Below are 549574 nucleotides of genomic sequence, written 5' to 3'. Positions count from 1 at the left end.
CCAGGAAAAATAAAGATGAAAAAAATAAAAGTGGAAAAAACAAAACAAAACAAAACAAAACAAAACAAAACAAAAAACGGTGGGGATAGAAGCACCCCCTCTGCGCCCCCCGACCCGGGGCACCCCCGGCGGTCCAGCCCCTCACCATAGTGCCCGAAGAGGCTGAAGAGCGAGTGAGTTTTGGCAAAATAGGTAGCTGTGCAGGTAGGCGCCCGCATGCAGATATACGCACATGCCTATCGATTATATACATGCACTTATACATGCGTAATGACATATAGGCGCGCACACATATATAATTCTTCATCTTTTCAAATATATATTTATGTTCAAACATGCCCTTTTCTTCCCTGAGCTTCTCAGGGCCTGTGATAAATTATAAAGTCAGTTTCAGAGTTTGCTCCGACCACAGTGCTGTGTTTACATTCTTTCCGAGGCAAGCCTGCATGGTCGTAATTTATATCCTAAACACTCGAACGTAACTTGTTTATACAGGAATGACAGGACCTCAAAGAGAAAAAAACTGCCTTTGCCTCACCGGCGGCCTCGCGTGGGGTGCCAGTGCCCTCCAGCGGCACGACGCCGGCATCGGCCTCCCGCAAGCCCCGGCCTCTTCCCCAGTCTCCGCGGCGGAGGCTCGCAGCCTCGTGGATTATATGAATTTGGGCATTGTGGTCCCCCCCCATCCCGCCCCGGCTCCTGAACGTGATTACAGGGCAGAGAAGGGGACTGAGTCCTCCTAAGAAAGGGGAAGGATCTGCTGGGCATCCTGCGGGTTGGGGCTTCTGGGCTCGCCCGTAAGGATTTCTCTCCTCTAACAGACTAAGGTTCCTTTTCACCCGTAAAGCTTCTCAGACAAAGGACGTTTCAGAAGCAGTACTCCTCTAGACACCGATATGTTTCTGGGTGCTGTCTGTAAAATGAACCCAGCCTCTTTTCTTTTTTTTTTTTCTTTTTAATTTTATTTTTTCCCCTCAATTTAAGGGTGATGAGCAAATGCTGGGGAAGGAAAAAAAAAAAAAAAAAAGCCAGATTTTTAAGTTAATTTGATCTGATTTTGTTTTGATATTTGATTTTATTATAGTACTCTCTAGCCTAGAAACCCGGTTTTTGTTTAGTCTAAAGAACTCCAGTGGCTGCAGAGCCCATGAGAGCCAAGACCAAGAGCTACGCCATGGAGAGGACAAGGTATTTATGTTTTAGCCATGCAGTTAAAAACTTTTTGCGTCTTTTTACATTTGTAAATGATCACTGAACATGCATGAGTGCTAACTATCCTAGAAAAAGAAAACCTTTGTTAGAGACCCAGCACCTTGTGCCTTCTAATCACAGTACTAAAGGTGCAGAGGTCTATAACAGCAAAGAAAAATGGAATTTCTAGTGTTAACACAAACCCAGAAATCTAGATGTGTAGATGTAGTCTGAGCATTGTGAGAGAGCCCAGGAGGACACACCTGACTATGAGTGTGTATTTGCCAGCCACAATGTGAAGAAACCTCTAGCTGATATGCTAAAATCAGCATCAGCTGGTGCACAGCATGGGAAGGTCTTCATCCCTGCAGTTTTCTGAGTTGTTGCTTTTTTTTATGAGAAGAGTCTTTTCTCATCCTCTTTATCATTCATTATCTTCTCATTCTTTGCCAGCTGAAGTCCCTAATTGCTTTGTCCTCTGTATGTGGATTGCCAGATACCTAAGTACCACCTTTCGTTTCTTTACAGTGTTTTCATCCAAGTAGCACCCAACAAGCATCCAACTCCGTTGACAGAGTCATTGGTCACCTCTGTTCACCTCTGGCTTCCAGCCTAGGGCTACAGCCTCTACAAACCCTTTCTCCTTTCAGGTGAGCACAGAGGCGGATGAGAAGATATTATTTCTAGGTATGCTTCTAGTCTATCCTGAGGAATAGATTAGAATAGGATAGACTTTTAGATTGCACATCTAAAAGTCTGCGTTATGTTTTCCAGCAAGATCGGTTGGTCTAATGCTTCAGTAACGCGTGTCCCGCAAACCTTGCCTCACTAATGACCTCAGTCCATCCCGGCTACAAGAAAGCTACAACTAAATTACAAATAGTTAGTCATCTCGACTGATCGCCTAGCTCCCATTTGGTGAGGCACTGAGGCAAATGGACTGAGTGTAGGCTAATCCAAACATTTCCATTATTAGAGCACACCAGCCAGAGTTTCCGCAGGATGGGAATGAAATCACGCTGGAGCGCCTCAAACAGTTTGCATGTGATCTGCTATAATCTTATATATATATTTTCTCCATTCTCTGGTTTCATCACAGTCTTACTGCCTCAGTGGAGGGATTTTGCTTGTGAGGGTGTTTATGTTACACAGAAAAAACCACTCAACCACTCCAAAGCTGGGATCATTTGAACAATCAATTTAACGTTGACAAAATTAGCCAAATGCAGAGATATCTTATGCGGAACATCAAATTTCTCGCTGACATTTGACCAAAGTGTTTTTTTAAACAGCCAGTTTATTAATCCCATTAAATCCCTTTGCCTATTATTCTATTAAGACCAACACAAGATTAATATCTTGCTGCATTTTGTCCCAGCTGGCAAAGTGCTTTGAGTAACACAAAATTTTCAGTTTAGTGTGAGAATTTTAGTCTGATTTCGAGGCAAAGAAAATACTTTTTTTAACAAAACTCAGTAACAATATGAGTGACTTTATTGAAGTAGAAAGACTTGCTCGTAACATATGCATGAGGTAATATTTAAATAAGCCTGGTCAGAGAAATGGTAGGTATTTCAGTTAGGCCCTGAGAAAGCCAGGTACTGCTTTCAATTATAATTTTAATATACCTGAGCATGTGAGTAGTCCCATTAAATTCAATGGGACTGAGCAGCTGCTTGGAGTTAGAAGTGCTTTGCTGAGGAAGGACGATGGGATCAGAATCAAACAGTACAGGTTCTTCTGATGTGCTGCAGCTGCGCACTCTATAAGAACTGGAGTAGAATATACCTGGTTCATATACAGAACGAAAATTAATTCAAAACATACTCTGGCTTTGAATAGAGATGTATTTTACAAAACCTGCTGGCATTAATCTGCATGAAATACTGCCTTAGCTAATAAGAACACCCGGGCTTTATTTATATATTGAGCCATTTGATAGATACAAATGAAGAAAGAGGTAAATAGAAGCCAACATATTTTTGAATAAAAGCCCAGAGGTTCTCTCAGAGTTCAATGATCTTTGTGTCTAGATTATAAAGAATTCAGAGCAGCTTCATCTGACTTGCCAACTACTGAATAGAGCTCCAAAACATCTGTAATATTAAACAACTTCAAGCCTCCTTTTTATGCTTGTTTTTATCCAGTGGTGATTTATAGAAATCTATTGGCTTCTCCATTGGTCATTTCTAAAAAGAAACATTCTGGGAGGTGGAGGAGGTTTTAAAATTTGTTGGGACACCACTACTAAACTGCAGCTGGAATTAGAGGTATTTGACAGTGGATTTAGATTTATTTGAGAGATTATGGAGAAATGTTAACTGCATCACATTGGTTATTTTAACCACTGCAAAATGAATTTGCAGTGTTGTGCAAAGAACCATTGGGCTCACAGGTAATTTGATGTTTTCAGAGTACATTGAAAAGACTGAGCTGCTTTTGAGGAACAGATAACGGATGGATTCCTTGGACTGGATCTCCACTGGTAACATTTTCCTTGCAGTAGAGTTGCAGCCCATTAATTCTCACTGTCCAAATATAGGTAGCATTAGTTTAAATAGAAGTTTTATAACTGATTCAGCTGAGCTACTGAAATCCTTCATGTACTCAATCTTATCTCATTTTCAGAGATCCTCTTTGGATTGGTTTATACCTGTCCTGATTAACATACATCAAACACATTTTACTTTATGAGAACTCTTTTTTTCTTTTTGTTTTTTTTTAACAGTTCAAAGTAGATTAAAATTATTCTTTGAGACTTAGTCTCAGGCACAGCAGTTTTCTGATATGATGAAAGGTGTGATTTAGTTCAAACTGCATAACGGGTGTTTATGGGCACTCCATCACCGTAATCCCTCGTTTATACAAGTACAGCTGCAAGCTATGCCAATACAACCAAATTTAAAGTGGTATCAACTCCCTAAGGCTTATTGAAATTAAACAGCACAGTGTCTGTGACTGTGCAATCCTTACATTAAAGGGCTGCAACTTTTCTTCACAAGAAAACTAAATATTAGAAACTGGATCTTAAACATGAGCATAGTGGGAACTTCTGGACAATTTTACTTTCGGACTCAAGGCTTTAAAGTCAGCTTCTGGCCCTTCTTGCACTGACTTTTTTTTGTTTGTTTGTTTCTTAAACTGGAGGTTTCCTCCTCAGAGATTTGTTGACCACTGGTGGTTTGCAGAGCATTTGCTGGTGGCTTAGAGTCAGCTCTTTGGTTACAGGACAGTGCTTCTCATCCTTTGCGGTGGGTGAATAGGAACAAATGGGAGTGGGAAGATGCAGTGAAGATGAGAGTCAGCAGCATGATTCACTCCATTAAAAAAAAGGATAAAATGCTTTTGACTTTAGAACTGCTGAAGCACAGAAATGTTTCCAGCCTCTGCCACGTCTCCTCTGGGACATGGTCTTAGTGCTGGTAAGGTTGGATGGTCGGCTGGCCATTAAGGAAGGGAGAACAGAGTTGTCACTGGACAAGGAGCAGCAGGAAAGCACTGGAGGAAGTGTACTTTGATTCCAGGTGACTGAACAGGCAGAGCTGTAGTAAAGAGGGTGAGCAATATGAATGTTATCAGACCTGAGTAATAATTGATAAAATGCGTGCAAGAAAGGGTAACTAGTGCAGACATCGTGGGAAGCTCCACCGTGTAGCTATGAAAGGCAGAATTGCATTGCTTAAAATAACCATCAAGTTCCACTTCTCACATCATGCACTAACCCCTGTTTTCACACATGAAAATCCCCCCTTTCTGCAGTGCACCCCTTTTTCTCTCCTGAGGCAGGACAGAGCTGCTCTGCAATGACTCACAAATACTCCCGCGTTGATCTGGGAACTGGGATGCTTGAATGCATTAATGTATTGGTTTTGCTTAGTGTGAGGTGGCAAGGAGAAGTGGACAGGAAAAAGGCAATAGCTCAAGATAAGCGACCTCCAGTAAACAAACAGAGGCTTGTGCAGGACAGCGGAGGAGCAGGGGGTCGGAGGAATCTGGCTCGATTTCCCATTGAAAGTATCCAAAGTAGCCTGAATAAGCAGAACCAGGGCCCAGGACTCAGCCAAGTTACTCAGCAGGCTCAGAGGCTCTGTCAGGAAAGCAGTAGGAGCTGTTTGGGGAAATCTGTCTGAGAAACTGGCATGTCTGAAGCAGCCCAGCCTTACTCAAGCTCCTAAGAGTTGGCAGTATGGACACATGTACAGACCAGGTAGCTTTTTTCTCAAGTATCTTTTCTTTTTAAAAGCAATTTTTCTTCTGTGAAAATCAATCAACTGCCTGTATTTCATATGATTATTCTATCCCTGGATATTCCCAATTGTAGGTTTGCCAAAAGATGATGAATGCTCAGCCCCATGGATAACACTGGCTGATGAAGCCTGAACCTCCACGCAGGAGAGGAAAGGACCACAGCCCTGTGCTTGCTCTCAGCGAGAGCATAAGGAGGACAAAGGTGGAGCTCAGCTGGAGCAGTGGTGCCTGATGTCAGCAGGGTTGTGAGGATAACAGTGGTGAACATCCAGGAAGGTGATGACAGCAGCAAGAGCCTAATCTGGCCAACAGAGTGCAGAATGGTATTCCCCCGGTATGCATTAGCCTTAGTCCTCTAGTATTTTCATCTTTCTTTTACTGTCCCCTCCCACCTTTCCATGCCTGTTGATTGCCCCAGCAGATTTCTCCCTCTGCCAAGTGAATTTTCTTCGAATTCTGCGATACAAGCCTTGCTCCTGTACTGCTTCAGACAATGGCCTTTGTTACCAAAACCATGAGGGCAAGGAGTGGCCACGAATGATTCATACATCACTGTTTCTCTTCTAATATAATAAAAGCAGATACACAGATCTCTGCAAGCTCTTGACATTTCCTCTACATATTCTCACTAATTTCCTCCTTATTGTTACAGATGAATTACTCACACTGCAGCCCTACTACATGACCAGGGTTTAAAACACCCCTCAGCAAAAGAAAAGATATTCATATATGCTCATTTCTCAACTCCAAAGAGAAAGAGTCCTGAAACTTCCTCTTTTTACTGCAGTGTGTTGATTCTCTCCTCCAAAGTTCCCACTGCCCAAAGGAAATAACATGGGCTCTCCAACTTGGTTGCTGAAGGAAGAGGTCAAAAGAAAAGACAGCCAGAAGTGATGAGGGTAGGCTCATAGTAACTCAGCAATTCAGGCCCAGAGGAGGCACTGGGAAGAGCAAAAGCAGCACAAACCAGGTACTCAGTCCAGTAGAGATGAGCAAGTTCTTCTACCAGCCAGAAGTGTATTCATTGATTACCTTCTCAGCTTCGTTCTTGGATCCATCCTTTGGCATCAGAAGGAAATGTGATTAAAAGGCCATGCTCTCAGTGAGTAGAAAACCACCGGCAGTAAGCAGCTGACATTTGTCTGTCCCAGGAGAGCCCTGCCTTCTTCCTCAGCCACCACTGTCCCTCACCTGGGGGCTGGCTGCCTCCCCAGGGACGTCTCTGAGAGCAGTGCAGAAGGGCATTAGACATCAAAGCAGTTTCCACCTGCCCATAGTCAGTTCTGGATGTAAGTGCCCCCAGGGTCCCCAGGCAGGAACCACACTTCGAGGGTGAAAAACAGAAAACAGATGCTCATATGAAACAGACCATCCCATCCAGGGGCATCTCAGGACATATTTATTAGTCAGGAGCATGCTCCACAGCAAATCATGGCTTTCCTTCTGTATGGAAAAGCTTTTGATGGTTGGCTACTAATGGCTAACAATGAGGCAAATCTATAGTCCAGACAGGCTTTAGATATGCCAAAAAGATCCGTGTGCTGGCAAACACACCGTTCAGCTTGTTCATTTCCTGTGCACTGTTTGAAACAGCCAGAACCCTTTCTCACTATTTAATTCTTTGAATGCAAAGTAAAATAAAAACAGAAGAAACATCGAGCTAGAAAAAAAATCCCAAGCTCAGTACCTCAGGAGGGACTTGTGCACAGGGAGAGCAGACAGAGGAGCTGGGAAAGCCCCCAGTTATAGCATACGTTCTGCATAGCCTGCTCTGTGGAGACAATAATAAATTCCTCTCTTGCCTGCACAGCTGGCATTGACAAAGTCACTTCCTTCCTCCAGAAAGAGGACCCAATGCAGCTTTTCCACATCCTTACAGACACAGACAGCAGGTAGAGGTCTAGAAAAACACCATCGGCCCCATAAAAAGCACATGCTTTCATGTTCTCCTAGGTGGACTCACGTCACTAAGAAATGTAGCAAGCTCCTCATCAGTCTGGACTCAAAGTTCGCATGGTCCAGGAGCCGGTGCTTGAGGGAAGGGGTGCAGAAAATCGGTGGACTTAAAAAAAAGTGGTAAGGGGTTTAGCACCCCCTGCTTGCTCATGGTGGAGTGTCACAAGAGGGAGTGATCTACATCCCAAATGTCAGTCACTGTTTTAGGAAGATCAACTGTTGCTTAAAATTTTTCCAAATCACCCATTTCCCAAAATACTCACTTGGCAGTTGAAGAACTGCTTACCCAATTCAGCATGAATTTCTTTTCCAAGCCCACAGGTGAGTGCTGCACCCAAATAAGATATTGTTTCCACCTGTTCATCCCATTTCACCTGCACTAGAAGCTTCAGAAGATGTAAGAAATTTTGTTGTAGACAAGTATGAGATAACTTGCATCCACACCAACCACTCTGATGGTGAAGACTGCACTCAGCTTTCAACTTAGCTCTTGGTCTGTGGCATCCTGTGCTGGAGGGTGCCAGAGGCTGCTTAGAAGACATATAAAAGACTGGTTTCTTTCTGTCCATTATGTTTTTTTCTGACTGTAATGCCAAGGCAAGGGAGAACAGAAGCTCCTCTTTCATCTTAACTATTTTTAATTCATTTTAAAGTGGTTTTATCACATCTCATCCTGTCTTCTTCCTGAGGCAGCTAACCACCATCTTCAGACTTTCTGGCCCCTACAGTCTTACAGTGATTCCACCCCCACTTCACAAGAAGCAAAACCTGCTTAAGCAGACCACAGTTTTCTGTAACATAGACATCAAAGCTCTTTGTAAAAGCTCCTTTTGCAGGAAAACAAAACAAAACAAAACAAAACAAAACAAAACAAAAACAACAACAACAACAACAACAAAAAACAAACAAAAAAAAAAAAAACAGTCAAAATTGGCATCAGAGGAAAAGCAATCCTCTTAGAGATCTTTGCTTTAGGAAAACATGAATCTTAAGCTCAGCATGTGTATTTCTCTCCATTGACTGTGTTCAGGTGATGGGCTCATGGGAAAATATAGTCAGATTAACTGTATGTGCAGTGGCTGGGATGCCAGGTCCTGTACAACATGTGATAGACAAAAGTGCTCCGCTGGCTTCTAGCATAATGCTGTATAGTCCCCAGCACTCTCCAACTGCAGCTGACAGCTGCACGGAGAGCAGAAGTTTCTCTTAAGCTGCCTTCAATAAGCCCTAAGTCTTTTTCCGGAACAAGTTTCAAATGCTCCCAGTCACACAAATATTTTGCCTTCCTCTCCAGTATGTCTTATTCTGCATGTGCCACCAATTTAGCTCTATTTGCCATTGCACTGGTCCTTTGCCTGCTTTGGCTAAGTCCCACTTACATGCCTCCCCCACTGAAGTACCAGGGTTTGACTGACATAAATAACTTTGTTTGTATTTAGACAGCTCAATTCCCCTTTCCAGGCTGCCAATATCTATGTTAAACAATACCAGACCTTGGCACTCCTCTGCCAGTCTTTTTTCAGGGACAGAAATTAGCCATTTATTCTTGTTTATTACCTCCAATCTCTTAGCCAGCTTTTGGTTCATGGCATCTCATCATGTGATAAATTTATTCTCTTCAGGTCTTTCTTCAAACTTAAACAGGACCTTGTCAAAAGCTCTTAATGTAAGGATGGTGGATGCTAGAGTTCAGATAATTATTTCAGATATTTATTTCAGGTTGGAAATATTTAGATGCAACTGGAAGCTTGGTGCCCAGAGTGGATGTAGTGCATTTCAAGCACATGAATAAACATATTCTCGTCTTAGTCACACTGATGCAAACATGGAAAAGCTTTATTACTTTTGGTTGATTACTTGATGAGAGTTGGCATAAGTGCAAGAAAAACCTGTTACAAAAGTTCTGAGTTTACAGTCTGATCAGATACTGTATTGTAAATACACTGAGCTGTTGTTATCAGTAGCAATCTTATTTATAATATCACCCTGTCCAATGCACTGGGAAGACTATGTACTTACAAGTATCAGTATTTTGTTATTAAATGCACCTGTTAATCATAGTGAGAGTTAATGGTGTTGTGGAGAGCATGATAAGAAGAGAGAAGAATAAGAAAGAAAACCAGCAAATACAAAGACCTGATAGAAAACACACCAAAAAAATGTTGGTATGAGAGTTGTCACTGCACCTTGACTTGCTTTGTGACTGTACAGAGGAAAACAAAAGAGGCAGATGGGAGGAAACATGCAGGAAGTGAAATAAGGATGGTTGTGAGACATCTCCACAAATGAGAGAGTGACCAATGCCCGGAGGAGTGGGAAGCAGCTATCCATCCAGGCACTGGCTGGTTTGGAGAGCAAGCTGGTCTGTCACCAACCCTGTCTGGACCTGAGCTGATGGGTACCGCTGTCTAAAACCATTCCCAGAAGAACGGCAGCGAGCAGTGCCTTGTCTCTCCCAGCCAGAGAGTGGGAGTGCCGAGAAGAACTTGCACAAAATTTGAGAGGAAAGAATGAAGTTTAAGTCATACTCACGCGTGCGGGCCTGCCTTTGTTATTTTAACCCAGTTATCGGAGCACCGTGTTCCTGTTGATTCTTGAGTAGCTGCTTTGTGTTGGAAAGGCCAAACGGCGTCACTGAATGCATTGTCTTGTTGCAGAGTTCCCTAGAGGGGGACTTCCAGCAGAGATCCAAGGCAAACCAGGCCAGATAAACCCATACACAGGCTCTGGAGGTACGCAGAGGGTGGCAGGCACATTGGCCGTGGTGGGACCATGCTGACATGGACAGATGGGTACAGGCTCCTTCCACAGCTCTGTGCCATGACATCGCAATGTACTGAGCCAATCCTGGCTAACAGAGTGCCTTTGGATGTGGGTTTACAGTCTGCAAACCCAGTATTGCCTGGGGACCTGGAAAGCATGACATCCACTTGGTGCTGTGGGCTGACACCCAGGGGATGAGTCACGGATGGTGTGTCCTGGAAGCAGGAGAGCCCAAAGAAATGACTGGAGAAGTAAGAAGGCTTCAAGGCTAGTAAGAAGGCTTCACAAAAAGTGAGCCTGCAAATAAAAGGCTTTGAGCTACAGGTGGGGAAATCATGTGGGGCCAGGGTTCAGAAATAAATATGAATAAAAAGTACATAAAAAAGGACAAAAAAAAGAGGTGGTTGGGAAGACTCCAGTGAGAAAATGGGGTGGGAAACCTGAGGAAAGGAAAAGACTTAGGCAAAGGGTGGGCTCAGACAAAGAGAAGTTGAGGAGGATGAAGGGGGTGAATGAAAATATGATGCTGGGAAGGCCTTTTATGAATGGAAGAAGGAAGCTAACATGTCTAACCTTCAAGATGGGAAGTCCTTTCCTTTTGGTACACATGTAAAAGGAGAACAGCCATCACCTTTCCTTGTGAGCTCAGTTCAGAAAAGGAAATGCAGAAATGCATAAAATGAAAGGGCAGTAGGGAATGGGAAAAAAGAGAAATCTGAATGGGGATGAAAATGATCCTTCCTTTATTCTGGAGGAGGAGGATGTATATCTACAAGTATGGTATCATATATATGAACATATACTTCCTGTTTTTTATTTTTCCTCTGGTCTTCTTTTATTCTCTTTCATTCTCTCCAAAATATTTCTAGGTAGCTAAAAGGGTTGCTGCAAACATATTAGAATGCTACTGAAATTCACATGGTTTCTCTGTGCAGGGAGGACAGGGACATTGCAATGTATAGTATCTCCTCTTAAAAGCATTTTTAGCTACCAGATGAAAGTGAATTTAGCTCACATGTGGGTAACATTTGCAGATTCCTACAAAGATGAGCCTTAGCCCTTCTAGCTGCTTCAGTATTCCTGCTTCCCTTATACCTGTAGTCTTCTTGCAGAGATAAAATCACTGAGAAAGAATATAGATTTGCTTCTTCAGAAAAGCCTTTTTTTTTTTTTTTCTTGGTCTTATCAGTGAAATAAGTACATCCTGTGCACAGAAACTTAAAAAAAAAAAAAAAAATAAAAGTTCTCTGGAACCTCACCATTAGACTAGGCTGCCAGAATATTATAAAATGGCTTAAGTAAATAAATAACATTGCATTGTCCAAAAACTCCTTTCTTGGAAAGCTTTGTATGCAAGCTCTTTATGCAGTAAAGGTAACATCAACGTCTTCCTGGTCATTTAAAATGTAGTCTATTACATTGCTATAAAAAATGCAGGGAAAAGATATTCCAAAATTATTCCAAATAAGGTAAATCTGAAGCATAATTTATTACAGTCATAAATCCTCATGTAAATGTCAGCAGCCAGTAGATCCTGGACTTCAGTGATGGCAGCTCTCCTAGTAGGAAAGAGGCAGTGTTTAGTTTGAGGCTGTAAAAATCCTCATCTGTGGCCTCTGGACAGCCAAAACTCAGAGCCCGCCTCCCAGCTGTAGGAAGAGGCTCAGATGTGCAAGATCCCTATTAGGACTTAGCGCCAGGGTAACAGCTATCAGCAGCACAAGCAGTGGCATAGAGGGGTGGTCAGAGCAAGACAGACCTCTGCTTTCATTTAGGACACCAAAGACACCTTTGCTATGGGAATCGTGTGCTGCATCAGCAAGATACACCAGCTCTGGGGCCAGAAGCCTGTTGCCTTAAACTTGGAGGTTGCTTGTTACAGATCACTCACAGGGTTTTGGGGATGAGGAAAACCTTGGGGTACCCAGCCGATGAGTTTGGAGGAGACCAATGGCTTGGAGTAGGCAGCTTGGAGTAGAGCCACCAGGCTTGGCTGCTGTTGCAGAAGGGATGGCCACAGAGCAAGGAGCCAGCTTCTGCCCTCAGGCTGACTCCTTGTCTGCTTTCCAGTGGGCCAGGCCAACTTTTTCCACTCGTGTTCCCTCCAGCCCAGGTGAGCTGAGTCTTAGTGCCCATGGCCACTTGCATGCCTTTCTCCCTAGCTCTGCTCTGCCTGTTGCCTGGCATGCCTGAAGCAGCCCTCGTCTTTTCAGCGGGGTGATTCAGATGCAGGATGGGAGGTGATTTATGACATAAAACTACACCAAACCTGGTACCTGGGGCTTTTACTGTGTTCAGTTTTAATACAGGCAGCCAAAAAGTCTACCTTGACTGACTCATACATGCACATCTATGAAGGAAGACCATGACATTATGTCACTAAGAGCTGCTCAAGGTTTTGCTAAGGCAAAAGCCTACAGACATGTCACAGTAAGAGATGCTGTTTATGTTTAAAAATAAAAATAGTTTATTTACAGAATGACCACATTCTCAAGGTGAAAAAAAAAAAAAAGGAACATATAACCAGTGGGAGTATAATTTCTGAAGATGGCTGGAATGAGGAACAGGAATGCTATTCTTGTCCTCTTTTTCTCCTTTTTCATCTCTTTTACTTCATTCTTCTCTCTCTTTCTTTCTCCACCTCACTCTCAGCCATATCTGAAATGCCTCTCTCATGCCTGCCCTCTCTTCCCTCCCTCTGCAAGCACCCAGTCCCAACATCACAGCTTCGTGGCAGTGGTGGAAATAGGCAAACTGTGGAGGCACTGTAAAAGTAGATGATGCAAGGAACACCCTTTGGAAGGTTCTCCTCAGACTTGGATGGGGGTTGAATGACATTTGGCACTCAGTGAAAAAAAGTCTTGTCTGAATCAGTCCATTACTCATGTCAATGGCTTGCTCATCACATCAGCCTTGGGCCTTGCTGGGCTTCTGGGGTTCATATAGGCAGAACAGCTGAGCCCCAGAGTTCTCCTATTGGAAAGCAAATGCATAGGTGCAACTTCAGGGAAGAATTGTTCCCTCAACTCTAGAGGGGTGATTGAGTACTTACAAACAGATCTTGTCATTGTCTTTCAGCTTCAGCCTTCCAATTTAAAAGTTGTACAGTTCCAAGGGAAAACTTAAAAAAGAAGGATGCTTTGTTTTAATGCTCATTCTAGTTTTATATATATATGTGTATATGTATATATATATTTAGCTCCAACAAATGAGGACAGTCTGAGTTATGTTATTAACCTTTTTCTCCATTCTTCTCCATTTCCCCTTCATGCTCCTGTCTAGCGTAGCTCTGCCTGCTCCAGCCTTGCTTTTGATTTTTCAAAACACAGATGCAAGCAGATAATGAGGCCACAGGAGGAGAATCCTTCAGGATGTCTTGTTTGGTTTGGAAATATTTAAATGTCTGCTGCATTTCCTTTGAGCACAAGGCAGGAGTCTGTGAAAGTGCACTGTTCCTTCTGCTACCCGCAGTACTGCTAGGGGTGGGAGAGTGTGCGTGCATGTAAGCATATGTGTGCATGTGTGCATGGGATGTTTTCTAATCTTTTCAGCATGGCTCTTTTTCCTGGGATAATATGAAACATTTCTCTAGGTCACATTTCCCTGGAGGAAAGGATTTTAACTATAGTAATTCAGGTGAAACTTTTCTTTATAAACAGTCTGCCAGCTTCACATGATTGCAGCAAAATCATAACTCTCTAAGTAATGAACGTTTTGAAGAGTCATTTTTCTGGTTTGGATAGATTTAAATGTTAGCGTCCATTATGGCCGGTTGTTTTAGATTAAGGGATCATAATCAAGATGAAAATTCTATTGTTTTGTCATATACAAAGCAGTGAATGGCTGTTAGATGAATTACATGCTGAATCTGAGAATCAGATTCAATCAGCTTTATTGCAAGAGTGGTACAAAATAGTTACCCAAGAGACCATAACGCAGAAAGAGAAACCTTCCTCGTTTAGTTCTATGAAGTTAAAACAGCTCGTTACAGGTTGCTCCAGATTTTCCATTGCCATACACCTTGTGGCCTGGCTGCCATGGATGTGGCTTGGGAGGAGATGAGATATAGCTCTGATTAAAAGGCAAGGATACGTAGTGGCAGACAAATGTGCATAGAAGAAAAATGGCTTGTTCAAAGCAACAATTCATGTTATAAAGAGCTGTGCCTTGCAAAACATGCAAGATCACTTCCTGACTTCAATACTCACATTTGGACCCTCGAGTTCAAATTTAGAATGTGACTATCAATACAATGAGCAATAGATTAAATTTTGCAATAACTAAATAAAAGGATATTACAGTCTGATCCAGGAAATTCAATGAACATACAAATACCATAAGCATGACAAATTAACTTAAAATTCTGAAGTGATTTGGCCAGATTTTCAGAAACAAGATTATTTCAAAGAAGTGTTATTTACAAAGGCTATTGAACACTATCATTGCTACAAACACACTGTCCCAACATATGTACGTAAGTCTCACCATTAATTTTTCTTGTTCATATGAAAATAACTGTCTTTTATTGCCTATACTTTTTTGTGTCATTTTGATCATTGCATACTGAGGTATCCATAGTTTTTGTACACGTTGTAAAAAATTCTCAGCTTTTCTTTTTAGCTTACATTACTACAAGCTTTTTGAAACAAAGGATGAAAACCTTTCAAGTGTTTTTTGTTTGTTTGTTTGTTTAATAATTCCTAAGGAGACAATAAATGTAAGGAACTATTTTTAACACAACTTACTGTATTGGTGGAGACTGTGGTGCAAAGAGCATTTTTTTCTATTTCAGTTCATTGTGCCAACAGTTGAGAGATGCAGCTACCTTACTGTTAAAAATAGAAAGTTTAGAGCTGGATACTATGAAATGCACTCTACAACCACAAATGCGTTCCAGGGTATTGTTTCTGGTAAATATGTGTACTGGATTTATTTTGTGGGCAAGACACTTTTGAAAGAGTGGGATGTATCCATCCACTAAGGATGGATATTGGATGAGAGCATGGTGAACACACTTACACATGCAAGCATACACGCACACACACTCACACACACATATAAAAGTAAATATTTATTAAATGGATGTCTCAGTGTCAGCCCTGCTCTGTATGTTGACATGATCCAAGTCTAGAAGCCACAGCTCAAAACAAAACAACCTATGAATACTTGACCTGGAAACAGTGAGAAATTCTTCTGCTGTTCACTGATCTTCTGATATTTAACCCTTACCAGTTCCACTTCTGCTTTGTCAGTGAATAGCTGATAGGAAGAATTATGGCACAGGAAGTGAGATATAATTATGTATTTCCAATAAATTAACTACTTTTGGGGAGCAGGGTCAGATAAGTAGAACGTGTTCTGAACAAATGGAGAAACAGCTCACACAGTACATGCTGCTCTCAGAAGGGAAAAAAAATAAAATAAAATTTAAAAAATAAAATAAAACCTTTGAAACGACAAAGATTCTTACATTCAAATTACTGCTTTCCAAGTCTGTAATTTCTCAGCTAGGTCAAAACAGAAAATGAGTGATTACTGTTACAACTGGCATACACTCTGCACTTTGGCTGCATTTAAGATACACAACATTTTCCAGAGAATTACGTTGGATAATTTGTCTTGTGTATTTTAAGCCTTTTTCACATGTCCTGAAAGACATAAGCAATAAAATACCTTAAGGAGTGCAGTGGCTGAAGAGGGGAGGCAGCATGGGCCCAGTGTCAGGGCACCCGGGTGCTTTTCCTGGCGGTGCTGCCCATCTATCATATAACTCCAGATGGGTTGCTTATACCACTACTCCCCAGCTTGCCTGCCTGAAGTTCAAAATCTCTTTGGCAAGAGTAATTTCCAATGTCAATAGCACTGTTTATCTTCAGACAGAAGGGAAAAAAAAAAAAAAGAAAAAAAGAAAAAAAAAAAAAAAAAGGAGTAACTGCAGCTAGACACCTACTTCCATATCGACAGGCAGAAGTAAGCCCCATGATTTGCAGAACAAAGCTCCCGTAGACCATTGTATGGTACTGTACCTGTTTGGACATTTGTGCTGCCAAACTTGCACAGCTTTGGAGAGTCTGTGTAAGGAGAGGGGGGTGCTTGAAGGAATTTCACATCAGGAGCCACACTCAGGTTCTTGGGGGACCCTATGTTCCCAGTGCCCCAAGCATCCAGTTTGGCCATCTGCTGGAACAGGCTATTGCTCCTCCCTGCCCAGGTTACTTTTTTATGGAAGTCAGATCACAAGAAGAAAGGGCTGAAGATTAAAGGGGCTTGTACTGAATCTGGGTGATCACACACACATGCAGGAAATTGAGTGACATGACTCAGTTTTCCAGAGCAAATAGATTTGGATTCCCCAGGGGGTATCCTGTCTTTCCCCACTGACTCCATACAGAGTCTAGGGACACTGTGCTTGCATTTTTGGCACCTACCTCACCTAGGAAATGTGAATATTTGTCTGCCTATACCTTGCTACACTAAGCACACACCAAGCACACACCAAGCAGACCAATATTTTTCTTACATGTTATATTCTACAAATTTCATTGAACTGCATTCCCCCAACTTCCTCTGTTATATCAAAAGTAACAAAATTCTTTTAGATAACTCCTAATTTAGTTTTAAGTTTACACTTACAGAAGCAGTCACATAAAAATATTATACCATTTGGCCTTCTCATAAAAACATTTTATTCTGAACTTCACGCATACACGCTGGTCCTATTAAATTCAATATCCCTCCAGTCTGTCGCAAACAAATGACCTTCCTCAAGAGAATTTCTCTTTAAAATCATAATCACATGCAGTTAGTTCCTTGGCTAGTTTCTGCTATTAACACAGAAGAGGGAATAAAATTTTAATGCTGCTGACAAATTGTGGTTCTAGCCAGAAAAAAAAAAAAAATGAACGTAGAAGTAAAACTCTGTGTTTCCCTATCACCATTTGGTGGCATCCAAATAAAAATGGAACTCTGAAAACCAAATTTGCATGCCTATGGAGTCACGAATTGTTAAGGTCAGAAATGACCTCTTGACACAGGTGATCAAGGGCCAATGAAGGGAGGTGCTTTGCTGGACCGGTTACTTGCAAGCAACAAAGAACTGACCTGATCAGAACTGATGTGAAGGCTGGGGACAGCTTACGCTCCAGTGATCACGAGATGATATTGTTCAGGGTCCTGAGAGAAGGGAACAAGGCAAAATGTAGTGTCACAACCTTGGACCTCAGGAGAGCAGACAGATCTCCCCCAAGAGGGGGATCTGTTTGGAAAAAGCCAACACAATAAGGTCCTGGAGAGAGAGGGGGTCCAGAACAACTGTTTGATTTTCAAGGATCACCTCCTCAAAGCTCAAGAGTGGCCCATTCCAACAAGCTGGAAATCAAGCAAAGGCAACAGGAGCCCTTCAGGGATGAACAAGGAGATCCTGACTAAATGTAAACATAGAAAGGAAGTGTTAAATAAGTGGAAGCAGGGCCAGGTGACCCGGGAAGAACGCACTGACACTGTTCTAGTGTGAAGGGATGGGGTAAGGAAAGCCAAAGCCCACCTGGAGTTGAATCTGTTGAGGGATGTGAAGAACAAAGGTCTTCTACAAGTACACGAGCAGAAAAAGGAAGTCTAAGGAAAATGTGGCCCCAGAGCTGGGCAGGGCAGTGGACCTGGTGACAAAAGACATGTAAAAGACCAAGGTACTGAATACCGCTTTTGCCTCAGCAGTCCCAGGTTCCTGAGACCAATGGGGAAGTCTGGAGCAAGAAAGACTTACCCTTGGTGAAGAAAGATCTGAGTAGGGAATATTTAAGCAAATCAGGCCTACACAAAACTATGGGCCCTGATGACATATACCCACGAGAGCTAAGGAAGTTGGTTGACATTATTGTGAGGCCACTCTTGGTAATTTCTGAAAGGTTGTGGCAGCTGGAGGGCATTCCTAAGGACTGCAAAAAGAAGAGTATCACTGCTAACTTCAAAAGGAGCAAAAAGGACAGTGCAGGGAACTACTGGTCAGTCTCATCTCAATCCCTGGGAATGTAATGGAGCAAATTATCCCGTAAATCATTTCCAAACACATTAAGGACAAGAAGGTGATTGAGAGTAGTCAGAATGGGTTTATGAAGGGGAAATCATGCTTGACCAAACTGATGGCCTTCTACAACAAAGTGACTAGCTCAATGGATGCAGGGAGGGCAGTGGATTTTGTTTATCTTTTCTTTATTAAGGCTTTCGGCACCATCTCCCATAACATCCTCATTGACAAACTGATGAAGTACAAGCTAGATAAGTGGACAGTGAGATAGAGTGAAAACTGGCTGAGCTGCCAGGCTCAAAGGGTTGTAATCAGCAACACAAAGTCCAGCTGGAGGCCAGTCGCTAATGGTGTGCCCCAGAGGTCAATACTGGGTCCAATAGTGGTAAACATCTTCATTAATAACCTTGACGATGGGATAGAGTACACCCTCAGCAAGGCTGCAGATGATATAAAGCTGGGGTTAGCAGCTGATATGCCATTCTGAGCTGTGTTGCCTTTCAGAGGCACTTCAACAAGCTGGAGAGATGGACCAAAAAGACCGTCATGGAAGGGAAATTCGAAGTCCTGCATGTGGAGAGGAATGCACCCCATGCACCAATGCAGGCTGGGTGCTGACCAGCTGGAAAGCAGCTTTGCAGAAAGGAGATTGGGTGGATGCCAGTGTGCCCATGAGCTATCAATGCCCCCTCACATCAGTGATGGCCAACAGCGTCCTGGGCTTCTCTAGGAAGAGTGTTACCAGTAGGTTGAGGGATATAATCTTTCCCCTCTACTCAGTGCTAGTGAGATACATGGGGAGTGGTGGGCTCAGATCTGGGATCCCCAGTACCAGAGTGATGTGGGCATACTGGACTATGTTGAAGGGACTGGAGCATCTCTTATAAGAGGAGAGGCTGAGAGGGGTGGGTCTGCTCAACCTGGAATAAAGAAGGCTCAGGGGGGAAGCTTACCAATGAGTATAAATACCTGAAGGGAAGGAGTAAGGAAGATGGAGCCAGACCATCTTCAGTGGTGTCCAGTGACAGGACAAGAGGAAACAGGCACAAAATGAAACAAAAGAAAATCTATTTAGCACAAGAACAATACACACGCACACTTTTTACTGTGAGGGCGGTCAGACACTAGCACAGGTTGCCCATAGAAGTTGTGGAGTCTCTTTCCTCAGAGGTATTCAACACCCAACATTGCCCTGAGGAATCTGCTGTAGCTGACCATGCTTTGAGCAGGGGTTTGGTCCTGACAGTCTCCAGAGCTGCCCTCCAACCTCATCTGTTCTGTGATTTTGTGGCCTTTGAGATCATTTTGTTGGATCTCATGCCACAGAATTTCATTCACAGCTTCCTCATACACCAAACTCAGAAATGCTAACTGAACTAAGCTTCGGTTTTAGATGGATGTCTGGACTGGGGTGTAAATTTGGGGGGATGGGAAATCCACTACACCCTTGGTTAAGTTATCTTTCAAGTAATTATCTTCACTTTTAAGAAACCTCCCTTTTATCTAATCATCACTGTCTCCCATTAACAAACAGCTAATAACTGAACATTTCCCCGATCAAAAAATTAAGTTCCCATTTCTGCTTCTGCACAACTACTACTTGCACTGAGTTCATCCCAAGTACAGCTGGTTTAAACTTTCCAAACACTTCTGAGGGGGACACATGCCTAAGAACTGGGTTCAGCTTGCTTTTCAGCCTCATTAGTGGGGACAGCTTGAGAAGGGAACTACAGACATGACAACCCACAGAGAAAAGTGGATCAACTGAGTAAGAAGGAACAATTTTTAAGATGTTTTTCAAGGTGAAATCATACACTCATCAATAAAATGATGAGCCAGAGGTTGGCAAAGGTTGCCTGTTGGAGATCCACCTTGAGAGTGGCTGGCTGAAACCCCTCTCCTACAGTTTACCCTACTGAGCCTCCCTCCCTCCCCTTCAGTGCCATAGGCAATTCTCCTCCTCTGTTATTGCAGACCTGGGGCCTCTAGCAGAGAGTGAATTGTTGATTAGACCTTGGACTTTGATGATGTACTTAATGATTAGAAAATAAATATATGTTATACAGTATGTATGGATCATGTTATCCATAAGATATTTTTACTGCATTTGAGAGCTATATTATAATTTCCTACTCATCAGAAAGGAGGGTGCCTTCTGCTATTTAGAAGTATGATGTTTCAACAATTTTTGTGAAACAAAGGACCACCCTAATCCACTGTTGAAAATATTACAATAGCAGCTCACATTTTCACATTTAACACTGCACTTGAAACCAAAATTTCATATTTCTAGCACTCTGACATCCTGGTTTGGCTGGTCTCTAATCCCTACCACAACACTAATTTTAGCTAATAATAATCGTAATTGTTTTCTTCAAATAAGCCCACAGTAACCAAAACGGTAAGGCAATGAAGTACCTAGTTTCTTTTGTAGCCCAATATCTCCATCTTATGGTCATAGCATGTATAAGAACTAAGCTTTTCAGTATTCATTTTACCATGACTTTTAATGGAGACTTCTGTGTAACAGGTAAAACTGTTTAGTACTTTATCAGAAATAAGTGGAATGGTGATTCTTTTAATTTTTTTTTTTCAAAAATTTTAGCATTTTGAATAGGATATCTCTACTGAACATTTTTCTGAGGGTGGAGGTGATGTAAATTACAGATACATTCCCAGCCTGTACTTTTCAACACTAGTGCTCTAAGTCATAAGGAAACATAAGCTATGTAGACATTAGCTACCCATCTAGGTGCTAACAAACCAGGGATTATCACCATTTTTTTCCCCTGCAGAATTCCCAAGGGAAAACTAAATCATGGAATACTAATAGTGTATTTCCATGAATAATTTTACAGTCTTAATACAGTAAAGTTGGAATCCAGGTGACAGGGGTCCAGGTAAAGTCAGGAGCAGATACACAGCTCAGCTCTGTGTAGTGAACTATCTGTGTGCTACACAGCTGTCCCAGGGTGGCTGCTCGTGGCCTGTATGGCCTAGGAGGACCCAACTGAGCAGGCAGCAGTGGAGAGCTGGAGGGAAGGAGCTTGGCAGGAAACAGCTGCTGGTAGAGAAAAGTGATAGACAACAGCACTGATTGCTCTCTCAGAAATGCGCTCCAGATGGTGATATGGCATGCTGTGGTTCAGTGAGAGCAACTTTGTTTGTACTGGGCTAGAATATCAACTCCTGCCTCCACTGAAAAAAAGGGCATGAATATGCTGAGGCCTGAAAATCAGATGGGAATAATGAAATCAGACTAGCATACTAGCTAGGTTCTGTTCTGTGAGATACACACTATACATCAAGCAATAATGATGCAATTGATAGTGCACATCTTCTGTCATATGATAGCCCTGTTCTGGCACTGAATGGCAGCACCATTTGATTTCCTGGAGGAAAAAAAAAAAAAAAAGAGAGAGAGAGAGAGAAAAGAGAGAAAAAAAAGAAGAAGAAGAGAAAGTGATACTGCACCTAACTAGCCTCAAAACATAAAATATTTTATTTACCCATCCATGCCAGTCTTGGCACAGCATAGGTCATAGAATGTGTGAGTAAATTATTCTTTCAGGAATGTCAAAGAATTTCTGCCTCAAGGGCTTCCTCTAATCAGAGACCCAGGCAAGCAGCAAACTCTCCTTTACTTACATAGTCCACTTTGGACTGCTGCCTTTCCACATAATTCTGAACAGCAAAACCCGCTAACCACACAGCATCTCTTCCCAAGACCAAACATTTACACTCACACTAGAGAAATTAACTCAAAAACTGTATTTATCAGTACCGCCCAGAAAAACCTGCAACAACAGCACATTTTAGAGTGGGAAAAGTATTAATTTTGCCAGTTTGGTTAAGCATTTTGTCAGTTTTAACACAGCGTAATGATAAAGACAAATACCCGGTAGCCCATCCAGTCTGCCTACCCACTACAGCTCTTTTGTTTGGTCAACGAAGAGTCTGTCACTAAGCACACTGCTAGCACTGTTTCTAATAGTTTAGGATAGATGTAATGCTAAGCTGCTGTGTTTTGAAAGAAGGTCTTCTAGGTTTTTTCTAAGGTTCTCTGGTTAAGTTTAATCCGAGCACCATGACAAAAGAAGCTCTAAGGGAAATTGCAAGGGAGCACAGACATGCCTGTTCTCATACTGTGATTGTATAGGCTTGGGAACAGGAAAGGCTCTGTAAATGTTATATAAGACATGTGCTTGTTTATTTAAAGTAGCACCCGTCTACTGAAAATCTCTGCAGTATTGATCACATTGAATTGAAACATGTGTCCTTCCCCACAGGAGCAGCAGAGTCTCCATAACAATCAAGTCCCATGACACACAAGACATACTGAAGGACCACAGCCAAAAGATGTAAGAGGTGTATACTCATTACCAGCAATGCAACCTTTCCTCTAAATTGGACATCTCTGCCCAGGCTATACAAACTATGTGATGGCAAAGTGAAGGAATGGGAAACCATTATTTCACACTTTGCTTTGTCTCATGTTTTTCAAATAAAGTTAAATTCCAGCAGTCTTTATTTAGCCCAATACTTACTGAGAGAAACAGTTTGGATTTATTTGTCAGCTGAAGCAAACTCACTGTAGGTGCCTGACTTACCTTTTTCTCATCTGTCTGCACAGTGGCTGGGCTTCCTGCCGCTCTGAATGCTGGAGCAGGACCATGCAGCCAGTGTAGCTCAGCAGCCCAGATGGGACCTTCTCACTCAAGTCACTCTTCATCACATGCCTGTGGTCGATGAACAATTTAAATGCTCCATGAATTATTTCTCATCATGGGACCTAGAATGGCTCACACTGCAGAAAACTGCACACGGCAGTATTCAGGAGTAGAACTGAACCATTGCAAGCCTCCATCATAAAAAGAAAACTAAAAAAGAGACTCAAATAACTCAAAAACAAACAAACAAACAAGAAGAAAAAAAAAAAAAGCAAAAAAAAAAAAAAGCAAGGAAGCAAGCAAGAAAGTATCTAAAACTACAAGAGGAGTGAGAGAAAGACTGTTGCTATCGCTGGTGTTCCTAAATTATAACATTAGTAAGTCATAATGTGGTGGTAGGATCCAAAATCAGCTCTCCTCCTTGAATAGTCCACATGTGCACAACAATCAAAATAAATTGTAGCTGCAACAGCTACACTTGAGCAAAATGTTTCTGCTTGTTTTCCAGTATAATACTTACCAACAGTAGGCAGTGGTAACTGCAAGACATTTGCCAATAAAGCAGAAAACTGAAGCATTAACTCTCTTTTGCCAAGGTAAATGTTTTGAACCAAGACAGCAATCAGTCTTTAAATTGCAACAGTAAAAACAGGTAGCTGAACGTCCTAATTTATGGTGATATTCACCATCCCTTTCCAAAATTAATTCTGATTTTCTTAATTCACTTTCCATAGTTCTCGCACAAACCACAGCATTCTCCTTGCAAGGTCAGGAAAGATTTTGCACTTTGTGAATCATGGATAATAGTAGGCATACTGCACTGAAAGACAAAGACAGGGAACATAAGTTTTATGCTTGCAACAGGATAGTGCCTGCGTTTCATCACTGCCCTCTCCCTTCCAAACCCAGGAAAGATGTTCGTAGAGTTTCTGACCTCAGTTAAAGAGACATTCGGTGACAGTTTCCTCCAGTTCCTTTTGATTCTTTATTCTTGGTCTGCCTATAGCATCCCCACAAAAATGCCCATGAATTCTACCATAATTTAAAGGGGACTAAAAATGCAGCTTCCCTGAAATAGTGAATTATAAAAGAGCACTGCAGAGGTAACAGAAGTGTGGAACTGCCATATCTATTAGCAGCTTCATAGTTAAGACCTTCCCCAATTTATCAACAACTAAAGTTACAGCCTAAGCAATGCACTGTACATATTTGCTCATATAGCATGGCAGGTATATCCTCCTCAGTAAAAATGTTCAACTGCTTATCCATAGGATACTCCAGTGAGGTTATCTCAGGAGCCAAAATAACAACAATAACAAAACAAAACAAAGCCAAAAAACCTGAGATATTTTCATACAGAATAAACATCCCCACACCTGTTACAGTGTTGATGGCCACAGGATGCTGACAAATGCTGCTTCACTCAGAAGAGACAACATGTCTCTGAGTGCTGCTTGGGCAGCAAAGACTTCTAAACTCACATCTCATTGAAACCTCTGGGCATTTCGCTAATGATATAAGTCTTCATCTTGCACTGCTAAATAGTTAAATAAACCACATGGAAACTGCATATTTTAAAATAGGTATGTAATAAGACTCCAAACACTCACAATTCCTCATTTTTATAAGAAGACGCAACTTTTGTTTTACCAAGTCAATAAGAGGTATAGGGGAAAATGCAGTAAAATTAGGACAATTTTCTTTGAAGAGGTGTTACATACAGTCCCAGTAAAATGCATTTAGGAATGAGATGAGAACTTCTCCTTCGGTACACAGTACATATTAGAGAATATTACATATGCATGATACCTGAAGAAAATGAAGATTGCAAAACACAAGTAAATCTAAGGAGCACATCCATGTTCAAGGACTAATCACTGCCATACTCCTGGATGCAAAAAGGTACAGCTCTAAGAGCTGCTGAAGCATCATTTGCAAAACACCCTTTGTTCAGGGGAAAGCAATGTCACCTAGTAACTTCTGTAGTCCAAGAGCCATCATTGCTATAATCCTAGGGCAGAGGTGAGCTACAGGTTGCCTCAAGGCCAGCCTCTTGGCAGCACAATGGGGCTGCCCATGCAGTCTCAGCTCTTTATAAGGCACAGGAACCAGTAAGGAGCACCCTTTCTGAGGGGGCCTTGGGAGCTGCAGGAAGAAGAGGCTGATGAATTAGGATCCATAAGTCCCTGACTTACCTTTTACCACATCTAAGGGTCAGGATAGTGGTCCATTTTTCCTGCCACTTGTGTACCCCCCCTTGCATCCCCTTCATTGATTCAGCTAGGCATGAGCCGTAGGCAAGGCACAATCCTTTCTTTTTACTTGCGGTCTCCCTCCCCATGTTCACTGTCTCGGGGGCAATTTTGACTCACAGCCCAGAAACTGGAAGAAAAGGCACAGTGCTTGACACTAGGAGGCTTACAGCAAGCAAGCAGTAACGAATCACAAATTTCTCAGGAGGTATATAGAGGATATTTCAAGAATATCATTAAATGTAGGTTCTGAAGTTCTTTAATGGGACCTAAAGCAACTGGCATTCCATTTCCATGCACTTAGTGTGTGTTTTGCATTAAACATTAATCATGATCCTTGAATATTTAGGCACAAAGAATTTGTGTGTTTTCTGACATACGTGTTGATGTTGGATTTATAGTTAAGATATTCTAAAGATTAAGTGCTCCCCTTAGTGTTAGCAATTTAGAAGGCACATAGCTATTTCCTCTCGTCTAAATATGTGATGATGCAACAGCCAAAATAAATACCCCCAAACACTGTCAGGTTGAAGTGCCCATAATATCAATGAGACACAGCTTTAATATAAATAAAATACTGCTTATAAAACTTTGGCTGGATCAGAGAGAAGAAAAAAAAATAAGACTAGATCCAATGTACACTCATAATCCGTTGCATAGGAAAAGGGATAATTGCAACTTAATTTGAGGAGTTTTGCAAAGAGATGTCTTTAAATTAAATTTATTAAATATGTGCAACATAATTACACCCATAAAAATAAAGTCATTCAGAAAAGCATTATTATTACTGAGTTATTAGAGTTAACAGTGTTTATAAAACACTGAGACTTTGCCTGTTGCCCTTAGAGAAACACAATACTTAGCAAAAATCAAAAGCCATACCTTGGCCCAAAGACCCAGTCCCCATCTTGGTCCATCTGGGAATTCCTCCGCAACAGGGAAATGCCTGTTTGGCACACAGCCTCCGTGGTGGAAAGACTTCACACCCTTTAAACTCGTCCACCATGGAGTGCAGCTAGCACGCCCAGAAGAGAAGTAGAGGATGGGAAGAGATGATAGCAGTTGGGGTGATGGCCTACAAGGCACAGAGCAGGCTCAGTGACCCAGCCACAGCCACTCCTCCCCCTGTAAGCCCAGGAAATTAGGGGAATGGAGAAGCCATCAAGACATTTTTCTTCTGTTTCCCAATGGCTTGGAAGGTGTATATGGCACAGGTGAAAATCAGTACTGCAAGGGCTTGGTATTGCAGCAGAAGAGGGATCAGTGATCATATCAAGCATGAAAGCAATGGTTGTAATGGTTTTGATGGCTTCACGCCATCAAATAAGATGGAATTGCTTCTTGCCAGACCCAAAGAGGTAACTTTCAGGTGGTTACATTTCATGGAATAGGTGGGCTTTCAAGAAGTGATTTGGAGAAGGAAATGGAGGGCACTGACACACATTAATCAGACGGCAGCATGGAAAGGGGCCCCTAGGCAGGAGTGGGAGAAGCAGACAAAAGGAGCAGTCACGGCAGATCACCAAGGGCAGGAAGGAACAGAGCAGAAATAAAAGCACTATTTTAGGTAAGGTATGAAATGTGAAGGGCTTATGGAGTTCAAACACCTCCAGAGGTGTTTGAACTCCATAACTCCATGAACAAGAGATGAAGACAGCACAGAGCCAGGGAGACAGGGAATGAATGGCACGAGGTGGCAAGCTTGCCAGAGGGATTTGGAGCAGACTGAGGGACTGGGAGCAAAATGGGCCAAGCCTAAAGACTGAGATGTGATAGCTGGAGCAAGAAATGACCAGAGAAAGGCTTCAAGTGTTGGCAGAGGGGACAGTAAGGAGGCTATTCCTGTTGGAGCACTAAGGAGATAAAGAAGACAATTTAGATCAGTGGAAAGAGAAAGGTCTCAATTAATAACTTCACTTAGCCATTTAGAAATGTTCCTGTTCCCTTTAAAGGGAAGGCATAATGAGGAAGCAGGAATGCCATGGTTAAAAGAGAGACAAGGAAGTCGTTCAGGCCTAGAAGAGTTCAAAGCAAGGTTGGAAAATGTCTAAAGGAAGGAAAGATATGTGTATATGTGGAATGGTTGGTTGCACTGTTGCACGCATGCAGCCCCTTCCCACTCCTCTTTCTGTGCACAGCAGCAGCACCCAGCCCCACTTTGGACCTGAGCTGTGGCAGAAGCTGTGTGTCCTAAGGGCCCACCAAAGTTACCCAAGCACACTGCTAGGCACTGGAAAAAGAAAAGAAAAAAAAAAAAAAAGGATCCCAAATGCAGCCATTCAGTTGGCTGGAAACCCTAGGCCAGATCTTCAGCTCATACAAACTGGCTTAATTCCACAGACATCACTGGAGATTCTTGACTTACAGCAGCGCAGAGGAGCTGTCCCTGTGTTCCCATCACTCGCAGGAAAGAGCATGTGTTTCTTTTCTGAGTCCAGACCCTCACTGAGAAGCAAACTGAGCACTGTATTAATAAAAGAAACCTCCCAGCAGCAATTCAATAGTATAAAATTCCATGTATTTTCTTTCAAGTCTTTAAAATAACTACTGGACACAAGACTCTCTTGAAATCCTATTGTATCTCCCTTCATCCTGGCGTTGCATTTTGCCTCCCATCCAGGATGAGGTCCTAACTGCTACGATGCTTCATTTTTCATTTTCTGTTTTCTGATTTCAAGCGTATGTTTTTAAAAGTAACCTTTTTGGCATCCTCCTTCAGTGAGGCTTAATGGCCTGTTTACATTTTCATTTAAAATGTTTCTCTATCTTAAATGAGCAAGATAAATAGCTCCATCATACAATGGCTTTCATTTTATAGTGGTTGAGTGTCACTTTATATCAGTGGAAATGCAGACGTGGTCTTTCTTCAAGAGTTTGAAACTAAATAGCTGGTGCACATCTGTTTAAATTTAATTTGAACCTAAGAGTTCTGAACTGAAAGTAAAATGGAAAAAAAATAAACTTTTTTTCTTTGTGTGTATTTGTTAAAACAAGTAGAATAGCAAATTTCCGTTCTTATTCCTTTATTTCTTATTCCCATATTTGACTATTAAATGACCCAAACTTCCATGAAAGTCTTATGGAAATCAGTTGCTTTCATTCTGGTATTTCTCTTTCTTTTATCTTTTGTACTATGTCCCCTTAGAAGTCAGTTACACCATGTATTCTTCCCTCTGTGTGTCAAATACTAAAAACCCCATCCAATGTACACCTGCAAAAGGTAATCCCCGCCACCCCTGGAGAAAACAAAACAAAACAAAACAAAACAAAACAAAACAAAAAAAAACCCTTTAAATTTTAAAGGTCAAAAAGGACAGCCACTCAAATCACTTGTAAAACCTTGCAAAACCCACCTACATGACCAGGAGCAGCACAGCTGCAAATGCAGGCTCCAGAGAGCCCTAGGGAAGCAGGAGGAAGAGGTGCAGGGCTGAAACCTGAATTCCCCACCCCAGCCAGCTCTGTTGAGACATGGGTGGGCACGCTGCGAGGCCTTTTCTTCCCCTGGAGCAGCAGTGGGTCAGAGGCCTGACTGCTGTGTCCACAGTAGGCACTTCCCCCGCTCCCTGGGTAAGTCAGAATAAAAGAGCAACCTGAAATATGACTGGTGACACTAATCAGCAACAAAAACCCTCCCTGATGCATCAGTCCACTTAGGGTTTGGGGCAATCCTGGGCTTTTTCTGGCATGGCACCTTCTGGATGAGTGTCAGAGGCGCTGGTGTCCCAGTCAGGCTGAAGCTGCTCAGCTTTGTGTGAATACAAACCACCAGCTCTCGGACAGCCTCAGTATCCTCCTAAACAAACGCACACCCTATGGGGGCAGGCTGAACAAAGCTTTCATGACCCCTTTTCTAACAAAACCCGCCTCTGACTCAGTTTTTGGCAGGAGAGAAAGAAAGGAGGGATCCTTCTGAGACATGCTCAGTGGGAGGGCTTCGGCAAGGGAACATCAGAAGGACCCACCAGATGGACGCTTGGACTACATCTAAGGCTTTCTCACATTTCTTTTCCTTCCTCCCCACCCTCCTTCCCCCTCCCAAGCACTCAATTTACCTCTTCCCTGCTTGTCTACAAAGTGGCTGTTCAAAGCGCCGGGGCCGTGATGGAAGCCCACATGCGCACGCAGGAGCGCAGGGGCTGACATTCTGCACGTGCCAGCTGCTGCAGGAAAGGCCCTTTGAGACAGCGGCCTGGCTGCAAGGCACACAGCATGCAAGTCTCACTCCTCCAGTCCACGTCCACGCTCTCCAATTTACAGGCAGCCCCCCAGACCAGACTTTCCTCTGTCCCTTACATCCGAGACTCTTCCAAAGCCACTTCAGACATGAGGTGGGTGCAAAGAGACCCTGCACAATCTGCTGGCACCAACAGGCTGCCTGCAAGACACTTGTACAGACCTCCCAAAGCCCCCACTTTAATGCAACAGTGGTGGTGGACAGGAAGGAGAAAGGAATAGAAGGATCCCTCTGCACTGATTGCAGTGGGATTTGGAGCTGATTTAATGAGGAAAATTATTCCAGGCTCCTAAATTGCTATGGTTTCCTCTTTGGTTGAATGCTGGTATTCCTTTACGCATTTCTAGTCCTTTCCCATGTGATTTACCTCACTCATCTTTATCCTTTTTAGAAATAAGGATTTGACTCTTCTTCATATTGAGGGCATTAGTTTGCTAACAGGCCAAAAAGCATCAGTTTGTCATTTTAAGCAGATCTACTTTCTTCAGGTTCTTGGCAAGAAAAACCTCTTGCTTTAAAAGACAGCAAGTGTCCTGTCTTGTCTTGTTATTCCATTGGGAATGGATTATTCTTTTATGTATGCTTTGATGTTGAAATAAAAGGTTCTTTAAATACTATTTCACCGTACTGGTTATAAAAATGCTGTAATTTCCTTGTTATTTATCTTATTGGAAGTAAGTCAGCGACAAAAGCACAAATACCGTATACACAGAAACTTCCTAAATACCCTTTTTATCCATGGTGTTCTGTTTTATTGAAGGACTCCAAATCCATTGTCTGTGAATGAAACTCCATCTTTATCGTCTACATGTTGTTATTCCCACTCCCAGTCTGAGTACAGATACACACACGTGTCTGCACTAATGGTCACTGCAGTACATCACATCCTCACTCAGACATGGATTTAATGGAAGAGGCTGGATGTGCTGTGGAGGGCATGTTTCCAGCCATGTGTTGCACAAGTGACTGTACAAGGCTTCTGTATTTGGCCTTGCCAACACTAATACTCTTAGATAGCACCTTGATTCAGAGAAATTCCTGTATGTGGCTCTGGTGGCAGTTACACAGCATAGGCCAGTACATACGCATGTGAACATTTACAAGTTTCGCATTAAATCCCACCTGAATGAAACTGCACACAGCATAAATTCAGCCCACCATGTATGTCTTGAGTCATGAAAGCAGTTCATGCCAAGAAAACTGCAGGCTATTAAAAACACCTTTGATACAAATCTCAAAGTACTGAGTCTTACAATCCACTTGCACTCATACAGCTACACTGACTCCAAATGCTGTCTTCACTTAGTCCAGTAGAAGCCAGAAAAGGATGAGGCCTTTGCTTTTAATCCTGATTATAGAGTTGTACTGAGATGTGTTCAGACCTGACTTTAAAAAATCCAGTACAACTGAAAGCAAGTTGTCCAATTAGCTCCATGACACCATTCCCAGAATGTGTTAGCACTTCTGTTGAAAGACAGCATGCCTCACCACTGAGCCATAACGTACGTGACATTATACGAAGAAAGGCAATCAGGCTGCTAATTCTTAAATGGATCCTAATGAAAAGCAACAAAAAGTCGGTGTCAGGAAGAACAATGAGTACCAAAAGAAGAGGAAGATACACCTTCTATTAACTTTTGCTCTCAACCACAAAGAGCTCCTCTGCTGTAGTCTGCTACTATACATAGTGAGCCCATGATGGGTTAACACCTTAGACATTCACTGAACACCACAATACATTTGTGCTGTTGATGGCTCAAGTCAGCAAATACTGGACAAGACTCGTGGAGAAAATCTCAAAAATTATTGTTAAGGAAGTATATTGGTTCTGGGCATAAAACTGTGATTGGACAGTATTGGCTACCTTTAAACACAGAGACAGGCCTGCACATGCTATATGAGTCAGTGCAAAGATGCAAGAGCAAACTGTGAGAAATTTTTTTGTTTTGTTTTATGGTTAAGCTTGCTTCAGGATCGTTTTAGAATTAACTGAAATGATCAGGTAAGATTATCTCACATACAGCCCCACACAAGGGCCAGAAAAGTATGGCTGTGAGAATTCTTGGAGAAGTAATAGAGGAATCAGGCTGACAAATATCTCTGAATTCAGAAATATCTCTGAAAACTATGCTTTGTTTTAGTCTTGGAATCACCTCCTGGAAAAAAGAAGGAAAAAAAAAAAAAAGGCTATTAGGTATTTGGCTATAGGGGGCTGTCAAGAAACACCCAGTACCAGCTAGAGCGGAGAGTTTTACTCTAATCTGCATTTGTGATCAGTAGACATAAGATCAGGGTATCAATGAGGAAAGACATTTTGTTCTTGGCTTTTCAAAAACTTCTGGATGAAAGGCCAAATAACAAAAGCCTTGCTATATAACAAGTAACTCTGTACTTTACAGGTCTTTAAAAGACACTTCATAATGTTTAACTAGTAACTTAAGCCCAGTTTGGGTATTTTGAGTACAAAGCAGAAAACCTGTCCACAGCCAATTCTAAAAACAAGAACCCAAAATACAAAGGAACTCCAACAAATTTAAAATTGGGAACAATGTTGCATTGTCAGAGACTAGATTTAATAGGTGTCTTTGGTGTTCAGTATCCCAGTATCTACATGTCTTGGCTTCCTGAGAGGTTGGGCTGCATCTGCGGTACGTAGAGATTGGAAAGTTTGTGGTAGAGCAGAAAAATTCTAGATTTCCAAGTGTTTTACCTTGCTTAACAATACTGCCTCTTTTAGCTCGCCCAATTCTTCCTTCCCCCTGGGGAGGAAACTTCACATCTGAGAGGAGAAACAGTCTGCCTGGTCTCTGCTTTCTCAGAGGGACTTTGGGTTGAATTTGCCTCAATCTTGCCCTCCTCTTCCTACATTTCCTCCCACCAAGGAGAACCAAACACTCTTGCAGGGAGCTACCACCATGCCACCAAAAAGGTACGAATTTGTACTTGGCAGTGTAGTCTGTCTGCTAAGTTGTAGCATGGGATAGAACTGGAGCTGAGGTAACTTGTCTTCAGTATGATCCTTTCTCTTTCCCTGATTTTCAGCTCAGTTGACTGACTCTTGTATACATCATAAATATCCTATACATACCTTAGGCATAGTATTAATACAGAAATAAATGTTACTCTGGAGCACCTGAGGTATCTTCTGGTGGTGCTACAGGCACTGCTAACTTCTTCCAGAACTAATACAGGTTCCTGGATCGGGAAGAGCAGGACAGGATCTGCAGTCAGTGTGAACTGAAGTAGTTTCCAGTAATGTGAGGATCAGGCCCAGGAAAGCAGTCCATTTCCTCTGGAAAGGAAAGCCCCCCACCTCTTTCACTATAAATATACCAGATTTGTGCAGTTTGTTTTGAGCCCAGTTTCCTAAGGAAACAAGGTCTAAACAGTCATGCTGCGTTTGTCTCTTTCTGTTCCCCACTGGCAACTCTCATTACTCGTCTCAGCCAGATTTGACAGAGAGGGTCGCAGTCTCCGATACATCAAGATTTATTTTTTGCACCTTGGTGACCAGGAAGAGAAATCATTTGTTGTTCTTTATGTCTCCCCTAAGATACAAGCCTTACCATGTGCTTTTTCTGTCTGAGACAGAGAATCCAGAGGAGGAAGAGATCTTGTGAGACAGGTTGGAGGAAACCGGGTGGTGTTAGTTCCTCTGCTCCGGGAACTACTTGTTTAGTTTAACCTCTGCAGGAAGTGTCCAGCATGATAGGTTTCAGGCAGTCAGTACCCATAATACCTTTTTTGATCCTGACCACTTCGGATTTCAAAAGTTACAGATGTTTTCAGAGATCTGAGAAGGTATTGTGCTGGTCTTTGAAGGCTGAAGAAATTCTGATGCTTTTGTCACCCATCTTCCTGTCTTCCTGACATTTTTATCTTCTTGGAGCAAGGTTTCAGGGTGCACTTTGGGGTGCACTGGGAGAACATCCTTTCCCAGATCCCTTCTTTCCAGCATAACCAAGTCACAGCTCTCCTGGCCTTGCAGATCGTGCAGTCATTTGCAATGCTGCAGATTGAATGGACAGCAGGAGTCCAGACATGGTAATGACTTGAATTCACCTGCTCAAGTGCATTCATCTCATAACCCAAAGTAGAGGAAAATCAAACCTTAAGGATCCCATAAGAGAGCATTTTATAGCCACTGCACAGCAGTGAAAAATGTACACAGCATGAGGCAGAAAGTCTCCATAGTCTTATTTGTGTTACAACCCTCTATTAATCATAGCTGTGATATTATCCTGGGATGTGTAAGCATAAAGTCATCACTTTTTTTTTTTTTTAAACGATGTTGTTGTTTTATCAACTGCTTCTTCACCTACGTATAACAAGCACAAAAAATAGTGCTTAAAGGACATCTATTAACAAGAAAAAGTACCATAACAGAATTGCATTAAAGGTTCCACACAGGAACTTATTTCCTCTCATTATGATTTAACAAACTTATCACGTAGACATATCTATCTCAAGGCAGACATGATTATTCATTGCAGAAATGACAGCTATTTTTATGCAAAACAGAAACTAATGAAGTAAGAAAACGTACTGAGAGATTTTTGGCTATATACATACTTGGATTCTGAGCGTGGTGTTCATATGGCAGCTGCTTTGCTGGATACTGCCTCACTGATGGCTTGTGGCATTGATTTATTGACATGCCCAAAGTAGAAATTAAGGCAGCCTCGGGGGAGGATATCAACTGACCTGTAAATTGGAACATGTGTTTTGGGTTTTTTTGTTGTGACTTTTTTTTTTTTCAACAAGACTTCTGCCACTGACTTCAACATTTTCCATTTAACAACAAAATCTTGTTTCATATCTCAGACATACCAGGTCATAATAATAATGATTTAGGACAATGGACTCATGCTGACATCTGCCAGTAGAGGATCTAGCTCCTGAGGTTAAATTATTTTTTTCCTATACAGCGCTACAAAGAGATACCTTCTTTTTCACAGACTTTTTCCAAAATAAAGATTAATCTCAGGTAAGAAACTATGAGATCAGTGAGTACTGAATTCTGGCCAGGATATTAGCAAGCTGGTGAAAGAGCACTCTCACAAAGCTGTTTGCCATATCTGCCCAGGTTTGATAACACAACAGACTCCCCCAAGTCCCTGTCTTGAATTACCCCCAGACCAGGTTTCTACCAGTCAGTCAAATTTTATCTGAGTCATTTATCCACCCACACTGGCGGGCGCGTGGGAGCAGCCAACCTAGGGCAGGCATCCATTGGGAGCTTGGCCAAATCGGAGACTGATGGGGCACGCCGGGCCCACATAATTAGATACCAATTTTTGTAACCAAATTGCAAGGGAAGGATGCTGCCTACCTCTATGCTGGCAGAGTTCCTCACATGATAGGGCCCAATACTGAAGGGAAAGAAAACAATGATGATATTCTGTCATCTGAGCTATTCACAAAGCATTTGCTAGGCCTTTTTGAGGCAGAAACAGTGTTTCTGGAAGCAGCAGAAATCTTAAGCCAGAAGAAAGTTTAGGAGAACGTCTCACATTTAGAAGCATATTTTCCAGCAAATGTCAGTGCTTCGCCACTGAAACCCAGCCAAACCCTCAGCCACCGCCCGCAGGAGGTAGCACAGGCATTTTCCTTGTGTGACCATCCCAGAGCCCAGAACTGGCTGGCAGAGCATCACCAGCCACCTCCTGGGCTCTGCGCCTCCCCCTGCATGATCAGGCCTGAGTGACTGCTCATCCCAGGAACCATCGCACCCACGCCTGCCCCATGGCTTTTGGCTTGCATGGGGTGCTGGCATCTCGTCAGCGTCACAGTAACTGGCACAAGGTGGCTGGGGTCCAGCTGAGAAGGATGCGTGTTATGTGGCAAAATACAGCATCACCATTTTCATAATTCCAGTATTTGCTCTGCAGTGTCTGCACACCGGTTTTCATCCTTGCCATCTGGCCTAATCAGCTGGGTCGTTTCCTGTATACTTACACCCACAGGAGAGTATAGCATAAAACCACCTTTTAGTTTCATTTTTCCTTTCTAATGGAAAGGCAAACCAAACCCTAACAACCCTATTTTCCTTACAACTTTTTTTTACTAAACTCTTTGCACACACTGCTATGCTGCCTGACTACTCTCAATTACCTTAATCTGATTTTCAATCTCTGTAACACATGATGATATTAGCAAGAGTTATTTTACAGAAAGGCTGAGTTCCGGTGTCGGTTTACCTCTTTAGTGCTGGCAGACGTGCTACTTGTTCCTTGTTCCTCCCCACTCCTCCAACATCTGAGGGAAAGGTGCTCTCGCTGGCGTTGCACCAGTGCAGTGCAGCACAAGGGGAACGTGAACAGCTCTGAGCAACTGCCTTGAGCTGCTGTGCACTCTAGTCTGATGGCAAATACCTTGCTGGCCTTGAGTTTCTCTTCCAACTCTAGATTTATTATGCGTAAATAACTGTAAAATTATAATAGCTTTCAGACAATGTGCAAAACCATGTTCTGTGAATTAGAGGATTTCTTCTTTTTCCTTTGGTTTTATAGAATATCCATACTGGGTATTATTTGCTTTTGCTGGTACAGATTGTTTTGAATAGCATCCATTTGAACAAACACTGAAAACTAATAATTTTTGTGTACTCAGTAAGCTCTGGATGCATTTGCACTGACACTAGAGTGAAAGGAAAATAATGGCCTTGATCTTTCCCTCAACCACCAAGACCAGAAGGCGAAGGAAATCCACCACCTGTCCCTAGATCTCCATCTCCAACATCAGACAGAAGAAAACAATTGCCTTCCTTGGAGACCTCACAAAGAATAAAGCTGTTACTAAATAAAATTCCCATGCCAGTGACTTTGGGAATAAGTCTGTTGTTATTGTTAGAGCAAAATCCCCATTGAGTCTGAAGGGCTTTCATGTGAACGGAAAAGGGTCTGGAAAAGAAGCTGAACTCACAGCAAGACACAATTCCAATGTTGCTTCCGCTGCCATACATCCGGGGCTTGGTAGTTCAACCAACTCGTTCTCCAGACTGACAAGACTTGTCTTTCCTCGCTGTTTGCTCTTGATTTTCACAACCCACCACAGCTCTGAGCCTACCAGGATGGGCACAGCCCATGCCCTGGCAATACAGCATTCGTGACTGAGGAGATGTGGAACTTTGGGGTCTGAAAAATAAAGCTTGTGGTGAGCATCACATTTCATCAGTTATTCAGTCATCGTGCGTCACTAACAAGGAAAGAACAAGTCAATATTATAACTATTCAGAGCTTATTATTTTAATAGTAGCAATGTTTTAACTGCAATAATGGTTGTGCTCAGTCAAAAGGAGCAGATCCAAATTTGGTCTCCAAATGCGGGGTTTCTAAATATCCATATGAAGTCAATGCCAACGCTTGCCAGCTCACGAACCCAGTCAACAGGGCCACTCACAAAGACCTATACCCTCTCCAACACTGTTTCTAGCCAGCCAAATTCTGCAAGCTCCAACCCAATCTACGCTGGGCTTGCATGTGTGCTGCCTGCCTGTCCTGAGTGGTGTGTGGATGGATCCAGGCTGACTCATGGGGAGAGCATGGAGGCAGCAAGTGTGGCTCTGCCTACAAAAGAGACTGCAGAGATTTGTTATAAGCCAACACAAGAGAGAGCCCTGGCATCACAGCAATGGCTACACTACTGAGATGGAAGGTAAAATGTGTTAAAAGGAGGTGAGGGTCAATGCTCTAATTAAAGTGCTTATAATTTATGGGCCATCAATAAAGGCATTTTTCTAGTTTAGAGAGTCATTAGGAGTCAAGAGAATGAAGTTGTACCCATGACTTGCTACATAACTTCTCCACCACTCAGTTTGCATCCTTACAAACAGAAAGGAAAGAATAAGATCAGCAGGAGGAACAATGCACTAAAGCCTATAAAGTTCCTTCAGATATTGGCTCTATGGTCAATTAAAATGGAAAATTTAACGATCTCTTACTTATCCTGAGTGACATAGATGGAAGCAAGGCCTCTGGGTAACCTTAAGGTATTGCTTTCACTGAGTACTAACAATTTATTAACATTCTTTCATTTTCATTTCCCAAATCAATCATAATTAATTCTTAAGCATTTCTGAGTATATTAAGTCTTTTATTCAAAGAAAGGTGTCCTCTCCCCAGCTGGCCTAGAAACCCTGGCCTGTGATTAGAGGGGTAGGCTTTTAACAATTTATAAGACATTTTCTACACTTTTAAAGAGTTTTCTCAGCCACCTCTACTTGGAAACGCCTCCCCACTCCAACAGCAGCAGGTCCCTCGCCACACCTCTCGGCACAAGCCCGACAGGCGTACATGTGTGTGCTCAGACCTGAGCCTTGGCTGCTGAGCAGAGACTGCCAATTGTACCACGCCGTACTTAATTAAGTAGCAGTTTTATGAGGTGGACTGCAGTACACAGGGGACAGGCACGAGACCACCAGATTTATGGCATTTCGGTGCCGAGCTGACAGGGCGGCAGTATTCACACAACAAAAAACGCATTGCAAGAAAGCTAATGTAGCAAGAGAGCCCCTCCAAAAAAGAAAAAGTGTGTGTGTGCATGCAGAAAGACGAGGTAGGAAATTCACAGTTAGGCATTAAAACCCCAGTGCCCAGCATGGCAACATTAAGGTGGCGTCCTGCCGATGCCTGGCTGCTGGGGTCTGTAATCCTTGGCTGTGGGTTAAAATTCCCAGCTTTTATGGCTGCAGAGGTGTCAGGCTCCACCACTGGCTTGCGGACAGCAGGTTCCCCACCAGCAAGCGCTGCCCAGCCTCCCCGGGTACCTCCTGCTGTGGCCAAGAAAGGCTGTGATGCATTGGGTAGCCAGATGGACATCTGTCCAAGAGGAATGGGAATGGGAGCTGGGGGAGAATGGCTTTAAACCTGCTTTTAAAAGAATACTCACCTCTTCTGTATCTCGCTCCAATGAGTGGGCTCTTGTTTGTCTCGGTGGGACATTACCACCATTTTGGAGGCATTTTCCAGAAAATCCTGGAATTATTATAAAAAGTAGGAATAAAATGGCTGCAGGAGAAGTGAATGGGTATCTGAGTTGTTGTGTAGAGTCAAACTTCAATAGGTCTGGATCACAGAAAAACTCAGCTCTACACCCAGTAACATTTTAGACCCATTACAGGCAGTGCTCTCATACTCTGGCCCAACATGTGATTAATACAGGCAACTACAAGCTGGTGGAGTCAGCTCCATCCATCCACAACAGACTCTCAGTCCCATGAGTGACAGGAGAGCTGCAACTGATTATCTCCAGGGCACTTCTCCACAGGGTTTTATTCAGGAGTAACAGCTCAGGAATTCACTCTCAGAGAAGATTGCACTACCCAGAACAAGGAACTTTCTCCCCAGATTAAAGTGCCCGGACATACAGTTAATATATGTTATGGTTTAGCCTGATTTTTTTACCTTAATCCATAACACAGATGAAGCGTAAATCCTGATGGACACCAAGGGCTGGGTTGCTCCGTACAGACATACGTGTGTATACTTTTATTGTGGCTGCCATGGCAGTCTTCTGACACAAAACAGAACAGCCTATTGCTCAGCCCACACCAGCAGCAAGGGTTTCCTGGGGCCAAGGGGTACCTGGCCCCCGATTTCCTGGGGCACCCTCTGCTATAAGTCCTTTCCCACAGCAAGGCCCTCTGCGACATGGCAGAGGGGCAGTGCAGAAAACCCCAAAGCTGTCACCTCTGCAGGGCAAAGAGTCATTCATTTTCTTTGACACGAACTAAAATTACTCTTTGCTACCCAAGGGGCCTGAAGCCAGCAGAACGAGCCTTAGCTCCAGCCCTAAATTTCAAGTGCTGTGGCTTCAGATAGCAGGTAACTTTGCTTCAGCAGCCCAAGTTTGAATATGTCACCCAAGAACTCCATGAGTCTATCGTAATTTGGCAGAGAAAAACTTCTACTCTGATACTGTGATGTGATCTTGCTAGCCATAATCAGGCTTCATGCTGTCTCAGGGCAATCTGGAAAAACTCTTACTTCCCCACCTGCATTTGCTTTCAGCCAACCAAATCCAGGACTCTGGCAGTAAAGTACTTCCATTCTGGCACCTCCTGCTGGGCAAAACGAGCCCCACAGTCTCGAAAAGTATTGTCACTTCATACCTGTGGTGGTGTCAGTGGTACCCTGAAGGAGCACGGGCTGCTGGCGTCCAACACCATCCAGCCCCTTTGCTCCCACTGCTCACTCAAAGCAGAACTAGAAGCTGTGTTCCAGCTCACAAAAAAAAAAAAAAAAAAAAAAAAAAAAAAAGTTTGCAAGAAGAGACAAGAACCACCAGTCACAACTCATGACAGTAATAATAGCAGAGGTGGGTGTTACAAATAAAGAATGGCAGTCTGTCCACAGCACCACCTGGGCAACTTGTCTTCTGGCAGACAAACTGGCAGAAGACAACTTCAGAGAGCTTTACAGCTGAAATCCACCACTGGATCATTCAAAATACTTTTCCCCAAATACCCAAAGTGACTTTGACCAAAAAGTTTGCTTTCTGGAAAAAACAGTTCATTAACTTCTGCTTCTTCTTTAAAAACTGGAGGAATAAAACTGCTTGAAAGAACCAAAAGGCTAATGGCCTAGCTTCTGTCTGTTATTCTGGCATACATTTGGGGTCTGGCTCTCTGTGCAGATCTTGCACCTCTCGGCATTAGGGCTTTTTATATTTGGGGTGTAAGTCAGTTCCATCTACTGAAATAAGGTCCACCCATGAAGTCTGCATGGAGATCTGAAATCATTCATTTCACATCACAGGGCTGAGAATTTACAGATCAAGTTCTCTGAAGTGTTTCAGGTCTATCCATACTTTTATTTCATGAAAAAATATATATATAAAAAATAAAAAAAATAAACAAGAAAAAAAAAAACAGGGCTAGTTATGTTGAAATTAGTTTCGTAGAGAGTTTGGACATCTACAAATGAAACAGGCTAAAAGCAACATCATAACTAAGAGAAGCAAGAACAAATCCCACCTCATGTGCCAATTTCATGGACAAGATTCTTTAGACAAATTTTTGTGCCATAAGTAATCATGGAAAATTCTCTTCAAAGGGTTTTGAGCCTTCATTTCTCATCCCCAAAATATGTAACCTTAGTATCATCTTTCTTCACACGTTCGTCTTACCTCTCCTAGCAGATTTCTCTGAGAAACAGCATCCATGCATGCTCTCTTCTGCCTGCAGCTGGCTGGGGTACACCATCTCCACTGGGATAATGAGACCTTCCATAAGAAATGAGGACTTTCATGGAGGGGACTTCTAAAAAATAAAAATAAAAAATAAAGAAATAAGTTGTAGAGCCTCCAGATATTACTATTTAGGTATGTTCTTGGATTTACCCAAACACATCCCCCTTTTTTTCATCTGGGAATTTTGTCCATGTGGAATTTAAGGCTCTCAGAGATATTCCAGGACTTTCTAGAGGTATTGCATGCTGATTGCATGAGGACAAGAAATCTCCTTGATTTCAGCTGCACACACAGATGAGGTCTGTATGTAGGGCACCTTCTCTCCAAAAGGGTACATTAATGGGACACCAACAGACGGCACTGTGACAAGCAGCTTTCCACAGAGCAGACAAGCTAACCTTAAACCTTCTTTTTGTAGGGAGGCAGAGAGAACTGGCAGCTCAGCTTATAGCCTGGAAAATACTGTTCAGCTGTGGCATGGGGTATAACAGGACCAGCCAGTCACACACAGTGCAAGTGCATAAAATAAAACCAGTCCTTCCCCAAAACAGCAGAAACACCACATGTGCACAGACCTGGGCAAAGTACACATCTGCATGCAGCAGGCCGCAAAAATGCCAGAGAGAAAAACCAGCAGTACCACGAACACAAATGAAAACTGAGGATTATTTGTACTGGGGGATTTCCTCCCAAGCCTCTGCTGACCCAAAATGTGCAGTTACAGCTCGAAAATCATTCCTGCAGCTGGGGAGCAAAGCACTAGAGGGCACCAGCAGGATAGGGCCAGTCTTGCTGCTGGAGCTGGCTGCCTAACTGGTGATTAAACACTTCTCTTTCCTTTTTCCCCTTCTTTTTTTTTTTTTTTTTCTTTTTCATTTCTTAAAAAGAGGTTTAGCTCACTACCATAAGCAACACACATCTCTGCCCTGCGCAGTCACAAGTGTCCTGCTGTTAAAAAGCTGGGTGCTAATTCCATAAATGGAGAGATTTTGCAGCTCCCTGCCTTTCCACAGAGCAGCACAAGCTTTAGATACCCAAGGTGCAGAGCATGAGGGGGGCATCAGGCAGTCTGGGCAGTATACATCTCATCCGTACATCTACATCTAGGCAACATCCCTACAGAGCAGGAAAACTGCTTTCTTAGCAGAATTTGACATTCAGAACATTCACAGCCTGATGTCAGGAAAGGCAACCAAGGAAGCAAAAGAAGATGCAGGATGGAGACCTGTTGCCAGTCTGCCTCCTTTTCCTCTGGGCTGCCCATTTCTCCCCCATCCTGCTCCCGCAGGCTGCCCCAGCCTCTGCAGCAGGTGCTGCCTTGACTCCCTTGTGGCCACCTTTGCACAGCTGCTCTTGCTCCCCCCACAGCATCACCTTTGCTGCCTACTCTCCTCTCCCCTGCTTAAATACTCACACTCAGGTGCCGTACCAGCGGTGGGAAGGCTGAGCTGCCCCCTCCTCACAGGAAGGCAGGGGGGCTGCGCTGGCAGGCAGCACCTTCCCCCACCTCCCCATCACCTCAAGCATCCATCTTTGGGGACCGGCAGCAGGTTTATATGCTCGCTGCTGGGCCTTCGCTGAGCAGAGACTGCCAATTGTGCTGCACTGTACTTAATTATGTAGTAGTTTTATGAGGTGGACTGCAGCACACAGGGGACCAACGTGAGACCGCCAGATTTATTGCGCTTTAACTTTGAGCTGACAGTATAACAGGCTCTAAGAGGTAAGTCCTCAGTGCTTTATTCACTGATCATTTGCCCTCTCCCCGTGTTTTCATACAAGACTTTGGAGCCTGTCTGGAACTACGGGGAGAAGCTGGAACAGTGAATAGGAGCAGTAAAAGGAGAGAAAGGAAGGCAAACAGACAGGGAAAAAGAGACCCAAGGAGAAGGAGGGAGAGGGAGGAGAAGGAGAGGCAGCTTCTCAGTATAAACCCACAACCAGGTTCTCCAGAACCGATGGCTCTTGCTTTGTGTGTCTTTTTTTTTGTTGTTGTTGTGAAATGGGCATCATGAACTGGAGCCTCATCAGCAGAAGTAACACCACCTGAGATGCGAATGGCAGCATCGCTGCTGGATCACCAGCTCAGCACCACTACTAGGACAACAGCAACACTCATATTTCACCAAAATAATAAGAGGACCTTCTTGTGGGTTTTTGGTTGGGAACAATCTGCCATCATACCACTGAAAAGTGATAAGAAGAGTTATTCCAACAGGAGGTCTTCACCCACATCCTTTGACAACATGGACTGGCCTTAGCCACATGCACTCAGGGTTTGTGGGGAAGAAATAGTGACTAGTTTTGGTATGTGGTTGGCTATGTGCACCAGGAGGACGGAAAAACCATCACTTTTTTTTCTTTTTTTCTTTTTTTTTTTATCTGCACTTGTGCGGTATTTAAAATATTGCTTTGAATCTATACAGATTTTCAGTTATTGGACCTCTTGGATTTTTAAACCTCCCTGACTCTCAGCCAGACTGCCTCCGTCTGCTTTGAAAGGAGCCATTCTTCTTCTTCTCTTTTTTTTTTTTTTTTTTTTCCTTCAGTGAAACTGGAGCCTTTCCCTTCCCGTAACTTTCAGCTGGCTGAGCCATTCCTAGATCTCTGCATTTTTCACTTTGCAGGCTGACCCCCAGGACTTCAGGAGGCTCATAAGAGAAGTTATGTGACACATTGGCTGCTGTGAAAAGCCATGTTGATAAAGGCAAAATAAAAATAAATTAAAATTAAAAAAAAAAAAAAAAAAAAAAAAAAGTCCATAATGAAGAAGCTGGGTGCAAATGTTCAGATGGGAACACTATCAACTACAAACTACTGGAAAAGCAGCAAAAAATAGCAAGGTTTTACAGTGTAAGACAATAAAGTACATGTACCATTTTTTGTTATAATTACTTTTTCCAGAAGACTACTAAGAACAATGTTTTAGTTGTTTCAAATTGTCTTTCAAATGCAATTATTAAGAAATAATCACATTATTAGAAAATCATCTGATCAGAGTAAAACTGTAACTTTAAACTAGTTCAAATTAACAGATGTAAATTGTTACAGAGACTTTATAGGGAACAGCACATTTCACTTGGAAAAGTAAATATATAACATTATTGAAATTGAGTTTAAATGATTAGACTGCTGTAGAGATCTTTATAAAAGTCCCAGGACATGCTATCAAATACAAGATCACACAATCCATTAAATTTTTCATGGGACTTAGTGTTTGAGAAAGTTTAGTAAAATCCCCGGGATGCCCTATGATTTTTAATACTGCAAAAAGTACATTGCAAAAAAGTACCATCAAAAATGAGATCCTAGTTTATAAGTTACCATACATAAAAGATTCGCAAAATTAATTTCTTCACCCAACAATGTGAATAGTCTTGACCACTACGCAGTCTGAATGCAGAAACTTTAATTTTCCCCTGCAATTTTCAAAGAGCAAGCACCCTTAGATGCTACTGCATCTAGAGGAAGGATAAAACTCTACATTGCACCGACACAGAAGGGGACAGAAATGCTACTGGGGTGCTCTAACTTACAGCTTTGAATCACTTCTCCAGTAAAATACCAACACACCTAAACTCTCATTTTACTTCTGGAATTACCTGGGGAAGGGTCGTCCCTGAACCCATCACAACACCATAAGATGAGGTGCTTTTAAAATTACAGAGAATGGATGCCCAATTACTAACATGATACTTACGCTGTAATGTGTTTGTGTCTCGATCTGCCTCTCACTGTGTATCTGTATTGCACTTAGCACAAAAGAAGCCCAACTCCTTTGGGGCACCTACCTGGTGCAGGAATATGGATGCTAAACAACAACAATTAACTAAATGCCTTGAGAGGTGATTCTATTTCACAGCAAAGTTTTATGGAACAAATACATATTAAATATTCTGCTACTCTACCTGGAAACATGCCTTTCCTTTTTTTTTCCTCCACAAATGTGATTAAAAAAAAAAAAAAAAAAAAAAAAAAAAAAAAGCTTAATTATAATTAAATATGTTAGGTTTATAAGAAGTTGGTAAACAAGATAAACTTCAGTCCTTACAGAACTCTTATTTTATACAACTTCACACAGACCACAGTCAGATACAGTTTTAAATGGGAAAAGAAAGAAAGAAAGAAAGAAAGAAAGAAAGAAAGAAAGAAAGAAAGAAAGAAAGAAAGAAAGAAAGAAAGAAAGAAAGAAAGAAAGAAAGAAAGAAAGAAAGAAAGAAAGAAAGAAAGAAAGAAAGAAAGAAAGAAAGAAAGAAAGAAAGAAAGAAAGAAAGAAAGAAAGAAAGAAAGAAAGAAAGAAAGAAAGAGAGAGAGAGAAGACAAGGAAGACTGTAATAAAAATGTTTTAACAAAAGGTCATTAACAGGATCTTATTTAACTATCAGTGTGTAAGAGATGAGAAAGAAGATCTAGATGGCAGTGAGAATTCTTTAGACTTCCATTCAGCACCTTCATGGGTGGAAAAGGTTGTGCTGCACCTTGCTGCTGGAGCTTTCTGTCATTAAGGCACATTAACATCGCCCCAGCACGGCAAGCTCGTGTTGTGTCAGCTCTGCATACCAGCCTGCGTACGTAGGATTTCACAGCGTCACGACGGGAAGATTTTACTTATCCATCAATGGCTAGGAAATGTCAGATAAGCGGACAAAGGAAAACGCCAGAGCGTGATTAGGCAACCTCTCTCCTTTACGAAATGGTTTCCCATGCTGGGAAGATGAATGGGACTCCAAAAAGCAAGTGTTTGCTCCCACAAGCAGACAAGCCTCTTTCCCTGAAAGTCGGCATCCCTCATGGAGAGGGTGAGCGGATTTCACACCATGCCCTATCCGCCTGCCTGCCAAGGGCCCCCTCCAGTGACTGCTCACCAGCTCCATCCCGTGCCTGATGCACGGGGCCATACAGCCCACAGCACCCAGCTCCAGCCTGGCAGACGCCCCCAGCAGCCCTCCTGTGCCTGCTTGCCACAGCAACGTGTTTTTTCGCATCTTCCACTTGTCCTTCCATGCTCACTGGGGCATTTGGGAACTATTTGGATCTGCACTTCTATGAGATCTTTCAGCACCACGTATAAAAATTAATGGGATGAATCATGCACGCGCTGGATGTTTAAGGCATGTGCGTCTGTGACTCCCTATAATTTTTCAACCTGTTTTCCAATTTCAACCAAGTTTGACAGAGGGGCAAATGATGCTGGGACACAAAGTTCCCACAGGCTCTGTGAAAACAGACATCTGAATAGAGGAAATTGGCAAGGTGACTGCATGAAAGGTAGCAGGATCAGCTTGGCTCTCGTGAGACAGGAGTATACCCTAAAGACACAAATACACAGGAAACCAGGTTTCACTGGGTCTGCAGCTCATGGAGCTGCTTGATTCCATGATAAATCATGTCTGTGCATGACTGGTGGGCAATCTGCACCGTGTTTTATGAACAAAATGGAGCCTGACTGCTCCTTTCCAGCATTAGCACCAGCAAAGCGACACGTGGAGCTTCAGAAATTCAGCCCCAAAGCACATCTCCCAGGTCTACACATGGCGAGCTGTGCTTTGAAGGAGAACTGAAGCACTGGCACAGGAAAAGCAAGGTCAGGCTGACACTTTTCATTTCCAGGGACACCCCACACTGTTCAGCACTGGAAAATGTGAAAACACCTACTCTTGCAAAAGGGAAGGAGAGCCAACGTGTGCCTGGCTGCTGTTATTTGGAGGAGACACAAGATGAAACTAAGAGGTGCACCCCTCACTCTTCCCAAAATTGTGTTCTCTCTGCACTATGACCAGTCCCCAGAGCTTTCCTAAAATACGAAGAAAAGCAGGTTAAATGGGCTTAGAAATGCAAAGTGTTTTTGTGACTAGCTGTTAAATCCAGATCTGTCCCCAGGAATTCAGGAGACATCTCCAGCAGGAAGAAGATGGAGCAGACAGAACAAGTTCTCCAAACTGAAGATACAGAGCTCTGCGCAAGCATTGCATTGAGCCAAGGCATCAACACCTATTTTCTCAGCAACCAACTCGGTCTGCACACCAATACACCCCAACAGTACCCACAATGGAAATTGAACACAAGTGTGTAGATTGCCACTCTCATATTCAGGCTCATTTTCAGATTAGGCCTTTGCTGGCAGGCTCTTCCTCTCCATTTTTCTCAGGATAATTTTAAACACTCATCACTTTCTAGGACCTTGTTTATTCTGCCATCCATCCATGCTCCTGAGGAGCTCTCTCCCATGTCTCTCCCAGGGAAGTGCAAACCTTCACAAAGCAACCACTAGCAAAACACCTCTGCACACACAAGCTAACTTGACCCTTTTTTTTTGGACAATGCCTATTTTGGGGAAAGGCAAAGCTGTTATTTCAGGCAGTTCATTTTGTAGTGCAGTCTAACTCATCTGAGTTTTTATTTTCTTAAATGGCTATGGAGAAGCAATCACGCCTGAGCCATAAGACCATACTGTGTGTTTGCTTTGTAAATACCCGGTTTCACATCTGTCAAGCTCATTGTGTATGTAAACCAAGACGTTTTTTTATGTAACCACAGCGAGAAAGAGCTAACTATCTTCACAATTACATACATTTTTTCTTCTTAAAAACTCACAGGAGGAGTTTGTCTACCTCTGGTCCAATGACTCTGGTTATGCACAAAGACAATCACACATTAAAAACAAAAATGCACATGCTGCCTGTATCTCCATGACTAGAAATCACCTCTGCTGTGCACCTATGCCATAGGAAGACCGAATACCTGGGTATTCACCCTCAAATCCACAAATTCTCCACCTTTTACTTAAAGGGGACTCTGTGCTAAGGGTCCTGGTTGCACAAATAACCCAGGGACCAGCGACACGGATGCGAGCAGGTTTAACATTCCACCAAGCAGGAGGCAGTGGTGACCTACATACCCCCGTCGATACATTTCACAAGAAACTGCAAGTCGCTTCAGCAAAATATGACTCCTTTGATACCTTCCTGTTTAATTTAATACAGACTTTTAGTATCCAAAGAACCCCACTGCTTTGAAATCAGGAAACTCGGTCAAAGACTTAGGCAGTCAGCCCACAGCTGGCAAGCACAGTTCAGGGGCCTAAAATACAACTGCTCACTAGGCTTGCGTTCGGAGACAATGGAGCTTTTAAAATTAAGGCTTGTATACACAGGCAAATTTATCAGTCTAATTATAGTGGCATAATTAGGCCGATAAATTTCCCTGTGTAGACAAGCCCTGAGACTCTCAAACTCATAACTAGGCAGGTCTTTGGGGTGGGGGAGTGGGGGTGAAAGGGGGTGAAAAAGCTACTCCTGGAATATACAAGCAATAAATTTTCTCTCTCTCTTTTATTTTTCCTAAGATTTTTTTTTCTCCAAGCAAAATGTGTATTTGATTTCAAATTGAGATCTGGAAGAACCTTTGATACATGTGTTTTTAGACAAATTAGAAACAACAATTGCAAATATCCCTTGAATGGGCACTGGTCTCTCTTCTATGCCAGAAAAAAAAAAAAATACACACGGGCAGAGCCACAGTAGGCTGAGCTTTCTCAGATTCTAGTCTGAAGAAGAGAATGAAGCAGGTTGCTCACTTTTTAGGACTGTGCAGATGATGTGAGACTCTCAGACAGTCCTGTCCCTCCACAAGCATCAAGAGAAGCCTACGCTGTTAGAACCATGGTCCAGACACGCCAGGAACAATGCTATTGTTAATTCTCTTCCTTTCCATCCCTCCCTCGCCAATCTTTCCACACAGGCGTATCACGTAACTCCCCTTTGAGTCTGCCAACTCCGCAACGACATAGATCAAACCTAATCTGGAAACAGTGCAAGATGCCTGACCAGGACAAGTCTTCTCTGGTCTGCATGTGGTTAGAAAGAGTCACTCATCCCAGGCACCTTGTGCGCTTCACTCTGCCTCATCATCCTGGTGCTCTGAAGCACTACTGTGAGTGACAACAAGGGTCACGTGGGGGGAAGAGTCATGGCAGGACAACCACACTGAACCAAAACCCAAGCCCCTTCCTAATGGACAGCACCACCTGCACACCTTTCTTGCATCCCATAGTGTGAGATCCCAGCCCAGTTAATGCTAGTATTGAGTAAGTGACCCAGGCTTCACAAGAATTGTGACAATACAGCTATTGCAGAGGTTAATCTGCAAGTGCTGGCTTCAGATTCTCATAATCTCCCTCAAAACAAACCTTTGGTGAGCTCAGAAAATCCAGCCTTCAGTTTCAGCCACTTCCTCATCTCATCCTTTTATCTCCTCCCTATCTTCAACTTCCTTCATCTTCCATACTTCTCCTTGTCGTGAGACACAGCCCTCTGCCTTGCTGATGGAAAAGACTTTCTCGATAACCAAGCTTTCTTCCCAGCCTATCCCTCCTCTTTTTCACAATGGTATCAGCATACCACCAAGCAGGTAGGAGAGTTGGGGTCCCCATTATCCTAGGCACTGCATGCACACATAGTGGAAGGGAGACCTGTCTTCTCAAACAAATAAGGCCTAAAGAAGTGTTATTCCCATTTTACAGATGGGAAACCAGGACCAAAGATATTAAATGTCTAGCCCCAGGAAGTCTGCAGCCAAGGCAGGAACTGACCCCCTGTTTCCTGAGAGCCAGCATTCAGTGTCTAATCGCACATGATCAGTCTTCCTCTCTACCTCCCTGTAGGCACTGGGAATTTGTACTCAACATCTCCACATGTTTCTCTTGTGCTCCATTACACACAGTCCTACACACCTAGATGGGACTCCTTAATAAATAATTGTACGCAGATCCCTGCATTTCTCCTCTACTTGTCAACCCGTGCCTCCCTTACGGCACAGGAATTAGGCTTTCCTTCTTGTATTCCCAGTGTAATTATCAAGAAAACTTTCCTTCTGGTGTAGTCTTCCTACACCATGGACACTTTAAATCTCACACATAAATCTCTTTATTTTCAGTGGGTCTCTCTTCTGGAGAATGACGTTTAATAGTGATCTCTTTTAAATCAGGTTCAGTCCCCTGTTTCCCACTCCCATCTGCTGGAAGCAAGTTTCCACTTAGAGAGGAAGTCAGTCTTTGATTTCATAAATGATTACAAGAAGATTTAACATCCTCAGGAGCACAACTATTTTGATTAGAATATTTTTACTCCAATTTCTTTTCCAGCTGTCTCACTTCTGATACAAACCCCAAGATACAAAAATCCTTCAGAATTCACCCACAGAAATTCCAGTAAAGAAGCTGGTCATTTACCCTCTCATGGCCTTAGGAAGATCTTTCCCACTCTTCCCTAAGACCCTGGCTCCACGTAACACAGAGGAATAAAGGAGGGAGCCTTCAGCATGCGGACTGTCTGCTGGTCTCTCCCTCAAGCCCTGGCAGCCAGTGTGCTGACCACGTGTATGTGTGGGTTTGTTTGCTTTGGTTTACTGAGGAAAAACCTCCACTTCGTTACTGCAGCCCTACAGCATGCCGAGACTGCCACTAAGAGCAAGATGTCTTAAAAGGCGGGGGAGCCTGACAGATAAAGGCATCGCCCACCATCACTACCTCATATAGGCTGGCATGAGCGTAATTTTACAGGCAGTACTCACTTGGGCACAACCTTTCTCTCTTCACGCTGTGGTGGACTGAAGGAAAACATCAGAAGCTGCTTGTACTATGCCCTAGTGGATTGGAGGTTTTTGGCTTCACAGGCTTATTTGAGCTGTAAGACACAATCTTTCTGCCGCTTTACTTTTGAAGACTTTGTGCTATTTATCCTTTCAAACATCACCTCCCTGAAGGTACTTGTATATGTAAAATGAGATGGTAGCACGAGGGCCACAGCCTCAAGTCTCCCTCTAGTCTTCTCAAAGGCTGTCAGAAGCTCTAAAGGTTCTCCTTCAAGGATGTTCCTGTCTCTGCTACCAAGTCCAAATGGGTTAGGACCAAACATGATTTTATTATTTTTTAATCAAGATCATCTTTATCCCATCCTTCCTATCAGCAGTCAAGCAGCACTTCAGCAGCACTGAAACAGGACAAACAATGTGAAGCCAACTTCAGTTCTGAGGACTTCACTCCAAACCCATTCTCCAAGGACCAAAGAGTCTCTTCTGAGATCCAGATTACCCAGCTCCAGTTTGCAGGTGGCACACCCATCCAGGAATAGGATTATTAAATGCAGCCTATGTTTCAACACCATGCTCGGTACAGTCCACTCTCCGTCTTGGTTTAGCCTGTTTGGATTTGAACTGGCGTGCCTAGAGACTCAGACTTCCCTTTCCATAATATCATCAGCAATCATGTCAGTGCCTGTGGCTGTTGTGCTAGGATGGAGAAAATAAACTTCCCCATCCTAGCACAAATGTTTCAATGTTAAGGCCAGGGGAACTTACTGATATCTTTGTGTCTGACATCTAGAACAACGTGGACTGTAAGATTATGCTAGGTAATTCATACTTCAAGTACAATAGTTGTGGTTGAACAACAACCACAATAAATACGCAATCATGGAAAATCTACCACAGTTCTTAGTAAGTTGTTCCAATGGTTAATTACCCTCGCTGTTAAAAAAAGTACACCTGGGTTTCAGTCTGAAGCTGTGTAGCTTCAGCTCCTGGCTAACACATACCAATACACCTATGTCTACTGAACTACACAACCCCTTATACTGCGTTACAGATCCTCTTTAAGTATCTTTAGACTGTGACAAACAGCTTGTTTGAAGGAAAAAGAAGTGGAATTCCCCTCACATCTTTTGCTATCTTGAGGTGTGTTTTTTGTTGTTGTTGTTTGTTTTGTTTTGTTGTTTGTTTGTTTCTTTTCAGTCTTTCAGTTGTCTTCATAACATTCCTCTGGACCTTCTCTATTTTTTCTTACCATCCCTCATGAAACAAGTTGTGGATCTTGCTGAGCTGTAAGTGGTTCTCTCAATGTTCACAGAACTAAACTACCCCCTTAGGTTTTGTTCTGAATACTTCTAAAAGTTTTCATGAAATCCTTCCAGAGTGCCCTGTATTTTGGCCAAACCTACAAGTTACAGCAGCACTTCCAAATCGCTAAGACCTAAGTCATGCTAAGTGACATTAAAATGAAGCAACAAGACCTTGAATTCCCACATTAAAATAAAATTAGAAAGAAACAGTCTAATGGCAAGATCAGTGAGCAGAACGATCTTCCCCCTGCTCCCATTTCTTTATGAGGGTGAAAGCTTTCACAGTTGATTTGAGCCAGTGGCTACCAGCTGCTGTTTAAGTTTTACATCTGTTATTTCTACCTGCCACTCAAATGGCCTGAGGAGATACAACATATTCAAGACCAACTTCCCGTTTTAATCAGAAAGCAAGCAAGTCTACATACACATGGCTTGTTTCAGCCCAAAATGCTGACCAGCCAAGCAGAGTCAGCAGAACTGTCAGGCCCTAGAAATAAGGGCTAAGTTTGCAGCTGTGATAGACTTGTAACGGCACCTTACAGAAGGGTCAGCACTTTTGTAACAGAATGCATTTCAAACCTTTTCTTTCCAGTGGAAGCAAACAGACCTGGCTCAGATTACTTTGTGGTAGAGCCTCACCATCTTAAAATTAGTAATATAACCTATCTGCCTGCTTTGAGTATCATAACTGCAAAGCACAGCTCAAGAGGTTTTGTCTCTTTACTCCTATTAAGTCTTCCATTGTTTTAGCAGCTCTCTCACCTAACTCAGTCACATTCTGGAGGTTACTTTATGGCCTAAAACAGAACAAATGAAACCCCGTCCTTGCCTCTTAAGCAGAAGAACTACCATGGTCTACCTGCATGAGACATCTTTGCTCAAGGAAGGAAGAGAGTCAGAAGAGCTCCACCACACCCCCAAACCCCGTCTTTCCCCATTCACAGTGCCACTGCTTTCAGAGCATTAATAAAGCAGGTGTTGAAAGAGAGGCTCAGCCTGAGGCATGCTCAGCAGTACACTTGTCGCTTGACCCACCTCCTCATCCCAAAGATTAATTAGGCCTAGCCCCTCCCTATTAAGTTGCCTCTTAGGTACGTTGCTCAGCCTTTCTCCTTTGCCTCTGGCGGATTCACTCACTAACTTTTTATTTCAATATTCATGTTTTCCAGTTTGTAAAGCCCTCCACCAATTTTCCTTCCCTAGGCTGCCCCAAGGACCATTCTCCAGTAAGGGGACATGGGGGAGGAAGGGTGTCTGAAGGGAGAAGGAGCACAGTTGGGGCAGGATGGGGAGCTTCCAGACCCTGTTTTCAAAGTCTTCCCCACAACACAGTCCTGGGTGAAAGGCACTAGCTGGGCTGAGAGACAGCCCCACTTCTTTTCATCTCCAGAAGAAGCCCTCTCACTGCCAGATGCTTGTTTGAGAGATGCAAGTTCAGAGGTTCTTGTGCAGTGGCAGGGTTAGCACTCAGCAGCCCCCCAGCCTGGGCAGGGGGTGGGGATGACATCTAGGGAGAGAGGTGTGGTATTTGTCTCCAGAAAAGCCCTCTGTATTCTGAACCCTGCCTAGTAAAGGGGGAAGGTCTAAGGACTAAACCTCCCTCACTTCCTACAAGCTAGCTGGCACAGCCCTGTGCTTAGCATGTTAGCTACTGTCATGCCTTGTCTTATGTGCCTTGCTCTTTTTGTGCAGCATCTGTGGAGCTCAGCTACTTTGCTTGGTGCTGAAGAGTTGCTTTCAGCCCTGCAACTCCTTGGCTGGGTTTTAACTTGTGCCCCTGTCCACATGCCCTGTTCGTTTATGCCACCTGGATAGACTGGAAGCTCTTCGGGGCAATGCCTATCTTTTGCCACATGCATACAGCAATATGTTCAGTGGGGCCTTAATTAAGGTCTCTAGATGCTGTTGTAATATAAAAAATAAATATTGATTAGCAGGATCAGCAGATCCACATACCAGACATATTGCAAGACACACCCCCGCTGTGCTTGCACATGCTGATACGTAAATGTGCCTGCAATGGTTAATACCACTGTATATTTGGCTTGTCTGTGCACTGTATGTTTTTCATGTATTATCCTTTTCTTTCATAATCAGATGTCACTTAATATCCTGACTAAGAACATTCTGTAACACAGTAGCACGAGTTTGGACAGAATCATGAAATTATCTTTGAAATGTAACATAGATGGAAAGATCAGATGACAAGTCTCTTCCATTTCTTTTAACTTTCTACTGTGGCTACCTGTGTTTTAAAATCCTAAACCATCAATGGGCTCATTCTTCATGTTGGTGATGAACTAAGTCATACTCACAGCTATCTGATTTTTGTACATGGATTGCACATTCCAGAGAAAATCCATAATGGAAAACATAATTGCAGTAACAAGCACCCTACAGGGATGCAAAATTCCTCAGGAGGATTGTTGGGGGTTAATAGGGCTCTTCTTTGCACAGTTCTATATAGCCATTCCTATTCATATTGACTGAGCACTAGAGGAAAAGTAATAAAATTACCAGCTAAAGCCCAGGTTCCTGCCTATTCAGTATACCACACTAACTTCTAAAGACAGAGCTCTGATTGTGTGGCTGAGCTAAACAGGATGGCTGTTTTTAACACCGTCCTAGCTTATGGTAACCATTAACTACAACCTGACTTCCCATTACAACATACCACTGTGAACACCTATTAGTAGCTAATTGAATCATCTAAAAGTGGTCATAATTCAGACCTCCGTTCATATTTTTGTAATGTTTCTTATGGCTTTTACTACAGTACAGGAGAAGATGCAAATCAAGGTTCTGTTTAAGTGTTCATGGCAGAACGGGAGTTTAAATGGAAATCTAATGGAGTGACAAAGGGGAATAAAGCCACATTGTATTTTTGATGTTACCCATGAGACATGATAGGAGAAACTAATAACAGGCTAACAAGGCTCCCTATCTCTAAACATTTTCCAGCTGTGAGCCATTGAAGAGCCAAAAGACCTCTCTGAGTCAACACCAACAAATGCACATACGTCGTAATTTTCTGCGATTGCTATTTATAATCTCAAGGCTATACAGCATTTTCATTCTCCTTTATATTTAAAGAAATAAAAGTATTTAATCTTGGAGGCATCATGAGTTGTTTTTCAGATCACTGTATCCTGAAGCTTTCCATTTTATTGTAGCGTTTTGGCATTTGCTTTGTATTGTTTTTTAAATATGAGTATGTTTTTATTATGATATGAAAGGCAAGGCACTGTCGTTGCTGGGTTTGTGCGTATTTGCTGCCATGGTTTTTTAATTTGACTTACAGTCTGATATCATAAAGCATTTTCATCAAACCTGTGGAAAATGCGTGTTACTTTGGGTAGAAATAGGGCTACTTCAAATTAGCATAAATTAGCTTAAACAAAAAGAACAGTTTAAACAAGCTACTCAAACTGAAAGAATACACTTCACTGATTTCAACAGAACTGTCAAGAGCAGATAATAAAGATATCACACCTCAGGTGGATGTTACCTGAGCAAAAAGGTCCTCTGCCTTCTGCTGAGTCACAGCAATACAATGCTTCCAGGCCATTGCAACACAAAGTAAGGTGTGATTGCTCAAAACTTACTCAAGGTGTCATTGAGGTTTGTATCAGTTACACAGATCCATACTGGAGGAAAAGAAAAAGAAATGTTTAGGCAAAACTTCTGCACCTCCCTCCCAAAGTGAATGACATAGCCACTTGTGAATCTGTCTAACGTAGTTATATATTTGCACAAGGAGGTATGAATTTCCTCGATGTACTTGTGAAGGGGTGCAGACCCACTGCACCCAATTTCCACATTATCTAGCCCAGAAAAGGGCTCTTTAGACCTGCAGGTTTGGCCATGGGACCCAATGCCCAGTCACATCCATCCTATTGTGTGGGCCTTTCAGATTTATTACAGAAGCCAGATGCTCATGCCCTGTACCAGCATCCAGTGTGGACTACTGCCAGGTTTGAATAACCACCATTTTTCAACTGATACCACAAGAGGTTTAAATCACCTGCTGCTCATCAGAATGTTCCCCACCGGATTAGCACAAAGCATTTTGATGGAGAGAGACCAGTGGATTGCCTCCCCAGTGAATATATAATAATAAGGATGCGTTTTACATAGGAGGTGGGAATTCTTCCCTGCAGATACACATGTGCAGCCCTGCTGGCTTTCTTGGAAGCCACATACATACTTCTGAACAAACAAACAACCACCACATCACTTCTCCCTGGCTAAAAGATTGTGCTAGCTTTCTCCCACGAGCTTATTAATGTGCCAGAAATAAGCAAATAAATCCTTAATTAGGCAATCCAAGCAACAACAGTTTTAATGTCCAGCACCCAGAACTTTGATTCAATCCTCACTTCAAGCACTATGAAATCTGTATTTGTTAAAACCTTTGGAAATTTCTGGAACAAGTAGCAATGGGAAGGTAATGGCTGGGCACATAAGGCAACTGCCCTCTGGCTGATAGATGGGCTCACAGATGTGTGTGTATCTCTCCTGGGGTTTGGGAAGCCCCTAATGCCCTTGTAACCACCAGAGCTCCAAGAGGTTCTTCCTCTGCTCAAGCTGGGGGGACTCTATCTCACTGGAAAGCAGTTGACCATCCTAGCGAGCATGGAGACATCTGTGCTGCACACCAAGGATGTGGTAATATGGTTGGCACTGGGCTATCAGGGACACAGCAGCAGCTCAGAGGGATGTGTCAGTGGCCTGTTTGCCCTATAAAGGCTCTTCGCATTGAGAAGAATATCCTTGCCTCATTACCTGGGCTGTAATGAGCTATCAATATTCACAATTTTTATTTCAGCATTAATGGTAAAATAATAATAATAATCTCCCAAAAACAGGAAATCAAGGCCAGTTAGTAGAATGTGTACCTGTCGCACTTTCATTCAGTCACCATCCTATGGAAGAAAGGAAATTAAAATTTTTTTATTTTTTTTTTTTAAATTCTCAACTTTGACCCACTAAGCTTGAAGGTCACGACCTCCATTTGGGAAAAGCTGCACTTTCTCCTCTTCCCCGGCTCACACACACACACACTTCATGAAAACATTACCCTAATGACCACTGACAAAACAATGCCTGAAGGAATGTGTCAAATATAAGCATCCAAATAAGACAGCCAACAAAACATGCTTGTCTCTTAATTTAAATTCCAAACGTAGGTTAGTATCAAAAAACTGTCACAAAAAGCTGTACATTTTTTACTAGACAACCAGTTCATCCTTAAATAAATTGACTGAAAATGGCTAGAAATTAAATAAAACAGCAGCACCTGAGAGCAACCATTAATTCTGGGTTCTTTCCTTCCCAGGCCTTAATTTGTATTTCTTCCCCTTAACTTAATACCTGCAATTTTCCTCCCTTTTCTAAATGTTATCTTTAGTTAATTCTTTACCTCTCCTTTTCCATATTTTCTTGATTTTCCTCTCGTTTTCTGTGGAGCCTAACTCAGGGTTCCCCGTGGAGCTCCTTCACAGTCAAAAGTCTCTTAGTCAGGGAAACCTTCCACATCATCACATTTGTCAGTGCAGTTTCTCCAGCTTTCATTATACCCTTGGGCTAAGGACCATGTGAGCCCTGGGTCTGGGGAAAGGAAGTTTGCTCTTCCTGCCATCCACAACAGCTGTCTTCAAGCATCCCAGCTGGATTTCTTGAACCCAGAACGGGAAAACTCCAGTTTAGGTTCTGTCCATAGGCAAATTTCTTTTACCCCTCAGATGTGCCATGCTCTTTGAAATTTCTGCTCCTGGGTCCTTTACTGAGGCTCTGGTTAATATTGTCAGAGAGCTGCTCCTTACTGGGAGGCAGCAACTAATGGGGATGTACCCCATGCTCAACCCTGGCACATCCAGATACAACATGAGCCTGTTTAAGTAGGGGTCCCACCTCCTGATGTGTTTCATCATTCTCTTTCTACATCTGTATGTAGCTGCTCTTCCTACTCTGAAAAGGTGCAAAACGTTAGAGTTCACCAAAACTCATTCCACAATATTCACTGGCTGGCCACATTCACTGCTGATGGTACAGCGGAAGATTTTTTCTAGCACCTAATTTGACTTTAGCTTGTCCTATTCTCTCTTTATCTACATTTTTATTTAGTGTAATTCAGGTTATCACCCTCCTCCCAGTCATGAAACACCAAGTTTGCTATCCAAGAAAATACCCACCAATCCACAAAAAGCCACAGCCACGCAGCATTACACGTGCTGAGAATGTCTTCATGCCAGTCCCAGCAGGGACTGCATGCAGGTGCAAGACAAACTCATTGGTCCTTTGGTCCTTTTCACCACAACGCATTAAATCTCAGGATCCCTTAATGCTCCCACCCAGGCTCGCAGCAGGCACGTCTGAAGAGACATGCGTTCAGGCATCTCGTAGTGCTGGCGAGGCACTTAGTTAAGCGTTCCCCTTTTGGGCCTCACTTTTGCTACTATGCACATTAATGCTCAAGGCTATGCAGCTGCACTCCAGTTCATGCAGGATCAGGTTCCCCTGCCCTCTTTCTCCTGGCTTAGCACTTATTTCTCTTTTTTTTTTTTTCCCTATACTCATGCATGCAACACTTCAGAGACAGCAGTGCGCCATTAAGCTCAGAGAGAACATGCATGAGCACTTCATAGCTCTCCACGCAGCCTTTTTGCCAGCCCTTCCCTTCAAAGAGCCTGCTCCAAAAGCTGACTGAAGCCAGCGAAAGTCTCCCCATTGGCCTTGGAGTGGGCCCAAAACAAGGGACACAATTAGACGGGAATGGAGGCACTAACGAAAGGCAGCTTGCCTGCCAGCAGGCAAAACACAGGGAGACCCACAAGGAGAAAGCCGTGTTTGAGGGCCAAGCTTACAATCCTTTTTGAGATGAGTCTCTCTGCAGTGGAAGCCCTGCCAAGCAGCCTGTGTTCTTCGTGACTTCCACTCAAGCCACATGCTGAGGCACTTGGCGGCGGCTTTGAACTACGAGGCGAAGACAGGGCGCGGGCACTGCCTTGCTTTTTTAATCTGTCAGATTTATCTGCTTAATATATATTTTATTGTCTTGTTTATTCTTTTTACGAGTCTTATTATTACAAAGCAGTATTTTTTAAATGGCAGTGGAAAATATGCCAATTGAAGATGTTTGGGAGGGTCAAAAAGAAACCCCAAATAAAAGCCCATATAGAAATTGGGGTGGGGGTGGGGGCACATCTATTGTTCTTCTCGTTCCCCTTTTTCTTCTGCATGTACCAGAGAGCCAGAAGGAGATGTCTCAGAGCAATTCTCTCCAGCCCTCTCCCAATAAATAGGACAATACAAGAGTCTTCACAGCCCAACAGTTCCTACTGTCTGTTACTCAATAACTTGCAAACACATACTGTGTTAGCACCACCCAGCATGAAATAAAGTCCACGCTCAATGCAAATTGTTCCTGGCTCTCCATTTTTCATACTGTTCCTTCTCCAAAATAACCTCACTTTAACAACTTATCTATCTAATGTAGATCTCGGTGCTTTCTACTCACATTAACATCAGTTGCAATGAATACAAATGTATTATCTCAGCCAAAAGAAAATCCAGCAGATCCTTTTATCAGAGTTGTAAGATGATATGTTTGGATGAAGCGTCTAGCAGGGTCCTGCCAGAGCTCTGGTTTGTTTAACATTTTCAGCAGTTATCTAGAAGCAGAAGTAGAAAAAAACATTAATTATGTTCACATTTGACACCAAGACTGGGGAAGGGGAGGGAAAACTAGAAGTTTACAGGGAAAATGTAAATCAGTTTATGAGGATTTGAGAATTAGACAAGCATTATTTAAATGTTGCAAATTTATAATTACAATATGTCAGCAAGCAGACTGGCTTCTTATCACATCTGGATAACCCAGTGATACCATGGAAGATACTTTGCACAGAAGAACAATGGTAATATATTGGACCCCCAATTGGATTATCCATTCTTTACACAGTATTTTAAATGCTGTATAAATTAGTAGAGGCATGGAGATCTCAGCAGAAGAAAAGACATACCACCAAAGAGGAAAACAACAGAGATGATGGAAAAACTCAAACAACTGCTGCATGTGCAGTTTGCCCCCATAACCCAATGAGAAGAGTGAAATTCAGCTACTTAATGATCACAGATCACCTGCGCAGCTCTGTCTTAAGTGCCATATGTAAAGTATAGCTTATTGCAACCCAGATTTGTCTACATGTGAAATGACAAAACATGTGCAAAAGAAGATGAGAGAGCTAGAAAAGAAGGAGCAGTTATGCAAGACAAGATAGCTCAGGAGTGTTAGTACAGAAGAGTCCATAAGAATTACAGACTGTGCTGCGTAGGTGCCGGATGCAGGATCAGTACTCCCTGCAGGAAAAGCTTTCCTCAACACTGTGAGCTGTTGCAAGGTCCCAGAGACCTGCAGCTGTTGTGAGTCACTGCCCAGCTGGGGTAAACCCAGCACATCACTCTTTGGCATGCACAGGAAATGGACCCTGTCCCATACCCAGCTTGAAGGTCAGCAGACAGACTTCAGATGAATTGTCTGAACCATAAATTGCACACACAGCCTTGTTCTTACCCTGGTTGCAGCCTATTGCTCATTTCTGTCTCCCCACTACCAGCTCATAGCTCATTCCTTGTACTCAGCCTGGCTTTCTTGTCCTCTATTGCAGGTGGTGCTTGGTTAAGGATGACATACCATGGTGTGGACACCATAGTGGCTCCTGTCCCAAGCTCACTCCCCTTCCTCTTGGAGGAAGAGCTCACTTTGCTCTTCCTGCAGCCTTTCACAGATTCCCTGCCCCAGCACAACCCCCTGTGGACACCTTAGTCTTACCCCTTCTGCTCTTTGTGGCCACAAGACAAAAGAAACGACAATGCCTCTTTTCCTCCAAAACGTGCTCAGATCCTTGTCCCAGGCATTCACTTCATCCTGAACTGAGCACCACCTGGGAAACAGCACAGCTCTCAATACTACAGTGTTCTTTATCTTCCTGCCCCAAAGATACTCTGTACCATAAAAAATAGCAATGCAACTCTGACTAGATGATGAATGTATAAAAAAATATGTCAAAACCTGAGCGCAGCCATGAGGGTGAACGCATGATACAAATGCCTCAGCAGATTTTGGACAGAAGTCTTGAGCTCAGTTTCATCAGGTGAGTGTTCTAAAGAGCCTGTCCCAAGGTGCTTCAATAGTCATGGAGCAGTCAAGCCTCCAACTTGGTATCATGAGGAAAATACTCCAGCTCTGCCATTGCATATAGGAACACCTCTAGGACTGAGCACATGGAAAACTCATTCCCTTTGTGGTTTTCCTTCTCATCATTCCATGAATCAGGCAGCATTTACAAGAATCTTAGGTCAGCAAATGCCAACTGAACACAGTGGAGATTTGGGCACCTCTATCTACCCCTTATTAGTGAGTTCCCAAGACCCAGCATGGTAGAATTTGACCCCCATGTCCTACCTCCCTCTCCTCCAAGCTAACAGCATGAAAGCCCAGAATTTTTACTGACATATCCACATAGCTAGCATGCACCATACTGAATTTCAGTATGACACACTCTGGGTTTCAGTTCAGTTCGTATCTATACCAGTAAACTTGGCCATTATTGCATCAGGAACATGCATCCAGGCCAGCTGGCAGGACACAGTTTGCTAGTGAACTAGTCTCCTAAACGAGGTGGCAGCAAGCAAACTGCCCACTGGGTACGGTCCCTGACACACTCCAGTTGCCAGAACAGGCCAAAAAATTGTTCAGAGCAAGTGTCAGTTGCAAAGGGCCATGCTCACGCCAGAGAATGTGCTCGCAGTTTACTAGCATAGACAATCATGTTCCAGGGCCAAGAAAGGCTGCCAGGCATGCTTGGATTTACTAGTACAGGCTCAGCCTCAGCATCTGTCTTTTTCCCATGTGAGTAATGATACAACAGCGTCCCAGAATGTGGCAACCACACAGCTAAAAAGGGATCAGATTGCATCCTTTGTGTAGGAAGGTGGAAAGGTACGTGCTGGATATTTCCTTCCCACTTGATCTCCCCACGGCAAGCTGAGCCAGATCAGCGTATTTATCTTTATCCAGTCAGCTCGTGATAGGTAGGAAAGTACACCTGAATACCTTCTTCAGGGCAATCACTTTGGTCCTAATGTTATTTCTGAATTCTTCAAGAGTGCTTCACCCACAGGTACCTCTCAGTATAAACATATTATTTATAATAACATGCTTTGGCAAATAACATTCAGAATATGCTTCCCAGTCCACATCAAAGTTTAGAAGGATACTACTCTTGAATGCAGCTTTGGATATACATTTTAAGGGCAAAAGTCTTCCCTCTGAGGCCTATAGAGTTACATGTAGAATAAAATATATGGCAGATAAGGATGGCTGCTCTGATTCTCCTCACTTTATTGTAAATCAGGAGTGATTCTTTCAATGTTAGATTGTCTGCCAGCATAAAACTTGTACCACAGGAGGAACAGTAGGTCCATAACTATGTCTGACTTTACCAACCATTCTGGCTGAATACCCATTTCCAGCTGTGCTATCCACAAAGAGTACAGTCTCCAGTCCCCTTACCTACACATCACTGCCAGCAGTTATTGTCCTCTCAGCTCTAGGAATTCCTCAGCCATCCTTAGCACATTGCACCAAAGTCTCTAAAATGGTTTAAATTGCAGAGCTAATCCATTTTGACTAAAATGCTTATGTAAATCTTCCAGGAGAGTGAGAGGGACCTTCAGAAGGTGAATAGCAAACCGCAGTTGAAAATAGCAACATCTTCAACAGATGCCACTCTTTGCAGAGCATCCTAGTTATAAAAAACAGAGCAACAGCTTTAGAACATATGCCAAGCAAGGAATAAAGCGGGCTTGCTTTGTGTCAAAGGTGGACACTAAAAAACAAAGCAGACTGCATTAGGTACATTCCCTCCAGTTATATCTTCGGGGGGGAAAACAAACAAACAAAAGTGTATTGTTACTGGCCATCTCCAAACACAAACTCTGATTTATCCTCAGCGTTTGATTTTCACAGTCAAAGATCAAGTAGAAAAAAAAAAAAAGATCTAAGTCAGGGAGCAACTTCAGCTGGAAGGGATCTCCAGAGATCCCTTCTCCAAGTCCACACTCAAGACAGAGCCACCTCCTGCACCTTTGTGCCACCTGTGGGAGGACGCAGAAAGGAGAGGAAAGGAACTGTGGTGCCAGGACCCCATTCTCTCACCCTTATCCACTGCTACCTCCAGTATAACCAGAGTACATGGATAAAGGGAAATCCCACAGTACTCCTGGTCAGTAAAATCCTCCAGCCCTGTTGAAGATGAAACACCTTGTGGTGCTGAAAGACAACTTGGTATCTGAAACAGAGTCATATTCACATGTATTTCAGACTAACAAGGCATCAGTGAGATCACTGCCCAGACTGAAAGATTTGGGTTTGTCTGCTTGCTGCTGGCAAAAGTGGCAGTGAGCAGGTACCTCGCTACTGGACACTTAACTGAGGGTAAAAAATCACCCAAAGACTTAAGACACCACCAAAAGCAGACAATTCTTTATAACTACAGTCTATCCACCCTGACTTCTGAGCATTTCACAAATATGACTACATTTGACCTCGCATTCCTCTCAAAAGAGTGGGAAGTATTATCAAAACCCAAGCACCAGAGCACAGATGAAGAACTAGACTAAACCGAAGTCATGGCTCACTGTGGTAGGGTTGGACCTTCCTAAATCCTTGGCATGGGTCTTCTGCCCCCACAAAGTCTTTTTAGATTTCAGATACAGGGGACAGCAGACAGGCAGGTGTGCCAGTGAGCTGCAGAGTGCTCTAACTTTGTCAGCCAAGCACCATCAGCAGAAAAAATGCCTCGACAAGTCAAGTGTGCTTTTTCAGGCTGTCAGATCCCAACCCACTTTGGGTTTCGTGGGTCAAAAACAGGAGAAACAAATGGCAAGGCACTGGGTCAGCTGATACAAATGAGTATGGCTCCATTAACTTTTCACTAGGTACAATATGAAGAGACTTGAGCCAGTTGCAGGATAACCTACAAGTGGCTATGAAGTTAAAAAGCAATCTTATGTCATTAGTGGGTTGGTTTTTCTGTTTGTTTGTTTTTTTAAGCTGAAAATTATTTCCTCTTTTTCTTTTACTTCTGCTGTTTTTTACCTCAAAACAAATTGGACGTACACTTTGAACTATCATTTGAACAGTGAGTTCAAAGATGACAACACAGACAGGGCAATAGCTGAAGAGGTTCAGCCACGAAGTCAAGTCCCAGGGGATTACTGAAAAAGGGCCGGACTTGAGAGCTGGCTGGTGCAAAGTGGCTTTGATCTTCTGAAGCCATTGACCTCCACCTTCAGAGGCTGTTCTTCCTCAAGCCTCCCATCGGCTGCTTGGGACCTACTGCCAGGATCACAAAAAGTCCCCGAGCTTCTCTGGAGCTCAAAGGTAGCACCGAGCAAACAAGAAAATCCACGGGGGGGGGGGAACATTCTCCTCTCTGCAAAACGCACGGAGGCCAAAGAAAGAGGGACTAAGCAGAGGACTCCTTGTTCACGGCTGACAAGGAGGTCTAAGAGGTGGCCTCCAAGAGACACAAAATAGCTTGTGGCAACAGCTTGAGACCATCTTGCAACACTGGCATCCTCACATTGCCCGGACAGCTGATGAAACCTCATTGCATTAGCCAGGTGCCTCACTGCGGGCAGTGTGCTGCAGCTTCACAGGCTGTCACTGCGCGGGGCCTTCTGCCCATGCGGCCTGAGCCACCGAGGCAGGGCATCGGGAGCAATGCGGGGCCGAGCTTTCAGCCTTCCCCAGTTGGCGTAGCCCCACCAGCTTCCCTGGAAGTCTATTGATTTACAGCAGCTGAAACCCTGGCCCCTGCTATGCTTAAAATCCGAGGCAGGCTTTCATTGGACACAGAAGAATACTCTTTGGGACGCTTTGAAACCTGTGCTGTGTGCTAGCGAGGAGCTAAGCGATTCCCAAGATTTTCAGTGAGACATGTACAAACACACACCGCGCACCGAGCAGGCTCCCTCAGACACACAGACACCAAATACACTCCCTGGGATGTGCCAGGGTGAAGAAGAGTTTTCTAAGTCACTTCATTTTCACTGGAAACTCTGCGCCAGTCCTCCCACATACAGCGCGCTGTGTGCTCCTCGTAACCAGCATTGTCTGAACTTGTGGTATTTTAATAAGTGTTCCTGCCAAGCCAAAGACGCTCTAAGACACATCACCTTTGTCCAGAGGAGGATCCCAGCCGAATCGAAGTCCAGAGAGTGTGACCTCTGCTACAAAGCAACGCATAGGTATGTGAAACGAGTTCCTATTAAAAATAACTGCTCTGCCTGCTGCCTGCAGTGGAAGGGGGCACAGGCTGCTCAGAGAGCACACACGAGGGTGACAGAAGGCAACAAAAAATCCCTTCACCGTACACAGAGGAAAACGAGGAGGTACAAATGAATGCCTCTTTTTTATTTCGTAGGGACAGGTTGGCAAAAGCAGGTTACTGGGTTTGGGCTGCATGGAAAAGAAGGATTTTCTCTCTTTCTGGAATCCCGATTCATCTTCATTATTCAGTCACTCGAGCTTCCTTGGAAACAGAGTGCCACTGAGTTATTATGGCAGTCATAGATGAATTCAGCAGAAAAATATACATATAATAACGAAAGAAAGTAAAACTGCTCTCCTTGTGCAGCCCTACAGAGAGGCAGCCAGACAAAAGCATGAAAAAATTGACTGTCTGGCCAAGAATGAAATTGCTGGCAAGTCTGGTTTCAACCCTGCTATTAGCTCTCTTGCAGCTGCTTCAGCTACCCAAGCAGCATTGAGATAAGTGCGTTCTCTGAAGTCCCTTTTTTTTTCCTCTCTCTAATTGGGGGTAGTATATAGATTTGCATATTAGCCTGCTTCTGATTAATACATCATCTGAAAGAATGTAGGAGACAAGTCAGCCACCTTAATTTTTTTTTTTTTTTTTTTTTTTTAAAAAAAAAAAAAGAGGAGAGTGAGGAGAGAGAGAGAAAAAGCTCTCCAAAGTGTTCCTGCACTGAGGGATGACTGTCATCCTTCCTTTGCGGGCAGGGCGCTCTCCAGATGCACAGCACATGGGACAATTTGGCTGTGCCAAAGGGACAGGACACAGGCAGCTGTGCGAGGGGGGAGCTGGGGGAGGCGAAGCACGCTTGCAAAGTCCCTGCTTGGGGCTGCTGCCTTGTGCAATGGGTGGGTGGGCAGAAAAGAGCAGCTGGAGTGGATCTGCACCCACACAGCTCCCACCTGCACTGAGCCTTAATGCCGTGGCCACCTGGATGGCAGAAGGGCTGTGGGCAGAAAAGCCCAAGAAGGAGGGAAGGGGGTGCCCGGGGCAAAGCTCATATCCCACCACTAGCCCAGGAAGATCACTGCTGAGCACCAATACACCAGGTCAGGGCAGGTCACACTCGGGGTCTGGACCTCAGGGATGTATTCAGAACCTGATGTAATGCTGACCAGCACGATGTTATGCTCAGCTTCAGGCAGGCAGTAAGGTTTCCCCTCTCTTCAGAGGTGTAAAGCACTTCTGTTGCAAGCCCCAAAAAGAGTGCACTGTCTCAGGGTGGAACAGAAGAGGTTATGGAAGATTTGCCAAGAAAGTGCCTGTGCTCTTCTCATTCCAAAACATGGCAGGCTGAAAAAAAAAAAAATTTTGAAAAATATCGAAAGGCACCCAGCAATTGTTTTTTAGGAAACAAAAGAAGCACTTACATGTTGGCTTTCCCACATTGCTGCCTTAGTAGGTATACTAAACCAACAGCTTGATCCGGATGAGTCACACAACAGAAGAGGAACAATGACCCATGTGTTCCTCCAGTACAAATTATTCATTTTTCTCTGTCAATAAAGACTTTTTATATATATATATATAATTGCACCCAGGCAGCCAATCGGGAAGGTGTGGCTATCAGCAGATCGCCCCCTCCCCCAGGGAGTCAAATCTATCTGGCAGGGTGTCAGAATTTTGCGATACCCTAAGGCAGGCCACAGCACCTTAAAATAACTTCAACACACCTCGTGCCATGCCTGGATGTTGAATCAGCCCAGAGGTGTCAATCACGGCCTGACGTTTCGAGGCAGAATCACCTCAGTTGCTCTGATCCTCACTTTTGAACTTACAACTTTCCTTCACAGAAATTCGGGGCGGGGGAGTCTGTGTGTATGTGTGTGCGCCTATAGCGTGTGTGTAATTCCCCAGTCTCCAAAATAACAATTCCACCCTTTGAGCCTCCCTGTTGGGAAACTGCCCTTGCAGAACAGCAAGTTCCTCTTTCACAACAGCAGTTGCTGAAAGGAAGCAGCACAGCTTGGCACTTACAGAAGGAGACAGCAAACCTGGGCCATCCTTTTAGAAATTTATAGGACTTTTGCTACCGACAGGCACACTGGCGCGATTTAACCCCACTGAGTTATTCTGAGCTTAGCCCCTAGGTCTTTTGCAGAAACATCTGTGCATCTCAAAGGTGTCAGTGCTTTGAGAGCTCACCTTGAGAGGCTAGGTCTGGTTTTCAAGGTGTCTGGTATTGCATTACACCCATACATGCTATTGCTGTTATTGTGGAGATTATTTATCTATATGGTCTTACAGACCTGCATCCTGCCATGCTGGATCCACATGTGCTCTAAATCCTTACCAATCCCAGCTAACTGCTCAACTGCCCTGGAAAACTGCAGCCACACTCAGCACCCAGAAGCAAGGCTTTAGGGCAGATGCTGTTTGTTAAAGTACCAGCCATACTCCCTCGTGCCTTGCTTCCCCAACCTGTAAACTAAGGATAAAAACACTGACCTTCGCCAAACACTTTGGGGCTCACGTGCAAATGCAACGCACACCACGCATCCCCATGCTCTTCGATTTAGGGGTGAGTACATCCGGCTGCTCTTTGATTTAGGAGCGTGCACAATCCTTTTCCACCTCACCTGGCTGCTGTGGGACCCCAAACTGGTGACCTAACAAATCGTACAGCCTTCCAGAGACCCCAGGCCAAGGATTGACTTGAAAATAAACAAATAAATGCGATGACGGCGATGATAATGATGATGATAATGCTTCTGATAATAATAACAACGATAAGAATAACAGCAATAATGATAATAAGGTGGGTTTCTGGCGCCTTGCCCCCACCAGCCGCCGGGTGCCGCTGCTGCTCCACCCGCGCCGGGAGGCGGCGGCGCGCACGGTGCCGCGGGGAGCGCGCATCGGCTGCATGCAAACCTGCATGCGGCGGGGCGGTGGAGAGGGGGATGAACTTGTCAAGAGCACGGCGACACAAGGCTCTTTTCGATTATTAGGGGCGCATAAGGCACTTGGGAGAAGCTGGGGAAATGAATGGGTTTTCTTGGCTTTTTTTCCCCTCAAATGGCTAGTGGCGTTTTTACTCCATCAGCTCCCTCCCAAATCCTGAGTTTCACCCTCACCTATAAGCCCCCTGAGCATGAGGTAACCCTATACGTCCTCCTTCTGCTCATCCCCACATGAAATATCTCCTGTAGCAGCTTTCCAAGGCATTGCCTGCCGAAAGGCAAGCTCAGGGGGTGAAGTCCTTTCATAAGTTTGTCTGTTCAAAGCCATTTGCCCTGCAGCCTCGCTCAAAGCTGACCTAGTAAAACCAGACAAGCAACTCAGACAGGCCTCCAAGCCTCCTTCTTGTCCTCCCCTATTTCTCCTCTCACCCCAACTAGTTAACTTTGTTCACTCTTAAATCCCAGGACCACCAGACACTTCTGCCCTGCCAGACCAAGCACTGAGCAGGGCAATCCTGAAGGGAGGGACAAGAAAAATGGCAAAGCAGGGGGGTTAAAGGCAGGCTGAGCCTAGCAAGCATCGTCTAGACTTTCAGTCTCATGATTCAGTGTGTCTGATGTAAAACTATTTAAATAAGAGTTATGTAAATAACGTGGCAGACAGATAGATTATTTAATATAATCAAAGCGAGATAAGGCATGGGCCCCAATCCTTCCCTGAAGTAAGGCTGCTTTGTGCCATCCTCACAATGCAAACAGCCCCGAGGCCAGGAGACCCAGCCAAGGGAGGATCACCCCAGTGCGAGGAGATAGCCTCTTGGCTTGCAACCAGTGGAGCAGCTCCTGCACAGCTTCTCCATCCCTAAAGCCAAGCGGAGGGGCATTCATGAGAAATCTCAATACCCAACAGGTCTCCGCTGCCATAATAGCACCTCGCCTCGGAGCCACTGCCATTTGGGATCCTTTAGAGCAGCCTTCCTTCAAGCTACGCTGGGGGACTTGCCTTCAGCTGGGGCCTGTGACCATGGGGAGAACTGGGTGGATAATAAACAAGCAAATTTTTCCCTCACCTCCCGGCATATCTAGCCTCAAAAACAGAGTTGAAAATAGCCCTTCAGGTAGGGTAGCACTTCCCTCTCATTATCATGTTATCACCTTCAGCGTATTGTCTGGGTTTTACTCATTTTTAAACTTCCCAGGGCACGTCTGCACCACTGCAACCAGGACAGGCCCAGCTGAGCTAGCTCCAAATCAGCATCCTTGGGGCCAGACAGCAATGTAAATGGAGCAGGACTGCATGGAAGCATAAGGCTAGCTTGAGTTTGTTGACACAGGCAGGAGCTGTTGCAGTGCAAGTGCACCCTTATGTAACGTGATTTCCACCAGCCCCCCTAGGACACCGAGTTTCCCACTAACTTGGTTTGTTTTCATTTCACAGTGAGGTAACTCCACTCTCTTGACATTTCCCCTCTCTTTTCCTTTAAATGTAGAGGCCTGACTTGACTGTCCCTGCATTAAAATCAACACACAGGCAAGCTTAGGTAAAGTTTAAGTAAGGACTGTGCTCTTGGCACCTTCTGCAGCACCACACCCTCTTGCCTCTTCTCATTCAGGTCACTCGCACCAATCTTGACTGTACTTTTTTTTCTTCTTCTTCTCTTTACTTTTTTCCCCTTAAATTATATGGTGTCAGCTTAATCTAATAATCTCATCCACTTTGGATGGGAGCAGCCAGAACTGCTTCTAGACGTTGCCTGACCCACGTATAATCTGAGCAGTTGCATGACCATGTCAGGTAAGGACAGTTTGCTTTTAAGGCAGCAGAGCTAGGCAGAACTATCCCCACCATGGGCGGGTTTATTCAGGTACAAATATGCTATATTCTCCCACCCAGCAATGCAGGGTAGTTATGGCAGTACAGATGAAGCCAGTGCTGATGGTTTTTACATCGGTGCATCAAGCACGCCTGGCTTTCACGCACAAAACCAAGGCAAGCATGCATGGCAACTCTTCCTCTCTGTCACAAGTGCACAGCAGTGGGCAGCAAGGTAATTCATCTCCCTTCAGCTCGCAAACAACATTAACCATCTACAGGCAACTTGAACAAGGAACAAATTTACTCAGACTTCCTCCACTCCTACCTTCTACCCAAATTAATGCTGGAGTAGATAAGGCCATGGAGCATTTCCCTTCCCTTTCTTAAACCTTTCCTTAGTTTAAATGCTCTGACTCATCAGCAACACAAAGATGACAAAATGTCTATTCTCCTCCCCCCCTCCCCTTCCCAAATATTTTGGCGTGATTTTGCTATCAAATTAGGGTACTCAATCCGTGCCAGTTGGATGAAAAAAAATGGACTCCTAAAACACTCATTGTATATGATTAGGATTCAGGGAGGGTGCGGAGCATATCATCATAATAGGCAGAAAGTGAAAACAGCCAAAGGAAACGCCTACACTCTTCCTTTACAAAAGCTGCTTGTTGTGTCTGTCTGAACAATTGTTCAAAAACCTGGAGGGGAATTAGAAGGAAAAGATAACTGACTTTATTAAGAGCAAAAGATTGATTGAGCAATTGATTGCACTTAATTGGAACTGCGTGAGGAAGGGAGAGGATTTCAGGTTTTTTTCCTGGTCTCACGGAGCTCCACCAGCAGCAGCTCAGTTACCCAGCTTCGAGGAGAGCAGAGCTTTGCTCCTTCTCCCTGGGCATTGCCCACATGGAAGCAGCTGGTGCGGGGAGCTGACCCCTCACACAGCACTGCCAATTGCTACACATGAGGCCTCAAAAAAGAGGAGGAACTCAGGAGTCACAAGGTTAAGAGTCAGAGTTTGGTTTGCGCTCATGTTTCTTTCCTGAGCTTTTTTCTTCATTTCTATGGGAAGTTCAGAATTGAGCTTTCCTCTGTAACTAGAAGGTCTAGAACCCATTTAGGTTTTTTGTTCCCCTCCCCCCCCGCCCCCCCCCCTTTCCTTTTTCTCTTTTTTTTTTTTTTAATTTTAAGAAAAGAGCAAGATTCTTATCTCATCCATTCATCTCAGGAGTGGAGCTTCTTAAAAGAAAAGTGTCATCCAATTCATAATAATGAAATCTGGAAGAATGACATGACTAAACTCCACTAATCAAAGGGACAGAAACAACTCTGTTATGGGGCATATTTTCATGAAGCAAAGGCTCTATTTTCTGGAGTTATGTACATAATAATGAAGCTGCAGCACAAGAGAGAACTAGCTCAGAGTTTCACAATCTTTTATTCCCCAAAACAATCCTCAAGGGGAAAAATGATAATGTGCATGAACAGTTAAAATAAAAGCAAAACCCGAGCTAACCCCTTTGAATTAACCAATTCCTCTTAATGCATTGTTATTGCCTTACAATATGTAGTACCTTAGTTTTCCTCTTAAACGGCAGGAAGGACAGTTACTCATACTGCACAGATAAGAGTGGGATTTCCAGTGAAAACAAGGGTTCCAGGAGTTAGATTTGGATTTGTTTTGTTTAAAATCAAATTGCAGGGTATACGGGCCTCAAAGTTACCTAAACAGTATGGTTAGTACACAGAATCACTGAGGCTGGAAGGGACCAGGGACCTCTCAAGATCATCTCATCCACCACAGACATTATTTATTCACCTGGGAACAGTTTATGTTCATAAATACAAAGGTTTTTTGCCTGTGAATGCAAGGTGCTCTCAAACAACACATTTCACACTCTTCAATCTTACCTGCCTTACTCTAAGCAAGAGCAGACGCTTTGCCTGAACAGTTTCAGATGAGCAGACTGGGTAAGGAAGCAAAATAGGAGAGAAGGCAATAGTGCAAGAGTAAATGGCCAGTTCTGCAGACTGGTACAGTAACAGATGGCCATAAGAGCAGTAGGGCTGAAGGGCTGACTTAGGTCCTTCCTCCTCACCAAGACCATAGGTGAAAAAAAACAAAACCCGACAACATTGAAAGCAGCATCAGTTTCTCTGCTACCCCTTCTAGCCTTCCAGAGTGAGCCAAGAGCTACATGAATGTGACAAGAAGGAAACAAATAATGCCTTTTACAATAAGGCTGTCCATGCCAAGTTCCTTAGGACTGAGAGACAAACTCAGAGGAGGAGGAACCAGCATGGGCTCGTCTCTCTTTCTCAGACACATACCTCCTGTGCCAGCTGCCACAGCTGCCAGCCTCCTGCAAGCCTCTCCACAGTCACCTTCTTCCCTACCCATCCGCCAGAAGTTACCACTTTCCCTGGTCTGCCTGATGAACCACTCGCCCTCCTCTACCCCAGAGGAAATGAGCCTGGTCAGCTAGCATGGCTTTTAATATAAGTCTTTCCTAACCCAGCCCATCAGGACTGGAACAGGATGGGAAACCCCAATGTGAGCAACTCCACCAGCAGACCCAAGAGGGTCAGTAACCTTTGGCAGGAGGGCAACAGTCAGTGGTAGGAAAAATAAAGTATTCCTGGCGTCCAAATGGGTCCCTGTCACTGAGCCTTTATCACCCTGCTCTCTCTGGGCAGGGACCCTGAGCAGGACACTAGAGCAGTGGCACACACGATTCTCCCCTTTCTGCAAACAGCCCCATCACTCTGCAGCTACAATTACCTGTAGCTAGTGCTTGTTAAGTGCTTTGAAGATTGAAAGTGCAGATACAAGTGTTAAATATTGTAATTATTCTTACTACATAACATTGCTGCACTGGTAGTAGGGAGGGGTTGTTTTTCCATGTTTGTATGTGGGAATGCCATGACAGCTGCTCCTTTCTGTAAGTGAATCGCTGCCAAGGACCTTGATAAGGGGTTGTGCTTGAAGGAAAAAGACCGAGTCTGGGAGTTTTCTTGGAGTGCTGCATACCACAGTGAAATTAAACTGAGCTCTTACCGGGCTTCCTCCGTCAGAGCTTATTCCTGTACGTGCTGATTACTCCGAGCTGCCTCTGGCTGCAGGAGGGGCAGCAGTGACTCCCAGCAGCTCAACAGGGCTCAATCCTTTAAGAAATGGGCTGAAGGAAATACGCTCAGCTCAGACAAGCAGCATACAAGCAGCCCCACAAGCACCAGATCCTGAAGTCCACATCTCTGTTCCTCATTACTGCCTTGAAACTGCTCCAGATCATGCCAGGAGCTGGGCTGGCACCCAGCTGACTTTCTGTAGCCAAGCACAGACGTGGCCGTGCCGGATTTGGGTCACGTCTGAGGACAGAGCCGTGAGCGGCCGCTTTAGGTTGTGGGCGAGAGTTAAGAACATTTCTGTGCACCTCTGGGCTCTGTGACACAGCACGTACAGCCAGGCTTAAGCTGAGGCTGACAAGACATCATACGACCTGCTGTCGCCACATCTCAGCCTCCCTCCCTTGTCCTGCCACAACCCTGAGCAATTTGAGCCTTACTGCAGGTAGGCCCCCATGCCCCATGAAGTGTTGCTGCCACCCATTTCCTCCACTGCCAGACACAGCCACATGCACACAGGCAGTCCTGAAGAGGTGAAGCCACAGAAAAGGTGGGCTATTCCTACCTGAATAGAAAATACATACATGAAACAAGCACCTATGTGAAGACAGCCCCTCAGAAGTCCTTGCCTGATCTGAAGCCTACTGACAGCAGTAGTACTGAATTTGGGATCACTGACATTAGTCATGCTTTTGTATCTTCAGTGATTCGTGTAAAAAGATCTCTGTACTATTTTTTTTTTCCCCAAAAAGGGGTGAGGAGCACAGAAAAACACTAAAAACCATATCTTAATTTTACAACATTTTTCAGCTCACTTGGTGGCCTGGGAGGAGTTGCAAAGGTGGCAAGGGATGAAGGACTGGCAAGAGAGAAGCTTGGGTGCGTCACAGGAGAAGGGAAAGGTTGTAGGAGGAAGTGTAGGAGGTGATGCAGACAAGCTCGCTAAATTGCAAGGCAAAGTGTAGATTTTGTCCCCAAGCAAAACAATTCTGCACTGCTGTCAGGTCAAGCTAATAAAGCCAGCTCTTCAGAGACTCCACTGTCTGCCTGTATTTCCTCTTTCACCAAGAGGAAAAATAATTAATAAGCAGCTTCTGTCTGGCAATCAGAAACAGTTTGCATCATCACATATGGAGATGGCAGCCTTCCTGATCACAAAGCACACCTTTTCTTCAGTAGTGTAGCTTCTCCTGGTTCAGTCTTGGACCTAAGTGCCATCTACAGTGCTGCACACAACTCCTCTGAGGGGATGAAGTTGGGTACATCCCACTTATAAGTGCTATAAATGAAGCTCATCCAGGTTTCTAAAGTCTCAATAGTTTGTCCATGGGCACAAGGGCTGAGCTCCAGTATTTGCAGTCTTCACAACGTGGGATTTGCAATAGGGAATGAATATTGCTGGTAAGATGCATATTCACAGTGGATTTAGTACCGAATAGAACAACTTCCTTTGTTTACTATGCAGAGAACACAAGAAAATTGAGCTGATCTGGTGCTAGTCCAAGCCTCTGCTAGAAATGCTTTTGACAAAAGCTGACCTTTTTGCTCCTGAATAAATATTAGCTATTTGTTTGCGCATTGTTCAGCCAGTTTCGTAGATAGGCAAAGAAAAATGAGCAGAGAACTTAGTCATTTTCCCCCACCAGCAATTGTCAAATAAATTATTCACAAATACATGCTTCCATCATTCATCTAGCACTAGACTAAACACTTTCTACTAAACTTAGTTTTCAGCATCATGTTTCAGTTTATGGTTACATTTTTCCCTGGGCAAAGTGAGCCAGTCATTAGACAGCTCTCATAGGTTTCTACTAAACATGCTTGATTAAGTCTTTTAAGAAGGAGGAGGTGGAGGAAGTTGTGTTTTGAAGTCAATGGGAACATTTCCATTCACTTCAATGGGAAATGTACTGAAAGAGATAACATTATTTTGAAGACTTAATGAGTATACTTAGTTCTGCACACTAAACAAAACAAACAAAAAAACACACACACAAAAATAACCCTATTCTACCATTGTACACTACACTTTACGGTGGACAGTCTTCAACCTGAACAGAACAAGGAACCAGTCTTAACACCAGAGCTGCCCAAAACGGCCACTTGCCCTACTACCACCCCAAGGTGCTACCTGGCATGTAACATACATACACCAAGTCCTGCAGCATCACCAAGGCTCAAGTCTTGCTCACTCTCCAGCAGTTTAACTTCTTCCACACATTCATTCACCATGGTGATGCTGAGCTGGCACAGGTGCTTGCCTTTAATTTCTCCAAGCCAGAGCCACAGCTGATGCAATTCAGCTTAGTGGCTTAAGGATATGGCCTCGTTTGAAAGGAAAAGCAGAATATTAAAAGAAAAATGAAAAAGAAGGGATTCAAACATGGATTTCTGGGCTGATTTACTGCATGCCACATAGCCATGCAAGGTCAGGATGACACACGCGCAGAGGACCTCTGAAATGAAGTAACTGCATGAAACAACCACATTCAAAATGTATATGGGTAGGCAAATTGAAAAACAGGCACACCTCAAGAGCACACCTTTGCTGCAGGTCAGCAAGAAAACTCAGTGTCATCTTTTTCTTCAAAGAGGTTTAGATGGCTGCTGCCATCCCCTAAATTTAAAAGAAAGAGGGACACGGTGTACTATTCATCGTATGCAAATCCCTGATGAACAGCACTGAAGACAACTTCTGCATTCATCCCTGCAGAGAGCAATCATTTTAATCAAGTGGTTACCATAAGCCCTTCTCTTCAAAAGGAAATGTCATATTTTATTCCCAGTCCCATTGGTTTCAGATGAATCCTTAAAGTTTGGCCCCCAAGATAACTATGCTCATTCATTACTAGCAGATCAGCTCAAGATCCTGGGCACAATCAGGAGCTAGATGGTGTACAAATGCAGAACAGGAGGCAGTCCCTACCTACCCTGCCAAGATTACAATCTCAGAAGTCATAGGGGAAAAAAAAATAATAATAATAGACAAACAGGCTCAGCAGATGTTGAAAGCTAGAGGTGTGGTGGAGGGCTCACATTCCTTGCCTTATTCAGTGTGGAGATGCCAGAGGAGCCCAGCCTCTGGAGAGAAAGAGATGCGTGGAGAAACACAAAGCTCTCCCCATGGGTCAGTGAGGCCATCCCTGTCCATTGCCACCTCCTTTCACCCAGCTCTCCTAACCAGAGGAGCTGTTTTGGATGCATCTGTGCCCACGGTGGAAGATAAGGAGGACAGCACAGCTGGGCTTAAACTTAATGCCCTTCTCTCCTTCTTCACTCAGCTCACTTGGCAGGTTCAGCTCAGGGCTTTCAAAAGAACCAGTGTCTGGAAGGCTAGCTGTCCACATTTTTTCCTCCCCAACCTGTGCTTTAGCCCTTCAAGCTCAAGGCCTAAGCAACAAGAGGAGAGGCAATGGAATGAAAAGCTATGTGCTACTGCCAAAACATGTCACCTGGGGTCCCTCCATTCAAAATCAAGGGTTTGACCAGAGTTGAGACCTCTAAAAAACAGAGACACAAGGTGCAGAGCTGATAAGGACCTTCCTTTCAAACCTATCCCAAAGCCCAAGCCGTTATCTATTGGATCAGCCCCTGCAGGTACTTAGACGCCACTCTGCCTACTTTTTGGATCCCCGTGGGATTTAGGCTGAAAACAGGTGCCAAGATGCTCTGACTCAGGCGGTTGTGGGCATGCCCAGCAGCAGAGCGACTGGTGCCTGGGGAGCACACCGGGAAGAGACGGAGGCATCTACCAACCTTGGATGCCTACAAGGTTAGGTGGTCACTCGTCCCCGAGCAAAAAGGCACCTCTGACCTTTGTGGTTTAGCAGTCCAAGCACTACCTAAGTCCTGTGGCAGGTGACAAAGTCCCCCTCCAACGCTGGCCCATATGGAAGCCATACACATTTCCTCCACGCAGTTCTCCCCCCTTAATTTAAGTGCACCTAATCAGGAAATCTGCCTAATTGGAATATCTCGCTTAAAGATCAGGGATGCTTACTAACAATGACTGCATCTTGATCGGGATGGTAATATCACTTAATTGGGATGCCTTCAGGTATCTTAGTGGTTTGGGTTTTTTATGTCTCAAGCTCAAGCTAGTCTTGTCTGTCTGCTCCTCATAAAACAGCTTTCAGTTCCTCCTTAGTAATGACACAGGCAAACGATGATGTAAGTTACTTCAACATTTTTTGCTTCTGGCTGTTAGTTGGTGTGGGAGGGGCAAATTACCTGTTACTGTGGGTGTTCTTGCCACAGGGACGGTTACAGTAGCTTCGGCCTCCATCCCATGCACAGCCTCCCTCTGCCTCCATGGGCCTCCCCGTCATGCAGGGTGCAGGTTGCAGCGCTCCGGAGGCTTGGCTGAGCAGGGAAATGCTGTTGTCTACTACCTGGTGAGCCTGGGGGAAAGGCCACCAAGCAGAGCGTCCTACCACAAGTATGCTGCCCGTGACTTGCTGTTTGCAGCAGCCGCAAGACCAAGAGGAAAAAAGAGTTTGTTAAAAGAAAGTTGTATCTGCCTATCTGCCCAACCAACCACACTTCTACCCCACAGTTATTCACATGTAATTGTTTTTAAATGTAAGCCTGGCTCCACTTTAGGGGTTATTGAGTTAAACAAAAAACTTTTTTTTTTTTTTTAAAGTAATCCCTCAACTGTCTTTTTCTCCATGCCACACCATCTTAGAAGACCCATATTTGTTTTTAACAAGTGCAGCACCTCTCAAGCAGTCGTCAGGCACCAGATATAGGCTTGCAACCTCTTCTATTTTGCAAAACAGGGGACTTGACCTTGTTTGGCCTGGCGGGTGCCATCCTTGCACACAAACATGAACCACACCACCAAGCCTGGTTGGCCAGCCAGCCTCGCCAGGGCAGAAATCAGGGCAGGAGCCGTGCAGCAGGGCAGGCAGCAAGCCTGAGCCACAGGGCCAGTGCCCTGTGGTTGCGTGAAGGGGGCTCATGTCACCTGGGCAAACAGGGATGACGGAAACGTGTCTGTGAAAGCTTTGCATTCAGTTGGTCTTTGAGAACAAAGAGCTCTGAAGGGACATCATAGTAAACACTGCCAAAACTCTTTTCCACTTCGGTGCAAATTTTCTGTTTCAAACCATGCCTACCGGCCTGTTTGTAGATGTGCGGGAAAGGTACCGCATGTGGCCTGGTGGAGGCAGGGAAAAAACAGAGAGCAAGCAGATTGGAAACTGCAGATGGAGCTGGCATACTCGGGGGCTGCTCAGGGGCTGCTCGTACCTTTAAGCACCACGCTGCTTAGTTTTGAGGACAGAGCCCTACCAGAAAGCTGGTCTTGCCTGGGGACCCCTGCAGCTGCAAGTTGCCTGTGCTCATTATGCAAGCACCGTTTAAAAATCCCTCTCTTTGGTGCGTTCCCTGCATTTCATGGAAAACAGCAGACACATCTTGAGTGCTCCGCTCTTTAATGATTCCTTCACCTCTTATGATTATTATACCGTAGTGTTTGCAGAGTGAGCCATTGTTTTCTGCGTGTAAACAACTTTAATGGGCTACTCCTAGCAGTGCGCAAGTAACTGTGCAACGAGAGCGTTTGTGGCTTCGTTAACAGTGCATATGCAGATCCCGAAGTTTTATGACCTGCATTACCATAGCTCGTAGGAGCCTTAAAGGAGGCTGGTTCTTTGGTGCGATTGTACTTAACATACATAAATGCCTCGTAAAACTGTGAAAGCCATGCGTGCATCTAGCTACGCGTGTATGTGTGACCCTGTGTGTATTTACACATCTCTCCAGCCGTACAAAAGGCGGAAAAAATGCTTCTGCCTCTGGATTCAGCAGACACTTTTACGAAGCTGTTCTTCGGAGGCCGAGCACGCCAGTAATTAAACAGCGAGGGGGAGGTTAAAAAACAGACCCACTTTTCCTGGAAACCGACACTTTTTTTCGCTCGCAACTTTTACGGGCCAGCCTGGCAACCCATAAAGACATTCCTTGGCAGAGCGCGAGAAATCACGGCCCCGGCAGAGCTGGCATCGCGCTGGCGCTCACCTCGGCTCCGCTTCGAGCAGGGAGGGGGGCCGGGAGAGGGGGGGGATCCCTTTGCAGCAGCGGGAGCAGCATTTGCGCGGCCGGCAGGTGCGCAGGTCCCGCGGGGGGGCGCGGAGCGGCGCAGCAGAGGCGCGCAAAGGCCGGGAGGGGGCGCCCGAGACCCGCGCAGCGCTCGGCGCCGCGCAGGTGGCCGCCGGCAGCGGGTGCGGGCGCTGCGCGGGTGTTGCGCGGGTGTTGCGCGGGTGCTGCGCGGTCCCCCGGGCTCCGGCGCCCCCTCGCAAGAGCTGGGGATGGTAAAGGGCTGCTCGCCCTTCGCATCCATCTCCCTTTTCATCCCCAGGGCCCGGGGGGCTGCGCGCCCTCCCGAAAAAAAAGCCCCCAGCGCTCTGAAAGGAGCGCGCAGGGCGTGGGGAATGTGGTGTATCAAGGGGCTGATCGCTATCTGCTGCCTAATGACTTGCCAAGTGCTTATCGCTTCCCCGAGTAGGAGCTGTCGCTTCATTCTAATGTAAATAAAGCCTTCGTACAAATAAGTCTCTCTCCTCCCGGCTCGCCGAGGCAATAGGTGGGGATGGAGCAGGAGCGGGCTGCAAGAGGTTCGCGCTCCCAGCGCCGTTGCCCCCTGCGTGTTTTCATTTACACGGTTGCAGAGAATCCGATGGATTCGGCCCCCCTCCACCCTCGCTGCCCCTCCCAGGGAAAGGAAGGAAATAAGGGAGGAAAAGGAACACAAAAGGGACAAGGGACCTTGGAAAGTAAAAGGGAAAAAAAAATCATGTCTGGTTATCTTCTTGTCGTTTTTGGAGAGAGTTTTAACCCCCCTCCAAGCCCCCCATATGTTGGTATTTCACTGTGAGATGGCAGAGCTAGAGAATCTGCCAAATTAAAGGGGTTTTGCTCTGCTGTGGGCTTTTTCTCCTTTTTCTCTGCCTGTGTTTGCTTGTGTGGCACCGCTCTACCTGAACTGCAGCAACAACACGAGCAGTTTCCCACAGCCTGGTTTTTGTTTTTATTCCCGGCGCCGTGACATCTCTGCGACGCAGCCTGTGTCACAGGGACGAATTATAGGTATGACCGCGATAATTATCGTGGGAAGAGGAATCTCGCGGGCTCCAGCCTATTTGTGGTCTCGGTTCTCCCTTGTAAATTGAATGCAAAATTCGCTTTTAGATACCAAAAGGTGACATTAAGGCATTTCGCTTGGGAACCACACTTAGCCCGTGACCGCCGCCGCATTTGCTGCGAAGGGCACTTTATTTGTCGTTCAGGAACGAGAACCTAGGAGATGCCAAAGGGACAGAGAGCTCGATTTCGTATTGGGTTGTGTTATTTACGCCTTAAGATAGAAGCCTGGACTGGAAGACTACCCGGGCTTATTTATGAAATTGCTAACCCACGTTAACAAAACAACAATCACGCCTGTTTGCTTAACCGAGTGGCAGCGAACAGCCCTTGTGTTTAGAGCCCGCCTGAATTGCTGGGGCTGAGGGGGCAGAGGTGCTCCTGCAGGGCAGGGGGGGGCTGTCAGCGGTGGCCAGCGGCTGCAAACGGAGAGGGGGCTTCGGCTTCGGGTGGATTTTCAGCCGGTGAGGCAGGGATTTGTTACCGTCTCCTGCCCCCCGAAAGGATGTTTGTTAAGCGGTTTTCTCCTGCGGTGTCGCCCGCTGTTGCAGGAACGTGGAAAGCTGCATCCTGAGCTGCAAAGAGCTGGGCGGCTGGTTTCAGGAGTCACAGGGATGCTGCTGTGATGTTGGAGCCAAAAGAAGGAGAGAGAAACGAAGCTCTGACTACGTCTAAACATAAACAGCCCGAGGCTGGCAAGCAGCTCACCTCCAGGTCTGGGAGAAAAGAGCAGAGGAGAGGACAACCCCCAGCGAGCAGCGTGGGTCCACCTAGGTTTTGCCCAGGTCAGACGGCAGCCCCTCCGCCTACCGCCCCGATGTCATCTCTCTTTCTGACATCCCCATAAATAAGGCTGCGGATGACCACACACGAGCCAAGCCCCGGAGCGCTGCCGGAGCTCTCCCGGCCCGCCGCTGCCGTCGGGGCTCCGGCTCCGCTCCGGCTCCGCTCCGGTTCCGCTCCAGTTCCGCGCCCCTCGCCCGTGTAGAGGCCCCGACGAGTGCGACAAAGCCAGGGCACTGCCCAAACCCAGCGCCGGAGAGCAGGCAGGGGGGTGAAACCCAAAAGCTGAAGGCTCTTTCTGGGTGGCAGCCCAAGGAGGCAGTGGGAAAAGTGAGCCCTCAGCCTCCCCAGCCCCGGCTGTTTTCCCCCCAACACACACACACACACACAATCACAACCCTCACAATGGTGACTTTTGTGCCTCCAGGAGAGAAAGCAGGGTCCTGCTGCTGTAAGGGACGCAACTTAACACACACCAGGCGTTGCGTCAGGTCGCAATTAGGGAATCGGAGGGGCTGTTGCAAAACGCATCAGATGCAAACCCGCGCCGGATTAATGCCCCCCACCCTTCCTCCCCTCCCCTGCCCTGCGCTGAAACTTCTCGCCCTTACTGCAGCGTGCTCGGGAGGGCAGCCCCGCTGCTGTGAGCACCGTCCTGACAAAACGGCAAAGGCAGCGAGGGGCCGGCTGCTGCGCCTCCGGGGCAGCGAGCGGGGAGCGGGTGGAAAGTGTTTCTGGCTGCAGGTAACGCCGTGGGAAAACCGGATGACCTGGGCTGCATGGAAACGTGCTGAAGTGCCCCGTTTTTTTTTTGTTTTTTTTTTCTTGCTTTTCAGCAAAGCGAGAAAGAGTTTTTGGAAACACAAAGTGTTGGGATCGACGTGCAGTCCGGTGCTCGCACATTTAATAATTCTGCAGCGGTGGGAGGAAAGGGGAAAACGTGTAATTAGGCAGGAGCAGGTGAAAGATTCCAGACGATGAAATACAACAGGCTAAACGGGATAATGTATTCACCATTAAAGGACTGACATTTATTACCAAAAGGAGACCCGTTATGCTTGAATATGAAAAGGAGCAGATACGGGGCTGTATAAATTACCTCCTTCGCATTACTTGCATCTCGTTTAAAAATAGATACGTCTATACTGAATAACCAACGGGTTTGTGTTTGGGAGCAAAGGACGGACCTGTGGAAACACCACCTAGCAAACGATGCACCTCTAGCACGCTCCCCAGACGCACTCCCCAAAGCAATCGATCACAGTAAAAAGCGGGGAAAGGAGGGGGGGAGAAATCAGGGGAGCCAAAAGGGGCTTTTCACGTATCGGTGGTGTCACAAGCTCAGGGTAGGCAATTCGTCTCCCAGTCACACACACACACACGCGGGCACGTCTTTCCCGTACAAATTCCACCCCTTAAAATAGATTTCAGCTCGTTGCCTTTAACTGATCTATTATTAACGCTAATGAAGCTGCAGAGGTACAGGCTGGGAGGTAAGGAAGAGTACCGGCTTGGATTTCAGATATCCGAAGAACTGGTGAAACACGCCGCTGGGCAGGCACGTCTATCTACGATTCGCCTCGTGTTTAAAGCTCAAAAATTAAATCTTCGCTGAGAGGCAATAGAAACCGAAAAGGGAATGTTAAAAAATAAATCACCGAGCCCTCAATCTCCGCTCCCTCTGAGCTCCCGTTAAAGTGTTATTCTAAACATCTCGTGACAGCCCAAATACGCTTTTAGACATTTAAACAAAGGCAACAACCGCAGAAATCAAGTCTTTACGGCAGATCCGGCCAAACAATTTCAGGAGCATCCCTTTTATTGTACCTATTATTTTTTTGTTGTTTTTTTTTTTTTTTCGCTTTTGACACACCTGATATGCCACGGAGTCCACTCTGAAAGAGATTAGGAACAAAAGAGCGCTGTCTGCGGCTCCGTTCAGTAAATAAAGAAGCCGCTCGCTCCGCCGCATCCCCTAAGGTCTGCAGAGATTTACCTGCACAAGCGAGCTAAAGACCCGGCACAAAGCAAGGCGCTCATGTTTATAAACAGCAGAGGCAGCGGGCGCTTTCTTTGCGGGCCGTCAGAGGAAAGCCCTTCATGGCTGAGTAATAAAAGGGAGCTGTGGAGGGAGGACTCGGCAGGAGCTGGTCAGCTGGAGGAATGCGATCCCTTCGGGAACGTCAGGGGCAGGCAGGCGGCCGGCTGGAGGCAGGGCTGGGGCTGGGGCAGGGGCATCCGATCGCCCGCACCCGCACAACCCCCTCGCACTTTCCTCCACCGTCCCCGATGCCGCGGGAGGTGAGGCTGAGCCTCCCTCGGAGAACAGCGAGAGAGCCGGAGCAGCGGCGTGGAGCCTGCCCGCGGCCCCGGGAGGGAAAGGGTGGAGAGAGCCCGGCGGGAGGGAGCGGGGAGAGGAGGCGAACGAGTCCGAAGGGGGAAAAAAATAAGAGTAAAATGAAAAAAAAAAAAAAAAAAAGAAAAGAAAAGAAAATGAAAGAGAAATTAAAAATAAATGAAAAAAAAAATGGGAAAAGTAAATGAAAAAGTGAAAATGAAAAAATAAAATAAAATAAAATAAAATAAAATAAAATAAAATAAAATAAAATAAAATAAAATAAAATAAAATAAAATAAAATAAAAGTAGGGGAGGAACACGCGCGGCGGCGAGTGGGGTGCACGCGTGGGTGGGAAGCGCTCCAGGGGAGCACGTCCATGTGTATGTGCACTGCTTAAATATGGGGCTATGTGGATGCGCGCACGTCCTGCGTGCGCCCGGGGCGGGTTGCGCGGGTGGGGGGCGTGGGGGTGGGCGCGCAAAACGCGCGCAGGACCGAGGGGGGTCCACGCGTGCCCCGGAGATCCGCGTGTGCCGGCGAGCGTGTGTGGCCGGTCCCCGAGAGCTGCGACTCCCAGGGCTGCTGCTGCAGGGATTTTTTTTTCCCCGTCTTTTTTTTTTTTTTTTTTCCTCTCTCTCTCTCTTTTTTTTTTTAAGCTCGCTTTTTTTTTTTTTTTTTTTCTTTTTTTTTTTCCCTCCTCATTCAGAGCCCCGGGTGTCTCCCGGCTCTCATTGGCCGGCCGAGCTCGGCGGGGCGGAGCCAGGCCGCCTGCAAAAGGAGGAAAAGAAAAAAAAAAAACAGGAGAGAGAGCGAGAGAGGGGAGAGAGAGAGGGAAAAAAAAAAAAAGAGAAAACTGTAAGTGCGTAAAAAAGTTCTCGCCGCGGTGACGGATGCTCAAAAGTTCAGGAGTTTTTCCGATGCTTCGCAAAGCAGCCTGCGACTGAAAAAGAGACTGAAAAACGAGCGAGGGAGAGAGAGAGGGCGAGTTTGCACTGGGAGACCGGGAAGGTGGATTTTTTGCCGCTGCTGCCGCTCGCTTAAGAAAAAAAAAAAAAAAAAAAAAAAAAAGCCAACAAAACACATCCCTCTACTTTTGTCCCTCCTTTGCAGACAACTTGTTGCAGATCCCCGTGGAGCGAGGAACCGGGAGCGTGGGAGCCTCTTCGCGAAGGTTTTATTTCCTTACTACTCTTTCTGCGTTGGGAAGCTGCTTTCTCCGCTGCGATTCCTTTTTTCGCCCTCCGCCGGTTTCTTGCGAGAAAACGCTTTCGGCCTCCCCCCCCGGCCCGGGCTCTGCTTCCCCCCCCGGCTCTGACTTTCCCCTCCTCCCCCCCCCGGGGCCGGTGGGCTTTGGCGGCCGAGGACGGAGCGGAGCCTCCCGGCGCCGCCGTCGGGCTCCGTGCCCCGTTTCCCCGCGCTCCGCCGGGGGCTGCCCGGTGCGGCTCGGTCGGCGGAGCGGCGGAGGGGTGGAGGGGAAAGGGCCGAGCTGCTCGGGCCGGCGGGGAGGCAGGGCGAAAGCTGCCGGGGGGACATGCAGGCTCGCTACTCCGTGTCCAGCCCCAACTCCCTGGGAGTGGTGCCGTACCTCGGCGGCGAGCAGAGCTACTACCGAGCCGCCGCCGCGGCGGCCGGCGGGGGCTACGCGGCCATGCCGGCCCCGATGAGCATGTACTCGCACCCGGCCCACGAGCAGTACCCGGGCGGCATGGCCCGAGCCTACGGGCCCTACACGCCGCCGCCGCAGCCCAAGGATATGGTGAAGCCGCCCTACAGCTACATCGCCCTCATCACCATGGCCATCCAGAACGCGCCCGATAAGAAGATCACCTTGAACGGGATCTACCAGTTCATCATGGAGCGGTTCCCTTTCTACCGGGACAACAAGCAGGGCTGGCAGAACAGCATCCGCCACAACCTCTCCCTCAACGAGTGCTTCGTCAAGGTGCCCCGCGACGACAAGAAGCCCGGCAAGGGCTCCTACTGGACCCTCGACCCGGACTCCTACAACATGTTCGAGAACGGCAGCTTCCTCCGCCGCCGCCGCCGCTTCAAGAAGAAGGACGCCGTCAAGGACAAGGAGGACAAGGACCGCCTGCACCTCAAGGACCATGCCCCGCCGCCGCCGCGCCCGCCGCCGCCCGCCGCAGCCTCGGCCGCCGCCGTCGAGCCCGAGGGCGGCCCCGCCGGGGGGGGCAGCGCCCCGCCGCCGCCGCCGCCGCCCCCCGTCCGCATCCAGGACATCAAGACGGAGAACGGCACGGCCTCGCCGCCGCACGCCGGCTCCCCCCCCGGCGCCGCTCCGCCGCTGGGCGCCGTGCCCAAAATCGAGAGCCCCGACAGCAGCAGCAGCCTGTCGAGCGGCGGCAGCCCCCGCAGCGCCCTCCCCTCCGCCCGCTCGCTCAGCCTCGAAGCCCCCGAGCCGCCGCCGCCGCCGCCCCCGCCGCCGCCGCCGCCGCCTCCCCACCACCACCACCACCACCACGGGCCGGGCTTCAGCGTGGACAACATCATGACCTCGCTGCGCGGCTCCCCGCAGGGGGCGGCCGAGCTGGGCTCCGGCCTGCTGCCCCCCGCCGCCGCCGCCGCCGCCCCCCGCAGCGGCATCCCCCCGGCCCTGTCCCTCGGCGGCTACTCGCCGGGCCACAGCTCCGTCTACAGCTCGCCCTGCGGCCAGCCCGCCGCCTCGGCGGCCACCTACCACTGCAACATGCAAGCCATGAGCCTGTACGCGGCGGCGGGCGGCGCCGAGCGGACCCCCGGCCACCTGCCCCCCCCCGCCGCCGCCGCCGCCAGCCCCGCCGAGGAGCCGCTGCCCGACTACGCGCTGCCGTCGGGGGGCGGCGGAGCGGGGGGCAGCGGCGGCGGAGGAGGTGGCGGAGGAGGAGGAGGGGGCGGCGGGGGGGCGCTGGGGCACGGCGGGCTGGGCGGCGCGGCGGGCGGCCACCAGGAGGGGCAGCACCCGCACCCGCACCCGCACCAGGGCCGCCTGGCCTCCTGGTACCTCAACCAGGCGGCGGCGGCGGCGGCGGCGGCGGCGGCGGTGGCGGCGGCGGGGGAGCTGGGCCCGCTGGCGGGCGCGCCGGGCTACGGGGGGGCGCAGCAAGGCTTCGCCGCCGCCCCCAGGGAGGTCTTCGAGGCGCCGCGCCTCGGCCTCAGCGCCTCGCCCGGAGGAGGAGGCAGCGGCGGAGGCCCGGGCGGCGGCGGCGGCGGCGGTGGCGGCGGAGGAGGCGGCGGCGGGGCGGGGGGAGGCAGCTGTCAGATGGCCTTCCCCGGCAGCCAGCCCCTCTACCGCACCTCCGGGGCCTTCGTCTACGACTGCGGCAAGTTCTGAGCGCCCCCCCCCCTCCGGCCCCGACGCCCACCCACCCCTCACCCCCTCCGACGCCGCTCGGGGGTCCCCGCGGCCGCCCCGAGGGAGAGGAGAGCGCGGGCGAAAAGCCTTTGTACAGAGACAGCTCCAAAGCATGTCTTGGTTTTGTTAAAGGACAGTGTTACTCCGATAACACGTAAGTTTTTTTTTTTTTTTTTCTGTTGTTGTTGTTTTTTTCCTCCTTGCTTTTGAGAAATACTCCCTCCGACCTCACCCTCCCACCCCGTGCGCCCCGGCCCTTAAGGTATCGCCAGGCCCTGTGTTTAAAGGGGGCGAAAAACCCAGCGTAGAGTACCGGCTTCTCCCCTTTCTCCCCCGTCCCGGACCCTCCTCTTTTACAAGGACTTGTTTTAAAATGTAAATTGCGACATAGTAATTTATTTTTAATTTGTAGTTGGATGTTGCGGACCAAACGCCAGAAAGTGTTTCCCCCCTTCCCTGAAAATTGACTGAAACGCTGATTTTTTTTTTCACTATATATAAAAAAAGGGAAACTGTATTAATCTTATTCTATCAATATTTTTTCTTTTTTTTTTTTTTTTGTTGAAAATATTCTGAAGGTATTGCATTGTTTGTTTATTAATAAATTACCATTCAGTTGGAATGCTCCTCCACACGTCTGTATATTTTAATACTTTCGTTCAGAGCGAGGCAGAGAGAGGGGAAAGGGATTTCCTAACTAACTTTGCCGATGGAACAGCTCGTTCCCCTCCGCGCAAATTCCAGAGTCCATTTAGGATCTGCCAGGTCGAAAAAAAAATCCCTTTTCGGTCTCTTCTGCAATATGTTCCACTTAGTCAGCTCGCCTTATCCGCTAGGAAAAAAAAAAAAAAAAAAAAATACTTTCCCATGGCAGCTCTGAGTTGGCAAATAAACAAACACGTTTTCTTAGCAATTAATGGGCAAGACCTGGAAACATTTGGCCGTGCGCAGCGGCAGGACAAGCTCACGGCTTTTTAAATAAGGTGCCCGTGTTGTAAAGCTATGGGAAGCGCCAACGCCGAGTGGGCGCCCGTGTGTGGCTGCGAGCATACATCGGGCTGGCGATCGCTGTGGGTGCAGGGCATACGCGTTTATATCTGGGGTTTCCATACGGAGCCGTATTGGAAAAAGGACTGCCTATTTATTCACGGCTTCATATACGCGTCGCATGTGTTTCTGAGCTCCACGGTGTATTTTGGATGGCAGCTATCCTGTAACACGGATATTCGTAAATATAATGTAAGCCTACTTTGTAGAACTGGTGGCAACGCGCGCCATCACACCCGTGAAGCCGCTTCTGTAATGTAGAAATATATTTTAAAGTCCTCTTTTATGTCAGGAAAAAAATAATGATGAAGAAGTTGGATTAAAAGGGTGCCTCTGCGCTCTAGCCTTACACCTCTGTAGCTCTTACTCCTGTCCTTTAGGGACATTGCCGCTCTGCTCTGTTGGGAGTGCCCTAATTGCTCTGCCCGAGATTGTTTTAGAAAGAGTTGGTGTGGCAGAATTTTTCTTATATAGTCTTTTTTTTTTTTTTTTTTCCTCTCTAGCCTCTCCCCTCCCTCCTTTTTCTTAAACCTGTAGAAAAAAAAAAAAAAAATGTTACCAGGGGAGCAGATGAGTGCTGCTTGTCAGACCGAGAATCTCACCTTCTGGACAATTTGCAATTACGAACCTACGGGCGATGGGGGATCACCTCCCCCTTTTGTAAATAACCACCAAAAACGCAATAAATTCATTAACTTAAAAAGAATCTGCCTTGTCAGTCAGACCTGGGAAGAAGATTATTTGATTAGAGATATTTAAGGCCTAAAGTTTGCTTTCAAGATAATACAGTTTCCTATCAGTGCCTCTTATCTAAAGGCAACACTTAGCAGTAATTGCCGCTGCATTGTTAAGGGTTACACTGTAAATAAATACGAAGGTATTTACAGTTAAACCTTATTACCTTGCTTTTGAGCTGCTCTTCCTCTCCAAAGCGATAATCCGCTGTTAGAAAACCCCTTAAGCAGAGCGGCCGAACCGGGGGCTCGCTGCATAAAGCTGGCTTGAAACGCGTTTGTGGAAATACCTCGCTCCTTTTATTTTATTATAGATATTTTTTTTTTTTTTTTTTTTTTTAATTATTTGGCTCTTGCTGAAGAGTTTCTCGGCCTTCTTTATAGCCGTTTGCTGGTTGAATCGGGTCCGACAAAGCGCAGCGCCCCGCCGCCCGGTTATTCTGGGGCCGAAGCGGGGGCGAAGCGGGGCCGAGCGGGTCGGCTGCGGGGTCCTGGGGGGGTCCCAGCTCCCCTCGCACCGCTGCCGGCCCAGGGTGGCTGGGGCCTTTGGCCGCCTCCCGTTTTCGCTTCTTTTCCCCGGGACAAGCAGAGCCCCGGAGGCGGCGGCGGCGGGGGGGGGGCTGCGTGGAAACGCCGTGCCCGCCTCCTCCCCTCCCGGTATCGAAAACCGGGCTGAAAATTAAAGAAATGAGAGGGCAGAGCGGCGACTGCATGTGCTGTTTGCCTAGTTTTCTTTTTTTTTTCTTGTTGGACGCCGGTCTCTTTGGGATTTCGTATTTATTTATTTATTTTTTTAAGTATTTTTTTTTTCCAGCGGTGGGGTGATGCGGGGAAAATAAAAGAGCAGGGAAAACAGGAGTCAGCTCGGCTCGTCCGGGGGGATGTCTGTGTGTGTGGAGGGGAGAGAAATGGGGAGGAAGGGGTGAAGCTCCCGAACAAGTGCCGCGGCCGCGCAACTTGCGCTCCCCGTCGGGCGGCGGAGGCCCGGAGGGCAGGCGAAGGAGGCTGGAAGCGGGGAGGCCGAGAAACATTTTGGGGGCTGGGGAGGGGGGTCTGTCCTGCGGAGATCACACGCAGGTTGTATTATTATTATTATTATTATTATTATTATTATTATTATTATTATTATTATTATTATTATTATTATTATTATTATTATTTCCCTAGCTGTTATTACTATTATTTTTTTGTGGTGACGATGATGATGGATGGCGAGCAGGGGGCAAGGCGGAGGGTCCCTCCTGATCTCTGGTTGTCTCCCAGCAGAGCTCCGCGGCGGTGCGAGGGACGTGCGGCCGGCGGCGGCGGGACGGTGCGGCTGCGAGGCCCCGGCCCTGCCTGCGGAGCGGCGCCCTTGGGTGCCAGGTCAGCGCGCAGCTTCGCGGCGTGTCTGTGGCTCGAGGTTGGATGTCAGAGCTTTCGCCTTGCTCGCCGTCCGCGGGGGAAAGGAAAAAAAAAAAAAAAAAAGAAAAAAAAAAAAAGGCGCAGCATATTTTTAAAAATTATTCTTTGAGGGGCCGTTCCGTTCTGGTGGTTTCTAACTCGTGTTTGCTCATCTGCCCCCGAAACCGAGGGAAAAGTGGAGTGTGAAATTCTTCCCGGCAGAAGGGCAGTGTTCGCCCCTCCGCCTAAATTTCCTATGCAAAAAGTTTTTCTAGAAGTGACTGACAGCTCGGGGTTTGTTCCTGAAAGGTCATAACCAAAAATAGCGGGGAAGTGCATGCAAAGAGGACGTTTTGAACCCTTCCCTACCTCCACACGCTAGTTTGCGGGAAGGCTGTTTGTGTCGTGGACGGAGACCTTCAGGGAACGGCTGCAAACGAGCCTTTCACCGTAGCCGGGGCCCTTTCTGAAAGTCGCGAAGTTCGGGGAAAGAGCCTCAAAGTTCACCCGGGTCTATTTTCATAGCCCGGCCCAACTTTGTACCGCTCGGCAGCCCTGGCGTCGCACCGCATCGCCCAGCCGGCTGCACCGCGGCAGCGCGCAGTCCTCTGCCCCCCAAAACACGGCGCAGCCGGAGCGGGGCGAGCTGGAAATTGCGCGCCGGGGGGCTTCGCTTGCGCGCTGCCACCGCGCAGGCCGGGGCAGGCGCTGATGCGAGGGGCCGCGGGGGGCTGAGCACGTCTGGGCGCCCACACGAGGATGAGTCTGAGGTCACAACCAGCTCACCGTGGTTATGACGTCCTCTGGATTGCGTAGGCAGAAGCCCGGAGCGCCGGGACGCGCGCAACGAGAGAGGAGCGCTCCTGCGCGCCTCGGCGCAACGCGGCCCCGTCCTCTGCCGTAGGAGTGACCGCTAATTGAACATTAGCTTCCAATTAACGCCGTCGTAAAGCCATTGAAACCTTGGGCCGTTTGCCCCCCACTTGCCCGCCTCGGCGTTGGCCGGATGGTTCGGTCGCCTTGGGATGCGCGGGATTTTGGGAGGGCCGCGAGCAGCGCAGCGGGCGAACGGGGTGCCGAGGCCGAGCTGGGGCTGCGCGGGGGCGCAGGTGGCGTGCGGGGCAGCGCCGAGCGCAAATTTGCGCGGTGAGCTGCGCAAGAGGCACTGCGCGCCCGCTTAGCGGGAGGAACTCGAGCATGAAGTGGGCCGTGGGATGCCCATGAGTTGGGAACCGCCGGCATCCCGTCGGCCTTTCCCTTTTCTTTATGTTTTTTCCTATTTTTTTTTCCCCCTTCTCCCTCGCCTCCCCGTCTGCGTCGTGAGTCCGCCCCAAAGGTGGTGCGGTGCCGCGGTGAATGCGGCCCTCCTGCTTTAATTACTCCGGGGCTCATAAAGCCATTCGCTTCTTTCCAAAGTAATAAACAAACGTCGCGTTAGGTCAAGATTGATGGTGTCCATGCAATAAAAACGGGCCAGGTCAGGAAGGAATAAAATTCAATCAGAGCTCGCGGAATCATTTTTCAGGGGACAGAAAGACAGAAAAAGGAGACGGGGGTCAAGGGAGACGATGTCGCCATTCACAACACACCAGCCGGCAGGGAGGAGGGCGAGGGTTAACGAGCGATTGTTTTTTATCAAGCGGAGCCTAATTGAACGAAACAATAGCCGTGCCGGCGGGGGGGGGGTGGCTCCGGGCGACTCTGCGGGGCCGGGCTGCAGCCTCGCACCCCGGGCACTGCCCGCCGCGGCGCTGCGCCCCCCCCCGGGGCACAGGGCAGCTCCTGGGGGCTGCAGGATGGTGGATGGGACCCCTGTTTTTCTTGGGGGGGTGTCCCAAAAGGGCTTGAGCCCGACGCTTCCCCTTCCCTTGACGGCTTGCCCGGGTCTCCCCCGGTGGCGTGCGGAGATTTGGAAAGCGGAGCCCCGGAGAGGGTGAAATTTGTGGAGGGGGGGGGTGGTGGAGTGAGGATGTGAGGAGGGGAATGCGGCCCCGGCTACCGGCGAGAGGTCTCTGTCTTGAGCGGGAATTGGGTGGTCGGCAATTTTTGTGTTGCCCCCTAAATAAACACAGCTTGAAGCGACTTGGGTGGGCAGAAGGGAACAATTTGTGGGGCGGGGAGCGAGCGCGCCGGGCGGCCCGCGGCTTACCTGCTGGGGACTTTCACCTGACCTCTAGGTGTCAGGGGGCTCGCTGCTCGGAGCACGGCCCCCCGCTCGGGTCAGCGGCTTCGGGCTGCTCTGGGCAGAACGAAAACAACAGCAGCGAAACCCCCAAACTGGAATCCCCCCTCCTTTTCCAGCCCCCGTCACCTCTGGGGAGGATGCAGGAAAACCAACGCGTTTAGAGCCATTAACTCTTAAAATAGCTGAATTTCCTCCGTTGGAAAGGGGAAAAAAAAAAAAAAAGACGCAAATTATTACACTCGGGATATTTAGGTATTAGGAATCGATGAATAAACAGGTCATATCGCCCTCGGAGCACAAGTGCTCCGTTTAGAAGAAACGCCATAGCAATCCCCTCGCCCCCGTTCCTGGAATTTATTTACTTGCCAGAACATTTGAGCGGCCGAGTTTAATATATATATTTAAATAAATATTTGAAATAAGGAAAAGAAGAATGTTTTCCATTGACCGATAATGCCAAAGTCCTGATAATACCGTCCGAAGCAGAAAGAGGATTGTTTAAACAGTGCCGGGCGCCCGCTGCGGATCCAGTGGCGCTGCCTTGGGGTTTCGGCGGGGGTCTCCGGCGCTGCGTTTGTAGGGTGTGGGGCACCGGGAGGGTTCCCGGCCCCGATGGCATCGCTCCCTCTGCCCGAGGGGGCCGTGCAGGGGCAGGGGGCGCGCCCGCAGCCCCGGTTTGGGAACGGGAGCGCTCCCGGCCAGTGCCTGCAGCCTGGCCTCCCGGCCACGGGATGGATTCAGAGCCGAATTGCTGCTCGCACAAAAGTGACGGCTTGCTCCCCACGCCCCCTCCCCCCCAAAAAAAAACCTCCGGAGGGGAGGGGGGGGGGAGACACGGAGCGGGGCGAGCTCATTAGCAAAGCAAAGGTTGCAATTAGCGTCCGCCGCTGCGAAGCGACCTCTCCCCCGCCCGCCTCCCCTAGCCCCCCATCGCCGGCTAATTGCGAGGTATCTGTTGATGTTTTTCTTCCACCCGTCAAAACGTTGGAGCTCTGCCTGCTCCGGCGCTGCTCCGGCTTTGTTGTGTCTGCAGGCGACGCTCCGCCGGCGAAGCACCGGGGGTGAAGGGGGGTCACCAAGAGACGCGGGGAGCGCGGCCCCGACAGCCGCCTTGGGGGGACTCCCCTCGCCCCCCACTTCACCGTCCGAGCCGTCGAGGGGCGACCCGGGCTCCTCTTTATCCGCCGGCCCCGGGTGCAGCTCCCCCCCCCAAAAAAACCTTCGTTTTTCCCCTGCAGGCAGCCGGTATGAGCCCCCCCTGGGCCCGGGCTGCGTTGGCTGCTGCCCTCTTTAATTAACGGAGCCGTAATGACCCCGGAGCAGGCGGCCAAACGTAGCACGAGCAGGGAGGGAATGAGCTTTTTTACTGTACCTGCGCGCACAAAACGCCTGACACCCGCATTGTAATTAAGGAACTTGAGCCTGAGAGCAGTGTGGTAATGGCACGGGTGGACACCACCCGCTTAAATCGCCGCGTGGCTTCTCATTTATGTATTTTATTTTTTATTTCGTTTTGAAGACGCGATTCCGTGCTCGTTGCGAAGGGCAGTGCTGTGGGCAGAACTGAAAATCCCGCAGGAAAGTGTGTGATGAGGGGGGAACCGAAAAGCAGTTCGCCTCTTTCCCAAATTTAAAAAAAGCAGCGGGACTCTGCGCTGTTTGTCCCCGTCGGCATCAGGAGCGGTTATTATTATTATTATTTTTTTTTTTTTAACGAAAGAAGCACAAAGGCACCCAACACAAAGTCGCCACGGAGGGACCGCTTGCTCTAGAACTGATTTTGCCTCCCCAGCCCCTTCCTCTTTCGTCCTCCAACACGGAGACCGAAAAGGGAGATCAAAAATGCTTCTCTTGAACGCTCCACGGCTGGAGGTGCCAAGGCAAAAAAAAAAAAACAAAAACAAACAAACAACAAAAAAAAACCAACCCATTGAGGTCGAAGGGAAGCCGGCGGCTTGCGGAAAGGTTCCCAGTCCTCCGCAGAGATGCGCGAACTGGTGCTCAGTGGTAGCGGCAAGCGGCCGGGCAATCACTGCAAGCACTAAATACTTCCCAGCTGTACAAAAATAACAAAAAAAAAAAGGTGAGAAAAGCGCTTTATGCTTTTTTAATGCTTTTTTTGAAAAATTATTATTATTTTTTTTTAATTACGTGTGCCATGGAGTGGGGGTATTAAAAAAAAAAAATCAACAGCAACCAAGTTGCGTCCTACCGCAGGGAGCACCCCCGCAGGGTTTGCACAGCTCAGCCCCAGAGCGCAAACTCGGTGCACCTGTAGGAAGCGGATGGACGGGGCTCTGCGTTTCCCTTTTCCCTGCTTTTTCGCCCCAAACCCTGCCGGGCCAGCCCCGAGGAACAGAAGGAAGGGGTTGCTGCGGCTGCCCAGCCCCGCAGCGCTCCGCCGTGCCCGTCTGCGGCCAGCTCGCACATTTTCCACCGCACCTCTGGCGACGGCGCACAAAGAGCCCTCTCTCCGCGGCAGCCCGCTTCCTCGCAGCCTGCTCCCCAGCCCCGTCCCCTCCCCAGCTCCGCGTCCATCACGAAACTCTGCCCTCGCCCCTTCCTTGTCGGAGAGGGGCCCCCCTTCCCAAAGCGACGCGCTCGGAGAGCCTGCGTCTCCCCCCTCTCGCCCTCTCTAAAAAAGGGCTCTCTCTCTGCTCAGCTGTGCCCGGCGAGGCAGCGGCTTCGCTCATTTTCGAGGCATAAAGCTAAAACGATGGGAGTAATTGGTGGGTGGAAGATCCGAAACCAACGGGAAATGTATGGGCTCGACGACCTCTGGATAACCCGGGTACCTTGGCACGAAAAGTGCAAAAATATTTACTCACCTTGAAGTTTCTAATATTTTTTTAAAGCTTTTTTATTTATTTTGTTTTTATTTCTTAAGCCATCTTTTGAGATCATTTGAGCTCCCATCCGAGGTTTAATTATAGTAAGCGGGAAGAGGATGAAGGGGAATGGGGAAATACTGATGGGAAAAAAAAAAGGGAAAAAAAAAAAAGAAAAACCCAGACCCCAGGGTCAGGAAGGTGCTGGACAAAAAGGCTTTCTGTGACTCACTCACACCCTGAAATGAAGATCTGAAAAATGCTTACAAGCCCCCTCTGACTGGTTTGAAAGCGATTCCAGCAATTAGGAATTAATTCGGCATGGTCAAAAGGCAATTTCACTGCAAGTTAGATCAAGTTATCCAAACTTTTTACAGAGTTCAAGTGGTGGAAATGGGCCGCTGGGGTGGAGGTGAGCTGCAGGAAAGAAAAACAAGGAATGTTCAGCAGAGGAAGACTAGGGGAAGCCAGGGCCAGAGGGATGGTGGGCGCATGCTAGCGCCAGAGGGTCGCTGCTGTTGTTGCTGGGGGGCAGTGCAGGGGATGCTTTTGTGTATTTCTGTCATTCAAAATGGGAGAAGGTACTAAAAAGGTGCTGGAGGTCCTAGGTAATAAAAAGGCGCGTTTTAATTAAAAAAAGGAAATCAGTGGGCTTGCCAGCCGGTGGCTCCTCCAGGTACAGTGCTGGGGGGATCCACCCTGGTTAACAGCGGGTGCCAGAGGCAGCCTGTGCGGAGGAGCAGGGCTGCCCTGGGATGATTCGTGGGGCCAGAGGCACCAGGAGGGTGGAGGGGGGACAAAACCGGGCTTTTACGCACAGGCAGGCCAGCAATAAGGCCACCTTGAGGGGGGTGGCCACCCACCCTGGCCCCGGTGGTGTGTGTGGGTGGCTGTGCTGGCCGTGGGGTGCGCCCCCAGCACGGGTCCCGGCAGGGCTCAGGCGTTGGGGTTGTTCCTCATGAGCTCCACGTCGGCGTCCACCATCTCCCTCACGAGCTCCTGCAAGGAGGAAGAAAAGTGGGTGAGGGTCCCCGCGGCAGGATGAGGAGGGGATAAGGAGCACGTTTGCTCGCATGCTTGCCCTGCTGCACCGCGGGAGTGCCGGGTCTCCCGAAACTCGCTGGGTCAAGTCGCGGCCTGTGCTGCCATGCTGGCACCTCAGCGCGAGGCACGCACTCCTTCCTAAAATGCTGACGCCTGCTGGGCCCTTTCCAGGGCAGGTTAGCAGAGTCACGGGGGATGCCCTGCGCTGCTGTGGTGGCTGCTGTCTTCCAAGCAAGAACAACAGCCCGGGGTGGCCACCGACAGCGCGGCTTCTAGGTGTGCCCAAGCAAAACTCCCCCCCCCCCCAGTGGATTGCTCTTGGAGGACACGAACCCCTGGGTAGGTACAAAGCACACCACTCACATCGAATGTGACTCTGGGCTTCCAGTTCAGCTTTTGCTTGGCTTTGGTACAATCCCCTTGAAGAAAATCCTGTGGAAAAGAAGAGAAAAACACTGCGAGAACCGTTCCCCTTCCCTGTCTGGCGCTGTGCGGGGCTGACCTCTGTGGTGCTCGTTCCCAGCCCAAAGCCCCCCCTTTGCCATAACCTGTCCCAAGGAATGAAATTCGAGCAAAAGCTTCCAGAATGAGGGAAACCTTTGCAGATCATGCTCAGTGGTTGGTGGGCATCAGGCAAGGTGTGGCACGGCCGTGCCCACACGCGCATCCCCGCCAGCTGAGCACGGCTGGAAGGGCTCTCGGGCCCGGCCACCTTCCGAGGACAAAATATTTAAGATGCAATTTTAGTGGAAGCTCATATGCCTATAAATCACCAGGAGGCAGCATCCTTTCACCAGGCTGTTTTGGAGCAAAAGAGTTACTCTTTTGTTTTTGCGTGTGCGGGGTTTGAGCTCCAGCCTCACTGCCTTGCGGTGGTGAACGTTTTGTAATAAGTTGTCGTGTTTCTTAGTCATGCTATTGAACGAGCTGTTCCAAATTCTCCCTCTCCCCCCCCTCCCCCTTCTTTAAATAACGTAAATCACAGAACAAATATGACAACTAATCTCTTCCAAATAAAAATGTGATCACAGACAGACGATGCTGAAAGACTGTTGTTAATATGGGTAACCACACGCAATGGCAGTAAACAGCCAGCTTTTGAACGCCTGCATCTTTTTTCTTCAGTGCTTTGAGCATCCACATGGAAAGAATAGTCTAAATCTCTCATAAATTAAAGTAAATTATCTTGAAACTGTTACAGAGACCAAGAGCTTGTTCATATCCACCTCGCTGTTTAATTATTCTTAAAAGTGCTACCACACCAAAACAATCCCGCAAGTAGTCATCAAAAATAACAAAATTAAGCAAGGAAAACAACTCCTTTTTCTGCATCTCTGAAGGAACAAAGGAACTGACCGAATCTTCCTGAGAAACAACCCAAGTACTTTGGTTTAACAGTTAGCTTTTGCAATTGTATGTGACAGTTTAATAAAATGTCACCTCTCTTCACTTCACTTCTCCGGAGTAGTAAACACTAAAAATGTATTGGCCTGTGTCTAGAGTAAAACAACACAAGCTTTGTTACAGGACAACAGAGCTAAGGCCAAATCCTGCTCTTGCCTTCAACTTGACGCTGGTAGCACGGCGGGGTTTCCTAAAAGATCCCCGGGCCGTGCTTCTCCCTCCTCGCCCTCTGACTGGCGGCGGGGCTGACGAGCACTTTGTGGCTGCAGGTTTTTCACCGCGCTGCTGCTGCTGCTGCTGCTGCCTCCATTTTTCAGACGCTATCTTTTGTGCGTGTGCGGTTCAGGTCGTGCTAACTTCCAACATCACCTCATCCTGTGCAGTAAAACGTAGGAAATTCTTCTTCGTAATTGTGCTGCAGAAAGCTAGACAGCTCGCTTCCAGCAGCAGAGGAAATCCACCAAAGGAAATATTGCACTGCAGAAGGGGATGTGGAACAAACACGTCTGCTGAGGCTGTTCCAGGCAGCATTTGTAATACTTCAGCCTTTATGCCGAAAACATTTCAGTGCGCCTTCAGAAAAGAGTAAACGGATGGGTCGGAACAAAATGATGTGAAAATAAAAACGCCGCGATTTCCTTAAATTAGACTAAATGATTTCCTACTGCAGCCCTGTAATGGGTTTTTAGAAACTGCAGCAGACATTTGAGGGCAAGGCATGCAAAACCGCATCAGCCTGAGGGATCCCCCTGAGGGTCGTGTGAATATGGATTGCAAATTCTGAGTTGAAATGGGAAAGGCTCCCACTAACTTTGATAAAATTTGGATCGGGCCCTGAGGTACTCATGGAGGCATGCCTTTTTATCTGGAGTTCGCTTAAATTCACATTAAATCTGTGTGTGTGTACGTGCCTGGAAACAAGGAAATCCCTCTTAAAATAAATTTCAGCATAAAAAACAATTGCCTTTTATTCAGTTCTAATTCAAGCCATTAGCTAGAAGTTGTGTTTTAATACCGCCTCATTTTAAGACATAAAAGCCCTATCATAAAACTTAGCTTCACTTTTAGAAATGCTGTGTAAGCAATAATTTTACGTCCACCATCTCCATACCAAAAACATTCTTGAAAACTGAGCCTATCTAGGATGCTGGTTTCCCATCTGAGAAGTGGACCAGGAGCTGCGTTGAATGAAGTGCTGCGTTGCCCGCTGTACATAGCTGCATTCTGCTTTCAAACAGCTTGGGAGCAGTCTTTTAGCTTTCTTGGACAAATGCTTTTTGTTAAAACAGTATCAAAAAAAAAAAATAAAAAAAGGCTTTACCTAATTCCAGCCCTTCGTTCAAAAACATAAACACTCAGCTGCTGAATGGGGCAAATCAGGTTGGGGGGAGATTTCAAATCAGTAATAAAGTTATTTGCAGTGCTGGATTATACACAGAGATAACACAAACAACTAGTGTATTAAATCCATTTCTGTATTAAAAATGTTTTTTTTTTTTTTTGTAGTTCTTCCTTAAAAAATTCACATGCTTTAAGAGTGATACAGTAAAATGCATTCTGGCATAATTTGTGAGTAAAAGAAAAAAAAAAAGATACCAGATTTAATATATATGGTAATACAAATTCCCCATCTGACTCAGGTTAAAAGATTTTTAAGTGGCTCTCCTGCAGAAGTTTATGTACTTTTGGGAAACACTGCTTCGTAGTAAGATTCACTTGAAAATAGCGTTACGGACAAAATAACCCCTATGCACTTTTTAAAAGGTTCTCTTATGGAAGTTACTAAGTGCAGAGATAAAATGCTGTATAATACCACAGTATTAACACTGTATTTCATCTAAATTCAAGGTTGAGTTGTATTCTTTTGAGGCAAAGTTTCAGCACTGAATGGAAATGAAGACTGGAACAAAGCTATTCCTGATTAAAGGATTGTATTGCAGTCATGTTTCCTGTATTTTTCTACAAGTAGCTCATAATATGAAAACAATAAGGTAATTACAATAAAATATTAAAAAAAGCTCCTCTTGGAACAGAATGACTGCTTGTTTATATTATTCAAGTCTTTCACTGAAACCAGAGATGCATCTGTCAGGCTTCCAAAAAAAAGAAAAAAGGAAAAAAAAAAAAAAAAGAAATACACACATCAGAAAACCTCTGGCATGCTGATCCGTAAAGTGCATTGGTTCTTCAGTGTCAGGGCTTCAGTTTCTGGAGGTACAACCAGATCAGAGCGCAAAGAAAGAAGAGGTAAGCTTCTGCTGGAGAAAATCTGGATTTCTGGGGGGTGGGGGCTGTTCCTGAAAGACAGCTGGCTGCTGCTGAATCCAGGCTGCCAGGGATCCCTGCGTCCGAGGGAACGGCACCTGATGAAACGGCACCACTTCGTGTTTGGTATCCCTGCAGGACAACTTCTTTTTCCTTAGCATTGTGCTTTATGTACTGATAGGAAAACAAAGCCCTTTGACTTCATGAAGGATTTAGATACTGTGCTGGGAGTTTGCAAACCTGAAAACACTGATTAAGGCTTTCTGTTGTTTTTATTATACTCAGGTCACAAACATAAAATTAAGTCTTTGCTCTTAGTGAACGATTTCAGGAGGAACAATCCCTTATTTTCCATGCAAATACAGTTAACATAAGTGAATACTAACGATGAATTTTGCCTGGAAGCTGAGAGTTGGGAAAAACATCCAGGTAAATATTTAAAGGGAAGGAAGTTGGAAAAGACAGCAGTCAAATTCTCTGTTGCCAATGAATATGACAATAAACTCTCCTACGGTTTTATATCCACTCCACTGTCACTATAACTGTCTCTCAGAGAAAAGAATCAGATTGTTCAACATGATTTTATCTTCTCTTCTACCTTTTCTGTAAGTTAGGCTGATTAACTGTGTAGAAAATACCCCGTTATTATTAAATCTGATTTTATGACGATTCAGTTTCATTGTCCAAATGCACAGACACAAATACATGCAGGTAAGCAGGGAGAAATTTGTTACACAATGTGATAGGGCATTTTAAAATTAGGTTTTGAAGCCCTGAGACAAAAATGTAGAATATTTTAATGTAAATATCACATTTCCCAAGCTCTTGTTCTGAGTGTCATCACTACTTCTATTTTGACTCGTGCAGTGATTGATCTGGTTTCACTGTGCAATGCATCACTGTCTCATTCAATTAACTTTAACTGAAAATGTAAAGCCTCAAGACAATGTGAGAAAAAGGAGATAATGTGGCCTGAAAGAAATCCAAGGTTTCCTTAATTACCACAGCTCAGCTGATTGCCTTTAAAATAGTCCTTCGTTTTAGCCAGCACCGAGAGCCAGACTTTGCTCGCTGTTACACCAGAATAAAACGCAGACCAAGTCCTCAGTAAAACACCTGCGATGGAATCGTGCCCAGCTCCATTCGCTGCGGCAGAGACAAGGCTTTACCTCTAAAAATAAACAGACTTGATCTAAGCACACAACAGTTTTACTGCATCTGAAAAGTGGCCAGGGTTACATTCACAATCAGCAAGACTGCTTGGAAGATGATTTGTTACAGCAGAGCTCCCACAAGTAAGGAGCGCAGACCCAGCTCAGCGGAGGCTCTGGCTTACGTGTTTAGTCTTGCACTCTTGCTCAAGGAGTTTTGTCAAGAAGGATTTCAAGAGTCTAGGGGCCAAAGTCTCCTGCAAACCCCGTCTGTCTTTTATTTTCCTTGTCTCTTTCTTATGACCCTTGCCTTTAAACTTTAACTTGTCCTGCTAACAGAAAAATTAATAAACATAGCTATTTAATCAGACATTAGCTTACAGCGTTGCATTTCCACCATTATATCTCAATAATTCATATATCAAGCTTTATTTGATCAGTACCCTCTTTCAAGCACCTTTTGGAGCATTTTTGGTAGGAAATTTTAATGAGGGCTGCAATAGCACACCTCAGTAACAACGTCAATATGTATTCTTGGGTATTTGCTGCAGCTCCTTGCTCAGGAAACAGCCTTGCTGCAGCGTTCACTGCCAACAAGAGACTGCATGCCCTGCTCCCTACGCAGCTCTGTTGCTGTCACCCTTATCCCCTGTCCCCCAGCGTCCACCCGTCCTTGCCACCAGGCCCCAGGACACTGTGTCCCAATGCAGATGCAAAGCTGGAGAGCAGTTGCTGCGACTTCAGCCGAGCTATTCCCAGTGCACTCAGGAAAAGTAGCAAGACCTCACTAGATGGGAGCTGTAGAGCCTGTAAATGTGCATCTCGCTGGTGCAAAATCCGATGCGGGGCTCAGCTGAGCAAGCACCGAAACCCAGGAGGAGTCCCAGAAACAAGCACTGTGTCTGCTGGGCTGCGGGCCCTACTCTGCAAGCGCAGAGAGCACTGGCTCGATTTCTTTGCGAAGTGCAGTGTTTGGTATAATATCTATAGTAACAGGAAAAAACAGTGTAATTATAAAGCAAGTGACTCCTATCACCGCAGTAAATATGAGGAGACTGGAGATAAAACACATCGATGAGCAAAGCCCGAGTCTAACGAGGAACACAGTAAACATCTTCAGGAATTTCAGAAGAGCCATAATGTGTCGCTCCGTTTTCATTTTTTCTTTCCTCTGTTCTTAGAAAAGCAAAGTTGTGGAGCAGTCAGGGTACCAGGGGAATAGAGGAATGCCAGTGAATTTGGTTTCTGATCTAAATTTGTTTTAATGCAGCATGAACAGACTGCTTTCCACTCTTGGGTCAGCAGTCTTTAACAGAAAGACAGTATTGTTTGCAAAGAACCACAGGAAAAGGCAAAAGGCAAAAGCAACCAATAGGTTGAAACTCACATATAACAAAATGTCACTTAAAATAAGAGGCATGCTTTCTCCCCAGCGTGTTTTCATGTGCAAATCCCCTCCCTATTCAGAAAGCCCCGGTTTTTAATAAAACCGTGTCGAGGGGGAAGGGAGGGGAGAAGAAAAACCAGAGGACCAGGCTGACACTGCGAGGCGCTGAGCACCTGCACTTCTGAGGGACCTCAGCAGGCTGCAAGCACCGGGCACCTTCGGGGTAAGGTCTTACCTCGGGACCCTCTGCACGCCCGCATAAGGAGCCACCACAAGCAGCACGGCCAACAAAACCCGGGCACAGTCCTTGCTTTTCCACCAGGAATCACAGGTGTTAGAGCAGCAGCTTTATCTTATCATCGTTTGATGATCTTTAATGGGACCCGCTTCCAAAGGGTTAAGGCAAATGAGCTCGGAGCGGCAATAAACATTAGGGCAATAAGAACGGCGGTGGAGATGTCTCCCTCCTCCTCCTCCTCTACGCCCCCTTCCTCCCCTCCCTCCCGCGCCTTTTCCACTTCAGTGCTGCCTATCAGCACGAACTGCAGCGGCAAAGCCAGACCTCTCTGGCAATGACAGGGGGGCGATAAGAGACGAGAAGAAAACAGCAAGCCGTCTGGCCTGCTCAGGAAGCGGGGAACCGGCGGCATCGTCCCTCGGCGGGGCCGGGAGGCGGCCGGCAGCAACGCCCCGCTCGGCTCCACCAGCTTGGGCTCTGCCGGGGCCGTGGCCACTGATAAGGCGTCGCATGGAGCCAAGCTGGCCCTGGGGCTGAGGCGTCGTGGCCAGGGCCTGGTGGCTTTGATGGCCGTGGGGCCGCGGCAGGCGGCCCGCGGAGAGCACGTGCGGGCCTCGCCGCCTCGGTGCGGAGCTGCACGGCCAAAACCCGAGCAGGGCCGAGTCCTCCTTCAAGCCTATCCATTTGCCAAGTGAAGCCTGAGAAAGCGTCTCGGCCAGTGCTGTCCCTTGAGCCAGATAAAATTCCTCCCGAATTACAGACTGATATCCCCCACAAGCCAGTGCTGAATTTAACTCTCTTTGAATCAAGAGCAGAGCTCGCTCGGCTGGGGATCAGCAGCTCCATGGCATCCCTCAAGCCAGGCTCTGGGTGTTTTTCAGGACCAGCCCCATGGGGCAGGTCAGGGGGTGCTCCCCCAGAGCAGAGAAAACCCTGCTGCTGCAAACTGCTTTCGACTAACCTACGGATAAAGAGCTGTCCGAATAACTGGCATTTTGCACAACATGGCTTAGAAACATTTGCACATTTTCTCTTCCCAGCAGAGGTGTTGGTGAAGTTGCATACAAGCATGTTTCTTCAGGCTGACTGGCCAGAGAGAACGTCAGTCCACGACCTTCCTATCAGTAAAAATAAGACCCTGTGAGGGTAGAGATCAGCTGCAGCATAGGAAAAGAACGGCTTCCTTCTCTTCCTGGTACCTCTGAGCCTTGATTTTGTTCACTGTTTAACTGCAGTGTGGTGCCTCTTGCTTCACTGCGGCCTGTTCTCTACTCCAACAATGCTTTTGGGAGGAAGAGTAAAATAATCATGCCTTCATCACACATGGTTTTATTGCTACACACAATTCTTATTGTTTAAGCCAAAGCACGGTACCTTTTCAAATTAATGAATGCAACTCTCACAGTTTCATTAATCAACTCTGTTTTTCTCATCACTCCCTACTTTTGCATTTTCTGCAAACATCAGGAAATCACTCTGTGTAGCTGTTAGACTTCATCTGGGTTTATTGTGCAGTAACGGCTGCCTTTCTGACTGGAAATGGAATATGGCCCCTAGGGTTAGCTGTCTTCACTGACAGGCATGTCAAGATGAACAGGAAGACTGATAACCCCACAGATTCATGCTGCAAGGCTGCTTAGTCTCTCCTCTGCTTCCAGTAAAAAATACTTCGTTTATAACAAATTACATCGGATATGTTGTTAGTAGGTTTAGTGATCACTGCCAGCTGGATACCAAAAGATAAGCAACAAACCAATAAACATTAGGACAGCAGACTTCTATTCTACCTCTAGATATTTATCTATGTACCTTTAGAGCATTAAGCAGCAATTTAGTGAATGCAGGTTTATGATTAGCAGGATATCACTACTGCATAGGATGAATTTCTCTATCTTGCAGATGACAAATTAGTGATTTTACGAACCCTAAGAACATTCATATCTCTGAAAAAATCAAGGCCTTTGTTAACATTAAAATTGTAATGTTAAGAATGTTGGAAGGGTGTGCCATTATTTTTTTCCCCAAATAATAATATTAATTTCCTCAAAAGGTCATCTTTCATCTAAAGAGCATGTCATCAGAAAACTCTAACCCACCTCTAATTTCCAGTTGCTTTCTTTGACCTATGTTCAGTGCTCATCTCACCACTCTCAAGGCTTGGCTGTGACTCAGGGTGGGCAGGAGAGATGACACTCCCTCCCTGGCATGTTGTATTGATGTTTGAACCTCTGTCACCCTGCTGCCTGTGGTAAGGCTATAGGTGAAAAGGACAGAGAGGGGATGGATACCTGTCACTTCCTGTCTTCCTCCCCAGTATGGATTAACGAGGACAACAGAGTTAGCGTGGAGAATGGTTAGTCATTTCTCACTGTTTGAAAACCGGCTGTAAACACTCCCTCCCTTGCAGTAAGAGGGATGAAGAAGGCAGCTGTCACTTCTCTGGGCAAAGCAGCAACACACTGCCCTTTACTGCTGGTTGTTTTTCTAGAAACAGCCTCCCTCTGCATGGTCATAAACCTGACCTAATTTATGGGGCACATCACCTTCCCACCACCCCTCACCACATTCCAATTTCTCACTAAAACACCCACCAGATTTGAAAACCCGTTTGAAGACACGATATATGGGAAGAATTTAAGCCTTGAAAGGTTTAAAGGCAACTCATGAGCCAAGGCTTTGTTACCCAAGGAAAGAGACAGGATACCACGGGGCTCCTGTCTGCAAAAGTGAAGCTATCTTTGCTCAAGCACCTCTAGTTACAAAGCAAGCAATGACCCACAAAAGGGTTAAAATAAAACAAGGTAGGATAATTTCTGATTCAGAGTATGTCCCAAATGTATTCTCCAGTGTGCTTGATGGAGAAGGAAGTCCAAGCGGTGGCCTTTCACATGACATCATAAAAGCCTAATTTATCACCAGCCACCAAACATCTAGAAAATCATAACATCCTTTCAGGAAAACCATGTGCAAAATAATCAGATTTACTTTGATGAAAGCTTTAGTGCCTGAGTCCAAGTAGGACACTACAAAGAATAACCCTTTGCAGGTACTGGCGCACAACACAGCAGGTCACATTTAATGCTTCAAGCTCGCTCTTTACCCATTAAAAGGCTTATGCACTTCCCGTCCATAAACAAATGTATTTCTGGCCACTGGTAAGTCCAAGCAAAGTAGCCAGGTGAATATTTCCTTAACAGATGCAAAATACACTATTGCTGCAAATACAGATGCTGTGTTCCCCACTGCCCCGTCTCACAGTCCCTTACAGGTATGTTAGGGGTGCAGGCTGAGTATCAGCATAGCATCTCACAGCTTTTGAAAATTCACCTGAAAATCAAAACCTGAACGTAGCAAAGCCCTCCCAAGACACTCAGCATCATGGTGATGCTGAAGTGAGGGGGTACACTGCACCTGACAAACCCCAAAACACTTTGCCAAAGACACTTGCCTCTGTCTATACAAGGCTCTCACAGTTCTGGCTCCATAGTGGCCAGTGTCACCTGACTATCTTGTTGGAAAAATCCTGCTCGACTCCAACGAGGGATGTATCTTCATAAAATCAATTGGTCTCACACAAATAAAATCAAACAAGTCCACTTTTTGTGTTGATTACATAGACAAAACAGACCATCAAGTGATTAATGAATGGCTACAACCATCAGCTACTTGGTGGTCAGGATTTTTTTTTGTCTGTAATATAAGTCAGTGGGTGCATAGTCTCCAGTAGTCATTCAGCTCACTGATCTTGCTGCTTAATAATCTGAGCCTTAGGCTCCTACTGGTCAATGGCCACAGGTTCTTCTGGTCTGACTTGAAAAATAACCAGCTTTTCCACAACATTCTTTGTAGTTTGTTGTTGCATGTTCTCTGATCTTGGTTAATAAAAATAACTTCCTATTACATTTCCTGCACACGAAAGCCTAGAAAAAAAAATCATACTTTTTCCTATTCTATCTTTGACTTTCTCTCAAAACAAACATTCAACCTATCTCAAAATCTTCCAAGAAATAAATAAAATAAATACAGATATTTTTTTTTCTTCTTTTAGAGATAAGCCAAGCATTTTTGTTCTCTTTTGTCCTTCCCTTTCCTTGGCCATTTAATTTCTCTCATTTTCCTTGTTCTTTAAATCTTTCACATTTTGGGCTACTTTATATTTCTGCAAAATCCCATTTTTCTCCTCTCATTTTAGAATGATATTCTATCCTAATTCGGTGTCTCTTACAACTTTTCTCATTCAATCTCCTCCCATTTCTCTTTTGAGGATTATTCTCCTGTTCCACACAAACATCTTCTTAAACCTGGCTTTACTTCACCACCTCTCCTTCACTCTCAAGATACATCACCTCCCAGTGAGACTGCAGGATTTGGAAGACAATTTATATCACCACTAGCACAGCAGACGCTTGCTGACAGAGCAGAAACTTTGTTGAAATAAGTTTTAAAAAGCACAAAGATCTCCTAAAGCTTACAGTGACAGCTTCAGAAGGGGTAAAAAAGCAGATTCGTTTATTGCTATTGCAGTTCACAGTAGTTGCCTATAAACTTACACAGATTTGGCAGTGCATTCACCATATACACTTGAAAAGCATGCATAATATGCTCTGTTTCTTTCCAAAGCATCACTAAATGCAAATACCACTTCTTTAAATCTGTCCTCTCAATGACCTTCTTAGCTTAAACACCTTCAATTAAACAAGAAAGGAATTTTTGATCTGTTACCAAAAAATTCTTCATTATTTCGCCCTGCAGCAATCAAATATGAGAGAGCATTACAGAAGGGAAAAACTTAACATTTTCTAGTGGTCCTGCCCTACTTGCCAAATGCCCGTTAGTTCCACTGCTAAAGAACAAGCAGACTACTCAGAGACACACAGCAATGGGCATGGGCCTGGAATACTCCAGTGCTTTCACCTGTGTAATGTTTAAAATGTGAGATGCCTCATCCATCACTTGATTCCCTTACAAGGAAAGCGTCTCTTGAGACCATTCACACAGTAATAGTCTATTGCCAACTTTCAATACGAAAGACAGAGCTGTACCTCAGACAAGCAATCCTATTTTTCATTCACGTTTTGGCAGCACAGGGACACCAGGTAAGGGTCCCATTATACGCTGCACAAACACAAAAATGGCAGTCCTTTCTCTGAAAATCTATCAAAGTCAAACTCTGCCTCCTTGAATATTCTGTTAGAATTCTTCTGCAGCACACAGCTCTTTCTCAGCGTAGGTTAAGATAAACCTTGGGGCTGGGTTTACTTTGATATATTCCAACATAACAGGCAATATATATGGATATATAAAGCCAGGAATGACAGAATTGTCATGTACCTATTGAGAATCTTAAAAGCAGCTGAAGAAAGCCAGATAAACATCTTGGCAGCTTCACTCCACTTGTAACCTGAGCAAGACTTCAAGTGGACATAATACCATTAAGACAAAATAGAACTGTTTTACAGCAGCACTACAATGACTATGAAGGACCTGCAGAGAAGAAAGATGCAGATTTTATACAATTAAACAATCGTAATGACATTACAATGGCGAGAAAACACTGCTACCTCCCCCTTTACAAAGCTGGGAGGCATTAAGATTTGGGGACCTGACCCAACACCTTGGAGGCCTATTACACCCAGGAGTCCTGTTACACCCAGGTCTATTACTGACCTGGGTGTAACAGGACTCAAGAGTTTACTGGTTTACTTGCCTTCTGTGCTCTAAAGACTAAATAGAAATAGCTTTCCAAAAGATTTTCTCTTCACATACTACATCAGAGCAAAAACTTAACATGTCAAAAAGCTGAGATCTCTGTGCAATCATGGGACACCAGAACTTCCTGTTCTATGAAAACAAACAAAAAAAAGGGTAATATAATATTCATGACAGGACTGCAAAGTTTGGCAACAGAGAATAAACAAAAATTCATTTTACTTCACTGTCATTCAAGGATTCACTCTGACTTGCAAGGCAGGACCCTGCAGCACACTGGTGCCACAGCCTACAGCAGTATTTTTTCCATTTTTCCTGATTCCATTTTCACTCCAAAAGACATCAGGCCATCAAAAACCTTTTAGAAATGCATCATCCAATGCAATTTTTGAAAAAGAAGTATGAAAGCCTTCAAACATATCACGGCAGATGCTCAACACTTTACAAACTATTACCAAGATTTACACAAATTAATAACGTGTTCTCTGTGTACTATTAGAACTACCCAAAAAGACTTCACATTCTGATGACATCCTGTTCAGCAGTGTTGCCTCCAGCATCTTGCTGCTTTACCATGCAACTGAAACAGGAAACAACCGCAAGCTTTAGTAACCAGAAAATCCCAAACCAAAATGATACTATGGATTCTAAATGAGACTTGCAATACCCTGGCACACAGTGTTTGGCAGGAAAGCTATTTATTTCTGTGGCCTCGAGGTTTGTTTTGAAAATGTAAAGACTGACATTGTTCACTGATATAAAAGAAGGATGATACTGATCTAGATGGGCTGCCTAGCAGTTTCCACTAAGAAGACCCAAATAAACCAACTGTACCTTTTTATACTAAACATTACACGTTTTAATAGAGTATACTGCAGCAAAGTCCCATGAACTTACTATTCCTTGCAGGCAGCGAACAGAGAGAGCTCTGACTTTTTCTAGCACCTTTTGGCATCATTTGTATTTAAATAATAACAGTCAGGATCATTTTCATCAACATGAAAAAGAAGTTCAGATCTAATCAAGAGACGGCACCATCTCCTGACACTGCCTGCTCTATGCTTGCTTGAGCACGTAGGCAGCAGCTGGCACTTCCTCAGCTTGATCATTACTATTGCTTTTCAAATTATGCCTGTCACACGGGTTAGGAAAACACGAGTAATTAAACATAAGCAACATCATAAAATAATAGTAAGAAAAAAATTAATAATAATCCAAAAGAGTGTTTGGGGCACCTCCCTAAACCACCTTGGATTTCTGCCCCTCCTGCTCAGACAGTTTTCCTCTGTGTACCTTTTAATTATTTCCTTCACGAGTCCTTTAAGGCAAAGAAGTTTATAGAGGAAGAAAAAAAAAAAAGGTATTAGAACTGATGAGAAAAGCGATATGCAAAACAGAGAAACACCAATTAAGTATTCTCTGAAGTACTGCAGCCTGATTTTTAATCGCCTATGGCAAAGATTCACTCTTCCCTATGACATTGCTAATTCTAGATGTGTGTACTGTAAACGCAAAATTTCAGAAGCTGCTTGTTGCTTACTCAGACCACGTGCTACAGCTGGTCAATGGGTGCAGTATTGCACTTCTGGCACATTAGTTCACTTCATCAAATTCGGTTTTTAAACCATATGCAGGTCAGTGCAAAAATTCTGCAGTCCTGCAGCCCCACCAGTCCATGTGCATGTATGCCTGCTTTGGCTAGAATAGTCAACAACCAGCTCATGCCTACCTCAGTTCTGTTACAAAAACTGCATAAAACCACACAGCAGAGAAGACTGAGAGGTTGGACTATGCTATTAAAAATCTTAACCATCTTGCTGCAACCTTTTTTTGTACACATTTTTACTGGAACTAAGCATGGGATTCTTGTAATTGCACAGGAAAACGACCAGCTACACAAGTTAACGGGGCATTTGCCATCTGCAATTGTTATTCTGTAGGATCTGTGTGAAATGTGTTATCCTTCACGTCCTTCATGCCTTCAGCAGGCATGCAAATATTAGGTAAGGGCATAATTTTCAGCTGCTTTGCATCCTGAATAGTTACTTATGTATCTAACCAAAAGGTGCAACCAACTCAATTTACCCTTACTTGGTCTGTTTTGCATGGAAATGAATTAGACAAAGTATAATGAATACAATGTAGGGAAGACTCGTGCCTGTCTACATAAGAAGAAAAATAAGAGCAACATCATACCTAATGTTTAATACATTCAAATCCACATATTAAAAGCACATTTAGAGGTGGTTCTTGTTCTCATTGGGTAATTTTTGCTCAGGTGAGTGCCTTAAGCTCTGTGTTTTCACGCAAGCTTCAGCACCTCTCTGAAATAAAGCTCTTATCCCATAAATCTAATGTTTCACTTTCTATATTTAAGATAAAAAGTGTTGAGCTTACTGTGTCAGAGATGTACTAAAGATGTACGATAGGCGTACTAAAAGCATGCCAGCAGTTCAATACACCTGCTGAAGCTATCTAGCAGAACACCATGGCTTGGGATTTCTATTTCTGGTGAGGAGGCACTTCCATGTTCTCAGGTAAACTCTCACTGAAATCAACAGGATCCTGGCCAAGCAGTGGCTGAGTGGGCTATATACACCCAAGCTTTGTAATGTCCATCATCACTGCTGGTACCATCCTGACAGGATAAACTCACAAATTCGATAATAGCAAGAAATGAATTTAGCAGTCTAAACCTGCCCTTTTTCCTGTTCTTCATAATACTTCCATTATTCACTCTTGTTTTCACTAGCTTAATGTAAAGATCACTAAACACAACAGCAGGTTCTCTCCTTTACGTCAAGGTTTGGATTAAGCTCTTCTTTCTCAGCATGAACATATAACATGAGAGGCCTACAAAGCTTCATTCCTCCTTGGACTGTATTCCTTGATATTCTCAGCATCTGCAGTTCGTGACTCTTTAAATCTTCCCTTTGATTTTTTTCTACTACACCTTTTTCCTTTCTCACCATTGCTTTCTTCTCCAGCCTTGAAGGCTTTACCCTTGCCTTCCCACTCCCCAGCCCACTGAAAACCCTGTTTTCTTCTCTCCTAAGGCTTTTCTACCTTTCTCACACATGAATATATATACTTCAATCTCTGGTCCCATCTCTGGAGAAGGTGTTCAGTTAAGTTGGCTCCTTCCACTCTCAAGCTTTCCAGCATAGTTTGCTTGCCAGAACTGGGGGCAAATTATCCTCAGATTCATTAATTCAGCTATAATAAACTCCTTTTACTATTTACCAATATGCCACATGTGGGGAAGAATGTATATGAAAGCAGGAGACCCTCTGGCTGGTTTATGGACCCAAGTCTTTCTGGGACGGTCACAGATCTCCAAGATATCTCTGAGCATTAAGTTTTGCACTTGGATTTCTAATTTAGCTGAAAGATGTGTAAAAACACTTGCAGTCAGACAGCTCCTTGGCTATACATCTAAGGAAGCTCAAAGTGTAAGTTATTACTTCCAAAGTCAATTGTAACTTATGCTCACTAAATTGGCTCCAGATCCACACTCTTCAGACAGTAGTATAGGCATAATTTATTATTTTGGTGAAAAGCACCCATTTTAGCTAAACCGCACCCCAGCTGGGAGTCTCACCAGCAGAAGCGCCAAAGGCGGAGGGATTCAGAGACGCACAGAGCTTTTGGTGGCCAGCAGAACCAGGGTGAATAAAGCTCAACGTGTAATAGTGTCTGTCAGCACTCTGAATGTATAACCTCTCCCAAACATAGGGGGTCCGCAACACAAATCCGAGAGGAAAATTTGTTCCCGTGGTTCAATCATCACATTAGGTGAGGAGGTTTCCTTGCTTTTAACATCCAAGCAATTTATACAGAAGAAATCTTACGGACAGTGGTGAAACCACTGCAGCTTTCTGGGGACCTAATGTTTTGATCTCTGCCCTCAAATGCGTACCTTATATTCTCCCATGAAGAAAACGGTGTATATAAATATGGCACTAGGGCTTTGAAAGCTGTAATTTTAGAATTCTAACCGAGATGCCGAGTTAAGAGCCTAACCAAGGCAGAGATACAAAATCTATACAAGCTAGGAGCTCCTCTCTCACTAATTACACTGGAAAGCCGCATTATTGTGATGTGCTTGAATTCTGCCCCTTCCAATGGCAGCAGTGACTTGAGATACTTTGCTCCACCAGAGTGGCAACTTCCCGAAGAGAGATTGCTTTACCTGCTATCTACAGAAATACCGACCTACATACCTTTCAAAGCCTTCTCTTTCCCCAGCTGAACTCCTGCATCACCAGCTACCCAATGGCAGCCTCCTCATGAGATCTCTAAGAGCAGCAGCTGCTGAAGGAAAGGAAACTGCAGAAAAACACTTGTTGCCAAACTTCACATTTGAATGGAAGGAGGAGAAACAGATGGGGAAATCACTCTTCAGACAGTGTTTACTAGCACAATCAGCACCTGAGGCAGCACTTATTCAGGTGCTGAAATTACAGAGGTAAGTTTTATGATGAGAAATCTATTCCTCATATGACAGCTATATTTCTCATCACAGATCATAAAAAGCAGATGATCCATCAGATAACTACTTGACTGTAACGTGCATCACAATAAAACCATCAACTTTCTATTTTGTTTTACGACCCTGGTTACATCTGGAATGCTTTCAAGAAGGATACTCATGTTTGCTTTGGGTATGAACTGACTCAGGGCACTTTTGGATTGCTATTTATGCAATAGTAGATACTAATAAGAATGAGAAATGATAGCAGAATTACCTCCAGTTTTGCTACCAGGAAGATTACCATACCACCACCAATATGACTTTATTGAATATTTTTCTTGGACTGGGCCATAAGGATGCTTAATTGTCTGACACCTTCCTCTTCCTTTTCAGTCCTCTATTTCCTCTAACGTTACAGATCTCCACAACTACTAATTCAATAATAATAGCAATAAAAATAAGTATTTGTAGTAACTCATATAGTTCCATCTTTCTGTAGTAACAACAGTAATTTCTTATCTTTGCATAGTATTTGTTGTCAGGCCATTTCTAATTCTTGTCCTCCTAAAGGCAGGCAAAAAGGTGATTTTTTTTTTTCCAAAGTTGCAGAGCAAGCCTCAAGTCAAATTCCTGATTTATCTAAGACTATATAATGGAAATATGAGCTATGTTGTAATTCAACACCCCAAAAAGACACATTACCCAAAGAAAATTTTAAAGAGATCTGTTCTTGAAGATTGTTGTGATCTCAGCAGAGCCCTACAATTCAAAAAAGTCATGCTTATTGATGTGTAGTTTGCCTCTTTGCTTGGCAAGGTTACAACCCCATTAAACAAAGCAAAACAAACTAACCCTCTGCTCTTGCACAACTCTGCCAGGAGGGCTTGCAAGTTCTCTGGACAATTGAGGTTGCTCCTAAATTGTGGGGTTGATCCATCACATGTTGAAATCAACAACACTGAACCATAGCTCAATATTCAAATCAGTTCTGTGTGGAGGAACAGAATTTCTGTAACCAGCCAGGACATTGAGTTACTTCATTCTTGACCTTGATGAAATGGGTTAAAGCAATATATACCTCACATTGCCCTGGAAAAGCTCAATTGTGCTTGGTACTAGTGAAGGCTTTCATTCATTCCAAGCACCAGACTTCAGATTTTTTTTTTTTTTTTTTAACTGGATGATAAAATTCAGATGTTTTATAAAGGTCCTTCTTCCCTACATGTGCCCACCCAAGGAGAAGCAGCAGCAGCAGGGTTTCTGCTAAAACCTGACAATGAAATTTTCCTTTGGAGAAAGACCAAACATGGAAGACTTCAGTATAAACAACAATTACTTCAGAAAATTATGAGTGGACCAGCCTGGGGTAGGAGAGTTATAAAGAAATGTGTTTTGCCAGCTCAAATTCATCAGGTCGTGTCAAGCTCCCACTTTCTTAATGCACCATGGGAACAGACCCTTAAGTATCTTATTTTACATCCAGACCTCCCCCACTGCAGTTACGGCAGTCTGACCAGGCCTTCACCCCAAATCTCACCCTTCCTCCCAGCTGGCAGCTGAGAAGAACTGCGTAGCCTGCACCTAAAACCTTCCTTCTGCCCAGGCTGATGGGGGTCCAGGCTGGCCATCGATGAGGCTGGTGATCTCATGCACCCTTGGCTGAGCACCAAACTCCCACTGCATTTTGCTCAGTTGCACAAATGTATTTTGTCTTTTCTAATGATTCTGGTAAATACAGCCAGCTCCTAAGGGTACTCCTAGGTGGCAGATTTCTTGTCTGCAAAGTCATTTGTGCCTATGTGTCTGCTAAATCACCAAACTATTTTATGCTGAGGAGCAAGAAATGGAAATAAAGGTGCTGAGCCTTTTTCTTTGGCATCTTGCCCTTGTACAGATATTGGGGAACAGCACAGAGGAAGAGAAACAAAAATGAAATGATGAGGTGCTGTGGTTTGGATCCATAAAAATAAAATATGCAGGAATAGGGACTGCACTTACAAAACAAATGGGATGGCTCCTTGTTGCTAGATAGGTGTTCTCACTGAAGATCCTTTAGATGCTTATGTGTCATTAGTGTGATGAAAGGAGCTTTAACACCTGCTTGATTGTGTGTAAACACTATCCCCATCATCAAGACCTAGATCATGCTATAAAGTACTTGTTAGATGGAAACAAACACACTAGGGGGATAAAGTAGGGCCTAAACTGCAGAATAAAATAGAGAAAACAAGTGAAACAACTTCCTTCCCCTGTTTTGAAAAAAAAAAAAAAAAAAAAAGCAACGAATATCTCACCTGTAACCACAGAAAATAAGTAAAATGCATGCAAATGTTCCTTCTGTGTGTCTAAAATCTTCAGGTTATCTAATAGGGCTGCTATTTTGTCCTGTGGATGAGGCATTGCTATTTCAAGTTAAGAAACATTTCCATTAAAAAATTCATATTTGTAAAGTTAACCTCTGAAAAACAGATCTAAACGTACAAGATCAAGAAATGCATTATGTAAGTGGGGGTACTCTCTAACAATCCCCAAGCAAATGGAAATAGATTTGTATCTTTTTTAAATCAGGAAATTACCTGATACCTGCAGCTGGGGAGGGCCACTCATGTTTCTCTTAGCACAAAATTCAAAATCTTTTTTCCACGATGGTTAGTTTCAATAACAAAACATACATTTCAGTACGATGAGATTCTGTGCTGGGGTTTACTCCTACTCTTTCTCCTTGAAGGCTCTCTTCCCACCCCTGCAGCAGTATCTGTCTGCCAAGCCAGCCCAATGTTCTCCTCATATTTTAATTGGAGCTAACTGGATCCATCTGCTGCATGACTCAGGGGTTACTCTGAACCTCGGAGAAAAATCCATTCTTATGCCAGGTCTCAGGGATTTCAACCCTGTTGTAAGAGAACACTGGTTTCTGTTAAAATTTATATAATGGAAATTTAAAATTTTAGTGTAGATGTTGCACAGCAGCGAAGAGCTGAGTGAGAGGCTTGGTGATACATCTCTGCAAAGCAGTTTGAAGTCAAAGGTAATGAATATATGGCTGCTGACCCCTCTGCTTCACAGCTGGCTTGCTATTATTCATGATACTGAAAGGTCAGTGTGCATTTTTATAGCTTACTACACTTTTGTTAAGGCCTAGACCTGAAAAAGCATGCTTTGGCTATCACCAAGATTGTTGCTGTCCTTATGCATTATGACTGATAGAGTTTACAAAAAAGGATCTGCAAACATCTGAAATACTTAGGCCAAGGAAGTGTTTGAAATGGGCACCCATGTGAGGAGGCATTTCTACTTTTCACTGCTGGCAGCCAAAAAGAAGGCAGCGTTTAATAAGTAGCACTGATGAGTGGGGGAGTGTGTGTGTGGGAACAATGCTCAAACAAATTGGAGCCTATGATTACTTTCTCACTGGTGACTGAAGAATCACGGTATCATTTTGACATAGCTTGGCCACTGGCATATTTTTAACAGAGGCATAAACATAATATCACATTACTTCAACTGCTATTATAGCATTGCGTACAATTAACTCCCACTGATTTAACAGTGCTTGAAAAAAATAATATAGTATTTGTCCCCATGGAATAAGTTTTCAAGATCCTGGCAATTAGTTGAATGAAGCAACAGAAGCAACAAAAGTACTAAAATGCTAAATAACTAATGGGAACCAAATCTGAGCAGCTTTCTCTATGCCAAGAACCATAGGAACCTGATCATAATTTTTGGCAGCTCTTCCTTTAAGAGAGCTCCTAGTGGTTTATATTGGTCTAAAAATTAGCATCTGCTTCCCTGAGTTCCTAAAATGCAGTTTGAACCAGCGACGAATCCAAATAAATCATACATTATGGGGAGGTACAACATAATTGGTTACGAAAAGTGTGCGGAGCTTTTAGTACGTCCCGCTAAATGCCTTGGTCTGGACAAATCACGGGTGAAAATTTTTTGAAACGCTGTCAAGTTCTGAACTATTCCACTCAGCACTAGAAATCTGCCTTCCACGCTCTCCAGAAGGCTGAAGTGCAATGACAAAGCATGACAGGCCCCTCCAAATATTTAAGCAATAGAGAACAAAGGTATGAGACAATGCTGCAAGATAGTGTTGCATGCAGGGAGTGTTGCTGGCCTTGAAGTCACCTCTCAAAGTATGGTAACACCCTAGGGTGTCTCCTGCCATTGCATCATTCAAATATGAACTGGAATAAAATAGACACCCAAAACCTTTAAGGAAACCTATTTTCAGGGAGGAATTACTAGTAGATGGAAGCTGGAGGCTCTGATCACTGAAGCTTTAATTCTCAGTCAAGGTCCATGCGTTTTCCAAAAGGTGGCATCTCCTGAAGGAAAGGCTCACCCCACAGTCTCTTCATCTTCCTAGTGAGTGTGCCCAGCTTTGGGGGTCATCTTCAGGCAGATCTCTGAAGCAAACTGGACTATGGTCCCTTTTCCCCTTTGTCACTTGCACCATCTGGGTATCTGTGGCTCTGATCTACCGCAAGGTTTACACTGGAACTAGTATAAACCCGAAGGCGAATCTAGCCAAGTATTTTAAATGTCTTAATTCCACTGAGCAAATATTTTCAGATATCTTCCTAACTCCAAAGTTTTCCACGTTTGATTCCAAACGAACCTTTTCTGTAACAGTGTTTATATTTGGCTATCTGCCGAACCAAACCAGCGGGTTTCTATGGAGCTACACGAGGAAGGAATCTGGCCTATTCTCTTTAAAACTTATTGTGCTTGGGAAGATATGACATGCGATGCCAACTGGCTGTATTTTATCTTGAGTTGTTTTAGATAAATCGGGCCTGTTTTCTACTAGGCTGAAGGATATCCATGGCATCACTGCTTCCATGTGAAGTGGAAAAGAAACACTTCCCTTTCGATTGAAGCCGTTTTATTGTGTTGAAACCCAAACATGCCAAATGGCACTGTGGTCACAAACAGCAGATGCACAGCTTTAAATTATATGTCAGATTTGAAATAGATGTGCAGTGGATCTCTTTGATTAAGAGAGTCGTATTTCATCTGCTAGCAACTGGGGATTGCGTTCTCCATGCTGGTGCAAGGACGATTCTGACCGCACCTTGCATTTGCTGAAATCATTACAAAGAACACCTACTATGCTAATGGAATATTGCACATGGTCTGGAGAGAAAACTGCAGCTTCATCGTGGGTGTCCACTGCTAAATCCTTGGAGAGGCACACAGCATGAAGCCCCTGTTGCTGTGAATAGCATTGTTATCTGATACAGCAAGACATGACACAACCAGTCATGGACAGGGAATAAATGTTTCATCAAACACCACAAGTACACCTAATAAAAGTAAATGCTAAGATGTCTGTTTAAGTGTGATTTTAAAATTAGGCTTTTAAGAATGTGAGGACCCAGCTTTGTTTTGCTGACATGACTTGCTTGTAAGACACGCCTCTTTACATCTTTCTCCAAAGTCAAGCACATACAAGACAAGTGGATTTTGCTTTGTCACCCTCACACAGCCAGGTGGGTCTGACATGGCGTGCTGCAGATCTGGAGCTGAACAGCATGACCACAACAGGTCTAGGTGCTGGTGTGATTTCAGATATGAGAATACGACTGTAGGACTTCCAGGTGTTTCAGATAAATTGTAGTCTGATCTTACAGTTTCATGAGCTTTAGCAGTTAATCACTGTACCAACTTGCTTCCCTAAAACTGATTCAAAATTACATGTAAAGACACTTTGTGACACAGATTAGCTTTTAAAAGTCCTTAAAATAGTTTATATTGATATAATTTCTTGTCAGATTAAAAAAATAAAAATAAATCACAGATCAACAGGTCTTCCGTTTAGCAGACTACAGGTACATTTACATGAGAGAAAGAAGAAATACACCCTCAATCAGAGTCACATGAGGATACAGACATGCACAGAGATATAATCAAAGTAATAAAATGATACAAGCATGTTTTAGCATATTTCTGTTTCACTTTTCAGGTTGACTGAACATTAACTGCATACATAATGAAAATAAATTGCCTGGCTTCTGTCTTCATTAGCTAATGAAATATGCTATGGTGATACAAAGCCATTGGAGTGTGTGAAATGCATATACTTAGAGTATATCAACAAGCCAAAGAGCCGTAGTATCACAACAGCAAAAGACAGCAGGCAATACTGATTAAGTGGTACCAAGAAAAGATACGTTATTGACCTGAAGTTGTAATTAGTTCAATACTGTTCTTCATAAAACAGACCCTAGGCAGAGTTGAAATGTTACTTATTATCTGAAAGTGTGTACAGTTGATAGATATTGATTTTGCATAACAATGACTTTTATTTTTCTCCAATTGTCATTTGTTAATAAATAAAAGCTTGCAAAATATAGTTGTCTGCAGACTTTTGCCTATTAACATTCAGGAGATGGAGGCATTTCCGTTTACAGAAAAAGTGCTTGAAGAAAATGGATGTGAATCATTTAGCCTTCTTTAGCATGAGAAAAAATGATAACCATGAATTCTAACATTTATTTGCAAACATGCGGGCAGTCTTGTATGACTATTATGTGTATGACGTCAGCATGCTTTTAAATTGTAAAAGATATGAATGACTTAGCATATAAAATAACCCCAAGATGTCATTAGGAAGTTATGACAGTCCTTCCCCCTTTAATTTTCCACATAAAACACCACCAGCCAAAATGGTTCTGGAGCAGACAGCTATGAAAATAGAGTTGCAGTGGGAAAGCCCTCCTTTTGAACTCTTGTGAGATAAAAGATAATTACACTGGCTGCACTGTTGCTTTGTTTTACCTGTTTGCTTAGCATACAAATAGCGCAGCTGGAATGAGGCTTGCTGTCACACTCGCAGGCAGACAGGTACATGGGCTGCAGAAAACACACAGCTCCTGGCCTGTCTGCTTGGATTAAGATGGCTCATCACATGTTGGGACCTGCATGGTTTTTAGGACACACCTTTGCGGTAATGCCAAGGGTGGCAATACGCTCCATTTCATGTAAATTTGATACAGCCATGGGGCTTCTGGCAAACTGTTAAGGGCAGCCCACAGCAATCTTGTGAAGACAGCACTGCTATGATATTCTAGAGAAATTCATCAAAATGCTGCAGCCACTTTAGTGTCACCTGCAGCATGTGGGATCCCCTAAACTTGGAGCCCTTAAGTATGATTAAGATTTGTATATTTATTGCAGCCACATGCACATAGGCACAAAAGAGCTGGAGCTGTGTCAATATTTTCTCCTGAGTGAAAATTGAAAAAAAAAAAAAAAAAAGAAAAGAAAAGATAAATAGAAGGACCTGGAATTGGATTTTAACTATATTGTGAAACAGGTTAGTGGGACTACTTCCACCACTGACAAAAAGCTCCAAGTCCTGCAAATCTGTCTTGCTCAGTATAGCATGCTGGTAGTCCCAATGTGATATGGTAGGCTAAAAATTTCTGTTTGTTTTTCTCCAAGAAAAGCCATACAGTTCTCTGATATCACAGTGGGTTGTCATGGAAATTAGCATACTACAGAATGAGGATGGCAAATAACTCCATTTCCAAAAGCTATGCTCAGCAGCCAGATGTATTAGCGGATTTGGCAGCATTTGCCAACTTCTTTGCACATGAATAACTCTACTCACGTGGTTTAAACAAATAAAACTAGGATAAGTGAGATTAATTTGCCAATAGCAAATTACATTCTATTTAAAAATATGAATAGGCCCGTACCAAATCCACATGCTTTTTGACATTTCCCATATAATTTACATGCACGGAAACACTCCAGCAGACTAAATACAGAGGGTGCAGGCTGCAGTATGCTCAAGTAGGTGAAAATGAGAGGAGTGTCCTAGAGTAGCGGTACCTCTCCAAGAGCCTGGAGACCAGGGAAGGGTATGCAGGGGCTTGGCCCAAAGAGAAAAAGCATCCGTCAACCTCTGGTGCACCTCATGCCACTTTGGAAAGAGCTGTGCTTTAGAGCAGCCTTAGTCAACACGCCGAGCTTGGACTGAGGGGGACATAAAGCTGTATTAAGCAACCCTTGTAGATTTTGTTTTCTACCTAGCCATTGCTGGGTATACTTGGCTACTCCATCCAGTGGCAGGCAGAGTCTACTTTAAACAAGATGAAACCTAGATGGCTTATTTCCCGTATTGTATCTTTCGTCCATCTGTTTTCAAGCTGGTCCTCCAAACTCCATTTTGTCCTCAGTTAGTGCATTCCTCAGTTTGCTATATAAAAATCAGTGTAAGTCTGGCACTTCAGCTCTCGCTAATGGATACTGAACATTTTTGATTAATGTAGCATTCTATTTCAATGACACAGATATTCTTAAAAACGTTCTTATTCCTTTCCCTAATATCTTCATTTATCTTCCTTTTAAAATTTTGTGATCTCTCCTCATTTTCCCTTGCCTTTTTTTGTTTCATACATTGCACAGCTTTTTTCCACTTGCCATATTCCCCTGCAAATCACCTTCTTTCTACCCTCTTTCCCTTATATGCCTTTCTTTTGCTATCTATTTCATTACTCCTACCGGTACTTGCAGACTTATGCCCATTCTTCCCTTTCCCATTTCTCTGAAGGGTTTCTTCACTTTCCCTTGTCCACTGAGATTTCTCCTCTCACTTTGGCTTTTATCCCATCACCCTTCTATAGGAAGACCACATGCTAGCTACTGCCTCTCCCAGCTGCAAAGCCTTCAACACAAGGCCTAAACCCAGTGGAGGCAGAGCGAACATGAAGGCTGCCTTCTCGCCTTGTTTGGTCACCAGGGAAGCACAGACATAAGAAAAGTGTCAATAGGGTCTCCATACTCAGAGCTGCCAGATTGGGTTAGACCATCCTTCCTGCTGATAGTTGAATGGGACCATCCACCACTGGACCAGTTGTAAAACCATCCATCACAAGCTAAGGAGAAGGGTAACTGAATACGCAATGACTCCCTCTAGTGATGAATACTTCCACATCCTTCAGGACTGGCAAGATTTGGGCAAGGATGGTGACTTCTCTTGATTAAGTCAACTAACTTGGGGGTGGGGCCAAAGCATCTTTCTTTTAAATCTCAATAAAAAAGCAAATAGCAGAAAAGCGATGTCATTTCTGACATTGTCAGTGTGGAAGTCCCCAGTAGGAAGTATTGTAAACCGTTTCCCTATCTACTTTCATACAGGCTTAGGAATTAAAAAGAAAACTTTGGTGTTTAATGCTTAAACCAAATGTTTAATTTTGAACATCCCCCATAGAGTCACACGGCAGTGTGGAGGTTGCAGTTAAAAGCCCAGATTCCTTCATCTTCCTGACATTGAAACTACAGTATAATAAAAACATTTTGAAACTAATGCAGAAATAGTTCTAACTGGAGCATTAACATAATTTACTTCAGTCATGTTCATCGGGATCATTTATATCTTACACATGTGATGTGTAAATATTCACCCTCCCTATGCATATACAGTTGGATTTTATATATTATATATAAAAACACTCCCTTACAAAGTATGATTCATTGTTGTAACAGTCGGCATTTTAGCTTTTCTAGTATGTTCAAAAGAAATTTAGACATTTAGAAGTATGATGAAATGATCACTACTGCTTCAAGTAGGTATCCCATCTGCCTGAGACAACACATGACACGTGCTAAGCTAAGTACCGAAAACTACTGAGACAATTCAAAGCTGTGGAAAAACTGTGAGCTGAGCTTTGGCTAACTGCATTCTGTGCCATTAGAAACTGTTTTACTACATGATTTATAATTATGCACAGCAACATATCCTCATCAAGACAAAAGAGTTTGAAATGCTACCCACTGTTAAGCATAAGAGCTGATCTTACAACGAGGTGTGCCTCAGACCAGGAGCAGGACTACGCTACCTTCTGATTAGACAGCAGAGCCTGGAGTTGGGTCCCACCAGTCTGTCGTGACATTGATCTGTGGGCAAATTGTCCAGTCTTACCTGGGTTTTGGTTCCTCGAAAGCACTGGTAAACTGTACCAACCTAGCGTGTATGCTGAAGTTTCTTACTTCATGAAAGTCTCAAAAGCACAGAGATCTGCTGACTGGCAAGAACTACCCTGAACTACCCTATTTCCATTTGACAGAAATGAAAGGCATCCCTTACTGCACACACATTGAATAGCAGCAAAACCAACATACATACATCATAAAGAACATCCTTACACAAACATGGAAACAGTCCACGTGCATGTGCTACTTTACAGAAAAAATGTAAGAATGTACACCCACAACCAGAGTAAAGCTTGTGCCATATGTGATTGAGACATGTAAAGTGTCCCGGGTATATTTAACATCTGTGTCCCATATTGACTTTTATGGATCTTCTTAATGTTGTTACTCACAGAGAATCCACCCATATGTGTTCTTAGAGACAAAGGAGAGTATACTCCTTTTTTGACATGCAATTGTGAACCTGCTACTCCATTTTGTATGCAAGCAAAGAAAATTTTCACGGGACCTTTTCTGTAAACACGTAGGTCAGATAATCACCATCCTACTAGGCTTTAAGGTCTGTGTTTCTTCAGTGTAGGCAATGCACTTGGGAAAAGAGATGGTGCTGATCTTCTGTATCAATTGTTCCATCTAACATCAGAACTCCTTGTCTTAGATCAACTGAGCTTGTCTTATCACTTGAACTCAACCTGACAGTGTTTGTTGGTTGGAGGGAGCATACTTGATCATCAGAAATAACACATCTCATTTAGCATCCTCAGAAGACTGAATGCATTCAAGAGGAATTAAACATTCCGAGGTTTTACCTGGCAAAATTAAAGACTTTTTGCTAAGAGTATATAAACTGTGATTTCTTTTGAAATTTCGTAACATGCAGTTATGAAAAACATGCACAGGAAAATAAAACAATGCATGTCAATGACATATAAGCCACAGCACTGCCAAACTTGGCCTCCCCACCCCCCTCCAAAGCAGGACATTACAGATTAACAATTACTGGAAATGATTTTGGCTGAAATTTCCCAAATTCTTGAGCTGGTGCAGACATCTAACACAGAACATTTCGGCCAGTGTGGGCCAAAATCTAGAAACTTTCTGGGAAAATAAATCAAAATGATACGATGGGAAATTCTGCATAACACAAACAACAGAAAGGCAACACCTTTCTGCTGACAGTCTGATTTGGATGGCAAAACCAGACATATTCTGAATGCATAAGCCCTTCTTCAGGCCTGATTTGAGATCAACAGACCAGGCTTGCCCATGACTAAAATCCCTCAGGGCATCTTGGGCACCTACTGTCTCCTAACAAGGGTATATTTTGGGGCCTGCCTGGCAGTAGTCTTGAAAATGTAGCTTGCCACACACCAACCTGGATGGTACAAGACAAGAAATGTATGATTAAACATTATGCTTTCTCACACTCGAAGAGCAGCATAATTCACTATTCTGTCTAGCACATTTCCTCGATGATATCCCAGGTCACGTGTTACTCACTGATAACAGTACCTGACCACCACTCAGCTTCACAAGTACACGCTAGGAAATCATGCAGCTCTATTCTGGACCTGACATCCTCCCCCCGGCCCCCAAACCCTTGTAATAGAGTGCACTCCTTCATTTGAGGAAGACGTCTCTATCCCGGTTCTGCTGGAGAAAGGCTCTTCATCAAGTGAATTGATAACAGGGGTGATCAAAGTCTGGCAGTTGTACCTTATCTATCTGGGATCATAATTCAGGAACGAAGCTGCCCTTCAGTTTGCTCCTCCCCACCATTAAATTACATTCAATCACTGCACAGAGAATGTAGCCCATGCGCTAGCAGCCAGATGTTATCATTACAGGCTTTTTCTTATAAACTGATGCTGAAACCCGAGTGGTTGATGAGACTAGCTAAGCAGTTGTACCTTTGACCCGATTGCATTAAACTTGCCCTATCAATTTAAGCTTAGTATAAACACCATTTCCCAGAGTCCCTCATGACTTCAGTAGTGAGAAGAAGCTGACTAAGCCTAAACATTTTTTAACAGCAATCTTGTCTTACAACACCAAGGGGATTTGCCATGTATCTGGGGCTTTATAAAACCATATGAACATGCTGAAAGAATTAAAGTCCTTTAAAAAAGCAAAATTGATGGTGACAGTCCTTTTAGAAAACCAGTTTGTAGAATGTCAGCACAAGAGGAGTTGGAAACAGAATGAAAATAGTTTTTAAAAATGCAACAGATTTGTGTTTGTTTCACACAGTTGCTCCCAAATACCGAGATTTAGAGTTAAAAGACAAAATAAAGAAAAAATCTCCCCAACTTAATTCACTGCTAAGTAAAAAGAACTCCAGCACTCCATGACTCAAAGCCCTGTCGGCTATAAAACTCATATGAGATTTCCCATAAAACACAGAGCATCTTTACCCTGCCATTTCAGATATATTTTTAATAAAGCTTGGTCTCTTTCATATTCAGAATAATTCAGTTAATCCTATCAAAAGTTACTGTGTAGCAGCACATGAGCATATGGTATAGCATATGGCCAACAAGCCTTGGCTAGCCTGAAGAAAGAGGGACATACTTATTAACTATAAGCATAAGAATAAAAGTGGTATCATGCTTTAGGAAGCTGCATTGTCTCCTATAGAATGATAAAATACCAGTTTGGTACTACAGATATTGGTAAAACAATGGGAGGTAAAGCAGCAGGATCTTGATCTTCACCTTGCCAGGTTGCAAATGCTCTGATGCAGAAAACCACACTAGAAGTTAAGCAAACGAGTATTCTTGCTAATTCTAGCAGAAGTAGTCAATACTCTGTAAGATCAAATCTCTGGCCCAGAATTAGAAAACAAGAAAAATTAAAGAAATCATAGAGTCACAGAATCATAGAATAAAACAGTTCGGGTTGGAAGGGACCTGAACAATGACCTAGTCTGATCTCCCTGTCATGGGCAGGAACCCCTTCCACTAGACCAGATTGCTCAAAGCCCCATCCAATCTGACCTCGAACACTTTCACTGATGGGGCATCCACAACTTCTCTGCATTGAGAGGCCCTCACTTTAGAACAGAAGCTTCGTGCCCTATGTTGGTTATGCTATCATTAACAGGCCAGCCAACAGAGCTGCTGCTAGAAGTACAAAGAGGAAGTGCATTAAGCAAAATGTAATGATTTCAGACTTAAGGATATTCATGCAGTACATGACTCAGAGCACGGAAACATAAAGCACATAAAAATAACAGAAAATACCAACTTGTTTTACTCTTTTGAAATCTAACAAAGCAAGAACATGGATATAAGAAAGAAAGAAACAAAAAAAAAAAAACACACACACACAAAAAAACAACCCAGCCAAAAACTATAGCTACTTAAATATTGGTGGAGATTTTTTTTCAAGATCTAATTTACCTGAGTTGCTATCCCAGTTACACTTAGCAGCAACACCATCTTACTTCTGTTAAATTAAACAAATGCCGGTATTCCAGTGTGGGAAGAAAACACGAGTAATAGCAAAAAAAATCTGGTGCATAATTTTACACAATACAGAAGAAGTAAGTAATCTAGAACTTGATACTGAGTTCTGCCGTGATTCAAATTAAAGCAGAATCCTTTTCAGCATGTAAGTAAAGCACATGTCTAAATTATGAAAACTAAAACCAATGTTAAAAGAAGACTTGCACAAATAGCTTGCCTTGCAGAAAGCATCTCTGTTAGTTTCTTTCCTTTTGGGATCAGATGAGACTGAACAGACCCAGTGACCCTGACTATAAATATCCATCCAGAGAGAAGGGGAAAAATATGAAAAACTATCAGCTTTTCCATCCAAATTTTTTGAAGCTGATTTACATAGCCATGCCTTATCACTACACAAGATACTTCTGTCACAAAGCTTGCAGCACAATGTGGAAACATCTGAGCTAACTTTCACACTACATTTACTATGAAGAGTGGTCTAGCAGTGACATGATAAGGCACAACAATTAATCCTTACAAGAACTACAGTAACAGCTGAGCTGGAGACAATGAGGTACAGCAGAGTGATAATAAAATGTATAAAGGGTGTTGACAACAGGTCACAAAAGGGGAAGTCTTAGGCAGGCATGAGATTACTGGTGGGGTCTATCATTATCAGTCTCAAGAATCATTACAGGCACTTTCTATTAAGTCAGAAATGCTACAAACAAGCTGAAGAAATTTGGTAAGGGCTAAATTTGAGAAATATCAGTACAGGGGTGGCTCTGGTTATCAGGAAGAAAGAACTGGCTCAATATGCAGGCTGCTGTCATAAAAAGGAATTGAAAATCAGGAGGAAAAAGCTTGAGGTAATTTATATAGAGACTAGAAACAAAAGGCTCACTGTATTTGGAAATAACTCATGTAAATAAAAACCTGGAGGTACCAGTTCATCACAGGTGACTGAATCATCAGTGTGATGCAACCATGAAGGGAAACAAAATCTTAACATGCATAGCGTAAGGCGTTTCCAGCTAAAGATGGGAAGTATTACTGCTAGCATATGAGATATACTGATACGTCTTCTTCAAAGACTGTGTATACTCTTGGTAGTGCTGTTGAAAGAAAACAAACTGGAACTGGAGCAGATACAGAGAAAACTTATAAGGATGGTCAAGGAGATGTGTTCTTATAAAAACACAGGAAAGAATTTTGTTTGTTTAGTCAACCATACTAAAACTTGAGAGACAATATGACTACATGCTATATAATCACTTGGAAGAAGAAGTTACATCACCCAAGGAAAGAACTATTTAAGTGAAGACCAGTGAATGGTATAAGACCAGATGAATATAAGTTTGCCAAAAGCACCAGTATGGTGGGAGAATAGAAGAAAATTCCTAACTATAAGATCAGGCAGGTTCTAGACTGCTACACATTTGGATTTGATGGGATTAAACATCCTCATGACTTTTAATGTGCAATTAGTGAAAAGGGTTTCATGATATACCTGCACCAGTTAAGGATTCTTCCAGCTCTGACTTGCTGTTAGCAGCATGGTCATTACATGAGCATCAGCATCTGGTAATGTTCTTATTCCTCTTAATGATTTAATATCTTAAATTTATATCATACTTTTCATCCCAAAGGATCCCAAAACACTTAACAATTGCAATTGATGTGCAGTCTGTGAAGAGAGTGCTTCTTTCACTGCAGAAATAGAGCTGCAGCACAGGTGAGAGGCAGCAGCTGTTTAAAGTGTGGTTATACTCAAACTATAAAGAAGTGTTTACATTTTCTAATGGGGAAGACCAAAGTGGTCTTTTGGGGAAGAAATTATTTTCACTGGAAAAATGTAAGCACTCTGTATTTCCTATTTTCTTCTCCAGGCAGGAGTTCTGATGTTGATGTCATGGAGGGACCAAGGTGCAGCAATCCTAGTAGAATGACAGCAAAAATATTTCCCTCATTCACGGTTCTACATCCCACAAAAGTAATTTTGCTGTGTGTAATGTTGCAAACACATCTTATTTTAGGGAATTCCCTAACTTCTTCAGGGAATGTTATCTTGGGAGAGTCATTAGGACTTGATCAAATGAATCTCTCTAACTTACAGAGAATAGTGCAGGATCTTTCAAAGGGTGGCACAATGGCAGGTTACCTTCCCTGCAACACAATATCTTTATGCATGAAAAAACAAAACTGGGACAGACCTTTGCAGGCCATATAAAAAGGGTTGGCTAGCTATCAAATGTAAGCCTTCAAAATTATGAACTTGGCTTATGATCAGAATAATCTATGCTCCCTTGTCTTTGGGATTGTTTCAAGTTCTTTGTATTGATAAAAAAATGAGAAATTATTTTTTTTTTCAGTGATGCCATGACATATAGTAGGAGTAGGAGTAAAAATCTGACATCACTAAGATTTGTTGTAGGTGGCTGTCTTTCATCAGAAGTGACTGCAAAGAAGGCTGTGAGCTTATGAGAGCAGTAGTTTAAGAGTTAAAAGCTAGCACCATTAGATTCTGCTTGACTTTGGCAAACAGTCAGGACAACACATTGGTCATCCCGTTATCAGATATAAGTAAAAAAAGGTTATTAAAGTCAAGTCAGTTCTCTGTAAAAAGAAATCCCAGGACAATTGTGATTCTTTACTGCTACAAAACAGAAGTAACATTTAGAAACTGAAGAGAGAGGACTACCATTACCGGGAACACCTGAAACAACGGGCAAATGACTAGCTGTCATAGGCTCGAGGTCTGTTGTTCTGGAAGATGCAAAATGAGCAGCAAAAAACAAGAAAGAAAACTCTTCTTGAAGAGTTTACAGTAAAAGCTCGGCATACTTGAATGTTCAGAACAATCTGAAATCATGATAAGAAGGATCCAATGCGATGCAAAACTTGGAAATAACTTACTAAAGATACGCCAAATAAGGAAATTTCCCTTTTAATTGGAAGGAATGAAAGTTTCTCTACAGGACAGCTGAACTAGTCACAGATGATCATTTTATCTGTGTCTCCTCCACAGCTTTTTTCTCCTCCCCTTCTTTATTCTGCATTCCATAGCTCCAAATGAAGAAGTCATCCACAGGTCACACCACTGCCTGAGGTGTTACTCATACAATTAAAAAAAATGTATCTTCACACCGGCTACACACACAACCTGTGTGGGTTGGATTTCCACCAGCGGTTGTTATTCGAGCCCCCCTGCTGCCTCCCCTCTCCCCCTTCCCACTTCCTCCTCATCTCTCCCGCACTCCCAAGGCTGACTTTGCTCGACAGCCTGACTGTCACAGCACGGCCGCGGGGCTCTGGGAAACTTTAGACGAGCTCACTCGTTTCCACGAGGCTCTCCTCCCAAGGAACGCACACTTCTGAGATGACTCCGGGCCATCGGCTCTTGCTAAGTATCTGACATGGGCTCCTTTGTAAGCAGCAGCGGTTGGTGCGAGGCTCATAAGGACAGTACAACTGGTGTGTCACTCAGCAAATTACTACGAAGCCCCTCTTACAAGAAAAACGCGTGCTCATTTTGGGCTGGAGGTGGGCTCGCCTTATTTTTGGAATGCACAAAGATGACATATTCAGGAATAATTAACAACAACAAAAAAAAGAAACAGCAAGAAAATAAACTGTGTTCATCCCTCTAACATGACAGAAAAATTTGGTGTGAAGACACTAGCAAAGACACTGTGCCCCCTTTCACAGGCCACCTAACACTGCCTTGTTGGTCACTGGTTACTGTCTCCCATCACAGGGCTGCAAGGCCTCATCCAGCCTCTGGCCAAGGCCACCCACTGGAAGACACATGCCCATCCATACCTCCTTGGTCTCTCGCTCCCAGGGCACTGGGAGAAAAGCTGTGTCCCACGACCTGCGTCGGAAATGTCCCTCTTGCCCCCTGGCCCCTTTTCGTACCAGCCTGGATGGAGCAGAAGAACAATGGGACCCGCGTATGGCTCTGTCCCAGGGCCCCCAGGCACTTCCCTTGGGGCTGTATTTCTCCATAAGGCCTCAGCTGCTGCCAGATGAAAGCTGAGGAATGTTTAGAAAGCCCTAACTCTCCCATATTTTGCAGCCGGGACTCAAAATAAAGCAGGGATTTGGCAGCTTTGCCAGGTGTATGTGTTCTGCCATCCCTGTGAAAGTTCACCCAAGTCTAGCCAACTTATGTGCCTTTGGAAAAAAAGAAATGCATTGATCTGCACGTGCCCCACAGAGACCCAACAGGACCTGATAAAACTAAAATTTCTGGACAGTCCAACCTCCCTCAGACATCTCACAGGCTCTGCACATTGCCTAGACAAAGCAATCAGGCCAAATTAATGTCCTGCAATGTCTGCATTACCTAGCTCATAGATAAGTGGCTTTTACCTTAATAATGTTCTTCAACTTGTGTGTGGTTTCCGTATTTTTTTATAGTTTATAATACTATGTGTGCCTAGACAGATTGACAGGCAGGCAGATTCTCTTTTTTAAACTGGGAGATTCCTGCATGCTCATCACATTGAAAATAATCCATATTCAAGAATGAACTAGCATACAATTCATTCTTTTGGTTCATAATATAACTGACTGATTGCAAGGAAAAGATAGGATATCAGTGATTTTGCCTGAGGGAGCAATCACAGAGAGGAGAGAGGCGAAAACAGACAAAAAAGCCTTTAGAAACTTTAATTTTAGAACATGAAAAAGAAAAGTAGTTCCAAACCATCAATTACTGAAGCGTGCGAATACTACTTATAACACAGCATTTTAAAATTTAAAAAATGAAAATACCGTGGATCTAATTTTAAACAGGTTTTGCATGGTGTAACACCACTGATGTCAGCAGAATAATTTCCAAGTTATAAATTTGTTAACATAATGTTAGTTCAAGGTTGCAGTACAGTGGATGAGAATCGCTTTGAAAGTGCAGTAGGAGATGGAAGACTACATGCTAATGCTGAATAATCTGCTAGGAGATGATTTGCTTTCTGCCTACACACCCAAGCTACATATTAATTAATGCTACCGCAGAGACTGCCATCTCCTAAGGCATAAAGCAAAATAATAACATTCTAACATTAATAATAATTAATATTTTCTCTTATGAATATTGTTCAAATAAAAGGATGTTGCATTTTAATATACATGTTTACCAAGACCGGGTGAAATACAAAGCTCCTATTTTACTTGCTGTTCTTTTGCCAGACACAGACAATGATTAGGAAATACCTTTGAGCTGATGAACAAAGATAGGGGGTTACATCTTTAAAAAGCAATAGCAACCTCCTTACCTCCTTAGAAATATAATCTGGCTGTAGTTCAAAACCCAAAGTAAACAGCCTGGACACTCATCTTAAACAAGGCATATTCACACTTTCAGCCAACAAGAGCTGATGAAACAGTGTTTAACAGACTTGGTTTGCCTTCTCAGGTGGACACACACATGCTGCACCAATAGTTAAATAAATAGTCCATCTTCTCAGGTGGACACAGGCACACAGTGGCAGCCTTGGACGAGGCAGGGTCAAGGAAGCATTTTTGTACCACAGGCATCATCTGGGCAGGTGTTTTACAGGCAGCTGGCTTGGCTGCCTCATGGTACCAGTGAAATGACATTCAAAATAAAACCTCAGCAGCTATACTGAACACTGGGAAAATGCCCGCGAGTCGAGCTGGACCATGCTGTGCTGCTTAGCTCTAGAGCCATGAGGTGATGGCTAACCGTGGCACGAATACTAGGTCACAGAAACCAAATTAAGAATGGAAAGTGGAACAGAGGCTCAAAGCTCAGTTGTTACCTATGTAAACGAGGGCTGCATTCATTACTTAGGAACGAGGAAGGAGGCGGAAGGAGGGCATCTGCATCTGTGCAACAACAAGCAGAACTGGGAACAGTGTGTTGGCCTTGCAGCGTAAATAAAACATGCACAAGAGCACGGAGCAGAGGGCATTCTAGTAGGCGTGTGCTCACAGAAGTAATGCTGGAATTAAAAATATACAGCAATCACTTGTTTATGTAAAGTGAGAGGGCAAAGCAAATGAACAAGTATCTGACACTGATGCCATTGGACCTAACAGTAAACCCCAGAAAAGTTGCATGGCAAGCTAAATTGAAGAAGATCCAGGCTCAGATGACATTTATTATAATATTTTTTGCATGAAGAAAAGCAGAGCTCACATGACACTTAATTATAATGATTCTCACATGGTAGCAATGACATTTAAAATAAAAGACAGTTGTCGTCACAACAGTACAGGTAAAAGTAACGCTTCAAGAAAATCAGAGGACATCTAAACAAAGGACATCTTGAGACCAAAAAACCAGGCACCACTGATATGCCAATAGTGTTAGAGGCCACTATGCTGAAATAAGAAAACTGGAGAAGACATTGCCTGCAAAAAAATCATTCAGAGGAATATAAAAGATTTTTAAAAATAAGAAATAGAATTAACTAATAAAGGAAATGCTAGGAGAAAAAATAATGCTCTCACAGAAGATATGAAAAAGATGATTTGAAGAAAACAACAGTGTTCTTAGGGATACACTAGCTACTAAGGAATGAAAAATAAAGGGAGACTCAAGAAGTAGTGGATAAATATGATGAATAATGACATGTAAAACAAAGGCTCAGAGACATACAATGCTACAAATCTGATAGAAGGCAGAAAGCAGTGGCAAGATTTCATTTACACCCACTGCTACCACAAACAGTAATTGAAATAAACAAACAAACAAAACCCCGTTCAATTATTCAGACCAGATAATTTAGAGTTGTTTGTTTGTGGCAGAAGACCGAGATCTTTTGTTGATAGAGCTGAAATCATGCCAGTTAAAGGTTAAATCCTGCCTGCTAGACATAGCTTGGGGTATGGGGCATCATGTTACATGTCTCAGAGGAAACCCGGGCCTCCCAACACCCCTCAGAGATCCCAGGGCTGGTTAATTCATACTCTCTGCTGCACTCTTCTGCTGAATTCATGCTGCAGCCCCTGCAGCTTCAAGAATGCCAAAATCCCAAATCTTTCTGAAGCCTCATATCTAGTATCCTCTGCAGTACAGGGACTGTAGTTTATCCTAGTGCTGAGATGGTTAAAGTACATTAATTTTTGCATGCTCTCCATCGTATTTTAGCGTGGCCCTAAGCTACCATTCAGACTGTCTCTCTTCCTCATCGCTTCTACAGGTGCCAGTACACTGCATAGGCTGCACGTTGGCCAAAACTGATGTCAGAATTACATTCAATACTGTCTTTCACTGAAAGACCATGCCCTGCCTTATCAACTAGATCAGATTCCTACTTTGTATTTTCCCATTTCTAGTACTTTCTATGCATATAGACTTCTGATGTATATCTTCTTTTTGCACTGTGAGATATGGTTGGGTGAATACATCGCTGTTTTCTTTCAAGTTGCTAAAAATAGCAAAGCATAGCTGACACTGTCTAGCAGAGTCACCCCATTCTGGTGAGTAGTCCATCTGAGAAACCTCCTTAAAGACAAAGGGACAACTCCCGTATTTTCACGGTGGACTTGTTTGTGGGTGTGATTCACCCACAAACCACTGTCTTTATGCCAGTGTAATTAAGTCAATGGGGGTTACATTGAGATAAAAGAGTATATTGCAAAGGTGAATCAGATCCCATGTGCTACAAAATGTAACAGGACCGTTTCATAGCAGGATGATGAGGGTTTGGAACTTGCTTATAAGAAAATACGTGCTTCAAAGTGATTCCTGATCATTTTGGAATTGCCATTACAAAATCAGCATAGGTTCTATTGTTAGTCAGATGATAATTGGGCAGGAAACATGCCAATTCAAACCTGCTGAAAGATACCTCGTATTTGCTCTTGAACAATGAATTGGTCTTCCAGACGGGAAAAAAAAAAAAACAAAAAAAACCACCAACAAGACTGACAATGGACTACATTGTTCTTTGATGTTGCAGCATGGACAAATCACAGGTGTATTACGTAAATACCTGTCAAACTGACAATTAATATCAATTAGTCTTTAATCTGACATATTACATTGGGTGCAGTGAATGCAAAATCTGTTCAGAGTAGATCATAGATACAAACCCTTCAATTAGACTTGAGGGAGGAGGAAATTCTACTCTCTGGGAAAGCACAGCATTTAACTCCTGAGTTGCTAAGAGTCCTCCATGGATGAAATTCATCCCTGTGAAGGCAGACAGTCCAAAAGTATTTTGAGTCCTATCGATTTCAAAAGCATAAGGGGCATTTAAATAGGAAGACCTTTTTCATCCTCTCTCTATGCACATGCATACTCAAGGGTGTACAATGTTTATCAACGTCTTTCTTTGACACATAAAGAGGCCAGTGTAGAATAAGTAAGAGATGGAGATTCCTCTGGATTAGGTCTCCTGAAACAATCACTTTGGAGTCAGAGAGTAAGAGAACACTCACAAAGCTACATAGGAGAGAAAAACAGGCACTTTCATGGCATGTCTTAGAGCTGGAACCTAACTCCTCAAAGTGAGAAACTACAAAAACAACACCAAAATTAACCTAATGGCATATCCTAGGATTAATCAGACACCAAAGTAAAACATACATTAGATAGGGTCTTAGTAAGATTCTCAAGCAATGCACAATTGCTGTCATGACAATACCTCAAAACTTCAAAAGAAAGCAGGTATGACTACAATATTCTGTGGCATATGAAGAATACATAAATGAAGCAAAAAGCACATCATTTGCTCTTCTTCTGGAGCAAGCACCTGATCTGTGCAATAGAATCTCCACTGTCAAAGTAGCTTTCCTTCATGTATACTGTAACCGCTTCCACAGCCTTTTCATCTTATTCACTATCTCACATACTAGTTCCAAAATGGGATCTCATCTCAATTCTTATACAGCACTGTTCTTTTTTTTTTTTTTTTTAATGCCATGGGAAGCTTTTGTTATTCATTGAATTTTCAGAGAGCTGTCTGAAACAAAACACAAATATAACTACTTCTCATTAGTCAAGAAGTATGTAAATGATTTTCCCTCTTGCCAGCTACCAACATACACTAAAAATTTCATTGATCTGACATTTCACTATCCATGCCTCAAATTCATATGAGGTTTCTAAATGCAAATATTTATCAGGATATCTTTAAGTCAGCAGATATGCTCTGTGATGGAGATTTGCAAAAGAATTACATTTTTAATTAACTCAACTCTCATTTAATAAACATTAAACATGATGAATATTATTGAGAATCTCTCCTTTCATTTGAGAACAAAAACATCTACTCCTCTATCCAGTGATTTCATTCTCAGAGATGATGCTTCATGTTGATTACTGAACCCAAAGGTTGGAATGACTTTGTATCTCTCAGCTCAGAAGGAAGAAAAGGGGAAATTTTAGAGAAATACACAGCAGCTTTATGTTCAATTAAAAAAAAAAGAAAGAAAGAAAGAAAAAGGAATGTGTCTCCTTGCAGTTAATTGGCCATGTTTCTTAGAAATAAAATAAATTAAAAAAAAAAAAAGTAAAACAAGGACTTCATACTTCATCAAGAAGGCCCCTGTTATTCAAGAATACGAGACTCTCATTTTTAGTTTTGAGTTTCCTCAACAAAAGACAAATTCTGCTCCCTTTGTTTGTGCAATGAACTATTGACTTTGGTGACCTCCTTATGTGAAGGAAATAAAGGAGAATTTAACAATTCCCATGGTTGTCTCTGGAGAGGTTCATCTTTTGCCATGGATAACTCAAACAATCATTGTTCTGACAGAGATTATGTTAACAATATTACCTCATAACTCATTGTTCCACTGTGTTAGGTACAGACAGGCTTTCTTTCAAAATTACGGTAAACCTTCTACCGCTGTTGCATGCCACAGAATCTTTGATAAAACATTCAGGAATTAGAAAATACACCTCCCTTCTTCTATGTGGCCTTCTAACTTCACTGTTGACTTTCATTAAGGTAGTAGTCCTAATGAGATACTATTTTTTCTGCTGTGTAGGATGCGAAGCTCTGGAATATCTACACAGCTGCCAAGGGAATATGCCTGCACCCCTTGCCCAACTTCAGTGGTGCTGGGGTAATTCTTAGTACCACCTTTTGGAGACATCTATGCTGCAGCGTTTGAAAAGCCATGGGAGCAGCTTTTCATTTCATTTTATATTTCCACAAAGCATTTCAAGTTGCTGTCCTGACATGTCCGCGTGAAGCAGGAGGAGGCCTCCTGCCAGAGAGCTACCCCGAGGTATGCAGCCGCCCGCCGCTCCCAGCTCCAGGGCCACGTTTACACAGTCAGATGGCCGGCTGCTACCAATGCTGGGCACGCCTCCCACCCACGGTGTAAAGATCAACGTGAGGACAAGGAAGGAGAAACAGGCCATCATTTGCTTCTGTCATAAATTTGTACATATAAAAAGAAGGAAAAAGGGGAAAAAAAGACTTCAGTATGAAGAGACATAGGTTAAGATTCCCTTTTAAATAAAAATCCCACTCTAATCATCATTGAGCAAACTAACAGACATTTGTATAAATATGAATAGTTCTAATTAATCTCAAGGTCCCAGTCCTAGTCACACTGAAGTTAGTTAATAAGAGTAGTAGCAACTATGTCAGCAGTATTTCCTGAAATCCTTACTTTTCCAAAGCCATTATTATTTCTCTGTCCTCTGTCTCTCAGTATAATTTTCCAATATAATGACTATGCTATAACCAAAGTTACATAAAAAAAGAAACCTAAGCCACATGTACTTTATGATACTTAGATGTTAAATGAAGTTACATGATACTGCACTATGAAAACAGTCTCACAGAAACCAAACTCAAAGTTTTGATACATTTTTTGGAGTGATGTACGGCATCACATACATGTACATCTATTAGTACTATGGAGTTCCACGGCCAAAAAGTAACCTGAGGAGGATTCATACCACATAGTTCATGTGAAATACGAGCACAAGTCTAGGTAATATCCACCCTTCTATTCTATGGAGAGTAGAAATGCTGGGATTCCCAAAGGCTTTTGAGCTTTGCTTGCAAGCTGGAAGTCCAAAGCAAATGATATTCCCAGAAAACACCCACGGCAAAGGCCAGCCAGTCTGGCCTGATGTCATTCCATCCCAGTTTCAGATATATGGCAGTGTCATGACTGTGGCTGAGCTATGCCATATATCAACCATCAAGGGTATCACAGAGAGAGAGCGGGTGGCAGGCCTGTCACAAGAAGGAAAGAGGAGATTTGATGAGTTTGGGGAGAAGAAGAAAAGGATTCTTCAGGGCCAAAGAGATCAGGGCCCACCTACCATCAGTCTGTCAGAAACACAGCCAGCTCCTTGGACCAGCAACGTGAAACCACATGGACATAATCTGTTACAGCATTAATGGTACATGAATACACAACGCAAGGGCATGAGCAACAGTGCACCTGACCGACTTTCTCATTAGTGTGAATTATTGCAATTATGCTTCTTCTCTTTGGCTGTAGTGGTCTTACTGAGTCCACTAGCTGCTTTGTGTGTCAAGCATGAAATGCATTTTAAAGCAGTTCATTAGAAACATCAACAGCCCAACATGGTTGTATATTTATGCACTTTTTCATAAGATATGATATACATGTCAACTCAGTTATTTTACAGAGCTCTTTTACTTGGCATTTTTAATCTTTGCTCCACAACCCATTCAATAACTTCATTATTGACTTTCCCAGTTCAGTGAGGGAAAAATGCAAGAACTACCCTTCTGTATTTTCATCAAGAGATGCTCCTGTTTAACTCAGGATTCCCTTACAGCAGTTGGCACTGTTTCTGCAGAGACCTGCTGCACTTAAAACAGCAGGCAAGGTGGTCATCCTGTTGGAAACAAAGCTACATTTCCCTTTGAGGTGTCTTTTCCTTTAAACATCAGAGGATGAACTGTAATATTCTTAGTATCCAATGCTAAGACTATTGACAATCTTTTAGCTGTCATAAACTAACCAAGTTATTATACATTTTCTTACTACAAAGGTCTATAAGGACATGATCCAAAATGATGGATTTACAATAGTTCATGGGTTACTATCCACTAGCATCTACCATTCCCATTTCTGCTCACAATCCTGGCTCATATCAGTTCCTAACTGAGATAAATTCACATAAACCACTTACATATTCAAAAAATACAAATAAAAAATAAAGAAAACATAGTTAATGTTGTTATAATTACGTTCCCCTTTAACATATTTAAAATATGCTAGTTGGTAATCTTGAGCTACTTAACTGGCACCACCAGTTCAAACTATCACCTATTCTGTGGTTTAGCATGTATATCCCACATCCCTCCAAAGCTTTTAACCTTTTACTAGTTATTATTTTAGAGGAATGTGATACATAAATTTAAACATGTCAGACACAGTGTTCAACACTTCTAATGATCTATTACCCTCATATTATTGAAGTCCCCGAGGAAGTTTGGCAGACGTCATTCAATCATCAAGCTATCATTACTATGTTTTAGCTTTAATCTAAAGTGCCTAAGAGCTTTGTGCTCTTAATTCATATTCTATCACTGTTAGGGGAGAAAAAAAAAAAAAAAGTGGGGAGGAATGGGTGGAAATAGTTCACCTTAACTGGCCTACAGTTTGTCATGTTTGGGGAACAGATTTTGGTTTTCCAAAATAGATTACTTGTTCTCATGATAGCTATAAATACATTTCCCCTAAAGTTCTAGCAATATCTCAGTAATTTACTTAATATACATCTGGATCATATTATGGGAAAAATAACATACTATGGTAACACAAAACACTTCAAAAACAGGAGTTGTTGATCCAACTCTTCCTTATATAAAAAGAAGCACAAAATTAACAGCTTGTGCACAAATACATTATTCTTCGTGACTCTGCCTTGCAGTATAACCAGATCACTAGTACCTCAGTTTCTGATTACCTCTCACTGGCAATTCAGAAGTGTAACATTATTGATTAAGTAACTCTATGGTTTTATGATTACCTCATTGTTTGGGTACTTTGCTGCCTCTGTTGAAGACAAGATTCAGACTATTTCTTGTTGGCAATAATAACTCAAACAATGATTCAGGATGTCAATTTTCCAGTGTCCTAGATTCAGCCAGGCCAACGTGGGCGGACATGTGCATGGTTGCATTTCTGTGGGCTGGAATGTGGCTAACTCACAATGAAACTCCATCATCATTTAAGATAGGGAGGTACCTAAACACAAAGGCCTCATGCCTGCGGCTTACACACACCTTGAGCACATGATGACCAACTTGAAACCAGCACAAAGCAATTCCTGAGGCCACAAGAGATAATATTCAGTTTTTGTGCTACAGTTGAGCAGTTACAACATCATAACACAAGACATGGGAGAACTGGGTTCCCTTAATTTGCCAGGCAAGCTTGCAGAGGGAAACATATTTTCATATTTAAGTAAATCATTTTCTGTGGTGATTTAAGCTGGTGTTTTTGTCCCATTCACAGTGAACCTAGAGAATAGCCTACACACTTCCTCATTATAGTATCCTACCTGTTCAAAGACTTTTATCATGCTTCCTCTCTGTACTAACCAAACCAGTAACCCCTAACTTTCTTTAAAGTTTTTTTTTCTTTCTAAATTTTCAGTAATTTTTGCAGATTTTCCCTGATTCAATCAGCCTATGTTCGTCTGCAATGTGGTGTGCAAAACCAGACTCCATCTTCCTGTTGGACGCCTTGCCAGCACCAAGTGGAGGATCACTTGACAAGTTTGAGACACAGTGATCCTGTTCATCATATCTCATAGGACATCTGCTTTTCCACAACAGTGCTACAACACTGATAAGTTTTTAGATGGCAATCCCCTATGACATTCGTAAACCCTTTTCTGGGAAATGGCTTTTTAGCTTGTTTTTCATCCTATCCTGATTGATTTGATATCTCTTCCTTAAGTAAACTACTCTTTACTTAAGCGCTCGCATGTGTTCTCATTCAATCATACCCTATTCATGTCAGAGCATTTCTGCAATGGTCAAGACCACTTTGAACTGTGAGTCTTTCCTTCCAGCTTGGTATCAGGTGGCTTTCCTGTCTTGAGTGTTAATTTAATCCCATATAACACACTTCAGATTCAACAAATGTTGCCAATCCCATCGCCACAAAAATACTGAAAACACTTCCATGAAAACCCATTTGAAACTTGGCTTAGGCCGAAATTCTATAAAAATGCAGAGTAATGCTGAAATATTTCATTGCATAGATCTGCTTTAAGATAATACAACTTCTTCAGTAAACCTTCTTCGAACCTACACCCTTGCCCCATCACAAATGAGTCAGGATGCCAGTTAGTCAACCAAAAAACAGATTCTGGCAAAAAGACATGGGATTTATTTTTTCTGGATAGAGAACATTCCTGTGCAGGGTTGAAAGCTAAGTCAACAAAATAGTACAAAAGCACAGCTCTTGCCCACAACTATCCTTTATATACAGATAATTGACACCAGGGTGTGATTCTCAGGAACAGCCCACTAGATTTGGCTCCTGGCCGAGCCCAGAGACGTACACTGTTCATGCACCCTGTCTTCCAGAGTAGCAAACAAACAAGCAGTGCTTCACAGATCCTCTCTTGCCACCATCACTTCTCTTCAAACAACTGTCTCAGGTTGAGGCACATACATCTCAACTTGAGGCACATACACTGATAACCCCAAAATAATGTGTTTAGCATTAAAGATCTCTTCCTGTGCCCACTGAAGATAATGGTAGGGTTTCCACTGACCTGAGACTGAAGTTCACAGAGCCCTGTAAAGCTACCTTTAATTTTCACATTTCATTCCAAATTGAAAGAACAAGGCTGGCTGTGTGTTAAAGACCAGCTCTAACTCCACCTGCAGCAATTAGAAAGGGTATGTTGCAAGGGAAGGAGAGCAAAATCCAAGTGCAAGCTGCTTTCCAGCAGCAAACTGTACAAGTCATGAGGGTCCTTGGGGTCTTATGGTTTCCAGTACTTTTTATAGTCATTTAATTACTTGGAAAGTAAAGATAATAAAGGATTTTTATTTGAATTGCTGGGAAAAAAAAAAAAAAAAAAAAAAAGAAATAAAGAGAATGCATTGGGTGATTTTTTTTCTCTTTAGGTTGGTGAGTCTGAGCGAGGCAGTCTTTTAAGTTTGTATTTGACATCCAGCCCTTCCAAGTATTTTTTCTCTTTTAAAGATAAAATATTGCATTTGTATTTTGAAACCAATTAGAACGTATTACAGCATTAGATTATTGGGAGCTGAAATCTATCTGGGGCCACAGAGAACTTATTCACACAGAGTGTAATTTTACTGTAAAGGAAAGTAATTTACGTTTGACTACAATACTTCCTGTATGTCCCTTCATATGTCATGTTACCTTTGTCTGCTTTCATACTGTAAGTTCTTTAGGATGAAGACATTCTTTACTTTTGCCTTGTGTGGTGCCAAATATATTGCCAGTACTTAAAATAAATAGCAGCAATACAGGCTCATTATCATGCAATTTAAGCCCTGGCAATCTATACTTGATCCAGGAAAGCCAGTTTTTTTTTCTGACACTATCTGTGCTATCTGGGGAGGGACTGTGCTAATACCTTCCATGTGTGTTAAAACCGCCTTTGCTAAGAGGGTTTTCATGCTGGCTCTGAATTTGATTTACATGCCCCGTTTCACACTGATGTAAGTGTTGTCTTCAGTACAGTTGCACTTCATATAGAGCCTTCTCCCAGTGACCCTCCATGAGCCAGAGAAAATTTGAACTATTGTTTCTTGAACCAATGTGTACAAACCTTGTATGACTTTATACAGATTTTAATAACAGATGCTGCAGTTTTTTTGATTACTTTCCAAACACTGGCTCTGTGTTCCCCTTGGGGCCAGAAGAAACTTGTCATTTTCCTATTATTGCGCCTCCCACCCAGTACACAGGCAATTCAGGCAAATTTTGCCTCTGTGGTATTTAATTTAAACAACTGGACATGGGTCTATGCTGTGGGGACTGTGCCGGAGCACAAGCATGTTTACAAGGAAACTGGCTTTCGAGTGCTTTGGGTTCCTTGCAGCCGCAGACTCCTGATACAGCAAATTACAGAATGAACCTGGCAATCCAGCTACACACACAAGCATCTGTGTGCCACAGGATTCCTGCTATTCTAAGTAAAAGGTAAAGGCAACAAAACCAGATTCAAACATAAAGGTCTGGCAAGCCAGAAGAAATCTGTCTCGTGTATCTCCCTCTGTATGTACATATGCAGACATACGTATACAAACCTAGGCTCTTTCTATATATAGAGATAGGTGACAGAAATGAAAATAGATTTCCAGCTTCCCACAGAAAAAGCACTTTGCATTCTGAAACGACCTCTATTACCTTGTGGAGTGGCAAGGTATTATTTACTAGTAGTATAAAATGATACATGCTCACAAGAAAAGCTTCTTCTGGAGTCAGTTGCATGCATTACATCACTCACGGCCACATGTGAATGTTATTTGTGTATGTACTCTGAAACAAAATAAGGGGGGTAGACAAAGAGATATTCCTCCCACACCCTGCATGCCAGAATCTCGTTTCCTATCCTCAGCTGGTGCTCAAGAGTCTGACTCCAGCAATAACAGTCTCCCACTGAGATTAAAGCACTGGCAAACACAGCTTATCTTGGTTAATGTATACTTAAGTTTTGTGTGTATTATACATACATATATTTACATATATAGGCACACACACATATGTATACGTTTATATCTCTCTCTCTCTGCTGATACACATATTGTGTTTATACACATTTATAAATATGATATGTAAGAAATCTTTTTGCAGAGAGGAAATAGTCCCCGGGTGGGAAAATACTAGTAAATTTGAGCCCAAGCAGATACAGAATTGGACTTCAGCAGCTGCCCCCTGCCTCCTCTGCAACTAGATGGACACAAACACTCTCTGAAATCTCTGGCTCCCTCCCACAGAGGACACTGGGCTCAGCTCCTGTTGCAGCGCTGTGGCTCCCACCTGGCCGATCCTGGCCACTCTTGCTAGTACTGTTCCTTCCTCTGCCTCGTGTGAGCTGTACTGAGACTGTCATAAAGCCCAAAAGGCTCACAGACCTATGGCAGCCAAAGCAACAGACTGCATTTTTTGGGATGCCCCATCAGCTGTGTCTGAAGTACGCAGGACAGACCCTGAAGATGTTGTGTGGTGCTTTGCTTGTAACCACTTCTTGAGGCATTGCGATATTTACCAAATTTCCCTGAGGGGACGATCGTATTGGTAAATGTGGTTCACCTGATGATCCACTTTAAGTTTAAATTGGTTTGGTCAGACACATTTAGCAAGGGCAAATTAAAAAGAAAGTGATAAAATTCTGCAGATCATAAAAAAACACTTTAGTAGACTGAGACCAGTAGAAGAGTCAGTGGGACACTATCAGCCCTTACCTAGTGCATGGTAAAGCAATAATAAAGCTCCTGTAAAAAAACGCCCTTGCTAGGAAATGTGAATTCATTAGCAGGGTGCCTGTATAAAAATACATGCACATATGCAGTCATGCATGTATAGTTGTCAGCTGTGAAGGGGTTGTACTTCAGATTTGTGTGACATCTGCTGATTACCAGAGCAAATTAGTTTCACCTGAAAACTAAATGGATCCATACAATGCATGTATGCTGGTGCTTAGAAGACACAAACAAACCAGAAGCCTTCATACAAGGGAAATGCTAAAACTGCCAATTCTTACTATTGCATCATTTTGGCACAGAAAAAGGGAAGGACGGGATGTACGTAAATAAAAGCTGTTATTTTAAATCTACCAAAAAACTCATGTGTAAATATATACCAGTGAGTCAGAAAAGTGAGAAGTAGGTGGAGTTTGATCACGTCCTGTTTTAGGTGGATACAAACAAGTTGGAAGCAGGGAAGTTAAAGCCTTTAAGTGCCTCAAATTCTAAGACTTATCAAGAAGTGAGCCAAAGAAACCATGCGAGCAAACCTGTTGGAAAGAGAAACTTCATATACCAAGAGTAATTCTCTGCTAGGACCAGCAAATGTAGAAAAGCTGTGAAGGACACACACACACACACACACACACAATATCATGGAAAGGTACTGATGACAGAATGAAGAGGTTATGGTGAAAAAATGTTCTTTAGTATGAACAAATGCAACACAAGTCTATAAAACAGCTGAGGTTCCTCTGACTTTGCAATGTGCAATGTAACTAGGATTCCTCAGGGGTAAATAGCACATGAAGCACTTCTGTGAAAAAATGGCTTTTTTTTTTTTTTTTTTTTTTTTTTAGGTCAAATACCTACCCATGCATAATAATTTCAGTAGGAGGTAGACACATAATCTGAGAGCATGTGAACTGAACGGCATCAAATGCACTGGTATACCCAAAGCCCAGATCTATCAATCTTTCAGAACAGCTTCTTCTCAGAAACTGGTCACTGTGCTTCCAGTTTCTCGAGATGTGGCCCTGAGTCCAGCTGCTCAGTGAGACATCGATCTACCCAAGCACCTATTTCATCCTGGAACAGTATGCTCACTTCAATGGATGTGTGTTGGCTTAAGCACCAAGACATGAGGCTGCTGCCATATCTGGGAGTGAAACCTGTGTGTTCACACCGATCCTCGCCACCCGTGAAAATCCCTGATTCCAAAAACTGCTGCCCCTTCGTATTTTCAACAGAATTTTTATGTCTGTGACCTTGTTTCTGCGGCCCTCTGAAATCTGAACTTGGCCTGATGCAGATTACTTCCTCACAGCATTTGGGGACAGACTTTCTGAGGGTGTAACCTCAGGCAGCTCCTTGACTAACATGAACTTCAGTGATGAGCACCAGCAGTGATTGATCATAGAATCATAGAATCATAGAATATCCTGAGTTGGAAGGGACCCTTAAGGATCATCAAGTCCAACTCTTGACACCGCACAGGTCTACCCAAAAGTTCAGACCATGTGCCTAAGTTCACAGTCCAATCTCTTCTTAAATTCAGACAGGCTCGGTGCAGTGACCACTTCCCTGGGGAGCCTGTTCCAGTGTGCAATCACCCTCTCTGTGAAGATCCCCCTCCTGACGTCCAGCCTAAATTTCCCCTGCCTCAGCTTAACCCCGTTCCCGCAGGTCCTGTCACTAGTGTTAATGGAGAAAAGGTCTCCTGCCTCTCGACACCCCCTTACGAGGAAGTTGTAGACTGTGATGAGGTCTCCCCTCAGCCTCCTCTTCTCCAGGCTGAACAGGCCCAGTGACCTCAGCCGTTCCTCGTACGTCTTCCCCTCAAGGCCTTTCACCATCTTCGTAGCCCTCCTCTGGACACTTTCCAACAGTTTCATGTCCTTTTTATACTGTGGTGCCCAGAACTGCACACAGTACTCGAGGTGAGGCCGCACCAGCGCAGAGTAGAGCGGGACAATCACCTCCCTTGACCTACTAGCGATGCCGTGCTTGATGCACCCCAGGATACGATTGGCCCTCCTGGCTGCCAGGGCACACTGCTGGCTCATATTCAACTTGCTGTCTACCACGACCCCCAGATCCCTCTCTTCTAGGCTGCTCTCCAGCGTCTCATCGCCCAGTCTGTACATGCAGCCAGGGTTTCCCCGTCCCAGGTGCAGGACCCGGCACTTGCTCTTATTGAACTTCATGCGGTTGGTGATCGCCCAGCTCTCCAACCTGTCCAGATCCCTCTGTAAGGCCTTTACGCCCTCATTTGAGTCCACAACTCCTCCAAGTTTGGTGTCATCAGCAAACTTGCTCAAAATACCCTCTATTCCTACATCCAGATCGTTTATAAAAATATTGAACAGTACCGGCCCTAAAATGGAGCCTTGAGGGACCCCACTGGTGACCGCCCGCCAGCCTGACGCAGCTCCATTTACCATAACCCTTTGGGCCCTGCCCGTTAGCCAATTGCTCACCCATCGTATGATGTTTTTATTTAGCTGTATGCCTTCCTTCTATCCACTGGCTGGATCTGTTTTCTTCTACCTTGTTATACAACAGCTTTTCTCCATTATTCTACACAGGTGAACTACTATGGCAAAACTTCGCTGCACATGGTTATCCAGTTTGTTTATGTTACCACCACAAGCTGCACACAGTACTGAGGAGAGGAGTGTTTTAGCTGTAAATCGCAGTTCTGAGCCACCTTGCCCCTTTCAATCCCTGCAGTTCTTCCAGTATAAAGGCCACATTGTATTTAAAATCCTGGTAAAGGTATGGGAGAAATGAATGGCACACATATGTGGAAGATCTGTGGCAAAAAGGGCACTCGGGCAGGCTGGTTTGGTTGTACCTTCCAAAGGCTGGAGGTGCATTAAACACAACCCTCACAGTCTGCCTCAGTCACATCCGAATTTATCAGCACACCACAATTCAAATAGAGGATAGCCTTAACATTGGTTGCTGAGGTTCATGCTGACCCCTGCACAGCATGTCACTCAAGGCTGAAAATGTGGATGGATACCTCTCAAACACTGTCATTTTACAATGGTGACTTGATTAACTTGTTTCAGTCTGAAAACTGGAAATCTGACATTAGCACAATTAAGGGAATTAATTAAAATTAATATCTGAATATTAATTAAATTAATGGATAAAAGCAGCAACGGCTAGCAGTGATGGAAATAGTCTGCCCTTTTAATAAATCTTAGTGACAAAAGCAGAATGTGTGACAGGCATTTAATGCTGCTCCTTTAGTGTGCACAGCTAATCCATATGAGAGGCAACTTTCAATTTTACAACGGGCTTTGCGCCACCAGAGATATGATGGAAGGGAGTGGGAGTGAGAAATGAAGCTTAGCTAACTAATGAGTTGGGGCTATCCGCTGTTTTTGGCTGAAGAGCTGTTGCTTAGTTAAATATAGCAGTTATTCTCCTGGCAGTGCAGAGATGAACACCTCATGAAATGAATTAGTCACATTCCTATGGTTTGATTTCTCATGATCTGTAAAATTTTAAAACTGATCCTAATTCCCAGATCTTAGTTTTTGTGCCAGATTCACCAGACAGGAAAATATTAATCTACTGGGATTTTTCAAGGAATTTTCTACATCTAGGGATGCTGAGAATATGTTTCTCTAGAATCAAATAATAGCAATACTGCTCTCCTCCTTGCCCTCAAAAACACTTTTAACCTCTGCAAGTCTCTATTGCCTGTATCACGTACTCTACAATGGCTATTGAAGGACAAGAGTGGAGTTAAAGCTATTCCAGCTCTTCCTTTTAACCCAAACAAACACAAACCCTATTGCTCTCTGTTCTTTTTTCTCTTGACACCAGGGAAGATTTTTGTTGAATCTTCCACTTCTGCAAGTTCTTCTTGGTCCTCAACCCAGCATTGTGAGAACCTCATCTCTGCAGAATATGAGCACTGCACCTTCACTGAGACTCCATGTCAGTCCCACTTGGGACTTTGTGTCACTCCTTGGACTGCCTTTTTCTTGGGAACGCCTAGTCCAAGGAAAAATCAGAGCATGCATCGGGAGCATACAGCTCGGCATTCATCTCTGCAGGCCAGGACTGAAGGAAGGTACTCCTGGGACATAACGGGTGAAGTGAATCAGGGACAGACTGATTGCCGTGCTCAGAACCTGCTTCAGAAAGGATGGAAAGTAAAAGTCTCTGCAGCTATGTCAATCTCTGTCATCACACAGCTACTTCGGATCCCAAATACACTAGTCTGATTCCCCTGCAGCAAATAATAAGGGAAATAATATATTAATAAATATGGAAGAAATTGATGTCTAAACTCTTGCAAGGAGAGCCCATCCAATAAAACCAAGTGACACTAACATCGGTGCAACTGAGATGACGTGTTTCACAACATGGTTCATGAATCCCTCTCAGCCTATGGACATTCTCCAGGAAAAGAAACTCTGAATAGGTTGTGAAAATAAAACTGTATCCCAAATCCTTATACCTGCCTTTAAAACTGCACTGAAAAACAACAAAAATCAAGGAAGGTACAACAAATCAGCTAAAGTTTCAGCTCTCAGACCTCTTCAAAGCGTCATTGCACCTTGCGTATTTATGGCTACGATGATATATAAATGCTTCTGTCCACATAATACTGAGAATTTACACAGAGTGGTAGTTGGGCAGACTTTAGTCAAATGCAGTCTTCTGAAAAGACAAAATAATACAAAATAATACAAAAAACAGCTAAAGGCTAATCCTGATAACAACGTTTTGCCTCCTCAAGGCAGACATGATGTTATAAATGTAAAATTTCCAAGTTTTGTGGGGTGTGGGGGATTCCTTAAAACTGACGCATCCCTTCCCTTGGGCATTGTCAAATCTTGAACTGAACTAGGAAGCCAACACTAGTCTTCCTACACTAGACAGACTCAAAAGAGAGAAGATTCTGCTGGAAACATCAATGTGAAGCTGTGCCAAGAAAGTGTGTTTTCTCAGCAAGAAATGACACCCTCTATTTGCTTTGTCCTGGGATAAAGTAAACAAACAAATTATTAACTTGATTATTTCACATTTTGGACATGGCACTAATCACAGCTTTGATAATGAAACTCCACTGCACTTTGGAGCTTTTAGCTTGAGGTCAAGCTTAGGAGGCCCATGAAATGCATAATAAAATACTCAGGACCCATAGAGGGAATTCAGCAGAACAAATACATGGAGCAAAGATTATAATCCATCTCTCCTGCATAGGGTCAAAAAGACTCAAGACTACCCACTTGATTGTGTTCCTTTCCTCAGGGCGACTCAGGGATGCAATCAAAGCCACTTGCTCGACACAAAACATAAGGGGAAAGAAAAAAATAGCCTGAATCTGCAGTCTGGATGGGTTGCGTCTGGTGGCAGACATGGTGGGCTGCTGGTGTATGGCATTTCTTACAGCCTGACTTCACAGTGTGTCAAGGCTAAGATCCCAGGGTCTGGACCTCTTTCTGAGCAAGTCAAATTACGCTTAACCACACAGCCACACTGCCCCATCTGTGACCTCTTCTCCTACATCCGGAAGGACCCACCCTCTCTGTAAAGACAGTTAATTGCATCTCCATGATAATTTAGCCTGAAGACTGCTAGTAAGTAGAGGCTATCAATTGTGTTGAAGTATGACTGCTGCTTTTTGTGTTCCAGATTACTATCCACCAAGGATTTCCTAATGCTGTTGGACTCTTGCCCATATATGCAAAGACAATTTGAAGTGTTAAATGAGATGCTTGAATTGAATTGCAGCTCTTGCTACGGCCAATGCAGATTATTTCCACTGAGGAAACCACCTCCTTTCTTAATTGCAGGGAGGTGTTTTACATGCTTATTTTACAGACAGTGTTTGCATCGCACACAGAGATAGCTGTAAACGCACAAATGTAAAGTAAGAATTAAAATGCTTCCAAGGTTGCAAAGAACATAATAAATTAAAAAAAAAAAAAAAAAGTTTAAAAAGCCAAGCATAATGTATGTGTTGTTACACCAGTCCTAAATCCTAGATTGTGAGGTTAGGACTGGAAACATGGAGAACTCTGAAGTCACTAAAAGCTTCTTGCTTTGAAAATCTGGCTGAAGCAATAATTATTGTTTTGCTTTCCCAAGGAACATTTTGATTTTGGAGAAATAATATTCCTTTTCACCTCAAAATGTAAGTAACTGGGACACTGAAAAACTTCAGTCCATTTAACTCTGAAGATGTACAATGTCTCTCGTCTTCTTGTTTGCACAGATGTCACATTTCTCCAGCCCAAGGTCAGAATTGTCACAGATGCATTTGTACTTGTACTTTTGCATGTCATTTGTACTTGTACTTTTCCATGTCACGTAAGCAGGATTTACTATTCTCAGCTCATCGCACCCCTAAATAAAACAGCAGCATTTTATGCAAGGGAAATTGAATAAGGTGATCAACAGAAAACACTTAGTGGCCACCTTAGCCACTTCTGAAGACAGTCATGCTTGGGTAAGGTTACTTGCAGTAAATCTACTGCTTTCCTTTATCATGTCTACAGTGCCAGCAGTCGGTATTAACTGATTTGGAAAACCAAGGTCACTTCTGACATGTTTATATCACGAGCCTCTGAGTAGGGTAAGACTGGTGAAATAAAATACTTATTTTCCCAAGGATGAAGATTTACAGCTAAAGCAAGCCTTCCCTCTGTGTCTCTGTCTTTCCACCAATCCTAGCTGCAGGGGAGTATTTATACCACAACCCTGCTGAACTGCAGACCTTTTCAGAGTGCTCCAGCTTTGCTGGCAAGCATTGCAACCCTAAGGGCCAAGACACCAGCCGCCCCCTTGCTTCCTCTGCGAGTAACCTCGGAGGGGATGCCTAGCTCATAAATCCCCCCTGAAGCAGCACTCAAGATCCTGGGGATCTGTCCGCAGCTACGTGGCCCAGTGTCCCTCTAAGCATCAACTCTAATATTACGATGATTACTGCCAGCTCTTCATGTGGGACTGAGCTTGGGAGCGAATTAAATGTGGAATGATTTACTGTTTTGCATCAAAGTGGACTTTCAGTTGCTCACACAAGTAAGTGAAAGAATCTGAATAGCACTGAGGCTATAACACTGTTGTAGTCAGACAGAGGGGAAGAGTTTTATAAACTCTCTCTCTCTTTTTTTTTTTTTTCTTTATACCAACGCTTCAGAGTAGCTGTACAGTGATACTCATAAGCATTCTAATTACAGCATTTCATTAGAAAAAAAGCAGAGGGAAAGACAGTGGCAAAGGTTTACAAATTGACAGGACAGGACAGCGTGTGCGGGCAGTTTTTGGAACTTGCCTTAATAAAAGAAAGCAGGCTGTAATTCCCATTCCCCTCTGTCTCACAGTCACCCCACTGACAACCCTGACTGCAGGGTCTGAAGCCTTCTGCTGAGAGCATTCACTTTCCAGCAGTAGGATTCCTGTTGCAAACACACACCACGCAAGTGTGGCCGGGGTTCCCCTGAAGGCCGTGCCCACCATTTCAGTCTCGGCTGGACGGCGATCATTTCCATACTTGTCCACTTTGGTCACTGTATGCTGTACTGTAACCCATCCATTTCACTGACATTAAAATCAACTTCATCTCAAGAACCAACGGCCCCATTTGTTTTGTATTTGAATGTGAAGAAGATTTGTTTCACATCCCACAGCTTACAATTGTGTCAGTTCAATGCAGTTTCCTAAGAGGACATACACTATCAGTAAGGCTGCCTCTTCCCATTTTCCATTAACAACAGTTCTCAAGACTCTCATTTCACTAACCTTTGAGCTCGCTTCCTTTGGCGAATGGCTACAAGCAGGAAGGGGAAATAATGGGGTATACTTAATTCAAAGATACCAAAGCCCAAAGACCCTTGTAGCTAGGCTGTAACTCAGAGCATCATCAAACATTCCCTAGATCTGTTCTGCTATAACACAGTTCCCCATTACTTTGTTATTTTTGAGCAGAACACCAAGGAATCCAGTGCAGGAAGAAAGTAGTAACTATGATATATTCACTACATAAAATTATCTATTGTCATTTATCTTCTCTGTTGCTGAAGCTGTAACTGCTTAGCATCTTTTTAGCATTCCACTCATTAACCAATAATGACCAATACTCACAAAAACAGGTATTTATTTTTAATAGTGCTTCCTATTAAGATTCTTCTATAAAATTCTATGGTTTTATATGCTAACAGTCCCTAGCACTTTGTTTTACAGAAGTGTTAGGATAATGCTCTGGGCAACTACTCAATTAGTACTGGAGTACAAGTATGTTAACCTAGACCTCTGAATTGGCAAAGCTATAAATGCATCTTAATACACTGTTTAATTAGAAGAATGGTAAACTTCCAAACATCTGTGCTGCTTCAGATACCCTTCTGGAAATATAGCCAGACAAGGACTTTAGAGATGGGTAATGGAAAGACGTATCAGAAAGAGAGAGCTAACAAGAAATGCTCACATTGCTGGTGATTCTGGCAGGGGAAAAATACTTCAATAAAGAACAAATTATTTTGAATTTCCATCTATGCACTAAACAGCAGTTTTTTATAGGTGCTCTCAGCCTACTCTGAAGCTGTATGCAATAAACTGTCAAACAAATCTGAGAAAGTACCAATTTGGCTGTGAAGTTCTGTCATTTTGTGTTTCGCAATCTTGCCCCTCACTACGCTTAAGAAACTGTACAAGACACAGATTTTGTAGCTCATAAGAGAGTGTAACAAATGCTTTCCAAAAGGCATTGGCTGAGTCCTCGTGAACTGCTTTCCCCCTTTTATAACTCCTCAGCAACCCAACTGGTTGCAAAGCGTCCTGCAGAGCCGTCCCTCCAGCTGGTGTTTGCCTCCTGACAGAGCTGCACATGGATTACAACTCCCAGCAGTATCTGAGCACTGTTTAAATGGGATTTAAACAGAGAAGAAAGAGAGAGAAAGCACATGTATGCGTGCGGCACATGCATCTTATCAAGAATGAACACCAAATGAAATTCTGTTTCACTTATCAATATCTGGGGGGAAAAAAAAAATAAAAGAAAAAAAAAAAAAGGCAAAAAATATTGGACACCCTCCTTCCTTTTTGTATGTAGAATACTTCCAGGCTGAGTTTTTTTTTGCTTTTATTCTCGGTGAGCAAGAGTTGGGATTCTTGAGGGTCCTTTTTAAAGGCATTTTCTAGAATAAGACCCATAGTTTTGTTTCTACTAAAAGACTAAGAAACTTGTGTGTTCAGCTAGTTGGGCAGCAAAAGCAGAAAGCAGCGGTTGGTGCTGGGGATCAGTGGGACTCACTCCAGCAGACTCATCAGTGGGGCAGGCAGAAACAGGGAAAGAACAAGGACTAGTCAGGGAAGAATTGAGCAATGCTGGATTTGGGGAATTTGAGTTCTGGGGTAAGGGTCCTAGATTTCTTTAAAAGCAAGCAAGCAACGCACCCAAACCTGTGTAAAAATGCAAGGACTACGTTTCAAAAAGCAGAACTAAGGGATAACGGGCAACTGTGGCGAAAGAAGAAGGAAAATATTGGAATGACTAATGGTCATACAGGAAAGTGATGATTAGAAGATCACAGTACAGGCAGTTAAAGTGGACAGCTAGGGAAAGAAATCAATATCAAGACAATGTATGTCAATAGAGATGTATACTCACGCTGTGCACAAGCACATGGTGAAAGGAAAGAGGACAGGAGACAAGCCTTAGCCCTGCAAAAAACCTCTACGCTGCCCACATGACATGCACCAGTAGCAGAATTAAGCTGATACGTGAGCGTACTCAGGTAGTAACAACCTTCCACTGTAAGACACATTTTAATGTAGAGATGGTACGTAGAACCAGGTCACAGTATAAATGAAATGCGTTCCCAAACTCTCCACACAAAACTTTCTGATTCTTTAGCATCAGAAAGTGTAGATAACACACCTCAGGGGACGCACTAAATCTGTAACATTAAACTATTTGACCCCTAACTCTTTTTCTTTTTTTTTTTTCTTTTTTTTTTAATGGAAAATGGATGGGACAGATCTATTTCTATCTATTAGATACCAGCTGCATCTTTCTGAAAGAGAAAAAAACAGATGCCATAAAACTCTTATAAGGGCTAGATGAAACAACATTTATATCCTACAATACTTTTGTTGTTTTGAATATAAAATACACCTTTTAAAGTACGCCTCCAGGAACACTTCTGAAGATTCTTTGCAACTGCCAAAAATGTGCACTGTTTTGACATTTATAGCAACACAGTTACCAGTATAACACTTGTATGATATAGCCAACAAGCCACTATTGCATTTTTTTTTCCTGATTATATTTGTAAAATTTGTCTAATGAGCTGATAGCAATAGGAGATCATGGCCCCATGTCAGATACTTTCATTTTCTTTGGATCTTCCTTAAACTGCAGGCACACGAGACCTCAAAAAAAATGTGTCAGTGCAAATATGTGAGTTTACAGTTGCAGACCATTAATTTGAAACTCTAATGCAAAGAAAGAGGGGCTTAAAATTTCAGAACAGGCTTCCATTGATCCACCAAGGAGTGGAAAGTACTAATAAAAATACTGCAAAACGTTTAAAGATGGTATCCAAGGAATTTCCAGTAAGACCATGAGCTCTTTGGGTCTAAGAACTCTCAAAAGCTGTCCTGTTACCCAGCCAATGAATCAGGTTTGCTTACTTCAGCTTTTCATGAAGATGGAAGTCTGCATTTATGGGTCTGAACCTTAGTAGGCGTAATAAGCAGGTTCCTGCAGACATTCCTCTCAACTAAGCAGAGAAATCACAGTGATTATTACAGTTTGTCTCTAAAAACCTCTGCCATCAGTAAGGATCTTCCTGCTCTAACTGCTGCAAATGTGGACAAAAATGACTTTTTCTGCACAAAAACTCATAATCTGAGGTCATGCTGCATATGGCTCAATTAGCCAGCAACATGAAGCCTTACTGCTACTGTGACAAAAACAAGGTTTCAGATGAGCTAATTTACCCTGCTTGCTTCCCTTACTCAGCATACCCTCAATATGTGAAATGGGGGACAAAATTAATCGAGATATAGGGTAGTAAGAGGAGACAGCACCATAAAACAAAAGTGGTCATCACAACACACAGTAAGTCACAGCGTATCAGTAGGATAATTATTTCTGTGGGCATCAAAGAGAAGAATTTTCAGGAGGGATCTGAGGGTACATAGTGAGGAATCTGCTTGCTTTGAATCAGCAATCAATGGGATGCTTTGTATAGGAGGTAAAAAAGAAGCAGCAAAACAGTAGAACACACTTGTAAGCCCCCCTCTCTAATACATCATCACCTTATTAGGCCAAACTACAATGAATTAGGGGGATGAGAACAGACAATATTTGGGACATGAGCAAATGATTTTGTCAGCATGCCTGGAACTTAGCTTTGGAGGAAGCCATCTCTATATCTATGCTTAAGGCCATGTGAATGTGCAAGGTCACTTACCACCACAATATTCAAAGCAATCATTTTAGTTCACGTCTATGTGAATTCTATAGTTTTATCATGCTCAAGGCCTTATATATTCTTTTTTTTTTTATTTTTTATTTTTTTAAGCAGCCTAAATGTAAACTTGCAGCTGAAACACATTCAATTTGAAGAAACAAAAGCAACACAGGAAGAGTCTATCAAAAAAACTATATTAGTTCTTTTCACAGTGCTAGGCTTAACTGTACAAGTGTTTCTGGAAATGTTTAATAGAACAAAAGTCTGTGAAAAAAAAAAAAAAGAAAAAGAAAAAAAGATAGGCACAGATGATGTAAATGTCTTTTTTTTTTTTTTTTTCTTAATAATCATTTTTATATTGCCTAAATCCCCAAAGTCAGTGTCTGGACTCTGTCTGGAGGCTTCCCAAAAATCACTGCTTGTCAACACCCCTTCCACAGAAATGAGTCTGTTTACCTCCACCAGTGCATTGTCAAGTCATCTCTTCCCATTCGTATTACAATTCAAATTGGTATCCTTACAGAAAAGTCTAAACCTCCCTTTCCTTTTCCATCTCTCTAATAGATCTACGGCCCACAATAAAATAATTTATAGCAACAGAATGTCTCTTTTCAAGGTGCTGCTCTGCAGAGATCTCCATAAATGTTTAGACGGTACTGATTTTGAGAAGATCAAAATTTAGCCAGGTGATAACAATGAATGAAAGGGAAACAAAATAAAGGGAAAAAAAATAAATAACTGGATATTCATTCACTCAGAATCCTGATCCAAAATTAACATTTTCCTGTATAAGAACTTGATAAAAAGTTCATTACCCTGTTTCAACAACATTCTCAAGGCTTTTGGAAAAGAGACACAGGTATGATACATTTGCTGGAGCATGCCAGTGTCTTGAACTGTCCTTGCTAGGCTACACATGACCCTTGAGAAAGTCTTCACATCACCAAATGTTTGAGGGCACACTGGCTGTACTATGTCTTGTTAAGTTCTGCTCATAGGCAACTGCAAGCAGAGTCAAGCTGAGTTCTTGGCAATTAAAAAAACATCACTGGGAGGCCTGAGGGACAACCCAACTTCCTCAGGCTTTACAGAAAAAAAAAAAAAAAAAAAAAAAGCAGTCAGCAACAAGGGAAAAGCTGACACACAAATCGAGGATGCATTTACTTCTAACATATTTAGCTTCTGTCTCCAGCAGTCACTGGCATTCATTGGTGCGTGGAAAATTAGTTGTTGATTAAACTTCTCTGACCACAGGGCATACTCCTTCAGCAAACCCTTTCCTCTTACCGCCACAGATGGGACAAGCCTTGACAGACCCTGACAAAAGCAACGGTGACTCCAACCACTTCATCACATCCCTCCCAGCTCAAAGCTGTGATAACTTATACCCAGATATATGAATGGCAGCTGTGTTCTCCTAGTGCTATCGCAAAACTTTCCAGTCAGTTGTCTGTATGTCAAGGTATGAAATACCCATTTGATGAATTCTGGTACATAAATGCTGATCCTGACAAAAACCACTGCGAGCACATCAGCTGCCACCTCTCACAGTTGTGCACACGGATGGTTTCTCCCAGAAGTTCCCTCCTAGCAGTCATGCCTCAACACCTGCTTCTTCTGCAAGCAAATCGCTAGCTGAAGTGGCTGCTGGATGTAGATGCCTGCATCCAGACTATTCTCAGTCATAGCAAGCTCTGCTATCAAGAGTATCAAAGATTATTGTTCCAGGCATTAGTCTGGAGTAGGAAATCCTTCACAAAGCCACATTTAAGAACTTAATTAAGTCTTTTTTTAAAAAACTCCATCCAGCAGCTAAGCCAAAGTAGAACTAATTGTGGTCACTAATACTAGAAGACAAAAATAAGAATACTTCTTGTGAGTATTCTGGCACGCAAACTGCCTATCATCCATCACCAACTCCCTTTGGCTGTTCTTCAAGTGCACATAAGTCTTCATTGCTGTGAATCTCCACTGTAGTGAATGATGTGCTTTCCTGTATTTCTGTTCTCACTCCCATGTCCACCTTTCTCTTGCATTCACTGCGGCACACAGCTATTGAGTTATTATACAAGTGGGTGGCTTACCTTTAGGGCTAGTCAGATTCTAATCATGCCAACTTTCTGTTTACAGTGCCAGAGCTGTCTGGCTCTTCTGGATTCACTTCTTCAGTCAAGACTAATTTTGTTTTTTATTTGAAGCTTAGAAGCCTTGCAGAAGGCCTCTGACAAATACGTGAAATGCAGAGATAATACCAATAAGCGCCTTGGGGAGGAGACAGAGAAAGAAAGGTCAGGAAAAACACCTAAATATTACCTTGGGTACTCATCTGCAAGCCCTTTAAGCCAACTACGTGAGGGATAAAAGACTGTGGTAACCATATAGGATTAGCACTACAGAAGAATTGTTTAGAGTAAGGAGTGAATGTCACAACATGTGATCAGTGGTGACACTGCAGTATAAGAAAAGGCCCTGGTAGGCTTTGTTTCCTAGTTAAGAAAACAGTGCACAGAACAAACTTGGTCATATCACTCACCTGCGCTTTTCCTAAAACCTCACATTTCTTCTGTTTCCAATTTCACCTTCACAACTAACTTTTTAATCTCTCCCAACACATGGAAACAGAAACTAGGATCAAGGGGGAAATGCTGCCAAAGATTAGAGGTTTGGGAATTTACAACTGTTATCTAAGGGAAAACTACAGTGGGAGCCAATTGCTTTAGTCAGAAGTCTTTGTTATTGTAAAGAAGCTTTAATATATATGTTTTTGCTTTCTAAATCAGAAGGTGGAAGTGTAGTATTTTATGGGTCAATCAGAAGAAAAAATAAAAACAAAAGCAATTCAACTCCTAGTCACCCAATCTGGAAATTTGTAAAAGTAAGGTCTGCAAAGCACTAACTCAGTAACAGATGTAGTGAATTATAAACATGAACTTGTCACAGATTACTGTAAAAAAAACCAGGCAGGCGTCCTATTTTAAAACACATTTTTTGTTTTCATTATTGTTAATCCACCTTTCCCCTTACAGCTATTCGATACGAAGCATGACTGCAGAGTAGTACCGGTTCAGCAGTCTGGAGGAATAAAAAAAAAAAAAAAAAAAAAAAGAGTTTTCCAAAATTACAGAACAATGTTCCAAAAAGAAAATCTGATTTAAAAAGACATTTCTGTTCAGCAGTCAAGTGGTCTGTTTTGAATTTCAATGGCTATCTGCAGCACTGAGGTTTCTGTGTCATTGCATACAGAAAGAGCTGAGGAGGAATGGTGCTGTCATACTCCATTCCTAACCACAGCCCAGCAGATAAAGTCTGAAGTCACAAGTCAGCTGAGAGCTCTACCAAGACTATTAAAATGCACTGGCAAGGCTGGAAGGAAGACATTTAAATCAAGCCAGGTTAGATGTTTCAAAGGGATGAGTGACTGATCCTGTTTTATGTCATGCCAGGCAATGCTAATAGTTTAAACACTAGCTCTGTCAAGTGAGGAATAGATGTATTATTGTCTGTGAATTATTAAAATTGACTTCACCTACTCACCTTCAGACTTTCCAGGCTGAAAGGGAAAAAATAAAATCAAGAAAAAAAGTCTTTCAAGGGAGGCCTACACTCTTAATCTATTACTAATGTCTTCTTGAATCCTGTTAATATTTTTTATATTGTCTGCTTTGGTGAGCTCAGACTCTATATGTGAGGAATGAGCAAAAATTCCAGCTGATCCTAGGCATAAAGCTCTTTAATGTTTAAGTCTCTCCTGCCTTGCAGATAAATACTGTCTCCCCTTTCACCCATCCAGCTGGGACATCAGACAGTTTGGGGAGCTTCCAAGATGGGCACAAAGATCCATTTCCTGGTTCATGATAAGTACTATTGATGCTTGTGCCACAAAGATCATTTTCTGTGGTTTTATACAACAACAAACTTTTAAAAAGTTGCTTAGACCGACAAGGCTCAGTTTCTCCTGCAACTCAGCCACAGAAGCTCTCCTGCAACACTAGAGAAGTATTAAGGATACTAAATAATAAATAAAATGCTTAAAGTTTTGATAAGGCAAGTATCATCACTACAGGCTTATAGTGGAACACAAAGATGAGACATGAAGATATGGAAGGTGGTTAAACACTAATTGGCATCATCATCACAGGGTGGCAACAATAACAAAGGTCCCACCTCATTTTACCTCCATCACAAATTTGTTAATTTACAAATTATGACTCTAAAAGTGGAAGAAGGGAAGAGTGACGGTTTGTTTATTTTGCAAACGACCAGTTCCAAACCTCCACTTCCTTTCAACCATTTGCCTCTTCAAAAGAAATTGCTAATAGTGAAGGATAAAGATATGAGTCTGAAAAAAAAACTTCTTGTGGATTTTTTTTGGGGAGACAGAGGACCTCTATGATCAATCTGAAAGCAAGCCTGAGTACCACCAAAAAGGTACTCCCTCTTGCAAATTAGGCTTTCATTAGAAAAAATGAAAAAGCAGTTTTGGTCTTTTGGTCTCCCTCTGTCTCTCTCTCTCTCTTTTTTTTTTTTTTTTTTTTTTTCCTTCTGAGCAGAATGCTTCTTGAATATTTCTCCATCTCCAACGTAAAGTCAAAACTTTCCACACTTTTTAGAGGAATAAACTTTTAATAACTAAAGAAACAGAACAAGAAAGCGAAAGAAACCTACTGTCATTTCTGGACTGTGAAAAACTTGAAAAACACAAAATGAAAGCTCTTGGAGACCAACCCCCAAACCCTCCTCCTTCCTCAGAACTGGCTGCGTGTTTATGTATTTCTCCTCGGCTTTGTCCATATGGCCCTTTCTCACTGCTCTGAGGTGTCCCTCAGAGGGACAACTGAACTCACTCTGATAACAACATCAACAACAAGAAAGTAACACTTAGACATGTAGGAGGAGGGATGTGATTTTGAGAATTGGTAGCTTGAAGTACCATCCTTCAAACAGGAATATTAGTTGTCACAGCATATCCAGTCTAGGGACAGCTGCACCCCCAGACAGCCACTGACTCAATATTGAAAAGGCTGATGTCAAGACATCTGCTGACCCAAACCCAGCAGAAGCTGCTTTTAAAACAGCACTAAAACCATCTTCTGGTTCCTCAGATGAAACACACTAACAGCCTCTTCCTTTATGCACCCACTCACCCATAAAATAAAATACAGTAGAAGTCAGGCAAGCTCTTGAAAATGCTGGAGAAATTAGCAAGAGAGGAGTTTAATCCAGATTTGCTGAAGAAAACCTCACCTCTGTCTCATATCCTCAGTATTCAAAAGCGACTTTTATTGTCATATAAATCATGTATTTTATGGTTCTGTGCTGCCACTCTAAAACCATAGCAAATGTTGTGTTGGCACAGCATACTTAAGAGGTTATAACATGGTGGGAACCACAGTCACAATGAACAGTATTATTAACATACTGCTTGACTTTTGCTTTTAAAATCCTACTGTAAAATAAAAGAAACAGGCTCCAAAAGGGAGACAGATTTTCAGAAATGCTCACACTTTTGAACGCAAATAAGCAATCAGGTCAGTAAGTGACCTCCACTACCTCTGACAACGAGGTCTTTGGAAAGCCCTGGTGGGAACAGCTTCACGCTGAGTGCTCCACCAGGTCTCCAGTCTCACCCAAGTCACTAGGCACTCCAAAATGTGGTCTGAACCATAGTTCAGCTCTTTTGAACACCTGATCTCATGAAGGAAATGGGGAAGGGCTGTAGGTAAAAGGCTGTAGGTAGTGGGAACCCTTGATGGGAAGCAATGCTTGGCAGTTGTGATGAATGTGTCTTTGGTGCTGCCTGTGCCTGGACTTCGGTTGTGGCTTTAGCCCATTCCAGGCTTTCTCCCACCCTTGTGACCTCCCTGCAGGGGCTTTGCATTTCCCACCACAGCTGCTGAAGCACAGGGAGTGTTTGTGTGGGACAGGCGGTGATAAGAAAACAAGGCGAGACAACAGACAGAGATAACAGGCGGGAGGAGGCCAAATGGCAAGCCAAGAGAAGGGGGAGGCAGAGGGATAAGAGGTGAGATAAAGAAAGGCTTTCTGTGCATGAATAAACATGAATAAGTGAAGAGGTGGCAGTAAGACTTCTTACCACCAGGAAGGCGGAGAAGAATTACGGACAGGAAATGTCACTGCAGGAGCAGCTGATGAAAACTAAAGACTGCATGAACTTGGTCTAATCGCTTTTTGCCTGCAAAACCATCCTAGGACAACCTGGGTAAAGAAACTGTATTTCAGCATCTCCTCTCCTGCATACTGTGCTCACATACATGTGAGCACACATTCTGAGCATGCAAACAAGAATAGTCAGCTGGCACCTCCTGAGTTCCCACAAGAGTTTGGGCTGACCATCTAGTTCCCATCCATCACAGATGAATTGCTTTACTTCACATTATGATGCAGCAATGCACGTAAGCATGTCCATAGCTCCGAGTATGGAAACTGTCCCTATTAAGTATTCATGCCCTTGAAGTGAAGCACTTGCTTGGATGCTTGGCTGAATCAGGGCCTAATTACGGAGCTAAACAGCCTTCTGTCCTCATTCACCTCTCCCTCAGTCTTAATCCTCCAGTCACCTAAGTTTAATTTAAAAATCTGTTTTCAGGAGTTGAGCCTGGATCTGTCACATCTAAGATTGCCACTAATTGCTACGTGTCAGCATCATTTAGAAAAATGAGCAATGAATTAAAACCACCAACCCTTCTGCTTGGATGACAGCTTTATCTTTACATGAGCTTTTCAGTGGGCTTGCAATCTCTTTACCTACCCCCAGTGGAAAATAGCTTTGCCCAAAGTTAGTCATAGATTTCTTCAGCCAGTCTAACATTACTGAATAAAAAAACTACGGATCTTGTAACATATGAACATATGGTGCAACAGTCAGGGTGCAAAGTCACTCCAACTTACACCCCAGGAGGCTGGGACATCCTCTTCCTCTGGCTACTCTTGTCGGATAGTTGTGGTATTAGGGGATCAGAGAGCAGGCTCAGAGAGACAGGCTGATGTTCTCAGGAAGATCAGTGAAGATGTGAAGGTCACAGATGACACATGGCTGGCTTCAAAACCTCAGGAATGACAGCAGGGAAAGAGGTGGTGAAGGAAGAAGGGGAACAGAGCCAGTTGCAGAAGTTGCCAGAGACATATTTTGTTGGAGGCACAGCAGAGGAGGAGCAGGATGACGCAAAGAGAAGCAACTGAGTAAAGCACAGCATATGAGGACTGCAAACAGCAGTGTCCAGAGGGATTCCTTTACTGGATGCGGCTGTCTAATACTGATGTAATGAGCTAGTTATGAAGCGAAAAGTCAGAAATGTGTGTGGGAGTGTTGGAGGGGTACGTATTAGGTAGCTGCTCCCATAAAAAAGGAGGTAAGCTAGGGCTCCCGCCAAGCCTGTGAGGAGGATTAAACAGGACAGGGAGACACGCTAGACATGAACCTGCTGAAGATTCTCAGGTTTAATGACCTCAAACCTGAGAGGGGAAAACCTGTGAGTAAAAATGATCTTCCTATCTTTCAAGGAACTGCTAACGCAAGCGAAGTCAGGATGAGACAAAAAAAGCAGAGTGCTACCTGTGGAGGAACAGTGGCTCCTGCACAGAGCGCAGTGCCCTCAGCCCTCCTCCTCCTACCTCTACCACCTCACGGCCTCCCTCACGCAGCACAGTCCCTCTGCTCTGCCATACACGTGTTTCATGAGCTGAAACGTGCTGATATTGCTTTTTACCTCTTCCACATGCTCATAGAGAAACGCTTAAAGTGCTCAGTGCCTTGTGGATGGCACACAGTGACAAGTTATTATTGATCATTATTTTACTTGGCTGAATTTGACATGTATGTTTTCAGAGATGCTTCTGAAACGCCTGATACGTAAGGCCTGTAACTAAAATGAAAAAAATCTACTGCAGGTTTTACTAGCAGGAGAGACAAAGAAAAGGAAGAGGGTGGCAAAGGAATGCAGAGATAATGTGGAGTCTTAAGTAAGGAATGATATAAATATTTTGGCTGACACAGCAGCAAAGCCAGCTTGGAGGAGAATTAAGGACAACAGAGGCAATCATTTACCAAAGCAGTAGTTTTCAGATGTTGACATGTGTTTTCAAAACAAGAAATAAAATAAAATAAAATAAAAAACAAAACAAAACAAAAAGACAGGAGAAGACTGCCAGAGTTATGACAACATGCAACTTCTTCACCTGGCTGCCAGTGAGGAAAATAGACAGGAAAACTATCTGAAGATTATTCTTCCTTGAATGCTCTCATTTCATTTTCGTGACTATTAATACAGGTCGCACGTTGACATTGATGAGCATAAAGATCCTTAAGGAAGGGAAGCACGTGTTTCCTCATACAGACATCTAAACAGTTTACAAGCACAGGCTGCTCCAAACTTAAGAGTGGGAAATGAAGCTTGCATGGAAACTGAAGTGGAAGCACAAGGCAGTCAGGGTTTTGTGACCATGGTTTCATTAGAGTCTAAATGGTCTTTATGGCAGGAACACTTAGAGGAGTTCACAAATGTTTTTGACTTTAAGAAAGCTGACTTTGGGAGAATGTGATATGCCCCAAGGAATTTTTTACTGGAATCCTATGAAACATGGGAAACATAGAGCTGAATTTTTAAAAAACATCTGAAGAGACTGAAATTTAAAGCCGTCCTGCTTAATTCCAAAGAAGAAAAAGGGCAACTGAGGCCACATGTAGTTAAGTAAAGATGTAAAGTTTAGTGTAAGCAACATGTAGAAAACCTGGAAAATTTCTTTTTTCATATATTTCTGTAGATATTTAGATTCGACAAGCAATCCTTTGAAAAGTAACCAAGCTGGTGCAGAGGGATATGGAACTTCTTAGAAGTTAGAGCAGCTTGAGAGAAATAATTCCAGGAGGACAAAGTATCCTTGGACACTGTGCTGCTGTGAATTTTTCTGCTAACTATGGCATGGAGTTTCATTTATATCAGTGCTAGAAAGTACAGGGAGAAAAATGCTTAACTGCTTAAGGCATATAACAAAAAGAAGAAGTTAGCATACCCTTTTTTCTTTGAAGAAGAATAATAAGAGGCCTTATGTGTGCTTAAACATTAGCATCACATTGTGACAGAGGTTCTAGGGCTTGCATGAGGGAAGGAAATTTGCATTGATCTATGTACATCCTCAGAGTTACAGCCATGCCAGTCCATAACAAATGCAATGCATGAATTCAACCTGCAGCTCCTAATCTAAAAAAGCTGTGGGACACCTACAGAAACAGGTGGGATGAACCAGAAGGATTCCCTGTAACATACACAACACTTCCACATGGTTGAAATGTTTCTCCCCTTCATTCTTTTTTTCTTTAAAAGAAATATTAAGATAGAATTTATTAAATTCTTAACTGAAAAATACACATCTTAAGTTCTCTGGTGACGGGTCAGACCAATGAGACCTGAGGTTGATTTTCATTGTTGTGAGAAAGCACAATTAAATGATGGAAACACCAAGAACTGTTAGCTTAATATTTGCCATGCAAAAATACTAGAAGCAATTTTACTCAAACACTTAAACATATTTAACTTGATTAGAAGCAATGATTGTGGAACTCTTGGAGGGAAATACCTGCTTGACTATCTCACTTGATTTCTTCAGATACCATTGTTCTGTTGTTAATTTTAGGATTATTCCATTTTTTCTAATATATGTAAATATATTGCAAGAAATGACAGTGAGTTAATATCTTGCTGAAAGATAAGAAAATTAAAGACAGGACCAAATTCTATAAAAATTACCCCACTTCAGGGTCTGAGAGATGTGATGGTTCCAATATCCTCTGCTGCAGGGTTGCTTGTTTCCAACTGAATGAGCTGGCTCACAGAATCGTGTTTTGAATTTTTAAAATATATATATTTTTTAAGTCAAGTGGATTATTCAAATCCAAGGATAGACTAAGTTGCCTACCTGCATTCTGATTGTAGCAATAATTGAAAAGACTAGTGAGATCATTTCTAAATTCTACAGGTGAGTAAACTGCAGTGGAAACTTATCTTTTCATACCTAGAGCAGCAAATGAATGTAACATACACCCTTACCAGCCATGTGCTAAAAAAGACTGCAAAATGCATGAAAGCATCTTTATTGCTGTATCAATTTCAGTATAAAAAGCAAGCTTGTGATGGAGCTCTTGTGAAAATTGCTGATTTTAAGAAAGGCAGAAGTAATCATTTTTCTCCAAACCATACAGCAGGTTACAGTCTCCAAACACAATTTAAAAGAAGGGTCAAAAAGGATACTGAGAGGATACTAGCCAAAAGAAATGATAGCAATAGGTTTGTCGTTAGCAAGGCACAAGAATTGAAGGAGAAAGACAGGCATTAGAAGCATTAGCAGGAACAATTCCCAAGGCCAGTAAATATCAGGGGGCCCCAAAGCAGTCAAAAAGCAGAGTGAAGAGATTTAGAGTCGAGGCATTCAAAGAGTCTACTTAGTTTGACCAGAAGACAGTCTCACATTTCAAGGTTTCTTCTTCAGTACGGCTAAGCTTTTCAATGGGAGGCCTTGACCCCAGGGATCACTGACTGAAGAAAACAAATGTGTTTTCAAATGAATGTATTGGCACTGTCAGAACTGACTGTATACAAGATTAAATGTTATTTATTTTCACTTTTCAGAATACCGTGTTAAATTTTAGAGAGACAGACAGAAACATTTCCAAGTAAGACATGAGAATCTGAGCACTGGATTTTGTGTGTCAGCTAGGATTCAACAGCAGAATTCCCATTAACCGATCTGGCTAAGCCTCTTGCAAAAATGTCAACCTGAGGCGTCCTTGCCCTCAGCGATCTTGGTGAGGGTAGCAGGAGGGGACACGCGCCGTCAGTCTATTTCAGTTCTCTCATTGCTTTTCCTCGCTTTCTGGCAATGGATTAGGTTTTGGTCTGGCCTTTTGGAATCTCACAAATGTGATTCCCATTTGGTGCTTCGACCCCTGCTTGTGCTCAAGCAGCTTTCACAGCCTTCCTGGATTCCATGGGAACCGAGTAAGGAGCATGTTAAATGCAAGGCAAGATGGGGGCAGCGGAAGAGAGCCCAAGGGAAAAATAGGTTGTCTAGGGCAGACCAGATAATTTCAGATAAAGATCTCTACTGATCTCTATCTGCAGTGCTATTTGAAAGGCACATTGTGCTCTGTATTTGATACATCACTGTTTTCATGTGTAGACTCAACATCAATTGCATGAGCATTCCTGAAGAACTTCTGTTTACACACCGTCCCAAAATGGACAAGCATGTCATGAGCTGAATTTAAAATCCAGAAATCGTGTTCCCAAAATAGACCAATAAAGATGAAGAGAAGATGGTGGACAAAACTATTTCAGCAGAAAATGTCTGGGCACACAAATAAGGTGAAGCTCTAGCGAGGGCAACCAGTGGATGCTGAGGAATATGTACTCATTAGTAAGGAGTATGACAAAGCAGGAAAGCGGGTCTCACAAAGCGCAGACTTGTTGGGTCAAGTGTCCTTTTCCTGTTTGGCAAGTCCTTTTGTCTCTGTGTCCTCCTTATCATCCTGACACCTTACCAAAGCATAGAATGACGGACATCTCTTAATGACTTCCTAGCATTTGATTCTGGTACACGGGCCCAGCCCTTTTTCGCATACCACGAAAGCCTCTTATTCCCCTCTGAACTTCCACTTTAGAACCGATGTTCGCTTACACACACGCAGCTCCCCACTCACGCCCTGCAACCTGTGTCAAGACAAATGTGCTCGTCACACCTTGCTCATATCGGGAAGCTGAAGCCAGCACTTCTGAACGAGCTGACTGACAGCTGATGCTGTGTCAGCAGCCAGCGGGGCTGGTGTCACCCTCCCCAGGAGAGGAGAACATCCTCTCCTGGGCACACCCTCTCTCACTCCGCACAATAAGGCCTATTGTTCCCCGTGTCCAGAAACCAGGCTCCATCCTGTGCCATCTCCGTGCACTGCCACCATCCTGCCTGACTTGGGAGCATTGCTTTTTTTGTCTCCTAGCATGCTCACTAGATGATTTGAGCACAGGGTTAGAGGCCTGGCCTGCCAGCAGTGCGAGCGTCTGCCAGACTTCACTCCTGGGAGCGAAGACACGCTCTGCAAATGAGCATTTTCTAAATGAGATCTCACAAAACGCCTGAGAAAACAAAATCCACAAGCATGCTTGCACTTCTAAAATGGGCATTTTGTGATGCTCCCCGTTGCAAAAATCTAAGCTGAACAGGCGATACTCACTGAATGGAACTGAAACACTGCTACAAAGACACAGAAGGAGGACTTCAAAAATCAAGCCTATTAGTGCCCATCTTCCTCTACTTTTCCTTCTTGCATCTGGAGAAAAGATGACCACGAACCAATTCAGGACCAGAAGGCATCATAAGTTGTTTTATACTTCACTTTGTTACCCACAGGGTGACATTTCACTCCTCCAAGCCTCCCCTCTGCAATTCAGAGAGGGTGACGAGGCACAGCAGCATCTCCCCAGCAGGGCAGACAGACCCGCTCCTCCTGGGCAGTGCTGTTTGCTAGTTCCCAGGTAGCTGGCTGCAAAGGGGCCATCAAGCAGGCTAATTTAGAGCTCTAAAAGCTGGCAGCAGGAGTGCAATTAAGCCGTTTTCACAGACTGCTAGCCAAATGCAGCAATTTATTGGCTGAGTGATTGGATTATTCATTTGCAAAGCTAAGAGAGGGCATTTTCTTACCACTTCAGTTGGCCTGTAGTACTTGTGATTGACTGTCACATGAATCTTGCCAGTCTCTTTGCATCGCCCTACTTCATTTTCATTCTTCCCTTCCCACCTGTAAAGAAGATAAACATTTAATCAACCCATAATTACTTTAGTGCTCTGATCTTACCAACATTTGGCCTGCTTTCATTTACTTGAGGCTGGTGTCAATTCTCCCTGCAGGACAGTATAAACTCATTAGCTATAGGAACAAAGGCAGAGTTCAGACTTGAATGGAGCAACAATGGCTTTTGAAGTCTCTTTGTTTTGGTTTTTGATTCAGTGGAAGGTCTAAAATACAGGACTTCCAAATTAAACACATAATGTGAGGGGAAAATAAAACATCCCGATTTCAGAATGTTTCATGTATCTTCAAATAAATATGACAGTGAACCTTTTCGTTTGTGGATTGGGTCAAAGTTGTTTAAAATGGTTCTTAAAATATTTTTAATTCTTGTATTTTAGCCAATAGTTTCAGGAACACTTTAATCTGTTAATTTTATGGAAGTGAAGCTCTGTTTGAATAGCATTAAGCTGCATAATCTAATTTGTGCTTAACCAGGAAAAACAAAACAAAAACAGTTCTTGAATTTTCAGTCCTAGCTTGACATGGCACTTCACATACATGGACTGTAAACAATACTCACTACCTGCGAGCTTACAGTCAGCTCCTTTGTCTAAATTAGTTTCATATGTGTTGAACAGCCTGCAATTTGCTGTAATTTATGTGATCTGGTTCTGCCCTGGACTACTTGCTTAGCATCTGTCCTGGTCAAAATTTTTGGGCTGAGTATGGCAGCTGAACAGGCACAGTTTGATGGGTGAGTGGCTCTGCCTTTGCAAGGGGCAGACTGCAGCCAGGAAGCCTGAGGACAATGCTCCCTCTCAAAACAAATGTTTCGGATGAAACGTTTGGGAACATACATTGATGTCTCAAAACTAATTCACCGAACGTACAAAATCCAGAGTTATGATTGAAACCCTATCCGCTCCTTGCTTTTTGCTTCTAAGTATATCATGGGGCTCTGAACCAGCTTGGCACAAAAACACGGTGATGAAATCCTTTACTTTTTTCTGTTCAAGTAAAATCTATGTAATTTAAATCAGCGCTGTGATTTAGACTATTTAGCCTCAGTCATCAGCAATGAAAGAAAACTGCCCCTTGCCTCCCACTTACTAATTGTACCGCCAGTTCTTGGGATTTTGCCACAGATTTGATTTTTCTTTGCTCCCCTGCCCTCCCCCCCAGGCTTTCAGAAGAATTTAATTCTTTGACAATTTCAGCCTTCATTTTTGGGTTTCTAGCCCCAAGGGCTATGGAGGAAAATTTGAAAATGTGACCTCTGTGTACCCATGAAGGTTAAAACACCAAAAAGCAGAAGGAAGTACCAAATATGTATTATTACTAGTTTTTAAATCCCATGTTCTTTTTTAAGCAAAACTCATGACTTTTGGATGACTAGCAAAGCCTGTAGGATGCTTGATACTGGGAACACTTCACATTGAAATAATTTCCAACAGATAATAGCCATGATGAAGTCAGCTGTAGATAGTCATGACATGATGCTAAAGATGATTTATAACTTAAATTTTCTTCCTTTCTCTTTCACAGTTGCTCTGTTTGAAGCCTGCACTGTAAAGTTTCCATTCAGAAGCCAAAACTAACATTAGTCCCTCCCTTTAAAGGGCAGAGGGTAAAAATGTGCAGGACTCAAATGAGCTTAATAGAAAACTAACCGTCACCAGTAAAACAACAGGAAGTGCTTAGATCAGGAGACGTCAGTTGTTGTTGGAGGTCACTGAGCAGAGAACCCCATTTAACACCCAACAGTCTCCAGAAGGCTCGACCCAGCCAGTAAAGACTCACTTAATGTCACCATCGAAGTTATATAACAATAGAAATAACTTAAGAAGAAAGCTCCACCCGTTCTGCTCAGCCCGGCAATGTGAAAAGTTCACAAGGAAAAAAGTAATTCTCATTGTGAACACAGTAGAACTTGATAGCAGCACTTTTAATTATTCCTGGCACCTCTGCGCTCCCAGCTGGGGACACCATACTGCTGATAAAAGGGATTGTGCTGGGGCCAACCCGACACCAGGAGCAAGGCATCCAATTAGCTAACCAACTCCCTCTCCCCTCTTCTTTTAACAACAAAGAAGGGGAAAAAATCCCACCAAAAGCACCAACAAACCCCTTAATTTGTAGTCAAACTGCAATCAGAATTGTTTACTGGAGAATGTAATGCCAGACTATCCTGAAGCACGAGCGTGGTCGAAGAGGCATGGGGAATCCTCACATTGTTGTGGTTTTAGATAGCTCCAGCCACAAGGACTAGTGGGTTTTCTGCTCCCTAGGGCCCAAGTGGGCAAGAAAAGAGCTTTGTATACCTTGGGGAAAATGTAACGGGACCCTGGCTAAAGAAATTTTGACTAATTGGGACTGGGCTAAATTCAAGGAGAATGGCATAGTGTAGGCTTTTGACCGAAGGTTGGTCCTGGAGCCTGCAGGTAATTCGCCTCTACATCACCTGCCCCATGCTGGGGAGCTGCACGCTCTCACTGAAGCAAAGGATGGGTTTGCTCTCAAAGCTGATGGCATTGACCACATGCCTGACTGCTCTGTACCCAGTGGAGGATGCATGAGACCATTCTCCCTGCTACTGCCAAGGGAGCTTGATGCCGTCTACATCCACGCTGCTACAGTGAGCACCTCACTGTTGGAGACGGGTGCCCTGGGATTGCTTAGGACGAAAAGCAGTGCCATAGAACTATGAAGTTCATATTTCCATAGAACTAAGAAGTTCATATTTCAAGTGCATGCACAAATTCACTTGTGTAAAAGGTTCTTCACCTCAAGAACTTCTACACTCTCTAGAGGAATGGACTGCATTTAATTCAAAGCTAGTTTTATATCCGCAAATTACTACTGTTTTAATACTTATTACTAGCTGTGATGAATGCTTCTTTTCCTCTTTGACTCTGGGAGATGTCAATTATTTTCCATTTCCTACAACTATCCCGTAAGACAGCAAGCTTCAAGCTATAAAAACATCAACAGCGACAGAGGACTTTCTGAGGACAAAGAGCTGGGGCATTCGGTGGGATGTGAGGAGGGCAGGGAGTGACCCAGGGGAGCCAGGTTAATCAGTGGGTGGCAGGAATAGCACTGCAAAGGACCAAAAGGTCCAAATGGCTAGGACTGAATAGCAAACAAGGCAAAGTGTGTGCATTTTTGATGAAGTGGCCACAAAATCAACTGCAAATGAAACCTTTCAAAAAGCACAGAGATGCAACTGGCGTGTGCATTTCATCCTGTCACAATCTTTACAGAGTGGCACAACTAAGAACATTTCACAAAGTATTCAGAATCATTAGCAGCTAAAGACTCCCAGCCTTTATATGGGAAAACAAACAAACAAACAAAAAAACACAACTATCACACCTTAAAAATCAAATATATGCCAATATAAAATATTTTCACATTTGAAACCAAACAATAAATTACTTAAAAGTGACTTCTTAGGAAAGCTTTGCTCATTCTCCACAGCTAATGTCAATACTATTTGTGTGGGCTTTGCATATTTGTGAACTGAAGGCCAACACACATGATTACAGAGCAGTCCATCTGTCCTGTTGCTTTATAAACAGCAAAACTGACACCATACAACAGACCACTGATGTCTCTTGCAAGTAATCGCTTGTAGAGAAATTTTCAATATGACTCTCTGGAAGTTCCTTTGCTACCAACTCAAGCTCTGATGCAACAAAGCATTGAAGGGCACAGAGACTGCTTAACTGATACCTTGTGCTTAGATCTAAGAACAAGTATGCTACCATGCAGGCATGTACTTAAACATTTGCTCTTGTGCTCTTACGATTCTGGTCCTCAGTGGCTGTTTGCTCAAGGAACACGGTTAAAACATTGGTATTAAGTTCCCAGCATTGCCAAGCTCAAGTTTCAAAAACCCAAATTGTGAATCCCCAGATTTTGAATCTTTGGGAAAGAATACTTGCTACGTGGCCTTTTTTTTTTTTTTCCAGTGTGTTGGAAATCTTTTCAAGTTCTTCCCCCTTTGCTGGAAAGCAGCTGATAATGCTCCCTTTTTAACAAGATTTTTGTTCACAAGATTTTTTTTTCTCCAAGAAATTAATGCTTCTGTGAAAATCAAAATGCTCTGGAAAGAAAAGTTTTAGTTTCAAATAAGTTACATTACTGTCAATTTGCAAGAAAAATCTATTAATAAGATCTAGAAATGAAGCTTTGAAATTTTCAGAATGTTTTTCCTTTTGGAATGGCATTAAAAATATTTTTACATTATTCTTTCTTTAATAGGACTTTTGAACAGAAACAAAACATTACAGCTGACCTGAAATCAGATATTTTTCCAAACTGCATTTGTGAGAACTAATTTCATCCCACGTGGGGGAAAAATATGGAATATGAAACATCATATTTAATTTTCAACCTGCCTTCATATAGGAGAAACTCTCATACTTCACAACGTACAAAATCAGATATTAAATTGTTACAGTCTTCCAACTTGAGTTCTGAAACAGTTATTAGATCTGCCAAAGATAAAAGCTTAAATCAATAAGAACGTAAAAAAGTAATCTCAGATGTTGAGAGTTAATTCTCTGTCTGAATCAGGTTAAATGCCTCCCCAAAACAGATAGTCTACAATAAGAAGAGTGTAAAAAGGGGTACAGTCCCAAGTGAGGGCTTTGCCTTGTGCATTCTTCACTGGCCTGGCTGGCTCCTTATGTCACTCACTTGTCCAAATATCTCTAATTTACTTATGAGATTCTCTTCCCTTCTTCCTCATTTGAATGCTTCTGATTTTCCTGAGCTGTTAAATACAACACACAGCACTGCCAGACAGCAATGTTTGGTGGGCAAAAGCCAGACCTGAGGACAGCAGCTGTTTAGATGATGACTTTTGATGGCTCCTCTTTCACCTCCCAGCAGCACCGTTACCAACACATTGTTGGCTTTACTTTCTTACAGAAGTCCTTCAAATCTCACGTGTGTCTGTGACCCCGACTTCCATCTCAAGGAAGAAAGAAAAAATGAAACAAAAACTTCTCGCTAAGATCAACATTCACAGTCACCGAAGAGGCCACTGCTCCAGTTCTGCCAGTAGTTCACCCCATTAGACCTCACAACTTATCTGCAAACTTCTCCTTTTTGGGGTTCCTTTTTTTTTTTTTTTGAAGACCAACATGCATGCTAGTTAAGATAAAATTTGTGTGTACAGCCAAAAGACTGGAGTAAAATATTCACTTTTCCCCAAATTAATTCTGATCCTGGAAGCAATGAATATTTCTGTAACAAATGTGCATGTATTTTTATTTTAATAAAAAACACAATAAATCTTTCCAATGCTAGAACTTTTTTTTTTTTTTTTTTTTTTTTTTTTGACATTGCAGACAGCAGTCTCTGTAGCACTCTGCGAAGAACTCTGAGTGCTGTAGTGGTTTCGGGCTATCTTCGCAATCCTGTTCTAATTTAATAAGATTAATGACAGAAAATTAGTCAAGACAAGCGTTTGCCTGTTTCGTTTACCCTGCTGTAGTTCAAATTATAGGCGGGAAGTGTTTCCCCCAAGTACTACTTAATTAGTAATAAGTAGCAGGGAAAGTAAAAGAAAAAAAAAGTGTAATCCTTACAGGGGGAAAATATTTGTAGCTCTGAGGCTTTCCTGTTAGTACAAAGGGCTGGATTTGAATGATTCAGAGGATTATATAAATATAATTTCAAATTTCTCCCTCGAAAAAGAAGTGTTAGAGGGTAAAAACGTACAGTGTACAGAAACCTCTGTGTACATTTCACAGTCAATTTCAGAGGGGAATCAGTCAGTCTTATTGCAGCTGTACGTTTCATTACTTACAAAAATGTAGTAAAGTTTCTCTGTCTTTCATTTTGGCAAGAAGATATAGTCCTGACGTGCTAATGACTAGCTTTGACAGAGTATTATGTTATCTTTTTGGAAAGACTTTTTAGGCTGCCCTGGAAGTTCAGCTGTAGAAGTTAATGTGAATTGTTTGGAAGAAAAAAAAAAAAAAAACTTTAAAAAATATATTTTTACTTGGTTGGTGGGGCAGTCAGGATTGCTTTTCTTCCCATTTTCTATTGCAATATCAAGATGTGACAGCTAAGATGCTGTTACATTTGCGACATTTCCTGCTAAAGCACAAAGTAGGGTTGGTAAGTCCCTGCACATGTGCCCAGTGTTTGCAGGTGTGTGATGAGCTCTGTCAATTGCTGCTTGCCCCTACATCTTTTCTGGGCATTTTCTCCATCATTCTGTTGATTTTGAAAGGTGTACTGTACTGCCATACTGGGAAGCTGTGCCATCACTTACAAAAGTGGAAAAAACTGCTGGAAATTTCCCAGATAAATTTTTGGGATTACAAAAGTTCCTAACGCTTGCAAAAAAAGCAACAACCCCAAGAGATCACATCCAAACTTTCAGGATGGGAGACAGAAGGAAAGCAGCCATTCTTGCATGAACTCATTTAGCAACTCTGGTGCAATGTCCTTAGGTGCCTCGTCATAAATTGTAAAGAAACAAATCAATGGGACTCGCCAGTGGGGTCCCACAACACTAAAGGGGAGGATTTTGCTGCCAGGTTACTCCCTGAAGAAGATATATCCAAATGGGAGGAGGTGGGAGTAGAAAGCCCTTGGGGATTTCAAGGAATGTGAAAGGTTACCAGCTGCCCAGCCAAGAAGACAGTGAGGGTAAGGAGTGTGTAAAGCATGGGCCAGGCCGACATCTACAAAAATTATGGAGGTTCTTAACGAAACTTTCCAAATCCTTAAAAATGCTCTACATCTAACACAACTTGAAAGATGACCGATGGCTGTAGGATGGTAGTAGGTCAGTTGTGACACTACTCCCATCGAAGGAGCAGGGGAAATAAACAGCCTGAAGTGTCACCTCAGCTGTACAAATATGTACAGCTATTTACACAACACCCATAAATGGCTTAAGAAGTTAATAACATATTCACAGTGAAGAAAATTTTCAAAAGAACCATGATGATTACCAGCCTAAGCCCTGTTTCTAAAGTGGTTTGGAGACTCAGGCTCCTAAAAATCCATGACACTAGATGTCATGCAAATTCCTATACAATTTTTGAAAATTACTTTTTTTTTTAATTAAAAAAAATGTGAATATGCCTTTGCACACACAGAATACCTGCCCTACCTCATCAGCTGGAGTAATACTCTAAAGTTTCCCCCAGAGTGAAACTTAAGAGTGATTGATTCAGTACAAACACTGAATGCACTAATCACCACCATGAATGATACACAGTCCACCACATGAAAACATATATGAGTAAAAAAAAATTTAAAAGAGACAAAAAAAAATGTGTATTTGGACCAACTAAATCTAAAATAAGCGTTTAGGTTCCTGTCTATAACCAAAGCTATTCATAAATACTTTCACTTGCATTTGGGTAATTGTTGTTCTTTTCTTCTGTTTTTCTCAAGAGTTTAATTTACTCTCTGAAAAGTACATGTTGATTTGTAAGCCTTGGGACACCCTGAGATTTCTTTGGCTAATACCAGAGCAGGGAGCTTAATTTTGAGCTAACAGTTAAATGTATTGATGTCAAAAGAAACTGCAGTGATGAGAACATCTGCAAAAAAAGGCATTCAGCTAGACACTGACCGATACATCTTGGTTTCTAATTTTATGTAATAAAAACAAAAACAAAAACAAACAAACAAACAAACAAAAAAACAAACAACAACAACAACAACAAAAAAAACACAAACCACCACCACCAAATATGCATTCTTCCTTTTGCAAATAACACTGGATAGGGAAAAAAGTTCTTGATATCACAAGAATTCTTATTTATATGGAACAAGTGAATCTGCAACATATCAATTTCAATGCTTATTAGGAAGAATTAGATTATAAACATGAGAAGCAAAAGTATAGAAAAAGGGGAAAAAGAAGAAAGGGAAAGCATACTAGAGCTCCTGCTCCCTCCCTTTTGCCCTGTCCTACCTCACTACTGTTAAGGCATATGGGAGAATGAGTGATCATAAAGGGACATCTCACAGTGAAGAGATGTTAAAAATATGGAGAGAAACTTATTCCCAAAATTGAGCATTTGGGCTAGAAATTCTATTTATATAGTCTCTCTTTCCCGCTATCATTTTTTTTTCTGGAAGTTGATGCCAAAAATTGAAACCAGACTAAAAACTCATTGAGGAGAAAATGTTATTACCTCCCCAGCCACCCACTGGCTGTTCAAATAATATTGTATATATCTGTGCACTTCTGCATATTTATTGAATTTGTCAAGTTTTTGTTCCCAAGTAAAACTTATTGGCCCTGTCAAAAGTTCACCAGCTGCACAAGTGACTTTGATGGCCTGAGGAACAGCCCTGGCGCTAGCGTCATGGAAGAGCCTGTGGCTTTCCTCTCCCTTTTCCAGCTGAGATCGGTATGTTGATGCATGGGGCCCAGAGAAGATACAGAAGGAGGGAAATTGAAAAAATAATAAACAATAAAAATATAAATTACGGAAAGCGCTCACCAAGCCATCCTGGTTTTATTATATGGCCTTGAGAAGGAATTCTGTATTTTCAATCAAACTATGTGGAATATGCATTGTAAACATTCTGCACCCACTGCTCAACATTTTTATGGCTTGGTAGGAGAAGAGCTAGCAGGAACGCAGGGTGAGTTGCTACATAATCCTTGTGGAATGGCTGATGGGCTGTCATGTGGAAAGAACAGGGTTGGCAGGTGTCATTTCTTGAGACCGCAGAGGATGGGAGCAGAACTGTGGGGATATCTGGGATCTGGGGGCACAAAATGCAGAATTGGGCAGAAAACCCCATTTGCAGTAGGGTAATGAAAAGCACCCTGTTACTAACATCTTTGAACAGGCATCTGCCTCCAAGATGGGAGAACAGCAAATGAAGTTTTGGAATCAAAAATGAAGATGTACCCTCCTACAACTTTCCCTTAGGTACTGGATATATTCACTGTGGCAGTCATTTATGTCCTGAAACCCTCACGCTACAGAACAGAAAGTGAGGGAAAAAAAAAAAAAGAGGAGTACAGAGAAACAGTGCTCTGTAACACAGCAAATGCAAAAGGCTAGAAGTGTTCAACCTGTGGCTACTGTCTCACATTCATACTTACACAATGGTTTTCCCAATGTGCTTAAATGACTTCTCCACAAATTCACGGACGCTGTGGACCTCCCCAGTGGCTATGACAAAGTCCTCTGGCTCATCCGTTTGCAGCATCAGCCACATGGCCTGCGGGAAGACAAACAAAGTCAGATTCAGTGCATATGTAAGTGGCCTCTCTGGTACATGATATTATATTGCTGCATTTTAGATTTGGAGATAACACATACACACACACCCCTAGCTAGGGAAGTTAGCACTTTCCTAACATGGTGGCTATTAACCAGTTCAGTGCAACTTTGACAAGAGTTCAATTATTGCTTATTATGGAAAACAATGCTGTATTTGATATTCAATTTGTTTCACAGCAGGGATTTCTGCAGGGGAGACTTCAATATGTTTACTTTTGAACACTGAGACTTGGTTTAGCCCTCAAAAGCATGGATTCACTTACTTAAACACTGCATGAATTGACATAGATACGGGAAAGTAAACAGCATTTTGTAACGTTTCCATCCAGAGCACTATTGTCTGTTTGTCATAGAATGATGGCAAACACTAAATCATGAAAATATAGGTCCTTTTGGTTCTTTCTTCTGTCATGTTTGTCTTGGCTAAATAGGGATTTTAATTATGAACACGTAATTTAAACATAACTAAGAATAGTTAATGGTGTATTTGACCAAATTTATCTTTTTTTTTTTTTTTTTCCTGCTGAATATGCACTGAATATTACGTATTACAACACTGCAGCAGAAACTTTTTCTTTTGACACAAGAACACAGAAAATACTGGTAGAAAAGTGCGACACCCATTAACATTTCTCTTTCAGAGAACCATTTGGGCAGCAGTGACAAAGATCACAACAGGTTTTGAAGCACAACTTGATGAGACTACCAACATTTTTGCATTTCGGGGGGGCACGCTAACTTCCCACAGCAGTATCTTTCAGAGTCCCTCCCCACAAACACAGGGACAGATGAGCACCATTATTTAGGTGACCAGCTAAATCAACAAGAAAGCAGGAAAGCAGATGAAAATAGAGGTGCACAAAGACACGTGTGACTTGTTTGAGGTATCACGGCAGGTACGTTTCAGTTTTATGCTGCCTAAGACACTGCTCTAGCCACTAGAATACTGCCTAGGAGCTATAGGTGGACAGAATAATTATTACTTTAGATCAATCAAAATGATGTAAACACTTAATTTCCTTTAGAAAGGAAAAGGGAATACCTGTACAGTATGATCCTCATTTAATAAATAACCAGAAAAGGAAAACAAAATAATTCAACTTTCTCTCCATATGGTAAAAAGGACTGTCATCTTCTCACAGTGTAATCCACAGCACTATTTGCATTGACCTTTTCACATCAGCCTTAAAGAAAACAACTTTAGTAGGTCCCTTGATGGTAGTGGATACTCTGCAAATCAGATTAATAAAAGCTTTGGGACAGCTCAGTTTCTCTTGGTACATACCACCTGAAATACTCAGTTCCCCCCACCCCCCTTCTTAATAAATCAGTGTCCAGCATAGCAAGGCAATGCATTCTGCTTAAATGGTTCTATTTGCAAGTCATTTTTCTTCCTGGTTATTATTTTATGCATCTTCCAAAGTTTTGACAAGATTTTATTAACATGTTCCTTTTGAACCTTTTTGCTTCTTGAACGTGCATGGCAAGCTGGGTTTTGGGCAACTGCTGTGTAAGTCCTTGACATTAATTGTGCTTTAGGGATACGACCTGCTGGGCAGGACAATGGCAGCAACTTTATTTTTCCTTTCCAGGGTTGAACATCCTAGCCAATGACGCAGAAATATCCAACTGGCTGATGAAACTCCTCTTGTGGGGAGGAGATGTCTTAACTCGTATCTCTTGTATTAGCTTTCTTGGAACATTGGCATTTCCCTGCTGATTTGAGAGGTCGCGGTAAATTGCCAAAGCCTGTTTCTTCATGACTGGACAAACTTGCAGGATTCTCAGTGGTAACAACCTCATGGGAAGGTAAAATTTTAAATAAGTAATTGATAGTTCTGGTTCTCCTAACCTAATCCCTTATTTCACAGACCATTTTACATTAAGCAGCCCTGAAAACAAGAAGCCTCCTCACATGCAAAGGCACTATTTGAGTGAAAAAGGATTTCCAGGATTAGACAACCAGTCAGTCAGTCAACAATTATAGTGGTTCTCCTCCTGACTTTAGTGGATATTTGCTGTATCTAATGAATCCGAGGTCTGCCCCCGTTTTTGTTGGAATTGCACGCAGCACAGCTGGCAGAGATGTAATGACCAAACCTCATTTATTGGTAAAAATACCCCTGCCTCAGATGCCACGTAGGTTAACCTAATATGCTATATTAGCACAAGGATCTGCTATCCACTATGCACTTCTGTAAAGCAGTATTAATATGCCTAAGTAAAATCAGGATCAGACTTATGATATTTTTTGTCATCCTTCCACTTTTAAACACCTCAATATTGGGACTCATTGACATAATCTTAGTGCAGGCTCTTATGCTGAGACTTTCTACAATCCAGTGATTATTTCAAATATTTCTACACTGATTTTGTCTATTAATATAAAAGTGTTGTAACGTCATCCTTCTTTACTTTAAAACATGTATTGCATTGAAGGTGACAGCTACAAAATACTAACAGAAAACAGCTTTTAACAATTGGCCCCAACAGGTTTTACATGTTTGGATGTACCGACTCCTGTCTACCATTTCAAAGAGCAAGCAATCACTGTTCTAGAAATACAACTTTAACTACAGTAAATTTCTAGAGGACCAGCTTAGCAACAGCCAAACAGTGCAGATACAGTTGCTAAAAGCAATTTTTGCTTCAACTCCTACCAGGAAAGAATGTTTAGATTAATGATTACTTGAGAATCTATTGCTGCTGGTTCTTTTATTTTTTCTGGCATTCACAATTGTTGGAACTTACAATTATCTCAATCAAATCAGGTATGAACAAAATCAACATGCTTAAAATTACAAACAATGTAAGCGATAGTTCTGTTTTGCTTTGAGAAAGGTGACCAAATGCTCTCGCTTTGAATGGGTCTGCACGAACAGCCCGTAAAAGAATGCAAAGGCAAGCCAGAGGATAGAAAATTTTTGACCACACTCCACATTCGGATCTTCATTTCCACAGGTAGAGCCTGTGGAACCAATGTGAAAACTATGTGCACGCGGTAGCTACACGCTTTCCCTACAGTAAGTGCCAGGAATGTGCTTCCCCCCCCATTCAGACTAATAAAGGCCCTTGACCTATCAATTCCTAGGCATTTCCTCCAAGAGTTCATATTGTACCAGACTCCAGGCTGAGAACGAGAGGAAAGGGGGAGATACAGCTCCAGGTTTATTTGTCATTACTGAATGGCTTACTGGTTTTAACAGAGGGGAAAAGCTTTGTTTAAATTTCCACTGAAAGTAATTAATGGTTATTGACTGGTAAATGAAGAACAGGTGACACTCTGAATTAGAAGATAAATGATCTCATGTTCTAGCGTGATAATGGGTTAGTAATTGCTACAGAGCCCCAGCCTAGTGCGTCCCATCATAATGCTAGATCATGTCCAGAACACAAAGGCCTCTGTGTGAGAGGTATTCAGCCGTTCACCTCCTGATACAGCTGCGGAGTGATTTGGTCCATTTATTCTCTGATGGACTGCACGACTGAGGCAAAAGTTCACCCATTCTCACCTTCCTGTTCACATGCTGAACCACATGACCCATGACATGGCTGAACTGGGATAAAAACATTGCCCAGCTTCGGCTGGGCTATCTTTTAACCGTCATCAGGTCGTACATATTTCAGGAATTCTTGCAGTGCAATGGAGAATCATGGATTTTCCTATCCTTCTCTGTAAAGGCTGTTGTGGATGGGCTGACAGCAAGCCAAGAAATTACTCCTGCCACCCGCTCCCTAATTTTTAGCTTGATCCTGTTAACAAAACGCGAGCAAATGCTGAAAAGGAGGAGAAAAGTACTATGGAAACAATTCAGTCTTCATCTCTCTTAAAATAACACTGCTCCTTTAATGGCAAATGTAACAAAACATATTTTTCATATTTGAACTCTTTTTGGCTCTAGTCTAGTGACTCACAAAGTCTAAAGGCAATACTATGTCATTTACATTTAAAGACAGAAACCCAACTGGAGAGAGATACGTAGCAAGTCTAGCAAGCGGACACACTTTTATGATTATGTGGACTAGGATATCTATTCTGCATGCCTGAACTACAGCTTCTGCCAAAATCTTTCCTCTTTCATCTTTCCCTCTTCTGTATATAAACCCCTGCCAGCATTAAGCACCATTTTCAAGCAACGTATCCAAAACACGAACCAGTCTTTTCCCTGCCCAAATTTCTTAGCTTACACAGCATTTGCACCTGGGCTAGAAAAGGGGAAAACCCAATGTGGACTAATACAGACCCCCTATAGATACATTCTGTGCATGCCACTGCCATTATGGTTGTGATGTGTCTGCTTGTCTTGAGCATCTGGAGTATGTTGAAGCTGTGTTTCACCATTAACTTCCAGTCCAGCATCGCAGTGAGAAAACATTTATTAACTGGGCTGTCATCCATGGATAACAAAGACTCGATAGCTGAGGTTATGTTTAACTCTATTTGATACTTTTCCTTCACTGTCCACTCTAATACTGTATATTGTTAAAATGGGATCAGTAATCAGATATCTGTATTTAAGAGAAAAAACAAATATGAATCCAACTTTCTGAGGTTTTAAAGCACAACCGATGATTTCTGCTCTAGAAATAAAAGTTGAATTTTCAAGAGAATGAGTAAAGCTTTTTCTTATGTCTCATCTGATGCCAGACCCAAAACAGATATGACTGAATGTGATACACATTTGGAGACTCACAATGTGATAAATGGAAAATATTCCTGTTGGTACGATTACTATTGCCTCACACTGCTACTGAGCATTTTTTCCAAGTCCTATAATGTCAAAAAAAAATTTCATACGTACTTCTAAGTACTATGCAGAGAGACTTCCTGTGTATTTCACACACACACACACACACACAGACACACACAAAATTAAACCAAATCAGTAACGTTTACTTTAGGAGACGGAACAGATAGTCGCAGCCTGATGCAGGGTGCATTGTCCGTGTGCTGCAGAGACAAAGGAGCAGCGACTGGTGAATGTCTAGCTCTACTTACTTATCACTTGCAGAGGGCATGGGTTACCTCAAGGCTGTCAACAATTAGGGAGCAATTTCTGACTAAGTCAGAAAACATTACCACCCAGAGAGACCCAAGAGTACATTATCACCATTTATAGAAATTCTCTCTTTACAGTATTCCATACTCTATTGTCTAGAAGTGGGCAGAGGAATTCAGTGGGTTGGACATGGTACTCTCTAGTGATCCCAAACCTAGCTATCCTGCTGGGGTCACCACTGAGAAGGAGAATTGAGCAGTTTGGGCCAAAGCATGATGAGCCTTTACACGGACGTGGCAGCAAGGAGAACCTTCTCCCCATATGGCAAGCACAAAGGCCTGGCATGACTGCTGTTCCTGCATGCATCATGAGGGACTACTCCCTTTGCGCCACAAAAGACAAGGCTATTTTATCACCTCCCTCGCTGCATTGTCCCAGCTCAATTGCACTGGCATGGAGCGGGGCTGCTCGGCATCTTCCGCGCTGTGCGACGTGGGGAGATGTCGTGCCCACATGCTTCCTGCCTGCCTGGATGAGAAGCAGTTCCAGATGCCATCGCCCGGCTCCTCCTGACACAACCCAGCTGACTGGCTGTGGTTTCTCACGCTGCTACAAAAATGACCACTATTGAGGACTGCGCCTTAGAGAAGTGAGACTGGGGACAGCGACTCAGGTCTCTGAACCCTAGCTGACTTCAGGTTTATCTATTTATTTACTTTTGGAGGGGCAGGGAAGGAAGAAGTGGTGCTACACTGGCTGAGTCACCCGTATCTGATTGACTTCTGCAACTGTTAAAAGCGTAGGTGTGTACTGGGTGTACCCAGTAGGCATGAGAGCGTGTTATATAAGGAGATTATATAAAGAGACGGTGATACGTACACATAGTACACAACAGACTGCAAAGAATATCCTTACACATATTTGCTACACAATAGGGGAATGGCATGCATGGCTGAAAAACACTAACGAAGCTCAAGTGCAGCAGCAAAAAAAAAAAAAAAAAGTGTTCTGATCAGAGTAAAGGAAAAAGCTTCTGCCTGAAAGCCAGCCCAAAACCATTGGGCATGATCCCATGCTCCCTACCGCAATGGGAGTTCAGTCTAAGTAATGACTATTGCTTTAGTACTTGTTTCTGACAATGTTATAAGGCAAGCACGGCAGGGAGACTCCTGCCAAAGAAAACCACAGGGATGTGCTGCCAGGCATGCTGATAGTCTCAAGAAGCCAGTGACAGCAGGAATATGGGAGCATGCATAATCAATGTATTCCTATGCTCCTTTTCCTGAAATACAACCCTTTTCGTTCAGTTAATCACAAAATAAAGGTGCACACCCAATAAGAACCTTACTACACTGTTAACAGTTTGCATTTGAAAGAAGAAAGGTCAATGCCCATCATTGCAACAAGGGTGATGCTTTTCATAACCTCAGCCCTCTCCAAAAACCCACAGCAAGAGAAATACTGACCAAGAGGTGTGGGATACATGCCTCTTCCTTTTCCTGAAGAGTAATCATTCTGCTCAGATTGTCAATAATCACAGCATCAATGCAAGATCTGCTGCTCAGGGAACCTCCATTCATGAAAAAGCCCCTCTGAACACCATTTAAGTATCTATCAGATCACATCAGGATAAATACATTTTGATATGCTTCTTCCTTAACAGTGTAATGCTGAACATAAGGACTCCAATGTTTGTGTACAAAGCTTTCCTTTAGTGTTGTCCTTTTTACTCATGAAGAGGAGACATTGAGTGCTTATGACATGGCAGCTGCTTCCATTCAGAAAAGAGATGTTTGGAAACCATAGACAGTTACATCACTGACTAAAAGGTATAAAATGAGAACGGACTCAAGATGAACTCATTTTCCTATAAGAGTAAAAACACCTCAGCTGATCAAAAACAATGAGAAATTTACTTTAAGAATCCCAAGACAGTAAACAAACAACAGAAGTCTCTTTTACTGATATATACGTTAGAAGTCTCCTAGGCTATAGTCACAGAGATAATACATTGCAACTCGTTTTATAAACTTTCTCACAGACTTTTGAAGTCGCAATTGATAAATTGCCCCAGAAGCCATCTGAAGCACACTTGCTGATATAGTCAAATTATATGGTTTGGCTTTATGAACTTGTTCGGAGCTGAACTGTGCGCCATTCCTTGACTTTTTTTCTTTCAAGTTAAAAGGGTATGGTTGATATATTTAAAGATAATAATCCAACAATTATAAAGTTACTAAAATAATAAAACACCTGATAATCTTTGTGGAGCATCTTGAATGAAAACAATATCAATGTCTTCTGAAACAAAAGCCCTCACATCTGTAGGAAATACTAGGAAATACTGTCTAACTTTTCTCTTGTAAGCAGATAGCTCAATTGTTTTACAGATCCCAGTGAGGACTCATGAAACTTTAGTAGGCAGTTTTATTAATAAAGACCAGAAGAATTATAATCCAGATAAACTTTAAAGGTCGCCCTTCCCTGTTAGCACAACACAATGTTTCTCATAGGTACCTCAGGTGAGCAGTTGAACAAAAGTTCTTACTGTGTTATCAAAAACTAAATTACTGCTATTTTTTTTTCTTGTGTCACTCAGTGTCAAAATATTGTTCTTTCAATACATGGAAGCATTTGTATACAGTTTTATAGCCGATCTTTAGTTGTTAGCTGGAGGCAAAAAGAAACAGTAAAGCTGCGCGTTGGGAAACCTCACCAACAATGAAAATTAATATAGTCTTCTTTTCCTGCCAAAAAATTTTGAACAGATTTTTTAGGTCCACAATGGTTTGTTTATTCTTCAAATGGTTAAATTGAAAGTGACATGCATGACACAAAGTAATTTAAATGAAAAGATACAGAAAGGATGCATATATGCTCGGTTTCTTTCGTTTTACTTTGGGAGGATATTGTCACAATTGCTAGAAAATGGGTGCTTTAATTTCTATCTAATTAAAAAAGAAAGAAATTCAAAATTGAAGAGAGAAAAATTAGATAAATTTAAATTACAGAAAGTACATGTGAGTTTTAAGTACTCAAGTTTGCATTACCTAGACAAAACTATAGAACAAGTACACATTTCCCAGGCTCCACCTAGCAGACAATTCTCAAAGATATTTGACCCAGTTCCCCTTCCCTTTTTTCCTTCCAGAATTAATTTTCCCTGCTATTTTTATCTGAATGAAAGACAAAATACCTCTTCACAAAGGAGCAGACTCCCATTTGACAGGATTACTCACCACTAAAGTAAAGGGTTGTACCCAGGTTGCGGTGAGGGTAGAGAAGTCTTAGGGATCTGTGCCAAGGAGGACTGGTTGGGGCCACGATCCAACCACAAGAAAACAGACGAGGCTTTCAAGTCAAGCACCAGCATGTTTACTGTAGCCAAATGATCAGCCCCAAAATAATGATCACCGTGTAGATATCGATCACAGAATGCTTACAGGGCAACACTGGACTATGAAAAGACCCCCAGCCCATGCTTGTGACACCTGTTTGTCCCCTGTTGCTTTTTTGGATTGCTCAGACACCTTCAGGCATAAGCTGATGTGCTTCCTTTGGTGGAGGCCAGAGGAGCAGCACCATCTGTGGATCTGAGTGCTACTGATCTCAACACACCTGAAAATGCTGTTGATCTGTAGCACAATTCGGGCAATGACTTTCTCTCTCCCAACCTCCATTTCCTTCCCTCCCTCGCTGGCCTCTCTCCTTGAGGCTTGGAGGCCTGCAGGGATCTGCATGGTGTCTATCAGAGCAGGGCCCTGGCGTGGGTGAAACCACTTGAATTACGGTGGAGAAGTGCTTAGAGCCGCAGGGAACTGCCAGAGCATGGCCAGATAGGTTTAGAGGTAATAAATTGGTACTTCACAATGTTTACACATATTTGAGGGTATAATTGGGAGGGAAGGAGAACAAGTCTTTATGGCAGCATAAGTAACAAAGCAAAACTAGTGAGATTTAAAAAAAGGAAAAAAAAAAAAAAAAAAAGAAAGGGAGATAGAGTGAAAGAGTTAATAACAGAAATTACTAACCTGGTTTCTATTTTATAACTTACATTTCCTCCCAATTTCCAGAACTCTCATTTAATGCTTTTGAACAGTAAGGCGTTTTCTCCTCAGACCCAGTATCCTAATGATGTTACACTCCTGAATAACACTCTACAATGGTTAACTTGAAATGCTAATTTACTCATGCTGAGGAAAAAGCTTGCTATTCAGTGGGTTCTTATAAAATGAGTTGTCATTGTCTGAATAATCCATGTAAATAAAGAGGGTGCTGCCTTTAACACATCACTGAAATTTTCTACCTTCTGATTTTACTCCAGTTTTCAGTCCACCAGAGTTGGAAGTAGAAATTTTTCATATTTAAGTCATCATTAAACATGAGGCAGTGGTAAAAATATACATGCAACAGTGTTTTATTAACTATGAAAAGCACTAAATAAACCTCAAAAAGTGTCAAGATGCTAAAGTAATCTCACTCCCGATTTCGTGGAGTTTTTCTTTAACAGAACATTTCAGGTGACAACATTATGGAATTTGATGCTAAATTCTCCTGGTTGAATACAGAGTCAAGAGCACAACCTTGATGCCTCAGGGATATGGTAATGCAATACAGAGAGACTTCTTTTCTTTCTTTTTATTTTTACCTCATGTCACAAGTTCAGTTTTAGGCCAACAGTACCCAAGCTCGCCACCATGTGATTCAGCAGCTTATACAAAAAGTCTGGTGGTTTTAACCCAACCCCTAGGACAGAGAAAGGCGCTTTGCAGATTTGTGGCCATGGTGGTACTGTTACCGCTGCTCTCACGAGGACCAAATTTCTCACTGCAAGGGCTTGAATACTGGCACATGGTCGGTGCCATCTCAACTGGGGCATGGGAATTTCAGCTAGAAAAAGTCAATGGTAAAATGATCCTAGAAACCAAGGAATGTATTTTAGAAGTCTGGCTGTGCAGCGCAGATGTGGAAAGACAACAGGAAGTTTTTATTCGAGCATGCTCAAAATACATTCGCAGGGCACTTCGCATTGACCTTCCCTTGGCTTATTCTGGTCATTCTAATTCCACCATTAGCAGTAATTGCTGCTTCTGCAGCGGCTGTTAATCACACCGAATCCTAAGTCAGGCAGCGGAAAGGGTCTGTGTTAAAACTGGAGATATGGCTGCTCTCCGCGGGCCAGTGTCAAAATGGAATAGAAAATTTTATTCAGTTTGTTCCCAGCAATAAATACAGTCCTGGCATCCTGGATAAATCCTCCACATAACAGCATGTGTTCTTTCATGCACCCTGGGAGCGATTCTATTTAAAGCCATGGAATTGTGGGTGTGAGACTGTAAGCACATCCACTTACCCAAAACAAAATTAAAACCTGTCTTATATGAGAGTCAGGAGAGCTGTTACTAAAAATGCAAACCATATGAAGTTTTAAGTATACTTATGTTTTTTATCTGTCTCTGTGTAGCATATACAATTGACTTTCACTGCCTGAGATGAAGTGCTGACAAGTGTTTTACCATATTATTACAGAATACCCCAGTAGCATTATCCCACTTCAGCTTTTGCTTGCAATAAATCTGTGCTAGAGGCACGTCAGAAGTCATCACTCATATCGCATCCAGACAGAGTAAGGGCCCTCCCTCCTCAATGGATGTGAAGGAGACTCCTCGCTAGGTATGCTGCCGTTAAGGCTGGAATAACCTCCGCAGGCCAGACACCAGAAACAACATTCCCACAAGCATTACTTGGCAAGGGCCAGAAGTCTGTTCTTGGGCAAATAACAGTGGCACATGCATGAATCATTACAGAACGCAACAGATTTATCACCACAACGACATTATCATCCGTTATGTGCCTGTTTCCATGGGCAAGTCTCCCTTTGCTTTTTTTTTTTCTTTTTTTTTTTTTTTTTCTCTCTTCTCAGAGATTTATAACATAACTGTTGAAACATATTTCAGGCTGGAGCAGAAAATGAACACTATTTTCTACTCCGAATATATATACGTATTTAATAGCTGCACCACAAGCTATATTCTAAGTGTATGGGTCCAGCCTGTTAGTTCAAGTTTGGTCAAAGCAAATGATGAGCAAGACACCATCTCTAGTGACAACCTAACCTCAGCAGTGACAATGATTAGTTCTTATGGCTCCGACTAAAGTATTTAATCTCACCTCCTAAATTTTGCTGCCTGTGAGGTTAGTGTGATGATATTTCTGTGACCAGAGTGCTGTAAGTCAGTTGAAGGTAGCACAGGAATTTTACAAAGAACTGCATTATTTGTTATAGAATTAGATGCCTATATCCACAGTTCATAATAAACAAAACAAAACAACAACAACTTTTATTTTTTCCTTCTAAAGGTTGGAATCCAAACATCCTTTCATAATACTGGCTAGCTCTGGACTAATAAGAAACTGAAAAAAAGGAGCAAGGAAACCTAAGGATGAGAAAGCATGGAAATGATTATTAGATTACACATTCCAAAACTCAATGAAATAGCCATTTCTTGAGATACTGCACATTTCCATTGTGATGCAAGAGATAAGTGAGATAACTACTCAGGAGATCAAGATACTAATAAGCAAGTTACAGTGGTTTATTGTCTTTTTCTCTCTTGCCTAACCTTCAGCAAATTTAACATTTTTTTCCCTTTTGCCCAATAATTGATGGAATCCTGAAAATAAACTCTTTGAATCTTTTCCCATAGAAATGAGCTTCGTCCTGCCAACCGTGTCCGTTTCTGACTTCACATGAGAATCATTTCATGGATTTCTACAGCCTGACTGTAGATGCAGAAGAGGAAAAAATGGGGCCCACAGTACATAGCAACGTAAGGAGCTCTCTGACATCACAGTACTTTCAGGACCAGGCCCAAGTGGTGGCTGTAAACCCAGGCACGAAATGAACCGTTGCATCAAATGGTGAAGCAATTACTAAACTTCTTATTAAACCTCGTCACTTAGCATTCCTCCCCTTTCCAGCACAAAGAAAAAGACAGAAGAACTTGAAGAGACGGGGAGAGAAGGAAATAAAACCATCTAGCTGCACATCCCATGGGCACATCTAAAGCCCAGGACCGCCGCAGTTGGACCTCCCTCAAACCCTGCTCTTTGGAGCTGCCACCTCTCCTCAGTCCCCACGCTGACCCCCTGAATCAAGCCAGATGGGACTGGCGGAGACATGTCAAGGAAGTGCTGAAAAGGTGACTTGGGTCTCTGGCAGCTAGTCTGGAGCTCGTTTCTATGCGAAATCTCTGGGGGCTGCTGCTTTGCAATTTCTCAGGAATGTTTAATTCTCCTCATCCCTTTACTGAGTCTCTCTGGAGAGGTCACAGAGGCCTGTGACATCCCTGGAGGGCACTGCCTAACTAAATTAGCATGAGATAACTTTGGACTCTCTTCCAAACAAGAAAATACAAGGGAGAGAATTTCATTAAAAGCAGAAGACTAGGTGATCCAAGTTAATCCCAGCCCAGAGCTGCTGCAGAAATGCTCTCTGTTTATATTTTGACTTTACTCTCTGTTACAGAGTTCACCGACTATAATGGAAGCTGTGTTAAGTGCACAACTTGACCTCAGTTGACCAAATCTTAGTTTCATACTAAAGACAAAAAGTGGGTTTGGCGGCTCTAAAAGGTTTGATTAGTAGCTGTTTTGCCTGTTGATGTGTTACTACGTAGGGCACTAAGTAAATGGTAAAAGATAAACACTGATGTACTTCAGTCTGTATGCGCGTTTTTTTAATCAGGAAAAATGAACTCTAGCATGCAACAGAATTATAATTCATACATATACGCATATAGGTTTAGTACTTATTAGCAAAGCAAACACTACCCAGTTCCAGACTTGCATTTTTTCAGACTTCTGTACACAAAGTTTTGTTTAGGTTCCCTCAGAGGAGGAAGGAAAAAAGCTACCTCAGGACATAGAAAGAAAAAGAAGATTTAGAGTGAGAGTGAGCACTGACGTCTGCATACCCTTTTGCCATAGCATGTTTCCAAGGCAACCCAAGGGCAGGGTAGGACACAAAGGTAGCTCAACAGCCAGCAATATCCCACCTCATCTTCCACCAGTGATAGACTTGTAGCAAATACCACAGCAAATACCTCTGAAACAAGGGTTTGGTGCTTTGTATACAAACAGGATGTGGAGTGAATGAGAACCTTTTTGTTCAGGCTGAGGTTATAACAGCTGACTCTGGGGAAACAGAAGATGAAATAAAAATGCACAGAGAAAACTTGTTGCCTGAGCCAGATCTTTTGGAAAAGCTGGGTTGGTGAGACTCAGAAATTCACACTTCAAAGTATTATTAAATGTATTAGTAGTCATAAACTGAGACCACCTAACAGTGCAATATTAATGAAAACCATATTATTCATATAAACCTGAACTTAAAAAGTGAAATTGTACTTTATTAAATGCTGTTTATAAGTCAATACAGCATAACAGCATGTTTTGGATATTTTGGGACAAATACTTCTGCCTCTGAGAAGGCAAGAAGAAAAGGCACAAAAGTTCATGCAGTTCATGTTAAGGACAACCCAATGTGCTCTCCCTTCAGGAAGGAAATATTAGCATGGCCTCTTAGCTACACTCTGAGGGCAACAGTCTGTTGGGAAACATGATTTCAAGTCAACAGATCTTGGGGCACCAACAGGCTCTCCTAGATTTCTTACTCTTGTCATAATTGTCTCCTTTCAAAGAACCTCTGCTGCTTTGTGGAGGAGAGTTTGTACATGCACAGTCAAAAAATCAACACAATCTTCTGCACTGAGCTTTTCCAGAAGAGCTGGGTATCTGTGCAGTAGGTACTTTTTCTAGTCTTCCTCAGAAAGAAGATTAGGTAGACCAAAGGAGGGAGTTATTTCTGCATGGGACCAAGACTGGAGAAAATGCATGAAAATCAGCTCTTCCTTCCTCAGTGAATACTCCTTACCCCTCCCTAAAGCCTATTTTGTCACTGAAATCATACCCTGAAATCAGGCATGTGGGCCCAAATCCTAGCTCCCTGGAGTCACTCAAATCTTTGCCATAGACTTCTGTGAGGATGGAATTTCATTCCTAGTGCAGGAGCCTGTCACGGCCAAAGGGGAAAAAAGGGTGTTTTCCATACAGGCTCTGCTTTTCTACTTTTATGCCCCTCGGGAAACTAGTGCAATTAGATCCCTATTATTATATACTGGAAGGGCACATTTGGCACTGCATGTGAGTTTATGTACTTTAAAAAGTTTATGTACTTAAAAAAAAAAAAAAGAGAAGGAAATTTTAAATATAAGTTACTTTCTTTCAAACACCAGACTTTATATATAAACAGTTCAGAGCTGCTATAGTCTGGTAAGTGAATAATTAGGAAAAAACATGCATGTGAACTATATGATAAGCTGGCAGACGAACATGGCTAAATAAGATTCTTGCCTCTCTTTAATGCCAAAACAAGAGACAATAATTCATATTTGTGTCCAAAAAATAATCAAGCTAACTTCAAATATTTGAATGAGAACCACAAGGAGGAAGACCTACATTTTCAGATAAAGACTCGTCTTTATTGCAGGGCTTCCTGGAAAGGTGCAAATAGGAAAATTAATTCAAATAAACTAAAGGTGTGATCTCAACAACTCTACTTGTAACTGCATTAAACTCACGCATCCTTTGTCAGAATAAGAGTCCTACCTTTTACCTACCTAAATTCAGTACACTTCAGTCTTGAATACAAGCCTGCATTCATGTTTAATGTAACTGAACTGATTACAATTTAGTTCAGGCTGATTTTCCTGGACCCATGGACAGACACAGTGTAGTAGGCTGATGTGAAAAACAATACAACGCCCATGGTGAATAACAGTCAGGTATTACAATCAGCACTGAATTTTCTTTCTTTTGTTTTATTCTAAGGGAAGTTCACCTTTTTTTCTGCTTCATGAAAAAACTAGCTTCTCCTCCCTGAATCTTAACTGGATACAATAATCTTTATCATCCTAAATGATGAACAACGGTATTTTGAAGTATTTACCAAATGATCTGTTTTGTCTCCTGAGAAAGCAGAAAGTCAGTGGTGAAGAAATTCCTTGAATTTTCAAATACAGCATGAAAGGACACATATGACACTATGTATCCATCCTCATATGTCATTACATATCCAGATATGTCAATTAGTCCTTAATAAGCTTTCAGATATTTCTGGGTAAAGGTACAACATAAACTTGAATTGTTTTCACAATACCCAAGCTTTTATATGCCTTACCAGAACAAACCCACATAGTGAGAAAGGATTTTGTTGCAGGACAAGAAAGGAAGATGCCTTTTTTCCAGCTCCCCCAGCAATTCAATGCCTGGAGGAGCAACAGGAAAGAAAGCATGGTGACCTCTCTGAACTTATGGAAGCAGCTGCCAGCTCAGCAGAAGAATTGCTTATGGACTGTAGTACCTACCGCTGGAAGAAGCCCTTAAGCCAGTTCTCTCTCTCTCTGTCTCTCTCTTTTTACACCCTCTACCCCCAAACCATACAAATCGAGGAGGAAGAGTCGACTTTCAGAAACCTCAGGAGTCAGCTTGTTATTAGAATGGATAGAAAAGTTGCCAAGTTAAAGTTTCCAGTTGTCCACACAAAATCAAAACAACATAATTGCTGTATTGAGCAAGTAAGATATAACTCTGTTTAAGATATGATTTATGTATTGCTTCAACCTTATGAAACACTTTGTTTTTTGGCATATTAACATTCTTGCTCTTTGAATTTAAACTTATAAAAAATATTTAACCTTCTAAAAAAATTAAACTTGGCAGATGTGGAACAAACCTATATCTCATGCATAGAGAAAAATATCACACAGAAGGAAAATGCTGACTTTCCTAGTACTAGTTCTAAAGGTAGCTCTGAAACTCTTCTAACCAATTATCAGAATGGAGTTCAGCAAAAGCTTATTCCCTCTACTTTGGAGAAAAAAAGTCATTAAAAGAATAGGAAGCAAACTAACCAGACATCCGAGAGGAATTTTTATTTTTTAAGATTAAAGATGTGAGAACATCAGGGACATGAGAACACAGCTGACAACCTGATCCTGAATGGATTACACACACATTTAAATTTAGGGGTCTCATGCAGATATATGTGGGTGAAATAGATGTGCTTGTTTTACCAACACCACACGGAGACACCACATGGCACCGAATCATGACAGCAGGTCAGTTAGGTTTTTTTGGTTTGTCTATTGTAAAGTCAGTGTAAAAAGTATCATGTAAAAACCCTGTTGGAGAGCTGTAGTGAAAGCATTTTATCTTGTACTTGTGATGGGTTAAGAGCACACAGAGAATCAGTTATTCTGGCTCATCTGCACATGGCAGTTTGCTAAGCCACAATAACTTGCATGTGTAACTCAGCACTAAGAGTGCCTGTTCTTCTGCCTCTTTTTTTTTTTTTTTTTTTTAACCCCATCCAAAACGTCTAGTAGAGTCAAGCACAGGCCTTGGGTTTGCAAATACTTTGAAACACAGGGTGTATACCAAATGGGATTACTGGTGAACTGAAGTGCTCTGGCCAGAGGCAAGGCCAGGAGCTTCTGCAAAATCAGACCCTTAATGAGGAAGTTCAGGCTCTGCAGCTAAATAAGAGAGCTGATATGGGGCTCAAAGCAAAAGGCAAAAGAAGAGGGAGGGGGAGGAGAACAGGAGAACGTTTTCTGGCATCTGACCCAGCTTTAAAACTGTGCTTCATTTTCTTAAACAAAAACAAAACACTCCTCCCAACTTTGGGAAATCCCTAGAAAAACAACAGAAAACATTGTTTCAGAACGCAATTACGGTCGCTAAAATGACACATCATTTATGAATGGAATCACTTAGAAGCGAGTAAGCTAATTCTTAAGGTCATTGGCAACCATGCATCAGACCTAAATTTGCTCTTTCATTGGCACTGTTACATTGGCAATTCAATTACTTAAGATTTGCACTACTGTAACAGAAAGCAGAGTCAAGTCCATTGTCTGCATCAGTGACAAAGAAATACAGACACCCTAACTGTGTAAAAGTCTTGATAAAAAACACAGAACGAACAACTTATTCAGTAAATTAAAATATGGACTAAATGGAAAATTCTTAGTATTAGTAGGGGTAGTAGTAATAATAGCAATAATAATAATCATGTAGCCCTACATTACAGGCATGCATTGTACATCTTCAAAAGGAAGCCTGTGTTTAACAATTGTACGACTCAAGAATTTTATAGTAATCTTGTTAAATGATATATACGGAAAACATAGAGCTCAACAACTGAAAATGTATTATGGAAAACTCCTGTTGTTAATCAGTAAATTTACAAAGGTTAATCTGTCCTGTTTAGGGACATCCCAATAGCGCTAATGTGGAAATCAAAATAGTAGCTGCTAGAAATAAACCAGCTCACAAGTCACACTTAAGACTGTATGTTGTAATCAAAAACTCATTCTGTAAGGTAAAAGTAATCTATTGGTTTATTATCCAGGTCAGATTTAACACTTTCCATGCCATTTGAGCACGACAATTTTGAAAACAAGAGGATAAATAACTTCAAACCATGAACTTCCCTGAGTCACCTCTACTGTTCAGTCAACCAAGTCTGCAACAGAAAACTTTTCCTCTCCTTTTACATATTAGGTGTAAAATAGACACATCTCACTAGACTTTCAGTCATGTTTACTTCTGGAACAAAGCTTACGCACTTTACCTGCACATGTTTGTGTGTACAATTACTCCTGCTTACATACTGGCCCATTTCAATCAAAACTTGAGAGAAACACAACAGCAAAAATATGAAACGACTACAAGTCTTGTTGAAATAGAATCACAGAAACATTAAAGTTGGAAAAGACCCTGAGCTGATTTGGACCAACAGTTCCCCAATCACCGATGTCATCCACTAAACCACGTCCCTAAGCACCATGTCCAACCTTTCCTTGAACACCCCCAGGGACGGTGACTTCACCACTTCCCTGAGCAACCCGTTCCAAAGCCTGACTGCTCTCTCTGAGAAGAAATGTCTCCTAATTTCCAACCTGAACCTCCCCTGGCACAACTTGAGCCCATTCCCTGTTGTCCTCTCACTAGTTTTCTGCAAGAAGAGGCCAACCCCCAGCTCCACACAACCTCCTTTCGGGTAGTTGTAGGAGGTGTCACGGGCAGAGATCAGACCACTGAGGGAAAGGCCAAGCCTGAAGGTTCACCAGGTACCAGAGGATGAACCCAGGAACAGTGCTCCAAATGCATGGAATATTACAAACGCTCATAGCTCACGGGAAACCTCACGTGGGGTTTGCAGCTCATTAGATACCAGAGACCCAACCATGTGTTATAGAGCAAATGGCTTGCTTGTCTTCAAAAAAAGTGAAGTTTGGACTTGCCAGCTTTAGTGAGAAATTTATTACATATGAACATAGTCTGTATTTTTAATTTGTTTCATTTTAAACGCTGTTGGCCTGTGTAACAACTAACACATAATTATTACAAAGAGACAGGCAGAGGTTTGCTCAATCTACCTGAGCAGCAGTTTGAGGCTTTGTGAGAGTTTCCCGACAGCTGCTCCCATCCTACCAAGGCCAGTGCAGGGGATGCTGGCAAGGAAACCCTTTGGCCCTTCCAGTCAGCTGGATAAAGCTGTTCTGGTGTCCCAAAGAGAATGGTCTGGCAGCTAGGCCGGAGGGCCACAACAACAGCAAATTGCTTCCTGCCAGGAGCAAGGGTTAAACTGGGAAACATGCTGCTGGTTTAGCACTGCAGTTCATGCCCAGGTCTGCTGTCTGCTGACAGCATCCCTTTGCTCATCCTAATTCAAGGCAGAACTGGACATCAACGGTGTAGCCCCAAATACAACATGAAGGGGGCACCCAGTTCAGTGTTTTTCTAAGTACGCTGACACATAGAAGTTAGTTTGATCAAGGACATGGGAACAGGTAAGCAATACAATGTAGACGGTTCAAACTATTTTTCCTTTCCTAGCACTCTCCAACAAAATGGGTTCAGAGAGCCTATTTCCCTTGTACCCCATCCCCACCTCACCCCAGATGAACAGAAAGCCCTCAGTGACAAGACAGTCCTACAGCTTGCACTTGTGGCTCTGACCATGACTACTCTGCTGGACAACAGGAGCCTACAACATTCTTCAACCACGAGGAGAGAATAAATATCTGCCAAAGTCCCAAATAAGCTGTCATCAAGGCACTTGCCTTGGATCAGCCCTGATCTCACCAGCAGGCATAGCTACTGAACTGGAACATAAATTCTTTGTATGTGTGCTAAGGCATTTCATCTCTTAATTGAAGTAAAAAATGTCCGTATCTGCAAGTCTCTAAATGGACCCCTTCTTTCCTGGTGCAATCCCAACATAGCCCTTTCTAAACATGTCTTCAGTCATCGTTCTGATCTGGGAATGCCACTGAGGAAGAGGAAGGATGCAGCGCAGCACAAACACTTGCTAATCCGCCCAGATTCCCGTGGGCTATTGAGCAGGCGGTTAGACACAAAGAAACATCTGATATTATGTCCAGTCCTCATGGCAACATACAGCTGGTAGATCTTTTGTTTTATATCAGTTTGTGGTATCTACCAAAATCCCTTTGAATTTTTTTTTACAATTAGACACTATATAATACCATACATCAACACTGTGAACATAAAGCATTTATAGCTGTTTGGAGCAGTAAGTTATATTGGTCCTATGAAAATCATTATGCCATCATCCCTACATAACAATTTCACAACTAGGATCAGAAGTATTTTTCTTCAGATGTTGTCTGTGTGCATTCAGTTTACAACTCCATGCCAGTAAAAGTATACAGATGTTCTTGCCTCTTGGTAAATACTATGTAAATTTGTTCTTATGATTACAGCACTTGCTGAAATGAGCATAATAATTAGGAGGCAATCCTCGCTTTATGAATTTTCCATAGTAGGTTTGATGCTCCAAGATAAATCTCCAGCTCATCAAAGTAGCTGTGCATGTGCTTATTTTTCAACATATCTTACTCCACCACAATTAAGCAAAAGACTTAAGTACATGCTTGTTGCTTGGAGGGGTTTAAATCTGTTGATTTTATTAAGATTTACATCCAGACTGAAGTTCTTTCCTGAACTGAGGCCTGTGAAGTATAGTGCTTTGAAACAGGAAGCACTGAATGAAAACCTGAGAGCCTATTCCGATTACCATCTTAATATGAAATACTATTTTGTATTTTTACATGCTCTGTATGCATTAGGTATTTAAAGCCTACAACATCACCCATAAATATGATACAAAATGCTTTTACCTCTATTTTATATTATCCATCTCCAATGTAAAAAATCTCACATTTGTATCAAGTCTGATAACTAGCTATTCAAACTACAAAAAGCAAACTCTTTTCCTTGTGAATTAGTCCTGGGAGAACAGAGAGAAAGACTGTTGTAGATCGTAATATTGTGCTTCTTATGCAGTTACTTGTGACATTTTGGGACACTGTCTTTACGGACCTATGGATATACTTCAAATGTTTTGGTGCCAATTTTACTAAATACATACTGTATCAGGTCTTCTTAACAATTTTCTTTTAAAAAGAATGACCAGTGAAGCAATCTCCATAGAAGAACAAGATACTAATTGTAATTTCAAATCAGACAGACAGGAAATTGCCACACCCTACATTAGTGAATGCATCCAGGTCCCATGACAGTCTTTATGGTGAGTTTAGATTGTCTATGGGAAATGAAATCATGTGCCAAAGGCCAAGTAAACCCAAAATTAAAATTCAGAGTAATGTCTCCCAGTTGCATTCATAATCCTGCTTATTACCTCTTACATCATTATAAAGTGTTCTCTGGAATAAAACAACCCACTGCTGTGCTATGTGTACCACTGATGTACTTACTATAGGCTGTCCAAGTTCTGCTCCAAAGGCCAAATATCATCTGCTCTTTTTTAAAAATTGTGCTCAGGGTCATCATTTATGTCTATGGGGTGGTCAGACTCTTGGATACTGAGTAGCTTGGAATTATCTGCTGCTAATTCCCAAGCTTGTTTTATCACAAGCCCTCTAATTCACTTTTATATACTATATTCTATACGATGACGACAGGAACTTCAATCTACAATGCTGTTATGAAAATAAAGAGTGACTCTTCAATTCCCAGGAAGTTATCACTGCAATTACTTGTTGTGCATTTCTGGACAGTGTCTTCATAGATGCATGAAAATATTTTAAATGGTTTGGTACTAACTTCTCTTTTACATGGATTTGTAAAACCTACCATCTCTCCAAGGTTCATACTGAGTGGTCTCAATTCCCTTCACTGTTATTTGCAAGAACAGGAATTAGAAACTTTGATGACCTGGTGAAATCACTCACTCAAGAAATTAAACCAAACAATAAAACTAAGCAGCCTAAATATTGTTTAGCAGAAATGTGGCACCTGCGATCCATTACTGAAAGACGAACTCAGTACCATAAAATACAGTGATCAAGTTTTCAGATAGTGCAAAAGATGTTAGTGGAGAATGAAAATAGAATAAGTTTATTTTCTTCTGGTTTCTAACTTCATTTAGATTTTGTAGTTGGCAGCATGTCAGGACCAACAGGCTTCCGGCAGGAGGTCATTATTTTAAAACATTAACTCCCATGTTAATGTTTGATTTTGCTAATGTTTAAATTGGGATATATTTCTGAGCAGGAGAATGAAAGGGAAAAAGGATCACACACCACGTTTTTTCTCTGGTAAAAGTAGCTAGACATGGGTTACAGAATGAATAAAATAAAAAAAAAATCCCCTGAACCTGACTTCTTCCTTTTTTTTTTGGTAAGAGACATTGACTGTTTGAAATTAATTGCTGACATTACACTTAACCCCACTTTTAAAACACACTTAAAAGACATATTATGTTAGCATAAGTAGGTCTCAGACATAATACAAGTCATGTAGGTAACTTAAATTGATGTTACAGGAATGATTTGAAAATCAAAAGAATGAGTTTAGCAATAACAAAAACAATTTATGAAGCACAACAACCTTTGCCAGGTTTCTGCTGGGCCACCATATAGGTGAGGGTTCCTGCAGAGTGTCAGGCTTGAAAGAGCATGCCACCAGAGGTACAGCATTCTGGATGAGACCTAAAGCTCAGCCCCTCTCTCTGGGAAATCATGAGAGATCTCACCATACTTTTTGTGAGAAGAAAGGGAGCAGCTCCCAGTCAAGTAGTACCTGGGTTAAATAATTGGCTACTTGGCATTGGGAGAGTGGGACTGCAAAGACAAAGATGAACCACAAATAGGGCAGATTGTACTAACAGAAATTCTTGCCTCTTGGATTAGCCTCAAGCTTAGCTTCATAAAATAGTTGATGATCTCACATAAATTCACTAACTCACTCTTCAAAGTAAGAGATGGAATATTCAAGGAACCTGCCTTGATTTGAGTGATGACAAGGCACCAAGGGACTCTGAATTATCTGAGCTAACTGAGTTGCATATCTCAGGCATTCGAGTACACAGGATCCACTGTGTGTAGTTCCCCAATGCGCCATCCACTCCCGTAGCCACACTTGGCCCTGTCCTCTCTGCAGTTCTGACTACATCGCATGTATTTCACTCTCTATTGATAGTCTTGTGTAATACTACTGTCATGCCTTAAATTTCAGCTCACACTTCATCTAGTTTCCACATTTTTTCATAACAGGAAACGTGATTCATACATATCTTTAATTACATGTATCGATGTAAAACACCAAGCTGTTGCAATAGCAAAGTCTGGATATCAAAACTTTTCCAAAATTTCAGAGTGGCTTTAAAGAAGAAAGGAGGATTTACTGACATGATACTCCAGTGACACTCATTGGGCTCTTCCAGAAGAACATGTCTCCAGTATTGACATCCAGTTACCTTACCGATCATGAACTTTTGTTCTCAGCAAGGAAGATTTTCATCAGAATTTCCTGCTACTCTTTATATAACAAGGGACCCTGCAGAGATATGCTAAATTTAGATGCAAAAGAGGCTTCATTGAGATTTCAGAGGGCTGGTACTACTGAAGCAGCCTTACGGGCAATCTAATCAACAGAAGAGTGTAAAAAATAGCAAGTTGCAAAAAAATGACTTCTGAGATGACACACATTATTCCCATTAGTTTAGTCAGCTTGACAGAAAACACACACACACAAAAAAGCTATATTACATTGAGGAGTAAATATAGCAATTTTCTGCTTTAGTATCCGAAAACAAAAATGCATATTTTCCTTCCAGTCAAGCACTCACAACATGAGATGACTGACTGTTTGTTGTACAAAACAGTAGGAAATTACAGAAATAAAATCACAAAACCGAGAACAGATAAATAAGGAGTAGTGTCATTTATGAGGACTTAATTGCCAGAGGTATATCATTAACAAGCTGCCTCTACCATAAAACAATTGATTTGCATAAATCCATTTTGTTAACTAGTCAGTAGCAATTATTACTTTGTTATCTTGGGTTTAAATAATGGAAGTAGAAGTGTAACCTAAAACAAGAAATATCTGTCAAGCAGGAAAACTCAAGATTCCTTTTAATAATATACCAGAGAGATGCTTTACTGTGTTTCTTCTTCTTTTGAACTCCTAGATAGTATCAGCTGAGGAACATTCTACTGTTGTATGCACATTTCCCTCATCACCATAGTATCTGAAAAGCTTCCAGTAGTTCATTAAGCAACATGACTAACCTCCCTCATTTGTGGTTTCTTCATTCTCTCTCATCCTCTCCCCAAGGGGAGAGCTGTGTGTGCACACAGCAGCGTTTTGGTTTATTGTGCCTTTTTTTTTTTTTTTTTTTTAATTGTAATATGTGCATACTACTCTGCATTTATAACAAAGAGATACATGGTTTTATCTCAGTTTCTGGCTTTGCTACTCACACATTACTGAACGTAACCTGCACTCCTGCCCTGCTTCTGTGTTTCATTACACACTATCCTGCTGGTTGTCTGTAAGCCTAAAGGACACATGGGCAAGTTGATACCAAACACAAAAAATCGGCTAAGTCAGAGAAAGAGAGAGGAAGGGTGGGATGAAAGTCTCAGCTAAATTATGCATCCCATGACTTCACAGATGCTCAAAGCTCTCGTGCTTTGTAAGATGACGTACTACAAAATCAGTTGCTGTGCTATTGCAGTGGATAGTGAGACATTGTGAGCCCCCAGTAAGGGTGCGAATGGAGCTGCACAATTTGTATACTGTGTGTGGGGTGCATATACAGGTTTTTTGTTCCCACTGTATAACTGTGTGAATGTAGATGGCTTTACACATATAAAGTGGAAAACTTAAAATACATTAAAATAAAATACAATAAAATACATTAAAATACAATAAAATACATTAAAATAAAATAAAATACATTAAAATAAAATAAAATAAAATAAAATAAAATAAAATAAAATAAAATAAAATAAAATAAAATAAAATAAAATAAAATAAAAATAAAATAAAATAAAATGCCTGTCTCTTTCATTCCACTACACTAGCATATGCAGAGCGTAACTTCACTAGCTTGGTATATTCTTGTATGAAATAAGAAGTGACTACATCTTGGTAGCATGTGTCATTTAAAAAAACAAACAACAGACTGAATATATTATGATAGGTAAAGTATTTAAGTTAGAGATAGACTGTCATAAGTATTGTGGAGAGCTACTTCAGTCTTCATGCGTTCACCAATTTGGTATCCAAACACAGGGGACAGTCTTGGTTCCCCTAGCCAACATTTCTGGTATTATCACCTCTTTCAATATAAGTTCATATTCATGTCTAGCTGTAATAAGCAATACAAAACTGCCCTCTACTTCTGCAATGTTTTTACCAGTACATCCCAAAATAGCACAAGAAAATGAAGTATCTATTATTGTTTCATTGATGAAGAAAGTAAGAGAATGGAAAGCAAAAGAACTCATTCAGAGATAGTCAATGGTTCACGGCTGCAGTCACAGTGAAACTCCAGCACTTGTAGACCCCAGCATACAGGTCTGTTTCCAAGGCCATATTGTCACATGCATTTTTACTAACCCTTCAAAATGTGCGTTACAATGAAAGAAAAATTACACTAATGCTTGCTTCTGCATATGTAGAATTGACTCAATTTCTTTTTTCCTAAAGACGAACTCCTGTGCATGTTATCAGAGCTCTAGCCCAGCATTATTTATTATACTGTTTATTATATCAATTATTATATTATAATTGTAATAATAAAAAGATAATTGCAATAATAATTATATTATATATTATACTATTTGATTCCTGTCATTCAGAATAGTTCCAGTCGGGTTGAGACTCTATGCTCTCAGATAGACACAGACAGTGATTGAGTGACTGAACCGATAATCGTGTGCTGAGGACATTGCTGACATTAATGCATTAATATGGAGAAGACTGGGAACAGCGCTAGGCTTTCTGGCTGACGAGCTGGGTTGTAGGTCCAGCTCTACGCTGAAGGAAATCCTGAAAGGATTCTTCAGGGCTTGCCTGCTGCCTTCCAACAGTGAGCATCCAGAAACGACAGAGCTTTGCTAGGCGTCAGCTGTCACTGCGAGGGTCTCACTGCAAGTTAAAATACTCTGCGAATCCAGCAAATGCAATTTCTGGCATAAAACCAGCCACTCAAAGGCCAGCTCAATTCCCCCTCACCTTATTGCTGCCAGTGTGAGCAGATGGGGAGGAGAAGAGGGGCCAATTGTTTCCCCCCATGGTGGCTTTTTGCTTGAGACTCAGCAAACTGCAGTATTGATGTCAACAAGTGCCACAACAAACTCGAACTTGCTGTTTCCAAAAAGCCAGCAGCGTCATTCTAACAAAGCCTGCTTCAGACAGAAGAACATGCAGAAGCAGCATGTTTCTATACAAGTTACTTAATTGCTTAAAGATTTTTGGCTGAGCCTCCTAATAATTTGGCTTACTTTTCACCTTGAAATATTTTTGCCTCTGAGATACTCTCCTGATCATTGTTTTGTCATTTCTTCTTTTTCTTCTTTATTTTTTTTAAACAAGTTTTCTTGGTAAAAGTCTTTTTTTAATATTATTATTTTTATTTATTTATTTATTTTTAATATAGTTTTAAGCTGCTGCTAATTATCTGAGAAACTAAGTGTGGGTTAAATTTCAGATAACTCCTTCTTAGGATAAATATGGAGTTTGATATACAGCAGGTATGATACAGACATCCACTGTTTTCTTGGGTCTTTTTAAACAAAAAAAACAACTGTAGAGGCATCATTGTGTTTCCCACAACACTGATAACGTCTCAGCCACTTGTACATTCTTGTGGTCTGTAGACACTGTAGAGGGTAGGCAAGTCTTGTCCTCTTATGCCTGGATCAGGCTTTTGGATCTAATGGGAAATAAAGCATTGCCTCTAACACTGAAGGTGTTGGGAAAGGATGTTACAAAAATGAGAAGCCCAAGTGACTAAGCAGAAAATATGTGTTTCTACCAGGCAATACAATAACAGATGCAAGAGTGCAAGAGCAATTGTTTTCCTATACCAGTATGAAAAGAAAGTCCCAAAATATCCTCACTTTTTTTTTTTTTTTTTTTTTTTTTTTTTTTTTTTTTTTTAGGAAAAAGCAAGTTAAATATTACCCAGACATTTGCTGGCTTAAACTTGAGGGCCTGTGTGCAGAGTATTCACACTGGGACTCCACTCTCTACTCTCAATAACATTATTTCAACTATTGAGTCGTGTTGCCACTGGGAAAATACGCACATTTCAACAAAGAAAAATAAATTGCATTTGTGTTCTCACTTCAACTCCCAGTTTCTCGCTGGAGTAGTGCCAGGCCAACATTTCAAGGTGCTGACTATCTCCTCCTAGCAAACCAGAACAGATGGAACAGGGAGAGAGGCTGGGACTCGGCAGCTAGATGTAAACACAAGGCCTGCATCAGAGCAAAACTCTTTTCTCTCCTCTCCCTTTCCAGTTTGCCTACCTTGGATTTCAGAATGTGTGCGTACAAACAGAGCAGCTGGAGGGAACCACGGTGCACTTGGTTCATACCTTGCACCGTATGCTGCTTAACCAAGGCTCACTTCCCTCCTTTGCCCCCTGCAACCTCAGGAAGGTCACTCCATCTCTCTCAAATGTAGTTTTCTACCAATGAGACAGGAATTATCACCCCTTCACTGGTGTACCAAAGGCTCTGAGATGGCCAGGCACCAATCCAACAAAGCCCTATAAATGAGGTGAGCTGCATGCATGCTCTTCACGTCAATGCACCCTGCCTCTCTGCCAGCTTTACCAAGACGGGACACAAAATCGCTTCTGTAAAGGTAACCCTAGTGTGTGTCCACATAACTAGTCACAGAAGCTAGTGAAATAAAACATTTGGTGGCCATGAGCGGCAGAGAGAGGGTGTGAAACACGAGCCTAATCGGAACTGGGGAGCTGAGGTGAAGTGGTTACAATTCACATTTGCAGACCAGTTTCTGAATACCGAAAGTTTTCCTCTTCGTAAAACAAAAACTTCGTTCACTTCAGTTCACTCACCGTGAATAATGAACTAGGGAATTAAAAGCTTTAAACCTGTTAAAGAAGTAATATTAACTTAGGTATAAATATAGCTGAAATAATCCAGACAGTTTTATGACCTTACACCCCCAAATGAAGGTGAAATGCAGAATTCTTTCCCCAGGAATAGTGGTAAACACAGCTAACAGATGGAAGAGCTGAATGGAAATTTCAATAAAGTAGGCCACAAAGAAGCGTTTGTAAGCGCAGGGGTGCTCACTTAAAAAAAAAAAAGAAAAAAAAAAGAGAGAGAGAGAGAAGAAGAAGAAGAAGAAAAAAAAAAAGAAGGCTAAAAAATGAAACTTTGTTTTATTTTGATAGAGTGCCAAAACAGTACTGCATTCCTTAAAGAGTAGAATAAAGGATTGAGTTAGACTGGCCTTCTCAACACCTCAGCAAAAGCCCCCATGGGTCTCATTTTGCTAGGATGACTATTTATATGACAGGTAAGGGAATAATTTTGTTGGATTCAGTTACACTAGGCCTCCGTGACCTCTGGGTCAAAAGAGCAAATGCAAAAGTGACAATGTGGATAATTGCCTGTTTAGGATAATGGAATACTGATTGAGGGTCAATTATTATAACACCTGAAAGATAAATGAGCTGATGTGAAAGGTTCAGCAGAGATAGCAAACGAGGAGAACTGTCTGCACGCACCATGCCATGGCTAATAATGCAGAGTACAGACTGCGACGTTTGATAGCAGGGAAGCATATTTCCTGAGCTAAACTACTAAAGCTGAGCAGTTTCCAAGCCCTAAAATATTTTAGTTTGTAAAACATGCCATAAAATAGAAATTCAGCTCAACTGCCCAAAGCTGCAGGATTAAAGTAATATTATTTAACATGCTACCCAATTAATTTCCATTATAGCCCTTGTCTGTGCCTCATGTTCCAGACTCGTTCTTTCTTCTGTCTCTGGAGTGAACTTTCCTCCATTGCTACACAAATAAAGAAAACCAGCCTTGACATTTGTGTTTCTAATTCCAAGCACAGGAGAAACACCAATCAAGCCACTACTGTGGAGGGGCACCGTGGTTCAGAGAATTTTTAAAGAACTGCATTTTGCCCATAAAACCTCTTGAATTTTGTGCACATGTGGCTAGCTCAGTTACTTTGCTCTGCGTTTCTTTTGGGTGGTGTGATAATTGGCAGGCTCATTCCTCACTTTGGTTTCATGCTACTTCTTATGCCCAGCAAAAGAATGATACCTTTCCTTCCTCCTCTAAACACATAATGACAGGATATGGTTTGGGTTCGGAAAAGGCATTTTTAAGAGGAAAGCACAACTGTTCCTTCTTCAGGTTCACAGTCCAACAAGAGGTCAGTCACTAGTCACTGCATGAAAGCACATCAACATCTACAATGCTTTGAAGGAGCAATATGCTTAGGAATTGTCCTCCCCAGAGGCAGACAGCTAATGTCCCAACACCTACAAAGTCCACCTCGGATGTGCCAAAAAAGTTTCCATATCGTATGAAAGGTCCATCTTCATGCACTATCAGACGAATGAGCACTAAGAAATCCTTCTCCATTAACAGTGGAGCACTGCTAAGGTGATCTGGAAATTAATATTCACATCAAAAGTATGCCACAGCAAAAAATGTTACTAGAAGATCTTTCACTTAAGTGAGATGACAAGGATTCAGGGAATCTTCTACAAAAAAAAAAAAACAAACACAAAACTAAATAAAAGCCTCTCCCCACTCTCTCTGAGAGCAGAATGTGAGGAGTTTGCTGGCTCTTTCTCTGCAGTCTCTTTGTGAACATGGATCTTGTAAAGAGAAGGAATAAGGCATGTCTGGATCCCTGTCATCAAGAGAATATGTTAGAACACAACAGGCTGCTAAGGAAATGAAAATATGAAACCACAACACCTTCAAGGGGACCAGAACGCTGTACAAGTGTACTGCTAAGGGCTAGCACCCGGTTTGGCTAGCACAGTGTATACAGATCATTACTTATTTGGGAGATTAATGTTCATCTAGCTGCTGTGGGGAAGGTGGTATCTGGCAAAGATAGTAACCTCATATTTTAGCACGAATCTACCACTGTAAAGAGTTCCATCTGTAATGATTATAAATGCAGTAGTACACTCTTTTTCTTTTCTTCTACTGGCATACCGCAGTGTTCCTATTTATTTGTATTCATTATGCAAGCCAGGGAAAGGTGAACGACCAAACCACAGGAGGAGTTCATGGTTGGTTCTCATCTGCAACTGTTTTGATGGGAACGGTGCTACCTCTTCTGCGCTATCGCCAGCTACGGGAAGAGCAGCCTTGATGCTGATCAGGAGCTTCAAATCCACAACGAAACCCCCTCAGCTGCAAGGTGAAGGCTTAAACCAAACCAAGCTATTAAGAACCCAAGTGTCCCACCAGAAGCACCCAAGGCAGGAACAACAAGGAAGGAGAGTAAGTCACATGACTTCGGGTAAGAAAACAAAACAAAAAAATCCCAACCCTGGGCCACTGATTGAACGGTGTCTCACAGTGACTAATTTCTGACTAGAACCCTACTGCTTTGGTTTTGCTTTCCCTCAGACAAGATGAATCACTGTGTGCAGGCCAACAGAGAGAAAGAGGAGGCATCCTTTTCCTGCAGCTGCCAAAACCTTCACGATCCTCCTATATGACAAAAGACCATCCGCCTGCGATGAGAGATCTCTTAAACTCATTGAAGTCTTCAGTGCTTAAAAGATTATTGGGATCTCTTCCAGTGTGGGGATAAATTAGCTCTTACTCCAAATATGATGTATTTTCTTTTCCACTGCATTTAACTTCTGCAGGGAGCATACCTCTCAAATGTTCCACATTTCAGGAATGGCCCTCCTTTCAGTCTCAAAGCTATTCATCTTCCTTGAAAATTTGCTACCTCTGTGCTTTTGCTATTGAAAACCCTTCATGGCAAGGGAAAAAAAAAAAAAAAAAAAAAAAAGAGCCACCTAAAAAACTTCTACAAGCTGAGCTTAGAGAAAGAGACACAGACTTAAAGGAATAAATCCCACAGTGTTTTCAGTTCCCATGCAAATGTATTTTCTCTCTCTGTCCCACATTTGGGTGCTGGCACTCTGAGAGGGATGCACAAAGGTTTCTAGCACAGAGATCCAGTGCAAGTTTTGTGGAGGCCCAAAAACGGAAGGCAGGGCCCCCTACACACGAGGGATCCACACTGCTGTCTTGGCAAAGCATCCCCAAGCAAAGCTTGTTCCTAAGCCCAGCTGTGATGAGAGATGCTGGACATTTCAAATTTGCATAAGCTGTGCTAACTGTTAAACATGGGCCTGAATTCTCATAAATTACAGGAACTGATTACTACTGTAAAACAGCACAGAGCCCTCCGGAAAGTACCATGCAGTTTCATTCTATACAAGTCCCACAGAGGATTCTTGTTCTGAGGCTGCTTGTACAACATAATCGAGCCTTCAAGACCAGGTCTGTGCACGACGAGTGAGTAACATCCACCAGGTAAGACGTGGAAAGTGACAGTTAAGACTACACAGATCTCTTAAAAGAAATGCCACTGCTGAATGAATAGAAAAACTAGGTATGAGGGCAACTGATTTGTTAGTACACACACAAAAAACTGCGAACTGAACATTCCTGTACCAGTGAGACAAATACCTCACGTACAGAAGAGGTGAGCAGGGATTTTGCAAAGGGTGAGAGTTGGCGGTGCTCTGACACGGTGCAGCTGCCTTTACCATGGCCATCCTACCTCACTGCCTGTTCTGAAAAGGCAACTACTGTCCTGGAGAAACGCGGTGTGCAAGAAGCTCGTAAAACCCTGGACTTGGCTGGTTCTCTCAGGGACAAATGTAACATCTGGTAGTACTATTTTTTTTTTTCCTCAATGTTAGATTCTGCCTCCTTACAACCTTAGCTCCTATCCGTACAACTCAAGAGGGATGCTCCTCATGCTGCAGGCATCTTCAGCAAGGGCCCAGAGGAGCTACCTCTGAGCGTTGGCTTTTTTGGCTGGTGTTGGTTCCTACAGCTCCTCTGCATGGCGTGGATGTTGGCAAGGAGCTGCTGGTCAATGCCTGCCTGCCTGCACAGCACAGGCCGTGTCAAGCAAGCTCTGCCCCAAGAGCCCGTGGCTGCTTCTCTACAGAGGACCAGAAGATCCCTTCCAGAGGAGCAAATCTCATGCAGACAGTTCCAAATCACTGTAAATCTTTTAGCGGTCTATCAAAAAACAAACACCTGAAGGGGTCTTTAAAGAGATTCAACGGAGACTGTGGAAAAGAAATCTCTGTAGAGTAAGGGGAAGAAAATCTGGAGTAGTGGTGAACCAGAAACCTGGGAATTCAGGGTGTGTGGATGAGTAAGGAAGAAAATGAACCCTCGAGTGTTTTAAATGGAGAAAAATATCTGCTGTTTAATTAAGAATGGAAGAGGAACATGATCTGCTGTATACAAAATCCAGCTCGAATAGGTAACTTTGGAATAGCAAACACATCTGCAGAAACAGCCAATACAACTGAGACAGACCAAGTGCTGAAAGCCAGCAGGAAAATGGAGACATTCTGCATAATAGAAACCAATTCCTAACGTTATCCCATCTCCAACTAACTCCCATAGCTTGAAAGATGGGAATAAACAACAATCAAACAGATCTTTATCAGTGAAGAAGTTGATAAGTCTACTCTGTAAGCTGGCAAAATTCTAAAAATCACTCATGGGGATTTAAGTCACCAGATGTCAACTTAAAATAGCCTCATATTTGAGTGTTTGCTGAGTATGCTGTGAATTGCTTAATGCAGCTCTGAAGGAGATTTTGCAGACAATGGAAAGGTAAAAGGGGCTTTTGCCTTAGGTAGCAGACTGGGAGAATTCTTTCCCAATAATTATTTTAATGCTGTTGGGCTTCGTTTAATACCAACTGTCATGGTGCCAGGAGGTTTTTCTTTTTCTTTTTTCTTTTTTTTCTTTTTTCTTTTTAATTTGTGTTCTCATTACCATTTACATTGCAGTAAGTGAAAAAAAAAAAAAAAAGAAAAAAAGAAAAAAAAGGGGAGGATATTAAAGCTTAGACGTCAAAAAAGACTTTACAATAATTTGGATGGTAAGTACCTAAAGTCAAAAGTGAACTTATTGCAAGGAACCACCTAGAACAAGGTGTTTAGAGCTGCTCAGAAAATTTCTCATTTTCTTATACATACAACATCATTGAAAAACATGATGTTTTTTTCCTGTACCATTTGTCTTTGATTTTTTTTTCCTGGAAAGAATAATTTTGCAGGCTGTAGCTATGTTACTGAACACAAAACTGAAGCTTCACAGCCTGTGTGATTAAAAACAAACTTAGAAGCTGATTCCTAAACTAAAAACATGCTGTATTTATTAAAAATGAAAAAGGATTGAAGACAAAGCAGCATTCAGTTTGTTTTTAGACAGTATGTCAACACTCCACAATTTCTTCCTTTCTCTTTTTTTTTTCTTTTTTTTCTGATGAACCATTTATATGCTGTTTTTGTGCTAAACTACTACCATAACTACACAGGAAAAAGATGCATGCCTGACTCAGATGATTCTTAACCCTCACCACAAGACTTCTCAGCCATCATCATCATCACAAACAACACAGGCACCCTGACACCTCTCCAATGTTTCATCATACAAAAACCAGACATGGGAACAGAGAAACACATCCGGAACAGCATCCCAGCTTAACTTTGGCACGACAGTTTAACATTTGGCATTAGTTCACGTGACACAATAGGTTTCCCTTCTCATTCTGATCCTTAAAACCTTACAGCACATATGCCCTAGAGAGCTTCTTCCCTGTCTGCCTCCCATGACCCTTACGTGAACAGGGAACCCAGAAGCCAGGATACACAAATGCAGCTGTGAAAGGAGGGTTTGCTTTGAGGTTTAAAGAAGTCAGGAGAAGAAATGTGAATCGGACATGCAGAAGGGAACATCTGAAGCCAAGTTTTCTGTCAAGTTATTTTGTGGCATCTTATAGGTTTGGGGGCTATGGTGACTGGGAGAAGAGGAAGGAAGGAGAGTGAAATGTCACATTTCAGAGAAAGAACCAAATATACTTACGTCAATAGCTAAACTCTGATTAAAGGGTGGCTTGCAAGGAGAAAGATTAATTAGCAGTTTAAGTGAGCACTTGAGACTTTCAAGTTTTTAATATACAGATTATAATGAAGTCATCTTTCCTGCTGTTCTTCATGAGGTTAATATTCACAGAGCTTAAAAAAAAAAATGGCAACCTACCCCTGGCTTGGATATGCCATGTGAATGCTGAGAAAATCTCCGACAGGGGACAAAGTTAATTCCCACTGAAGGAAACAGTGAGAGCAATAGAAAAAACCTCTGACGCACGGACTTAGATTTTCACTGAGAAAAACTAAGGGCTGCTGCCTTCTTTCTTTTTCACAACAGTCCCTTTAAAGGGCTTCTGAAATAAGTAGAAGACTGTGACATGAGAGATGGGGTTAGTATGCAGTCACTTATTGAAAAATCTGAACTGGACAGGAAATTTGAAAACAGAAGGTACGAGTTACCCAGGCATGTGAAGCAGGAGCAGACCCACTGGTGGGTAGTGACATGCTAACTTAAACTTCCTGCAGCGCTTATTCTGCGATGCCAGAAAGGGGATGCCTACTTTTCCCCTAAAGAGAAAAAAACATCTATTTTAACAATAGTCATTTACTTCAGCAGGTCTGTATCAGTCCCTTTCCTTATTTACAGAGAAATAAACTGCTTGCTGTTTAGATAACATTCTCTTAGGGGCAGGCACAGCTTATCGGAGCTGCCTGCTGGGAGCAGAGCACAGGGTACGAACAATACACTTTCCCCAACTCCACTGCCCTGAAATCCGACAACATGAGGTAAAGCGCAAATTGCCTTCTGAGCCTTTCTTTGGCTTTCCTCAGCATAATCAGCAGAGGCTTGGCCGCATTTATTCTAAAAGTTAGAGAGAATGAGAGGGAGAGTGTGAGATCGTCAACGGGCTCCTCCAGGGACGTGGGTTGGGCATCCTGTCTAGCAATTTCACCAGCCTTTTACTGTGATGTGACATACTCTTCCAATGGGCTTTTAATCCACTCACTTCATAGCAGACACTGAGATAAAGCCAGAAGAAGCCAGGAGCAAGAAACCAGTATTTTGTGCCACTCTGCTCTTTCATCGCTTGTCATTCACTCAATATAACTTATCCTCTCCTGCTGACTTGATCACTGTGAGTAAGTTCAAGGCACACTTATGCAGGTGAATCAGCTTTTCGCAGTTGCTGTGCATTCGTATGCACACACGAAAATGCTGATTTTGTCATTTGCCTGCCTGAGAGGACCTGCCCTCCCCATCAGTGCCTTGACCTGCTGGGAGCCACAGGAAACACGTTGCAGACAAACTCCATGCAAGCAAATGACACTACATGGACTGTCTGATGTGCCAGTCTTTTTTTCCCCCTTTTTCTTCCCCCTTTTCTTTTTCATATCATGTTCCAGATCAGGTTGACAGTATTAATTACCACCTTGCTTTCCAGTTGTTTTAAATAACCTGAGCTTTGAGACATCCTTCTGGAGAAGTCCCCAGGTTTCACAAGAAGCCTACTTCACTCCACAGCTCACACCTCTGCAAGGTGTCTCAGCGCAAACAAAAAAGAAGAGTGTGTGTGTTTGAAATCCTGTAAGGGCAATGAAGGAGGGATAAACTTTATAAAACACCAAAATTACCATTACCAGGGGATACATCAATAATCCACGGATTTCTCTGTTGGCAGTGTAGTGGCTTGGTGCACTGTGACCCACCACCCTCAAAATTATAATCCCTTCACTGAATGAGAGACAATTAAAAACAATATAATATTTCAAAGGTCTAAGTGCTCCCATATGGAGATCAGATCTTTAAGTGTTGTAATTTGCCAACTATAAATATTACCGGAATTGTTTTAATGAAATATCCTGTGCTATTATGTAAATACAGTATTGTTTCCATTCACACTTCTGTTCTACACAATTATTCCAGATGTTCTACCTACCATCTCAAGATATTGTTTAGGGAAAAAAAAAAAAAAGAAATATACACACACATACATGTTTAAATTCAAATGTATATAAACAAATGTATATGTGCATAAAAATCAACTTAATAAAATAAAAACTAACATTAAACACTAACGTTTAATAGAGGTTCTCTGGGCATGTCTTAATCTTCTTTTAATGAACTTGCAATCATATAACTCGAACCCTTAAATTACCATGATCCTAAATTGTAATAAAAACAATAATAAAACTTTACTATGACGTCCAAAACTGTCAAGTGCAAGCAAGAGAAAATACAGAGATGCTAAAGAAACAGAGAGGTCAAGTGCTTCTGAAAACATTCAGGTACTGTACCTTCAACTATATTGCAGCAGGAGGTGACTGGTTACTGCTGTTTTATTTAATAAGACTTCACATAAATTCCAGCTGCTAACCATGTGATAAGTCCATCTCAGAACACAAGGGCTTCTATTCTCCTGCCACGGTGTGATCCTGACTTCCATCCACCTCACCGGGAGTTACAGACAAACTAAAGTCAGAATAGATCCCGTGGACCATTTTTCCTGGGCTCCCATTTGATTATAACGTGTGAGCTGTGTGAATGAACAACCTTTAGATTTACGGAAAAAAACACCTAATTTTATTTAACCCTGTACAGGGTATGGTACTGATCCTGGGGCTTCACTACACAGCAAGTTTCTGTGTTGCTTTAATGCAGCAATGGCACTTTTTTTTTTTTTTTTTTTTTTTTCCTGTATTTCAGTTATTCCAATTTTTTATGTAAAATTTCTTGCATTTGTCTTAAGGGTCCGATCCTTAGAAAAATACTAATGGCCCTCAACTTTTGTCTTTCTCCAGCAATTTTACACCAAGAAAATCCTGCTCAGTGCAGCTGCTCCATAACTCTTACTGCAGCAGGTGGTGGTGGTTCCACAGCACAAACAAGTATTTCCCTGCATGGGGAGGAGGAAAAGGAGGAGAAGTGTAGTTCAGACCCTATGAATTGGAGTGTGGCAAAAGAAACAGTTTACTTGCTGGTTAATTAGCAAAAAATTGTTACTTACTTTGTCCCCCTCTAAAAAAAGTAATAAATAATTTATTCTGATATTTTTCATGGAAATGCTTCCAAACTTGTGTTGCTGTCTCTCCATCACTCTGTCTCCTCTCTAACAGATTTTTGTACTCTTGGATGGTTCAAAATAAAATTTTTAAAACTGGAGAAATGAGGAGATACTTTCCTCCCAGTTTAAATGGAGGTTTTGTAAAACCTATTCTATTAAATGCTTAGCTGTGATAAAACCATTTTTGAAAGGGAATATTGACTATTAGGGAGTGCCTATTTCAGAACAAAATAAAAGTATAAAATAAATAAAAACAACCCTTAATTTTATCTATACAATTATATGGACAACACCGTGTATTAAAGCAGTATGCAGTGGTTTTAGGCTTGAACATTTTTAATCTCTTTGCAATGTTCTTAAAGGAAAACTTAATTATTACTCATAGAGTCTGTAAGCCTTTCTCTGGAGACCTACATCAAGTATCTGTAACACAAGCTGAAACTACTTTTAATAATCGTTCACAGTGCCAGATTTACTCTCTAAAAAGCAAAAGCTTTAAAATCATTACAGCGTAAGCGTTTAAAAAAAACACATGTACAAATGGCAGACTTTTTAAAACACTAGACTTTGCACACATAAGTAGTCAAGAAAGAATGTGACAGCCTGGGCTGGAGGTGAGTGCATATGTGACTAGGTCCCATGTGGTCACAAAGAAATCCAGACCCGGAGAGTCGTCGGGGACATGCAAAGTGAAGCACACTGGACATGCAGGGGTGAATGAACCAGGCAAAAAAAAAAGAAAAAAAAAAAAAGAGTCCAGCTATTTGTAGAAATACAAAAAAATAAAATTAAAAAAAAATCCAGGTGCTGTTCCAAATTCATGTTTCTCAGCCACAACCTGAGATAAGCTACAGCTGCAGCCCTCCTGCCCCTGGAGTTATTTCCAAGGCAGCTCTGCTTTGACTTGGGAGCAGCCCCCACTCGATGCTCTCAGCATCTCCACGCTGGGGGACACACAGACATTTTTGCCAGGATGGGGCACAATACTCTTTGCATTTTTCTCAGGGTCTGTATGGTGAACAACTGCAGACTGTACAAAGGAGACGTGGAGGGAAGGGGTGGGAAAACTGAAGGAGGCTCGCTGAAAGGGTGACCACGGTAGCTTGGGATGATTAAACAAACGGCTCACATCTTTTGATGTTTCCTTTTTTCTAATAATAAGATGGTCATCTGCATGCTTTGCTTTCTGAGAAATGCCGCTTCATTTCTCTCTCATAAAAATGGCCTGTTTCCTCTTAGCAAACAAATTAGAGGAAGAGAGCTATAATAATTTACAGTATATTAGACAGTTATTACTGTGCAATGATATAAAATAGTGATTATACTAAGTGAGAACTTTGGTAAAATTCACGTACTGGAAATGGAAGAGTAACTTCGAGCCTGGTAGAGCACTTCTGAAGTCAAATCATCTGGGGCAACATCTAAATTCCAAATCCCAATCACCTGACTCATTCCTGTAGTTTCATCATGATTATTCAAGCACTGCCAGTGTGTTCGTGTTGTAATAAATAATGAGGAGGAGAAATTGCAAGGTTGACTTGTGATAGGCATGATTTGGTCTTCCATGCCAATGTATCATAGCGAGACTCTGGGTCTTGCTATCACAACCTCTGTACATACCGAGCATTTCTTAGTACAACTTAGAACAGGAAAATGAGGAGAGATAACTTGTTAGTAGTTCCTGCTTACCACTCAAGACATGGGAGGCAGAGCTCTTTAAAATGGGACCTATTTCACTGAGCTGATAAAATTCAAGAGTTCAACAATGTTGCAGCCTGGCATCCGCATTAAACTTCATTTTTTATTAGATAATGTGTGTGCTACGTTTTAATGGATGCTAATGTAAATAGATGTGCTTATTATGACTTTAGTGCACTCATATCAGCTTAATAAAGCATTTTTATTGTTGTCGTTTATTGCCACATTCTTTTCGCACTTAGAGTGGTGTAAGTCCAAAATTGCCCCCCAGAACACACTGCTTTACCTAGGTGTAAATCTGTGGTTACTTTAGATGGTTATCAGTCTGAAAGGAGACTCTGGCTCACAGAAACTAAATATCACCTTGATTTAAACACTGCTGAGTTTAAGCAGACCGTAACCAGATCCTGAATAATCACTCCAGCTCAGAAGGAGAGTAGCAATCATTTCGAGTAGTAGAGAACTCTATTTCACTATATAGCCTTTTTTGGGGGGGTGTTTTGTGTTTGTTTGTTTGCCTTTTAAACAAGGTGGCCCTTCAGTCTCAGTTTGAGGCTTCTCTGTGCCTTTTACCTACTCTACCCTTGAGAATGCAGTCTGCCACAGCTCCTTTTCTCCTCATTTTTGAGGCAGATTATCAATATTGTTACTATCCCAACTCTTTAAAGCACTGAGAATTGTTTTGTACACAGGAATGCATAACAAAGGACCACAAAAAGCACAGCTGCAATGCCACTGGACCAGAGGAAGCACAGCCAGGTTTAAAAGGGTATGGCTATGTTAGAGAGCACGTTATGGGAAGAGAAGAGAAATAGTAGGACGACCTTTCAGATGCATGGGGAAGTCCAGCGAGAAGGATGTAAGGAATGGGAGCTGCTGCAGAAACAAAACTGGCCTGACATTTCACAAAAGGTCATCAGATGACGAGCAGTCAGAAAATGCTATTTATACACCATAGAAAAAAATGACAACTCTAGGAGCACCGTTCCCTTGACACAAAGCTGGTGTGCTGGTCAAGAAGAACTTCATACCAGAAGAAGACCAGGTGCTATGAGAGATGCCACTGAGCTGGAAGCAGAACTTTACTGCAATACTTGTTTCTTGGAGGACACAACCCACCAGAGCTGAGCAAGAGATCTGAGAGGAGCTATGCCCAGACTGGTGAAGTCCAGTACGTAGGAAGGGAGACACGGGAACAAATTACTCTGAGGGTAAATGAGGGCATGGCTTCACGGCATGTCAATGGCACCTTGGCAGCAGCACATGTGCAGAAAATGTTATAGTGCATAAGAGAAATAAAATAAAATAAATAAAATAAAATAAAATAAAATAAAATAAAATAAAATAAAATAAAATAATAAAATACAACAAAACAAAACAAAATACATAGAGGCATTTACCAGGGAGCAGCTGAAATGCCTTGGGTATTTTCTGGTAATGCGTTCTGTATCCAGGACTGGTGTTTTCCCCAAACAGTTTTTCCTTGTGTTAGCAAGCTGAGGCATGAGAATATGCTTTTGCTCTGCCCAGTTATGGATGCTTTGTGCCTTTTTTCCACCCAAGCTCACTCAACTTAATAGTTCTCCCTTCCAGGTCTTCACCGTGACTCAAAATTTATGAGGGAAGTTTTCTAAGGTAAAAGGGCAAGCAGGTGCCTGGTTTCCACTGACTACCAGCTCCTTGCTCCTACATGTGCTGCTGAACATCTCCCCAAACTGGCTCTGTAAGTGCCTGTGAAGAGGAGGCTGAAGAACAGGCAATCCAGCTGGCATCCGCTGCAGCCAACATGCCCACAGAGAGGTGAGAACTTTTCACAGTGAACTTACAAATATTCTCTGGATTTCAGCTTCTCTACAAATACGAATTTCATGCCAAGTTTGCCAAAAGGTTCACAAAGATCTATGTACCTTTCTGCATGCTTTGGGCAAATTATGACATCAGGTACAAGTTACAAAATAGAAAGAAAGAAAGAAAGAAAGAAAGAAAGAAAGAAAGAAAGAAAGAAAGGAAGGCAGGCAAGGAAAAAAAAAAGACAGACAAAAAAAAAACAACCACCACCAAACAACAACCAACTCTAGTTGTGTTTCTTCCTGAAGCTGTGCAATTGTTGACATTTTGGCACCAAACCTCCGAAATCAAACAAAAAATGCAAGACAGTAACTCAAAGAGTATTTCCTACCAACCTCTGCAGGCGAAAGCTGCATATTGTTACATGCCTTGGAACACCAATTTGGAAGGCAGGGATAATAATGTAATACAAAAGAAAGACAGGAAGCTAGGGTGAGAATCTCCTGATGTGCTAATTAATTCTTGATTCATTCTTCCGCTGTAGGCGTATAAGAAACTATTAGGGAATTGCACAAATGTCTATGCAAGCTGTGGGCTCAAATTCTCGTTTCTGTGAATCTGGCAAAAAACTTTTACGCTGACTGTGGCAGAAAAATTATTTAAAGTGATGTAAATGGGAGCAGTACCTGTGAGGCGCAAACGTGCCTTATGCTTGACTGAAAAAAACCTACTAATTTTTAACTACTTTTTAAAGTTCACATTCCTGACTATAAAGTAATGTAGAACACCGGGGAATTGAGGGGAAAAGAAAAAAAAAAAAAAAAGAAAAAAAAGAGCAGGATCCCAGTAACACCCTTAGTTGAGTGACCTCAGATTAATCTTTTAAGGAAGTTAGCATTGAAACCAGACTGAACTCAAATTTATTTTTCAGAGGTAGCAGGACTATTGGACAAATGGAGGATGTTGTCAGTGCTTAAGCATGTTCAGTTCCGCAGCTTTGTGAGCTATACCCAGATCTTTTCCTTGTTGGTAGACTGGTGCTGCACATCTCGTCGATCACAAGGCCTTATCACCACATTGCAGTCAGCCGTCTGTCAACAGCGCAGAAGGTCACACCTCTCACCTATCAGTAAGCGATGAGCCTGAGAATTTCTCCAGATGAATGATCTGCAGGCCCAAATGGAAGCACCCACCAGGCGCTGCTTTGACCAGGCCTGCTGTTTTGCTTGCATTCCTCCTCCTAGTGGGGACGCAGCTCCGAATTCAGGCGTTAGACCTACCATTGACTTGGAGACCGTGCTAATCACGATGCACCCCGTGTCTACACCTGCAAATATTCTTGTTGGCACAGTACTTAAATGCCACTAGCTTACAGCACAATTAACAACTCCCAGACGAAAATGTTTGTATTGATTCCCCGCTCTCACACCTACACAGCTACTGAGGTTCTGCCTCTTCAAGGAAATACTCTGTGGCTGAAACCAGGGCTGCCTCAGAGGCAGCATTTCACTTCCTCAAAGACCTACCAAGAAGCCAGTTTAGCTATGCCCACACAAAGCTACAAGTGCTCCCTAAGTCTTCGGGAATCCTGGCTTCGGCGTGGTTTTGTTCTGAGGTTCTCTTCAGAGACCCAAGGGCCTGAAGAAACATATCTATTGCTGTGCCCTGGGCCTTGGCAGAGCCCTGAAAACGTCTCCTACATCTCACAGCACACAGGCATGGCTCTCACTCCACAAAACTGTTTTGCTCACAATATCAAGAGAAAATGTCATTTTTTTTTCCCCCACAGGTTCTGCCATAATAATTTCCCAGAAGCCTACTTTCTGGCACCATACACTTTTCCTGCAAAGAGCCAGTTTTGAACTGAAGCACCAGAAATGTCTCCTGAAGTACCTATTTTGAAAATACTTCCACTGGATGACTGCTGTTCAAAAATGTAAACAAGGATTATTTAGGCATCTTCATAACATGGGGTATCCTTTAGCACAGTCACATGTTTTCAAGCCCAATTTTAGGGATGCTTCCTGAGATCAATTTTAGCAGCAAAAGCAGATGGTGTGATGTCCTATATTTTTGAGATAAATAAGAGATGGCTGGATAGGGAAATGTGTAACACAGAAATCTCTTGAATTACATAATTACACAAACATGCATGTATATGGAATCACATCTAGGTAAAATAAAGCTGAAAAAAAGGCCTTTTTCATCTCCCATCTATCTCATACATATATATACATTATGTATATTACGTATTTTTGTTTACATATAAAAAAAAAAGAACCCAAGCCATCTAACTTTAAATATTGTTTGTCCCCAGTGTTCAGCAGCAAGAATTCAACCAAACATTCTGGTTTTACTCCATGTCTAGGCAACTTTCCAGAACTCCTAAGCTTAACAAGTGAGTTTTAGTCCTGTCTAGTTACACACCTTTTTGTTACTCATCTGTTTCCTTCCTGCCTCACATTTGGGCAAACTACAAAACCAGTTGCAATGAGAGACTCCTCACAAAAATTGTGCTGTAGTGCTGTAAAAACATTGATAAGGTTACCCCAAAACCCTGAGAAATGATAATACTTTAGGAATCTAGAAGACAGACAAAGGCATTTGCAAACTGAGGTGCAGATACACCTTTATTTAGCCAACTGTTCCCTCATTCCAAATAATTTCTTCGACTCAGATTTTTCTAACACCTCCTCACCTGATCCTGTAAGAATGCACAATATCATTCTACCAAATGTTACCTCCTCATCCTTTGATTCTTCTGGGATCTAATTAGCTCTTGTGTGGGTATACAAAGGGTAGCGTGCATGTAAGCTGACAAAAGACAGAAAGAGGGAACAATCTACATAGCTCAAATTAAGAAAGTATTTCAAATCAGTTCTTTACCTTGGATCAACTCTAGAAATTTGGTGAGAACCAAAGTCCACACAGAAACATAGCACAGCTAGGGAGTTTACTTCATCTCATGGCTCGTCTAGTTTCTCTCTTCTACTCCTCCAGCTTTCTTATCAGGCTTCCATGTACCTGTTTCACTTTTTGAAAGTCCTGTTCCAAGAAAAAGCTTTCTGTTTACAGGCCACATGCCGCAAAACTGTTTTTTATGATGAAGAAAAAAACCCCAAACGCTGGGAAAAAATACATTTCTCTATATCCATTCCTTTATAAGATACTTCTTAATCTTTGCGATGGTTCTCTTCTAATCCAAAACCCTTGAGGCATTTTAAAAGGTAAATGAGTGATTAGAGGCATTCCTGATGTAATTTATACACTTTGTAAACCCTAATTGTTCTGAGTCAAAGATTTCATTTTTCCCAAAGTGCCAAGTTTGGGAAGCTTGAAGGTGCACAGCAAGATGTATCCCGTTGGTCAGACTGTAACAGATGCTGGCCCACCTTGGTGGGTGTTTTGCTTCATGTTTTAAAATGTAAAGATTTTAGTCTGCCAAGGAATAACTTCAGTTGTTGATATGCAAGCCATCTTTTCGATTATTATCTGAAAAGTGCTTTTTCATCAAAAAGAAAATTACATTTTGATTTTAAAAAATCTTGTCCAGCTCTAATGTTAAGTCATTGCCTGAAGTTTTTCTAGATGCTTCCAAAGCTTGAAATATCTTAAATCAAGGATGAAGAGTACAAATATTAGCTCAAGTAATTTGCTAGTGAATGGTAAAAATCAAAGAAAACCAGCTACATACAAAAAATGTAAGTCACAGATTCACTGACTGCTTGATGGCATAGAACCGCACTGGATTTTTGGTGGCGCTTGCTTGGAATGGCCACAAAGCTCACGTGTGGAGCTCACTCAGGAATAATATGTCCATTTTAAACTCTGAGTGAACAGAAGTCTTCACAGTTTGTCATCACGTACTGTATATATTCACACGCAAATGACTAAGGAGAAATCTCTGCAGGCATAATAAACCATGCAAGTCTGCAACACTAGATGGTGGCTGCACAGCAAGAAGAAACTAGCCTGAATGCAAGAAATTCACATTATAATCGATGGATGCAAGCATAGACTAGGTATAAAGAGGTGTAATTGGCATATCTCAAACTAATGCACAGGAAATGCATACATTTAAAATTTTTGCTTTAGGTGCAGCATACTTTTCTTTCTAACTACCAAGCAGCTGAAATCTTGTTTCCTCAGTCCAATGTAATTTCATGCTTAATTTACAGAAAGAGAATACCCTAAGACTGTCTGAAGGGGCAGAAAATACGGATAGCATAACATCAGTACAGGGACCTGCTACTCTGTTGTTTGGCAAGCAGAGGGGTCTGTGTAGTTTCTACCCTTCAGAGCATCAGAGCAAGATTCCAGCAAAAACACATGTTAAGGAGGGGGGGAGAAGGGAGGGCTGGGTGTTCAGCTGAATGAACTTACTGTTACCTTTTTTTTCTAGCATAAGTCTTCTTTTTCCTGATACTGTCTGAATTTGAAACATCTAATTTAATCCATTGAAGGGCCCCGTCTTCCTTTTATTTCCTGTCTGTACTGGAGCAGTCGCCTGTTTCAATTATGACTTTCTCCAGCTCCTACATTTTTCGTGCTCCAGCTGGCTCAAAGTGCACTTCCTTGGAAGGTAAAATGCACTAACTGTGCTGATCGGAGACTGATAGCTGGAAAGCCACAATATTTAATAGCTGAGCTGATAAGAGGAGGGGTTAACCAACCCCCCCACCCCCCCAAAAAAAAACCAAAAAACAAAAAACAAATGTCCCCTAAACCCACCCAACAAAACTTTAAGCCTAAACAAAAGGATATTATATAGCTGTGTGGTCAATTAAGGCCCCATTTAAAAACATGTATATATGCAGAATTGCAAACCGCTTACATAAATTCATACTTTTATGGTAAATTTCATCCACTTCCATGCATGTGTGTTAAATGCTTCTTTCCTGCTTTGCAGTCAGTTAGTGCTGACTGGGGACTAACCAGGCGCAATTATTTCAAGGAGGAGGATTGTGGGATTGATATGGCACTGCTGCAAACCCTGCTCAGCTAAAAATAAGATTGTTTTGTAGTCAAGACGGCAAAAGGAAAAAAGGCTCTGGGCTGTAAACACCAGTGAATGTATTTTTCTCTGCTTTATGAAAACCACAAATCTTTTTTTTCCCCTTTCCTTCTTACTCATAGGGCAGTTTAATTACAGTTTAATCTCTTTCAGTAAGCACCCCTGGAGACCTTATTGTCCAAGCACTGTATTATCAAGGCTACAGCTACAATTTACTGCAGTAGGTGGGGGCTCCCTTTAGGAAGGCCAGAAGGTACCAAAGAAGGCAAAAAAAAAAAAAAAAAAAAAGTAGTTTGGTTACTTTATTACTAACTAATAGTGCAAAGCTTTACTAGACCCTAGAGATACTAGTTCAATAATTAGAGAAACACTGCAGAGGCGATGGGCAACACTCCCCCTCTCTAGCACTCTTGCGTCAGTAAAAATGAGAACTTGAAGGTAACACAGTTGTTCGGTACTACAGTGGCTGCCACACTTCAGATATGTGGAGGGGGTTGGCAGGGGAAGAAGTTAATGAAGAAGAAAAGCAGCTTGCTAGGTGTGAAATGCAAAGCATAGGTATTTTGTTTTACAGGGTAGGATCGAAAAAATGCAGGAACTAGTCAATTAAAAAAAAATCCAGAGACCTTTGCCAGCTTTGTTTTCAAGTGAATTTGAAAATATTTCCCAGAGATGAGAGAATGACTTTGGGTGTAGAAAAAAAATAAATAATAATAATTCAAGCTAGCAATGTGGAGGACATCAGAACAGCTAGCTTCTCCTGCTGTTTATGTGGGTGTAAATAGTGAAACAAACGTAGCTGAGAAGAGAATTGATCCACGTATAAAATTACTCATGCTAGTGAAGAAAGCACAGCTACCTGATCTTTCAGGTAGGGCTTAACTGTATGTTTGCACAGGCAATCAAATTATATCCCAGGCACACAGCATACAAACACGGCACAGTGAAACCTAAGTGATGCGTTACTAATATCCAGCAATGATACTTTCCCAATTATTTTTGCTCAAAACACCGAGCTGTGCCGTGCCGTCCCGTCTGCACTCTCACAACTGTTTGCTGTGTGCTGCAGGAACTTCTTGCCAAGTGCACAGATACGATACGGTATGTAGACAGTGACCTAAAGGGAATATTTATTTCTGTGGAGCATTGTAGGTTATGGTTACAGCTATCAAGCTGTTTCGGTCGCTGATTTATTCACCCAGAAGGACAGATACAATATTTTTCTAAATCTGTTTCCTATTAACTTGTCCTCCCCCCTGCCATGGCCACCCCCTTCAAGATTCCTAAAATGGATGAAGCCTCTTCTTTTCTCACAGCTACGAACCAAGGTATACCGTACATAAAAAGTCCCTCATCCTTGAGGCAGTGATCAAGGAACAGGATATCCTGGTTAATACTAATGTGGGAAGAAGGCTTGCTCATTCTCACAGACTCTTCAACCCACTGGTGCCTTCTGAACCAGGTTAAGGCACTCTTTCCTTCTCAGGGGCGTGTGTGGGGATGAGGCAGAAAGGACTGTAAAGGCAAAAGCTGCCACAAAAGGAGGGAGCATGGCATTACAAACTCGTAGTCCCTCACAGGGTGTTTCCAAGGCCGTGCGGCCTCTGGGCAGAGCTGCACGCTGAAGCGCATACTGCTAAAAGCAGTAACGACGACAAAAAGTATTCCAAAATCTGGTTCCAGAATGTGGACGAGCTCACAGACAACTGGCCATTGTAGGTGACAGAAAAAAAGCAGGGAAACAACCCACAACAAACAGTAAGGCCTATGCCAGCCCCTCCGCTGTTTCTCCAACACAGGGCCAGCCCCTGGAGAACCAAAAGGTGATCGATGCTAAACAACAGCCAGCAGTGCATAGCAATGCAAAGCATCCATTTTAACACAGATGAACACAGGCCACGCTGTTCCGATATCCCCTACTTTGTCGCCCCTCGGCCTCTGTTAAATTACTGCAGATTAAGGCAGACGTTGAGGAGATAAGGTTTTTAATAACTGCTTTTAATTCCCAGAGCAAACGTTTATGCAAGCACCGCATCACCTTGTTCTTTTAATTGGTTAAGGCATTATGCAAATAGCAAGATCTAATCAATGGCAAGCACGTTAGCCACATGAATAACAGAACAGCCTTTGCTCTTGCTCCTCTTTAACATGTATGATACAGGTGGGCCTTGGTTACGCTCATTTTATACTGGTGTAATCTCACTAATTGAAGGGGAAATAATCCTGATTTATGTGTCAGGAGGGCAACAAGAACCACAATCATTTAAGCATTAAAAAATAACAAACAGAAAAGCTTTTCCTGTTAGATACAAATCACTGAGAGAGAAATAAAGCCAAACTTATTTACCTACACATAACTGCGGATTCATGCAATGAGATTATATTAATTCCCTACAGTGTTACAAGGCTTCCTTCTAGTGAGTCAAACAACTTCATTAGGAGAATTTAGTCAGGGAGAGAAAAGAATTAAGCTTCCACAGGCAGTTCTGGAACAGGCCTGAATTTATTCTCTCTTATTGCAGGGTGATTTTGCACTGGTCTTTTTCTTTTCTCCCTCTCTCTTTTTTTTTTTTTTTTTTTTTTCTCTCCCCTCAGTGCCATTTTCTGAGATTATTTTTAGGCCAGTGTAAACCACTAAGATTTCGGACATTTTCTCCACTGCCTGGACTTACTAAATACCATGCCTCATAAAACAGGGATTTAAATCTTCCCAGAATAAATGCATTTTATTTCTTGTGCTGCCCCCTCCCTCCCCACCCAAGGTTTCTGCTATAAATGGCTGCTTACAGCCCAATCAAGAGCATAAAAGCAATTGAATAAATAAAACTATGAAGTAAGTGTAAAATATTAGTGTCCAGACACGCAAGATGTATGCAGGTACTGTGAAACGTCCACAGCTGTATGGGCCTGGAACTCATGCGGTGCCACAGGTTTAACAGGGCCCGCTACCAATAAGAGTTTTATTTGCTTAATAAATTACATTCAAAAGCACAATAGTCCGGGCTCTTAGCTGTAAAATTGCCAAATATTGTCAATGGCTGCTCTCTGGTTATAAATAGTAAAATAATGTACAACTCATTAGATTTTTGATTCCCTGTGCAATTCTTTCTAACCATTACTCAGAAACATAAAAAGTGACTCTACATGACATTTTATAGAGGTTATAAATTGCTATGAGGAGATGACATGGGATAAATTTGTAGGCAGGGTGAAAGGGACCCAGCCAAGCCAAATGTGTAAATTAAGAGTTCGGGCAAAGTGTGGGACTACATGAAACAATACTGAAATCATAAAGATAGACGGATAAGGATTAACTACAGCAAAAAGTGGTTTACGCTGATGGAAAAAACACTAATAGACCTCTCTGCTGAAGACAGATAAGTTAACTGTGCCTGGTAGTACATAAAAATCTTAAAATCGATTCCATTTCAAGTAACTTTAATGTCCAAAGTAAGATTAATTAAACCTGGAAAAGCATTATAGAATAGCTATTCTCATTTAGATGAGCCAAAGTTGCAGGATTTTCTATTTACTTTTCAAGATGAGTTTTGGCAGCTCTACAATAATTTTACTGGACCATAGGGAAGATAAATGTTTCACTGGAAAATGTTCCCAGAAAATTAAACAAATTCCTTATTTCTTTTTAAATAAACTAATTTATTTTTTTTTCTTAAAGACACACATAATGATGCTTTTGTATTATGCATTTACATACTTCATCAGCATATGAAAAAAATACATTGAAACTGCCCAATACAGACTTGCAAAATTCTTCACAGCATTTCCTTTTAGCATTTGGAACTCAAGCAGAGAGGCTTTTCCTTCACTGCATATTTCATTCTCTTAGAGTGACATTAATATCCAGAGGATACCGCACACCAGTTCTGCTACATCATTGGATGTAATCTTGTGAAATTCTGTGTGCTTTACACAGGCTAGCATCCTCTCAGCTCCCAAGAAAAAGTCCTCAGCCTGTGGTCATTCTCTCATACCTGGCCAGAGGTCCGTTGGTAGGGTTATTTATATCCATGAAGTTCAACAGGACTGGGATTCTGCCTCAGTGGCTTGCAGTATCAAGCACTGAGGCTGGTTTGGTTGGTTCTCACTAGATAGTAAATTGGCTTAGTGAAATGCAAAGATGCCCAGAGCAGGAACCACACTGTGTTCCATGCTTCTCATGGAGACATTCAAAAAAGAGGTTTTGTCTGCTCTGTCTGGACTGCTTCAAAGCTGTCTTTGCTTGGGCTGAATCTTGCATGTCCTGGACAAATGATTCCACATCCCCAGTGCTATGCAATGAACAAGCACCTGAACATCTTGGGGGTTACATTCTGCTGCTTCATTCAGTATCTAATAAACATCTCTCTACTGAGAAATGTGCCAATTCTTTGGACAAAAGCCATGGTAGAAGATTGGAAGATGTTGTGACAACCACCTTCACAACAAAAGCCTTCATTGACTAACGTTATCACAGCTGTAGTGGTGGTACAGGAATGAAGCAAGGTAAGGTTTTTAGGGAGAAGCTCTAGAATTTACCATGCCAAACAATATAGTTTGGAAAAAAAGAAAATCCACCTAATATTTTTACACAAAAGCCTTCTTCTAGGTCTTGAACTACTTCAGTACTACATCTTCCTCACAAACTATACGTCACCTGCAAGGTTTCAAACAATTATACTTTCTCTTCACAAATAAGGGCAAGATGCTTCATAACAGTTAACATTTCCCTCAATAAATTAACATAGTGCAGGAAAAGTGCTCCCAGGCCAATCACAGCAGCAATGTAGTCCAGTGGCAGTATACCAGACTGAGACGTGTAGCCCTGCCATGATTTGACCTTTGGTATTTTTCTAACTATTCCCTCTTTCATCCTTTATCTGGCCTGTCTATAACAGATTGAAGGTCCTTTGAGACAAAATCCACTCTCTTCCTACATTTTTTTGTGTAGTGCCTAACACAAAGGAATCCCAATCTGCTTTTAGCACTGTGCAAACACACAACTAAAAATGCAGCTTCTTCCTCTGGGACTTTACAATCTCAGGAAAGAGACAACAGAGAGATACATCAAACAGATGGAAACCACGAGTTAACGCAGAGCTCAAAGTGGTCTGTCTGAAATGAAGAGTCATTAAATGTTGGTTTGCTTCATGAAATACAGCTTTTACCTAGTTCTGAAGGCCCTCGTTAAAACTCTCTGAACTCTCCAGTGGTCATTTTTCTATCCTCTTAATTGAGAATAAACCAACTTTATGGCAGAATAAATGGGAGCCCTTCTCAGGAGACTTTTATTGCTTATAAATTTGCATAGTGGGACTCCAAACTATGAAAATGGGATATGGCCAGTCTGTTTGGATTTGAGCAGTTCTGTTCCAATGTTACCATGTACTCTTTGTTGGCTGCCGTTTCCATCTGTTGTCTCTTAGATCTAATCTTTTGAGAACAGTTTATCCTGCTGTGTGCATGTTGTACCTATAGACCAGAGGTCCTGTTCTAGGAGACAGGCTCCAAAGTATTACCTCAACATAAAAAGAAACAGAGAAGATTTAATAGTCAAATATCAACCACCATTCTTGCCCATACGCACGTGGTTGGGGAACTAAATCAGCTTTGCCTCACCTTAAAAGTAGACACACAAGCATTTGAATTCCCGGTGAGCTACAACAGTTATCTAGAGAAGTTTAGAAAGCTGGAGATTATCTGACAAGGGAGTTCATGGAGAAAGTACGATAGATTTATTCTAAGGAAAAAAAAAATTGGCCAAAGATCTGGTGTGAGCTGGGATATTTCCTATGCTTCCACGGATGTCATGAATCCCAGCTGAGTCAAGGGCAGCAGCATGAGTCAAGGGCATTTCTGAAGAATGAATTTTGCCACCTCCTAGTCAACTAACATTTTTTCCATGTCTGAAGGAATTGTGTCCTGTCACTGTAAGACCTTGAAAAATCAGGACCTTGTAGAGCTTGCTAACTGACATCTCTCTCATTCATGAGAATTGTAATCTACTGGGCCAGTAAATAGCTATAAATATATTTTTTTACCCTGTTCCCTTTTCATATTACTGGCTTCTGGCCACCTGGATTTGAATAAATCCATCACCAGAAGATTCCACATGTTTGCTGTTTGAGCAAACAGCTGTTGGTTAAGCTGCTGTTCCCTTGGGAGTGTGGCCTGGCTGCTCCACCAGTCAGTTCGGTGGCTTGGTTTCCCTTGTATGCAAATGCACATTGCTTTTATTAGCTTGCTCCTTTTCTCTCCAGCTATGGCAGAACCCACATTACGCTCTGACGTAAACCTGAATGCTTGATGCCATTTTATTGCTCTACATAGCTGAGTCCTATTATCCTTTTGGAAGAATGCTAACTTGCTGATTGTCCTACCAAGGACTTCACTGACAATTATTTTCTGAAGGATTTTTTGTTTGTTTGTTTGTTTAAATGTTGGGGAATGGTCTAGGCCAGAAATATAAAAGTATTTCCATCAGCATGGTCACCTTTTTTTTTTTTTTTAAATTATGCTTTTAAAATTTTAAAATTATGTTGATCTGGATATGTACCACCTTCAGTCTACTTCCATCACTGCTCCCACCAAGATCTTTTTCCCTTTTAATTCTCAACTTCATTCTTTGCCAAGCCTTTGTCAAGGCTTTTCCGCCCTATTATCTTTCTACTTCTTCCTCTGCTTTCCGGATAGCTTCGCCCTCATTAACCATCTCCCATCATCTAAAATAATTGGAATAGAATAAATAATAAATGATTACAAAAATCAGCAGTTGTATAACAAATCCCATATGAAAGACACACACACACACATATATATATAGGTCTTTTTGAGCTATAGCTTCAGGCAATTTGCAGACTCAGGAAGACAGCGTGGAATTGGTTATAGGCTGTGCATGCATGAGTCATAACATATCACTGGTCTAGACACCACTGCATTAAGCTTTCCTCTGAGGAATCAGCTGTCTACCAGTGAAGTCAGTCTCCGTGCACAGTGCTTTACCGGGCAGAGATAACACAAAGATTTGTAACTAGTTCTCTGGTTAAAGATATGGAGCCCAGTGAGAAAGAACCACTAATTTTATTCATCCAACCCATTTTGTCCTCTCTTTGATTGAATAATCTGTCTACACTGTCAACCTGCATTTACTTCCCCCACCCATTCTTTTTCAAATATGCTTGTCTGTTCGGGAAAGCTCTTGCGTAAAGGATTGCCACCAAGCTTTAAAGGATGAAACACCTAGAACACTGTTTCAGACAACAGATTTTCCATTTCCAATTCCCCAGCAAGTTTTTCAAGTTTAGAAATATGCCAGAATATTTGCATATTAGAACTATTTTGGAAGTACTAAGGCTGCCTTACATTAATAGAAGTGTTTAAAAATGTGATTTTCTTCTTAACCTGGTACTGTTGGTTATTGTCATTTTGAGGGAGAAAATGATTAATTCTTCTCACAGCTGCTTCTAATTGATTTTAAAAAGCAATGAAGATCTCCTTCTCCTTCTGGTGACATCTGCAAAGGTGGAATCCTCACAACAGGAGTCCCTGTGGGCCCATGGATCAGTCTGCATGGACACAGTGGCAGGATAAAGGTGAGAAGTACTGAATGCAGAATTTGCTCCATCAATCAGTTTATCAAAACAAACTCTTATTTGAGCTTGAGGAGGCCAAAGAGCAGGTTTATCTCTGCTGAAGAAATATTTTTCTGTTTGTTAATTTTTTGTAGTAGAGGAAAATCTGAAGGACAGCAAACCAATTAAGTTCAGTTTCTCTTTTATTTATCCATTTCCTTTCAAAACTTAAGCTTCTGGATTTCTCAGGAGGGAGAACTAAACCAGGGGAAAAAAATCACCAAGTACTGACTGGGAGTTTGCATTTCCTATAGCTATCAGAAGACATCTGGTAGTAGTAGCCTGGAAAAGAGGGCTCACGCATCTGTGTGAAGACTGAAGCCAGCCCCTCCGAGACACGTGTGTCCTGTTGAGAAGGATGCTTGATTCCTCAGATTCACGGCCCAATCCACTGTTCAGCAGGGAGGGAGCTGTATCCAGCTTCAGCTAATGTCTGCTCGTCACAATTTCGTACGAGGAGCCAACAGCTTTGGCTTTCTGGAGGCACCCCACATTTCCTCTTCTTCATGTTAATTCGCTTTTTGGCAAAAGGTCTTACGACAGAGCAGAAAACTGCATTAACCAGACAATTAGCTGAAGTCTAAAGCTGACTGAGCAGGCAAAAATGAAATCAGAAGTCCTCACCACCAGCAATGCATCTTGTGAGCTGACTTGTCCATTAAGCACTGTGGCCACCTGGGCTAAACTGCAATGAGTGCTTACTGCCAGCTGGCCTTGTCATCACTTTCCCTTTGCAGGCCACAGGCCATGCAGTCAGAGGAACAGACAGATGATAAATTGCAAGAAGAATTAGAGGACCTGTTGTCCCAGCAATTGAATTTTTTCAGAGCAAAGAAATGGACATTTTTCTCTTTGAAGGAAGCAAGGCAGCACATCTGCTTCAACCTCAGAGCAAGAATAACTGGGGAAATCTCACACCCTTGCCGTGCATACGTGGTGAGAAGGGAAGGGGGGGCACCCATCAATCAAACGCAGCTGTCTCCACCGAGGGCAGGAAGCTCCGATGGCTGGCTCAAGGAGCCTTTTTCTAAATTTCCACGAGGTCTTACACTATTTTAAGCAAGACCACTGCTGCAGTGTGAGTTGTGCAGCTCTAAACCTGTTTAGCAACATCGTCCCCCTCCACCTGCTTAGGGCCCAGCAAAGCATTTCTGCTTGCCCTTCTCTTTAAGGTCTCCCATAGGTCCTTTGAACTCAGTGGACTGCTCTTGTGCTTAAACGCTTTGCTGGAATGGCTCCACATTGGCACTGGCACGACTCTCTTGTGAAGTGCTGCATGGGCGTAAGAGTACCTTGTGTGCTGGCGTTATATTAGGTGGACCCCCAATCATCCCTTAACACGTGAGAAGGCACAAAGACATCAGAATATGAGCACCTAATTTTAAGGGCTGCAGGTGTATGTGCTTACTTGGTCACCGCTCACACTACACCTTGCACTGCTCTCAAACTGCTGTTTTTTATTTATTTTTTTTATTTTTTATTTTATTTTTTATTTTTTTTAACTTCCAGACTTTTTCTTCCAGACTTCTGTCTCAGAAAATGCTCTGGCAGAAAAGCTCACAGGATGGAAAGAGACACAGGAGAAGCACAGCCAAACTCCTCGAATCCAAATTCCTAAAAGGTGTGTTATGGAATGAAATCTTAGAATAACAAATGAGCAGGACTGCTTTGGAGATACTTCCCCACAGCCTGAAACAGAGATGTAGGAATGTCTACGCATGTACTCAAGCTGTTTGCATGTACATTTAGTAGAACACTAATATTCATCACTTGGCAGAAATTCAGCTGATATTAAAGCAAATATTTCAAGAGAAGATTTATGCCCAAATCTGCTTCTACTTAAATTGTTTCTAAAACAGGAGTTCATTCGCCCCGTGCCTAAAGCAAAGACCTAAATGAAACAGCTGGTGCGTGGACCAGAGGAGGGAGGCACAGACTTGAAGAGATGTGCTGCATCAGCGCTCTGTTACCTATGACTCTGCTCTGGCGAGGGCGAGCTTTGTCCTGACACCAGCAGTGTGGATTCAGGTCGGTTCCTGCTGCTCTGGCTGCATTAGAAGGTGAGACCTGGGGCCAGAGAGCAGGGGAGGAAGGTGCCACCGCCAGCCTCACCTGCCACTGAGGCAAGGTAGAGAGTCCAGACCAGAAGGATTCACACCCTTTACTAAATGACAGACTTGCTCACGCTTCCAGTTGAAACCGATGGGGATGATTTCATCCCCAACGAGCCTTGTTCACTCCAAACGAGCAGAAATCACCTCATAACTCCCTTGCAGTGGTGAGATTTACAAAAGAGACATAAAAGGCATATGCGGTGCCAGGTTATTTTTCATTTAAGCAGGACTTAACCTAGCAAATGGTGCCAGCAAGCTCACGGGCATACTTGCAGAAAAGAGCATGCTGTGGCACAAGGAAGTCATCATGGTCCTTTCCTTTGAGTGTCTGGCACTGTTTGGTTATGCAGAGCACCTTTCCCTCCCCGTGCACACCACTGCTAAGTCACTGGCCGCTTCATCCGATGTGCAGGCCTTTCTACTATCTTTAATAATTATTCCCTTGTCCAAACATCCACCACCAACAAAGATTTTCCAGGTTACAAGTTAACCACCTGCTGAGTGACCAAAACCTTGGCCCAAAACTTCAAACACATTCCATTACTTTCATATGTGAGTAATTTTATGCTCAGGAATAATGTCACATGAGTCATATTATCCTTTGAATTCACTGTCTGGAGGATCAGAGCCCAGAAGTATCCTCAAGTCCAACAGTTGCCATGTTTTCCTCTCAGAGAAGAAAAAAAAAAAAAAGAAAAGAATGCACCGTTTGCCTTTTTTCATGAAGTAAGATGGCCAGAAATACAGCTTTTATATATATATATATATATATTTTTTTTTTATTTAATATTTGACTTAAAGACCTATTAACTAGAAAAATTTACCTTGTTCTTGCAATTTTTCCCCATGCTTATATGGATAAAAAGTCTCCACAAATAGCAAATTTCATTGTTTTTCTTTAGCAACATTAAACTCAGCTCATTTTCATATGTTAATGTAAAAATTTTCAAATGAAATCAGGCAAGCATTTAACTGGTAAGTTATTTTGGCAGTCTAATGGGAAAACTTTTATACCATCAGGACAGAAAATACTGGAAAATCAGCACTATTCATGCTTGTTACAATTTTTATTTATTTATTTTTAATTTCCTGTACCTTACTTAACAAGCTGGGATTGATCTTAGCCTATCTAAACTCACAGCAGACGTAGCTGGTACTTCCTTCTAAAGAATTACTCTGCCAACAGGTATCTTCTCTAAACACAAAAATATTCAGTGTTATTTCCGGACCCTTACTTATACAAGTTGCAGTGCAAATTTCAGAACCGTAGTGAGAAATTGCAATTAATGGAAATAAATAAATAAATAAATAAATAGTATTGTTCACGTGAGAAATCCGTTCCAGCATGACCTGCCCTGGCTCCGATTCAAGCAAGTCTTCAGACAGGCATTTAAGTACAAGCCCAGATGTTGTTGTAAATAGAAAGCGGGTAAGCTACCCCATGAGAAATGAGTAAACTCTGCATTGCCCCCAAATTAGAAGCACACAGACTGCCTTCACCTGCATTTGCCCTGATCTACACCGCTGCAAATGCAGAAGCTGGCTACCTGGGCCTCTGAGCCAGCCAAGCCTTGTGAATCAGATGACCAAGATGGCCAAGAGACCACCATACGAAAGCTTCAGGGTTTAGCAACACAGCCACAAGGATGCTCAGTGCCGCAGAAACCATGAGCTATTTGTTGTCACAATGACTACACGTCAGCCATTCCTAGCGAAAGTTACTCTTCTGGTGCAATTGTGCTGCTACTTGGATCAAAAATATGACTTAAAAGTTCATTATCCATTAAGGGTTCACACATTCTTTTCAGTATTTCCTTGACAAGTAGTAATGATAATATTAATAGTTATAATTAAGATCCAAGCCAGTTTCCTAAATCAATCATCTGGAATACACTTCTCTGCTTAGTTCAAATGGGTCTGGATTTCTTCAAAGAGGGATGGTCTGAACAATCTGCTTGTTTGCAATACTTAATACTTTGAGCCAAAGCAGCTTAAGAAATAAAGATATGTTTTCTCCTCTTTCACCACAAAATACACTGCACAGCTTTACAAAAGGAAGACTCCCCTACCTAGGATAATGACTTGTTATTCCAGTCACCTGAGCCAAGCTGCCATTGCACTTGCCAGGGATGAAAATATAAGTTGCTAATTTTCATGTCCTTCCTTAAAGCAATCATTTTTGTCATTTCATTTCCAAAGTTACAGTAATTAAATATTTCACAAGATATTTCACTTCTGAATTCAACATAAAATAGCTGCATTTGGATAACGCTCCTTGAGTACAGAATGAACTCCCTGAAATAGGCAACAAGCTTCAGAGAGAAGTTTACTCCTGACACCTGTAATTGAAACATCTAGAACAAACACAATAATTACAAATGGAAGTTGACTGCAGGCACTTTACTTGTAGTGGGGCAAACTGCATAAATTTTTCTGCTTGCTTTGGGATTAAGGCCCTCTGAGCCAGCATTTACCAATAGCACCAGCAGGCACACCTCATTGACATTCCTTCTCAGCTGTGCTGTCAGCTTTGTGTCTGAAGGAGATTACTTGCCCGGCCAGGGGATGCTTCCAGCCTTTTACAGCAAGCCAGAGGTTCAAGCCTGGCACCGAGTGATGAAGGACATTTGTCCTAGACAGACACTGTGGAAGATGTTTACTGTGAAGGTAACAAATGCTTGCATGAACATACATCAGGCTGTAGAGAAGGCACAAGTAAAGAAGTTTAAAGGAATGCCTGCAGTAAAGCTGGAAGAAAGGCAGCATACCAAACACTTCCCCCTTCTCAGGGCGTCTGACTCCAAGTCAGAATCTGCCTTCACGCTCACCAATGTACCCTTAATAGGCTGAATAAAAATGTCGCTATCACGCATTCCAAACGTAAGACAACACTAACATGCCAATTCTCTGATGCAAGCCTGACTGACTTTTAAAGAAATGCTGGAAGGACAGGGGATGACTAAATGCCTATATCTAGCATTCTTTCCCTTAAAGCTAAAAACAGAAATAGGTATACCTTGGAACGCAAATTAACTTCTGATCAAATTTAGTGATAAACTGCAGCCACCCTTTACTGCAGAGATGAACAAAGACGTATTGACAAATAACATCATTTGTCTGTTTAGATTTAACATTTCATTTCTGCCAGTTCTCAGGGCTTTCCTGCATTAAGTGATTTTTCTACAGTGCTTTCCTAAATGTGATAACCTCTGAAGTTTGTGCACATTTTTGGATTTCAATCAGTGCAATGCTGGATCAATGTTATCTTTTAAATACTGCTTACACTCAATGCCACTTTTTCCTGTCCTGTAAGACAGACTAATTCTCAAATACAGACAAGGATATAACTTCACAGGCAAATAGCAGGCTAAATTAACATATGAGAGAGAGAAGGAAAACACACTGTCAGCTGATCAAAGTGGTCCAAATTGTCTTGCTTTTCACAAAATGTATCTTTGCCTAAGAAAGCGTTCTCTGACCGCCTCCGCTCCAGGTATTGTATCCTGTGCAGCCTTACTGGTTATGAGTTGCACCATCAACACCCAAGGTAGAGATTCATCAGTTACTTCTAGCAAATATTCTATGCATAACGCAAACATGCAATTTTAATTCCTTCAAATTTATTTGCAAACTGGGTTCATATTGAATTAATAGCTAAATTCAATATATGTATTTTTCTTGGTCTGTTAATATTAACAAAAGTAAAAGTGGAAGAGAAAATCCTCACTTAGCGCGCCAAAGCCCAGCCTTAATTCTCTCATGTCACATGATCCATTAATACTTGTAGTAGATATTAATGACTTTAAAAATAAAAGAAATATTCATATATATATATATATATATATACTATTCTACACAATATTCAATAGAATTAGGAAGAAAAAGTACCTGTTATTTAAGAATTTAAATTTTAAATACTCTGCTTGAGCTGGGGCAGACATAGGCACAGAGGTTGTACAAATAAAAATGCAAGACTCTCGATCTTCATTTTATCAACAAGCAATGGAAGAAGAAAGTCTGTTCAGACTAAATTATTGAACCTTTATTGAAATTATTCAACCTTACGAAATTATGAACCTTTATTTCCTTCCACATAGGTCTCAGTGGATGAAGAGTGCTTTTAGTAACCATCTAAAAACCTGCCTTATTACTATTCTTTGCAGAGATGTTGCAAATACTGTTGATGGTAGTCCTGTAACTACTGTTATGCCCCTTTGTCCTCCTTCCACTGCCTGTCTGCATCTACTTATATTTTTACTTGTAAACTTGTAAACTTTCTGGAGTGAGTTTATACTTTTGCAGTGTTTAGCAGTTTAAATAATTAAATCCTGGTCCAGGAATGGGTTACCAATACTACTTAGGGAAAAAAACAAACAAACAAACAAACAAACAAAAACTATTGACAAGAATAGTGATCTCAAAAACATTATCTGCATGTCCAAGATGCAGCCCATCTCTCAACTATGTGTCCTACAGTTTAAGGATTATTCAGGCTTTGCAGGAAAAAAAAAATCTATACTAAATACTTTGAAAATTAATAAGGTCATAATTTACAGAAGAATAAAAAATCTGAATAGGAGAATCCCTTCTAAGCCTTGTTGTTCAAAAATACGTATCTCAGGGGACCACCAATATTCCGTTGCCCCCAGTAGAAGCAAAATTTACCTACTGTGACAATGCAGTATATAAGAGATGACTGTGATGAGGTTGGTAGCAGCAGCTGTAATGGAAACTTCAATGATCAGGCTAGGAAAATGGATGGGGCAGTAGGGGGAGAAGAGGGGGGCACAGAGAAGATGCAGCCGGGAATGAACTACATATTTTTGATAACAAACAACAAAACCCAGACTTTATAAACTATAAGAGACTTTGTAAGAAAGTAAAAGAGGTAATTGTTCACATTCCAAACATTTTGATATATAAACTGTGCAACCATTGCCCATGAATAGCCCAGCTGTTAACAATTTTTTTTTTTTTTCCAAGATAATAATCAAGCTTCGTGCCAGCAACTTTTCTCCGAGTGAATGATATTTTGAAAGTCTGGTCAAAACATAGCTGTGACATAATAATTTTTTAAAGAGCACAAGCGACGCTGAAAAGATCACAGTCTGGGTTTGAAAGAAGACCCAGTTTTATAACCCAATTAGGAAGAAAGCACTCTCAGGCTTTCACTGTAGTGGAATTCTCAGAGAGGCTCCCAAAAAAGCCAGTCCTGCAAGCACATCTGTTTCCAGTGCGATGCTGGTATGCAAACTATTGTCTATTGGAAGTGTGTTGTGGTAACGTTTGCCAGGGTTAAAGACTGGGTCAATTTGATCAAGAAGCTAAAATTAGCTTCTGTGTGTTTTCCTGAAAAGAAAAAAAAATACTGTAAAGCTCTTTGTTTTCCTTCAAGTCTTGTTCTCAGATTTCTGTTCGGCTGCAAGAACTACCATAAAACAGACTGTTCCAAAATCTACTTCTTCCTTGCTTGTTCTTTTTAATTGATACAACAACAACAACGCCAGCCATTAGCTTCTAAGGAACTGAACAGTCTGATTCCATATTTCATTCATCACAAGAGTTTAAAACTCACTAAGGCACTCAAAACCCCTATAGTAATATGGATGTAAGGGAAAACTGCCTACTGAAGCTGAAACAGACAGAGTATTTCTAGCTACTAACGGAATTCAGAAAAAAGAAACTTCTACATTTCTGGCAGTGATAAAATTGCACGTTTCTGGAAATGTTTTATTGCTTTGTCTTTTAATCATATGCACCTTTAACTATTCATCACTTGGATCTGCTGTATTACAGTCATATGCAGGAACATTTTTATGTCTTTATTTTCTTAAGAAACACAACTGTTAATTTATTCTTAAAGCACTTAATTAAAGAACACTTCTTTATATGCAAATGTTTACTAAATTACATGCTACTAGCAGTGTGCCAGTTTTTGAAAGCTTTTAATTAAAATACTTAAATTACTGAAAAGTGGAAAAAACATATTTAAAAATGACTTTATAACTTTGTCTGTCATATATCATTGGGTTCAAATCTTTACTGGCTCAGAGTTGCAAATTCAGTTTGGGAAGAGGATCCCATTTTACCTGTAAGTAAAAAAACACAAAGGAAAAAAAAAATATTTTTCTTACACACATTTTCTAAGGGAGGAGCCTACAATAGAAGTAGCTGAAATATTTTAAAATATTGTAAAGACAAAGATATAAGGATGAGAATATAAAACAGCATACAAAATGCTGTTAGAAAATGTCAGCAAAGGGCAGATAATACTTTGATGACTATGAATAATCCCAAGAACTCCAGCCTGAACGACTTCACATGTATAAATGTTTGCAAGTTTGGTGCATCAAGGTACAGAGAATAACATTAAAAAGTTACTGTAAACACATTTATTAATTGGAATTTCTATAAATTAGGAGACAAAACCTTGATTCACTAGGATGTGCCATCTCAAAGCTGAGCACATTGGCCTATTTTTGTTGCTCCAAATAACAGGCTTGTCCTCACAGACACATAAAATCTCTATAAAGTTTCCTGTAGTTTTTCAAAATTTGCAGGAAGTCTGCAAAAGCCCGTCTTTTCAAGACAGAAAGGTTTAATAGGTAAGAAGTTAATACTTGTGTCTTCTTGCATTTCAAACTGTATATATTTGCCTATTTTTTAATCTTTTACTTTACTTTTTGAATATCTAAATCCAGTGTAGGGATGTGATGCACTCTGTATATTACCTTCATCATCCTTGAAGAGAAAATTAAAAAAAAAAAAAAGAAAAAAAAAAGACAATGAAGTTTCAGTTCTAATCCTATAAACGGGAGCAAGAAAAAGCTTTACTGGTATCAGAGACGAGGACTCTGCATCTGATACCATATCTGCTATTCCCCCTCCCACCTCCCAGTAGTAAACAGTTTAAACTAATTTTCAGCACAAGACTTTTTGCGGTATTTTATGGCGTATCTACTTCTATTTCCTAAATACGAGTTGTGCTCTCTGGAGCTGATCACGTCAAGTCACAATATTCCTAGTGAAATCAAAGGCCACTTGCTTGCTAAAGGGCTGCGAGCATCTGGCTCTACATGAAAGGCCTGCATGCAGAGTGCTCCCATGGGCTCTCTGGGCCACAGATTTTAACTCAGGGGAGCTTCTCCTTGGGAAAGAGAAATGCAGGCAGTTTTTTGCTTTCCTGGGAATGTTCAACGTCTGTAGTTTGATTTGAGGTAACCCTATGAAACTTCAGAGAGACTGAGGGATTCTGAAGTACGCTGAATTCAGAACTATGTGCAAATACCCGGTTGGAAATAGAGCAACACCTTTCAGTTTTCCATTGAAGCTGCCTGGGCTTGACCTAGGAAAAAAATCCTGAGAAATTATTTTATGTATAACATCAGCCACCTTTAGAGCTGCTTTCAGGCAAAGAAGAGTCCATCTTTACTAAGATGAAAAGAGGATATAGCAGCGATGGAAAGCAGGAAACCTAAGGCACCCTTTCTCTCACATTTGGGAATAAGTTTGTGTTCATGATATATATTGTGTTTTCTGATACCGTCTCAGTTTTTCTCTCTACCTCCTCATGGGGTTAGGAAACCAAGGGACTTGTCATTGATCTCATCACCTCAGAGCGATCATCTCAAAAACTTTAATAGTTCCCTGCAGGGATTGAAACCACACTGGGGTAAAGGGACCAGAGATAGCTGTGGACACCATGAAGGCTTTCTGGCTGTTCAACGAGGGCATCGCGTCCCCTGGCACAACCCGGGCTCTACTGCCAAAAACCGCACAGGCCTCACCTGCCTAAATTCAAGGAGGCAGCTCTCAGGTGCTTCTTGGGAAGGATGCTACATCATGAGTTTTCAAGACAAACTGTGAACTTCATGGAGACGTTCAGGCCTGGCTTTTCTTCAAGCTTCCACAAATCAGCTAGCTGGAGATCCAAGACTTACTCTTTGCACCTACCTTCTACAGACCAGGGAAGTAGGAAGAAATGTTAAAACATGATCAAAACCTTTTCTGTGGCTTTCATCTGTACAAGGGTGCTTCAGAAATGCTTATCGTTAAATACAATCCTTGTCTAAACTTAGCTGATCGTTTAGGTTACAAGCTATTCCCTCATGTTTTGTCCTACACATCATTATACATTTGCCTCTTTTGCAGCTTCTGAGGAGCATGCAGCCATTATTTGCTTTGGATAAGATACCTTCTTATTGTGCATTTCTTATTGTGTGCATTGCCCTGTTGTTAAGGTAATCTGAAACAGCCACATGCAAAGTAACAGGGGAAATCTCTCTCAGTAATGTATCTCATCCTATGGGCACAATTGTGTCCACATTATTTGAGCTGACTATTATGTTATTACAGAAATGTTCTTGTTCAACTGAAAGTCAGTATATTTTCTTAAAACAAGCAGGTTATTAAAAGACAATGTTTTAACTGTAGTATTGGCTGTCACATAAGTACTAAAAGGAAGGAGGGGGAAAAAAAGGACTTTGCTAAATTAGATTTTTGTATTTAGCCAAAGTCAAACACAGTAGAGCACCAAAGGGAAAGCTAATGTAAAACCTGCTGAATAGCTTCTGTAATAAACCATTTGATGAGCTCCTGAGAAAAAAATAATTTGGAAAAACATTATATGTGGGTAAAAAAAAAAACAACAAACCAAGTAAAACCAAAAGATGAGAGAAGTTATCATTTTCTAAGGAAGAAGAGTTAGCATTTTTGGCCTTCACAGCCAGGATCAAGCTTGCACATTCACACATCAAGGTGTTACGACCACACAAGGAAGGAAGTCTTCAGCTACTGAAGATCATTAGCAGCAATGAGGGAGGCCACCAGCAGTTGGTTTGGACTAGTTTCTCTGGATACTCGTACAAAGGACGGAAAATTATCGGCGCCACTGGGCCTCTGCCCAGGTCATCCTACAGCTGAACACACGAAACGTTATGCCACGAAAATGAATGCACTGGAAGGAGCCGAGGGGTGGTTTGAGCCCCCGCATACATTAATCACCCTGAATGGGGTCTCATGCTGGGATTCACAGCCAACGCAGCCAGCAAGGTTGACTCCTCAGAGAAGGGGAGGCGTCAGAATAATATTAGAAGCATCAAATGTCCTCCCTTTCCCTGGTATGGAAAGCTCATCTAGGAGGTGTCAGGATAAAACATGAGAGCTGCAGTTGTACTTAGAGACAAGGAGGAGTGATTCACTGTTTCATGGCACAAGTGGAGGAGGAGGCTGCAATAAAAACTTTTACAAGGTGAGATCTAAACCCTGAACACAGCACAGGATTACAAAGCCTTTTTTGTCTTTTCTCAAGTTTTTTCTCCTCCCCCCCCCAAGAGAGCTGAGAGTGTTGTAATTAAACTGTAAATTTCTTGAAATGAAAGCAGAAATGATTATGCTCCTGACACACCTGCTTTATGAAAGTTACCCATGCACTCACATGTATTTTTGTTGACCTGTACTCTTAAGAAGGAATCCAAAAGACTTAAATCGGAAAAGTATGCTGCAAACTGCTATCCATGAATGATCTTTTAATTATTAAAGGAATATAACAAAAAAGATGGAATGAAACAAACATGGTAGCATCTGCTGCATGTCTCCTTGGGGGAATAAGCAAACCACCAAACCCTGTGTAAATATACAGACTTCTGAGAAAAAATAATCTATTTTGTTTTTTATAAATATGGAAGTATAGCTGTGCGGATACATTAACTCTCTACAAATATCTGTTAATTAGCATTACTTGTCTGATTAAGTTTTCAAATGTACTAATAAAGGTAGGACCTCCAACAGTACTACGCAAAATTTAATGGGTCAAAGCAGAAATATATCTGCCTGACAAGACCTGATGAGCCAATAGCAACGCATTAATATTCCACATACATATTTGATTAACTCAGGAATTAAGTCATTTAGTGACATCTGAAAATCAGAAGAAGTCATCACAAAATGACAAATTACACATTTAAAGCACTAAATTTTCACAGAAAAATAGGAGAACCACAAATGGAAAAAAAGCTTTTCCTGTGCCCTCAACATGCTCACTTCTCCAGCTACAAATTCAGGATTACTTCTTACTTCTGCTGTCCAAGCAATTCCAAATTTCAAACAAGCTTCTGTCTTGCCCAAATCTAACAGAAATTTAATGTGAAGCCAGACCTACATGTAACTCCCACCCACTTACAAAATCCGAATACTAAAGCATGCTGAGATTCTACTTTGAACACATTAGTAGAAGCAGGAATGTTTTATTGACAAGAAAATACTGGTTTTGAGGCAATGTAGGACTGGGGAGAGTTGGGATTGAATCATACCTTTCTTTGGTTCACTGAGCAGCAGAAGAGCTTAGGGTGCTCTATGGTGCTTATTACTGTTCAAAAAAAAAGAATAGCTCATATTCAGCAATTGTTGTTCTCCAAATGTTCTCCAAGTTGTGTACTACATCTACTTTCAGCTCTACTGCCGTATCACTCAGAGAAATAGAATATCTTATCTGACCCAGTCAGATAATCTTCCAAGATCTTGGCTACAAACAATTATGTCAATGTTTTCAAGTAATCTCACAGATATTTAGAAATATAATTCCATACGTAAGTGCTGAAACAAAATCAGGCCCTGAAAAATTCACAGGTGTTGAACACCTTATTCATTGTGGAAGCTGGAAAGGATCACTTGTAATCCCCCCTTGTTTCTATATGCTTTTCCCAAGCTTTTATTATTGGCCAATCACAGTGACAGGGTGTTTAGCAAGATGAAATTCTGGTTTGAGCCACCATGGCAGTGCCTATGAATAGTTAATACACTGTTGAAAGTTCAGTATTTTCATACTAATTACTCTCAACATTTCCTTGTAATCCTCTGTGATGGCACATTTCTCTAATCCTTGCTCCATCTGTAGACCAGCTGGAATTTTAACCTGATATATCCCTGGTCTGATGTTTCTTTAATGTATATATAAACTGACTTGCACAGAAAACTTTTGCTGACTGTTTTGGTTCATCTCTCTCTGTTTTCCCTCTGGCTAGGAAAGCATTGGCACTTCACATCGGTCACTCTGCTGGTCTTTGTTCAAGCATAGGGCTGATGCAGGTTTCCAGAAGAATGGTTTGGAAGCTAAATGTCTTTCTGTGCACTGATTCTTGTTCCTACCTCTCAGTTTAGAACAAACTGTCTCTCTGACTCTTTGCATTTCCTTCCTATTTCAAGTTAATGTCTTTAGTAAGAACTTCCCAACCTTCTCAGCTGTTGTGCCAGGACCAGGAAGAGATAGCAGGGCAGAGCACAAAAACCTGGCTGATGAGTATAGATTCAGAGTCCTAGCTCAACAACTGTTGAAACTTAGTGCTACTTTGGGCAGTTTAGGGCATCTGCTGTCCCAAAGTCCCAAACCTGTTCCCAGCAATGGTAAGGACCCAAACTCAGTTGCCAGGCTCTCCATTCCACTTCTACAGAGGAATTAAGAACCCTGAAACAACAAAAAGGAGTGGTATGCAAGGAAGGTCTGTGATAAATAGGAAACTTAACAAAATACAGACAATCCAAATAGAGAGATTGAAGTGTTATGGATTGCAGGATTGACATCCTGACAGAAGGAAACAAGCAATTCTAAAATTACATAATTATTTTTCAAATAAGAACAAGACGGACATGCACCGAAACATTTTCAGACTTCACAGTCTCTTTTTGGGTCTGATTGCTCTTTCCTAACTTTCTGCGTTTTGTCCCTGAAGACCTTTAAAGATTGGAGAACTGTCCTTGAATATGTGTCTGAGGTTGAAATGACAAAGGGTTTTAGAAGAGGGTCTTGGCCTCAAGAAATTTGCAGCTGGAGTTTGGCAGCCATCAGACCATAACATATGCTCCATCTGTTGAGAAAAGTTTTCAAATGTAAAAATGGTAGTGTGGAAAAAAAGCAAAGTTAATGCAGTACTGATCATCTGGCCCCTACATGATGACAGTATTATGTATTTTAAGTTTATGAGCTATACAAATGCTATTACATATTTTAAAGCATGTTAAAAAATAAAAGTAATTACGCTATAATGGTGACAGTTTATTGTTTGCAGGCGCACAGAGCTGGAAGCATAGGCTCTCTGGATTACGAAGTGACAGCACTGGCAGATACAGACAGCTGTCAATCATCCTGCTTGAGTTAGAGCATTACCCCAGACTCAACAATGAGGAATGAAAAGCACAGGTGTAGATATGAGAGGAGACACAAAAGAGCTCTAGCTGGTGGATGTGTCTTCAAAAAAGGTCTTTTTTTTGCCATCCTCAAAAGAATGTAATCACAGGAAATACAACTGCTCTGTCTGGTATTGTCTGGGCACCTACAGAAGCTCTCAGCTGCTCCTGTTCTTCTTATATTCCCTATAGCACCTCTCCAGGTAAGACAGAGCCTATGCTAGAGACAGGCAAGTGCATCCGCGTATGCCATCCAACCAGGCAACTCCAGTTAAACAGAATGGACAACAGCAAAATTGTACTCGCCATTCCCTCAGAGGGACATTCATTTCAGTCCCTCTCCCTTCCCCAGACACTGATTTTCAGACTTCGAGAAAATTAATTACCTGTGAGACCCCTATTTGATATTGTCTAGCAGGTTCAAAAACCCCCAGGGAAGTGGAAGGCACAGAAGAAGTGTGACTGCCTAAGCTTTGTTGCCTTAGGAAACTGGCCTAAACACACATTCAAATGAGAAACACCAACCGTAGGCTTCCTCTGCTCTGTTCCCTTAATCAGCTAACTTAATACTTGCGTGGAAACAGGGGAGTATAAAGAAGTTCACTGCCAGGAAGGTTTTCCCCTTAAAACATCACTACTGTTCTGAGCCTCTTTGACTAACATCAATACCTCTGTGTTCTGCAAAAAGGTCTTCCTGAGAGCACAGCTACAGTAAGGGAATGCCCTTTCAAAACAGCCGGAAGGTTACGGGCAGATCTGGGTGGGAAATCACTATCTTGCTCCTCATAACCTTTTCACAAGGTTTGCAACTTTCCCACTTTACACCGGTGTGAACCCAAGCCTTTTGAAGTTAAACGAGGGAAGACAAAACAAAACAGCTGTTCCAGGAGAGACCTATCCCGTAACCACTTGTGGCTCAACAAGCAGAGAGCGCTTACCCCTGCCTCAAATCCCTAGTCCAATGGAAACACGGTGGGGGCTTGAAACATAGCACTTCAGATGCATATTTTAAACATCTGAGTGGCTATTTTCAGGTGGTCCCCATGCATCTTTTTTGTTGGAGCTGTGACACCTTTGTATAAATATTTTCATATTTCTAGGCCAACAGGCATATGGCTCTACAGAGCAGACACCAAAAGTTTTAGGTGGCATGTGGGAGACCACTGTCGAATCACTGCTTGCAAAAAAAATTCCCCTGAAGAGATCTGTAAATATCCATTTTAGAGTACCCAGTGATAAGGTAAAATGTTCTGCTGTAATGTGGGATTGAACTTGAAGGTCATTAGTCTAAACTGGGCAGTAATGATAGAAGAAATGATGGCTTGAACCTGTGTTTTTAACCTCCAAGGCTACTACAAGGCTTCTGGCCTTGTAGTTATTGTGAGACAGGTCTGTCTTCTCTGTCCTAGAGCTGAACATGCATTTCTCAGTAATTTTACTGAAATTGGTATGCTTCTGCAAATATTTGATTTCAACATTTTTTTTTTTTTTTCCCCCCTCTGTGATAAAATATTTAATCAGAGAGATCCTAAGCCAATCTAGTCACTGGAAACCATAACAAAAACCTAGAGCCTTTTTGCTCTAGGGAATAAGAGGTAACACTTTTCCAGCACTCTCATGATCTTTAGGGCAGTCTTAGAGGAACAAGTCCAAGATGCAATTTGACTCCTCCCAGGCTGAGTGCTGTACTAGTAGCAGACCACTCTGCTGGCTCCAAATTTAAATTGCTGTTAAAATAAATTAGAGATTTTAAAAATAAACATCAGGAGTTAGAGATTGACCACATTACTTTATCAGGTAATTAACAAGAGTGTGTGCCGTTTTTGCTCTATCAGGAATGCACCCATCAGATTATTTAGCTTAAACGCACATAGAAACCAGAAGCAGATTTGCCATTGAACACCCTTGCCAAAACAACCAAAATAATGTTCTGCTTTCACTGATGTGAAATGCCCCCACATGGGAGGCAGGATGACTTGAGGTGGGGGAAGAGAAAGGGTAGTCATTAACATCCTCGTATAAGCTCATGTTTTTCCACTGAACTTTGTAAATTTTATCTTTTTCTCCCATAAATTTCTATTGACTCTACTTGTAAACCACTCATTTCCACTGCGGCCATGCTTCAATTCAGAATGGAAGACACCTGAATTACATAAATCTCCAATACAAAGTAACATTTTCTGTGCAAAGTAAAAGCTGTCATGAAAAAGGTAATGAAGAAGAATAGCTTGTGCAGAGGGCTCTAATGCTATCCAGCTGCTGCTATATGGCACTTGCTGATAAGACTTTGTTTTAACTTTACAATAGAGAAAGTTTGGGAAAGGTTAAAAATCAAAATACAGGAAGTAAAACTCTTTATACTTCATCTGTTACATTTCCTCTTAAGTAGCATTTATTTTCTTACATAATGTAGTTTTCCAAAAAGAATGTGTATGTGTGCCTTTTGTTCTTTTTTAATAAAAAAGAGAAGCAGCATTTTAAGATGTGCATTTTAGGTACATGTTTTTAGGCAGCTTTTTTTAATTTTTGTTGGGAGATTTAAAGGAAGGGATTGTGGAAGAATGAAGTAACTTAAACACACCATCAGAATTACAAAAAGCACAGTACAATTTGCAGTTTTGTTTTTGGGATGCTCTAATCATAACACTGTATGTGACACTGCTACAGTCCTATAGCTTTCCTTACATTTTTAAAAAGGGTCAATCCACTCTAAATTAAAAATGCCAGGAATGTGGCTATCATTACGCTTATTACTTCTCACTGTTTGTGCAATGGTCACTGAGACTGTGCCACTGAAAGATATTTTACCAAGAACTTCATTGACAATGACGTTCCAAAACTGATTTTTCCACAACACTAGAGAGTAGTTTTTAAAACGTCTGAAAAAGAAGCATAAATGTTATAAGGAGATAAGAAACAAAAACCTAGCTGAGCGTTGCAGTTTCACAGCTGAAGTATTTTCTTTTCATGTTAAGGTGAAAATGTGGTAATATGGTACCCTGCCACAAAAACGAGGATGACCTTGATTAGAATCGGACTGGAAACAAAAGCGAAACTGACTACACTACTTTTATTTCCAAGAGGGGAAAACCAGCAAAAACACAGAGCAAAAACTGTAGCACATAGCCCTAAAGAAAACTTGCAGTGTTACTGTTTCAACAATTGTGTCATGAATAGCCAGGACTTTGAAATGTATTTAAAATAAACCACCTTTTTTTAGTGGCTTAACCTATGTTGCAGTGATAAATATATACATTTCCTCCACATTTTTTAATTGATAGCTCCTATAAGACAGGCCAGAAGAGGCAGATATCTATCTTACGGGCCAAAAAACCTGGACAGGCTGCTAGCTATCACCGCGGAGCCACGAGAAGCCCTGTTCTGCCCTTGCAATATCTCACTCGAGTTCAACATGAAGGCTGAGGGAGAGCAGACCCCCGAGGAACAGAGTAAACCACAGTCCAAAAAGGTTAGCCTGCAAACTCCTTCACACATTGTGACCATTTACTGGTAAGCCAAACTAACCTGCTGATGCTACCCTTTAAAAGCAGTTTTATTAACCTTGATGACAGTCAGATGTATTTCCAAATACTGAAGTCGACATCAATAATCTCTGAATCAGGCACTACTAACATCCCCCTGGGGAGAAGTGGGAAAATGCTCTTGTAAAGACTCTTAATGGCAAACCTCTGCTAGCAATTATTTTGAGAGACAATGAACGTTTGGCAAAAAATGAGGCGGCTTTGTTGAGGCAGCCTAATGATGTAGGAGCCAAAGAGTTAAAGCGAAGCCGCTAAGTTGTGCAGACCGCCGAAACCTTCCTGTTGGGAGTTCCTCTCAGAAGGAGTGGGAAAGGAACAGTATTAATAGCTATTGCTTTGCTACACTTTCCCACAGGTCTGGACAGGATCTCCACAGCGGCTTTTGCCTTTCTGAAAGGAAGACCCGAAACCGCCGCAGACGCTGGAAACTCTGGGCCTCACAAGGAGGAAACAGGAGGACCTGAAAGACAAACCAGGGGCCGTGCCATGCATTATGACTGCCCACGGCCTCACAGGGGAAAAAGGGGGGCAGGGGGAGTGAGAGAAACACGGAGGAAGAGAAGAGGGGAGCAAGGGCAGCACTGATGTCAACCACAGGTAGCTGCCACTTGGAGGCCACTCGTGCAACCCTGCTCTTCCCCCGAGGAACCTGAGGGAACGTCCTGTCCCAGCAGGAAGCGTGCCGATACAGGAAAGGATTAAAAAACCCAAGAACCCTCAAAACTAACAAAAAGCCCCTAAACAAATAAATAACGCTTCTCAAGTTTGTTACGAATCACCTCATTTTACACACTTGAGTCAAGGTTGTTTTTCCTCAGAGTTTTACCTCTGGGACTCCGAGGCAAGCGATAGCCTGAAAGTACGAACTGTGTCCTCTTTATTGCACTAAGCGGGAGGATTCTGCCAAAAACTGTAGAGAGACCTGCAAGCACGCTGGGATTTAGTTAAACTTATTCATGCTGACAGTAAGTTGCTTTGTCTTTTCTGCCGCTTACGTTACCGTTCACATACAGCACTACCACTCCAGTTAAATTAGCCCAGCCCGAGCCAGAGCTGTCCACCTGCATGCAGTGCAAGCTGCCAGAAGGAGCAGGATCAGCAGAAAGACCAACTGCACCCTTCTGTCTTGTAAGCTGGGATGCTTTTGGGTCACCCCCCCTATCTCTGCCATCACTGTTACCTGGCACATGAACAGCCTATGCCTATTTGCAAAACACTAGACATAGGTACCTGTGCACTTATTTATTCATGACAATTTCTCACGATCACACAAATTCAGCTTAGTTTATGTTCTTTCTTTCAAACCCCAAATTAATAAATCCTGCTTGATGCTCATTAAAAAAATCACATTTGCTGTACATGTGAAAAGGCATTTGCATTTCCAGCCAAATTATCCTATGCAAGTTGAACGTGATTACAACAAACCTTTGGTGACTTAAACCACCAAATTGTCTGAAATGAATGGGATAGCAGGCAGGAGCAGAGAAGTTGCTCTTTAAAACTTCTCAAAATAATGCTTCTTAACTACAGAAATCACTTGCTGAAGACAGGATGTGAAGCAGTTTTGTGAAGCTACCATACCACTCAATTAAACAATTCAAAACTTTATTTAATATTGGAACAGAGCAAAGTTCCCACCTCTGCACTCAAATCTTGCAACTGAATCTTTGTTCCAGCCACATCTTGTGCTAAACACCTTGTTCTGCAGACAAATAGAATCCAGTTAATGATCAGTGAATCCTGCCGAGGAAAAAACTGGTGTCCAAATTCAACACCTAAAATGCGAAACAGGAATCTTTCTAATTAATAAATCTAAATTAGATATATTTCACTTCACTAACAAGAATGAAATGCATCAGTTACCAGTATGTGAAAATTTTGCTAATTATTAATCATGGTTTTATATGTATATGGAAAATTTTGGCTAAAGCATGTTCAATAAGTTATTAGCAGATTAACAAGCAGCACTTACTAAGAGAAGATCATTCAGTTATAAAAATCTGCTTGGGAGTAGGGTCAGGGAAAGAAGTTTGTCACAATCATTAGATGCAGACACATCTATGTTCTGTTGCTTTCTAGATATAATGCAACATGGAAAAAGATATTACAAAGCCACTTTTACATGACATTCAGCGGCAAGAAAGAGGTGAGGAGAGTGTATCATGATTACATTCGCTTTTGAGGTTCAAGCAGTAACAGCCTAAGGATGTTTATTTTAAACAGTAAAATGCTGAGTGAAGTAAAATGAAGTCACTCTAATGATTAGTGGGCTCTTTTTCTCTTTAACACACAGAAGATTTAGCTTTGGTTGGTATTGTGATGTCTATGAGTAAGCAATCATTCTACCTATTACTATTATGTTAACAACTGTAAACCACCTACAATTACTAGCATGATCCCTAACCTCTGAGAGGTGGTAATCCAGTATTGGTTGTTAGCTGTCAAATTTATTTCCCTTTGGTGAAATATACCCTGGATTTAATTACCAGTCATTCTTGATACTTTATGGAGTTGAGCTCAAGTACTGTGGCTCTGACATTTAACCCATGACCCTTAAATATTTACCAGCTTTACTGGTTGTGTACAATTATCCCTTCAAGTATATCTCAGATCCATCATCCTGCCCATGACTTACTACTCCAGTCATTCTAAATCAGATACATCTTCTCCTTCCCAATGAAAAGGGAATATTTAATTTCCACTCTAAAAATAAAAAAAATATATACCGTTGAACTGAATTGAGATACGGTCAGCATCTGCTAACTGCACTTTTACTGCATTAGAGGATGACTTGTATCAGAGGGACAATAAACTCAGTTGTGTGCAACATTTATTAACAGGAGCATCAAACAAGATTTCTGTTACCGATTATGGGCTCAGCGTTCCTCTCCGGTAACAAGAGTAGAGTGCAGGGTGAAGAACAACAATCTCTGACATGCTTAAGTGATGATGCCGAGCCCACACAAGCTCTTCCGTGAGGTCAAGTTCCCATGGGTGAGAAGATGACAGTACCAGGGAGTAGCCATACTTCAAACAACACAAATAGCTTCACAGAGTCAATGCTTCTTTAAGTTGCATTAACTCCTCCAGATGCCTCTCTGTAGCCTACGGGGAAGAGGCAGCTGATGGCCCTCAAAAAGCTTCCCATGCAGGCAGGAGTAATATGCATCCTCCTAGAGTCAAAGTCTGCCTGCAAGGACTCCAGGTTTGGGAGCAGCATTTTGAGGAGACACCTAGGGCCTTTCTGTGGCCCCTGAAACCTTCAGGTTCTGTGCAGGGCTGGAGAGAGAAAATTTGGTACAGTAAAATCCTACACAATGGCATGGTATGTTGTGCTTCCCCAAAAAGGTTTTTGAGAGTACAACATGACCTTTGCTTTAGCCAAGATGAACAGTTGGTTCCTAGGTAATCTACAATCTTCCTTCTTTAGAAGCAGGCAACCTTGTTTAAGACACACAGACTTATTCCTCTACTACCAGTGCTGCCATAGCCCAATCTAAATTTGAAGAACCTACCCAACAGCACAGGGAAATACTGCTGAAGAGTAAACAGGGATTTTTAAGGCATAACACATGGCAGTTTGCAGTGTTCAGGTATGTACATGCACATACATAGCTTCACAAACAGGATCTGAGTCTGAAAAGATTTACCATTACCCTTCATTTTACTCAGTGTGAGTTATTACCTCGAGGGAAACGCTCACACAGCACAGCATTAAGCATATATACAAGTCTTGGTAGGAGCAGAGCCACTGACACACAAAATGATTTACAAGTAGCACTCAGCAGATGGATGAGCTTCACAATATTCCTTTACCATAGCTGATCAGCACGTTGGCTCAAAAGAGAGTACAATCAAACCCTGTTGCTTTCCCCACAAAAAAGAAACCACTCCACAAAACACATATTCAGAAGTTTGCAAGTTAAGTAATTATTTCAATGTAGCTATCTTACTTCCAAAAGGGTTTAATTTAAAAAGAATGTTGTAAAGTAATTTGCACTCTGTACAATGTATTTAAAAAAGCGTGCTAGTTTAGATAATGCATACAAGTAATATGCACTTCTAAAGAGAGCATCTCCTAAATCAAAAACATTTTAATCTAATTTTTCACTTGTCTCATAAATAAATACACAATGCTCACTGCTAATAGGTAAATGAAATGCCTCGTGGCCTTCAAACACACACATGCATGCGCACACACACGCACAAAAGGAAAACAAAAATGATTATTCAACATCACTGGAATGTACCACAGAATTCAAACTCAGAGATTCTCTGTTGAGAGCGATTATTCATTCCTCCCTCAAGCTATTTCTGAAATCCAGAGTAAAAACTAAAAAGCTATAGAACAAAATGACTCTTACTCTACCGATTTAGCATTATTTTTATTTCTTCCTTTGGCTTCAAAGAAAGTCTAATTTATTTAATATCATGTTTTTACCATGCACAAGGAAGTATTAGGACTCTCAACTAACAAAATGTACACTGTATGTCTTTTCAGAGGTATTTTAAGGTATTGTTCTGGGATTTGATCCTGCATTCTATAGTTTGTGAAGTAGAAAAGGACATGCAGGTTCCATGTACATAGTTAAGAAATTACAAGCATTTATAGGATCAAATTCTTCACTGTGAACTGGACTTGCTGCAAATGCTAACATATGCCTCACTCAGAGCAAGAAGTCATAGGACGGAGCCTCAGACAAAACCATGAAAATACTAGAGAAAAATACTCAGGGAAGTCCTCAAGCAATTACTTTATTCCACCTCAATGGCAGGTGGGCTAACAAAACCAACAGAAAGAAAAAATAGCAAATTTGGCATGCCACTAGAGTAGTGTAGCATGGCTTAAGTCAATCTGTCCTCTCTTTTTGCTGCTACAGGGTAACTTCACTGTTAAGACAAGGTTCATTCTAACTAAAATTGCAAGGTGTACTTCACAACTTCCCCCCCCCCCCCAAAACAAAAAGCTTTTGTTACACTTCATTTTCTTTTCAGTGTACAAGAATTCACCATGTGAATGACACTCCTTGTATCTATGGGAAAAACCAACGTCAAACTAATGAACTTACTTCTTTTAGACTTCTCTGATTTTAACTAAAAATACATCCTTCTCTCTTGAGATATCAACAAAAAAAACAAACAAAAAACCCAACCCAAAGCATCCTAATTCATATTGTGTTTGTCAATCCAATACATGTTTATAAGTGTGAGTTACAAAGGGAAGGAAAGAGGAAGGAATTTAATCCTTTATCCCCAGTTTCTAAAATGAATAGTGGGCACTGATACATATGAGATTACTATCTGTGTGGGAGAGTAGAAAAGGTGTACGCCTAAAGTGAATACATAACACACTTCTATATTCAAGTATTGAGCAAACTAAAAACCATCGAGAAAACTAGCTAAAATCTTTTTTTTTTGTGCTGGTATAGAACTTCTCTTTTTAGAGAAACAGCCCTATAAGAAGCTGAAAATTAAGATATCTAATACATGGCACTCATCTCTTTTAACCAAAAAAATACCATCCAGCTCATATAATGATCAGGGAATTATAGAATAATTGAGGCAGTCATTGACCTTGCAAACTCATCAAATCCACATGGATCCAGTCATACTTGCTATTCAAGCATTCTTTCTTATATCCTCCTTGCTGCTTGTTCCTGTTGGTTCTCTTGAAACTATCTGAGCTACATGAATTTTCTGAAGTGTATTTTACACTTCTCAGAATAATTTACAATGTGATGATGTTTTTCTGGAAGTCTAAGAGATGCTTCAGATGCAGGAATACAGATTCTGATGAAGTATACTCTGTTTGTCCTGCAGTTTCTGAATTCTCTATATAAATTTATGTATTGAACTGTTCATATTCAAAAACATGTTCCAATGTTTCTTTTCCTTCCCCCAATGTGGGTGTAGTCTTATTAATGACTGTAGGAGAATGAATTATTGGCAACCTTCTTGCAGAAGGATAGCTCCCAGAGTACATGACTTTCATTTGCCAAGATTATAGTGGCTCTCAATGTGCTAAACCACAGATGTTTCAGAGATAGCTTAGCTGTTCGGTGAACAGTCTCCATCCCAGTATTGTTCTGCAAGAGAATTATGCAGAAGTTTGAGGAAGAAAACCTAATGACATGCAGCGGATCTGAGCCTGAAAAAAAATAACCATTACCCTCAATTTTACTCAGCATGACTTATTACCTAGAGGAGAATGCTCACATGGCCTAAGCCATTGCAATACTTAAGCACTACTTTGATTTACCTTGTTTCACCTTACCCTTGCTTCTAACACAGGTAAAATTCACCAGTTCTGCAAAGCGTTTTGCATTTTTAGCATAAGATACTTCATAAATAGGTGTAACCTAAGTAAATCTCCAGTGTATGAGAGAAATATATTGATGAGTTAAAAAACAAAACAAAACAACAACAACAACAACAAAACTCTCAAATACATATCAGTTTGTCCATAAATTTTTGTAAATAATGTTCCTAAACCCTCATAGCTATAGCTGTGCATTCAAACTTCAATTATAAAAATGTAAACCATACTATGTTTTGTTCTTTACAGATGGAAGAAATTCTTGACTGAGAGCAAAAGTAAACATTATAGCAAGGCCTGAGTCTGGATAGTACACAGAGCAATAGCTCTGCAACAGAAAAGTGTCCATGTTAATTTCAGTGATATATTAATTAACCTTTCTGACATCTAAATGAATTACTTCATGGTGATCAAAAGCACGAACGAAGTCACGGGGTCTCCAACAGAGATACTCTTTGAATAGGATTTCATTCTAGCGTTTAGGAGATGGACAATTGAGAGGCTCTTACCTCTTCATGCTTATCTCAAAGATGAAGCCAACTCTGAAACAATCACAGTCCTACACAGCACCTTTAGTGACACAAGGATGCCAAGAGAAACACACTGATCCATCAAACTTCATTAAGAACAAGAGCATTAACAGCAAACCAAGGTCTGCAAACCTGGTGGAAACGTGCAGCTGTGTTGTAAAAACTGCAGAATTAGTAACTTGAAGAGAAAAACAGTCTCTTATGCCAGCACTCTGAAAATCTGTGCCATTGGAAGAATACCACATCCTTCCCTCCAGTCTGACCTGATCTGTAAGGAAAAATATTGTTCCAGCCTTCATAAATACACCTGGACCTCTCTGTCATTGCTCGCCTATCTTAATGAGTTAATCAAGTCTGGTCTTCTCTGATCATGCTCACCACCTAAACGACAGAATTTGAGCAGAGGAAGCCCTTCTTTGCGTAGTCTTTTTCTTTTCCTCTTCTTTTAGTAGGAATGTTGTAGGCCCCTCACATTATCTCTGAACAGTCTAAATAGGAGTTAAACCAATGGAAGTTTTATTAGAGGTGCAAAACTTAGAGGAAACAAGGCCACAGAAAAGATGTTACGTGAGAAACCCGTCAACGGCGGTATAAGGAGTGGAGAAATCATGAGTGAGGACATGTCCTGTTCATCTTCAGCCAACCTAAAACACCTCGTTCTCCCTCAAGTTTCAGCGCAACCTGTGTTGCCACAGGATCCTGCAGGGAAACACGGGTCTCAAAATCAGCTCAGACCTGCAAGGATTAGCCCAAATAGAGAAATGGGGAGGAGGAGAGGTGTCCTCAGCTGCTCTGGTGTGTTGTTTGTCTTATGAAATGTGCGTTCTCCCTGTGTAGGCTCTGAATTCACTCAATGTATTCAAGGTAGTAGGAAAGGTCAGGGGACAATGTCCACAACCACTTCTTCTAATGATTAGTTTTAGAAACCCACTCTGACATCTGGAACACCTAACTGCCTTGTGGAAGAGACCACCGGGCAGAGTGCAAGTGTGGGGATCAAGGCTGCATGCTAAATACAGCATATTGCACCACTCAGCATTTCACCACAGAGGCATCACCATCATCTTGGTGTTCCAGTCCTGTTCCATTTTCCACACTGCAAATGAATCCAGAGCTCTAGATACCAGAGTGCAATCCTACCCATTTCCCCCTGCAAAACTAAAAGCCAGTCAACAAACACTAGCAAGGAAAAACAGTTTTGGGAATTGGTGCTGCTGTTACATGCCGAGCATTTTATAATTCTTCGCAAAATTTGTTGTCTCCAAGACATCATAAGGAAATTGCCCCAAATTCTTGCATCTTCCAACATATCCTTATCTGCCAAACAGACCAGGTATTATTTTCTGGTCTTACTGATTTCAGTTTTCTAAATGACTACTAAAATGATCTGATGCCACAGAATCTAACTGAAATGACAGATTATTACAAGGTCACTAAACGGCTCATCATGAACTTCCTGGTATTTTATAAACTAGGCTGCCTTCACATATTGTGACACATGCGTGATTGCAAAACTCCCTTCAACAAAGAACGTTTCAAGGCCTTTTGTCTTTAGTGCTAGAAGTGCTTGGAGGGAGACAGCACTCTCCAAAAAATATGAGGTTTAGTTTTCACAATGAGGAAGCTGAATCTTAAAGAGCTTTTGTCCCTACTGCAAAGCCTCTGAATATAAAGTGGAGCTGGCTAGAATCTCCTGTAAGTGATCTCTGGATGAAGCCATAGCACATATTATAATGCATTTTTTCTTAACCCTTCCATCTTCTCTATGCGTTGTTGTCTTGCTAAATTCTTCCAAAACAGGCAAGTGGCAGGAAATGCACTTTTATATCCTTTCAACTGTATCATATATGAAGAATGTCTGTCAAAAATCAGTATATACAACGCTAAGAATATTCCTGTGTTGAGACTGTTGTCCATTTTAAATAATGGAGGAACCTCTCTAAAGCTGAAATGTCTTCCCTGAGTGTTGTATTGTCAGCTAGGCTGATAATGAAAATCTCTAAATGCTTTTTTTTTTTTTTTTTTTTTTTTTTTAGTAGCACCCCTCTATCAAATCTGGATGGAAAGTCACTAATGTTTTCTGTCTTCACTACTGGGAGTTGGATCCCGACATGGTGAAATGCCCCCTTTTTATTGTCCCTCTGTGATTATAAAAATCAAAAAAAAAAAAAAAAAGTCAGTACTATGCCTATGTGTCAAGTGATACTTTCATCTTGGTCAGTTTTCAATTAATTTACAATACTGTTTTGTTTATCAGAGTTGGAGCCGAGCCAAGCCCCCAGTGCATCTGATGAGCCTTACAATAACCCCGAATGCACCTGTTAATTTTGCCTCTGGGTAAACAGTTGAAAACTCCTCAGCTATTTCCTCAAGTTGGGTGGAAACAAAGAAACATGAGATTAAGAAAGAAAAAAAAAAAAGAAACGTCTAGATTAGGGAATTGGAGATGCATTAATTTAAGAAAGGAACAGGGTCAAACTAGGGGCTAGGAGGCTAATAAGCACAGAGCACACAGCAAGAAAGCTCACAGCAGGGTAAGAGTTCACTTAATTTATTCAAGCGATCTATTCCAGACGCAGTAAATGATACATTATTGGATCCAGACCTGCAACTGCTTACTAAGACCAACCTCACTTAAGTGTCATTACCCTCCCCTTTAGAAATATTGCTATTACCCAAACCTGTTCACAGTGAGGGCTTTACTCAGCTGGCAATCCACTAACTTTTGTTCTTTATGATGCTCCCCCTAATTCCCCCGCTCTGCTGTGGGAATTAGGCATAACAACCACCATGCTAACCGCAGAACACCCAAGTTGATCCAACTCTATGAGATTTTTAGTACTTTATTACACCGAAAACCAATCCCATGGATAGCAGACTATAAACAACAGCAAATGCTATATCAAGCAAGCAGTAAGTGGTTAAGGACTTTGAGATTTACTAGGGGGTTTCAATCAATCAAAGTCTCATTCATGCAAATTAGAGAAACTAGAAAAGGAAAGCAGAGAAACACATATCATGGAAAAAATTAAAGGAACTTCAAGTTTATGTCTTCTTTGAACAAAAGAAATAAGGGGCAGATGGTTTTACTGTAATTGATTGGCTTTTTCTCCCTACTGAATTATGATTAATGTATTTATTGAGCAAAACCAGAAAGAAGCACTTTTATGATGGCAAACCTTTTCAGTAGCTGGCTATTGATGTCATTAAGAATATCATCTCATCCAGTGATCAGGTTACACAAGACTTCAGAATATATTAGAACTGTATGGCTACAGACAGAAAGAAAGTGCAGGGACTGTGAAACACATGGAAGGCATAACCCTCTTCTTAACTCCTTGGAAGCCTCGTAGGGTCATACATTAAAGACTACTTCTACCTACCTGTCTTCCCATCCCAATAAAACAGCTGACCCTTTCTGCGTGGTTAATTCATCCTCAAAAAGATAACTGCTGCAAAGCTGACAAAGTTCCTCCTGCCCTCCCAGGGGCCAAAATTAAGTTACACTGAGCTTGACACCAAACACACAACAGCTGGAATAGATGGGAACTACTGAAGGTTTTGTTTGGTAAAAAGTTAATTGGCTGAAACTCATCTACTTATCAGCCATTTGCTTCCCATGTTTGTTAATTTTCTACCCCTAATAGCTTTTGCAAGCTCCTTTGCATTTCTCACGAGGAGCAATCAGCTCTTTATCTCTGGAAATTAGCACCTCTGGAAAGAAAATATTGACCGTCTGCTCAACAGAAGCCTTTACAGGAGAGTGTTATGGATCTTTCTGACTCCTCCTAGAACTTATTGCAATGCTAATGGCAAGGCAGTGTCAGCTGCTGTGCTACTTTATCTGTAGTAGATGACCACTGGTGGCACCACTTTCTTCTGTTCTCCTCATAATCCTTAAAGGATCATACTAAAAATAAAAACAATAAAAACACCACCAAAAACACCTTTTTAGCTATTTTCCTCCATTTTCCCCTACTATAAGGATTTTACAAATTACCCTTAAATGTTTTTTTGAAATAAATTAACAAAAAACAAAACTTGGGTCATGGTCTGAACTTTCAAGATGATTCTGATCTAAGGTTTTAGGTTGGGACAATCTAGAGTAGATAAATCCCGAAGCAGGATTCCTATCCATCTCGGAGTGTAAAACTCAGGAATAATTAGGCATAGGACTCTGCTTTGAACACCTCTAGGCGACAGCACTAACAACTGAAGTGCTGGAGGCAATTTCCATTCCAAGCAGTTTTATTCAAATTGATTGTATTCAAAGTATTGCCACCACAAGGCTTTAAAAAACAAGTCCTCTGCAAAAGTCATAAAAACATTCAAAACTGCAGTTTCTATGTTCTTTTTGCTTGCCTGTTGCTTTTGATCTTTTAACGTTCAGATTTTTGGTCTTTTCTGAGAAATCTCAAGGGCTACAAAGCAAAAAGCTGAGATCTCGAGGTAATCGTCTAGTTCCAGGAGCTGGGGCTTTAATAAAACACTAGATATTACAAGACTCACACTAAAATCAGGAGAGCTGGAAACGCTGTGTGAGGCTTTGGTTTCTCTTTACATGGAGTACTGAGGAAAAACAACACATAAAAAAGGCGATTAGATCTACCAGCCAGATTTATAAATGTAAGGGGGCTTAAAATACTCAAAATATATTAGATGTAGTAAATATTCTTTATCAATCTGATATATCTACAGAGTACAAAAATTAGAGTATCATATACATAGATCCAACTAAAGCCATTCATTTAAAAATCCTCCAAGTTTCTATGACTCACGTAAGGTGAATTTTTAATTTTAAATTATTTTTCCCTTCTGATATCAAGTGCCAATTCTCCCTGACCCCTTAACACGATTAGCAGCAGACAATGCCACCACTGTTCCCAGAGCAAGGACATAAGCTAGGAACAAGTAATATAACAAAGCTGTTCATGGCTCTACAGTTAAAGGTTATGTCAGCATTTTCATGATAGAAACCCTGTTTCAGAGGTCAGTAACTGCTGGAAAAGCTCACTCCATTTAGAAACTCAGCACAGAGGGTTCCAGCCATTAAGACACATTCTTTCAGGAAAACTTAACAACACACATGTAAGTCAATATATCTATTAAGGGTAAGCTATAATGAGACTGTAATTAAGGGTGCAGGATGGTTTCAGCTTAAAGTGGAATTCTGTCTCCTCTGCAACATTCAGACACACAGTGTGATTTGAAAATTGTGAGGTCAGGTCCAGGCTTGGGACAGTTCGTGGCAATGTGAACTTATTTGATCAAAGGGTTCCTACTGTACAACTTTGCCTTTTGTCTCCCACGATCTGGTTTTCTAAAATGCATAATTTACAGAACTTTTAAAAATTCACAAAGAGGGCTATAAGCCAACACTGCATGACACCCATGCCACTGATAATTATCTTTATCAGTGGCCTGGAGGAAGAGGTGGGGTGCTCCCTCATCAAATTTGAAGACAGCACCAAGCTGGGGGCAGTAATTTATAAGTTTTGCCTATCAGAGGGATCTGGACAGGCTGGAGGAAATTCAGCAAGGACAGATGCTAATGGGACAGGCTAATCAACTGCTGAAGTAGAGCATGGGTGCCAACTCTGCTGAAACAGACCCCGGGTCCTGGTAGCCAGTAGGCTGAACATTAGCCAGCACTGCACCCTGGCAGTGTTGACGGCTAACAACACCCTAGGCTATTTTAAGAGTCCTACAGATCAAAGGAAGTGACAATTCCCCTTTACTCAGCACTCATCGTACTGCATCTGTAATGCTATGTCCAGTTTTGGGGCCAACAGCACAATAAAGATGTTGAAAATCTGGAATATAAAGATGTTGAAAAACTGGAATAAGTCCAGTGAAGGGCTGCCAAGATGGTCAGCTGGAGCTGGCAAAATAAATCATGATGAGGCAAGACAAGCAGTGGAACAGGTTAACCAAGGGGGTTTTGCAATCACTGTCCTTGGAGTGAAAACCTCTCAGCTGGACAGAGCACTCAGCAACTGGGACTGAAGTCAGTGCTGACCCTGCCCTGAGCTTGAGGTTGGGCTGAGACCTCCTGAGGTCCCTTTCAACATGAATGACCCTCTGACTCCACTTTTTTAAATACACCAATGGGAATGGGAATGCACCATCCCGACACAACAGTCAAAACTTTTTTTTGGGTTGTGGACACGACTTTCTTGTTCTCTATTAACCCTCCTCCACAGACTTTCTGGTCCTGCTCTCTAATATGCTGCAATGTGGAGGATGAACTAGTGCACAAGTTCACAAGAGCCATCATGGCATGTCCCACTATTTATTACTCTATACTCTTGACTTGGAAATACCATGCTCAGTGCTAAGGTTATTCATACTTCCCAAGTTAAAACACCTCAGTTTCATCTCTCCAACTTTCATCTACAGTCAAGTGGATGAATCAGATCAGGTGTCTGATTCAATGTTTTAAGTCACTTTCTGGATTGATAGTCACTGTTTTTCCATAAAGCAGGGAGGGAAAATAAGGAAATAACTGATGAGCCTTGCCAGTTGGACTGGATGCTGTAAATAATGTGCAAGTCTTTATCCTCTGTGTTCCACAGGCCAGTGCTTTAACAGTTAGTTAGTAGTTCCACACCTGAGTATGTGTCTCTCCTATCTTTTCTGTCTGACTAGGGACAAATACATGAGGCTCCTCAATCCTGAGAGTCCAGCAATCAGCGCTGACATGCAGACAGTTTCATGAGGAACCTTTGGGCTGGCATCAGGCAACGGTCAATGAGGCAACAGACTCATTATCCAACAGGCTAATTAGACATAGGAGTAATTGTAGTCATTCTTGATATTTAGACTGAACCCCAATGCAACCCCCCAAATTATTTATTGCATTATTGTAGCATGACAATAACGGCCTGGGCAGGCTGCTACTACCTTTGCCAAAGTAGTTCACATTGCAGTAGCATACACATAAAACAAAAGGTCTCAGAGAGATGATATGGATACAGACAGCGTTTCATTCAAACAGCAATGCTGGAAAAAGGACATAAAAAAAAGTTTGTCACGACAGGCAACATTTGCAGTACATCAGATGTATAACCATTCAGAAGATGCTCTTGGTATCACAGAACAAAGGTTTTAGGCATAGATTTAAAGAACAGTATTAAATAAATCTGAGAGTATTCACAGCAGGTTCCTCCCAGGCTTGAGCAGTAGCATGGGAGAAGGAGGTCTGAAAAGGTCTGAAAATTAAGGAAGTGGGTGCTGAATACAGGTGTCAGAAGCTGGCTGCAGGCAGGAGTTGGCCACCTGATAGTGAATGAGAGATGACAGATAGCGTGAATACAGGACATGAAAGGCATGTGAAGTGAAGACAAGTAACGCTGGCTTGATGTGATAGAGGAAAATGAGCCAACAAAGACACATGTGACATGTTGAAAGCAGCAAGTGAGGGAAACATCTTCCCAGAAATGTTCTGAGCAAACGTAAGCAGTTTTGTGTATCACATTCACCAAGCCCAGGGAAAAGGATGCTGCCTCACTTAAGATGTGAATTGATGACAGACTGAATGAGAAAAGTAGATGAGCATCTCTTTAAGACACTAAGCACAGAGACTCAGCAAAACATGGACTTAACCCAGTGCATCTCTCTGTGTGCATTTCTTAGGCTTGAAAGCTTCTTAGGAACACAAAGGCTGTATTTCTCTGACTCCAGTACTAGGGAGAGGATTGTAGTCTTGCCTGACTTCTCCACACCAACTTTCACAGCATTTTTCCTTCAAAACACCCCTGTGATAGATCCATGTAGTTAGGTATGGTAAAGGTTTGACATTCACATTAATTTTCATGTCAGATTTTCAGCTTCCTCCTTCAGGTGTGGACACTAACTTATTATTGATGAATTGCCAGTTCTGTTCACTGCCATTCATGCTTGTGTGCATGTGCATATTTTTGTTATAACTCACCTGACCACTGAAAAGCATCATGTGCATTGCCTCTGTATCCACCCTGCTGCCTGTGCACTGAGAACAAATTACATTAGGTCTGCAGAGATACACACTGAGACTGTAAATCCTGGATAGATGCCAGAGGGTGCAGTAGGATAAACGGCTCTGGCTGTTGCTGATCTGAATGCTCAACGCTCATCATTCCTCCCCTTCCTTTTCCGCCCAGGCCAAACGTTTCCTTCAGATCCACCAGTTTAATTGTTTGTTTCCAAAACAGGATTCTGTTGCATTTTGAGATTTCAAAATAAAATAAATAAAAAAAAGAATAAATAATAAAAAGGTTGTTCCAATTATTTCAAGGGAAATACATCAGTTAAGACAAGTGTTTGCCTAAACTTCTTCAGTTTATGTCAAATACAAGAAAACACTAGGCTCTGTCCATGTTCATTTCAGCTACCAGTGATCAGGAAAACAGAATAAAATACTCCATAGTTAAATTCAAATTGCTTGGGTATTCCATATAATTAGAACAATTCTTAAAAAGTTACTCAATAAACTCTTTGTTTGCACCAAATGTCATTATGTAGATTATAATTCTTATCGTATACCAGCAATGCTGCAACATTTTTCAGATGAGTTGTTTGTTACGCTTGTAACATTACAGGATCTTTCCCCAAAAAGAATCTATAAGCAATGCAGTGTCATCCAAAATTTGATCCTGCTTTACTTGAAGTTTAGGACTATAATCATGTTTTATGGCACACAGTCAAGATACTGATGTGCATATACAATAAATGTATATTTTTATTTTCTTACCATGCACATGGAGCGGAATTTATATTTCTTCTTTTTAAGCAGACAGCTTTAGGAACTGACATCCCAATCCTCAGCTGATAACAGCCAGTCAAAAACAAAACCAAGGATTGTTACTTCGATTAATTACGCACTACCCATTCAAACCAGCTTTGAACTGTATATATATAGATATATATGTAGATATATATACATATATATATTTTATACATACATTATATATGCAAGGAACTCCAGCGTGATTTCGCTTCCATCTGAAAGAGGAGCAACGGAAACTGATAAAGCGGGAGGAGAGAATTTAGTCATGGCCCAAAAAGATAAATATGTATTTTAGAAATCTGCTTCTTAACATGATGAAATGGTAGAGCAAGAAAACTGAAATGGAGGCAATGACTGCACCCTGGAAACAGCACCAGGAGTACCTCACGCTGGGCACTGATTGGGACCACGCTGGCAAGGAGAAGCCCCCTTTCTGCAAGCACTACACAGAAGAATGCAATACAACTTGGGGGTCCAGCCAGGTCTTGCACCTCCACAATGCTCCCAATTTCTAGCAATAACTGGTTTATTTTTTTTTCAAAGCTCAATTCCAGTGCACAAGACTCTTCATTTTCATAAATAAACAATCAATGAGGTTTCCTATTTGCAGAAAAATGCCTGATGCTATGAACCCTAAAGTCTTATGAACCAACAAGACGATGACCCTAAGTGATATGAATTGTCTTTGAGCCATTATAATGATTTTTTTTTTGATTCTGACTCATGGCTTTGCAGACTTGGGTGTTTCCCATTGCGAAGTTGAAAGACAGCCCAGCATTCAGGAATATGCTTTTCTACATGGGACCTCATTTTAATATCCTGCAGTCTACTTCAGCCTAGAAGGCAATGGTAATTCTTTTCAGCACACAATGATTTCTCGCGTGCCTTTCAATACTTTTTGGTCTTATTTTGGCTGCCAATCTGAGACACCAGTGCTTTAAAAAGAGTTTTTGCCTCTTGTGAAAGTCACCAGATACCACACATGTATTGCACTTACTACTAACGTCAAAGTCATACACAACTGCCGTTTTATCATAGTCTGGTTACTTTTGAATATTCGTGCATAACTATAAAAGAAGGTATTTCTAATCCAGCACTGGGATTGCCATCCTTACTGAGACCATGGATTTGAATATCCCTGTTGAGTACAAAATGCAAAAACAGACAAAATGCAGCTATAAAGCAATGTAAGCCCTTAAGCAATAATAAAACACAAAGAAAAGTACTTGAGACGTTACCCCTCATTTCTTGCAAAGTAAGCTCATATTTAAGTTCAGATGGACCAGGTTAACAATCACTATTTTTAATGTTAAAATGCCCTGGGGAAGTTATAAACTCACCAAATATGCTGTTAAACTTACTTTATATTGTGTGCAGCTGTATGGCTTCATACCAGTGACCAAACTTCCTAAATGGGCCAGTGAAGTAAAAGACGGTCTCCCTTCCCCCCTCACACCCTCCCCCCGTAACAATGACTTACTTGTCACGGGAATTTAATTTATTTTTGTACCATGTCAGGCTACTATTCACTTCTGATTTTCCTTACCTCTCTTACCCTACTTTTCTTGCATCTGTCAAGATCAGGCTGAAGAAACAGATAAGGAAGGAGAAGAATTAAACTTGAATGACACTTGCTGCCTTAGAGCAGTCGTTGCTATTATCCATAAAATTCAGATTCCAACTTATTTTGAATTACACTTTATGTACTATTCAGTATGGATTTTATATTCATGTTAGAAGCCTTTTTCTAGATCTACCCGGCATAATCAATTCCACTCAACTAGTTATCAAGGTAATCCCACATTTTTCATCTCCCCTTCACCCCCTCCCTCCAGTTCAGCTCTATAAGCCTACAACATTCATTTCTTGCAGTAAATGTATTTCCCTGCAAACATTTCTGTAGCCTGTATTGGAGGTCTTAGAGGAGGAGGTCTGGCTTGCGGATTTAGATTTTGTGAACTTAACAAGGAGGCCGTTATGAAATGGAGCTTTGGCACGCCATGGCTCATTGGCAGTGATTAATTGACCGACATAGTTTCACATGATCCATTCTGACATCTAGACACAGACCTCACCTAGGAAATCGCAAGTGGATATTGATACTGCATCATAGAGCTCAGCATCACGAACTCTTTAAGGCTATTTTCAGCTCTGGTGGCAGAAATGGCTTCTCTTGAACCCTCAGCCAGGATAAATTGGTGTCAATTTAATAATTACTTAAAAATGGATTTCAAGATGGATAATAACAAATAAATCTGTGTAGTAAGAACAATAAGGAAAAACTGTTTCAGGCTGAAATGTCTCTAAGCAAATCAGGCTCTTCAGTAAAATAAAAGACTAAGTACAAACTAGCAAGACAGCTGCTATCAACAGTGCAGGAATGGGAAAATGCGCTCCCCATTATGCTTTGAAATTTTGTATTACTTTTGCCCAATAACAAAACATGATTGTCGATACATTTTTGTGCAGAATTTGTATAATACATTTCTGAATGTACCAGCTTCTACCCAGCTTCAAAAGAGATGCTTTTTAGATTACTGGTCAACTGCTATACTTTAAGCGTATAAGAAACACTTCATTTTGCTACACTATGCTATAGCCATTTTTCATTATAAAGAGATAGCTGTGTTATTCAAGAAGAACCTTGATTAAAACCAGATGTTTCTTTAAAAAAAAAAAAAAAAACAACAAGTTTAAATACATTATTAGTGCTTTAACTCAATTGGATTATAAGTCTATAAAAATATTCCCATAATATATACATATTTGTTATAAAAATCCATCAGCTGCCCTGTTCTTTGGGTACCAAATCTGCTCCACAGCAATGTTGTTGGCAGAGAAGTGAAGGAGCTGGGCAATGTCAAGTCACAACACAACATCCTGTCATTAAGTACAGTGTTGTACCATGACATCGGAGGAAATGAAAGAACGATAAAATAAAAGGTGGCAAAACAGTGCAACTCTTCCAAGTTTGCCTTGTTTTCCAAGTGAAAACTAGCAGTAGGAAAAGCTACCACCATGATCAGTGCCAAGAGCTGTTCGTCAGTCTGGAAGTTGAGGTAGGACTTTCACTCCAATTAGCAAACAGGTACTAGTGCACAGGGGATATGTCCCAGACCCATGCCGACTTGATCAGAAGTATACAGGTAAAAAAGGGGAATAACATTTGTATTAGGATTAACATGGACCAGTTTGTTTAGCTCAAGGCTGCTAGCAATTCAAAATGCAAAGTTTAGTGTGCTGAGACTTTACATTGCAAGCCTTCCGTGATGGCTGTGAAATATTTATTTACTATTCGTTTATTCATTTTTAAGGCTAGCAAAGCTTACATAGTGACAAACATACCATAGATCTCAGATATTATTGAGAAGAACTTCTGGCAAGACTGATCATCGTCCTTCGCCCTGGGTTTCAAGTGAATCGGCATCGCTGGAAATGGAATCCTTCATTCCCACTTACACACTGTTCAGTGCTGTAGTCATACAAAAATATATTCCTACGGTCCAGAAACCATTTCAGCTTACAGTCTTTGCTTAATAAAAGTCTACATAGAGGAGATTAAAAAAAATACACTCGAAGAAGCTTTTTTTCTTTAGAATACCTTTTCTTTTAAACAGCAATATTTCATGGAAATGTATCTGTTTCAGTGAAAATATTCAGGCTGGAATTTGTAGTGGGTGTGAGAAAGAGTTCAGCATCAAAATGAACACAAGTCCCAAAGCTCCTCTCCCCTCCCTTGAAATGAGATTGTTGCTCTCTGACTAGCCTTGACTCTGGTGGAGTTCTAATGGGATAATTGCACATTTGGAAAGCTAAAAGCACAGAAACTGGTCCATTAAATTAGATTTAAACTGTCTCTCAGAAGAAAAGATGTGGCTATCCCAAACTCTAGTCATTATTTCCATGAATCAAAACCAAAAATCCCTACACCACACAAAAATGATGCAAATTCTCATTGTTCCAAACTAGAAACCAATAAGAAAAGTAAAGATGAAAGCAGGCTCTTACTCAGCCATGCCTTACCCACAAATGAACGATGTCTATCAGAGAAAGTCTCAATCCATAAGCAGGCATTGAGGTCAGTGGATTGCGAACTTACGGAGCGTAGATTGAGGCAAAAAACAAAGTTGAGAAGTCAGTTCTCTCTAAGGAGAATATTACAGGCGCTGCTTCTAATCAACTTTGCAAAGCCAAAAATAATTTGCGTAGTTTGATGACACATACTATTTCGCAGATAAAATATCTTCATGTCTTCTGCCGCTGTTGGAACTTTAAAATGTTCAGAAACCAAACTGTGATCAAAAGACATTGGACAAAATTTAAACATGAAGCACAATATTCCCTAGACACTGAAATCCCTACTAGGGCTACTGTGCAGGCACACAAACACATGAGAACTCTGTAGCATGCCCAGGCTTTAGCTAAACAACAAAATCATTTATGGAAATTTTTTGCCTGTTGTAAATAGCTCTTGCATGTTGCAACTTGTTATAATTTGGGGATTTTGCTGGCTATGCCCCAACTTATTCAGGCAGAGGGTGAAAAGCAGCATGCAGAAAGTGACGAGGTCCTTTAGAAAGCAATGGACATTTTTTCCATTTTCCAATGAGTAACAACTAAGTAGTCTTACTTTGTCAGCACTGAACGTATTGAGCTGTAATGAATAACCTAGGCTGGTTTTAGTTTGACCGATACTGCCCTCCTCAATCTCCCTGGTGTTACACCACCCCTGCACATCGCTACGAAGAATGACAAAGGAAGTTACTGAGGTCCATGGTGGGGATGGATCCCACCATCTCCACAATAAAAGTAACCCCAAATCCAACCTATACACGGTAAACAAACAGGCACGGAGAGCATGAATGAATCAACTGAGTCTCTAGTACAACTCATTGGTTTGGCTGAAGATGTGTTCACTACATTTGGCCAGGGAAGTGGCAGACTCTTTTGGCCATATACAGCCAGGCACACAAATACAGCAAAGGTCAATATGTTTTTCCAAACTGTTTTCCTCTGCCTATCTGTTCCTAGAGGTAGGATTTTTCCACAGGGGATAAATTGTAGTTACATTTGGAAACTTTAAACCTATTTCACCTTAGGCAAGGTGCAGTAGAAAATTTTCAATATACAGCCTAAAGTTCCCAACTGATTTCAACAGGAGTTGCATCAGGACTTCACAAAATAACTGATGAGGAAAAAGACAGTGATGACAAGATGAAAGACAAATCTTAAGAAATATTCACTCTCCGTAAGTCAAACCAGTGAAAACAGTGTTGCATTTGATGATTGAAAGTACATCCATTCATTGAACAAGCTCCGTCTTACTTGACAGTATTCCTATGACTGTAATGTGTTAGCGAGTGAAAAAAGAAATGTGTAGTTCAGTGGTTCCTTCACTATATAGCAAAAAGTAATAGGAAGAGATATGGCAAACAATTTCAGTAGGGACTTAATGTGCATAATGCATTTTAAAGCTTAGCTCATCTTAACCATGAAATCATTTTCACAGAATCATAGACAGGTTTGGGTTGGAAGGGACCTTAAAGATCATCTTGTTCCAAACCCCCCACCATGGGCAGGGACATCTCCCACCAGGCCAGGTTGCCCAAAGCCCCATCCAACCTGGCCTTGAGCACTTCCAGGGATGGGGCATCCACAGCTTCTCTGGGAAACCTGTGCCAGTGCCTCACCACCCTCTGAGTAATTTATTTTTTCCTAATGCCTAATCTAAATCTGCCCTTTTTTACTTTCAAAGCCCCTTGTCCTACCGCTACACTCCCTGATATGACTCCCTCTCCAGATTTCCTGTAGGCCCCCCTTGAGGTATTGGGAAGTCAGTATAAGGTCTTAAGTCCCAAGTCTACTTGGGACTTAGTAAACCTAACTTTAACTTGTGATTAGCAGAGCTTGATCACTATTTCTGCTTGCTTGACATTAGCCCCAAGTAAAGGCAAGTCAATCTGTTAAGGATGCATGTCTAATATGCATTGAACAGAAAAATTGACTGGAATAGATTCTGATAGGGTAGCATTTGCCTATAGCAGAAACACAGTGGCTGTAACGTAAAGTGGTATTAACTAACAGAGTGATCTACAATTTGAATGCAGCTAAGTGGACAGGACTTTGCTAGAGACTAGTACACAACATTAAACCAATACAATCTACAAAAAAAAATAAAATAAAATCCAGAAAATTGCCTATTCCAGATTTCAAAATTCATCAATATAATAGAGAACACGTTCAAACACAGTTCCGCAAAATAATGAACTGTATCTAGACAGACAGTAACACAAAATACTCCTAGATGAACCAAATTAATTAATAGAAATATCTATTCCTTGAAAAAGATAAACCACAACGTAGTATTAACTTGACAGCGTGAATAACATAAAACCAAGGAATTACTACTTCACACAGTAGAAAGAAAAATGAGGAAACACTGATTTTAGACACTAAACTTAACAACTTCTAATTCTTATCTCTAAGTCTTGATAACCTTTGTTACCTTTATAGCTTTCAACTATGTGTACCTAGGACCTGGAAAATGAATTAGAGTGGCCCATTAGTCATTTTTTGGTCTCTGGATGTTAAATCATACTTTTGTTTATTCTACCCTTCACATGAAAACCCTCCGTTAGAAACGTACAGCCTAGTGTTTTACTCTTAACAGGGAAAATGAAAAAAAGTGACAGGTAAAATTAAATGTTTCAGATGTTTTCTTTGGAGAGTTACATCTCAACTATTTTGTGGGGGAGGATAAATGAGGCGAGATCATTTTAACATACTACCTCAATAATATATGCAGAGTGCCTCAGGAAATGTAAAAACTGTTGGCCCTATAAATGAAAAATTAAGAGGAAGACAACTATTTATTTCATTAGTCATCTATATTTCTACTCAGAATTGTTGAATAACCTGAAGGCTCCAGCTGGCTAAAAATTCCTTGTGATCTCAGAAATCAAGCATACTTAACCCAGCTTTTAAGATAGCATTCACTTTATTTCTCCCTCAAGTCACAGTTGTATAAGTTTTCTGGAATTTTAGAATATGTTAAGATACAGATGAATTGCCATTATTTTGATTTGTGAAAATGCATAGTAGTAGCCTTAGAGGCTAGAAAACTGTATTCTCACCCCTGCTTTCAGTGTCTTGCCATTTCTAGCATAATATTGTCACGACAAATTCTGGAAAGTAATCCCTCTTTTTTTTTTTTTTTTCTAGTTCTAATAATTTCTCATTTCCCCCTCCCATTTTTTTGTACACTTATCACTGTGAAACATAGTTTCTTACATGCGTGCATCCCCTATTAAAACCTGATGGGCTCCTTCACAGGAAAAGCCGCAACTGCAACCTCTCCTCACATAAATGGCTACTGTGATTTGCAAACACCTTCAACATCTGTTCATGTTCTTTAATTTGACACTTTCTTTATGAAATTACTGGTCAAAATGCAGTTCACCTTTACTAAATGTCAAAGAAACAGGCTGTGATAACTGTTTTTGCAATCAGGAATTTCAAATGGTCATTGCAGGCATTTTGTTTTTAAGGAGATATATTTAGGTCTGAAAACACAGACCAAATGTTGCCATGTCTCTCTGATTTTTCTGGTCGTAAGAATATGTGAGTCAATAATGAAACCATCTGAATTGAGTCATATTTGGAGGAGTCCAACATTCTGATGAGTTCTCAAAAGGAAAAAAGATACCTTTCAGAGCACAGTAATAATGATAAAAAAAATCCATTTGGAATAATCAAATCTTGTAAGAAAAATGTGCTCAACTTGAAACTCAAAAAACAAAGTGAAATCATATCACCACGCTGAATGAGCTTTGCCCTTACTCGTGTCTTTTTACAGGTATGTTTATACAAAGCACTATTTAAAAAAAAATGGAATGAGTAAATTTTGATGTTTACAACCCATATTCAGAATATTTTTCACAACTATAAAAAAAAAAAAGACAGATCATAGTACACTTATTTGTGGCAGGGATCATTCAGATTTCTTCTTTTAACTGCTGTATTGTTCACCACAGGGAGCCTCATGAAATCTCAATCACGAGACATTGGACACACCCATACACCAAAATTCAGCACCAGGTGTCTTGTATGAAAAAGGTTAACAGGGCTTCAGAGCAAAGAGGGAAAACAAACCTGATGTTGTATTATAAGCAGTAAACATAATACTCTGTAACACACTCAAAATAAACCATACAGATTTGCAGGATCTGGCCCTGCAAATCTCTATTTCTACTTCAGGCATTTTCACCCACAGTCCCACTGGAATTATGAACCCTGTTCTTGAGCATAAAACTATTCTCAGGAATGAGAATTATTGGACTGGGCGGCTGTTTTATTTAATACATATAAGTGGTGCTGTTTAAATAATAACAACAAACATAAACTCTTCACTATACTTTTTTTTTTAGAATATCTAGTATGTACCAGATCTGAAGGTGTCTGCTTCTGAAAGCTTACTTATAGTTCAACCGGGATACAACACAAGACTGCAATAAGGAAGGAAAAAAAAAAGGCAAAACGTCTACACATTATAATGCATTACACAATCACAACTGTAAAAAAAATAAAATGAGTTAAAGTCACAAAGTAGAACAAAAAACTGGTGATGATCTTATTACAAAAAAAGGGGGAAGAGCAAATATTAGGATTTTTAGCACCTCCTTTAAGATAAGAAGAGGATTTATAAACCAGAACCTCTGGACCCACTGATCTAATCAACGGGAAAATTAATCTCTACCTCCACTGTATTGTCTGTAAAAGAGATTCTTGTCAAGACCCAGAGAGAGAATCTCCTGTTGTCTTTTCCAGCACAATGTTGTTTGACTAGACAAAGAGAACAGAGATACCTATACGTGGGAAATTCAGATGATCTTTCGTTCACCCCACTCTTCCCTCTCCCCCATTTTTTTATTTTAAATGTGGTTATTCATATGCAGCGTCTTTGTGTTCTAACATCGTATTTTTGAACTGACTCTTTGGTACTAAGTCACATTTTTAGCTCCTACTTCAAATATGTTCACATGCAGTATGGAGGAACTGGAAAGATCTGAAACACTTTATAAAAATTTTCAAAGATTTGAAGCAATTTTTCTTTTAGGAACTTGAGATCAACTATTGTATTCTTCACAGCTTTAATGCTAAGTGGTGTTTTTAACAGAGTTTTGAGATTGGTTGAGATTGTGGCTGCTACCTGAGTAACATCTACGTTTGGGAATCAGGTTTTTAGATTTTAAAAATCTAATCAAATTGCACCAGCACTTAGTTGTTACTGTTATTAAAATGCAGCCAATATTTTAGCTGCAGTGTTGTGCACCTCCCTACCCTTTTACTCAATATCTGTTGTTGTTGTTGTTGTTGTTGTTGTTTTCTTTTTTCTACTTCATCTATGTCTTTGCATCTTTTCTTACTTCTTTTTGGATTCTGTGTAACTCTCATACTGGTCAGCTTTGGGAAACTGACAGCGAAAGAATGAAAGTGTTGTGAATTGTACCTAAAAACACCTGGTAAAGGTTTATTTTATGGCATCAAATAAAAATGCTGAAAAATACCTGTCAAATGATATTTAAAAAAAAAAAAAAACAAAAAAAAAACCAGAAGCTTGAAATACAGCTATAAAAAAAAAAAAAAAGGTGTAAATTTACAAGAAGCTAGGCAACAGTGATAAAAAGCAATTTTGCACAAGTTTAAAAAAAAAAAAAAAGAAAAAAAGATTAAATGACATTAAAAAATATCCAAGCCTTCATTTGATTATCTTTAATCTAATTATAAAAAGGAGCTGCTTAGTTCCCTGCAAAACAAGGAGACCTTAGATGGTTTAAGCAGAAAAAACAGAGGCTAGAGAAGCAAAAATAGTGCTAAATTAAAGCACTTGGAGGCCAAGGGCTTTGAACCTGGGTTTCAGCAGTCATTCCAACCTTGTGAGGCAGGGGCTACAGAAGTTTGGGCTGGTGCTAACAGAGCCTCCATTGTTTCCCCCGGCAGCGAGAAAAATGCTGCTTTATATCTCCTCACACCACAGGCCCCGCGCTGAGGAGGAGAAGGAGTCCGAGGGTGTGCTCCCCATTGAAAAGCCATTTTTCCGCTATAAACTACCCAGCGCTCCAGTCCCGGCTCGCTGGCTGCGCTAACGGGATGTTATGATGGAGCATAATTTATAACTGGAAATTTCTGATTTATGTGGGATTCGGGGCGTTCGCGTGGCCTCCCTCCCGCCTTCGCTCAGGCCTGGGCACCGTGAGGTGAAACCTCTCCACCGGCGGAGCCGACGGATCCACCGCGTTAGCGGGTAAACACTGCGCAGTTGAAAGTGCAGTTATTCCACACCTGTTTAATATGTTTATTCAGTAATTAAAGATTAATGCTTTTTCCAGACCAGATAAATACGTACTGTACACATGCACGCATTCTGGGAGGAACAAAGATTTTACTGTAGCGGGCTACCTAAGAGTACTGAAACGTACAGTTTTAAGAAGCCTAAGCCATGTCACATTTAGGCTTTGCTATAAATAACATTACACACATTTGTAAAAGATGCTAGCAGTAGGTCAGTAGGAAGAATTACTGAAGACAACTTAGAGCCAGGTCACTTGTATGGCCTATAATTATGGCTGTTGGCAGAGACAGCTATGGTCCATCGCTATTCTATAGTAGGCACACGTGATGACGCTTGCATGATTTAGACGTGCTGAACCTGTAATAAAATGTATTAGGCTGGAGTGCACCAAGGTGTTTATATATATATATATATATATATATATATATATATATATATATATATATACTTTATGTATATACCTTTGTACATATAACTACACACAAAAATATAATTTGTATGTTTATACACACAAACATTATATATATATAGGTACACATATACACACACAAATAAATGAAGAACTCTTTATAGCTGAATTTTTCCTTATGCAAAAATATACACAAAATAAAAAGGCCAGACACAGTGCAATAATAAGAGGTTAAAAAGAAGCCCTAGTGAAAGGACTATTTTCAAGAAAATCGAGACAGACTGTCTTTTCCTTAATATCTGTCCAGTTTAAAAATATGTTTGACCAAGTTAATAAACAGCTTAATGAATTTGTGTTGATTTTTTTTTTTTTTAATGTATAAGGAAGCTCTACTTGCATTCTGTTGCACTTTGAATGAAGCTCTACCCGTACCTCCTGTAAGGTTCTTTTAAAAGATGTTTTCCTGCCTGTCAACTTGTGGCACACTGTACCACGGAGGTTGGAAGCATCGTCTTTACAGTCATAATGAGCCATAGGAATAGCTGAATCATGTCTGTCTACTGAATTCACACCAATTATGCTAATTATATAATTTCATTTATTTGAAGTAATCAAATACAATTCAATTAACTTTGCTTCATATAAGGTTCATAGCTTTATAATCAGAAGCATCTGAACAGTAAAAGATTTTTTTAATTGTGTCATTTGGGATGTTATAGTGCTCAACTAAACCTAGAAAGCCGGTAAACTAGTAGGCTTGCCATGCTGGAACTAAACCGCTGCTAAGGAGCACATCCTTAGATGTGTTTTAGGAGGTTTTACTATTTGTAGCTCCAAATCAGAACAGCAGCTAATGATGTTCTCAAGTTTAAATCAATAGCCCGTATGCAAGACTGAAAACATATGCTTCAGTGAACCAAATCATCAGCCTATTTAACCCATGCTTGGAGCCAGGCTCTTTTGCATTGGTAGCACTCCCAGTCTCTTTAAAGAAGGAGGCTTCAGCCAGTACTGTTTTTTGTTTGTTTGGTTTTGTTTTGTTTTTTGAAGCTGCTACCTGCTGCATGGCTTGACCTTGCTCCTGATTTAGTAAGGGCATAAAGCTCCATAAACCCTGCATGGGATTCAGAGCAATCTCCAGCAACGTGCTCTCAGCCCACTCACCACCTAGCAGAACAGGAAAGGACCAGGACAAATCACATGTAGCAAAGATCTTCAAAGCTTGTTTCTTAATTATTTTTGGATATAATTGCTGGTGCTGAACACCCTACAGTGACTCTCACAGAAGCAGTATACATCTTGCAGTGTCTAGCACTTTCCAGATGGCACATTAAACTACTCAGAGGACAGCATGTGTGAGTACTCATGTTCAAAAAGAACAGGTTTGCTAAAGGATTACTGTAAATTCCTAATCTGACTCCTGTGTGCAACAGTACACAGTCACAAAACAGTCCTGGCTGCTTGCTCAGAGAAACAGAATTGTTCTTGTTTTTAAGACAATGCAGCTCACCTTGCAGTAGTGCACACTTTGTATACATGTGAAGTAGATATGCATTTGTAGCAGAGTGTGTGCAACTGAGTGTAGTGGTCCTTCTCAGGGCCATAATAATATATGTAAGAATTAAAAAACCTTAAATCAAAGCCACAAAATTGCAAATTAAAATGCAAGTAGCAGAATTACGTCCTATTTCAAATTTTGAGAAGAGCAAGCATCATTCCATCCCTTCCACAATGCAGTGAGCAGAAAAGGAGGCAAGCAGAAAGGAATGGCACATCACAATAATCCTGACCCACTTCTGGCTTTCACAGTGCCCTCAGAACTGCAGAGAACATCAGTAACTGGATCCAAGGAAAAGGTGATGCAGATCAAAGTCTCAAACCAGTGTTACAGTGCACGGAATCACAGACTGAGACAGAAGGGAACCTACTGAGGTCATCTGGTCCAACACGCAGTTCAAAGTAGAACAACTTCAAAGTCAATCCAACGTCTTGATTGAATAACTAATCTAGAATAATCCAGCTATTCAAGTATTCTGGTCATGCAGCAATGTGCATCTTTGCAGAAAGCACAACTGTAGAAGAGCAGTGTACTATGCATCCACTTAGAAACAGAATAGCAGAGAAATGTAGTTTATTTTAGCAAAAAATGAAACTTGTTACCACTCTTGTATAGTCTTTTTCAACTAAAGGGCAAAACTGAAGCATTATTGTTATTCTTCAATAAAGTAAACTGCTAGTCTGCATCAACACTGTAATAAAGATTTTCTTTATATAAATATCTTGCACAGAATTAGAGGATCTTGTTGTTTTTCTTTTACCTGTGCCTCTCATAGTAATAGGACTGTGAAAAAAGAAAAAGCCCAAATAAAGAATGAGTTCTAGTGAGCTTATCACTGAAGAACATCATACTGTTAGGTGTGGATTAGAGGCAGATGTAAACAGGACAAGCACATGCAAAGATTTCCTGAGATCTTGAATTTTGCATACACTCAGATGCAATATATGAGCTTTTTTTATTGAAGAACATCTCTAATTTTAATTCTTCTGCCTGAAAGCCATTTTATTTTAGCAAACAGTGTAGCAAATTAAACTTTTAGGTATTTTGTTGAAGACATACAGATGAAATCTACATGTGTGTCTTAAGGTAGGATGTATGACTGGTAACCAGTGTCAAATTTATAAGTTTTGTGTAAGCACAAAAAATTCAGCTGCAGAATACGTAGTTCAGAACTGAAACGTTATTTAGTATTAATTGAGTGCCATAAGCATGCCTCTACCTACCAAACTGCTGAGGTTTAATAAAAAGGGGACACAGCACAAAAGGCCACTCAAATCGACCCTGTGCTAAATTCCCTAAGAATGCACTTGGTACAGTTTCCCAAGTCAGAGAGCAGGAAGGGACTAACCTAGTCCTGTTAAGCTAACAAATATGACAGAACACATTAAAGCAAATGCAGATCTCTGGATTAATAGGTATACTCCTCTTCTCCACCCTGGGCAAATGCTTCCTATCTCGCCTCATCTGCAGTCAGCTCCGCTGGATTAAGTACAATCCTGAGGTTTAAACGGAGAAATCACTCTTCACACAAGAGAGGTAATTTGAACAGGCACTTAATTACTGCAGCCATCCAAACTGTAGTGAGGTAAGAGTGCGGTCCTGAGGGGTGGGAGAACCACCAAAAAAAAAAAAAAAAGCCAAACTTATGAACAAGTCAAGTCTATAGCAGCTGGGAGCTGTTTGTGACTTCTCTGTTTCACTCCTTTAGACTTTCTGGCATTTTTATTGCCTGTTATCCCAGTGATAATATGTAAGCATGCAGATATATTAAACTGAAGGGTGGGGGTGGGGGGGTAAGAGCCACATAAAAAGCAGCAGATTGAAGTAACTGATACACATCAGTCATTTTCTAATAAACTAGAAGGTTTTAGAAGTTAGTAAATAAGCTACTAATATAATATTCCTGGAAAGCCTAAAGGGAACTTTAATATTTGTAAGAGCAAGCATTCAAAGAAATCAGTGCTTTAAGCTTTTCTAGCCCACCCTGGTCATTTGACAAAGTGAATATACATTATGCTTTTTTGTTTGGTTGTAGGTTCTCCCCTCCTTTTTTTTTTTTTCTTTTTTTTCCCCCCTTTTTCCTCTCATTTTTGTGCTCTCAGGAGTTGCTCGATAACCCTGAGTGCCAGCAGCTCTCCCCTCCTTTTTTTCCACATGGCAACTGGGATTTTCATGAAATCACTCAACTCCAGTGCTAGCGCTTTACGAAAAACAAAGAAAGCACACACACTCCTAACTAATGAGAATAATAACGAAACCTGGAAATGTTAGGGTTTGGTTAAAATGTCTCTTGTTTAGAGCCAGATGTTACCGTAGATCTCACAAAAGTCTATGGAAGAAGGATGGAGAGATTCTTGTCAAAATTACAGACTTTGGACATAGAGCTTTGCAAATATCAATGAGCTAGAATATTAACTATGGTTATATTTGTTTACTTGCTCAACTAATGAAATTATGGAAAATTCTTTCACAAACATAAACAAGTTTGGAATGCTCGAAAGTGGGCTTCTTGCCAAACTAAAAGAAGATAAAATAAAAGCAAAGCCTGAAATAAACCCAGGCCACATAGGAAGAAATTCTGATCTCACTGACTTCAGGGGCCCTAGCATTTCACTCCTACATAATGAGTCTGTCCATTAATGATGTGAAGAAACATATTTTCGTTATTCTGTTCACTGCAAAATTAAAAATGCAGCCTCAGTTTCTTTGCTCGAGTGGAGATGATTAGAAGTGCCTTTAATGAGAAGAAGGCATGCTTATATATCTCTTATTCAAGCTTTGTAAGTTCCCAAGGAAAAAAACATGACTAAGGCTGTCATTGGAAGAGACGTGCCCATTAGTTGTCATCAGGGCTGCTCGGAGCCTTATCTCAAAATAGCAGTATGCACTCAAAGCTCTAAAAAATTCGATAAAATCCTGGCCTGGCAGAAAGGATCCCACAGAAAATTCTCAGATTAATTCTCCAAGGCCTTGCACATCAAAACAAACAAAACACCTTTCCCAGTTTTCCATGGGAAAGAGATAAAAGGCAAAGTGAAATAGCCAGCAGCTCTGTGGGCTCAGAGGCTCCCTGGGAATGCCAAAGACAGAGGTGCAAGTCCCTAGAGGCTCCAACCTAACTCTGCCTAAGTAGCACAACCACCACCTCATTAATTAAGCCTGAGGATGGTAAACATCGGCCCCTTTTATACATTGACCACCATTCCTTATCCTTGCCAAAACTGATAGGCACAATCCATCACCAACTTGCCCTCTCTTTTGATGAAACAACACATCTGAGGAACTTCTCACCAAACCGCTCAGAAAACACCTACACGATGGGAGAGGCAAAAGGATAAAAAAAAAAAAAAGAAAAAAGTATACAAAACTGTAAGCAAGCCCCTAGCTTGGAGGTCTTTTGTTGGTGACCTTTGAGAAAGTGGACTTTCAGAAAGAGCTATGGGACCTCTGAGCTGCTCTGCAGGGACAGCTGAAGGGGAGTATTCTACATGAAACAAATGCAAGTGGGCTCTGCTGAATCAACATGACCAAAAACAAAGTGACTGCCAAACTGGGAACCAGTTTAACAGCACGAACACCTCAAAGTTCAAGTAAGAGGAATGCAATAGCAGGGGTCACTGCAGGAACAGGCTTGTAAGGAACTGGTAAGGTTTACTAAACATCACTCATCACTCCTCTTTTGGCACAATGGTGGGAAAAGAAGGTTTTATAGCCCAGTGATCCAGTCTACACCAGGAGTCAAGTGTGCATGACAAGTCCTGTCCCTTGGGAAGAAATCACCCTTTAGCTGTGAGAGAAACCACATTTGCTTCTTGGGCAAAATGTTGGGGACTCTCCTCCCACGCAGAAGCCAGACAAAACTCCCATTTAACTGAAGATGCCAAGAGCATGTTAATACACACGTCAATGCTCTACCACATTCTTTCTAAGGGCATCTCTAACATTACTTGAGCACAATTGCTTGCAATAGTACCATGTTTGTGCTCACAAATTAAGCAGCATGGCTTCCAAAAGGCATGGGTATGAAGCAAGCAATCAGGACCGAGGCTGATGCTCAGAAAAAAACATCTAGATAAGCTGCTGAGAAAGTGGTAAGATTTATCAAGAAAACAAACAAATGAACAAAACCAACATATTTCAGAAGCTACTCATAGTCTGTAGAGAGGATACTGCAGACTTCATCAGAGGACGCAGGGCATTTTCAGTGACTGGGAAAAGAACAACCCCCTTTTCTTTCACAGTCCTTCCTACATAAATCTAAATAAAGATATTCTGCTATAAAATTCTACTCACTTTTAATTGGCTAGAAGAAAGTAAAATGATAATCATGTCATATTGAAAACTTAAGGAAGAAATGCACACAATTTCCATTATATCTCAGGAGGCATTTTGTTTTAAACCTGCTACCCTATCAGGCCTTATTATTTTCACAAAGTTCTGACAATCAGAGGGTCATATTTGTTAGCTGCTTGTGACAACATTCAAAAAGGGCACTATATATCACCAAAACAGCTCACAAACTGGCTAGTCACATTATTTATTATGAGCCACACATGTGACAAATTATTTAACTCAGTGACTCCTAATAAGTCAAAGAGCAAGCAATTAGCTAACGCAGTATGAGGGCTGTTTGTGGCAATTTATAGATGCTCTCAAGCTGTCACAGCACTTCAAAGTACCATTAGGGGGGAACCTCTTAATGACTCACTTGAGATGACAAGCATTACACAGCACACATGGCAGCGATGAATTTGGCAGCCTATTCTGTTACACGAGGCTTCCTCCCCTTCACCCAACAGCTGTTTACATGTTTGCAGTTTGCATTTCTCCTGCAAGTTGCACGTCGCTGGAAGTATGGAGAGCGAGGCACTTGCATCACATTTCAACAGGGCAAGTGCAGTTCAAGGCTGCTCTGTGGATAAGTCTTCGGGCCTACAAGAAGCTCGGAGAGCTGTATGATTGTTAGTTGGCAGTGATACCACAGCTAAAATCTGCTGGTTGCACCTGGAAATGAGCTGACCCTCATACAAGGAAACTGGAATCCTTTTCCAGTTTGCTTCTAGATTATTCTCTGTAAAAGTTATTCTGACTATTCTTCACAGAAAACCAAACTTCTCAGTTTGAGTTTAGTCAGGGTCTGGGAATGTTCAGGACTGGACCCCAGGCTCTGGGGTTCTGACCAGCTTCTAGCACTCAGCCCCTGGCTTTCTGTAACAAAATACTGCAGCTGGGGGCTATTTGCATTTCCTTCTTTGCACCCCATTGAAAAGTAAGTGTATTCCTGTCTCCTCATGAGTCCTCTTCTACATTTCCAGGGACATTCGGTAAAAACAACTTCCCAGCTGTACCCAATCTATGTACCTCTGTCAATTATGGGCCAATGCAGAAGTGAAGATCACTTGGGCGTTCCTATTCGAGTGAACACAGTGACGGTGTATGATCAGAGCAGAAATAAAAAATAACGTGGTAGCATTGGGTTAAGAAACCTGGTGATTATTAGCCGATACGCTATACTGGGGAGTGGGGAGGGTAGGAGTGGTGGAAGAGGGAACTCGGGGAAGGGATGATTAAACCATTACTTTGCAGAACTGCCAGGCGATAAAGCTAAGGTCAAAGAGATGAGGAGAGCAATACCTCCTACTTAAGGACCAGCCATTATCCTCACGGCTGTACCTGCAGCTCTGAGGGCATTGCATAGCTCTGCCTGCTGAAAGACAGAATTAATCAATGGGAATGAATGGGTGACACTGAGAAAACACAACGTGCTGCCACAATCAGCCACAACTGCACTATTTCAGGAGAGGAGAAGAGGGTGAAAAAGCAGATGTCAGACTCACAAGTCGAAGGCAGTCACTCAGAGCCATCCAAGGAAAGGCTCCCCCACACCAGAAGATGTGTAGCAGGAGCAATTAAACCTCTCTCTGCCACACACATTCTTCTTTAAAACGCAGCGAGTCTCTGACGGTGCTTCAGCATTCCTCAGCAGCCACAGCTGTATTATAGCAACTCTGTTATTGCAGATAGCTTGAGGGGAAGGTACCTGCACAGAGGAGTGCTAACCTCTGCCTTTAATTGCACAGTGACATCATCCACGAGATTTAACTTGTGCTTTTGACACAACATCAGACTTTCGATGGAAAAGCTTAATTTAGTGCACTGTGCTAAAGTGCTGGACTCCTCTTTGCTGTAAAATCAATACAAACCAAGTACAGAAGTGCAAATGTTTCATCTGTAAGCAAAAGCTTCTATTTCCAACCCTGAATTTGCATATAGACATTGCTTTAAAATGTGGGAAATTCGAGTTCAAAATTATTTTAAGGTGTGGAGTTTGAATGACATGAATACCATTATAAATCGCTGTAGCATAACAATGTGTTTTCTAAAAGTGTTTTATAGGTACTTTCCAGTTGCTTGGGAAATAAAAGGCAACACATTAAGGTCTTCATATAATCATACAGCAATCTTCCAGTAATATGGTTATTCATTGTTGTTGTTGCTGGCTTTTTTTTTTTTTTTTTTTTTTGCCGATTTTCACTGTGTTCCTTAATAACCTGACGTTTCATCAATCTTTGGGCACCTTGTCCTTTTTTCCCCCTCTTTTTTTTTTTTTTTTTTTTTTTTTTTTCTTCTGGTATCACTTCATCTTTGTCAAGGTTTGCTTTTCTTCCCATGCATTTATGCCATGCTGCTTAGCATTTCAGAAGCTGCAAAGTAGAACTATCCGAACACTGTGCTAAAGATCATTTTACTGCATTAATGTAATAACTCATCAATCAAATTGTGGATGTCTATGAATGACTTATGCTGCTGTTCTAACTTATAAAAACAGCTATCCTCTGAAGGGAAAGGATTTCTAGACAAGCTAGGTTGGGGTCGGGGAAGACTCCAGCTCACATTAGGCAGAAGAATGGCTAAGTAGAAAAGAGAAGTGGTCAGGGAGTTTTTCTTAAAGTGGTATTTCTAAAACTAACCAGTTACAAGTTCAGCCGTTTGACAAGAAGCCACCGATGGCAGAAAACAGACTTCATGTTCTGCAGCATAAACACAGAGCTGTGATTTTTGTTGCTTGCGATCTTTGGTGCTTTCCTTAGAACTCTTCCTCCCAGTGATGTAAGACTGCAGAGGCTTCTTAGCTTTCTTTTTAAAATAATTGAAAACAAACAAAACCAATGCAAAACAAAGTCTCTCTAGTTTCAAGGGAAAGTTTAAAAGCAAAACTCAAGTATACCCTGGAAAATTGATACTTACTCTTTTTAGGTTAAATCATGAGCTTTTTTAATCTCTTCATTTTCAGGATCCACTTCACTTTTATTAATTTATTTTAACACTGTGAAGGAATCCACCATGAATGTAACAGGTCATAATATCTTGGGCAACCTCATACTCCTTACAGGTACTTTTCATCAGGATAATTATTTCCAGTGAGACTCATAAAATTTAGTCATATTTTTAAACACCTTTTCTTGAATCATCATGACTGCTTTTTCCCAACATCCAATCTCAGAGTAATCAAGGAAAACAAAACAGCCTTCTTTTGTGATCCTTGTCTGATCTGGGGGAAAAAAGGACTAATGGTACAATGGTGCCTATTCAGTAACAGCCAAAATATTATTTGAATACTACTCACTAGTGCAGAAATCCTTCAGGCTCTCCTATTTTCTGACAAACAGCCACAACTTAGACAAATGCATCCAAAACACATTTCAGAGGTGGGCAAAACTAATCTCTGAACTTTGCTTTTGAGCTGTTCATACTTTGAAAGCAGAACTTAAAAATTATTCACAGAAAAGTGAGCTGAAGAAAGCAGGGCTTTGGGGGAAGGGCAGATGACCATGCCTTTGATGAAAGGAATGGTAATTTAAATAGATGATTACATTATTCTGAATTTACACTTTGTATTTTGCCACCTCTATTTTGCAGGTGTTTGATTGTGTCCACAGCTATTTATTAGAAACTGTAGGAGCCAGTAACCAACTATTACCCTGTGAACTAAGAGGTAATGCATAGATTAAAAGCTGCCACAAAACAAGACTGTGGTTGAAGCCTTTTCAGCCAAGGTGCAAGGGGCAAATTTTCAGAGATGATAGCCCAAACCGTAGGATTTACAGTTAGCAGCAGAAAACAATTGAAAATACACAAAATTATTCCTTAAGTTCACTGGAGTCCTGGTCTTCTGAAATAAGCTTCAGCTACTCCAAACCACCAGTCAGGATATTATAAGGTCACAATTCCCAATGAGCACATGAATGAGAACAGAATAAGGCCTCTCCCTTGTGATTAAGGTGTCTGTCCTTGCCAGTAGTCCAAGGAGAAGCACTGGATTTAGTCAGTAGGCTATTCCTCGTGATCCTGAGGAGTAGCCTGTCTATTGCCTTTCTTCTCCTATCAAAACCAGTTGTCTTTATTTGAATGCAATGAGATTTTTATTACTTATATCTTACAAATCCTTTCTGACCTTTTGTTGAAGTGACTTTCTTCCTTTCCCTACTCCACTCTTTCTTTTATTTCTATTTCCATTTGAACATTTAAAAACAACAAAAAAAAGGCCAGTCCTGACTGCGAACACCTCATGCAACCATATCTGTTCCTTTCCAGCTGCATTATTCTGATCGAATTGAGTCTGCATCTTTCAGTAACCCTTTAGCTATTTTTTCACTCCAGATGTTCCTGAAGTGCAATGTCTTTATCTAATGCCTACCAATCTCCCTTCCACTCTGCTGCTTTTCCTAGCCCGCCTGTCTCAAATTACTGGACTGGCATGTTCAGTGGATAACTATCATAGGAAGATGTTATGTGCATATAGAACATGCATACCTTGAAGATCGGGTAAGAAGACACAACAATTATTTGGAAAGCATTGTTAAATGATGTTAAGGACAGTATCTAGTCAAAGCCTACCCCTGTGAGAGAATTCTGAGAACCTGAAAATCCTCAGGACGGTGTAGGCAGTGTTTCTTCTGGCACTGCTGTGACAGAAAGCGATTCAGCAAACTGAAAGGGCAAAATATTAGTCACTCTGCTCAACACAGACAGTATTTAGACCAAACAAAGCCTCTGGTTAGCCCCCTGGCTCGTGTTTGAATGGGTCAGCTACCTTCTAGCTAGATGCATCATAGAGCTGCGTTCCCTTCTTTCTGCCATCAGATATGGTTGCGCTACTCTACTGCCTTCTTCCAAATATTTCAGGACAGTCAGCCACAGAAAACATCAGCTTTCCTGCCTAAATGCTGTGCAGAAACCAGTCAGGTGACAAAATTAGAGCAGTGAGATGTGCAGCAGCTGAACAGGAGTTTGCTTCCTGCTTTACATGGCCCAGATGGGGCAGGGTCTGCATCTCTCTGGTGAGCACAACTCTTGCTGAAGGCAGCTGTCAGTCACGAGAAGGAAACCATGCTTACCAGGAGCTGGTGCTGAAATGAAAGGCTGTACACGGTAATCTCATGTTCTAATGGGCAGAGAAAAGATGGCAGAGAACATCACAAAAAGTCGCTGAAGAAACTTCCACAGGTTTTGAACATGGCTCTGCACTCAGTGCACACAGTCTGAATTTTAAAATTACTGAGGTGAAGCATCCTAGCTACAGCAGTGACCGTCTGAAGTCATAACACACTGATATCAGTGACAGAAACTTACAAACCTAACACAAACCCATATGCAATGCTTCTGTGGTGTTCGTGTTGTTTTTTTTTTTTTTTCCTCATTAACAGCTCTGGGTATAATATAGACAGTCTTCATAAGAAATCCTGCCAGGTCAAACTGAAATCTGAGGATTCAGATTACACCATATGATCAAGGGCATCTGCTTTCATCTCAGGCACAGCAGGGACAAGGCAAGAGTCATCATTCACGATCTGAAAAGTGAATCAGCAGCTAGCATGGCACAGTGAGCACTCTAGTGGGAATGGAGGCAAAACAGCATCAGCTCCTTTGGTTTTGCTTCTTTGCTGTCCTGCTTGCTTTTTTTAATGAAAGACTCCGCAGTGTATATGTGTATGTGTGTACACAAAAGCACACAAAGCATATTCCAGTTCTGTACATGGAAGAAAGTGTAAGACAAAACAAAAATAAAGAAATCAAATCAGTGTTGATTTATTTTAACTGTAACTTTAACTGTAAAAATCTCACAGAAATGCAGGATTGTTTGCAATGCGGTTAAGTGGAAGAACTGCTTTAAAAAAATTTACTAGGGGACTTTATGGTTTGGCGGCACAATGTGCAGACTCTCCCAGCTGCACAACTACTGGGCTAAGTCCTGAGTTACTCAATTTTCTTTTGAACAGTTTTTCGTACCCTTGCTTGCGTTTTAAAATAAGGAGGTCCTCTGACAGGTGGAGAGCATAAACACAGCAAACACCCCGAAATGTACCCCAACCTGAAGAAAGCAACTTCAGCTACTGACCAGGACACTATTGGAAAACAAATGTGAAAATTTTCCATTTGCCAGAGAATCACAGGATTCATTTTGCTATAATATAACATTCCTTTTCTCTTTTAGCACATGTATGCTGCTATTGCATTGGCCCTTTGAAGGCTAATGGTAACCTTTTTGGTCTCACTGTGAATATCAAGGTATCACTCCCTGTGCAGTGATCCAACAAGTGGCTCCAACAAGGGCACGTGATATCTTTTAGGGGATGAGAGTTGTGACTTTCTTGCAAAATCTCTGCAGCAGCAGCAAGGAGTCTGAGACACCATTTGCGTGGGGATTCAATTCTTAACAAAGTAAAAAAGGAAATGGGTTATTTCAAGACCTTTCAAAAATAATTTCCATTGGGTTTCCAATCCTGAAGACTTGTATACATTTAACCAAACCTCTGGGTTGACATGGAATAACCACAGGAATGGCAGTTTTCCACCTGATGTCTGCAAGTGCAGCAACACAGGACTACATTCTCAAATCTTCTTAAACACTGGATTTACAGTTCTGCTTGTACACATGAAACCCAATTCCTTAAATTTTTTAAAGGAAAAGGGATTTAGGTTATTTTACTCTATCATGTCAACACTATTCAAACCCAGACGTTCTATATTTATTTTTTTAAATGTATGTTACTTGTGTAAACACAGAACAGCCAATACCCCTTATAATGCCTGATCAACACTAGCTGTATTTAAAAACACACAATTAAAAGAAATCCACAAGAACTTGGGTTGGACTCCTTATGCTTCAGGGCATAAATGCAACTCTAAAAGAGCGAAAGATGAAGAAGTTTCCCCCATGACGCATTTATTCCACAACTGCCCGCTCCAAGTTTCTCGTCCTTTCTTGGTAGGCGCGATGAGCTGGCGGCCGTCAGAGACAGAACTGGACTGAACTACGGCTGGGCTCGTACAGCGTATCCTATATTTAAATGTACAGGAATTTGTCCCTTCAAACGTCTGGGTCAGACCTGCTGCACTCAGCAATGCAAAGGAACTTTTAATTTTGCTCTGTTCTTACAGAGTGTCAGCACACACATGCAGGTCAGAAGGATTTGTACGACAATTTACAACAGTTTGCAGAGCAGATTAACTGGATTCTTTACTGCTGAAAGGATTATATAAGGATTAAAACATTCAAAGTAGGGAAAAGCATATAATACATGAGAGTAATTTACGTTAAACCCATTATTAAGGAGTTGAATGCATTTAATTAAAAAAAAAGAGAAAACCTGAGTCATGAAAAGAGAGATGATACCCCTTTAAATGAGGAGAGCCTTCAAATAAAGCTGTGGTAGAAGTTATTTCTTCACCAAAGTGGCATTTTTGCCAACAGGACTCTTGGCAGCCTCCAAGGGTCGACACTAGCACAATTTACCAAATATGGTTGGGAATTTGAAAACATTGGAGATATTAGCATTTGTTCCTGAGTCTAACATAACACAGCCCAGCCTTGCCACCAGAGCCTATAACTATTAAGTGATAACTTAAGCACTGGAATGCAAATAATCCATTGGTTCACATTAGCGTCATTTCCATTTGTTGATGTCCCCTCAGAATCCTGGCAGTACCTCACTTGACTTCTGAGGGACACAATCTACAGGAAATGTACTAAAAAAAAAGTTAACTTCTGAGAGCAGAAGCCAGCAGTGGTTTACTTGTAAAGAAAGAAAAGGAAAAAAAGATGATACATTACACTACACTGTCCAGAGTTACTTGACCTCACACTGATTGCTGTTAAATTGCTTGAATTGAAGTTAGTCATTTACCTACTGGCAGCTACTCAAGATTTATCTTTACAGGCTGCAAGGTTTTATCATTCATCCATAAACTCCCCACCAAATGTTAACTTTCAAAATACTGACCTAACAGAGAAGTGTGGGGAAACTTTGCCGATGTCAACGAAAAACGAACATAACTGCATGATGAAAACATTAAATACTTAAATAATTTGGCACCTCCCCTCCGAGAAGCTAAAAGGATGCTTTGGATACCTAATGGGTAAAGTAGAACCAGCACAGTAATTTTTAAAGAACAGTCTGAGATCTGAAGTCATTTGACCTAGAAATGTCATGACGGGCATCTGTGTTGGAAAAATAATAAGGGTCTATAATTTATTAGAATACACCAGACAAAAATTAAATTATGGTGGAGATAAGCTTTATGCTACAGAGATAAGTGCAATTACTTCTCATTTTAAAGACAAAAAAGAAGAGTTACCCTAGGAAAAATGAAGTCCTCCCGCACTTTTAACTACACCTTTATCTAGCACATATATCAGCTTAATGTGTCCACACATCCCAGTAAAGAGCTACAATTTTTAATTTAAACCCGTATTCAAAAAGATATAAAAAACAGGAAGGTTAAAAAAAAAAAAAAAAAAAAAAGGAAAAAAAAAAGCTATAAACAAAACCCCAAACCTGGACTTCAACAAACTCTGTAGTTGACATCAGGATATTTTTAGGAAGTACATAAAAAAATAAATAAATACAAAAGACAAAGAAAGAATATAAAAAATGACAGTGACCTTACAGAAAACCTGTTGTGCTTTCTTAAACACTGCTTTTTTATGGAGAGAGAGCAGCTGCAGGAGGACTCCAGCGCTTTGCTGGACTGGATCCTAAAGCAATGCCGTAGAGACCATAAAATTATTCCCCTAACGCTCTTCACAACGGACTTTGTTCCTTTCTTATCGAGGCTGAACAGTGATGAGTAAAATGCAACTAAAAGAAAGACACAACCCCAAAGAAAGACCTACGCAGCAGCGCAAACTCTCCATTCTAATTTCTGGCCAAATGAAGCATTAGCTGCAGGGAGAGCATTACAGACCAGTCATGGCAGACAACTGCAGCTGAAATACAGCAGCTCAGCACGAGTGCCTGAAGAGCCCGAAGATATTAATACCTTCACAGTTTGATATATTTCATGAGCCAGTGCCCCCTCCATACCCAGATCAGACAGAACTCCACACCTGAAAGAGGTCTGAGCACATCTCAGGCCCAACACAAAATATCCTCAAAAATCAGCAAAATCCATTTTTTCTAGCTACGTACCACACTGCTAGACCCAATTAATTATGCCACTCACTGAAGCACTAGAATTGAAGAAACCTTAAGAGCAAATCCTGAAGCCAACAATTAAGTCGCCAGATACATCAGCCCCTTCATTGCATGTTAGAAGCCCAGCATCTGCCTGGAATTTTACTCTTATTTTTTAAATTTTATTTAAAAGCAGTAAGGTAAAGAAGCAAACATCAGCTCTGCATTTTCCAAAGCAGCCTATTACTCTAGGCACCTTAGCTCCTGAATGCTCAACTTCAAATACCGTAAAGGAATTTGATTTCCTGAACTGAATGGTCCTCACTTTTTCAATAGGTAGACTGAGTCCACATACCAAAATGGAAGTGTTCAAGCTCTACAGCACTAGTCTCTTTGAAAATAAAAATAAATTGTACAAGTTTGTTCAATTCATGTTCTCAATAGAGGTGAATAACTATATTCCATCTATGCCTTCATAAGACCACTGAAAGTCAGCATGCATGTTTCCAAGATGCAATCTGTTTCAAGCCCAGGAAAGGGATTTTCACTACTTCTATGGACATACAGTGACTTAAAAAAAACAAACAACACAAATCTGGATGTCTGTACAGACAACAGAACTCTTCATGCCTCAACTATTTTGTTCCTGTAAGTCAGGAAGAGGTGCACTTTCCTGCTGTCTCTACAAGTATATGATTCACTTCTGACCATCAATAAAACAATAACCTCAGTGAATGAGATGTTCAATGGAAAATGAAAAAAAAGAAAAAACACCCTGAAATTACAGTTACTGCATCTTTCCGAAAGCAGCATTTTATTTAATTTCAGTGGAGCTTCCAAACAAGCTGTGAATGCCTGCAAAGACTGGATTCATCCATATCACATAGTTCTATCACATGGCACTATGCAGATAAAACAGGAACTGTCAGCATAGAATTATTTTTGCAATGTGAAGTCTAGATATTTCAAGAAGCATTAAAAATTATTAAAAAAATGAGTTGGGTACACATTCACATGAAAATAACATCTTAAAAAGAAAAACAGAGATCACTGTAAAACTGGAATTTCAGAAAAAAAAAAAATCTAATCACCCTCAGATTAAGTCAATAGTTTCTTGGATCTAATAGGAGAAAAATACTTGCATTTTGTCAGACACTTCCAGCTTTGCTCAATTTAATCAAGAAGTACTTATTCAGGAGTCATTGCTACCTTTCTCTCCTTCCTCGTCTCCCCCCCAAATTCATGGTATTTATTTTAATATGCAATCAACACATTCAACTAAAAAGCAGAGAACAACATTCCCGTGGAAGAGGTAACTGCCTGATTTCTTAAGTGAGAGAGTAGACTTGAATGCTTCAACAGTCTGTGTAAAATTTAGTTGTGACAGTCTGAACCAGGCTTTGATTTTAATAAATAATTACCAGCACAACATCCTTCTTTCTCTCTGGAATAAAAAAGTGTATGAATTGGTTTCCCATCAAATATGCCAATTGGCTTTTTCATAGTTATCTTCTTAATCTATGTTAGCAATTATATTTAAGAAAATCTGCTTAATGCTTAAGAAATTAAATCAAATGATCACTTACATTCTGTATACAGACTTGTAAATTGCTTTTCTTATTAATCTTTGGCTCCACTCACTATCCAAAACATTTCTAGAACATAACCATACATCATAGATAACAAAAAAGGGTATGTGTGCCTAAGGAGAGGGGAAAAAAAAAAGTATAGCACTGCTTTGAAGTCAGTGTTTTGACGTTCTATAAGGAAGATAGGAAAGGGCATTTGCCCACAAAATTTGGTGATCCTTGCATTTCCTCTTCCCCCATTTTCCCATCACATATCACAGCTAACTTTGAAGAAAGAAGGCAAATGGGAAAACAGACACAAACCTCAACAACTGGAATAGAAAACCCAAATTCTCTTTCATCGTGGTGTGCTTAAACATAGAATAGAAGTCCAGAGCTTTATGTACTTTTAAAATGCAGATCTAGAAAGAAAGAAAGAAAGAAAGAAAGAAAGAAAGAAAGAAAGAAAGAAAGAAAGAAAGGCATTTCAGCAGTATTCTGCATAGAATTTCTGAAATATGTATATTCATTCAGCACCTTTTGGCACAAGCAGTTTCAAGGATCTGCAATCGAAACTACAAGGCATTCAAGAGCAAAAGCATTACAAGTATTTTTTTATTAACAAAACTAAAACAGCATTCAAAGGCAAACAAGGCTGTGGCAAAGTATTTAAAGCCAAGAACGTGTAATTCTTAAATAAAATATATAGTTATACCTTTACTCTAACCTTTTTTTTTTTTCAGAAAAAAGAAACACAGTTAAGAAGCCTCCTTTTACAGATAGATTTTAAAATGTTCATAACTGAACATGATTTTATTCTGAAAGAGACAGTGTGAGGATAGAATAACGTTTTGCAGTGTATAGCTACCCATCTTGAGTTAAAAAAAAAAAAAAGAAGAAAGGAAAAAAAAAACACAAAACCCATAATGGTTTGTTTCTGCATCAAGACATCACTAACATTCAATGAAACATTACACAATGTATAACTGAGACAAGTTCACTGGAGATCCCATTTCGGAAGCATCACAGGTAAAGCAGCCTCCTCATTTCCTTTGGCCATGTGAACATGAGGAAGAAAAGCTGCTGAGAGAAAAAAGCCAAAAAATGAGCTGGCAAGACCCATGCTGAAAAAGGAACCTTGGGACAACAATGTCGTCATCAGTGTCCAAATTTTTTCTTCTTACAAAAAAGAAAAACAAAAAAAAAAAGCAAAGCAACCAGCAAACCAGCTCTCACATTCTTTCCCCATGATGAATAGCTGTTTCCAGAGGTCCCCTCCCACTCCTCCCTCAGCATCTACACAGCAGCCTTATTCCATGTCTGCCATTTTCTACTTTTTCACGTCGGATTTTCTTACCCTCCTGTCTTTGCACTCCCTCCCATTTCCCACATCCAGTTAAAAGCCTCACGATGTTCATGCTGCTCAGCCTGGCTTGTGTAAAAGTGCAAACCCCTTCCAGACAGGGCTTGCCACGATCTCCTTGAGGAGTACCTGCTGGACTGGGGCTCTGATCTCGGTCTGGGCAGCCCATAAAATAAACAATCTATTTCGTGATCTAAAGCATTTGCACAATCAGTCATTGCTTCCCACACGCAGTCATACTTCAGTAGTAGGTAGCTTGCACCGAGAGCCTGGTGAGTGATGAGATCTCTACAACTTCTGGGGACACAACGGGATGATGAGCACTTCTGAAAACCTGTCCACAGTGCTTCTCCCTCCCTGAAAAAGTGCAGACTATCTGCAAGTAATTTTAAAGACGTCAATTCCCACAGAGGAGCTGCGTGGGTCAGCTTCACAGAGATGACACCGAAGTTAACAACCAGCATGAGTCAGCTGCTCCAGAGTGTCAGATGCCCCAGCACTTTTGCAACTATGTACTAGATGTCCATATAATCGAGATTACATGGAAAACAACTCTGTGATCACTGCATTAGACATTTTTGCAAAATCACATTTTTTTCACTGAATGGGGAAATGATCAAAATCCTTCACACTATAATAAAAATGAAAATCCACACAACACAACAAGCAGAGGCTCTTCTCCCTAGGTGCAATAACCAGTGTAAGTACTGTTTGCCTACATAATAGTTCCATACATAATTCCAAGGAAATAAAACTCCAGAAATATTTAAGATTGTCTTGCTGTAACATATCACATATCCCCAGGTTAATTTGTTAAAACCTAAACACGACAGAAAAGGAATTTTATTTTTTGCCCTGCTTTATTTTAGAAATAGCAATTTAAGCCACCACCATCATCCTTTACCATGAAGTTCTATACTTCTAAAAAGGCTTTTTTTTTTTGATTGAGAAAAAAAAAAAAAAAAAAAAAAAAAAGCATGTTCTTAATGTTAGGCAAAGGTATAAATTCATTTCACTGGAAATGCTCATCTACTACCAGGTGGTCATATTTTTAATCCCCTCCCTCCCTGTATATAGATACCAACACATAATTGTTATGACCATGAACTTCAGTTTGTGCAGCCAGGACTTTTAGACTCTTTTGAGTCTAATGGAATACCTCCTAAAATGGTGGTATCCAAGATTTGAGGGGGAACTTAAGCTTTAGAAGACAGAGAAGGACAAAAATATGTACGTGGTAAAGGTAATGATGCATGCAGACATACACTTGAAGCTGTTAGTTAAATCATCATTAGCAGGCATTTCCCTTCCTTTCAAAATCAAATAACAGTTCCTACATAAAATATCCAATGGACCAGATTTTCCTTTCAGAACTTTCTAATCCCACCAAGATTTGCAAAGTGTTGGGGAAAAAATTCCACCCCTAAAAACCTACAAATGCATCTGAGGATGCTTGTATGGAAAGCTGTGCTTTTCTCCCACTCCCTCCTGACGGCTTCTTTTTGACTTCCATGAGACCCAAAAGATGTATGCCTCTCCTTACCTCCACTAAGTTGTTTGTAAATGGGTTATAACTAATACCACATCTAAAAAAAAAAAAAACAACATTTTTTTTTTAAATAGGATTCTACCAGATCTATCAGGAAAGACCCCCTTGATCTTAAATACAGAGATGGTCTGTGGGTCAAAGTGTTTCATGGGCAAGTAAGTCTTGCATTCTGCCCCCTAATTATGATGATCTGTACACAGGATCAAAAAGTATTTACATAATCACAGTGTATACGCATACTTTTCTTCCTAGCTGCAAGACCAGACTTTCTGCGTATTGCCTATTTTGGAATTCTAGGTTTGCCAAAGGGCTTTCATTAACATGTCCATCTCTAGAAACTGCAAGACATGCTAAGGTTTTCTGTAAAAGCGCAACAATAAATCCATGCTTAATCAACCCTTTGCTGAGCTGCACACACATGGACACTGTAAAATACAGCTCAAATCTAATGGCAGGACCTCTGCTCACAGCTTCGAGTTCAACGGCATTTAAGAAATGGAAGTGTTACTATTTTTTCCCCTTAGCCATGTAAATATGAACATTTGATGCCCTGGACTTCTTTGATTAGACATGCATTCTCACCACACAGCTGCAAACCTTTTTTTCCTTCCTGCTATTGCTCCCAGATAAAACCAAGCTATTTTGCCTCCATACTAAACTCAATCCTGGTCTTCACTGCCAGTTCACCTCCAGCTGCCTGTACAGAGTTTCACACTAAGCCCCTTGTTTATATCAGTGCTGCAATTAAGCCCAGGCCAAGAAGAGAAGTCCCTCAGAGGGTAGCAGAAGTGCAAGGCTACGAATTGATTTTCAACTTCTGCTCCCTCACCCCTATACATCCTTTTGCCCTAGGAAAAAATCCCCAAGCAGACATCCTTACACCCCACCTTTCTTTGCATGTGTTTTTTGTTGTTTTGTTTTCTTTTGCTTTCAGTGGCCATTTTGGGACATTTTTCACAAGTTGAATCCCCTTTCCAAATTGGCCAGTGAAAAGTTTCAGCCATGCTGAAATCATTTCCAGGGCTAAATTGGGAAACCTGAGGCAGCTGGGCAATCTTACAGCTGGCTGAACTGTGGCTTGCAATAAAAGGCAGTGTGAATAAGGTATATTGAAGCTAAATTGGATTCGTGTGAAGGGCCGTTTATTCTGAAGGGGGGCGTGGGGGGAGGAATTAATGAACAGAAATTAAATTAGCTCAACCACACTTTTAAAAATATACTGAAAAATACCTGACCTGCTCTGAACCTTTTAACAAAGCAGGAACTTTGGGCTAGCAGGACCAGCTCAGCTCAGTTTCATTTCCCTGCCAAAGGTACAGATTTCAGAGGATGCTCATGAGTACTCAGCCTGATAAGAAACCAGGCTGACAATGGATGGGGCAGACTTTATTTCTGTAACCTGAAGGCAATGCAGCACTAAGTCTCTGCTATGGGAAATCTAGTGTAAACCAATACGCAGTCCAAATACAGAGGTCATTGTGCCTGATGAAAATATTTAATTAACTAATCAGCAGATACCTAGAGAAAAAGCATACATACCCTTTCATCCTAGTTGCCAAGATTCTCTCCGCTGAAATAAAAAGAAATCATAGTGTAGCCTGTTTTGGAAAGACTACTGATTAACCTTGTAAATATTAATATCATAATTATTTAGAAAAATATTTTACTCACACTCTAGTCTAGGACCTGTTCCAATGAAAGAAACGCTATATGACTATATGGAGGACTTTTAAGTGGCTGAATGCAGAAGTGGAAGCCCAAATTACCTTGAAATGATTTGTTCCCCCCCCCCCCCCTTTTTTTTTTCCCCCACACCCCTTTTTTTTTTTTTTTTTTCCTTCCTTACTGCACAACGAAATAGTCAAATTGCATGCTCCTGAAGAGCTGGAGCCACTACACTGATATAGATAAATCCACAACAAAAGCCACTTGGTTGTCACAAAGTTTCCCTCGGGACCACAACCAATATTGTATTTCTTATATCTACGACAAGGGCAAGTACTTTTTCTGAAGTCCTACAGACTCCTCTGTACATCCAGAATAAAGATATTGACAAATACCTTTAATAAGACCTTTAATAATACCTACTCATGTGACACCGTACAGCTGAACTATGGTTCTTAGTGAACTTGGCTTTATAGCTATATAGCTGTGAGGCATCCACACTGTGCTCATGTTACAGGTGTAAAAACCGAGAAAGATGTTTCAAGGAAACCTTGCTCGTCCATTTCTGACACCTTATCTGCACAGCACTGCCTTTGGTGCCCACGGCATCTCAAAAATACAAAACCTTTACTGAAAAACATGCTTAGGGGCCAGATATACTAAGTCACGTTTGTTGAGGGAAACTTCCAGAGATACCAGTATTTTGTGCCATTTTTTCCCAAGTGTGAGTGCTTTTTAGGGTGGGGTGATGGTTTGCCTATTTCTGCTCTCTTCTTGCCAAGAGGTGCCACCTTCCCCCCGCCACCTCCTTCCAGCTATGAGTCATAATATTATGAGCTCGATGATGGGAGAAATCAGATTTTCCATCACTCCACTGTAATCTTGACCTTGGTATTATTCATCATTCTCCCAGCCCCAATTCTAGCCACAGGAGAGTCAGTTCCTCCAAAGCCAGTCACAACAGAGGTACCTACAGTACATCTGAAAATAACAATATACTTTCTGTGCCTGTGTAGTGACATCTTCCCAGCTACACCAGCTGAAGATTTGCTAGGGGCACAGGGAGCTGATGGAGTGGCAGGCATCCTGAGTCCCATCAGCAGCCAGCCAGTCTCTCTGCATACGATCACATCAGGTCTTAAAATGTTTAAAGGAACGTATAACTTCATAGATGTTATGACTCCAGGTTTCAGACTGCAAAAATCTAATCAAATAAATTGTCTCTTACTGCACGTGTAAAACACACTGTAAATAAGAATGTGTAAAACTTGAAATATCTTAATTTCATTGCCTCTTAGTGGAGATGCGTTCTTTGTACATGAAATTACTGCCTGGGTTTTAATGGTGGACAGGAAGGAAAAAGAAGATAGTTTCTAAGGGACTTAGACACTAACTTGTATTTACTCTATTGACTGGCTCCTACAGTCACTATTACCCAGCTCTTGTGGGCAACAAATACTTCTAAATGTTACCTTCTTCCCTGCCTCAAATTCAGTTCCAATGTTTTCATTCAAATTCCTTAGAACAATGGAGAATTCCTGGCAGGCATTGGCGTATCTGAGGATGCCCTGATGTAGTCTCTTGTATAGCTGGTAACCCCGCTGTCTAGGAGGATGCTGAGTTAGGCAGGCAGTTTACGTTGCCTCCTGAAGGCCGGAGATCCTGATCCTGAGATGAGAAGGAAACAGATCGGGACAAAGCTTTTGGCCCGTTCAGCTCACCATCGTGATCCAGAATTTGTGGCTGGAGTCCTAAGAGAATCCCTGCCCACTTCAAATACACCCCAACGTGGAGAGCCCAAAGGGACCCACTGCACATTACTTTCAATTAGGCTTTCAGCGTACATTATGTGTTGTGGGCACTGCGGAACTGAAATCAGTTGAGCTCTTTTGCAGGACTGTATAAATTAGCATTGGGAGCTTGTGCTAACCACAGCTGAAGTTCCTCAATGTTTTCATGTTGTGAATTTCAATTTTCCTTCCCCTGAGTAAATTCCAGCTAAAAGAAATGGAGTTCATAGTATCCTGAGCCAAAAGCAAAGTTTTCCAAAACTGCAACAACCATATGCTTGGCCCTCAGCAATGCGTACCACCAGCACGTGTGCCATGGCCCAAAGAGCAGTGCACAAATGCTCAGCTTGGCCTGCCCCTCTGGTTTTTGGAAAGGGACGTGCTACTTTTCCAAGGGAGAAAGTTTGGCCTGCCTGCCTAGCTTTTATCCAGTGAGGAACCTCTATCTGGTTGCTCATTGACAGACTAGCTACCAGACCTTCTGTGCCAGCCGTAAATTGGTATTTAACTCAAGCTACTTTTATCAGTTTATAAAAAAATTACCACATGACAAGCATATATGGGGGTCATCTTCCACAGTGTTGCATATCTGGCAGAAAAACTGCTAAGCTGATCTGAAAACAGAAACGGGGAAGCCTGCCAGCATCACAGAGACCCTTGAGCAGCATCACTGTCCTCACCAGCTCCTGGAAGAGGCATGGTGCCTGGCCGGGACAGAGGTGTGTGCAAGCCATGCCTGATTTCCCCTATCGTCTAGCTACTGGAATGAGTCCTGAAGGGCTCATTCTGAAGGATGGTGAAGTCCTTAGCCAGCCCGAAGGTACTGCTGCCAAGAACAGAATGATGGTTGTGCCACCTCCTTAAAAAAAAATGAGCAAAATCTGGGCACGGCAGAGGATCTTGACTGTATATTGAACAATAAGCACTTGTAATAATAACAAACATGGTGAAAAACTGCATTGCACATTGCAAACCTAATACGAACACAAATTAAATTCAGTATAAAACCTTATGCCTGTGCTCAGACGCTGCATATCAAAAAATGACCCAGGGATTTTTTTTTCCCCTGTTTTAAATGTTAGGTTAAAAAAAAAAAAGTCAAGAAAACATTCTCTTGTAATGGAAATACCAAGAGACTCCTAATTATAATGACACGAACAGGCAGCACTGTGTAAAATTTCTGAAACACGTTTAAAAAGCCCAGTTACTAAGTCTAAACAAAGTTAACAGATCTCCTTGTATATTTTTCTAATCCCTACATTTCATTATTTCACCCATGATCATTTTCTTTATTAATTCTCTATTCTGAAAGAGTTTTTCAAAAATAAAATGCAATTATAATCAAATGAAAATCACTGACATGTTCTTCTTTTTCCAACTCAGTTACCTTCCTTAAACTGTTGCAAAATTTCTATTTGTAAAAACATTATTACAAGGAAGGGACTCCTCACCACCCACTCAGCTCCCAGAAGCCAAGAAAACTCAAAGACATTGTTTTTCTAATTTTACACTGATACTCTTTGGCCCTAAATAAATGTTCCAGGTCTAGTGTGCATTTTAAAGGGATTTATGAAGAATTAGCTCAAGAGATGCCAAGTGTAAACTTCAGGCTTATATTAATTTTTTAAAACATAGCATATAAGACAAATAATTCACTAACTATGCTTTTCCTCCAACTTTCAAGTTGAAAGTGCTCTGTCTTTTCTTTAGGGCAGAAACATTCTGAGAGTGCAGAGTAACCTCATTTTTACAAATACTAATATGTATCATCCATACTATGGAATTCCAATGTTAGAGTTACGAACAATCAACCAAAAGACCTTTGTCAACTTGATCTGAAGTAGGAACGTGCTGGTGTTTTTTTCTACTTCTCCCCTCTAGCTAATGATGAATAAGTATATTAAAAATATATATTCTAACTTCAAAGAAAAGTTAGGTTTTTATAAAACGCAGGCGTTCAGAATTAAGCTTGAAAAGATTTGACCTTTTGCACACAAAAACTAACACCTACATGAATGAAGTACTGTAGTAAGTGATGATATATGATGGATCATTTAAAATGTGTGTATGGAACCATGCACATTTTTTAAGGCAGGGGCAGATGGTGGTTACAGCAGATCCAACATTTTCCAATTACTTTGTTTTTTCAAAATATATCCAGCCCATAAAAACATTAGTAGAATCCTTGTACTTTCATGGAAGTAATACTTTTCAAATATAAAAACTTTAAATTACATTTAAGTTCAAATTTAAGTTCAAAAAATACCTTCAGACAATCCCCTTCTCCTGTTCCTTCCCTTTCACAGTTTAATCTGTTTCAATGGAAGAGAAAATTATGAGGTGCCAGAATCAGTTTTCTTAACTAGAAATTTACCCCGTCTTCTTCAACAGGAGATAGAAACTAACTACAAAGATCTGATCCAGCCTGAACTGCTTTGAAGATGGGCTGGTTGACGCAGAAGTTTGGTTTTGTTCAAACTTCAACAAATAAGGAAGTAATTTGAGATTGAGGATACATGAAATCTTCTACCTGGATGAAGAGATTAAACAAAAATGGAGAAAATAAACACAACACTATTAATATTTTAATCTAATAAAATGAATATTCCTTCCAGTCTGTATTCTGTTAGATAAAACCCTAGGACGAGATTTCAGCAAAAACATACATTGGGTTGACAATGGAGCACAAACATTTTCAAAACAAAATTGAGTAAGAAGTATGTTGGAATTGGACCTCAGTGTGAAGAGAAACAAAAGTTCACAAACACAGTGCCCTTCCAAGTTAGGCTGTAAACCAGGAACACATGGAGAGAAGAAAAGGCTATTTGTATCGTTCCAGGAAACTGGACCAAGGATTATTCCATAATTGCATTAAGAAAATACAGTACAACATCTTACATAGTGAAAAGTTCAGAGGCATCACAGGCCAGGTGACTGAACACGATATGTTAAAGTCCTTTAAGTTGTTAATTCCTTAATCACACCACAGTTACAAGCATTTGACAGCAGTATCATGTTCTATACCAATCAAATTGGGAAACAGTCTTAGAGATTTTCAAGTACATTAATTTCAAGTTAAGGGAAAGAAAGGGAAAGTTATGTTGAAGATGCTTATGAATTGATGAATTCTACACAGCAAAGTTCTGAAGCAAAGATAAAAATAGTCTCCATAAACTGTTACTGAACTGACAGAGTCGAGACTCATGTTATTTCTAGGTGAGTGTGATTTACTACACCGAACAATTTCCACAATATAGGTACTACTTACACCTTCCAAAGATCGCATTCTTACTATCCTAACTGACAAGATGATTCAGGTAATATCTTTCAGTAGTTTTTCAAGTCAACAGGAACTGCTGGGCAAGATGTCATCAAGACCCTGAAAAGAGACTGAGGAGAATTTATTTCTTCTTCCAGCACTGCAAAATGCTTCCTTGGTGAACAAAGTCTATAATGCATCTCCCAAGGAGTCTGGCCTGCATACACACAGGACAGGATCTGCTATCATCGCTTTCACACAAACCTAACTGCCTCCAAGCTGAAGGGAAGAAATACTCTATTACTGTAATTAATCCAATTAAGTGATGCAGCTCTCTAGAGTAGAGACAGCTTGATCCAAAGCTCTGGTTGCTTTCAGAGACCCACCATTAATATCAATCTGCTTGCACACTACATGGTGCTTCCCTGTCTCTCTGCTCTCAGCCTGGCCCAGAGGTACACTGTACAGACTAATAAACTTTCTACCACCCAAAAAGCATAGGAAAAATGTCCACCCATAACTTAATGGTTTTGTGTCCGTGGAATTACACCTTACACTAGAGAGCTACCCAGCCATTATAAATTAGCATAATACTGCTGTTTTGATTGGGAACCGCTGATTTGCATCACCTGAATAGTTGATTCTCAAAGGAAGAGAGGAAACATTTTTTTCCACTACTGCCTAGGAAAAATCGCCCGGCATCCCTGACAGCCAGGATGCACTCCTTGTGCTATTCATCTGGGCCCAGATTCAGGAGGATCAAGATTCAACATTATTTCCCCCACTAAAAAAAAAAATGTTTTTTATCTTCTGTACCACTCATCTCTCTTTGGTTCCACGAGTATAAAACAAAGACCATCACTGGATGGATCCCAGAGGGCTCCCAGCAGGAAGGACGGTGACTGGGAGAGGGCCTCCTTTACAGGGAGAGCAAAGAAGAGGAGAAGAGGGGGGGTCTTAGAAGAACTGACAGAGATGTTAGGGACCACCCAGGAGATAAAGAAAACATGAGTTGAAGGGAAAGCTGGGGAAGCTCCTGAGCCTGTACAGTAGCTAATTGTTAAATTTTAACCACTTAGCCTTTTAAATCTTTTTTTTTTCCTTACACACACACACAGCAAAGGCATAGTTCACATTCAGAAGTAACAGCTTGCAAAGACATTTAAAACTAAAGCAGGTTTTTAAATTTAGCACAGCCTTCTCAGTGTTTTCTAATCCTGGCTCAAAGGCTGAACTTTGTTAAATTTTCTTACAAACAAAAATGTTAAGAAGTTCCCAGACTTTGATGGGCTTTGCTAAATTTAAACCCATGGCGAAATTTTTATAGGAAATTATAGACTGAAAACGATAGAGTCGTAAAGAAGGACCACAGCGGTGCTTCTTGTACATGCTTTGCTGTCACAAAGCTCTGCAGTATTGGTGTCACAACACCTAGGTCCCTGCTCAAACACTAAGTGTCTCTCCCCCAGTGCTCTCTGGTCCAGGCTTTCCCCGGCACAGTTACATATTCCCAAACATGTACAGCAGCCTCTATAAGAGGCGAGTTAGCCAGGCCAGCTGCCTGAAAGCCACCTATTGTTTCCAGAGGCAAGTTACACTGCAGCCACACAAGGAGCACAGGCTCCACATCTCCAGGGGGAACGTTTGCATGGGGCTTATTCTCCACTGCCCAATATTCTGGGGCACAGAAACACTGTAATTTGGTGTTAACTAGGTAAACTCCCCACTTTAATTAAAAAGAAACTCCAGACTCTTCCCGTTCTAACTCCAATTATATTTTATTATTATTTAACTGAAAAAAATTTACTCTAATGATGGTTCCTTCCCATTTCTGCACAAGTGGTCCCCAAGAAGTCATCTTCTCTCCCTTCTTGCACCTGTCAGAGCTCTTTCTATCCACAGTTCCAATTCTATCCAGCCCTGGACACCCAGACCTTGTCTGAGCTGTGTTGTAGGTTTACCTTGGCCCAGGGCTGTCACCTGCTGCCCTGGCTCACTCACTGGTTCTGCTGGAAGGTCTCCAGCACTGCCTCCAGCCCCATCTCCTATTGCTCATGAATGAGTGGACCCCAGATTAGATTCATCACCTCAACTTGGCTGGGGCTGCTGATGGGACCCTGTTACCCACACCTAGTTCTACCCATCCAGCACAGATGCTGCAGGACTGTGCCCTGACTGGTGAGGGCATGGCCTGTGCTGGGGTCGTTCATCCCCCTCATGGAGCAGCCCCACTTCTGCTGCTCCCTGACACCAGCAACCATTGTAATGTGACAGGGACCTTCTCTTCAGCACTCTCCAGCACCTGAGAAGAAGCCAGTTACAAGTCTTTCCTGGACAAATGGTCTTTTAACACCTGTTATTTGTGGCAGTAGTAGGAGCAATAGCAATAAAATGCATGAAGAGTCTGTCATCTAGAACAGGATAAACACATGGCAGATATGAAGAGACATTCATCTAGGAGCACAGGAGAAACCAGAATTAAAAATAAGGAAATGTTATTGAAAGTAGGATGTGAAGAAGACAGTGCTGGGGAAGTCTGATGGAGGAAAGGGAGAACATCTCACTACCACGACTGTGTAGAAAACACAAAGAAACTGCCAAAAGTCTGAGATGCAAGGAGGGAGCTTACAGGTGGCTAGAATAATGTTGAAGTGCTCCTTTGGAGACAGGACCATGTGTGAGGCAACCTAACATATGCTGCTTTTTGGCGAAGTAAGGGGCTGGTGGTACCCTAGTGGTTGCACCACTCGCCTCCCACCTCACTGCACACCGGGGTCGCAGGTTTGAGCTCCGTCCTGGGATGCTTTGCGGGCTTCTTTTATGACAAGGGAGGTGATTGTGTCCCTGCACTCTGCTCTGCTGAAGCTGTGCCTCGAGTACTGCATTCAGTTTTGGGCCCCTCACTACAAGAAGGACATGGAGGCCCTGAAGCATGTCCAGAGAAGGGCTACGAAGCTGGTTCAGGGCCTGGAACAAAAGTCCTGGGAGGAGCGGCTGAGGGAACTGGGGTTATTCAGTTAGAAGAGGAGGCTCAGGGGAGACCTCATTGCTCTTCACAACTACCTGAAAGGAAGGTGTGGGGAGCTGCGGGTCAGCCTCTTCTTCCAGATAACTAGTGAGAGGACTAGAAGGAACGGCCTCAAGTTGCGCCAGGGGAAGTTTAGGTTGGAAATGAGAAGACATTTCTTCTCAGAAAGAGCAGCCAGGCATTGGAACGGGTTGCCCAGGGAAGTGGTGGAGTCACCGTCCCTGGGGGTGTGCAAGGAAAGGTTGGACGTGGTGCTTAGGGACATGGTTTAGTGGGTGACATTGGTGGTAGGGGGATGGTTGGACCAGATGATCTTGGAGGTCTTTTCCAACCTTAATGATTATATGACTCTATGAGTGTTGCAAGTTTCTGAGACACCTTGACCCTCACGAGGAAAGGTATCAGGATCACAGGCTTTACCCTTGCTGCATAGAAGAAACTGCTAAAGAGCAATGCCTGTTACTTCCTAGCCATCTGATATTAGCCAGGGCTTGTCACAATCCACTTTGCCAAGCTGGCACAAATACACATCTACCATGTGCAACAAGGACAAGCCACAGAGACACCAGGACTTTGAAAACTCCCATTGAACTACTCTCACACCTCAGCTTCCATCAATCCTCCTTGGGTCCTTAACAAAGACCTGTATACTCTTGGTTCACGTTTTACAGAAATAAGGCCTTAATCTACCACTCTCCTCCAGCTCCTTACCTCCTCCTTTTCTGCAAGCTTTGTAAAATGGCTCTCATTTATTCTGGGTAGAGGAGAGATTGGACAGGCTATCATGTCTCAAAGAGCATACAACTCTGAGCATACAAACTTACAGATTGGACTTACTGAAAAGCTATACAAAGATACATATGAATACAAAAGCATATACATATACACACATAGGAACATCCCATGCCTAAGAATATCTAGAGTATCACAGCTGACTGCCATGTAAATAGTGGCCCAGACTGAACAGGCCAGGACAGCCCTGCAGCTCACTCCCACCATCCCAGAACCACGCATTCAGTTTTAGGAAATTTTAACACCACGTCTCATCAGAGCATGTATGCATACTCACAACTTACATACAATAAAATCAAAGAAACTGAAAACAGGACAATTATTATTGAATGAATCTTTTTCAAGGAAAGCATTTCATTTTGATCTAAACAGATACTGTTATTTTGAAAACTTCTTTTTGCAAAAACCTCATAATTCTGTGCCTGCAAAAGAGAGTGAGTGTACCCATACACCAGGTGTCAAAACCAAGTTGCAGCACTCTCGGTGCTTGCCACTTTTTCAAAAGGAGTTAATCTGTGCACGCTGTTAATTTAACTATTGAAAAAAGGTTCTACAAAGGCAGTAAGGCGAGCAACATGTCATTTAAAGGTATTTCATATCATTACATATAAATATATTGAATTTAGATACATGCACACTTTCATATCTGTCTCTGTCAGAGCTTTGGGAATCTTCAGCTAAATTATTTTAGTTGAGATGACTTTCAGGACTTTAATGTAAAACAGGCATTGAGCAAATTCAAGTCGTTGGGCATGCCACATATATATATATTTTAAACACAAAAAGTGCAAAAGTTCACTCGCTGTGTTAGTTTTCTCCCACTCCCGATTAATGCTGAACATTTTAACAATTATGTTCTTCACTGCTGTTAGAAATATACACACGTCTGCTTTGTATTTTTTCAGAGGTGTTCTAGCATAGAGCTTGTCTTGTTTTCTGCCAACATAGATGCTATAAAATCATGCTTGATTCAGTTTACTTCTTCCCTCCCCTCCCTTCTTCCCTTTCCTCAGCCTTATCCTCCTCCATATTCTTGGGTGGGCAGATTCATGGGGAGACTTGATTTTTAGTGCAGCCACCACCAGGCAGTTTGCTACTCTCCTGAAGCACATCTGGGCTTTATATCAGGCCTTTAATTAATCCTCAGTGAAAGCCAAGCTATGACATTTTGACTGGGCAGGCTCCAGTTCTGGACAGGTCTTGATTTATTGCGACTGAGTCTCAACCTACTTTGATTTATTTCAGCTTTGGGGAGGAGGGCAAGCACTGAACAGAAAAAGCACTGTTGGATGCAGAAACATGTGATGCATGTAAAGGACCTCCAGACTTCTGCGGCCCAAATGACAAACAGCTCAGACAATTTGCAATAAAAATAAAAAAGCTCAAGTGATGAAAAGATTTTGGTGGAAGAAATCACTTAAAGCAACAACCACCACTACCAAAAAAAGCAACAACAAATAATAAAAGGCTTAGTGGACTAGGATCAAACTATTTGGCAGAAAGTGCCAACGAAGGAAGCCCATGCCTTATCTCTAAGTAAACAATAAATCCCCGGACACTCATTAGTGTTAATCATGCCTCTCATCTGCATTCAGCTAAATACAGAGAGGCAGGACCAATGCTTTCCTGATGAGTTGCTTTCAGTGAAAAGGATGTTCTGCTATTGTCTGCCAATCCGCCTCGGGTGGATGTCCTTTTGCAGGTCTCCCTCTCTAACTGTACCATGCACAGTATGCAATGTGCCAAGTCTTCTGTGTGCTGAGAACAAAGGCAACCAGAGCCAAACTGTTCATCTAAATAAAGCAACAAACATCTTAACAACACAAGCTACTGAAAAACAAATCCAGTCTGCCCAAGTATAAAGGTTTAATGTTTCTATGGGCAAGCTTACTCTCTTACTCAGGCCCTCTTCACTTTCTTGTTTTTTTTTAATCCAAATTCTGTTGTACAGATGACTTGGCAAGCTTATTCTGAATACTACTGCAGATACTTCTGGTTAATAATCTTGTGTGCACAGATAAATAAACTCAATCACTTAGAAACTCTAACGAAAACAAGTAACTTTATTGTTTTCCTTTAAGTATTTTTAATTACTAATTCAAATAGTCTGATTTCTCCCTCCCTTGTACTTGTTTTTTACCAACAGAAACTGTTTTTATTATTTTTCCTTCAAACTGCGTGAACTAGAGAATTTATGGCAAAAGAAAGGAAAGGGTGAGGTTTCAGCAACTGAAAAGCAAAACTCTTTTAGCCTAAACAAAGCCTGGCACTTTTTATTTGTTGACACCTGTAAGGCTATACTGCCTACTGGACTGCTAACAAAAAGGATGTTTTTGTTAAAAACTTGGCACCCACACCTATTAAAATTTCAGTAACACCTCGGATGTTACCTCTGCAGTCCCCGTGCAAAGCCAGGGGGGACAAATCTATGCACTCTTGTCATTCTCCACAACACAAGGTGAAAAAAACAGCAACATCAGCATGCAGGCTTGCTCTAAGGCACCTGCAAGTGCTATAGAGCAGAAGATGACACATAAGGAGGAAATATATATGTACATCATCTTTAAAAACATTAAAACATTACAACGTCTGTGTGCTCATTTTTAAATTTCACTGTGATATCTGGTAGAAATGTCTACTGTACTTGGTGAGATACATGTGCAAGTGAAAGCCATGGGCCAGCTGTGGCCTTTACCACCACATAGGTAAGCAGTAGGATTGAGATGGCCGTCTGGCTGACCATTACTCATAGCTTCTGCTAATTGAGAAGCAATTACCTTGTGTTCTCAGCCTGATCCATGCCACATCAGCTAGTTTTATTATCTATAAAAAAAAAGATGCCTTTGTTTTTTAACAGTGGTAGCTGGTAGGCCTGTTTTTGCTGGTGGGCTACACAGGGAACTTGTGTTCTTTGTCTTGTTCCCCCTACTGGGTGAGTACCACAGAGAATGTCTGAGCTGGCTCTCCATGACCAACACAAAATCAGTAGTTTTGCAGAAATGCAGAATATTCCCGTGTTACTAAAGGATCTCCTGCAGAGCCAGTCCCTTTGAGCTTCAGAAGTCAAATTACTGTTAAAGGAAATTCTCAAGTCAAAGCGTTCTGCTGAACACACCCTTCTCTCACATCTCATGACTTCTTAAGAAAATAAATTGTCAAAACAATGTAAATATTTGCTGTTTTTTTGTGTGTTCTCATTGTGTGTCCCACTTTGGAGAATGCTGGCCTCCTTCCACAGGCAGAATCAAGCCCAATAGCAGGTGATGGTTCCCTCTTCCCCACGGGAGTATAAGAGCAGGTGACAAGACCGCAGTGCTTGCTTACCAACAGGGTCTTAAACCTTCTCCTGTATTTTCCCCTGAGACAAGTGTCAGCTATGCTCCTCCTGAGTGTAAATTTCCTTTGCTCTGCCAGCCAAGTGCTCCTTCTAGCTTCTGCAGAGCTGGTTCTGGGTGGGATTCCAGATGCAAGTTTTCATCCTGTGCTTGAACACTCCTGTTTACAGGCAGTTTTATTTTCCAGCTTTTATCTGCCTTCATGAAGTATAAAAGTTTGTGTTATTCTTCCCTCCAAGAAAGTGTAATAACACTGTAAGGTCCAGAAGTACTTTCTAATACTAACACAGCCAAAATTTGTAGTGACGAGTTAGTGGACTATTTCAGTGAAACAGACTTTATATGAACCAGCATCCCAGTGAAAACCCCCATCTAGGCAAAAAGGATCACTTTAAGATACTACTAATAAAACTATCAACTTAGGTTGGAGTCAGCTGTTTTACAAGCAACTACAGAGCATAAACAACTATTCAAGACACTGTTAAAACAGTGTTTTCAGAATTTGGATTTTTTCCCCAGCTTGAAATATTTATGACACATTGTATTTAAATGATCTGACTGCTACAAATCAGTGCAACTAAATGCCTATCGTCAGTACGCAATTTCATTACACAATTTGTTTAGAAACCTCATATGAATAAATTCAACCGAGGTAACTGAGGCTTTTCTTTCCCCACCATATAGTGTATTTTAAAAGCAAATGACATGCGTGTCATTCTATTATTATTTAACACTATTTTCTGTAATCATCCCCAAAATGAATGTGGTAACAATGATTAATTTAATTTACTTTTGGTTGGACTTTTTACTCAGACTTGTTCTTCAGCCAGCTACACTTTTACACATGTGCCTGTTGTTTTTACGCTGCCCTTCTTTAGATGTGACCTTATGAAAATCAGCAACAAAAAAGCTTTCTTTGAGGAAAGTATAATTTGCTTAATTACAAGGAGTGGGCAGTTGCGCACCAATTTCATCATTCTGTCATACTTGAGGCTGAAAACTGGCAGAGAACAGGCCAGGTGAAAACTCTTTATTGCGCTTCCTGTTTACACTGGTAACACATTACATGGAATTTTAATGTCTCCTGAGGTCACTTTTAGAACCAAATACTGGCTGTCCCTATCACAGGTGTACTGAGTAACCCAGTGCGGGCACAGAGGCTCTTTCTCTTCTGCCAGCCTCCGCCTCCCCACGTATAAATGTGGGGACGCATGAAGTCAATCCCACGGAAGTCAATAATCATATTATTAGCGCAAGATTTCATTCCAGACCAGTTCCAGCAGTCAGCTTGCAGAACACTCGGTCCTCGGGCTTGCCAGGAGGGCAGGGAAGGGACACACAGGCCTACAATCCTCGTGAGACTCATGCCTGGTGAACCCGGATCCCCCATGGCAAACCAGCACTTCAAGGGTGTGCTCTCACCTTTTTTCACTGTCTGGATCCAACAGCCTGGTTTTGAAAATGTTTTCTTAGAACCTCCATTTGTAAAATTCCACTAAAATGCTATACATTGCATGAAGTATTTTGTTAAATGTGCTCATACCATCAAAACTTGCACAAACCTCTGACCAACAATGGTTTTTAATCGATACTCATCTAGTCTTGAATTGCTTTAGAAAGAAAAAAAGACTCTCCTGGAGATGAGACACCAGATAGTGCAGTGAGTCTGGGAAAGTGTCTCACAAGGCAAACCCCATGCTCCATGTTCGCACCCCAGGACGAGCGCAGGGCCAGGCCTGCCCCGTGGCAGACTTGTCCTTGCAAATCAGGGTGATTTCTGCTACCAGCACGACCGATTCAGAAGGCCCCTCTCCACCATTATGGCACAGAAGTCACTGGAAAGGTTTACATGGTATCGTGGGCCAAAATAAAACATTGCAAATGCATACATGGAATGCACATGGATAGGAGCAGTGGCAGTTTCCCAGCTGCGGTCCGAATTAAAACCCGACCTGCTCTCGGCAGCTGCCAGCAAGCAGAGGATTATGCTGTTACAAGGCACGGTGCCCAGCACTTTTTGAGCCTCCCCTTGTTGGAAGACAGACCTGTCACACCTGCACGCACACTTGTCACATAATGACCACCCTCTCCCATGCCTCTTGCCAACAACCTGGGATTCACTTACAACCGGAGAGATGAACAGTTTTCAACTGGTAGTATTTTTAATATACATCTGCCCTGGATATCAATAATGATATTGGCAATGAAATGAAAAGGGAACTTGCATATTTTTCCCTTGTCAATTTTTTCTCCATTAGCATGAATATGATCTATTAAAAGCCTTATGCTTCTTGAATTTAAAACACCTCAGAGGAAGAGAGAAATTGCCACCAGATACTGAAAAGTAAGGTTTGTCTGGAAATAAGTGCAGCAAAACAAATTAATGGTGAGGTGGAAAATATGCCTGTATTACATAAGGAGAAAATACAGCATTAGCAACACAATGCATTACTTTTTTTTGCAAAATAACACACAGCACAGCACGATTATATGACTTGTAACAACTTTTCCTTATGTCAAAAGCAACATGCTTGGTATTAGAGCATTAACGTTGCCTGGACAAACAGAGTGTAGAGTACATCTCACATGTTAGAGGTTAAGGCAGAAGAATTAATGCTCTACTAATGCAATTGCCATGGCTTAACGAAATCTGTAAAGTGTGCACGGAAGAAAAAAAAAGACACATCTTTTGGTATTAAAAAAAAAAATCTAACCCATTTGCAGATCAAGAAGAAATAACACACAACTTGCATTAGAAAGATCAGCTTCTAAAAAGTACAAAGCTTGCTATTAAGAGGAAAGTTTGAGAGTGAACATATCTTCCATGACAGTGCCTGTTCTTTTTATAGAAGAACTGCATGCATGTAAGTAATGTCAGTGGAGCAAGAAGTTTGTTCAGTGCTCCTATAGCCAACCACTGGCACAGCAGTCTCTGACATGACACTTACATGTTTGTGATATGTTACTTATAGGTAACTAATTAGAGGTTCCCAATTGGAGGTCCTGGTTATTTGAGGTGTCAAATGATTGAATTTGCCCTGCCATTTAAGCACAAAGAAAAGATTGAGAAAAAAAAAAGAAAATGTGATAAGTGCATTCAACTCTACATAAACAAACAAACAAACAAACAAAAACAGCATTTATCTACATTTATCCTTGCAGAAAGGGGTAACATTTCATACAGCTGATGGGGTTCCCCCGTAAATTTTGCTTCCTCAAATCCAGCACCAGCATCCTTTAATCCCACCGCATGGCAGAAAATGAAGAAAACATATATCCAGCCCACCAACTTTGGTATTGCTAAGGAACACCACTGATTTTGCTAAAAGCAATGAAATGGCAAGCAAGTTTGCTGGCCACAGGTGTTGTTCCTCTGGCAAGGGGCAGCTGCTGGGCTCCACGGCACCAGCGAGCCTCCACGTGCAGGAAGGAGGAAGCACCGAGAGCACTTGAGGGAAGCACCAGCTGTTTTATACACAGCTCTCCTGTAAGCTGCGGGCCCAGGACAACTTTGGGGATCACTGTCTACTTAATTCTCCTCTTCCAGGGCTGCAGGCAATCCATCCCAGCCACACTGCTGAGCTGACTGGGGACAGGGAAAAAGAAAATGCTAAGGCTGCTCATCTGCTTTGCAAACGCGCCATTCTTCATATTCCCGAGGAAGCCAACAATTGGTTTTGTTGTACAAATCGCATGGGTTTTCAGAGGAAGAGAGGAGTCACGCACATGACAGCAATAAGCTTTCTTCGCATGCTTAACCTGGTAACTAAGTTAGCCCTCCCCGGGGAAAGCCTAATGTCAGCCACAGAAGGCCAAGGGGAGCGTTCAGCTGCTCTATCTTTGGGCCATTAATGCTGGTCGTTAGGTCAAGGCTTCATCCGAAAACACCTACAGCTAAAACTCAAGCGTTTCTGCTAAAACTAAAAGTGGCATATTAAGTGCACCCTGTGGGTTTGGGGAATGTTTCCCAGTCAAACAACGACAAAAAAAAATAAAAATCCTATTTTTTCCATACCTAGACAAGGAATGAGCAGTCACTATGCTGATAATCAACCATCTTCTTAATAATATACAGAATATTAACAGCTAGAGTACAATAAAAGCGAGCCCTGACGTTTTAATTTATCCTCGGAAATATTTCTTCTTTCAGTGGAATGACCCGATATTATTGGAGGGCTGAAATCTTTGGTTCTGGGAATGCACTGCCCACAATGTTTTACTGGCTTGATTTCAAATGAAAACAATTATAGTGTAGCGAGGATGTTACCACACAGACATAACACCATTAACTATTTTTGACTTCCAGTGTAAATTCAACCATTATGGGGTTTTAAAAATGTCCTCATTAAATTTTAATGATCTGTTTTAAGGGATTTTTTCCCCACTATTAAAATTAAAACCAACTACACTACATAGCTTTCTCAGTGTGGTGCATTACTCTAAGATTCAAATAAATCTGCAAATTGCAGATCAGTTAATAAAGAGAAACTACCTGGATTATTATAGGTGGGGCTGGTAGCAGTACCTGTTATTAACGTTGCCAAGCATTTCCCAGTAAAAGATGATGCTTTCAGTTCTTTAGAATGTTGCCAAATACCATCTGAATCAATTAAAAAAGTAAAGTTCAAAGGTAGACACACCTGGTTGATTTTTTTTTTTTTTTTTTTTTAAATAAATTTCCCCTCCCCACTCATGATAGGAGAAAGAGCAAAGAAAGAAAGGAAAAATCTCAGCTGAAGTGACTCAGCTGATTAAAGGATATGTTTAATTTGTATTAACTCCCCCATAAACCTCAATAATTTATTTTTCCATGAATTCAGGATTTCCTTGCTTTACAGCAAGCACTTGAAATTCTGCATGCAGAGGACCAGGGATGTTTATGTGAACATTTCCATGAAATTTGCCCCAAACTTGTCCAATTCATAAACCTCATGTAGATTAAAAAGGGGGAAAAAATACCCATGATTTACATACACTCAGGAGAGACTTGTGAGACTTTTGCTGCTAAAGTTTGTGAAAACCAACTTCACACGAGCATGCTGCATCCAGTGATGGGGCAGTGGTTTCCCTCCAGGTGCAGCCACAACCTCAAGCAGGCTGCCTGGTATCCTTGCTCCCCAGCCCAGGCAATCCCACCTGCCTCGTGAGATTCACCTCTTTCCCACAGTCTCATCCACAGCTGCCCCAAGTGAAAACCACTACGAGACTGTCTGGAAGGTGGAACACCCCATTTTTGAACTTTTTGTTTTCATCCCAATGTTATATTGCCACTGCTAATGAGTAAACACCATGACAGTATATATACCGTATATTACATAGTCTCTTTGCCAGTCTCCATACGTTTTTCTTCCAGTCCTGCCACAAAAATAGGAAATCTTGTTCTTCCACAGATTGCCAGCCATAGCAGAAAACTAAAATCATGGTAGCACAGCATGCATTTAAAGTTACCTCTGAAAAGTGCCTGAATTTGGTAGTCTAAGAGACGAACGTGCTGCAAAAGCACAATTTGTCAGGAGGACTACATTAGTTGTGTTACTTAAAGAGATGCTGCACTCAAGCTAACAATGGCATAACAGGTCAGCCTCAAAAATATGACAACAATACATAATTTATCAATCTGGAAACCTTATACTTGAAAGAAGCCTTAGTCTAACCTTTCCATCACTCCAATTGAATTGTAAGACCACCACTGTAACAAGACCACTTAGAAAAACCACAGGGGTGGCCTTGATAATAATACACATATCATTGTTGAGGCACAGGAAACTAAACCAGATGGTTTTGCTGAAGAAAGCTCTTTTTTGGCTTTGTAAAGCCTAAAAACACTAATAGGTCAAACACAAAAGTGGTGAAAAAGAAAGTTAAAGGAAAATTTATGTAAATAAGAAAAAAAAATCTTTTTACAGTTATATTCCCCTCACATAAAGAATGGCCGCAAGAAAGTAAAAAGGGGAAAATGGTGTTGGAGTTCTGAAACAGATCAGGATAGTTTTCTGAAAGGAAAAGGTCTAGCAGCAACACTTACAGTAGGCACTGCTGCTGGAAATCAACACCATATGACGTGTGTTAGACAGAACACCTACGTACTGTAATTAAAACCCTCTCCTCATTTTTATTCTTTAAATATGGAGACCATTCACGTCTACTGTAGTAAACTATGGTCTTTCTTGTTTAAGCTCTTATGAGCAATCATACAAAATACATTTGTGGAAATTGAAAATAATTTCCTTTAACATGGAGATTTGAATTTGTCTGGTTCCAAAATCACCCATACGCAGAAACACACATTCACACAAATACATATAAGTTGTGTGTGTGTGTAAAGCATGTTTGAATTTTCTCACTTATGCTGTAGTTATTTAGAATCACATTATTTTTACAGACATCAGTACTTCAGGAGGCTTATAACCAAAACCCATAAAGGACTTGTTTTGGTTTTGTTTTTCTGTAGAGCAGACATCCTCTACATAACTGAAATTAAGCTGATAGTGCGTTAGTCTGCTGGGAATTGCAACTATTTCCAAGTCAAGAAGTCAAATCTAAACTACATGTGCTGAAAGAAATGTATTATACGCTCTTTTGTTGTGCATCCTTAGTTACCAAAATATAAGCCTTTATTTGTCACCAAAAAAGCAAAACTATCACTATCAGTTGTTCTAAAACATACTTTCTCTTCATAAGAGAGGCTTTGCCCATATTTGCAAAATCTGAAAGATGTTTGAGAGTTATATCTACATTTTGCTGGTATGGAATCATCATTTAAATATCAACTCTTTCTCTATTTGCATGGGACAATGGAGAAGAAATGTACACAGAGGAGAAGTCCACTATCAGCTAATCATTTGTGACAGTTCATTTTGGTACTGCTCAGCAATAGCCTTTGAGAAGATATTTCAAGTCTTGAGTTTGCCAACCGAGTTCATAACTAGACCCAGAGAACTAAAAGAGTGGCAGGAAAAAAACAAGCTGGGATAGTCATTGTCTCTGATACATACACCTCTAGAAAAGATGATGCTTCAGCAAGTATCTGTCAAGAATGTTATGAATGTTGAATAGTTGTTCCAGACAAAGGAGCACAATCTATCAAGCTTTTCTACTAAACGTTCATACAAGCCCCACTCTCACAATTACTTCACCTAGATGGCAGTGATAAGATAATCAGTGCAGTGGATCGTCACATCAATCAGAGCAGACTGGATATCTTTTTAAGATCGATTTGGCTTAATAGAGCTATTAATTATCCCAGCTCAACCAAGCTGATGGAAAGAAAACATTCTCATTTTGACACACAGAAAATACTCTTAACTACTTGGATGGCTCAAAAATCTTTATCCCTCATGCTCAGAAAAGTCCAGCACTGAAAAACAAAGGAGATTTTAAAATTATTTAAACGATTTAGAATTTTACTTTACTCTTATGCTTAAACTTTTATCTTTAATTGTACTTACAAACACACAAGGAATTCCCTACAACAGAAACAGTAATAACTGCCTCCAAGGGTCGACCTCTATTTATTAGAATAGTGAAGAACAACGATCATGAAAGAGCAACCAGTTGACGCAAATTGGAGATTTGAACACAGATGACATCACAGTGCAGATGATTAGATTTTACTGTCTTAATCTGAACATGCACAAAATGGCTTAAGCACTAAAAACGACTGTGCAGTGTCTTGTGCATTTTGATCATAAATAAAAGTACCAACCAGCACCAGTACCAATAAAAAATATAAATAGGATAGAAAGGCTCTGTTTGAACATTTACTTAATGTTCTTGGTTGGACTGTACAGAAATAACTTACCACCTTACTTATGAACTATTCTCTGAATGCTTTTTTTAATGATTTAAATATAAATTAATGAAAGCTGATTGCCATGTATTTGGAATATCAAATGGTTCCTGACTTCACAATGAATTTAAGCCCATGCTTAATTTTAAGCATTTGAGTAAACCGCTAAGTAAATGAACTGGAGCCAATTATGAGCCAATTACGAGTCCTCTTTAATTACTGCTTGAAACAGTGCCAAATTTCTACTGAAGGAAAAAGAAAACATTTCTGATCTGTACCAATGCTTAAAGGCTATTAAAACTATTACCTTTGCCTTCTTTTAGAAAATACTTCTGTGAAATATATATTGATAGATATACCTATAGTATTCATCAGTGCTACATCTATGACATCCTGCAATAATTAATAAGCATATACTATGCCAATATACTGGTGATTTGTTGGGATCAAAAACTAAAACCAGCTAAAACTGCAGTGGGACAGCAGTTCTCTTCATAGTTTTTCTGCTCGCTGGACAACGTAGAGGTGTGGGCAGTGCAATGGCGGATGACAACCTGAGCATCAGCAGATGACAAAATGAGGAGACTGAAGAAAAAAAGGCCTCACCTGTTGAACTCTAATGAAGACGGACATGCTCTTCTCCCAAAACCACTTTCCAATGTAGCTATGTCCTATTTTTTGGCTATTCCCTTACAATCTTGCAAATAAATGCACCTACTGCTTCCCCAACAACATCTTAGGGTTGCAGTTGCAGATATACTTTCAGGACCCTAGCAATTACAGTACTTAGCATGTAGGAGATAAAACACAAACAATCAGTGATGGATTAATGCACTTTTTTTTAATGATCCAAGTTAAATGTTTGTGAGAACCTACACCTATATGAAAGACTCCTAGGTGAATATCTGAGGAAAAGAGTATGATGCCTTGTGTTTTGTAAATGCCATAGAAATGAGTCAGACTGTTAAGGCTTGATGCTGTACTAGCATTTGAAAATACCTAGCAGATGGTTTACTGGAACTTTCTGCAACAAATAAAAGGTATAAATTACCCTCACCAAACAAAACAGCACTCAGAAGATTCATATATCTTAAGTGCTGATACATTGTTTTTCCTCTTCCAATTCAGTGGCATTGATCGTCATCTATAACACTACCCCATGGGACTTGTGCTGGATCACGTTTAAGTAAAAATGGAGAAAGGGGAAGTAAGAGGCAGCAGCAATTTCTTCAGATATGTTAGGAGTTACTAACAGAATTTTAGGATAAAACCAATAAGCTGCCCAAATGTTCACTGTCTGCTCGGTTGTGTTTTGCTTTTTTCAAACGCTGAACAGAAACCTTTCTTGAGTGTTTTATAAAAAACACCATTTTTTATTCAGCAGCACAATGCCACTGTACCTGATTCTCAGTTACTAAATATGGCAGTTTAAGTACCAGTTCATAAACCTAATCAAACTCAACGCTTCTCCCCTAATATGAACCTACTTTTAATTCCGAACTTCTGCTTCTGCTTTTTAATCACCGGACCTTCTCCACACCAATACATACAGGATATGATCTCTGCACGATGTTAATGAGGGTTTGGTCATCAGCTTTCATGGGATCAGGAACTGACCCATCATGTTTTATAAAACAACAAAAAGGAATGTATTTATGGTTTTATTATTATCCCACCTAAGAAAATATAGAGAAAGGAAAGACAGTATATGGTCCAGTCTATATGCACATGTGTTACTTGTATTAATATCAATGGGATTTAAAAATACATATGGAGAGGATAAGATATATCCCTATGTGTTCAGCCATATGCTTAAGGAAGCTCCCCAAATGCTTGTAAATACGATCATGCTTTCTAACATACTACGTATTTATTTGAACAACGTTAAATCTCTAAGCCCTACTTTCCAGCCCATTAAAGCCTCAAATAATTGTTTATTTCCAGTTTAAAGTTACTCTCTTTTTTAGCCATTAGAAGGATGTCTGTAAGCACATTTCCATGATATTTGGGGAATTAGAGAATTGATAATAACTCTCCCATTATCCGAAGGGGTATCTCTCTGGGAAGAGGAATACTCAAGATGAACTATATTTTAGTGAGGAATTCTTTCCAGAAGGTTTTGGGACAGGCCCAAAACATGTTAACTGAAAGGTCTGGAATGCTACTTACACAACAAACATGTGTTCGCGTTGTAGACCTCGGACAACTACATTCCTTACGGAGGCCAAAGACTTTGAAAGCTAGTCATTTTTCTGAATAGACTTGTTCTTATTTTCTTTGTTTTTAAAGTTTTGGACACAAGACAAGGGTCTGACCCACTACGCACAAGAGTGTTATATTCTGAGTTTCCCATATGAACGAGGTCACTAGATTTCATCTCACAATTTATGATCCGGTGCAAGCCATCTTTAAATGCGGTAGTTTGAGATAGATTATGGAATATCCTATGCATTTTAGAAAGTTATGATGATGTGGTTGCAACTGATCATTTTGTTTGGCTCATCTGTAGCTTCCTTTCAGCTGAACCTTGGTAAATGACTTTGTGAGGACTCAGTTATAGTTTTATCAATTAAAAGATGATTGGGATAGTTTACTGGATTAACTACTTCAAATACTGTTGAATCCACAAATATAAAGCAATTTTCATGGAAATGTAGTCAGGACATTTGTGGTTCTCTTGGTACATATAGTACCAATATGTACCATCTTACATGTAAATGCAGTGCAGAAGCAAAAGCCAAGTTTACAGCCAGCTACTGAAACTCACCTTCTTAGCTTATTTGACATATTTCTTTTGAGGCAAAGGAAATATGGCTACTTAGTTTTTTTTTTAATATCACACAGAACAAAAATTTATGTTGTGGTATCGCCATTTCATTTTCTTGCTGTTTCTTCTTGACCATAAACAAGTTTTGGAAATTCAGCTTTTACTTGACCTTTTAAATCTCAAATTATGATAAAACTCAGAATTTTCTTCCTTCTATAGTACTTCATACTTTGTAAAATAGAAAAACAAAACAAACAGTCATCGTCTTTTTAAACTACATCAATGAATGTTGAAGCCAGATCCGGTTTCCCAGCAAGGAATTATTAAAAGACAGAAATAGTCTAATGACCACAGGAAATCTTTAAGCACCAAAATGGGGACAAAAGTCTCCTGGGGAAAAGACAATATTTCCTACATGGTCATTCATGTCTCCTTGTAATACAATACAGGGGTATTGTCTGTTTGTCTGCTTAAGCAGATGCACAGAATAAAATTAGAAACAACTCCTGACTACAAAAACATTTCAAATGCTAGATGCAGGTATGCAGGTACATGCACGGCAATACTGACATCACTAGTATGCCATGATATTTTTTTAAAAAAATTCATAACGAGATAGACCTTTGATCATTAATATAAACACCATTCTTGCCGCATTATAATAAAAGGCTACCAACCTCCTGCAGGATCTTTGACTTCAGGTCATATTGCATCTTGCTGCAATCTTAATATTGGTTATACAAATTGTCAAAACAATAGGAGAAATACTCTAAAATAGATACAGTTTATAGTCAGTCCCCTCCCCCAAGGAATTCAGTACGGGAATGTAAACCCAAAGATTTATTTTTCTGTTCAGGTCATGCCTGGGGTAGACTGCTATGTAACTAAGCCCCCTAGACTGAACTCAAGAGTTACACAAAGTTAACAGGCCTTTGTAGGCAAAAAAATCCTGAGATAGCCCTCCATGGATCATGAACTGAGGTAACAGCATTATCCCCACCACAAAGATGATTCAGAACAAGGCATGTGGCCCACAGCTTACCTCAACGTAGTCCCTGGCATGGCCCCAGTCTCTCTTAGCATCTAGATTACCCAGGCTGAAACAATCCAGCTGTCCAAGGTGAATCTTTGCCACTGATCGGCTAATTTTTCGAGTAACGAAGTTAGCTCCTGGAACAGGAATACAAGATAGCATCAGCATAATTGCACTTTGAAAAACTAGCCACAAGAAACACCTTGTTGCTCTGCCCATCGCATTTTCTTTCAGTCTTCATTCATTCCCCTCATACTGCCTAGACCCATGCCATCATTTATCGTTTGAGTGGGCTAAGATGCTTCCAGTGCAAGTGTCACATTAGCTTCACTTTCACAGCAAACATCTTTCTTTGTGGGACTTCTAAGCATTCCTAATTTGCTGCCTCAGTGTTCAGTCCAGGCATAAAGCCAAAGAAAATCATTTGGAATGTCAGTTCTTAAACACAAAATGCAAAAGGTTACATAAAGAAGACAGACATCTTAGACCACCCTCATGTTTTTTTGTTGCCATTTCTTTTTTTTCCCATTTTATTTTAAGGAATGCATACTTCTAAATATATTAGTTTATTAATTAAAAAAGTAAGTCTATCCAAAAAACTGTAACAGTTAATCATGCTCTACTTTTCCAGTTATTTGAGGTTCTTCATCCACTGATTTCAATGAGATTATGAAACTGTGATTTTACCTTTATCAAAGGCTGTATAATATTTTTATTATTATTTTAATAATATTTTTTATTATTTATTCATTCACTATATTTCAGTGGAAGTTTGTGCACCCATTTCTGCTCCCTCTAGAGTTGTTTTAAATTGTACTTGCTTTTAGTTATTTTCATAACCTGAATTTTGGATTATGACTGCTCTTTTTCTAAAATATGGTCAACAGTTTCCTCAAAAGCAGAAGGATTTAAATTTAGACCATGAGTGCAGGCTAAACAAGCCCAATGGCATTTGCACACTAATGGGCCACAAAAATTAAAATTACATGCCTTTTTAATAGCTAAAAAATATGATTGAGTGGTGACAGATGATACCTCATCCAAATGGAAAGCAGAAAAGTTAGTGAAAATGACTGCACTTGTAAAATGCTCTTAGCAAACTTAACAAGCCCCAAGTAGTGCAGCTTGTGCATTCAATGCATGTGTATTTTTTTTTTCCTTATGGGAACTCTGCTCTTGAAATACGCATCTGAATGTTTTCTGTCAAAGAAATGCAAGCTGCTGCAAAATTACTAAATAATGTGAAGTGTGTGTTTCAGGCTCTAAGTTTTGCTTATAAGTATTTGCTTAAAAGTATTACAGTGCATTTTTCATCATTTGACCCTGCTAAATGTAAAAAAAAAAAAAAGAGTATACCTGTCAACATCATATTCAATGAAGCAATTAATAAATTCAGAATTTATCACAGGATTAAGATACTATTTTAATTTTCTGTCAACTGTTGAACTAATTGGACTTCTGATAATTACGCATTTGGAATCAATCATCGTTTTGCGCTTTTCTTTTAAAGGATGAAAATAAAAAAAAACATATTCCCTGAAACAGTGTTTATATAAAAGGAAGTTTACAAAATAGAGTGATTTGCACAAGTTCATAAATAAAAATATTACTGGGAGTCTTTTTTAAATCAATGTTTCTCAATAATTGGACAAATGAGAGTCATCTGGAAGGATAAAAGCCCGACATTCTTTCTGGCTGCATTCTGCATACTCAGTAGGAGAAATATAATTATCCCAGAGATAAACCAGTGTAAACCACAGGACCAATACTACGATTCTGCTATTGAAATTCCTGAAAGAAAGTTCCCATTTTCCTGGCTGGACAAGCTTGCAGCAGGAGTGGAATTCTGGCTGAAGAGCAACCAGTGAAAGAACCTCTCTGGTTAGTCTAACTGGCACTTCTCCAAAGATTTTTTCCTCAATTTTTTTTTTTTTATGTTATCAAAGTGTTTTAAGGTCTTCATACAGATTATTACTAATCAATTTAAAATAGATTCAACCTATTACACAAACGGATTCACAGTAGCTCTGAAGTTTCTTAACCTTCTGCACTGAAATAATTTCAGTTATTATTAATATTAAACAATGGGAAAAGCTTTTTTTTTTTTTTTTTTTTTTTCTTGGATAAAGTATGTGGCTTGATGTTCCAGACTGCAACCAAGTAACAAGCAAACCTATCAGCTTTCAACGCTACATTCCCATTTGCAGCAAAAGCAGTGAGAGTTCTAATCATCATCTGCATTAAAGCAAGTTTTTTACTGTCAACCTCCACAAATAATGAACATCAGCTTCCATTTTGGAGCAGTCACTTGCCGAACACAAAAAAGAAGTATATTAGGTAATGTGTGAGGGAACTATGAAATCAACTTGAAATGTATAAAAGTAAAAATGATGCTGTGCAGGGAAAAAGAGCACGTGCAACAAATACTAAAAACTGCGGTCTTCTCACAGAGTCACTGATAAATGGAGAGAAACTATCCTTAAAGATCCTCTCCAAGCAAAATCAGGATACACCTCAAAATGCAGAATTTAAGACAGAGCATCAAGAGTGAAAAAATGAAAACCCTTATTTTCCAGAAATGTTCCAGTAAGGGTTCTTGGAAGTGCTTTAGCATTAAAGCTGTGGAAGAAAACTCTACTACTGTTCATTTTGAAACGTGATTTTTTCTTGCAATCAAGGACCGAATGGCACATTTCAAAAAACATTTAAATTTTATGGTTCATAAATACAGTTTAAATACCGATTCTCTTCAAACACAGTATCTTAAAATATCCTATTACACTTCATGTTTGATCCCATGCCACTAAATGAACATCATGCCTAGAACTTCAGCTGATGCCCACTGGAGGCATACAAAATAGTTAAGGCTGTGTCAGCATTTCCATTATAAAGCCCTCTCGTAGGGGTTTGCAATCAGGCTATAAAATCTTGCTTTGGCCTGAAACTTGGCAGACGTAATGTCTCTATCCTCGGGAATGACTATCAAAAGATCTGTGTGAATTTCTACAGATATCCTTATATAACTGAATACAAAGTACCTTTTGAGACACTGAAATGGTTATTTTCCTTCTCAGGAGGTATTGAAGATTTAACTGAAATGTTGAACCTACATGAACATTTTCCTCCACAGAATGGCAAGTTGGTACCACTTAGAGGATCAAGAGAGCTGCTGCTGTGTCAATCACTTTGTCCTTCAGTCTGATTTTCATCAGCTCTGGATGATATATCAGCTGTAACGTAGCTGTAACATAGTACAGCTGTGTAAGGCCTACATTCGTATGCTGCTACCAGCATCACTTAGTGAGAAAACTAACTTCTACTGGTGGTGAAGAGAGAGACCAGAGTCCCATAAAGAGAGAGATCAGAGTCCCACGTTTGTCCCCTGGCTTTGTACCACTTCCTCAGTTCAGAGAGGCTTTGTATTCACTGCTCACACCTCGCAGGAATAAACTTTCACATCTCTATTAAATGCATGATGCATTTTGACTTGCTCAAATACGTCCTCAAAGTGTGTGAGGCTGGCACTGCTCTGGGAATTTGCTACCCTACAGTAACCAAGACAAGAGTCACGCCTGCTCCCTCACTAGGGATAAGTTGCCTTGCACAGCTATCCTTGTTACCTAGGCAGAAAATATACCCAAACCATGATGGGCCAAATTGTGTTGTGTCACACTGCTACTGACAGCACTGGAATTACTGGAGTGCTGCGGCAGAGGTCTGGCCAGGCATGGCAAAGGTCTCTTTGGTATGTCCTCACATTTTGGCAGTTCCTCAGTTGAAGACTGCCTTACAAGATTTTACGTTTTAAAGAGGCCTTAAACATGAGTTTTCATGATATTAACAGCTTTTCAAGAACCTTGGGCATTAGCTGAGGTTTGTTTTCAAAACCCAAGCCCTCCCTCTGAGACCATTAGCATCCCAATAGGAAGCATAAGGTCTGATTTACAGACTCTATTTATCCTAGGCATGATTCTAAGCAAGGATTCCTCATTAAGCAGACCTGATCTGTAAAACACATACCCTGTCAGCAAACCATTATAAGAACAATACTGCAATGAGAAGAAATAGTAGAGGTATAATGCAATAGCTTGGGCTCTCCAGCTCACGCCTGTCACCCACCTGGCTCAGGTTTGCTCATCCCTCTAAGATGGATGCTGATTACACCTGGCAAAGTCACAGTTTTGAAAGCTGGGCACACATTTAAAACCAATGCTTTAGGAAGCACAATCTCGGTGCACCTACAATTCCAAAGCTGGGTGCCCCAAGAGAAAAAAAAAATAATCCACCTCCCTGCACCAGTACACCTCATTCCCTTTATCAGCACTGGAATTTCACCCTTCCTGTATTTATCAGGGAACTGATGTTTTCCTCAAGATTGAGAGGTTTACAAGAAGCAGGCAAATGGATGAATCAGCTTGAAGAGCTGCTGTTACAGTAACTGTTGCTGTTTTGTTTGTTTCTCCAACAACCATAACTTTCCCATCTCTCAAAGCTTAATACAAAATTCAACAGATGACAAACTACTGTCTGTGAAAGACTGCTGTGTGTAACACTGGTTATACCATGTGTAAGAAATATCCATAATTAATCCATGTCATGCAATAACAATCTAATAACATTTAATAGCAATATTTATCAGCTGAGACGCAGTTTATCAAGTTTCCATAACATCTTTTTCTTCATTTTGCATAAAAATATTAAAGTTTTCTGCCTCCAAAGTGCTGGCACAAGAAAAAGGGGATTTTTTTTTTCCTCTCCTAGTTTCTACAGTTCTGGCATAGACTCTAGTGGGAGCCCAACATGTTCAAACACATTGTGTACCTGGTGCTTCTATTAACCCAGAGGAACATATTTCTTTTAGCATATATGTTGTAAATGATACATTTAATGAGATCATTAAAATGTTTTGATTGCCTGAAAATCCACACTGCTCATAATTTCCATTCTATTAGAAGCTTTTCTATTTTTTTTGTGGCAAGCTTAAATTAAAAAGCAAAGCAGCACCCAGTTTTTCTCAGAAAAGAAGTCCAGAGACTCCTTTAGTTTGTACTGATGAAAATCAGCACAAACTATTCTGTAATCAATGGAGTTATGTTAATGTAAACCAGACGAAAAATCAAATTACAGATCTTTAAATTAACCTTCTAGTTTTGAGGTTTAAATGGAATTTTCAACTGTATCTTAATTGAAACAACTGATAGAGTAAAGCAGCTGCTTAGTAGATGTTAAACACAAACTAAAGCATTTGAATTATCAATCCACTCTCAATTTACAATAGCAAATTGTTCATCTCCCAACAAAAACTATACTAAGTTAAAAATCACTGTTTGGAAATAAAGGAAACATCAACGTTGATGGTGATTTTTTCCTTCCCAGCTAATATCCTACTAATTCTACACAGCAAACTTGGCTGCATTTGGATGAGCTTGCCAGAAAGTCTGCAATCAGATTTTTGCAAAATGAAATATATATGAAATGAGGGCAAAATGATTCATAAGCAACTCATTGTAAAGTCATGCACTGCATGGGAAACATCTTCCTGATCTGAGTGATAAATCATTTTATTTCCTGAAACATGAGATATAGAACTTTAATCCCAACATTTTAATCCTGTATAGCACAGCTGGAAATATGCTTCATCATAGCTTTTCTAATCTCCTTCTCTGTCCTTTAAAATTGTAATATCTTCTTATGATAGTGCATTTCTCAGATTTTTAATACATATATAAAAAGTAGCATATTTCACACATTTTCAGTATACATACCCCTAACTATTTTTCAATGGACACACAGGATCTCTAAATAAGGAAAAAAAGTTACTGATAATAGGCTTGTTTTTACAAGTTATTCTTTATCTGTCCTCCTGGGAATAATCATGTAACAATAAAATTCACAGATCACATTTTGAAAGCAACTGTACAATAACAATATTGTTCCTCCTTATCAAGCGATTCTCATTTGGTATTACTTTAGTATGTGTGATTTCCAGAAAATGAAGTAGCACTCATTCTATTAAATTTGGGAACAAAGACATTCTTTAATATATCGATAGACATTTTTTAACTTTCCAATGCCATAAATAAAATGTGCTAATATAGGAAAGAGAGTTTGACCCTACTTCCCATTTGCACCATCCTTGTTCAACTGGAATTTCTTGCCCAATGGCAGATGTCCTACCATTATCTAAAAAAATGGGAGACTGAGGCAGAAAGGTAAAGGTGTGCCCAGGCAGGAAGCATCAGCAGCAGGAGTGCAACACACAGGGAGGCCCTGCTCTTCCAACCCAAGAGCGCACTCAGGACATTTGGACTGATGAGGGCAACAGGGGGTCATATGAACTTGGCATGGAGGCAACAGAAATTAATGGTTTTCATAATCAGAGGAGAAAATAAGAGTCATTTATCTTGCGTGGAAGGACAAAGTACAGAAACTGGGAGGGAACACAGAAAGAAGAGAAGACTTTCCTTTTTCCCAGAGGGCAGAAATATAGCGTGAAGCCTGCCTGGAGGGGATAACTAGCAGGCACTGTAACAGAGGGGCAAGGACATGGGGCAAGAGATGTACCGATGGCCATGAAAGGATGAGAGTCAGGCATAACGTTTGTCACTAGGTCTCCCCACAGCAAAAGCTACATTCCTCAGTGATTTAGTACAGCCAACCGTCCATGCTGGGATCTGTCAGCAGAGCTTTAAAGTCTCCACAACTGTTTTGCATACAAACAGATATATGTTTCCACCTCTGCACAGAACAATGACAGGATTATTCCTATGACTTCACAGCAGTTTTCTGCAGTGACTATGAAAAAATGACATTTAATTAGCAGTCAATTTGCATGTGTAATGTGGAACACAAAGCTATTAGATTTCACATTAAAAGTGACCTTATTCAGGGATTAAATACATGCATCAGATCTATCACATGGGCTTGTTAAAAGGATATGGTGACAAACCAGCAATAATAGCTGGGCACAGAAGTGTTATTTTAGTATATTTCCTCCATATAATTTTTCTTAAATTAAAATATTTTCCCCTCAGGAACTGTTCACTGAACAGGAAAAGGTGAGGCATCAAAGATTCTTATAAAGGAAAAACCAAACATTAATACTGAAAACAATATGTAAAAGTGTTATTTCTGTTCCCAAGTTTATGCTCCTAATGGCACTTACATAAACAGAGCAGCGTTTTGCTTACAGAAAACTTAACCTTTTGCTCCAAACTATTCACTTTGATTTCTTAATCACAGTTCATACGCACTGCATCTTAAAACAAAGGTAAGTGCATTTAGCCATTCTCATTTATTCACTCATTTAACATGTATCTTTTAAATTGTACAGCTAATATTTTTGAATTAACCCATTCATTTAAGCTGTCTAAGAATTCGACAAGCCCTTGCATGTATGTGCTATGGGCATGCATGAGTGTGCTTCCCCATCAGCACGGTCTATTATGTTGTTTAGGCGTGTGTAAACAATTGGAGTTAACCAAATTCTTTGCTGATCTGGGTCTACAATAGCTAGAAATGGTTTCAACCAAAAGGAAAATCCAGCCTTTGTACAAAACAGGAATATCATGCAGTCAAAGGCAGCTTGCACAAAAACCTGATTTTAACTTAGCTTGTTAAATAGCCAAAGTTCGGACATCTGTGCCCTCTAAATTTAACACCCTTTCTCTTCCTTTCTCTCTTTCCCCTCCTCCATGCTCCCAGCAACCAGTAGCACATCAAAAAAGGTGTTGTTCAATGGCTCAAGCTGCGACATTCAGCCTTTACCCTAGCACTCCCTTGAGAAGAAGCAGGCAAGGCTTTTAATCTTACCTGGTGACACATGACTGACTAATACGGTTTCTTGGACCTTCTGACCTTTGAGAGACTAAGTCTGGTTGGTCCCTCAGCCTCTCCAGGTGGCTGGGACATTAGCTTATGGTGGGTTACTGTATAATCAAGGTTTTGCACAGGTCTTGTGTCTCTCTCTGTACACACACATTAGTGCCAGCTTTTAATGTGCAAATTTCCAAGTGTAAAATGTGTCGTTTCACCTCAAGTCAAGGATAAAAAATAAAAACTTTCATGTACTTCTACAAAAGATAAAAGAGATTGTAATAAGAGCTAGCTTTAAAACCAATCACAGTGTCATATAACTTTGCTGAGTCAGTGCTTATGTATTTTTGTGGAGAGAGAAAAATGGGCTAGCTACAGACAAATAACTTATCTGAAGCTTTGCTTCCCACACAAACTAATATACAGTCTTGGATGGGTTAGACAAACTCGAGATATTCCAAAATCTACATACTCTCCTTTTAAGCTTTGTTGCTCAACCTTTTTTTTTTTTTTTCTTTTTTTTTTTTCCTTAGGGCTTTCTTCTGAATATCGTTGTGACAGTGGTAGTCCTCAAGGCACCCTGTAGAAAGCCCTTAATGCATTATTTAGTAAATATGTCTCAATTGTTGTAAACCACCCTTTGTACAGGTGTCCTGGAGCAGCCAAGAGGGGGTCCTGAAACACTGTCAAACTGTATTGGCAGGGAGCTGTGAAGAGCCATGGGCAAAGAGCTCACCCAGAAGTAACAAGGGACTACGGAGAGCTGGAGGGGAGGAGAGAAAGAAATCTAAGGTCTGGCAAATACAGGAAATATTTTTTTTTCCTAGCACTTGAACAGCACACATAAAATACAAGACACTATATTTCCTTCCATTTTCTGTGTTACGAATAATTGGACACTCAGCTAGGGTGCAGCGAGAAGTACATCTCTAACACCATCGATGATCCCAAGAATTCAATGCATAAATCGTGCTCGTCTGCAATTACCATTACAAGGATGAGTTGTTCCAGCTACAGATTCCCCTTCAGACTCACAACAGATGTGTTGCCAGGAATGCCAGAATGACTCTCAGTGCTTTCAGCTCACCCTGCCTGCCCCAGCTGCCCTGTTTCCCTCAGCTCTGCTTCTGCACAGGGACAAGTGGTGTGCTGAGAACACCAGAGCAGGACAGCGCTGGAAGAGATGATCTTGGACAAAACCAAAGCAACACCCCTCAAAAGCAGGATTTTAACAACGAACCTGCTTGAAATGCACTTCAAAGTAGTTGTGCAGAGAAAACACCTATACCTTAAAGGAACCCCAAAACCTATCAGGGTAAGAAGAGAGTGGGAAGGAAGTGCAGAGACAAGTTGACGAGATATCAGGAAGAGTGAAAGCCAACAAAACAGCACGGTCCTTCTGCTCCTGAGAAACCTGGACATGTTTGGCCAAGCTGCATTGACCTCCTGCATTCAGAGAGCCAATGAAAACATCATTTCACCTAGCTGCAGCTGCTGCCAGTTGCCTAAACTTACCATAAAAAGTTTTGTCCGTATTTCAGAGCAGGCCACAATCACTCTCAGGGGACTGTGGAGTTAAGCAAGGGCTCACAGCTTCCACATCCAAAACCTGAATGGAAAACGTGACCAGGCAGAAGGGCAGCTCTCCCACATGAGAAGATACGTCAGGAGGTTGCATAAAAGCCATTGTTGCAAGCGAACCCCCACTCTGGGACAAATCCCAGGAATAAAATTAATTTTCATTTTTAATCGAAAAAGACACTGAGGTGAATAAGTAAGACACCTTTTAACTGAGAAAGCTACTTGAATGTAGGAAAACAGTACCATTAGAGCAGCTGTTTAAAACGCATGTGCATTTCAATGAATATTCTCTTTTTCTGACTTTGTCACTGAAATCGAATCCCACTCTTGCACATTCTTTCCATGTGGGAATAATGTATTTTTAGTGTAATTAATTCTTAAATTAAAGATAAATATGCAGCTATATACATAGAGAACCCAGTTTCCTACTAAGAGGAAGTAAATGCAGGAGATGCATTTCTGCTAAGTGCAATTTCACTGAGATTAGATTACTGAAGTTTAGAAGCAGGAACCCAAACTTATATATTCCACCATTAACACGTCCAATTACCATGATAATTTTGCATAAGAAACCAGAAAACAGAGCAGAAATCAGCTGTACAAAACATTTGGAAAGCAATTAAATAACAAGAGTGTCTAAACAAAATGTCCATTTTCCAAAGTTCAGCTTTTTATTCTCACTGCTCTTTTAATACCAATATTTTTAAGAACACGTCTTCCTTTGTGGACTCCTGAAATTCATTGTTATCCTGTTTTTGTGATATTTCCCATTTAAGTTAGTTTACACTTCCTCTAGGAACAGAAGAGGCAGTCAGATCACCTGCTGTTCTGAGATGCCTACAATACTTAAGCACAATGGGGTGAAACCAGGACAGAAAGTTAGCCCAATTCTGAATTTCCTGGCTTTGTATTTTTAGTGGGACCTTTCACATAATTTTAGCATCCCCATAGGTAGCTGTGCATGCTCTCTGAAACGCTCACATGCACATACAAACACTCTGTGCATGTTCAGGAAGAAAGCCGTAAATTCTAGCACTAAATATTCTAGCACTATGTGCGTCAGTGTTCTTTTTGAATGCACCATAATACAGTTTCACAAAATAACCCTGGATTAATTATATATTGTATATTTTTTTTCCTAATAAGATTGTGCCCTGTTCAGGTGCAGGATTTGCTCTGGGAGCAGAAACTACTGTCTTGTGAGGAATGAAGCAGGAGTCCTACAGAGTCTGAAGCTCAGCAAAGTAAAGAACTGCAGAAAAAGTAGTTATGGATGCACAGCTCGATCTATTAATGCTGCTACGGAAAAATGATTTATACCTTAGTTTCTGAATGGGTGCTCAGCACTTCACTGCGTACTCATTTAATCACTGCATCAGACTCCTCTGTGGACTTGGTTACCAAGCACTCAGTTTTATTCTTAACAACAACCAAAAAATAAATGCAGACACTAATCTTTTCTGGGGAGTGCAAATAACAGCCTTATCAGACCCCACAGGTACAAGTTTGAATTAAGTTTGTGGAAACACCCTTTTTCACTCATTACACAATTTTTGAGCTAAGCAAGCTTGGAATATTCCCTTCTCCCCCTTCATAGTCCTCAGGATGTGTTCATATTTACCTCATTGCTTATGCTCACACAAATGTCTTTGGATGGTGAAAAAAACTAACTTATGTGGTCACAGAAACAGCCTTCTTAAATTTCCAGCTGCAGTCTAGAACCCAGTTTCAAAACTATACAAAAATGAATTTTAAAACAGTTCCCAAGTGTACACAGAGAAGTTTGTCTCTCAAAGGGCAGTTTATAGAGGGACCTCGAGGAGCAGGGAGGGAAATTGCTGAAATTTAACCCTGAACCCCACGTGAACCCAGGGATCGGGACTGCATATTTTCCACTGTCCTGCCATCTGCTGCTTCACTGCACATGGTAATCTTTGGCAACCCCACTGAGAGCTGCCTGGGCTATGGCTCTGTTCAGACAGGGTGTAGAAAGAAAAGACACTGAGAATGTCATGGCTGGCTGACCAGACTACTGAGATCAGAGAGATTATGCCTCATTTGCTCACCAAGCCCTGCCAAAAGCAACACCATTTAACTGCAGGTACTCAAAACCCAACAGGCATGTTTAAAGGAATTCTGGGCTTAAAAAGAGGACCATTCATAACATGCATTTGTTGGGGATACTGTAGCTACCACCTTTTGGCAATTATTCATGAAAGGTTTTTTTTTAAAGAACGTTTACAATGCCCAGCGTTTCAGGTAAAAGAGGTATATGGTAGAAAGTATCATATCTTACTTACAGGAAAGATGGACCTGGAAGATGACTCAGGCTTAATAGCCCAGCAAACAGAGAGAAAACATAGCTGTTATTTTAAAACAGCTACAGTCTGTTTATCTCCAGGCTGTGAAATGCTGCACAGTATGGGAGTGTGAGGGTCTGGTACTTCTATGCATAACCCTCATATGTCATCTCATGACAAGGGACCTCCCTTGAGCCAGAGCCAAATCTACATTTGTTCCCCAGAGCACCCCCATATGCTCTGGATGAAGCAGGCAAAGAATCAGCTTTCAGAAACTGGCTTCCCCTGACCACATACTTCTGGACACGGGCCTCAACCCTCTCGGTGACAAAGTACCTAATGCTTACCCGTGGAATTTACTGACTATTTCAAAATGATGACTGTAAAAGCTAGGGAATATTCAGTGTCTCAATAGTAGCGTCTCAAAACTGCTAAGCAATAGTGTAGTGTCTCAAAACTGCCAAGGAATATTTCTAAAAGAGTCTTAGACCTGCAGGAAAGTTACTGTAGGATACAGAATACCTGTGGGAGGTAGAATCAAATAATGATGACACCAACCGCATGTTATTAAGGTATCTTGCCCCATCCCCTCTGCTCCTGCCAGAAGCACTAGAAATGAAGATGTAATTCTGTATGTGTCTACAACAACATCCCGCCCTATTTCTTCACTCGAATACTGATTTTGGAAATGGCAGTGCCTTCTCTCATCTCTGCTTGGGAAAACAGTCAAAAGCACTTCAGTAAGATAAGCTTCTCTCGGGGCTGCAGAGCTATGGTTGGCAGATGTCAGGGTTGACAAATGTTCTTCTAATTGCAAAGGGACACTACAAAATTGTCCTCTGACTTGGAATAGACAGCCGCTGTCACCCTTTCTTCTTCCCTGCTGCTCTACTGCCTCCACTCTGTCTGCCTCACAGGGAGATCGGAAAAGAGACAGAAAAAGCCACATAAGAGAGGAGGAACAGACATCTCTTTCCCAGCTCCAGCTGTGTTGGAGCCAACAGGCTCCGTTGTTTTGATGATTCCGGGACCTGTAAGTCTCATTTCATCCCTGCTTGACAGAAGTGCAAAGCTGAGGTGAGAACGGCTTGCAGACTTACCAGGGGAACTTCTCATCCTGAAGCCGTTCCCCTCCTAGAAATGGCCCTTTTCTCTCAGACCTGGAATCAAATAATCTCCACCCCAACCTCATGGTAGTAGGCTCCGCGTCTGTGTAACCTTCATGGGTCACAAGGGAGTTTTGCTAGCACTAAGCTTTGTAAACAAAAGGCAAGGCAGGAGCAATTTGTTAAAATCGGTAAGGCAAAGAGATCAAACTTGCTTTTTGCAGTGTTTTTCTTTTGATACGAATGCATACCTTGAAAAGAAAATGTTTGAAGTAGAAAGCTTCCCATTAATATTCTCAGCTTAAACTGCTTCTTTGCTGGGCTCCAGTGAATCAGAGCTCCACTCCTGCTCTCTTTCTTGACTCATAGCCTCAGTGACAGTCAAGAAGCCAGGCAGAGCCACTTCATAAAATGTACTAAATGAAGCAACTTTTAATAACAACACGGGCTGGCAGGTAGCCATGTTAAAGAAGGAAAGACCTAGTAAGAATGTCCTGCAGCACTGAAGTCTCTGTTGTTCTCATTACTGTAAAGGAAGAAAATCTCTTTAAATGCTTTTGATTCAAATGATCACTTGACAGAAACGACGGACAAGACAAATGGCTGTAAAACAAGGCAATTGGATTTCCTACTGCTACAATATCTTACTTGGCTCCCATGACACAATTTCTCTGTTATTCTCCCTTGCCATGGTAAAGTAAACTTACAGGCTACCCAGAAAACAGATTAGTATAATCAGTCCTTTATAAATTATATCCCTTCACTCAAGGAAAGCAAATAACTTTGCCTCCTCTATAATAACTGTTTCTAATACTTCATTTATTCTTTAAATTGTTTATAAAACACTTCAACAAAGGTCAAGACGAGAGGGCAACAATAACCATAGATTAAGGAGACTCTCTAAGTATTTTGCGCCTGTGAGTAAACACTTTGGCAATTGTTATGATACAAGATGGATCTACTAAAAAAAAAATCTGTTCTATTTATGATTTTCTGGACCATACATATTATTCCATCAGAGAGAGATTCCCCATCTTTTCCACAGCTTTTTTAAATTCAAATTTAATCAGCTGCATAGTTGTTTCATGTCACATGCCTCAGGCAAATAATAGATTTGATCATGGTGTCCCCCCCAGAAGAAATCTAGAGGAATAGTGAAAATGATCTTCTCATAAAGTTTTCCCCAAATCTTGAAGAAGCAGAGGCTTTCCTCCTTGATGACCAACAAGTTTACATTAAAGCCCATGGAGCCAGTAAGGGGCAGAACTAGGCGATAACAGCAGGGCTGCTAAGGACAGGCATGTTTTCACATCTGCATCCAAAAGCATCACCAGCAGGTGGAAGGAAGCGATTCCTCCTCCTCCTCTTTGACACCGGTGAGACCCCATCTCACCAGCACTGGAATACAGGGTCAAGTTGGGGTGTACCCACTACAAGACAAATTTGAAAATACTGGAGAGGGACTCTCTGGAGGACCACCAGCATGGTCAGGGGCTGGAGCACAGGGCACACAGAAGATGCTGAAGGAGTGAGACTTGTTCACCCTTAAGGAGCCCAGGACTGCTGCTTGTAGGTGCCTAACAGGAGGCTGTAGAGAAGATGGAGCCAGTCTCCTCTGAGGTAGCTATTGCACATCTGTGCTACAGGCAACTGAGGGAGCTTGCAACACAGGAAATCCTCTTCAGATATGACACAACTTATATTTTCTATAGTGAAGATGGCTAAGCACTGGAATGGGATGGGTGAACAACAGGCTGGGGATCCCCATCCTTGAAGTTACTTGAAACTCGACTAGACAAGGACCTGAGCAACCTCATTCAACCAACTCTGAAGCTCACCCTGCTTTGAGTAGGGGGGGCTTAACCAGAAAAACTCAGAGGTCCCTTCCAACCTAAATTACTTAACGATTCTTGATGCCACGTACCCAAAGGACATCAGCATCCTCAGTGACAATTAGGTCACAACTGTTGCTCCTTTCTCAGGAGGAATGTTAGTACAATGACTTCTTACCCTGCTTAGAAAACTATGTTCTTGCTCCTTCAAAGATTTAAGTAAAGAGGAAATACAATTAAGATTGGAAAATAAAGGACTTATTTTCATGGCAAATATTGAACATTTCCCAGTTATTAAAGCAGGGAGGGAAGGGGCAGGCAAACAAAGGGGAAACTAGGATAAAAATCTAATTTTAGTAACACAGAAATAGCTAAAAAAATAAATATGACAGATGGCACTAAATCAGAAAAGAAAGTGTAAGTTCTCTATTATTTAAAACAATGGAGCAAAAAATGATTAAGAATAAAATTTTACCTCATGATTTCATTTTCTTAAAAATGTATGCAAGCACAACAAAAACAGCTTCAGCGAGGATGACAAAAGTCCATGTCTGGTACCTTCTCTCAAAAACTGGCAACACCAAATTCTTAAGAAATATACACACAAAATCCCTAACCTCTGTTGAGAAACCCTTTATTGCTATTCTCTTCTGGTTTTTAAAGATTTGAGTATGTTTTTTGTCACATTTCCTCAAACTTTAATTGCTTTTTAAAGCCATAAAAATTTTTGACACCTACAAAATTCTTTGGCAACAAATTGTTAACATCTCAAACACACTGTGAAGTCAAATTCTTTATTTGCTTTGAACCTGTCACTTGGCAAGATGAGAACCAGGGACTATCAAATGAACTGATGAGAGGGAGCATCATTTCACATCCACCTTCTCCCAACCACTTCAGATTGGTCATGTTTTTAATTCCTACCCCATATTTTAACTCCTACCCCATGGCTGAAGTGTCCTAGTTATATTTAAAGGCATTCCTCATAGTTAAACTTCTTTCGTCAAGCTGGTGGCCTTGCTTCACATCTTTTTGTTTTCACATTAGACTGTGTGGACATAAAAGCCTGACCTTGTAAATCACTTAGGATACTGGTCTAACACTGAAATTTTGAAGGCCCCATTTCTTAATAGAATTACTTAGAGGTCACTGCAAACATCTTTGTGTCACCAGACTTCAGGTTTATCTCAGACTTCAAATGTACTCTGAAATATACCCACTGGTGTCATACGGACGACTCTTAAACGAAATCTTATATATTTTGTTAGAACATGTAAAGTTTTTCGTGTCTTTCAGGACCGAGCCCTGGAATAACTGCATTCAGTGCTGTGAACTCACATGCAAGTCTGATGTCTTTGAGTGGGATTCCAAAAAGGGGTTGCAGACAGCAAGGGCAACGGTGTCCTTTTGCCAGTGCTGCAGCATGGTTCTGCCCTCTCTCATCTGTTAATCTCTTCTTCCTATGCCCCCGCACAATACTAACAGTGACCCTGCCATTGTTCTGGAAAAGGGCACTGTGTAAGCTCTCTACAATATAACTTTCTGAGCTGCTGAGTGTCATGATCGTGCAGATCCTTAATGAAGCTGAACTGTGCCACATCAGCTAACACCAATCAGTTTTACACCACCTTTAGAAGTACACAGGAATAAAATTATATTAAATATTTAATCCTCTTTTTTTTTCTTTTAAAATAGTTAAATTGTAACACGACAGAAAAAAGTGCTTCTTGGTCACGTTTCTGCATAGCCCCTAACAGGCTGTTGAAGAAACCAGTCATGTCCCCTGACATCTCACCCACCAATAGAAAACAAATAAAAAACAACAATGCCCTAATTTATTGAAAAAGAAAAAAACAATCAAATTGTGAGCAATTATACAGGAATAATAAACTTAAACACGACAAAAATATTTGCAAAGGGATTTAAAAGTAGCCAGCACTATAGGCATATCAGCTTACTAAAACGAAGTTAAATTCTTAAGTTATTCTCAAGAGTTTCAATGGAATTCAGTAAACAGTATTTTATTCATCACAAAGCATTCTCTTTATGCTGTCTATATGATGACAAGGTTATAAAAACGCAGGTCCAAGATTCAGGTTTGAGGTTCAGATTTTTATATCATCCCTCTTTTTTTTAACATCCATGTTTCCCTGATCTTCTCATAGGCACATCATCATGTGGATTTAAACACAAACACAAACATTCTTCAAACCACTTCAGCCTAATACCAAAACTTTTACAGATTATTCCCACATTTTAATCCCAGTAAGATATATCCCCTCGAACCAACACATCCCCCCCTATTTTGCTCTTTAGTCAGACACTACAGCACTGTACTATTGCATGCCAGCCAGGAGGTATACTACAGCCCAATAAAGCAGCTTACCCAAGCAGAGTGAAGTGTGCAATGTAGCTAAGTAGCGCCCAAGTATGGAAAAGTTTTTTTTTGTTTGTTTCCCTCAGAGTCAAACCAAACTGAAATATAAAATTGTTCAAAACTATTTTTTTCTAAAATGGGAAGTGAACCTGCACCATCACCTGAAGTCTTTGCTGAACTAATTCAGAACTGAACCAAAACCAAAATTCTTCTGATTACAGATCAGAATAATTGTTGAGCAGAAAATTTGCCAGAGGAAGTTTCCTTATCATATGTACTTTACATTTCAAAATTTTACATTTTCCATCTTGAACTGATACAGACATATCAATCATTATTGATCTGAAGAAACTGAACTGACTTGAGTCAAAGTCAGATACAAATCAGATCTGAACCAAACCTGTTCTTCACTCTTCTACTTTTTTTTTCTTTTTTTTGGTGTTTTTTTTTTTCTTCTTCTTCTTTTTCAATTATTGGTATTTTTCAAATATAACAAGTCCATGTTCTTGCACTTCAGGAAACACAATGTTTCTTTCATTTTTAAATGAAATATATTAAAATTAGCAGTTTTCCACACAAACATTATTTTAGAGTAAAAGGGAAATGAGGCTAAGCAAACACTTCCAGGTAACCACTGCCTAAATCATTCATCATTACACAGTTGACTTGTTCTGCTTTTAGTAGCATGGAATTATCATGTCCTCTGAAAAATATTTCTTACCATCATGGTTCTGTCTTGCAAGGACTCTTTAAAGCACCCATCCTTTCAATATGTACACCTCAAAGCCCTTTTAAAAATCTGAATGCTTGTTATTAAATAGCAGGTTTGAAAATCTGACCAGTATTATTCACTTGATGGCAACAAGAGGCAATGTCTTAATCCAATTCAAGCATGGGATAATGGGGAAAAAAAAGAAAAAAACTGGAAGTGAAGGTGTTGTGGAAAGCATGGGATATGGCAGTTTCACAGAGGAATACTGGATTTAGAGGAGCCTGGTTCAAACACTGTCAAGAAACAGAAACTTCGGATTCCTGGGGCAGGTGCATTTGGAAAACAAACCTTTATTTTTACCTGGATTACTGTGAAGAAGCAGCAAACTCAATAAAATGACAGCCCATCAAATGACAAAAACTTACTCTTGACTGCCAAAAAAACCTGAGGGTAGAGATCTGGTACTCTAGACAGACAAGCAGATAGTCATGAAAGCTTTTCTTGACAGAAAGGCATATTGCAGGAAAATTCACATAAATGTTAAAAAAACATAAATCTGATCTACAAATGTGAATCTGATTTTTTTACAGTTCTTACACAGTGTATGTTTAGATTCAGAATTTTATAATTAAATTAAATTTGCATGGAATAATGGAGCAATGCCTCAGATTTTTTGAAAAAAGGATTTGTTCATAACTTGGTTAGATGGGGAACTGTTCCCTAACTTTTACAATAACCAAGACCCAAAAAAGATATCAGGATAAAACAAACAAACAAACAAAACCACCTCAACAGGAAAACACAACCACTATATACTATGCCAAGCCAGTAAAGTTCAGTTAAAGAAAAAATTCAATATTCCAAATTATTTCTACTTTTACAATAAAGATTAAATAAACCGTGTCCAAGCTGATGTTTTCCCTTAATACTCTAGAGGAAAAGCATATTTTAAAATGTGTTAAGTCTTTCAGATTTTTTTCTTCAATACCAAATCTTTTGTATTAAATATTAAACCACCTGACTTTAACTTGTAAAAACAACAAAGCTTGAATGAATCCTCATGTACGTGATCACTCTGGACAATGAACACTTTATTCTTTTTATTATTCTACTTATTCTGCTTTTACAGCAAATTCTACTTAACATACAAATTCTTTCATCAGACTTTCATGTACAGGCAACCATTTGCAAGCATCATCCACATACTCACACACATAGATAATTTTGGAAAAAATGAATGAACGTTCCCTGATGACTCTGTGGGTTCCTCCGTTGAGCGTTGATGCCTGGTTATCATTGTCTATAAATGTGACGGTAAACCAGATGATGTCACCCCACCACCAAACCCACAAGGAACCTGTAGAACTGAAGTGACAGCAGACACTTCACTTACTTGCAAGTAGACCAAAGTTGTGCAATAACTGCAGCACACTAATGAACTCAAACCCAGAATTGCTTAATTCCATGATTTCAAAATAAAGAGACTATTTTTCATTTAAGTATAGTTTAAGATTTTTATTTTTTTTTTAAGAAAAGCACCATTAGGAGACAAGTAAAAATTTAATAAAGACCTGTTATTCACTGGTTAGCTTCCTTACGCTATGTTGGCAATTCATCTTGGATTCAACGACATGACAAAAACTGCTGCCAGTTCTTTAGTAACACAAGCACAAGTAGAACTAGGCAGCAAAGGTAGCATTTGCCTACTGTTATTGTTAGATGAAATCAAACTTTCAGGTTCACAGCCTGAGTTACTGTTACACCAATCTTCCTTTAAATATTTTTATTAAATACCGCATGGTCTGTGGGGACACAAAATCTTGTCATTAAATCTCCTAACACTAGGAGAATTGTAATAATATATGCTATGCTACACCTTTTTGTGTATGTGCGTGGATTCAAACAGGTTTAAAGAAAAATGCATATTACTTGCACTACCTACTCATTTTACTAGTTAAGAGAATCAGTCACAGTAGCATCTTCACCTGAAGATGCACTGAGTAAGATTTAAAGAAATGGACTTGAGACTAGGAGAACATAAAAACTTTTTTAGAAAAAGGAAGCTTGTAGAGTGTCGTAAGCGGAGGCCATGAACCAAGACTGCGGTGCTAGGCCATGCCAAGCTGACGAGAGAAAGACTCTCACTAGCATTTCTGTGAGGACACACCAGCTACAAAGGAGACCCATGGAGCCACCTTCTACTCCAGATGCATGACAGCCATTTGATTTTCAACAAGTCAGAGCAATTTTTGCTTCTAACTTCTTTTGAATTTTGTAGCAGATGTGTTCAGGATTCAAGCATTCACTACTAGAGCATGTTTAGGAGGAAAATAGGAGATTAAATTAATTTAAATTAAGTAATAAAACCTCACCTTCCTCAGGATGGGGTGATTCATACCACTACCTGGAAATCATACCTGAACAGGATTACAGTCCAGGAAACATAGCTACACAGCTTCCTGCTAAACAGAAAGGTATAAGCATGCTCTCTAGTTTCTCAGAAAGGGCAGACTTTTGTCCATGATACCTCAATGACTACTCCAATAGAACACGACAGCAAAACACACTCCCAGCACTAGACTATCCCATTTCCCAATCCAACAAGTGACAGAAAACCTCTGTTACCTCCCACCTTTCCTACAATACACCAATACACCTAGGGGATATCAAAGTGAATGGAAAAACTTGAGAAAAGACAGACATATTCCTACTGAAAAAACATGTTAAATTTAGCCATAATGGCCTATTTTGCAATTACAGATATATGCAATAGCTTACACCTAATTTATGTAACCAAGCAGAGCAGAAGGAGCATTTACAAACTCAAATGCCTACTATGGTTGCGCAATTGGCTTGGCTCAAGATTCAATGGCACTTCAGTATAAATTCGTAAAATGAAGTGTATCACTGGTACCATCCCTAATCAACAAAACGCTTACATCCAGGAATTATTTTCAATTCACTCCATTTTCAAGAATTATGTAGAATTTGGGAGGTATAAGGACTGTTCCTGATCTTTGAAGGCATGCAGTATTTTCATTTATGTTTAGAAAGTGCAATAAAGCTAACAAAAGACCTTGTATCCTTTTTTACAGTCTATAGCAAAAAGAAACTCAATGTAAAAGAGAATACATAGCTTGCCAGACAATTTAAGTATCCCTAATGGATATACACATGCCTGCCGATAGCTGAGAATATGGGCAAGATGTGGAGTGGCAAAGAGAAAGGTGTTAAAACAACAAACACAAAGAGTGTTAGTACTTAAAATCAAATGTTGCAAGAAATTTTAAAAGAAAGGTAAAGTAAAATGTTTGTGTGTGGTTAATACTTTTCCCATTTCATCTGGATTTCTTTTAAGTCCAAAATGAGCTCTGAATTTTCCAGATTCACCCTGCCTAGACTTGGGATTACCACAGGATTTTTATTTTATTTCATTTTATTTTTTAAGTTTCTTGTAAATCTTCTCAAGCAGCCTATTGATTAATATTGATGTATGTAATAAACACTTTTAATCTCTCTTAAGGAAAGTTTTTAATATGAATGAGAAAAAAAGGATGTCACTGGGAGGTCTGAGTTATTTAGCTGGCCAATTCTTTCATTACATGTGTAATCTACTCACATTTAATGTCATTAAATTATTTCCATCAAAAATAAAAATCGTGCAGCATTTCTATAGCAGTGGTTCCCAAACTCACATGTCCTATGGCAAAAGTTATGAGAAAGTAGAGGGAACACAGTACTATATTTTCTGTTGTTTCTCTTGTTTTCCCACACCAAAGAACAACCCTGAAGGGTTTTGAGGGAAACCTGTTAACTGTGACCTACAACCCTGTGTTTTAGCAGCTATCATTCTATAGGGATGAGATAGAACACAGTGAAATACACTGTTACGGTAACATCTACTTACATATGGTAACAGTTTTAATTACAATAAATACTTGCAAACTGTTGGAAAAAAAGAAAAACAGAGAAACAGGCATGTAATCCATATTAATAACCTTGCTACTAGTTTGTGCATTAATGAAGCCACAAGAACACTACAGATGAGGTACATACTCTGACCACCCCATTTGCAATTGCTGACTTCTATATCTTCCACATTTTGTTTCAAGTTGGTATTTCATTAGATGAAAAAAAAAAGTCCACAATCACTCAGTTTAAGAAAATAACCCTGCTATCAGCTAATATAACTTGAGAAATGAAACATGGCAAGGTTTTCTAGATTGAGAGGGTGCTTTTTTTTTGTTTTGTTTTTGTTTTGTGATTACACAAAAAAGTTAAATCAATCACGGGAAACAGCAAAAAGTGTAATCTACTTTCTTCTCAACATGGAATAAGCCACAAGGGAGCACATGATTTAATGACAAGAAGATGTATCTGATAAGATAATAATTTGCTTAAGGAGAGATCTGGGTTGCGAATGCAGCTGTTCCAAAAGTCTAAACCCACAGGCAAGAAATTACTTAGATTTTGTAAGAGCTATATCCGTAACTATTTAGATAAACTGGTGACAGACCCCAGAAAAGTACATCAGATAGAGAAGTATAGAACCAGGGATACACTATAGTATTGGAAAAGAAAAATAAATAAATAAATAATAATAATAATAATAAAACAAAAACAATCAAACAAAAAAACAGAAAGATTTCCACAAACTACTGTTCATAAGACTTAATAAAAAAGATTTTAGTAAATGTCCAGCTCAACACAGCATCTTCCTTTATCAGTGACTCACTTGAGAAAAAAATATATTTATCCTGATTCAGTTCATTTACATGATTGTTTAGTTCTTATTTCAATTTCCATGGTCTGACCTGGACAACCTGGATGCCCAAAGCCAAGCACATGCAGGACTGTTCGTAGCCTTCATTTCTCATATCAGAAGTCTGGCACTGCTTCCAAAACCCAAGCTCACAGAGGGAAGCCTGCTCATATTTTGGTTTGATTACATTGCCTTCATATATGAGGATTGCCTAGAACTCAAGATGAAGATGACTTATTAGCCACACAAAAATTAGACAGACCCACAATGATCCCTGCATACTGTGATGTGCCCCTATCAGTACTATCTAGTCAGTCAGTATCAGGTTCAAAATCAGAATTAACTGCATTCACTTATCCTGGAAGGTCAGTTCTTTTTCATAGGAAAACACAAGCACCTAGCTAAAATAGCAGAGAGGTATTACCTGGCAATTTTCTCTTATCATGGTCAATATTACCACAAATCCATCTGTACAAGTAGACCCTAATGCCTGTATTTATCCCCACTGACGTATGACTGCATGTGTAGATAAGAAAACACCTGCATGGATCACTTAGCAGGATCAGTCTCACAGCAGGGAGAAAAAGCCAGTAAGAATGCATGTCTTCAGGACACTGCATGCTTTCTCTGTTGAAACACGCAAACTAAAAAGCATGAAATGATCTTGGCTGCGACGCAGTACACAACTGTCTGAGTAACTCCTCTTACATTGGCCTTGGTACCTTGACACCAAGTTTTCAATATGCTAGGCAGACGATCCCTGACAATAACCAGCCAGCTTGCATTCTTCTCATCTAGCAAGGAGTCGTCAAGGCACAAGCAATGCTCTGCTGACTTTTGCTATACAGATGTACTTGTTTGGTTTAGAAGTTTGTATAGTAAATGAAAGATAAATAGATTTTATACACTTGCATCTTTCTCTAAACTTATAAAAAGCGGGCCCTTAGTACTTACAGTGGTGTTAGGTTGACAAGTCCCTCTTGCACAGAATATTTGTAAGGACACCAGCAAATTAGTCACCTCAATCACAGAACTGAGAAAGGGAAATCTGACAGATGTTGGCTACATCTCTTTATAGGAGATGCAGAAGAGCAGCTGTTACTGTCAGGATTCGGAAGGATTTCTTGTGAAAGTCAGTAGCAGATGTCACCATCTGCTACTGCCCTCTCTATGAAATAGAGGCAAAAGGGAGACTGAAAGCTTGTAAAAAAAAAAAAAAAGGTAATAACAAGAGAATTCAAGACATCCAAGCACATTTACAGCAAGCAAAGAAACCCCTTACCCCCTCCTTCCTGGCAAAAGCATGATCCAGTTGCACAACAAAAGCAAGAAACACTCCCCATTCTCTTCCAATCATGATTTCTTTTCATTTTAATCTTGCTACATGTACTTTGACAACCTTCAGCCTGCAATCTAACACCTAGCCATTTCCTTCCTGGCTGAAAGAGATCATAGAAATGAGCAGTTGTACCCTTTCCCTCTGGCTACACAGCAATGGTCTGATGACAACTGCTTTACCAGAGCTGGTATCAGACAAACAAAAATTCCCTACTGAATGATCTACACAATGATGTCATGTGTGGAGGCAAAGTATTTATTACTTGGAGAGAAAAAAACAAAAACAAAACACAACACACAACAAAAAAACAAAACTTCTGTTGCATTGTGTCAGGAAACATGCAGTACATGTTTGTACATCTTGGCAGATAAAGATCAGATGAGGCAAGCAATGAAGTGGTTAACCAAATTGGAGAGTTATCTCAGACATCCAAAGGCACATCTTGTAAACCTGAGAAAACTCTACGCAGAACCAAGGAGCAAAAGAGTAAGAGCTTGTGTGGGAAGAAACAAATGATACTGTCAACAAGTAGTTTGCTTTCTTACTCAGAAAAAAAAAAAAAAAAAAAAAAAAAAGAAGTTATTAGTGAGATCCAGAGCCCAACAAAAGAACAGGAACCTTTCCAATGGTGTAAAAAAGGCTTGGATCGAGCCCCAGCTTTCCTGAAAACTAGACTTGCTAATTGCCTCACTCTTCCACTGTCAAAACCGTCATCTCACTGAACTGAAATACCTTTCCAATATTGCTACAGGGTAGATATTTCCAAACTGGTAATACTGGGAGCCACATTCAACCACCAATAGAAACTTGCTGGGCACCAGCTTCCCCATTTGGTATTCCATAATGCTGTTGAAAAAAACAAACAAACCCCCCACAATATCGTGTGTCCAACTTTCTGACAGCGTGTGTACAAGCTTTCTGTACAAGATCGCCCACTGGAGCCTGGTAGGTCATGACTTTGGAGCTGGCTCTCTAAAGTACGATAGAAAAAACACCCTGTTACAGTAGGTTATGACATCTGGCTGCAAAAGAGAACCAGGGAGGTTCAGCTCTATCCTAATGTACACCTCCCTGATTTTTCTGGGAAGACCTTTTTAGGGTTTCATTCGTATGCTTGATTTTGGAAACCGAGACCATCTTGTAGCATACTAGCACTGGTAGAGAGCATTTTGCTTTTCAGATAATGTTTAGACAATAAACTTCAGAAATGGAAAATCCCACTATCCCTTGGCATGGCCATAAATCAGGAAACAATTGAGTTATACCCAAATAAAAAGTGATAACAGCAATCGAGAAACCAGCTTTAGCAAGGTGTATTGTCAATGCTGGTCTTTTCCCCAAAATAAGCAGATTACACTCATCTGATGTTACCAGACCATCACTTGAAATACTATGCTCAGCCAGAACAAATCAACATGACCCTGTTCACTTCAGTGCAGCAATGTTGATTTGTGTGAGAAGAAAAACATGTACTTGTTAAAAAAAAAAAAAAAAAAAAAAAAAGTGACTGTTGTTATACCTACTGCCCCTCATTTCTTAAGTAGAAAATTTGCAAGGGAAGTACTACATTGCCACTTATTCTACTCCATATGAGATTTTAGATAACGTCCTCTGTTGCTACATATGTATGTATCTCTTGAGCATGGATCCAAGTATTTCTGCAATTTGGTAACAGTGTACTATTCCCAATTTAAGATGCAAGGCTCAAGTAGCAGGTTCAGTCTATCTGGAATTTATCACTGGTGATTTTTTTTTTTTATTTATTTTTTTAAGTCACAGGGGATATCAGAACAAGAAACACCGGACTTAAAAGCAAGCCCAAACAATGAGCTTAAGCATTCAGATTTGCAGTACAGTGTCACATCTTAAGAGCTACTCCTGATACTGTATTCTTCTTGTATGGCATAAAAGCAAGATAAAAGTAGAAAATCAAACAAGCTTCTCAAGGCCAGCACTTCTCTCCAGTCTTCATAATTTCAAAAATATGAAACCTCTTATAGTAGACTTAAGCACTCTCTACCCTTATGAACTCTGCACAGACTTGCCTATATTATACAGGACACGTGAGATTAACTACTGGATATCCTTTCCAAACTAAAATTGTGAAAGCTAAAGAGAAGGATCAGTATTCTGAAGTAAGATGTGTTGTTTGATTTTTCCTATACTGCCCTTAGAAGAATATGGGTTCAACAAACAAATAAAAAAAGTGTTTCCCCTATAAATCTGTAAGGCAGAAAATCTATTTTCTAACAGTTCTACTTTTTTTTTTTTTTTTTCCCTCCAAGTTTCCCATTGTATTGCACCAGGCTTACATGTTGTAGTTATGCTTGTATTTTTCAAACCTTTTACATGTTATTTGAAGGGAAACATACCAGTGAAGAATTATGCAGGTGCAGTGATAAACCATGGTTCAAAGATAAAAGATATTATTTGTGTATTTCCCTTGCACTAACTGATGGCTCAAAGATGATGTAAGAAGAGCTTTGTTTTCCTGTTTAGCTTCATATGCAGCAACTTATACAAGCCTAACAAGAGAAATATTTAATTTAATAATAAAACTTATTAATTTAATAATAAAAAAACTTATTAATTTAATAATATTTTAATTTAATAAAAACTTATTAATTTAATAATAAAACTGAAGTTTTTCTCCTTCAAAATGGCACAAATCATATATGCTCCTGTAATTTCCATCTCATCCTATAGCTCTTTAATATGACAAGAAATCATGCCAGGTTAGTATTTGCCATTGCATTTCCCCCCCCTTTTTATGTTGTTCAGGTGGTTTTTATTGCATCGTTATAACTCAGCAATTCGGACATTAGTTTACATGGTGCACCACGAATATACTGCAGTGAACTGTTTAAAAGAAAGCAAAGTATTAGGGTTTCTCAATGCAACAATTTAGTGAATTTGATTCTCTTTTAATTTTAAACTCATACTGACATCTGCTCCAGTGAGAAGTGCTGCACCAACTTTTGCCAATGAAGATTTGATGCATCACTTACTGTAAATGCTGCCTACCCAGTGTACTATAAGGTTTTACAGCTGTGACTCCCAAAGACTCAAATCTCTATTTAAATCCTATTGAAATTGAGTCTTTTTTCCATATTTTTTTCCAAACAGTTGCAATTATGGTCTATTTTATATTTGTAAGTATGAGTAAAATTATTATATTTTGTGCCAGGCTATAATTTACATAATTGCATTCCTGTAAAGTTTGAATTTATTTTTCAGTTAAAAACAGACCACAATAAAAGGCTTCTGCACTGAAAATCCAGTTGTGTGTGTTAATTTAAAGTTTAATTTTAGAGTGTTTTTTAAGTCACGGTATTTTAAGGGCGGAGGAAAGCTGTCATTGTATAAGGGACTTTTAATCAACTGTGGACTTTTTCACAAACTAAGTACCAGTATTAATTGTTCATAAAGAGGAAAAAGGATGATAAAGTGGAGTTTAAAATGTGTTGCTATTAAGGATTAAAAAGAAAGGTATTTTAAAGCTATGTGTTGAAAGCCATCTTGTCAGAAGGTAAGGGTAATAATCCACAAGTTTCCAAAATATACTGGGCTGTACTCATTATTCTAATGAATTTAGAGGGTCAACTCTTTATGTTCCTTAATTTGGTGTTTATATACAAATAAAAATCTTGAGTACAAATCACACTTGAAATTGCATCTGTTATGCAGTTGCCCACCTAAATGCTCTGGAGAGCACTGATACACAAAATCAGTCACCTCAGCCTCCCTTCAGAGCCAGAGGGCTACAAAACGGAATATGGTGCTTGAAGGCGAAAACTGTTATACTGCAGACTCTGAGACTGCCACATGAGTGCTACATTAAACACAGTCTGCTGGCTACCTCAAGCCAAACACCGTCAAGCACAGCATTTTGGCAAGTTTAAATGAAACCTGTGGATGCATTGTTTCATTTTTCCTGTCAGATGCACACAAATACAGGAACAGTTTTACATGGATTTTCTAACCTCTCCTGGGACTTTCATGATTGAAGAGGATGCCATTCACAGCAAAGAGATTGTAGGCCTCTCGGAAGTTCACCACAATCCAGTAGGCATACAGTTTTGCTGCCCCTACAAAAATAATTTGAGACGTTACATAGATCTGCTCCACTTGTACACAGCTCAGACACACATACAGACAGACACAGACACATATATGCATCTCTCTTCCATGCAGGGTGAAGGCCATGTTTCAGCAACGGAGTGCGCTAGAATTCGATTAATTCCCTAGATGTGTCACATTTCATATGGAAAGAATATCCAGCCCAATAAAGAGCAGCTGAAGGGGAAAATACTCCTTTTCTGCACAGCCCCAGAACCAGCCAGGAAGTGTTAGGGCGCTCTCTCACTTGTTTTCTTATGCACATTCAAGCATAGCACTTTTTCTTTTACAATATAATTAACACAGCCAGAGCGTGTGAAATACACCACTGTGGTGACCTCTGCTAATAAAAGAAGTGACTTCGGAGAAATAAAAGTGAAAATCTGGTGCCTTAACACTCAAATTGATTTGAAATTTTATCACCAAAGTCTTCCATGCGCATTGCTTTAATAAGTGTTTCAAATTTAATGCAAGTTCATGATGGAAGAAACGAGCTCTTGGGAGTTTTTCATTTAGGCAACAAAAAACATGAAACCTTATCACTTCAGTGGTATCTTACAGTCCTTTGTGAGGGAAGAGCCACCCTTCCCCCTTCTCCGTACAAGAGCTCTCAACTTCTGATCTGAATGAACAGAGTCTTGTGAAGTGAGATGGTAATTTCCAACCCCCGGGCAATGGCAGCAAATACTTTTTATATAGTAATTCATAAAGGTATGCCTCTCAACATGTCTAGTCACTTTAGCTCTATCGTCATTCTAATCTCACACCCAAATGACTTCAGCCCTGAGACATGAGAAGGGAGAACAGACAGACAGACACTACTGACACACGCATCAGCGAGCTCTTACCATAAGGCGATCTTGGGTAAAAAGGGGTGGTCTCCTTCTGCGGGATTTCTTGCACTTTTCCAAAAAGTTCACTAGTGGAGGCTTGGTAGAACTTCACAGAGTTGATAAGGCCACAGGTCTTAATAGCATCCAGGAGCCGTAAAGTGCCAACTCCATCAACGTCAGCAGTATATTCTGCTAGGTCAAATGAAATCTTGGGGGAGAGAAAGAAAAAAACACCAATTATGCTAGGAGAACCAGAACATGCAGTGATCATGTACAACCAAACAAAGCAATACATCACTTGTCACAAACCATCTAGACACTTTTGTACAGAGTAGATGCTCAGTTTACAGAAGTACCCTCGAAGGATTTCTAAGAATAAACAAGTAGCTCCATAAATAGCAGAATCAAAAGACTGGTGTTCCCTGATCTCTCTCTCTCAGGATCATTTTCCCATGTGAAGTAAGGGGTAAGCCTCCCCTACAGTGGGAACGTTATCAGGTGCTCTGTCATTTCCACAGCTGCCAATTTGCACAATATTCACTTGGGCTTAATATCTTTTACATACTTGAAATTGGTTAAAATTGGCCAAAAGTATGTAAGATAGCATGAACATTTATGAAAAAATCCTTGTTTATACCATCATCAAAAAAAAACAAACAATGAAACCACACAAGGGAATGGACATTTAAAGCAATCTTCTCTGTGGCCCCGTCAAAAGGAAGAATTACTTCAGGTGTACCTCTCTGGCTGATAAATGATTGACTTTCCTGAAACAAGCTCTACAGCAATGGCAATGTTACAGCCTTGTTATATGATCCAGTCCACAGGTTAGAGAGACACTACCAAAAGCAGAGTACAAACCTACCATGCCCCCTTCTTCAGTGTTCACTGACAGGGCAGCTACGGATGGAGATGGTAAATGCCCCTCATCCAACAGGCTGAGCTATCACAGAGAAATCAATGGGAAACTTTACACTTGCCAGGTATTTTTTCAGGCTCTCTGAAGATTCAGACAGATAGCCCAGTATTCACTTCTCTTCTTAAGCTGCTTTCTCTGCTCAGTAATCACTGGGGGTTTGATGCTTATTTACACAGCAGATGAAATCAAAATAATTAAATTATTTTTCATTTGCACTTATGGTTATTTTAATACAAGTATGAAATAATCTAAATTTTATTACTGTTATCCAAAATAAAAATGTTCTCACATAGCTTTGATCTGAAATAGCTATTGGTATGAAAACAAATTTAACTCTCTTTTTTTAACCAAAAGAAAAAAAATGAAACTTGATACTTTCTATGTTAACCTAGTATGACACAGCTAAAACTATGCACTGATCTACTAAAGAAGTGCTGAGCATTTTTGTTTTGTTTAGTTTTAATTCGTCTGCCATAAAGATAAGAGTCACTTAAGGCCTCTCAGCTTCACTGTTTGAGTAACTCTTCTGAAAACATCTTAATGAATGGGTCATACAATCAGTTATGCACTAATGAACAGGAATTAGCATATTCACCTTCAAATATTTACAGTGCCTTCCCAGCCCTCTAAGAAAAGGCAAAACAACAATTGTAGGAGAACCAGGAATTCACCTATATTAACATATTCTTCCCCCAAAAATAACCTGCTAAAAACATCTCCTCAAAATGCAAGCTTTGTTTGCATATTCTACTACATCAGCAAATGGTACATGCACATCTCAGGTGGTCTTAAATGAGCGATCCCACATTATAAAGCCTCGTCAGCAAGGCGAACAAAGAGCCTGTAGTAGCAGTACCAGGGGTTGCCCTCGCTGGCTGCTGCAGAGACCAGTTTCACAAGATCCGCTTTTCCCTATTGCCTCAAGAATGACCTCAATCTTCACCTAGAAAAATCACTCCCTAGGGTGTGAGGTAATTCTGCCTTCACACTGGCTGGGCCTGAGTGTTCCCGAGCAGAAACCGACAGCTTTGTGCGGGTTTGGTGTTTTTGTAATGTGGACTATTGTTCACCAGGGACAGGACTCAGACCGCTAAACTCATTTCATTTTGGAGTGCAGGTTAGACCAGAATGGCATTCAAGAAAATGAAAAATGGTTTTATCCATTAAAAGCTCCAGCTCCAAAAACACGGGACTGTTAAGACATTTTGTGCGGTGTAACTTCACGCTGGGTTTTAATTTGATTCTAATCCAAAGTTAAGAATGTAAAAGTTTTATAAAACACCAGGTCAACTAAATAGTTACAAATGAAGCAGGGCAGATCGTGAAAAAGTGCTAAGTTATCCATTAGCCCATTATTTCTCTTGCTGAACATGTTATTTTGTGCAAGACCAGCAGGAAGATTGAAGTTATAAAATAAAATACACAGGGACCTCATTAAGAGAAATGTGCAAAAGTGTACAAGATACAGAAGGACAGGGGTTGTCTTACAGAAACCAACTGCGGAATCGGATTCTTTGCTTGTGTACTTAGTTCAGTGAGATTTATCTAAGAGTGAAAACTTCATGGAAATGACAGTTCGTAAGGGCAGGTGCATAAAGGTTAAAATTCAAGCCTTACTTTCTGAAAGGTTAAAGATTTGTCCAGTGGAGAAAAGAGCTTAGGTAATACTAACAGAGTAGAGCTTTCACACAGCCTAACTTGTGACAACTATCTTAAATACCTGAATTAGGAAGCTCATCTCTGTGTACACCACTGAAGACAGTGGCAAATCAGCAGAAAACCTAAAAGAGATGCTCTTGATCATGCTTAGCAAAAACCATATCCACACTGTTTTTCAACTTACCTCCTTAAGAGAGATGCTCCATCCTAGCCTCAGAAATCCCAAACTAACAGTTACTGTCAACTGCATAAAGAAAGCAGTGTACCTAACAACTTTGAGGACAACTCCATGAGTTTCTGTAATGACTGGAGTAGGAAAATGAAGCTTCTTTGCCTGTAAGAAGCTTCCAAACTGAAAGTTTTCTCAAAAAGAAAAGCATGTACCCAATACTCATTTGCCCTCTTTGGACAGACTTTGTGACAAAGGGACAGTGGCATAACAACAAAATAGAAATTGTCTACTTGGAACATCAGAGTGAACGTGGAAGTGCCTTCCCATGTACAATGAGGACACGGTGCTTTTGGAGCTGTCATAGCTGATCTGGGGAGGTGCTGTGAATATATACACTTATGATGTGCCTCTCCTTATTCCATTCACTAAGCAGTTACTCCATTCAATAAACAGTGATAACACCATCATTAGAAGCGAACAGAACAGAATGGAGATATTTAAATTTTTGGTTAAAAGTGCTTCATTGCAGGTTTTCAGGTTCTGAAAACCCTGCAGAATTGGCTCAGAGTATTAAAAATCAATCAGGAGTTTTATACACTGAGTATCTTCAGTTCGTATGGGTTTTACTGCGAGACTAATCCCTAATTGTTGTACGATTTAAATACATTCTTAGGCAAGTATAAATTTCTACAGCAAGGCTTACCCATATGATGATAAAATTTTCAAGAAAAGACTCATTGGTTACAATGCTTCTGGAATCACAGGACACAATATGAATACACTGAATACCACATTGTGTTTCTTCAATCACGCAGCTTCGAGAAGGACAATGAGTTTTGAATATATTTTGAATGTGAACTCCTTTTTCTCTCCATGTCTTTCTTTATAATTGCCAGATTCGATCTCTACACAAGATTTGAATTTAATAGAGCAATGTTTTAAATATGATGTTTCCCAACTGATCATTCAAAACTAAGCTTAGCAAGGTCTTTAACAAGATTTAAAAGCTTACTGAAAACTATCTAAATGAAAACATATGGGGCTTACCCTCCACAAGAACACATTCCTATCATGTGTATGAGTACTATATATATGCAAGCCTGCAGACTTTACAGTACTTGCTTCTGACCAATGCATTGTTAACAATGGTGATATTACAAAAATAAATTTAGCATGCACATAGGTTCAGCTTTGAGATACTTAATTTCCTTTTGTCATTTAAAACAAACCAAATGATGGGCTACAATCATACTACCTATTTGCTTTCTAAAAAAAAAATAAAAAAATAGTGTGCACTAGCAGAATATGCTCTAATGTTCTACCTAAGGCAGATAAATAACAATTTGAAATTTCATCTCCTTACTGCCTTCTCAGTTTGAGAATATGGGATTTCTAGAAGGCCTGTGTTATAAGAGGGAAGCTTATGAGAAGCCCCAGGAGGAAATAGGATAATATAAATGTAAATTGTTATTCTTCCACTGTAAAAGCAAAGGTGTCTAACCTAAATATAACACTAGATGAAGCATCTTTGCTCTCCTGAAAAAACTTACAGTAGTTTTCTTTAGATTTATCAGAGTAGAAGATGTATATCAGATATCTTTAAACACAGAGAAAGGTTTACACCTGAAAAGCAAATCACAAAGAAGAAAGACCGCTCGGAAACCGCTCAGGCCTTACAGGTTTCATAGCAGTTACTTTTTGTATTCTTTAAAATCAATTCTGTTTGCTTTGAATATTCAGTGTGCCTTCCACTGCCAATAAAAACCACTGGGATCACTTATATCATCTCAGTAAACAAACTGCTCAACCCCTAGGAACAGGCATTTAAAGCATAACATTCCAGTTGCTAAATCTAACACAGAGTATGGGCCAAGCATTCCTGTAAAGTCCTAAAACCACAGAAAAAGTCCTAGCGATTTTAGGAAATCTAAAGTATTTGGGGAGAAGTGGAGGGTGTCAACGAGGATGGGGATCAGCCTATACACCTACAAGCACATCAGGTAAGCTTCCAGGAGAACATGACAACTCCTCCTGCCTCCAACCCTTTAACTCAGAATGAATGAGTGCTTAACTCATTGCCCTCTCACTCAATAAAAGTAGTAGTTGAAAGACACACACACACACACACATATATATAGTAGTTTGGGAGATTTTGGTATATTTTTGTTCTACAGAAAAATGGCCAATTCAATAGCTCTGATTTACTTATTGTTAGGTTACATTCTTGATATATTAAAGCCCTATTCAACTTCTTAGTAAAATAGACATGGACTGAAAAATGACTGAAAACTTTGATAAAATGAATGTTTTTTTGTAGATAGATCTTCTTTCCTATCTCCTTCCCCATTCTCTTATTAATAAAACAGAAATAATAAAGTGATCTGCATAAAATTAGCTCAATGATTATAAGCAAAAAATTAGCAAGGAATAAGTTTCACAAATGCATGCAGAACTCAACATTTCTTCCTAAAATTCATGCTAGCCCAAGCTATTCACAAGATTGTTGCAGCAAATGAGTGAAGAAAGAAAGAGTTACCAGTATTTCTTAAAGAGTTCATATCCTCCAGGAAAACAGGGATTCTCATACTTTGTGTGTGTGTTTGTTTTAATGAAACTTTAGATCTGGCAAACTCTAATTTTCAAGTTACTGGTGAGGTAAAGGAATAACCAGTGGTACTGATAGAAGACCAGGTTCTCTGCCATTCCCAGTGCATTGGTTCAGCTCCACTGCAGCTACATCATACTCTGGGCTGCAGGCTGCATGACCAGAAAGACTTCTTGAAGTGGCTAGAGGTTTGGTTTTTACATCAGTGGGATAGTATTTCACTTTCACTCCTAAATGAGAAGACCAAAACCAAGGTGCAAAACTAAGCTATTCACTGCTTAGTGACCTTAAATCATGGTCTTCATGTTCGATAAGCGGTCAAACTGCAACAGACTCTGCCCTCAGGAACCAGTTCAGTCTTTATCATGTAACCCCAAAGTGGTTTTAATCACGTGAAAAAAAGAGGAGCTTGAACGTAAACTTGTTCATTGCACCGAACACACACATGCTTTTGCACCCACAAAAAGGCACAGATGAGGAGTCCAGGTCATCCATGGCTCCCCACCATTCATTTCTCCAGGGATATGGAGATCAACTGATATGGAAAAGCATGGGGAGAAAAGGGTGAGAGGAAGCAGAAACCTCACAGCAACAGTGCACTTCTAAGTCTGATAAAAAACTCAGGATAACAGCAGCAAAAGCATGTATCATCTTTCATTATGTCCCAAAAGGTCAGGCACTGTAGAATCCAAAAGCAGCTATCCCCTTCCAGCTCCATAAGCACTAAAAAGGTCCATGCAGCTGAGCCATACTGCTATTGCCCCCATGAAATGCAATCAGACTGCCTGGAGCCCCCAGCTACCTTGCAGTTGAAACACCCTTTAGCACACTTTTCCCAAAGGGGCAGCAGCTTTCCCTGTGCAACTGAAATACTCAAGGATTTTAGCAAGAGGCCCCTAGCACGCTCCACAGTGCATGCCCATATGGCAGCTTCTGATGGTTTGAATTGGGAAAGTTCTCCTTAGAACTTCCCTCCTGATTAATTTCACGTTTTGATGCAAACTCTCTGAAATAATCTCTAAAGAGAAATATCCTGGCATTATTATAACACGTTTCATTTTTCCTTCTGAAAAACTACTACTTTTTCTTGGGGAAAGAAAGAGAAAATATTTAACCCAAAGCAGAGAAAAAGCAAGGAGAAACACTCCCTAAGTAGTTAAAATTTTATTTATTGAACCAGTATACGAGTTGATAGCTGGATTCATTATTCAGCTTCTATAATAAGTGGCTCCTCAGCATTCCCTGGCCATCTGCAGGTGCAGTTGTAAATCCAGCTCACGAGGTCACCACATTCACCTTTGCATTTCAAGCAGCCTACCGATAGCTGCCTGACCACTGAAGAACCACCAGTTACCTATTATTTTTAGGTTTCAATCCTACAGTCCTTAACTAGAAATATCCATTCCCTCTGAGGTCTATTATAGTAAAACAAGGTCTCCTACAGACCATACAGTTGTTTTGGCCACTGACTATGGACTGAAGGGTGTGTTTTGGAACAGCCCTCTGAATAGATATAATTTGTAAATTGTTTATCCTTCTACTCTTTGATGGGCTAATTTACTGCGTTAAGAAAATTTAACAGCCTGGATTAAAAGAGATTTGCCCAGAGAGAGGTCAAAAGACAATGTACAGTAGTTGTAACATAAAAAAAAAAAATAGAATTAGATATTTGGAAAAAAACATTCACAGTTTGGGTAGTCTAACATTGAAACTGGATGTCCAGAGAGGTTGTGGCATCTCCACCCTTGGAGATGCTCAAAACTCAGCCAGACATGGCCCTAAACAACATGCTGTAAAAGCTTGTTCTGCTTTATGGAAAGTTGGTCCGCATGACATTCAGAAGTTGCTCCTATATAAATTATTCCACAATTTTAACAAAACAGGGAGATTGCATTACATCAGCGTGTTTCAATGTTCAGATACATAGCACCAAATGAGTAAAACCGGATGCACAATGCGCAAGGACGAGGCCTGATCTTGTACAAAACCAGCCATTTCTACTGGGGGCTGCAGAGAGCTGTTCACAGAAACTTTTAGAAGTCACACAGTCCAACTTGCTATTCATCTTTTCCACAGAAGAGCTTCAGATACAGGAATGCTCAGATCTGATAATCATAAAAAAAAAAAAAAACAACACCAACGTGGAGGAGGAGAAGGAGGAGGGATATTGCAGAACATGAGATTCAGCATGGCCATAAACCTTTGTCACAAAAATGTAACCTCGCCATTATTTTTGCTTATCTTCTCATCCACTTGTTATTAATTTGATGGAACTGGGGAGTTGTCAGGGTTATGTGATGCAAGGAATTTATCTTGCAGAACAATCTCCAACCCACTGTTCAAAGTCTTTAGTTTCAAATTACAGAGATTAGAAAAGAAGCTTTTAAAAAGAAGCGTCGATTCTTTCCTTCTTTTCAGCACCGTTTTTTTTCAGGGATACTTTCAACAATATACGTGTTTACCCAAGTTTTTAAGCACAAGGAGCATGCAGCAAAGTCAGGATGGGTTTGGATGTTTGAAATTTTGCAACTTCAATGGCTAGTGACATTATAATACCCTAAAAGCTTTCTTACATACTGAAGTCCAGCTGTGCCAGAAGCTTTAAATGCTATTTAGTAGAAAGACAAAAAGGGGCAACTTGCAGAGTTACTAGAGAACATTCAAAGGGAGATGTAAAAAGATATCTAATTCATTTTGCTTTATATGTACCAAGGGAATTGAGAGCTATGAATAAAATGTGTGCAGGGAACACAGTCATTTTGGAAGAAATATCACCATTTTTTATTCCCTTTCACATATAAAGAAATGAATTTAAAGCATACGGGTTATTTTAAAATTCTAACGTGACAAGTAGGTTATACTATTATTAAAATACATTTATTTTACTTCTGATTTTTTGTTAAAAAAATTCCATCCTCGCTTCCTTAATCTTTTCAAAATACTTAGATGTTGTGCACAGTGGTGATAAAAAACATCACCACATGCAAAAACAAAAAAAGCACACTAAAAAACAAACTTTCAAAATCTGTCTTCTGTATGATTTTGATAGACTTTCAGTGGGTGGCAAGAGAGATATTGAATTAAAGCAGTTATCTAATATGGTACAGCCTTGTTGACAACAATCTCACCTCTCTTTTTCTTCCTATCCTACAGGACTGCAAAAACGTGAGTTAATACAATGGACCCTCATTAATACTGATAAAACTCCTGTATTGCCTAGAAGCTAGAATTTCTCCAAATAATTTGCAAATTTCATTGCCTGAAACTCTTTTAACTCCTACTGATGCATCAGGTAAAATCTCACAGGTTTATGGACACTACTGGAATTCTTGCCTTTCAGCCAAAGAAAAAAATCTACCTTTTCAGCATTTAGTATCTATCACTAAGAAAATTACTTCCTAGTCTGCAATTCCTCATTCCAAGTAACATCATTTTAGAAAGCTTAAAAACAGTTTGAACAATCGTTTCTCAGGTACACCCAAAGTATCAAAAATGTTTCTCCCTCCATGACAAAATAAACTTAAAATCATATTTCATATATGATTTGGATGGAGATTAGGACCTTTCTTTCTTGTAAGGGTATTTAACATGGAAATAAAATGTACTGAACAAATATAGAACCTTTGCAAAATTGTTCTTCAAATTTTTCAAATTCAAGTAAGTACAAACTTAAAACCTGCTAGAAAATTGAAAACGTTTTTACAAAATGATGCTTGGTTCCTTCCAAACACAAGTGGAACTGAGGTAACACTGCCTGGGGAACGCTCTTAAACCACAGCAAGTGCAAGATAAAAGCAACTTATCTTAGCTCTCTTTTTCTGTCAGCTATTCTAAAAATCAAATCACTTAATTCGTCACAGTCTAGGAGCAGACAGATACCTCCGTTCTGACCACACGTTGCAGCTTGTTGCCTGGTGGTGCTTCGCTTGTGGCTGAGCTTTCCAAACAGGTAGGACTTCAGGGAGACAAATGAGAACATGAAACCTTGAGGAAATAAGCAAGTGCATGCGTGCACGCAGAGAAAAAAATGGTAACTTTTTGTCTTGGGCAGAGCTATCTAAGGAACATCCAATGCCCTGAAGAACCTGGGAAGGTTGAGAGTCCATTGCTTGCATGAGGGCAGCAGAGACACCGAGTACTCCACCTCAGCAGGCACACAACATGCCTCTGCTCCATGCACTCAGTTTATTCTTAAAGTACTCAAGGTTTTCACAAAGATACCGCCCTTGGAGAAAAAGAACTATAAAAACACATCTAAAAAAAAGATGAGTGCCATTACTTCAAACTTATTCCTAGTCCACTCACAGGTGCCAATCGCTTAGTCTTCATGTTACACCTCTGTGGACCTAGGTCTACTTTGTTTTGCCATAAAGCAACCAAAACCGAAACCAACTCCTCTTTAGCTAGAACATTATCAGCATACCACAGACTTCTGTGTAATTAATTTGAGACTTTTATTCATTTTTACTGTGCGCGTGAGGAATTAAACTGTGATGGCTAATTGCATGGGGCAAATTTGGATGGACCTGTATGTACTGGCAAAAGGCAGGCTCTCACAGTTGCCATCTGCAGTTCCTGCTCCAGTACAGTTCCAGTGCAGCGGAAACAATGAAGAGTGCATAAATCTGCAACAGCAGGTCGAAAAAATAAGTTTTCTTTTTGTTTGCTTTCTTTTTGGAACAGGGCAAGTCATTGTCTTTTCTTCCAATGCATAAGGTCATCTTCTGCCAAATGTTACTCCAAAATCTTACTCCAAATTTTACTCAGAAAAGGACAACGGTTCAAAATCAATATATTTTTTTTTTTTCATAAAACCAACAGCATTCCTTTTCCTTTACTTGTTCTTGAAAACAGCTGACATTTAAAAACATTTTAAAAATAAGTACAACAGGCTGATATTTATACTTGCTATGAAAAAAAAAAAAAAAAAGACTGAAGTCTTTTAAATTTAAAGTACAACCAGTGAACCAGAAGAAAGACACCTCACCTTGAAATGCTAAAACCAGTGAACTCTAGTACATAAGCACTGACACCCTCACCTGTAATGCATGTACAGGCACTACATATGATTAATTTTAAAACCAGAGTATTAATAGCATCCATGAATACAGGTAGCTGATGATGGTTTTGTTGAGAATGATGTAATAAACCTGTAGAAACAGCTTTCAGTAAACTCGCTGTTTAGTAACAGTGTAGTAACACCTAATTTTAACTTTCCTTTTCAGGCAAGGTGTGGATAGCAGTAATTACATACCTCAGAGTGGACTGTGATTAATTCTTCATCCTGTTTAGGAAGCTACAGGAGAGGAACACACTTTTGTCACCACTGCAAGCACTCAGATTTTAATGTGTTTATACTTAAACACCGTAAGCCTTACTTCTTCAGTCGCATCCTTTCAGGTAGAAGACTGTTGTTTTCTATGCGAAAGTAAGCCCTCTGAATTCAAAGTCGATCCCTTCATAAAAAGTTCTACTTAATCAACCCATCTGCTTCAAAAGGATGTGGGTGGCTAGCTAGAAACTCGTGGGATGAGTCAGAAAAAAACGTGTGTCTTGACAGGTATGTGGGGGGTGTGGGGAGAAGGCTAAGGGGCAGAGAGCTTAAAGGGATGAGAACCACTGGTTAAACTTTTACAATTATTCTTCCCTTTCCTGAACAAGCAGGATGCTTCTCTCAGGAAACAAATCATAATCTGACACATTTTCTGCTGGCATCACCTTTGTCTTTAATTTTTTGTGTTTATTATTGACTACTAAAGCCTGTTCATTACAATTCTTAGAAAATAATGTAGAAACATTGATTTTAAGAGGCAATTTTGACACTCACGAGGCATAGTGTTAATAAACCAAAGAAGGACATTGGTATTGACTTGTGTAATGTAAGTCACAACATTAACATCAGCTTTGTTTTTCACCTATTTGGAGCCACCAAGAAAAGGAATAGCAATAGCAGCTGCTCTTCACTTGAACTTAGGAGTAAACCATTCAGGAAATAGGGATGTGGTAGTCAACTAATTTCTTAAAACAAGTTTGTGAGTTTCCCCCGCTTGCCCACGTCAACAAATACTATACTACCTTCATCCGCCTGACTGTGCCCTGAGAGAGCATTGAGATTTTTTTTTGTCCCTTGCAGTGCTAGAACTGAAACAAGACCAACTTAGCACATACAAAGCAGTATTCCTTCTATATGAGAGCATGGTATCCAATGTGCCAGTAAATACACACTTTGAGAAAAATTTGCCTGACATTAAAAACTGGTGGAGCTTTTTCTAAGTGAATTTTGCAGCCTCAGGATGAGGCATATGTTGGAAAGGCAATGGTGACAACAAGACCGAGTTGCCAAAATGCAGTGAACGAGCCATTGGACACTGTCAGTGGGAACATCAAATTTCACAAATCAGGTGAAGTCTATAAAACTGTGTACAGTTGCATTTAATTTAAAAAAAATGTACAGCTCAGGCAGTTGCCATGTCTCTATTGTATGCAAATATTTTATTTCAATTAGCACTTTTCAATCACGCTTTTCTTTTCCGAATGACTCACGGATCTCTCAGTCAAGAAGTGGCAGGATCGTAATCACATGCCAACAGGGTGCACTTATCTCACAGGGAGATAAATGTGGAAGGAAACACGTAAATCTATCTCAGGAGTTTTTCAACCTGTCTTCCTTTCCAAACATGTTCTCTCTGAATGCCTGCAAGCCTCCATATCGCGGCATCCTCAGTTTTGCATGTCCTTCCAAGCAGTGTTCACCAGAATTCAGCTGGAGCTAAGGAAATTGTACTTCTGGAACCTGTCAGTCAGGAACAAAAACCAGTCTAGTTCAGCCCACAAGGTTTGTTACACCGTATTAAGCCCAAGCACAAATGAAGGGGGTCATAATACTAACTTGCCAGCAAACGTGCATCCAAAAAGGGGGGGAATCTTTACAAGTCGTAGGCAGCACTGAAATAGTCGTGCTGCACAGGTCATTATGAGAGGTGATTGTCCATGAGGGAGACGCGCTGAATAGCTGTGAAGTACGGCTGGATGAAAAAATAACGCAAGTTGAGACCCACGGTTCCACACAGCCCTGACATAAGCTAGGAACATTACAACTCATGGCTGCAGTAATAGTTTTAGCTAATTTCCAGCGTGCTGACCCCAAGCTGCCTTGGGGCTCTGAGCATCCTCACCTGGGATGCAAGAAGCTCTGTCAGGAACTGCAAAGAACAAGGGGAGAAACATACCGGTGCTGTCTGTTAGCCAGAGAAGCAGAGGAAATTGCAAAAGTGTCATTTGGGAGTTTGGAAATGTTAATTTTCGGTCCTGCATGACTAGTATACACTAAAGAAGTTGTGCTGGGAAGGCTGAGAAATGTAAATACTCGATGTTGATGAAGAATTCTGTAATTGGTAAAAGATTAAAAAGTTCTGGCATGAGAACAAAACCTCAGCAAGTGTTTCGCTTTCCACTCCTATAGATTTTAACACCTCTCATGTTGCAAGAGTGCTCTCTCCACACACAAATTTAAGCTGATGTTAACTACAGTTGCATCTGAAAATATGTATTTTTAATACTGGTTAGGTTCTAGGCAGTAATCCCTTTCTCAGAAACTGAAGGATTTAAATGAAGTCATGGTTGCTAAGTGCACTATTCAGCCGTATATCATGTTCTCAGAAGTACAAAGAGTACTCAGGGGTGAAGGGTTTTTAGGGTAATGTACGATTTCTGCATTAAATACAGAACCGCCTTTATATAATTTTAGAGTCTTGCCAACTATTTTTTTTTTTTTTTTTTTGAACAGGAGAAGGAGGGAGAAATAAGGGGTTGAATGAAACTAGAACAGTACTGTTTGTACCCTGGTGAGTATTAGGGAAATGATAAATGATCCCTAAGCACATAGACTGATTTATGCAGTAAAAAATAAAATACAGTGGGGTGGAGCCTTCGTGTGAAAATCTCATCCTTGGACAGCTACAAGGTATGAAATGCACCCCAGTGTCTCAAATCCCTCAGGGTTGCAATTATCTCATGATAACCACACCCTTGAGAACTGTCTCTTTTGCTCCTCTGTTGGGTGGGGGGAAAAGGAAAGGGAAAGAGGTGGATTTCTGATAATGAAAAACAGAAGATTGATAGTTTATGTTAGTGAACCCATTTAAGCTCAAACTGTGGAGTTCTCATTTTTTCCTAATTAGCAGCGTGAATAATAATAATAAAAAAAAAAGTCACGTCTCCCATCTGTAACATACAGGCAAAAGCAGAAAGAAAATCTATTAAAGCAAATACAAGTTGATAAAGCAAACCACACATATGTTTAAATCAAACATCTCAGTAGCTCTCAGTTAATACAGTCGTGGGATTAATAAATGCAGCAAAATCCCATTAAACCTCATTCTGCAAAGGCTATTACCCTCAGAAAATTCAGATAAACTGTGCTATCCTCGCATCTGCAATATCATTTGAAAATCCTGCCTACAAACAACAATTACACCTTTTATTCCTGTGTGTAGTTGTAAAAGATACACTTGGAGAGCACTGAAGTTTAATTCTGACTCTTTTTTTAGGAAGACTTTTACAAAATTAAGTGGATAATGCTAGGAAGTGTTGTATAAAAAAGTGAAATTTAATCAGTTTTAAATTTCTGAGCTACACCGGCTATTAATCCAGCCACGGTCTACAGAGAGTTCTCCTTTCCAGGTAAACAGACTGAGCAAATATACATCCCATTCAAGTTACTGGTATCCACTTACATCTTCAGTGTATGGAAATGCAGATGATCATTTTCTCTTGCCAAATTTACGGAGAAAACAGCTACTACTCTTGTAAAGTATGATGCTGTGTCAGCCTAAATAGTATATTTACATGGAATTTTTATTCCATAGAACAGCAAAATAAACAACGTTTTCTTCCTCGGGCGAAAGAATGCATAGCTACTTGATTCACTTTACTGAACTGATAATATTCACTATCTGCCAGCAGACAGTAACACCGTGAAACAACACCTTAAAACACGAGCTTATGAACATCATATGCAGGTATGAGATCTAATTAGATATCATGCCAAAATTACATAGCAATCTGATCCCAGGAGTCTTGTTTTCTCCAACACTACCCCGAGACATTAGTTCTCATCAACATTTAACAACTGCTCACACTGTTTTGAAATTATACGTTTCTCCAAAATTCTAAATGCAAACACCCACTGGATTATTCATATGATACTCAGTATTTGAAAAACTGGTATGCTCACCAAATTTCATGTAAAGATATTGAAGCACAATGTAGAGCAATTACCCTGCACCTCGGAAGTGTCTTATAAACGTTTATTTTCTTCAAATCCATTAGAAGTGGTGAAATTGAAGAAATTTTAAGACTAGATGCAACAGTTGTTCTGAAATGCACGTCTCACACAGTACAAGCTTTAGTTCAGATTAATCTTTGTCTCTCTTTAAAAAAAATCAGCAAGTTCATCCTTGAAATCCCCTCAGCTGAAAATAATTCTGTCTGCATTGGGAATTCTTACCTACCATTAAATATATAGGAAATTTTGCAGTTTAAGACAGTGAAAGAGGGGATAACAAAAAGATTTGAGCTGTCATGCTATTTTGCTTACTTTTCCCTCTGCTATTCATCAAACCCTTGAATGAAGTCTTTCACTGGAGCTGAACTATGACTTCACGATGTTTCCTCTATTGTTACAAGAGGGAATGACTGCCCTGTCAAGAAGGGACTTAGCTTTTAAAATGAAAAAGGTATTTCTAACACAATGAGTCTACAGTTCATCCATCATCTGTTCATAGCTCTGTCTAAAAAAAAAAAAGGAAAAAAAGTAACATGCTGCATGGTAAAGATGAACTAAAAATTTCACAGCTGGCAAGTATGAGGTACTGTTTTCTCGGTAAAGAGTACGGCCACATACAGAGAAAGTGATTGACTGTTCACCGGATTTTTCATCCCTTCTCCCCCACTTTATTGTTTTGGTCTTGGACTTTACAGAAAACTCAAAGTCCAGGAATTTGATTTTTATGAGGTGATTTCTTCGGGATTATGATTTGAATTCTAAAGGACTACTTTTCTTCAAAGCTATCACGATATTCATAAATTATAAATTGGAGTATTGAATTTACTACTGATGTTCCAGTATTTTTTTTTTGACAAAATCAGTTATCTTAACTTATTAGAAAATTCTATTTATAATGGATAAAAATACATCTCAGCTCCCTTTCTTTGCAATCTGAAGTAACATCAATTTTTGGAACAAAGGACTGCGGATATAATCTTTGATAACTAGCTCCAGATCTGTTCAGTGTGTTGTCCAAACTGTAAGTCTTCTTTAAAAGTTTACATTCATATGTAATATGCTACAGAACAATAGATAACAGGCTCAAATTCCTCAAAAATGTCTTGTCTCCTACTCTGCATGTGTCAGTATCAGCAGGGCTTTTACTGAAAAACAAATACATGATATAAATAGGCACAGCCTCAGCTTAACCAGAGCTGATTTTAAACCTTAAGCTCATGCATAATATTCAGCAAAGTCAAGAAGGTCCATACAGACACAGGGATTTATCTTGGTGGAGCTGTTGGTTGGACTGGGGTCAAAGTTTAGGAGACTTCACCTTTTTAAGAAGGAGGAATGTGATCACCAAATACGTGGTACCATCACAGATGCTATGGTGATATCCCCTAGGATCAAAAAAGCATAAGCAGACATTTGGGGTGGTTCTGTACATTTAAACTAGCACTGTAATCTACCCTCCCAAATCTATCACACCCCCCCCCCCTCCCCGCCAGTCAGAAAAATTAGTAAATCTGGATCCAAAGCCTGGAGCCATTAGATCATGCTTTGGCAGACCTTGATGTTCACATAGCTTGTTGGGCACACAACCAGCACCGTGCATTGACTGAATGCTGCCAACAGCTTTTTAGAAACGCAGACCTTCGCAGTAGTAAGAGTAAAAAATCCTACATGTTAAATAAGCCTTACTGAAAATGTGCAAAGCTATATGCACAGCAGGAGTACTTTCTGGAATGTTTGCAACCTCCCGATATCAATGCACGCACTGAGAAAACATAATTGCATGCTGATTAAGCAACTCCCCAACACTAGGCTAAGGAGAACCATCAGCTGCTCAAAATTGCAGCATAAACCCCAGAGAGGTTGAAAATAGAACTATAGCAAGGGTTTTATTAATAGGCACGAAAGGGGCAAGCTACGCAGGACTTTACCCATCCATGCCTCACAGAGCATCCCTTGCTATTGCTTCATTCAAATCCCGAGAAGAAAAAAAGCATAACAGTGTATTGTTTCACACCAGTCCATCTTGGCAGCCTATTGCATTCTGACTGTAGAAGTGTCTGCTTTCAAATTTTAAGCCCTCAAGGCAATTATCCTGCTCTCAGACTAAACCTACAAAGCATATTTCAAAAGAACTTATATCTAAACAGAGGGAATTCAGCGGTGATCAATGTTCAGCAGGCCTCAGTGGCAATAAACTATTTACTGCCCTAACCTTTTAAGTTTGCACAAGTGAAGTGCTCGAGAGTCCTGTGATGAATTAGCTGAAGTGTTTGGTTGTGACTCGAGCAGGCACTGGTTCAAATCATCTATCCAGCAACACCGCCCGCCTCACAGCCCATAACTGAAGCCATTGCCTTCACATTGTTTCCAAGCTCCATTGTCCAGGCGTACTTTCTGCTTGCTTTTCCTATGTCTGCTACCCCTAATGCAGTCCTTTTGGAAAGGAAAGGTATCAAAAGCTGGGCATGACGATCGTCGTTTTATTACCAGCCTGATTACTACCATACAGAAGACATAACATACATCAAAATGCATTCAGCACGCACTGCTACAGTAGCTGATTTAGATCTACTACCCTCCTCTTGCAAGATTGCCAAAATAAATTAAAAGGGAAAAAAAGAATCATGGCTACTGCATTAGCATCATTGTCACCAACGCTTTCCCACCACCCCTCTTCTGAAATGCAGGAAGAGGAAATAATCTACTACAGATGGCTGAAGACACATAGGACTTGGAAAACTACTTCTGGAAAGTCTGTCTTTAAAGAAGTTAGCTTTTAAAATTTCAAACTGGACTACTTTGTAACTAATTCTGAAATTATTAGAACAGGTTTTGAAAACTGGTGAGACACCTGTAGGCTTTCTGTTTTTATAGTTTCAGAGGAATTCGATGTTATTCTCATTGATTTCTATCACCATTGCATGGAAATAAACCTGGTAATCTTGTGCTTTATCTGAAAGGACGAGATAAAGATGTGTTTGCCTCTGTGTAGATTCACATGAAATCTAAAGGCTAAGATATCAAATATACATACCACAGTCAAGTCAATGCAGACTTTCAAAATATTTTAAGGAAACAGAGGAGAAGTTTTGATTTGATTTTCCATATAAAACGTGGAGATATTTGCATTTTTCTTTTAATTTCAAAAAGATGAGGGACTATTCTTCCCTTTTTTTGTTAAACATTGGAATAATGTTTATAATAATTAAAATGTTGTAGTACATAGCATGCTAGTTTAAGAATCTGGACGCAAAACTAAAACCAACATTAACTACTTAGTTTCATCTACATTAAAACAAGAAGACATAGCTAGTATTACACGTGACAATCAAGAGGCATACCTTTTCTTGAAATAAACTATTATACCCATTGCAAGAGGCTGATGATACCAAGTGACTATCATCAGGTTTCAATATTTTTGTAGTTTGAGAGCAAGAATCTCAGAATTTTAGAACCCTAGGGGTTGGAAGGGATCTCAAGAGATCACCAGGCCCAACCCTCCTGCCAAAGCAGGTTCTCTAGAGCAGGTTGCCCAGGCAGGTGTCAAGACGGGCCTTGAATATCTCCAGAGAAGGAGACTCCCCAGCCTCGCTGGGCAGCCTGTTCCAGTGCTCCGTCACCCTCACCGTGAAGAAGTTCTTTCACACATCTGTGCGGAACTTCCTGTGATCCATTTTGTGGCCATTGCCCCTTGTCCTGTCCCCACAGACCACCAAAAAGAGTTTGGCCATATCCCTTTGTCTGCCACACTTCAGGTATTTATAAACATCGATAAGATCCCCTCTCAGTCTTCTTTTCTCAAGGCTGAACAGACCCAAGTCTCTCAGACTTTCCTCATAGGGAAGATGCTCCAGGCCCCATAACATCTCTGTGGCCCTCTGCTGGACTCTTTCCAGGAGATCCCTGTCTTTCTTTGTGCCGGGGAGCCCAGAACTGGACACAGTACACCAGGTGAGGCCTGACCAGGGCAGAGTAGAGGGGGAGGATTGCCTCCCTTGACATGCAGGCCATGCTCCTTTTAACGCACGCCAGGATCCCACTGGCCTCCTTTGGCCACCAAGGCACCCTGCTGACTCATGGCCGACCTGTCATCCTCCAGGACCCCCAGGTCCTTCTCTGCAGAGCTCCTCTCCAGCAGATCAACCCCTAGCCTGTACTGATATATGTGGTTCCTTCCCAGGTGCAGGACTCTACACTTGATGACAGAGATGGTAGAGAGAGGTTCTGCAAACACCTCTGCCAGCTCCCTCAGCACACGTGGATGCATCCCATCAGGGCCCATGGATTTGTGTGCATTGATCCCACTCAGAGGCTCTTGAACTACCCCCTCCTAATCCAGAGGGGAGATCTCCATTTCCCAGACTCTTTCTCCTTCCTTCAGGGTCCAGAAGTCCCTGGGGGGGGGGGTTGTCTTTGAAGCAAAGACTGAAGAAAAGAAGGCATTCAGTATCTCCACCTTCTCAGCGTCCCCCATTACCAAGACACATCCCTTGATCAGCAGGAAAAATACATTACCCCTAGTCTTCCTTTGATGGTTTACATACTTAAAAAACCCTATCTCCTTTACCAGCTTAATCTCCAGGTGGGCTTTAGCTTTCTTCATCATGTCCCTGCAGGCCATGACAACACTCCTATACTCCTCCCAAGGGGGCAGGCCCTTTTTCCACATTTCATAGACCACCTTCTTCCTTTTGATCTTGTTGATGAGCTCCTTGCTCACCCACACAGGTCTCCTGCCCCCCTTCCCCAATTTCCTAAGGATGCACTGATCCTGTGCTTGGAAGAAGCACTGTTTAAATGTTGCCCATCAGGATCTTTCCTCTACGGGGGAGACCAGAATGGGTCACCGGAGCCCAGGGGCAGTTGCAAAATGACACCAAAGAAGAGAGGAAAAGTGTTTTCACTAGTTGTTTTTTATTCTTATTGTGGTTTTTGTTGCAACGCCTTTCTTTCTTTCTTATTTTTATTAGGATTATTCTACCAGTTTGTTGCCCAGTCTTGGGAAGAACTGGTGGCCAAACATCTTGAAAGGACTTTACGCTGCACTCCTGCGCTCCTTGCTGGCAGACCTGAAGACTTGTGCTTCTTCAGAGGAGCAGCTGTCTGCGTCACCGTTTTGAGGGATCTGCTGCTCCTCTCCATGCACTGCCATGCAGGGCGCGGCTTCGTCTTCAAGCACCTCTTGGGCAGCCTTCTCGTCCTCAGACCGAGACACCCGGCGCCCAGCGTGGCCTTGGGAGTGCTTCTCCTGTCGCCCTGGTGCAGCAGCCCACAGGAAGCCGAGTGCACTCTTGTCCACAGCTTGGGACAAGAGGCGGGGATGGGGGGCAGGGGATGGGGGAAGAGGCCATCATGCAGGCAATCCTGCCAGATGGTAAACGGATGGCCTCTCCCCCCTAGCTGTGGAGGCGGAGGCAGGGCCGGGAGTACGGAGCAGACCGGGCGGTTCTGCGATGACGGTGGTGATGTCTCGCAGGTGGGAGCCCTGGCACGATGACACTGTGCCACATCAGAGGGCTTGGAGGTGGATCCACCTCCATCAGCTCTTCCTCCGCAGGTGGATCCACCTCCATGGGCTCCACACCATCCACCGCGGCTGCTCCGCCTCCGCTCTCTGTCCTCCGCCTCCACTTCTTCTTGGGTTCATCAACCCAGCGCGCGTTGCTCCCATGAAGCTGGGGGCAGCCTTCACTCCAGGACCTCTTAAGGACAACCATTGCTGCCATTCGCCAGAGGGCCTGGGAGATCAGTGAGGGGTGGGCCAGGCGCAGGGGCTTTTATAGGCCCCGGAACGCAGCGGGGGGCGGATGCCACAGTGACATCAGGGAGCCTCGGTGATGCCCCTGTGATGGCGCCCCACGCCCCACACCCAATGTGGCCGTGTTGGGAGGGGGCTTGTGCGGCCTGAAAGAGGCCCTCGTGTGGAAGGAGGAGGAGGGTCAGGGGGGCTGAGGGCCCCTTTCCTGGCGGTGGCTCTCCCATCTTGTGACTGGGCACCACCAAAAAGAGTCCAGAGGATAAGAGGAGTCTTATCAATAGAGAGGGAGAAGATGCCCTCTCAGCCTGCTCTTCTCCAGGCTAACCATACTCAGCTCCCTCAGTCCTGCCTCCTAACAGAGATGCTCGGCTCTCCTAATCATCTTTGTAGCCCTCTGCTGGACTCTCTGCAGGAGCTCCAGGTCTCTCTTGCACTGGGGAGCCCAGCACTGGACACGGCCCTCCACACGTGGCCTCAGCAGGGCTGAGTGGAGGGGCAGGATCACCTCACCTGCCATGCTGGCAACACTCGTCCCAGTGCACCCCAGGATCCCACTGGCCTTCTTGGCCACAGGGGCCCTTTGCTGGCTCACACTTAACCTGTTGTCTGCTAGGACTCCCTGGTCCTTCTCCACAGGGCTGCTTTCCTGCAGGCCAGCCCCCAACATGCCCTGGTGCATGGTCATTATTATTTCTATAATAATAATAATAATAAAAATCTTATTTTGTTATCACTTTGATTATTATTATTATTATTATTATTATTATTATTATTATTATTAAAATTATTATTATCCTTTATCTCCCTTGCCAGCTTCATCTCCAGGTAGGCTTTAGCCTTCCTCGACAACACTTGGAAGAAGTGTTGTTTAAATGTTGCCCAGCTCTCACAAGCACCCTTGCCTTCTAGCAATCTAGCCCATGAGATACCCCCAAGTAGGTCCCAAGTAATCACTCTCCCCCATGCAAATATTACCTTTCCAACAAAAATAGATGTGTTTCTATGGGATAGGACACTAACCGCTTACAGAAAGGGAGAGGAGATTCATAAAGCCCTTCAAAACAACTAAATGAACCAGACAAAAATATGTACAAGAAGGGTGAAGGAGTGAATTCATATACAGTTATCCTGAGAATGCACAAATCACTTTTGAACTCCATGGCTAGCTTTAGCAAAGCCTGTTTTTTAGTTTTATTTTCTTTGTAGGTGTGATGCCTTGGGCAAGATCTGCAAGTAAAAAAGACAGCATTTTAAAACTCCAGTTCTGCTCAGCTGCTATCTCTTCCTAAAAACATATGGGGAATGGGTAGTAATTTCAAAGCATTGTCTTAGTTAAAAATTATGCTCATCCTATCAGAACAGAGGCATAGTCCCATACGATCTTGTCAGAAGTAGTAGCTTAAGATGTCAAGTACTTTATTCCCACATGGGTACTTAGGGACATCCATTTAAGTCTGCAGGTGAGAAAATTGAAGCATCAGCTATTCAAACTGATACACAGATAAACGCAATAATAATATGATTACTAAAACAGAAGGAGCTCCTTTTTTGTCACAATTACGGACATCATAAGTAACAATTATACATATATAACCAATATTTTTTAAAATTTTCCTTTTTCTTTCCTAAAAAAGTCCTGCATAACAGAGGCCATATGACTTTACTCAGTGATTCATTATCAAGCTGTATAAATAGCTAGTAGTTATTTATCTCTTTTAGGCAGGCATCCAATCTTGATTTAAGGACTGCAAGTAATAGAGCATCTTTCACATCCTTTGGTAAGCTTCTAAAGTGGTAATTGTCCTCACTTTTAAAAATTTGCACCTCTTCTCCAGTTTGAGTTTGTTTAACTTCAGTTTTCAGCACTGGATCTCTGTATAATTGCCTGCTAGGTTAAGGACCCTGTAATACCAAACATCTTATTCCCTGTGTTAACAGGATCAAATAGCTCCTTTGCGTTCACTTTAATGAGCTAACTCTAGTGGCCTCCTAATGCCTTTTACAGGGAATTTGTTTTCTAGTCCCCCAAAAAATCATTTTTATTGTTTCTCCAAGTCATTTCCAATTGTCAACACACACTGAAAATTAGAAGAGCTGCAGTGTTTTAGCATTATGAGTTTACACAGGCAATATTGACTACAGAGGCTGCATCAGCGAGCGCTGTGCTGCTGAGGCAACAGCTCCTATTCCACAGGGCAACCACCTGGCTGCTGAACTTCTCGGACATCCAGCACAAGCCACTCATTTGCTGCACTGATTTTTCAGGGGCCTCTGTATTTATATTTTGCCTGATAACATGAACATAAAGACATAAAACCAGAGAACATGAGAAGAAATAGGAAAAGCCTCAAAACTATGTTGGAATTCTGCCTCATTCCCGAGACACAGCAGTTTTGATGACATCAAGAAACCATCAGACAGATAGCTCATGATTCCTCAAGATTCACCTTTTAAAAAGAGTTTATAACTCTCTTTGGTTATGGGTCTGGGAAGTGTGAAGGTCTGGTTAAAGAAAGTTCTCCTGTGGTTTCTCTGGGATTTCCATAAGAAAAACTAGCTAACTGGAAGCAGTGTTTTCTTGTGGTTTTTAAATTAAATGGTATATTGGGAAACTTGTCTTTTAAATTTGTGTACAGAGCTGATCCGTTTAAAAGACAGTTCCTACATGGCAACTCTGTATTAAAGACAGGTCTTTATATTGGTACCTAGAAAATTTCGGCATATTGGTCTTGTGCTAAGGGTATCAGGAACGTGCAACGTGGCAGCAGTGACAGACACAGCTGCAGACAGGAGGACCAGTGGAGTAGGCCTCGAGCAGAAGTTGAAGGCATGTTACTGTGGGCACCGGAGCTTTCCTTGCTGCCGTGCCACACAAAAGCTGCGGGACATAGCTTTACCCCCGCTGTGCCTCCCAAAAAGGCAAAGTGGACAGGAATAAAGCTTAAAGACAGCTGCATCAGACTAACCTCTCCTTCTGACTGCTGGCATCAACTAATCACCCGTTCACAAGCAGATGCGCTTTCTAACCTCTGGAGCTCATTTGCCAGATTAAACTGCAACGATGAACACAGTTTACCTCTGTCAGCATCTTTATTAAATTAGAGACCTCACTAGGTCTGATCCAAAATGAAAACAGGAAAAAAAACCCCTAGATCGAGCAGACAAGACGACCCTCCCTCCCACTCTTGTGGTAGTTGTCCTCCTGCATTTACCTCCTGAGTCACATTGTGAAAAGCAATCACCTACAAGCAGGAAGAAAAAGCAGGCGAACCGGACAAAAGCTCATGAAATTCAAGAAATTTGTCTCGGCATTCCCTCAGTGTGCCCTACCAAATCCTGTTTAAGCAAGAAAGAACTTTCCTGGAGTTTGAATCAAACTTTATTGGAGTTCAGATCAATGCCGCTGGATCTATTCTGATTTCATCTGCAGAAAAGATGACAAAGGAAAGAGTTTTCTAATGAAGTGCTTTCATAGTGCAAAAAGCTAACAATATTTTGAAAGCAAATGAAAGGTTTTCCCAAGTATAAAGCACTTTCCCTTGTACTGATAAGTTCCTCCTTTCATTTGCATTAGATTTGTTATAACCACATCTCTGCCAGCATCACAGGATATACTTTTGATAAACTTCAAAACAAAAAAATTCATGAAATACACAGATAAAAACGGTATTTGAAAGTATTACAAGATGTACTCGTTTTCTGAGTATCTTGAGGGGGGGGGGGGAACAGAAAGGCCCCCAAAAATCCAGAGACAGCCATCTGGGTTTTCTGGGAAAAGGAAAGTAAGCCATAAGAAACACTCCTTTGGCTCATTTTGGGACCAGGCATTGTAGGAGTGAAATCATAAAATATTTGTTTTTTCCTTGTTGGCTTTATCTCTCTGGCATGAAGGGATTTGGAGAACACAAATGAAGTAAACTTTGGAATGCTTGTAATGCAGCCAAAAAGCATTAAAGTTATTATTTTATATATATATATATATATATATATGACTATAGAAGGCCTTGACTCTCATTTGTTGAACACAACAGCACAACACCTTTGGGGTACGTAACAGAATAAGCCCTAGGGAGGACGTATACATGCACACACACCCATATTTGCATATGCATGTGCACACCAGCACCACTCAAACATTCACTTGTCATATTCTGACAGCTGCGTAAGTGAAAGAATTGTGTGAATCTGTTAACTATTATTCTCAGGATTTTACAATAGTGTTATCCATTAATTTTTCAAAATCTTTTCCCAAGTTAAACAGGAATACAAATTTGTTGATAACGGTACTGGTTCCAAGCCATAATTTGCATTGCAAAGACAGAGTATTTACCAAACCATTTAAAGAACATAATCTAATGGAAAAATTCAATATGCTTATTCACAGATTTTGCACATCTTTCTTGAAAAATACAATTTTAAAATGAAGGGCAATTAACCTCTAACTTCTAGAGCATTTTCTTCTGAAAGCAATCTCTTTTCACAAATGAACTGAAGAGGGAAAAAAAATTAGACTTGACATACAAGTTTCCACAAGTTGTCTCAACATCCAACATCTGCTCTCAACATCCCACATCTGCTTTGGGCTTTAAATATAGATACATCTAAGAATACATAATGGTTGTGTGTTCCAAAATAGCAGCAGGCAAGTTCCATTAGCTCAGAGAAAATTAGTGCATCTCTCAATGCTTTCGAGCACCTTTTTTTGGCACTACAAGACAGGAAAAGCACATTATGTGATGAGTAGGAGTTTAATTGCTCCAGTATTTTAACTTAACCTATATAAATAAATCTTGTTGCATTGTTGTATGTAACATGAACAATAATTTATAAAGAGTTTCTTTTGCTATATTAGGAAAGCCCATTACATATTAATAGGCAAGCTAGGCTATACACACACTATCAAAGGAAAAAACTAATTGGTTGCTTTCTAACAGGTGCTAAAAGCCATAAACAACAGAAAGATACTTGCTAGACACTGAAACCTGTCTGCTTTTCTAAGGCAATGCCTGTTTGCTCAAAGAGCTCAGCTCACCTCCTGCAGCAGGCAAGACCCTCCAGTTCCACAGAAGATAACGCAGCACAGTGCAAACAAAGATCTGGGCAGATGCCTGTTCAATGGTTGTTAGATACGAAGTGAATGAAGTGAAGGTCTGCATAGCCTCAGTCAAAAACCTGCAACCCAAAGCCAGTCAAAAGAGGATCATAAAGTACCTGAGGTTTCTATTTTACAGCACAAGTTTATGGAAGTATCCTTTTGTTCTCTCAGCAGCCACACAGCCTCTTGGCTTTCCAACTGTTTATGCAAGTATCACTTTGCTTTGCTTGATGTAAAGACAGGCTGTTTTGGTTGACATGTATTAAGATCTTAAATACCCAACTCTGGAGGTCATAAAATTTGGCTGCGTCTATTCTCACCATGTCATGACAAACCAGCAGCAGTCCCAATGTTTCTTCCTGTGTCAGGCAAACTGATTCCAATTCTCACAACAGTTCTCACAAAATGGTACCAACATTAACATGAAAAGAAAAAACTGGAGTCATGGAAAAGGAGTTAAGAGTCTGGCAAGAGAGAGGGTGCAGACAGACTTTGTGATTTACTTTGGGAACATTTTCCTTTTGTTTCAAGATGCGAGAAAAGTGTTTCAGGAACATTTTAAAAAAAAAAAATCCTTGTCTGAATTGTGTGCTTCTCTGCAGCATAACAGTGATGGTCATCACTCTGATCCCCTAGCAGCACTGATGTTGAGAGCGAAAAGAGCTGAGTGACGGATGCCACCACACTGAGCGCTAGCAGCAGGAGGCCTGATCCAAAGCCGAGGGAAGCCAAGAGGAGCCTTTTGCTCCTGACCTGACCGCGTGTTGGATCAGACCCAGGGACTGCATGAGCAAACAGTCTGTGCTATTGACATAAGGTACAGAAAGGAAGCTGCGCGTGTATAAAGTAGCTTTGTGATACGAATGCAAAAGGCCGGTGTCATGGGGATAATCACATAAGTTGCTCCATGAAATGTTAAAGAAGGAGCTTTGTCTTAAGGGCTGTGGAAGATTTTTGACAGTAAAGTAACTGCTGTATTTTAAGCGGTATTCCACCATTACTGTATCTACAGCATATACCACAAGAAACTTAATTTTTTGTGCACATCTGTATTCTACAACACATTCTGCAGCTGCACAGGGAAAAATAACTGCTTAACACTTATCTGAGGGCATGCAAGTACTCTAAATTTTTGAGAAGTTGTATCTTTCATGTTTTCCTAGAACACAGGAAGAAACAACTGAAACATTTCACATTTTTTCTGCTTTTCTACTAAAAAAAGGTAAGAGAAGCACGTACATTGAGGGCTCTGCCTGAGCATGCAGCAGTGAAAACTACGACAGTGATCCAGATGGAGAATGCATCTCGGTCTCCACGCTACTCCTAGCTCTTGACTTGCTGAAGGTCAGTGGGCAGAACTCAGAGAGTTTGGCACCTGCATGATCAGAGTCTGTAAAGCCAGCAATTCAGCCAAACTACAATGATGAGGAGTGTTGTATAACACTGTGACCACAATTAATTCTGCCTAGGCCAGGCACATACACGTGTAGCATTTTCCTATCGTCTATACATGGTACGTGGTTTCTAAGGACTCCAAATGCCAGAGGAAATAAGTGCTTATCTGTCAAAGAGTCAGGAAAGCAGAACAACAAAGGTGGAAGGGATTTAAAAAAATTCTTTTGCTGTCCTACCCCCAACTGAGAAGAGCTTGGCGCTTCCTCTTATTCCCAGCTGTTCCTAGTGCATTTGGCTTTAATCAGGTGCAGGGCAGGAACTCAACATCCTGTTGCCTTGCTCTGATTAGGAGGAGTCAAATTCTACAAATTGGCAGATTTCTCCTTTTAGTGTTCCTTATTTGATGAATCATTTGTTTTAAAGTATTTGGAAAGGGCCATCACAGAGGCAGTGGACCCAGCTTGTTGCTATTTCCAAGTCTATTTATAACCACTGCTCTAAAGAGTTTCAGCAGAATGCAGTTTCTTCTCCTTTAGCACACAGAAAGAGCCATCCTGTCACAGCAGTGGCACGGGAGAACAGAAGTAGTGATAAAAGGCCGCAGGCATCTATAACCAGCAAGATGCTAATAAATATATAGAGAAATGTGTTTTAAGTCATACCCGTGAGGTTAATGATTTTCTCTTTAATATCTATTCTAAATAATCTCAGTTTGAACATTTGAGTGACTTAACCTTGCAAACCTCACTTAAAATCGTAAAGCCTTGCTCTGTCTTCTCATTTTAAGGCTTTCTTACAAAGGCTGTGCAGTCATAATGTAACTGACTCAGCACACCCTGCTTTCCCACACTGTTAGCAGTAACAAACCTGTAATTCTAAACATTTAACTTTACTAAATCAGCCAATAGTTAGAAGATAGCAAAAAAGCCATTAAAAATACTATCTCTTTGTCCTTGGCAAGATAATTGCTTCTCTAACTGAAAGTGCAGTCATAAAACACATTTAGAAAAAGGTCTACAGGAAAAATAATACGACCATCCAGAATATTTTCCTTCTTTCAGGTCTACAAAATAGCAAGTACACAGAAGGAACATGCATTTTACTTGTTCTTTTCACTTTTTCTTTTCCCTTGAGAGAAGCAAGCCACAGAAGGGATGACACTCCACCCTACCCATGTACAGGATATCCTCTTCCTTCTTTCTGCCTTCTATTCTCTCACTTTAAAAATACAGAAATACAAGACGCTGACCAGGCCAGAAGTGCATTAGATTCAGGAATAAGCCTCCAAAATCATCCTTATCATTTATAAAAAACTTCCTCTTCAGTGAGGACTCACACTCATTAAGGGAAATCTCAGTATCACATGCCACCTAGTTTGACTTGGATACTAATCAACCTGGGTTTACTACAAAACAAGAATTTGCTGGAAAGATCTCCTTTATATATTACTCAGATTTATTGCAGCGTAGAAAGTCTACTATAAGGTCCATTGTTTTCAGTGTTTATCCACTCCCAGGTACAAGATGTGCCCAGTTATATCATAAATCGTACCTATATCATCATCTGCTGCAGTCTAGCGCTTATGTTCACTAACGACATCTCAACCATGAAATGCAATTTTGTACAACAGAAGGTAGACAAAAGGATTACATCCACCCCTCACCAAACCAACAGTAGCTCATAAGACAGCTCCCAAGAAATGTATTGCTAAGGCCAGCAGCTAGAAACCCTTGGAAGTTAAAAGATTAAGATTTCTTGGCTGCAGTGCTTTTCTTTTGAAAAGCTGTTGCAGTACAGAGACAACTATGACCAGTCCAAAAGCTGGAAAGCTCTCTAGCTCCTGGTTGGCTCTCAGCTGGGTCCTTTGCATTTAGAAAGGTTCCACATACACCATGAGGCAAAGAGGAAAGCAGCATGGTGCAGACTTTCACTGAAGAAATGCTCAAGTGGGTTTCAGTACCTGGATCTTCGCTGCCCACATTTCACATGCATGAACAAATGAGGTACAGAAAAGTCTTCTTCCAGTGCTTTATCCACAACATACTGGTAATTTGGGGTTGGGGAAAACAGGTTTAAAATTGCTACATGAAAAAGGTAAAGATAACCAACAATTGATGCTTCCAACCCCTCCTCTCTTTTAAGAAATTAGTGTTAGGAAGAAGATTGGTTCCTGATTCTGCCAAGTGGCCGATCGAGACTGAAATTAAAAAAACATTATTTTACCAAACTTCAGTGCAGACCACCTGTAAATAATCATTAAAAAGTCACCTTCAAAGAAGCTGAGAGTAACAATTCCAAAAAAAAAAAAATAAGGTGCTTTTTTTTTTTCCCCCCATCGTTATTTCACTGAAAGCTGAACAGCCACTCACTGCTGTTTTTAAAAAAGTAACTATTTATTCAGTTCAAGCATAGTGCTGTTCAGCAGCAGAACACCAGGTTCATTTTATGTAGGTTGGATTTGAGCTTACTTGTTTATGCTACATTTTTATTGCATAAAGTAGGTTATTTCATTTTGGCACTTTTAGCTTTCTCCAAGAGTAACGCTTCCTCCTCTCAAAACCTGCAACCAATTTCAGTCCACTGATAGAAAAACAATACCCAGATTATATTTAAAAGTAATTCCTGGGACTAAGAGCTTTTGTCCTGTTTCACATATTAAAACAAAGCTTAAATACGAATTATTTCCCCCTTCACTTTCAAAATGTGTCTGATAGGCTTCACAGGACAGACATTCTGAAGCTCCGAGTAAGAACTGAGAAAAATTTGATTTCTTAATTTCAATACAATAGAGGAGGGAAGGCTTCATTTATTTATTTTTATTTTATTTTGTTTTGTTTTTTTGGTTGTTTTTTTGGGGGGTGGGGTGGGAGAATTGAGCCTTAAGAATGGGAGGAAGGTAGTAATGGGCTTAGCAATTCCATGAAGGCTGAAACAAAGTAGAAGATTTGGGAAGACGTTGCTACTTCACATTTTTAACACAGCAATACAAATTGCAATTAAGATCAAGTACTGGTCTTACTATTCCAAGTTTTGAGTTTTTACTCAGTTTCTTTCCTGCCCTAGAAGGTATATTAGAAGAGGTCTGGGTGGTTTTTGCTTTGTTTTGTTTATTGGTTTTAAACAAACACATAATTTAACCATCAAAGCAGGTATGTATTTCTTGAAAAAATATCTCCTCAAGCCTTTGCATGATTAAATGAACCATTAAAATATTTACTGACATATATCAAAGGCAATATATCCTGCAGAGCCAGTACAATCCACTTGGTAAATAAATACATAATTCCATAAATGTACTATTTTTTAGAAATCTGTTTTGCCAAACTGTATGGCCTCTGCGAGCCAAGACAATCATCTGACTGCACTTTTATTTCCCAGAGCATTCAACTAATTGCTTACAAGGGCTCTGAAAACATTTAGAACTAAAAGTAATGATTTTTGTAGGTCTAGGTCAAGTTCAAGTCTCATGTATGGGTGCAACTCCACATACACTCTCCAGCAGGGCTCCTCTGTTTCTGTGAACCTGTTCCTCAAGCAGCAGCAAGAACAACTACTCTGCTATCCTGACCTAAATGGGAAAAGCTCTCTTGTATTCTAATTCACTGAAATACAACACTGAGTGCCAAGCAACACTTCTCAGTCATAGAACAAGCCTCTAAGAACTCAAGTGTATAATTCAAGGACTAGCAGTCTTAGCTACACAAGCCCAAGTAACATTTCTTTCAAGGAAGGATATGTATTCTAAAAACACTCATGTTATCTTTAAATCTGTGAACTGTCCCTCCAAAACCCTCATGTGCTTACAGCTAAGTGCATATGGTAACGTTGCATTGTTCACAAATCAACATTACTTTTATAAATATACACAACAAAAGATCCAAGTACCTCATCATTCTACGCCTTAGCTTTTTCCATACTGAACAAACTGCCTACAATAAGGACTAAGTCAGATTTAATAGTCTTTACTCATGCAAGCTAGCAGCTGGTCTGAGTTGACTCTTTCCTTCTATAACAGAAAGAAAAAAAAAAAAAAAAAAAGCTATACATTAGATCTAAAAGGCAAAATTATTAGCATACAGCTTCAGAAATCACAACAACTTGTTTGATTAAAATATTTTTTAAAATCCCCCTGAATATATGATGGAAGATATGAAATTCTAAAGAACTTTAAGGAAAAAAAAGGACCCCACTTGACAGCCTTAAGAATTGAAAAAAAAAAAAAAAATCTTCCCCTCCCTTCTTTTCCTCTTCCCCTTTTCTACCAGAGCAAAGGACACCAGAAGTGTTAAGGTCATTAGCCACTTGGTTTTTGCCTCACACACATAGGCTCGTTAGTCAAACAGGATCTAATAAGATAGCTGTCTCAACATCTTTCTTCAGGGTGAAGAAAGGACAGAAGGGCACATGAATTTCCTTTGCTGCTAGCATCTTAATTAACTCCAGAACAAACACTCACTCAAACTTGTTAAAGAAACAGCCCTGTTTCTGCAAAAAGCAAATCTGCACTACCTGCAAGCAAGCAAGGATCTCACCCTCAACTTAATCCCAGTGAGCACCTGGTCATAAAGGTCCCCTCCAAACTCAGCACATAGAAGATGTCTGTTCTTTATTTTTCCCCCAGCTATTCTTTCCTCTGCATGTTTGATCAAAACCATACTGTATTTCATTTTCTTCCTGTTTACACCCTTCATCCTTCTCACTTGTAGCATCTTGGTCGCTGCAACAAACAGCTGCTGGATGGCACACACCAGAGAGAGTGGGTCGCATCTTGGTATACCCTCACAGCTAGGGAGTTTCCTGCAAAGGATGGGCAATGTGGGTTTGAAGACCTTTAGGATGGAGAAGCTTTAACATGAAGGTTTCCCACTTCTGGAGCAAGTGGTTTAAGCACAAGGCTTCATACAGAAAAGCAGAAGACTACTTCAACCAGGTTTTTAAACGAAGAGGCTGTATAGTCAATAAAATAAGCTGTGGAAGAAGGGGGTTGAGCTCTTCTTACGATTCACCCTCTAGGGCAAACTCTCTCTCTTCACAGGTAACTAATAAGGTACCTATGGAGATCCCACTGTCTGGGGTGAAATCAGTAAGATATTTACCAATTCATGTTAATCACCTTCTGATGTTTCACAGGTGTGAAGTCCCCTTGGAAATTAACAGTACCATTCACGATAAACAAATACACGTATCCCAACAAATACTGAGTGGGAAGGATCATCATCTTATAGAGGAAACCTCTGCAAGTCCCAGGCAACTCCACAAGACTTGGTCTGAGTACAGATGCCAATGTTAGCTGACTCAGTTCAAGAGGAACCATTTAAAAAGCCTTTTAAGGGAAGAATTTACCAGTTTCCTACAGATACGCTCCATAGGATTAACAGAGGATGGAAACCTTAAACAACAACGGAAAAGAAAAAAAAAAACAAAACACAAAGCAATAGAATCTACAAAATACCAGTGGCAGTCCAGTAAATTTATGGAAAATGGATCAATGGAGATAAGTTTGCTGATGTAATTATTACTAACGGAGAAGAGAACTGGAAATGTGACTGACCATAGATGATGAGTGTTTTTTAATCACGAGTGTTATCCTGGCTGTTTCTTGGGTGGGTAAATGGAGGGACACGGAGGAGACAATGAAGAAAGGCTTCTGAAATTCATACAGCCAAATCAAATAGGCAGTACAGAAAACACCATTCCCTTTTAAGTTACCATTTGTCATTGTAAAAACAGGAGAGAGCAATTGAGCTCCTATCTTGTTATAATGCTCAAAGTATTCAAGAGCAAAATTTTTCATGTTTCTTCTTTCTCCTCATCTCTGATTAGTGAATACCATATCTGCCATGAAATTGCCTAAAATCTAACTTTCCCTATCCAATTAATTTAATGTCATATAACCCAGCACCTGCAATTAATATCTGTTCCACAGCACCTGATCTGTGACACTGTCAGGAAAACTAAGCACAGAAAGAACACCATTTTGAACTTAAATCTAATCAAAAGCCGTAAGTACGGAAAAAGAAAACCTAGACAAATAAACGTAAACTGGAAGATGCATTTGAACTTGCAAGAGAAGTGTTGTAGTGCTGGTACCTCACTATATGTTGCTGCCATAGGAAAGGTATATAGACCTGTAATTTTGTATGTAGTTACCCGTATACTTGGACAACTTTTGGTCACACTTATCTAAAGAAAATTATTTGTATGAAGATTTAGAGAACCATAAGGCAAAGTTCTGCCCAAATGTAACAACTGTCCTCAGAGCTGAATGAATAAACCCCACCGAGTTACTCCGTGGAATTCAGTTCCACAACAGACTGCCAAAAGGCACAACACAGGCTCCTGAGCTTTCATTTGTGCTTTATAATCGGAAAATGACGTGTTTCCAAATTTAATTAGCCCCCCATTTTTTATTTTTATTTTTTTTCTCATTTCCAAAGACATCTTATGGAGCTACACCGAACATGGAGCCGCCTAAACAATGCATCTTACTAGCACAGGACAAAAGGTCATTTGGAAGGGATGTGCCTTTAAGGACTTACAAAGGCTTCATCCTCACTCCTGTATTGAAAGAGGAAGCCTATCTCAGTAAAGGAAGGATGCCCACTTTAAATAAGGAAATGAGTTTGCAGGATGTACACATGCTGCTTTCTATTAATGATAAGCAAAGTCTACAGAAAAAGCAATAGACTTCTTCAGCTTTGGCAGAAGTCGTCTTCTTGTGGATTACCTGTAAAAAACTTTAAAATAAACAGACTGCAAATAATTGTCCTCTTTTTTTTTTTTTTTTTTTTAAGCTGATTTATGTATGAATAATGGGAATTAACAGACGTTGATTACTATACTCTACTGTAAGAGATATAATTACTGGCTGATGATTTTGCATGTAGGCCAGAGATGACAGCAGTGGTATGGGGCAGCAAAAACAACTGGTTGTAGTTCTCAACATTTTCTTGTTCAAGTTAAACTTCCTAACTAAAGAAACTAGCCAGACTTAAGTTCTTCTAAGGATTTGTAAATTTCTCTCTTTAAGCTTAATAAACCATCACAAAGTGATTATTTTACTTTAAAAAAAAAATAAATTGGTCATTCATTTACAGATGTAAAAAAAAAAAAAAAGGATTCCGCTTTGCAGCAAGGATTGAGCATCTGACAAATTTTAAATATAAAGGCATAGACTGTTTTGTTATAGTCTCATTTCCCTCCTCTGTGAGTATGTATTTGACCACTGAAGATCAAGTGAATGCATATGATACATAGTCCCTGATAAATTGATTTAAGACTGGATAGGGAACTTAAGTAACAATGTACAGAAATCCGTAATAATTATGTAATCAGTTTAAAATAGACATACAGATGCACACATACATTCTTTAAATAAATATGCAAATCTATTTATGTGCACATTCCGATTCAGACACGAGGGTAAGCTCAAAAGGCATTCATTGCCTAAAAAATCATGATTAATGCACACAATCAAGTTTCCCCATTGCCCTTCAACAATTCCAGGATTCAGTGTTCCCTTACATTATTATTATTACTCCATAAAACATGTTGGGTTTCAAAGACGGATTTTTTTCCTCCCCCTAGAGTATTTAAGATGACCACAAATTCTGGCTGGCCTAAAACACTGAACAGACGTTGCACTGTATTGGCTTATAACTGATTGAAAGAAGCAGGCACACTAGTTCACCACAGCTTGGACCATCACATCCAGCTGGGCTGCATTTTTGGTGGTGCTTGCTTTCTTCTCTGCAAGGTACTCCGTACACCCAAGCTCAGAGCCAAGTAAGATCCTTAACAAATGCCACGTGCTGTTTCCAAGTTGAACATCAATGGACCTCGTTAAAACAGAAATTTATCTCTGCATGATTGGCTAGAACAAGGCTCCACACACCACAAAAAGCCAGCCATTTGATTTCTTCGGTTGCCTTTGTTATGCTTTTAGAGCAAAATCCCCAGCCAGTCTTCCAAGCAATAATAAGCTGCACAAGGAAATTGTTGTGGCATGGAGTTAGGAACAACTACATACCAAAGTGGCTGTAATCCTTATTTATCCCCTTCTACCATGCTGCAGAAACAAGTGCAAGAAATGTGTAGACAGAGAAGCACCCAATACTGCTAGCTTTTTCTCAGGTGCTAGAGCCTGACAGTTCTGCAACACCTTTCCTTGGATCACACGCAGCATGCATGCAATCTGAAAGGGTTTTATTTTTCAGGAAATAATTTGAAGAAAACTTCAGAACATCTAATTCTAAAAAGCAGAAGTCTCATTACACAAGAATTATTTGTTCAAATAACCTTGGAGGTGTCAACGTTTCCATTAAACAGTGATGTGTTCAATGTTTATTATTCCGCTGTAAAGAAAATTGCTGTTAACCTGAAACCTGGCATAAAAACATTTTTTTAAAATTCATCGAAAGTCAAGACTGTTTATTATATTACATAAGTGCACCTTTTAAAAAAAAATAATAATTACTGGGATAAAGCTCTTCTGGGTGCTTGTGCAATTCCAAAACAAACAATTTTCCTCAAAAGTGTCTCTAGGTATTTATGGGAAAGAAGGAAAGAGGGAAATTAAAACCAACCAATTTCATTTATAAGTATAACTTTCTGTATATATTTTTTTTCAATCAAGCATTTGTAGGGATTTTCAGCAAGCAGACTTTACGCACGTGTATGGTAACCAAATGAATATGGATAGACCACAACAGGTCCCAAGAGCTGTTACTGTCTATTGGGTCAATAATATGCAAACTGAGAAGGATTTACAAGCTGGACCATAATGGCTCCTTAGGACCCATTACTTTCTGATAGGTAAATAATACATGTTTTCTAAACTACTGCTGTGCCAAAATATGTGTTTGCCCTTCAGGCTGTGAAGGTTCCAAATAAACCAACAGGATTTATCAGATAAATAGTACATTTACAAAGCAAAATACATGTTTAACTGAACAAATAACGCACTTAAATGCTGACTGAAAGATGTATAGAGATATAACCTTAAATATTGTACATATTTGCAAGATTACTAGAAGTCATTGAACAACAAAAAAGGGCTTACAGAAGTTAATAACAAAATGCAAAATGCTAAGTTAGTACGGGTAAGTCATCTTCCCCCTTTTCTGAACATAATTTGTCAGCTGGCTGAAATACCTGTCAAAAATCAAACACTGTATTCGGACAATCAAAGCAGTATCACAGTTTCAGCAGCTGCAAGAAGTAACTGCAGATGTTACAACCTTTTGGGGCTCTAAAAGCTGTCACATTTCTCAAGTGTACTGCGTTTCATGGGACATCCTGTTATTAAGCCATTTTCCTGACCACATCCCAGGACGCTGCTCTCACATCACGCGTCTGTTGTCTCTGGACTGTCTGATCTCCTCACACTTTCCCCCCACTCTGCCTGAAGCGTGTGAGCAAAGGAGGAAAGCACCGATCAAAAGCATAAGAATTAACCTGGTGATGTTGGGAAATGATGAACAGTGATCCCAATGCTTGGGAAGGGGAGATAACAGAGACATGGTGCAGACAGCACCAAGGAGGAAGGAACAACAACAACAAAAATTGAAGGGGAAGAAGCTAATGGCAAAGACAAAAGGCAAGGAGGAAGGGAAAGATGAAAGGCCCACACATACAAAAAAAAAAAAAAAAAAAAAGGACAGATGGGGAAGAGACGTCCCACATTTCAGAATCAGAGATTCTGCAGAATAATCTTTGTCTCTACTAGAAGCCTCACAAACTGTGAAACACGGTTGAACAACAAGCACACTGAGTTTAAGTGTAACACCAAAACCCGCTTAAAGAAGTACTCTAATGTATCAGCTCTATTTTGAGCATGCATTTTTGGGGGAGCATTTAAAACTCAAGAAGTAATTTTGTTTATTTTAAATTATGTTATCCAATGACCTGAATGTCCCCTGATGACACAAATGAAGCACCATGTAACATCTCTTGTTTTCACATAGGGACAAATACAATCTAGTCATGATGTTACTGGGAAATATGATTTAAAATTAACCAAGTCGCAAAAAAAAAAAAAAAAAAAAAGGCTTTGGAACTGACAGGATGAATTGGTCAGGTAAATTTAAGAAGAACTGAAATGGCACTAATGGATCAGGAGACGGACCGTATCAGGGACAGATGATGTGCTTGAAGATTATATGTAAAGAGCAGAGGTGATCAAGCCTTGGAGCCTCCGCTTCAAGGAGAGCTCTAATTTTGATCAAAAGTAGGTAGTTACAAGAAAGGCTGCAGTGGTTGGCAAGAAATTATGTTATTTTTGTCCTGCAGCCCAGGTAAACCTTCACAATCGGGTGAGGAGGGGATAGATACCAAAGCAAGCCAAATACTTGAACAAGACCTACATTTAGTCACAGCAGCAAAAACGTTCTTCTGTTTCCCTTTGACTGTTTGGAGACCACTTCCTAAAGGGAAGGTGGCAAAGTTGGTATCATTACCATTTTCAAAAAAGGTAATGAATGAAGAATTTCTTTCATATCTGTAGGAATGATAAAATGAACAAGATTCTCCAAAGGGCACATGGCAACCCTTTGTTTCTGAAGTTTACAATAATTCTTGAAACAATAGCCCTGGACAAATCATCGTTTGTTCTCTGCTCTAGATACAAAGGAAATTCTGTATTCAATCTTGACTTCCTTCAGCAGCATTCAAATCTCACCTTTGACATCCAACAGAATATAACAGAATTTTGTCTCTACTTTCACATCAAAAAAAAAGTTAACAATTTCTTGACACAGTAGGGCAATGTTTCTGCAGCTAAAATCAGTCATTTTATAATAAACTACAACAGGTGATGTGCATTGGGGGTTACACAAGGTTGTGTTTTTTTCAAGCATTTGTCCTGCAAAAATAAAGATTAGGCTGTTCTATTTTTACAAGCTTTTTAAAAGAAATCTAATGGGCATGTTTCTGGGTGTAGAACATTTCAGTTCAGCCTCCGTGTCTCAACAAGTTGCCAATAATAAAATTCAGCAGAACAAAATTAAAAATAGTTTCCTTTCTAAAGCAAAAGCAAACAAAAAAAAAAAAGCACAAACTTTTCTGTGCAGCTCTAATAACAAGGCGTTAATAAACCACTAGATAAACTCAGAGTTTACCTAGTCACATTGCTGTATTTTCTGAAGTGGCCATGGCTCAAGGTGTACCAACCTGCTACCACAGTTTCCTTCCCAAGGTTGGCCCTTGGCCATCTAAATACTCAAGACCCTTGAACACTGGGAATTGTTGCTATCCCTTAAGGCTTAATAACTGAAAGCACATTTGCCTTTCTGACACAGTTTCCATTTCTCCAAAATGCCTGATGGGTCTATGCCAATCTGATCCTCAGAAGAAAAGTCCTGCTTGATTTCTTTTGCTGAAAGAGAACTACTGCTTTCTCACATTATTGAACAGTAATAGTTGTTAGTCAAACAACTATTTGTTAAAAAACAAATTGGTGACCCCTTTTTTCCTTGCTCCTCTTGCTTCTGATTTCCTGACTCACAATAAGGAGTAAAGACTGTCAGGAATATTCAGGTGAGTCCCATCTTAATATCTTTTATCTGGGCCACCCTAGACTCCCCATCTGGTGGCCAACTGGGATATCTTCCTTTATGGTTCTATTTCAAATTTTGGAATATCTGTCAGTTTGTGTGTTTGTTTGTTTTTATGCACAAACTGAACGTACTAAACTAAATTTTTATTAAGATCAAAAACTAGACTTTGTCTATCAGAAGCTCATCAAATGCACTGACCATCAAAACAGACATTGTGTCAGAAGTAATTTTGGGAAGTGCAATGGTGAAAGAACACCAGCAAAATCCAACTTCAGCATTGAACCATGTGGATTAGAAAAAGTACCCCAAAAAATATGTTCTGCCTATTTTTTGCTAACCTCTGAAATTCAATTACACTCTGCTTCTCAGAACCAATGATACTTATATGCCTCACGTTTATGTCCTCCTACCTTTGAGGCATGATTCACATTAGCAAAGTACTTTGAGCATCCAAAATAAAGAACAGTATATCAATCCAGTGGCCTCCTTTCTTTGGGAGGACTGTTTCATCCTGGGTAACTGTTTCTCTTGGACTTGAAAGAAGGTCCATGTCATTTATAGGAACTAAATCTAACACCTCCATCAGAAATATAAAAGCATCCTAAATTAGTATGATCACCAACAGCACTCATCAAGTCCTTTAAATCAGCCATGGAGATAGCAAAAAAAGTTCTACAGCACAACTGCTTTCTAACGCTTCTCAGGCCACTTCCTTGCAAAGGCTGTTTAATCTCATCTGCTACAACAGCTATGCCAAGCCAGTAGCTGGATGGGGAACGATGGGAGGATGTTTTCCATAAACATTGTAATGGGCAAAATAATCAGTACTGAAGGAAATCTCTCGCTAGCAATTTGTCAACAGAAATAACATCTTTCAGGTAGGAAGTATGATGATAGATGCCAGGGCCCTTTTTGGGGTACAGGCTCCATAGCACTGTATCCTCAGTAAAGCCCTAGCAGAGCATTTCGATTGTAAGCTGTGTAAGTTCAACCTGTCTGGATTTAATTCACTGCGGATATCCTCAATCTCTCTTTCAAGCTGTTGTAAGCATATTTGCACATTCTTCCACATTCTGTAGAATGTAACTTCCATAAAGAGCCAGATTAAATCATTCTGATAAGCTGCCTGAATGAATCTAAAATTAATACTGTAGAACGTTTTTTGAGAGTCTTCTGGATCCATGAAGTTAAAAGAATGTTATTTATTATGCGTATAAGGAAGTGGATTAAATAAGCAGTACTATTAAGTTCTTCATTCTTCCACATTTCTTACTCATTTGTTATGTTCAAGGAAAGGAATGAAAACACGGTCTGGTTACAGAACTCATTTGCCCAAGTTCAAAGACTGATATATAACTAATTAACAGGACTTGTCATAGTCCTGTCAAAGTGACCGAGGTAAACCGTTTCTAGACTTCACTTGTATCCCATGCGAATGCTGAAATTCAGAACAAGTAGAATATTTAACACCCCCTCCTCCTACTCTATCCCTAGGTAAGGCCTTCTGATGACAAATACTCCTCATATAGAAAGGCATTTGCAGAAAGTCATTGTAAAACTGTTCCAGGAGGAACAGTGAACCGTAGCCTGAGGATAGGTTTTGCCACCAAGACAACCAAAGAGAAGGCATTCAGAAGACTGCAGCACCCTGAGGTTCAACACGTTCACAGTGGCGCAGGGATAACCTTCTTTTGAGGTGCCTGTGGTCTGCAAGGTGAAGCATTAATGCTGTACCCTGCCAAAAATCAGCAGATTATCAGTGTACTTCACCCAGCTGGGAGATGTAGAATTGCCTGCCAAGCTTCAGGGAGACACTGGAGCCCAAGCTGGCCACACCAGTGCTTCGGGGGGATTTGTGCTGGCAGGATGGCATTCCTTTCCAGCCACTTGCGTGCTTCAGTTATTAACATTTATGTTAATATAACACATCTAAGAGCTAGAGACTGGCACGTAAGGTAAGGGGGAAGGAGGAGGCACAAAGCAGCAGGTGCCCAGGCAACACCCACATCTTTATTATAGTGAAGAATCCTGGTGCTGCAGACACCTGCTGGGAATGAAGAAGGTATTTTCGGTGAGCTATATGAACTTTGCTCAGAAACAGCTCTTCTGTATTCATTTCTGGCTAATATGGGAGGTGATTAGTAACTATCCAGTGCCCAAACCCATTCCACATACCTCCCTCTGGCACAGAAGTGGGGAAAAAAAAGCAACTTGCCATTCCTCTGTTTTTAAAACCACCCTAGACCCTCTAAACTACTGGGTGGTCTGTTATTCTACGTTGCCACCCCACAGCCACTGCAGAGGATGGGGCTTGGGTTTGCTCTGCTAATCTCCTCCCTTCCCCACACTGAACCTCTGTTTTCTGGGTTCTCCAGGCCCAGGAATAGCTCCGAGTGTCAACCCGTGACACTGCCCATGGCTCACCAGTTTCAGTCATGTCTGGACTCTGAAGAGCAGGCGTGGTGGTGTTAACCTTTTCTCCATTGCTTGCCTGAAACCGCATTAAATCTCTTCATTTTCAGAGGGTTAGGTTCACCCTCATGAAGGCCGGATATATAACCCGTGTTTGGTTTTTAAGTATAAAAGCAAACACTGAAGAACTGGTGAATTATTTCCCCCACGCTAAACATGCTCTGAACCTGCCCTTCTAAAGTTATTCAAACTCCGTCTACCTTTGAATCTATTTTTATTTTTTTATATATACAGAGAAAAAATAGAATGGAAATAAATATAATTATAGGCACACATTTGCACCCTGTATCTATATTAAGGACATAACACTCCACAGATGTAGTGATTGATCTGGCCTGCTACATTAGCACTCGAAATAGACATGCTGACACCTTCCAGAAGGCTGAAATGGCAAGGAATGGGGGTTTACCAGAAAGCAAAAAATCCCAATACCAGTGCTCGGAGATCCGCAGTTTGGTCTTTGCATATTTTAAATATATACACATACACTTATATTTAATTGCGTTGAAGAGAATACCTTTTAGAAATAATAAAGTAAAAACTTGGACCCGCGCTTGAATTCTTTACCGTTAAAGATTATAGGAAACTAACCCCAAACTCGAACAAGCCCCGTAATACAATGCTGTTCTTGTCATGAGCTCTGAACCAGCTCTGCAGCACATAGTGTACATATTGAAAAACAGCTGTTGGGTGACAGACTGCTAGCTGGGAAGTTAAAGTTGAGTGAAGTGGTTAACCCACATCCCTTCCCCACTGATAAAGTGCTTTGATAAGCAGGCCATACTGGTGAAAGCTAGCAAAAGAGCCAGGGCTGAGATTTTCAGGAATGAATGTAAGACTTGTTTGGTAGAAGCAACCTGAATCTCTTGCACAGTGCTCTCCAGTTGTTGTTTTTTACCCACCCATCCTCGGTTACTTTTAGTACATGCTTGTTCTTTCTGTTTGCAGCAGAACTGATTCTTTGATATGTCAAAGCAATATCCTGTACATATGGGAAATAAAAACAAAAAACTCTAAAAAGTCTCCCTCACTGCAACATTTTTATAAAAGTGTTTTCCACAATTCAAAATGTTACTAGTGGTATAGCATTTAAAAAGGTCTATATTGGAAAAAGCGAGTCTGGGCTAACCACAAGCAAGAAACACATGGGCTTTTTTTTTTTTTTTTTTTTTTTTTTTCCCTTTTTCTTTTCTATATTAACAAAAAGTAATTCAAAGAAAAAAGATTTCTTGGGATTAATTTCTGAGCTTCAACTAAGCACTTTTGGAAATAAACTTGTAAATCAAATACAGATGTCACATAGACATGTATGAAAAACCTATACTACTTTTCAGAAATCTTACAGTTTAGAAATACGTCCACAAGTTGTACTTATTTAAAAACTACTAATACAAAGATAATTTTTTGTCTTACCATGTAACCTAAGTTGTTTAAAACATTCATGTGCATACAAAATTATGTAAGACTTTCCATCCTTCCAAAACAATACGGTAAAATTGCAGTTCAGTGGGACACAGGTGTACTAAAAACCTATCCAAAACCAAACCAAAAAGAACAATAACAAAATAAACACACCACCACCAACACAAAAACCAGCAAAACCATTACCTGTACTTAAGTCTACTGCAATGGAGATATATACCAATGCACTGAGTATTCACCTTCCACAATGTTCTGGTCTTGATGTCTCTGTACTACTGTCTCCCCACCTCTTTGAAAGTGGAAGAAAAGTTACCTAGCAATTGTTGCTTGACCCCAAGAGAGCCACGTTATTGCTGTAACTTAACATGCAGTTACTGGCTTCATGTCTATTTGCACAATAGCCTAGATGTGGAATAAGACACATTTGTAGATTAAAAAAAGGTTTCTCCAGATGCATGGTCCAAAAAAAAATTAATTTACATTAGATTTTCTGCTGCTAATAGTGACTGAAGTCTTGTTCACCAGAACATTACTATCTTTTTAAAGTGCAATAAATAATTCATTGCAAACTCCCAAGGTTTAAATGAATGATTTGTTTAAATGAATGATTTGAAAACGGAGGAAGACTCGAAGCTTGTTGTTTGTTGTGGAAACACAAAGAAAGGACAAAGAACTAATGTCAAAACCAAACTTTTTCTGTAGGGACTACTCTCTAGCCCCTATGAGCCAATTTTGCCTGCAGCCTCCTGAATTACTCACATCAAACTACTGTTGACAGTGGAAATTTTTTGTTTTTAACATAACAATTGCAGGACCAAAACCAGAAAACAGACTGTTTCCATTTCTTACGAATGTAAAGATGTTAAGTGCCTACAAAAGTGCCAGAAGATCCAAATTAGATCTCCCTTGATGAGGTCACTGTACAAAGGCATACATTCACCAAGACATCGGGGTGGGCTTCAATGTATTGATTAGTCACAGCACATTATGATTTGGGGGAATATTTTAGTACTTAACTTGCAAATTACTGGCAGGAAGTTGCCTGGGCACTTTACGAGAAGCAGACTAAGCATGAACTTACATCTTCGAGGATTATATTGTATGACAAACATGGCCCTACATTTACACTACAGGTAGAGGACACTTACAGATTGAAAAGGCAGCACCCGTGGAGCACTGCTCAGGGTAACCAGCAACACTCTTCCCTGGCATTAGGTGTTTTCCTTATTAGGCAGCTTTGTTGTGAAGTCTCACCTGGTCTATTTGCTATCAAACGGATTCAGCTCCTTCCACAGAGCTGAATGGTGGAACAAATGAGCTAGCCAATGTAAGTTTAGTTTTCCTTTAGCAGAAGATGCAAGTGATCACTTCATTATTAAAAAAGGTAATAACTCAGAACTAGAAGAGTACATGTAATTCTTTAACTGGTATGCCATCAGACATTTTAAAAAATTAACTGCAATATGTTTTTTTTTCTTCTCAACGTAACTCCTAACACAAATGGTAACTAGTTGAGGAAAATATGAAGGAGAAAGTGCATCTTTAAACATTTTTCTGTCTCAGTATCTAATAAATTTTGAGAGACAAACCAACCAACCAAAGTTTCATCTTTCAGAGGCAAAATACCTCTGGAAAAACATATTATGATAGTTATCTCAACCTGTATTGTGTTATAAAAAAAAGTAAGGCATACTACAAAGCAAGTTTTCCATTACGCTACTGAAATACACATCTTTCAGCTGCTAGTTCTGAAGTTACAAGACAAGTTTTCATCGATGACAGTATTACAATATTATGCTTGGGTGTGAAACCTGCCCTCTCCACATCATCTTGAAAAACAAGCCTCTCTACCACCAACCTCACCTTTCTTTTCCAACAGCCAGGGCAAGAGAAAAGCTACTTGCCTACTTATTCTGGCAAGAAAAAGTTTTGGTGTTGCAATATTTACAGAAGATGTATTAAAATCCAAATGTGTTAGAAGTATTTCAGTCCATTTTATCACAGCAACTTTGTGACAGGAAATTGTCACAGCTTTACACATATTCAGACGAAAACAGAAACCCTTTCTTTTAAGAACAGTGTGCACAGATTGTCTTAAAAGCTGTAAGGACCTAACCAGAAACACTTTAAACAAATTCTGTGCCAGGATCATGACATAACTGTCACGATGTCTGCAGGGCTTTCTAGAATTAAGACATAGGAAAAAAATCACATGCTCTTAATCAACATAAAAACAGTCAGGTTACTTGTAAAATGCAGCCTCAAATATACATATACTACCTATAATATAGCCTCAAATATACATATACTACATTATACTACATATAATTGCAGTAAAATGAAATGTCTGAAAAACTTACTTTGAAAAATGACCTTGTTATCTCTTCTGGATCTTATGCAGAAGGGAGCACACAATGTGAAAGGAGCAACAGAAAGCTCATTCAGTCCATAAAACACAATGTAGACTGAATATCCAAGGAATTTACGTCAAATATGATGATATTAAACAATTTTCTAACTTCACAGTAGTGCATTATTTCTGTCTCTGACCAACTTTAAACTCATTCACTTAAATTGTTATTTTTATTTATTTTTTTTTTACAAATTTGTTCTTTTTAAGCTTATTTAGAAAAAATGAGGCCAGCAGAACCAAGATCTCCTCATTTCAAGCATGTCTGATCCATTGCAGTACACTATAGAGTAAACCTGCTGCCCACACTTTGACTATTTCTTAATCCAATTAATGATTAAACTCTTTGTAACATGCTTAATCCTTTGTGCAGAATTAAGGGCACACACACGTTCATGTATAAAATCTCAGCTGGCCTTATCCAGTTGAGTTCTGAATATCTACAGAGATAGAGCATTGGTGTAATGGAGGTACATCTTTATGAGAACTGGAGAAAGATTTGGAGAAAGATACAAAGGGAGAAATACATGCCTATAAAACACAAAAGCATGGCTGTTTGCAGTGATGCCAGGTTAGTTCCAAGACACTCAATACTGACTTTGCAGTCTGATGAATATCAACACTTTGTCCCCCAACGTGCCTGTCACAAACTCCTCTGAAGCTTCAGAACTGTGGGTCGAATAAACATTGTGTCCTACACGCTGAACCCAAAACAAGCAGAAAATGCTACCAAGGCAATGGTTTTATATCACTTCTCACAGGGATAAATGGGAGCCAAAAGACAGGAGGAAAAAAAAATCTTAAACTTATTACTTGCCAGAAAAAGATTGAAGATTAAGAAAAAATATACTCTTTCATCTCAAATAATGCTGTTACAACCTATCATAATTACTGACTTCATTACTCAAATGTCTAGATCCAGATCCTATGTTCGCCACAGGATTCATACATCTATGGAAATAAGGTCATGATATTTCCACAAATGTGGCCCCAAGGAAAAGCACTTCCAACTGAAACTGAGTCTTAGCTGCTAAAATTCAGAAACTAGCTTGAAATCACACCTTCTCATATCGTACCACCAGTGTGCTCTCATTCATTTAGAGGGACAGGCATGCCCTGTCTCAAGATTGCCTAGTATGCTCCACTGTAAGGTTTTGTTTTCAGATGGTCTTTGCCAGAACATTAACTATTCATGAAGCCACTATTTTCCATATTTGCATTCTGCCTAAGGCTGAGTTGTTTTCTTATTGTTTCTTTTTTTCCAACTACACCCAAAAATACGGTTCAGGATTTTTTGCAAAATCAAAGCTAGGAATACATGGGTTGTTTTTTTTTGTTGTTTTTCTTTTTTTTTTTTTTTTTTTTTGCCCATGTTTTTAAAAACCTAAAATACAGCCATTTCACAGAAGAGCTACCCTGCTTATGAGATTTCAGGTAGGAGTGCAAGTTACGATGAGGTGGGATATAGTTCAGAAATGTGGATTTGCTATGAAAATAAGTTCAGATGTTGCAGAGTTGTCAATCTTCCATAATACTATCACCTGCTTACAACTAGCAAGACTCAAGTATTTCATTGGCCCAGAAGAATACTCCTAATTAAGTTGAGTCCAAACTCAAGCATCAGACCTAAGTTGCAGGTGACAGCATACTCCAATCAGCACAGATGTTGAGATGTTGAAGCCGATAGAATAACCAAGGCAGAAAGACCTGCTGACAGTATAACTTGTCAGAACCAGACCAGCTTCTTTATACCTCTCCTCACATGAAAGATGACTGAGATCCCACTCTTCCTGTCCCTATCTCAAGCTATTTGAGTGGCAGTCCCTGAAACATTCAAACCTGAGATAGAAACACTTCCCTAGGATTACGGAAAAACAGACGTTATTAGAAGTGATGCTTTGAGCAGAACCTTAGCAGGAGTAACTTACCTAGCGTATATCCTTAGCCCATCACACATGACTATGCAGGATCAGCTGAAGATATCCAGAGCACGGCACATAACATCATAACATCTTTGCACATACACTCTTCCCCAGCCCCTATTGCTGACCAGCTGACACAGGGGTCTTCCATGGAGCACAGCACAATTTCTGCTGCCTCCATTTCAAAGCAGCCACTTCCTTCCCATGGTCCATTAAAGTCTACATTCAACCTTTAGCTTTCCAAAAGCCGGTTGCCACTGCTCTGAAAGAATTCCAGCATCACCACCATCTCCTGTGCTCCCACCTTCCGCTGGTCACAGCATACAGAGTGAAGGGGAGAAATGTGAACATTATTTATTGCCTTGTACTGGAAGAGAGGAACACAGTAGGAATGTAGATAATGTAAGGGACTGACTTATGATTGCTAGGAAAGAAGTCTGGTCTGCTTTTGCCAACTTTTTGTTTTGTGTCATCACAATATAAAGGTTCTTTTGCCTCTTCTTTTATTATACATATAGGAGCTGATTTAAACTTCCCCAATCAATTGGTATTACACAGAAAATAGCACCATGGAGAAGAATGGAGCACCTTTCACAAGGCTAAAAGTCAGTGAAAATAATAAAATTTCTGCTTACAATCTACTAGTCTATACTTTTTAGAACTTAAAACCTTGAAGTTTTATTAAATGCCTGTAAAAACTGGAATCCTGTAATTTCAGAGAAGGAGCATGGGTAATTATCTCAGTTAAGATAACAGAATTTCCTGTTGGAAAAATAAATGCAAAGGGGTCACAGCCCTGAAATTATCATTTTCAGTCTTGAAAAGAAAGCATCTGCTGGGTATAACGGTATTAGACTGCCACTTTACAGTGACCTTTAGCTCCTCTGCAGTTTAAATCTAATTGTTGTTCACTGCAGGGAGGTGCTTTCCCAACAAACACCAATATGGATTGTCTGTACTATTTCCAAAGTATTAAATATATTTCCTTTGTCTTTCAGATTTTTTTTCCCAGATTTTTTTTTTTTTTTTTTTTTTGGGGGGGGGGGGGAGGGGAGGGGATAATTGGGTTTATACCAGCCATTTAATTCTGATACATACATGCCTCAGTTACTGGCAAGGCATGCCACAGAAAGAGTATGAATTGCTTGTTTTTGTTACATTTGGAAAAATTCCAAAGATTGGAAAAAAAAAAAAAAAAAAAAAGAAATTCAGAAGTAGTTTGAATGTGTAACAAAACTGATACCCAAGTCACGCCCCAGATTGCTGCCCTTATGCAATTGACATTGGCCAGTGTCCATAAAAAAAACATCTCCTGGCTCCGTGCTCTAAAATTTGCTCTGTTCAATTTGAAAACTATGCCTTTATTCTTACAGGCAGAACAATGTTCTGCATACCAATGTGAGAATACCTCTGCAGAAAATCAGTATAGCAGTATTTTCAACCCCCTTTTTCATACATAGGATATTATGAAATCTACTGTAGGGCTAGTGAAATGGTTTATATATATATGTATATATGTATACATATACACCTTATATATATTTATAAGGTAGAAAGAAGAACAACAGCAGACTTCTTTTATCCACCACTTGCACAAAACAATACCTTAAGAGTAAGTGTGACTTTAAAAATGTGGTCTTTTTTTACTAGTACTAAACTAAGAAACTTTTCTAATTAAACACAGAGTAGTAAATGGAAGATTCAGTTCCTTTGAAGTCTGCACATCTGCTCACTGATTTTCTTCCAGTGAGAGATTATTACCAAAACTGAAATATACAAATTATGCTGACAATAATATATTGAATTTTTATACTACATCTCACAGACTTTTTTGACAGCTATGGAATGTATTTGCAAGATATCTGCCCTGTTGTTTTAAATACAACCCTGCAACATGAAAAAAAAAAAAAAAAGACTACCTACAGTATATCCAAGACATCAAAAATGTATCTATTGCACTTCATTTTACATGATTTCTGAATCATATTGCAGAAGATGAAATTTTACTGCCAACAGCAATACATACAATTATTAACCATTATTTCAGATAATTTTATATATATGACTAGTGCTTTCAAAGTTACTTCATTATGCTGAAAAAATTAGACACAGAAGAAAACAACATGATTTGATAGCGTGATTTGATGCAAAAGGCATCATTCAATAACACTGTTAGTATTCCAAAAAATCATATTAATGGGAACCACGATTTTTATTGGAAAGTAAAAATTTGCTTCATGTGGGTTTACTTGGAGAAAAACAGATTTTTGAAAGCTTCCTCAGGAAATATAAACATAACTAAAGGCCCAGAGTTTTGAACGTGTGAACCCCCATGTCAAGCCTTAAAGACAAAACAGGCATTTTTAGCATTTCTCTTTCTGCTCCTCCAGGATAGAGAAGACCAAGGAAAGGGAAAATCACGACTTGGGATATTCATGGTGATATCCATATTTGTGGTTGTACCCAGCTAATTAAAAACATGGTAGTCATACAATAAAACATTTACATAGGCATATGCCAAAAGCATATCAAAACAAACACAGAGATAAAAGAGAGGTCACCAGCTGATGGGGAATCTTCCTCTTGGCAGGAGGCCAGCTATATTTTTACATATCAAAACAATTCCAACTTGTAATATCAAGCAGATATCCAATTTCCAAGCTATACAGCAGAATGACTTTATGCAAAGGGTAAAAAAAAAAATCTTTTAAAGTTGTTTCAAGCCACACAGTATTTAAAAGTAATCCTTTGGAAGAAAAGGTCATAGCAAGCTAAAGCATCTCCACTCTGCTCTCAATGTACCTTTGAGCAAGAAGAAGGAGTTAAAAGGAAAAAAAAAAAAAGGTGTTGTTTTCTGGCTGGTGAATTAAAATATGAGAAGGGCTCATTTCAGCTGAATGCTTGTTTCATTCACATGTCTATAGCTGACCTATAAATCATAGCATGGATTCTCAAATACTCACCTTATAACTAAATAATCCTTACCACAGGTTGGTCAAATTGAAAAAAATAGGTTATGTTAATAGATTTTTAACAATAATGACTCCTACAACACTAAGGTATTGTAGAAGATAGCTCTTCTGAAGAAAACATTTTTGATACATTGGTACTGATAATTCTACAGCTCCTTTATAAAAATGCTAAAGTAAAAAGAATGGTATGGAATCCGCAGCACTGATAGATTAGTGCAATATTAGTGAAAAAAAGTTATTTAGAATTTAGTCACTGGAATTATGCTGAAGTAGCTGAAATCAGAAATGACTCCATACACAAGAATAACACACAGGCTTACCATAACAATAGACTATGCTCTCTTAAAGCCAGCCACGATCTTTGCTACCAAACCCAAGTGGTATCATACAACATCAGAAAGGCCACATCTAGTGAACAAAGACTCATTTTGCTCATAAAGTGTCTTAATGCAATTAGTAGTATCCTCAGTAGTACCACAAAGCAGTACCATTCAGTTAAAGAAATAACTAATCAAGTTAAACTACTTAATTTCAGGCAAAATGTATTTTGAGTTTTGGAACATACATGCATATGTTTAGTTAGAACTGTGTACAAGCATGACTTGCAGAGTTTGACAGAGTAGGACAGACTTCTTTTCAAGGACAATCAGCATGAAGTTTTTATTAGGAATTATAGATGTATAATATTTCTATTGGAAATTCATAATCCCAAGTGTCATATCATACAATCTAGAAAAAAAAAGCGAAACATGCTGTTTTCTGTCATCCTCTGCATATTATGAACTTCAAAATTCAGTAATTACCCGACAGATGACAACTTCTTCCCCTTCCCAATTTGCTTCCCTTTAAAGGTCAAGATTTCCTCTAACACTAGTTTATACAAGCCTCCACCTATAGACATGTACAAGCTAACAGCAAATCCACATTGCATATGGTACCAGAGAAGGACATCCAATTCAAAACCAGCAGCTACAAAACTGAAGACCCACCCTAGCTGAAATTCTGGAAGATGATGACCAATATGGGCAGCAGGGAAATTCAGCTCACGTGCAGTGCCAAAAAGGACACAGAGAGCAGTAAGCCTCCATTCTAGCCCAACGTGCTAGAAGAAAAAAAAAAAAAAATCACAGCACTTAGTGTAATAACCTGTAATCTAGTATATAATGTTGCCTTTATGCGTGCCTCTTTCACAAGCAATTTTTGAAGGTATTTAGCACAAGAAGTCCATTCCTTAGTTTCTCAGCGTACAACAATTACCTTATTGTCACGCAGTCCACTGTGCATTGTACGTCTGATTTCATGTAACGATCTTGCTGCATGCTGTCATGTCTGGGTATAGTGACTGTGGTATTTGCACTGTTCAAAATCCTGCCTCCAGGATGACAGATCCCCCCTCCTCCTTCCTCTCTCCCCTCGACCGGAGGACATTTTAATCCAGGCACCTCCACGGCAGAGTGACGACATCGTGACCTTTGGTTACAGCCCCTGCCTGAGCTGCAGGACCGGGCTAGTTGTTGGAGGTGTTGAAAGGTATCGTTGGTTCACTTGGATACAGGTGTTTCAGAACTGATCTATCACATTTGCAGGGCCAGACTTGGTGAAAAGCCAGTCACTTAAAATATTAAAATATGCTTTTAGTCATCATTTCTAAAATGTTTTCCTCAAATTCTACTGGGAATCATTTGAAAAGGTATGGTTTTATGCTTAGAAGCAATAGGCTACTATGTGATTTTAACTTTTACTGATTGGTTCGTCTTCTATTCACACTTTGTTTCTCCATTGGCTTAAGCTCCACAGTTAAACAGTTTAATGAGAAGGCAAGTCAGCCAAGGAAATTAAACACACAAGAAAGAGGGGAAAAAGCAAATAAATTTTTAGTATGAAACAATATTCATTTTAACTCTAGCATCAAATAAAATACATTTTTTTTATCCAAGAGCAACAGAAAAGATCTTCAAGCACAACTATCTTGTCAAAAAAAAAGAACTATGCTGGAAAACCTAAGAGCCTTTTACGAGCAAGTTCATGGTCCCAATTCACATTTGGCCAAAACACTGCTACAGAGGTGGAGGTGCAGACTAGACTAGTAGTAGACCAGTATTACTGAACCAAAATACATGAAAGTTTTAGATCTTAACTAATTTTCAACTAATGAGTAAATTATTGCTTTACATATTCTTACTAAATAGGAAGATTTCATAAAAACATTTTGAAGCTCGAATCAGCTTCAAGAGATTTCATGAAAACCTGTGAAAAAAGAAAGTATCAAGCACACAAAGCAATTCTTAAAAAATATTTTGTCCTAAAGCCTCGAGGACTGTAAAACATTTATATCTCTACTAGTATTTGGTCTGTTCCAGAGGGGGAGAAGCCTAATCAGAAGTAAAGGAGAAAAAGGAAAAGAAGCAATTAACTATAAGTATTAATTTCTAACATAAGACATTTGAGACTGAAATTCCAAGATCTGCCAAGTATTCCACTCCCTTTTTGACTTTAGCTTCAATAAAACAAGTTACCCTTACCAAAGAGAGTACACTACGTCATCTGTCCCACAACATGGCAGTTCGTTTTCACAACAGAACGTGATCAAGGCAAAAATATGGGTAATAAAATGAGACAACTGTCTTTTCTGGCAAATTACAAGAAAAAAGATGAGGCTGACAGAAGTCTGAGCATTTTGAATCCATGCTTACACCCAACTGATTTTAATATGTTCCTTTCTTTCAAGAAGATAGTCATAGTTAAACTTTCCAAAGTTCCAATTTATCCTTTGGAAATTAATCTATTTACTAGATTATTGATGATAAATCAACAGTTGTAAATTAAAGAGCCTAAAGTTCCAGAGCCTAATATAGCCAAACCACGCTGCATACCAAGAAATGGTTCTCCCTCAGACAAAAAAAAAAAAAATAATAGATGAATAAAAATGAGTGGAATGGATGTCAGCAGAGTAGGCCGAAGTTCTCCAGAGATGGTGGTTCCACCATTGAGATGGCACTGCCTCAGGCGTGGCACCCCAAATTCTCTCTAGCTTCCTGACAGGTGTTTTTCCTTCTTCACTGGATATACATTGAGCTCAGGTTCCCAGTGAGCATCCTTTGATTCGCTCTCAAGCTAGATGTCTAAAACAATGTGGCTTCTTCTTCCCATAATTAACTCTCAAGAAATCATTGCAATGTGAATCCAAGAAAAAAACACTTTGAACAGATTTTCTAAAGTAAACAAAGTAAACATCTGAACGATTTAAGGCTAATTTTGAAAGTAATGCCCCACTAGAGTTTTTCTACTGAACTAATTGAATGGGACTTTTTTTTATATAATTAAAATCTATATTAACAGGAACATTTCAAATATCCAAATCGATGTCAGGTTTAATTTTTCAACAGGACATATTATTCAGTGTTTACTGCTTGCAGTTATCACTGCTTAAGTTCATTTCAGGCTACTTAAATCACAAAGGCCGTAATACAGATACCGTTTCAGTTCCAACTACTCTGTTGTCCAGGATTTAGAATTGCCATTATTTTGTTAAGCTGCCTAGTGCTCTTACTCAGTGTTGCAAAGGCCTATATGGCTGACTGCCTCTGCTTCTAAACCATGGCCACAAAGTTTTGAAATGTCAAATTTCTAAAACTAGTCATTTTGACACTGCTTTGGTCTGGAAGCCGCATTTTCATAACTATCTCATGAAATCATGAAAATAACTGTGTTGCTCTCGCCCTCACATTGATATACTCAAGAAGTATAGATGCTGCATTAGATGTTCTTTAAAAAGCTCACTGCTAAGGAAAGAATCATGTTAGAAGTGTTACAGGCATATTAAACAATGCCTGGGATCTTAGAAATTCACCAATTTAAAATTAATAGAAAAATTGTCACTGGGCACAATTTAATAAAATTTAATTTTCTTTGCTCGTTTGCCTCATAATGGTATTTGCAATCTATTTCTCCTGATTCACAAAACACTTTCACACTCATTGAGATGATATAAGAGCAGTTCTAACATTTTTAATAGCTGTCATTTTCTTGTTTCCAACATATTAAAATACATAAATATTTCTCCTCAACAGTTACTTCCACCTACTCAGTTATGATGGCCTTTCCAAGTCAATTTTCCTGCCTCAAATAGGTTGCCAAAATTAAATATATAGTTATCATTGAAATAATCTGTAAAAGAAATGTTAGAACACATTTCCTAATTGTTTTTAGGGAAAGCTTTCAGACCTGGTTTTCACATTTTACTCTAGGTATAAGTCAGTCTATCTTTTCTTGCATTTAACCGAATAGTGAAGCCTTGTATGTTTGCCAACATGAAGGTTAAATTTCTATTCCTTATGATTGGCATGTACTTTTACATTCCAACTTATTATTTATCAGTGTTTTACGCACTGTGTAGAATCAATTCGACACGTTTGCTGACACAGGGAAATAATTTATTTTTTCAGATTTATATGATCATCTTTGTATGTTTCTCTTTTTGCTGTGTGATTTTCATATTAGTATGGAAACTCTGAGTGCTCTTTTGATTGCTAGCATATATACCACATATGTAAGCATACAGTACTATACGTACTATACCCTTGTCATAAATCGCATCAAAGAGCAAACTGAGACACCCCAGCTGCTTTATTCCACTACTGTACTTGTAATAATTTTGCCTAAAATTCAGCTTCATTGGCCAATTTTTCCACTAGATTCTGTATTTCACTTCACATTATAATCAACTATTTATTTATTGAATTTATTTCAGTGAAAGCCAGAAAAGATTTCTCTGCCAGCCAGTGCAGTAGCAATATGCCAAGATCTTTAACCAGTTTACAAAGAATGTAAGCAAGTTACAATGGTAAAAACCAAGCACAAATTTCTACTGCATCAGGTCCTTCATAGTTCCTTGCACATACCTACAGCTCATTTCCAATTCATTCCATGCCACGCCAGTTCAAGCAACTCAATCATATAAAGGCACATACAGCAGTTAAATGCATGTTAAGTTCAAGCACCGGCTTATCACATGATAATTCATTCATCTGCCTACATCTTTGTAAGAAAGACTTACAAAAGAACACACGTAAAAGTGAAGGTAATCAAGAATGAAGACCAACAGATGTAGTTTATGAATATTTGCTGTAATCATCCTGAAAAGCATTTACAGTGTTCTTCTGTTCTGTGGATTTTCAGAACAGTAAATGCTAACAGTGATGGGTTAGAACAAAGTGTTCAGCAGAGGAACAGTGAAACAAATCTACCTTTTAAACATTATGGCAGATTTCAGCTTTAGGTGAAGCTTTTTTTGCCTTTTTTTTCCATTCACTATAACAAGATAAGGACCATTACATTATAAAGGTTGCATTACTACTAACAGATTACAGAAGTTACTTTGAATACTTGAAATCTACTTTGATATACTTTGAAAAGCTATATAGTTTTGAATAACTTTATAGTAAACCTCTGAATGTAAATTTTTGGGATTTTTTTATTTTTATTTTTTTACATTTATCTTGAAAGGAGAACACCAACTCATACAACCTGCTAACATTCAGATATTTCAAGATATTTAAAGGTATTTACAAACTTAGCAATTGAAACTCCATAACTAAAATGTCTATCTAAATTTAGTCTGAAATCTTACAGAAACAGGATTTATTAAATGGTTCACCGAACGACCATGCTAAAACTAAAGTATAACAAAGCCAACACAAGATGTATCCTAGCCAGCAAGTGTCGAAAATAAACTATACAAGGCATATGTGAGACAACAGTAGAAATAGATTGAAAAGGGATTAGACAACTTCAAAGAAGACAAATTTGTCAGCAGCAATTCATATAAAGATTCTTGACACCACACTAGGCTTGGGAAGTCACTAGTTCACTCACTGCCAATTCCTTTTTAATTCAGGGACCCACCTGGCCTGGACTTCTTTCTGATTCCTTGCTAAATCAGTGATGTATTTATTAATTTACTTCATGTTGCAGATACAGCAATGAATTCCAAACCCTGGATTAAGTCTGCAGTACGAACATTACACAGTATTTGGTCCCGATGTTCCCAGATTCAGAAGAGACCAGGTTTCCTTTTTCTATATTAACGTCTGCTTCCTGTGTGGTAAATCAAGAAGTTTCTAGATGGCCCTACCTGCTCTGGCCTTTTCCTTAGCTCACTGACAACTTTGTCAAGGGTTCTTACCTTTTTTTTTTTTTTTTCTCCTTGCTTAAAGGCTGACTCACTGAAAAAGCTGAATTCAAACCAAGAAGTCTTCTATAGTCTAGGGATATAGTCTAATATCCACCTGACTCCTCAGGCTGCTCCTCATCACTCCTTGTGGTCCAACATCTGATAACTTTTTTTCCCAATGTTTTTTTAAGGTTATAACATTACAACACAGCCTAAAATAACCTGAATACAAGGCAGCCTAAGTTATTTACACCTCTGTATATCGCTGAATTTAAAACTTTTTTTTTTCATTTTAACAGAAAACTAGGTTCTAATTTTCATCCCTTTCTGTCCCCAGTTATCTTGTGGTTTTCAATATACCCACAGTTATCCAGATAATTTTCTTTGCTTTATGCTACATATTTTACCTGCCTGAGAACTTGAGGCTATCAAAAAAAAGCAATCGAAGGCAGTGCTTAATGCAAAGCTAAGACAAAGGAATGGAAGAGCCCAGCCTTAGTACAAATTTTCATTTAAGCAAAACTAAGGTTGAGAAGAAGTTCCTAGAGTGCTACAGCCAGACCTGCTATAGCACCACAGCATGCCAGACATCTGGACAAGCCCAAAGGTACCTCAGCCAGTCAGCTCACAGCACACTGAGGTCCTTTGGAGCTGCGGTCCCAGCCCTCAGGAAAAAATAAGTAACCCAGTCCCTTATATTTGGCATTACTGACTTGCAGAAGACCATCCCTTCAACATACCTTTCCAACCATTACATGCAAGAGAACTCACTACAGCAATACGCACAGTCTAAACAAACACACAATGCATAAAAATGGCATATTTGCTTAATATCCTGATGGCCAACAAGTGTCTACTGTTGTAAGCGTGACATCATAGCTTGTTTCCTGCTGAGCTATTCTGGCACAGAGGTAACAAACATGCACTCTGCCAGTACCAAACCCCACCCCAACAAAAAGAGAAGACTTCTCCAAATACGTGACAACCAGAAGTGGAAGTTGCATAATTTCATCTCTCCTCCCTACTGTTGGACAGCAGTTTTAATAGATGTTGCTGAAGAAAACAGAACTTAAATAATTTATTTATGAGCATAGTCCAACCTCAGCGTGAAATGTAAAAAAAAAAAAAAAAAAAAAGCATGTCTAAATCTAACAAGTCATTTACTATGGAAAAATATACAAAAGAAAAAACTTTTTACTCCTATTGTACAATTTGTTTCAGAAACACATTAACAATTGAGGAAAAAACTTGATGCCATTTATAAGGCTAACTCTTGCAGGCATGTTCCAAGTCCAATAAAGAAGGTTAATGCTACAATGGCAGCCAGAAACATGCAAGTCAAAACACAATCTAGGAGGAACAAAGCACCCATACAACCCAAATTTCAGCAGCACTAAATAATATCCCACCTGTCATTATGTCAAACAGCTTGGCATGTTTCCATTACAAGACAAAAGTCACTTTTGTTTGTGTGTCAAGTGTGCTGTGAGCAAAAGAGAAAAAAAAGAGAAAAGCTTATGGAGAGTAGAGACAGTTCTAAGAGGTTAAAAACCCAACCAATAAATAACAGTCATGCTTGCCACCTTTGTGTTTATGTTCAAAAATAGTGTTTTTGTTAGCCAGATGTTACAAATATAGTTATAAACACATGTAACGAACAAATTTAGACATCATTGATGCAGGGAAGATAACAGGGTGGAACATACCCCACAACTTGAAAAATTATCTGCAATTTACAAATGGGATCTAAAGATAAATATCTGCATTGTAATACCTCATGTTTTCCATTTCTCTAGGACTTGTGTGCTGATTTATTTTTTTCTATTTTTTTCTATGGCAGGAGAGGAGGGAGGCAGAGAAAGAAGGCGGACAACATGATTTAGTGTCGCCTCTTGGTTACCTGATAAAATTTCACAAAAACAGATTTTTTTAAAGATTCTATTTTATTTAAGTCATCTGTTCCATTTATTTTAAACAGAAATGTTGAACTTGGACAAAAAGTGATCTAAGAGATCACTTCTGTCTCAATACAAGATGAGGTGCCTTACTAAGGAAGCAGGCAATCTGTCATTGGTTTTAAAATCCTTGGTTTTGTACAGTCTCTAGCAATGACAATAATTACTTTATTCCAGAGTGCTTAGGCTGTCAGACTACGTGGTTTGGTGGGCAAGAAAAATCAGAGTTGGAAAACATAAATGGAAAGATAGACGGTAATACATCACCATTCTGTCTCTGGATGTCAAAATACTTTACGGATCTGAAATAAGCCTCATTGTGGAAGACAAGCAATATTTAATGATGATGGTCAGTACTAGTAAGAAAATAAAAGCAATCCGCTTCCCAAATTAATTGCATTAATTTACAATATGGGGAAAAAAAAGTGGAAAATATAAAAGAATATTTAGTTACAAGAACACATTTAAGATTACCTAAGGTTTACTCTGTTGAGGTTATCCCCAGAGATCTGAGCACATATGGCCTGCAAGCATCCTGCAGTTGCTCTCCTTTATCTCAAGTGTAAATTCCCAGATCAGCCTGAGGAGATTTGCAGCTTCAGCTGAGCCTGAAGCCCCTCTGTCAGAGGAGCCAGAAGAAGCACTTAACAGCTCCCTGTCCAAGAAGCCCTCTGCGAGACCAGGCAGAGGAGCCACCTGCACAGCTACAGAGGTCCTGCATCACACTGGTGCATATAAGGCTGCAAAAATGTGCAGTGTAAGCAGGTTCCCTGAGCAGCTTAAGTCATGCCTGAGGAACGTCTCTCATCTTTGAAGCAGCTATCTTCAACTATTCTTCATCTGGTTTACTACTTCTATAAATTTACCACGGAAATGTTATCTGCAGTCTCTGCAAGGTCTCAAGGCTTTAAGCACCTTTGTAACAGGCTAACTCGCTTAATCAGACCCATAACCTTTCCAGTCTCCTACTTGAGTTCTTAGATCCACTTTCCTCTCTAGGAGGCTACTCTAAGAATTTTATTTTAGTTCTTTCTGTGGCTGTTCCTGTCACTTTTGGGTGTCTTTCAATACTGGGAACAAGATTCAGAGTATGAGATTCAGAGAAAGTCAGAGAAAGATGTAATCTATTTGTAGAAATCAAAAAATACAAGAATAACTACTGAAATGAACTTCGGAATACTGACTTTACTCAACAGAAAACTGAGAAGTAAAACCTACTATAGCATTTAACATTACCTCCGATTGCCTACTTAAGGTGTTAGAGAAAATAAAAATGCCATAAAAAGGACAGAATCATAGATCCCTAAGTAAGAAGACAGCCATACACAGAAAAGTGTCAATTTGAGAAGAAAAAAATCTTTAGTTCAGTAACTGAGCACAGACTAGGCACGTTCTTAAAGCAGCTACACCTGGACACTGGAGAGTAAAATACGATGTGAAATATACTATGTAATATTATATAAGAAAGCATACATTCAATAATACTGCTAAGTAACAAACTAAATCCTTTAACCTTTTTAGCTGGATGTTTTGCCTAGAATATTTTCAGAACATTGGAAACCAGCAGAAAGCTTCTGGAAACAACTCGGTGACGAATACTTGATCCAATGACTTCACCTCCTGTGAAAGGGAGGCATGTGAAAGTCAACAGGACAGCTACATTCAGTGGGAGGCAAAAAAAAGCGATTCAAAATGCTTTCACCCATTTGGAAAAAAAAAAAAAAGGCGCTATTCAAAAACCTCAAAACCAGAACCAGAGGTCACTGATATCCCAACTGCTGCACAGGAGCTAAATTTGTGGTTGTTTTACTTAATCACTGTTTAAGATCAGTAGGAAGCTAACTGATATTGCTAACCTAGGTATTAGAAAATGAAAGGTATTAGGAATGAATGAAATCATCAATTATCTCATAAGGGAAGTCAAAGCATTCACTCCATTCAAAAAGAAAATTGCCAAGATTTAGAAGATCTTGACAGACTGATACAAAGAGTAATTCCTATCCAGGGCAGGGCAGCCTTTGTGGAATTCAACTCACGAGGGTCTCAACAAGAAGGGAAGTTCAGCCATTCTGGTACTGGGACTTCAAATCAGTAGAAATTCCTATGGAAAGATGAGTTATACTTTTTTTTTTTTTTCCCTCTTTTAAATTAAACTGTCACATGTATATTTGTATACTTATTTAAGCACATGGTCTTTAATTAGAAGGGTCATAAACCCAACAGGAATCCAGTGTTGTGGTCACTGCAGCAGACCACATTTTTCCCCCCCCAAAAAATAAATAAATAAGGGAATAACATACAGATATCCTGCTTAAGTTGGGAGACAGTAGTTAACAACAAGAGTTTAAAAGCATTTTAATACTATTTTATGAACCATATGTGTCTTGATGTCTATATCAAACTATACATTCTCATTTTTTACAGTGGTGAAAGTGAAATCCTTGGTCCTACAAAGGTCACTGTGGGGGGGGGGGGAGGGGGGGGGCAGGTGAATCTGAGGAAAATGGGGAGAGCTCATAAAACGTAAGGTTTAAGGAATGATACTGGAACACATCCAAGATCAATCTCCATTCAATTTCATAATTTCTGGGACAAGCAGCAGGTCCTTCACACTGCATGGAGTAAGATCACAAAATGCCAAGATCAACAGGCATAACTCTTTCAAGATCATTCCATCAGGATTTTGCAAATGAAAACAGATTGAAATATCTGAAAAAAAAAAGTTGCTGAAGAGAGCAAAATTTTCACTTTGCTCTTCTCTCACCAAGTTAAATCTACTTCCCTCCACCTCACAAAGACCTTTTACGAGAAAAGGAAAGAAGGTGGCTAGTGAACACCTACCTATCTCAGCTAGGTGAAAACTGAAGTGTTCCTTGGTCTTTTTAATATTTTACTTGAGCCTTCCCAAAATTTTGTTGGTTTTCAAAAGGTATTTTTAGTTTCAGAGGCTCACTGACCCTTACATTGAAATATTAGCTAACAGCTTTGATTTTACACTGCGATGTTTGTATTAGTCTGTCAGTGCAGAGAGAAAATTAATACAACTCCCACCTGCAGCCAGTGATGTTAATATATGCACATGCCACCTGCATGCTGGATTCACAAGAACAGCTCTGGTCTCTCCCAGGAGGCCTCTCTCCAAACATCTCCAGTTACATTTGGTCTCCGCAGCATCCCAGTGGGGCAAAACCATGGCTGGTTTTACACGCAGGCAAAAGTCCAGAGGTGCAGATTGCTGGGGAGCAGCAAAACAATCCCAAGTGAGGGTGTTCATGCCCGTAAGCTGCTGCAGCCCCAAAAGGAGAGGTCAGAAAGAGTCAGCAGCTTTTCCCAGCTCTGACAGGAGATGCAGGCATCTCCCACTCTTGTTTGCTGTGACAAAACTGATTTCTGGCTGCAGCGCACAGAAATTTCGCAATGCCTCTGGTAGAACCATACACTGGTCAAAGAAACAAAGGACAACAGGACCCCCAAAATATTAAGGAATGTGTACGTCATAACAGGGTCTGAAATCTCACCTGATCGCAGAACATCATTCTGTTCATTTCTAGGAAGAGTTATAGGTTAGCAAAGCCCCTGGGTTTATTCCTGTCCTTAAAATTCCAGCTCGTGGCAAAAAGATGCTCAAAATTACTCAAAAAAGTGTTTCTAATGAAAGTCTTCAAAGTTTCATTCAGTCATAGTTATAACATTTTCCCCAATAATTTTTACTTGCAATTTGCTGTTTCCCTTTCCTCTGTCAGCTTCATGATGCTCCAGAGCATGGAACTGTCCATTCTAAAACAACTTAAAGTCTTTGTTAAAGACTAAAATATGAGAGATCAGAAAATGGAAGCTGCAAACCTGTTTTATGCCACAAACTCTAATGGTGTAAGTTTTTTACTCAATTTCTTCCTTGAAAGTGAATTAAGAAAAAGGAAATGTAGTTTTCAGTTACAGACCTATTTTGGCATTGAAGATGTCAAGAAATGTACTTTCACTGAAGAATTACCATGACTTGCCTATGACTGACAAAACAAGTGCCTTTCTCTTTCCTGTTTCTTAGTCTAGATAGGCCAGCTCTCCTTTTCTCAGCATTCTGAGCCCATACGTCATTTGCTTCTGTAATTAACTGAATAACCAGAAAATACAAATAAAACAACTTCAGCAAACTAATGGATATCAGATGAAAATTAGATGCTAAAACAGACAACTGATTTTTTTTCTTTTTCTTTTTTCTTTTTTCCTTTTTTTATTATTTCAGTTGTAATACAAATTGCTCAATAAAGTTTAATTAGGACCAGAGCTGCGGCCAGTTACTTTTTTCATCTGACAATAAAACCTCTCAGTATTTTTCTGTCAAGGACAAACTTTCGTGACTGGTCTCCAGTCAGCTGTTTGTGAGAACCAGGGGAAAGCTCAACAGCTGTTTTTGCACAGAAGAGTAAGGCAAAATACATTTCAACAAATTAGAATTTCATTCTTAGCATTTTTGTCGAACAAAACAATCATCGTGTATCTGTGAACATGGTTCTTTTTAAAGATGCCATGATATATGGAAAAAAGGTGTTCCAGCAGTGGAGAACTAAATTAGACTATACATAGTACATCTGTTAAGAGTTTAGCAGTCTTTATAAAAAATTAATTCCTTTTACCATTACAGTGAGTGGAACATCACCTCGGTTTGACAAAACTTAGGGTTTTATCTGATAGCCTGCAGAAAAGCATTACTGAAACATCTCAAAACCAGAAGCCAATTGGTCTTCCCTACCGAATTTTCATGCAAGGTCACCACCACTGAATTCTTTTGCATAAATGAGGGGACAAGTGCAAGAGAATGGGGAGACAGCCTAGTGCTTTATAAACACTCCAGCTCCTGCATTTCTGTAATAAAAAAAAAAAAAAAAAAAAAAGGAAATGCTTCATTACAAGAAAAATATGACTAATCCTTAAGACTGCAGAGAAGCTTTTTTGGGGGAAAGAACAAATACACTAAGGTCTTAAATACAAGACAAAATATAACTATGACTAAAACCACACAATTTTGAGTAGCTGTATTGATGATACCAGGAAAACTATACATAGACTAAATTCTAGCAGCCCCTGCAGGAGTACTTACAAAGCAGAAGAGGTGCTCACTCGCACGAGCACTGGGTTGCCAGAATGGTTAAATTCTGTTTTACATATATATCAACAGGAAGATATGGTACAAGGAGAAAAGTCTAGCACAGTTAGCAGTTCCACTTGAGTAAGGCACAGGCAAGTTGACTAGCTGCATGAGTATGTATGTGCACATATGTACAAAAAATACATCTAAAACAAGGAAACATTTTAAATAGTATTGACATTTTGACCAGTTTTCTCTAGGAGAAAAATATTTTTGCCTCATTGGACAGGATACCTCCTTAAATGCATTTCTGAATGCTCTCTCCAGTGCTGTCCAAGCCCTCCCAAGAGGAGCATGATTTTGCTCCTGCCTGCATCTGTTCTGCAGATGTGGCACTGCCGCCTTTTACCCATCCTTGAGGGAGCAGCCTATGGATACCACACTGTGAAATCGATCTTGTCCCACACGTTTTACTACCAGCTAAATATGCACTCCAACATTCTCATTTTATCTCAGTGAGGCGTGAACTTCAGTGACTGGCTAGGACGATTTAAAAGCTATAAAAACACTGTTTTTCTCTTCGTTGTACCCTTTCCCCTTTCCCACACCTCCATCCCCTGAAAACAAAAGGAAGGGAAAAGGAAGAAAACTATTACTAACATAAGTTACTGCTTAAAGAAAAAAGCAATGAAAGACAGGGGAATATAAAAAATAACTTGCATATATTGTGAACAGATAATATCAGGTATAACACTGTTTACCTATTTAGATAAGCATTAATTGTACTTGTACGACATAGTTACAGTTACTTCCAAGCAGAAGCAAGAAACTTTTGTTATATGGCAAACTAACTCTTTAACTCGTGTTAAAATGAAAGCCTCCATACAAAATCTTTGAACATCAGTAACTTTCACTTTGCATGTTAAATACAGGGAAGTTTTAGTGCAGCATTCCATCTGCTGTGTTAATAGTAAAATCATACTTGTCTAAACACAACAGTTTTGGCTGATGCCTCAGTATCGCTCTGTCTTGTTAAGAAGCTTATATGTTCTTGTTCTTCTGCCATGAACCAAAATATCTGCCAGATACTCTCCTAGTCCTCTTGGCCGTATTTCTTAATGAATGAACTCACCAGTACATCTCAAGGTGATGTTTTGTTTTTAAATCACACGCATAAAATTGTTTTAAATTTCCCACATCTCCCTTTATATACACAGAGGTTCTCTTCATTCCCTCTTCCCATACATATAATTTGGCAGCAGAGGGAGAGGAGTGTTTGTTTGGGGGCTTTTTTGGTTGTCTGCTTGGTTTTTACTTTTCCCATGCATCTATTGTGGTTTCACTCAAAGTGCCAAACACTTAACTAAATTGTGTAGCACATCATTAGTAGTAGTGTAACCTTACTTCTGATTTGTAGAGAAAAAATGTATCCTGATGATCTGTGTAATAGCCGAAGATCTAAAAATGCTTTTTTTTTTTTTCTTCTAATGAAAGGAAGGTGTATGTGCTCATCTAATCCTAAAGAAGTATTTTATTCATACCAGACTTCTCCTTGAGCAGTAAACAATGTTTTGTTTTGATTTTTGCAGTTGAAGTGAACTGTACTAACATCTTCAGCCAATATAGAAAAGCTCAGGGGGAAGAACCATAGTCTTAATATCATAATTAATTGGTACTCTAATTTGCATCTTAAGGGATTATAACAGGTCATTATATTTGATTAAAGACAAAGGAAAATATACTCAATTTTTTAATGAAGCTTTCGTATTTGCTGGTGAAAAGCTGTAAATGACTTTTGATGTTTTTACAGTTTAGGGTAACTGTAGAAAATCCGTGCCTTAGAGTTAAAAGAAGGGTTAGCACTGGGGCGCAGAAAGCTTTTAGTAATTACATCTTCAAGAAATGAAGCTGAGACACAAAGCTGTTACTGATGCTTATTAAATATAGCTGTTCAGCTACATTAAGTTAACTCCTCAGCACACTGTTCTCCACACGCTGTCTCTGATGGTCCACAAGCTCAAAGCAAACATTCTGACCTACAGAACCATATCTCCTTCAAACGTTTTAAATTAAAAACTCAGCAGAATCACCTACAGTCCTCCCTGAAAAAAGGCAAAGGGTAAACAGTAGCCGATCAGTACAGAAACTGTGAGAATCACTGTCCCAGCATGATGGCAAAGGATACCATGAAAAAATAAATGCCAGTATATATTTCACCTGGTAGATTGACATCAGGTTCTTAGTCATTTCATTTTTAAGAAAGGACTTGGCTTTTTATCAGACATCCAGGAGTAGCTTTTCCGAACCAACTTAGTAATACATGAATGTTTCTTGTACAGCAGACTAATGGTTGGATACCATCAAAGTCTCTTTTCTTCAGTTCCAGCTGAATATCTGACTCACAGTAACCAGTGAAATGTGTGAAGAGTGGTGCTGCTCTTTATTGGCCACCGTAAAAAAAGAGAAGTCACAAGATTAACAAGACCTAGTCATAACAAGCTCCCTTTCCTTCTGTTAGCTATTCACCAACTAAACCAAGCATGCTAGTCTTCTGCCAGAGAACAGTGAGTCAACAGGAAGCCTGAATCAATATCCATCAAGACATAGCTGTCAGTCTATCATAAAACTCTGGAGTGATCACATTCTACCCAAGAGACTTGGGGCATTATTTTTAAAATGGACTCTAGTTTGCCCACTCAAGTAGTGGGAAAGTGCCTGCACATCATTTTAATAACGCCAACTGAGAAGGTATTGCTAAGAGTGTTTTGCCTACTATATTCATAAACCTTTATTTTGGTGTCACAACCCCTGAAAATCTACAATCTAGAAGCTTTTGTACTCATGAGGATGCATAACTTGTTCCTCTAGAAGTCTAAAAAAGTATGGAATTGTCATTGGAGCAAAGAGACAGGCCATTTTCCAAGAATAGCTAATACAAAGGTAATGGCGCTAATCAGGAGCTGTGACTTTTTGCAGTAGTTCTTAGCTCTGTGTTACCACTTAAAAACAAACAAACAAAAAAGCAAAACAGTATGCTCAAAACAACAATGCAACTCTGCAGTCCTACAATGCAACTTCCCATTGCTCAGTTAAAATCTATCTTTAGATTTAAGAATATTTGAGTTTTCTTCCTTAAAGCTGTATGCAATAAGAAGTGTGTGAATTCATATCTGGAAGCTTGATGTCGCGCAAGCCCTTCCACAAGTTTAGGAGAATAAAAGCCAGAGTTCATTACCCAGCTTGGTGGCTCCTCTTGTAGGATGTGTACATCTACTCACGTTGATCTGTTGAATCCCACTTGTGACAATACACAGCTACCCACTCCAAACCTCATGCTGCAGTCACACCATTCCACACATTATCCCCCTAAAGCGATGATAACATCAGCGGCCAGAGCAGGCAGCACACTCTCAGAAAAATACTAGGGCTAAATCCTAGATGGACCAAGACTGAGAAGCAGCTAACAGATTTTTACTCTAGCGATTTCAGAGCTCCATCTGGGAGGACAAAGTCAGTTTTGGTGGCAACGGCACAATATGAAACCAAGTGGGATCTTGTTAAAGACACATTTATTCCTTGCCTTTTTAAACTTCAATTTTAGACCATGACATGGCTACTTAAAGATGTGCACACAGTACATCCAAAAATTTTTAACTACAGATGCAGATCTTTAATAAATATCATTTTTTTCAACTCTGAAAACAACTCTGTGTTTTTCCCCTTCAAGTTACTCAGAATACTGAAATCCTCTGTTACTTGTGACAGAATTCTCCTCCCCCTTTTTCTCTGCTAACAATTCAACCATCTCCAATACATTTTAAGCTTTAAGTAAATATATTAACATCAAGGTAAAACCAGCATAACATATCAGGTCTAGTAACTCAATAACTGCATATACGTTGTTCCGGTGTGCCTTTTGTTCAGTTTTGTGAACAGCTTGACATCTGTACTTTACCGTAACATTGCTGCTGATGAACAACAAGAAAAGTAATACTCAAAGATTCTCCGAGACAGAAAAGTAAAAGAACAGAGGCTCTGTTCTTCAAAGCCTGAAGAAGTTTTTATAGATGAAAACAATTTTTGGTGCATCTGTTTGCATCATAAATCTTCAAAACAAATCGGCTGTCTAAATAAATCACAATAGAATTATACAGGACTTCACACAATGAATTGCAAAGATTGTAACAAGTGAGCATCGCACCATTCCACATATCAGAACTTAAGGCTGCCTTCACTTCCCTACAGTCATTGGTGAGAGAAGAGTTAAAACCCTGGACTCCTACTTTTAGCCTAGTACTTTAACCGTTAGAATATGCGCCCTTCTAATCACCCTTTCACTCTTAAATTTTTTTCAAAAATGTTGATTATTTCACGGCTCCTATCTGCAGAACTCTAATGCAACTACAAGAAGTATTTAAGCTTAAGATTATCAAGTATTTTCAGGATATAGAAAGCAGGAAACAGCAACACATTATGTAATTCAACCATTTTATACTGCCATAATAAATATTTAGAAATTCCAAGACTCTAAAGAAGCCCTTCGTGCACAGTATCAGCATTCATCCCTTCAGGGTGTAACATGCAGACTGCTTCTCCATAGGGAGTTTTATCTTATTTCATTTTCGTACTGCATTCCACCTCTATGTCGCCAACCAAATTGTTTCCTGTTTTATTGTACAAAAGACCAAGAAAAAGTTTAGCAATCACTATCTACTTTTAATGCATACTGATGAAATTACATATGGTATCTAATATACTTACTGTTATTTAACTGTAAGAAACCAACAGGGTCACAGAAGGTCTAGAGAACTGCATTATTACACATGTCTAATACTTAAAAATACTTAAATGTGTATTGTAATTACTTCATTTCCATAGTAAAAAAAGAAAAAGTAATTTTTATTTCTTCTTTCAAGAATATTGCAACCTTGGGTACACTGTAACAATGAATAACTATTACGAACACTGGCACAATCCTGCTCTTCTGAAAAGCCTCAGTCTAACTGGCTATCATGATGAGCAAGTTGGGAAAACATACCTGTTCCAATTTTTTTTAAATAAAATTATCCAAATAATAATTTTGTGTTAAAATGTTGCTATCATCACTTATTTAAAATACTTCAAGTCTGAAATAAAAATATATCTACAAAAAACATCCTGAAATAAATTGTGACAAACTGAGTTACAGAACCATCCCACATCCTAACAGTTCACTAGACCAAAAGGAGAACTGGAAGCGAAACGTACTAGCTCCCAAAATCTGCAATATCAATGTTACACTAAGCTTTGTCGGTCGTTGTTTCTAACAGACGTAATTTGTGGGTTTGATAGGATTCATATATAGCCAAACATTATATAATTAAAACACAGGGACCAGCAGCTCCTTCTGAAGAGCACACTAGTTAGTACATTAGTCAAAGATACAATGGAAATAATATCCCTCAGTACAAACATCTAAAGCAATATCTGCATTAGAGATGTTTACAGCTGTAACCACTATCCTTGTGCCTATGCTTCTGATCCTGAAAGGAGTCACTATCATCTTGACTACCTGAATTAGCCATTACTATTGGTACACTGAACAAAACAGTGTGAACATTCACTTTTTGGTGCATTTAATGAAATTACTGCCTTGCTTTCTATCCAAGCAACGTATTTCAGTTCCCCTACAGAAACTGCCCCTGCAGGAAGAGGAGATGGGAGAAATCATGTTTTCTTCCTCCTATCAAAGGATCACGTTCTGGCTATGGTAAGAAACATTAAGTGAAGTGCTGATTTAACTGGATACATCAAGTGCTATATGCACCTGCAAAAGAAATGACAAAGTACCCTGTTGTCTTAGGCAAAAAGAAAGTCAACATAAAAGAACAACTAAAAAAAAAAATCCAATGTGTGTTTTTCAAACAACAACAACAAAAAAAATCAGCCACCTCCATTAGCTTAGCTTACAATCATGTCATGTCTGGAGCATGCTAATAATAGTGCCTGACAAAGTAAAAACAGTTATCACATCGTGAAGTCTGAATTATTCCCACAGAACACAACACTTAAAAACAAAACTAAAGAATTTATTTTTCCAAAGCAGTTTTATAAACATAACCTAGTCATTAGAATATGCAAGTATGAAGTGACCCAGGCAATACTACTACTAAATGACTACAACACATACATTCTGCTAGGGAAACGTAAGCAGTTCTGAGAATTGCTTATCTTTGAATTGCTATGTTACAGCTCTTTGCTTTGAAGTAGGAAGCCAGAAAATGAAAGCTGTTGCTTTCTTCACTTCATGTAGAACACCCATGGCCATGCACGTCAGTTGCCACAACAGCAGACCTTGCAGGAAAGGCAGTAACACTGAGGAGCTACAGTACTTGCTGCATGTAACTTGAAATTTATATTAGCAGCACACTTCCAATGGACAACCAACACATCCTCCTACTAGTCGATGTGGTTATGCGCTGCCATTTTTCACTGTGGAAATAAAGACAATTCTGACAGAAGCAGATGGATACTCTGCTTTTTTTTTTTGCTTTTTTTTTTTTTGCTTTTTTTTTTTTTTTTTTAAATGAGCTAGCTCAAGGAACAGCAGCATCTTAGGTACAGCAGTTAGAATAGGTTAGAACTGGTTTGCCGCCAGCTTTGTTTTCATCTTTATGTATAACATAAAATAAAAAAATAAAAAAATAAAAAATAATAATAATAATAATAAAAAAAAAAAAACAGAAAAATACCATTCCTAAAACACTCCATGGTAATACTTTTTTTAAAAAAAATTTGAAACCAAAATAGCAGTAGCATTAGGGCATAAAGGCTGTGTTACAAGTCCTAGATGGGACTGAAGCAATCTAGTCAGGTACCAACACCAGTTCCACAGCACACATTTCTGTATGCTGGAGATCTCTCTTTTCTGAGCAACACCTGAGAAACATAGAGTAAAATAATTCCATTGTCTTCTATAACAATGTTAGTATGGTTAAAAAAAGATTTCTCTGTGGCACCTATAGTATCCAAAGTATTTAATATACAGCAAACAAACAGCCTCTCTTCCCTGCTTTCCCTCCATGTAGGCACCTATGCAGGTAAAATTTTGACTTTCTTGATCAGGGGGCCACACTAGCCAACAGCTACCTTTCTTCAGGTTTGACAGGGGTGCACAATATCATTCATTTTCAAACAGTTTAATACAGAAATTTGGTTCGGAAAGTTGCCTGGAGAATCGTTTTCTTCCAGAAGGAAATACTACAGCTTAAGATCTGACTCCTGCTAAGACCTGCATTTGGAAATCATAACCCTCTGAACTGTGGGTACACAGCTGCTGTGGAGCTCATGTTGTGAAAGGTGAGGATCATGTCTCCAGCACCTGGGATAAAGCCCAGATATGCCATTAGTAAACAACACATTCTCAGAGTGGACTTCATACAAAAAGAGAGATCTCAGGGTGAATGTAGTCACAGCATAACTGCATTTATTGGTGAGAATGAGGCCAGCTTCAGCTTTTGCATACTACATGGATGTGTATTTATGATGAGTCACAAATTACTGTGCATCCATTAATTTTATTTTATTTTATTAATTTTAAAAGGTGAGGTTCAGACTCACTTTTAGTCCTAAAAAGAAATAATGGAACATTTTTCCAGGACAAGGTAACACAGTTTGAGGGCAGAGAGTATATAGAAAATCAGTTCCTCTGTCAAAGTGGAAACATGTGCACATAGTAGGCAGGAAAGGTGATGATGTTTCTTTTTCAAGTTTCATTGTGCTAGTATCATACTGTTTAACATGGAGACAAATAGGTAGCTCCCCCCATTTCCCCATATGTATCCTATATTCCCCTTCCCACCTAAGAAAGCCAGACCTGCAAAAAAGTACCCAGAAGTAAGAGTAGGTTGCTACAGATCACTGAGCTTTTGGTATCTGTGTATTTTGGATTTTTGCATCTTATTATTGTTGAAGATAGTTGTATGCACTGGACCCCCTGGGATAAGGTTTGGCCTATTTTTCAAGAGCTTGAAGATTAGGAGGTGGGAACAGATGGTTCTAGTCAAAGTCTTTTAAATCAGTTCCAAAGTGTAACATTTTCACATACTCTCCATGCTTACCACCCATCTAACAAAAAAGAAAAGAAAACTTAAATCAAAAAGTGACAGAAGAAGAGGAAAAAAAAAGATGAAAGACTAATTCATTCAGTCTGGCTTTTGTACTTTTAACTTGGTAAGTTTTAATAGTAATGCAACACCCAATCTACTACACTTGTACTATTATCATTACATTTAGCTCATGACACGACAAATACTTGGAATCTTTAGCATTATTAATGCATAAAAAATAGCTTTGATAGCATTCCAAGTAATTCATCTGTGCCGTACAATGCAACTAAACATTATAGCAATGCAGTTGAATGTGCATAGTGTAGTAACTAAATTTAATAAACAATTAGAGCACTCTTTTCTGCTCTGTCAGTAATTCCACGCATCTTTTATAAAAGTTTCCCACACACTGTTATAAAAAACAGGGAGAAGGAAAACAGAAATTGAGATAACATACATCTAATAGTTATAAAAAGAACAATGCATATAGTACACCCTCCAGATTTCACTGTCTGTCAGGAAAGCAATTTATCACTTTACAACACTATTTTAATCATAATTTCAATATGTTTCTATGGTAAGAGAAATACAGAGACTAGAACTCTACAGATCTTTCATTTTACATAAATCCTTTAAATTAGTCATTTACAAAATAACTATTTCCCTATTACCATCTCATTTTTAATCACAATTTCTTAAGCAAAATTTTTTAAAACAGGTTCTAAATGTTATATGACAATGTACAAGTATGTTATTACATGTACTAAAAAATATCTTACTAAAGAAACAAAGTACAGATAGGCCAGTACAGACTGTCAGAAAGATCTATGCTGTTTAGATTTGCATTTAGAGGTTGTACTTAAGTGCGCCTTTGCATTTACAGGCTATGCCTACAAATAAACGGTGCTTCATTTTAAACATACACCCACCCACATTGGTATCAAACATTTAACTACAATTTTATAGCATAAGGAAAAATTATATTAATTTAACAAGTATAGTTTGATTGGATACAAATCTAATTGTGTTGTACAAAATACCTTACATAGGCTGAACGCTAAGCAAAAAAACCACTAACTCATGTTCAAGGACATACAATAAAAATGCTGTACAAACAGCAGTCCAAGTAAAACCAAAAATCATGTTAGAAAGCTTAGTCTGAAGTAAGGTATCTAACAGTACACTAGTGGAAGTAGACCAAAAATATCGTTACTTATCAACTGCTTCATTTAAAGCCCTCTCTATTATCACATACTGCAGTCCAAGAGCCATAAGCCACACCAGAGCTCTCCCAGAGCTTAGAAGACACAAGAAGAAATATCTTCTGTGCTGACAGTCTTGCAGTATAGTCTACACAACAGGTAGAGATGAGCACACAAATGAACTGAATGGCACACCTAAGCAAATTTCTAGTGATAGCCAGGTTTCTACACATGCACATACACCTTGGGAAGTTCTTTTCAAACTCATAGATATAGTGAATGAAAGCCACTTGAAAACATTTGAAAAGTCTTTATTCGTAACATTTAATTATAATACGGAAACAGTTCTTCTTTAGGAATTTAATATTAAGCGTTCATCCTTCCACACCCTACAAAAGTGCCTGTCGACTTTAAAAACAAAAAACAAAAAACAAAAAAATAAAAATAAATTAAAACTTAAGCTACATCTAAATTAAGGTTCAATTACCTGTTTGTCTTAAAACGTAATTATGTTTTCAAGATATTGTTCTAGTGACGTTTAAGTCTTCAAATTATTTATACTCCATGGCATTAGAAAGCCACATGTTTTGCTTTATTAACAGTACACATTGTGAACATGTTAACATCTAACAGTAAATATGCATACATAACATGTCATTAAGAAAGATACCCCCCCCCCCCCCCCAAAAAAAAAGAAAAGAGTTAACATTTGCTTACAGAAGTCAACTTTAATCTATACGTGCTGACAGAAAGGATAATATATAGCAGACAATTTTTTTTTATTTTTTTTTCTTTTCCTTCGGGTCTCACCATATTAAACTTTCTTTGCTTCCCCTCCCACCTACTCTTTTGTTTTAAAGCAAAGCATTCTTGGATTAAAAAAAAATAATTCAACTTTAATATGGAACCTCAGAATCAATGGCAAAATCACCCTTTGAATGAGGACAGGTTTTCATGTTAGATAGTGTTACATGCATTTTCAACCATTAAATTGCAAAAGTATTACTGTTCTTAGATTACTAAATATACACTGACACTATCATAAGTTATTTATATTGATCAGTTGCATGTCATTATTGTGAAATTTTGTCTTCAACATGACTTGATGCTAATCATCAGATTTCCAATTATTTATTTTAAGTTGAAGCACTGAAAAGAAAGTTCAATTCATTTGCTTTGATTTTTTTTAGTATAAATAAAGAATACCCTACACTAATATTTATAGAGGAATTCTAGTTCAGCACCTTAACCACAAATATAAGGCAATGAATTCTAAGTAATAGAGTACTCATACAATTTAAACAAGGTTAACAGTATGCAATTCTCAAAAACTACCTGAAGTTTTGGTCTTCATCTGACTTGTATGGCATTGTTTTAAATCTTACTTAGCATCCAGTGTTTAGAGTCCAACTTCCTAATGCATATTTCTCATCACCAAGCTATTTAATAAAAATATTGCAGCAAATATAGTAACATTGTAGCATGTAAATACTTGCTATTTTCATACATTAAATAACAATACTGAAGCATCTAAATTTGACAAGAGAAAAATTCACACTACCTAGAAATACTAGCATCTGAACAAAACCAAAGTATTAGGCACAGAACAGAGCAGTAACAAAAAAAAACACAAGTTAGAAATACTCCCAAGCACTGTACACAGAGTCCCCTCCATTGACTTCAGTGGCCTTTGGATCATACCTCATGACAAATCAATTACCTCTATTCTCTTTCAAGTAGAATTACTGCCACCACCTTCAGAAAAAAATCTACTTTTCCAAAAGACCTGAAAGGTGATGGTTTTTTTTTGTTTTGTTTTGTTTTTTTGTTTGTTTTTTTTTTTTTTGTTACAGAATTGCATAGTACATTTGGAAAGAATTCTCGTTTATCAGCTATTTACATACCATATTGTTTCAATTAAGTTGGACTTTTTGAAATCAGCAGGAAGAATTATATACCATTTTATTTCAGATAAAACTGACAAGAACTGCTACTATAATTGAAGTTTATACATTGAAGAGATTACAGTGTAGAAGAGATCAGTATCATAAATAATTAGCATCTTATATTATCCTCTACTCAATGCAATTCTTAGTCTATTTTTGGTGGAATTGGTATTTTAGATAACATGGTTTTAGTAAACAATCTTTTACTAGCTCCATACACTCAGTGTGCTGAATGTATACAGTGTTTTCAGGAACTTTTTTTTTTCTTCAAGCTTTGCAATTAAATTTTACTACCCAGCTAACTAAATACATAGGTCGCATATATATGCCTTGTAATTAAAATACATCATTTCTAGAGGATGTTCTTTGCCACAATGCAGTTTTAGAGACAAGTCAAAGGAAGAAAGTATTACACCAGCATAAAATTAGAAATGCTCCACAGAACTCACTTATTACATAAACACAGAAAAAGCTTTTAAAAATCTAGAATATTAAGCATATTAAAATCTTTAAAGCAATGCTTCAAACTTATAGCATCCTTTAATTTGTTTTTATATTCCTGTTTGATGCTGTGTTCTTTGTTCTGATGCTATGCCAGTGAAATTGCATCACCACGAAGCAACATTATGCAAGAATGTCTGGCTAAAATTAAAATGCTATTTCTTTGCATCACAGTTATAGCAAAAATGCAGTTTAGGCATTCACAATGCAATTATTCAAGTCAATATATTCAGTAAATGCTTAATGAAAAAATAAAGTAATGGAAAGCTAGTATGGATAGCTGTATAGCAAGAAAAGCCACCAGACTGCTCCTCCTTTTGCTAATTACACTCTGGAGTCAGTCTGTTGCCAAAGATGCTCGATACAGCTATACATCAAAAAATGTCAAAGAAAAAACTAAAAGAAGTTGAAGAGTTCTTAACACAATGAGTTTAAAGAGGTATTTTGCGTGATAGCTTATTGTTCAGAAAAACACCTAACTCCTCTGGCAAAACAAGCTGCACATTAGGGCACAAACATTGATCAAGATTTTCCCCAGATCCAAGTGTTCCTAATACATAGTTCTTCATTTCTGAGGAGAACCAATCCATTTCCTGAATGATGTTTTTCCGTCTGCTAAAGCGTAACACAGCAGCATCAGAATAAAATATAACTGTAGCAACACTAAACAATCTGATTCCTGATTTGGACAGACTATGAATAAATACCAAGTGGACACTGTTTACAAAGTAAACACACATGAAGTAAACAGTTATCAAATTTATGGAAGAGAAACAGTTAAAAAGCAAGGACCTTGAGGGAATCTGTATAGAATTTTGCTAAAAACAGGAGGATGTAAATGATCCTAAACATCCCAAAATGACAATTTACTTTTTGCCTTTGTTTTAAAACATCACTATGTTGAACAACGATGTCTGTTCTTAACATTCCCAAAATTTACTGAAACTCGTGAAGCAACAAGAAGTTTCATTTCAGTTAAAGAATATAAATTGTTTCATCTTCAATTTCCAAAATGTTACAGGAAAAATAGAAACTTGTGTCCACAGACTGCAGTAACAGTGAAATTAATCCCTCCTAATGTAAATGCACGCTGTCATTACTGACCACACAGAATTTCTTAATCATAGGTTCTGTGATTTTAAGTGTGTACATCTCACTGCAACAATTCTTTAACAAAATCACTGTGTGCTTTACGTTCTCTGTGCTGCTTTATGCTGTAAAAAAGCCAAACCATTTCTACAACAAAATAGTTTATTTCGTTGTGCATGCCCATAAAACACACCAAGTAGCTTTAAGATGCACATTGCATTTCTTCCACTGATGAGGGAAGCTGAGAGGATGAACATACGTTTTTAAAACTGCATAAACCACAAAGCCAAGCTTACACAGAACAAAGAACAAATCTAGCATTACTCAGCAAGAAGAACAGAAACATGCACGCACACATACACCCCAGCAGTACTAATGATCCTAAAGGGAAAAAATACTGCTTTGTTATGCAAATACATCATTTCAGAAATTGAGAAAATTAAATGATGTCATTCAAGCTAACATCCCTACCTCAATGGAAAGGAGGCAAGAGACACCAACCCCCCCCCCCCCCCCAAGCACTCATTTCAATGGTGTTTTGCTTAAATAGGATCCTGCAGCACTTAGCCCCAAGAAGAACTGGGGAACAAACTTCGGAACTGCTTATTTTAAAAATATAACATCTGTTTTTCCAACCTAGTTTATCTGAATAACCAACGCAATACATGTACTATCATGTATTCACAGGTATTTCACAGAATTTCATTTACAATGCAACTTAGTTAATGGTTTCTAAATATATAAGAACAAGTATATTTTTAATTCCAATAATTTAATGTACAACAATTGAAGTGTGCTACGAGGCACAATAAGGATTTTAAAATGTGATATAACAAATTAATTTGATACTTAACAAGAGTAAATGCATTAAGGTAGCTTCATGTTATTACTCATCTAAATAAAATCACATGTATTCTGTAACAGCAGTGCTTAACGTTCAAATAACAGGCATAGCATATAATTGCACATAATCAACAGTTTCTTAGAATTGTCAAAGCACTTCAATTTTAAAGAAAAAAAACAAAAGAAAAAGCCCAAAACACATGCAGACTTACTCTACAGCTGCATGAACAACAATTTAATCATCATGAATAAACTCCAGAAATCAAAGCTATTCTATGTATAATAAAACTATGGAGAATGAACGATACCAAAAGTCACCTACACTTCCGTAAACCTGCATTACCCTCTGATCTCAGTATGCTGTAGCAGCTAGCTTTAGCTGATACACTTCAAAGTGAATTAAATGCTTTTCTTCCAACTTCTTAGAAATAAATTATGCTATAGGTTGTTTTTTCATATTAGCCTGCTGAAGGAGGTGAACGGATCGCTAAAACACCAAGTATGAGAAAAAAGAAACATTAGTTATCAATAGAAACCTGCCAGGTATCACCAAGCTGTTGTTATAACAGCTTTTCAGTCAATTTGGTTACAAAAGCATCTGCTTATAGAAAGTAAAACTTTAATGAGGTACATCAGAAAAATAAACACTGAAGCTATGCTTACACAGGATGGTAGCACTCACACAGCCATATCAGAAATAAAGTGCTTTATGACTAAGACAGCACCCTATCTTGGCTTTTCCAGCCTTGACATAATCTCTAGACTACTCCAGTCACACTATAATATTCATTTTTAAGGCTTCTATTCTTCTACAAGATCTTAAAATCCCAGGTCTTGAACAATCACTGACATCAAAGTCTAAGCCTTCAATATAGACAATTCTACCTCTATCTTGAGAAAGCCCTACTACAAAATTTTAGAAGCAGACAAGCATACAAAAGCCTCTTTAATACCTAGATGACCGTGTTTTGCAGCCATTTATTTCGTACATAATAAATATTAAGTCAAGCATTGTACAGCTATTATTAATCAAACACTTCTAGAGACAGATCTGCACCTTGGCTCATTTTAACAGCAAATCTAATTTGGGGGATCAGGGCATAACAGACTGCAGCTCTTTCAAAAAAAAAAAAAAAAAAAAAAGCTGACATTTGAGCAAACGTTACCAAAGAATGCTCGCCTGACTGAGGACTGACATTTCCTTTCTCTAACTTGCTTAACTAAAAAATAGGCATTCTGGCCAATTCCTACAGTACCCCAAGGCAGCTGTATATTACTTTCAGTTGCAACTTGTGAATACTTTCTTTTTCTTTCTGTCTCTTTATTTTGACATGCATATTATGTTAGCTGATTTCAATCATGTTGCATGAGTGGATGACATACCTTAAAAGATTAAGTTTTGCCACCTGGGACTATTCCAGAAATTCAGTACTTTATAGCATCTCATACCCTTCTTCATCCTCTTTGCGCTCGCATTATCAATAGTAGCTTTCTTTCCTATTTTATGCCTAACTACAAGTTGTTCAAGGCTGCAGTTGATACAAGTCAGCTTGAAGTGTCATTCCTCTTTCATTCCCATTACACGATGTGGCTGCCCTATTGTATACAACACTCTGCTGCCATCTATTTGACAGAAAAAATACAACTGCATGAATGCCACAAGTGTTTGCCTTCCCTTTCCACCAGCTTTCTCTTCCCCTACAGCAGCTGTTGGAGGAAAAACTATCAAGGACCTTTTCATCACTTCTCCCTGCTCATCCCCAGATTCAGAAATCAGTTCAGCAATTATTTTCGCACTTAGAAAGTGCTACAATTCAAGGAGAGGTGCACAAATTATATGAACATATATTTATTAACCATTCAGTTTAACATCATTTATGTCCTTAAACATGATTCCAATTCTGAAATTTGTTTTGAAGCTTTTTTTTTTTTTTTTTTTTTTTTTAAGTTTACTTATGTAGCAGCAGAGCTAATTGAGGGCTTGATTTCAACAACAGCTACCTAGACCTAATCAGGGCCACAGCACCGAATGAACATGGATTCCACTGCAGCCCCCTGCTACTACACCAGATTCAAAATTCAGAAGTCAGTCAGGAAGTCAAATTACGGAGCCTTAAAGCAGAAACCACACACAAAGCAGGAGATGAAGGAGCTGGTACTTTATCCGTCATCAGGGTCACAAAGATAAACACCACTTCATTCATCACAGGGTTCAGCCTGCTTTGTATGCAACTGCACAACACAGGAACAGCAGTTAAAAAATGTCCCTTACTTGCATTTGCAAGAGACACGCACTGAAGCCACAAAGAAACCTGAAAGAAATCTATAATCTTCAGTTACAGAACCATGACATTGTGCTATTTAATTTCCAAGCCATGTGGAAAAGTCCTCAGTCTGGTCTTTTTGACATCTGATTAAAATCTGAAATACTTTTTAGTTTTTTCAAAAAAACATGATTATTTACATGTATCATGTAAAAAAAAAAAAAAAAAAAAAAAAAGAGAAAGCAACTTATTAGTAAAAATGTGCTTTGCATTTACCCTGGAAGTGATCCGTAAGAAAAAACAAAGGCAAAGATCAAAAAAGCAAAACCCTAACAAGTTATCATAGAAACCACCAAAAAAGCATACAAATTCATGCTGTTTTCTAGAGAAAGGGGGGGGGGGGGGGGTAATATTCCCTGGGAGCATGAGCAGGGAGAAGATTTTTGTTGAGGGAAGGGGCAGGTAAGGAGAAAGCAAGAGAGGTAGAACAGGAGGGCACAGAGACAATACTAACACACAGCAGTCATGAGATATTCTGTGGTGTTAAAACATGCCCATAAACCTAATGCCCTAATTTTCTCATTGGTATTGACATAAAGAGTACTTGGTTTGGGGAGCTATTTGTTAACGCTTATATTTGCTAATAACTCTAATACATACTAGTAACACCAGGCGTGTTATTCCATTGTTCTTTTCATGTATTCGCAGCCATAATGCCTGTATTTAGCTATTAAAGTTAATCTGCTTAATAAAATTAATAGTCGCGCTAAGCTACTAAACATTTTGGTTTAGATCTATTTAGTCTGACCATACAGGCCACAATTACAAAGACCGTGTGAAGTGCCATAAATATTTAGTGGGTCAAATGAAGAACCATACAAAATGGCAATTGTTACTTATTACTGGAATTGCCTTTCTTTCTATGCTAAACACAAAATCTGTTTGAACAGGTAATGTAAGTATTACATTAAAAAAAAAAATCACACAATAATTCAAGTGTAAAACTAGCTAAAATTTGATTGCTTAAAAGGAGTCAGATTGCTTAAGGAGTTTGCAAGCTACACACAGAACACTGCATGCAAGCGTTAGTAAGCAGCACTCAGGAGGCTTATTCTGCCCTCTGGTGCACTACAACTTCATCCCACAAGGACACAGCATCCCGGACAGAGCTCAGGAAAACACCCGAGTAATTCCAGCAGCCTCAAGTTAAAGTGGTTATAGGGTGTGCTGAGCTACATTAAGATTGCTCAGCACTTGACAGGATCATATCCTTGGTATCTACCAGCATCAGCAAACGCCATAAAGCATTCTGGGGGACAGAAAGTAGCCCAGCCAATTCTTATTCCTCTGTATTTACAGCAGAGATACTAATTGCCCTGGCTAATAACCAAGACACCATCACTTGAGGCAGTGTAAAAGCACGGAATTTGCTCTTTTGCGTAACAATTTTCATGCAAGGCTGTGTTTGTGAGGCTGGTGTGATAAGCTGCCACGACCAACGAACAGGTGACAGGAGATGGACATGTACCCAAGCATGCCACAGAGCATGGTGCTAGAGGGCTGCACGGGGCAATCCTAAGCAGAAGTACCCGGGGGCCAAGGGTTCTCTATTTATAGCCTTGTCATACCACAAATCAGGTCGGGGAACTAACTTCTTGGCTAATAACATGAACGGCCATACATGCTAAATTAGGAGCAATTTGATATCATCTTGAGACAATAAAATATTCTATAAAGCATAACTATAAAATTCTTCAACTCCATAAAATTAAGGTACATTAGGCCTACTTTTGCCTATGAATAAGTATTACATCTCTACAAAAGAGTGCTGCTAATATTCTTTTCAATTAGGTAGACTGGATCTTGTTACACAGAACAGGCAAACTACTTGTTTTATAAAATGCAAAAATTCCATTTGTTTTCCAAGCAGCTGTGAGCTTCTGTGACATTTATAACAAAACCTACGCAATAAAACTACAGCAGAACATGGTATACTGAACAGTAAGAACCATGAGGTACAGTATACAAAACATTCATTATGCAAAATGTAATGCACAATTTAAGCCTTGTTACTAACGCAGGATTTTAGAAAAATTGCCATCAGTTCCTTGAGTTACCTGGCCTGCAATTTCACACAGGTGAGACTGCAAACTAAAAAGCAACTTTTGCCACAAGTCAGCACTGCAGAACTAGAACTATTTGCCTCAATATACAGTTGGAATATGAGCACACAAGTGGCATTAATATTACTGATTGGTATTGATTGGTAATAAAAATCCACCCTACAAACTAGCAAGGAACATTTCTGTTTAACAGACTACAATACTAAAACAGCATTTCTCCAGAAAAAAAAAAAAAAAAAAAAAAAAAAAAAAAGTATTTTCAGAACTAATCTACCAAATAGGCAATGCCTAACTTAAAGTTACTTTAGTGCAATGTTACTGAAATGGTTAAAGCTAAGCCAAACCAAGTTTAAGGATTTTCAAAATAAGGGTCCTAGCAAAGAGCTGTTCTATACAGAATGCAAGTTCTCCCAACCTGGCTACAGATCCTGAAAGCATCACAGAATGGAATCAGGAGACTTTGGTTCTCAGTTCTGCCTTACTTCTGGGCTATGTTATTTAAAGTTGTGCCTTGACCTTCCTCATAGCTAAGTACTCACCAGACACACTGTGGAAGCAGCATCTTCATGAGACTGCCTCAGAGTAACACCATCCTCTCCTACATTGATTTTTCTCAAATTATTTTCAACCATTTAATTAAATGAATATAAAGTGGTTGAGGAAACCAAACCGTCCCCCTAGTATCTATGATAAAACCTGCGGGAGAGAGACAACAATATTTCTAAGTATTTGATACAAGTGTACCCTGAACAGAAGGATGCTAGCTTCGAGGCTGTGTCCCAAACACAGCCTTCCTCACCATAAAGTAACACAGCACCACATGCTCCCAGCAGTGTTCAAAAGCACTGTTACAACTGCAGGAAAATGGAACCTGTAAGAGTGTGGTGGGAAGTAAGGAGGAAGCCCTGTCTTCCATAAGGTTCCTCAAGCCAGGAGCAGTCCAGGTACACAAGCAGGCTTTACAACATGTAGTAGGAAGGCCTTCTTCAGCTAACTAGAAGAAACTTTACATTCATAGGCTTTGGTCCTCATGGAGGACTTTCACCATCCTTGTATCTGCTGTAGGAATAACGCAGCAGGGCACAAGCAATCCAAGAGGTTTCCTGAGTGCATTAATAAGTTCCTGACATACATGACTGAATAACCAACAAGGGGAAATGCTATAAAGACCTGATTCTTACAGACATGGAAGAACTAGCTAGGGCATCCTGGCATCCTTGGCTGCAGTGTCTGAGACTGTGGAGTTCATTGATCCTGACAGGAGGGTGCAAGACACAAAGCAGGATGACAATCCTCGACTTCAGAAGAGCAAATTTTGGACTGTTCAGGGATCTGCTTGGTACGATACCATTGGATACAGCCCTCAAAAGAAGAGGGATCTAGGGGAGCTCAGTGATTTTCTAAGATCTCCTCTTCCATGCTCAGGAACAGTCCATCCCAACTCCCATTCCATCCAACCCCACTACTGTGAGCTGAAAATTAATTCCTGCACATCTCCTAGCACCCATATGTTTACAATGAATTAAAACTAATTAAAACTGAGCAGAATGTAGACTAAAGATGAAGAAAGTAAACTTGTACACATCTTGCCAGGTAAAGAATAGAGCATTAACTGACTTTTTAAACATAGTTAGGTGCAAGTAAGATACTGCCCTTCAATGCTGCATGTGCAAGGAACACCTACCACAGAAAAGCCAACTTGTTTTCATCTCATAAAACACATTTGCTATGAAATTTCTACCAACAAACCCCAACAGTAAGTAGGCAAAATCCAGGTTGCTAACTCAAAGCAGTTTAAAAAAGTAAATGGAACAGTTGTGGCTATCTGCACTACAGACCCATGGGACTAGACTATTTAATACATAGCTACTGGGATAACAACAGCACCAAAACTGGAGTCGTTTCTTCATTCCTATATGTAACTGCTCAGTGCAGTTTAAAGTGCTGAAAGCAAAAGTCCACCAGTACAACACAACTCAAAGCACAAATCTTACAGCATAGTCAGCAGTGGCAGAATCCTTGTCCTTTAGAGAAAAACAGTTTCAAGTTTACATCTGTGTGCATCTACTGAAGCACTATGAAGAAAGGACTTTTTAGCCAACCTAGCATTTGGATAATTGAACTTGAAGGCATTTAACAGATGGATACAAGCAGAGTTTTGGTAACTATTTAGATTCAGCCATCTGCATGCTACCTATGCACAATAATCTGTTATTATTTAGAGTCAATACACTGTGAACAATTATTCCAACAAAACTTCAATGAAAGCAAATCATGATTAGCACAGTGGATTCCCAAAGCACCAAAAGCGAGAGCAGCAAGACATACAAAGACTGGATGGAGAACATGAGGCTAAGTTGCCTATTTAGTAGCTACGAAGTGAATGTGCTACTGTTTTCTGAACACCCAGTGCGGAAGTTACAGTACGGATAGCTAATCCCCATTCCTCATCAAAACAGACAGGAATGCACACTGGATAATTTGTTCCTACTGATGATATCATTCTGTTAAGTTTAGTGTTTTTAATCATGAGTAAGTTTCAGCCTTCTCTCACTTTCTCCCATGCACAAGATCAGATCAGCCTCTCAGTGACCTACTTTATGAGTCATAATCCTCACTATTTATGATTCAGAAAAACGTCTTCTCTGACAGTATTTCCCAGACTACCGTGGGTTCATTCCAAGAACCAATTTCATCTTCATTGGTTTCCTACAGGAAACCAGACCAACTTCCTATTATTTTGTTTTCCTTCATTTCAGCATGGGCTCACATAAAACTAACTGGAAGTGAGAGCACTAGAAAAAAAAAAAACTTTATTCTACATAAACACAAGCCAACATAAACACAACCAAAAAAATACTGAAGACGTCACTGGTTGAAAGTGACCTGAATGTGAAGCAAACTATGATTAGAAGACTTTTTCTTCCTTCCCCAAACACCATGCATGCAGGTAGAAGGGGTAAATTTACATAAGCAAAGTTTAAGGGCAAGAAATGTTCAGTTTGGAGTGAAGACATTCACTTCTAACAGGTTTTCAAGTTCTCACCCCTCTCCTCTTCTAACACTGGGAATTGTTTTAAAACTGTGAAGACTGTTGGACAGCTTTTAGGTACTATCAGTACCATAGTGCAGTCCCCCAGTCAGCTCTGTCAGGCTTGGAGTACCTAGGTTCTTCCCCTAACTACAAAAGCAGAAGCATTACTGGAGATGTTAGGAAGCACGATAAGCACCCCCTAAAGAAGCCCCTGCCTAGACTTCACCTATGTGCAGCAGGGCTTCTTAACATTGTTTAAATATTGGTCTGCTGCATTCAAGCTAGCTTCTGAAAAAGCTGTTTTGATTTCCCTTCACTGTGCTCCGAGGCACTCTGGATCTCTAAAAACCAAGACTCAGCGCCAGATCCACACGGGCTCAGAAAGTTCATCCAGTGAAATACTTGAGGAATCAACTTTCCCAGAGCCCATGGCAGCGTTATGCAAGAACCTACTGCTGCATAACCACCACCACCCCTTTGCTACCTCCCAGTGCTGTGATTTGAGCTGCTGGCAGATGCAGCAAGCATATGGATATAGTTTTGGTCTAGAACATCAGAACCATGTTAACAACCCCTAGGGGCAGAAGCCAATTCCACAGAGATTGTTAACCAACGCGCTGGTTTAAGAAGCAAAGTGCTGGAACACCCAACCATAGGCTGCAAATAACTTGCAAGGTTTGCTGGTTCAGGTTTCATTCTGCAAAGCAGCAGATAAACTGTCTTCTGGACCAGAGCTGCCCTTGGAGTCATGTAGCCTTGTTCCTACAATGCTGTACCCAAGCTAATAAACCTAACCAGACCCATGTGTAGCACAGAGCAAACTGGATAATTCAATCATGCAAGCAATTTGAAAGCAAGATTATTCCTATTTCATCTCTATATTCTGCCGTGTGCCTTGTCAATAACTGGAGTCTTTCAGCATGATTTCCTCATGGGTTTCCAGGCTTGCAGATTGATAAGAGCAACACATTGCTTTTTGTAGGAAGGCTGACTTACAAAACCGAAGCCAAACTCATATTCGTAAAGCTAAATGCTCCTTCAGTTTTCCCCTCAAGAGAGGCTAGGGAATTTTACTGCTTAAGAATACATTCTGTTGTGGTTTAACCCAACAGGCAGCTAAGCACCACACAGCCATTCACTCACTTCCCCCAGGTGGGATGGGTGAGAGAATCTGCAAAAAGGTAAAACTTGTCAGTTGAGATAAAGACAGTTTAATAGGACAGAAAAGGATGGGAAATTAATAATAATAATAGAATACACAAAGCAAGAGATGCACAATGCACTTGCCCATCACCTGTTGACCAATGCCCAGCCAGTCCTGAAGCAGCAGCAGCCCCCTGCCCATCCAGCTCCCCCCAGTTTTATTGCTCATCACGACACCACACAGTGCAAGGCATCCCCTTGGCCAGTTTCAGTCAGCTGAACTGGTTCCCTTCTCCCACAGCTTCTTGTGTAGCCCCAGCCTCCTCCTGGCAGGGCAGCGTGAGAAGCTGGAAAGTACTTTACTCAGTGTAAGTACTACTCAGAAACAACTAAAACATTGGTTGTTATCAGTATTATTCTCATCCCAAATCCAAAACACAGCACCATACCAGCTACTAGGAAGAAAATTAATTCTATCCCAGCTGAAACCAGGACGCTTTCTTATTGCACACATTTAGGAAGGATGTAAGCATAACAATTTGCTACTTGGCCATCAGTTTTAGTTTGTAATCACAACATGGAGTCTGAATGAGGTTTTGCAAGTTTACCCATTAGTGAAATGAGTTGAAAACAAAGTAATATAGCCTAACACATGCAAAATGTAAATGGAAGTTTTTTGCTCTACTGTTTATACTCCATTGTGATACAGCAGTATTTGCCCTGGTCACGTACTTTTTGTTTCAGTTTACATAACTTGACTTTCCAACCAGAAGTAGTAATAATGCCGTAAGTGGTAGCAAAGCTGTTTTCTCTTTTTATAGATCAGTCTTTCAAAAAATGCCATGTGCATGATAATTGGTATACGTGAAGCATTTTTGCAAGTGACAGATATATGCATCAATTTTAATGCAAATAGAACAATGTGGTTCTAACCATAGTCTGACCTAGCTATATATTGTACAACTTTTCCACTAGGGTTGATCTGTGGCATGCTGTGCAGCAGAAGTTGTTTCAAATAGTAGAAAAATCAGACTTCTAAACTCACGCAATAATTCAGCACCACAGAAAACACAACTATCTTGATTTAAGGCAATATTTAAAATGTAAAAGTGTTGTTAAAATTGTTACAAATGCTGCAGGCCAAAACAATCAAAGCAGTATACCACCAGTGGCAGTAATGAACATTCTTGATTTTCAGTGCTAGACATTACTTACCTTAACATGGCTCTGAGCTCCAAGGTTGTATATCTCAGTGGGTTTGACTTCATTAATGATCTTCACCAGGCAGGTGCTGTCCGTGAGGTCACCATAGTGCAGTTTCATGTCTTCAGAGTTTAAGAACACACCATTAATACACTTTAATGCCAAAACAATACAGCATTCTTGGTCCAGACCCTATTCCAAGTTTAAAGTCCAAATAAACACTTATCGGTAAAAGTTAAGAGAGCATTGGATAAGTAAAATTTTGCTTTTCTTCTTCTTTAGGCACAGTACTGATATCCCTGCAGGAGTAATAAATATCATTTTAGATTATCTTTTGAATAATATGATTTACCTAGCAACATTTACATCATCTCTTCAATAGCTTACACTTCATTAACCCAAGTTAAATAAATTTGATCAATGTCATACTGAATTTCAACCACACACAAAAAAAAAAGAGCATTCTAGTTTGGGGCTTCCAATCCTTCTTTTGCAGACATTTTTACGAACTTAAGCATACATGACAGCTTTCTCCTCCGTTCCAAAGTGATACCCATGTTTAAGCCCCTCACTGAAAATAATTTCATAACACAGCTACCAAAAAAAGGTACAAAAATGCCTAGGCTTCCTGTAAGGTGAACATTTAGGTAACATTAATGTACAATTACGGTGACATTAATGTACAATTCAGTGCACAACTGATTTTGTATTTTACAGATCTCGATACACAGTGGAAAGTTATTTCACAAGAAACTGTAATATCAATAAAACATTCTTCATAGCATTACACACAAGTCTCAGATGTGGTTAGTCAGACAGCCATTGTTTAGATCTTTCCTGATTGAGTTTCTAATTTGTGTGTGAAAAAGTGCATAAGAACATGAGTACACTCCCTGTAAAAATTAATACAGCGCGTTGCAATGGCTTATTAACTTGTCCTTGGTTTCATACTAACCTGTCAAGACCTCATCCAAAAGTGAAAATCACTCTGATAAAAATAGATCTTACTTTCCTCTTTAAAAACAAGCAAACAAATTATATCACCACACTGCTACTCATATATTTATTCAAAAAAATAAAAATGTTGCAACTATAGATGAATTAGCCTTTACACTTAGATGTCATATTTACATTTATTTTCATTTGATAATGTTTTTGACTGTATTCAATTTATGTTTACATTTCCTTTTTATCTTGGAGATAAGGCCATCATATTTCAGTACAATTCAGCTATCTTCTCACTTGACGATGATCACTTTTTTGGGGGCAGTATCATCCATAGATGTAACCATCTTTCAACCCCCAAACTAAAACACCAGGTTTGTTATAAGAGACTACCATTTTTAAAACACTGTTCAGGTATGCCAGTTGCATTTTTAAGCTGGCGCTTTTTCTTTTAAATAGTTTAAGAAGGCAAGTAACAGGTCACAGTTCTCAGGTGTTCGGTTTTGTACATTCCTCCTGTTTCAACAGGTGATTAAGGCTCCTCAAGTTGATAAAGTCAGAGTCCAACAGGCCACAATATATTCCTGAAATCTGCTTGTATGTCTGCATTGCTTGAAAAAAGTATAGTTCTGAAAAAGACTTCAGACCCAGTTGAAACTGTGGCTAACAAGTAAGACACATTATCATTCTCTTAAAAAATAACTGACTACATTTGAGGGATGGCAAGAAGCTCTCTGTATACACATCCATTAACCACAATGTGGACTACCTTCATTACTGCCACTAATGCTACGTGAAAGAACCCCACCATATTTCCACTTGCAGGGAATTCAACTCTTCTGCTTCCAAAACGAAATTCAAGTTCTGCCCATGGACTGCAGCATGCACAACATCCCAAACAGTTGTAAAACAAAAACATTTGGATATTGGTGTTAATCTGTAATCCTCAAAACTGTTGGTGTTCAGATCACCATAATGACTGCTGCATTTTTTTTTTTTTCTTGCAACACTAGAGACCACTAGCAAGCATTACTTAAGCGTTTTCTGATGGCAGTTACAACTTTTTTCAAGACAACTCCATGGGCTGGTGGGAGCAGTGAAGAATTTAAATGCACCAGAAAAGAAAGGTTCCCCTAAGCAACAGGGGCAGTCCTGTTTTCCTCTTCTTATTTCATCTGGGAGTTAAATGCAATCTCCCTGAGCGCTGGACCAGCCTTCAGGAGAGAAGGCTTTGGAGAAAGATGCCATTACAAGAAGAGGCTCCAGATCTGAAAAAGTGGCTTCCTCCCCAGGCTCAGCAGCAGCAGAGCAAAAAAGAGGTGCCACAGAAGAGCTCCCTCTTCATATGCTAAGGACATCCACTTCTGCCATCATCCCCAGGCCAGAGAGCAGTCTTGGAGCTTCCCAAAGGGAAGGGGGGCTGCCAGCTGGGTTGAGCTAAGCAGAGATGCTCTCCCATGGTTAATTTATATTTAAAGCTCTCACTGTGTGCCTATTTTGGTCTACCATCATCCTCAAAGTTTCTTGGTTGAATGCCTTTTTTGAAGGGTAGGTCTTGTTCATTTTCTGACCCATGAGAAAAAGAGGTCTTTCAAGAGTAATATGCTAAGATATGCTAAGTGGGAAGGCCTACTAGAAATGGGGTTTACTGGGTGCAAAGACTTATAAATACAGATTAAATATCAACACCTTTGGGTAAGCAGTGGTAGGCATTAATAAAGTTGTTAACAAAGTTGTCCATTCTACAAGCCTCCTCATCAAGCAGTAGCTGCAGGGCTTGCTTCTGGGAACCTTGTTTTCCTTCGTGTTTTTCCTGCTTTTTTGGGATGAAGAGAATCACTGTCTATGAAGATCATCTACCCCCTGCGATGTGTAATCAGTTCTTCATGGGAAGAACACATGGCAAACAAGTTTAGAGTTTGTTCACATCAACTACTATTGCTTCTTTGCTTCCTCTGCTACTGCCTGGAAACTCATTGTTTCAAGCCAGTTGCCATGGAGCAGCCTTTCCTGAGATTCCAAATGCAATTCCTCCTCTTTCAATTCACATGGCTACATTCTTCAGTTAAAGGAAAATGAGATAAGTGGGGTGAAACACTTCAGGTCTGCTTTCTTTGTTCCCTTCTTCTATCCCTTTCCTTAAATGTTTGTATGCATACTATTTGTGATATGCATTTTCTTCTCAAATCACTTTTCATACTCACAAGATGGTCCTCACAATATATAGGCTCTTTTATTCATTTATTTACTTGTTTAGCCTGATTTTACCTTGTAAGCCATAAATTTAAGTCATGGGATACAGTTCTTATGTTTCTCTTGTTGGAAACACAGGGTTCAGTATTCTTCATGAAGATATTTTAAGCAGCAATGTACAGTAAGTAGTAACTATTCACAGTGAATTCCACTGAAGTCATGTCCAAAACATTTTTTTTTTTTTAGAGAGACATGCAAAGAATCAAGTCAAATCTAAAAGCTGCATTATTTGTTATAATTTGTTAGATTATGTTCTGTTGGACCATGGTGGGAAGCAGACTTCAAAAGACATGAGATTTGCTTATGGCACAGATATTTAGCGATAACACCTCAAATGGGAAGGCTTTCTTTAAGGCAGTGTCAGCATGCACAACTTTACAAAATGTGCATAGCATGAAGAACTACATTTTCATTCAAAAGCTCAGTCCTCCAAACGTCTGCTGAACCGGAACCATGCAATAATTTTTCTCCTCATTAAACAAAGAGTTAACCTCTCCTTACAGTAAAATACCTTGAAACAATCGAGTGTGCACTAAAGTGTAATCCTTTCTGATCTCCAAATTATCAGCAAAGTACACAGTAAATTATTTTCAGCAAATTTCTAAGAGTAATGCTTTTCCATCAGGAAAAATGGGTACTCCTTTCCTTGGATGGGGACATTTTGAAGGTTTGAGCATTCATTCTTTCTGTCATCGGGAAGAATTGATCACATTTTATTTATGTCACATAAGGCTGTCCTCAGACCTCCGTCAGATACTAAGAAGCTCATGATGAAACAGAAGTGGGGTGAAGAACATCCATAACATTTTACCCCTCCAAGAAGGTTCATGTAATAAATAGGAGGTTGCTGGGTGAACTGAAGAACCAAATAAATGCATCTTCTTGATACAAGTTGTTCTAGAAATAGTTCTGAGGAGAGCCCACTAACATATCATGTTATTCTCTTACTGTCTCTCTTACTGTACAATATTTTGTACTGTGTGAGTGGGACTAGCTCCATTGTGAAGTCAAAATCCATCTGTCAAAATATGGCCCAGAAACTATGAAGGGAGACCACAAAACTAAAAGAAAACTAGCAATTAAACGAACACCTATTTAAACAAGAGATTTCATGCTGTCAGTGATGCAAAAGCCTATTTAGCTGCATCAGTAACATATTGATAAATGATTTTCAGGTAAAATGTTTAAGATACCTGCCTCAAACATTTTAGCATTCCAATATCTCAATGTTTTCAAACTTCTATAGCTCTTTGGAGGGCCAGCCACTTTGTAATTGCTACAATTTATGCAAGAACCACATCAGTATTTCTGTATAACAGAAAGTGTCTTCCTGTGCCCTTCATGTTTTCCCCTCTTGGTAATACACCAACACAAATGTATATACTTTGCCACATTTTGATCATAGAAAAATAATTACTTTCCTGAGATAGAAGCTAACATAACAGGAGGCTTAGCTATTAAGTGTTTTTTTGTTGTTTGTTTGCTGTTTGTTTTTTTTCAAACAACAAATCCTATATGAAGCATGGCTTAAAAATAACTACTTGTTAATTCAATTCAGTCAGAGGAAACTGGGATTCCCTTCCTGCATCTGGGAACCTTTCTTCATCAAACAAGCAGACTAAAAAAGCATTAAATATAAAAACACAGTCTTACTTCCTTCAGTGTGAGCCCGCGGATTCTTATAGAGATGTTCAATCCGGCCTGTATTAAAGGAACTGGATCGACGAACGATTCCATGCACCTGGGGGTTAAACAAGGAAAAATATAAAAGGAAGTAGTAAACATAAGAGGGGTAAATGATTTAAACTTTAAAACTTTTATGTTTATATTTTTGTGGTATGTTAAGAACAGGAGACCCATCATCTCTCCCTTCAGACAGATGTACCTTGCCCTTTGATCAGGTAATCAGTTCGCCTCCATTCCTAACTGCAGACCTTTACAGTCCAAATCTTAACAAAATACTTTGAGATGTGTTCTGATGATGTCATTTATTTTAGTACCCTTGAGCGGTTTCACCTTCTCCCTTGTTGACACCATTAGCAGCCCAAGCATCACAAACAGTACAGAAAACCCACTGAATTGCCCAGGAGCACCGTGTCTCCTAGTGAGCTGAACTCGCCAACATCAGTAGAGTTGGAGAAGCAACGTGTGGATCCCAGGATAACTACTTCTACCTGCTTACAGAGAAGCCTTTCTGGAGCCAAAGATGACAGGCATGGAAAAAGCAGGAGTTGTAACTAGGAAAAGGAAAAAGGTGGGCAGAGAGGAGAGGAGGGAAGAAAATAAGGAAGAAAGTGCAGCAGCAGCAAGGCCCAAATATATTTCAGAAAACAGCTGTTATTCACTCTCTGGTGTCTTGGAAGAACAGACAGAACAGTCAGTCCTATTTTTTGCACCTCATGAGTCAGTGTTCTCAGATGGGTTACAAGACACACAGGCAAGTCTAAGACTGCAACACAGGTTGGGAATTTCCTTTAACCAGCCACGATAAATAAGTTGGTAAAAAAGCAGCACTTCTGACTAATGTTAAAAGAAAAGCCCGTCTGTGCCTAATACATTAGAGAAATTGTTCTAACACAGATCCTGTTCCTCCTTATGTAAGATAGCCCCATGCTTGCTGCCAAATTCACGTTAGCTTAGGTTACCTGCTGTAGGAATTGTGTTTGCACAAGTGAAACCAAGCTTCAACATCTTACCGTCCTCCACTTCTCACCGTCCTTCATTTCAGAGGGTGATCCTTTTACAATTTGAGGCATTCAAAGCTTGGTTAAGTTGGTCCACCACTTCAGGCTCACTTCATGCTAACTTTACTTTCCTGCTGGTAAGAATACACCAGCAGGAAGAGCTGGTGCACTGTTTTGGTTTTGTGTTTTGTTTTTGTTTTACACATGGCACAAGCTACAGTTATTTACACAGAGCATACTTTATTCCATCTTAAGTCTGAAATTTAACTGAAAAAAATAAAAGGTATTTACAACCTCAGAGTGAGACCAGCTTGCTGCTTTATGAATGACATTTCAGTGACAAGGTCTGTAACTATAGCTGAACAGATTCATCTTTACAACTTGCACATCAAATCTATGATGCGATTTCCTTGCATTAAATTTCTATTGCCCAGCTACATCACAGGCTCATAATATAGCTCGTTCCAGCATTCAAACGCTAAACATCCTGCAACCAAGCAGAATACCTATTTCTTGAAGATCAACAGGGAACTTAAGACACATGGCCACAAAAAAAATGAAAAATTGTTTCCCAAACAATGAATGTATCAATGTACATTTTAAGTTCTGTAGTTAAAACCCCCATCAAGATAATTTATGGAATGTGTGGACAATTTGTAGGGACATATGGTGTATAGAGAAATGTTTTCAAACATGACACCTCCATAACAACTTCACTTTTGCAAAAGATGCTGGCAATGCTTTGATTACTGAAATGAACATCTGTTTTGCTCAGCAAAACAAGATTTCACCATTTTACAGTATCAAGTTATTCAGAAGGAAGTTAACCGAAATACTTCAACTGTCCTAGCAAAATCAGACATTTTAGCCTAAAATCCAGATGAGGCCTCTGATCTCTCAATTCTCTCTGAATTAAATCATGCTGAAAATCAAGTTCACACAAATGATTGACCAATAAGTCAAACCTTGCCAGCTCAACGCTTGATGAAAGATTGCACTTGCAAGAGCTTTGAGTCAGCTGAATGACTGCGATACCAACATTTGACCAATGAGATGTGTTAAATGCAATCACCCCAGGACTTCAAAATGCTTCAAACAAATCCAGGGAGCCTCTTGCATCCAGCAATTACAAGAAAACAACCCCAGCTTTTTTTTTTTTTTTTTTTTTTAACCTCCCACTCCTTTTTCTGGTATGCACATACAAGAGAAAGAAAGCCTGCCAAATGCTTAATCCATTACAGCAATATTACTGTAAAAAATGATGAAAGGTACCTTTGTCTGCATGGGACAGGTGAAATGCAAACTTTGTGACAAGCCAAAATGTGTGCAAACAGGTTAATCTAGTTAAGAATGTAAGATCGGTGGATTTTCCCTCAATAGGGCTTGATTTTTAGATAGATCACAATTAAAAAAAATGAACAGTAAAACAAATGACCTTGGTTAGGGAGGCAATCAATCAGTTATCACATTTACCCCAGCACTGAGTTATTCAGGAACTGAGGTTTCCAGCTAGGAACACAATAAAGAATTTCAACAAATAGATGGAGATTTGAGGAACAAAAAGGAAAAACCCTCTACCCTCTTATTGTAATCTTGCTACTATGAAAAAGATCCACATATTTCCATATGGGGTCAATTAATATTTCATTTTAGTTGCAGTTAGCAGTTCTCATTTCATCATGGACTAGGAAAAGAGCACATGCTTTTATCTGTAAGACAGCAGAAGCTACCATAATGATACTTCTCATCCCCAAGTGGAATAGAGAAATAGTAAAAATAATCTATTTACAACACTGAAAAACCAGTAATTGGATCAATCAACAAAAGCAGCAGAAAGAATGTAATGAGCAAGGCAAGAGTAACCATGTGCGAAAGCACGCCAAGTGCTGACCTGCTGAGAAGTCTTCTTACTAAGCAACAAAGCAATGTTACAACAGACATAATTAGCCAATATTAGTGAGCATTAAACTTTTACTGACCCAGAAAATACTTCATTGTGAAGAGATTAATTTGACCATCCCTTTTCTTCCTTTCTCTTCTACTATCATACCTCTGGAAGCATCTTTCATGACTAATTTGGCTAGCATTCTCAGACATATGTCCACAACAGTTCAAACCCACTGAATCATTCCATAATTATGTGATTGTTACACTGGTGGTCCACAGGAAAAAAAAAAAGTGTGATTGGCAGGTTAAGTTACACGGTAGGAAATAATCCGATTCCCTTTATTTTAAGGGAAAGGTCAATAAAATCATTTGCTAAGCAAGAATATAATGAAAGCAAAATGCAAGGTTTTCATTAAAGTACAGCTGCTGAAATAAGAGGGCCATTAGTGTCGAGAGAGACAAAAAGAACAAGAGATCCTTATTCCTTTATGTGGTGCATTGCATCATAAATTATTCCCTAATTCCTTACGGTTTTGGCTCACACAGGTTACTGCTTATCTGAGTTGGCGGGAAACATGCAAAGCAGCTATACCCTGAGGAGGAGAGGGAATCCACCAGTGGACATTAGATGATAAATAGTACAATAAGCTGGCATGATTACAGGCCATGTTGCACATTCCTCTCTGGAGTTTTGATTTGTTATCTAGGGTTGAATGGAAAACATACACAGAGGACAGAAGCAAAGGAAGCTAGAGCAGCGGCATCCAAGTGATTCCATCAGCCTGCAGTTGGTCACCGAGTCACTCACCTCGTAGCCTTTTTCCAGCAGGAACTCAGCCAAGTACGATCCATCCTGGGAAGAGAAAGATATAGGAAAGTGTTAGAAACACAGTGAATGGGCCTGGGAGATTTGGACTGGCTACTCTCTCAAAAAAAAGGGAAGAAAAATTTTGCAATGAGTTGACTGAATAGAAAACATATACTTTGACTTCCCTAGATTTATGCACTGACCTAGAATGCTAGGGATGTTTTTTGGTTAATTTTAGATTAATAAGTAGTATATTTTAAAATAACTTGCTTACAAATGCTGGTTGAGAACTCCTGTCTCTTGAATCTCTTCCCAAGTTCCATTATAAAGTGTCTGGGGACATCTTTCCAAAATATCCTAACCGCAGCAGTTACTGAATTTGAACTATTTTGGAGATAGGGAAGGAAAAACATTCTAAAGTTTAGTGCACTGACAATGCACCAATAGATTTCTGTAGCACCATGTCATACACATCTCTGTGCTCACACTCCTTCCATAAGCAGTCTAAAGAGCAATCATTCTGCCTGACCTACTGAGTTTTTCAAAAAACATCCCTAGCACACTTCATATTTATATTACTGAATACAGGCCACTACCATAATTTGTATATCATTGAGGGTAGAGAGGTGTTCCCCCTCTCTCCTCTCCCTTTTGAATGCCTGTCAAAAAAAATTACAAAACTCCCCAATAGCAAATGCTTCAAAGCACGTGTTTTCCTGAAAGAAAATGATTTTCCTGGCATCACTATTGCCAGGATTTCAAAATACAGAAAGTCACATTATCCTCAAATTTATATGTACCATCACAAATCCAGCAAAGTTCACCCCACTGGAATGAGGGCTAACCAATGCAGTGAATATCAGTCGTGCCCATAGTCTGTTTCTTTTGCTTTCTTGAATTAATTGTTTCCGTTAATAATGTGAGAGCATTCCAGAGTCAATTGCCTTGCCTCAGGAACACCATAAAAACATGGAATACCACCTTTGCTCACATGCTTAAGCTCTGTTATGTGCATCTGCCCTGACATGATCCTGGCCAGAGACACCAAAGTACAAAACTGAACACACAGCTCTTCGGTCCTGTTTTTTTTTTTTTTTTTTTTTTTAAAACCATCTTTCTAGAGAGCAACCTCTCACCTAAGATTAAATGAACTTCTCTCATCTCAGACTGCCTAAGGATAATAGCATAATGAAGAAAGAAATTTGAGAAGCACCAGGAGGCCCTAAAGCAGCAGGATGGCCTATGGAGGGTAGTACATTGATGGCAAAATCATGCTTAAATCTACACACCATGACAGGGTGCAGGGTACTACTGTGTGTTTAAAACTCCAGCATTGCTGAAATTAAAGCCTTGATGGTGCAAATGCTTCGAAGTCTTACACAGCCTAGAAGAGCCTAAAACCACAGAAGTCTCAGCTTACACGTACTCCTCCCAATGTACGTACAATGTGCATGTGCTCACAGCTTCCTACTCGCAACTTCCCAGTGCCTGTAACCAGAACAGACCATGGCACTGGTTGATCTGGAACAAAACAAGCCATGTGTGCCATGGCATCAGTGGAACAGTATGTGCTCTTGGACGTCACACAGAACAAGATCCCATTGAAGGGAGAAGCAAAGAAAGGGCAATGGAAACTCTGGAGAAATACGTGGTTGGGCCCAAAAGCCTTTCAAGTAGTTGTCTCTCTTAGTAAATCCCCCAGGATTTAGCAGAGGTGGATCGGGGAAAACTCCCTAAGACCCCTTGGTTATGCATTCGACCAAACTAAACAAAAAGGAGGTGAAAGTGGGAAACCCAGGGAGTGCAAAGGAGATGAAGAAAGAAAGGCTGTGATTGCTTAGGAAGTTGACGTGAAACAGACTCGACTAGGATTGAACCCTGTCAATAAGGTCTTGTTCTTCTCACCCAGGCCATTGCTCAGACTTTCCAATCGCACTGGAACATTTTGAACCAGCAGTGGCATTTGCTTCCTCTGTGCTTCCTTTCCAGGTCTATCAAGTGATAGGGCAGGGCTTCACAATGAGTGGGAAACAGGCAGCAAGTGTGAAAGCTACTGGTTTCTGGCTGTAGCACGGCACAGCTGATTTACTGTCTGCTAATCGCACACAATGCAGATTCGAGCTGTCCTGCACTATGACACATTATCACAGAAAGCCCCCAACTTTCACATTTCCCTTCCTTTTCTTTTCAGTATAGCAGCTGTCAGTAAGAATGGTAATCAGAACAGCAAAGTGCCTAAGAGTTTGCAGCTTGTAAGGACAGCAGCTTCAATCTTTTCCTAACAGGATCAAGGAGCTATGAATTATTAAGCAAGCTCTGTTAAGTGGTTTAAGCCTACGTTATGCATATAAATTCTAGTACTGAAGCTATGTATTTTGACTTATACTACAGAGCTTTCAGCGTTCCAGGATCACTAAACCAGGAAAGGAGCATTAAGGGAACGTGGTAATTAGCAAGAAAGTTCAATTTTTGTTAGAGGTAGCAGCTTTTGCTTCGAGTCACAAAGCCTCAGAAGACAGAAGTACTTCCTTTTGTGGAAAAAAAACATCCATTTTAGTAAAAGACAATAGGCTATAAACTACTTCAGGTAGAATCATAGAGAGACCTGGCTCCAGACTATTTTGAACAGTCAAAACAGTTTGACAAGACTGGTTACATAAACCGCCTCAGTTAAAGCAGTTCTTCATCAGCACACTGACATATCAGACTTGAAGAATCACTTCGCCACCTTCAGCCAAAGAAGCTTGAAAGCATATGCAAAGAATGATACTTAGCTGGCTTCCAATACACAGCAGCAGGCTTCCAACTGCAGCTGTCTTACAACATGTCTGTAAAATTCCCAGACAAAAGAAAACAGTCATATAAACTAGAGTGAGACAACCTTAGGATGCAATATTTTATATTTAATACAGTAGTTAATGTCAAGAACTTCAATAAACTTTGACGTGCTATCAAAGAAAACCCCTTCCAACAGAGCAAAGAAATTGAGACATATACAAGAGTTAGAGCCTTACCACAAACATCTAAAATAAAAGTAACATTTGACTTGATCTATGAGCGAAGAATAGGATCATTTATACAGAAAACTGAAAGTAAGGGGAATTAAATAGCCTGTTTAACTATCCACGTCTCCTCTATTTTGTACTGTTCTTCACAGGGAAATCACACTCGTACCCATGGACTAATTTCAAACATACTGACACATTCAGATAAGGCTGTAAAAGCAATCCCAAATGCAAGACATCTTCCTTTGATGTGACCAGTTCCAATAACCTCCCACAGAGTTCCTGGAATCAAGAACTAAGCTACACATCCTACCTGAACGTTTGTAATTTAGAGAAGAATCCTCCTTCCCTACAGCTCCTTTCTACTAAAGAAAGAGAAGCAGAAAGCACCAGACAAACAAGTGAAGAGAGATCAGGAGTAGGAGATAGAGTTCTCATTACAATTCCTCGAATTCTGTGGGAAAGAACACAGATGTTTTTTGTTGTTTTTACAGAAGGAGGATAAGGAATTAAAAACCTAACACAAGTGATACAGATGTACTATAACCATTACACAAAGAAGAAAGGACTCTCAAAGAAGAGGATTGGGGTGGGGGTATGAACATCTTAGAGGAAACATCTCCACAGTACTGTGGTGAAGATGACATCCCACACAAACATGCAATTTTATAACAAAGTCATTCAAATCACAGAGAAATCTTGCTGAAGATCCTAACGAAACTGTCCACCAACAGCCCAGATCTCTACTTGTTTCTAAAACAGAGTAGGTATCAACCAGAACCTGCAAAACCCGGCTCCAGCCCAGAAGAGAGAGAGCCATAGAAAAAGCATCACATCATTGGGTAACATAACAGGGGAGAGAGTCTGAGTACTGCGCTGTCTTCCTTGCTCCTAATGCCTGCCCATCTGCAAATATATTGGCAGTAGAGCCTGAGAACATAAAACACAACAACTTCAGTCAGATGCAGTGTTTGAGGAAGGTTTATATCTTTTTAAAAATTATCATATTATTAAAGTGGGTATGATGAAATATCTATCCACGTCACATGCTTAATAGACCTGCTCTGTACTTTCTGCAGCTCCTCTACCAGGTTTTCAGACTTCCTTTTGGGAAAAAATGCCATAATTTTCCAACAAAGACCAAAGATAGTTAATACTTACAAAGTTCACAGTTGAAAAAGGCTAATGACATACCCTTAAGAATAAGGCTACAAAGGTGAGTTCGTGGCCATTCAAAATATAGATGGTGTCAATTATCAAAGTCATTCATAACAGTCCTAAACTCCTTTTGAATTCCAGAATTTGAATTGTGCTCTAAAGTCAAATTTTGATAGATTTAATTAGCCTGTTCAGGGGAAGGAACATGAAGAGAAGAGATATGAATTCAGACACAGGACATGGGTTTTTATTTCTTAATTAAAGGATTTTTTTCCACCAACGTTGCACCATCTCAATGTTCCTTTATCCTGATTTAAAGGAATAATATATACTTCCATTAAGATACATAGAACTGGTGGCACTAGTAGCCTTCCACAATAAATAGTTGCTTCATCACATTTTAAACTTTCATATAACTATAGACTAATGCTACTTCAGTGACTTAAGTTGGACTGCGGTGACAGATTCTTTGGAGCAGTGAACGTATACCATTCTAAAGCAACATCTAAATGATTTTAATAACAATCCATAATAAAAACTATTCATTTATTTATAGCATGACATAACGGCCTTCTTTCAAAAAAAAAGAAATCTGAAAGAGTAATACAGTGTAATGTTATTTTGGCTGAAAAATGCATACTTCTAATCGTTTTCAATGATTTATGGAGGAAATAAGTATTTTTTGTAGCTACTATAAACAGAACAGTGCTGGACTTTGTCTCAAGTCTTCAAGGCAGCATTTGAGGTAAAGCATTAAAGCATGCATTAAAAAAAATCCTCCATACTGAAAAAAGGAAGAATTATGAACTCTGAAGTTTTTAACTGATTTATTAAAGCTGCCACCCTACAAATGCAGTAGCTATTTTGCTATTCAGATTCGTATTCTGGCCAAGTAAGAATAGGAAAACAAGTGTCCTTCTGTTCTCAAAAAAGAAAAAGTTAAAAGGTAATAAATGTTAAAAAATGTTTTGTTTTGTTTTTTTTTTTAAACATTCCTCACAATTGCAGGTTTTTGTAATGCATTAAATGCAGTACAACAAAAAACTAGGCATGAGGAAGAACTATTAGCAACATCAGAGGCATTCTAATTACATTACTCTGTCCTTTTTCAATTAAGAGTCATTTAAAAGAAAAGCGAAGTTGCTTTGGAAAAGTGAATCACCATGTTATTTCCGAGTCTGAGCTCCTTCTGACTTCCAACGCTATTCCACTGGTAAACTATTAAGTTATATTAAGAACCGTAAGTGCTGTTACATACAACAGCAAAAAGTTTTTCTTCCTTCCTCCCTTCGCAGTTATCTTTATCCAGAACAATGTTACCCACATCATCAATATTTATAGCTATTTTACTGTGAATCTGGGCATAGACACTTGTCTTAAAAAACTTACTGTGCCTTTCTAGAGCCAATACAAACAGAATAAAAACATTGTTTAATTAAAGTGAGACATTTTTGAGTATCAAAGCAGTCTAAGTCAGATTCTATGATATCCAACAGCCTGCAGCTGCCATACAAAAAGAAAAAAAAAAAACACAAAACTTAGTTTGGATAAAATGAATTACACCAAACTGATTACACTAACATGTGTATGTTTTTTTTTTGTTTGTTTGTTTTTTAATGATTGTAAGAAAATCTGATACCTAATGTGTTATTTCCAAATATGCTTACCACAAATTTCCCAGTGAAGACAGTCAGATGCTTGACAGGCTTTTTTTTTTTTTTTTTTTTTAAATCATGCCCTCTAAACACTCAAACATTGAGGTACCCAAAAATAACTGCTAGTTTTCAGATGTGTCCAAAGAACTATTTTTGTAAAGAGGAAAAGTATCAGTAAAGCAGCTTTAAAGATTTTAAAGAACAAGCCTTTCCCAAATTCATGTAATAAGCCATAATACATTACATCTTTCTTCTAATATGAATGTGGGCAGTATACTAAAGTAAACCAATTACGAACTCTAAATTTGAGAAAAACCTAGCTATATTTTTCTGTCTCACTAGTGAAACCACAGGGATTGTAAGAATGTGTCAAACAGCTCTATAAACACGGCAACACAAATCATATGGATGACAGTCCACGAGAAAATTAAAACTTCTACGTAGTGTTTGCAATGGAAACCTGCAGCACTTAACAGCCACAAGATGATGGTTTTGTCCACCCTCATGGTCCTTCACCTTCCCAAAGCAGTAGCAGCAATTCCCACTAGCAGCAGCCACGAGCTTTCTGGATATGCCCATCCTCTAGCACCCAGACTAATCCACCAGACCTTACTGCTGAAACCTCTTGATCTGCAAACAAATGCAAAATAACTAAGACCAAACACTGCTTGGTGGAAATCTGGACAAGCAGACCTGGTTGCACAGAGCAAAGAAACCAGTGAACTCAGAACTAAACTGCAGGGCAGCTTCTGAAAAGAAGGATCTTAGCCTCACATTTTGAAAGAGTCAGGATTCATTGCTATAATGAAAAAACGCCATAAAGTCCAGAAAGGGTTTTGGAAGAAACACGGCATCTGTTATGATCACAGCACGTAAGTAATTTTGTGAACTGACACAAAGAGGAAAAGACAAAGTCTTAGCCATAATCTTAACATGGCATCTTTACCATGAACAACCTGGAGACACCAAAGCAAAAGCAGTTAACTTTGCTATTACTGCAACTGGCAAGGCCACCTGAACCCATGACCATAGCTCAACATGTGTCATACCAGATGAGAACCCACTTTGTTCCCAGATGGAGCTTTTTTCCTCCTACGACAGCTGCTGGGGTTAGAGCTGCTTTCACCATCATATCACCAGAGTCCCCTGCTGACAATCCAGTAGGCTTTCTGACACCGATGTTCACTGCCTGAGCATATATTACTTTAACTTTATCCTAAATCCTCTTCTCCTCTGATTGTCCCCACACTTTGTTTTTTTTTTTTTTTTAAAATAAAGGATTGCAAGGTATATTATTTCAGACAAACAACACAAACATAACACTTGCTATCTCACTTGCATGAGACCAAACATAATGAGGGAGATGTAAATGAATGTACATAGGAGAAAAAGGGTCTGAATTCAATCTTCTGTACTCATCAGCTTTAAATACGAACATAGGAATTTAGTCTGAAACTTCATTTATTTACAGACGAAGAACAGAAGGAAAGCATGTTACAGTTGCAATAGAGAAGCAACGTGCAGTAATCCAACTTCATTTTTCTTCAGTGTTTCCATGGTTATAAGTTTGAAAATGCAGTCAGGAATGCTCAGCTGGTATTTCTGAGCTTCAACAGCTCTCAGTCTTGCAGTATTTGCTTGGGTTGAGTGACAGCACTGATACATGCAGCACCAAACTGATACAGCAGCATAGTCGGGGTGGTCTGGCAGAGCACTGATACAGTCTGCAAGTCACAGGAGCAACCAGTGTTTCCTGGACATCTGAAACCCTAGGATAAGACCCCTTGTGCTGGAGCTGATCATCCGCTCTCAGGCATTACTTCTCCCATTCAGCATGGTAGAAGCCCAGCATTCACTGGTCTGACGTCCTCTGAAGCACAAACAGTTTTTCAGGAACCCTGCTTGTTTGTGTAATTCCTCTCTCTTCATTTCAGGATTATTAGTAAAGATCAGAAAGTGTGAGCAAGATGTTTAAAAGGTGACCCCCAACACTATCCACACTGTTGTAAATATTTCAGTGACCAAGATTAGGAGTTGTTCCTTAATCTCTACTCTACAGGTGTTTTTATTACCTGAAACAGGGGCACGGTAAGTATTTTGAGTCTTAAATACATAAAGCTATGCTTCAAAACAATGAAAAAGACACACAAATGATAGGACTCCTGAGATGACAAGCCCTTCGTATGCCTTCTGAAAGATCATCCTCACAAAATCTTGGGAACAATTAGGCAAGTCGAAGGAACACACTCTACAAATACTTGAATAGAATGCTTTTAAACTGTTTTTCCAAAGACAACACTCTGAAATCCATGTTTTGCCACACGTTTTTATTATGCTCAGAAGCTGCACTGTCAGATATTTTTGGACAAGAGGCTGAATATACTTCAAAAAGTTTTGTTGTTTGTTTTTATATAGTCTAGGATTTTTTTTTATTTTATTTTTTTGCAGTTATGTTCTATAGTCCAATTGTAAATAAAGAAATACATGGCTGGTACATCTTGATTAGGTACATAATTTACCAATGAATGCAACTACTGATTCAGACAGTGCATGCTTTCCTCTGGAAGTGCTGACAGCCACTGATGAAGATGCCTAATTATATAATAAGAGCACTGATATTTATTAAAATAGCTTGATTGAAAGTGGACATTAGACCTGACACCTCTCTTCCACAGGGCCACGTGGACTAGCTCTTGTTAATCAAGTGCTCAGATTCCCCATGAACTGAGCTTCCTGGTGGCAAGGAGCCAGGCAGGCCGAGCAGGATAAGAATTATCTAGGCGATAGACTGCAAAGGGATGCAATGTTTTTTCAGAGAAGGTTGGCGAAGGTCATCTTTTATTTACAGATCCTGTACAATGCCTTGCGTACCCAACTTCAGTTTTCCCCTGTCAGCTTAGAAAGGGGAAAAAAAACATGCAGTTCCACCAATTGCCAAGGTTTTTGTCTAAGGGGAACTTAGAAAAGGAAAGTGAGCAATCACGTCTGTTTATCCTATCTGTCATGAGCAGGATCTGGAATAGGCAACTACAACTTTGCCAACAGAATACCTATTCAATTCATAAAATACTAAAAGTCACCTGTAGTCCGAGTTCGCACATCGCCCCCTAGTATCAGGTTCAAGTACAATTATCAGAAGAATTTTCAGCTAGCTGGTCTGCAGCTCCGTTATGAATGGCTTCCTAATTATGATTAGGGCAGAGCTATAATCAGGGTAAAGCAACCGTAAAGTCTAAGTATTTCCAGTTCGGTTTTACTCCGATGAATTATGCAATTTCACACAGATCTCTGAAAACAAAAGAACTATTTAAAACTTCTACAAAGAAGTCTTTAAGAAGCATCAAAACAAATTGCTTTAAAGAGCTTGTCACAAACATTTCTTTAACTTCTTTCATTTGCTGTTCCACAAAACCTGAAACTAGTTAAATTTAACTGACTTTACAAGCTGTGGAGAGACTGAGTACATAGGACACATTTTAGTCATTTTTGTCTGTATTCATAGCAATTTCCTCTAATCTCAAGGTTTCTTAGCAGTTCGTTTGAATCACTTTGCGCCCTAGAAACTACAGGAAATACTACGGAAACCTCCCTGTCTAACTTTCTTTGTAAGCTGTTCTGTTACATTTATTCCTGGTTGAGTTCATAACGGCATACCAAAGCCGAGCAATTCAGCATCACAAGCATTACCAGCTTAAATCTTCAAAAAAATTCCTTAGTTTAGTTGCCAAGTGACATGAAGGCACACTAACTGAACAAATAAAGCAGTTTGCAAAGAAGTAAAGCATGAAGAAACTGGTATCTAGTTTATTACTATGTTTTCTATTTTTTAAAGAAATTTAGAATTTCCATATCATTCACAGGAAACAAACTCCACTGGTTTTGTTAAATACATGTATCACATGCACATAAAACATAGTACAAACATAATTTTGTGTGTGTGTGTGTGTGTGTGTGTGTATACACAAAAAAGAAGTTCCTAAAATAAAGTACCAGGGTCATCCTTTTAACACTATTAAAAATGACAGATTAACACCACCATGCAGATGGCTATTTAGATTAGTTTTTATGCTTCATACTTGCAGATTCAGCTGCTACCTGGCTTTTGCCTGTGCTAAGACAACACCCTCCAGCAGTTCAGGACAACATCATCAAGAAATTGCGTCTTGTATCTTATGAAGCTTCTTGAATGCTTATTCCTCAAATCAAAACATGTGAAAAGTAGTCAGAAAAAGGAAGTTTTCACTGAACTAGATCACGCAAGGAAAACTAATTTTAAAGGTTTGTCATTTCCACATCAACTAGGCTACTCTGCATCAAACATTCGTCTTACCCTTCTACCTTATTCCAAGAGTAAGGGCATGATCCATTTTCCTCCCATCCCTACCCTTGAGGACTATCCATTACTTGAAATGTTTCAAGAGGCACTGTAACAGAAATGTGACTTAAACACCAGATTACCCATGCCCTCAAACTGTACTACCTGGGATTGCCTAGATGAGCATCCTTACTATTTAGGGGCTGACTGCATTGAATTTGGGCATCTGGAAATACACTGAAGGATTTGTCTCAACAGAAGCATCAGCAAATACGCTGACAACTAATAGGTGTATACAAGCAGACAGCTAGGTTTAACTCTACTCCACCCTCAAAGAAAATGAAGGTTAACACCAGCAGGATTTTTGTAGGAAGTTACTTGATTTATTACAACTCAGAAAGAACCCTACAACAAACTGCTTTGAGATGGTGGTAAAAAATAATTAAAAAAAAAAAAAAATCAGCCTTCAGGATCTAAGACACCACAGCTACCTCCTTTTTTCCCCCTGCTGAGGCTGATCACACCGCCCATCTGACAACACTGCCTCATTCATTCATCCAGAGTTGCGATTAGCACTGCAACCATCTGTGCGATCTGCTGTGTGCAGACCATCCACAAATACAGGCAGCCATCCAGCTTTCCATTCTGCTTCTGTGGCAGAAATCCAAACAAAAAACCACGGCTTCAGGTTTTTGGACGTCTTGTTTGTCAATATGGCTTTGCTGCTTCAAGAGAAGCTCAACAAGTTGAAGGACTAGAACAGCATTAGCTGGTGCAAAATTCCCAGAATCTCCTTTCAGCTGGATGCCTGCGCAACATTTAGGTCAAGCACTCAGCATATCTGCATGGCTTGTGGCAGGAATATGAACTCTTCTAGTTCTGAGAAAATTAGAAGTGACAACAGTCCTAGACCCACAGGGTGAATATTCAGTTTTTCCAGGTATTTCTACTTTACTCATGACAGGTTTACATGAAAACAGGTTCAGATCCAAATTTGAAAAGTGTTTCCAGGTATTCACATGTACTTCTATAGTGCAATCTGAGCCTGGCAAACTAATTTAACCATCAGGTGAGTGATGTTTGCATCAGAAAGTAACCAGCATTGGTGCCAGGGAGAGGGCTAACTACCACCTGGATGCACAGGCAAACAAGGAGGGGTGCCCATCATGCTGAAATGCAATGTGAGAATTTCTCCAAAGTTACTGGCACAGGACCAGCAAAGGTTGAGCTCATTGCATGCCTGTTGACACGCAGGAGAGGTAAACGTGTTGGTTTCTGTGAAAGTTTTTGTACATCTGTTCCTGTGAGGAATACCACGTTACTACTATTGTCACAGTTTCATTTTTCTCTGCTACTTTCCATAGAAAATAGGTACTTCATATGTGGTTTCAGATATTTCCTTGTACTTAATATGTTTTTCTCGATATACCCACACATACATACAGAATATGAGGCCCCTATCTGGTCACTCAAAAGCATTTCACATTGCTAAGAAGAGATACCATTCTTATAAAATAGTTTATTTATTCATGCTCACCCAAATTTCTTAGATGCTAATAACAAGGTTAATAACACTTTCACAATATTTCATTTTGCTTGTGTTTATTTACAGATTGACAAAAATGCATCGTACAGTGCAACTTGCTTGACATGTAATGCAAGATACTAAAAGCAATCTACCCCCCCTTTTAACACACAGTGTGTCTAAGTAAAACAAATTTGTCTTGTTTATGCCATGCAGTTAAAGTACAAATTGCAAAGTAATTTGATGAGTTTTTTTGTGTCATTCTGCTGAAAAGAACTAAAGCTCTGAAGATGTCATAACAAAAGGCAAAGACTTAGCTGTACTGACATTCTTAGTATAAAACATGCAAAGAACAGCCTCATGTGCCTTGACTTTTGCCTCTGGCATGACTTGATCTCCTCCAAGCAGGCTGATTTTGTTTTTAAGCTTTTTTCCCCTGTAAGTGTAAAATGATTGGTTATAAAACACCCCCACGTACTATAGTAATGCATGCAAACAGCCCTGAAAACACATCCGGAACTAAAATTCATTAACATTCAAGAATTAAAATTCATTAACATTTGTATACAAGTGCTTTTTTCAGAAGAAACTCAGGCAAACTCACACCATCAGAATGAAAGGAGGGAAGACTTTTCCTGCATGAAACATTAAATGACATATTCAAATCTATTGTTACAGAACAAGAATGAACTGATGTTAAGATTAGTGGAAGCAACAGGCACTGCACCAAGTCATTTCAAATTGCACAGGATTTGACTGAAATTCAGAAGAAAAGCTTCACTGAAAAATGGAAAGACTATTAAGGTAATATAAATGTCACCAGCCTCTATGGGATCCACTGACTGACTCATTCAAAGACTGCTAACTGACCCTTGACAGCGTTTTATGTGAAGAGTTTTAATTAACTCACAGTCTTAATGGATTATTCTACTGACAATAGTAATACTTTATAGATAGAACATGAAAACAAAGACAGACCTGTGGGTAACCTAGTCAGAGAGCAGTACTAAATCAACTGAAAGGCTCAGAAAGAAGCCTTCAGCTTCCCTGTCAACAACCATTGAGTACATTGTAGAATAGTTGGCAAGAAGCTCTATTGCATCTCATCGCTTCTTTCTCTGGCCTTCTCTTTATAAAATTATTTCCTCCTGATATCACCAGATGCACAATAACTAGGCTAAAAAATTAAGCTTGCTGTCTAAAGCAATCCTCCCACATCTTTTTTCCATATGAAATTCAAGCCTATACAGGAAATATTGCAACATTTCTCTAGGCTTTTCATCATTATTTCTTACAAGAAGATTCTTTTTAACTCTTAAAAACTTTTTTTTTTTTTTTGCTTATGAACAATTTGTCAATACACACGAATTGGGAATATTTTATTAAAGCTTACCAGCTACAATTTACATAACTCTTCTGCTACATATGCCACTGTACATATCGTTCCTGAGAAAATGAGGCCCTTAGTGAGTTTATTTTATCATGCAAAAAAAATGCTACAAGTTATTACAAAAGGGGAAAGTACAGAAGTTCAAGTACAATAGATGCTAAACTGCAATGCCTTATTCTTAGAATTGTTTTTAACTTCCCAAACTTCAGTGTGTCACTTGGTGTTCACAGAAAGTTTTGTAGTATTTTACAGTGAATTATGGAAAAAAATGTTATGGTATGAACTATTGATTTCTTCTATGATTTCTTTACACCATACAATTTACAAGAAAAAACAACACAAGTAATTAGAGATAAACAACACAAGTAATTAGAGATTTTAGAATGCATATTAAATGAATGATACTTGTTTCTTTAATAAAAATATCCTAAACTGACTTAAAAAATTCTAGAAACCCAGATCCATGGACGTCCTTTGCATGGCTTTCAGAAAAGGAAGGCTATATAGCCTAGTCACAGTTTCCTTTTCCAAAGTGGGAGAACTCATTTCAGTTATGCCTCCTGAAGATGGAATTTGCTGAAGGGTAGAAGAATTAAATCTCTAGAATGCTATAGCATTACTATAGTATTACCAAATTCTAGAACCACACCAAGTTTACTGATCTGTGAACTGCAGATGAATAAATCTGATCTCTGCCACTGAAAATGATTTGAGTATATTAGCTATGCAGAACATCTGCACTACTGAAAAATATACTCAAATTGCTTGAAGTAGGAGGTCTGTGTACGCATTAGATAGCCATTCTAAGACTAATATATACATTTCCATCAACTAAGTGCAAGTATTTTAACCTTCCCAATTGCTGTTACACAAATAACAGCTTGAAATGTAAACTGGTTAACAGTATTCCAAAACGGTGCAAATCAGTGGGCTGTCTGAAGGTTACTAACTTTCCTATTCATGAAAAGCACAGCTGCGAAAAAACTAACAGAGCAGGGAAAAAAAGGAAGGGGAGCTTGTGCTTTGTTTAGTAGGTAATATTAGCACATTACTTCATAATTCCCTGAAAACATTTCAGTCCATGTTAGGTAAAATGTTATCTATTAATGTCTAGCTCAAGGTGAATAAATTCCCTCAGATTACAGGGGAAATCTTGGTCATTGGTCTGCCTGCTTAAGACAAAACACTCACAACATGTGAGTACCCCATGCAGAACAAATGCGTTCAGATCAAGTAATTGAATCTTTCCTCCGTGTTTCGAAGTATAAGGCAATTCTAAGATAACACTGAATCCTTCAATACTATGTTAGGCTGAATTATTTATACAGATGTGGGGTTCCACCTCCAAAATAATCTAGAATTAAAACACAAACACCACTTCTAGCAGCTGAATAGTAGAGTACAGCCTTGGCTATCCTCACAGGCATCCTGAAGACCCAGTGATGGAATTACAGATCACAGCACAGCTTAACAGGTCTGTAACAGAGGCTGCAAGTATCTTCCTGCAAGGCTTTCATCAAGACATCTGAAGCTGTTAGCCTATTTTAAAACTTGAACAGACTTGACAACAGATTATCTCACATACCAGGGAGACTAATACAGATTTTAGAACCAGTGTCAGTTCACAGACCCCTAAAAACACTTCCCAGATTATCCACTGCATTAAATAAAGATGTTCTCATGTAAAGGATGCAAATGAAGGCCACATCGCATCATTCTCATACAAGAGAAACTTTAAGATCCAGCCTTAACAAGCCAACCCCTATACTGTTCTACACTTCTACCTCTGTACTTGGGATTAATGGAATAATCACCAACAGGGTGATTCAACTGCAAATAATCAGTCCGCTGTATATTCTCTCATCTCATGTGGTAAGTGTTTGGGATTTTAAGCTTCTTCATCTGTGGTAGAGCAGGGGCTGAAAGAGGTATCACTCCATCACGAGAAACAGTAATTCTTCACTCACGTGTCCCCAGAGCAGGAACTGCATGGCTACAACTTGATGCAACACCTTCGGTTTTGGTGCAGCACATTTTCAGTCATCATTTGAAATCACAGAAAACCAACACACAAGTCAAAGTTTAGCTATAAATTATCACTTTAATAAAAAATATTTTAAAAAGCGACACCATCTAATCTACTCTTGCAGACATCTCACACCTGCAAATATACCAACACAGATGTTGGAGAAAGGACAAACTTTTTCCCTTCCCTGCAGACTGAAATACCACTTTTGCACAGGAAAACTTACATACTGTCACTGTGCTGGAAGCTGATTATGCTCTTAAACCTTTTGTACACGTTTAGTTGTGTTGACATGTATATAAATATAAAGAAATCAAACTTGTATAACAGAATATGGCTGAAAGCTTTGATGCTGTTCTGCTCCAGCTACATTATGACACAGGAAAAGTGGAGGAACTAAGGAACTCTAACCTGGTGTGAAACTTTTTCACTAATTTGGCAATTGATCAAGAAAATCAAAATACTGGATTGGTTCCAAAGAGAACTGAACTTCCACATTTTGTAGCCGAGAGTAATTAAATGCGGGGTGGATGTCCTGTTAGAAAACAGTGACAAGGAGCTCACAGCCCCTTCTGGACATTCCTCATAAACAACTCCCTCAGCAGCTAAGAGGAAGCCTCTTATTTCCTCAATTCCAACAGAAGATTGAGTGATATTTCAACCTACCTGAATCCAAACTGACAGCAGAGACTGGTCTCACAGCAACTTTTTTTTTTTTTTTTTAATTACAAAAACCCTAAGCAATACCACTGGTTTTTCAATTAACATACCACCTCAGGGACAATCCGTCCTTAAGAAAAATGAGGTGTTAATGGAGTACATGTCATACCAAATGCTCCCTTTAACCTTAATAGGGTAAATTATTTTCAGTTCTTGTGAATAAGCAGTTTCACTTAGCTATCATTTTTACTACATTAAAAATAACCTTCTGGTTATTGTAATTCAAATTGCGTTGCATGGGGACTTCTTTTCATCCCCCTACCCCTGAACAAAGCATCAGCAGAACTTAAAACATTCCCTTTCCACAAAGGGAAGAGGGAGGGTGATGAAAAATTGCTCACGTTTCTGTCACTGGCATTCACTAGAAGAATGTGTTCACAAAAACTCCTTCAATTCCTACATTTAAAGATTTTAAGATTTAAGGAAGACAAATTCCAAAGGAAACAAGCCATTTTTAAAAGACAAAGGTTCACAGCCCCTAAGTCAACAGTGTCTTCCTTTTAAAACTTTCCAAGACCTTAGATCGTTCTGCGTGCCATGGCTCTCTGGTGCTAATCTGTATAAGACTAAAACAGAAAGAAACTCATACAATTTTCAACTTCCACTCTACTGTATGGTTCAATGCACGTTCACACAGTGCAGAAGAACAAGATTATCAGTCTCAAATCATTTATTATAAAAATCATATAAATAGGAAAGATTACCAAGCATATTAAAACAGCTTTTAGTTACTCTTTTTTTTTTTTTTTTTTTTTTTTTTAATTCCAGAGACACCAGAACTATTCAAAAACTTCTATTTTTCTCTAGAAGAGGGTCACAACAGTTCAGGATTTCTGCATTTCTACATTCCTTATTTCACTGTCAGCCTCTTTCCCAAACTAAAAGCTCACATACATGTCTCTTCTCACTCTCACATGGCAGCAATTTCAGAATTAGATTTATCAGGTTCAGTAGTGCCCTGATGACTCCTAGTTACAAAAGAGACAGCCATGTCAGTCTCACAAAGCTGTCATGCTTCAGAAAGCTAAAAATCAGTAGCAGAACAAAAATGGTCTCTGGCCACAGACTTCAGATAGCATAATTATAGTCTTCCTCATTTTGAGGTTTTGCTTCCAAGAAAAATCAAATCTCAATCACACTAGGATCCAATGACTTGCTGTAAATGAGATTAAATTGTTAACATGCTAAAGCCAAAACATACCACCTCTTGGTAAGAGCTGTTGGACTTCTGCAAACTAGGGGTGCTAGATCAGTTTTAATCATTCAATTTAGCCTACTGATCAGGATTACCCAACTACAACATCCTCTTACCATTTCTGCAAGAAAGCCCACAGTTATTTCAACTGTCCAGGCCATCCTCTTTAGGATGTGGTCTACATCCATAGCATATACAGCTTAACATCAGTATTTTCAAAAAAAGAAAACCACTCAGGTTTATTTAGAAGACAAGCCACTAGTGTTCTTGCAATGCACTTGAACTCTGGAGGTTCCTCAGATAACTAAAGCACAAGAAAACAGACTTAATATCCAGTCGCATGACAGAAATAAAAGGCAGGGACAAACGGAAAGATGGGGAGACAACAAAAATACTACAGCCAAAAAAAAATCCAACCAGTCATGCCAAACTAATGATATAAAATGCTAACTAGAATTAAGAAAGAAATAATTCTTATAAAATAGGCCCATTATAGAAACCACTTTGTTACAAGCAAACAAGCTAATGGTTGTGTTAAAGTATATGCTAAGAAATTTACCTATTAGGCAATTACTGCTTTTCTTCATACACTGTTTAAAAAAACAAGACAAGACTGAAATCACTTGCTGTACTGCTTAGCCACACACCAGTGCAGCATACTTAATAAAGCGATGCAGCAATTATTCTTACGGTATTAAACAAATCCTTCTGAAGGGAAGTTAGTATTTACAAATCTGCCCTTGGCCAACATTAACAGTAATTTAGGGAATAAGATCTAGTAAAGAAATGTGAAGAACAATACTGCTCCCTGAAAGTAGTTTACCACAAAATAGAAGATTGGCAATTTCCGCAATATTCCTTAAAGCTTTAGTCTGCTTGTTGAGCATGGAAATTTAAGTGAAAACACAGAGTTGAGTACTCAAAATTTGATCAACTGATTTGACATTGGCTCTACCTGAAATTAGGCCATCACACCCCATAACCTTTCAGAAAAGTTTTTTCCAATACTCCTCTGAAGTTCTTCTAGTACTTAAAGGGGGCCTCTACTAGAAAGAGGGGGAAAGTATCAGGGAGTGTAGCGATAGGACATGGGGTAACTATTTTAAATTAAAGGGTAGGTGGATATAAGGAAGAAATCCTTTACAATGAGGGAGCTGAGGCATTGGCACAGGTTGCCAAAAGAAGCTGTGGATGCCCCATCCCTGGAGGTGTTCAAGACCAGGTTGGATGGGGCTTTGGGCAACCTGGTCTGGTGGGAGGTGTTTCTGCCTGTGTTGGAACTGAATGGTCTTTAAGGCCCTTCCAAGACTGGCAAGTCACATCACACCGTCAAGTTTCTCCTGTTCCAAACAAGCAACCAGAACATGCTTGCTTTACGTGCGAGATTCAGACAGCGTGCCTTACTGACTAGTGTGCCTTTTATGGGTTAGTTTGCAGAAACATTGACGCACTTTTTTGCCTATGTTGTAAGTAAATATCAAATTCACTTAGTGAATGGCAGCTTAAAACATCTTACGATGTATTAACAAACACTGCTCAAAGCACTTGACTTCCAGAAAGAACAAACAGCAAATTATTCTATGCTTATTAATCACTATGGCAGAGAGTGGCATAATTATGCGTTTAATAGCTTGTAAGGTAAAGAAAACCCACTCTCTCCCTCCTACGAAGGAATAAGATCAAAGAAGAGTAACAGGAACTTACTATCGAAAATCAAGTACTACTATGAAGACTGGAGAGCTTTGGTGTCCTAAACAAAGTGTGTTAATCCATCCTCAAAGACTTCAAAGATACTGAAATAGGAACTGAAATTGCATGTGTGTATATACATATATATGCAGATAGAACATTCAAGAGCAATCCAACATGATAGAGAAGAAAGCATAAAGTTTTTTGACCATGCATCACACACTAAGTTCAGCTTCCTTCTTCTGTGTCTTCTCTGATGCCAAACAAAAACACCAGGAGTGCTCTGAACCTCTGTGCTTTAAGGCTGCAGAAAGAGCAAGGCAATTCCGGGCCTGATGCTTAGAAAGTTAAGATGAACAAGAGAAGCAGAAGGTTTAAAAAAAAATAAAAATAAAAAATAAATAAGGCAACAGTTGGGCAGAAGCTAAGAGCTACCTAGAAGCCCAGGTTTAGTTCCTTCAAAGCAAAATAGGGATTCTTGAGAATAAGCCAGAAGCCAAACAGACTAGATTTCAGCTTTCATACTGGACTAGATGTAAAGGATATGGTTGCATTTAAATGCAAAGTCACCACGGCAGACAAATTTAGATTTAGAAACACTAGTGTGGCATACATGTATGCTACTTCTTGACAACCACAGATGCCAGACAAAGTAATGCCAGTCAGAAGATACCCTATTACAGTTCAACCCAACTATTTTTACTGGAAAAAACTACATGGAAGAAGCGTAAGCAACAGTTAGCATTTACAATCATTACTCACTTGCTAACTGACCTGATTTGAGATGAAGAATTTCGAGATTTATAACAATTGAGTTTTAAGAAAAGGCAACTTTCCACTACTATCATGAAGAGTAGTTTGCAGGCATCACTTTTTTAGTGATGCAAATACAGTTTATCAACTTTACCTTTTCATCTGAAAATATGCTAAAGATGTGCTTTTTCCAGTAGGTAATTATACAGTGTCTTAGTTAAGTGTACCTAAGGTCATCATTCTCTTCCTCTGTCATTAAAGAAGCCAAGCCAAAAAGAATAACTTAATCCAAGTCTAGCACACAAGACAGATTTAGGTTCCAGCATAAACTACACCCATAATATTTCATTACATTGACCAACCTTTCAATAAATTTAAGAATAGAGAACCAGTTGCAAGCCCTGTTAAGTCCATTTTCATCTCACATCTTTTAGTTAGGTGAGGATACAGCGTAGTGAAACTGTTTGGAAAAAAAAACCAGAAGATTACACCTGATATCGTTTAAAGGTTTCAAGCACAAAAGGACATCCATCCTAGCAAGAAGTCCACGTGGAAAAAAAAGCAGAAGACTCCCTCTCCAAGATCCACGGTGCTCATGAGCAGAGTGTCACATGTCAGACTTGTCAAGGTCTGAGTTGATGTCCACAGCCTGATACAAAGCTTAAGAAAATTGGCAGCTACAGAGTATGAGTTTTCCATGGGATTCCGATGAATAAAAGTTAAACATTTCATTAAAGAAATACATCCTTGTCAAAACTGAAGTCTGGTTACTTAAAGTTCTTGGCAGAGAAATTCATACTTAACATATACTTTACTTTTTTTTAGTAGCTTTAAATAGCCAATCCTCCTTGCAAACAGGAGCAGTAAAGCAAAAATGTTTTGCTTGCAAGGTTAACTGCTTCATACACGTATCTATAGTGTTATTCTGAAACAAGAAAGGATGCTTAGTTTACCTTTAGAGATAGACTAGACAGAGCCACCGGATCCCTGCAACACTTCTCTGCATTTTTTTTTTTTAAAACACATACTAATAGAAGAACACTATTTCACAGGACTAGAAAAAGATATAACAAGTCATTGCTGTATCAGAACATACAAATATTTACCCAGTAATAGATACTCTTCAGGGAATGTGGCAACAAGCTAGTTTTTAATAAGACCACATTCTAGGCAATGAAACTGTACTTGTCTTAACTTCTGCTCTTCTTCCCACCTCTCAAGAAGGCACAGTGACTACTGACATCTCTTACTTGGCAATGGGCACATCCCAGCAACGATGTAAGTTAATATCGTATAGAAAAATACAACACTTCAGCGTGAAAGGGGAATTTTATTCCGATAGTATCCCCCTAACAGAGTACAATGGCCAACCTGCTTATCCAAAATGAGAGGGACACCTTCATTACTGAACAGTAGTAATTTCCTTGTAGGAGGGGAAGGAGGGAACCCCATTTCCTCCCTCATTTCAGCTTTTCCTACAGATTTCTTTCAAGTCTCATGATTTTAATAGTGGCTCTTTTCAATTAAAGTTTTTCCTTTCTCTTTTTGCCAAAAGGTTTCTCCTCCTTTAGCAGACAGTAGAGGCTGGAAAATTATTCCTTCCTACATACTCAAGTGCAACAATGCATACTTACCACACTTGTATTAGCTTTTAGCCCATCAGAATTGTTTAGGGGCATCAAAACAAAGCAAATCTAACACAGCTGGAGTAAACTAAAAACCAAATAGGGCAACATTAGTTTTGGAATAGTTTCCAACCATGCATGCCACTACTCTTGGTCTTTCATCTACAACAACAGAAAACAGCACAGGACACCCACACTCAGAGGGTAAGAAATGGCTCAACTGGTCATTAAAATCTTCAGGTGTTCTTAACAAGGCAGGAAGGCATGATTAAGCAGTTGCCTGTGCATGAGAGAGCATTTCTATTTTCTCTTTAAAGCTGACAGAGGAAAGGTAGTTTTTCTATTATAATATAGAACACAAGCGTAAGGCTGTGGTTACGCAAGAAGCTGAAGTCATTTAAAAATAGCTTCTCCAGAATACTTCAAGCATTTCCTTTCTAGTTCCAGGAGCCAGTGCACAAACTAGGCACTCCTTGCTAACACCACTTGCCCTCAAACTTAAGTTTTTGATTCAGAAGAACGGCAAAATAGCACACATATTTATATGCCTAAACATCTGCACACATACACAACTCATCCAAAAAAAGCCTGACAGTACTACTAATAATAGATGCATGCCTTGCTCAAGTGTGAGAAAAAAAGTATTTTGAATAAGAGTGTTTCCACTTGTTATGAAAACACAGTGAGTAAGGTGCAAGGATTTACAGAAGGCGCCAAAGGTGACAGATGCTCTGTAATCACTGACCAAAGGCTACTCTGCATAAATGGCATAAAAACAAAATATCAGTCTATTTACTGGAGTATTATCTTCTGTCCATCCCACTTCCAACCTTGGAAGGGGTTGTATCTAACCACAGTTCTAAGACATGCTGTCTGCAACACGGGAGGAGATCACAGAATCACAGAATTTCCTAGGTTGGAAGAGACCTCAAGGTCATCGAGTCCAACCTCTGACCTAACACTAACAGTCCCCACTAAACCATTTCCCTAAGCTCTACATCTAAACGTCTTTTGAAGACTTCCAGGGATGGTGACTCCACCACTTCCCTGGGCAGCCTGTTCCAGTGCCTCACAACCCTTTCAGTGAAGAAGTTCTTCCTAACATCTAACCTAAAACTCCCCTGGCTCAACTTAAGCCCATTCCCCCTCGTCCTGTCACCAGGCACGTGGGAGAACAGGCCAACCCCCACCTCGCTACAGCCTCCCTTGAGGTACCTAAACAGAGCGATAAGGTCACCCCTGAGCCTCCTCTTCTCCAGGCTGAACAAGCCCAGCTCCCTCAGCCGCTCCTCGTAGGACTTGTTCTCCAGGCCCCTCACCAGCTTCGTCGCCCTTCTCTGCACCCGCTCAAGCACCTCCATGTCCTTCTTGTAGCGAGGGGCCCAAAACTGAACACAGTACTCGAGGTGCGGCCTCACCAGAGCCGAGTACAGGGGGACGATCACCTCCCTAGCCCTGCTGGTCACACCGTTCCTGATACAAGCCAGGATGCCGTTAGCCTTCTTGGCCACCTGAGCACACTGCTGGCTCATATTCAGTCGACTATCCACCATCACTCCCAGGTCCTTCTCTGCCTGGCAGCTCTCCAACCATTCCTCTCCCAGCCTGTAGCTCTGCTTGGGGTTATTGCGCCCCAGGTGCAGGACCCGGCACTTGGCCTTGTTGAACTTCATGCAGTTGACCTCAGCCCATCGGTGCAGCCTATCCAGATCCTCCTGCAGAGCTTTCCTACCCTCAAGCAGATGTTTGCATGTTTCCCAGTAAGGGGCTGGGGAGGGGGATGTCTCACAAGAAACCACCGCCACAGCACTGCTGCCTTTTACCTGGAGATATCAGTGGCCTACAGCTGAATTCTCTGGTGTACTCAGAAGTTCGGGCTCTTGAAACTCTATTTGCTGTTCCAAGCTCAGAATTTCATTCTTACAGAAAGCAGTACGTTTTAAAACAAATAGAAGTCTCGTTGCTATCAAAAGCCCAAATCTGTTCCAAATCCAAAATCCCCAAGTAACGATTAAATTAGTTAAATTGATACTATAACATCATTAACACTTTCATCCAACCCTGTGATAGATTTCAAGTAGTTTGCCTAGCATGAGTCTGTTCAAGGATTGTACAGGGACCAGAGTGTCTACTAGCCAAAAAAAAAAAAAAAGGAATGGAGGGAGGGAAAAGAGAAGGATGACTTGAGTTTAAATTACATGGAATAAAGCCATATTAGAAATTGCTCTTATGTATTCTAATAGGAAGAAATAGCAATTTGTGGCTTCGTTGGATGTTTAACTGTTAGTAATGCCAAGCAACATTCCTCTGAAGAGAATGAATCTTTTCCCCCACCCTCATACGAGATGAGTGGGGAAAGGAAACACTTTCTACCATAACAGATACAAAAATAAAACAACTTTTCAGTTGAAACTTCTTGCCAACCTTGTAAACTTAGGTTGAGAGACCACTTCCATTTACCTCCATTAGAGTCTATATTTTGCTCTTGCCTGGGCAGGTAACACAAGACCCACTCATTTGTGGGACAAGCACGTGATTACACAGGAGCAAGTACAAGACTTGTCTGGCCTTGCCTGCATCCTGAGCGAGCATCTAAAATAGCCTGAGCCTTCAACCATCTCGCCAGTCCCTCCGTTACAAACTTGGGTTGGGTAGAACTAGCCACGTCAGACAGAGAAGAGCTGTGGTTTAGTCTAGACACAGCATTTCCCCTTTCCTTTAGTATGGTCCTACTTCCAGCAAAGATCTTTTAGTGATTATGCTACGCAGAGGAGATTCCAGAGCACAGGGCTGTGAAGGGAAAAATCTGCTAGCTTTCTGGGAAATTTGTTCTCAGAACAAACCTACAAGCAAATAAGCTATGGTACAGTTTGGTGTTGGCCAGATTTCCCTTTGAGGTTTTGTCCATGTTTGGAAAGGCAGAACTAAGCATCCTGAATCCACCTGCTCCAACAGGGACCTGCTACTTCAGATCACTGTTAACCTAAAGAAGTTTCCACCTCAGGGGCTCCAGCTCTGTTCCCAGCTTCAGTTTCCTACAAGGCCCACCACTGATTCTTAGCCATCCAAACATCCGATATGCCAAAGTAGTTTTTGTATTCTGCCATTGACCGAGGCACCACAATCATTCTTCAAGTAATGACAATGTGCTGGACAAAACCTTAGTGGCACGAGGAACACCTTCTAGAGACTGCTGTCAAGAATTATTCTGAATTTCCAAGCTGCACGTACCTCAGCTACCTGCCAACAAGCTGGTACAGGGCTATGGAAGCTCTGCCTTTTTCTGTGCGGTCTTCCCTGTATTTGTAAGCTTCTCAGAGTTCAACAACTGTTATTTATTTCCAGGTATAAAACTGAACTAGAAGTGCTAGGTGAACCCTATGTTACTTAAGTTTTGACTACCTCAGGAAGACTTCTATTTAAAAATATTCCTCATGATGTATTCACAATGAACTCCACATATACACTACATGTGCATTTAGTACCACAGTTAAAACAGATTAGTAAGCACTTGCTTCTGAGTCAACTCCTAGCATGCCATGTCAGCATGATATCAGTGAAACATGTTAATCATCACTGCATGTTGGGATAACAGCACAACACTTTCAGTATTCAAGACCCCGTTTTTCTTCTCGAATTTAATCACATGGTTTTAGCCCTTAATATGGTAACTGATACGAGACACAATCACTTGATTACACTGGCCATTATCCATTGCTACAGGAAAAAAAAAAAATGTTAGCTTCATTTTTTACCAGCTGTGAAGACTAAAAAAGCTGACTACAATTCAGAATAGTTCCAGATTTAGCGGGTAATTGTATAATATCAGCCTCCTCCAGTCAGGCTTGTTCTGGCGTGTCTTTCCAGTCCCAAAAAGATCAGCAGCTGGTGACAGTCAGATCGTCATACTTACTCATCCGCTGACAGGAGGTGACTAGACATCCTAGACAAACAGCAGACATAAGGGAATCCAGGGCTTCCCAGGATAACCCAGGATAAGGCTGTATTTTCACGCTACCTGTAAGAGCTCCATCTTAATAGGAAAACATTCAGTTTTGCCTGAATCTTCAATATCCTCTCTTCCCTACCTCAGTGGAAAACCTCACTCCCCCACCTCCATGCATTAGCTTCCTGCATATTCTAGCTCAAGCACCCCCAATTTCTGTCTTAAAATTCATGTTGGTATCCAAGCTAAAATGAAAAAAATATATCAAGTCAAATGGGGAATGGGGCAGACAGAAAACCTGTTCTCTGAGAACTTCCCATTTCTGTTTCAAAACCAGATGATGCTTTTACAGTAAGTTTTTAGTCTTAACCATATTGAGAAAATTAGGATCCCAAATATGTTTTTATTTTCTGTAGCTACATGGTCATTTTTATTTAATCTTCTTTAGAAATAGCTCACATTTCAGCATCATAAAAATATCGGTACTTCCTTTTCTCTCCCCCTACAAACAGTAACCCAAACCCCACTCACTAATTTCAAGAAGTGACTAAAATACAAATCTGCTGTAATACCACCCTATAGGAGTACGTACAGGAACACCTTGCTCTCTGCACTTGTGCAACAATGTGCAGTGATGCACTGAACTGTGAATTCCTTGAAACTTGATAGCAGGTTGCAGCACTACGCAGAACAAGTGTTTTTACATTAGTGCTGAGCTGCAGTGAAATACTGTGGTGCGAAGTGAACCAAAAACATTTAAGAAATGCTTAAGGCACTATATTGTTGAGCCACCTTGTGGCATATTTGTTGCATTACAATGCTACCTAGCAAGTCACAGTGTTTCACTGATCAAATTCAGGCAACAAAACCCATAGAAAGAAAGTAGAAAGCTGAAACGCAGCATGCTCATGAAGCAATACTCATTTGGTAAGAAAAACATGAGTTTTGGAAGCTAAACTACATAAAACTATTCGACTCCTACTCTCAGTCATTATTTGAGTACTTGGTAATTCCAGCCAAATGCACAGCAGATTACTTTGTGAGGAACAAGTTCTTAACAGCATAACTTCAGCTGTACACACAGAACTCCTAATGGATGAAACAACTAGTCTCTTGATCATATGGGAAAATACAGATTAATAAATTCCTCCCCAAAAGAATTAAGAAGAGGCATTCTTACATTTTTGGAAGACCAAGAGATTTTCACATCCAAGAGTTTTCATACTCTCATACGCTATCTTTGAAATTAAGTCCTATGATTGAAGGTTAGCTGTGAAATCATTGGCTTAACAGAATGTAACAAAAAGCAGAGACAACAAAAAATAGTAAGAGTAGCATTGCTACTAAACAGAACCACTAGGAACTAGTGAATCTGGGGGGAATACATACAAACTCTCCAAACTCTGCACACATGGGGTTATTAACTGGTTTATTGCTAGGGCAGGCAAAGTATTGGTTATTGCAGGTGAGCCATCATATGGTTACCTATTATTCTAGTGACTGATTTTCCACTTCTAAATTTTAAGACAGTACCCAAAAGACAAGGGTGTTTCTATACCCTGTCACTATTCATATAGTGTCCACTTTGTAATCTTCTCACCCACTGCACTGTAACCATTACTTCAGCAGATTCTCCTTTTTGGAATGATTGTAGTTTGTCGTTGCCCCCTCCAATATCACAAACAGCCAGCAGCCATTAAAAAAAAAAATGCCTCACACTTAGAGACACTTAGATCCTTGCTTATTGCTGTATATGACACATACTGATCATGAATATAATATGAGGGAGATGGAAACATCATCATGCTAACTACAAACCATGCCGGACATGCTAAAATGAGTTCCAAGCCTCAAAACACAGGAAAAATTCAGATCTGCCAGGCAAGATCCTGGAAGGACACACTCAACTTCTAGACAAACGAAATAGACAGCTTCCACACGTTACCAGCAAGCCATATGCTTTCCATCAGCCCCAAAAGTTTTGGAGTAATGAAGATTTACAATGCCTTACCTGGTTTTATAGCCTTTTCACAGAAATTTAAAGTACTAATAACTAGCATCATTAGGATAAGACACATCAAATCCTTCCCTGGAATACCTGTACTACAGTTGACAGAGCAACAAAAATTACTGCCTTGTTTTCCACACTATCTTTATGAAACCACAAGATGTAATCCTGACTCCAGTTCCCACATAGCCTTGAGAAACACTGAAGATGCATAACATCAACTTCCATCCCCAAAATCTGACTTAGAAAAAAAATCTGAATTTGAAAGAAAAATACAGGATGAATACAGAGCAATACTGACACAGCCTCCCATCCATTTCCTGCAACCACCCCTCACCAGAAATCTCCCCGGACCCTTTACAATTTCAGCCTTCCTGACTTTGGCAGAGCAGCACCAGCTGAAAGCTAAAGCACACATTTGCTCAAAGCATGCAACTGAAATGAACTACCTCAATCAAAAGAAAAATTATTCTCTCATGTTTGACTGTTTGAAAGCTTTGAAGTGAACAACAGTTAAAAATAGGGACAGGTCTTTAGGTGGGCTTGAGAAGTCCCTGACACCCCTCAGTCTCAATCTTATCCAGATACTGCCTCCGTGATTCCAAAAGCCTTTCATAAACTCAATTCACAGCAGTGAAATTCTCCAAAACATCCTTACTTAGGTCAACCAGTTCGGGGAAAAAAAAATATTTCCCCCTCTACCAATAAAGCTGCCTAAATTCAGGATGAAACCACTTGGGAACAAATCCACGAAGAGAGTTAAGTGTCACACTGTTTCAGTAAGAGGAGAGCATCTGTAGCATTTCTGTGGACGAAGGCTTTAATGCTAATATCAAAAAACTGCTTTTTCCTAATGCTAGAAAATGCATGCTCCTACATTTTCAACCTGTACCATGCTGATTATTTTCAATATCTTTTATCAGGGTGGTTTTAACAATAAATGCCTAAGCATTGCCATTTATGCATTCACTAACAGATGCACTATCTCCCTCTTAGTTTATATGCCAGGTATCCACAGCAATACCCACATAATTACAATTTTAAAAAAGGTTTCCTTAAGAAGATAAATTTGCACCTTACCTTCTCTCAAAGGTTCTGCGGGTAGAGAGGTAGAGGGTGTCATGGACATTTTACATCCCAATCACCAGACTCAGACAATTTGTCCTGAGGAAACTTGGCAAAATGCACACTAGTGGTGGGAGAAAAACCTCACTTTTTGGCTTTTGATTTACATAAAATGATAAAGTAATTGATAAAATAATAAAAATAATTTGAGTAGTGACATACTGCATCAATTAGATGCAAATAATAAATCACAATAACAGTAAATCTTACCTTGGCTAGCTGTCTGCTGTATTTCATGAAAGATCACATACGCTTATATGGATTCTGGGTAAGGACTACCCTTAATTCTAATGCAATCGTTTCAATTTTAATAAAACTAAATGCCTCAGTGCCAACAACATAAGCTTTGAACAAGCAGGATCCCTTATAGTGTAAGCAGTGAACAAGTTTAGAGATGGTGTTAAATATTCAAGGTTTGCAAAGCTGCAGTGACATTACAATAGTTAAGCATTAAAACCTGAAGTTGGCTAAGTTAAAGCTGAAGCTGCTAATTCTTAGAGGAACAGAAAACTTTGAAAACTTTATGCTGATATTTAAGAATGTCTAAATTATCACGTCATGAACATTTCAAAAATAGCAACGAATGTTATGTAAACACTGCATAATATATTAGCATGGGATTCTGTACTAGTCTTGCTCCAAAAATAGTAATAAAAAAATCAATTAATACTGAAGGAAAATGTATATAGAATAAAAATAGTCTAATGATCTAACACTATAATCACTCGCTATTTTCAAAGGACTCCTATCCTTCAGTTAACTACTGAAGTAATTGTATGAATTGCATAGCATGATGTCTGTCAAAAAGGAGTAAGGAATAGTCAATAGTAATACAGAAAAAGAAAACCCTAAAATGCTGGTAGACTGCCCTAAATTAAAACTTTGGAAGACAGATTTTGAATACCATACCAGGATTCAATCAAAGTACGGTCACGTACATAAACTTAATCTTATTTTGTGGTGATGGTTAACTGTCTTCTTCCAATCATATCAACACTTCCCATCACCAAAAACACAGGCAAACATTGTGCAGGCTGCTTTCAGGCAAAGCAAGAAATTTGCCTTTAAATCTGTAATTCAGATAGTATTAGCACTCAGGAAAGGGCTTATATATACAGAGTCTCTATACACAAGGAATTAGGCAGCACAAAAACCCCTGTTAACTTTTCCAAAGCAGCTGATCCGCATCTGATCTGACTGTAAAGTCTCTAATCTAGCTTCAGAGAATATTCAGCTCTCTTCAGCAAAAGGAAATACATCTGCCATGTCTAGACATCCAATTTAAAAAGAGTACAACACTTTTTCAATTTCGATTAAAGAACACATGTACCAGTAAATTCTTTTATCTAACTTTTTTTTTTGAAACTCATACAGTAGTTTTATTCATGAAAGCAAAACAGTAAATACAAGCCAACTATTTATTTTCTCCTTCACTGTGACAGTTTGGTAAATTTAATGACTTGTTTCATGTAAAAGTGACACAATACCATATTGTAGGCTTTTGCTTTTCACAGTTATATAAATATTTATCCTGTTTAGTATACTGTGATGTTAAGTATTTTACACATTACCTACAAATATTACTTTTGTTCTGTAATTGAGATTTTCCTAGAACCTGTTTGTTGGAAATTTATGATTTTATGAAGAACATTTCAAACTTAAATTCCCTGCAAGACTACTTCGATTTGTTTTTACAGAAAGGAACAAACCAGAAAATCTATAGTCTGAAAGTATTCTGGACTATGTATTCCCATGCCAATAAAAGTCTATTTGGTAGTGACATTCAGCAATTTGATCAAGATTATGATTCAGTCACTGAACTCAGAGAAATGGGGGAAGCTAGGCACATGCAGGCACAGAAGTAAGGGTGTGACATATCAGCAATAGACATTAGAAAAGGAACACTAATAACTGAGCCAGAGTAATACGCTGATTTATAAGTCAACTGAGATAATCCACTGTGCTAGATTGTAAATACAGATCAAATTTTAGAGAATATTCCAGCATCAGATTTAAGCTTTTAATATTCCACTACCACTTTTCATTTTAACATAACAACTGAATTAACACAAAGTTAAAAGTATTTCCAATTTCTCCTTTCAAGTGTAACCTGAGAGCCATCTAGGTTGGCAATACAGATTTACTTTCAATTGAAGTGTTTTAACAAGGAAAGGTATTTTTATTCTGTAGTAAAGAATACAGAAATCTAGAAACATGTTTTCCCTTTGACGCACTATCCAAAGACAACTCAGTGACAGAGCATTGGTATACTCCCAAGTCAGAGAATTTGAGAATATCTCAAGAGTACGTTTACTACAACAATTGTATTCATAAAAATTCTTTGCCAAAAAAATCTAATAGAGACAGCTCAAATCAGAGATAAGCTGTTTTATAAAATGTAGGGTACTTTTTAGCAAAGTGAAATCTGCACACAAGGGACCTGTCAAACATGCAACTATTTTTTTAAAGCATCTTAGCTGTTTCTGAAGTTATACATGACATTTTAAACTAGTCATTTTATTATTAAGACCGTGCTTGAGCTCCACGTTATGTAGTGTCTGATGCACTGCTGAAACACTGAAACAGAATGTTTACCTGATAAACATCTTCAAGACATAACAGCTAACTTGTTAACAGCTCACAGACCATTAAAAATGACAATTTAGTAGTGTCCCTGTTGTAAGAACAAAAGGTAGCAATTCAAGACTAACATTCTGGCCGCAGATCTGGATATCTTCAGCATTGTATAAAATTTAAGGTATTATCTGCTGCTATGAACACAGAAAATTAGTAACATGAGGAAAGTCACAGCCATCACATCATAGAGCAAATGTTAGAACAATTTTTCTATCCCCTTATTCGCTGGACCTTTCACTCGCATATCAAATATCTCAAAGTGCTTGTATCATCATCTTTTTGGAGTCTGACTCAGATGTTTTAGTAGTGTATACTTCTAAAAACCAAAAAGTTTAGAAAAATTGGTTGTAAGAGGTGTCCAGCCTCGTCCTATATTTAATAGCTGTATAAAACAACAATACTGACAATAGCAGTCATTTATTGGCAGAGAACTGCATAGAAAAAGCAGCGTTTCTTAACTGAAACTTTCTACAGCTTACAGCCTTGATGTAATTTAGCTTGATAGGTTATTCTATTCAGTTAGAGAAATTCAGGTATTTTTAAAACGGCAAAAGTGATTTTCTGCTTCTATGGACAAGTACCATTTAGCATAGTCACTCTATTGCTAGTGGGATTATCATCTGGCATAGGAAGAGCTCCACTTGTGAGCTTATTAGGAGTTCTCTGACAATGCAGAAGGGTTTCTTACACGGAAAATTCCAACTACGTTTTCATGGGAACATACTAGAGAACTTTCACTGGAAAAAAAACGTTGTGGGTTTTTGAGCACAAGGGTCTTAGTTTCATGGTTCAAGGCAGTGCTCAGATCTGAGCCTTTAGCAGGTGACAACCAGTCACAGGTTATCTGCTGTGCTAGAGTAAGTTTCACAACTTTTTATTTATTAGTTGGAATTACTAAAGTGTACATATATGATCTGAATTAATAGAAGCTATCACCCGTAACAGCACAGCTAAGCACTTTAATCAGCAGATTAAAATTATTTCCCCCCCCAACTCCAAATACACATATAGACTTAGTTCATACAAATAACACTAGTTTACTCCCCAAAACTTCGTTATCCAATAAAGTTTTTCAATTTGAAGGCTCCATACAGGCTACATCAGGACATGAGCAAGACTATGTGTTACTTTGTGACAAGAAATCCACAATCCAGTGTATGATGTGCAAATTCGTGAAGTGTTCCATTTTTTTGGCCTGTTAGCTTGACTTCAGTACTGGGGAAGCTCATGGAGCAGATTTTCTTGAGTGTCGTCACACAGCACATGTAGTGCAACCAGGCAATCAGGCCTAGTCAGCATGGGTTTATGAAGGGCAGGTCCTGCTTGATGAGCCTAAACTCTCCTTCTATGACAAAGTGATGCACTTAGTGGATAAAGGAAAGGCTGTAGACACGGTCTACCTTGATTTCAGTAAAGCTTTTGACACAATTTCTTACAGTACTATCCTGAAGAAACTGGCTACTTGTGGCTTAGACTGGCATATGCTTTAATGGGTTAAAAGCTATTTGGATAGCCAGGCCCAAAGAGTTCTAGTTAATGCAGTCAAATCCAGTTGGAGGCCAGTCACTAGTGGAGTCCCCCGGGGCTCAATCCTAGGGCCAGTTCTCTTTAATATCTTTATTGATGATCTGGATGAGGGGATCAAGTGCACCCTCAGTAACTTCGCAGATGACATCAAGTTATGTGTGTGTGTTGATCTGCTCGAGGGCAGGAAAGCTCTGCAGGAGGATCTGGATAGGCTGGACCGATGGGCTGAGGTTCAACAAGGCCAAATGCCGGGTCCTGCACCTGGAGCACAACAACCCCAAGCAGAGCTACAGGGTGGAAGATGAGTGGTTAGGAAGCTGCCTGGCATAGAAAGACATGGGAGTATTGGTTGATAGTCAGCTGAATATGGGCCAGCAGTGTGCTCAGGTGGCCGAGAAGGCCGCCAACGGCATCCTGGCTTGGATCAGAAACAGTGTGGCCAGCAGGGCTAGGGAAGTGATCGTCCCCCTGTACTTGGCTCTGGTGAGGCCACACCTTGAGTACTGTGTTCAGTTTTGGGCCCCTCACTACAGGAAGGACATCGAGGTACTAGTGAGAGTCCAGAGAAGGGCAACGAAGCTGATGAAAGGTCTGGAGAACAAGTCACAGAATCACAGAATCATCTAGGTTGGAAGAGACCTCCAAAATCCAGAAGTCCAACCTCTGACCTAACACTAACCAGTCCTCCACTAAACCATATCACTAAGCTCTACATCTAAACGTCTTTTAAAGACCTCCAGGGATGGTGACTCCACCACTTCCCTGGGCAGCCAATTCCAATGCCTAACAACCCTTTCGGTAAAGTTCTTCCTAATATCCAACCTAAACCTCCCCTGGCGCAACTTTAGCCCATTCCCCCTCGTCCTGTCACCAGGCACGTAGGAGAATAGACCAACCCCCACCTCGCTACAGCATCCTGTAGACATTTTTTAAAAGGATTTTGATATAGTTTAAATACAAATGCCCTGTTTCTAAACAATTATACAGTTCAATACAGGTGAAGCTCTTAAAAATTAGTTTAATTATAGCAGACTTAAGTTCACAAATAACAGACTAGTGATTGCCACATATTTGAAAGGTGGCAAGGAGCCTTTGAACTCAAGGAAGCTGGAAGCTCAACACCTAGGACAGCTTTATTGAATTCCTTTGCAACAGCAGCCTCTTCAGCAGGTGCACAAAGAATATTTTCTTCACCTGAACGTGACTTGTTAAATTCAGTAACAAGTTCTTTAAGAGCTCAGGGTGGCTCTGAACAGAACACTTGGAAGACAAACAAGTTTTCCAATCTAAAATTGGAATAAGAGACCTGCAGTCACTTTCTGGAGGGAACATTTCCACTTGGAACACCATAAAGCCACCGCTGCTGTAGGCAGTGAAGCAGGCTATGGAAGAAGTCCCCCCCTGCCCACCACACTTAAAAACAGTGGTGATCACCAGATAGGCAGTACCTTTCCTTTCTGCTTTCAGTTGGAGATCCTGAGCTGGAAACCACATCTTCACTCCTCTCCCCTCAGGAGAGTTAAAATTGCTGTACGTAAAAGGATTTCCAATTGTTGGTTTTTAATTTTAATTTAGTCCAGGTTGGCTCAAGTCACAGGAAAATATTATCATGGAGTAGACAAGCAGAGAATTACTAGTTCACAGCACTGTATAAATACATGTACACAAACCACATACAAAAACAGGGTTTTTTTTCCTGTACAGGCTTTGCTAATTAACTCATTTTCTCAAGAAGTATGGGAATACAAAAAAGTCAAGATGAAGAATTTGACAAAAATCAAGAGCCTTTCATTGTATGATTGAAACTGGTTTGGCTCAATATGCACTCCACTTTTTAAGGAACAGAGATTCTGATTTCCCTAAGACATCTACCATTCACATCAGAAGAAAGTGTACAGACAGAACAAGATCTGTACATGTTTATTTGTAAGAAAGTAAATCCATAAACAAAGCTACTTTTGCCCAATAATAGGAACCGTTGTCCACTACAACTAAGTTATTTTCACATGGAAAAGCTTTGAAGGAAAGAAACATTTAAATCATTCAGGAACAAATTCAGTTCTAAGGGATTTCAGCGTAGCACTCAAAGGAAAAAACTGAACACTGTGCATAATGAGCTACATAACACATGATAAAGGAAAAAAGTACATTAAGCTAGAATTAATGCTATGTTGTGGGAGAGGTATTAAAATGAAGGAAGCCTTCACCACTTTCTGGAAAGCCACAGATTGTCTTGAAAAATTAAATGTACTTTAAACTTTCACCCATTCATGAATGGGTGAAAGGGTGAAAGTTTAAACGATTACAGCTACAGTTTAAATGATTACTATATAATAAATACAGATTACTGTATAATAAGTACAGATTAAATGATTACTGCATAATAAATGTAACAAAGCTGTAGCAAACTTACTTCACATTTCTATTGTTTTGATTACACCGCAGATCACTTTTTAAATCAGTGTTTCAAAAACCCCTCAATAAGTCATTTATCTGAAACATTAAGTGTTAAAGTATGAAAAAGATGAGAGCTCAAATAATTACAAAAAGATTTGCTGATGCTTTTCTAGTTCCATTTACCCAGGTCAGCTAACAAATTGTTTAATGTTGGTCACTTTTGCTTGCAAGACTTAAAAAATCTTGGAAAAAAAGAAAAAGTAAAGAAAATAACCCTGGAAATAGAAAAATAAAAATCCTGGTCTGAAAATGTCAAAGCAGCATTTGCACAAGTCTCCCACAGTGGCCCTACTGTACTTTGCCTAGTGGAATTTGGCATTTCTCTAGAGCAAGTCAATAACAGGAACTCAATCATAAATGCCCTGGTTTCCGGCTAGTACAGTAGTCTCAGCTGTGCAGCCTAATGAGGCAGGAGCACACGAGTTTAAATAACAGCTGGTGGAGAAGTCCAGAGAAGGTTAAAAGTTTGCGTTTGTGTGTTTTTTAGTAAAAACTCTTATTTCTTTGTTAAAGATATAAACTCTCCCTCAACGTTAACTTACTGAAGATGCAGCTCTACAAGTTCTCATGGTTGGAGCACCACGTACCTAGCACAGGTTACCACACTACCTTGAATATATTTAATGTTGAAAGCTGTTAGCTTTTCAAGTTAGAAACTGAAGAGTCAGTTTTTCATTAACCTGAAGAAATTACTTTAAAAAACACATTTCATCTCTATAATGCTCTTACTCCCTTTTAACCCTTAACTGCATTTTCACGCAGTTCATAAGGTTGTTGCTTCTGAGAGAAATCCTGTGATGAAATCTGCTAGCATTCATAGAAAGAATAAGTACTGTTGAGGGAGCACTAACACATAAGTCACTGTTTGTGCACTGCATGTGTAAGAATCACTTCAGGCTTAAATTAAGAAAGCCTTCACGTGAAGCTCTGCTTGTACAAAAAACAAGTTTGCTATGAACCGAAATACATAAAGGTTCGATTCCTACTAAAAGTGAAAGATTTTTATAAACAGAAATTTGGGATTTTAAGATGTCATCTTTTAATTACAGTTAAAGTACTGAGATCATTTCCTATGAACGGGCTGTTGAAGTTTTAGTTTAGTGGAGAGTTTTCAATCTCAAATTGAGAATCAAGATTTAGAGTGAAGGTCTTTTCTGTGGTTAAACAAAGTCTTATTCACATCCAACATACTGCAGTCACTTGATTCAACATTATAAATCTACAGGCAGTTTCTGAACACCATCATAACTGATTAGACACCTATACACACACCTCATTTCATTTAGTGTAGAAATGCCTGTAGCAGTTCAGAGCTCTTAAGTATTTGTGGCTAAAGTCTGCACTTAAAAACAAAGCTTTTGACTGACATCATTCTGATTAGAGTACGAGATCTCTGGTGCACTTTTGTCCATCTGCAACTATCACAGAGAAGGGCTCAAACCTCAGCCTCCATCTCCACACTAACAGTGAAATAACAAACCACATACACCAAATTTAATCATTAAAAGTAAGACTTCATTTTATCGCTAAGCTGACAAGTTGCCACTTGAACCAGATGTTGGTATCACCAATAAGGACACCAAGGTCTGTACCTCCCCCAGCCTCTCACTTTCCATTGAGAGAGTAGCCAAAATAGAGCAACACATACACTTCTGACAAGGAAAGTTTTTTGACAAGCTTTTGCAGCGGACATTTGTCTCTTCAGTGCACTGGAGCAGATCACCATCTCTTTAATCCAACACCACTGTGTCCTACAACCCCAAGGGGGAAGAGACACCAGATGACAACATTCAAGGGAGAAAGAGCTTTTCAGATCATCCTCAAAAATCAGGACTGCTTCTCTGACTAGAGCTCTCCAGGCATCTTAAAGAAAAGTTTGCCAGAAGCTATGTTTATTCCTCAGAAAATGAATGAGAGGAAAGCACATGCACCAAGACACATTAAATGCCTGCCTCATTGCTGACAGAAAGAAGAACAAAGGAACCAGCAAGCTGAGGGAAAGAGCCTCAGCTGGATTCAATATCCACCTTATTGAGAAAGTCCTTCCTTCCTCTTTCCCTTTCTAGCTCAGCTGCAGGCAGTCAGAAAAGGTCCTCAACCTCTGGAAACAGATAGAGAAAGGGAATTGCAGCATCTTTCTACTAATTACATTGCTCACACTTCTTCCTAAAGAGCTCCTGCTGAGCTGCTCATCCACAACCAGTACCAAGTATAGCAGTTGCAGCACCCCTGCAGTGTTCCTGCTGCTTCACCCTCTGACCTGGTTCTTCCACGTTTCCTTCTCTCACAGAGGAATAAGATGGACAGAAGTTAGAGAACCGAATCTGGCCCACACACCACATGAGGTGCAGCAGCCCATTAAACACAGTACAGAGGTCTGTTATTTTGCACAGAATTTTTATAATTTTGTACAAACACCTTTGAAGAATAGCACCTGATTGCCTGTTCAGCAAATACTTTATTTCTCAAGGGTCACTTCCGAATTGAATTACATTTAAACCAAAGACTATGCTCCATGTTGACAATATGCAATAGTTGATTTTGTATTCTCCAAGTTGAAAAATATTAACAGAAGACCTACAGGAACAGCAGCACACACAATGTACGTGGGAGAAATCCAGTATTTCCTTCACATTTCTGTTCAAAACTGAGAAGGTCACTACTAAGAGCCCCAAAACATAAGGCTGTCATTGTACTGCAGCACAAAGACCATGTTTGGCATAACACATTGACACAAAACAGAAGGTTATCATCATAGCATGTGGCATTTACAGAGCTTGTGTACTTCAGCTGTGACAAACAATGCCTGTTTCTTTTTCAAGCATAGAAATAGCAGTCATTGTTTTCAGCAATTAAAAGATATCAAGAGCTGTTACTCAGAAATCAAGGAGTCCTATGAACAGCCTGTCCCAGGCAGCTTTGATTGCAACATTTTTAACTATGGTCAAAACAGAGCATTGAATAGCTGCAGTCAATCATGGCAGGTCAAGAGCAAAGTGCTGCCCCATCTCCCTCACCGATACCCACAGCTCTACTGACATCTCATGCTCTGGGACCTCAGATCAACAGCATCAAAACAGGCAGTTAAAACGAATAAAAGGACCATCTATTGTGCTATTTAGCACTGGACAACAGATTTACCAGGCGTACTGTATAAAGCGCTCAGGGTTGAATTAAGGGAACAGATTACATTGCAATAAGTGTTGTAGGAAGTTTGTATTTAAGGACAAAATGCTTTAAAACATTTCAATAAAAATGGCTGTAGTTTTTTTTTGCTCAACTGTTTTCCCCCTACAGGAACGTAGGGAAACTGAAGCACTGGATGCTAAGGACCTGGGTGTGAAATGCAGGGAAATATCACGTCCTTTCCAACAAGGAGTCCTCATCTCTGCCATGGCATTTCTATGCTGGACACATCACATATAAGACTTGGACAGTCATTAATGATGCCTTCCTCATTTTCCAAAGGTATTAGGTGAGAGCTTCAAGGACACCCCTAACTTGTTAAGATTCTGAACATGCCAAAGCAACAGCTAAAGGAACCTTGCTCTTAGTGTATTAAGCATCTTCAAAAACAAACAAAAAAAACACAAAAACATGTGGAATCTATTAACTTCTGTTGACTGAGGTTCAAAAACCTCAACATAGAGCCACACTTGACACAAAAGGGCTGCCCTCTGCTCTCCTTCTGCATCCCATGCAAGAAGGCATGTGACTAAAAGGCAAGTCAGGTTTCCACTGGATTGTTGAGCTGATCTTTCTCTCTGCTAGCTTTTTTTTTTATCAGTTTGCTGATCCACCTTCCCTCTACAAGATTCCTCAAGGCCTTACCCTCACAGCTTCCTCCCTGTCCAGGCCCCCCTCTTACTGCTTACCTAAATCTCAGCTGCAGGATGCTCCCCAGCTCCAAACCTGTTCCCAGTCTCCCAGGATTACTTCCTTCACATGCCAGTTTCCAGTTTCCCCTTACAAGCCCTTCACCCACCTCTGACACCATCCATCCCTTTCCCAAAATCTTACTACAGCCCCATTGCTCAGCCCAAATCAGCCGTACTGCCCCACATCTCCTGACTGCCCCTGCTCCATTTCACCAGCACACAGCGCCAAGCTTTTTGTCCAGCCGCTTGTTCAGCTAAATGCTCAGCACAATTTTAATCAGCCACTTCAGCAGATAACCCCTGCCTCAGGTCTATTTCAAGGCTTCCAGTCCCTGTTTCTCTTCTCCTGTACAATGCTGACCCACTCCTAACAGTCCTCACTTAGGATTACAGCACGGTTCTTCTGCCTCTTGATCCAAACTACCTAGAACACAAAGCAAAAGAGAGGTACTGTCAGATTTCTGTCTGGTTTCCCAGCCTCATCTTAGCTCACTGAAGAAGAAAAGCCCCCTCAAGCCTCAGATACAACAGTCTGGAAAATACTTCACAAGCCCACAGGGATGCTGAGTCTAGCAAAAGAAAAAGCTGTAAGGACTGGAACATGGCCAGCATGAAGAAAAACCTCAGAAGTCGGACAGGCAACACCACGAAGTCCCTATTTGACTCCAAGAAGAGTCATTTTCAAAAGATTTTATTAGCATAGCCCAGAGACAAAAGCCCTTATCTCAAAAAAGAATTTGAGATCATGCTCCAAACTACTGACCCTACCCCAAAGTGGTAAGATCATGCAACCCTTTAAAACTTCCTCCCTCCTCCTCACACTTGATTTTTCATTACAGTTGGCTCATTTGGACTGAAAAGTTATGGAACAGATGGCTGTAGGAAATTTTAGGATCAACCAGAGAAACCTGGCAGGAGACAAAGGCGGCAAAACACTGGTCTTCAGGAGGAAGTTTCTGCAAGCCTATGAAGTAGTCGAAGTACTAGTTTACCTTGTTTTCCATATCCTTGGTTGTCCTGCCAGTTACCCATAAGCAAAGCTTTCTCACTGACACTGGAACAGAAAACCAGCTCAGGTTATAAGAAATCTGAAAGTATATATGCTGTATATCTGAAAGTATATATACTACAAAACATGAAATAAATGCTTAAGTAAAAACACTCCCAGACATGTGTAAAAACACAAGGATTCCATCCTATTCCTATTAAAGTTGACTTCCTTCTCAAAAAAACAAGGAATGAAACCAAGATCTTTGTCAAGACAACAGAACAAGAATCTTTAACATATATTTTCCGCAGGACCCAAAGCGAATATACTTTTTGCCAAAAAACAGAAACACATACTTGTATTCTTCATCAGCATCCAAGATTCTTAAAAAAGGCTGCCACTAAGCCAAAGCAATACATTCCTTCTGCAGCAACTTATTTTGTATCCCAATGAACAAGCTTATGCATAAACTTTTCAAAGGAAATATTCAGAAACTGACTTTAAGTAGTCTTTCAAGATAATTTTGATCGGATAAAAATATTAGCACCTCCTCAAGTTACCTTTTGATGCAACAGTTCTACAGTTTCTTCTGCGTGGAAGAAACATCTGGACAACACTAAGTCCGAAGTAAAAAAGAATAAAGCTGTTGTTTGCCAACTTTGTGGCTTTTTTCAGGCATATGAAAAACTTAAGTCTGGGAACAAACTGGCAATTTCTCAAGTCCCTGAGAAGGACAGATAGAAGTACCATGAATTACTTTGCTCATTACCCAGCACTACATCACAGCACAGCACGCCAGCTGTGACACAGTGAAACACTGTTCAGGAAGACGCATGCTTCATAATTCTGTATCTGGACAGAACACTGCTCATTGAGGAATTTTTCTCCCTTCCCACTCAAATTTGGGAAATTAAGGTGCTGACATCAGCTCTAAAGTCAACCATCAGTTTGAAAGCTTGAAAAGGGTGGGGGGAAAAACAGCGGCAGCTGTAGCTGCCAGTGACAGCAATTCTGCAAGGGATTTTCCTAATAATCTAAAATCAACAGCACAGGAGGTGGGCAGCTAATGGTCGTGTAATAAAGCTCAAAATACAAAAGAGCCAATGGGAAAAAGAGACCCAAGAATAAAGTGGAGAAAGTTAAGACACCAGAAAGCCAATTTCTTACTGCTTACACATGCGTCCTTCCACCTATGATAAAAATCTCAGGTTTAGGCATAACCAACACCATTCTGCAGGCGCAGCCATGCATCCAGAGAGCATGTTGGGAAATGCATTTATCAGAGTAGTGCCTTCAGGTAGAGCAAGGAGCACAGCTGCTTTTTAGAAGCCCGCTCTCAAATCAAGGAGCGGACAAAAGAAAAGTCACTGAGCAAACAATTTCTTTCCAAGTATATTATATTATTTCTCATTGACTAGGGCTTTGGTTTTTGGTGGATGAAATCAACTAATAAACAAGTTCATAGCTACTTGATTCTCTTTTATTAGTAAACCACCATGCCACTCTTTCCCTTGGAGAAAGTGCAGATCTCACACAGAATCACCGAATTTCTAGGTTGGAAGAGACCTCAAGATCATCGAGTCCAACCTCTGACCTAACACTAACAGTCCCCACTAAACCATATCTTTAAGCTCTACATCTAAATGTCTTTTAAAGATTTACAGGGATAGTGACTCCACCACTTCCCTTCTCCCACCAGGTCAGCCAGCCTTGCTCTAGTGACTACAGGCAGGCAGTCTCTGCCTCTCCCTCTAGGTGGAGAGCTTTCCTCTGCCACTGCTGCACAGCCCCACATGCTGCAGCTGGGATAGGAGGGGGAGAGCTACTACTGCAGGGTCAGTCTGTCAGGGTATACTTCTCCATTAAGCGTCCACGTTGGTCCACGCAGCAGAGAAAAATCACCACACGTGAGTGGAGGCAACACCAGCATAGAAATGAAATTCTACCCAGCAGAACAGCCTTTAGGGGACTTCTAGGTCGCAAGCATCCTGATCATCCATTCAGGGAAACAAGGGGAGCAACACTATGTTCTGTTCAGAACAGTGCTGTTTTCAGATTTTGAGCTTGGGCTTTCTTCATTTCCCTAAACCATTCTGCTTTCCTCCATCTCAACAACAGTTCATCTCCTTGCTCATATCGCCACATACGCACACACTTTCTTCACTAATCACAAGGATCAGGCAAAGCAGACAAGAATTTCCATGGCCATCTCAAACTTCAATGTGTTTGATGGCAGTTTTAAATAATAGAGACAGTATAGAGCTGACTTAGTCCTGTTCGAGTTTTGCTCCCAAGAGGCCTGAACACCTTTCACAGATGTCCAGAAGAGCAGCACTCCTTGATAATGCTTAGGATACCTGAAGCACCTTCTGTCTATGTAAGGTCCCATTACTTAACTAAAGCAATAATATTAATCACTGGACTTTTCACCTAGTGTTTGTATCTTGTCATGAGGAATTCACAGGAAATAGCTGATAGGTAAAAGCTTAAAGAAAAATCAGGTACAGTTGAAGTACTGAGAATGACAACCAAATCAACTAAATTGAGAATCAAGTCAGAATTTGTTTAAACAACCACTAATACCTTTAAGCAACCTGTAAGTTTTCACCTTTAACCATTATTTCAGGATTAGTAAGTTTATTCATGCTCCTTCCTCTCCCCCCCCCCTTATTATTTAAGCAGATAAATTAATTTAAACTCAGGAGCAAGCTTGCTTGAAAAAAATAAAATCTTTGAAGTACAGAATTTTACTCTCCCATTGAAATGAATCATCACATCTTTAAATTTCAGTCTTCTGTCTCTTGACAGCAGAGGAGTTGGTCTTTGCCGGGCTAGGCAGCAGTAACGTTGCTAGAGCCATCAGAACAACGTGAACTGGAAGGCAGCAAGACCAGAAACTTCACCTTTACAGTTTTTCCTTCTCTTTCTCTTGTTCCCTCCCCAACATCATTTTTCCATTGAATTAGTCAGCCTTTTTCCATGTAATTAATGAACTAAGTGTGGCTAAATGTATTAACAAAGATGGCAGTATGCTAAGAGTGTTAATTCTGCAAGTCTGGTCTCCATGCTAATTAAGCCATTCCTCCTATAAAGTCTCTTAAAAATCTATCAACTTACAGCTAGATGGAGTTCAAATAATTCATTACCCAAACTGTTTAAAGGTGCAACTATATACCCATGCATGCTACAGTATCCAACACATCTTTGAAATCCATAGTAAAGCATTATCATTTGCAAATAAGCCTCATGTGTTTTACAGATGTCAGCAAGCTCAGGCACAGACTGAGAAAAGGAAATGTATTGGTACCATACCACTTCTGCTAGCCATGTTTCAACAGCAGTCCCAAGGAGGTTATAATGAGAGTTGAACAAAGATTTGTTTGCTTTATAGGTGCCAGGAGCCACACAGAAAGTTGCTCAGTTCTCAAACAAGTAACTTACTTCAGTTTCTCCAGGGGTCAGGATAACTGTGCATTATTGCATTAATCAGCACTACCTGAAAGAGGCAATGCACCAATGCTCAATTAATTTCAATTCAGGCTCATTGATAACCAGAGGAGTAAGCACAGTTTTCTAGTTTGTTTTATAGAGAGCATTTCACCAAGCTGTCTGAGGAATGACTATAGCCACCTAAATTATTCCAAATCCAAGCTACGTACACAGTCACTCCTTTGTTCTCCCAACACCACTACATAAACCAGAACCAAGAGGGAGCAATAGAAAGCCTTGCAACAGGAACTCTGCTTTTGCATTCAGTCATCCATTCTGTTAAAAGCGCATGACATTGTCAGTATATATGCCCAGCAATAGCTGAGAAAAATCTTTACTACTGTATTCAGTTCAATTTCCCTTGCTGGTGTTAGAAACATAGGCTTTTTCCCCTCAGATCTGCTGTTCCCTCAGTTCTGGTAGTACTGTAGCTAACTCTCAAGATCTCCTGCCAACTGAGTATCAATGGCACACCAGTAAAACTAGAGAAATCAGCATTTTTCCAAGGAGACTGACAATGGAAACATCAGATCAAGTGAGGCTGCCCATTATCACAAGCAAGCCAGGTTTTCTACTCTTCCCTACCAGAAAGCTGCACTTCAAGAATTAAAAGTAATGAAGATTTTCAACATACGGATTTTTATGACTAAAAACCCCAAAAGGAAGAAAGAGTCAGAAGGCCTCTCTGCAAAAATTAATCCTGGAATTAACATGATTCATTTGAAAACTTACCAAGTGTTGTCTTCTAAGAGTTATTATACGTGAACACCTGTAAGGAGCCAACTATTAATAGCACCAATGAAACTGTCACACAAAAACAAAGAAGTGCTACTTGTGGCACTATGATTCAGGTTGTGTCAGCAGTTTGATTTTCATGACTTTAACACCCAGCTGTGAAAACTGCCTTCGGTAGAACCAAGCATATTACGCCTCTATCCATGGGGAGCAACATTTCTGTTTTCACTGGGTAAAAATGCAAGGGTCAATTTTAATACATAATCTCTGGATAATAAGACCCAAAATTTGCAAGTCGTTTTTGGATATAATCATTGCCAAACGGGACTATACCTTAAAAGGACAGTTTGGTAAATACTGCAAGGCAAACACGGTGGAGTGCAAGAAGTGGGGAAATAAGAATGTGTGATTTCCTATTTTGGCATATGTACCTCAAGAATTAGAGGCATACCAAAGAAACCGTGTGCTAATACAGAATTCACAGCTATAGATCTTTGTAAATTGGACACTGTGTGCTTTAACGCAGAATAGCAATAACATTTATTTTTAAGACATCACTTGAGATTCTTCAAGCAAGGAAATGTGTAAGTAGTAAGCACTGAGTGACTAGTCCTGTGCAAAGTCAAAAGCACCACTCAGGCTGGCACTGGACTTGTCTGTTGTACACAGGAACGAAAAGGTGGAGTTTTTCAATTACCCCATCAGGGATATATTGCTGAAGAGATTCTGCAATGAGAGAGCACCTTCTTTTAAATAAAAAGGTCCTGAGAAATTCACAATGAATGAAACTAGACTCCATAAAGGCTTTTTCCTAGTATAGTTTGATGCATCGGGCATATTACAAGAATTTGGGATTTTATTCTACTTAATAGCCAAGTTTAATTATGATGAACATTAAATGCTACCTTAGAAGGTTAACACGGCTAACTGTGAGGAAAAGCAGTAATGTCTTAGCTATGTTCAGTAATATAGCAATTTACTTAATTAAACACTGAATTTTAATAATGTGATTTCCTACCTGCCTCTCATTGTATACAAACACATACCAGAGCTATGTTTTAAACTTAACTACATAATGCTAAAGACAGTACAGTCTTACTGTAAAGGTAGGAACAATAGAGTAGCTTTTCCTCCAGGTCTTTTGTATATCTCTTCCCTTTTCCCATATTAAAATGAAGCTTCTTCTCAGAGGAAGACAGGGAACTAGGAAGATTTAAAGGCAATGCACTTCATTCCATAGATTTACAAGCCTCTCTCTCATCCATCTGTCCCTCAGAGTCCAAGACATACTAGAGGGAAAGCTGAAGGTACAAAAATACTGAACTAAACAAAAAGCTTTCTGAACTAAAAATCTTTAGCCTTTCTCTAAGCCATATTGAGAGGCAAGTGTTGATAACTAGCCAATTACACTCCTATAAGATCAAATCCTTTTAATGAGAGCAATTAGAAATCCACCAAAGCCACTGTCATTGAAACTCAAGAACTAGTCAGGATCAAGCCAGTATTATTTTGTTCAGCATACTGAATCACTCAAAAGATTTTAGACCTTCCTGAAGGAGGTGGGCTTGTACTTCCTTCAGAAGGAATCTCTAATTGATTTTTGGCCACCCTTTCCCTTTTCCTACCATCTAGGGCTATAAATCGGCCCCATCCTGTCCTTCAACACACACAGGTCATATGGTAGACGCCAATATTTATAAGTAGTTATAGGAACATTTTATGAGGGGAACATGGACAGACTTTAGCTTACATTGAAATGCCACAGCCTCAGTAAACCAATAGACAGAAATGCCTGAATTCTCCAGAGGGTTTTGGAAGCAAAACCGTTATATTTTTGGCTATGCACATGGTTTAAGATGAAAGTTACAGTACACGTGATAGAGTAACATGAGACATCAATGAGGCCAGGTAATGTAAGCTCTCCTGACTACAAGGAAAGAGACTACAAGTCAAACTCACATTTGCCTATCCTATGGATTGCTTCAAATAAAATAACTGCTTCCGCATTACAGAATGAAGTGCCACGTGGGGCAATATTTGCATAAGTACCACCAGGTGGTCACCCTGAGCACCTTTCACAGTCAGCAGAGCAAACATCCGTGTAGCCAACACAGGTTACAGCACAACTCTTCTTATTCTGAGGTAGGAGCACACACTTGATCAAACAAGCCTGCACTCTGAACTTAATCAGCTAGATAACTCTCACCCATCTAAGCAGCTGCCTAGAAACTTGCTGAGATGTAGACACGTGAGCAAGGAGGTTCCCACTTGAAGTGACAGAATCCATCCACTAGTAACACAAGCTCATACAAAGAAAGAAATGAAACAGCTTCAATTAATTAGTGCAAGTTCACCATCGCATTTCTGTAAATCACACAAAGAATTTCCAACAGAAACTCAGCCTACTTAACTGGTGTCAAAAGTAAGCTGCACGTCTGCCTCTGCAAACACCAGCTACAACATTTAATGATTGTGAGGTTGTCTATTATTTCAAATGCACGTGGACTCTCTCACATTTCACTCTTTAGACACCACGTTAAGAAAAATATTTATGAATCAGCAATAACTTAAACCATTATTTTACAGTTTTCAGTTTTATCAAAATAAATACAGTGTTAATACAAATACAGTGTTATTGCTCAGGGAATTTTAGTACTGTAAAGGCTCCGGATGCCTTCTGTTTGCCAAATCCGTGTTATGCTTCCCTTTAACTGATGAAGGTAACAGATAGCTGTGATATACTGGAGGTGATAAGGACTGTCAGCATGCGTGTGGCAAAGCTGAACTGGACTGCAAGAGGAATAAGCAGTCAGCGTCCTCCCATTTAAGTGTTACCTCCCAATTTAAAGAAAGATAATAAAAAATACTGTTTAAAAAGCAGCACAATAGACAGTGTAACGATTTGAAATTCTATCCACACTCCCTAAATTAAAGAATCATACCATAATGTTTCTGCAATGGTGTTTTTTTTTTACACCATGACATTCTGCAAAAGAATATTAATAAAAGCGCAGCAAATATTAGGTAGGAATTTTTTCACTGATTTTTCATTATTAAAGAATGAAATAGGAGTCTTACTTTCTCATTCTAATCGTAAGTTTCAAAAATGAGAAAAAGGATTGAAACAGTTGCACTGTTTCATAATAGAAAAGGCTGCAATAAGAACATGGGAACATAAACTTCTTAAATTTCCTACAATGAGCTGATAAGCATTAAACAGAAATCAAATACATGAAGCAAAACCACATAGCCACAGATGCAGGAACAGCTATGAGTATGACTACTCCCCTAAAATGGGCTGGAAAGGGCATAAACTGAAGTTTAGCTCTTAGTCTTTGTGACTTCCTTGCCTTCTCATCTTCAAGAAGAGTTCTGCAACTATTTCAGCTTCAGTAATGAAAGGACAGGTGCTACTGAGTCTGCAGATCTACAACAGCAGAGCCTCTGAAGCTGTTCAAAGGCCAGTCATTCCAAAACTGCTCTTTCCCTCTCTAGTATCACTGCAAGCACAGTGGGAGGAGGTGAGGACACGATAAAAAAAAATATCAACTTGTAAGCAATAGAGATTGCCAAGTTCCACCAGTGCAGACCAGGCTTGGGGCTCAGCTGAACAACATTTGATCAGGAACAGCCAGTTCAGCTTCAGTAAAAAGGCTTCTTGGCCATGTCTTCTTAAGCATTCCCACGAAACACATCTCACAAAGCTACTGGTACGGGCACACCATCTATAAGATGAAGGAATATAGACTTCTGTATGCAAATCTGAATGAAGACTTGTGTGTCCCTTTTATACCGCACATCCTATGGAGTTGTAATGATATTCTCATTTCAGAAGCAAACAGCATGCTGAGTTTTGGCATGAATATTTTGACAGAAGACTACCATATAATCATGGGAAAAATTACACTGACATGAAAACCACAATTATTTAGCTGTACAAAATCCAGAAAACTTTGCCAGAAATTTCAGCATCTGAAAAAAACAGCTTTCTCCATATAGATATTTATGCTTTTAGAGAACTGTATCTCAGATCTCTTCTATCACAAAAGTAGCAAGTATACCAGAAAAAAATAGCTGTTCACCCTTCTAAAAAAGGAAACAAACTAAAATGATGTTATGGATCACCACTGGCATCACTGATGAAGCCTGACACACCTAATGCATCTAAGGAGATCCCACATGCATGAAGTGTTTAGAAAAAGAGGCACACCTACTTCCTACCATAGGATGCCTGCAATTTGACAAGTAGCAGCCTAAACAGCCCAGTGGTGTGTCCCGGATCCAGAATAGCACCAGCCACTTACAGAGAGGGACGAGAGGAGCAGTCAGAAGGATTTGCAATGTATCAGACTAGAAACAAAAGTCATTCACAGTGTGCCTATATAGGAACAGTCAGAAGCACTCCCTGCCTGATTTGGGGCTTTCTTCTCTTCTACACATACATATTGTTCTATACACCTTAGGAAAGGCTCATTTACCATTTCATGAGTGGGAAATATGTTCAAGCTACTTCTGGCATAGGTCTATACATTAAGTCTGAGTAGGAATCTCCTATTTTCAAGTTGCTAGTTTGTTGTTTTTTTTTGTTTGTTTGTTTTTTATTTGTGACTTTGCTTTTTGTGTTTGTGGTTTTTGGTTTGTTTTGGCTGTATGTTCTTAAGGCTTCCCATACAGTTTGGTGACATACCACCTCAAAATACTTTCAAATACCCAAGAACAGAAGAACAGACAGTAGACCTGGCAGTGCATCTCTCAGCCACATGCTTTTGCACCATCCTGAAAGGTGGAAGTTTACAGATTGAGCATTATGTACCTCACATACAAAAGGATATCTCCTCTAAAGTGAACGATGAGAAAGCCGAGATGCAGGTCTTTAACAGTTATACAGGTGTCAGATACGAAGCAGAGACATAGTATCTTTTCATTACAGCAAAAGCACCTGAACAGACTTTCAAAAAGACAATTCCCCCCTGCAAACAGACAAAATTTTATGACAGACCATAGGAATTCCCCGTAGAGAGGAATTCTCAAGCAGCAATAACTGGGTCAAATGACAGCTAAAACCAAAAAGCTTTCATAGAAAGGTAACTATCTTACCACATTTAAGAGTCAGCTTTTTCCAGATCAAGCATATTTTCTTCCTATTATTTCAAATGTGTTCAATTATAGTAATCATAGCACCAACTAGTTTATCTTCTAGGAAACTTTCCAAAAAACAAAGATCCGCAGCATCCCACACCCAAGGCAAGTAATTTTTGTAGCTGACATACTTGTTGGATCACTGTATTTTACTGATCATCAGTACAAAGCTGGTGTGATACCACCAACTTTTATCTGACCGATTTGACTGTCTGATGCAAGCTGCACCATTACTCAATGCAATTGAGTTGTCTCCTGGTAGTGAGAAATGCTATTCAGTGGAACCTGAACAGATTCCAACCAGATAAAAGTCGGACACATCCTTAGACAATTTGCTTGCTGTCAAATGAAATTCAAGTTGCAAAGCAAAACTGTTTCCCATTCTTTTTTTTGATATCTTAAAAAAGTGGACAAAAACTCTTAAAGAAAGCCTGACTTAGGTATACTACTTGTGTGCATATGTGAAGAAACAGAAGTTGTTACAAGATTTATATTGCATGTGAAGAAGTTTAATTGCTTAAGGACGCATAAAAGGAATAGGTGACAAGAGACAATACAGCTTACATCAAGTTGTTTGTCAGGCTTCATTATGGATTTAGATTGTGAAAACTGTGCACACCCTAGAAACAAACAAAAAAGCACAGTAGGAACTTTAATAACAGAAGGCAGATAGGAGAGAATTCCACTCTTTCACCTTGCCATCCAATAGCTTTCCTTTGTTGAGTATTTTAGACAGAATGGGCTCATACACGTACAGAACCCAAAGGAATTCCTTGACTGAGGTACTGAAAAAAGAGAATTCATATGACAGGAGGTGAGAAACAATAAGAAAAAGCTTTTATTTTGCTCATTTGGCTAAAAAGCAAATTAGCAAGAAGAGATTTAGAGCAAGATAACATGTACCTGTGAGAGAAAGTTAAGACACCTACCATTACGTCGACTTTCTCTCACACCATTATTCACTTTCTGGTTCAAAGGAATGATGCTTTCTAAAACAAGCCTGAGCTGTAATGCAACAGCATAGAAAGGGAAGCAGAGCTGACAAGTCTGTAAGAACAAATAACTTAATCAGGATTCAAGTCCAGACTCAAATGCCTAAAGAAGCTGGGCTAAAGGTGTGAGAAACTGTCAAGAGAGAAAGTATTTCATGCCTCACCAACAGAACAAATAAAAGCACAGGTAAGCACAAGGAAACTCAGACTCAGTCACGGCACTCTTCAGAGAAATAAGATGTGGAAAACAGAATTAACAATAGGATGAACACCAGTATCATAACTGCACTGAAAAACCTTTTATGCAGCTTTCTTGGATTACAGGAATAAGAGCAGTAACTTTTCTGTTCTTCACACAGTCCACCACAGCAGGCAGTACTCCATTTTCCTTGTCCTCCTGCATAGATACCTGTTTTCTAGGAAATAGAAAATGTTGAGTTTTGTGCCTTCTGCACAAAACTCAACAGCTAAAATAATGTGAAAGAGGCGGTCAGAGGAGAAACAAGACCAAAGCTTAGTGAGAGAGCATTATAGCACAAGAAGAAGGGAATTATCTCTTCAGTTTGGATTGGCTGTAGGTATATAGAGAGAAAGATGCTCAAACCGTAACATTTTAGAGAATACAGAAATACAGGAACTGTTTACGCTGATGGTCACCAGTCTTCATTTTAAAAAATGAAATAAACAACAAAACTAAGAAATTCATATGCTGCTGGTAATGGGATACACTGCTCCCCTTGTCAATCTGAGCAGCAGTGGCAATAGCTCCCCATGGCTATCCACATCATAAACCTTCATGCTTTATTTAGCATGCTTGCTTAGCACAAGTCAGCTTCCCGAACACAGATTGGGTACTATGCCTCTGTCTTTCTCATATCTTCGCACTGTTAGAATATACCTTAACACTGTAAAGTACTGAACACACTCCAGAAAGTTTATCTACTTCTATACCAGGTACATATCACTGTATGCAGTATCTTATAATTCACTTGCTGTTGACAATGTTTTACAGCCCACATCCTGTGGGCATCTTGTTCAAGCACAAGAGCACAAGGAACTGGATTGCCTCCACTGATCCTTGAGTCAACACCTGTTATCTGTGCTGCTATACCATGACTTCCCTTTCCAGTAATCAGCCTGAGAATAGACTTTTTAGCAGCCATAAACACTGAGCAAAGTTGCACAAGGATGGAAAGAAAAAAAAAAAAAGGAAGTTAACACCTCAAGACAGGTGTATGGACTAACCTTGTATCATCTACACTTTATCATGAATGTGTTGTAGCTCACCTGTGCTCAAACACCCCCCACTAACTGCATTATGCATTTTTGCAGGTAATGGTATACAGCTGGGCTCCTCTGAGCAGGCGCAGACAGCACGGTCTGGACTCTCAGCTCCTGGAGAAGATAAGAGTCCTGCCAGTCTGCATAGAGTTGTGGAACATGAAACAGCTGAAAGGCAGTAAAACAGAAGACCATTTAATTGTAATTGCCTTGGATAACAAGTCAATGCATTAAGTGAATTAGAGCAACTGGTAGTTCTCCTCCCTTCAAAGGAAGAGCTGAGAGAAAGAAATTATGGCATATTTTCTAAATTAGGGCCTGTGTTTTCAGATAGTATTCTAGCCTCCCGTTTCACTCTGACATTTTCCAAGACTATTTTCTCTAGAGTTTTGGGTGAAACATGATGGCAATACTTTATACTCCGTAAAATGAAAGACCTGGAATTACAGTTTAGGTAAGCTTGGGTTTCACCCCACAGCCATTATTCATGTGCTGCAAAACTTAACTAGGCACTTACACCACCTCCTTGTCTGATTGTGGGTGTTCAGCTTCTGATACTGTGGTGGTTTTACTCAATCACTTAAGTTGATGTTAGAATGAACAGACCTCTAGATCACAGTCCTAGATCCATGAACAAGCCAGGATGAGCTAGAGCAGGTTGCTCAGGGCCATATCCAGTTTCATTTTGGATACCTCCATGGATAGATCATGACAGACATCCTCTCTATGCCATCTGTTTCAAGGCTTGACCACTCTCACCATTTAAAATACAAGCACACACACAAGCATCTGTCTCAAGATCAATTTATATTTCAATTTGAGCCGAAATTACTGTTCCTCCTTCTCTGCAGCCTCAAACTAAGATAAGGATGTTCAGCACATCTGAAAGTCTCATTCAAGACAACTCTTGGCTATTCAAAGACAGCCGCTGAAATAGAGAGCACCTAGTTTCAACCCAGACAACGCCTGTATTAATAAAGAGGCAGAACTGCTTATCCATAGCTTTACATGTAGCCTATGCAGTTTCAGTGAGATCCAGCCTGCTATTTCTTTGCCAAACAGCAGATGAATTTGACAGAAATGAAGGCACCTGCATAGAAGCTGCTGCTAGTAGGGCTACTATATGAGCTCTCATTTACAAAGCAGAAACACAACTGATTTCACTGTCTACAATTTGCAAAAGCCTCTGGCCTCGTATTGACATGAGTTCTAGTCTATTACTTCATCAAAACTGGCTGGACAGCCAGACCCAAAGAGTCATGGTGAATGGAGTTAAATCCAGTTGGAGGCTGGTCGCTAGTGGAGTCCCCCAGGGCTCAGTCCTAGGGCCTTTATCAATGATCTGGATGAGGAGATCAAGTGCACCCTCAGTAACTTTGCAGATGACACCAGCTTAGGTGCATGTATCAACCTGCTCAAGGGCAGGAAGGCTCTGCAGGAGGATCTGGATAGGCTGGACCGATGGGCTGAGGTCAACTGCATGAAGTTCAACAAGGCCAAGTGCCGGGTCCTGCACCTGGAGCACAACAACCCCAAGCAGAGCTACAGGCTGGGAGATGAGTGGTTAGGAAGCTGCCTGGCATAGAAAGACATAGGAGTATTGGTTTATAGTCAGCTGAATATGGGCCAGCAGCATGCTCAGGTGGCCAAGAAGCATCCTGGCTTGCATAAGAAGCAGTGTGGCCAGCAGGGCTAGGGAAGTGATTGTCCCCCTGTACTCAGCTCTGGTGAGGCCGCACCTCGAGTACTGTGTTCAGTTTTGGGCCCCTCGCTACAAGAAGGACATCGAGGTGCTTGAGCGGGTGCAGAGAAGGGCAACGAAGCTGGTGAGGGGCCTGGAGAACAAGTCCTATGAGGAGCGGCTGAGGGAGCTGGGCTTGTTCAGCCTGGAGAAAAGGAGGCTCAGCGGTGACTTTATTGCTCTTTACAGGTACCTTAAAGGAGGCTGTAGCGAGGTGGGGGTTGGTCTGTTCTCCCACGTGCCTGGTGACAGGATGAGGGGGAATGGGTTAAAGTTGTGCCAGGGGAGGTTTAGGTTAGATGTTAGGAAGAACTTCTTTACTGAAAGGATTGTTAGGCATTGGAACGGGCTGCTCAGGGAAGTGGTGGAGTCACCATCCCTGGAAGTCTTTAAAAGACGTTTAGATGTAGTGCTTAGTGATATGGTTTAGTGGAGGACTGGTTACTGTTAGGTCAGAGGCTGGACTAGGTGATCTTGGAGGTCTCTTCCAGCCTAAATGATTCTGTGATTCATAGCTTAGCTTTATGAGTTAAATGATCATCCTATTGGTCTACAAACTCTTATCTTACCATCTCTCCAGGTAAAGCAGGATAGCACCAGATACAAGATAGACACTATTCACAGCTCACAATCCAGTGACAGAAGGGGGGTAGGGGGGGGAACATCAATATAACCCAGTTGTTGGATATTCGGCCAGAATATTTTTTGGCATTTCTCCAAGAAATTAAACATCTAAGTATTCTTACAAGCATCAGTACACAGAAAGACAATCAGACTGATTGCAGTGCAGTCAGACTTCCCAGAGTTATTTAAATGCAACTGCAACAGATATTTAGTCATAGTGCCTAGAAAACAAAGCTGTCAGAAAGCACTGCTTCAGCAGCTTCCCCAAACAAGAGACAAGACAGGAGGTAAAGATCTGGATATTCAGTAGTAAATGTTAGTTAAGCTGCTATTTGATTCACAAAAATCTCATTTTCATATAATAGTTCTTCATAATAGGTCTTCAAAGTACTAAAGTTTGAGAAATCCAGCATTTTTCCACATTTTGCATTGTGGAAAAATCCATCTTAAAAAAAAAAAAATCCACAGTTTGTTAAAAAAAAAAATGTTTTAATACACACAAGAGGCATGTTTCAACAAAATTATTTTTTTTGTTACATGAAAAGAAGTGCTAAACATTACTCAGAAGTAACCTACCAGCAGACCAATATCTACGTGAAACTTCAGAAGCACTTTATCCATCCAAATACAGCAGTTACTCAGACCAGAGGTCACTTTAGCAAAACAGCAAACTGCAGTTTGCCCCACTGCTGTGGTGTGAGAAGGGAGATAAGGGAAATCTCAATGCTGCAATGGGAGTATATGACACCACGGGTTACATACTAGAGTCTTTTATCAGTAACGCAAGTGGTAGAAGGACACTGATTTCACCCCAACCCCGCTGGTAAATGCAGGATTTATAGAGATTCATTTATATACTATAATTTCACAGAGACTATGGTCCAGCTCTTGCATGATCAGGAATTCTGGTGCCAACTATAGAACTGGTTTTCACTTATGGCTTTACCACCCATGTTGCTACCTCCTTTTGCTATCTGGCCAGAGGTCACAACCTCCTTCCTATCAGTTACACATTGAACCCTGCAGCGCCAGTACTTCCTTCATCCTGTTATCCTCATGATGAGTTTTTAACCAACTGGTGCAGGTAAGCAGGCACATAACAAACTTCCATTCACTATACAGAGGGAGTTGTTGCAACCTCCTTTTGCTATCTGGAGCAAAATCACAACCTCCTTCCTATCAGTTAGGCATTGAACCCTGCAGAGCCTGTACTTCCTTTAGGTACAAGATGAAGGAAGTAAGTTGCATGAACCATTTTTAATGGACTGGTGCAGGTAAGGAGGCATATGACATAAGCTTCCATTGACTATACAGAGGAAGATGTGCAGATAGCCCACCCTCTTCTGGCATCCTCCAAAGCCTTGTGAGTCCCATTAGAAGGGAGTAACTCATAAGATGCAGCTGTGCCATGTCTCCATGGCATACTTCAATTAAATGCTGCACCATAGGACAATTCCTGTATCATGAGAATACAGTTGTACCTGGGCTCAGTTCCTTCGTCATCATAACAGGATGAAAATGCTCTCTTTCATCAGCGGAAGAGAAGGATAATTGAGATGTTCACGACTACTTGGAAGTTCTCAGAAACGTAATGAGGCGTTTGATCTCGATGTTTATGATCAAGTATGCCCACTGTGGCATCATCTTGACTCAGGAGGTGCCACTGCAGTTCAAGCAGCGCTTCATTTAACCTCTTAACACAAAAGAGAAACTCTACATTCACCTAGAACTGTCACGGTCCACTTGGCTCAGTATTATCTCCCACCTACCCTTGTTCCAGGAACCAGGCTCTGTGGGGCCTTGGTTCAGCAAACAGCCTCGGAGCACGCTGGCCACACGCAAACAAAAGCCAGGCTCCTTACATAACACAACCGTGCCAACTCACTTTTCAAAAGAAAAAGAATCCTGCAGCAGAAGGGCCCTAGTTTGAATAAGATTAATTTACTATCCAATGCTGTTCTGTGCTTTCCTCAGCCTGAAGGGATCCAGGCCTTTATTTCTGCACCCTGAAAGAGTTCCAATTCCAAGCAAGAATGCAGAGAGAGACCAACTCCGTTTAGCCCAGTAATTAAAGTGACTGTCTAGAAAAGACAAAGCCTGAGCTCATTTCCACTTTCATGTGTCTGTGCATTTTATGCATGATAATTAAGCTTAAAAACATTCTCCCGGAAGGTAGGACACACAACTTTGCCCATTCTCAGATAAGGAAGAAACAGAATCCAAATCTCCCATTTCCGGGTAAGGCCTCTCCAAACAAAAAAAGTCATTAAGTGTAAATAATGACAGGTAAGAAAAAGGGCAAGGAACAACTACTAGAGCAACTTTTCTTTAAATTTCACCTAAGAACAGACGGCAGACCATTATTCCTAGTGGTAGATCTCAAAATAATGAGAAACTATAGGACCCAGAAAGAGGTTGCTCTCAGCATAAAGCTTTCATCCTAGGCCAAGAGCTGGCAGTCTCATCACTAAGGCACCCAACCTCTTTGGCTAACTTTTAGGTATTCCAGGCCTTTACTAGCTCTGAATCCCTGCATGTTTCAACATTGAAAAAATATGCCTGACATAGGCTAAACTAAGATGGAAGAGCTGCACTGAAAATAAGAAAAGGTAGCACACAGAACACTACGCTAAAAAATAATACCACTATGGCTAGAGGCCTCTTACTTTTTAATAAGAGAAACATAACTTCTGTCAATGAACCAGAAGACTATTCATCTAAGTAGTTGTTTGGAAAGCTCTGTCTGTGCTCTTGCTAAAAACAATCACCAAGTAAAAATGTTAGTGTATACAGGTTATCTTTTTGTCCTTCTCAGACTCAGTTGTATCTCCTTGTCAAACAGCCATTTGGTAGGATTTCTTAACCTGCTCTTGGCAGACAGTCACTAACCCATCAGAAAAGGTGACTCCAAGATATGTTTCAAGAACACATGAGAACAGGTATAACAAGCTAAAACAAAAACAGCTGATGAAAATTCAAAGTACAGTCCAGGTTCCTTTTGATAAGACACAAAAACTGCTATGACACTGTACTGTCACTTGATTTATTCCCTCAAAGGTCAGGTCCATTACAAAAGACAGAAGCATTGACTAACATCATTGCAGAGTAAAGGATTAACATGCTTGTTTTCACATGCACTTTTCCACAGGCCAAACAATTCACGCCAGTACCCCACAGATGGATCTTCGAGCATTACAGGAGACGTCACCATTGAAGGGGAAGAAGTTCTTCCACGCATGAATGTGTCATTGGTTAAACATAAACGGTAAGGGAAAGAAAGCTGATCCACTGATTCTAAGACAAGTAACAATGCTTGCTGTTCCGGGTTACCTACTTAACAGGTTCTACCCATCACAAAAGATACATCCTACAAGCAAAAGTCACTCAGCATGTTCTAAGAAATAGTGTGCAAGCAGAGCTGTTTTTCCACATAGCAGGCAGCATCTATGTTGCAAAGTAAGGTTGATTAAGGAAGTCCAGGGCAACTTTCATTTAGCACCCACTTGGCAGCAAAGATGCAGCAGTGTCAGGCTCCGTGTGGACACACAGTCCAACCAAACGTCCAGGCTGCCTGATGGCAGTGAGAGCTGCAGATGCTGTGCACGAACAGTCCTGCAGGTCTCCCAAGGTTAAAACTCACCACTGGCACATCCTTTTTCACAGAGCAGGAGATGCTGCAAGGCAAACGCTTTCATTTTCACGCCACCTTTCCCTCGCTGAGCTCACTGCTATCCCTATGATTAACCCAACCAAAAATTAAGCAGGGACTGCGACGGACCTGCAGGAAGGCAAAACAAGCAGCCTCGGGAGCTGTTTGCATCATGCATCCTGGGTGGAAAAGTGATGCTGACTGCACGGATGGCTAGGGATAGGGAGCAAAGGCACAACCCAGGAGGCAGGCTGCCCTGCAGCACCACGCTGGCAGCTCCAGCTGGAAGAGCTCCACCAGCCTCCAGCAGGTGCAGCTGCCTTCTGATAAAGCTCAGCACTCACCTGTGCTGACGATTCCCTAGGAAACACAGCCGCAAGCTCCGCGGGGACCCCCCTCACACCCCCTTGCAGCACAGCACAGCACACCCCAAACCCATTCAGCCCGCAGGCTGGCTGCATGCCCCATGGACCACCCGTACCTGCCCGGTGATGCCGGTGATGAGAGCCACCTTCCTGCCGCACCCCTCCTCTCCTGCCCGTGCCATGGCTGATCGCCGAGGGAAAGGAGCAGGGGCAGCCCGGGGGAGGCGCAGCTCCTGCACATGGGCTGTGGCTACCGGCCGGGGCTACCAGCTCGCCCGCCTCCCCGCCGCCATTTCGCGCCTCCCGCCCCGCCCCGCCCCGCCCCGCCCCGCCCCGCCCGCAGGTGCAGCCCCGCCAGGCGCGCTCCCGCGCAGGAGGGGGGGGGGGGGAAGGAGGGAGGGAGTAGCGGCCGCGGGAGCGCGCCCCGCTGTCCTCCCCCCTCCTCTAGCCTCGCCCCGCCCCCCTCGGCCTCTCAGCCAATCGGCGGCCAGCGGCGCTTCCTTAAAGGGACCCAGCGGAGGAGGTGCCGGCTTCCTGGTCGCGTGTCGTGCCTATGGGGGGGTGGTCGCGTCACAGCGCCCCCTGTGGTGTGGAGGAGCGATGTCCACCGCGCTGAGGAAGCGTTTTTTTTTTTTTTTTTAGCGTTTTCTCGCTCATCCTATCCGCCTCCCTAATTTTTCAGTCAGTAATCTGCAATTCCATATCTCGTGAGACTGGGCAGCCACATATATGCCACCACAAAACCTCAGCTTTCGCTGGAGGAAGGGCTGCGCACGTTATATTTAGAGAATTACATTTAGAGAAGCGCCAGTGAGTGCCTCACGGCTGCGGAAGGAAGCTCCAGATCTAAACTCTTCCGTATCAGGCACGGGAGCATCCAGGCACCAGAGAAATAAAGCTGTGCAAAACTGGTCCCCATCAGCTTTCCTACCTGTGGAAACGCTTGTTTGTAAATGACCCTTCCTGGAGCGAGTGAGCTCTTGGAAATGGGGCTTATAATACACATTTATTCTGATGAAACGCTGAACACGTACCCTCTTTTATTGAGGTATTACTTTCCTGTGTCTAAAAAGTAATAAACGATAAAAAGAGGCCTGTTTGTCTTTCACTATTCATCTCCAAAGCCTGTCAGAAAGAGATTTCCATATTACTTGATTGGATGGCAGGACCTCTACATACCCAAATAATTGGAGTTTTGTGTATTATTATTGTTTCTTTATGGGTCATTAGTGTGCATGGTCAAAAATTATTCAGCATCATTGAAAGCCTCTTCAAGTGGAACTATACTCTGAAATCCTTAAAGCTTTTTTGCACGCTGTCCCTACATACTCCCAGTTTACATCTCCTTGTTGCTTCAGTCTCAATTTAGTAATCTAGGATGGATTGAAGTACCTGCACTATGTTGTCTTGCCCTGAATGGTTAATCAGTTGTAAGATTTCATCCCAGCAGTATCATTCCAGCATCTTGTTTCCAAAGCTTTCCGGGATGAGGCAAGACCTGACAGTTTTAAGTTATTTTTCAGGACTAACATACCAGTAGATCTTTAGCTTGATAGCACACCCCATGTTCTATCTTTGCCATTCCCAGAATTGGGAACAAAGTTTTGAGTAACTCAACGGTGACACCATTTCTGCGGCATCAGGGAATTTTACAAGAAGCCCATCATTTTAAGAGGATTGGCCAACTTAGATGATATAACGCTATTTAGCCATTTCAAGCATTATTTGCTATCCTTGCCAGTATCTGGTAAGAAGGGGAGTTGGCTGCCATGGTCTCTATAAAAGAACAGAAAGAGAAGCTTTTGTGGAGGTGGTGGAAAAGTGCAGTGGAATGAGAGATCAGCTTTATGCATGTAGTTTTATGCTAAGTGTTTGTTTCTTCTCTAGCCTACCAACTTAGCTGATAAAGTCCCTTTGCAAACATGAAAACCAACTTCTTGTAGCACACTTCTGCCTGGTTAACTTACAAGATTTCCCTAGAGCATTTACCAAAGAAACTGAGACCAAATTGGACTCTTGTCACTAAGACACAGTGTTCACTTGCCAGAAAATGTTTTTGTTATACCTCATGTGAAACAAAACAGCACTGATCTTACTTGTGACAAGAAAGAAAAAGACTAAAGAAGAATATTAAAAAGGTTTCTGAGAGAATTCTGCAATAAACCAAAAATCAGACTGTTGTCTCTTCCACGCATTACGCTGGCTGTTCTCAGGAATTACATGGTCATAATATCTGTTCAGGAGATGAATTTTCCTAGACGCAGGCAGTTTTATAAAGTTGACAATATTGCCTACTACTTCTGCAAACTGATTTCATTCCAGTAATGATTTCTGAATATAGGTGTACAACCTCAGATCTGAAAGATCAAATAGTATGAATTCTGCCTTCTCAGCTTTAAAAGAACACTGGAGACTTAAAAAGACACACAGTTCTGAGAACTGCAGGACTCCTTATGCTAGGAATGAGGCACAAAACTTATTTTTATTTAAAAGCTTAGGATTAGCACTAGAGAAAATGAAGAACGGGCTTTCTTTATGTACTTGTTTATATAGATAATTCATGCTCCTGATAGATCAGAGCTGCATAAAGCAATGCATCAGATGCATGAAGAAATATCTTTTTTCTGGCAAGAAAAGCTCATCTTTTCTAGCTTTTGCTGGCAGTCTCTTAAATGTACTCCAAAGTAAAGCTGGCCTTCTTTCTGTGTTCTGCTCAAGAAAGCAAAGAGAGGTGCTGACAGTGCAAGGGCTGAAGCTGGACTAGATCAAGAGCCCCCATCACTGGGCTTCCATGTGCAATTAAGAGGCTTTTTTTGGTCACCCTCCAAACAGAATTTTGTCTACCCCTGTTTGTCCAATAACCCACTGGAACTCTTTTTCAAATATAGCATTTTTCTTGACTAACTCTCCAAAGCATTTCACCAAAGGAGGGAGCCTGCTCACACCTTTCCTAACTCAGATGATTAATCAATTATATCAACTGAAAGGCTGCCTTGTCCTATGACTGTACTCTCTCAGGTGACAAGTACTGTGGGCTCTCCCCAGATTCAGAGCAATTGCCTTCCTTTCTACTCAGCATCTGCACTCCCCACTGAGTGGGGAGATTCAGAACAAAAGACTGCAATCTGTGTCACTTATGCAAGGAGAACATCTCAGTCAGACTGTGCTGAGATCACTTTTGCAGGGCTTAGACTGGTATTTTTAGTCAATGCTAATACTAGAAACAGGCAGATGAAGCCAGACAGGATGTAGCTCAGTTCAGGTTCCAGCTGACTGAAGCAAAAAATGTCTTGAACCTGTTTAAATTTCTGTTCCATTTATAAGTCTGGCACTGGTAGTTACAGATACTGTTAGCCAGCTACCATAATCCTGTTAAATCTGCCCCTGGCATGCACTGGGGCACATTCCAGGTTTAATGCACAAAGACCGTTCTGTCACCAAAATCTTCCAAGGTACATTGTTTACAGAGGAGACTGAAGGCTCGATTGTGGCACAGGTACTAGGTTTTACCTAAGTTGCTCTGGTGTTGACAGCAATTTATGACAGACTGCAGCATTTTTCAGGATAGGCTGAAAACTGGACTACCCCAGGGATCTGGGGGTTAATATGTACTCTGGGCGCTAGCCTGCACTGATGTCTTTCTTGCTGTCTCCAGCACCTGTACCATTACATGTGCTACCTAACTTAAAGCTATGTCTGCCCACACCATAATCACTTTTTCATGCGTCTGTAGACCTGGCTCTGGCCTCCTGGCCTCTAAAATTGGCAAGGCCCTAACTGAAGAGGAGACAGCAGATAGACATACACACGCACCCTCAGTCCCCTTGAATCCCTGTAAGAGGAGAAGATTGCGTCAAGTAAATTTTAAGCCCAGAGAATAAACTGAAAATCTCTGAAGAGACCAAAATAAAAATAAAAATAAAAAATAAAAATAAAAGTAAAAGCATGTGCCATAGCCTGTATGGTGTTAACATGAAAGCTGCCACCCCAGGAACTGGGGAGAAAGAGAGAGAACAGATGCAGATAAATTTGCTTTTTGGTTGTGGATAAAATTATGTATCACAGAGAAAGAAGGATGGAAAGGACTGCTGATTGATGTCAAAATGACCAAAGTAGGAAATAATGGAAAATGAGCTAAAAGGAAGCAGGGAAGGAAAATTAAAGAGAAAATAAATGTTGCCGAGAATAAGGAAGAAAGGAATAATAGAAGGAAAAGGCTGAAGTATATTAGATTGCAAAAAAACACCACTGTAAGTGTTAAGGGAAAGGGAAAAGGAGGGAGAACATAGACACACTGAAATTTTGTTATGCTTGAATACCACATACATTGCAATCCTGAGGACCTCGCTATTTGTATGGGGATTTGTCCATATTGCTGACTGGGATTTGAAAAGGTAGTTATGTGAGGTTTAAGAATCTCTTATGAATCCCTTGTTAGTACTTAGAGAAATAATGTAACCATGCTTTAACTCCAGAAGTAGAAATTACTGATTTAAAACAAACTTTTTATTCATTGTGGAATGAAAGCATCCCTAGTATTATTTCATTAATTGTGTTATTCATACTAGAAATACTTTTTCCACATTACTTTGATATATTCTGCTCTGCTGAAAGATGACATGTTAACAGTATATCCTGCTCCGTACAGGAGTTAGAAGTTGTCATCGGACCAAGTATAGTCCTCTGCCTCTGCATCACTCAGTACGATATAGGGAAAAACCGGCAGCTTGTCCCTTTCTTTCTTTTTTTTCCCTTTTCACTTGGCAGCAAGTGAGGGAGCTGTAGTAGGCCTAGAAGAAAGTAATACACAAAAGGTTCTTTTCTCCTTTGCTATTTTAAAGGAATAACAGAAAACAATAGTACTCACAGAGCTGAGTAGATCTGGAAAGGGATGTGAAAGAGGAGGGAATGGAGAGCCCATGGGAGATCTAGCACAATGTGAAAGAAGGTGCAGGTGTTAGAGAGTAACCAGTCACAGAGGACAGAGAGACAGATCTCATGGGAAATAAAAAATGAAGAGTGGGAAGTTGTGAGAAGTCTGTTCCTGTAAATATTTGTTTGAACTGTTGGCTTGAACATTTGAGGGCACGTGGAGTGACCTACTCCTGGTGCTCTGATGTGGCAATGGCAATGGAGCAGAAACATGAGGGCTCAGGAGATCATACTGGGCCGTGAGTCTTGAGACCAAGGCCTGGAGGTAAGCGACGCTGTGGCCACCCTTGCCTCTCAGGTGATTCTTATGCCTCTGACACATCTGGCATTGCAGACCTCTCCCCACAGGCTGTCATATGTCTTTCCAGGTTGACCTTCTAAATAGCAGAGCCATGAGAAGCTGAGAGATCTATGCTGCAACTCAGCATTACAAAGCTGGGAGTTGAGGGGAATCCTGGCACTCCCAGCTGGAGCTCCTTGTATTCAGCATTTGTCGCCTGTGCCCAGCCCACAAAGAACTTGCAGCCCTCTTTCCTCTTTGCAAAAACTTGGCTGCTTATTTTTGAAGGGGTGGTTAATATTGGCCATGTTTGCTAACCCCTTGGCAGGCATCCATCCTTTGAAAGGCAGAGGCCAAGTTCCTGTTACCGGTGTTGTGATGTGATTTCAGCGCCCTGGGTAGTGTGGTGTCTCAAAGGCAAAGACAGTGCCAGTACCCCATTCTACCCTCACAGTATCCTCAGCACTACAGTGAAATGATGCTATGCTGCAGTAAAACTAATGCAAGAGCAGGATCCAGGCTGATCTTTTTTGCCACTCTTTCTTTCTATCCTACAGGCTTGCTTCTGGAAATTTTACTCAAGACTGGTACAGGGCCGTAACTGGGCACAGGACTCTCGATCCCTCTCTTACTTGGTGCAGAAGCAGATTGTGTGTGAAGACATGGGGATATTGGCAAAGCTGTTCCTGTGCAGGCTTGGTGCCTCTAGACTTCCAAAAAAAGCCACTTTCCAGCCCAGCACATGGGAAGGAACTTGCCTGTGTTCACCCTTTTGTGAAGGAAGGCTGGGGAAGAACTCCTTTCAGCTTTGCTTACATTTCCTGTGGTCAAGAGGAGCTTTAAAATGGCCTTGTAGCCTCAGACACACACGCTGCAGCACAGGAGTGTGATCTGGCCTGACAGCTGTCACCACATCAGATTTTACATTCAAAGTTGTGTAATCTGAAAGCAGTTGTTTTTTTCTTTCTTTTTTTTTTTTTTTCAAGGCCAGCAGCTCATTCCCTGTTCTATGAGGTTCACAGAGGAGAAAAGGTCCCTACAAAAACCCAGCCATTACATTACACTTCCCCCTTGCTTCTCATGGATTTTAGTACTTTGGGTGGGACTGAATGTTCCCCTTTCCACAGAAACATGCCTTAACTTCCTCTGGCATCTGAAATGTCACATTACTCCATGAATCTGATGAGATGCAACCTGCCTGTCTGTGCTGGCACCTTGTGGTGCCTCTTACTGCCGAGGTATCATTGCCTGATACCTCAGTGTGCCTTTGCAGTGGGCAAATTGCTGCTGCCATGCTGGGGCCCATGGCCAGGCAGGGCCAGGCAGGGGGGATGTGGAGCCCTGCCCCACTGTGGCTTCTATGGGGCAGGGGCTGACAGCCCCTGGGCTGATGTAGGGGCCTGGCCTGTGGGGGAGCCCCAGGGGTGGTTGGCAAAAATGAGGCCTATGGGTGTCCTCAGGGCTTGGACATAGCAGCCAGGAACACAAGCCAAGCCCTGGCTCAAAAAGAAAAACAGTTTTGTTTGCAAAGAGTGTGGTAGTGACAGTCTAGTGTTGCACTGCTTGTGGTCTGTAAGTGAGCTAATTCATTGCAACGTGTTCCTGCAGCACACGGAAATAATTAACAATTGCTCCTTTGTACCTCAGCATGAGCTGGAAGTACCTAATTATGGGTATTGTTTCTGTCAGAAACATGAGATAGGTGTCCCTTCTCATTCGCAGGAGAGGGCAAAGAGCCATGACCACAAAACGGGTCAAGCCCAGCAGCTTGTGAGCATGTACAGTTGTCCCTCAGCCTGGTGCCAGCTGGGTGGAGCCAATGCAGCTAAACACCTTAGGGAAGACACAGATTCCTGGCAGGAAGAGAAGGAGAAATCTCCGTGCATGACTGACTAGAAACATTCAGATGGCATTATTATTTCTGTATGTACAAGGAGTCATAGGACTTTCAGGGGACATTTTGAAAGTTCTTTGAGAAGTCCAGTGGTCAAAGATAAGAAAACTGTAAAAGCATAATATTGTTAGCACTTGCAAACATCTTTGTGTGTTTCAAAGGATGTTCCCAACCGTGAAGCCATCACAAACATCTACCTCCACATGTGGGTCTGTAGATGCAATGCTTCCAGCAGGATAGCACTGATACAGAAACGTACCTCATACAACGAATGCTGTGGAAATGAAATAAATGCATTTGAAAAGCATAAAAATGTGTCTGGCTAAAATCTTATTTTTAAAGAGGATAGCAGAGAATGAACTAAAAGTTGCTATGCTGGAAGCCTTGAAAGTCTGCCCAAAGAGAGAAATGAGTAGCTACTGGAAGGCCAGCTTTTTCACAACCACCACCATTTGCATTATATATACACAGATGCACTTGTGTATCTCCATCTGTAGCCCTGATGCCAAATGTCATCTTTTTATCACTGACATTTTTCCTTATGGGGGGTAAGTTTGAACAAGCCAGGGTTTACACACACTGTTAATCCCAGGTAAGGCTATTTCAGAAAACTATTTATTCTACTCTCTAACAAGAATGAGGACATCAAAGCCTGTTGGTCTGGAAAGTCATCAAAATATAGTACAGGGGTTCTCTTCTTTCGTCTGGCCTTGCAGAACTATAGTCCAGTATACACACAAGCCCTTGTGTAAATCTTGTCCAAAATACTTCTAATCAGAAAAGAAAACAACAACACTGTATTTCTCACACTATTAAAAAGACCACCTTGGGAAAAGAACAATGCAGTCACAGAGTGGTGTGGTGTCTGTTAAGAAAGTCCGCATTAAGCAAGCATTAGCTATTCAAAGAATTAACCGCAACGAAGCAGTAAGGGAGCATCTGTTCCTTGTCACTTAACTCAGCACCATAACAGAGGGCAGAGCAAGAAGAAAGTTATAAAAAATTCTAGCAGAGAAATAAAAAAAAATCACTTCGCTGTCCCGTAGTCTGGATTATTCTCTTAGAAGGTGGGTCAAAATGCCAGTGGTTGCTTTTCTAAATTGTCTCTACAGTCACTGAACAAATCAGTAGCAGAACGTAAGAGAAACCAAAGATATGGACCAGAGGGGACTCTTAACATTGCTGAAACTAAGTTTTTTGTAGCAATACATGTATTTGGCTAGATGGATGCTATTCACACTCTTTATATATTCCTTTACATTTATTTGTGGCAAAGCGGTAAGGTAAGAATTAATGCTGTTATTTTTAACATGCATATTTCAAGTGGGTAAAAGCTTTCTCCCAGGCTTGTGTGCCTGGGATAAAGCATTCTGTGATTAGTTGTGACCAAAACCAGAAGAACGATACATAAAATTACTTCTTTATTACCCTTATTACAATGCATTAACTGTTTGCTAGGTGCTGACAGAGTCAGACCCCTGCAGCCTTTCTTTTGGTTTGCCACAGAGGAGTGCTGGATTCAAACCAACAAACAGAGGCGCATAGTGGGGCTGGTCAAAGAGTAACTTGGGTGCCCATGATGGGGAAATGACAGAATTCACATCTCCTTGGGACTGGAAAGAGGCAACGCTGCAGTAAAAGCAACAGGATTTCAGGAGGACAGATTTCAGTTATCCAGGGGGCTGTTAGGTAAGATTTCCTGGAAGGCTGATCCAAGGTAAAGAGGGAAATCAAACAAAATTATATAACTCTAAATAAATGTTATTAAAGGTGCAACTTCAAACTTTCCAGTTGCTGAAGATGGGCAGGAAGTAGAGTAAGTGATCAGCTTGTTTAGGTCACTTTGATCCCAAACATTAGAGGAAATTATACAGGAAGTAGAAACTATATTGAAGTACTAAAGATAGATCTTCAGCAGCACACAGAAACAACATCAGAGAGGCCAAAGCAGAAAATGAGATGTTATTCCTAGAAATCCTGGCTACCGAAAGCATTCGAACAATGCATAAATAGTAGGAAAAACAGGGTTAGTCAACTTGTAAATTGAAGGGGAAGGCTAGACAACATATTTAATGTTTTTTTTTATTCAACATAGAAACATGGAATAGAGATCTCCATGAAGCTGAGGGGGAATGCAAATAAGCTAGCTTAGAAGTGAAAATGATCGCCAGAGATGATCTGGGTAAAATAAATAAATTGTCGGGGGGGGTGGGGGGGGGGTGGGGGGGAAGAAGGGGGGGGAAATCAGATGAAATTAACAGAGACAAATGCAAAATACTGCACTTGTGGGGGACTTAGCATTTTCAAATGAACAGGTTAAGGAACACTGTTATAGAAAGGAGTATAAAGCTTGTAATGGAGTCAACAACAGCATATTGTTGTTGAAATAGGCAAGTGCAGTATAGATATACTCTCTCTCTATATATATTATATATTATATATATAATCTGTCAATGCATCAAGTACTCCTGGTTCTTTATTTGCTGTTAGGGTCTCAACAGCAGCCCTGCTTTTGGTGCTGGATGTTGAGACCCATGAAAATTACCAGAATTTTCAAAAACATGACATGGAAGGAAAGGTGGGAAAAAAGTGGGCTCTTTTAGCATGAGAAAGGGTGATATCATCCAGAAAGAAAGAACCAGGACAGCCTTTTAATATATAAAAGGCTGCTATGAAGAATTAGAGTGATCTATTCTCTGTATTGCTTATGGATAGTGCATGACACAGTAGCTTTAAACACAAGGAAAATCATTTTAAAGATAGAGATTTACAGCACTGGAACAGATTTCCATAGGCAGGTTGTGGCATATCTTAATTCTCTGATTTATAGACTAGATAATATGATTTATGATTTATAGACTAGGTTGTTCCGTCAGGAACAACCTGCTACAGCTCACCGTGCCCTGGATAAGCAGTGTCATACCCGGTGCTTCAAGATTGCCTCCAGCCCTACAGTATTTTGATAGGAGTGGGATCTTGACCTCCCCAAAGTCAATGCTGAAGAGTCCCACTGACTCCCTGCAACTCTTCAAGTGCCAGACAAGCTCTCATAAACAGCAGTAGCTAATCCTACTGCAACCAAAAGTTTCTTCTGCTCTTAGACAAGTCTTTTTATTTTGGGTAAATATATTACACGTAGGTAGCAGAGCTGCAATCAGATAATAGGAGGCTGGGTCCTATAAATTGCTTTTGCCTCACCCATTGTGCCACATCCGTACTGCTTGAGACTACTTTGTTTTTTCAGCAATAAATTTGACAGCTGGACAAACACACATGACAATCCCAGTTTCAGGTAGCAGCTGGGGTGAGGGTGGGAGCTGAGGGTGACAGCCAGGCTGCCAGGGCAGTGGCCTCACTGACAAGGAAGTCATCCAATACTACAGTACCCAAAAACAAAGAGGGGAGCAGGTCCTGTGGCAGTAACTAGGGTTGGCCAAATACAGATCACCAGAGAAGTCTGTCGCAGTGAGGCAGAGCTGAGATCAAGCCAGGATGCCATGTTTTCAAGTCAGAGCCACTGTCAATGAGGCACGTGGCCAGGCATAGGCACATCTGCATTGTAGCTCAAGGAACTACCAAGGGTGAATGCCTTAGCTTGAACAGAGCACAAAGCAAAGGAGACGAGGCCCTTGCTTCTCACAGCTTTTTCTCACCCATCTCTTTCCACAGCAGTGATCTAAGATCCTGCAATGGCACCAAATCCAAGCTAGCCAGACCCCTGGGGAGGGCAGTGCAGAACCAAAAGAGCAAATTCCTGAGCACTCCCCCAGAATCACAGACCAATTTTGGATTTTAAAGGATAGCCACATGCTGATGTAATAAAAGCTACTGATAAGCCACAGCCTTAGGAAAAATAAATAAATAAATAAAAACCACATATTTCCAATCACAGTGACTGGTTTTAACTAGCTAATAATCTCAAAGCTATGACCATAAGAAATGATGGTTTGTTGGGTTTTGTTTTAAAGGACAGCTGTGAGATAGCTGTGAGATTTCTGATACCCTCATTTCTTGCATCTGTAGGCTCCAGAGACCAGATTTGCTAACCACAACTCTATTTCTGACATGTTTTCTCTACTGTAGTCTCCAGTGCTACACCCATAACCTCTCTGAGTACAACTAAGATTGTACCAGCTTTCATAGCAGTCCCTTGCCCATCATCAGGCTGTCCATCAGCAGTGGACCACCAGAGAATCTGGTCCCAAATGTTCAGTATTTTAATCTGTGTTTTATAATCTCTACATGACTATTGAAACCAACATTTTTTTGTAGTTAACTGTGAGGAAAAATGTATTTGGCAGTACTTGAGCCGTCATGCTGAAGTGTTTGACTACAGCCTTGGTGACACAATTGGCCCATGTGTGCAAGGAAGTGACAGCATCAGCTAAGCCTGTCACACCACTGATCCTACCAGCAAATCTGACAGTTTTGGAGACTATAATTACTTGATCATCTTTGTCAGATGCTTTCACTGACTCATGCATTATAGACTATGAGGTAGTGTCTCTGCTTTCTGGATCAGTTTGTCCATTGAGGTGGCTAAGCCAGATGGTTAGCAGAAGCATCTGCCTAATTCTGGTGGTTAATCTCTTTGAATCCCACCCTGCTCATAGTCCAGCCTCTTTTCCTTTCCTTCAGGGATGTTTTGGAAGAGCTGTCTTTTCTGGGTAAGCAAATGGCAGTGGTCAGTTTGTACGGAAATCCTTATGGCTCACGGATAAGGAAATGCTTTTGCAGTCGTGCCCTGACTTTCAAACAAGGATACTAAATGAGTCAATCAGGGAAATATATTTCATCAGACTCACAGAAGGTTCCTGCCACCACTCTGGTATGAGCACTATTTTGGCTATTGGGAGAATAAGAACTGAGGGACAGAAAGAACAAAAAGGAAGCATATATACAGGACAAAATGGATTAAACAAGGTGTGTTTTCTGTGTCGCATATGCAAGGGTCTCACCCAAAATGGTACATACACTTTATTCTCCATGATGGAAGCTGAACTGACATTCATTTAGATGCATACCTGTACCAGGCCATGTACTGGCTTTGTGCAGAATCCTTCAGGGGCTCCCAGGACAAAGTCTCTGGAGTGGCCTCAAGCTGCTTGGGGTAAAGTTTGCCTTTTTCCATTCCCGACATCACCTCTGCTTTGAATACCTGGGGATGTTTCTGGTTGCCTGCTGGCAAAAAGGCACTGGAAAGAAATTTGTTAAATTAGCACTTCTTGCTGCCAGAAAACTTTTTGACTGCAAGGTGGAAATGTGAGAAACCTCCCACTCTGCACGCGGGGCTAGCACATTCGGCTGCTATGCTTCACTGGAAAAAATCTGCTGTAATTTTAAACAGAAACCACAGAGGTCTGACAAAAGCCCATAGGAGACTCCTGGAACTTTTAACCAAATTGTTATTGTATTTCTAAGCTGTTGGACTTGTACTGCTAGCCTGCATTATTCTTCTAGTAAAGGCCTAATCCTGACACCAACAAAACTTCCCACTGACAAGGAAGGGATGGCCAGCAATGTACAGTGCACAGGACAGGATCTTAACAAAAAGGGGTATATAGAAATTTTGGGCGTCCCCGTATTTCCAAGCAGGACTTTTCACCCTCATTTTAGCCATGGTTTTCTTCTGGCAAATTTCTGGCAGGTGCAAACTTCACCCAGGGAAACATTTAAATATCAGGAGATCTGTGGCTATGAATAATTTATCTGTATTGCCTTTTTCATAAGAGAGAAAGGTTGGTATATTCCTTTAAATTAATTCTCTAGGTGTCTCAGTCCTCAGCACAACTGGCATGAACAGGCTTGCACTTTGGGTTTTTAGAACTGGAGGCACCTGTACATACTTAAGAAGGGATTGCAGCCCTGGACTCCACACCAGACATGGTGCAGCAAACACAGTGGTCCAGAATTAACCCTTCCTGAGCTCCATGATCTTTGAAGGAGATTGTCTGTCAAGTTCATCAGAGAAATAATCAACAAAAGTTACGGTAAACAAAGCACTTCTTGGCCCACTGAATAAAAAGGAATAAACATCATAGGCACCTAATTTCACCAACCAAAACTTCAGTGTAGTCATTTAAACAGTGAGCCTGTGAACCATGAGGTTGGAAGCAAACTACTTCAGTCAATGGAAAGACTTTCATTAAGCTAAATGGCTTTGTATCAAGCTTTTACTGGATGGAGCTCTAAAAAGTTTCCTCCAGAAGTTCTGGAGATATTTTAGTCTACTCAAGCTATTAGGAAGAGAACCTAGAAGGCAATAGCTATCCAAATCAGCAGAGGATTCATAAATATGGGCAATTGAAATATGGCTTGAGTTAAGAATTTGTTGGCATATAGCCGAAGTATGACCAGTTTGCTTAACTGTAGCTTTAAGACTGCTCTTCAGTGGCTGTTCAACTGTGCTTATTCATAATGCTCTGCATGGAAGTTCTGCATGCTTCATAAGGTGTTGCAAAGCCTAGGGGGGGTATTAGTAAAATAGCAAATTACAGCTGGATTTCTAAAAAGATTTGATGTAAAAGGTATAAAGCACAAGGCATCCCACTTCTGATAAAAGCAACAGCTTTGTTGTTTTTGTTTTTGTTTTTGTTTTTGTTTTTGTTTAAAGAGTAGTTAGTCAATTGGCTTACCAAAAAGATGTTTTTTATACTTTTGAATCTATATATCAGCAATTATAACTTATTTTTAGTTAATTTATTAATTGGCATGCACTTATGTTAATAAAAAACAAAACATCCAAATCAACTTATGCAATGTGTGTGAGTGATTCACTCTAGTGAAAGTCTCTTGCTTTTGAATCTCATTTTAACACCAGCCATCTCCTTTTTTTTTCAGCTAGAATAGCAGTGATTGATATTGCTGGGTTAATTATGTGAGCCTTTAAACTGTGGTTTGGAAAACATTACATATCTGAGGTATTTGTACAAATTCCTCAGATGGGATTAATAGGGGGATTAATAACAAGACCCATTATTTTGTTTTGTTTTGTTTTTAATGGAAACCTTGAAAGGCGCGTGTGTGCGTGAGACAGAGCTGAACTAGGACTGGTGGGTGTTTGCATGCATTCCTCCACCTCATCTTGCCCCTACTCTTCTCTCCAGCACCACACTGATCATGTTGTGAGTCTTGTCAGCTGCATGGCGGGTTACACTTACTCTCTTGCAGGACTGTATCCTCCAAACTAAAGCCCAGTTCTCAGATAATAAAATAGAGCCTACATGTACCAACATATGCATTCAGTCACATAAACAAAATAACAGTTTTCTGCCTCTTTATCATTCAAACAAGGATTGTTTGCCTTACTGGAAGCCAAAACACAAACCGTGCTTTAGTCAAATAAAAATTATTGAGCTCAAAAGGGCAAGTGAGTAAAATTTAATGGCCTGTAACTTACAGGTTACACCATACAATCTAGTCCCTTTTGGCCTCCAGTTCTACAATCCTAAATGGAATTTAAGCCCTGCATATTTTTTTTAATTAGAACATTGGTGAGACTGGAGGGGCCTATCTAACTTCAGCCGTGCGTAGGTGTGGATGGACGGATGGCTGTATTTTCGTTGGGTAAAAGACTGCCCTTCTGCATTGTATTTGGCTTCATTTTTGAAGTGGCTGAACATCCCGTCCAAATACAAATTGGCCCAGGATTAGTTTCCACTTCCTCTCCTTCCTTCTGCTGAAACAAATAAAAACTGGGATTCGACTTGAGAACTCCTGGCTTCATGGGCAAGGCCCTTCACTAACCAAAGAGCACGGTACTTAAGGAGCATGCAAGATACATCCAAAACCTCTTCGGGATGTTAATCTAACTCAATACCTCCAGTTAAGAAAGTTAATAAGTATTTTCAGGTAGCTGTTGCTTAATTTCTCACATGCTGACTCAGGAGTGAGAGAAGTTTCAGAGAAGACCCCTGAAGAGAAGAACATGAAAATAGATCAAAACAGATACTGAAATACAGACTATATTAGTCCCAAATGTAGCTTCCAGGTCCAACTGACACAGCAAAAGCCCTGGCAATAATGAACTTGGCCTTTTAAGTAGCCATCAGAACTCAGCTTCTTGCCTTGGAATAAGCTCTTGAAATCTCATTTCCAATTCTTTGCTCAAAGATTGAGAACTATGTGACAGTCATTAATTGTGCCTAATTTGGCCAAAAGGCAGACTTGATGAAAAGCCTGCTCAAAAGTTAATGGGATACCATACTCATGGGTCAGTTCATTTGTGACAAATCCGATGTTTAAAGACTACTGTTGCTCCAGCTGATACATGTCCTCTACTGAATACTCTGTTCTGAAAACTTCTGTGTTAGAACTACCATCATGTCATACCAAGGCTATAATACACAACACCCAACACTTCCTTCAGGGTGGACTTCATCCTAAAATCAGTGTCAGGTCATATTTTGCTCCCTTCAGGACTGAGTCTTGTAATTCAAACAGATTATCTTCCATTTATTCTGCCTTTTTTTCCTTTTTTTTTTTTTTTTCTTTTTCTTTTTTTCCTCTTTTTTTTTTTTTTTTCAGGTGGAAACAAAGAGTAATTGTAAAACATACAAGACCTGTCAGAGAGATAAGTCAGCTGCAGTTTTTAACATTGACAAAGCACCAAAGCTTTCAGTATTCTGAGTAATATTATAAAGTCGTATTATTAAAGTTGTATTATAATATTATAAAGAAAAAAGCTGGAAGCCATGGCAAAACAAAGTTACAGTTTTGGAAGCTTAGAAATTTCTACCACTGGGGAAAATTAGTAGGGTGTGTACATGTTTCCATTCTGGTTGCAGCATACCATTTGGTGAATTATCTTGAAATTATCTTGAATCTTTGGTGAATTATTGGCATGCAAAGTTGGGTGCAAGCCAGTCTGTTATCTCCTTTACTGCTATCACTGAATAGCAGCAAGTAGGTAACATCCTTCCATTCCCTGATTTTCACCCCCAGGCTTCCTTCTTGTACTGATATCTCCTTCCATTCAAGCAACTGGCACTCCTCCATCTCTCCACTCTTCCTCCCATGTCATGAATGGCTCCTACCTTGTCCTGCAGCCTTCTCAGTTGCAACACCCATATTTGCAGTTCCTCTGGGAAGTGAACACAAATCCCTATTCTTTGTGAGAAAATCTGACTTGCAGTACTGCTTGGGATGGACGTTTATTTATTCATTATATCCATCCTTCACCCCCAGGGCAGATACATAATTCCTGCTGTGACTGTCTCACCTGTTTGTAGATGGAGGACCTGTGTTCCTTTTTGTGCTGTGGTCTCGTGCTACTCTACCCCTGTCAAAAGAGAAGATTTCCTAACGTCTAACCCAAATGCTCCTTGCTGCTGTTCAGGCAAGGTGTTTCCCATGCTAATCTACAAAGATGGAGGGAACAGATTATTCCCTTCTTCATTACAGCAACTTGTTATGTTCTGATTGTTATTGTGTTTTCCCTATTTTAGGCTTAACAACCCCAATTATTTCAAGATTTTCATACATGTCATACTTTACACCATTGAAGATTTTCACTAGAGATGGTTCAGGAAAAAACAACTGGCAAAAACCACATTGTAGTATCACTTACAGAACTGTCACCATGCTTTCCTAATGATGGGCAGAGCAAAGTATTTCTTTGTGTATATTACAAATTGTACCAGTATTTCTGCAACCTGTCACCATGTTTTTCTGCTTTACAACACCATGAAATATTGATTTTCACATGGTTTATCTTGAACAGGTAGTCTCCATCCATTTTCTACAGAAATGTCCCTTGTCATTTGCTCTTTGTCCTGCATTTGTGTCTGATGAATTCTCCCTGAATGCCACATCTTGCACTTGCTCCACCGAATATCATCCCTCCCCCCCCCCCTTTTTTTTTCTAGACCATTTCTGCATTTTGTTGAAATTGCTTTGAATTTTTAACCTCCCCAGTAGTGAACATCGCCTACCCTCACCCTGTACCCTGATTTCACTTGAACACATACTTTTTAAACTTACAGATTGTTTAGGATTATATCGAATAGTTCTGGTTCCAGGGCTGATCCCTGTCAGAACCCAGTCAGCACAGCATTCTAGTTTTGACAGTAAGCTACTGAAAACTACTCTCCAAGTGTAGTTTTGTATTAGTGAACTTCCCATGCTAGACTTGCAAAGATTAGTAGTCTAGAGTTAAGAAAACCTTAATTTTACTTCTACTCCAAAAGCAAAACTTGTCTCTAATTTCAAGAAAGTGCCACGATTGACCAGTCTTCAAAGCTAACTGAAAATACATTAGAAATTTAAATGAATACCAGTTTAACTTCAGTAGCTGTTTGGTCAGGTTGTTGTGAAGTCCCAAAGGACCACTGAGGTTTGTGGGTTACTGATCTACAAGAAATAGCATATCTGTAATTTGCAATATGGATAAATAATGCGTGACTAATGATTTCATTTTTTTTAAGCTTGCTCAGAGGATAACTCAGAGATCTGGTTTTCAAGATCACAACTAACTCAGACTGAAAAATATGTGAGTATAAAAGATCTGTATTCTGCTAAAAGTCAAACTCTCTGTGTAGTTAGTCATGAATAATAACGATAACATTTAGAAGAAATATGTAACAGCTTCTATGTGTGTTACAAAATAGCTTTTGGTATATGTGCAGAAATGTGTTTTATCCTTAATTTAAAAAGCACATGTTGTTCATAATCCCTTCTATTCACCCCTGAAAATATTACTGAGATAAAATATTCTGTTTGAATCGGGATTTCATTACAAAACAATGTGTTGAACTTAAAATCTCAGTAAGTAGATTTTTTTTTTTTTTTTTCCCTTCAGAATATGAGAATATAAGAGCTATTTTAGAGGAATATCAGCCCTTACAATTTTCCAATTTTTCATCCACAGACAGTTTGAAAAGCACTAAATGAATGATGTAGAAAAGTGAAATAATATTGCAGATGCAGGCATGAAATCTGGATTAATATTTTTGGGGGTGTCAAAGAAGTAAGCTGCACTGGAAAGACTGAAAGCAAACAAACAAGCAAACAAACAAACAAACAAAAAACACAGAAAAACAAAGCAAAAACAACAGATGGTCCATCTGGATTGGACAGGAGATTTTCACCTGAAGGCTCCACGAGTCCTCTTTCTATTAAGTGGGCTAATTGGGAAGTATTATTGAGATGCTGTGGTGACCAGTGTGGAGTAGAGCCTTAACCTAGATGGAGAGACTCTGTATAAGCATCTTCTGAATGGTGTAAGTGAATTAGGAGCATATGCTCAATTTTCTACAGTAAAGTAGCACCCTGTGAGGCTAGCAGTTGTAAGGTCTTAAAGTCCGAAGTGACTTTGCAAATGGAAATAACTTAGAGACTTTAAAAAAGTACTCCACACTTATTTAAAACATAAATAGACATGAGCCTAAACAAATGCTTAAGGAAAGATAGACAAGAAGAAGTACCAGACCTATTTTCTTTTGGAATAAGAGCAGTTTTTCTTACATACTGAAATATTTCTACTTTATGTTTTGTCTAAAAGGCTTACTGTGAAGTACATAATATTTCTCTCGGGTGATTTGTAGCAAAGATACAAACCATTTTATGCAGAGGACATTGGCAGATTTCTGTTACTGTAACTCTTGTCCTTAGTCTTAATGAAGAGTAAATCTTTAACGGTGGACAAAGATGTTACCAGTTCCCAGCTTGCTTAAAATTGCAGTGGGAGGTGGGCATCTAACACACAGGCTTTTCAGGAAACCATGCACTAATGAATGCCTGTGGAAATGCTGAGGTCTGCTTCTTTGAAGGGGTAGAGGGGCTAGATTTCAACAAGCAGCTGGATTGTCCTTACTAGTTGGAGGCTTCCAGAGGAAGAAAGTAGGCCTTTGAAGACTTGTGTTGTTTATTGTACAAAAGTAACACCATGGGTCATTGTGTGCAGAACTTCTCGCTTCTATTCTCTCTACTTTTCCTGCCCCACAAATATTCATATTCCTTTCTCTCTGTGCCTTAAGTGCAAATGTAAATGTTATGCTCTAAATCATGTTATTTCAAGTTTACTGCTAGAGCAATGCCAAAGATGAGAATGAAATTGCAGTGTAGCCAGAATATTCCTCTTTCTGCTCTTCAGGAATTCTGGTTTTTTTTTTTTTTTTTTTTTTTTTTTTTTTTTGCTCCGTGGCACTGCTCCCCGCAGGCACTGCACCAATCAGCCATGCCAGGGGGAGGCAAAGCTGCAAAGCACAATTGCCAAGGAAGAGCTTGTCCCCCTCAGCAAACAGGAGACAAAGAGGTGTATGGGCGCATTAACGCCATCATGCCAAACAATAGGTCCTTTGCTCTCAGAAGTAGACCCATTATAATTACCCATGGTAATTACCCATTACAGAAGGCAATACCTGAACTGCTCTGACAGTAGGAAAAGGTTTTCCTATATTTTGGTGTGACACTTGTACCCCTATTGGGGTGGCAGAACCCTTCTCTCTCTCAGCAGTATAAATTACCATTTTATAGTTTCTTTCAGTTCTCATTTGTGGCACTAGTACCTTAAGTATGTCTCCTCTGTACTGTTGAGCAACTTCAAAGAAAAAAAAAGAAAAAGAATTAGGCTAAAGCCAGAGCTATTGAAACATCTGCTAATGTGGAGTTATTTAAGGTGGTATTTCAAGCTTATTTGTTTGTATTTCTTTTGTGTGTTTTACTTGCTGAACAAAGATTTGCTCTCACTGCCTATATCTGACCTGGGAGCTCCCATGGTCCAGAAAAGGAACATTTTGGTGGAGGTCCACTGCCTGTTCCTGCTTTATCTCTGATACTCCAGCCCCTCATTGCTGACAGAGATCCCAGCAGTGTGGAGGGCACCTTTCATTTGCCTGCTGGAAACAAGAGTCCATCAACAACATTCCCAGCAAGGCGATGAATCAGATCTTGGGTCCCTCCACAGGGAGAAATCTGTCCATTCAGTCAGAAGCAGCAGGAGACAGGACCAGAGACAGGGCTGGAGATGACCTACAGTGCATGCCTGAAAGGTCCATGTGGAAGGTAAAGTGCCTACAGCAAAGGCCTGAGGTCCAGCCTGGAGGAAGCCAGAAGCAGGACTGGAGACAGACACACCTGTGATGCTGCTCAGGCAGGATATGGGTGCCCAGTCCTGAGATGGAACAGGGTGCCTCTGCCATGGGCAAGGTACAGGGGGAGGCCCCCCGTGAGGCTGGTCAGGGCTTTTAGTGCCCTTGGGGCCCTGCAGAGATACAGAGCTCAGATACACTCAGCAATGCTGTGTTTTGCAACATAGAGTAGTGGCTAAATTCCAGCTCACAGAATCACAGCAGGATGGATTCAATTATTATGTGATCCCACAACAGCTAACACTCACAGCTAGATAAACACGAGCATCCCAAACACAGGTATTCCAAATTAACGGCACAGTGGAGAACCTTTGTGCTAGGTGTCTTCTTGCCCAAAGGAAGGGTGAGCTAGAGGCACTGGCATTACAGATTACTCAGCACAGCTTTTCCATTCTAGCACAGAAATAGCTCTCCTTCCCTTATTTCTTCACTTATTTCCCTTTCTGCCATTTCAAATGAACCTGATCTTCCAAAAAAATATATCCAAGTTTCAAAACCAATACTAACATAATTACTTATAAAGCTGCCATTTCTCCCTGCCCCCAAATTCCACTATGAAAATGCAGATGTTTTCATGTTTTTCTCCTTTCTCCCACTGTTCTGATTTTTTGTGAAATAGAAGTGCATTTGCCAGGCCCAACAGTAGTTTCCCAGTCACCTATGGGAGTGGTGAGTATCGAACTTGGGTTAACAAAAACTTGACAAATCAGAATTTCCTTTATCTCCCAAACAAGACATGGTGCCAAAAACAATAGATGAACAATGCAGTACTTTTGAAAGAGGACTCACTTCGGTATGTGATACAAATGACAATATCTTTAAAAGTAGCAAAACACAGATAAGATTAATTTGCTCATTTCTTGGGAATTGCCCTTTCACAGAAAAGGAAAGTTCATGTTAAGGTTGTGAATGCTCTGGGACAAAGTCAATACTCCCACCTACTGGTCTCATCTAAGAAAGTTTTTTTCTCTTTTTTTTTTCTTTTCTTTTTTTTCTTTTTCTTTTTCTTTTTCTTTTTCTTTTTCTTTTTCTTTTTCTTTTTCTTTTTCTTTTTCTTTTTCTTTTTCTTTTTCTTTTTCTTTTTCTTTTTCTTTCTCTCTTTCTTTCTCTCTTTCTCTTTCTTCTTTTCTTCTCCTCTTCATTTTTCCTTTTAATTTTACTTTTTTTTTCTTTGTTTTCCTTTGCTCTTTTCCCTTGCTCTTGCTCTTTCCCTTTTCCAGTTTCTTTTCCTGTTTTTTATTTTCTCTTTTTGTTTTCCTTTCCTTTTTTTTTTTTTTTTCCTTTCTATTTTGAGGTTGATGTTCCTGTTTTCCTTCAAAGGTTCTGCAGATTCAAACAAGTAAAAGTAACTGCTCCAGCAAAAAACATAGTATTGGAAAATGCACATCCTCACAATCATGTATTTTTTATTTTCTGACAACAGTCAGATAGCTTACAGGTGACTTCCCATTGTGAGTGTTCTGAGTGGAACAACTTTTATCCAACCATTGCATTCTGATAAAAACAAGTAATAACACAGAACTGATAATGTCTTCAAAATAAGATACATCATTCTTTGGCTTTTGTTGTTGTTGTTGTTGTTTTTGTTTGTTTGTTTGTTTTTTCAAAATTGCTCACTATACTGAAAATTCTGCTTGCTATTCACTGTAAGGAAGGTAAACAATATAATTTGAGGAACATGTTTATTATTTGTTCAGTGGCAGTCAGGATGTCCCATGCTTTCTAATTCGTGGTTCCACTGTGGCTCTCATTTATTCCTAAGGCTTGTTTGCAAATTTGAATAACCCACTCTGCCTGAGGAAGGCTGGCAGAGCACAGACCCCAAACAATCTTATTTACTTATTTGACCCCTTAGTTGACCCCAGTGACTTCATTTTCTCTTGCAAGTAGGTACATCCCATGTAAACATGGACTATAAAAGATGTAAGACCCTCAGAAATTATTTGCTTCAATTACTTCAAAACCATCTGTTATGAATAGGTGCACATTCATGATGTTGCTAGTTGTCCCTGATGAAAGACGATGAATAATTCTTACTAAGAAGCTCAACTCAGCAGAAATCCATTTTGCTAACTAATACTTGCATATGCAGGATATCTCTCACAAACCTTAGGTATAGTTCTTATTTTTTGCATACAGTAATTCTTCTGTGTTTTGATTTTTTAAAATTTTGGTCTGAAAGCCAGTAAAAATACTGAGATTCTCTTTACAAGAGAGAAACACAGTATTTTACCTCTAAGCATTTCAACTATTTTCACTCATTTATTCCCCATTTACAACATAACAGATTATTTTTAGAGAAGTGAGAGAAGAATTAGAAACAAGGTTTAAACAAAACAACAACAACAACAACAACAAAAACTAATCATTTGTTCATAATTTAATAATAACTACTATAAATTGCTCCCTGTTATTATTCTTGTTACATTAGTGCCTATGGGCTCCAACCAGGAAGCACAAGGGGATGAAATGACTTGCCCAGATTTGCGCTGCAGCCACAGCCAAACCAGAGTCAGAACCCACAGCTCTGTTTCAGACTCCTGTCCTAACCCTTAGACCATGCTGCTCCCCTCCCAGCCAAGAAGCACATTTCCATGTATTTACCATAGGCCTTAATAGCTGCTTGCGTGAAACCAGCCGTGTTTTGGTTAACGAACACGCTCAGAGCTTAGTGCTGATGCCTAATAAACTGTTTCATTTTGAATACTTACCTGCCTGGTGAAGGTGGCGTAATCCCCTAAAAGACAGATTTCCACTGTCCTTTAAGACTCTACATGCACAAAAGACCATTGACTGGGATTTTCAGAAGTACCTCCCTGTTTCACTCCTCTGGGATTTTCATTCTGCAGGTTTGAGCAGCTTGGTACTTTTCACAGTCTTTGCCTTATGCAGAGACTAAAGTTTTTGCAGGGAAAAGACACGAAAAGGGGATTTCCATACTGCAAGTGTGCTTCACATCCTGTGCCAGGGGATGGTGGGGCCACTGTGCTCCTGCATACCTCTTCATCTCCTTTACCTTGTGGCTGCCCTCAATGTTAGCTTTGACTCTGCTAGAGTTGTGAAGATCCCTATTTTGGCAAGGTTATGTCATCTACAATTTGCTGTGTGGGGGCTGTTCTGGCATGCTTTGAAATGCTGCAATGCCCATTTTCTAACCATTTTATTTCCTGTCGAACAATCCTGTTACATGCTGACTCAGATGGATCAGGAAGACTGCTCTGCTCCTATCTCCACCAAAGGTCCTGGTCTGGGTTTTAAAAACCTGAATAAATATTGTGTGTAGGATATGGTGTCCTTGTTTCACACTGCCATCCGTGGGAGCTGAAGAGATGCACGCCATAGAAGAAGTGCTCAGCAGTTCATAGGCTCCAGTGCTTCTTGTCTAAATGCAAAGTGCACTAGGTGACAATGCCTGTACACATACAATGTCATACTCATGTGGACTTACCCTCTAGTTCCTACTTCTACAAGAAAAGAGATATCAGCCCACCATTGCATATACTGTGATATTCTGGCTTCTTCTTGCAGAAGTGCTAGTTTTGTTTAGGTGCAACAGTGACGTGAGTTGTTCTTTAAGATCCCTGTTGCTTTTAATAACCATTTGGATACCAGTCTTTCAAAGACCAATAGCAAGTTCAACTGTCCCCGCCAAAATCCCTAACCTTGGTAAACATTAAAATAACCAGCAAAATAAAAGTCTTCAACCTTGTCAACAAACAAAACTTTCCTTACCTCTGTTGGTGTCTCTAACTCCACTGATGCATATGCATTGGATGTAACCGCATCCCAACCAGGGGCTGTGGGTTCAGTCTGTTGAGCACACCCAAGAACAGGAAAGTTGTAGAAATAACATATGGGTTGTAAAGCTCTCCAGGATGAAAGATATCTTAAAGGCAAAATATTTTGTTTTATTGGATAGTCCTCCAGCTGCATTAATAAAATACTGGTTAGAAATGTTTATACATACAAGATTTATCATGGTGAGATTGATTCCAAACTTAGGTTTATTGTGCAAGAAAATGAAGAGAAATCAGTCATGCTGTCAATCCAAATTCATATCAGAGCACTTTTTTTGAACCAGACAACCCCCTAGAAATACACATTTCTTAACCAGAAATTTCCTTTGTAGAAATTTGAAGCCCAACATCATCACCTTTATTATTATTATTGTTGTTGTTGTTGTTGTTGTTGTTGTGAAAAACTACAATCTTTCTGGCCCATCTCATGTAGTTCATCTGCTATCTCTGGTAGTTCAACTGAAAGGGAATCTCTGGCACTTTTCAACGGAAAGACACTTGTCCACCACTGTTCCCTCATTCAAGGAAACACAATAGAAGTCCTTAGCATGGACTATTGCTGTACACTTGGCCTCCCTACTCTTCTGCTGTACAGAAGGCTTTTAGTTCAGTACATTGAAAAAGAAATATATGTTGAGATGTGTGTATTCTGCTGCAAACCTTTCTTTGTGAAACCACAAGTTTTTTTTTTTTTTTGCATTTAACTGCCAAAGCCCAGGAAAAAGTTTCCTGGTTCAAGGAAATCCAGACTTTATAAGCATGCACAGATATAGGTCACAAACAACTTTAACTTAGTCTTTCATTGACTTTTTCGAATAATTGATGCTCTACCATATTTGCGGTTCTAGATGAAATATAACCATTTTTAAAGACATACTTTTTTTTTTTTTTTTTCTCATAACCCTCCCGGTTTCAGTGAATCTAAATTACTATGTTTTTTCTTATAGGTTTTAGAGAAAACTACTGGGGCTATCTTGAGATAGCAGGTCAGTTATTTAAATGCTAACAACCTGGATTAAAAAAAAAAAAAAAAAAAAAAGGCAAACAAACATTTGAAATATTATTCTTTTTTTAAAATCTGCCCAGTTCTGAAAACAGCATTCTTGATTGCATATATTTTAAAAATGTTAAGTAGGATAGACTAGAGCCAGTGAAGTTAATTGGTGGAACTGACACGTATGAAATTGTTTAGTCTTGAATCTGACAAGGATGTCCATCAGTTTTCAGTAAACAAGCATGGTGGGTATTACTTCTAGACAGGATATGTCAAGTTTTATGCATGTGGGCGTCTGCGAGGGCTCATTCATCAAATTGACTAAGGTGTAAAAGGTTTTAATGACCTTCTAAATCTCTTTCTCTGGCTGTCATGGCGGGATGCCTTCCAAGGTCAGTCACCCAAGTAAGCAGGTTCACTTGTATTGTAAACAATCATAGATCAGACTGAATAATAATCGACGGTGGACCCTGGAGCAGAGCTATATTTATCACAACACTTTCTTGTCAGGGCAGTACAGGTCAGATGTCTTTGCTCATGGACATATTAGACTTGAGTTTTCCTGAGGCTCTGCATCTTTTACAGTGGTCTTGTTTTCCCATTGTATTTGCTGTCTGGACAGGATGTTCTACCAGAGGAAGTGCTCCTTGTGGAAAAGGCATCAATTAGTTAACCAAATGACCCTCATTGCCACTACTAACTACCTGGCAAGCACAAGGATGATTTATTTATTAAGATATGAGCTTGTATTTGTTTTATTGCTTAGCCACGTAAGTAAACCAGTAAGGCTTAAAAGTTGCTGACTAAAGCAAGCAATAATACAAATTTCCATTTGCACAACATATTATCAGCTGTTTGTTTTATATATAGTTTTTGAATGGAAGAAATATTTAAAAGGGCATGGCTGTTCAACGAGGTTAATTAATTGCTGTGCTGGCAGACAGCTTTGTCTGAGAAGGTCGGGATGCTGTAATCATCTGAGACTTTCAAGGTTTTGCTGAGGAAACAGGTCATCGAAAAAATGCAGGATTTTTAATAAAGCGTCTGATAAATAGAAGGGGCAAGGGGAGCAGAATCTTCTTGGAAATCTAGTGTAAATACCAGTAATCAGGAATACGATACATGAAAACACATACATGTTTGGGGTTCATTTCCTTGGAATAATCTATTCCAATGTGTATGAAAGCAAACATTAGAATACCACAGGCAGCTTTTAAAAGACCTCTTGGTCCCTGGGCAGAGTTCTGGCAAGTGAGGGGAAGCTCTGCTTGATCACACAGCATGTGTTATGAACTGCATTTGATTTTATGGCTTTCCAAAAAGCTGTCCAAAAAGGAGGTGTGTGGTTTTTTTTTCTCCTTTTGCAAAGGGGTCTCAGCCATCTTAGCGTATGTTTTTCCTCGCCCAGTTGACCCAGGCCAGGGAGATATTTGCCAAGAGGGTAAGCGGCTCCCAGAGGCAGTGACTAGAGTGCAGAGCTGGATGGTCCAATTTGGTATAGCTTGGCTTTTGCTCACCTTTTTCTTCTGGGATCCTCTTTTTTTTTTTTTTTTTTTTTTTTTTTTTCCTGTGTAAAATTCTCTTCCACCCTTCTTTTTTCCTTTAATATTGTAGCAGCTGAATTTGTCCCTCTACCAAGATACTGGCAATGCAGAAAAGTTTCTTCTAAGATGGCAGGTCTACCAACATTTCTCAAACATTTGAGAAAATAAACAAGTGAAAACATGATACGCAGGCAATGCTATTTGAAACTGCAACTGCTCTGAGATGTGAAATCATTTCGTCGTGTGATAACCAAGATCCATAAAAGTGGGATGGGATCTTCTACCCAAGTGAGTCTCTGTGGAGGGGTGGTTTTAAGTGGTCCCTACAAAATTCACCCATGCCTTTGACTGTGTAGTAAGAGAGATTTCACCTGTTCCAGAAAACTCAGTAGCAGCTTATTTAAGTTGCTCGGTGACTTGAACGACAGTATTCTTTAATGGTTAACATGTCTTCTCTCACTACCACCCCAGGAATGCCAGTGGATTCTTATCCTCACATCACCTCTCCCACATTGAGAGGTTCCCATTTTATGGGCAGGGCACTGAGGTGCTGGGTACAGCCACATGTGTGTGCATCCCATCATCACAGTGCCTGTGGTCACCCAGGAGTGAACACAGACCTCTTGGTACTCACGAGGTTGCATGTGGATCAGACCTTTCTCTCGGGTATAACACGAGTGCGGTAAGGCAACCTCAAGCACCATTCCTGGAATGTGTGGAAAAAACAGGCCCACACTACCACAAATAAAAGTGATTTTGCTTTCAGAAGGAATGCCAAATGGAAATATTTTAGAGGACAGTTCTTTGATATGGCTTCCATTACTCAGTTTTTGTTTGTTCTTTTTAAGCAGAGTACATTTAGGAGTTTGTGCAAATAATTTAATGCGGCTGGAAATTAGGAAAATAAAATGCAATTATTTGTTGTTTGGCTTTACATCTCACATGGCAGTTGAAAGTATATCAATGCTTAGTCTTGTTAGAGAACCCCAAATGAAACAAAACTGCTGAGAGTTTTCTGACAGGGTGTAAAGGCTGCCCTTACTGTAGGCAGTGAAGAACATGCAATTTGGTACATGCTCTAAAGACGTGGCATTTCCTGCAACATGGTGTGTCTGCTAGGTATTTATAACATATCAATGCTGGTCTCACGAGACAACTTTTGAATAGCTCTGGTGTTTACTTGGTTCTGTTATGTTTATTAAAGTTACACTGGTTTAATAATTGGAACCAAAGAGAACTTCTTCCCACACAGCTACACTCAAAAAAAAAAAAAAAAAAAGAAAAAGAAAAAAAGAAAAAAAAAACAACGTGCCAGCAAGTGTGGAGCATAGCTGTTCTGCTTTGCCACAAAATGTCAGCTTCATCAGCACACACCGTCAAATCATTTTATTATAGTTCTGCGGCGTGGGCGTGTTGTTTGTCATTTTGTCATTGTTTCATTGCAAAGCATTTTCCCTCAAGCCCTATTTGCACCATCTGTGGTTTCTACAAGTTCTGGACTATTCAACAGAAATTTTGTATTCATACCAAGATTTAAATGAAAGTAAGTAATACTATTCGTTTTGCATTGTTGCATCCCAAATACTTTCAGATGTCTCCTGAAATGATACGAGCAGCTTAAAGGCAATACAGGTTGCTTCCCAAAGATTTATGATATCGTTAGAGATTATGTATTTTTGATGTTTTTATTTTTTAATTTGTAGTTAAAGTACATTTGGCTCAGGTCTTAGAGAGTAGCGACATTCAGGTAACTGGCCAGAGAACATAACAAGGTTCAGTTTTAAGAGATCATTCTGTCTCAATACTCTGAAGGTCAAGTCACTCGGAGGACACACAAATTCACTAGACATTGCCCTCCATAGAACATTTATAATGCAGAATCTAAATTTAAAAAGCTTTGTAAATCTGGATTGTTTCATTAGTCTCTTACCAGATTTAATTAAATATTAATTTGAATTATTTATTAATTATATGAATTATTATATTATATTATATTATATTATATTATATTATATTATATTATATTATATATTATATATTATCTGTCTAATTACAAAGCCCTATACCTCACAATAAGATAAAATCCCATTTTATTATATAAAATCAGAATGGGAGTAGTTTTCCTGCTGTTAAAGTCACTTCAAAAAATTCCTGCTAGTGTTGGTGGTGCAAATTTAGATCCCCAAACACTTTTCAGAGTCACCTGAAACAGCTCAATCGTGCTATTGAGAATGACACCATTTATGGAAATAGTCCAGAGACTCCTACACAAAATGTCATGGCTTAGGAATGAAAGTTCAATAAATTGAGCTCAACTAGGGAGCTGAGACCATGAATTTGGGCACCCAATAAAGCCGGTCCTGGTTAACAAATAAAATAAAATAAAATAAAATAAAATAAAATAAAATAAAATAATCAACAGATCTTGCTTCAGCTAGGTATACAGACTGTAAATCTTAAGGCTGTGACTTTCTGGATACCTATGTCTGTTGCTCTCTAAGAGTACAGGCACAGGAAACCAAACGCAGAACACTAGCCTTCTTCTTCTGGATCTATCAATCTTATGCACTAGCATTGCATCTTGATATTAAATTATGTACATTATTTAAACTGGAACAGGCTCCCCAGGGACATAGTCATGGCACCAAGCCTGTTGGAGTTTAAGAAGAGTTTGGACTTCTCTTAGTCATATGGTCTGAATTTTTGGGTAGACTTGTGTGGGGCCAGGAGTTGGACTCAATGATCCTTATGGGTCCCTTCCAACTTGGGATATTCTATAATTCTGTGATTCTAAAGTGCCCAAGAAGAAAGCAGTTTCCTAATGGCTTATTCTAAAAAGGAAGAAAACTGATCTGTCACCCAGTGTCTGACAAGCTGACGTTTTGTTCTGGAACTATTTATTGAATAGACAGTGCTCTACAACTATAATTTCTCATAGCAAGAAGTATAACACATACAGACTCTTCTCTGTCTGCACTTCTCAAATACAACCACAAATGCACACATCTTGCTCCCTGGAGGCTGGGTAACAACTATTGGACTCTGTTCTCTTTCAAAAACCTGGCAGAAAACAGGCAGCATGTGTGTGCTCATGTACGTGTACACATGTGTAGGACGTGAAAGTATCTCAACTCCCATTGCTTACTTCCACTTCATTGTATGTCTTTGCCTCTCTGTCTAGTTGCATTTTCTACACTTGCTTTGTACCTGCTGTATGCTCAAGTAAATGGGGGAGACAAAAAGCACACTGTGATGGCTAATGATGCCTAGAATAGTGAAAAATAACTAGGTTACATTTCAGTATAGAGGGCTGATGTCCCATGTCTTCTTAGGTAGTTTCCCCAAAATAGCTCAGGGGACTATGAACCATTACAAGATACTGGAAAAAAATTACATAGCGGTTTGTGATGCCAGCAAAACTGAAAGCATGTCATCAGTGTATACTTAGTAGATATTTATAAAATCCGGGAATTTCCACTTTCCTTATTTCATAACATATTTGTCTTTCTGAGAACCTCATGACTGAATGTTAAACACCACGGCTTGCTGAAGAGTATTTAGTGAAAGAAAGTTCAGTCCCAGCCTGCCATTGCTCACAGATGATTGCCAACTCAGTGCATGACATGGCAGCAGGTAGAGTGTACCTGAGGTGTTCTGCTGCAGGTTGGGGTCCCCTCATTCACAGATGTGTAGGTCTTTCTCATCTTCTTTTCCAGTTACAGCCTGCTGGTAGGCTGCATCAATTATGGATGTAGAACCTTGCTGAGGGAAAAAAAATTACTCCAATGAACGGTCAATTGAAATTTCCCCCAATCATTGGTCAGTATATTTAAAGAATTACTACAGTAATTATGTTTTATGAGCATGAGTCATTTTTCTGTTTTTAAAAAAGTACTTCACTTTACCCATCTCTTTTAGTACATTTCCATTTGGTGTGGTTTGGCTGCACGGAGAAATGCGGCAGCTGGTTACTTGAAAATATTTAACAAAGCGCCAGATTCCTCAGCTCTGGCATACCTGTGGACCACATATATGGACATAATTGCAAACATCTGTCCACCCACCCATGTAACAGCTAAGAGGAGTCATTTAAGAAAAAGAAGGCTAAAATAGCCAGTGTTGAGGGTGAGGAACTGCAGAACTGCCTATTTGTATGTTTATTTATTTGTAATGTATTACCAACTAATGGTCATCAGAGACAAATTCCTCAGCTGTTTTCACCAGAGGATCATGACAATGCAATGCATTGCAGTACCACAATACATACTCACTAAACCAAACAGTGACAGGTTACAACAAAAGCATGACAATTTTAGGAGCCTTGTAATCAGTTATGGAAGGACTTTCTATAGTGTGCATGAAATCAAAAAGATTAAAATAAAAAAGGCTTGGGGATGCATTAGGAAATGTTCCCTGGAGCTAGTTGTGTGAAGAAGAATGCAGCTAAAATTTTTTGAAGTGGTTCAATTACTTTAGCAGTCAAAACTTTAAACTCTGGGCTCCAAACTGCTCTTCTCCACTACAGTGAATGTTGCATCAGGAACACCAATGAATCCTGGCCAGTCCTGGATTGATCTGAAACTCTATCCAAGATCACCCTGACCCGAGGCATCCTGAAATCAGTGGCTAACATCAGATTCAACATTGGCAGGAATTAGCCCAGTATATTTTCCACCCTCACAAACTGGTTATATTTATGATATATGTTCAGATCCAGATCGCCTTATGAAATGAGTCTTTCACAGTAACTTGAAAGATCAGAACTAAAGGCCTTGGCTCATGTCCTTTGAGCTTCTGGATGCTCAGAATATAGATCAACAACAGTTGCTAATTTATACTGTACTTGCATCACTTATACTCACTGGCTGTCAAACTGAAAATATCCCTTTCCTCTAAACCACCCCCTCCCTTCTGCCAGCTGTTCAAACAAGAGAATGGTGGATTGGCAAGATCTGGGAGACCCTCGGAACTGGTAAAGACAACAGGACCAGTACCATCATCCCTTGAACCATGCAAATGGGATGTTTGTAAATGAGACAATTCTAGGAAGAAGACTTGCTCATGAAGGAGCAGGAGGATGGAGTTGCCTCCTCTAGCCTTTCAGCTCCTGGTTCTGTAAACAGGACACAGAATGGGTAGCTCAGAACAGCCTCATGGCTGCTTTAAATCTCCTCTGAATTGCATTAGGATACAACATGACAAGGCACTTTCTATCATCAGAGCAAAAGTCCTCCTTGCCCAGTTCATTTTATATATACTGCATATAAACTTCGGATGAGTTAAGGAGATGCTACTTGCATTTATTTAATCCAGCAGAAGACTCTTCCTTGTACAGAAGTGCTGCCTCATGGATCCAACAAAGAAGAGTTCATGTTAATGGTCCTAAGGCAATTTAAGACCCCACAATGTCCAGCTGCCAGCCTTGCCCCACTGCCAGGGACTTCTGCCCCTGCCAAGGAGGCAGCAGATTGGAACACCCCAGCCATGTCATAGCGAGATATTCAAGCCCCTTCAAAGTGAGACTTCATCCATATGAAAATATTTTAAGGTTACAACTGAGTGCTCAGTTTACTGCATATGCAACCAATCCACAATGAATTACTAAACTAAATACTAAGTTTTTTCCGGCCCATTTATTTTCTCCTTCTCTTGTTGTTAGACTCCAGGTTCTCCTGAAAGGAAAGGGACATCTGTCTGAAGAAATTTAGCCTGGGCAGAAAAGAGGCTGAGCACATGGCTTTCCCTGCTATGTCTCAAGGCTCTGTGAAACACCATACAGGTGAAAAAAGATCTGTCAGTGCAGTGTTACAAGAAGCAGAACATACATTCGCAGCCTGAACAAAAGTTAAATTGAGGATGTGGTGTGGTACAGTATTTGCTCGGACTGATAATTTCTGGCTGGTTAAGGTCTGAACACTTTGAATGGACTTCTTTTGGCATTTGGATGTACCTCACAGTGATTTACAATTGATATGACACTGTGATACCATTACTCACTGTACAGCTCCACAGGCACGTAATATATAAAATCTGCACCATGTTAAAAGGCAAATTGAAAATCAGCTCCAAGCATTTATTTTGTGGCACAAATTCTAACTTTTTTTCCCAAAGCCAAAACGCTGTCTCCCATCATAAATGCTACACATAAATACTGCATAATGGGAACAAGGTGTCAGCTGGAGGCTTGCAGGCTCTACTTAGTTCTTGAAGTTTTTTCCCCATGTCTTGACATACAGTGTTGCAGTTGTGCTACCACTACTCTGACTGAAATGTTATTTTCCAAACAGATACCATGAAACTTGGATCTATATCAGATAAGGCATAAGATCTAAGAAAGAGCGTGAAAGCCAGGCAGAGACTGGTTTTGATCCGATAGCCTGTTTCTCTGCAGAACTGAGCTTTCAGGATTGTCATTTCTATTTGTAGAGAATGGCAGAACAAAACTTCAACATCTCGCTCATGGAGAAGTATTGCTAGAACAAATCCTGGAGAGCAATAATTGCACTTCTGGATAGATACTGATGCCTTTAGCAAGGATCATGTCCTGAGTATAGACTGGAGCTGTTCTCTTCCCCCCTCAGCACTGTTTCAGTTATCTCAGATGCTCGCAATTAATGAAACAATGAAATCACTGGTCAGCAATATGATGTCAACCATAATTTAATTGTTAGTAACCATTTCATTAATAGATAGATCAGGAACAGAGTCTGTATAATTAACTGTAAATTCTGACATCCAGCTATTGTCTGAAGTCAGTGCCAATTCTCCTAGCATGTGTTGCCCTTTGGAAACTGAACTATAAAGTCCCGGCATGAGAAAATAACTGGGTATGAAAAAGTCTGTGTTCAGTTAGTAACTCCTCGTGGTTTCACCACAGATGAAATACGAAGAAAGCATCTTGCCACAAAACACAGTGTAATCCAAACACACATACAACAGATAAGCCTTTTCTCGGTGGTGAAGGGTACTCCTATGGGAGGTGTCAGCACAGGATATAGATGCTGTTTACAGAATCACAGGGGACAAAATGCTTCAGAGCTAGCTTACCTTTCTGTCCATCAAGATGATTAGATAGTCCTCCTAATAAAAGATGGACAAGGTCTTCCCAGCCAATAGGGACAAGAATAACAACTGCACCATCACCTGGCAGAAGAAGCTCCGAGGAGAGAGGCACCTGCAACAGGACAGTGTGGGCACTATGATATCATACATGCTCTTTTGCAGTCTCTCCATTTTAACAAGCAGTCTAAATGTCTAGGAAGACTGTGGGATTTTTTTGTTGGTTTGTTTTTTTGTTTGTCTGTTCCCCCCCTCTTCCCCCCCCCCCCCCCCCCCCATTACTCTAGTATCTGACTGTCTTGATTGTTAGAAATCTTATTTCAGCCTAAATTCATGGATGTCATATCCATATTATTTCCACAGCCTCTCACGACATACCTCTTCTGCCTAACTAGTTCTCTACTCACTTATACATGAAGAAACAACATAACTGCTTCTAGTACATCAGTTACTGTAGTTAGCAGATCAGCTTAATTTGGGCTGTTTGGCCTCTAGGGAGCAGAGCCACACCATGTCACCACTAGCTGGAGCCCTGGAAGAAATAAAGCTGCATTTCACTCTAGCAATTGAGTCCAGCTATGCCACCTTTCTGTTGATGTGACTGCACAGGATTCAGTTCTTGGACTAGGCCACTCTGGGCATTTCTGCCACAATTTTTATTTGTGTCTAAAATTCTTCTTTTGAAATAGGTTCTCTACCTCCTTGTCTTTCTACCTCCTCTTATGTAAACCTTTGCCAGCTTAAATATATCTTACTTGAACACAGGTAATTGGAACCATATATTGCACTTCAGGTGAAGCCTTGAAATTGTCTTACACCTGTCACAGAAATATTTCACCAGGTGCATCCTAAGATCCCAATCACACTGAGCTTGGAGATCACAGTCATTCTACAATTGACTGGTATATCCGGGTATACCTCCTTCTCCTCCATTGTTTCCAGATGTGTTTCTCAATCAGAAATTCTTGTTATTCATCCTGAAGGGCTGGATTTTGCACTTTGTGCTATTCACTTTCATTCCATTTCCATTACTTCTGTCCTCAGGGCCATCCAATTCTCTCTGCATGGTATTCTAGTCCTCCTCTGAATTGACAGGGCCTTCCAACTTTGTGTCATCAACACATTTCATAAGCCCACTCCTACTTTTTGAGCCAAAACCAGCCCTTGAGGAACTCCATTAATAACCTATCTCCAGCCCAATACTTCCTCTCTCAACAGTCTGCTGTCATCTCTGCTTTAACCAGTTTTCTACCCATCCTACAGTTTCTCTACTAATCTTCCTTTTCCTTAGCTAAGCAGACACTTTGTCACATGGCACCAAACCAACTGTTTCACTGAAGTCCAGAACACTGTATTTCCTTTGTCTAGAGAAAACAGTCATGTTAAAGAAAACTATTATGTTAGTCTGGCATGACCAGACTATGACCAAACCAGACTGAAAATGGCATTTTACACTTTACTGCTTATCTCTATTTTTTTTTTTTCATACAAAATTTGTTCTACAGACTTGCATGTTGTTGCAAGCTAAATGACCCCAAGCTATCCAGAGCACGTTCTCCCTTGTTATCCCATTTTGAAAGATGGATATGATGTTTTCTCTTCTTCAGTCATTTCCTCTATCGTGAATGTCCAGGAGAGGGGATTTGTAATGAACTGGTGATTTCATCTGCCACTTCCCCAGGATTTCTGGTGTGGAGATAAACCTGTTCCTTCCAAAATAAGTTTGGTGTAGCACTTTTGAGTTCTGCTTTTATCACCATAAGATTCTGGCCATATTGTCTCTCCCCCCATTGTCAATGTCTTTGTGCATAAAGAAAAAAAGAAAAAATTAAAAAAAAAAAAAAGCATGGTATGTCAGTTTTAGGAAAGTAGGAAAGTCATAATCTCCAAGTCATAATCTCCACTACTGCATGGCAGTTCCCTTTTCTTCTTTTGTGTTCAGTTCCTATTTACATGGCTGACTTTTTTTTTTTTTTTTCTTTTGGTATTAGTTTTATTTCCTTTGTAAGATCTAACACAGCTTGACTTTTGGCAATTCTTTCCTTATTTCTGCACTTTGACCTCCATGATGCTGCTTTCTTTGCTGATTAATCTTTCTTCTAATTCTTTTTAGGCTCTCTGTTATTATCTATGTGATTTTTTGAGGTAGATTTTTATTCAGTTCCTTCCTACAAGGTCTCCTCCTACTTGTACCTTTACTTAGGAAAGAAGTTACAGTTTTTTTCTGGACCTCTGACTCCAAAGAATTTAAATTTTAAGTAGTTGTTTTTCAACCTATATCAAGAAGTGATTAATTCCTTTCTGTGGTAATTCACCTTCACAACTTTCATGACTCTATCATTCTGTCTCCCTATCTTAGTTTTTTCCTGACTTTTCTGTATTGGTGTGGATCTTGATACACATTCTGTGCCTGTACAGAATGGCAAATTCTGGAAATATGGAACAAAGACACAAGTAGTAAATATCGTAATAATAATCTTTAAAAAGCATATATATTTTTTGGTCTGTCTACATATTTATTCACATATTTTTATATTTAGAGAGATCACATGTACGCTAATGAAATACTAAAAATGGTCTGTCCAACTTATTTATTTAAGTGGCATTAACCATACCAAAGTATGGTGATGGATCTTAGCAAATCATTCTATCAATGAAAAAACAAAAGAAGTGTCCACAGCTCTCACAGCTCACACAGAAAATAAATAATAAAATATTAAAATAAAATAAAATAAAATAAAATAAAATAAAATAAAATAAAATAAAATAAAATAAAATAAAATAAAATAAAATAAAATAAAATAAAATAAAATAAAATAAAATAAAGTTGGCTGGATGGGGCTGAAAATTCACCTTGAGCAGACCACTGGGTTATGAAGAATCATTTTTACACAGCTATCCTTGAGAACAAGACCATACATGAAAAATATATCTGATAGAGTTACCCAATGTCACACATAATACCAAGTCTCAATCTTTAGCTTCTACTCTGCCAAAAAAAAAAAAAAGTGGAAAAGTGATTGAAATTGTTGTTTTTTCTGCTTGGCTTGCTGCACCTCAGAATTTGAGGGAAAGGGTATTGGAGAACGCTGAGCATGAAAGTGTCTGGATACTTAACAAGGTCCCCTGTTATGAGTGATAACTAAAGATAACAGTAAGAATGATTATTTTTAATCTTTGCTGTTTATGCCTAGACCTAATCCAAATTAGAGTGATGGTGAAGGTCTGAAATGTTCTCCTTCTGAAGAGAACTAGTACAGGCTGGCATGAGGAATGCCAAGGCCCTAACAAACTTGTGCCATTTAAACTAGGCATTTTTAGGTAGAAATATCTGAGGTGAAACGCCGAGCCTTGTCATGCAGGAATAAAGTCTGCCTGCCCCTCATGAGGTACAGGGAGATTTAGCACAGCTGATGTCAGGACAGGGCAGAGCTGCATTTCTGATGTTCATCAGAATGTATGGGCTACACCTCTGGAGCCGTGCGATAGAGAGGAAGGAGGAATGCAGTGTTGCTTCCTTCCAGGCACACTGTCCAGCTGAGATGCTTGAGTCTTTTCCAAGGACTATACTCAAGGGTCCACTAGGAGACATCCTTCCTCTCTCAGCATCACTACTGAATCATTTTGTGTGCTGCAGCACGAAAGAGGAGGTTTGGGACAACATTGTGCATAGAATGAGATATCTACTCCCAGCTAACCTATGAGTTTGCCTGAATCATTGTTTTGAGAAGACTATTGTAAGTCATAACTCATAATTTAGTGAATTATGAGTTCCAGATTCCTATCAGTAGCTGCTTTATAGCACACCATGTCATCATGGCTATGTTATGTCACAAAATTCCCCCTTAGTTAGGCAAAACATTATCTTATCTGAAAGGATGTAAAACAGGCTTTACTAAAAACGGATACTGACTAGAGGGCAGGGGGTTTTCAGGCAAATTTTATAAGCACAGGTAGAAGTTCAGCTCTTGAACCTATGACAATTTGATGCTTCCCTACCCCTACTGTGTTTTTTTTTTTTTTTTCCTCCTGAACAAATGCTCTTTTTTTTTCTTTTTTTTTTTTTTTTTTTTTTTCATAACTTCTCTGCATGTGGAGGGAGAAACAGTACAGACAGTACAATATTGTCATATTATTATGCAGAAATATATATATATTTAATTGCAACCACAGTATGAAAAAAAATGCCTCGGAGGTCTGACATTTACAGCTATATAAACTTCAGAGAGGCTGCTCCCTTGGATCGCTCTGTGGAGAAGTATGCTTGAGCGTGTGTTTTGGGTTTTCTCTCTATTTGTCCCTCTCTCTCTCTTGACTACACAGGGAATAGGAGTAGACAGATCCCAAAATTAGGATATTAAAAATATTTACAGATGTGCCCACCACCCACTGAAATTAGTCAGAGAAACTTTAGTGCCTCCTTAGTCAGAGAGAAATTAAGTGTTCTTATAATTTAAGCATGTTAATTCAGATCTATGGCAAGAAGAGTTTGTGTTGATTCTGCTCCCAGGCAACCTCCTACAAAAATGCAAACTAACTGCTTTGACTGGGTCCTGGGATAATGATTTGGACTCAGGAAATCAGTTCTGTGGTAACAAGAAAACACCAGACCCTGCACAGTTTGAAGCTATCTGCATGCACCCAGCCAACCTGCTTGTCACGGATGTTTTCTGGCTGCGGAAAGCCAGCACTGAGCTGCCACGCAGTGTGGAGGGCATGGAGCAGCTCAGTGACAGGTGCCTCTGATGTCTGATGCAACTGGAGCAGAACATGTGCCCTTTTCATGTAGCCAGGGACAGGTTTATGCATTTTCTCTTAGATGATGTCTGAAAGCAGGGCAAAGAAGCCTGACCATTACTCATCTGTCCATATTTCTGATTTTATTCCTCTAAGCTTTTGATCACTTTCAAAGGCTGCTGGCTTCAAAACACTGCCAGCGTAATTCCTTTAAATTTTAGGAAACATTCTGGAAGAAAGCAATGTCTGTTAAATATTTTTAATTTGGCAGGGATCATCCACATCCCAGGAAGCAAGGCCTCAACAGACGTAGCAGTTGCTTGGGAGGACAGATGTTTTCATAACCAGATCCCCCTTCTCCTTGACATTTCCCACCTTTTACTGCTGAGTGTGACACCACGCGGTATGGAATATCCCTTTGGATGGTTTAGGTCAGCTGCCCTGGTGATGTCCCCTCCCCACCTCCTGCCCACCCCCAGCCTGCTGGCTCTGGGGGGTCTGGAGGGAGTCCTGATACTGTGCCAGCACTGCTCAGAGTGTAAATACAACACTGGTATGATACCAGTGTTGTTCTAGCTACAAGTGCAGAGCACAGCACTGTATGGGCTGTTTCAGGGAAACTCCATCCTAGACAGACCCAGCACACTCCCAGTCACCTCTGATGCTCAAAAGGTTTCAGTGCCCATTTTTACTCACCTAAAAGGTGGAATAAATTTTGCCTCTCATCTGGCTTTAATTTCAGGATGTGTTAGGACAAGCAGAATCTCCAGTAGTGTAGTGAAGAATTGGCTAGCAATATCCCCGTCGCGGCCAGGACACTGCCCTCCCGGAGATTGCTTTGCCACAGCACAGACGCAGTGTGTAGCCGATGCAAAGCACTCTTTGAAATATGGAAACATCCAGCATTTTTGCATGGCAGCCAAGGTAAGTCTTTGCTTCTGCCACTTTGCTGGGATCCACCCTGTGGAACTGATGAAGGCTTTAGCTTGAGTGAAATGAGTCCACAGAGGCCAAATGCTGGTCTGAGATGTACCCACGTAACTCTACTGAGACAATGTGCCTGAACAGGTGGTAGCCTGAGAAGGATTGAAAACCAGTGTTAAACCAATGTTTCAAACCCAAGGCTTTATTTTATCCCATGTTTTCCTTTTGTGGCCCCATTCTGCAAGATGCACAGACATTTTAGTCGTGATCAGATTAAGTCACTGTGCACAGTGCAGCACAGAGCCCAGAGCAGCACAGGTTCTTCAGTTAAGACCTTGTACTCCTGGGCCCTAAGGCTGTCCAAAAAAAATCCTCAGGGAGAGCTTTGTAAATGCTTAGTATTCAGCTTAGGTGCCAGAGTTTTACAGAGCTCTTATTATAAATCTTGTGGAAAATCTGACAGTGTCGAAAAGTGTCTGAACTGGAGCGGATATTTTCTAGAAAGTGGATTTTCAGGATGCGATGCACTACTCTGTTTTCAAGTCCCTGTTTTAGGACACCAGATTTTTATCAGTCAGTTGGTAGCCAATTAACGTTTTTTGAAAAAACAGATACCCCCACCCCACTCCACCCTTCCAGCTAACTGATCATCTGAGAGAAACAGCATCAAATTATTTTCCTTCATATGACATGTCAAGTGGACAGCATCTTGCAAGCCAAAGACATAAACACTAACTCCCCCACATAATTTTATTAGTCTAAAATAAAACCATATGATGTTTCTGTATCAGTGCCTGAAAAATTAGTTCACTAGATTCTGGCAATATAATATGTCCCTAACACTTTTGTTCTTATGCATATAAAGTCCAATGAAAAATGGTGAAAGCTATTTTCAAGGAATAGCTGGAAAGCAGTTCCCCCAGAACAGAAGTTACCTCAGCTGTTTGCCATTACTGCCACTGACGATAACTCAGAATATGTTCAAAATGTACTGTATACAATAAACTACATTTTATAGGTGTTATTCAATAGCCGGTGAAGTAAACTAAAAGACTCAGATTAAGTTCAGTGGATTTTGGAGCTGTCTCTGTGCTTCACACCTCACGTTACAGTCGCACACTCAAACACTACCAACATTGTGCATCGCACACAAATTCAGAAATGGTGCTACCTAGTTTTAGGAATAGCTGAACAGTCAAGGTAACATCTACCCAGAAGACAATTGCTTCCATCTGTTTAAAAGAACGACATTCTTAGTTGTAGTTACATACTTTTATAAGAAGAATAGCAGCAGAAATACATGAGTTCTGGCTTCACTGCTATTTCACTAAACTACTGTTTTGCAGCAGAGTTTGAGTTTTCCAGGCAACAGAGCAAAATATATATTACCTATAAAACCTGCTGTCCAAACCAGCACATTTGCAAATAAAATATAGTGATTTATGCAGTATCTTGTCATCAAGGGACTTCAAAATATTTTACAAATGAGAGTGAACCTGAAGTATCCTCTGTCGTTACCTGCATTCCATGGAGGTGCAGTGCTTGCTCTGCTGAGCGACTTGCCACGTCTGACAAGCAGAGCCAGGAGCGGGGGCTGTCAATGGTGTTGTCTTACTGACTTTTTCTTCCACCTATCACAACACCTTAAAATTAATATAATCAGAAAACTCAGTGAGACTGACAGGTCTGGAACAACAGCCTCCAGTGCCCGAGGTTAGGAAATGCCTTGTAAATGTCAGGACCTATATCCTGTAAGTGAGGCACTGGAGAGCAGCATCACACACACCTGCCACATGGGACAAGGAAGGCAGGGCAGGATTTCAAGCTGTAAGACTTGGCATCGCAGGAAAGGGTTGGAATAAGCCAGGTCTGCAGCACATGGGCACATTGGTATGAAAGCCGAGTGCCCCAGCTCTGATGTTTGAGTAGTTTTATGGCCCCACAGCATCCTCTGAGCCTTCTCAGCTCTGCCCTTGGCAAAGCACCTACTGTGTGGTGACTGACTGGAGTTGTCCCAGCTAAGTAGCAGAGCGAATGAGAGATGTCCTACTGCTCTCCCCACATGTAGCCATGCCACCAAGCAGCAAGCCCAGGTGTTTTCTAAAGTAAAAATCTATTCTCAGTTCTCTATATTTAGCTCATTGAATGCCGGTGGGTTTTGTTTAGAGAGTATTTGAGATTGTAGCATATTGATATGCCTGCAATTTGCAGTTAAAGAATTGCTGGTGTGATCTGCACACACTGCTTCACGCTGGCTCTGAGGACATCTCTGTGCATCTGTTTTGCCTACTCATTCTCAGACACCACTTGCCTCCAAGTGAAATGGGTGATGTGATGTTTAAGTATGTATGAGAAAACCATCAGACTTACGATTTCAAAATGCATCTGAGAAAAATAATAAGTCAAAGAACTCAGGAAAATTTATTGGCTATAAAATGGAACATATCTGGATATTTTCTGAGCTAAGTAGATACAAGACAGATGATATTGACAAGAAACAATTATTCAGGATTTTCATTCATAAAAAATAAAATAAAATAAAATAAAATAAAATAAAATAAAATAAAATAAAATAAAATAAAATAAAATAAAATAAAATAAAATAAAATAAAATAAAATAAAAATAAGTCAGTAATATAATCACAGCCAAAAGAAACCTACATGTTTTTTCACTGCAATTATTTTCAATAAAGTGTGTCATTTTTCTTAGTCTGATATTTGGCACCAAGATGGAATTGTACTTGAAATGAAGCAGTAAAACACAATTAGCCATTTTATGTAGCAATGGTAGTTTCAAATCCATTCAGCTGTAATAAAAAACTGGTAGTTTTTGAATCAACAATAAATCACAGATTAAGATGCCTACCAGGAACAAATACCAGCTCTATATTTTAACAAGTAACATTTGGTATTGTAGCCTCTCTGCCTGTTCTTTGTTCTCTACCTTACCCCTTTACTCCATCAAAAGAGTTGATTTATGCCACCATGGTCAAAACTTCATTACCTGCTATTTAACCCAGTGGAAATAAACCCTGTCTTGAGCAATCTGGAATATGTGAAAAATCAGAAGTTTGCTTTTTGATCTTTTACTTTTGGATATTGAACAGAAACGCCTTTTCTTTTCCCTCATAAGCAACTACCTTGATTTTTTTTTTTTTTTCATTTCTTTCGGCAACAAGGAATGGAAGATTAAAGAAACGGGATATGGTTTATAAAACTTTTTTCCACAGGCGTGCCCTATATGACAGACTGTGTCCCTGGAACACCTTGGCTCAAATGTAGTAGCTGTGGGTGTGGTGATTATTTCCTGGCACAAGGAGGGATTTCAGGAAAGCACTGACTCTGCCTTCTCCACCCAGGCAGGTTCCTGACCTCTACTTACAAGCGACAAGAGCCCTCGTGTGTATAAATCCTACAGGATCCTTAAGGCAAAACCACTCACAGTGTTTGCATTGTGGGACTGTTCCCTTGAAAATATAAATGTATGCGCAGCGTGCCTGAGGGTACCCAGTTTTGAATTATAGAGTGCCTTGTGAGCAGTTGTGGCATTTGGTTTGAAGATACTCCCCCTGCCTCCCTCCCCACTTCCCACTTCTTATTTTAAATTCTGCTTTTCAAAAGCTTGTTACTGAAAATACTCTGATAGATTCGTGGTGGTGCTGACAGGCAATAGCTTTGCAAAAGAGAATGAAAGATCACTTTATGGACTTCAGCTTCTTCCTGGAATTGCTGCTTTTTTCCTTTCACTTTTTTCTTTCTTGGCAGATATATTTTAAAAAGAGAGAAAAAAAATAAAATAAAAAAAAGAGTGTATGAACTTACTGCTGTGGGAGCTGTTAGATGGGTAGCCACAGAGATCAAAGTGGTCTTTCCACTGAACAGGTATGGCACGCAAAGTGCCAATTCTCTCTTTTCTAAGTCTCAGCCCTGCTACGAAGGATTACATTTATTAGGCAAGACCTTACACAGGCAAGGCTGAACAGAGCCTGAATTGGAAAAAGTCATGCTGAATAGGGAGAAAGGACACAGGAGCTGTGTGTTCAGATCGGGGTTATATATAGGATTTATAAGGAGCTCATTCTACCTCCATTCATTTCCACACATCTTCTGGCTTCTCCTGGGAGCTTGTCAAGGCAACTGTGAAGATCGTGAGGAGATCATTGCTGGGCCAGTGATCTGACTCTTGTGCTATAGCAGTAGAGGGTAGGACCAGGAGCTTTTTTGTATTAGACACAGACTTTTTGCTTTCTTTTTCTAAAGAAGAATGACAGAACACTAAATGTGGTAAATGCCAAGCACCAAACAATGTATTTTGTCAATAAATTACTCGTCTCTCTTTTTTTGAAGAGAATGGTCCAAGTATTCTGATCAAACTTGTTAAGGAGAGAGTGGTGGGGAACAGGAGTCAAGGAGAAAAAGGAAGATGGACAGCAAAACAACAGACCATGTTTTGGGCATATACCAGAGCAAACCTACCTAGGGGGTACAGCTTTTATTGTCTACACATAATAAATGAGTCATAGTTTGACCTGAGGCAGTGGAACTGTTGCCAAGAGTTTTGCAGACTTAGGAGGAGTCTGTGAGACATCTTTGCCAAGAAGAGGACAGCTAGGGTCATCACAGGGGATTCATCCAGGGACAAAGCTGCCATCTAGCAAGCCTGGTCTTCGGAAGCATGGAAACTTAAATGTGCTTGAATAGAGCCCTATCTTTGATTAATCAAGTTCTGGAAAAGGGAATCCCTGGGAAGATCAGGGCAGAAGTAGCTGGTCTAAGAAAAGGAGGTTAGGGGAAATGAAGAGGAGAATGATGTGCAGAAATGGGCTATGCAATCTACATCATCCGAAGAATGGGCTGCAACCCAAGATTCCTGGTAAATCCTTCACTTGTTAGCAAATTTTAATGAAACCCACAAGAAAAAAAAAAACAACACACATTTGAGTCTCCTTGGGTGCAGATCTGTGCCACTGTCCCTGCCATATATCACACTAACGCACTAATTTAGAAGGTGAGATATTTATAGAATATGCCATTGCATTTACTCAGTCCAGTCCTGAAGGTAAAAGAAGTCATCCTCAATTTTCAGAGGGGAATAGAAACACAGGAAATAGGTCAACAGTAAGTAATGTAGCACTGTGTGGGGGTTCCCACATATAGTTGCATTGTAAAATAACTGCTCAATGATTGCCTAGTTCTAGTGAAGCTGTCCTCTTCCTTTATCCCCTTTCTTCTCAAGGTATAAACCCTCTATCTTCTTCAGAAAACAACAGCCTTGTTTGCTGCACAGTTAGTATTTATTTGTTTGCAGGGGTTACCTTGTACAACAAATCCAGGAAAGAAAATCTGCATGCAAGTACCTCATTAAAGGCAACCTGTTTGTTGATGTAAATATGTAGTGTTTGATGAAGACTGCTTAAAACTGACTTAATGTGTTGAACCTGGTAGTCTCTTCAGAACAAAGAATACAGACCAAGAAGGCATGTTTTCTCAAATGATGCATGACAGGGACAGCAGCTTGCAAAAAATTTTGTCTTCTGCAGAGGCAAGAGCACCTGAGCTATGAACCCCTTCATTAAAAGGGATTGGGAATACAAGCCAAGCATTCACAGTTCCCAATTTTGTCTCAGTGTACAATTATTATTATTATTTTTTTTTAATGTGTGCATTTTCCTCGAGGACTTGAGCTTGGCTGAAAAGTTCCTTTTTTTTTTTTTTTTTTTTAATTTTTTCTTTTTCTTTTTTCCCCCCCCACCACATGGACTTTTTCTGTTATGGAGCATAAACAGAAAGCATCCAACAAAGTACCTAAACACATACTTAACTTCAGGCTTCAGTGGAACTGCTCATGTGTTTACAATTAATGATACATATATTATGTGGGTGGAATATTCAAAGGAGCCTGATGCAGAAGGGCTGAGAACCCTGCTTGCTTTGTGGGCATCTGACTCCCCAAAAATCTTTTTAAAACCCTTTTTAAAAAAAAAAGAAAAAGAAAAAAAAAAAAAAAAAAGAAGCAAGCAAGCAACCAACCAACCAAAAACCAATGCTGTATTGAGACCCTAGATAGAATTTTCAATTCCATGCCAATACCCTATGATTCAGTGGTCAGATCTGATGCTGTTAACTGAAAGAAGCAGCCATGAAATATTTCTTTGCCATGACCTAGAAGAACAGAAAACAATGTTATTTGTTCAAGTGCATTCAGCACTCACTTGGTCATGAACTAACCGTTCAATAAGTGGGTGCCTTTGTACTTGTCACAGTTACCTGGTGTACACCTAGACTGCACATCCAGCTGTTACCACCACCTTGTCTCTCTTCTTTGCACAACGTTATCTGTACAAGGAACACATAACACTGCAATTTAAAGCATAGGAGATTATTGTTAATTAGCTTAGAAATAAATGGAGAGAAAGACAAGCAAAGAAATAGGAAGTTAGTTTTGGTTACAATTCATGTGCCTCAGTTTCTTTGTTTGAAGAAACAGAAACGATGATTCCAGATGCCTCCGACCCCTTTTCAGAACAATGTTGGAAGATACCTTTCCGTTTTACAGACTGTCCCCAGCCAAATACCAGATTTTTATCTGAAAAGGTTTGGTCATTATATCTGTTCCAAATATTTGGGGGAAATGGTGGGAAAAGTGTATTTCTGTTAAGTTTTGTTTTTACTTGATTCTTGCTCAAACTTTCCAAAAATAGTCACTTTTGGAAAGAGAACAGCAATGGAATAAGTTCAGCCAAAAAGGCTAAAGTTTATGAAAATAATAACTAACTAAAACTGGGCTTTTTGAATGGAAACGTTTAAGATGAAGTTAATATTAGTGCTTCAACACACAGGTGCTTCACTGGAGTTTTGAGTCAGAAGTATGGAAGACAGGAAATGAGTGGGAGAAAAAAATGGTGATTTTTTTTCTCCTGATATATTTTTTTAATTAAAAGAGGAAGAAAATAGAAGATGTCATGTACAGTATGTGATAGTGATAGAGTTGGCCTAAAGTAGTGACACATTCTTGTGCTTCCAGTGACTCATCTTTGGTGGATAATGTGAATTGCAATTGAAAGTGGAAAAGTTTTGTGCAATTTATAGCAAATGTTGCAAAAACTAAGGCTCCAAGATCAACAGATCAGTTAAGTTCAAATAAGCATGAGATTGTGTCCCATCAAAGGCAATGACATTTAACATCATACTTTAGAGCATTAGCACATAGTAGTATGAGGTACCTTCCATACTTGTGCAATTGTGGAAATGAAAAAGAAAAAAAAAAAAAAAAAAGAAAAGGAGAAAATAAATAATGAAATCATGTAAGTATTTTAGTTTACTGAGGGTTAGAAACTGACAACATTGACAACATTGGCACCAGTAAACTTTGGAGACAAATGAGAAATAATAGCAAAATTAGAGCTCATAATACTTTTGAGAAATTGATCGATATGATGATACTGTATTTTAAAGCAAGTTCCTGCTTATTTTTGATGAAATATGCTTGGAAATTCCTCTTAGTACGACTTTTTTTGGTTGTCTGATTTTCTGGAATAAAGTCTGGAATAAAATGCTGCAGCTTGTGCTCAATGTTTATCGTTTTTGGAGCATACCTCCTGATGTACTCAAAGAGTTCCTTAATTTTGGGCGATACTTGCAGGTAGTCATACTCAGCTAGGTCGTAGTAACTGTCCGGGAGGGTCCCTCAGTTAATCAACTCTTAAAGCTAACAAACCCAGAGCTTTCAAAATGGACATCTAAAAGCATCTGATGTGGCTCAGATAAATTATGTGAGCTTCCTCCTATCAAATTTCTACTAACAAATATATTCATAAATGTTTATTTAAAAGCAAACAGAAAAGGAGTTCTATTTATCTTATTTTCCTGAATTTTATTGATGTGGATGCTTATGCACATTATTTGCAATATTTGCCTTCTCTTCAGCAATGTTGTCTGGAGTTTCACAGTAATCCATGTTCCATGCATTCCTTTCATAATCCATGCATAACTCTTTCAAAAAGAAAGACTTTGGGGTCAATAATGGATAAAAATGGCTGAGCTTTATGTTCTTCTTTGTCTAAATTAGTGTATTAATATTCAATAAACATGGACAAAACTTGATTGTGCATGTTTTTTGTTTTGCAGCCAGCTCACTTAGATTTCTTTCTCTGTTGATTTTCACCCCTGGAAGGAGGAGAGGGGAAGTCTGCATGGCACTTCACACAAGCTCAGGAGCTGCCTGGACACAGCAGATCCTAGTATGAAACTTCAGTCACTGATAAACACCACCTTGCCTCCAGTAACACAACAGAAATATGCAATAAGGATAAAACAGTTATCTATCTACCAATTCAGTGCATGCAGCTAGGACCATGAAGCATTGTTATTAGCTCAGTTTGCTCTTTCATGGGATTTGGAGACAATTTTCACCTGTCTATACTGAAACCATGTATTTCTCCTGGGTCACCTCTTTGGTTTCCACAGTGGTAATCTCCACAGAAATTAACACTTTTTGTGAATCATTCTCATCACCTTTGGCAACAAGTGGAACTCCAGGCTTCACTCAGTGGCCTTCAATCTGAACTCTAGACTTGCCTCTGCTCCTTTTGCACTAACTTCAGAAAAAAGAAAAAAAAATCAGACTTGCAAAATGTGAGATCAAAATCTGCTCTTACCATTAGCATTGTCAATGGTCTAAAACAAGAATAACTACCCTTCCAGAAATGTCTGAAGGCCTTTGAACCTGGGGCCAAAATGGCAGAGTTGGAGGTCTGGCGGGATAAATGCATCCATGCATAACCAGGGAGTGGACTAAAAGCTCTGGCAGGCTTCAGGAGTGCTCCTGAGCTCCAAGAGCCATGAGTTGCTGATGAGTTAACAACTGGCATGGGAGTCTAATTAATACACTCCAGCTTTGGACTGATTTTTCTAGCTCCACTATGATTTTTATTTATTTTTTAACAGATTTCGGGCAACGTCTTTCAACATTTAGGATATGTTTCCTCTGAAAAAGAGATAACTGTTTCTATTAGTTACTATATTGTTGATGACTTAACTGAGAGTGCAGTTCGTAGCTGAAGAGATGTGAGTATGGAGCATTTGGGTCAATCATCCTTCTTGAATGAAGAGGAGATGAAATCAAAACGACAGAAGGCAAATGTTGCAGCAGAAAAAGTGTCAATGTATTGAGAAGAGAACAAACTCTCTCAAGAGAGAGGAAGAGAAAATAAAGAGAATAAAGAGAATAAAATTACGAAATTTCAATCTAGTAAACTAAGTTAGTGAGGCCAGGAGAGGGGAAAATTTGAATCTCAGACCAGTACTGGCATACATTCATCTAATGCTTATACTGCAGAACATCACATATGAAAGTTGTGATTTTTGAAGCTTCTTAAGTGATGTTCATGCACATTCCTGGGACTTTTTTTTTTTTTTTTTTAGCTAAATGTTTGAATTTCCCCCAATGGGGTTGAAAATCCTGCAGAGTACTCCTCTACCCTGACAGGCCAAGCAGCTCACATTGTAGTGTAATACAATGTATATGCAGTTATTAAGAAAGGGGAGTATCAGAAACAGTATTTTTTTCTTCTTCTGAATACCGTAGACATACAAATTCTTCTTTCACCTCATATACTATACTGGCCAGTCCAGGATTAATATACAATTAGGCAATCAGAAGTAAAATGTTGATATATACACAGAACTGGCATATATTTTCTTCCCATTTACCATTTCTTTCTGACTTTGTAGAATGAAAACATCACTTCTGATCTGATTTTAAACTACAGCAAGCTACGGCAGAGCACAGAAAATTCAGTCTCAAGAATGAATCCCTGTTACAGTGGCAAGACTGCTCACATGTATGCCTGACCAAGCAATTCTAACTTTTGCCTGGATTAATAGCTATTTCCTTATCTGCCTGTGAAAGTCTTTTGCCTATACCCTACGCATGTACTACAGTGGCTGCCAATCATTGTGCTTACATCATGTATATGCCTGAATTGACCTTTTGTGATTGTACACACACTGCCCAGAAGGAAGAAGATACTAACTCTTGTGAATGAATAACAGCATGCTCTTTTCCCTGCTACCTTTGAGATTTTATAAGGTCCAATCCTATTTCATGTCACTTTTCTTCCAAGAGATATAGCTCAGCAGGGGCCTATTGCTTTCCCATCAGCTTTTCTACATTTACAAAACATAAATTAATGCAGACCACATTAACATATAGTTCTGCTAGATCCATTACAAAACCTGGAATTCCTTCCAAGCCAAGCACTAGTGCTTTATTTCAGATTACTCTAAATCATAACTGGTCCTTTCTGCCTTTTGACTAATGGGATGTGATACGGGAGATGACCTTTGATTGGGCATGGCCAGATCTTTGTTTTGACTTTTGCTGTTGTTGGCTCTGTTTGCAGCAAGAATCAACATTGCTGCTAGCTTCTGCAGAAAATGCTCTCCTCTGGTGCTTCTATGGGTTGTTTCCACTGCAGAGCAAAGAGGAGACACCATGCAAAAGGGTATGGTCTCAGGTGGTAAAGGTGGAAGAAGTAGCTTTCAGAGAAGAGTAAGAAAAGCTGATACACAAGAAAGACTGAAGCCCTACAATGTGAACACCCGATTTTCAGCTGTGCCTGATTTCCATCTTCCAGAAGCCCTTGGAGGTAAAGGTGCTCAAGATCTCTGGA

At 40.6% G+C, this 549574-nt stretch overlaps 2 protein-coding genes across 2 annotated transcripts; one reads left to right on the top strand and one right to left on the bottom strand.

Moving 5' to 3' along the window:
• Nucleotides 1-84304: 84304 nt before the first annotated feature.
• FOXC1 (forkhead box C1) lies at nt 84305-86370 on the top strand. Its single transcript, XM_082754809.1, has one exon. The coding sequence runs from the start codon at nt 84452-84454 to the stop codon at nt 86249-86251; it is 1800 nt and encodes a 599-aa protein (XP_082610935.1). The 5' UTR covers nt 84305-84451; the 3' UTR covers nt 86252-86370.
• An 8101-nt stretch (nt 86371-94471) lies between these two features.
• On the bottom strand, nt 94472-499969 carry GMDS (GDP-mannose 4,6-dehydratase). Its single transcript, XM_082752810.1, has 11 exons — nt 499769-499969; nt 442016-442060; nt 438290-438377; nt 433451-433560; nt 347164-347356; nt 346180-346284; nt 318382-318509; nt 176261-176379; nt 167064-167160; nt 95857-95925; nt 94472-95448 (listed from the first exon to the last, which is right to left on the bottom strand). The coding sequence occupies exons 1-11, from the start codon at nt 499832-499834 to the stop codon at nt 95386-95388; spliced, it is 1083 nt and encodes a 360-aa protein (XP_082608936.1). The 5' UTR covers nt 499835-499969; the 3' UTR covers nt 94472-95385.
• Nucleotides 499970-549574: the final 49605 nt, after the last annotated feature.

This window comes from Aythya marila (genome assembly GCF_965140915.1).
Source record: "Aythya marila genome assembly, chromosome: 2".
Classification (NCBI taxonomy): Eukaryota; Metazoa; Chordata; class Aves; order Anseriformes; family Anatidae; genus Aythya; species Aythya marila.
The sequence above is the reverse complement of the archived record's forward strand: the minus strand, read 5'-3'. Positions and strand labels throughout refer to the sequence as shown.

Coding starts and splice junctions, on each gene's coding strand:
- FOXC1 (XM_082754809.1), top strand. CDS start 84,452: ATGCAGGCTCGCTACTCCGTGTCCAGCCCCAACTCCCTGGGAGTGGTG.
- GMDS (XM_082752810.1), bottom strand. CDS start 499,834: ATGGCACGGGCAGGAGAGGAGGGGTGCGGCAGGAAGGTGGCTCTCATC. Junction 95,926..167,063: donor ACTACAGGCCAACTGAAGTG/GTAAGAAAATGC, acceptor TCTTTTCCACAG/GATTTTCTTCAAGGGGATTG. Junction 95,449..95,856: donor AGCCCAGAGTCACATTCGAT/GTGAGTGGTGTG, acceptor TCCTCCTTGCAG/GAGCTCGTGAGGGAGATGGT.